Source organism: Melanerpes formicivorus, unplaced genomic scaffold (genome assembly GCF_026170545.1).
Source record: "Melanerpes formicivorus ecotype bairdi unplaced genomic scaffold, bMelFor1.0.p_v2 SCAF_43, whole genome shotgun sequence".
Taxonomy (NCBI): Eukaryota; Metazoa; Chordata; class Aves; order Piciformes; family Picidae; genus Melanerpes; species Melanerpes formicivorus.
The window spans coordinates 4,763,420-5,225,086 of NW_027142395.1; the positions used below are offsets into that span (position 1 = coordinate 4,763,420).

The window sequence follows — 461,667 nt, forward strand, 5'->3', positions numbered from 1 at the left end:
CCGCCAGGTGGCGCCGGAGTGGCGGCTGCGGTACGGGCACCAGCACTGCCCTGCAGCGGGCCCTGTGTCAAGGGAGGGGAGCGGAGCGGAGGAGGGGGCGGGGGCTGGCGGCGGGAAGCCTGGTCGTGTGCTGGTGCCTGCGGTGGGCCGGGTGGAAACCCGGTGAGGCCTCATCTGGATTACTGCGTTCAGTTCTGGGCTCCCTAGTTCAAGAAGAAAAGGAGGACTACTGGTAACAGTCCAGCGGAGACCCAGTTTGATGCTTAAGGCAGGGGAACACCTGCCTTTCACAGAAAGGCTTAGCAAGCTGGGTTTGTTTAGCCTGCGGAAGAGGAGAGGGGGAAATCTCATTAATGTTTATCGAAAAGGCAAGAATAGAGCCAGACTCTTCTCAGTCGTGTGCAGTGAGTGACAGGACAAGGGGAAGTGGACACAAACGAGGCTCCCTTTGAGGATGGCAGAGCACTGGGGCAGGCTGCCCAGAGAGGCTCTGGAGACATTCCAGCCTGGGCTCCCGTGCTAGCGTGTCTCTGCCTGTGCCTCAGCGCAGCTGCACAAGGGGGTCCCTCCAAGCTGAGGTCTCCTCCTGCGTGACTCTCGGGTTGGTGTGGCTTGCAGGATTCTTCAGGGCACGCCGTTTGCAGCAGCATGCCGGGTCGCGGCGTGGCCTCGAGGTGCCTGAGGTGCCACAGGCTGATGTGCTTGGTGTGGTGGTTATGACTCCGCTCTGCTCCTCGTGTTGGTGGCCACAGGCTCTCCCCTTGTTTTGCTTGGGGTGAAGGTGTGAAGGCCGTGGGGCCAGTGACCCCCCATTTGCCGCAGTGCAAAGAGATCAGACGCCTTACACTTGAGGATGAAGAGTGGAGATGTAAACTATCTGGGTTCAGTTTTTGGTGCATGGCAGTTTGAAAGCTGTCAGAAATGTTTCTACTGTTTTGCTATCCAAAATAATCTCTCTGTGAAGTGGGGTTGGTTATTTTTCACAAAGTTGGTTATTAGGAAGCAGATAATCATTGTGTGAAGCTGAGATACTCTATCAAAAATGACTGTAGAAGATGCAGAAACAAATGTATGCCCTTTCTGCCAGCCCACTGAGTAGACAGCAACATGTAGATCCAAATATACAAGGGCTATTTACGTTCCTTTGTCAATGCAGACTAGAATTTACATTATTTTTCCGTATAACCATAGACATTTCCACTCTAGTGTTGGATTAAGTGGCCAAATGTCAGTCTCCCTCTTAAAGTTTCGTATTAAGTTATGCATCCCTGAAATCATCCATTGATTTGCCATCTGTATCTACCAAGTTAATGTTCAAAGAAGGATTCTGTCAAGTCCATCTCATGCACAGAGTGTAACGGGTGCTGGTTTCTGGAGCCATCACAAGAAGAACAGAGAAAGTTAGCTGCTACATTAAAGCTGCCTTCTGAGCTTCCATTACCCTAAAAGGTCTTCTGCTTTGTATCATAAATATTTGTAACTTGTGGTCATAACTACCAGCCAGCTGTTCTCCAGCCTTGGAACAGCAACATCTTAAATGCAATAGGGCGTAATAAATAATTCATAATTTTTCATCTTGACTTTATAATAAACGTGTGTTTAACAGTTTGGAATGACTTTAAACACACTTATGTTCGATGCAGTCTCTCTTTCCATAGATTTTACCCAACCTCTATAGTTTTCAGGGTCCCAGAAAGAGGATTATGCACATACTTGTCTTTGTGCATGGGGTTCTATCTCTGTGCCAAATCTTCAGCTGATATAAACTGTCACAGCTCTGTTGATTTAAATAAGGCTTGTGATTTGTACAAATTGAGGATCTGACTTGGAGACCTCAGTAGGACTGTTCACGTATTTAAAGGTAATCGAGTGTGTGTTTGCAGGCTCAGGGCTGATTCACTTACAATTTTCTCCTAGTAAGAGCTAAGCAAAAGGTTGATTAGTCTAACACTAGGGAAATAACCAGCTAATGTCATAGGTATGAAATCATGTTAGAACCTCAAACAGTTGTTCAGCTGATCCTTCATCATTTTTAATAGGTAAGATTTTTTTTTTATATATTTCAGATGCTTCTTTTAAGCTAATATGAAAACAACCTAGGAACTCAGTGCACTATATAACTAAGGACAAAAGATTCTGACTATAAATAGCATTAAAATGATATTTAAATATGTGGTCTGATTGTATTTCTTAACACAGCAAAACTTTGTGCAGAATATAAAAATACTGCCTCTGTCATCAGACTCCTTTGATACACTGAATGAAAATTCCTATGTCTAAGTACATATCATGAAGTCAACTTTGTTGAATTCATAGTTTGAAATTGGATCATTGTCCTTGTAAGGATGGGCTAAACCTGTACAGCTGATTTTAAAGGAATTACCTAAATAAAAATGTGTTTTGGTTTGGTTAGTTGTTGGTTTATTTTTTTTTCTCATGCTTGCCTGCAGCAACACTGTTCCTTATCTATAATCAGTAATTTTACTGCCTGTTCTGGCATATGTATTCTATGCTGGCAGGGTTTTTTTAGATTTGTTTATAGTGACCCCTGCTGCAAAAGATTAAGACTGAAATTTCTCTAAACCTTTAAAAAGGCATTTACCCATTTATTTCAGAGCTAAGTTCAAAAGAACCAACCAGTTGTAAAACCAAGTGTATAAAATTTAAAACTCTCTAAATTGGATAGTTTTCAATAAAATAACCTAACTGTCCAAGTTTTTTTTTCCCCTCATACATATGTGGGGTTTAATTTCTAATGCAGTGCTTCGTGTAATACTTGTTCTTTGTGTTATTGTTCTTTGACAAGGGCTAGACAACACCAATAAATTGGTGTCTGAACTCCTGTGTCCCAGTGTTCTCAGAGGAAACATTGAGGAAAGCACATGCTTATGTTTATCTCTGTTCAGGATAGCAAACTAGTAAAAAAGCAGATTAAAGCACAGGACTCAGTTTAAACACAGATTGCCCCTCTGGTTTCAGAAGAATAGAATAGAATAAACCAGGTTGGAAGAGACCTTTGAGATCATTGCCTCCAACCTATTATCCAACCCACCTAATCAACTAAACCATGCAACCAAGCACCCTATCTAGTCTCCTCCTGAACACCTCCAATGTGTTATACACCTACTATAAATGTCATCATACAAATATATACACCTGATTGCTGTTTTTTTTATTTAAAGCTGTGTTTAAAGAGTATTATTTAGGCTGCAAAGCCAAGCTGAAAACAACAACACTACATCCTTAGAGCTCCCTGTGTAATCTTTATACCAGACTTCATGCAAATATTGATGAATGGAAGCATTGCAGGGAAAACAGTGAGACTGGCATAGCTCAATAACCACAAGGAGGCAGAACTGAACTCTGATGAGCATTCTTGGCAGCATTCTCATATGACTTAAGTCTAGCAGAAAGGTAAAAACTGAACTGAGTGCAGTTGCCTCATATCATGCACTAGAATGGAATAGAATTAACCAGGTTGGAAAAGACCTTCAAGATTATCAAGTCCAACCTGTCACCTGACACGATCTAATCAACTAAATCATGGCACCAAGTGCCTCATCCAGTCCCCTCTTAAACACCTCCAGTGATGGTGACTCCACCACCTCCCTCGGCAGCACATCCCAATGGCAAATCTCTCTGGGAAGAACTTCTTCCTAACATCCAGTCTAAACCTCCCCTGGCACAGCTTGAGACTGTGTCCTCTTGTTCTGCTGCTGGTTGCCTGGGAGAAGAGACCAACCCCCACCTGGCTACAATATCCCTTCAGGTAGTTGTAGATGGCAATAAGGTCTCCCCTGAGCCTCCTCTTCTCCAGGCTAAGCAACCCCAGCTCCCTCAGCCTCTCCTCACAGGGCTTGTGCTCCAAACCCCTTCCCAGCTTAGTTGCCCTTCTCTGGACCCAGGACTCAAGATGTGGCCTAACCAGTGCTGAGTCCAACGGCACAATGACTTCCCTGCTCCTGCTGGCCACACTATTCCTGATCCAGGCCAGGATGCCATTGGCCTTCTTGGCCACCTGGGCACACTGCTGGCTTATGTTTAGCCTACTATCAATCAGTACCCCCAGGTCCCTTTCTGCCTGGCTGCTCTCCAGCCACTCTGACCCCACCCTGTAGCACTGCCTGGGGTTGTTGTGGCCACTGTGTAGAACCCTGCACTTAGATGTGTTCAATCTCATGCCCTTGGACTCTGCCCATCTGTCTGGCCTGGCAAGGTCCCTCTGCAGATCTCCTATCCTCTAACAGATCAACTCCTGCCCCCATCTTGGTGTCATCTGCAAATTTACTGATGATGGACTCAATCCCCTCATCCAGATCATTGATAAAGATATTGAACAGGATGGGGCCCAGCATGGGTCCCTGGGGGACACAACTAGTGCCTGGCTGCCAGCTTGATGTGGCACCATTCACCACCACTCTCTGGGCTCAGCCTCTAGCCAATTCCTAACGCAGCTCAGAGTGCTGCTGTCCAAGCCAGGGGCTGACAGCTTGGCCAGGAGTTTGCTATGGGGGATGGTGTCAAAGGCCTTGCTGAAGTCCAGGTAGACTACATCCACAGCCTTCCCCACATCCACCAGGCAGTCACCTGGGCATAGAAGGAGATGAAGTTGGTGAGGCAGGACCTGCCCCTCCTAAATCCATGCTGGCTGGGCCTGATCCCTTGGCCATCCTTCAGGTGTGTTGTGATTGCACTCAAGATGACCTGTTCCATAATCTTGTCTGGCACTGAGGTCAGGCTGACAGGCCTGGAGTTTCCAGGTTCCTCCATCTGGCCCTTCTTGTGGATGGGCATCACATTGTCAGCTTCCAGTCCTCTGGGACCTCTCCAGTGAGCCAGTACTGGTGGTAAATGATGGAGAGTGGCTTGGCAGCTCATGTGCCAGCTCTCTCAGCACCCTAGGATGTATCCCATCTGGTCCCATATGGGGACCCAAGTGGCTGAGTAGGTCTCTAACTGCTTCCTCCTGGACTGCAGGGGAACTATACTGCTCCCCAACTCCATCTGCCAGCTCAGGAGGCCAGTTGTCCTGCAGACAAACAATCCTGCTATTAAAAGTTGAGACAAAGGTGTTAAGTACCTCTGCCTTTTCCTCATCTTTAGTTAAAATATTCCCCTCCATGTCTACCAGGGAGCGGAGGTTGTCCTTGCCCTCCTCTTGCCATTAATATATTTGTAAAAGGATTTTTTGTTGTCCTTCACAGCAGTGGCCAGTCTAAACTCTAAGTGGGCTTTTGCCCCTCTAATCCCCACTACCAGTGGGGATTGAATCCTGTATCTTTTCCACAGTACCCACAAAGGAAAACAACAACCAACCAATTAAACCCCCCAAACTCAGCCATAAAAACAAACAAATGAAACAATAACATTTGTCATTTTAGCATAGGGTGATGTGTTATGGGTCCTGAGAGTGGTCAGTGGGAAGAAAGTCAGTATAGCTTCAATTCTTTCTCTTCCTCTAGATGCTGGAAAATTGATGCCATGTGAAATGCCATGAAGGGAGGTGAGCCAGCAGGGCAATCTGCTGAGCCTTCATCTCTCCTCCTTGAGAACTGGAAGAGATCCACTTCTTTGCAGTGTTCCCAAAAATTTGCAATTGGGGGCAGATGCTGGATTACTTATGGTATGAGAGTGCAACCTGGTTCTTGGCTGCATCTCAGGAACATACTGAGTATTGTATGATGTGCACTCAGGCTTTGTAAAGAATGTAATCCATACTCGTGTTTTCCACCTCAGTGCTTTGGCAGCATGTGAGATAGATTGTACTGCAACCTTTACTGATGCTTTGGCGATGGAGTGAGATGAACCACAAGATGTTCTTAAGTTTTGTTATCATCTTGGCAGGCTGACAAAAATTTCCTTAGAAATGAAAATGGGAGAAAAGAATCAGTGATTTTTAACAAATCACTTCTCAATGAAAGGTCACAATGTGTAATGACATGAAAGTGTATGTACACAGAAGTAGCTGGAAGGGCTGGAGAATGCTGTCAGCACCCTTAGTTTGTCAGACACTGGAGGGCCCCAGTCCACAAGTAAGATAACTGCATGAACTTAAGCTGATGATCACTGTTGAGATGAGGGGCATGTTAATTTGGGGATGGTGCCACACTGATATAACTACATCTTCCAGAGAGAAGCTAGCTTATGCCTGGGCAGCTCAGAGCATGAGCAGAGCTTGCTTGGATCTGTCTGCACCTGTCACAGTATCACAGTATCACCAAGGTTGGAAGAGACCTCAAAGATCATTGAGTCCAACCTGTCACCACAGACCTCATGACGAGACCATGGCACCAAATGCCACGTCCAATCCCCTGTGTGGCCTTGTAGAATTAAAAAACAGTAATTTCCCAATGAATTTGCAAAGGCCTGTTGCCGACAATGCAGGTCTCAGAGCATCTGCCAAAAAACCCCACAAACACCCCTCCTCCTGCTTCAAAACCCCCTCAGTTTCTTTGCAAGGTCTAGAAGAATTGAATTTTGCCAACATACTCTCAAAGTGCTTTTGTAATCCCCATCTATTTTCATTTTCTTCTGTTTCCTCCTGCCTTATATTTATATTGAAAGTTCTGTGAGAGGGAGAGACAATCTCACTGCCTGTGTTTATACAAAAATACAGTGTGATGGCATCTTCATCTATGCCTCTGACTCCTAAACACTCTAGCATGCCTGGAGTAATATGGGTGATCATTATTAAATAACCACTTGATTTGGGATTCATTGAAATGTCAATCATCAGAAGCAGAGATCTCTCAGGAAATACTTTGCACTGCATTCACATTTCCTACTTGCCAGCTGGACAAAGCACTTTTTATTTTGTGTGGTAGTGAGCACTGTGACTTTTGCTGCTACTGTAACCTTACCAATATGGTTGGATGGTTAGATCCTACCTTTAGTTTCTGCCTGTCTAGAATATTCCACCATTGCAGACTTTGGATGCCCCTCAGTCTTTACAGTATTTATTTTTATTGTGATGTCTTCTCAAAATAGGGTCATTTATGCTCATATTCTAAGTTCCCCTTTGAAGAAGATACTGCAACCAACTTTCTTAGTCTACTGGCCATTGCTGTGTAATTGTAGAAGTTTACATCAGCTCTTCTTTGTGTGTGCATGATGCAGTGTTCATGGTCCATATGATGTAGAGTTTCTATGCACATAATGGATGAAACAGAGTTTCTTCACAGAATGAGTAATTGGCCATTGGAATGTGCTACCCAGGAAGGTGGTGGAGTCGCTGTCCCTGGGAGTGTTCAAAAGAGGATTGGATGTGGTACTTGGGGACATGGTTTATTTAGTCGTGAAGTGTTGGGTGATAGGTTGGACTTTATGATCTCTGAGGTCTTTTCCAACCTGGTTGATTCCATGATTCTATGAAATACCTAGCGTCAGAGTGTGTTTGAAGTGCTGCTGAATTGCTCCAGAAAGCACTGGCATTTATCTTCAGAGTTTTGCTGTTCCCGTGTTGGAAAGGATGAAAGCACAGACAAATTATGTTCCTTGTGCAAAAAGAACCATGTCCTGCATCTTCAAAATCCATCAGTATTCCATACATGATCTGCTAGCTGTATAGCTGCCAAGACAATTATAGTGTGGCTCTTCTCCCAACTGATCCAGCAGCTGTTTGCAGAATTATTCCTGAAGCTCCATTATGTGCTAATATGTCCTGTTTATAAGGGAATGGGAACAGAACTGGGGCTTGGAAGGAAAGTAAGGGGCACTGAAGGGTTTAGACTGAATGGTAGACTATTGTTCCTGGGATACTCTCTGCATCCATTTCAAAAGAAAAGATCTCTTTGAGAATCAGAAGCAAGCGATGGCTTAGGGATTCCTAGAGGACAATTCTACTTCTGTAGAAGTCAGTTCTGATTCCTGTAAATAAGCAAAGCATGCTCAAGATTATAGGAACCTTTTTACGAGGCTGCAACATTTTTTTTTTTTTTAAAGTCACATTTGAGACAATCAGAACTAAACTTCACTCAAAGTTGGTCCACTGAACCTGGTCCTGTGATTTCTGTACTATTATCCATATAAAGGCATGTATGCTCTTTATTTTACCCCATATATCTGTATATTTGACCATCTATTCTCCAAGTGTGTGACTAGAGTGCCTCAGAAGCAAATTATAGTCTCCCATTTCTTCCCCTGTCTCTGCAGAAGCCCCAAGGTTGGGACCTTCAACAGCCAGAAGGCCACATATCTTGTTAAAGAGGGATTGAATATGTCACTTCTGAAAACAGGAGATGATGTTGCTAGTGAAGAGGCCCAAAGATGCGTCCATTATTCCTGTCTCTTTTGAATAGCAGCTTAAGTGTCTACAAATTGATAGATGCTTTCAGCAAGCCGAAAAGGGCTTTGGTGTAGGGAGGATTAATCTGAATCCTTCTGAACTACAGATGTCCTGCATGACCCTCAATAAAAGACTGTTTCTGTGCCTTGGTTCCTCTACAGTAAAATGGCTACTGATATGTTTTCTTAAAACATGAGGATAAATTATGGCTATGATAATGCTCAACTATGGGCACTTAAGGTGGCTGCATAAGTCAGTGCATGTATAGTTAGTGTTTGATGTTTGCCATGTTTCCTACTTCATAGTCTGCTACTTACTGACGTAAATTTATGCAGGTAGACTTAAACTGTGCTAAGTAATCTGTGGATAATTTTGAAACATAAAGTTTGTATGTGGTCAAAATGTAGCCATAGTACTAGATATCCTGATACAAATTATTGCTCAGAGAACTTTATTTCTCAGTCATAATTTCCTTTCTTTTCCCATCTTTGAAAGCAAGCTTGTGTTTAAAAGTCGAAAGAGGATATTTATATGTGTGGCCAAATCTACACAACTGTGAGGATGAAATAAAGAGACAAGTAAGGCCTTTATCACCTGCCTGAAATGCCATTGTCATCAACAGAGCTGGGGATGGAATTGCCTGATCCTAAGCGAGAGCTGAGAAAGCTGCAGCTCTTGGCTGCCAGGAGTGATGTGATTTCCCTTCTGAAATGATGACTAACACCAACAGCTACCACTGGAAGATCCTGCTATACAATGGCATGGCCTTACACAGGTAAATTTAGAGCTTACTTTCAGGTTGTGGTTGTAACCTGTGTCAGCATTTTTACAATGAGGGCAGCCTGCAGTTTTGTTAAAAATACTTAGAAAATGTCTCTGCTGGCAAACCTAGTGCTCATTCTTTTAAACAGCTTTTGTCAGCCTTGCAGACTCAGTTGCAGTATCTGTTCAGTTCAAAGTGTGCACAGTATTTTGTAACCATAGGAATATTTTGGGAGTAACATGGAATCATATGATAATATGATTCTATGATGCTATTTTGTAACCAGATGAACATTTTGGGAGTAGCATAAACACATGAAATGCCTCATCTTTTGCTAAATTTAAAGCAATGTTGTTAGATTGAAGAAAGGGTGATCCAGTAATGTCGACTTTAATAGTACCAACAAGCATAGAAAATGGCAGTGTGGTTGGTTGTGTTTATTTCGGTTTCCCTGCAGCATTGTAGGTTATTAATTCTCTGAGAAGAAATTCCAAAAATTCCAGGGAATGGAGAATGTTGACACATAGATATTGGTTGTTATTTCTGCAAATTAACTATTACAGTAACTAACTGTACAAAGCCAGAAGTAATTGGTTCTGTAAATAAAATACCAGTCAACCCATTATCTGATTAAAGAGAAACTTTGAGCTTCCATCACAGCTACTTGTCAGCTCCCACCCATATACACACAATGATTTTGCAGTCATAGCCCTGCAATTCCACAAGACTTAATTTAGGATATGTGTGGCATATTACACTTCCTCACATTCCTAAATTAAGTGTTCTTCCATTAGCTGCTTAGCTCTCATTTTAGTTGGCCCCTTCACCCTTCACTGGTGAAAAAAAAGTACAGTCATTTCACTAAATATACTCCAGTGCAATTGTTTGATATTCTTATTTTATCACTAAGATTTATAAATGCATAATAAAGGCTTTAGGTGACTGTGGAAATTTGGATGTATTATTTAGCCAGTGTTATTTTGACAGTCACACTATTTTAAACTGTCTCTTTTAAATGGCAGCAATAGGAAGTAAAAGTGAGATAAATTGCTGGAAGGTCAGATCAGAAGTAATGTATCTTAATAAATGTGTGACCAATCTTTGAGAGGGAATGTGACATCAAATAGCTTAAATACCATGCTGCTATAGGAAGACCTACTGGTTAAGTACTTTTGAAAGTAGATTTACAGTGATCTCTACTATTCAGTGCCCATAAACTGTGTTCTTTGCTTACTAGTGCTGGTGAAACTAAAAAGCCTGATCATTCTTTTAAGGACATAAAGTGTATCATCAGTTAGTTCACAGATGACACCAAATTAGGTGGTAGTGCTGATCTGCATAAGGGTAGGGAGGATCTAGAGAGAGTGCCAATGTTAACAGTATGAGCTTCAACAAGGCCAAGTGACAGGTCCTGAACTTGGGCCACAATAACCTCGTACAATGCTACAGGCTTGTGGAAGTGTGGCTGGAAAGCTGTCTAGCAGTCAGCTGACCTGGGGGTGCTAACCGATGAGCAGCTGAATAGAAGCCAGCAGTGTGCCCAGGTGGCCAAGGAAGCCCATGGCTTGTATCAGAAATGCTGTGTCCAGCAGGAGTAGGGAGGTGATTGTTCCCCTGTATTTGGTACTGGTGAGTATTGTGTCCAGTTTTGGGCACATCAATACAAGAAAGATGTTGAGGTGCTGGAGCCAGTGCAGAGGAGGGCAACAAAGTTGGTGAAGGGCCTGGAGAATCAATCTTATGAAGGGCAACTGAAGGAGCTGGGGCTGTTTAGCTTGAAGAAGAGGAGGCTGAGGGGTCAGACCACTGGGAAAAAATAATCCATGTAACTTGTTTTATCTTGGACTTGTTAGGGATTGACAGCCCTACATTTGGTTCCTTTGGGCCAGTTTCCTATTTGACTTTACAAAAGCAGCATTAAGGCAAGTATACCCCTCGCCAGAGGGACCTTGCCAGGCTGGACAGATGGGTGGAGTCCAACATGATGGCATTCAACAAGTCCAAGTGCCTGGTGCCGCACTTTGGCCACAACAACCCCATGCAGTGCTACAGGCCGGGGTCGGAGTGGCTGGAGAGCAGCCAGGCAGAAAGAGACCTGGGGGTGCTGATTGACAGCAGCTGAACATGAGCCAGCAGTGTGCCCAAGTGGCTGAGAAGGCCAATGACATCCTGGCCTGCATCAGGAATAGTGTGGCCAGCAGGAGCAGGGAAGTCATTCTGCCCTGTACTCAGCGCTGGTTAGGCCACACCTTGAGTCCTGTGTCCAGTTCCGGGCCCCTCAATTTAAGAAGGACATTGAGACTCTTGAACGTGTCCAGAGAAGGGCAACGAGGCTGGGGAGGGGTCTGGAGCACAGCCCTGTGAGGAGAGGATGAGGGAGCTGGGGTTGTTTAGCCTGGAGAAGAGGAGGCTCAGGGGAGACCTTCTTGCTGTCTACAACTACCTGAAGGTAGGTTGTAGTCAGATGGGGGTTGGTCTCTTCTCCCAGGCAACCAGCAGCAGAACAAGAGGACACAGACGCAAGCTGCTCCAGGGGAAGTTTAGGCTGGAGGTGAGGAGAAAGTTCTTCCCAGAAAGAGTAATTGGCCGTTGGAATGTGCTGCCCAGGGAGGTGGTGGAGTCATTGTCCCTGGAGGTGTTCAAGATGAGACTGGATGTGACACTTGGCTTTCTGCCCTTTGTATGCTGTGTGAAAAGACACTAGGATTACACTGCAGGAAGAAATTTTTTGCATCATTTAGAGTTTCTATGACCAGGTACAGAAAAGACTAAGAGAAAAACATGACGATTTTAGCTGGATAGACAGCGAGGTGGGTTTGTTTTGTGAGTGTAAATGAAGAAGGAAAATGGAGTATGACAAACTTAGAATCATACCCACAAACATAAAAAGGAGGGGGAAAAAGTAAAATAAACCATGGTGGAGTAATTGTGACCTGCTGATCCCTAGTGCCTTTTTTTCTTTTGTGAACTCTAGAGTCATGATTCATGGTAGTTTAGTGGCCAACTGTTTTCTATCCTATGTTTGCAAGTAGAAGCCCACTAGGCATCAGCACATAGAAAAAGCCATGTTTGTCAACCAACATCTCAAGCTTTCTGCCAGCGTTAGCTTCTTTCCCATATGACAAGTATGTTAGAGCAAAAGTCATTGCTGGTTTGTCCTAAAAAAATTGAAACTGTCACCCATACTAGGAAATGAAGCTTGGCTTTAGCAAGCTTCAAAGCAAGCTTTAAAGACAAAAATATTATGTACTTGTGCAGTGGGATACTACATTTCAATTTTCCAAAGACATGTGCAGAAATAAGTCTACTGAAGGGTCCTGAATCCTGACATTTCAGATTGCATAGTGTTATGTACATACATACAGGCCTTTTTAGGTTTTGCCTTTCATTGTAACTGGTTAATGAAGCCAAGGTAGAACACACAGCTCAGCATGTCCTACATGTCAATACTGCAAATACTGTAAATCATTATATCACTTCTGTATTCTGTCTTAGTTTCTCAGTTTAAAAAAGTTTAGTTCTCGAATACTGGAGTGGGAAAAGGCAGAAGGCTGTGGGAAACACGAGATACAGGTTTTACTAATGACTGTTAATGACTTCATATGTGATTTTAAGCAGGTGATTAGGGTGAAATTCTCAAAATTGTCCACTTGAGATACCTAAAATACCTCTAGTCAGATATTTTACAATTACAGCACTCAAAATTCAGACACATTTTTACAATGCAGCCCTTTATTCATTCTCTTTCTCCCTCATCTGCTCTGTAAAGTGTTGAAGAGGTTTTGAAAAGTCTGTACTTTTTACATTGAAGTGATACTACTGAACCAATGCATAATTTAAAATAATCTGAAAAATTAGCAGAAGCTGATAATGATAGTTACACCTTGGGCACACTTATTACTCCATTGCAACTTATCAACTGTTAAATGAGCTTGCTTTAGAGTGTCACACATAATAGTGACAGATGCTCCAAACCCTATACAGGGTCCTGGGTAAGACAGTAGGATGAATCCTTCAGTAAAGCACTTACACCCTGCTACTGTTCTCAGGACCCTTATGGCTAGGCACATAAATATAGAGTTGCTCTGACTCAGAGCTTCACTTATTTTCAAAATTTCTTCTGGTGTACTCACACTAAAGCAGTTCAGCAGAACAGGACAGAAAGAATCCTGTTCTGCTGTATCCTGCCATATGTTGTATGGTTTGCACTCCTGTAGTATATGAGGAAGCAGAAAGGCAGTTCCCTTTGGGGAGGCAAACACACTGAAATCCAGAGAATTTCTTACAGGGGAGTCCACCTCAAATGGGGAACAGTTTCCAGTAGCAACAGTATTGTGATATTCTAGGGAGAGAAATAAACAGAGCAAAAGGCAATGGAATTATGGATAAATGACAACTGATCCTAAAATGTATTGGGTGTTCAGGCTCAGGGTGCTCTGACAACCTTAGGACCAGCTTTTCTATGATGAAAGGAATTGCATTTAGCACTTGATTATGTTTACTCCTTCACTGAAATTGCATAGCTGGTACAGAAGAAAGGAATGAAAAGAGCTTCTTTACCCCCCTTCCCCTCCCCCCATACTATGCGTGGTTAGTTTGGGCTTGGTTATTGGTGTTTGGTTTTGTTTTTTTGTTTGTTTGTTTTATATGATACAAAATCATTAATTCAAGCAGCATATATACTGGTTAGTTTTTCCCTGGATGCTGCTCAAGAAGGCAATAACCTGAAAGGCAAGACCCAAATTCTTGTTCCTGTCTTCTTCTGGTCCTGATGCAGAAAGTGAGACACACTTTTAGAAAAACCCTTCTTCCAAGGCTTACCCAACATGCATGGAGAGGCTGGTCTAGCATAGAGGATTCTCTCTTGCAGCCTAATACCTTCCAGAATTCTCTCCTTACCACTCTATCCCAAGACTACTCCCAGCAAGGACTACATAATAATTGAGTCTGAATATCAACAAACTCCTATTATAGTTCTGAATAATGCCATTTAAGTTTCGTTGCCCAAGAAACCTGTTGTAAATTCTCAGGATGAAGGCTGATAAATCAAGAACAGATCAGATCTGGATTTTACATTTAATGAGTTTCTCCAGCAATTCCATATCTAGAATAGCACCAATCCTCCAAATGGCAGACCTACAGTGAATGCTGCCAGCAAAGCAAGCTATATATGTATGTGAAGGCTAAGACGGTATATACATTAGACCAAATGGAAGCCTATTTATATTTGGGGTGCATTCCCAGTATTTTTACTGGGGAGAGACATATTGCTAACCTATAATAAAATCACCTTCTTCAAGTAGGAAAATAATTAAAACACCCCACCATGGTGAGAGTCCCTGGCACAGCTGTTTGGGATCATACTGGTCTACAGCCCTGCCTAACTGAGCCAGAATTTTCTAGCTTAGATGTGAATAAGCATATGTTCTGCAACTGATGATGTGGTTTTGTAGGACATGCAGATATGCTTGAGATGTCTGTAATCTATCTAGCTCAGACAAGAACTGCTAGGAAGGTACGATAACATGGGTTTCAGTCTTGACTAGCAAACCAGGTGCATACCTGAAATCAGGCTTGCTGGTAGCCACCATGTCATTATGTCTGCCAGGATCAGGTACCTTAAAGCTGCAAGTCATGCAACCCCACGAGTTGCAATGCAAATGTACTCTGAGATATCTATTTCCAATGAAAGCTAACAAAATGGAGGTAGTGTTTACAGTGTTCTTTTAAAAGAGGTTGGGAAGGGTACCAAAAGTATAATTAAACTAGAGAGAGTTGGAGAGCTAATTAATCACACATTGACAAGATCTCTTTTGCTGAGACATTTCACAGAGAACATTATGTGTGCCTTAAGTAACTTCCTCAGGTACATGCTTCGCAAGTGAAGAATAAATTACTAAGAAATTGGCTGAACACAAGGGAAACTTTGGAATGGAGCTGGGGGTTGGACCAAGCTCAATGAAACTGGGTTTCTTCTTCATATTCAGAAAAGATGAATTAGCTATTGGTATACCCTCAAGATCATTTGCAGCATAACAGGAGTGAAAATGCTCTTGAGGATGCCTTTTTTTTTCCATTTTTTAAAAAAATTATTTTAAATTTTTTTTCATAACAATGTGTCCAAAATTAGAGAAATAGTAATTTGACTTTCAAAGATAGTCAGCATTTGTCAACAATCTTTGATTTCTTGCAAGGAACTGATCTTGCTAACATTCAGCTACTGCACTTGTATAAGCATATCCATTAAGTTCAAAGGAATTCAGTGGATGTACTTATACTAAGTGAACATCTTCACACGCGTGATGCATGATATGTGATCATTCCCCATGTGCATTCAGAGCCACAGTTCCTCAAATGTCACAATATTTATAATTTGGGTTCTGGTTTTTATTTAATTTTCGCCATAAAGGTGTTTTTGAAAACCTCTCCTGCATGCAAGCCTGATTTTATTCCTTATGCATCTGTTTAGACACGATGATCTTGAAGGTCTCTTCCAACCTGGTTTATTCTATTTTTTTTTATTTTTTTTTTTAATTCTATTCTTTTAAAAGCAAAACAACACAAAGTCTCCTCTTACTCCTGCATATTGCTGTACTTGCAAAATGCTGAAAATCTGCTGACATTTCTCCAAGGTTTAAGCAGTTCTTCAGGAAAGGACAAGAAAATGACATTAACATTAGTTTTGTAAAGACTCAGCCAGATGTGTTTCCCTGCCATCAAGACTGTAAAAAAACAAACACTCCCCACCCCAAAAAAAACTCCAAAACCCCAAAACAACAAGCCAAAACTAAAACAACCAAACCAAAAAATCTCTGGAAAATCCACTATGCTTTCTATCAACCCTGGGAGAACACCTCAAAAGCAGTTGCAATTGCGACTGCACTGAGTAAAGCGTACGGTGAATCTCGGAAGGGCTTTACATACTCGGTCCACCAGATAGTGCTGTTTCTCCACAGAGCTATTGAGGATTCACAGGCCAGGGAAAGGTCAGCCGTTGACTCGGGGTAACAGGCTGCCCGGAGCTTGCTCGTCCCTCCCTGCCACTATTACTCTACGTGAAATGGGAAGCGCAGCCTGAGAGGAACTGGCGGGAGTAACCCATGTTTTGTGCGATCGTTGTCTGCAGATGACCGCGTGCTGGTGTTGCCATCCTTGCTGTTACCAGTTTGATGTAGTGGCTTTCCTGAAGTAAAACTGCAAACAGAATCTGATGCAAATAGGCTGCACTTGTATGATCGCTTGGGGTTCTTTTCCTAACACCTTTGCAGAATACCCTAATCAAGCAGTGGCTGGACTGAGGCAATGCTAATGAAAAACTGAAACACTAATGTGCAGACACTCCTGTGGGTGAGCAGCATGGGCTGGGAGCACTCCTGATAAAAAGTTACGTGCAGTTTGGTTTCACAGTGCTGAGCAGAGCAACTTCTACCAGCAAAAGTCACTTCAGTGGAGTAGACAGACCTATTTGACCAATCCCGAGTCTGTGTACCCTGTATGTAGGCCCTCTGTGTCCTTTTGAAAAAAAAAACAAAACAAACACAGAGTTGGGAAGATTATAAAAATCCCCAACCCAAACCAACCCCCCCCCCCCCAAACATAATTAAACTACGGGGCATGGTTTACTATTCTGTTATATACAGCCTTTGTAACAGAGCACAGAAATGTGTGTAGAGCTCTTCTTATTGGCTTTCTGCAGGAGAAATATTGCATGTGCAGTATCTTCCTCCCCTGACCCTCCTGTAAGAAAGAGAATAGCATTTGCTCTTCAACTCCTAAAGAAACAAATTCTTCCAAATGCATAGAGAGAGGACAGAAAAAGAAATTCAAGCAAACAGATATTAAAAAACTTTTTAAGTGGAAAAGAGTACTTACAGTTGGAATGTTCTTTGCTGTCCATTACTTAGAGTTTCACTGAGCCACTGAGCCAATTTTTCAGATAAAATGTGCAGGAAGCATTGTAATGTTGCTCAAAGCACCTGAATTACTGGATTTTAAATAACATTGTCTTTTAGTAAATTAGTAACTGCTAAGTATGAGAAATTCATGCTTGACATAAACATGCTTTCTCAAAGTATAATTAAAAAAATATTTTAAAAAATTAATTAAAACAGTGCAAGGTATGTGTATTTTCCTAAGCAGTGTAAGGCTGGGGCCCTGTCAACCTAAGTGACCTTATAAACCCTTATTCATGCAGGCAGTCTTCCCAGAAACAAAGATTTGTGAAACCAAACCTTAGCTTGCTTCAGCGCATGGAAAAGTGAAGATGACTTAAATAAGATATCAAGAATTAGCTGTGTGTACCATAATTATACATGTAATTGGTCAAAGATAAGATTTATCTATATTCTTTTGTATGCTGGTTAATTTATCCAGATTTTTTAAATACGTATGTATGATCTCACAGAGCTGCTAGGTCATTAAACTCACCATGGAAACTATTTACTTAAATCTTACCTTGAGTAGTTGGGATACACGTAGTTGCAGGTCTCTTAAATAGAAAGATTAAACAGTGTATATCAGATTGACTTTTATGTCTCCCAATATCTAAGGAAATGGAGCATACTGTTTATATTGCCTTTATGAGACAAAACCAAACATCCAGAGGAAAGATTTAATTATAGTGTTATTTCTGACACAGTAAATGTAAGACCATGTAGCTTAATATATAGTACTATAGATGGTAGGTTGTGAAGGAGGTGGGAGGAAAGGAGTAGGTGATTCGTCAGTTTCTGGTAGAGCCTGCGAGGAGGGTTCTTTAGCAAAATAACGCAGGAGATGTATCACGGCTGCTATGAGCTCAGAAGCTGAATTGCAAAGGAAGACATCTCTCATAATTGGCTCCGTATCACAGCTTTGTATCAAATGATTGTGCTTGGGGATTGTCAAGATGATAATGAACATGGAGATTTTACAGTATTTCCACTTTGATTAGTAGATTAAGTGGCAACTGGTGCTAAAACTAAAAAGTAAGTCTTCCATTAATGTGAATGCTCTCATGACCCTTAGGCTTCATTAGTACTGTATCTTGTATCTGGAAGCTACTCTGGAAGCACAGATACTGGAGCTATTTCATCATCTCCAAATATAATACCTGCCTCCTGAGCCATTACCTGTAAAAATCCACAATTATCTGTTCTTTCCTTTCCAGTTAGGAATATCAGGTGTGCATTTTTTATGTCCTTCTCAAATGGATCCAAGCAACTGAGTTTCTCCCTTTTATGTTGCCTATGTTTTTGAAGCATACCAGCTACCCTCCTGGGTGCAGTGCTGCCTCTTGGTTTCTCTCGTGAAGTCACAGGGAGTTCAGATCCCACCAAAGGGCAAAGCCCATCCCTTTTCCAGGGACTTTCTCACAGAAGTTTGGCAAAAGCAGTAGTTAAAAATAGATAAGGGAGCAATAATTTTAACCAAAGAAAACCCTTTAGATCTTGAGTACATTTGTTCTGCAGAGAAGCCAGGCTGCACATACTTTCCCAATTATTTAAAGTACAGTATTTGGTACCACGGTGAAGAAATTACTTTACTATTACCTGCCGTGTAGATAACGTTCACTAACACAGTCAGTACATCCCATTACCATTTCAGATCCACTCCCCCCCCGCCCCGTTTCAGTACCACGTAGGGCAGTGCTGACTGACTCCCCGTGGTGTCCCCCCGTCAATGCCAACTCAATGCCAGAGACACAGAAGCGGTGCTGGGCAGCGAGGGGCTGCAGTGGGGCAAGCACAGGCCGTCTCTACTGGGCCAGCTGACCCGCAGCAAACAAAGAGACTGGCAGCAACCAACGCCACGGAGAGATGGGCGTCCAAGAGCCATTTTCTGCCCCGCCGCCCCGGCACCACCGGGCCCGGCCCGCCTGTCACCCCACGCAGTGCCCGCCCGTCGGGGAAAGGGAGGAGGCGCGCCAGGCCGGGCCCGGGAGGCCGCTTCCCCTGTCGGCGGACGGTACTTCCCGGCGCTCTCACACACCAGGGAAACTCTTCCTCTGGCCCGGCCTCCGCTGACGTAGCGTTGTCTCTGCCGCGGCGGCGGCCGGGCGGGGGCGCCGGGGGGGACGTGGGTGGTTGGCCGCGGCGGTCGGCGGCGGGGTCCGGAGCTCGGCGCTGTTAGGCGGCAGTGCCGGGGCGGCGAGGACAGCTGCGGACTCGTCGCCTGTCAGTTGCGGACCGGGACGCGCAGAAAGATCCCGGGGGCGGTGCTGTCACAGGGAGCGAGGCGCAGGAAGCCCTATGAGAAAGAGCCTCTGGCAGCCCCGCAGCGCCAGCATCGCCTGGCATGGTGGAAGTAGCCGTGCCGGTCGGTAATGGCAGCACCTTCGTGATCAACAACGTTAATAAAACCGGGCTATTTACGGCAGGGGAGGAAAGTGGCCGTGGGTGGTTTTTCCACGCTTGGTTCACCACTTTATCCTGTGAGGAAGAGGCAGGAGGAGGCCGAGCAGGGAGGAAACAAAGGCCCCCGCGGAAAGCCGCCCGTAGGCGAGTGTGTAGGAGTCGCGAGCAGGGCCCGCGGGAGTCACGACCCGAGAGGCGGCTGCCCGGCTGGCTGCGGCCGCAGTGCTCCCCCAACAGGCAAAAACTTTCTACTCGTAGGACTCACACTCACACACGCACGCACGGACGGGGCTGTCTCCGCACCCTCGCAGCGCACACACTCACACACGCACGCACACACACACACTGACGTCTTTTGCGCATTTCCTGCACTGGAGCGAGTGGCGGAGCGGCACCGGCAGGCGGGCTGGGGCTGTGCTCGGCGGGGAGGGAGGCGGGCGGGGGGCGGCCGGCGGGAGGCGGGAGGCGACGGCGGCTCTGCCCATAGCCAGGGCGGCGGCTGCCCAGCCGGAGCCCGCCGAGACCCGCGCGGCCCGCTCCGCTGCCGTCGCCCCCCATGCGCGGGGGTCGTTCCGCTGGGTCCTTGGCCTTGGCGGCGGCGGACAAGAAGGCGGCACAGGACGGGCGGCTCCGGGCTCCAGCGCGGATGGAAGGTCCCCGGGTGCATGTTTGCTGAGCGGAGGCTGTGCAGTAGGCAGGGCCGGTGTGTCGGCCGGTGTTTCTGATTTGTGTGTGTGTGTATTGTTGTGCGGCGCACGGGCAGGGCTGGCGTGTGCGGGAGCCTGGGATCGCGGCTCTGCCTCCTCTGCAAAGATTGATTCAGGATTATGATCTAGGGGAAGGGGGAAGGCTCTTGCTCACCCCACGGATTGGTTATGCTCGGGTTTTGATTGCATTCGGGGGGTTCTGCAGCCGCGGACACCACCCTCTCCCCGTCAGCCCCCCTCGCTTGTTTTCCGTTAGAAACACGGACAAGAAAATAAATGTATTCACTGGGTGTCGCAAGAGCAAAGGCTAGATAATCAAAGGTAACAGCCGCAAGGCGAAGAGACCCATACTGTATCCTGCTCTCCCACTCCCAGACCTGCCCTCCTATTTATTGGCGAGACCGACCTCCCTCCCTTTCGGTGCGAGTGTGTGCGAGTGTTTGATCCCGGGAAAAGTGCAGCCATCCAGCCATGGTGGTTTTCAATGGCTTGCTGAAAATCAAGATCTGCGAGGCGGTGAATCTGAAACCCACAGCGTGGTCTCTGAGACATGCAGTGGGTCCCAGACCACAGACCTTTTTGCTGGACCCTTACATAGCCCTCAATGTGGATGACTCCAGGATCGGTCAGACCTCAACCAAGCAAAAGACCAACAGTCCTGCTTGGAACGATGAATTTGTCACTGACGTTTGTAATGGCAGGAAGATAGAGATGGCTGTTTTCCATGATGCCCCCATCGGGTATGACGATTTTGTAGCTAACTGCACTATACAGTTTGAGGACTTGCTGCAGAACGGGAGCCGCCACTTCGAGGACTGGGTAAGTGTTCGTGCTGTAAGTGCATACACATATGTATAGTTTTCAGTGGCTTGGCTCTGGATGCAGCATCTGTCTTGCAGAGCTAGGTTGCCAAGGGCATGTAATGACTCTGAAGGCTTTTCGTTATTTCCATGCTTTGTTATACTGAGATAGTCTTGGTTACTGTATATCTAATGTATGTGCTCTACAGGCAAGGGAGGAAAGAAAAATATGCTGAATCTAAGTAAGAGATACATAATTGCCGCTTCAGTTTCTGAAATTATGTTATGTAAATACAAGTCTAGTTATCTTACTGTGTTTGCAAACCCTCAAACAAATGCATTGGTAGAGACCATTACCACAAACCCAGGTCCAGCACTTAGACCAAGTTCATCATTGCAATGTAAATGCTCTGGTCACCCTGGCAATGATGATCCAGGCCTGACCTCTGATATAAGACACTTCAGGGTCTTCGCGTCACTTGAAAGCTCACTGCATCAACACTGGTGCTCCTCCTTCCTTCCCCCGATGATCTATACCTTTATCCATAGACTTAATGCAATGCTTCTTCAAATGCCTGAAACTCACAAAAGGGTACTGGTGGATTTTGGCCCCAGTGAGGCAACTATGTGTACATAATGTGTCTAACAGCTCCTGAAGCACCTTGAAGACCCAGAGGCTTAACAATCCTCAGTGGGAGTGCAAAAAAGATGGAAAATCCTTAGTCCAGCATCCTCAGCTACTGTGATACAACACAGAAAAATCAACCACCACCACCACCAACAAAAAAAATGCAGGAAATGTGAATATGTACATTTCACATTTCTGCAGTTAAATAGTTAAATGGTATATCTTGTAAAAAGATATATAATAAAACAATAGTAGCTGATTTCTCATTTTAAATGTGCTCTGCTTGGCCAGCCATCTGAAACGTGTGTGCTCATAGTTTTGTGCATGGTCAAGGATACTAGTCAGTATTTCTTCGAGCAAACAAAGAACCCAGGACCAAAATAAAAATAGCGAGAGTTAATGGCTCTGAGTTTCACGTATTCTTTGGGTTTTCTTTACTTAATGCAGTGGTATAAAGAGATGTCAGAATGATGGAAAGGTGTGAAAGAATTAGACCAAATTTATACTGATTAGTTGCTGAATAACTTTACTGTTACAACTTTTATGTTTACAACTTCAAAATATTTTTCACTTCTGCTTCATATGTTACATGGTGGTAACTAGGATCTAGATTATTCTGATGCTCCATACAGCTACATGTTAGTAAGCTCAGATAGTAAAACTGGGTGATGGGCACAGGAAAAACAGCCAGATCAGGGAAAGACAAATGCAGAAGTATTGCAGATGTCTTTTACCTGGATTGAATGACAATGAAGTTGTGGCTGTCCTGAAATCAAGGAAGGATTTAGTCTTTGAGAATGATTGGATGAGGATGTCATCACAGATTTTAGTGAAAGAATAGTAACTTCCCAAGTTCTTTTTGTGTATGATATATGTTGTGGATTTGTTGCCAAATCTGGAAGGACCTTGCCGGTTGCTGATGCCAAGTTTGAATTTTGGTGGGGCTGATGTGCTGAGGTACGCTCTGGCTCTGATTTTAAAGGTGAACTTAAATGTCTGAATATGTTCCTTTGATAAACAGTGGAATTTAATATATTGTAAACATGGTCTGGGAGGAACTACGGAGCTGAATCAGATAAATGCTGTGTTTTATTGCATTAGGATTCATTGCTGTCCAGCATTCACTGGGTGCGAGGAAATGAAGGAGTGACTATGCTTGTTGTCTGTTATGTGGCAGAATTAAGGACATGGCAATGGACCATAACTGATCACCTCTATATAATGCATCTTCTGAATCATCACTTACCTAATTTTGGGCTGTAAATCTTCATACTTTGGATTGTGTTTTTTCGGTGCATATGATATACAGTGTATACCACCCTCACTGTCACAGTTAGAGTTGGTGAGAAGGCAAGTATTTGTTGGATTGTACTTTACCCTTTCCAAACTCTTCTAGTTTACTCAATGTGTCACTGTAATTGTAATACTGAGTGTGTTTATTAGATTGTTAGTAGATAGGGACCTTCAGAGAACTGGCTGGTATTTTGTCTTATTTCACTGAATTAAAACAAGGCCTGTGGTCATGACATCTCTATGGATGCAAAGCAAATACATTTATTGATATCTTCAACCAGTGTCTGGAGTCTATGTTAAAATCTGAAAAAGAGAAGTCATCTATAAAATGAATGGACTTCACAGTATAAGGAAAATGCACGTGGCCTAAACCAAGACTAAGATCTGCTGGTAGGATACAGTCAGTTTCTTCTTTTTATTAAGAGGACTAATTCCTTTATTCCACTCTTGGCATTTAAGGCAGATATTTTCCCACCGTTTTTCCCAGCTTTAAAACAAACAAATTACAAGCACCAATCACATGATCCCATTCATCCTTACTGCCTGAAATACCAAATAAATGCAAACCGAGAAACACTCTTAGGGACCGTAAAGCTCTTTTATGCCATTCCCTTTAAACAGTCCTGAAGGTTTGAACTGGGTGCCACATAAATATTGAGTGTATTTGGCATAATAGCACTGCTGCCTCTCTTTACCTTCAGAATGATCTAACAGCTCTTGCAGGACTGGACTGTCACTATTTAAATAGGTTTGAAAAAATCCTCATGTTCTGCAAACAACTCTTGTCAATATATTCATAGTTTGATCCCATATAAAGCTGCATGTATTTTTAAAGAAAATTTCAATATTTATTTTATAAGGTCTGCACTAGACTCAAGATTATGTTACTTTCTTGTTGTGTTCTTGTCAGAAGTCCAAAATGCAAAAGACTTGCAGAGAAACAATGTTGTGGGGTTTTCCCCTAAAAAGAAACTGCTTCTCTCTTTAGCCACCTACCTACTTTGATTTTTTCTTGCTATTGTGCTAATCCTTTCATTTTTGTAAGAGATGGGTTTTTTAGGAGAATGCTGGGTATTTTTCTCACTGTTTAAGCCTGTGCAGTATACTGATGCCATGGTTACAGTGGAAACACTGACGATAAACAAGTGCAGAGCTTGGAATCATGATAGCATCTATTGTATTAGGACAAGACAGATAAATATGTAGAATCCTGGTTACTTTTGTCTATAGATTAAACTTTTGATATGTATACTCCCTGAATATAGTTGTGGCCCAGAAAAGTGGTTCAGGTTTTACCAGATGAAAGCTTTTAAAAAGAAGAGATACTTTTTTTTTTATTTTTTTTTTTTTTTAATAGGATCAATATAAAATACTTACTTGACTTTCTACAAAAGGTGCAGTGACCATTAGAGATACCTGGTTTTCCAGTGGTGCATCAGTACAGACATAGGACAGTAAAAGTGTCAATTCTGCAATTTATTTTAGTCCTGGCTATGCTGCAGCTATAAAGACTTTTGAATGTGTAGCACTACAGGCTTTTCTGTAAGCGTGCAGTGTGCTATACAAAATGGCATGGAGTATTCCAGAGGATGGTGGTGAACTTACGCTTGGAAAAATACAAAATAGAGAACAGTAAAAAACCTGAAAGTTCTCATTGAATAACAAAATAATAACATGAAAGCTGTGGCCATATTTTTTCCTTTGAGTTAGGTAATTCAGGTAATAATAAGCTATGCCTTATCTATCTTACGGATGTGTCACATATGTAAATGTTGCCCTTGAGTTGGTAATGCAGTTGCATTTTCATCAGTAGAACTGGGATCAAGAAGGAAAATTCCATTCATATTTATTTAGCCATTAGCCTGGCTGTAAATGAGAAAACCTAGTAAGTCGTCCCAGGAAATCCTTTGGCAGTCTGAGCAGCAGCACTCACTAAATAAGACAGGACATCACAGTCTTTAGCAAGAAAAGACTCTGTCCCCACTGAAAATATTTTACAGCTGTATTGAGATTAATGAAACAAGTTTAGTTTTCTGCTATCTTAAAAAATATCCCTAACATTGACAGAAAAAAAAAATCCCACTACACAAATTTCAGTGAGCTTTTCTTTGCTACTCCCTTACATTCTGTTTTCACAGTATCACAGTGTCACTAAAGTTGGAAGAGACCTCAAAGATCATCGAGTCCAACCTGTGACCACAGACCTCATGACTAGACCCTGGCACCAAGTGCCACGTCCAATCTCCTCTTGAACACCTTTTTCTCTTCAGTCCTTCTTCTTAAGATCTAAATTTAAAGCATTATACTTTTCAAAAAGCGTCCTTCTGTGTTGTTTTCAATGTGAATTTTCTCAGTGTGAAGTTAGTCGTGCAACTATGCCACCATTGCATACAGCAAGCTTATGGAAAATAGCATGGGGAAGAAGTGCACTCTTTTAGATACTTCTTGAACTGTTATGTATTTTTGTGTTGTGCTTATGGTGTACTATTGAAGAAATTTTCCTGTTGAAGGTCTAGGTCCATATGAGCAGACAGCCAGCTTAAAAGGACTCGGAATGTCACCCAAGTAATAGCAGGTGATAGCAGGGGAGGGATTTAAACTTTTCTGAATCCTTATTCCTGTGAGCTGTCCATAGATTTGAGAAGTAAAACTGTCTCCTTCCAGTGCTTTTAATCTGAATTAACTGAAGTAATTCAGGTGCTTATCAGAGTTCTTCTGGGTTTTGTTGGTTTTCTTTTGTTTGATTGGTGTTTTTTTTCTTGTTTTAATGCCAGTTGTGTTGCTGAAATCCTTTCAGTCAGCAAGCTGTTGTAGCTGGCATAGAGAGGGTAGAATTGTCATCCCTTTAGGGCAGGGCATCCTTTTTGTTAAACTCTGTGCCACACACTGCTGAAAGTTGGCATTGGGCTAGTAGAGTGTGTCTGTAGCCTATTTTAATTTTTATTTTAATTTTTATTTTAATCTGCTGGCTGAACTTACCTGTACTAACGGTGTTGAAAGGCCTAGGGTTTTGCTTGTGAAAGCTTTACATCTCACTTAAGCTGCTGTTCTTGGAGTACTGAAAAGTATTGATATCAGAAGAGTATTTGTTGAAATGAAAGTGCTGTCCTGTTTGATAGGTTTCTACATGACAAAGCTGTCACTGAGCAAGGTCTGCAAAGCTTGGGGGGGAGGTGAGGGTGAGAGAGCTACAGGGCATCAGCAGGATTTCATAGGGACTCAGTGTAATTGTGAAGGTGGGCGGTTGATGGAAGATTTTGGAGTGCATTTTGTACAAGTAGGGGTCTTCCTACCTTCTCCCCCAGCCTGTCACCCCCCTCTGTCTTCTCTTTTCCCTCTCTGTTGGGGATGTGGTACAGTCACCACGCAGCTCACCCACTATCTTATATCAATCCCTTTCTACAGCTGCATAAATCTCCTCCTACTCCCTGTTAGAAATGTTCACTCCTAGCAGCTCATGCTTACCTGCAGTGCTTCCCAGCCTCCTGAGATGCAAGAGAGGGGTAAAAAAAGCTGCCTGTGCAGTTGCTACTGCAAGCAGAGAAAAAGAGCAAAGTTTGGAAAAGAAAAGATGAGGCACGGAGAGAAACCTGGAGGAAGGTAACAAGTAGTTGCTGCTGCCCCACATACTCCAGCTTGCCCTTTTGGCAACAGCAGAAGGCTATGCATGTAGGAGACAGGGATGAGCTGGCATAGACAAATTGACTAGTTGAAGGCTGTATGTTGCTTACTGACCTGTTTTTTGTTTTGTTTTGTTTTCATTTATTTTGTTAAATTTTATTTTTTATTTTGTGGTGGTTTCTTGGGTTTTGTGGGTTTTTTGGCCTGCTTTGCTCACTATGTGGCTTTTGAAGTCTCACTTCAGACGTGAAGAAAGCTGCTAAAAATGTGTAGTAGAGCATACATTTCACTGAATTATCCTACAGGATCAGGATTTGATCTGATGACTGCTCAGAATCTCATCCTACTCTGGCTAATACCGGTACTGATAGTGATCCAATGTTCCACATAGTAAAAATAATTCTTCTGAACCATGCAGAAAGAATTTGTTAGAACAAAGTTGCCATTAACATAGTCCAATTCAAAGGTATTAATCCAAAGCTGGGCTTTAAGGTTCCATGGACACTATGCAGAACTTCATTGTTGTGAGTAAATGACTCAGTGGGTTCACAGGTTCCATGGCACGTGTTTTAAATTCTTTCTTCAGTTGGGGCCTGTGTTCCAAGGGGAAACTCAAAATAAAGACCATGTCACATCATCCTTTACCTTTATTTTGCTCTTACTGATTTATTATTCTTCTGCAGATTTTGCATGTGAAAACCTGATTTCTGCATTCTTCAGCCCTCGAAACTGAATCTCTGCCCTCCCCATCTAAGATTCTTTAAATACTGCTGAAGTGAGGACTTGATTTAAGCTGTAATTGTAGGACTTGTCATCTAAATGTGATTAATTTTCACTCCTTAACTAAACTTTTATTTAAATGAACTTTTAATTTATCTTCTAATTCTGAGGGGAGGCTGTGAATACAGCTTGTGAAAAGTTAGAGGCAAGACGTTTTCTGCTTGGAATTGTCTGGTTGAATTCAGTTTTGCTTTACCTGGTGCTGTCTTAATCTCCTTTCCCTTACCCAAGTTATTAGACTGTAAGAGAAGGACAGCTATAGCTCATGGTAAAAGAGCTTTTGGAAACAACAGGGTATGCAAGTAATGGGAAATCCACGGTCAGAGAGGACTGAGAGAGACTTTCCCTCCAAGCACATGGAAAGGTAGAGCTGGAACTATCTGGATATGGAATAAGATCAGAAGTCCAAAGACAGCTTGGAAAACTGCTGGTCTGGGAAGAGATGACACCAGGCAAACCCTTTTGTCAAGCTAGAAGGAGAAGGGTCTAAAGAATGGGGATGTTTTGCGTGCTGTTTTGAGTCATGCAAATTGTAGCAGTTAAAGGGGTTTTTACTTTTTGGGGGCAAAGCAGTCATTATAAAGTTTTAACTTTGCATTTGTAAACAACTGTGTTCCTGTTTGGCAGACGGTCACCAGAAGATTTATAAAACGTATTCAGCAATATTAATATGAAACTGGAACTGTAAAACTAAGAAATAATTCTAGAGATTGGGTAACTTTCATGGCAGTTACGTACTTTCCACTATATTTTAATAATGCAAAATGCACATGAATGTCACGTAAGGATATCTGCTGAATTATTACCTAATCTGATCTTTGCTTACAGTCAGTATCTTGAATAGCTAGTAAACTTGATTTTTGAGTGTCCTCCTACATTCCTCTAAGAGTTAACAAACCTTAAGTTATCATCACTGTGATTTAACAAAAGTTACAGAAGCCAAGATTTCACATTTCTGAATAGTGCAGCTAAACCCCCCTAGTGATCCTGGCACATTACCATTAAATATAACAGGAGTTTTAACATTTATTTTACTGGGAGTAGCATTAGGAAGTCTTACACAGTTCTGGTTTTCCTTTACTCAGCTCTGTAGGGCTTGAGTTGTTGAAGAATAGAGGAAACACCATTTCTTTTAGAGTTAAAGAAGGAAAAGTTTGATTCCATCAGAGCTTGCAGGTAGCCATTTCTGCCTTATATCTTCTAACTTGAGCTGATTTAATTATTCCAGACAGTGGAATAATTTTGCTTGTTTCTGGTGTCCTGCTGGGAAATTTCATCAGAGGCAGGAATGCAGAAATGTGAATAATGACTAGATGTTACCATGTCTGCATTGTTTGAACAGAGAGCTCCCATTGTAGCTATGTACCTTAAATGAAGACTAGGCAAACTTAATACTTAGTATTTCCAACTGTCAGTAATTCACAGTATAAATACAGAAGTCTCTTATTGTGGGGGACCAGGGTTTCTTCACATTTTAAAACTCTTCATTGTTCAGAACACTGAAGAACTAGAATGTCATCATCAGTGGCACAGAGTCAACATGGAGGTCTGTGGCCAGTGGTATTTCCCAGGGATTGGTATTTGGTCCAGTTTTGTCCAGTATCTTTATCAGCGACCTCGATGAGAGGATTGAGAGTACCCTCAGCAAGTTTCCTGATGATACAAAACTGAGGGGGTTGGCTGACACCCTGTTAGGCTGTGCAGCCATCCAATGTGACCTGGACAGGCTGGAGGTCTGGGTGCAGGCACACCTCATGAAGTTCAATAACGACAAGTTCAGGGTCCTATATCTGGAAAGGAATAATAGGCACCAGCACAGGTTACCAGCTGCCCTGCTGGAAAGCAGCTCCACTGAGAAAGACCTTGGAGTCCTGGTGGACAACAAGTTCTCCATGGAACAACAATGTGCCCTTGTGGCCAAGAGAGCCGGTGGTATCCTGGGATAGGTGTGTCCAGCAGGTCTTGGAAAATGATGTCTGAAAATGTGTTGGAAAAGGAGTGGCTAGGGGTCACTCATGCTGTGTCTGCTTTGTTCTCTTCATTACATAGTTCTAGTTAGTATCATAGTATCATAGTATCAGTCAGGGTTGGAAGGGACCACAAGGATCATCTAGTTCCAACCCCCCTGCCATGGGCAGGGACACCTCACACTAGATCAGGCTGGCCAGAGCTTCATCCAGCCTGGGCTTAAACACCTCCAGGGATGGCACCCCAACCACCTCCCTGGACAACCTGTTCCAGGGCTTCACCACTCTCACGGTGAAGAACTTCCTCCTCACCTCCAGCCTGAATCTCCCCACCTCCAGCTTCATTCCATTCCCCCTAGTCCTATCACTACCTGAGATCCTGAGAAGTCCCTCCCCAGCCTTCTTGTAGCCCCCTTCAGATACTGGAAGGCCACAATTAGGTCACCTCAGAGCCTTCTCTTCTCCAGACTGAACAGCCCCAACATTTAGATTTTCCTTTCTTGTATCCTCTGAATTTCCTGGCCTTTTCCTTTCTCATAAGCCCATAGTACCAGGGTACCTCTTGAACATTTAACTTCATGGCTCACATCTTTTCTCCTTAATTCACTGCTGTCACCTTGTCCTAATGTGTTGGCTGTCAAGCTTTTTCTTCCTTTTCCTTCTTATTACTTCCCATATATCCATATTGCTTTTATTCCTGCCACTCCAGCTCCTCTCCTCTTCTCACTATGGTGAACCAGAGAGCTCCTAATGTCAGTAGGACTCAGAAGCATCTTCAGTGTCTGAAGATCTCTGGGAGCACAGCTGCTCTCATCCAGAGCATGTTCCCGCTTGATCAACAAGCAGCAGGGAACTAACTTGTCAGACTGGTGGCTGTTGGAGCAATTGTTTTCAACCAGAAGTCATGTACTGAGTTACCAGTTACATTACAGAAGTGGTTTAAGGAAGGAACTTCGAATGCTCTGGTTTTCAGTCAGTGGGATATTGAAGGAACATGGTCTGCCCCTGAAAACTAGATTCTCCTAAGCAGTGTAAACACTACTATACAATTTTAGTGGGTACTGACCGTTGTATTTTCAGGGACTCCTACTCACAGAAGGCTTGGTGTTTTTATGTTGCATGAAGTGAAATTATGGTTTCTGCCAAAAATACCTACAATTCAAGCACAGGGCAAAAAATGGTGATAAGGGAAGCCAAAAGAAAGAAAACTGCTTGCCAGTGCAGGCTGGTAGCTATGTAGCTTAGCATCAACCTGTCAGTTCAGCTTTGCTTGGTGTCCCTAAACCAAAGTCTCAAGGGGAGAGGCAATAGTGGAAATTTTGCTGGGGATATATGGAGATCCTAATGCTTTGCATGTTCTGGTGTTTGTCTTCAAGGATTTGACAGGTTTAGAGGGGCACCTCTTATGATCTAGTCTATGTTTCCCAAATTTCTGGATTATCCCATGTAGCTTTAAGAATGTTTGGGATCACCCATTTTTAGGGAACTACAGGATTTGTCTTTGTAATTCTGTGAAAGCTGGTATGAGCTGTGTTGTTACGTATGAGCTTTTTTCTTTATCAATACCTGGGTTAGAACACTACCACTACAATAGTTGAATATAGGTATGATACATAGAGTTAATCTTATGTGCTAATGTCACTGAGCTGTGATAAGCTTTGTTAAGTTTTATTCCACACCTTTACTCTTTGTGCTAATAACTTATCAGGTCTGAAAGGATTAAAAGACGAAAGATGAAAGAAGAGTTGTATTATACTCCCTTAGTTGTTTGATAGACATATTACCTACTGCATTGGAAGGAAGTGACTGTGCTTTTCACCTGCAGAGCAAAACCTTGTAGCTCTTCTGATGACCTTTGTGCAATTCTTTTTTTATAGTAGTAAAGTAGTAAAGTCCATTACTTAAAAAACCCAGAATATTGGTTTAGTGGTCATATTTAGGAGGTAGCTTTACACATGCATTTTTTAAAAGGCCACATAAGAGGTTTTAAAATACTAATTCAGCTTAACAGTTCCATGGTGCAGTAACAGCTCAGGCACCAGGACCTAGACAAGTTCCTGTGATCTCTTTAGGTGCTCTTTCCTTGCCAGTTCAGGCTCATTCTTTGTGTCCACCTTGCCTGTTTGCTGCAAGAAGCCTCGGGTGGGGGATATTGTATTACTGGTAGTAATAGAATTTAGTAAGACCATGGAGTCCTGATCCTTTTTTGAAAAGTGTTCACTGTACAATTGTAGTATAGAATAAAAAAACAGATCAGGTAGAGTAGACCTCTGTCATAGTCTAGTGCAGCACAAAAAGCAGAAACTTTTCTGTATTGGTTTTGTTAGCAAGTAGATGTGTGAGTAAGCAAAAAAAAATATACCTTAAACACAAAAGAAGTTTAACTCTGTATTAAGTGCTGCACACTAGTGACTGAAGGGCAGACAGGGCATAAGTTGTCTTGCATAGCATTCCAAAGCTGGTGTTTCTATGTTGGTTTGAATGGGAATTTCTTTGAGTGGTGTTCCCTGTTACTGAAACTGTTGAGAGTATGTGTGTCATCTAGGTGCACAGTGATTCCTCCGTGCTACTGGGCAAGTTAAGGGGATGAGCAGTTACATTGCCATCAGTTGAATTCCTTGTATGTTTAATATTACACTTTATGTGTTTCTTAGAATTGAGACTGATTGTAAGTTTTTCAGATGTGTGGAAGAGCCATGAAGAATTTAGGCTCCTGATTCAGCAGTCTTTTCAAAGTGTTTCCCAGCTGTGTTTTATCAGTGGTTATTTCTGTAGTTGTGTTTCAGTGGTTGTATCTATAGTAAGCTCAGCTCTTGAACAGTTTATGAATGAATTTGTAAGTGCATTGTGAACTGCTTGTGAACACATTGATTAGAACTGATGGTTCTAACCAAGGAGTATTCAAACCCCAAAGCCAAAATTGTAACTTTTTTTTTCCTTATTGATACTTCATTCATAAATCATTGAATGTTTGAACAAGTAAAATGGAATTGATTTTGACACTTGATTGCATATACTCTGGACATCAAACTGACAGGCTTTAACATGTTCCAGCTGTTATATTTGGGTTAAAAGTGTGTGCAGTCTCCAGCCAAGCACTGTTTTGTTGTATCGGTGTTATTAATACCATAAATCTTTCAGAATATGTAGTGTAATATAAAGTTTACAGTTCTTTAAATCAGTCATGAAGTGCGAGGATGAGATTTTGTGTTTAAACTATTCCTGAAAGAATGAGAGAAAAAAAGAAGCATCTGACTGAAATGGATGGGAGACAGAGTGAGATATAGGGGCAGCTCTGGTGAATTCTCTTCTCCCTGCAGCAATCTCCCACTGGACTGTAAGGGTTTCTTCTATTTGGGACCTGGGTGTAATTGTGGCAGTGATCAGCAAGACAAATGGCAGGCAAAATGTTTTGTAGAACTGCCAAAAAGTTTGCAGCTTTTCCAGCAACTGTGAATCAGCCCTGCACCCTATTTGCAGACTAGCAAGTCAAGTCTGCTTCTCTGCAGCAGTGTGCCAGACTGCAGAACCCCTGTGTACAAGCTTTATGCATGGTTAATTGTCTTTACAATGCAAATAGTGAAGTCTCTTAGATATTTTACGCACTTATGAAAATGTATTTGATGCTAGTGATATGGCCAGAAAGATGGGTGAAACGGAAAGCTCAGGAGCATGGATGCACACATTCTGGCAGAGTGACAGTTTTGAATGTAGGAGTTAATACCTTCTCTTTGATAGCATTCACAATGTGGTAAGTTGTGCAGAAATAGAAAATTCATAGTTTCTTCCTGGAGGAGCTTATGCTGTAAAATGAGAAATTATTTTCTTTCTTTTGGACCATAAGGTCATAATCTACAACATAAGATCTTTAGAGGTCTTGGACAGAAGGTACATGCAAAAGCCATAGAAAATGCATAACAAAATACAGATACTTTTCAGAACAGAACTATGCAAAAGAAATAAATGGTGTGTTGTTGCAACTATCAAAAGTGTTTTTGATGGCCCTTGGGGAAGCAGTAGTTGTCTGAGTAGTTGTCTGAGTTAAGAGAGAGTGTTTTTATTCATGTGAGTCAGCAGTGAAAGAGGCTGAAGCTTAAGTTGCTTGCCAAACCAAGGAACATGTAAATAAGACAGTCAGTCAACAAAATGAAGGCGCTTTGTTACAGACCATGTTACACAAATAAGGAAAATGGTCTTTGCATCAGGCCTTATTTAAAAGTTTCAAAATATGTGCAGTATCTTTATTTATGATCTGGGCTAGGGAATGGAGTCCATCATCAGTAAATTTGCAGATGACACCAAGCTGGGGGCAGGAGTTAATCTGTTAGAGGATTGGAGAGCTCAGCAGGGGGACCTTGCCAGGCTGGACAGATGGGCAGAGTGCAAGGGCATGAGACTGAACACATCCAAGTGCCAGGTTCTACTTCTACACACTCGCCGCAGCAACCCTACAGGCTGGGGTCAGAGTGGCTGGAGAGCAGCCAGGCAGAAAGGGACCTGGGGGTACTGGTTGTCAGTAGGCTGACCATGAGCCTGCAGTGTGCTCAGGTGGCCAAGAAGGCCAATGGCATCCTGGCCTGGATCAGGAACAGTGTGGCCAGCAGGAGCAGGGAGGTCATTCTGCCCCTGTACACTGCACTGGTTAGGCCGCACCTCAAGTCCTGTGTCCAGTTCTGGGCCCCTCAGTTTAGGAAGGAGGTTGACTTGCTGGAATGAGTCCAGAGAAGGGCAACAAAGTTGGTGAGGGGTCTGGAGCACAGCCCTGTGAGGAGAGGCTGAGGGAGCTGGGAGAAGAGGAGGCTCAGGGGAGACCTTCTTGCTGTCTACAACTACCTGAAGGCAGGTTGTAGTCAGGTGGGGGTTGGTCTCTTCTCCTAGGCAGCCAGCACTAGAACAAGAGGACACAGTCTCAAGCTGTGCCAAGGGAGGTTTAGGTTGGATGTTAGGAAGAAGAGATTGGCCATTGGAATGTGCTGCCCAGGGAGGTGGTGGAGTTACCATCACTGGAAGTGTTTAGGAAGAGACTGGATGAGAGGCACTTGGTGCCATGGTTTAGTTGATTAGAGGGTGTTGGGTGATAGGTTGGACTTGATGATCTCTTGGTTAATTCTATTCTATTCTAAAATGTCAGAACAGGTCAGAATGTGAAAATGATTGCCATTTGTGTTGCATGATGTTTGTGTTAACCGGTGAGATTGGAATTAACTTTCACAGCACAGAAAGTGCTCTTGATCTTGACTACTTTATGGTTTGAAGTTTTACTGACACATGAGATAATGTGTAATAACTTCATCATAGTCTTACATGTTGTGAACTGGTCAGACAAGTTTGTACATGGTTGTCCTGCATCTGCTTATGATATAACACATTATCTCCTCTCACCTCTGTAGTTTTTGCCTTTATTCACATTATTCCTTGAACAGATGAGGATGTCAGAAATGAGAAAAGATGGGATGGGCAATCACTTATAATTCAGGTATAAAGTCTTCTTATGAGATGAATATTCCAGCTTTTTATATCAATAGCTCTGTAAGAGACCTTTGTCTGCTTTGGATTTACATGTAGTGATACATAGATGCTAATGAAATCCATTAGCAAAATGTCTGAGTACGGAGAATGTTGAGCATAGTCATCTTGACAGCATTCCTGAGAGGAAGTGTAATGGATAGAGAAACTGTATTCCTTCATATCACCCTGAAGTATGGCAAAGCATTATGGTTATAATCAAAAGCATTTTGCAGTGGAGATTCAGTATCCTCATCTTTACATAGGGGAGACTGAGACTGAGATCTAGACTACTGAAGTAAGCTTTCTGCCTGGTATCTTTTAGATATCTTTCTTCCTGTCTTGCAGCTTCTTCCTCATCTGTCATTTACTCCTTTTACTCTCCCTTTTCTAAACGATGGATTCTTACCTCATATTCTGCTTCCTTCTTGGAGAATAGCTTTTTCAGACTGTTCGGTTTATGATTTGATTGGATTTTTTTTTTCTGTTTCAATTCTTCAACCACTTTATTGTGGTGTTGTTTTCCTTCAGTTGTAGTCAACAAATGGAAATGGAGGGCCTCCATCTTGCTGCATTTTTAACATTGGAGATGTCAAAAGTAGTCAGTAGTTTGAAGTTGTGCTGCCCCCCTGGATGACTGGTTGGGGGCAGCACCAGCTTTGTGGTTACACTGAAAAAATTACCATTTAGAGGTATCCTACATGCATGTGCTTGCAGTACATCCAGCACTGAGTCTACCTGTGCATGAACGTACGTAAGGATGTCAAAGGTGCTGAAGAGTTGTATGTACAAATTACTTTGAAATGTAAAATGAATTGTTTTGAGCACCTTTGAAAGTTGTCATCCTAACTCATAATTTTGTATATTATCTATAATCCCATAATTGTAGTTAATATGGTAGAGGACAACAGCAGATAAAATAGAATTGAAATGTTTGTTGTTTGATTGTTTATGCACTAAATTCAGCATAAAGGGAATTTCCATTTGGATCATTAGAAGAAACAGAGCGCCCTGCTGCACCTTTTTTTTTAGGGTGCTGAGAGAGCTGGCAGATGAGCTGGCCAAACCACTCTCCATCATTTTTCAGCAGTCCTGGCTCACTGGAGATGTCTCAGAGGACTGGAAGCTGGCCAACATGGTGCCCATCCACAAGAAGGGCCGGTTGGATGAGCCATGGAATTATAGGCCTGTCAGCCTGATCTCAGTGCCAGGCAAGATCATGGAACAGGTCATCCTGAGTGCAATCACACAGCACTTCCAGGATGGCCAAGGGATCAGGCCCAGCCAGCATGGATTTAGGAAGGTTAGGTCCTGCCTGACCAACCTGATCTTCTATGATCAGGTGACCTGCCTGGTGGATGTGGGGAGGCCTGTGGATGTAGTCTTCCTGGACCTCAGCAAGGCCTTTGACACCAACCCCATAGCAAACTCCTGGCCAAGCTGTCAGCCCCTGGCTTGGATGGGAGCACACTGCGATGGGTTAGGAACTGGCTGGAGGGCCGAGCCCAGAGAGTGGTGGTCAATGGTGCCACATCCAGCTGGCAGCCAGTCACTAGTGGTGTGCCCCAGGGATCAGTGCTGGGCCCTGTGCTCTTTAACATCTTTAATGATGATCTGGATGAGGGCATTGAGTCCATCATCAGTAAATTTGCTGACGACACCAAGCTGGGGGCAGGAGTTGATCTGCTGGAGGGTAGAGAGGCTCTGCAGAGGGACCTCGACAGGCTGGACAGATGGGCAGAATCCAACAGCATGAGATTGAACACATCCAAGTGCCAGGTTCTGCACATTGGCCACAGCAACCCCATGCAGTGCTACAGGCTGGGGTCAGAGTGGCTGGAGAGCAGCCAGGCAGAGAGGGACCTGGGGGGTACTGGTCGATGGTAGGCTGAACATGAGCCTGCAGTGTGCCCAGGCTGCCAAGAGGGCCAATGGCATCCTGGCCTGGATCAGAACAGTATGGCCAGCAGGAGCAGGGAGGTCATTTTGCCCCTGTACACTGCACTGGTTAGGCCACACCTCGAGTCTTGTGTCCAGTTCTGGGCCCCTCAGTTTAGGAAGGATGTTGACTTGCTGGAATGTGTCCAGAGAAGGGCAACGAAGTTGGTGAGGAGTTTGGAACACAAGCCCTGTGAGGAGAGACTGAGGGAGCTGGGGTTGCCTAGCCTGGAGGAGACTCAGGGGAGACCTTCTTGTTGTCTACAACTACCTGAAGGCAGATTGTAGTCAGGTGGGGGTTGGTCTCTTCTCCCAGGCAGCCAGCACCAGAACAAGAGGACACAGTCTCAGGCTTGCGCCAGGGGAGGTTTAGGCTGGAAGATAGGAAGAAGTTCTATCCAGAGAGAGTGATTGCCCATTGGAATGGGCTGCCCCGGGAGGTGGTGGAGTCGCTGTCATTGGAGGTGTTCAGGAGGAGACTTGATGGGGTGCTTGGTGCCAGGGGTTAGTTGTTTAGGTGGGTTGGATTGGTTGATGGGTTGGACACGATGATCTTGAAGGTCTCTTCCAACCTGGTCTATTCTATTCTATTCTATTCTATTCTATTCTGTTCTGTTCTGTTCTGTTCTGTTTCATTTTCCGCTTATAGGGCTTCATCTTTGTTACCAGCAGTAGAGTGGCTTAGGAGTCTACACCTGGAGTTGTGTGAAGAGTAAGTGCAGCTGGTGTGTGCTGTGGAACAGCTGTGCAGTGCAGCACAGCCTGATAGCTCAACACCTGAGCGTGTTTATAAAGCAGATGCAGTAAGATTATATTTGTGTTGCCTGCCTGACAGACTATTAGCCTGTGGTTTACACAAGGCTGTCCCTGATTTTGAAAAAGCCACAGTTACTACACAGGATATGCTAATGTGATTTGGGATTAACACATTACCTTTCTGGGCTGATCCTGGGTGGGATAAATTTGATGCAGATTATAGCAACTGAGGCTTTGTGAATTTGAGGAAGAGAAATTCTGCGAAAGTTAAAGAGGTGTCACTTTAGCTACTCAGAGCTGCTTTGCAAAATTATTCATTATTTATTGTGTTTGGAGCTCAAATGAAGTGAGAAAAGGACACAATATGCCCGTTGCTCTCCTTTCACAGTGAGGAGGTAGCATTCTGTTGGTTGTTTTGATCTTGTGTGTATTCAACTTCCTGATCAGTATAAATGTAACAGCTGGATTTTCAAGTGTAATAGCTTAAAGTTCTTCCATCTGAAAAGTATTGTGTAGACACTATGGACAGGTCATGTCCTGGTAAGAGCTGTAAATTAAATCCCTGGGTGGGTAACTCCTTTGTGCCTGGAAATGCCATCTGCCCTGAAGCTCAGCTCCCAAATCCCAAATCCATAGGCTCGATGCTACTTTCCTTCAACCCTGCTATACCAAGGGATACTAATTTTCTAGTACCACTTCCCTCTTTCACCTGTTCTCTCAGTGATACTGTTTCATTTGTTGTTGTTTGCATCTCCTCAGTTGAGAAGTACCTCACTTCTGTTCCTGGCAAAATTTAAAAATCATGGTGACAGGCTGCATTTATCAAAACTCCTGTGAGGGATTTTGGTTCAGAAACAGCCCATAGCCACAGAAGAGCATGCATGTGCTGGCCTGAGTAAAAAGGGAAAAAAAAGAAAATAAAATTACAAAATTGGTTTTCACTCAGAGTAACTGGGTTACATGAGGGTGAGAAGGTATGAATACTTTGTCTTCATTTATTTGGGCATGTATATCCAATTCATTCTGGATTTTCTGTCATGTTAAGAATCCAGGAAAGAAGATGCTGTTCCCCGCCTCCTGTGTTCTCTTTTTCCGTAGAGAGACTGATAGCAGCTTTAGGTGCAGTTAACATATTTAATCATTGGAAAGTTTAATTTGAAGACCTACTTTGTTACACTGTTTCCCAGTGGCTCTGTCCAAATGTGAGAGAGGTCACCTAACGGATAGAACACATTAAAGCTGTGAATATGTTCCATAGAATAGTTTTAAGTTGACTGGAAGGGGAGATGTCAGTCAGCCTCACTTTTGGAGCTGCCTGAACGGTAACTGTGTGAAAGCAGATACAGAAGGAAAGTATGTTACTGAGAGGGAACAAAACCAAGTTCAGTCAGGTATTTCAAGGCCAGGGCAACTCAAGTGAGTTATTACTGGCTCTTAATAGCATGCCTGAAAAAAGTAATGCTCTTTGCCTCAGCTGGGTGGCCCTCAGAAAGGGGAGAGATTCTTTCCTGCCTTTTGAAATCATCAAAGAATACGAGAGTAATCATTTCCAAAGTTATCTCTATGTCGGAAAGCCTCTCTGTTCAGGATAAGCCAGAGTAAACAAAGGACAAATAGGAAGTTACTTTTAAAAAGTATGAATTTGAACCTGTGAGGTGCTGAGTGTCTCCAGTGAAATGCTGAGCTTGCTTGATTTCCAGTAAGTTTATGGCTCTCAGTTCCTGACAGGATCAGGTCCTAAGATTAGATCTACTCTCTGAAGTAAAACCAGGTTACTGCTGTCAACTTTTTTAAACTGCCAGTTTTGCTTGCAGTTAGAGAAGGGTGTATTGATGTAGTGCTTCACTTTCAAGTGAATTTCAGAGCCCTTCATATGTGGCTTTGACTTCAGCTGCCCCATTCATGGTCTGTAGGCATCTCAATACACCATGGCCTGCATAGAGATTCAGAACTTGCAAAGGATGTTTGAATTACATGTACTCTCTTTCACAAATAAATACTTTACTGTCCCTGAGATGTGAATTTGCTACTGATATTCTGACTGCAGTCTTTGTTTGCATTATTTGAACTGAGGATGGCTATAATGAGGCTTCACTGCTAGTCATGCTGAAGGGAAAAACTATCTGTTTCTTCACAGTAGTTTCTACAAGTTACACAAGCAAATCTGTATGCTCTAACTGTGACCTGAGAAATGTACATACAATTGTCAAACTAATTCAGTCGTCTTGTAATTACTTACTATTGCAATGAGCAGGTGGCTAAGATTTTTGCATCTGGTTATTGTAGTGTGTAGAAAACTCTTATATGATACTGAAGTTTTTAATGGCATGATGGATGTGAGGCATGATTTTTTTTTTTTTTTTTTTCCTCTAATATTAAATCTATACTAATGTTGCATGGAAGGCTTGAACCATCTTGAGTCAAAGGCATTTTGAATAATCTCCCTCTACATACCTTTGCCGTGGATTGTCTTCTGCTCTGTTTTCTGTGGCTTAAATAGAATTTGTGTGTTCACCGACTAGATTATAAATTAATTGGATGCAAAGAGGAGGAAAAATTAGACAGACTTTTGAAAGAAACAGTGCTTAATTCTACCTCCTGCTTTAGGCTTCAGTGCTCAAGAGTTTCATCAAACAGGTTCTTCTACCTCTGTTTCCTCATTCCTTCTGAGGAGGGGCAAGCTGACCATGCTCAGTTAATCACAAAGCTTCAGAGCCTTCCTTGTGTTCCAGAGAAAAGCATCTCCATGTCAATGGACTAGCAGCACCCATGAAATATCTCAAATACAGACCCTGAACTATAGTAATTTGTGGCAGGGTATTGTTTTCTAGGGCAGATTTTTTTCCTCTTGGTGCATGGTGACAGCTTCTGGAAGGCCACAAAGAAGCTAAACCAAATTTGGTGAGCAAGAAATGAAGTTACTTCTTTTCTGGGGTAGGTAGTCACCTCTCAAGCCTGGGGAGCATTGTTCCCCATCATGAAGCAATGGAAATCATACAAACAATAATTCAAGGGACAAGTCTAGGAAATACAGCATGTTCCTTGACATCACCATTTGTTATAAGTCAGCATTTTGAAATCAGTGTTTCTGAAAGGAGGCTGTAGTGAGGTGGGCGTCAGTAACAAGTTACAGAATGAGGGGAAACGACCTCAAGTTGCACCAGGGGAGGTTTAGATTGACTATTAGAAGATGATTCTTCACTGAAAAGGTGAAATAGAACATTGGAATCAGCTCTGCAGGGAGGTGGTTGAATTGCCATCCCTGCAGGTATTGAAACTGCACAGATGTGGCACTAAGGGACATGGCTTAGCATTAGACTTTGTAGGGTTAGATGATGACAATCATTTTAAAGGTCTTTTTCAAACAAAATGATTCTATGATTCTAAAGAATGTTCTTTGCACTGGAAAGCAAGGAAGTCGAAAAAGCAGCTATGCTGGGACTTGCATTTTAAACCTCCCTTAGGGTATAGACTTCGCATTAAGTTTTCTTCATTGCAAGTATTTAGTGTACAGGATTTTCCTGAGAAATCCTGATAACTTCTTCCGAATTGTTTGCAGACTGTCCTTTGAATCTGTGGGTTCTCAGTGTGAAAGTAAACTTGCTTCAGACAGTGCCTACTCTGGGAAAAGACCAGACAAAATCTTACTCTCTGCTGTACAGATAGGGTCAAAAGTAGTTGAATAATAGTGCTTAGTTTTGAAACAGAAGGTGCGAGACTACTTTTCCTGCAGCCACGCCTGCAATGCTCCAGAGCTGGGGAAGAATTGCTCCCAGTTTGTTTATTAATACAGGCAATAAGTAACTGTGTGATATTTTTCACTTGCAGACTGTCAGTTTCAGAAAGTGAGTCCAGAAGCCTATGGAGCTCTACAAATACCTTGTTCTGGTTTTGACTGTTTGGGCTAAATGTTCCTGTTGGTACGCTGAGCATCAAGGAACAAGGAGAGTCCTATTTATTCCCTCCTTTTCCATAGTATCAGTGGAATAAGGAATGGGCAAAGAGTTACACACTTCAACTCTTACTCCTTTTTTAGCTCATGAAGATGACCAGTAAATAGCGATGGCTTGGTTGGTTTTGATCATGTCACTATGTGGGCTGTGAAGCCCCTCTCCATGAGACAGGCCAGCCAGAGGCCCTGTGGGAAGGTCTTGCACAGAAGATAATCTCCTGCAAGGTAATACAGAACACATAGTGAATTGTTGTTTGGGGAAGTTTTTGAATCTGTGTGCTTGCCTGGAGATCTGACTGGGAACTGAGCGTTTCTGTTAAATGAAGAGGAGAAAGCTCCATCCTCCCTCTTATTTCACTGCCTTGTTTTCTACTGGAGAGTGTGAATCAAAGCTGGTAGTGTCCTGCAATGTAGTATTGCCTGAGATGGAAGAAGAGGAAAGAGAAATTAGCATTGTAATTGCAACATTTAAAAAATAAGTAGTGTCTGTAATAACTCAGTATTACCACACATAAATGCATTCTTTCACATTTCTATGTGTGGAACTCTCTGCTCCTGTATATCTTTGTCACCAAGGCTTTAGAATAGTAACTACTTTGCTCTTCTGATACCTGCAACCCCAACTGATACCTCATCCTCACCTTATCATGTGTCTGATTATTAACCAAATATAGACTGAGAGGGAAGAAGGCAACTGGTCTGGCCTTGCTGGTCTGGTTATTCAGTAATTGCCCACTAGGAGGTTTCTTGCACCTTTACTCAGTGTGTTTTGTGGGGGTTATTGGAAGATTCCTTCACTCTGCAGAAGCATGGCAGTTCCTGTTTTCTGAGGCTACCAGAGGTAGTGGCTCTACGAACAGTACTGACAGAAGACTTTTTTCTAGGTGGTGTGTGCGTTCATTGACTACTTTGATTAACCACTTCTTGGGTTTAAAGTGAGACATTGTTTTTTTCTGTGTTTTGTAGTGTTTTTGGTAGGGGGTGGAGAAAGTTTAATCTTGCTTTTCTCACTGAGTTTTTTTTCCCCCTGCTCTTTGTGCCCAAGCAAAATTTGAATGGTTTGCAAATAAACTAAATGTTAAAAATACAAAATACTTCATATTCCCTCATCACAAAGCTTGCGTGAAGATAAATTGGAACAGATCATATTGGGAAAATATTCTTTTTCCCCCACTCCTGGAAATAAAACAGTCCCTTTGCTGTTGAAATTTTCTGCAAGGAAACCACAAGCAGAAAGCCTGAGTGCAGCCTGCTACAGCGTGATAGCCTTATTTTTATTGTTGTTGGGCTTTGGGGGTTTTAAGTGCAGATTTTGCCATTACCAATTGAACTGCTAAAAACACATCAGCGTTACTTTGAAAATTCACAGCATATTCAGCTCAGACCAGGAAATGAGGTGGTGTCCTTTTGAAGACTGATATACAGAAAAGGGTATTTCTGACGCATGACCTTCAGAGAACAGGAATTCCTCTAGTCCAAATCTCGTCCTTACCATGAACTTCACTGCCACAATTCATCCTCACACAGCTGTGTGAAAAGTGAGATACTGTGCAAGAAACCCAAAACACAACTTTGAGGGTTTTTGATCATATTTTCTTAAAGAAATATCAAAGGCTTGCAAAATAAAGAGCATGAGTTTTTGCTGAAATGTTTTGTGTGTGAATAAACGTAATTTTAAGTTACAAGAGGTTTTGTAAGTAGTGTTCATTAGCTGTTAGCTAATGAACTGATCAGACTGTTAAATTCTGTTTAACTTTGTAGTCCTAAGTATCACAACAGAAACTACTGGGGCTTTTTGTTTTCTTTGTTTTTAATCTGTTTTGAATTTTGAGTGGTGAGTATTTGAAACTCCATGCTGAAAAAATTCTGGCTCTGTGTGCACTTTGTTGTATATGTTTGCTGTAGCTTTTTCTTGTCTATTTGCTTTTGCACACTCTCTATGTGTCTTCAGTTTAAAGGCAGTGAAAGAACACCTAGTAACTGCCAGCTTAGAAAACTAGGCAAGAATGTTTTTATGCCCATAGCAGGTAACATATAATGCTGGTGGAGTGAGTTAGCAGTACTAATTTTGTGCAGATACTGAGTACGACTGCAGTTAAATGCCAGCAAAAATACAACTTTCTTTTTTTTTTACCAGCCATGTAGGCTCTGCAAGGCATTGAATTGAAGCCTCTTTGGAGTGAGAGAGAGAAGTATCTGGCAAGCGTCTTTTTTTTTAGGACTCTGCTCTTCTAGAATTTGCCAGTTCCTGCTGTTTAACACCCGAGATTTGCTAACCTCCGGGACATACGGCAAGGCCTACTTTTTTCTTCTGGTTCTGTATGGAAGTGGGTATTGGCTAGAGCTTGATAACGATGAAGAGAGGAGAGGATATATTGCTGAGATTGCTCCAGCTTTGCTTTTGCTTTTGTTTTGTTTGACGGGCTATTTTATTCAACCTGAGGCACTTTATTTCCATCCTTTAATTGTAAAAGCTTGCCAGTGACAGAGCAGTCACTGGGTGACATTTGATTGTTTGAGCAAGAAAACGAACAAATTTGTAACTGAAATTCCCTATGAAAGTATTGCAGCTGCTAATGATATATTTTTTCCTTAAGGAAACTGCATTCTCAAAAGCAAGTGATACAGTGGATCCAAGTAAATCTAAGTGCTAAGCCCTAATGAAGCAAACATGCTCTTGTGGAATGCCCAGGTACATTAAGAGAAGGCAGTATGGCATAGGCATCGTAGCAGATGCTGACACTTCCATGCAGTAGAAGTGCAGATCAGTCAATAAGGATCTTTGATCATAGGCCAGTTTTTCCATTAATTCATAGGCTGGGGATGAAATAGAAAGCCAAAGGCTTGTACAATCATATATCTGGAGAGACAAAACTTATGCCCTCTGTGACAGAGATGTAAGCATTGCATCAGTACTCAGTTGTTAAAAGGAGTTGCTCATATTTGAGTTCAATATTATGTCATTGAAGTTAATGAACTTCTGACAGCTGGTTTTACCAAAACTGGTTTTAAAAGTAATTAAAAATTAATCAGCTGAGGAACAGAGCTCAATAGTACCTAGAAATATTGGAAAAATAAAGATTATGATGTCTCAATACCAAAATCTATGAGCAGATGGAAGCTTCACTTTAAAAAGTGTACATAATATGACTTTGCAGAAAATGTTCTAGCTTAATTATAGTAATGTGCCTTGAATTTTCCAGTGGGGTCATTTATTTTGAGTATATGTCTTGTCTCTTATTACTGTAACTACGAATAAGCCTGTTGTTGGGTATGTGTTGTCTAAACATTGCACGTAACTTTCCTGGAATTTGTAAAGCTATTCTGTTTGACATTAGTTGGCATACCTTGTTTGCAACCCTTGTAATCCAAAAATAAAATATTTATGTGTCTCTAGTAGCAAAGTACAAAGTACCATATTAAGAACACCCATATACGGGCTTAGCTCTGTAAGAAGTTGACTGGTGTCGATTCTTCCTAGCTCAGCAATTGGTTTTACACGTCCCTTATAAAGCCTGCTGAAACTATTCTAAAGTTGCAACTTTGAAACCAGAATCATTATCTGGATTGGGTATGTGAGGCAGACAGAGACTAAAGCATGGCCAACAGGTTAAGAGAGGCGATTCTGCTGCTCTACTCCACTCTGGTGAGACCTCACCTGGAGTACTGCGTCCAGCTCTGGAGCCCTCAACACAGGAGAGACATGGATCTGAGGGTCCAGAGGAGAGCCATCAAAATGATCAGAGGGCTGGAGCACCTTTCCTGTGAAGACAGGTTGAAGGAATTGAGGCTGTTCAGCAAGGATAAGAGAAGGCTCCGGGGATACCTTATAGCTACATTTCAGTGTCTGAAGGGGACCTATAAGAAGGCTGATGAAGGACTGTTTAGAAGAGCTTGTAGCAATAGGACAAAGGGCAATGGTTTTAAACTGGGTTGGACATAAGGAAGAAGTTCTTTACGGTGGAAGTGGTAAAATACTGAAACGGGCTGCCCAGGGATGTGGTTGAGGCCCCAACCTAGATATGTTCAAGATCAGAAGCCTGATATAATTGGAGGTGTCCCTGAACAAGATGGCCTTTGAGTGTCCCTTCCAACCCAATGCAATCTGAGCATCTGTATAAACTCTCAATTAAGGGTTCCATCACAGTTAAAAGTGCTACTGTTCCAAGAGATGTTGACAGACATGTTGAGTTTGGCTGTTGGAAAGAGTATCTGCCACTTTATCACCTAAGTGAGAGGAGCTCTTGGAAGAAAGCAGAACCTTTTAGGGAAATGTAAACAGGGGAAAGTTGTTCCTTTTCTGAGAAAGAGGACTACTTCCGGCCATTTCCAGGGTTTTGGGGTAATGGCCTGGAAGGCAGAAGGAGGTGGTACTGGTCTGGCAGCTAGACATTTACTCAGAGCAGGAATATGTGATCCTCCAGGTTTTCAGCTGTAGGAGATCTGTGGCGATTGGTAGATACCCAAGCTACAAGCAGTGAACTACTTCTGTACTTCATTTGTTTTTTTGGATGTTCAGTTAAATAATTTATTTTCTTTTTATCCCTAGCTGAGGATGGTATTTTTCCTATAGGCTTTTTTGGGCTTTGTGTGTGTGTGTGAGAAGGAAGGGAAGGAGGTGTGGGAAAGGCTGCTGGCCTTTCAGCCTATCAAAGGTTTCAGAGGTATATTGAGGATTTTCTTCAAGAATAACATGCCAGCCATCTGGTCTGCCAAATAGTATTTACTCTTTACTGCAGTGAGACTTGTTTACACATATCTCTCCCCATACTATCTCCCTTTTTCTCTAATTTAAATAATTTCATTATGGGATAACAGTAATAACAAATCCCCTAAAACCTATGCCAATTTCATGCCTCTGGCTTAGCAAATTGAGTGTGCAGAGGTATCAGGGGAATCTAAAAACCCTCTCAATGGTGCTTATCCATAGCCAGAGGTTTAGGAGGAATAAAGCACAGCTGAGTTAGTTGTGCCTTTTGGCTTTCATCTTGCATCTTTTTAGCATGGAAGGGCTGAATGCAGATGCAAAATGAATAAGATGAGTGCTGCTTGCGTTAGTTTTGTGTCATGGTGAATTCACTGCCTGATACTCTATCTTGGCATAAAAATATATAAATTTCTTACTGAGCCTTTAGCTGTGCTGTGACATCATGCATTACTTAGAAAACAGGTGACCATTTATCTTATGCGTATCTTTATGTAGAAATTAGTTATCACTAAGTGAAAATGGTGGAAAATAAGAAGTCATATTAATCCTTTATGAAAATGGGGTTAGTAGTTAGAGTAGCTCAAAAGGTAGCTTAGTCTTTGAAGGTGCAACCAGAGCGCTGACAAACTCTTCCTGTGACTGCACCAGGATTTCTGCCTTTACATGGGCTTACAGGAACTCTGAGCGAATCTTACTGTGGTAGGGGCTGCTGAATCTGTCCCATAGGAAACCAGTGAGAAGAAACACAGGGGTGTCTGCAGTCAGGAATACACTTGCTGCCATCACAAGTGGGAACAAATGCAGAAAGGAAGCAGCCAGCATCTCATAAGGTCACTGGGAAGATGCAATGAAATTTTCCATCAGTGGGGCATGATTGCAAACCTGAAACATGAAGAGCTTTGATCCCTTTGTGGCTTGTGGGGCACAGAATGGTGGGGGAAGGTAGGCAAGAGAAAGGCCAGTTCTGGATGTACAAGCTGCAGAGGTGTCTGAAACATTTTATGGTAATAAACATTCTAGCACTGTACACCAGTTTCTTGCGAGTTGTTGAATGTGGCCTATGCAGCCTGTCCTCCCTCCACCCTGACTGATTGTCCATGGGGGACCACCTGTTTGTGATTAACCTCTTCCCATTTGTATTACTGCATTTGTTTTTGGTGAAGATACATGAGTTTTAAGTATCACTTTTGTTCATAGCACTCCTGGAACTTCACAATGGTCACTTGGATTATTTTAGACCTCACTTTTGGAGAAAGTTAAGGCATTTGAAAAATAAACCTTGTGAATTAGCATCTGGCGGTTCCCTGGCGAACGAGAACATCATTGTCACTAGAAACTACAGATAGAATTTGAGCAACACCTTAGCAAATATAGCTGATAAAGACTACTGCATCGGTGTTAGCTTCAGATTTTCAAACATTCTTAGGTACCTGAGAGAGTGGTGCTGAGTAGTACACTTTCTGAAAATGAAAACGTTTTCCCTGTAAATGTGGGAAATTGTGAACCTCCTGTATGGCAAATTTCAAAGCCAACTAGCACACTTGGTGGAAGTGTATATGTTGTGTGACTCTGCCTTGATTCAAATGGATGCTAATGCTCTGCTTCTTTCCACTGCTTCCTTTATGCCAAGAACTGCTTTAGTATTTCAAACCTCCCAGCAACATAAAACTGGAAGGGGGAGAGTCTTTGATTTGCAAGACCCAAATAGCAAGAGATTGATGCATTTTTTTTTGCTTTTCTTAATACGTGTATGTATATATTTATTCATGTTTGTTTGTGCTGAGAATTATTAGTGTAACACTAACTGTTCTGAAAGGATAACCATTCTAGTTGTTTCCTCTCTTTGTTCCTTTTAATGTAGCCATCCTAAAATTGTGCCTAGAAAGCCTTTACCACGTTGCAGCATAGTATTATCAATGTAACTACTGTTCAGTGAGCCTGACCCGTGTGATGTAAGGGTGTTTGTAGCTACCAAATGAATCTATTCTGTATGGGTCCACTTGTCTATAAATTACAAAATTATGTACACTGTATGATATTTAAATTCAAATATACAGACAGTATCTAACCATTTGCATGATTCTATAATTCTCTTACATTTCTTTGGAAGGAGAGTAGAGACACCAATCTTTTCTGGCCTCAGTGCTTCAGTGGTTGTGGTTAGACACTAATGTGTAGAATAGTTCTGTTGTCAGTAGTCTACAGAGACCCAGGAATCCTTATAATTTCTTACCAACACAGTTTGCATCACCTTTAAAATGCCATATACATGTCATCATGTGTAGCTGGTCAAACGCTTGTGAATAAATCATTAATGTAGCTTCCATTATCAATGGAGCAAAGCTATAAACTCCTTGGCAGTCAGGGTTACCTGGAGACTCATATAAAGGTTGCTATTATAAAGGTAGCTTGCTGTTATTTCAGATGTGTGAGTATGCCAGAAAAAGACAACTTGGGTCTCCATGTTCAGGAGAAAGCTAGATCAGCAACCTGAAGACCTCTAGCCTATCCTATTTATTCCAGGTGATCAGGACGTTTTTGTTAATCCAATTTTTATTTTGGAAATACTGATCTGTTGCAGGTGGGTTTGTTTTGTTCTTGTTGATTTTAGTAGAGTGTGGCTATTTTCATGTAATTTACACAGGAGAAGTATGAGATCCTGGGTGGAATTACTACTCCTAGCCAGCAGCTTGTGATAGGAGTGGTTCAATGGCATGCAGGAGAGCACTTTCAAGGCCCAGTTTCTTTGCTGACTATGGGTTTCTAGGTTGCATTCAAGTAGCCTAACCATGTAATTGTTTGAGGGATGTATCTGTTCTCTTTTCCCCATTTCATTTCAAGACATCTGTTACAGGTTAATTGCCTTCATTTTAATACACAGCAGAATAATTTTGAAAGTTTGAATGTGATGGAAGAGGGAAGCCATTTTCTGGCTGCAGTAGTTACTATCCTTGGTATGTCCTAATGCTCAGTGCGAATTCTTTGTCAATGGTGATCTTTACACCAGGAAAGTGTGAAAATTAGCAATTCCCTCATCTGTGGTATCCTTGACAACTTTATCTAACCACAGAAGAAATCTTGTGCTGTGGCATATTGTCAGCCAATGTTCATTCACTGCTTGCTTTCCTTACATTGTGAATTATTTTTGCACCTCCCCTGAAACTGAGAGTGCAGTGGTCCCATTAGTTAAGATGGTAGTAAGGACTAAGCTTCTTTATATGACCAGGAAGCTAAAACAATAGCAGCCTCTGCCCCACTACAGATTTTGGAGATTGATGAGTGGATGGTTGAAAGGTAATCTAAACTGTTAGGAAGTAGCCAGGTTGATTTGCAGCAGTGATGGGTTTCATTAGGACTAGTTTTCAAGTGCTTGGAAAAGCATGTTAGTTCAAAAAAATACTTGGTTTGGTAAGTTTGATGGCAAATAAAAACAAAAACAATATACAAGACCACATGGCTGCATAAATTTGCGAAGGGAGGCTGGATTGCTTTCATTTATTTCTAGACAACAATAGGGTGTTTTCTAAACAAAACATAAGCAAACAAGCGATGGTGTGACCTGCAGTATAACAGAAGCTGAGACATCCTTCTCCTTTGCAGTCTGCTGTTTAATGTATTTTATTCTTAATACTAGCATTCTTAATAAGAAGTGGCATACCAGATTTGATACACTTTTTCTCAGTCCATAAATCACATTTCAGAATACTAATTAAATGAGTAAGGTATAAAATTGTTGCTAGTTAGTTTAGTTAGCACTAGTCACACAGCTCTGCAAGAGCTCTTTGAGGCGATAGCATTGTTCTGAATAGAGATGTAAATCTCATATTATTTCTGTTTTCTATTGTAGTTCCTGAGGCTCTAATTTTGGATAGACCAAAAAAACCCAACATAAAACCCCCAGTCTTGTTTTAACAGGCATTTCACAAAAAGAAAATTGCTACCTCAAAGAGTGAATGATGTGTTATCCATAAATTAATCTCTCTTTCTATTCCCTTTTAAGTTAAATTGTAATAGTTGAGTAGTACCTAGACCTCTCATGTCCTTCATCACCCTTATCTGTTCTGAATATGTATTAGCAAAGATAAGCACCTGAGCTATTGCATCACATCAAATGACATTCAGACATTCTCAGCTTTCCCTGTGATTTGAGGTAGTCCAGCTTATCTGGCACTGGGATATGCAGAAGATGAAGTGGAGAACGAAAGCATGAAGTGGTGGTGGAGTGACTACAAAGAAGAAGGAAGATTTGTTGTTTCCCTTCAGAACAAAGTGTCATCAAAGTATTGAAGATTCTGTTCAGGTTGCAGAAGTCACAGATGCAGTGCTCTTAGTCTTGTAAACTGTAATATCTAACTGGCTCCTGTCTATGGTTTACTTGTCCCTAGAGATTTAAGGCAAGGAGACACTACTTGAATTCTAAGGTATCTAGTGCAATTTTTACTGTGATTTATGTTGTTTTACTCTCTGGGGACCAAAGATCCATTATCTTTGTGTAATACAAACAGTAACAAATCACATTTCTTGTCTAAATAAATCTCATGGGATGGACACAGCAGATGACTAGGAGAGCAGGTTCAGATAACTGTTGAGACAGAGTTAGTTTTTTGCACAGAAGTCATTTGTCTACATAGGAAGTAGAGATCAGAGCCATAGAGCAGACACCCAGCTATTACTGTCATAGAATCAATAAGATTGGAAAAGACCTCAGAGATCACCAAGTCCAACCTGTCACCCAACACCTCATGAATAACTAAACCATGGCTTCACGTGCCACATCCTAGCCCTTTTTGAACACCTCTGGGGATGGTGACTCCATCACCTCCCTGGGCAGCACATTCCAATGGCCAATGCCTCTGGGAAGAACTTTCTCCTCACCTCCAGCCTAAACTTCCCTTGGTGCAGCTTGAGACTGTCATTGTCATTGGCAAATTTCTTGTGAGGTGCTGAAGGCAAATCTGTCTTGTCCTGGATTATGTATTGATATGAGCACTCGTGCTGTTCAGTACTGTTGTTCATTACTGTACCTAATAAGATGGTAGAGAGACCATTGATAATGTTTTGTGGCCACTAAGTCTTCAAAACTTACACAGTCCTACACAATGCAAGTTTTGACTGATGTTTATACAGGTTCTTTAGTTTAGTCTATTTGAATATAGTCATTGCAAATACGTGGCCATGAGGACTGAGCATAATCTTACATATTATCTCCTGTGTAGTCTTGGATTTTAGGCACTTGAAACTCTAGGCATGCCCTTGGGAGGGCCCGTTGCTAAGTCCTGCACGGCTTTGACTGGTTGTAAAACATCCAAGAGGATTCTTCAGTGAATATAGTTACTTATGTGGCAGTTTGATGCTTCTGTGGTTAGCTAAACTATAACTAAACTGGGGAAGGGCACAAAACATATCCAACAGCACAGTCAAATCTTTGAGCCTTTCTTACTTATATCATAACATACACATTTGTAACCTAATAAAGGCTGTTTCTTAGAGGTTCTAGTGGAGGCTTCAGGGTTTGAGTATTCATAACAAAAGAAGTTTTAACAGAAAATTAACAGTGGTCATAAGGGTAGTGCCTGCATAAAAGGGATGTTTTATAAGGAATTATTTGTGTTTATGTTAAGATAATTGGTTTTTCCTTTAAAACAGTATAGAGATCAGAGTTGAGTCCCTATAATGAAATGCATGGAAAAGCTGTTTGTCCCAAAGGACAAATTTAAGCTTCTGTATGTGACTCCTTAACTAGTCCTGAATTTGACATAAAATTAATTATTTCTACATTAAAGAGTCTCTTTATTTTGTTGGAGTCCTCTACTTGCATGTTGAAAGTAGATACTTTTGGAAGATAGTAACCTCTGTTAGTAGTGTGTTGAATGCATAAATAAATTTTTGAATAATTCTGAGGCTGTCAATGTAGTGCCTTTTATAATTGTGATTCATCTTCTTGATACATTCTTGTTTCTTTTATGGAATCCAGTTGCCATCTTTTAAGATACTGTTGCTGTAGACCTTGGGTTAATTTCTTATTCAGTTTTCATCTTCTAGTAATTAAGGGATTCTCCAGTGCCCTTGCTGACAGGAAACGGATAACACCCCTCTTTACCTTGAGAACCTGAATTCTACTGCTTGATGTCTGGCCTGGGAATGTGACTTTTTTCTTGGTTTTGTGTGAAATTCACATGTCCACAGATACTATAGATTTTGTCATTAAGCAGCAGTAAGTAATGACAAGCGTTAATGCACGATCATAACCCTCAGAAGATCTACCGATTCAGTAATTGTACTGATATTAATGAGTAATATGCCTAAACTTCCTTGCAGATTGTGAGTTCTACTGAGTCATGCTATTATCTTGTCCGTGGAAGGCCACTGCTAAGAACACAGCAACCAAATACCATAGTATTCCTTTAAAGGGAAGTTGGTTATTTGTTAGGGACACTGTATAAGTCATATGTTACTTCATGTGCTCCTGGTCTACTGTTCACATTTGTCTCCTCTCCTGGTTCATTCTTTGCTCAGACCAAGTGTACTACTTTTTAGCTGATTCTGTTTCTTTTGGTTTGTATTCACCTCTTCCTGCTGGTTTCACCATGTCCTAGCAAAACCTCTGTTGCTGCATTCACAAACTACTCTAAAATACTTTTTCTTTCTTCAAGGTCTTCTGTGAAGCTAAGCCTGCGAGGAACAGAGCTTGTGAAAGTGTGCATGCTGTGAGAAGTAGTCTGTAGAACATGCAAGATGTATACAGAATTATGTTAAAATGTTAGGATGGTAAAGCTGTAAATGGAAGTTTTAAATTCCTGGTGAGGTAGGAATTGAAAAATACTATTGTTTTGTCATGAACTGTTTTGGCAGAAACTTCTTATAAACAGCTTCACAGGCATCCCATTTATTTGAGTTTTACTTTTCTTAAAAGAACAATATTGAGTGGAATTCTGTTTTCAGTGAAATGAGTCACAAAATTTCAAGGAGTTGTTTTGATTAGTGGAATCAGAATTTCACTCTTCACTTTTGCTGCTTTTCATATTGAAAGATTCCACAATGATATGTGAGGTATTGGTGAAATACAGCATTTTGATTGATTTTTTTTTTATTTTTTTCTGTGCTGGAAAGTAAAACCTAATAGCTCACATCAGTGTGTGGAATGATTTGAAAAATACTCTTCATTTCCTGTCTTGAAACTTATGTGAGATTATTTAAGCAGAATTCTTCAGCTATTTCCCATTTGTATCAAAGAATAGCATCCAAGTCCTGCCAACAGAAACGAGAACTTTACTTATGATGAATATCTCACTTCTTAGTCTTCTGAAAAGTAACATCTGCAGTAGGCAGTGAATTTGGTAATTCCCACTTAGTTGTTAGGAATTGCAGGATTTCATAGACGAACCCACAAAAGATATAAACATGAAATAATCCTGATCCTGAATCTGGAAATGAAAAATGCTCTGTGCAGGGTTAGAAGTTGTTTCTGTTGTCTATGTACTTTTACTATGCAGAACAGAAACAATAAGATTTTGAGGGTTATGCTCTCGATGAGGTGTCCCTGGTTTCCTGTTATCAGTCTGAACTTGAGGTTCTTTGGGAAGCAAATGCAGCAGCTACGCAGCAGCTAGTATAGCTAGTATAGCTGCTAGCATAGGAGCCCTTTGTGTTGCTCTTTCAGGGATGATTCTGTCAACTATTTCTGCTCTCTGCCCAAGTTCAAATTTGGCTGGGGTGCCTTGTCACGCTCACTGTAATTTCACACACCAGTTTTTCTTAATAAAAATGTAGCTAAGTCTAGATATTTGTGACTTGCTTCAAAGCTGTGAGGTTTGCTGTCACACCTGAAAATGGTCTAATTTGCAGATAGGTGAAGGGAACTGGCATCACTGAGCAAATAGATTCGTAGGCTTTTACTTTTGAGCAGGTCGCTTATTTTTTCTATTCCAGATATCCTTCTCAAAGAAGAGTGGCTACACTAATAATTAATTAGATAAATCCTTGTGAATAAATTAAATTGATTTAGTATTTTCCACGTTGAATTACTTTTATACGGTGGCTTCAGTGAAGATACAGGATTCAATCACTTTTCAAGAAATTAACCATGACAGTTAAAATTATTAACAAGTTTTGCTTAACTTCACTTGAAAAGAAAAAGCTGTAGTGCATCTCATAAGAGAAAGGTGTCATCTGCAGTGAGGAGGAATCAGAACATGAGTCCACAACTTGTTGCCAAAGAATAGAAGAGCGTTTACACTGACTTGCTTGCAGTGGAGACCTTGAGTTTATACCAACACAGCAAATTGCAGTCAGTTCCAGTTGTAACTTCACTAAAATAGTCTTCTAAATTAAAAGCTTTAATGAATTTGTTTCCCCAATGTATACTCTGCACATAGAGCTTTGCTTTGTGGGAGTTCAAAACCACTGTCTCATGGCATGGTTAACACAAAGGGAGTCTGAAGATGTTTGGGTTTTCTGCTGATAGTGAGAAGACAGCAAGGCAACTACAATTTGTTCACTTGTAATCTTGTAGGAACTGCGTAGTTGTTTCAGAAGGTATACTATTTTGTGTCTTCTTTACTATTACCAGCTTGAGTATTGTAACTCCCTTGTCTAAGATTATACTTACCCAAATAACAACTGCACATTTTTAAAACTGTTTTGAACTAATACCTCAAGCAAGATAATGTGTAGAAATTCCTGCTGAACTTTGGTTTTGAATTTGTGAGATAGGCAGCAAAAGTGATATCTGAGTATACTAATTTTTTGTTTTCTGGCACTTTGGAATACTTCCAAAGTATGATGTTCTCTGGAAAACTTTGGGTGGTTGAAAATGTGTGTTAACATTTCTTCTTTCTTCATCAAAATGCCTTGTTAGAATAATATGAAACAGGAAACAGTTATTCCCATAAGCAAAATGTTAATATATATTGATCAACTGTATGAAATTGTTGGGTCCTTTTGGGGTCCAGATACAGTTCATGCAATTTAATATTATGTAGCAATTATATAACAGTCAATCTTCAGAAAGAAACTCTTGTGTGGTCCCTATTTATCCTACAGTACAGATCCTGGAGGCATTTTTCTGGGTTTATCTGAGTGTAGTAGGTGCAATCTGTAACTTAATGAAATAATTAATTTTCTTTAGAGATTTTTGGGCACTTCTATCCAGAATACATTCATCCATCATGGTATGTCAAGTGCACATTTGTTACCACTGGCTTGTAGTAAAAAAAGAAAACACTGTTTAACACTTTCATTTCCTGAGAAGTGCCAGTACAGGTCATCATACTAGTGCATTGGAGTCTGTCTGTATTTATGTTGTGTGTTGACTTTCAATGACTTGTTGAATTAAGGTATGACAATAAGCTATGTAATACTGTGAATGTCTATGGGATTCAAGTGCTGATTTATTGCAATAGTGTCTTACTGTAGTAACACATTAACACAATGAGGGAAAAAGAACTTATAGGAGAAATTACATGTTTGTTGGTGTGTTATATTGTCATAATTGTACCTTGTTTTTCAAATATTATATTGAACATATTTGTGTGCCAAATCAAATGGCTGTAAGTTCAGTATCCACATTCTCATTGGCTTCAGTTGTTCAAAACTGGGGCAACAAAGCTGGTGAGAGACCTCGAGCACAAGCCCTGTGAGGAGAGGCTGAGGGAGCTGGGGGTGTTTAGCCTGGAGAAGAGGAGGCTCAGGGGAGACCTTCTTGCTCTCTACAACTACCTGAAGGGAGGTTGTAGCCAGGTGCGGGTTGGTCTCTTCTCCCAGGCAAGTAGCACCAGAACAAGAGGACACAGTCTCAAGCTGTGCTAGGGGAGGTTTAGGCTGGAGGTGAGGAGAAAGTTCTTCCCAGAAAGAGTAATTGTCCATTGGAATGTGCTGCCCAGGGAGGTGGTGGAGTCACTGTCCCTGGAGGTGTTCAAAAAAGGATTGGATGTGGCACTTGGAGCCATGGTTTAGTTGTCAGGAGGTGTTGGGTTGGACTTGATGATCTCTGAGGTGTTTTTCAAGCTTATTGATTTTATCATTCTATGAAAATTCAAAAGCTAATATGAACTGGAATGTAAGAAGTGGTAATCTTAACGAACTAATGGTAATAGAGTAACTCTCTCATGGCAAATCTTGCTAATGTGGAATTATTTCAGCAAAAGCTTAGATTTTAATAGAAGACGTAAAAAGAAGATGGCTTTTAGAAGGTTATATATGTAGGATGCTTCTTTGCCATAGAAAAGTAGTTGCTGTTGCAGCTTACAATGTTTTCAGTAACAGATCAGTGAATACTACTCATACCATCCTTTAAAAGGTTTTCCTGACCCTTCTGAGAGACAACTGTACTACTCAAAAAGCATATGTCTGAGGGAACTTCAATATGAGAGAGCAGGCTGAATACTACATTTTAAACAACTTGATGATAGACATCTTCTTCTAGAATGGTGTTTCTGCATGCTTCAAAGAATCTGAATTGGGCACAGTATATCTTAAAACATTAGAAAAAAGGGTTTCAACCTCTTGGCATATTTGGTACCAGTGAGAGAGACAATTAATTCTTTCCTGGATATTTTCCATCTTGCAGATATCTCTATGCGTAGAGCTCCACTAGCTGGAGGGAAAGTACTCATGGCTCTTGGGCTGAACAACACAAGGGCTTTGTTGGTTAAAGAAAGCACAGATTAAAGATAACTTCAAGCTAGATTAATTAGTATTGTGTCTTAATCAGAACATAATAACAAAACTTTTTTTTGCATATTTACCTCTTTTCATATACATAACTTGGAAAATTAAAAAAAAAAAAAAGTGTTCTTAATTGAAATAAAAAAATCAACATTCTTGAATTTGGAACAGAATCTGAAACAAGTCAAGAACTGTCTGCAGGGCTGGGCCCAGAGAGTGGTGGTGAATGGTGCCACTTCCAGCTGGCAGCCAGGCACTAGTGGTGTCCTCCAAGGATCAGTGCTGGGCCCCATCCTGTTCAATATCTTTATTGATGATCTGGATGAGAGGATTGAGTCCATCATCAGTAAGTTTGCAGGTTAGGAACAGGTGTCAACCTGTTGGAGGGCAGGACAGTTCTGCAGAGGGACCTTGACAGGCTGGATGGGTGGGTAGAGGCAAATGGGATGAGATTTAACAACTAAGTGCTGGGTTCTACACTTTGGCCACAAAAACCCCATGCAGTGCTACAGACTGGGGTCAGAGTGGCTGGAGAGGAGCCAGGCAGAAAGGGACCTGAGAGTGTTGATAGATCGTAGGCTGAACACAAGCCAGCAGTGTGCCCAGGTGGCAAGGGGAGCCAGTGGCATCCTGGCCTGTGTCAGGAATAGTGTGGCCAGCAGGACAAGGGAGGTTATTCTTCCCCTGTCCTCAGCACTGGTTAGGCCACACCTTGAGACCTATGTCCCGTTCTGGGTTCCTCAATTCAAGAGTGATGTTGAGGTGCTGGAATGTGTCCAGAGAAGGGTGATGAAACTGGTAAGGGTCCTGGGACACAGCCCTATGGGGAGAGGTTGACGGAGCTGGGGTTGCTAAGCCTGGAGAAGAGGAGGCTCAGGAGAGACGTTATTGCTGTCTACAACTATCTGAAGGGAGGTTGTAGCCAGGTGGGGGTTGGTCTCTTCTCTCAGGCAACCAGCAACAGAATGAGGGGACAGAGTCTCAAGTTGTGCCAGGAGAGGTTTAGGCTGGATATTAGGAAGAAATTCTTCACAGAGAGAGTGATTTGCCATTGGAATGTGCTGCCCAGGGAGGTGGTGGAGCCACTGTTCTGGAGATCTTTAAGAAAAGACTGGATGAGGCACTTAGTGCCATGGTCTAGTTGATTGGATAGGGCTGGGTGATAAGTTGGACTGGATGATCTCAATGGTCTCTTCCAACCTGGCCGATTCTTTGATTCTGTGATCTTATTTTAGCACAAGTTATCTTAAATACTTAATGTAGAGAAATTAAATTATTACACATTTTGGAAAATACATTTTCACCCAAATCTATATGAATGTGATCCATATTAATAAATAAATTCTGATACTATGAGCCTGTAACTTTGATGATTAAGCTGCCTGTAACTTTTTATGGGATTCTTCCACTGGAAGACTTAGCAGTCCTGTAGGAGCTGCCTTTTGCTTCCACTTGTTATGGCATTTGCTAATCAAGCTTCTTCAAATTAAATAATCTGAATGACTGTCCTGAACTGTAGCTTTTGAATGTCAAGCATGTGTAAAATGAAGTTCTTCCTCAAGTTTTTATTAATTAGCTGAAATAGCTTTAAGCATTAGAATACAGTAAGAAGCTCTTTGTCTATATTTAATCATATAAAATATTAAACATCATTGGAAGAAACTAAAGACATCAAACAGAACTTCCCCTCAAGCCATGCTGGAACTAACATGAAAATATTTACAAATTTTAGATCCTCATCATTATCATCTGAAAAGTTGCACCCTTCACTAGAAGGCATCCCAAAGGCTGTTCTTTTTCATTTTTTGTATCATTTTTTGAGAATCATGATGTGGTTTTCAAAATTGTCCCACCCCTGCAGCTCCCACAGATGGATGTTAGTCAAGTTATGTATATTGTGGTGTAGCCCATTAGCAGAAGGACCCACTCCTTCTCCCAGGAATCACTAACTAGCCAGACAGCAACCTGTGTTGTGAAATGATGGTCCCAGATATGATGGGGTCTGGAAGGGCTACTCTTGAGGACATGTTTGAGTAGGCAGTGCTGAAGTAAGAGATGCAGATGTAAGCTCTGGTGGTGGAGAGATAATGGTGAGGTACAGTCTGGTCTAGTAGGAATGTGGTACGCAATAGGGGAAGAAAAAAGTGTCTGCTTACCACTACGTCTCTAGGTCAAGAGCGTGGAGAGGACAGACTATGGAGAGGGAGAACCAGACTTGCATTGGTCAGCAGAAGGACTCTTCTGCCAGAACTGCCTGTGTTGGGTGACAAGGCGTTTCCCATCAACACATAAAAATATGCAATAGTCCAAACCTGGCAGAACTATGGTATGTAATATGCACTAGCAGTAATTTAAATGCTCAAAGAATGAATTGATGTAATAGTGGATGATAGGTATGATTTTGAATTATGGATTCACAGACACACTCATGACCCCTGTTAAAAAACTTAAAAAGTCTTTACTTTGTCATGAGTGTTTAGTTACAGGTAAGTTTTTTTTCTGGTTTTTTTTTTTTTTTTTTTTTTTTTTTTTTTTTTTTCTGGGGGTTTTGTTTTGCTTTTCTAATGTGACACGCAGGGTATGAAATTCAGTTGGTGCTTTAGTCAGTCCTTTGTGTGTGTGGAGGTATGAGTGGATATGAACTTTGACTCGGGACTACATGAGACTGTAGCCAAAAAAGTGTTTTATCTGCAGACTGCCATTTAAAAGGAGGAGTTTCACAGGATACCACACAGATGTTGTAGTTGTATGTCTCTAACTAGAGTTATGATTTTCATGCAAAACAGAAATGTTTCTCTTCCTTTCACAGTTAAACTTCCTTTGAGAAGCATGTTCTTAGTATGTATTTAACAGATTTTACTTTTTCTTTCTTTTCTTTTCCCCAGTGTGTTACAAAATTCAGACTTTGCTATGCCATGATCATTATGTCCAATCAAAACTTTCCTTTTCCCAGTCTGTACTGTGAACTACCACATGCATTTGCATTTCCTATTCCTCATGTCTGGGATTTCAGATTGCTGCTACTTTTAACTTGGCTTTGCTAATACAATGTGGAAGCTGTGGTCTTTTTTCTAACCCCATGAGGTTAGTCTTTCCAACACCTTTCATTCATTTTGGAATTTTTTTCTGTCTTCCATGGAAGTGCAGTTGAGCTTCTTTAATGGCAGTACTTCCATGTAAATCATAGAATCATAGAATCAATAAGGTTGGAAAAAAACTTAGAGATCACCAAGTCCAACCTGTCACCCAACACCTCATGACTAAGTAAATCAGGGCTTCAAGTGCCACGTCCAGTTCCCTCTTGAACACCTCAAGGGACGGGGACTCCACCATCTCCCTGGGCAGCCTCACTTGGAGCCTAAACTTCCCCTGGCACAGCTTGAGACTGTGTCCTCTTGAGGAGGAGAACAAGCCTTTCTGCTGTGTGGATGATCCCCACAGCACTGACATGAAAACTATGTTTAACTTCTTGGCATCTGTGCCCTGGAGACCAGATTCAGCTGACTTCAAAGTAGGCACCATGCCATCTGAACAGTTGGATACTAATGAAAGCATTGGACATAGATGTCATCGATGTGATTCCCAGTTCCAAATGTTGCAAAATGTTGTCTGTCTTGGACTTCTCAGTGTAAAGGATTTGTTGTAAATGCAGCTGAGTGAAGAGTTAGCTTTAGAGTATTAGAAATCTAAGTCTTAGATCTACTGTGTCATTTGCAGTGTTGGATAAGGGTGTGAAGTTGCTCAAAGGAACTAATTTTTGAAGGAGTTCCCCTGAGCAATAGATGAATAAAGCATCTGTGGTGTTTGTACTTTCATTTGAATAAGTTACATTGTAAAGCCACTGTGGAAGAAAAGTGATTTTGCTTTTTTTTGCTTTTGCTCTCACAAGCAGGGATGATAATTCACAGGGAATCTAATGAATTCATCTCACCAGACTTCTGTTCCCTTGGGCAACGTGATGGTTATTTAAGGTGAAATGTTCTTTTCTCTGCTTGCCCTTTTTGTCCTGTATTTTTCTTGTATTCCTGTATGCTACAAATGACAGATACTCTCCTAGACCTTGTGGATAGCAAGGTGGGTTTTTGCTTGTCAAGTTCTAAGGCAGTCTCTTGAGTCTTCAAAGGCTTCTTCTAAGCCTTCTAGAATCAAGAAGGTTGGAAAAGACCTCAGAGATCATCAAGTCCAACCTGTCACCCAACACCTCCTGACGACTAAACCATGGCTCCAAGTGCCACATCCAGTCCTTTTTTGAACACCTCCAGGGACAGTGACTCCACCACCTCCCTGGGCAGCACATTCCAATGGACAATCTCTCTTTCTGTGAAGAACTTTCTCCTCACCTCCAGCCTAAACTTCCGCTGGTGCAGCTTGAGACTGTGTCCTCTTGTTCTGGTGCTGGTTGCCTGGGAGAAGAGACCAACCCCCACCTGGCTACAACCTCCCTTCAGGTAGTTGTAGAGAGCAAGGAGGTCTCCCCTGAGCCTCCTCTTCTCCAGGCTAAACACCCCCAGCTCTCTCAGCCTCTCCTCACAGGGCTGTGCTCTAGACCCCTCCCCAGCTTCGTTGCCCTTTTCTGGACATGTTCAAATGTCTCAATGTCCTTCTTAACTTGAGGGGCCCAGAACTGGATACAGGACTCAAGAGTTCTTGTAAGCCCCAGTGTGTTCTGAAGGTGATTTTTTTTTTAAATGTGTCCTAACATAAGGTGTAAAAGAGGTGTCCTGAGCGAACTGGTTAGAGTTACCCAGTGGTTAGCATTGATTTGAGTTGTGAAATGACAAAGTCTCTGTGGGAGAACAAATGGTGGCGTCGTCAATCTAGGACTGTGTCTCAGGGTAAAGCATGGAGATACTGAAGTAACTGTGGCCCACTTACAACCATGTGAAGGGAGGCTGTGCTGAGAGTCAGATATGGGGCCTGTCTCTTAATGTTCTCTGCAGTGTGAAGAATATGACCCAAATCCTAATTGTTTTCTTTTTGTATAAAACAAAGAGATTAGAATATGTATTTATACTGGAAGTCAGCTCCTTTTCCACATGATCAAATTATTTTTTTTTACATCCTGCCAAAAGTGGATGGAATGCCATTTGTTTATTTATTTATTTAGCATTTCTAAACTATCTCTTAAAAATAATTTCCTTTGGGAAGAAACATCCCCCAAATTGTTAGTTTTCTTACAGCATGTCTAGTTCAGATAATTTATACACAAAGTTGATGTTAGTAGGATCATTCACAGAGGTCTTGGCTCTCATTCAGTCTGTACAGATGTTCTTTGGGCTCTTATCCTGTCTAGATAATAGGGAGAATGCCTAGTAAGCAACTGTGGGGCATGTTAGCATAATTAACATAATTCACAGTACCTCAGCATTCATCCTACAGCTGCAGAGTCTAAAAATAGAACAACAGATTCTGCACAGCTTGATTTTACCTGCTTGTTAGTCATTATCTTCTTAAGAAGAAACTTGCAGCTACTTTTTATTTGTGGAGAATCTTTTATTCAAAGTTTTACTTTCCATATGGGTATGAGGATGTGGCTTTGGCCATCTTCTTTAGTAAAGTGTTGTGGAAATGTGCACTGATACTAGTGTTTCTCTTGAAGCTTATGTAAACTCAGAACAAAGAAGAACAGATGGTGCTTGATAAGAGAGGCATCAGTTAAGTATGTGTGATGCTGTGATTCTTAAAAATTACTGTTATTTTAAATTTTCAATTCTATTTTTCCTTAGGCAATTATATTCATAAGGTTTAAGTTATCTTCTCTCTCTGAGGATATGCAGTTGCAGAGAGTTTATCCTCCTGGCAGACATCCTTTCACCCATACCTCTCTGCTTTTCATAAGCAGCATTATTATGCTGAGGGCTTTTCCCAAGACAAGAGAGATTTACACATGTTGAAGTGAAAATAGTACCTGGAAACAGCAATTAAAAATATGTATGGCAGTGGGTTGGGAAACCAGAAACCTGAGTTTAGTTTGTGCAACTTCCAGAGGTAATTTCTGTAGTTACCCTGGTTTGTGCCTCTCTGCGAAGCAGTAGTACAAGCAGCCTGCAAATCAAAGGAAAAGATATGGGGGGTGTGGAATTACGTAGCATTTATGGAAACAGTAACAAGCTGAGAGATCAGCAAAAACTTATTAGAATAATTATGATTAAGATCTGCAAGGAGTTTGTCATCTAAGGATACGTATGTCCTGTACGTTGTAGTTGTCTTTGTTGGTTTATTGTTGCTTGGTTTTTGTTGTTTGTTTTTGTGTGTGTGTGTGTTTATTTGTTTGTTTGTTTTTGTTTTGTTTGCTTTTTAATGGGTCTTAAAATACTTAAGTCACCTAAGCATTCTTGAAAATTCAATTGGTTTATAAATCTGGATCAATATACTGGTAGTATAGCAGCTGCAGATAAGAAATGCAACAGAAGAAAGTGAAATCAGTACAGTACTTTTACATTCCAAGACAAGTTTATTATGAGTGCTAATGCTATATCTAAAACTAAAAGCTTTGTATGTTTATAAATTGTATCTGCTAAAATATAATTGGTTCTCAAGAACCTTAATTTGACTTTTTTCCCTTGTTTATACATCTGGGTGTCAATGATGTATGGCTTGGAAGAAGAATGAAGATGACCAATTGATGACACGCTTAGGTGATTTCTGATGTCTATGGGACTTATTTCTAGATTTAGGAATTTTATGGTTTAATATGAGAGATTAAAAAAGAGCTGCACTGAAAAGTAATGATTACTGGTGTTTGTTCTAGACCATGATTCCCAATGTAGCTGAAGTTAATTCATCTGCCTTTAAAAATTCTCACAGGAATCTTGCTAGGCAATTTGAGTCCTCTGAGACACTGATGAGGGGAAAAAGAAGAAAACCATCTTGTCTGGATTTGAACAATCTTCTGGACATTTATAGAGAAGACACTTAATTTATGAGGTTAAGAGTGGCTCCAATGCTGAGCTGCAGGAATTTTTGACTGGTAGACCAAATTTTGACTGTCTAATTGGGATGTCTTTCAGGACATTTTAAGTATTTGTTTTCTGAAAATTGAACCCATTTCAGTTCCTCCTTTTAGGCTCCCAATATATGAGCCATCCGAAACCATTAGATGCTTTTGAACAGCTTTCCCTGCTTGCTGGGTTTTGCATGGCACACAAAGGTCCAGACTTGCTGTTAATTGCTTCTAATAAGCTGAGTTTTAACTTAGAATTTGACCATTGGGTCTTTATTCTATTTTTTTTTTTTTTCTCAGTTCATACCAGAGCACTACAATTTTGACCTAACTCCACTTGAAGGTTGGGAAATGTCTGTTTATTTATACCTGGCAAGTACAAATTCTGTCTTTTCCTGTAGCAGTAGCTACACACAAACACTTTAATGTAATTTTGTTGGTTTTGAATATGTCTATCTGATCTTGGCATTAGCAATATTGGAGATGTCAGGTCTAGTCTAAAGCCATTTGGCAGCAAAGGCTTGATATATTAAGGCAAAACTTCTGTGAGATTGATGAGTTGCATTAACTTTCATAGAATTTAGGTTAAAATATGTAGAAGGAGGTGTGATTCAGTGGTAACCACTCAGATGTCAAAAGGACTTCATACACAGACATGTTATGTTTAATATGTATTTTATGATGTAATTAGTTCCTAAATATGTGAAAATGATCACCTGACAAACTTTATACACTGGCATCTTCTTGTACTTGGCACGTTTGTGGGTTTTTTAAAGACTGGCTTATGTTCCTATAGAAATTAGAGCTTCTTTATTCCATTATTGTGCTTCATATTGTGTTTTTTTTTTAAATGAGATGTTGTCACCAAGTCCAGTGAATTACAGTCTCCTACATTTTTCATTAGTCACAAAGTAACATTTTAGGATTGAAATTGCACAGCACCAGTGGTGCACTGACCAGCGTGAAAGAGTAGCGTCTGGGGCCATTGCAGGTACTCCCCCGGTACAGTGGAGTGGCTTGACTGTCCTGAGAAACACAAGCCTGATGACAGCAGGGTTTTTCTGTCAGAAAGCAACTGTTGTGACGAGTTTGTGACAAAGGGGCTGTGAGAGTTCTGTATTCTGGGACCTCTTCTTGTGGACTTGAGGTGAGTCTTCACTGCTTTCCTGCACGCAGCATGGCATCTCAATTAGGTCAGTTAAGGCTGATGTGATGCTGCTCAGAAGCTGCTCAGATACTCAGTAGCTTTGATGGCATGGATGGAGTTACTGAAAAGATAGTAGGCTAGTGTAGTTTGATAGTAATTTTGCTGTATTCTAGGCTCTGGTGGATTTGATTGGTTCATCTCTGGGAGTGTGCTTCATAGCAGCCAGTTTCTGTGCTTCGCTTGAGCCATGGCAGGCATGGATATGCTGTGCTATGCAAAATAAAATATTTGTGTTTTCTGGATGGTCTGAATGGTTTTGATATCTGAACCTGTAGCATTAATAATAATTATGGAGTAACTTGAAGGGTAATTTTTTTTTCTCCCTTTGTTGCTTTGGGACACAGCACAGTTGTCTTGTAAATGCATTAATTTGGGATCTCTGAAAATTTGTGGCAGAGTTAGTTTTGTTGTGCTCTTCTGGAAGGCTAGTGGATAAGGCAGGTGGGCCACTTTGTTGTGAGGCTGAGGAAGGCCTGTTTCTGCATTGGTAGGACCCGACATTTTAGAAGTATGCTGACCTCTGAGAACCTAGGAAAACAAATTGCTAATAGCAGTTAGCAATGTGCTCTAGGAAATGAAAACTGTTGAAGGAATCCTGTTGTCTTCACTCAGTGTGCATCCCCAGTGGAGTCATTAGTGAGTCTGAACTGAAGAAGAGCCTCTGGGATTTGACCGATCAGATACTTAGTCATTGTAGTGTTTTTGAAGTATCTATCATGCCACATAACTAATTCGAAAAAATCCAAAATGTTGTTTTTTAAAATATCCTGGAACAAAATCTTTGTTGTCTGCCTTTCTGGAACATTCTGCTCCTTCATAAAAATGATGCTGTTATTATTAAGGGAGACTGTACTCGTTGGTTCTGTTGTCCAACACTGGAGCCTTGAACAGTCACCTGCACTGGACAGCAGCCTTCCAAAGAGATAATGAGTGACCTGGTCACTTGGTGACAGGACTCCAGTGACATGATAACTCCCAAAGGCTGTACTGAGTGGTTCTGTCTGATGGCTGCCTGATCTAGGCATAAATTGGACAAGTGGATTGATGTTTAAAAGAGAAATTCTTTCAACAGGTTATAACTGGTAATCTTTGAATTGTCTTGATCTGTACAAGTAGTAAAAATGGAGATGTGAACTACTTTCCTACTTTCCCTTCCCTGTAAGTGACCCTGGTTGGCCATAGCAGCAGTGTATTGGTGAGGGAACACAGGCATGTCAGCTGTTCTTTGTGTGAATGGAAAACATGAACCTGATTCACATAATCACAAAACTCACATCTGTAGAGTTGTAAAGCAGCAGCTGAAGTGGAGCTGCCATTCCTGACAGCCAGCCCAGCCTTGCACCCTATTCTGGCTGGATGCACAACTCCTCCTTTATCTGCTGGCAACAAAATCTTTGTTGCTAGCTGAGCTTTTCTCTCTGTGCTTATATTTTTGATCTGCTCTTATTCCTATAATTGTTCCACTAGAAAGTTGATATGTAAGTAATCAAGAAAAATGTATTTTTTTTTACATAGCTGTAGATTCTGCTGCCAAAAGCCAGCAAATTCCTTTTTCTTTTTTTTTTTTTTTTTAAATCTTAGTGCACAAATTATTTCTAATATGCAGCACATCTTTAATTTAGCCCTCAGAGCCGCATTATTACTATTTAAATACCCTAGCATATCTTCAGCACTGTTTGATGTATACTGGATAAGAGGGGAGTTCTGCTCAAGCACTATCAGATGTAACTCCATATGGCATTGTTGTGTGAGGCTAAGATGCTTGCCAGTTCCAATTTGGAACATGACATTCAATGCAAATATATCATCATACAACTGCTTTGCATGGATTTGAGCTGATTGCTATACTGTGCTGGTTATAGGAATATATGGTTACAGTGGTGAGGTTATGGTATGCACTCTTGCAGTCAATGCTTAATGAGGTAAAGGTGCTCTATATACTGAACTGTAGCTTTTCTGTTTTTCTGTCTCATGAGCATGCAGTACACTTAACCATTGCATGAGTAGGCCAAGGGGGACATTGTTTGTAGAGTACAATCAAAAGAGAAAGTTTTGGTATGTGTTCTAATGATATAATATTGTACATACCTCCTCTGGGGCAAAGAAAATAAAAGTTTCTGACTTACCCAAGTCCCTGATACCAGATCTGAAGAGGTCCTAATATCTGAACAAAGGCAGAGGTAGTTCTTGAAAGGATGGATGAGGGTAGGGATATGATCTGTCTGTATGTTTGAGGGTTTTAAATTAAGGCTCTCCCTTACAAATATTGGCACTAAATGCTTCAGAGAGGACAGGTGGTTGGTGGGTTGTTATCTTCCTCTTCCTCCCCTTCAATTCCAGCTGGTGGGCCACAGTGACGCAGGGGAGATCATGCTGTACTTTTGAAAGGCTAGCCATGCCCACAGTGATGTGCACTGCAGTACCTTTTTCTGCCTCGATGCAGACTCTGTATGTTTGCAGTATAGTTGCCTCCAATGAACCCTTGTAAATACTGTGTAGTATTTGTCATTTTTGCATGTATTGACATGCCATCGTCTATGTTCTCTTGTGTTTTTCTGTGTTCCTCCTACTTCCTGCATGTCAGCATCTTCATGGCTTCTTGGAAACATTGCTTTTTGCTTTCTGTCTTCAGCATGCACAGTTCATCTTGGAAATAAAATCAGTGTCAAAGATTATCTTAAGCTTTATGGAAATGAGAATAAATCCCATACATTTCAAGCACATTTCAGAGTAGATTTCTATGCTTATTTAGTTTTGACCCTGTGTAGAGCTGAGCTACAAAGGTGAGTATGTCCAGAATTGATTGTAATAGGATGGGTAACTACATGTAGTAGCATGCTACAGGTACAGCAGAGCTTCTCCTAATAAAGAAGAGAGGAAAATAAAGGATCAGAAACAGTTTTAGGATGTTGCTTCTGAAAAAAAAAAAAAAAGCTACATTTTTGCATATTAGAACTTCTTAACATCAGTTTGCATGTGAAAAAAAATCATAATAAAAAGAAATAAATGTCATGGCAGCACGTGGGCACAGCAAGAACAGATGCTGATTAGGTCATCTTGATGGTGACTTAGAAATGTCATTGCAGATGGGTACAGAACTGACAGCCTATGCTGGGGAATGTATCACTGGTAAGTTACACAAGCTGCTAGGGAACAAGAAGTGTGGAGATGGAGAGATAAATCTGAGATCCTGGAAACTCTTACAGCAGGCTGAAAAACCATTCTGTTGTCAATAACAACCCAGAATGCCCAAAATGAAATCCATTTTTCATAGCTTTTTGGCAAGAGATTTTCAAAGAAGTATCTGACGTTTTCAGGATGCGTGCAAATCAAAAGGCCTATTACTCTGAAATCCACATGATAAAATGCTTGATTCATGTGAAAAAAATAGTTTAAATCCTTCTTAAAGGGACTAACCTTGTTAGCAGATGCTGCTTGACACAGTTACAATTGCAGAAACAGGTACAAACTGAGTGGCTTGTGTGCTGACAGCTGCATAGCTAAGTTGGGAGTAAATCTCTGTTGGACATGATCTGCAGTATTTTTAAATTCCTAATCATTTGCTACCTACAAAATTTGAGGTGGGGCTTAGTTATTTTGTCATGAGGCTATTTACAGAGGTCCTGAGCTGGTGTGCAAAACATCATGTGAGAGACTTTTTGTTAGAGCGTGGCAAGGATGCTGGACTTGAATGGTTGGAAAAAGAAAGTTTTTGATAGGAGAGTAATGGTACTGGAGGCTTTCAGTAATCTACAGTGGCAATTCAAATACTTTGTGGCCTGTTCATCTGATTTTGCTTACTGTGGCAGCCTTTTTGTCCAGGTGATATGTAAAGAATATTTGGCTTACATTACTTCAATTGTTCATTCTCAAAACCTACCTTTGGGAAGACTTGCATCTATGCAATTTTTGTCTGACTAAAATTTCCTGTGTGAAACAAGGAATTTGCATTTCAGTTAAAGAGAACAGAATCTTGTCTGTTTCTATGTTTTCTGCTTTTCCCATCACTATGGTATCTTGGTAATTTTGCAAGCTAAAAAAAAGTAAGCCAAGTATATTAAGAAAATAGAGACAGATCAAGCATTTATTTGATGATACAGTACAATTTAAGAATCCCCACATGGTAGACCTCTTGGTAAAATGTGTATATATGAATTAACCCTGAAGATCAAGATAATGTAGGTGTAAGAGAGACTCACCTATAACATTCTTCTCTGAATGATGTTCTCCTGGCAAACATGTTGTGTGGCATCTTGCACACCCAGCACGCAGTAGGCAATCAGTGTAGCTGGGGTTCTGCTGTTGCACGGTATCATCCTGAAAATAGCTTCACGTAAAAGCCAACTGCCAATCATTCCCTGTTGAAACTCCACACCTACATTTTTATCATAGAATGGTTTGGGTTGGAAGGGACCTTCAAGACCATCTAGTTGCAAACACTCCCCACCCCCTGCCATGGGCAGAGATATCTTCCACTAGACCAGGTTGCTCAAGGCCCTGTCTAACTTGTCCTTGAACACCTCCAGGGAGGGGACATCCACAGCCTCCCTGGGCAACCTTTTTCAGTGTCTCACCACCCTCACTGTAAAGAATTTCTTCCTAATATCCAGTGTGTTATCATCAAAGAATAGCCCTGTGTTTGACAAGAAATAGGTATCCATCAAAATTGCTGTTGCATGAGTTGAACCACTTGCATCATTTTCCTGACACCGATACACATCTCTCCTATTCCCTTTTTTCCAGGAAGAGACAGTGGCTATCAAGAGCAGAGATATTATGAAAATATGGCAAAGTCTTTCTGATTTATCACTCTTTTCAGACATACGCATGCTGAATGCAAGAGGAATGGAGTTGTGTTTCTTGGTTAAAAAGAAACTGGATGGGTTGAAAAGGACACGCTTTAAATCCAAACACATTCATGACTATTGGGTCCACTCTTTTTCTTTTGCCCTTGTCTAAGTAAGTGTGATTAGTCCTCTTGCTGCATGGTTTCCATGGGTTGTTCATAGAGACTGTTGTGTTTTCAAGTGTTACAAATGAAATCATGTAAATACCAAAATCCACAAAACGTAACAAAAATTGTCTATTCTCAATTTATCTAAGACTAGTTTTCTTTTTCCATTGCTTTGTCACTCTTTTATCTCCTGCTTTGAATTCAAAAAGTTGTAGCATTATGAAGAGCAGATTAAACAGTGTAATAAATTTATTTTAATAAATCCTGGAAAAGTGAGAGATGATAGGAATGACAGAAAACAAAATAGAGATTAAAGAAGGTGAGTCAAAAAAAGATGCATCTCCACTAGTCAACTTGATTGTAAAAAAGGGTCAGGTAGAGGGAACAGAAACTGATGGTTATAAAATGAGGAAACCCATCAGCTAACCTGGACATTTAAATTAAACTTCAACATCTAGGTTAGTTATATGGTACAAAGCTTGGAAACCATACAGGAGTAAAAAAATACATTGAATAGGTGAAACTAATTCTCATTGCTGTGTTAACTAGCACATCAGCTTTAGGGCTTATTGGCAGACTACTTTCATTAACTTATGCCTGCTATTTCAGATTAATAAAAATCCTTGGTTTGGGACTTTTTTCAGTATTTGTTACCATCATCCTTTCACAGATTCCCCAGTCTTTTAAGTAACCGAGGTTGTTGTGTAAACAGGAACTTTGTTCTGCAGGGACTGTTAGATCTATTTCACTGTTGATATGCTGGGGTTGTGTTTTTCCACCATAGGAAATATGTAGTTTTGACTGTGTTCATCACAGTGGGTAAATTTAGATGACACTTTCAACAACAACGTCAGAAAAATTTTCTTTACAAGAAATTCTAGAATGTGGGTCACCTGCAATTTTCTGTGACATCTGTAAAACCCTTTAGGAAGGTCTCTTCTCTAGAGCAAAGAGCAAGTTATGACTTGTTATGAGATTTGTAATATCAGCGGTCTTATGCAAACCAGATTGGAGGGCTTGCAGAGGAAGCTTCCTTTCTGTGTGATGATTTCCTACTGTGATGAGTCTTTGACTATTCTGAGAAAAACTGGTGGAAGAATGGTGGCTTTGCCTTTGGTATGGTTTCGGCTTTGGCACTACAGTAGAAGGCAGAGGAAGTTGGGTAACTGACGCTCTAGAGGGTGAAAACAGAAAAGTAGGTGAGACATTGCCTATCTAAGGTGTGCAATGCCTTGAAGTCCTCCATTTGTGTAGGAGTCCCACTTAATGAGAGATCCCCAGACTAGAGTGTGGGATGTTTGTGGCATCCTGCTACAGACTGTGATGAGAAAATGAGAACTTCATGAACCTACAACATAGAACGTGAGGTTTTATGACACTAAGCAGGTCTTCTTAGGGGTTGCTGTCATACAGGCAATAAAATAATAAAACATAGCTGAACAAAACAGCTCACAGAAATAAACAACATGGTTTTAATTCAGTGGCTTTCCCTGCCAACTCAAGCATGGGTTAGCTACACCACAGAAAGCTGCGCTGTTTATGTCTCTGATTTAATACATTGTTCAGGTACCATGCTGATGAACACACTTAAAAGCATATATAGATTAAAAAGGGGCATTAAACTTTGTGAGAGGGAAACAGAAGAGGATTGTCTAAGCATTCTTTGAAAAATGTACAGGCTTTGTTCAGCATGACCTTCTTTTATTGCTAGGCTTAAACAAAAGAACAGAGATTATACTTTATCCTTTAGGTTGATAGATCTGGAGTGCAGATATTATTTTATTATCCTGTCAAAGGAACTTGGGCCTTGTCTAAATGAAAAGATAAGGCCTTCCATGTAGCCTTATCTGTTAGTTTCTGTGTCTTCTTCATCAGTTGCAGTAGCTTCTGAATAAAATGAATGGAAAACATTTTACTGACTCTAGACAAGTACTGCATCTCATGACTCCTAAAAAAGAAGAGGCAATATACTAGTTAAATGTGAATGACAGAAGAGGTTTTGTCAAGTGCCTTCAGTGTCAATAGCCCAAGTCTCTCTTTGTTGTCAAGGAGAAAGATTCAAAGTAAAATTTTAGGACTGCAGGAGGAGGTATGCTCAGCAAGGTACTGTAGTTCTGAGTATTGCTTTCTTCCAGTTTTTATATTTTTTTAAAGGTTCAGTCACTTGTAAACTGCACTGACTTCAAGAGGACCAGCTTCAGTATTAGAATTAATGAAGGAATGCATATATTCTGTGGCCTTGTTAAGCTGCTGACAAAAAGGGGTAATTGGGATGAAGAAGCTTCTTTTTAATTCATGACTACTTTTTGCTTCTCTTCATCTTGATAGTGGCTAAAGGCAAACTGGGGAAGGATGTGAGAAAGATCATCCCCTCAATGCCAGGGTTGGTCCTGTAGGGATAGATGTCAGAATATCCTGGGGATTGGTGGCAGATAGACATGTTCCAGAACTCAGAGAAGTCACTCTAGGGATCCTGTTCCGTCTTGAAAGGCAGTTCATAGTTATGCATATGAGACTTCTTATGCCAGGTTTCTGACAAAGAAATTAGTCAAATGAAACTGCGTTATTAGCAAAGAGAAAAGGGTAACCAGTATTAGAAGTGTCTACAGCAGCAGCAGCAGCATGTTCACAGTTGTGGTTGTCATAGAACTGATTTCAGTAGGGGCACTCAATATATTGTTGGATGGGCTATCACAGCGAGGAGGGATGAACTGATGTGCACACTATAATGTCTAAAATGTTGAATGGATGTTCCTAAAACTTTAAAGACTTGCATTTCTGCTGTTAATGCCTGGCTAATGCGTTACAGGCTGCAAAGTAAATACAATAGTTCTTTCAAATCAGAGTGCCATACAAGGCAAAAGTCACTGGGAGGGGATTTTTAGGCTTTCTTCATTATGGAGATTAATTTAGGAGCTAAACTGGGATATGTTTCATGTGGAGCTGGTAAGTTAAAGGGTGTGTTTGCAGAACAACTCCTATCACAGGCCTGCATCTCTGAATACTGTCCTAAAGCGTATGTTGCCATAGTCACAAGGAAGACGGTCTGCATTCCATGAAGTATTTCTGCCTCACAATGATTTCATTGAATAACTGTTGTAGTGTTTGGTGTGCTGTATAAACAAGATTATCAGTCTAGTTGGGGCATTATATTTAATTGTATGATTGGATTTTTGTGTAAGAGAGACAATGAACCAATACATGTACTAAAGCCTCTCTGTGCTCCTAACAACCCCCAATTTAATTTCACCTTGATACCCAAAACAGGGACACAAGGAGTATTCACGAAAAGCATGTTTTTGGATGTACCTTTTCCGTGGAACATCCTTTATGCCATCTGTGTTACCCTTTGTTCTAACTGCAGCAATGTTGTGTTGCTTTTCCTGCACTGCACCAGATGTTTGATATTCAACCTCTCTCTGTGCATTTTGTATGTAATGGGAAAGAGAAAACTTACTCCCTACCACATTCCTTTGTACAGAACAAATTTGAAATAGGAATGCTAATTGTTGCAAAGAGCTTAGCATTAAGAGGAAATTAACTGTCTTCCAGTGGAGTTGTATTGTGATTGTTCCTAACCAAAGGGAAAACAAAACAAAACAAAACCAACCAACCAAACGAAACCCCACAAAAACCCCACAAAAAACCAACCAAACAAAAAAGGGCAGTTGTTACTAGCAACAGAATGGAGATGTTACAAAATAGACCACTGGTCTGCTTAATGCCTGATGTTAAGCAACCACTATGTGAATTTTACAGCCACATCTCTTGTATTACATGGAAGCCATTTTTAATTGGAAATCTTAGGGTCTGTTCTTTATCAATACCACTGCAGTGACTTTGATAGAATTAGCTTAGCAACTTCATTTACACAGAGAGAAGTCAGTGTATCATTGAACCTGCTGTCTGATCAGATGGGAATAACACCCCTTCTCTCAAAACTTATTGTCATTGGTGTTCTCAGTGTTGCCTGAGCACAGAGAAACTTTTCCAATGACTTTTTTAAAGCTGTAAGTCTTACCACGTAAAACTATTGTGAGTGGTGTTTGTAGAATTACTTCGCTGACCAGCCAGCTTGCAGACTGCAGTTACATTGTCCTTTCTATACTTGGCTTAGTAAGAGATGTGATTTATGTTTTGTCTTCATTAGACGATTCTGAATCTCAGAATTAAACTTCAAGCCCTATTGGCAAGTCACTTCACAGCTCTATATATTGCATAACCCCCTAGAGTACAAGCTCCAGAGTTTATGCAGAAATCCTTAGGAAATAGAACATAGATGCCGAGTGTGGCCTCAGCAAGTTTGCTGATGGTATGAAACTGAGGGGGTGGCTGACACACCTGAAGGCTGTGCTGCCATCCAACAAGTCTGGATAGGCTGGAGAGCTGGGTGAAGGTGAACCTCATGAAGTTCAATAAGGACAAGTGCAGAGTTCTGCATCTGTGGAGGAATAACACCAGGTATCAGCACAGCTGCAGAGCAGCTCCATGAAGAAGGACCTTGAAGCCTTAGTGGAAAATAAGTTACCCATGGGACAGCAACGTGCCCTTGTGGCCAAGAGCCAGTGGCATCCTGAGGTGCATTAAGAAAAGTGTGTCCAGTGGGTCTAGGGAGGTTCTCTTTCCCTTCTACTCTGCTCTGGTGAGACCACACCTGGAGTATTGTGTCCAGTTTTGGGCTCCCCAATTCAAGAGAGACAGGGATCTGCTGGACAGTGTCCAATGGAGAGCTATGAGGATGATTAAAGGACTTGAAGATTTCTGCTGTGAAAAAAGACTGAGAGAACTGGGGCTGTTTAGTTTTGAGAAGAGAAGGCTGAGAGGGGATCTTACCAACATCTATAAATATCTGAGGGGTGGGTGTCAAGATGAAGGTGCCAGTCTCTTTTCAGTGGTGCCCAGTGATAGGACATGGAACAGCAGATACAAGATAGAACACCTCAACATGAGGAGAAACTTCTTTATTGTGAGTGTAACAGAGCACTAGAACAGGGTGCCCAAAGAGGTTGTGGAGTCATCTCCTCTGGAGACCTTCAAAACCTGCCTGGATACTTTCCTGTGTGGCCTGCCCTAGATGATCCTGCTTTGGCAGGGCAGTTGCATTTGATGATCTCTGGAGGTCTCTCCCAACCCCTGAAATTCTGTGATTTCTTGATTCAGTGTTACTGACTGACAGTTGTATTACAGTAACAACACAACTCACATCTTTGTAGCAGATCTGACTAATCTGAACAGGAAACTGAAAAACCTGCTGACAAATCAATTATCAGTAAGATGGTTTAGATAGAGATTATATCAAAGGTTCTTTTTAATATACTAAGTAGTCCCTTGTGGCCTTGTTCAAATATACATTGCACTAGGTTGTGGGCAGATAATGGCTTTTCACTCTGCAAAAAAGCTGTGTGCATTTCTTCTTGGCGCATACAAATAGTGAGCAAGTAAGTGAGAAGAGGTGACAGAGAAGCAGGTAGCTGAGAATGCAGCTACAAACTATGTATCTCTCTGACTTTTATGAATTAGGGATTAAAAGAGTGCTTAGGAAGTTATTTTTCTGGTGCTGCTCCATACTGTTTAGTATGGACAAGAAAAACTTAGTATGGTTCTTTCTCCTCATACCAAGTGGTATACCAAGGATGTATTACAGCTGGGCAGAAGGCACAACACTCTGCATGTAATTTTGTGTGTGAACCTCACAGTGCTACATTGTGTATAGAGCAGTCAGTTGCACAAGATAAACAAAGAAATGTTGCATTTCTGAAGTTTCACAAGCTTTAGAAAAAAATAAGTAAGATGTGAGTCTTACAGATTGACTGCTGCTGCAATTTACTGGCAGATTTCTTAGAAAGAAGCCTAATGGTCGTGTGGCTGCTACCAAGCACCAGTAATTTCACCTGCCTCCCTCACATGATAGCTCTTGTAGTTGATTTTTTGTTTGTTTTTGACCACTACAAGCGTGTGCCACCCTTGTGTTTGCTGTGGCTACATGTGTAGCAACTGCAGAAAGGTGTTTCAACCCCCTGATCAAAGTCCTGTCTCTGCTGGCCATATCTTTAACATTATTTTATGTTTGTGCTCTTGCATTTACTTTGGCTTTCAAAATACAGTAGGATAAAAGTTATATTTTTTAAAAAAGACATTTTTTTTTCAATTTTTGAACACTAATAGGAATGGCTGACCAATTGTCACCTTAACTCTGAGTTTGGATAGTGGGGCTCAAGCAGCAGGTATCATTAATAATTGCAAATTTTGGTACTGTTTAGGACTCCAGTTACTACAGTAGCCTGAAAATGGGAATAATTTGGCTCATGGTTCATAGTGAGAAATTTGCAATGGAAAGTATTAACACAGTATAGTCACTAAAGAAAATTTCATTTGGAGGCCAAGGATTACCCTCTGTTAAAGTAGGTATGTCTCACTGTGTATGACCCTTGAAATCTTTAGTTTACTTTAGCAGTAGGACTTTCTGGTGTACAATCATTGGGAATTATTAAGACTTTACCTCACCTGTATCCTCTCTGCTACCATCTTCAGTCACTCTCCTTTTTTCCTAGCACTTATTTTTAAGAACCTGTCATTCTCTTGAAACCCCACTAGTATAGGCGGGGTAGTATAAGGCGGGGTAGAGCAATAAATGTGAAGATATGTATGTATGTTATGAGGCTGGGATTTGTGCCTTGCTTGGCATGATGAAGAAACACTTTTGTAGTCTATCTGCCTATTGCTCTCAGGACTGTGACTACCATTAGAGGCTACACTTGTAAGTCTGCCCTCTCATACACTCCCTGGTGTATGGGTTGTCTTCAAGGGGGGATCTGAATCAGTGATGGAAAAAGTAGCATCCAGTGCTGAGAGATAATGCTGAATTGCAAGTCAACAAGTTTTTGGGCTATTTTCCTAACCTTCTGAGGTCTGGAAGAAATATCTCTTAAATTGCTGCTGTCTTCTTTTCACAGTAGCCTTGCTTTCAGTTGAACTGTTTTTTATAGTCTGCCGGCTAGGATTCATGCAAGGTTTCATTGCCATAGCAGGAACTGTAGACAGGATACTTCAGGTATAACCTCCTTGGGTTTAACAGAGATTTTCATTCACTCTTAGAATAAGGTAACAGTAGAAAAATACTCATGATTGTCTGGATCTTTAATGTGGAGTTTACCTGTCTTCAGTGACTAAATAGTGGGATGCTTGCTTCTCTTCCTCTTGAAGAACAGCCCTGCTAGGTCATTGCTGGCTTCCTCAGGGATGTCTCAACTGTGCTCCCTCTGCCTAATGTGTGAAGCAGATGCAAAGCGATGGCCTGTGTGTTTGGGATAATCCTGAAGCCAATTTTTTACTTGCTTTGGTGTGAGCTCTGGGACTCCATCCTAGCTCTAGAATCAAAGTGTTTGCAAGCATCAAGCTTGTCTAGAAGACTCAGGAACACAGATGCAATTTGGCCATTGAATGGCAAGTTAAGAGCATATGAAATGCATGTTCTCGTAAAGATCATAGGTTTTTTGAGAACTCAGTGGGCCTCCAGATTGGGAGAGGGCTAGAGAATTGGCAGGGGTTTATTTTCCTATAGGTGGGCACTTAGTTAGGACTATAAATTGCTTTTAGGAATACAAATTACTCGACTGTGGAAGTGTATGGTAAGAGGCAAAGGAGCAGAGGTAGTGACAGCTCATATTTGCTTTAGGAAGAGGCATGCAAGGTGGAGGTGTTCACAGAAATATTCACTCAAATTTATTGTTACAAAATTGATACAATTGTTTTCCTTTCCTTTTTAGTTTGTAGCAGTAAAGAAGTGGTGACCCAATGGAGACTGTTTGACATAGACCCAAAATGAGGCAAACTAGGCCCAAATGCTCGGCCAGCAAGCAGAGGATAGGTGGTAGGCACAACCCAGTTTTGCTCCACAGCTGAACAGCACATGCCTTGGCTCCTTTTCTCCTAAAGGTGCTTTCTGATTTTTATCCCCCCCTTTTTTTTGTTTTCTTTTAATTTCTGTGTTCTTTCTTTTCTAAATCTACATATTGGAGAAAAATAGCCTCTATTTATTTTAATGGTCTGTAGTTCTGTCTGTGAATGTTGCATCTGTTTTTGTACAAACTGTTCCAGTTCAAAGGGGAGTGGTTCTGAAAGTTCTAGGGCTCTGCTTTTGGGTGATGATGTTCTGTCTGCTGAAAATTTGACTTTTCTGGTCACTGGTAAAATGCATTTGGAAGATAGGGAGCATCTGTTCTTAACTTGTCAAACAGATGGAGCCAACCAAGTGAAAAAGTGTTTTTGTGCCCATAGCCCCTTGCCTTCCAGCTGCTTCTTTCTTTAGAAAGGGTATCTTGCAGAAGAGATACTGAGTATCTGGAATTGCTAATGGTAAGTCCAAATGCCTGCACTCAGATGTTGAATTAATTATAATATTTAGTCTCTATGGAGTCATCTGAATAATTTTCTGTAAAGTGCCTAAGCAGACATAACTGTAAGGCAAGTCACCATGTTTTGTGCAGAGTAAGACCTAACTCCCAGTTTAATGCAAATCTCTGGATATGCCCCTAAAGTAGTGAATGAACAGGAAGGTATCACTTAAAAAATTTTCAACAGAGTTCCTCAGAAAAGGCATTCATGACATAGGATAAATACCTATGGGGCAAAAGGCTGTGATACATAATTGTTTGGAAAATGGCCAGAAGATGCATGTAGGAATTTCTGTAGTGAATTTTCATCGTGGTTCAAGTGTTGCAGCATATCTGTCCCTGAAGATTTACTTGAATTTTTTGCCTGTGTTCCTGAAATTCAGATTAACCATAAAGGTAAAAGACATGGCACTTATTGTCAGTGAATATCATAGAATCATAGAATCAGTCAGTGTTGGAAAGGACCACAAGGATCATCTAGTTCCAACCCTCCTGCCATGGGCAGGGACACCTCACACTAGATCAGGCTGGCCAGTCCTTTATGTAAAGAAATGGTAAATTGGTTATTTAGAATATACAAATATTTCTTTTCCTGAAGCTGGAGATAGCTAACTGGACTGAAAGCAATAAGTTTTGAAAAGTAAATAACAAGTATTTCTCTACATAAACTGTAACTATCTGCAGTTAGCCGGGCTTCTAAAAGAAGATGAAGTTTCAGTGTAAAGGTGTACTTGCCTGCTCTTACTTTGCTAAAGGGGCTCCTTTAACTTTGTTAAGCTGTTGTCAGTGGTGATCCTGCAGCCTTCAGAGCAGATCTGCCTGCTGACTCTCTGAGTGCAGTTCAACAGATGTAGTGGAAGTCAATGTGGTCTGTCAACTACTTTACCTTTGGTGATGGGTTCTCCTCTCTGCAGATACCTTTTCTGGTATTCCTCTTCTGCAGCTGGGAAGCATATCTTACAGCACTCCTAGTCTGGAGGAGGACCACTGATACAGAGTTTTAAGCAGAGGGTTTGGGTGGGCTGTTTTTTGAGTATGTTGTTGAAGGGAGAGGGGTCTTCAGATAGTCTTTTTGACTGGATCAGCTCTAAACTAATGGTCTCTTGCCTTGTTTTGAGAGAGAAGACACCCGAGAGCAGTCTGTTTAAAAGCAGAGGTGTTGCCCATATGAAGCTGGCCAAAACTCTTCTGAGATTTCATATTCTTGTAGTAAACTGAACCTGCGTACTGACAATAGCAAGTTCACCACTGCTGCAACACAGCCTTGCAAAGTTTGTGGTTGCACACTTCCTCTCTCTGCCCCCAATGGCAGCAACCTCAAGGCTTACACCCAATCTGCAGAATCTGCATGTACAAAGGAGAATTTTGGTATTTATCTTCTAAAATGTAACTCTATTTTCTATTCACCTACCTGAGGAAATAAAAGTAATGTGTATAAAATGATTGAGAAAGGGCAACCAGCTATTCTGAACCAGGAAAAAAAGGGGATTACAATCCTCTTATGTAAAATTTGGGCTATGTCTCAAAAATCTATTTCTCTACCATTCTTCTTTTCCTTCCTGAATTCTCATCTCTGCCATCTACTCTCACTAGGGACTGAGATTTGGCTATGTGTGAAGCTGGATTAGACAGCTGAAAAATTGTTCTAGGAAAAAACGCTGCTGAAGGTGCTCTGCATTGGAATGGTAACTGCTGAAAAGGAAGCACTTCCCTGTTTCCATTAGTGACTCTATCATGATTGCTGCTGCTATTTTCCTGTGCTTTAAGTTTACTTTCAGGTAGATTGTGTTAGTATTAGAGAAATATTTTACTTCTAACATTCACAATTATAAATCAATTATTTTTTCTTTTCACAAGTTCAGAAACTCCTTTAATAGACACTGCTGAGTAAACTGGGCTCAACCTTCTAAATATTGTCTATCCTGCCTTTTTAGTATGGATTTGAAGGGCAGTGTACATGGACTTTTTCTTCCCCATGAGCACAGCATGAGCCAAACCATTCTGTGGCCCCATTCCTCTCTCTCCTTTTTGGCAGCCGTGGAGAATGGCTTGCAGTGCATGGAGTTTGATTCAATTCCATTGGAATGTGCTAGAGATTTATACCTGGTGCGAATCCTTCTTTCTCAAGTACTACTGATGCAACAGAAACATGGAGCTAAAAATTCCTTAACAAAGAAAGTGATCATTCATTTTGCAGTAAGTTAATAGGTCATTGTTATCACTGAATCATTGTTATCACTAGCTTCACTTTTCATTATCAGCTGGTAGAACAGAATGCCTTAAACATTGCTATGACTACTTTAGAATTGCCAGAGTATCTGTCTCAAATTTATAGACTGCAAATCTAAGCCGTGATGTGACTGGAATAGATGTTAGTTTTTCTGTGGTGAGAACTTCCTTATGTTACTTCAAGTACCAATTTTTAGCAGTGGCTTTGGAATTGGAAACACTCTCTTGTTAATGGAACATACATGGGAAGAGCTTCAGTAGCGACACCTGCATTGTTTTTTGTAGACATGGAATCCAGGTCTTTACACTGGTTTCAAAGTATGAATCTTCCCATGTAGAGATTTTGCATCTCTTCATCCTGAAGATACTCAGGCAGTCCTTAGTGTTGGTCTGGAAGGACAGTCATGCCTAAGAAGGAAGTTGGTCACCAAATGACAAACTTTTCACTTCAGTTGTATGTGATGTGATTCACTTCCTGCTTCAAACCTTAGTTCTGTGTTCTTAGGCAGCTGAAGCTTCCCATCCAAAGTCTGTTATTCCTTGTCAGTCAACTGCAACAGAGACTGTACCACAAGTGGGTAGGTACATGTTTGCAGTTGCCTACAGAATGAATGTCACTACATCATTTTAGGATTCAGTTTCCCTTTACAATACTCTGTGCCAAATAAACAGCCTGTACTTTTTCATACATCATGGGGAGATATAGCAAAAGTGAGGGACTTTAAAGGTAGTGGAGGAATTTGTTGGAGAGAGACATCTGTAAAAGAGCAAATAGTGTTTATGGCAACAGCTTCAAGTCTTGTCTGTTGTATGAGTATGAGCTGTGTAGTTCAAAAACCAAGGATCTGCTTTATTACTGTGCCACTCTTAATATCAACAGCTAAATAAGTCGGATCTAGTTGTGTGTGGCTTCTAGGAGAATCCTGGGAGTGTGTTGGGAGTTAAATTTGCTGCTGCAGCCAGTGTAGTTCATTGTAAGTTCAGTATGTTACTGAATATTTATGAATGACTATTTTTTGTATTTTACAATGACATGTAGCAGTGTGTTACAACCCTAGCCAAATAAAATAAAACCTTCTTACAGAAAGAGCAGACTTCAGGGAAAATACCTCATCAGATTCTTGCTTTTCCTCGACAGATAGTTTGGGGGCCTGTTCTGGACTTTTATAAATTACTTGTTCGTGAATCTGGCATAAAATCCTGGCCTTGGTAAAGTTACTGAGTGTTTTACCACTGAGTCCTGCAGTGGTAACACTGAAATTCTTCTGTCCACTTCTCTGATCCTGAAGTATGGTGAGGTGTAGAGATGCAAACAGGGAGAAGACTGGTCTCTTTTCAGCTCAAGAAGTGACTACATGGAAGAATTTTTGGAGCTGGGCTATCTGTAGGGAATAAACTTACTTCTCTACCCTGTACTTTCCCCTCTGCTTCCTTAACTCTCCCTTCCACCTCCCACACACTCTGTCTCTAGGATTTTCTGTAGAGAGCAAGGAACCTGTGAGTGAAGATTGCTAGCTATTAGCTGAAGCAGATTCTGCCTTAAATGTTTACTTTTTCTGAAGGAAGGAAGGAAGACTGTTTGGATTCACCCCATCTTTTTAGAGTCTGGACAATATTTGCATTTACCCCTCTGTATCAAGACAATGAAGCCTAACACAGAGATGTTTTAAACTTGACCCTTATGTGCAGTGTTCCATCCCACCACCCCAGTCCGTCAGAGGTCTGTTTGATAAGATCGTTTTCTTTGCAACCCATTTGATCCTTGTGACTTACTCACCTGCATTCCTTCTGATGTGCTTGGGAGCTCTTTTCCTGGTTTAGGTTTGGAATACTTTTGATAATTTTTTTCCCCCTGATTAATTCTCTGAAGTCAGACTTACTATCTCTCTTTGACCTCACAGGTTCTGTCCTGCCCTTCTCTGTTGGTGCAATACATTATTTTAATTTGCTGCAAAATGTTTTTACTGAAATTTTTTCCCAGGCTAAGGTACAAATGAATAGCACATGACTATTGTGAGAATGAAATATTCCTTTTGGCAAATTCAGTGAATTTGCAGTGGATGTTCTTTGCCTTTAAAACAAAATTATCACATATTTGGCACAAATGTCAAGTGCCTAGGTTTTGATTCTAAGCCTTAATCACCAAATAAAGAGAGCAATTATTTATTAAGTATTATTTATTATTTATTTAATTATTTAATTATTTATTAAGTATTATTAACATATTATGACGACACCAGAGTTATGACTCGGGTGTGAGTGCAGGGTAGGTGTTCTACATGCCTGCCACATGGTAGGAAAGAGGACAGTTTGCAAAAGTTGGGCAGTATGCAACAATTAATATACTTAAAATAGAGTGGTCTGAGTGATGTGTTTGCATCAAGCATGCATGAACAATGAATTTGGATTCAAAATGTAAAAATTCTGCGGATGTCTCTCTCTCTCACTAATGTTTGATATCATTCAGAATATTCAAGTCTATTGTTACCATCAAGTCTCGTGGAAGAAGAAAAAGCAACATAAGAGTATTGATTTGTTAATTGGATACCCACTGATTACAAATATCTGCATAGCACAGCATCTGATGGGCCATGCTGTGTGATAGCAGCATAAGTGGTATCACTTATGACTTTATTGTGCAGAGTGCTGACAGCTCCTGCAGAATCCTATCCTTGGGAAACAAGGAAAGTCAGCGTTACATAGGAAGGCATTAAGATTTTTGTATCTGCATGGATACATTCAAATAACCTTTACTAGTTTCCGAATACCTTACTCCTTTTCTGACTAGTCCAGAATGATGTTCACATTTCAGATGATTCTCTTTTTCACAAGCATTTACAAAGAATGACTTCATAAACTAGGTTAGTTTCTGTGCTTCACTGGAGCATGATCTTTTGTAGCGCCACCAGCTGATGGAAAATGCAAGGCTGGAAACAAGGCCATTTTCCTTTTGTTATTGCATATAATATACTCTTTACGTTGCATCTCTTTTAAGATAATATATGTCCTTATGAAGGGACTGATATCAATTCTGCTGAAGGAGATCCCAAAACTGGGACAGATTTATACTACACTGACACTATTAGGGAGCTGACTGGTGCTGTCACTTATGGATGCATGGCTGTCTTTGTCACTAGCATTTGAAAACTCTGGAGCCAGCCGTGCAGGATTTGAGGATCGTTTGAGCATGATGAGGAATTTGGGAGAGAGCACTAGCTGGAAACTTTCTAAGATATGAGCATTTTTCATTCGTATAAAATGTAGTTTCAGAAAACTTCTAATACTTTCTAAGAATTCTTGGAAACATGCTGATGGATGTACAATAATTTTATTATTTTTAAACACAGCAAAATGTGTGTGTGTGTGTGTGTGCACATTTGAGTTTGTGTGAACAGATATTGGGTTGGAGGCACACTGCCCAAAGGGAGAGCAAGTTTCAGTTACCCTGCATGTAATTTCTGCTCCCTGTTTGGAATTTGTGGAACAGTATTACCGGTTCCGGTATCTCATATGCTAAGCAGATATAAGTCAGAGGAGAGGAAAACTGATGGGATGGGGAAAAGTCCATTTATTATACAACATTTTGATGACTGATTACTTCTTTTGGAAGTCAATGTATCATCACCACAATATGTGTTTAGGCTGAAATTTCAAGATATTTTGACAATATGCCAAATGCTTTGCAGAATGTTTAAGTAAGCAGTTATGAGAGTGAATAAACATTTCTCATTGTTTGCTGCCATTGTTTAAAGGATCCATAATGTGTTCAGTTTTTTTCCTAGGCCTTGATGAAGACTTGAAATATCAGGGAGTATATGTGTAATATTTTATATTGGAGAAATGAAGTTGTATTGTTCTTCCTTCAGTTTTGTCAAAGTTGTTTAACAAGATTACTGGCAAAGTGGATTAATAAGTTATGAACAAAATTCAAATAGCTGTCTGTCTCGTGCTCTGAAATAGCTTTGAGTTCAGGAGTCAGGACTGTTCTGGGATTGCATGCTAGTGCTTTTGTTTGTAACAAGAGTGTAAGCTTTCTGCAAGTGATTAAAGTGCAGGCTGTGTCAGCATCCTAGCATACCAGAAATAGGTCTTTCAAATAAAATGTTGCATAATTTGGATTAGTATTCTGTATGTTGCCTGTTGTCAAGTCTGATTACTTCAGTGAGCATTTGTCTTCCAAACTTACTCTCCATTTTCCCTTAGCTTCCAGTTTGTAAGTAAAGGCCATTGATTATTAGCACAGGAATTCAAGTCAGTGTAACCTTGAACTTGATTCTTCCAAGTGCTGGGTTTGTAATGCCTAGGTGTTACCCTTCATCCGGTGTACTGTGTGTGTCTGGACTGCTGGGCCTTCCCTTCATCTTTGCACATTGCTTGTCTGTCTTCTGAATGCATCTATACCCTGCTCTTTCAGCAAATTTTAGAGGCCATATTTAAACATAGGAATTACTATGATGATTGGCATCTGGCTATTTATTTTTAACTGTTCACAATGGAAAATTAATTTTCTTTTTTAAGCTGAAGCATTTTAAGAGCATGAGGGGTTTTTTGCTTGTTTGAATGAGGATTTCAATGGCTTTCCATGTTGGCTCTGTTTGTACCCGAATATTCTTAAGTCTACCATAAAAAGCATCCTAAAATGTTGTTTGTGGAATTATTTGAAGAGTTTAGAAATATATCTTCATGCATTTTGGTTCATATTTATGTATAATAGACATTATGTCTCTTTCAAAAACTGGAAGGTGTACTTCCCCCCGGCCCTAATTTTTTTTTTTAAGTAATCAGATGCTCTTTCTAAGCCTGCTGTCATTTTGATCCTTCCTTTGACCATGAGACCTAGAATTGGAGCCCTGTTTAATTTGGAGCTTCTTTAGTACTGTTCTAAGCTCCTGCTGATCTCACAGGAGGTTGTTTGGGAGTAAATTGAGATGCTCTCTCCTGCAGGATTTGAATGTGCTTTTCCCATTGCCACATCCTGCTTGATACAGTGGTAAAAGACTAAATTGAAGATCTGATCTGATGTGAACCTAATTGTAAGACTAGCAGCTTTAAAAGCCTATATTGCATTTATTATTCAATTAATGCATTTTTGAGGTGCTGTTGTCTTTACTTACGGTTTAAAGCCTATGTTGGCTAACCTGTATGTGTTATAAACTCTTTCTTGTCCCACTCCTGTGAACAGTAAAGCCTAGTTTGGATTTTTGTTTTCACTTTTAAGCAGAAAATGCAACTTCGGAAAACATGAAAACCACTGCAGTTTCCATGCAATGAGAACATATTCTGCGCTTGCAAAAAACCCCAATATTGCCATCTAGTGGGAGTGAAGATTTTGACCTGTCATGCTCCTCCCTCTAGATTAATCTAGCTGTTCTCTGGGCGTCATAGCAAGTGTTTCTATTGAATGTACAGCAGTTTTTCTCTTTCCCCAAACTATGAGGAAAGTCTCATCCATTTTGTCACTGGTTAGTCATGCATCTATTGCTGGACAATGAGAAATATTTTGCAGATGGCTGTGCACATTCTGCTTTGTAAAGTACACCATCATAAACCAGGGTAGTGTTTCTGTGCTATTTTCCTTGGGTAATGTTAGTGTGTCAGTGTCTCTGCAACATGCAGATGAATCTGCCTTTGAACATGCAGATTTTCTGACACCTATAAAGAATATTAGGAAAATACATCTTTTCAAGCCTTTTTGCAAAAATATATTGAAAAATGTTCCATTAAACAAAGCAGGAGGTAGGATTTGGCCAAAGATTTGGATAAAGAGACTCCCAGAAAGTTTTTTTCCCTTCCTTTTTTCCCACACTCTGTTTCAGATCAGGGTCCACTGGGGGTTCACTGAGATGGAGACAGCATGACACCTGATTCATTTAACTTTTTTCTTGCCTTGTAACAGTTAATTCAACTTCTGTTGCCTTGTTAATCTTCTTCTCCTAAAACTGCAGCTGTCTGGAATCAGCGAAGTGGCAAGTTTGGTTTTTTTAATTTAATCGAAGCATTTAACAGATCTCCCTACTTTAGTCAACAGTCTGCAGCTTAGTAATGCAAGGTCCTAAGAACCTAAGCATTACTTTTAAGTATATTAGTAATAGTTTTAGTTACTTCTCATACCGAATCATTGCATTTTTTAAATCACAGTGCTAAAAGAGAGGTCATTAATGCACGCTGCATCTCACTCAGCTTTTAAAGCACAGCAGAGTGATAGTTGTGGCAGTGTCACTGTTATAGCTCTGTCTTTCATTAGTTTTTTTCTCCAGCAGTGAACCAAATTCAGTCTAAAGAAAAGTGCTTTATGTACCTCTTAGCAAAGATATTGCTACCTGTCTTTCTGAAGACTGGTATGATCCATAAAAGAGCCAAATATATCTGTTCTCATTCTATTCAATACCCTTGACTCTTAATCATCTTTCTTTGCTTGAGGTTGTTTATCTGCTTTTCTTCAATTGCAGTTGTTTCTGATATAAGCTCTTGTTTTTTTGCTCACAGTGGTGCATCTTACTGTTGTTTTTTTGTTTGTTTTGGTTTTGGTTTGTTTAGTTTGGTTGTTTGGTTGTTGTTTGAGGGCTTTTGTGGGTTAGGCCCACATGGCGTCCTTTGGGAATGCCAGGGTTGTGGCTGGAGAAAGTTCTTAATTTCAAAGTATTGAGTTGGCTTGTGATGATTATCAGGATCCAACCACCTCTGCTTCCTTTATTTAGATGAGAACTTCAAAACAAGAAGAAGACATCCATTATAGGTCTGTATTTGCTACAGTTATAATACTGCTCACATTTTCGTCATATCATGCAAAAGATAAAGGTAAGGGAAGAATTTGGACTTGGATCTGGTATCCATAATAGTTGCAAGAGAGAGGGAATAAGGGAAATTTGAGCACACAAGTGCTGAAGCATACAGATGATGTCAGCGATTGCATCATTGCAAATCTTTCAGCTTAGCCTGTTGAGGTGGCATTTGGGATTCACGTGCCGTCCATTTTCTTTTTGTTTTTCTAGCCCTGCAGAATTAAAATTTAAATTTGCTGTCCTGCAGTGGGGAGTGAAACTCCTGGTTCATCTAAGCTCTCCCCTACTCCGCAGAGTCACTATTGCACCCTCAGCATCTATGGCAAAATTCTATAACCTCAAGGCTTCTCATAGACTGTGTTCCTTTTGTAATAACATTAGAACCTTCATATTATTTCTTTAGGTAACTTTTCCAGTGTTTCCTGCCTTTTAATTTATTGCAGACTGTAACTTCTACTTGACAAAGACTGTGAAGTCTGTATCTTGTTTACTGTCAGTTGTCATCCAGGCTTGATTTATGATGCTTATGATTAGCCTGGAGAAGAGGAGGCTCAGGGGAGAACTTATTGATCTCTACAACTACCTGAAGGGAGGTTGTAGGCAGGTGGGGGTTGCTCTCTTCTCCTAGGTAACCAGCACCAGAACAGGAGGACACAGTCTCAAGCTGCACCAGGGGAAGTTTAGGCTGGAGGTGAGGAGAAAGTTCTTCCCAGAAAGAGGAATTGGCCATTGGGGTGGGCTGCCCAGGGAGGTGGTGGAGTCCCTGTCCCTGAAGGTGTTCAAGAGTGGCTTCGATGTGGCACTTGGAGCCATGGTTTAGTTAGTCATGAGGTGTTGGGTGACAGGTTGGACTTGATGATCTCGGAGGTCTTTTTCAGCATTACTGATTCTATGATTCTATGTTGTGCTCTAGTTTGGGTGATTACAGCATTTATATTTCAGAAGTAATACCACTGCTCCTGTTTTAACTAATGGGGACTTTCAAAGACTGTTGCACAATATGTTCAGTACTTATCAGTGGTAGCTAACATTACTTTCCTGAGTTTCAATTGCCAGGGTGTATTTTAGTTTTTGGAACAGAAATATGTATCCCATCTGTGGCCATTCACCTAAGAATGTGGCAATTCACCTAAGAATGTGATTGATCAAAACTGTACTGGGAGCACTAGAACTTGTGCCGATATTCAAGTTAGAAAATCTGTTCATGCATGTGATCTGGATTTGATCCACTGTTTTTTTGTGGAATTTCAGCTATTAGTCTCTTATATGTGAAAAGGAGTTTTCTATGCAAGACATGGACATTAAGATTCCTATCCTACACAGGATTTGTGAAAACAGATTTTTCTCCTCAAAACGATGTTCTGAAATGCTGCTGTGGTTTCTAAAGCATCTTCTCTCCATCTTTTTGTATCTCTCTAGTACAAGCTAAAATAATGTATTTAATAGTAATTTTCTGACAGTATATGCAACCAAGAGGAAGAGGACAAAGGTGATATGGAGTGTGAAAATAAACAAGCAAGCAGCCAATGGTCATCGATAAACGATTTTTTAAAAGAAGATAAAAAGGTAATTAGAACTTATCAGCAAGTTCTGTTACATTATTATGCTGTACGAAAGAGAAGAGCTGTCTTAATAAAAGTAAGAGGGGTTCTTCAGTCTTTGTTGAAGTCCCCGTGGATTTCTAAGAAGATATTCTCCAAATATGTGGCAAGCATTTATGGATAAGTTGCTACAACAGTAATTCCTGTCAGCCTTTTCTGTTCTTCTTTCTCAAAGAGGACATGGGTATCCTGCAGTTACTGTCTCGATTATTCTATAGCCTGGAAAAAAACATTTAGAGGAAAAGTTTAGCTCATGCTAGCTGCCCAACTTTTTTCTTCCAATTTTTCCCATCTGTCCAGCACCCTGTGATTTTAGTGGGGACTGGAGGAAGGCAAATATCACTCCAATCTTCAAAAAGGGTAAGAAGGAGGACTCAGGTAACTGTAGACCGGTCAGCCTCACCCCCATCCCTGGAAAGGTAATGGAACAACTTATCCTGGGCACTGTGCTCAGGCATATCAAGGACAAGAGGATCAATAGGAGCAGTCAACATGGTTTTACCAAGGGGAAGTCATGTCTGACCAACATGATAGCCTTTGATGAGGACATAACCAGGTGGATAGATGATGGTAGAGCAGTGTATGTGCTTTATCTTTATTTCAGTAAAGCATTTGTCACTGTCTCCCACAGCATCCTTGCAGCTAAACTGAGGCAGTGAGGTCGGCATGATCAGGTAGTGAGGTGGATTGAGAACTGGTTGAAGCGAAAGGAATCAGAGAGTTGTGAATGGAGTCTAATTGGAGTCCTGTATCTAGTGGAGTATCTCAGAGTTCAGTACTGGGACCAGTGCTGTTCAATATATTCATCAATGACCTGGATGAGGGCACAGAGTGCACTGTCAGCAAGTTTGCTGATGACACAAAACTGGGTGCAGTGGCTGTCACACCAGAGGGTTGTGCTGTCACTCAGTGAGACTTATGCTGGAGAACCAGGCAGGGAGAAACTGAATGAAATTCAACAAGGGTAAGTGTAGAGTCTTGCACCTGGGAAAGAACAAGCAGGAGAGCAGTGAAGGGGAAAAGGACCTGGGGGTCCTAGTGGATGGAAGGGTGACCATGAGCCAGCAATGTGCTCTGGTGGCCAAGAAGGCCAATGCCATTCTGGGGTGGGGTGTATTAGAAGGGCTGTGGTTAGTACATCAAGAGAGGTTCTTCTCCCCCTCTACTCTGCCCTGATGAGGCTGCATCTGGAATATTGTGTTTGGTTCTGGGCCACTCAGTTCAAGGACCTCAAGGAACTGCTTGAGAGAGTCCAGCACAGAGCCACAAAAATGATTAAGGGAGTGGAACATCTTTCTTATGAGGAGAGACTGAGGGAGCTGGGGCTCTTTAGCTTGGAGAGGAGGAGACTGAGGGGTGACCTCATTCCTGTTTATAAATATGTAAAGGTGAGTGCCAAGAGGATGGAGTGAGGCTCTTCTGAGTGATGCCCAATGACAGGACAAGGGGCAATGGGTGGAAGCTGAGGCATAGGAAGTGCCATGGGAACATGAGGACAACATTTTTCCCTGTGAGGGTGACAGAACACTGGAACAGGCTGCCCAGGGGGGTTTGTGGAGTTTCCCTCTCTGGTATTCAAAACCCACCTGTATGCATTCCTGCATGACCTGGTATAGGTGATCCTGCTCTGGCAGTGGGGTTGGACTAGATGATGGTTCGAGGTCCCTTCCAACCCCTGACATTCCGTGACTCTGTGACTCTGTGGAGCTACGTTGCTAACCTTACTTGAGTGTGTTTTTAAAATTTATTTTTAGAGAGAGTTTGTATATGCAAAGAAATATGGTTGAATAAGCCTGAGAATAGCAATGTAGTAGGGTATGTTTCCTATTCATAACCTCCTTCCCAGGGTGCATGTTGTGTCATCAAAATATGGTTAATATCTGCAACTCAAAATGCCTCATCTCCTCTTACGTGCTACTAAAAATTGTGAAGACATTTTTTGTGTTTGTTGGTTGCAGGTTTTTTTGGGTTTTTTTACCCCAAAGTACCATTTTTTGATTCTAGGTGAAAAAAAAAGATAGCATATGTAATGTTAATTACCTAATTTGATGCGTGGAGAAACCAAGGCCTGGATTTCTTAAGCATGAATTTTTCAGATATACTAGGTGTTCAAAGATCCTCCCTCTTTTTGAATTAGTCTTCCCTGATCATTACTATTCATACAGAGTTACCCTCTTGGTGCTTATTGTATGTCTGCAAGGACAGACATTAAATAGTTAAGACAACAACTGTGTGATCAAGAGAATAATAATGTGTAATACAAGGTCTAGAAATAAACCATATAAACAGGAGAAATTACGGCAGCCTTGGAAGAGCTATTGATACTGAACTAAGTTGTATCTGTTTTCAAGCCTTCATGCTAGGGGAGTTAACAGGCTGTCCTTTTCATCCTAATAATTGCTGTTATTTGTTCTTAAAGAAATAAGCTGCAGTGTGGTACTAATCTGGATTTTCTAAAACCTGCTGATTTTGTTCTTTGGAAGAGGCATTTAAATCTTGCTTATGAATATTTGATAAAAAGAGGGAAAGCTTCTGAAATCTGTGTATTTGGTATTTTTAACTATGTGTAATTGGTATAGAGATAAAGCTAAACTTTATCTACAAAAGCAAAACTTTATCTACAAAAGATTATTTTTCAGGTACTTTCAAATTTACTTTCAAGTGCAGAGGATATTTATGCATTAATAATCGTGTGCAGGTTTTATTGAAGCTTGTTCTTGTGCTCAATGTGCTGGTTGATAGAATGATGCATACTGTGGCATTTCATCTCAGATGGGTTGCAGAATCAGATCCACAGAATCCCCACAGATATCCACTAGGCTTTTTTTTGTGCTGCTGCTTATTTTGGAGAAAATCCTGCAAATGCTCCCTATCTGATTTGGTTCTTCTCTTCCTCATTGAAAAAGCTGAAAATGCCTGCCAGCTGTTTTCCTCTTCCACTGACTCTGACAGGTTGTGAAGGTTTGTTTCTGGAGCTATTCCAGGGAGTTTGTATGTATGCCTTTCTATGAGATGGGATCCGTAACTCCTATAGCAATAGGTGAATCCTTTTACCATCTCAGATGATTCTGGGAAATGTCTACATTATCAAAAAGCCTGATTATACAGTATTTGTCAATATAATTTTCCTTGGAATTATTGGTATGTTTATCATGTTGTCTCAAATACAGCATATCCCCAGAGTCTTATTTGCAGATAACATACATAATGTTTTCAGTTACAGGAAGCATAATGTAGTTTGTAAACATATTTAGACAAAATGAAAAATAGATAGAAACTCATGTAAGTCTCCTGTGAGTAATCTATTTCAGTGTGATTTCAGAAGTTAAATATTCAGAGCAAGAGGTTAATTTAGCAAACAGAATGTGTTAAGATCCCATAGGTTACAAGCTTGCAAAGTACTTTTTCAAAAGGCTTTGCCCTGAAAATTCATCTGTGCAGTACTGTAGATTTTGGCCACTGAACAAACAAATTTGAGACACTGGCTGTGTACTCTTTTCTCTGCTGCTATCTGCCCCACTCACCACCACTCAACCCCACTCCTGCTTTCTGCTTGTAGTGGTGACCAGCACCAGGACCCATCTGCAAACCTTCCCAGACAGTGTGGCAGCTGCAGCTCCACCATAGCAAATGTGATTACCTCAGTGTAGAATGCCTTTTAGGGAGCAGTCTTATTGATTTTGGAATAATGGCCCTTTTATCTTTCACTTATTTTTCAGCTTTCCGCAATTGGCTTTCTCTTATTATTGCTCCCATGGATCTGTTTCAAAACCAGCACAATATTTGTTGTTCAGCAGAAATAAATGGCAAGCAAGCATCCTTTGTCTCTTCTATGAATAATGAAGCAGAAAAAGAAGGATTTGGTCTTTAAAATTAGCAAATGTATTGATGGGAAGGACAGGAAGAAATTACACACTTGGAACTCTATGTAAACCTTCTTAATTCTAACAAAGACAAAGGTTTTTTCAAGTATCTGAATGCAGATTTTTGAGTACCCTTTGGACAAAAGTGTAGAGATAGTAAATTAAACATTGCTTCAATTTGAAGGAGTTAGCTATCCAAGAAAAAAGCTTAAATACACCAAACTTGTCTTTTAATGGCCTTTCTACACCTTCCAGAACTACCCTGGGAGAGCTGTTTCTGCTGCTGGTCCCCACAGCTCTTGAGCTCAGAAGTTCCATGCTTTCACGTGTATGATCCCTTCCCACTGACAACTGGCTTAAATATTTTGCTCTAAGTAAAAGGACTTCTCCCTGCCCACCAGCAAGCAGCCTTTTCCTGCATCTCACCAGGCCTAATTTGTATTTATGCTCAACTGGTTGTAGACCAAATGCCCTTTAACTGTTCTATTATGAAACAACCTTCTGACCTGAAGACCTTTTAATCTCTTTTTATCCCTGGAAGTCTTCTTCTCTCTGGTATTGTTTATACTTGTGCTGTTAGGTTTAGTGAAGCTATTCTGCATGAACCCTGATAACCTTAAGGTTAGCCTTCACAACCTCTAGTATCTTATCTTTCCTGTAATATTTCTAGTAAAAGTGACAGGTAATATGTTGTAAAGATTACTTATGTAATACATGCATTTGCTAAGTAGGATCTGAACTGGGACTAACAGTATTCCCCATGTGTACTTGCCACCAGGAAAGGGAGAACCATGTTTTCATAATAGTGGGTGTATTTATTAGTTTTGAGTGGAATTCTGCCCTGTCAAACATCTGTCAGGTATTAAATTCAAGTTAGACATGATGCCAAGCAGGGTAAGGAACTCAATATAAGATGCCACTCCTCTGTATAAAAGTACTACTCTGAAGAGTATTTCGGGTCCAGCTAAGGAAAAGTACAGCACTGGCAATTAGAGAGATAGTGCTGTGGGTGGAGGATGGAAAGGAATATCTGTTCTGAGCTAGTGCTAAAAGCAGACACAAGAACCTCATGAAAGCTGGTTATCAAGATGAGGTTAACCCTGCTCATTAGCTTGTCCAGTGGTGTACAAAATTCAGGTTTGGTTTCTGATAAACCTGGAGAATAGTCTGTGAACCGAGCTGGGGCAGGCGTTGCTGCAAAAATTCTTGTAAGCTTTTGCTTACATGCAACAGCAGCTGAAATCACATGAATACCACTGATAGTTTCTGGGGTTAAAGTTAGGTCAGAATGTAACCTTATAAACTAAATGCAATTAATGCTTTCTCCACATTAGATCATCACAATATATGTATTTGATGGAGGTACAAGATGGACTTGAATGGTCTGTATGTCATTAGTAGTGATTTCTCTTCTGATTCCATTAAGCAGCTGTGTTGCACCGAGAAAGCCAAACTGGGAAACCTTATCCTTTGGGTGAATTGCAATTAATAGTATCTTATTATGGGATTTCTAAGAGTGCAAATATTGCTTGGGAAAAGTGATAACATTGAACTTTTAAAAATTTTACTTTCCTGTGCTACATGGCTGAATCACAATGAAGTGCTCTGGAGATGGTACAGCTCTATGGCAAAAATCTTCTATTAAGGACTTAGAGATGCATAAAACACAAAGGTAGGAAATGTTCAGGGATTTTATCACCATAGAATATTTTGATTTTTTACAACAAATTTCCAAAGAATAACATGTTTCTGTGGAATTCTCTGTGCCATAGCAATGCATCCTGGTTTTATCACAAGGTTCTGAGTGATAATAATAGAATTTTTGTGTCCTCTAAGAAGGATATTGATGACATGAACTAGAAAAGCTTTTTAAAGCCTTTTGGAGGTTAAGAAACCTCTGATTCTCACATAATGGGTGTGGCAGTTTAAAAAAAAAAGGATAAATAATTTCTAAATAAAAGAAATAGATGACTGCAATGTCAATTCCTGAGACAAATGCAGAGCAGTGCATGATAATTCTGAGCTGGTTACTTCCCACTGCAGCAGGTTTTATTTATATTTTCATATTGGTACTTCTGCATTTGATTTGACTAATCTGAAAGCTACCCATTTACTGTTACTCCAACACTGAAAATTCAGTTTGATATCACAAGCACAAAAGCATCCTTTCATCTTTCTTGTCTTTTGAGAAGTTCCCCAAGTGAGTTAGTGATAATACAAAAATAAAAGTACTAAGTTAAGAACAGTTTGAGCAATAACTTAGCTCCTTATAGAAAAGAAAACAGAGTACTTTGATTCCTGAGATGAATTAGCACTACAATACATAAAGATGAGGTAATTCACTGGTGCACACAGTGCCACTAACAGACATGGGGGTATGGTGTCCAGTCCTTTTGTACTTTGGATTGGGTTGGGTGCTGCATTTTGGAGGAGGAATACATGGCCTCACGTGAGTTGTAGCTGAGCACAAATCAGTGGGCCTTGTTGAAATAGCCAGGTTTGTAGCATTTGCAGATTTAAAAGCCATTTGTCCTTCTCTAGGCAGATCTTAAGTGAAATAAAAATTGGGTTGAAAAATGTTATTGTTATATAATAAGCCAGAGAATGTTTTATTGGAACAGCAAAACTTAGAAATATTGCAGTGGCTGTGAAGCATCAAATATATATATATACACACAAAAATACATCAGTTGCTTCATATAAAAGAAAGTACAGGTATCTATGTTTGGCATGATTGATTTACCACGTGAAATTTTGAGAGAATGCAGAAAAGAGTACAGAGCATCAGATAAAACTGTAGAAGTGTTAGTTTTAATTAGCATTCTTTATCTGTTCAACCTTGCTTGCATGGCTGCTCAGGCTTTCAAGAAGTTTTTCCAGGCTTTTTGTGGGGTTTCTAATTTTGGTTTTTTTTTGGTTCAAGTTTCCAATGTTATCATTTCTTACTGATGGTACCATGAGTCAGCCTCATACCGCTCCTAGGAGGCAAGAAGTTAAGTCCTGTTCTTGACTCCATAAACCCCACAGCTGCTGCCACAATACCATTGAATAGAGCAGTAGGAGCTTCTTGGTGGGGGGTGTTAGTAAGGCTAATTGGCAACATGCGCTTTGGTGGCTGGAGAACATAGGCCAGGAGCAGGCAGAGGTTTGGTGTGGAGTTGGTTGTGGAGAGTAGAGGCAGAGAAAGAGATAAATAGAGAAACTGGGTTGAAACAGGTCCACAGAACTGTTTTGGTTGTAAAAGACCTCCAGGATCATGGATTCCAGGTGTTGACTGAACACCACCATAACCATTAAACTATGTCCAGAAGTTCCACATCTGTGTGTGTTTTGAACGTCTTCAGGGACAGTGGTGCCAGCACCTCTCTGGGCAGCCTTTTGCAGTGCCTGACTACTCTTTCATAACTACTCTTCAAGTGAAGAATTTTTTCCTAATATCTAATCTGAACCTCCCCTGGTGCAATTTGAGGCCATTTCCTCTCATTCTATCTTTTGATACTAGAGAGAAGAGACCAACACCAACCTCACTATTTACAGCACTATCTCTATGCATTATGGCAATGACATTTGTTGGCCAAAGAAAGGTTTTTCAAGGAAGAAGCATTACCTGTGTAGTTCAGATCTCTCCCTGCTAACTGCCTGAAGGGCAGGCTGTCCCAAAGCTAGCGTTTGTGGGAGATGACTTTGGCTTTGAGGCACTTGATGTGATCCATCAATGAAATTCTATGCTTTGGTCTTTCATGGTGTAAGAGCAGCTCCTTGGTGTCCCATACAGAGTAGACTTAGGCTGTGCAGCTCTGCCTTTTCTCCTAGTAGCTGCAGTTCCCTGGACAGCAGTGGGCTTTCAGCCTCATGGGGGGAGGGATACAGAGGTGCCTGCACTTCCCCACCACACATGGCTCACACAGTAGTGGTGAGTGCCAAATGTCGCAGGGCTCCCATGCCTCAGCTGGGTTTCTGTGGTTAGTCACCCACTGCTGCTGCAAAAGGCGAAGGCAGTTGCCAAAGGTACTTGCCCTGTGGAATTGTGAAGTCTCACACACAAATGCTGTAGGAAGTTGAGACCTCAAGACCTGAGCCACAACAGGAGTCCCAAAGAGCAGCTTCTCCTAAAGCAGAAGGTGAGACAGGAAAACTGTTCAGTACTATCATGCAGAGGAAAAGGGTTCAGCAATTACTTTACTCTCTTTTCCTATACCTTTTAAGTCTGAAGTTTTATGTCTTTGATCAGATAAAAGATGCAGCACTATTGCAGCAATTAGGTATGCTGGGCATTCAAAGGTCTAATTTGCTACTATAAAACCAAAATGTTTGCTGTTTTACAGTGGCATGTGGAAGTAGTTATGTATTGACACTAAAGCATTTGGAGCTTTCTGTTTTGTCTGCTTTCTACTTAAATCTGATTGTTCCTGTAGATGTTAATAATGGGAAGGATTAAACAAAATCATCCAAAAAAATTAAGGATTTTAGACTAAAACCAATTTTATTGAGGAAGTTAAGCATTTAGTAATCCATTTATAAATTTTATACTTTTTTTCCCCTTGTAGATTAGAGCTGTTCATAGAAGCTTGCAATTTTTTGTTCTAACTTTTTCTTTATATGTTTTGTGTGCGATGAAGTGTATGACATTACAACTAAGAATGTTTTCAGTCATTCTGTTTCTGAGAAGGATAAGTCTTCCTGGATATGTCAGTCTCATGTTGACCTTTGACAGGGCCAACAGGTTTTTGGATGGGAGCTGTAATTTAATTTGCTATGTTTAAGCTAATAGCACAAATGTTCAGCAAATTGTTTCCAAGCTGCTGTGGTAATGCACTTGACTTTATTTTCAAATATACATCTACTTTAAGTTCTGACTTTGAAATCAGATATTGAATAATGCTGAACCATTGAAAAATTATTAGTTACTCAGCTTTTAGAAAATGGCAGGTGTGAAACTTTAAAATTAATTAATTAATTATGACATTTCTGTTTTTCATAGCAAGTGGTAATGGACAGCAATTTGAACTCTCATAGTTACCAAGGTGATTTAGCAACACAAGCTTCTGATGAGCAAGCCCTTATGAGCTGCTTACATATTTTTAAGTCAGCTGCAGCTTTCTGGTCCTCTTCGTCTTACTATAACTTCATTTCTTTGTCAGTGAAGAAAGGAAATTAAATTCTGACTCTTTTTCATTGAAAGCCATTATAGTTGCAGAAAATCTGACTTCTGCTTGGAGTAAACAGCCTCAAATGTATGGCACACCCATTCATTACAAATGAGATTGCTTTTGACAACACAAATATTGTTTAAAGTGGATGAATTGCTGCCTTTTGCTTAACTTCCTATTTTTTTGGTCTGCTTTTTTATTTGACATTTGGAGGGATAATTTTCTTTGTAATACTTAGAACTGGTTTGTTAACTGTATCAACAAGATGTACAGAGATGTATAAATAATAAATACTTTTCCTTCTCCTTCAAAATAATGGATTTAATGGAATAGAAATTGGTTGTATAAAAGGCAAGTCAATTATCCATGTCTGTCCACAACCCACCCAGAAAATGCAATAGCCTACAAAAAGGGCAGTTAGAATAGAGGTAACACTCAGGGCAACAGTCCAAGCAGCTTTGATTTTCATTTGATGCTTGTATTCCTTTACCCAAAGATTCTGTATTTTATTGTCTGCCTTTTTGTGTTTTTTTTTTCCGGGGTAGATTTTGGGGTTTGCTGCTTTTGGTGTTTGTTTTTTATTTGTTTATTTGTTTCTCTTTTAAAAATCTAACTGAATAATTGTGATTCTGCCTGTGTTCCAAACCTTAACAATACAGAAGGCCTTTGAACTAAGTTTAATGGCAAGTAAGGTCTTTCCAACCTGGACCTCAAAATCCTTTCCTTTTCTCTTAATTGCCTTACAAAATGGCCTACTCCTGCAAAGCCACTTCTCACTGTGTAGGATGATTGGCCAGGGGAGAAGTACAAATAGTCACATTTGGAAAAATATTTGGGTGGAAACTTCAGAAACGTCAAGCTGTCTTTACTCTTCTCTGAAAAGCAAAGGGTTGGAAGTGCTTAAATTGGTTTGGAAGGGTGTTTGATCATACTAGCCTTGCATGTTGTGCTTGCCTTTGGAGGGGGTCATGCTTCCACATCCACTGGGTGTTTCTGAACATCTCATTGTATAAATTAAGAAAATAGATAGGGAAAGCAGGTGGAAATCTCCCTGGGGGATTTTGTTTTTAACTTACTATAATGTTTTAATAGTTATCCGTTAGAGCTAAGCAGGTGTTTTAAGAGCTCTTATTTAACAATTATCACTCATTTCCGGGCTTCCTGTTTGTTCAGGCTGCTGGAGAACATCACAAAATCAGCCAACTGCTCTCAAATCCTCTTTTAACCCTTTGTCATCTGGTGACACAGGGGAAACCATCAAAGATCCATATGGCTGATAAGATGAATGACATAGCACAAAGCTATTATGGTACAAAGATTATCTGGCAATTGAAAACAAAGCTCTTGAAAATTACACTGGGCATTGCATCATAGGGAAAAGATGGGTTCATCATTTCATTGTGAATCAATTGTAGTGAAGGAACTCAGGGAAGGTAATGAAGCTCATGCAAGTAGGGAGGGGTTTATGGTTTTGTTTCCTTCTCCCTCAACACTTTCCATTAATTATTGGTCTGGGACGTGACAGGTATGAGCTCCAATTCAATGGGTCCATCAAGTGGCTCAGTTGGTAGTGCATCAGACCCTTAATGGGAAGGTTGTGAGTTCAAAGCCTGCAGTGGGCAGTAGTGTCCTCCTTACTCTAGTCATGAGGTCTGGGGTGACAGGTTGGACTTGATGATCTCTGAGGTCCCTTCCAACCTTAGGAATACTGAATGTCATTTAGCTATCCTTTGAAAGTTCACGTATGCTCCAAATATTCTTCATCCTGAATCATCATGATCAATTAAGATTTAGAAAAAAAAGTTTAAAAATTGTGAAAAAATTTCTTTTGTCTTCACCAATTACTGTTCTGTTGATAATATGCAAATGAGATTTTCACCACTGATAACTGCTGTTCTATAGAGCAGTATTAAACTATGGTGAAATGGTAATTTTAATCAAGATTTTTCAATTAAACTTCTGACAGCACTGTGGAGTTTGATATTTGCACACAAAACAAACGGTAGGACTGCGAGGGCTTTTTTTGTTGTTAGTACTGTAACAAGGTTTATTGTGACATGGATCAGGTTAATATTTAATTAAATAAATGTAGGTGGTTATTTTCATGTATAGTTTGCATAGTACATATGTCTGGGTTTTTTTTCAAGCAGGGAGTCTTTAAGAAGCTGTCTTAGGTTCAGAAGTACAGCTGCACTTACTCGAGTGTTGAAAATGTACAAAGTGCTTTTTAATTCTGCTATAAGTTTGAGTGCCTCTAGAGGTTGTAGAGGTGGTTAAGAAAAGACATCCTGCTTACTAGCACTGGCCCTTTTGAGCAACGAGTCCTGGCAAAAGTAAGTCAGGGGGTATGTGTCTGTTCCTGCATTCATGTGCTAATAGTATTCATGCCAATTTCAGCTCAGTTCATACTGCTCTAAATGTACTTTTTGTAGTTTGCCTGAAGTTACACTTCAGTTTTCCCAGTGTGACAAAAGCTGAAATCAAGCCAGGTGTAGCTCTGCTCTGGCAGAGAGTCTCTTGGTGAAGAAGTTGTGTCTAGCATCAGAAAAGCCATTGTTCTGAATGGGAGAGTGGGGGGGGGAGAGTGGGGAGGAGAGCCCCTGAGCATGCTCACTGCACGCATGCAGCAGATGGTGTGCAGGGCCTGTGAAGTTAGGAGGAAGTACAGAATCACAGAATCACCAAGGTTGGAAGAGACCTCCAAGATCATCAAGTCCAACCTGTCACCACAGACCTCGTGACTAAACCATGGCACCAAGTGCCACGTCCAATCCCCTCTTGAACACCTCCAGGGATGGGGACTCCACCACCTCCCTGGGCAGCACATTCCAATAGCTAACGACCTTCTCAGTGAAGATCTTTCTCCTCACCTCGAGCCTAAACTTCCCCTGGCACAGCTTGAGACTGAAGTACTTTCTTTACGTACCCTCTCATGCACATAGGTCCATTCCCAATGTTTCTGCTGTCATCCGTGCTGGTACGAGGTAGTGTTCACTTCAGTAACTTCCGTTAGCAAGTTTAAAAGTGTTACTGAACAGTTGAGTTTTACAGTTTCAGTGTGCTCACACTGGTTTGTATGATAATGAAGTGGTTGAAATGAAGAAAACCAATTTATGTTAAGCATGTAAGCAGCGAAATTGATTTGTAGTTTAATATGCCACAGTACAGTCGTCACAAGAGAGCAGGTGAATAACTATGTGTTTTGTGGGCTGATTTCCTGGTTGAAAGTGTTTCATGATTTCGCCTTTTAAGATAAAGTACATATTCTGCAGATTTTCTTTCTCAGAGATTTCCTGTTTGCTTTCTTATACTGTGTTTAAAATCGAATTCCACTCATTCATTATTTGGAATTAATAAATCCTTATACTGGAAACCTGAGAAGACAAGAAAACAACAGAAATCTAAGGAAGGGAACGAAGGTGTTTACTTCAAATGCCAAATCTGATTGGTATTACTTGAAACTCCCCAGAATATGATGTAGATATTTTATCCTGGAGCTGCTGCATAGGCTAAAAGTTCTCACAGGCACTCTTCAACATTACTGCTGCAGAATTAATAATTCATTACTCTTCCTGAGAGCCTATACTGTCTTGTAATGTTTTGCCAGAGCTACTCTACTGAGCTGAAATTACTGTTGGCAGCAGAATTGGACTTGATTCTGCAAACATCTAATTCAATTTATGACATGGTCAGTATTCTACAAAAATAATAAAAATCACAGTTCAGTCCCTTGTTTACTTTTAAAATAATATTGAGAGGATTTAGTCGGTGTGGCTGTGATAAAGGAGCATGTCAAGTGTTTCATAAACTCGGTTGCCTAGATAACTGGAGTTGATTTATTTATAAAAGAAACCCTTTTCCTCATAAAGTCTACTTCTTATGCTCTTTTTTTGGTTACTTGGTTGTTTTTTTTAATTAATTCTCAACCTGAGACTGTAGCATTGCTACAGCACAGAATTGCTTGGTTGGTGTGGAAGCAGATTTATGCTTAGAGTTCAAATTAATTGCTATGTGGTGTAAAGACCCCATGAGATCACTGTATGCCCAAATTAGTGCAGCTTCTCTTTTTCATATGTATTGCTTTCAGATTATTTTTATTACCCATGGTAGTTTCTGAAGTAATCTTGTTCATTTTCACTGTTGGAGACAGGTTATAACAATGCTTAAGACAAAGTACAACTATGAAATTGAGAAGATTCCTTATTCTTTTTTCTTCCTAACACAGGCTCTGAACAGAACAAGTTGCAAAGCTTGTCTTGTACATAGCAACTAGAAATGGATGTGTGTGTGATTCTGGGAGATGGAATAGTAACAGATGTTCTCTAAAGCAATAGGTAATTCCTTGGCAATTAATCAAGAAGGAACATACAACCTAGAAGAAACCAGGCTTCTTGTAAAGGGACATTCTCAGCTCCAGGTGTATAATAAAAGACTTTGTGTATACCGGGCTCTATTTTCTTGGGCCAGAAAATGTAACCAGTTTTGTGTAGAAAGAATCAAATCATGTGGTCCCTATACAAGCTTGCAGAGTGTTCTTTTCATGTAATAGAAGACTACTCAACAGCTTTCTCCTGTGGGGAGGCAAGAATTTCTCCATATTGTTTAGTTTATTTCTTTTTCAGGTGCCTTAGTCTTACATCTCTTCAAATATAACATCAGAAACATTCCTGAGATCTTTGAATCTTCTGTTGTGTAACACAGCAGAGCAAATTTCTTTGCTTATCTGAAGTTTTAGAAACAAAAGAATGCAGTGGGCACAGAGGCTGCAGTGCCAACTTATTAGAAATATTTTTACCAAATGGATCAAGCAGATTTTCATCTTAATTTTTTACTAATGTATTTTTAGTAGGTACCTCAAGACCGATTTCTTAAAAGAGAGGCTTAATGGATGTAATGTTTTCATTTGCTTGGAGTCCAAAATTAAGAATGACTTTTACAACAGTGCTTAGATCGCAACAGCTTATAAATACCAGGTAGACTGCATAGAAATTATATGATTGCAAAACATCAAACACGTGGCACAGCCAGACTCACAAAGAAGAAAATCAAATCTCTGTAGGATATTTTTTGTGTTCAGGACTTTTGTGTGTTGGGAACAGGAGTTTGGCTTGTGCGCAGTGTTCCATATTCCTCTGTTCTTTGAAGTTGTAAGGATTAGTATTGTTTTCCATCTGTATTCCTTATCTCCTTTGTCCTCTATGAATTAGCTCTTGTGTTATGAGAATAATACAACTTCATGAGAAGTCCTTTCTGTCCTGTGTGTAGGCTGCAAAGACATCAGATAACACTGAATGCCCATTTATTCAGTAGGAGATACGGTGTCAAATGGTTGCAGTGCTCTCTGTTTCTTGTGTGTATAAAAGTTAAGGATTAATTGGTTTACCCTGTGCATGGGCACTCTCAAGAAGGGAGCAAAACTAAACAGGAAAAGTGAATAATACTGCTATACATGATTTGAATGGTGGCTTCACCCTTTCTCACTCTTCAACCTCCTACAGAGTAGTATCATTTTTCCGCATTGAAAATGATTTAAGAAGATGATTCTGTGTGGGAATTTTACCTATATTGGTCTAAATTTGAAGAGTTAATAAACCCCATGTTTATCTACACTGTTTTTAAAACACAAAATACCAGCTAAATCTGGATTAACCTCAGTAAGATAAAACTGGATTAGTTTTTCAAATGGATATTTGTGGACTGGAGGGGGACTGTTTATACTGTTTGTAGGAACCATAGCTTAAATCTCTGCTCAGTGTCTAGCACATAGGAATCTGCACTTATCATTTACTTTGCAAAATATTTTTTTTAGTTTCAAGATGTTTATTATTCATTTATTATTAATGTGATGCCTAGAGCTGTAGAATGAGTAGGAGAATTAATGGCACCTTAGGTTTGGAACACCACAGTGAAATGCAGATTTACTGTGACCTTTGTTTTTTGGAAAGTTTGATAAAATTACTACTTTATAAGAAAAAGGCTTCCCCCTTCCCCCCCCCCCCCCCTCCCCCCACCCGATTTAATCCTAGCAGCACTGGAATGATATTAAGGAGTCTGTGGTAGAGTGGTAGAGTTTGCATTAGAAGTAATAATAATAATAATAATAATAATAATAATAATAATAATAATAATAATAATAATAATAATAATAAATTAAAAAAAAACAGGTTGGAAGAGACCTTCAAGATCATCGTGTCCAACCCATCAACCAATCCAACCCACCTAAACAACTAACCCATGGCACCAAGCACCCCATCAAGTCTCCTCCTGAACACCTTCAATGATGATGACTCCAACTTCATTCAGCATTCTTGTTGAAGTTCCACTCTTTTGAAACCTACTTTGTATTCTTCTGATTATGCTTTCTAGAGATGGCTACACATGGTTTGTAATACACTTGAGGGATGAAAGTATCCCTGTTACTGCATGGGTATCTCCATTTTTGTGTCGTCCATATGGTGACAAAATCTGTACACCACAAATGACGAAGTAAGAGAACTAAAACACAGCCATGTTTATAACTATTTTTGCAGCACCAGGTATTTTTAAGGAGGGTAACTTTGAGATGGGTAACTAGAAGTTTTTCTGTTATGTGTGTCTGATTTCTCAAAGACACCAAATGTCCATTGCTGTTATGTATCAGTCTTTTATTTTGTTTTCACTAGCTGCATCTTTTTTGTGGAGCTGTTTTTTACCAGTAAAGATGATAATTTAGGGAAGGGAAAGGAAGTATTGTGCCAGTAAAGGTGTAATTTCTTTCTGTGCCTCCCCAAATATCATAGAATCAGTAATGTTGGAAAAGACCTCAGAGATCATCAAGACCAACCTGTCACCCAACACCTCATGACTACTAAACCATGGCTTCAAGTGCCACATCCAGTCCCCTCTTGGAACACCTCCAGGGACAGTGACTTCACCACCTCCCTGGGCAGCACATTCCAATGGCTAACAACTCTTTCTGGGAAGAACTTTCTCCATACCTCGAGCCTAAACTTCCCCTGGCACAGCTTGAGACTGTGTCTGCTTGTTCTGGTGCTGGTTGCCTGAGAGAAGAGGCCAACCCCCACCTGGCTACATCCTCCCTTCAGGTAGTTGTAGACAGCAAGAAGGTCTCCTCTGAGCCTCTTCTTCTCTAGGCTAAGCAACCCCCAGCTCCCTCAGCCTCTCCTCACAGGGCTGTGCTCCAGACCCCTCCTCAGCCTCACTGCCCTTCTCTGGATGTGTTCCAGCAACTCAACATCTTTCCTAAACTGAGGAGCCCAGAACTGGACACAGGACTCAAGGTGTGGCCTAACCAGTGCTGAGCACAGGGCAAAAGAACTTCCTGCTCCTGCTGACCACACTATTGCTGATGCAGGCCAGGATGCCTTTGGCCCCCTGGGCACACTGCTGGCTCATGTTCAGCCTACTGTCAACCAGTACCCCCAGGTCCCTTTCTGCCTGGCTGCTCTCCAGCCACTCCAACCCCTGCCTGTTTCTAGTTAGCATGGAACCATGTGGTCTGGCAGATTTATTGATTTATTTGTTTTAAAACCTTTGAATGATCAAGCCCAGATATTCTTGGGTTGCTCTTTGAATGCTGTTTTGCTAGTGCCATCTGTGCAGAAGACCCAGAAGCAGTCTAATACAAAACTACTGTCAGGAGGCTTGGCAGGTTTTGTGCAGCTTATTATCTTTGAGATATCATTGGAGTTCAGGTGTTTTATTTCTAAATATTGATTCACTTATTATTTCCAGACTGCAGCTGACCACCGTTGATGTTGTGTTCTCCAAAAATCTCTTCCGATTTCACTTTCAAATAGTGTCTTTGAGATCTCTGGAAGGACCTCCTACTTGCAGAGTAAACCTCTTAGTAGTTTTCTGTTTCTCACAATCATCTACAGGCTTAGGGAATGGTGGCTGAAAAGTTGTCTAGCAGAAAAGGACCTGAGACTGTTGACTGACAGCAGGCTGAACATGAGCCAGCAGTGTGCTCAGGTGGCCAACATGCCAACAGCATCCTGGTCTGTATCCGAAATAGTTTGGCCAGCATGAGTAAGGGAGTGATTGTGCCCCTGTACTTGGCACTGGTGAGGACACGCATCAAATGCTGTGTTCATTTTTGGGCTCATCACTTCAAGAAAGACCTTGAGGTGCTGGAGTGTGTCCAGTAAAGGGCAGTGAAGCTGATGAAGCATCTGGAGGAGCCGCTGAAGGAACTGAGATTATTTAGTCTGGGGAAGAGGATGAGAGAAGAACATATTGCTCTCTACAACTACCTGAAAGGAGGTCATAGTGAGGTGGGTGTTTGTCTCTTCTCTCTAGCATTGAGTGATTGAATGAGAGCACCAGGGGAGGTTTAGATTGAATATTAGGAAATTTCCTTTACTGAAAGAGTGGTCAGGCATTGGAACAGGCTGCTTAGGGAGGTGGTGGAGTCACTGTCCCTATAGGTGTTCAAGAAATATGTAGACACGGCACTTAGGGAGACAGCTTGATGGCCATGTTGGTGTCAGGTTAATGGTTGGACTCAATCATCTTGGAGGTCTTTTTCCACCAAAACAGCTTTATGATTCTATGAAATTTGGTGTGGAGGGCAAAGCCGCCATAAGAAGCAGTGTTTCAATGTGTGATCCTTCACAACAGCCTTTATACTGCTGTTCTTTATAGAAGTTCTCGAAGTATGAACTCAGTTATTATCCTGATATATGTACAAAGTAAGAGCAGGCAAAAGAACAATAAGTAGTTGAGAGTAAAACAGACAGTTTGGTTTGACATGGGTTCTGCTTGCTTAGCCATATGAGAGGGGAGCTATGTTTTTCTGTATATTGTATTATTATTTTTGGTGACTTTTTGTAAAGAAAACACTACTGAATATGGACATTGTGCAGGAATAAGTGATTTACAGCTCTCAGAAAGTTTGATATTCAGTAGTTTTATAGAAAATTAGAAATACATAGTAATAATTAAATGCAAGTAATAGATATTATCCTTAGGTACTGAAATCTTCTGGTATAAAAGTATCTTTTGAAGTAACTGCTTAAATTCCTAGAAAAGGCTATAATAAAATAGGAATTGAAGAGTCAGAGTAGGAAGTATTTGAAGTAGCTGTTGGTCTTATATAAATTAATTGGACTATGATTACCAGATTACGCTGTTGTCCCTTGAACACTCAGAATTAACCACTATTTCCAGCATGTAACAGAGATCCCTTCATGTTTTAAAAATATACCTTAATTCCTAGTTATAAAGTGAAAGCCACATTAGAAAAGTAATTTTAAATGAAATACTGATTCATCAGTTGATAGTTAATTTTGTACCTGAAAAAAAAAAAAAATCCTTGAGAAGCACTGGTTGTGCAGATAAAATGTCAGATCTCGAAATTATGCTAACTCAGCTTCTGTGTACATTGGGTTTTAGTCCAGTATTGCTTTTTCTTGCCAAAATGTCTGTTGGGACTTGAGAGATCTGTGTAGCTCGGCTGTCCAGTAGGACAGCTAGTCTCTCTCCATTGTTACATGTTAGCATGTTTGCTACTGCTTGTATTTTTCACCTTGCATTTTTTAATCACAAAAGTTGAAGGGAGGATGGGAATCTCATCTTCAAGGACACTAGTCAGGCCTTAATTTGTACTTCAGAGATGTTTCCTTTGATATTATTCAATGAGTCAGAGCAAAGCAAAGCAAAAGTTTCCCTTACTTTGTGGTAAATTAATGGTAGCAGTCAGAAAACCTGATAGTGTTTACCTTAATTTCCAGAGGAGTGAAGGGCACAGGGGATGAGGAGTATCAGGAAAGCCCAAGGTGGCTGCCAGATTGTGCCTTCTTACTAGTTTGTAACAGTTTCAGTGTTCATGTTGTCCCAGGAGTAACAGCTCTCATCCCTCCTGGGTTAAGTGAAGAGTTTCCAGCTTTGTCATGAAGTGGGGGAAAAAAAAAAATCATTACAGTACTTCTATAATATCTGGTAATGCTTCATGTTTATTGTTGAAACTGTTAACAGTGTTAAGAACAGTTGATTTTGTTTTCAAACAATCCAAGATGAAAATGAGAAAAAATTGCAGGTCAGGGTTGAGATTTAACCTGATTTTTATTAGATATGAAAAAAAAACCACAACAAAAAATAAATTAGGTTAACTAATTGTCTTGAAAAAATTGTAACAGTAAACGAGCAATTGGGTGGCTTTTTTCCAGTGTTTGTTCAGGTATATGGAGAAGGCTGCTCAATTGCATCACTTCAGTTGTAAGCACACAATTATTTTTTTCTTTGTTTTCCTGAGAAAACCATAAGAAAAATTATCAAATTACCCCAAATTAGTCACGTCTCCACAGCTGAATAACAATTACCATTGAGACAGGTCCTGAGAGTGCTAACATTTTTATCCTATTATCCTTACTAGTTTCTACTGCATCTTTATTGAAGAATACGTTTTTAATTTCTTAAAGAATAGTTAGCAGCTTTATTGGCATGCATGGTGTGTATTTTGGAAGTGTTAGAGAGGGAATCTTTTTCTTTAATGAGGGGGATGATTTTGTAATGGGTAAAATGAAAGCACTTTTAAAGCTATCTGCTTTGCAGAAAATGACCAAAAGAGAAACTGTGGAGACTTCTGGGAATAGTTAAAATGCAGCACATTTGACTGAATTATAAGCAACAGATTGGATAGAGTCAGAGAATCAGATATGCAAACAGTCCAGAACTGTTGCTCTGTGATATTACACAGACATCTACAGGATTCCCCAGAGAGCCTTACTTCAAGGAGGATTGCCCACATGGTTAACAAGGTCATGACTGTGCATGAATCATTTTCATCTGTATTAGTAGTAAGGAAAAAGCACTTCATTTAAAGAAAAAAAAAAAAGGGGGGGGGGGGGTGCAGGGAGCAGGGGGTTGTGGAGCAAAACAAGGACAAAAACAACAAAACAACCCCAAACAAACCTCAGGCTCACATACTCAAAACCTTTATTCTGCAATGTAAAGGTAACTTGCCTTCCTCGAATTCTCTGAAATAAATGGCTATTGCTGTTGTCAGGGAAATCTTCAGGAACTATTTATACACTTTTAGTTAAAAAAATGAACATGTAACTCTCTTTCAGATCATGATTTAAAATAAATTTTTTTCAGGCAAGGCTGGAGATCAGAGTAGAGAATTTTGAAATGAACTGATAGGACTGGTTTGATTTCTGCAAGCTCTGAGGGATGGTGCTTGTGGAAATTGCAGGCCAGCCAGAGATGGAGGAATGAAAGGGTATCCAAATCGTAGATACTTTCCTGGAGAAGCACATCCAGCCTGCCTCCACTTGCCTTACAGATGACAGATTTTTCATTACGCTTCCCTCAGGTGTGAAGTTATTCCTCCTCCTTCTGTAGGCTGCACATAGGGATGGTCAATATTTTAAAAACTGGTTGGAAATTGAGACAAAACGTCTCCTGAGGGCCAGATTGACTTGCTATAAGACCTATCTCTGCAGTTTCTGTGTAGAATTAGAATTGCGGAGCCTGACACTGTAAACACCAAATGGATATTTTTCTGTAAATCAAGTGGTAAGGATCCTTGCTTTTTGGGAAGTGATAGGTACGCCATAGCAGAAGTATGTGCAAGTTTATGAGTAGGCTACAATAATGGCTGATTACTCCTAGTCACTTTAAAAATTCAAATTGCTATTAACATGAAAGCATGCTTAGAACTGGCAAACTCCAATACAGGTAATCATAAAGAGGTCATGGTCTAATTGCATAACTGTGTTAAGGGCAGCCTGGACTATTTTTCAATTTGAACTCTTTATTTAGACTCTAAATAGGAGGTGGAATAGCCACATGGAGGGTGAATGAAGTTTATTGCACAGGGTAACCCCACAGGTCAAGAGCAGATCTCAGAACAGGATTTCTGAAAGCATTCAGATTTTGGAGGAAGTTCTGTATATCGAGAAACTCTGAGCTCGCTGGTTTGTTTTAAATAAAAGGAACAATGGTACGTTACTTAATTTGGGGATGTCAAGTACCATTTTAAAAACAGTGCTATGTGAAAAGTGTTTTTTTTTTTTTTAATCTGGGAAGGGTGAAATAAGAACTGAGGGCTAGCCAGAGAGAATAAAACGAACAGTGAACAAATACTGCTTTTCGCATTAAAAGCGATAAACTAATGAAACCACGTAGCATGGGGTGTAGCAGATCTTTCATCCTTAAACATCTTACAGGAAAGACTGAAAGTGTTTAATGGAAGATAGGCATTAGCATTACTCAACCTGCTTGGCTCGATAGGGTGGTAAGCAGCAGGCAGTATGCTGTGCCATCTATTACCAGAACTGGATGGCTCTTGTATATTCAGAGTTAAATTTTAAGATCTAATGCAACTAAAATTATTCACTTAACTTGAGTCCAGTTCCAGGAGTATAAAATCTAACTGAAGCGTCTATAAAGATATTACCCAAACTTGAATATTCTTGTATATAAAAAGAAAAACAAGTTTGACATGTAATTGAGTTTTTTCCCCAAAGAACCAAATGTGAATGCAGATCTAAATGACTCTGCATTTCCCGTTTCATCATGAACTAAAAGAGGATCAGCAAAACAAGGCAGGCTAACTGAGAAGGGGGGAAATGTTTCTTGGGTTTATGTTGGCTTTATGTTGTGGTTTGTTAATTTTTAAATTCAGGAAATACTGGAAAGTTTGCATGGATGTTTGAAGGAGTGAGATTTTAAAAAGGTTTACCCAGCATCCTTCATGTTTTTGGTGGTTTTAGGCTATGTCTTTAAAATTTAGTTACAGATTTCGAGCAGAAAAGTAGAAAAATATAAATAAATCACTATTGGGAGTAAAAAGGAAAACAGAAGATAATTCATTGGGTAAATATGTAGAATAAGGGGAGCTGTACCATAACAATTCTTCCCTCCCTCTCTTTTCTCTTCTGATCTTGGCTGTTTTGCTTTGCCTGCTTTGGCTGGCCTTGGCTATGTCTAACCTAGTGCTTCTCTCTCCACTCCTTTCTCCCTTGGGAGAGGGGTGTGGGGGGCAGTGGAACAGCTTCCCTGGTCCTTGGCCAGGGGCTTTTTCGTGTTGTTTGCTAATTGTAAATACCTTTATAGTATTGTAACTCCTGCATATTTTGTACATCTACATTGCATTCCATCATAGAGTGTAGATTTTGCTTGTAAATGCAGCTTCGTGTGCTTCTGAGTTGGTCTGGCTTAAAAGTTAATGCTGGGGGGGAACTTCACTCCACCATATTACAGTGTCAATCTCATATCTAACATATGAAAACTCAACACATGATTATTTTTAAAAGCAGTAAATGAAAATAAGTGCTCAAGAAAAATGTCAGTTAATGCAACACACACAGTTGTTTTTAAGGAATTTGCAAGATGTATGTGTTCCTGGTGTGCCACTTCTGGCTGGTGGACTCTACTCTGGCGACTAACTTTTCAGGAACAGTAATAATAGTAATGGCTATTTTTGCCATTTCCTTTTCTGTAATCTCTGTATTCAAGATGTTATTTTCTGGTCTCTGTGTTTCATGGAACATAGGCTGCCTGGCAGCATGTGTCAAGCTCCTAAATTTTATTTTACTTGGGTTTCCGTTTCACATTGATACATGGGCAGCATGGGCTATAGATGTTTTTTTGTTTGGTTTTTCTTTTAACAAAGTATTTTGTAGCTGACATCCAAGGAGTCTCGGAGTTGCTCTGGATTTGTTATGGCTAAAACTGCAGAGGAAATCGAAGTGAATCACAGCTAATTGTAGTCCTCAGGATAGCCATTTTGTCAACAGAATTAGCTTCATTAATCTTTTTTATCTGATCATTAAACAGAGGATAAAACATCATCAGACCAAGACAAAAACTATGTTAGGAAAAACCCCCAGCACTATTAAATCTTACCCAAAGATCTTATTGTAGTACTTTCTAAAGGAAAAATAGAATTAAAGAGAGAATGTTCCAATGATGTTTTCTTTGGTGAATAAAAATGCTGGTTCCTCTGGCAATTTTTTAGAAGGACACATAAAATAGCACTAGGAGTTACATTCTCTGATAATTTTCTTAGCTATTTTTTGCCAATTCTGGTTATTTAAGAAACTTTTTTCAAAAAAGGTTTTGAAAAGGTTTTGATGCTATCCTTGAATTTACCTCCCCCTCCCCCCCCCCCCCCCCCCCAAATCGAATGTTTGACCCTATCTAGTATGAATAATATTAGAAACTGTCTCAGTTAGTGACAAAATGTTTATCTAGTACAAGATTCTAGAAATGAGCTTTTCCTTGTAGGAAACAAGAGTGATTTTGCTATTTACATAGCAGACAGAGATTTCAGAGGTGCATAGAGCTCCCAGGCTGCTATAGATATATTTTCTTAAAACCTTGGTGTCGAAGGGGTGATGGACAGGGAAGTTGAGTTGCTGAGGGGAGTTGATGCAGATATGGTGTCTTCCTGTGTGTGCTCAGTATGGAAAAGGACCAACAGATCTGCATAGCAGCCAGTTTCTGTAAGTACTGCTTGCAGTTGTGTGTGTCATGTTGTATAATAGCAGAATGAAATTTTTCATTCTCAACTGAACAACTATTTTAAAAGAGTTGTTTTGTTTAAAAAATGGCAAAGGTTTTGGTTTTCTTTTTGTGAGTGACTTGTATTTTATTTATTTCATTCTTTCAAGTGTCTTTAAAACTCAACTTTCAGCATAACTTGAACAAAGTCTTGGAATCGATGCAATTCTTGGCAGGCTGTTAGTAGATGAGCATTTCCAGGAAGGATACTTTTGTTTAAATACTTGATTCCAATTCTATTTTACTATTGTGGTTTGTATATCTTGCAGTGGTTGTTTATTGTAATGTCAGTGTTTGTTGTAAAGCAGCTTAGGTCACAGATATATATATGTGAAAGAACATAGAGAATATTTGTGTTGAACATACTTTTTCCTTCCATCTTCACAATCCAGCAAAAGAAAGTTTATTTGTGATTCTTGAAGCTTGTGCATCCATGCTTTCATCTTGGTGCTCACTGATATAATTTTATGTATTTTTTTAACTGCTAAATAAATATTTTGTGGTATTTTTGCAACCTCCTTCCCTTTCAATAACCAATTTCAGATAATTCTGTAAAGTGACTATTCATTTTTTGCTTGTATTTCTAGTTTGTTCCCTCACAAATAGAGGGGCATCTGTGCTGAGCCTGAATGGAAAGGTAGAAGATGCACTTTTAAAAATGGCACTAAAGTTACTGAACATGGGTATGTAAACACAGACATCTTACTGCAATCCCCTGGATGAATAATAAAACTTCTTCAGTTACCACCTTTTGTGCCTTGATTAAAAAACTATTTTAAACAGTTATTATTTTTTTAAAGCTTAGACCTTGAGCTAGAAAAAAAAAAAAAAACAACCACCTGATCTTTTGACCTAGCAGGACAGCTGAAATAGTAATGAGAAGCATTCTAGGGTTTAAGAATGAGGTTTTAAAAAAATGAGGGTATGACACTGTTTCCAAAATAAAATTCAGCAATTTTAGAGTCATTTTATCATAGCCTTGTTCTTGAAATATTATTTTAATGCTTTTTATTTGCTTATCAAAACTTCATGTCACTATTGAGCTGCATATATAACTTTTGTCTCTGTACATTCCCATGATAGTCACTCATTCCTAGGTTCTTTGTTCTCATTCATTTGTGGTCTTTAACTGAAGAAATTTCAGGCCATATATTATGTTACTTCATCAGCGTTCTTCAAGTTTTCTGTACCTGAAGTGGTGTTCCTTGTCTCCTCTCTGGTGGTAATCTGCAGAACTGCTCCACTTTGCAGCTGTCTGAGTAGTTAAGAGCTCAGCCCTGTCACGTTTGTCTTTGTCCTTGGATGCCAAGGTGAAACTTCAGACAGAAACGTTGATCATTGTATGTGGTGACTCAGTGTTCAGCAGTGCTGACAGGTTGATTGTCAGCCTAAATTTGACAAAGCATACAGTAAGGTAAACTGCAAAGTTAAATGGAGATTTTGTCATGTTAAAAGGCAAGTTTTGCATAGAAAGGAGAATCCTGAATTCCTGAGAATTTTCAGGCAAATCTTGGTAGCATCTGGGGATATTTCTTAAACCAAGATGTTGTTGATTTTTTGGAAATTTTGGGGGAAAGAGCTTAGTAATTAGTAGCCAGTTCCTGGGATCAGAGATGTTTCTGGGCACAACTCCAGGGCATATTCTGTAATTTTAGCCACCTTACTCAGGAGGTATGGGGAAAGGGAGTCTCATTCATATCTAAATCAAATTGACAAAATGAGAGAATTTACCAACCAGAATTTTGCTGCTGCTGCTGCTGAATTCTGGCTTGCAGCTGATGCTGATGTCAAGCATCAGCATGCTACTTAAAAGTTCCAGCAAGTGTCATCAATATACAGTTTGTCCATTTGTAGAATATTGAATCAAGCTGTTTCCTTCCTAATGGAGGATTAATTTCTATCCTGAATACAAATGGAGAAAAGCCTTTCTTATTTGAAAGGCTGCCCAGAGCAAGAGGATACAGTCTCAAGCTGCTCCAGGGGAAGTTTACGCTGGAGGTGAGGAGAAAGTTCTTCGCAGAAAGAGTAATTGCCCATTGGAATGTGCTGCCCAGGGAGGTGGTGGAGTCACCATCCCTGGAGATGTTCAGGAGGGGATTGGACATGGCACTTGGTGTCGTGGTTTAGTCATGAGGACTGTGGTGACAGGTTGGGCTTGATGATCTTTAAGGTCTCTTCCAGCCTGGGTGATTCTGTGATTCTGTGACATCTCACAGTAAGACTTATTTAAGGGAATTAAGGAAATATGGAAGTTACTTAAGTAAATACAGAAAAGTGTATGAAGTGCACCAAAACTGGTGTGTATGGCCAGGAAAAGTACCAGCCAGTCCTTGTGTCTTCTGCTTATCCATGTTGCTACTGTTATCCAGATACCCATTTCATGGTGATTGTCAAAAGTGTTGCAAAGGAAGTACTCTTGGAATTTAAGAGAAACTCCAAATAACTCTGGTTAAATCATCACTTTGGGTGATTTCTGAGACTGAACAAATGTGTCAACTAGGAGTTTTGCTTGGGCAAATGAGCAAGTAGTTATTTGAAGTTGTGATCTAACAAGGTGCTTTGGCATCTATTAGTTTTTAACATGTAGTTATCGGCTAACCATTATTTGCAGTCCTGATTCTCTGTTCAGGTAACTCTAGATTCAGTTCTGTAGCATGACCTTAAAAAATGTACATAAGCTAAGATGATAAATGTGTTTTAAGTATTTTGTGACAACTAATGATTTCCCTGTGAAGAGTGCCACTGCACTAATGCTTTAAAGAATAGATTTTGAGAAGCCTTGCAGTGCTTACAGGTCACATCTTACCACATGATGCAGTTCCTTTATTCTTAAATCAAATAACCATCTGGTTGGGGAAGAATTGTGCTCTGAAAAGTTTCTTTTCCTTCTTGAAATGTATTTAGCAGATATGTCAAGAGGGTGGCTTTATGTGGACTGTTGTTTTGTAGATAGATTTACTGTCCTTTCACTCAACAAGTCTAGTTGAGTGTTGTTCAACCAAACCAAGGTCTTATACATAGTACTTCATGTTATAATAATCATCATCATCATCATCATCATCATCAGGTTGGAAGAGACCTTCAAGATCATCGTGTCCAACCCATCAACCAATCCAACCCACCTAAACAACTAACCCATGACACCAAGCACCCCATCAAGTCTCCTCCTGAACACCTCCAATGATGGTGACTCCACCACCTCCCTGGGCAGCCCATTCCATAGCGCAATCACTCTCTCTGTATAGAACTTCTTCCTAACATCCAACCTGAACCTCCCCTGGCGCAGCCTGAGACTGTGTCCTCTTGTTTTGGTGCTGGGTGCCTGGGAGAAGAGACCAACCTCTGCCTGTCTACAACCTCCCTTCAGGTAGTTGTAGAGAGCAATAAGGTCATCCCTGAATCTCCTCCTCTCCAGGCTAAGCAACCCCAGCTCCCTCAGTCTCTCCTCATAGGTCTTGTGTTCCAAACTCCTCACCAACTTCATTGCCCTTCTCTGGACACACTCCAGCAAGTCAACATCCTTCCTAAACTGAGGGGCCCAGAACTGGACACAGGACTCGAGGTGTGGCCTAACCAGTGCAGTGTACAGGGGCAGAATGACCTCCCTGCTCCTGCTGGCCACACTGTTCTTGATGCAGGCCAGGATGCCATTGGCCCTCTTGGCTGCCTGGGCACACTGCAGGCTCATGCTCAGCCTACCATCGACTAGTACCCCCAGGTCCCTCTCCACCTGGCTGCTCTCCAGCCACTCTGACCCCAGCCTGTAGCACTGCATGGGGTTGTTGTGGCCAATGTGCAGAACCCGGCACTTGGATATGTTCAATCTCATGCCGTTGGATTCTGCCCATCTGTCCAGCCTGTCGAGGTCCCTCTGCAGAGCCTCTCTACCCTCCAGCAGATCAACTCCTGCCCCCAGCTTGGTGTTGTCAGCAAATTTACTGATGATGGACTCAATGCCCTCATCCAGATCGTCAATGAAGATGTTAAAGAGGATGGGGCCCAGCACTGATCCCTGGGGCACACCACTACTGACTGGCCACCAGCTGGATGTGGCACCATTCACCACCACTCTCTGGGCTCGGCCCTCCAGCCAGTTCCTAACCCAATGCAGTGTGCTCCCATCCAAGCCAGGGGCTGACAGCTTGGCCAGGAGTTTGCTATGGGGGATGGTGTCAAAGGCCTTGCTGATGTCCAGGTAGACTACATCAACAGGCCTCCCCACATCCACCAGGCAGGTCACCTGATCATAGAAGGAGATCAGGTTGGTCAGGCAGGACCTGCCCTTCCTAAATCCATGCTGGCTGGGCCTGATCCCTTGGCCATCCTGGAAGTGCTGTGTGATTGCACTCAAGATGACCTGTTCCATGATCTTGCCTGGCACTGAGGTCAGGCTGACAGGCCTATAATTCCCTGGCTCATCCAACCAGCCCTTCTTATGGATGGGCACCATGTTGGCCAGCTTCCAGTCTTCTGGGACCTCTCCAGTGAGCCAGGACTGCTGAAAAATGATGGAGAGTGGCTTAGCCAGCTCATCTGTCATGAGTAATTTATTTATATTCTACCACTTTCTGTTCCAGATCTATGGAAAACTTTCTAGGCATAGCCTGAAATTACCACACCTTTTTCAGATCAAGAAGTCAGAAGCTTGGGTTTGTGCAGTGATGTGCTGTGGTCATGTAGCTTCATGCATTTGCAGCCATTTGTACTACTCTGCTGTCTTGTGGCATGTAAATATAGTCATCTGTCCAAATTCACTTTCTGGACTCTGACAGAAAATTAAACATGAGCACCCTAGTCACAGTACAGTGGTCCATAAAATTTGTTCCTCCCTGTAATACTTGAGTACTTAACCTCTGAGTATAGAGATGTGGATGCTTGTGCACAAAGTTACTTGTGTGTTGCTGTGCATTAAAATTGGGAGGCCTTAGGTACATTAGATCATGGAAGATCAAAGACATATCATATGTGAGTCAGAACACTGAGGCTGAATATTAGCATATGCTATATTAAGCAATGGAAGGATTCTTGGTTTAGAATTGATTGTGGAATACTGTGGTTATTTCAGCTGAATCTTGTTTATCCCTGGCTGCTTCTGTTCTGTATTATGTCTGTGCATGTGTCTGGCACTGGAAAGTGTTTGATCTTTTCTGTAGGTCATGCAAAATGTTTGATGTTTTTTTGGCATGTATGAGTGTGAATACATAAATGATAGAATCCCCTGCAGCCAAAATGTCCTAACTTTTATATGTATCGTTGTGGTCAATTGCAATGCAGCAAGCTGTGTTATGTTTGTCTGTAATTACAATAATCAAATATGTAACATTCATAATGAAAGGCAGATTTGTGAACTTTGTAGCAGTGCACTGGCTCTGACAGGGACCTGCTTGCTTTGTCCAGAAGAGCAAGAGGTTGTGGTACAAAAAAAATCACAGCAGTAAACAGACATCAGAGGGAAGTTTTCTCAACATGATTTCTGGGCAGCTTTTTTAAAAGTCACGTTTACCTCATGTAATTAATGATGTGACATGTGGAATCTATTCATTTCCAGATAATATTTTTAAATAAAAATTTCTCAGGTCCATTCCAACATGAACTATTCTATGATTCTTTGAGTTTGCTGACCTCACAGAGCCTATTGCAAAGCTATCTGTTTTAGATGAGATTTCTAGGGACTCGGGCACGAATGCTGTGAGAAGTTTTCAACATTAGTCTTACCTCTAGCTTTTGTGATCAAGAGTTTGCTTCTGTTCTAGTAATGATGGTCGTTTTGGATTTTTTTTCATTATTTCATCTGCAGTCATTTTGACTGTATTGAAAAGTGTCACTATTAATGTTTTATTTTCTATTAAATAAGTTAAAATAAGATAGTCTATTATCTTGTAGTTAAAGAACAATAAAACAGCAGAAACTGTCTTTAGTAATTTTCTGTTAGATTGCACCTGTTCTGAGTTTCTTCAGCATTTTAATGGAAATATTTTTTCAGTGGTGGAGAAGTAAATGTTCCTCAAAACAGATGATGTAACAACCCCAGCATCTGCAGATATCACCTCTTCAAACACAATCCCTTCCCTCCTCCTTTCAGAGAATTTGTGTGTTCAAAGACAAACTTTCTGTTATGTGTGCCCAGGTGGCCAATGGCATCCTGGCCTGGATCAGGAATAGTGTGGCCAGCAGGAGCAGGGAAGTCATTCTGCCCTGTACTCAGCAGTGGTTACGCCATACCTTGAGTCCTATGTCCAGTTCTGGGCCCCTCAGTTTAAGAAGGACATTGAGACTCTTGAAGGTGTCCAGAGAACGGCAACGAGGCTGGGGAGGGGTTTGGAGCACAGCCCTGTGAAGAGAGGCTGAGGGAGCTGGGGTTGTTTAGCCTGGAGAAGAGGAGGCTCAGGGGAGACCTTCTTGCTGTCTACAACTGCCTGAAGGCAGGTTGTAGCCAGGAGGGGGTTGGTCTCTTCTCCCAGGCAACCAGCACCAGAACAAGAGGACACAGTCTCAAGCTGTACCAGAGAAGGTTTAGGCTGGATATTAGAAAGAAATTCTTCACAGAGATTTGCCATTGGGATGTGCTGCCCAGGGAGGTGGTGGAGGGATGTGGAGGTGCTGGAACGTGTCCAGAGAAGGGCCACGAGGATGATCAGAGGGCTGGAGCACCTCTCCTATGAGGACAGACTGAAGGAGTTGGGGCTGTACAGTCTGCAGAAGAGAAGGCTCCGAGGTGACCTAATTGTCGCCTTCCAGTATCTGAAGGGGGCCTCCAGGAAGGCTGGGGAAGGACTTCTCAGGATATCAGGTAGTGATAGGACTAGGGGGAATGGAATGAAGCTGGAGGTGGGGAGATTCAGGCTGGATGTGAGGAGGAGGTTCTTCACCATGAGAGTGGTGAAACCCTGGAATGGGTTGTCCAGGGAGGTGGTCGAGGCCCCGTCCCTGGGGGTGTTTAAGAGCAGGCTGGATGAGGCTCTGTCCAGCCTGATGTATTGTGGGGTGTCCCTGCCCATGGCAGGGGGGTTGGAACTAGATGATCCTTGTGGTCCCTTCCAACCCTGAATGAAACTATGAAACTATGAAACTATGGAGTCACCATCACTGGAGGTGTTCAAGAGGGGATTGGATGTGGCACTTGGAGCCATGATTTAGTAGTCATGAGGTGTTGGGTGATAGGTTGGACTTGATGATCTCTGAGGTCTTTTCTAACCTTATTGATTCTATGATTCTATGTTGTGCTCGGTAAGGATTAATATATACTGACTTCTTAAGTCCTTCATGACTCAACCATCTGCAGTGATAGATCATGTGCTTAGAGGTTTATACTTTAAGCTATCCAAATATCAGTTAATCCTAGAATATCACAACAAGAGGTGCAAAGCAGGTTTTATGATTTATTTCTTTCTGTTTATGTTGCTTACATAGTCTGTTTAGCTTTATACTTTTGCCAAAATGATAAACAGCTTTCATGCTGAAGGGTTTTTGCTGTATTTCATATACTGTCTTGCTAAGAGACATCAAGATTAGAAATTACTCAACTTCTGTGCTATTAGGAAGTTCTGTTATGGAAAATGCATGTGTCTAGTCATTATTATTTATTTAATATCTGAGATTTAGGTCAATGACTAATGGTCTCTCAAGAAACATGGTGGTATTTACATGAGCACAGTGCACCTAATCTTTGATAATGTTCTTGTCTTGAAACATAGGTGGCTGATGAGTTCTGTTATAGTCAAATAAAAACGCACAGTAATGGGGAGCTGAGCCACTAAAGATAGCAGTTTATAACTTGTTTACAGCAGGTCTCCATTTGTTCTATAAAGCATGCGACATCTCTCTGCTGAAAAACCTCTCCAACGTGTTGATGTGATGATTCAGGCTGTACAGTGGTCAAGAATGTAAAATCTTCATATTCAAATATGAAGCAAAACATATTCTAATCTTCCTCATCCCTATAAGATTAGAGAGAATGTGTGGTTTCCATAGAAAAATCTCAGTCTAAGAAAATTCTGTCTGAATTTTTGTGGTGGGGTGGATTAGACCCCCCCAACAATTTGGAAGTTTACCCCAAAGAGCAAATTTACCACACTCAGAATTTTGGAAGTAAAATGAAATTGCATTTACAAAAGCAGTCTAAATATAAAAGTATAAAAGACAATTAGCATATACATATATACACACACACACATGAATTTACAATTTAGCAGTACAGTGAACCCCTTGTACAAAATTGATCTCTCTTACCCCCCTCTGGATACGAAAGGGCCCAGACGGCTGTGTATTACAGCTAGCCCCAGTTACGTCTCTACCCGCAATACCTTATAGTCCAAACAGAAGATTAGTCAAGAAGCATACAAGGATGGAGAAGCCAGAAGCCCAGAAGAGAAGAGAAACAAGCTTGTGCTCAAAATATAAGATATTCAGCAGGCCTATGGAATGAGATAAACTTACCTTGTATTAATCTCTGTCCAGCCTCTAAAAGCTGTCCATCTCTGGTACTCGCACTCTCTGGAAAACTTTATTTGTGGTTAAGATGGAGTGGGAATTAAGTCTTGGACCTGAGAGGAGGAAAATGGGAAGCTTCTAGATGATCTCTGGAGTCAGTTTTTCAGAACATTTTAGGAGTTCAAAGGTTGCAAAAAAGAAAACCTTACTGAAAAGCTGAACTATTTTCACAAACCTCTGCATAGCTCAATGAAATTTTTTGTTGCTCCACAGCTGTCAAAAAATTGTGATGCTTTGGAAATGCTGCAGAGAAATACTTAAGCAATTTGTTGCTTGATACTGTTTTTCCTGATGAGTATTATCTGAATGGGAAATAAAGGAAATTATGTGTTGTTGGAGATAGCTGATATTGCAGAAAAACAGGATGGGTATTGCTTGGTAAAGTATAGCTTAATTGAGGACTAGGAGAAATGGTCCAAGTGGTCGTTCTGGGTTTTCAGAGACTGAGGTTTGGTTCATGATTAACCATAAATTTCTTGTATGATTTTCTGGCAAGTCGTTTAGTGTAGCTTGTGCCTTTGGGAATATCGCATTCTGCAGATGGGGAACTGTCTCACAAGAGTGTTGAAAATAAAATCCATTAATGACTGTGAAACTATTTAATGCCTTCAATATGCTGAAACTTTGCCATGCTTTCAACAGAGGTTTTTCTCTCTGAAAGTATGTCTGATTTTATGGATAGTTGCCTTTTGTTCCCCAAAAAGGGCTCCTAATATACTCGATTCATGCCTGGAGTTTTTCAAGATTTGTGCTGCATTCCAACAACTCTTGTACTCATCTCAATATGCTGCCACATAAGGATTATTTTAGCAATACAGAAGTTGTTTGAAGTACCTTTACAATTAATCTTACTTGCACTTATTTAAACTCTGGATTTTAACCAAAGTCACCAAAATGGCATGGGCTAGTAACAGGATACAATACTTTGGTGATCAAACATTGTGCTCAGTTACAGTTGTTACATCTTTTGTGGCATGTAGAAAATGTCCTGTGTCTGCTCAAGGCATGTGTTTTGCAATGTGTCTTGTTAAAAGCTTCCCTTATCTCAACTCCTTTCTCTAGTTTGCATCTCATGTTGTTCCCTCTTGTCCTCTTGAACAGTTGTGTCTTTTCAGGTAACTCCTCATGATGTCTCTCTGCATGTGAATGCATTCAGAGGGAGGTTATTTCTAGACAAAGCGAAGGGTCAGAATCAGAATTGCTGTGGTCAGGCTGTTTCCATTGTATTCAAGGATGTCTGTTATATTCTGCTGGATTTGGCCAGTCATTCTGTTTCTGGTTACACATGTCTAAGGGCATTTCACATGTAGTAACTTTCAGGGCTTTTAGTGAAAAAATAATGAAAACTTTAGATTGTGCTATATGTATCATTTATTATGTATTTATAAAATGACATAGCATAGGCTCCACCTTCTTCTAAATGGAGTTTAATGTACAGAGTGAAAGAAGAGACATGCAGTCTAGATTCTAGTAATCAGCCTGTTTTGGAGGTATTTATATAATTGTTTTTCTAGGCATTACATTAGAAATGGTTTATGGATAAATAGAATTTAATCTGTCTTTTTTTGTTCCATACTTGCTTTGATACATGAAAGACCAGAGAGCAAAGGAAGGATTCGTCTCAGTTCAGGGAATTCTGCTTTTTTGGAGGTGTTCATTTTATATGTAAGGTCAGCTGAGGAAGCTGAACTTCTGGAAAAAAGTACCAATTCCTGTGACTCGTAAGACTGGCAGCACAGGTACTCAATGAAATGAGACATGGGTATTTTATAAACCTACAAATACCTCCATTTAATTCTCACTGGTATTAGAATATTTTAGGGCTGAAACATACTTTCTTGCAAAAGTGACTCCCTTTCATAAGTAGTTCATTCTCCTTAGAGCATTGGCCAAAAAATTCTGATTTGAGATTAGTAAACAACATTTCTAATAAATGTGTAGTGCAAACGGTCCACTTGATGGGTAATGGAAACTTGGTGTTAGTCTTTTCCCAAGTTGTCTCCAATGGTGTTTGTACTTAAATGGGCAGAACAGAGATTTTGTGATGATGGTCACTATCTCTTCTACACATCTGATTCTTCTGCAGAGATAGTATTGGGTTTTTCATGTGTATGTGCACGCTGGGATTTGAACTGCATAAAGTATTTTACTGAAAGCTTAACCAAACAGTATATAGTGCTGATATAAACAGAGCATTAGACATGCCTGTCTTTAATACAGCCATCTGGTGAGTGCTACAGCAGTTTTCAAAAGCCTCCCTCAGCGCAGACATCAAAGTCTACTCATGCACCTGTGCCTCTGATCTACAAATATTTTTTGTATTTAAAAGCTGCAGAGGGAGAGGAGCAGTATTTCAAGATCAGTAGCTTTATTTAGGGGGAAAAAATAAACAACAAACAACACCCAATGAAACAAAACCCCACAAAACTCACCCACAAAACTCAGGCTGCCAGTTCAGAAATTTTCAAAAGTGTCTTCACTTAATACTCAATGCTTTATTTATGAAAAAGCACTCAAACACACATGCATTTTCCTCTCTTCTGAGTAACTCCTGGCATTGCTAGCACCTATTTCCTGCCTTGTCTATTTATAATACAGCTGCTGAGATCATTTTCTTGATCTGTTGAGATGATGACATCAGCCAGACCTGTGAACTCCTCTACTGGCTTGCTCTTAAATGGCACAGAAAGGTTATTTTCGTGAGAAACTGGTTCATAGAGGGAGGACTTTGCATCACCCTGATGCATTTGGCAGCTGTGGCCCAAAAGAGGGAAGTGGCAGAGATGCTTCTCTTTTAAAGGCCTTCTCAGGTGATGAGAGAAACTTGGAATCAAAAAAAGTGGCATCATGAAGCTGCTTGCTGAACATAGGTAGGCAAAGCATGACATAGGCTGGATGTTTTGATATCTCCTTCATTTCCTCATTTACTTGCTAATTTGCAAAGACCACCAGATGGGTCTTCCAAGTTATTAGTACAGATTAGTGATCTCTTCATTATCATCTTACTCTGTCCTGGTGCCATACCCTTATGTTGTTGGTGGCTTACGAGGCACCGCGGTGTCATTTGACTTTGGCAAAGCAATTTCTTTGCTTCAGTCAGGATACAATGGGAGTATTATAAACATGTGTTGACCTGCAGTACAAGCTGTATATGTCTTCACTTCCCCCATTCTGTGACCAGAGCTGATCATTTTCACAGTATCACAGTATCACAGTATCACTTAGGTTGGAAAGGACCTCGAGGATCATCGAGTCCAACCTATCAACACAGACCCCATGACTAGACCATGGCACCAAGTGCCACGTCCAATCTCCCCTTGAACGCCTCCAGGGTCGATGACTCAACCACCTCCCTGGGCAACCCGTTCCAATGACGAATGACTCGCTCGGTGAAGAACTTACTCCTCACCTCGAGTCTAAACCTCCCCTGGCGCAGATTGAGACTGTGTCCCCTTGTTCTGGTGCTGGTTGCCTGGGAGAAGAGGCCAACCCCTTCCTGGCTACAACCACCCTTCAGGTAGTTGTAGAGGGCAATGAGGTCTCCCCTGAGCCTCCTCTTCTCCAGGCTAAACAATCCCAGCTCCCTTAGCCTCTTCTCATAGGGCTTGTGTTCAAGGCCTCTCACCAGCCTTGTTGCCCTTCTCTGGACACATTCAAGTGTCTCAATGTCCTTCTTAAACTGAGGGGCCCAGAACTGGACACAGTACTCAAGGTGCAGCCTAACCAAAGCAGAGTACAGGGGCACTATGACCTCCCTGCTCCTGCTGGCCACACTATTCCTAATGCAGGCCAGGATGCCATTGGCCCTCTTGGCCACCTGGGCACACTGCTGGCTCATATTCAGGTGGCTGTCGATCAGCACCCCCAGGTCCCTCTCTGTTTGGGAGCTCTCCAGCCACTCTGACCCCAGCCTGTAGCTCTGCATGGGATTGCCATAGCCAAAGTGCAGCACTCGGCACTTGGACTTGTTGAATGCCATCCCATTGGACTCTGCCCATCTGTCCAGTCGGTCGAGGTCCCTCTGCAGAGCCTTTCTACCCTCTAACTGACTAACATCTGCCCCTAACTTTGTGTCATCTGCAAACTTGCTGATGACTGACTCTACCCCTTCATCCAGATCATCAATGAAGATGTTGAAGAGGACAGGGCCCAGCACTGATCCCTGGGGGACACCACTAGTGACTGGCCGCCAGCTGGATGTGGCACCGTTCACTACCACTCTCTGGGCCTGGCCCTCCAGGCAGTTCCTAACCCAGCTCAGAGTGTAATGGTCCAATCCACGGGCTGACAACTTAGCCAGCAGTTTTCACTGGGATATGACTGTATGAGTGTAATTTTTCACATTTGCATAGCTGGGCTCTGTATAAATTACATTTTAAAAGTTATTCAATGCTACCAGTTTTTTACTTTCTTTCTTGTTGCCTTGGAAATAGTGTTCCACACGTATGGCAGAACAGTTCTTCAAGTACTTGAATTGTAGTTTTCCCTGAATTCAAGGTTTCCAAGTTTGTTAAAGACACACACATTTTTACTTTGAGGAATGTACAGGGTCTTCAACACCTCTTTGCAAAAGGAGACTATTGGCAGTGAACTGCAGACTTCCTACGTGCCCTGTGTGTACCTGGCTTTATGAATGTTAGAAACTTGTTTCATGCATGTGAAGTCATTTGCTTTGGGAGCCATTGTAAGTTTTCTTCTAATTCTCTTGGTTACAGATTGACCTGGAGCCAGAAGGGAGAGTGTATGTCATCATAGACCTTTCAGGATCATCAGGTGAAGGTAGGGACTGTCAATATTTTATCTTACTCTTTCACGAATGGAATCTTCCAAGGGCCTCTGTGATAAAAGCATTAAAATGTGAAAATTTCCTCTTTAATCTGTGTCAGCTTGAGTTAAGTGAACACATTTTGCTGTATGCCTGTGAGTCAGTGAGCAGTTGCAGTTCGTCTTATTCACTGATGGTAACAATGCCAGCTAAAAATATAGTAATGAAATGAGAATAGTTGTAATAATTTCCATCAGAAACTTCCAGATTCTTTTTTTTGGAACAATGCTAACCATTATGTAGGTAGACATAACAAGATGTCAAAGGTGAGGGGCAACAGTTTATTTGTTTTTATTCCACTAATCTGTATTTTTCCACTGATTTTTTTATTTTTCAAGTAATGTAATGACCAAAATGTTGTAATGATAAGACACATTTTCATTTTTATGACACAGCAGTCACATCTTGGGGGAAAAACAAATACCAAAAAACCAAGGAAAGACGGAAAAGAAATATTAAATTAAGATTTTTAATTTATTTATTTTTATGCTGTTAATTGGGAACAGACTCAGCTGATGTATGGTGGGAAGGAGATGAAGAAGCAAACTTGGGTATCGTAGTCATACTCTGGATGACAGCCTGACCTGCTGAAATGGTATAGATGGCCGCTTTGGGTTTGATTATTTTAACTTATCTGCACCGAGAGCTTTGCCCAGTAGCTCACAGAGCTCAGCTAATCAAGGGCATCATTGGTTCACAATACATAAAGAAGGCTCACAGAAGCCCTAACTGGAGCTGAAAACAGAAAAAAAATATGAAATTAAATTACTTTGCCTAGAATAGTGGAGAAACAACATAAAAATGGGTTTATGTTTCTGATTTTCATAAGGAATTGCTGTGCTCTGACCATGTCCTAAGAGCAGCTTGCAAAAACACATACTGCTATAAATGCTGAATTTAAAAACAAAGCAAACTGTTATGTAAACTTCATCTTGTAGCCACGTTTTGTACCCACATAATATGTGCTCTGCCCTTTTGTCTTCCTGCATATTGAAGAAAATAAGTTAAATAGTGGTTTCCACATACCTTACTGGGTGACACACCAGAAATGGAACAAAAATGTGGTTAAAGGCAATGGTGTTGTCCTGTCATAGGCCAGGTTCTTCCAACCTCCTTTTAATTGATACCCAGCTGAACGTAGTGTTACTATTCCATCACAATGTGATTCAGTTGTGTTGGAATGTCAAAGGGCTGGAAGAATGGTGTGATGTTGTTCTTCAAGAGTTGTTTAAAACACTATACCTTTTGATACAGGAGAAATAAACCCAGCTATGTTAATGTCTCCTATATTATGTGGTGCATTACTCTGTGACACTTGAAAGGTCATTGGAAAGAAATTTGCAGAACTAGAATTTGTGTCTCTATATTAGTGATGAAAGGAATCACTCGAATGGAAACAGGCTACTGACAGAAAACAGCATATGAAATACTGTCTTACAAGAATCCTTTGGGAAGGCTAAGAGGGTTTAGTTAGGCTGAACCTTGTAGAATCTGTAACAAGTTGGCGTGCTTGCAAAACACAGTGGAACTCATACAGTTTTAGAGCTTTTTCATACACCAAAATAATCATAGAAAAGTGTTGTCTAGTAGTATTGCAAAATTGTCTAGGAAGGCTATGATTCTCCTCACAAGGGAAATTGGATCAGCTTTGTACAACTGTTCATAAACTGGTTTTATGGTGTTTTATTAGTGAGGTTGTGGAATCCTATTTTTAGATGGTTTTATTAGGGCTGAGGTGTAGCTAATTTTGGATGAGTGTCCTCTCATTTCTGCTGCCTTAGTAAAGCACCTAGTTTAATATAACAGCTGTATGCATCTGTCTGTAGTGAACAGAAACAGTCCGCATGGAAAGTAACTTACTCTATTTGTTTCAATTAAGCCTATTTCATTTTATCTCTCTATATACACGTCTATAAATGTGTACAACTACAATACATCTGAGATCTATTTACTCATTTCAGTTCACTGTAGTATCATTCAGTTCACTGTAATTGATCTATATTTGTTGACTATGAAAGGAAAATAAGATGAAGGTTAAACTAAATGCATGACTTTTTAATTGCTTGGGTCAGTTGAGGTGATTGCTACTCTTGACCTAATTTCTTAACCAGGATCTTGTTTTTGAACTCCAGTCTTTATTATGTGTAGTGACAGAGTGCATAGCATTCTTTTATTCTTTTAATGCCGTGCAAATGGGTATCACTGTTTCAGTTCAAATGCTGGAGGGGAAAAATTTGACAATTTATGAAAATAAATATTGTTATGCTAACAATATTACCTGGAGGAAGCGGTAATCTTGTATATTTCTCAGTTAGCAGTATTTTTAAATATATAGACAATAAAAAAAAATCTCAGCCATTTGGATGTATGTTTGCCAAGCAGTATTATCCTGTAATTCTGTGTACTTGAAAATAGGACTTGTTTCTTCTATGTGGCATATGCGGGTTTCTAATTAGGGCCAATCAATAATATACCAAGTTATCTGACACTTCTGAAAGATTTTTTTTTTTTCTTTAAGATATCCAAATCGGTATAGTTGACTTAGGAATAGTTAATTCCATTAATACAGACAGAGAACTTTGTCCTGTATTAATTTGCCTCCATGAAGCAAAAGTCCATATTTTGTAAGTGAGACATTATGAGTCTAAATTGCTATATGAACTGAAAATTTTTACATATAAAATGCTAAATGATGGATGAAGAAGAAACATTTTTACTAGTAGCATATTCTCAGTAGATTTAGTGAGCTTTTACACTCTACAGACATAAGATGTTGTTATTATATACCTTTTAAAATTCCATTGTCCCTTAGTCCCAGCTGTCAGATTGCTTATCCCTCTGCACTATTTGCACTTGCATGGCAAAACAATGAACACGGTTCATTGTTATACACTGACTTCCTCAGCAAGAGTACACAATTTATCTTCTTCCTTCCCTCTCTAAATCGAATAATTCATGGATTTTCAGCACTTGTGTAGCTCAGGTGTACAGAACAGATGGGAATATGACAGATTACAAAGGATGGTAAAGAGTACTTGTGCCTTTCCCTGCTACATTGAGACAGGCTTGTTGAGAGTAGATAGTAATATCAGCATCTGGCAGGTATTTTTATGTGGAACTGTAGAAAAGAGGTTTGAGCTGGATTTATTTTTCCCCCCCATTCTAAATATAAGCTACAAATCCATGGGAGGTTATAGAGCTGTGCCAGCTTCTCTGCCACTTTCTATGTTGTGAAATTTCAGAAGCTGCCTGAAGGAGAAGCTTTACTTGTCCAACAGTAGGTAGAGGGCAGCCTGGGAAGACCAAGGCTTTAGGCTACTCTCCACTGAATATCTTGTGGCACTGCCAGTTCTCCCAGTAGATTGTTCAAATCTCAGGGAATTTGGGTTTGTTCTTGCTCCCATTCTTGTCTTTGAAGCAGAAAATGTTTGGAAAACACAAATGCTAAAGTGTGAGATGTGGAAAGCAAATTACATAATGAGCCTTTACAAGAGCAACAACAAACCCAACAGGAACATTTTTATCATCACCTTTTTTCCACTAATCCAGCTTTTGGTGCCTGCTCCTAGCTTCTTCATGTTTGTTCTGCACTGAGAGGGAGAATGAGTAACTTTTAGCATTTTTTTTGTGAATTCTCTAGTAGCAACTATCTGGCCCATGTTCTGAAAATACTAAATGAATTATCATGCAGAAGGTGATGTTCTTGTAAGTTAGGACTTTTTTTTTCTGCTAAAATGCGAGCGTTCCCATTGTGTTTTAAAAAACAGCTCTGCCAAAATACTTCAGCATGCTTTTCTGATGTAGACATAGGAAGAGGGAGAGAAAACAGCTCTTCAAATACACTTTTAGAATTATCCATTTTAAACTATTTAGCTATTCTTTCCATAACACCTGTGATTCAGGTCTTTACACTCTCTATGCCGAAACTGATCTGCAGGGTTATTTACCTTCTGCAGGTACTTCATTTTAAATGGCTCTGTGCATTCAGAGTAAAAAGGTATTTGTGTTTCCTGTGAATGGAAACAGCTGTGTCAGTGGCAGCTTCCCAAATGTAGATGTGCACTAAGGTATCTATTCACAGGCTGAAATAACTGCAGCAGTTAATCAGTCAAGTTCTATATAAAATATAATCATTTATAATGTTAATATTTTCACTGGATTTCTAAAGTGTTTGCAGATAGTACTTGCCCACTCAGAAACTTAAGGAATATTTTAAAAACAAATCCCTGTGGTCAAGCCAAGAAATACCAATTTTGTGGGCCTGACAAAGCACCTGGTAGTATTAGTTGGAATTTCTGCTTAATTTCACTGAGCCATGTACTGTGCCATATGTAAGTGTGGTGGGTTGAAGTTCCCTCCCAGCATTAACTTTGCCAGACCAACTCAGTTAGAAGCAAATGAAGCTGTATTTACAAGCAAAATCTACACTCTACAATGGAATGCAATGAAGATGTACAAATATACAGGAGTTACAATATTATACAGGTATTTACAATTAGCAAACAACAGAAAAAGCCCCCTGGTCAGAGACCAGGGAATCTGCTCCACTGCCCTCTCCCTACTCCCTTGTCCCAATAGAGAAAGGAATGGAGAAGAGCAGTGGGTTAGACTTAAGACAAAACCAGCCAAGGCAGGCAGATTGTCTCTCCCAAGCGAAGCAAAACAGCCGAGATCAGAAGAGAAGAGAGAAAATTCTTACGGAACAGCTCGTCTTATTCTAGATATTTACCTAATTAATTTGTTTAGAATAGTCTTTAGTTTTCCTCTTTACACCGAATAGTGATTTATTTATATTTTTCTAATTTTCTGCTTGAAATCACTAACTAAATTTTAAAGGCATAGCCTAAAACCACCACAGTAAGCACATAGGAACTTTTAGAATACATGTTTCTGAAAACTTGCTTTTGAGAGACCAGATCAAAATATGGGTGATTGTTGTTGTTGTTAAGCTGCCAGAATATTTTGCCAGAATTGCAAAGCATGTAATTATTTAATTCTGCTATTAACCAAACATCAGGTGACTCTACTTCATATATGCAGTTTTAAGAAAAACAAAGTTTATAGTAGACTAGTGTTTGTAAGAATTAGCTTGGGAAATATCTGTCAAGTTTATTCACTGTTACTTTGCAATCTGGATCTAATGATTGAATGGGTTTTGAGTCTTGATTTTTCACTTCCTGCCAGGGCTAGAGAGAAGGGTGTGTCTGTTTATCAGTCTTTTGATGAACAGGACACCGTAAGATGTGCTGGTTTATTAATTTCTTCAGTGCTGATTGCTGTCTCAGGTGATATTGATTTTTCTGCATTCATTCTAGGCTGAAGTGCACTCATTGAGTGTTTTACTGACATGCTTTGGCAGTGCTTTTTCATCCATTTCAGTGCTTGTAGAGTTTTGTGAGTGACATTTTTTGCATTATTTCAGAAATGCTTGAGACCTCTGGTGTAGGTCATCAAGATCCAAAGGCAGGCTGAAAGTTTAGAACATAACTTGTGTGATGACATAATGATTTAGTTTCTAAACTGCAATAACGGAGGGCCATCAAGTGGGTAAGGGAGGTAAATTGCCTGTGGAACAATTAAAGACATTTTAATCAAAGTCTGTTTTATACAAACTGAGAGACAGATGCTTTTATATTTAAAATCTTGTGATCTCCCTGCTGCATTTGTCACAGTAGATGTCTTCTTTCTTTGTAATCATTGGTTTACGTGTGACACAAATACATACAGTTATTTATGCTGCCTTTCTACCAACTTAGAAATTAAATTACCATTTGCAGTATGTCAGTATTGAATCAACTGTAGAAGGACTTCAGAATGACCTTGAAATGCTAGGTATTTTCTTAACTGTATTTATTATAGGTAAGGTAATAAAAATTCAAGAACTATTCAAAACTCTCTATATAGTATGTCTAATTAATTGCAGTGATTATCATTGTTAAATGTCCTATTTGCATTATGCAGTTGCCTTTCTGTACAGTTAGAGATTCCCCATTTCAGAGCATGCAGTTGCATTGCAATAAACACAGCTTGTGCTGGAGGTGGTAGGTACCGGAGAAGGCTGTCTGATGGAAGTTCTTGGTTATGCCTACATGCAGTTACAAAGAATTGCATCTACTGATACCTTCACCTTCAGATGCATCTGCTCATAAGATACTTCACTTTCACAGGATAAAGTGTTTAAGGTGATATTTAACAATAAAGCCTGTTAGCTAGAATCATGGCAGTATTTTGTGAATTCAGAATGTTGTATTTAGATTGATTATTTGGCATTTTGCATTGAAATATGCAACAAAGAAGCCCTTAGAATCTTACCTGAATAGCTAAGGTTAAGTATTTAATATTTAAAACAAAACAGGAATTTGGAAGAGGTTTCCCAGTTCTTCTTAGCTCATTTACTTGAAGGCTCTCAGTTTTGCAAATACATATATTGCTGACTGTCAAGTTATGGCAGAAGTTCTGTAGGAAAAAAATAAAATAGTATCAGAAGGTGCAGCATATATATCTTAATGCTATTTTTGTGTCTCTATAAATCTATAGCATAGACACAGTTTGTTAATCAGAACATACACAGGTTTTGCTGCAGGTGTTCAATCAATAGAACAAGGAAAATTGTATTTCTATTCCATGTTTTAGCACCCTTTGGCAGAGATCAGTTAGTAGCCTAATGTATCCATTTCTTCCTTAGTCTATTTTGTAGTCATCATTATCATTAATAAGTATTAATTATGCTTCTTATAAGGGCCCAGAAAATGAGATCTGGTTGTGCCAGGCACTGTCTGAACAGAGAACAGCAGAACAGCTTACCAAGAAATCTCAAAAGTTTAAATGACACACTTCCAGAAGCTAGTTTTTCTGCTTAGCTGTGTCTTATATTTTAATGTTAATGGAGAGTGGTGTTTGCTTTTACTAATGTCTTCTTTTGCAAATAGCAGCTTTGACAGGTTGGTGGTTTTGGTTTGTGGTTTTTTTTGTTTCTGTTTTTGTTTTGTTGTTGGTTGGGTGGTTGGGGGTTTTGTGTGTGTTTTTTTTGGGTTGGGCTTTTTTTGATTGGCTAGTGTTTTAAATAATAATAACAACAACAATAATAATAATAATAATAAACAACAACCAGGTTGGAAGAGACCTTCAAGATCATTGTGTCCAACCCATCAACCAGTCCAGCCCACCTAAACAACTAACCCATGGCACCAAGCACCCCATCAAGTCTCCTCCTGAACACCTCCAATTATCTCTGATTATTGTAATTTATAGACCTTCCTGGTGCTGTTTAAAGAAGGTAGACCATGAAATTGTTTCTGGTAGTCATCAGCTGCTGATCTTGGAGTGTTGAACAGCCTGTGGAGAAATGCTTGTATTTGTTCAGAATTTCCTGTATATAACTAGGTAGATACACCTTTGCTGAATACTTCTCCAATAAGTAGAGAACTGCTCACCTCTTTCTAGAAACATTTCTATATTTTAGAAGGCATAAATTGTTCTTTATTCCCACTGATAAGTCTCTTCCATGAGAATATACCTCTAGCCTTCCTTTACTTTTCCTTCTGGCAGTAGCATCTTTTTCCAAAGGAAAGGTTCAAGTTAACCACAAGCTTTTCATTGCACTTTAGGATTTTACACAGGAACCAACCTTCTTTATTGTGTTAGTTTTTCTGTGCTGGTTTAACCACCTTGTTTACAAAGGTTACCACTTTTCTAGATTGGGTTTGTTTGTTTGTTTGTTCATGTTTGGTTGGTTAGGTTTTTTTAATGGGAATGTATGGACAACCTATTGTATAATAACCCATGTGCTTATTGTAAACAGATGGATAAGAAAATCACATAGTCCTTTGATAACTTCACCAGAGACCTTCTTATATCTTACTTGCAACCCCAAATTAGACCATTCAATGTACACGCATCATTAGCTTTCTCTGTGTTTTAATGTCTGAGAGGAAGCTGATGTGTTGGAAGTGGCATAGGAAGAGTCATGTAGAGTCTAGGGAGATGCATTTCCTGCCCTCTACGGGGGGGGGGGGGGGGGCAGGGCAAGCCTCTTCAGCTGCTACAGAGGTGGAGTTACATAAATGGATCTGTTGTGGGATTGGGGCAGGCAGTCTTCCAGGAATAAAATGTGAAGTATCTGTGAAGAAGGATGCTGCTTGATGCCTGGGAAGCTGTTTACCAAAATTCAGCAAGGCAAATGAACATTCCGTTTCTAGACTCAAGGCTGAGGCTTTTAATGAGAGTTTAAGTCTCAAACTATCTGACCAGAAAAGTGTTGAATTTGCAATGCTAAGTGAATGGTGTCTTGCTTCAGTCCTATGACTCAGGTAGTTTTATGAGACAGAGCATTTTCATAAATGCAGCATGCTTTGAAAGTTTTCAGGAATGTTCTGTGCTTGAGGAGGTAGTCTGAAGTGTCCATATCATGAAGATTTTCTCCCCAGAGCAAAGCAAAACATATAGTCAGAGAAACCTGGTGCACACATTTGTTGTTTTTCTCTGTTCAGTCTCAGTAAGGAGGACTCCGTTTCTTCTAAACACCTAATCTCACATTTTTGTTCATATTTTGGGTAAAGGTAGCTGTGCTAGCTTTTTGGTTTTCCTTCTGTAGACTTCCTTGCATTAGCAGAACATTGGCAAATGTATGAGCCAACTTCAAATTTAACCAGCATCTTTGTTTTCAAAACTCATTATGCAATGTATCAAGTGAGGACCTGTTTCCTTTGAAGCTCTGACTTTTTGCGTAGGTGAGGTTTGGTATATTACTTTTCCCCATTCACACAGAACTGCAGAATCACAGAACAATAGGGGTTGGAAGAGACCTCTGAAGATCAGCCGGTCAAACCACAAGCAAGGGAAAGGGTAAAATCAAAGAAATACAAGATGCTTAAAATTTTTTATCCTTCTACTATGCCTTCATTTTCTCCTCTGAAATTCACCTCTTGATAGCGCAGCATCTGAAAGCAGATATTTGTGCATTGTTACCTGAATGACAGGAACTGGAAAGCCTGAGAGGAGGAGGTGTGAAATAATAGTGTGAGTCCATACTAAGTTCTTTGAAGTTCACTGTTAACTTTCAAGAGAAGTAATGGCACAGGCATTTGTTGGGAAGATGAACTTTGCAAACTAACTGCTAAAACCCAACATTCATTTTAAAGGTATCAGCGCAAATGCAAATCAGCACTTGGTGACAATTCAGTGCAGGATCTTTTTTAACTGCTCAGCTCAATGAAGAGGGTCTCCAGAGAGTGCTTATGTAATTTTGACTTTGTGTGGCAGATGCCTTCATAACGAACATCTCTCTGTGGATTTATAGCCATTCTTTGGATTGCATCCAGTTAGCTGATTGAACATGTGGTAAGCATTGTGTGTTTGTAATAAGCTCTTACTGTATAAAGCTGGCTCAAGCTTTTCAGGCAAAGATGGATGACCTTTTCTTGTCAGGCTTCTAGCTGTTTGCCAAAACAAGTGCTTTGCAGGGAGCAAGACACTGGTAGAAGATTTGGCTTAAAGGCGCCTTTGTATTGTACTGTAAGAGTTTGTACTTGTTTAAGGAAAATTGCATTAGACTGAAATAGAAAAGCAATGAAACTCATATGAATACTATGTTCCAAACTTCTGAACCTCTTTCCATTTATATAGTTAAAGCTTTGATTTCCGTATGTTACTTTTTTCCTAACAAAATTGTGCAAGCCCTTTGGTTAGACATGCTTTATTTTACCACTGCATAAGCCTAAGGCAGATTTTTGGAAAATAACTGGAGAAAAGTTTCGAATTAAGGATGATAGTGGTATCTTCATACATGAGTGAAAGACAAACCGGTATAAGATTTGAAACAGAAGTACATTTTTGGAGGTCAGTATATGACCAGCTATTTCACAATAGAAGACATAACAGATTAATTCAATGCTTGTTGTATAGCATGATGTGATGTGAGAAATACGTATTATAGGTTGGGTTTTTTGCTGTAATTCATAAAATATGTAACCTGTACTCTCTACGATTTGTTAATGTTTTATTCTATACTTCTATTGCAGTTGTGCTCAGAACTGATCTGTTACCGCTTTAGACTTATGCTCCCCAACAACAGCCAGGCTGCTTATTGTTTGTATCACTGAGGAAAAAAGTCTTGGTATAGTCTATTTTGATTAATCAATTAGGGGATGAGTAGATGAGGTAATACATAGATTAAAGATGGGTGTAGCCACATTCCTGGCCATTCCATGTACCTGTGAGGCTGTGAAAGCTTTGGAAGCATTAATGTCTGTAGTGAATGTCATTAACCAAACGTTTACTGCCTCCTGCATAGTCTAAAAATCTACTTCTGTTTTTATGGTAGTTTAAACAGCTGCAGTCTCCAAAACTAGGTGTATTCTTTAGTGTAGTCTTGAAAGGTTAAAACATTTGAGTACAACTGCAAACAGAAGTCAGTTCAGGAAACTTCTTTCTTAGTATAGGCTCAAAATTTGCATAGACTTGCATATTTATTCCACTCAAATGGAAATGTAATGAATATCTATTGAAAATAAGCATTGAAAAATGTTGTAATTTATTACAGAGAGAAATAATTTCTCATATTGTAAAGGCTATTTAAGAGAATTGGTCACTTAACTGAAAAGTATGATTGTTATTTCTCAGGTAAAAGCCTGACTCTTTAGACTTTTAAAAGATAATAAGGAGATATTTTAAAAAGACAGTCCCATTCCTGTGCTTGCTTGCCACTGCTTGATTGTAGTTCTTTCAGTCAGAAGTCTGGCAGGTTTTGCAGGTTATACTTGCACAGTCAGAAGCTTGTTTCCTTACTGTTATAACAGCAGCTATGCTCATAATACAGCAGACCTTCATTCTGCGACAGACCTTTAAGGCATATTATTAAGTAAATCTGTGGATTGTGCAACACAAATTGAATGAATGAATTGGAATTTCATTATCCCAAACTGTAATGATGTTTTGTCTTCTTTAAAGATTTTGCTAACCATAACATGTTCTTGAAAATGCCTCTGCAAAGGCATTTGCAGTCTTAATGTATTAGTTCTTGTGGTGGTCTCAGAACACAGTATGATTTATAAGACGTGGGAATGTTGCTTCTCCTTTCACCATCCTTTACCCTGCTGCCTCACATTCATGCAGATAATGATTTGGCTGTAACAACAGAAATACTCTGGTAAATTGTTGTTGTAGGAGTTACCTTTAAAATAGCAGTTAATTTTCCATAAGGTACCTTCATCTGTCCTTCAGAGTTTCTCTTTCCTTTTCTCCACTATAATCTTTTCATAGACACTTTGTACCTGTAGGGGGAAAATTGGTTTGCTACAATAAAAGACAGTCTCTGGACATGAAAATGTCTGAGTAGAGGATCTGTGTATTACTTGCAAGTTAGTGTTTTTAAAAATAAAGCTTTAAAGAAAGTAAGATGCAAGTCCAAAAAGGAAGAGCAAGGCCTTTTCATCATGTCTCTGGATTTTCAGGAGGACTGTACCAAGGAGAGTATTGCAAGCTGAGTTGAATGCTCCCAATTTAAACATTGCCTAGTCCTTTCTCCTTTTTTTTAATGCTATGACTTGTAGTTTGCTTTCATTATTTCTGCCACATTTCTTTAACATACTCTTCCCAAAAAGTGAATTATGTGTGCTTATCAGGAGTAATTTAAAACAGATTTTAATCTGCTTTGGCAACTTTAACAAACTCCCTGATCTGTTCAACTTTCAGCTATTGCATGTGGCATAGATCCTTTATTTCTGCGGAATATTTCTTTATATTTATGGTATATTATAAACTTAATTGTCAATAAATAATGAAATAATGGGAGAATCTAGGACAAAATATTCAACCTGGATACATCTGAGGAGCTTTAGTAAGTCTAGCTTTCACCAGTAGGACTCTTTCTTCCAAGGCAGAACAGATAGAAAGTCTCATTTATATTACAGTGTTGCAAAGGAACACTGAGAAATGTGCCTTTCCTGCTTCTCTGTTTATGATTCCCAGATCAGTACCAGAAACCTGGATCTTTCCAGTTGTCACCGGTTGGGGCTGTCCCCTTAAGAAAGGGAATATGGTGGACGGAAGTTGGTAAATGAAAAGAACAATCTAAACTAATTTCATTGGTAAAGTGGGAGGAAGCACCTTCTGAACTGGGATTGCAGGAGGGTATCCTGGGCACTCCGGCACTTTTATCTTTAGTCTTGCTTCCGCTTCTCCTTCGGGCAGCAGCTTGCAGCTCCTGGGCTTTCTGCCAAGGCTTCGGCCTTGAAACCGATAAGCTATAAGGCCTGTATTAACTGCTTTCCAATTAACACAAACTGCTTCTAACTTTTTCTTCTCTTTCTCTCTCTTTTCTAACCCACTCTGGGGAATAGGGGGAGAGAGGGGGAGAGCGGAGGTGGGGAACCCCCTCAGCAGGGGGGGAACTCTCATTTCTGTGTTACTTTATTGTATATCTTTGTATATATTGTAAATATTGTAAATTTGTATATATTTCCCTGCATATCCTACATTGTTTTGTAAATATACAGCTCCACTGCTTTGCTAATTCAGCTGTGAGTTTTTTTTCCTTTCCCTTCAATTTTCTTTCCCTTTACTTTACAAGCATGTGCTTTTCTTCTTCATTTGACTTTGTGGTTTTGTTTTTTGTTTTTTTTAATAAAAATAGCATTTTAAAACTTCATCTTGTGATCTTGGGAGTCCGCTTCACTGTGAATGATGCTGTGTAAAAGAGGTGTCTTCCATTGCAATTGGTGAATTTTCCATAGTAGGTAGATGTGACCTAGGGTATCATTTCACCCCTGTCTAAAGTACTGAAGCAGCTGTACTGTTCCCTTTTCCGAACAAAGTAATTGTTTACATTTGTGCAGCAGTATCGTAAGGCAAGAAAAGAACTAGAAAGGCATAAGGATCTTCTTTTCCCATTTATACTTCAGCAAAATGAAACTATGTGAATATATATGGCTCTCACAGCCTTTGGTCAGGGTGCTTGAAAATCTCATCTGGCTTTATTAACATGATAGTGCAGTATGTAATTGTGAGAACAGAGAACTGAGGCCGTCCTGTTTTCTTTTTTGAAAGACTGCCCACGTAGCAGTACAGTTCCCCCTGCTAATCCCGTGTAAGGACTTTATTTGGGGCTTGTAAAACTTGGATGCCTACTGTGGGATTGTCTGCTGTGTCTGAAGAAAGTTTCTAATGCAGAGGCCAGAATATTAAAATGAGGTTTGGGGCTCTGCCTCAGTGACTGAGTTTTTAGTTTTATGAAAATAGTCCTGTGCATTTCATTTAAGTGTACAAGCAATGTACCCTGTAATGTCCAATAAACATTATATTCAGAGGAAGAGTTCACAGGTATTCTGGTGTTTTGTAAATGTCAGTGTAAGAATCACACTGAATATTTGCTGAACAGAGGAGAGGAAAAAAAAAAAAAAGAAAAAGGTCTGATTATCTGCAAACACAGTAAGTAACATTTAAATAGTGGGGTGGGATTTTTTAAACTATAGGAGTTTGGGTATCAGTGTCCGATTTACTTGGGTGTCAGAACAGTCTGTAGACTAAATTTTTATTTAGAGTGTTTCTGAAGAAAATTAAAATTTATAAAAAATCCTAAGAGGGTTTCATGGTTAATTTCTATGCATTCTGTAAATACAGCAGATTTTACTAACATCCTTGATGGCAGGTTTAGCATGTGCAGTTTTCATGTGTCCATAGTTTTTGGAATGAAGAGAAACACATAATTAGAGTGAATCTGTCGAGACTGGTGCAAATGGAGTTCTTCAGGCAAGACAGTATTACAGCTCTTGATACATGTAATGGAATCACTGATTAACCCTTTTGGTGATAATGTTTTTGAGGGAAAGATTATTTGGTTAAAATCCAAATTGTTCACAAGCAATTTGTACATAAGCCATCTTGACTTTGGGCAGGAGGAGGAGATCTGCTCATTGTGCTACAAGACCAATATTAATAAGTGGAAACTTTACTTGAAAGGAAGAGCTTGATAAAGACTGGAAAACGACTTGAGATTTAGATTTGTATCTCTCTTTCAGTTAACAACATACTTTTCATTGAAAAAGTAGAATGTACATGCAGTGTGTTGTAATGAACTTTATTAAAGTACAATTCACCCCTGTTTCAGAATCTCAAAAGAACTTTTTGGGTGTAGGGTGGGGTTTTTGCCATTTTTAAAAGGATTACTGTTAGGCTATATTTGCTGGCTTTAGTTACTAAATTGTACTTAGGGTCCTTTTTCAAAATGCTTTCTTGGGACATTTTGCTAAATATAGTACCTTTGTGTACAAATGCAGGAGTTACCCATTCTTAAGTAAACTTTTAAATTTAGGAGTGGAAAATTATCCAGAATTAATTTTTCTCCCCATGTCCAATAGTAGTAGTAGTAGTAGTACATTTCAGAATTGATCTTAAACCAGCAAAGCCAAAACAAAATGAAAGCTAAAGACTCTACTAAATGCTTTCAGGACTTGAAGATGAAAAATCTTGTAAGTGTAGTTTGTTTGGTTTTAAAAAGGCTGTCATTGTTTTCTTTATCATTAGAAAGCATAAATTATGCATGCTTAGGGAAGGTCTTCCTTTACTCTGTGTGAGATATAATCAGCATCAGAAATTACATTTCTTGATTTCTAAAGATACGTCTTTGGAGGGTTTGTGTCACATTCATTTCAGAAGAATATATAAATTTCTGAACATTAATTTAGCTTCTTGTAGATAGATTAAGCATTTCCCTTATAAATGCTTGAGGTTTTGACTAAAGTAATCATATCTTGTTCTTCAAGTACTTTTCCTAACTAATTTTTTGAGTAGGAGAAGGGGATATGGAGACTTGACATAGTCAGTAGGATCCAGTTTGATGTCTTCTCTCAAGGATTATGTCCTCAAAGACTTTCCATTTAGGATGGCCAAGCCATTTGACATATAAAAATATGATCCGCTTGTTCATCTTTCTGTTTCTTTGTAGCACCACAGTCCTCATTATTAACAGATTTCTAACTCCATGTTGCTTCAGAAAGTCTGACTTGGAATATGAACTGTGAAATAGCATGGGCCTATGTTTCTGTATTCTTTTCAGACTTAACACCCATTTCCTGAGCCAACCAACTCAGCAGGTCACTCACTGGACTTGTCAGGCACACTGATATCTTACAAACTGAGAATGGTGACTCATTGAAAGATTCAAAGTAGGAAATACAAACATCATTCTTCTGTGACAGTTTAGCTACACATAACAAACTATGGAAAGTATTTAATTTAATTGCTGCTGCCTTTGGAGCAGAAAACCTTGCAACAACTTTGAAGTAATTTGAAAATAACCTTGTGAAAAGCTGATGCAAATAACACCATCCAATACATTCTATACCTGTTTCTCTGCAGTATTAATATGTTTTTTTCTAGGGAACAAAACTCCTGATTTATAATTTAATGTACAGTAAGAACAGTGAAGTCAGTTTCCATTTACTGGATATATGGCAGAGGTAGAGACTATAAAAGTTGTATTTGAGAACCTGTAACCTTTCATTTCTTTGCCCAAAATATTTTAAGTATATAAAATATCAAAATGAGACTATGTTATTACCAAGTTATTTTTTTGAGTTACAAATACCATATGCTGCTGCAGTCACAGTTATCATGTCTCTGTATTCTTTCTATCAGCATTGCTACTGCTAACGTTACCAGCATTGAGGGACTGTGTAGATTGGGATTTGATTTGCTATATCAAAGGTGAAACTGAAATGTTTGAAGCATTTCTGATCTGAGGAACTTTGGATAACATGAGGCATGCTGTACTTTTTCTATGATTGCAATGAGTCCAACCCAGTTCCACTGGAAACATTTTACATCAGTAAGAGATTTGGAAGACAACATGGCAAGAATCCAACCTTCCAGTCTCAAACCTGCACTGGAAATACAAAGAAAAGAATTTGCCTTTTAACATCTGTAACCTGTTTCTTCAGATTGCTGGTACTGATGTTGAGTTCTCATTTTATTCATTATTCTCCTCTCTGTTCCTGAGAGACATACAGTTGGTGTTTAAATTAGTCAGAAAAATGGAAATTTCTTTTAAGGATTACTCAGAATACAGTTAAATAATAGGATTTGAAAATTCAATCTGATCTAAATTTTATTACTAGTTTCCTATTTTTATCACACTCAACCTTTTCCTGTTTTTCCCATCTAGTCCTCTTTCCTCAAAAAACACCTGAGTGCTGACTTTACAGGTTGGTGTATATTGATCACAGAGCAGCTGAATGCGAAGTATGCTGTTAAAGATCAGGTGATTAGAATTTGAAATTATTTTCTTAGCTTTATTAATACTGATATATTTATTAGAAATATACTGCCACTTTTGTGTAGCTGTGTAATCAATAGTGTGAAAGATAGGCACAAAAATGCAGTTAATTGTGAAGAAAGATATTCTTAATTTCCATTTTCTTTTTAAAGACATCATTATTTCTTTCACTTTCCCCATGGTTAGCGCTTGCTCTTCGTAGCTCCTCCTAAAGACTCCCAAGGAATAATTGCAACAGTTAGGGAAACATGTCTCTGGAGGCAGATACCTCTCCACAGAAAGCAATGTGGAGTCAAGGCTTTTTCTCCTTTTGTTCCTTCGTTTCCCTGAAATGTAGCCACCTATCTATTTTAGGTTCTTGTGAAAAGCCACCTGGTATCTGTCTCTGTGGGCACTAAAGCCTTTATCTGTCCCATGTTCCTTTGTATTAGGTTTGATTATGCACAGCTTTCAGCACCAGCGCATGAGTAGTGTCTTCTCTTTTTCTGAATGCTAACCCAAACAAAGCTTGTTTTGTGCCTTGTTACAATAGGAGGAAGAGAGCAAATGACAATTCATTGCATTGTTTGAATGTGGAGGTAAATATCAAAGTCAAACCTCTTTTTCTCCTGGTTACTGTAAAGTTAGATTGAATTCACTATCCTGCTGACTGGCCTGTAAGTGCCTTTCCTTGCTTCCTGCTGAGCTTATCCTGGCCTGAAGTGCATTGCTTCCCCTTCTGCTTCCTGCCAGCTTCATCTCCAGGAGTGCAGGCAGACTAGAGTGTGAAGTCCCTGCCCCAGCAAAACTGATTCTTACTTGGATATCTGTATTAGAATCTGTAATTTCCTGTAAATTTTTCCGTGCTGAGATCTTTAAAGCTTCCTGTAGTTAGGATAAGTAAAAGCAGTTACATAGATGACAGAATCAGTTGAACATCAAACAGGGTGATCCCCCTCCTGTTGCTTTTCCAAGATAAATCAAATAAGTAATCAGTGTGAGGTAAAATTACTGTTTAGGTGCGGTGAAGAAGCTGTGGCTCTCTATTATTTACAGTTCATTCTAAGGAAATCCGCGCAAATTAGTGTTTTATTACGAGTTTAGGGATAAATTAGCCTGCCTTTATATATCATTAAAGAGGCATGGAGCTGCCAATACAAAACACCACTTAATATATGTTTTGTGTTTGAGAAGAGAAACAGAATCCATAGGGAAAACTAAGTAAGTAGGAACTACTGTTGTTGCCATTGAAAAGATGAAAAAAAAACAAAATTCAGATGAAACTGTTTCCATCAGTCAAAAGAGCACATCTATGTGTCTGTACATGCATGCCTTTTGGGTTTTTTTCTCCCTCTCTCTCTTTTTCTTTTTTTGCTTTTTTTTTTTTTTTTTTTAGTTGAAAGAAATAATTTATAACTGAAAAACTTCTTGTTGAGTGCCTGGACAATGTTAGTGTTTGGTATGTTGCATCAGAAAAGCAAGAACTTCCATTACAGTTTCATCAAAAACATCAATAATCAATAATGGTTATAATAGCATTGGTGTATTTATTTTTCCAGCTTGAGCACATTACAGTTTTATTTCTGGATTATCATTGTGCCTGTCTGGAAATTTCCTAGAGATAAGAAATGGTATCACTTAATTGGAACATGGTGGAATACACAAAACAGCTTGTTACTAGTTTAGATGGATTTAGCTTGTCAGTGCTCCCTGTTTTTTTTCTATGGCATTGTGGTCTCACCTAAATATTGGTACTCACCTCAGATCTTCATTTTGTGCCTAGTATGAGGCAAGTTGCTTTCTGGGAGCTGGACACTGGAGCTTGAGTTCCGTTCCCTAAAGGGGGGCTATCAGCTTACATGCTCCCTACTGCATTCTCAAATACAACCTTCTGAATATTTTGAAAAGAAGAATGCAATGACTTTAAAATATTAATTTCTTAATTGCATATATAGATGAAGGAAATATTACCAAATTATTCTGTCAGTTTAGAGAAAAAGTGTTTGGTACAAATTCTGGTTTGCTGCTGCTGAAGGCTGAGCCAAAGATTTGCTGTACTGATTTTCTCCTGTAGGATTTGTGCTAGGCAGACTTAAGTATTTCAATTAATAATTTTTCACTTCAGAGATGCATTAGGCTTCACTTGTGAAGAAAATCAAGTTTGAGATATAAAGTCATGCAATAATATTGACATGAAAGTGATTAATTGTAAAGTTTTTGAATTGCCACCTAATCTCTTTCCAGGAACCAGAACTGTGACTCTTATTCACGCAGGACAAGTAGGGATTGCAGGGGAACCAGGGATTGCTGATGTACAGGCTGCATAACAGGTTCTTTATCCTGTGTCTCACCTGTGTGACACAAATGGGGGGGGGGGGGAAGCACCTTAGTGAAAAGCTGCTAATTTGTTGGTGTTTTCAATAAAATATTCCAGATTACAGATGTAGTGTGGAGTATCAGAGTAGCTCCATTTTGCAGAGTCTTTTATCCTTGTGCTAGTCACTATAACATAAGGTAGAAATGGTGGAATTACCACACTGCATTGCTTCAAAACTCTTGGAAGAAGAGGGCAGTTAGTAGTGAAAATAACTGAAACATCCTTTCAGGCTGCAGAAGGTCATGTTTGAAACTAGCAGCATGGATGCTTTGAAGGAGCTGTAAGGGTAATTCTTTCAGTCCTTCTGGGACTATTGCTTAGCTGCTTTTGTGAAAGTATTCAAAATTATTAATATTCACCCATGGCACATTGTTAGAACATGATAGAAGTTTATAAAAGAAAAAAACAAGATGTTGCTTTAGATGATGGAAGAATTATTTTTAAAGTGGAAAATCCTTGGAGGTGTTTAATTTGCTTTTGTTATTTAGATTGTTATTATTTTTGTTATGCTTTGTTACTCAAATGTTAATGTTATTTCAAAGCATTTCAACACAATGCTTTTACATGAACAAAGCTATGTTTGTTAATAGTACAGAGAATGGGTTTTGATTTGTAATTGATTAACTGTCTTAATGTGTTTACATCACTAGCACATGAAAAAAGTGCAACCTTGCTCCAAGTAATTTTCCAGCCCTTTGTGTTTCAGTGGCTAGATGGCATTTAAGGTAACTATGCAATGTAACAGATGCTGATTTCATCCTATATTGCTGTCATGGTAATGACCAATAGCGCTGATAAAAGGCAGTTGAGCATTTGCCTAGGGCATGGAAAACTGACTCTCTAGGGTGAACTGTACCATGATGTCAACGTTGTTTGCAGTGCATGGATTCCATCATGGCTCTGCATTTGTCCCATCTTTAAATAGTCCATGCTTTCTGTAGCCGCTTAAGCCTTTCCTGAAGCTCAAAAGCCCAATGGAACAGATTTAAGTTGCCTCCGCTCTCCCCATTCCCAGTATTAAAAAAAAAAAAATAGGCAGGGGAAGAAGAGAGAGGTAGAACAATGAAAGGACAGTCTTGCATTGATTTGGAAGGTAAAAAAAAAGTAATTTCAACAAAAAATAGAAGGTATTTAAGTAAAAGGAAGGTTACAGTGGTATAAGAAAAGGGATGAAAAATATAAATAAAACCAGAAGCAGCTGGCAAAGGATTGTCCATATGGAAGATGGATTCTCTTTGAATGCAGTCCCTTAGGTGTCTGGGACCACATGGAGCAGGCCAGGCCACATGGTTAGCAGTTCACAGCAACAGCAAAAGGCTGTCAGAGAGCCAAGAGAAGGAGAAAGAGCATGAGGCAGGAAGTTGTCCCACCTTAAATAGGGTTGAGGACAGGAAGTGGGAGTGGAATAAACTTTGACTTGGGGGAACCCCTCCATCTGGGATGAGGGCTAGGTCTCCCTGTCCACCTGGGGTCAGGTTTCTTTGCCCACCTGGGGTCAGGTGTTTTTTTCAAGCCCACCCCCACTGGGCTGGGCTTAAGCCAGCACATTTTATTATAAAGAAACCTCTGTTCTGATTTACAGGGAAAATATTTTATCTCTAATGGTATTTTACCAGGGTAAATTGGAGTTGGTATTGTAGACAAAAGCAGAATCTTGAAGTTTTAAAAAGGAATCTCTTTCTGCTTTTGATATTGGAGAAATACTTGGGTGGCTTTTGTGAATCAGTTGGTGGTCTAGCTCTAATTCCTCATGGATACGTCAAAACCAAGGAAACAAAACCCCAAACCCCCTTCATTATAAACAACACCCTTGCTGATACATTCAGCATGGAACATGAAGTTAGCTGCGGAGGAATTGAATCTTCTGTGACTTTTAGATGCAGTTTCTCCTGAACGGTGTCCACATTTGTAGAGAAAATTGCATCCTACTCACTATGTTACTTTGTGGCTGAATTTCAGAATCAGTGAAGGGATATATTTCAAGGGAATTCCATCCATTGTTTGCTCATTTCTGAGCAAAGTCCTATAGCCATAAAAAGTTGTATTTGGATACTTAATTGATTCTCTGAAAAGGCATGCAATACACTTAAATCTTACAAGATTTCTTGCCTTTGCCCTTACTAATTGAAATAACAGCTGGTAGATCTAACGTGATTTGTGATCCTGCATATGAAGCTGTATTTCTGCAATTCAGTGTACTTTTCACTGTCAGTCAGAAGAAGGAAAAGAAGGAAATGTGGCATGGAACTATGCTCACTGTCACCTTCTGGATGTGGCTGAGGAAATTCACATACTGGTTGATGGGAGCCAAATAAATAAATTAACTTCTTGGTGAGGTACTTGAAAACTCTCATAAACAGCACCATTACTTATTAGGCAAATACAAATAAACATAAATGTAGAAGGTATATTATTTATGATTGTCTATTACTGATACCCAGAGATAATACTGCCAGTTTCTTCCAATATGAAATATGTTCTTTAAGGAACAGCAGTGTTGTCATGTGCAACTATGATTATTGCTGGTTTGTTTATATCTTGTCTATAATGCCTTTAAAAAAATAATGTAAGAAAAGCACATCCTACATTAAAAAATAAATTTTTATTATTACTGTTAACGCTTAAAATAACTTGGATGTGAATAATAATAGAACAGCATGGAATTTATAAACCTTGAGCTCCTTAGATGCTATGTGAAACATACTGATTTGACAAGTTCTCAGAAAAGGGGTATATTAGGGTTGCATTAATGTTGTTGTAACCACCTATTTTATTACTTGTTAAATAAATTTTATATTCATAGGAAAGTACTAAAATCTACAAATGGCTATCTTATACAATGTTTTCTAGAAGTATTTCTTGGGTACAATGATCTTTAAAAGTTATAACTAAATTTTCTAAGTCCACATGGTAATGCTAATTTTAACTTCCTGTGTAGTTTTACAATAGTTTCTGCTATTTGGTTAGCACATGAATCTCTGCCTAGGTGAGTTCATTTTAAACTTCTTTTCAGTATGACCATGTTTAGGGAGAAATTGCACTGCCTAAGTAAACACTATCCTGAATAATTAAACTTAGATGTTAGTGTACTTAAACCCAAGCAACAGAAACAACAAAAACCGCAGAAATGATAGACAGTAAAATTGGTAAATTGTATAAAATAGACTGAAGACAGAAAGGCAGCAAAGCAAATGTGAATTCTCTAATGTGAAATAGTCTGGTATGAAGTTTCAGAAACTGCAGAATAATGTGAGTAATACTGTTTTGCATCTCTATCCAGAGGCTCTGTTTATCTGTAGTCCCATCTAAAGCTCTTGAGATGACTAGGAATGCTGTCTGATAATGGTGGTCTGATTTCTGTGTCTACAACATTTCAAATTATTGGTGCTTTTAGAGGTGCCTCTCTGGACAACTGTGCAGAAACAGCTGTGCAGCATTAGGGTAGAACATGAAGTATTCACCTTGTATCTGTCACTGTTCTAAGAATGTTTCACAATTTATGTTTGTGGAAGATGAGGATTCTCTGTATTGCAGTAGTTTTCTGGAGCTGTAAGCCCCTCTCATGTCTGACTGATAGCACTTCTGTCTCAGCCTTGCACATGCAATAGCTGTAGTGCTCACCTACTTCCTGAGCCTGATAACCCAATGGAGTTTCTTGTTGGAGGATGTTTTACTTTAAACAAATGATTCATGTTTCTGCTTCTGTTGTTTCCCAGTATTCTGTAAACCAGGAATCAGGAACAGGAGTTGCCCTTATCCAGCACTCATGCAGTCAAAAGGCTGCATGCTTTCACTGCACTCTCTCCAAAACCACTTTTGTAAAGCCCAGTGAAAATAATTCTAGTGTGGTTTGATTGACACCTTCATCATGCATCAAGGATCACTGTGATGAAATGTAATAAAATTCATTATCAGGACGCTGCAAAGTTGTTATGCAAAGACAGTTTTAGTGTTGACTGAACTAATTCTCAGTGAGAGGGATATTTAGCAGTAGCAAAAGTGGAAACATAGCTGTCTATTTCTATTGCATGCTTAACAGGACATGCAGATTGTTTCTATGTTTAGTCTATGTTGGCTTTCTCATTTGTATCCCTGCTTCATTTCACTTACAGAAATGTGTAATTTTGTTAACCTTGCCTTTAACTTCATACACAAGCTGTGGATAGAACAGTACTTTCTTGCACTTACTTCCATGCAGAATGTGCTTCCTTGTGGAATAACATATGGAAGGAAATAAAAATGCAAAGACAATCAGATGAAGTTGATGGACCTAAGTGTATTTATTTCAAATTATAATCTTGCAAAGAGAAGATCCAGGAGCGACTGTACTCTTTTTTATATGAGGCAAAAGGAGCCCTGCAGGTGCATCTGGAGGAAACACTTGGATCCTGTGTGTTGCACTCTGTTTTTACCAGGCTGTTATTATTGGTCACTGAAAGGCACAATGGACAGGAAATTTTTTTGGTGGGTTGTTTTTTTTGTTTGTTTTTTTTGTGTTTTTTTTTTTTTTTTTGTATGAGAGTTTTTTGACAAAAATATATCTCACATAGAAGCATCTGAAGATAATGGAGTTTTGTCAAAGAATATATTTTCCATCCCTTTCCAGTCATTTTTCTTAAATGACTTTTGTCAATAAAAATAATATAAATAAATCAAGGACCTTAACTAAACCTTAACACGGGGCTTTTGAAACTGAATTTCTTTAAATAATGCTTCCACTCAGCTTTGCATTTTGACAAAATAAATCAGAAACTTCCTGATTCTTTCAGGAGGCGCTGTTCTAAATATAGGAACTCATAAAGAAGATCTGAAACGCTTAATGCTCAGGTACATACTACTAGAAAACATTATGATAACAATCTGTTAGAGCCTGAAGGATGGATTGAAAAAGAAATACTCTGTGAAGGGTCCATGTTGTTCAGACCTGTTGCCTCTCATAATTTTGAATGTATTTCTTCTCTGTTCCCCAGCATACACCTGGAAACAGCTTCAAGCTATTCCATCTTTCTGTGTCTGTGTTGCCTCCTTCCTAATGAAGAAGATACTGTTCTTTCTGGGAACTTGCTGGCTTGTTACAAATGTGATGAAGCAAGAGAAATGTCAAAGATAATTATGCTCCTACAAGCTCAGTGAAAAGTAAATGGCTTGATAAAGAAGGGAGGACCTTTATGGAGTGTTCAGAAGTGTTTAAAGTTCATCTCAAACTGGTAGGAAAGCAGACTTTGGTAATCCCATGGTTAATGCAAGCACTTTTCTCTTTCATGGACATTTTCTGGGGTTTTTTTTGGTGGTTTTTTTTGGTTGGTGTTTTGTTTTGCTGGTCCTTAAAGGATCTGTTGAGAAATTGCTCATTATTTTGACCTTAGGTCTGTCAAAATACATGGTCTAAACAAACAGGCTATTTGTAACCGTCCCTGTCTACAGACCGTGTAGCCACTGATTCATCCCTTTGCTACTGGGGATGGATCTGGTGGTTGGAGTTTGCCCTTTTGCTTGTGGCCTGAAACTAAGCTTGTGCCTTTGAGCACTCTTCTGATCTGAGTGGGTTAGTAGTAGTCTGAGAGCTTGGCATACTTCACTGAACTAAAACCATAGATTTTAGTGTAGTCCAATTTTTGACACTGAATGACCTGCCACTCCCATCTTGAAGATAGCATGCAAACTCCATAAATTATCCTGTCTCATTAAGATAGAAATACCTGATCTGTAGTTGTGATTCCTAGCAGAAGATGATTGAGAGCTTTAGGAAGCAGGGCTTTGAGCTGTCCATGTCATGGAAAAGACATCTGCAGGGACCAAAATCAGTCTTTTCTATGAAGCATCCCTCTAACACCACTGCCAAATACGTTCTTTGGGATCATTCCCTATTGAAGTTGAGCCAGTTTCTGATTTTTTGTAAGACTCTTTGTTACTTTGGTACATGCTTTTGTTTGTTTGTTTGTTTTTTGTTTGGTTTTGTTGTTCTTATTTGTGGTATTGTGCTTTTTTTTAATTAAAAAAAAGGGAGGAAAAAAGATACTTTTTAATGAAGTTTCTATGGTACCATTACAGATTAGGACTAATAGGATTATCACAGTAAGCATTTAATTAATTGGTTGAATGTGTACTGAAAAGCATCCATGCAAAATTTGTCAGATTCATTGTGTTGATGTCACAATTACGCTGTTTGCACAATCCAAGCTCATTTGAATTTGTGTGACTCATATGGATATTTTGATTACATTCTCCTATGAACAACTCATTGAAAGGACCAAATGATCCTGATGTGCCTAGATGATATTATACTAAAGGCAATAGGATAAATTAATACTATGTCACACAGTTATAAATTCCATTTTTTTATTACTTTTTTATTCAGACCATAGATGGCACTTCACAGTAACAGTATCTTGTTCTAGGTGGATGAAAGGCAATTTTTCAAAGCCGTTACTGCCATCAAAAAAGATTCCCTAGATCGATTCTGATTTTATAATACCCCTCAGGGCATAGTTTTGACCTCAGCAGTGCATTGCTGTGGTGCTTCAGTAGGCAAGGTCATAGAAGTGAACTTGTGTAACTTGATCTTACAGGTGTTCAGCGCTAAACAGAACTAATGTTGCAAACTGTTCAGGTTTTGTGAAACAGGACTTCCAATTATCACCAGTCACCTCTGTTATTTATGTCTGATACATGGCTTTCCAGAGGGAAGAAGTGAACAGTAATGGTTACAGCTTAATCAACAACTGCCTATTTGTTAACTGGAGCTGCCACAACAGCGCTTATCATGAACAGGGGCAAAATAACTAAGTTTTTACTGTAACTTGAAGTATACTGCAATTACTCTGGATTCCTCATAGAGTGTATATAAAAAACTGGGGTGGGGGTGGAGCATGGCTGACAAACTCGAAGGCTGTGCTGCCATCCAACAAGATCTGGACAAGCTGGAGAGCTGGGCGAAGGAGAACCTCATGAAGTTCAATATGGACAAGTGCAGAGTCCTGCATCTGGGAAGGAATAGCACCAGGCACCAGTACAGAGTAGGGGTCATCCTGCTGGAAAAAAGCTCCATGGAGAAAGACCTTGGAGTCCTAGTGGACAGTAAGTTGTCCATGGGACAGCAATGTGCCCTTGTGGCCAAGAAGGACACCGGTGTCCTTGGGTGCATTAAGAAAAGTCTGTTCAGCAGGTCTAGGCAGGTTGTTTTCCCCCTCTACTCTGCTCTGGTGAGACCACACCTGGAATACTGTGTCCAGTTTTGGGCTCTCCAGTTCAGGAGAGACAGGGATGTGCTGAACAGTGTCCAATGGATAGCCATGAGGATGATTAAGGGACATCAACATCTCTCCTGTGAAGCATGACTGAGGGAACTGGGACTGTTAGTCTCGACAAGAGAATGATGAGTGGGGATCTTATTAATATCTATAAATGCCTGGGGAGTAGGTGTCAAAATTAAGGTGGTGGTCTCTTTTCACTGGTGCACAGTAATAGGACAAGAAACAATGGGTATAAGCTGGAATACAGGAAGTTCCACCTCAACATGAGTTGAAACTTCATTACTGTGAAGGTGATGGAACATTGTAACAGAGAGGCTGTGGAGTCTCCTCTGGTGACTTTCAAAACCATCCTGAATTCATTCCTCTGTGGCCTGTCCTAGGTGATCCTACTTTGTCAGGGGCGTTTACCTCGATCCCTTCCAACCTCTAACATTCTGTGATTTTATGATTCTATGTTATGTCTTCATTTTTTCCTGCTGGAATTCATGGAGCATTGGAAAGAGATTTCAGAGAGGCTGATAGCTTTCTACTATGTTCAAAATTAAGTGGGGTAACTTCATTCCTGTAGCCAGTGTTTTCTGCAGCATTTAACATTGCAGCTTCTCGAACATTTGGAGTCTTTCAGTCCAAGGGTGTGGTAGCATCAGAAAGAGACACATGGAGTAGGTTTATATTTAGAATCAAATGTGGCTGTTTGGATTTTTAGCACGTTTATGACTTAAATTAAATTATCTTGAATTCAAATGTTGGAAAGTATGGTTGGAAGGGTAATCAATAAATAAGCCTGCCTAACGACTAATAATTAGGACTTACAAAAAAATAAAGTAAGGAACTTAATTTGAACACTATAACAAACTGTCTTTCTGTCTAGTGAAGTTTGATTTTTGGGGCTAAGATGAGTTCTTTAAAGAGCGAGTAGCAGTAGTACCATATGCTCAGCTGACTACACTCTTCCAAGGCTGCACGATTTAGGAAGCAGTGCATAGTTATGGTATGTAGTCATGGCCTGCTGTTTCCTCCCTTGGACTGACTTCAAGAGCAAGGTCCCACCCTCTATAGCTAGTCTATAGGTGCTAATTTGTTCAGTCCTCCATGATCCCTGCACAAGCATGTGCTGAGATTTTGCATACAAACCCTCCACATGCTCGCAGTGTACACTTTGTAGCTGCTTGTGATATCAGGGACTGAGCCATGATAAGGATCACAGAATCACAGTGTATTAGGGGTTGGAAGGAATTCAATCATGTATATATGGTAGTGTTCTGATATGTAAGTATGAACAGTGACTGTAATGCAAAAAGTAGCAACACATCTATATTAGTTACATTTGGGAAATGAAGTTTTGCAGTTCTGTAAATCAAAGGTGCCAGTTGGTACATGTAAATGCCCTCGCTCCAAACATGCACCTTGTGCTGGTTTGAACTTTGCTAGGAGTCTAGAAGCCCAAATGGTAGCAGATAGAGATTCCTTCCCTGCCCCCCCCCCTTTTTTTTTTTTTTTTTTCTGGCAAGGTAAAACAAAGCAGGTAAGGGAAGGGAAATAAATTCACGAAAGAAAGTCTGGAATTGGTTTGGAAGTAGAACAGGTAAGTTTTTTAACTATATATATATATATATATATAGCAATAGCAGGGAGAGTTCACAAAGGTAAGGGATAAGGTTAAATAGGAAAATATACAAAAGCGGGGCTGGATGGCCTTGTATTCCCTGGATGTAGGTGGATTCAGTTCTTTAGAAAGCTTGGATGCAGCATGGAAAGCAGGCCCCCACCACGTGGTCAGTGCAGGGAGCAGCAGCAGCACCAGCAGATGATCTCTCTCGAGCAGGTGAAACAGGGAAAGAGAGAGCTTGGGAAAGATAGGCTTGGTGGACAGGAAGGGGGAGTGGATTAGACCACCTCTCACCCAGGGGACCACTCCTCCTGGCAGGGGGAAAACCAAGTCTCTCTCTGCCCACCTGGGGCTGGGTTCTTTAAGCCCCCAGCAAGGATGGGCGTAACCCAGCACACACCTTAATACAAACTGAAGAGTTAGTGTTTTCAAGTCATATGCTTGGGTTCATAATGCTTGCTTCCTAATTAGTTCTAACATTAAAATTGCTGCAATTTTAAGGAATTTGGTGATTGGTACTACTTGGAGGATACTTCAGCTGTGAAACAGAGTAAGAATATGTGCTTTGAATTTTTTATTCTGCTTCCCTCTCTGGAGCAAAATATTGTCCTTTTAGATCATATTGCTCCAAAAATATGAACTTATGAATGAACATAACATTTTGGGCCTTTACAGCATGCCTAAGTGTGAATTACTTTAATTGGGCATTCATGTTTTTGGAGCTATGTTTTAAGATTATTCTGCAGCATAATGTTGATTTACTTTTGATGTGAAGAATGAAAATATTACATACTTTATGGCAAACAATATTTTGAGGTTTATCCTTTTTAAGTGCATTTCAGATAATTCTGAAAGAAATAGCTATAGCATTGCATAAAATAGGCCAAATATGGCTCTAATCTTGCTCCATTGTTACTTAGAGTCTCAGATGTAGGAGAAGTCTGCTTTAATTTCCTTCTAAAGATGGGAATGCTACATGAGAATAGAATAGAATAAACCAGGTTGGAAGAGACCTTCAAGATCATCGCATCCAACCTATCACATTTAAACCAAGATTAGCTATAGATGCACTTGCTAAATTGCTTGGGTTGCTTCTGCTTTCTGACAATTTTTTTTTCTGTTTTATCATTTGAATTGGTTTCAGATTGATAAAAATGTTTCACCTTTTCAAGATCTGCACATTTTCAATTACACCTCTGCAGGGGAAATCTATCTCTAACTTATTTGAAGTATATGAACTTTATATGTGGGTTGGATTAACTCTCAGTAGAGAAGATTAAAGCAATGTAATCATAAAGGTGTTCTGCTTTGACATACTTGTAGGGGAACTGCATCCAAAACCAGGATGCAGTTACATTCCAAAAGCCTTTAACTGTATGTTCACATCAAAGGAGAAAATAATGTGCTAATCCTGTGTGTAAGTATGTATATATAAATAAAAATTGTAATATATTCAGAGTATCTTGTGAACCTTCAAATTATATTTCAATATTAAGTCCAAATTTGAATGAAAACTTTACTTTTTGACAGAGAAACATCATTCCAGAGTGCAGAAGGGAAACCAGCCTGATAAATCATTGTAACTTCGGCACATATGGTAATTTATCCACAGAAAATGTTTTGAAGGGAAGAGGGAGATTTGAACATGACCATGATAAAATGTGTTCTAATCATAGTCAGTACAAAACATTCCAATATTAATTTCATAGTTAGTATTAATTTCATAGTTAAGTATAATGGAACAGTTACAGTTGTACCAATAATATTTTACTAAATTATTCTTGAAGTCACATGATAGTTTTTGAGTTGCTGATATCTTTTTAAAATCCAAATGATGACATACTTGACTCCCTTCTACATAATTATTTAGTTTACCACATTATGACTAATTTCTACTCCAGAATTTCTCTAATTTTTGCTTTTACTCTTTCAGTTTCTTAACATATGAGGAGAGTTGTTTCAGGTTTTAGTTTGTTGTTTGGTTTTGTGCCCTTTATTAATTTTTTTAAGGTGTGTTCTTATTGAATATCATTCTTTCAGAAAAAAAGTTAGATTTTTGAAAAATAGAAAATTAGTTCACACTGTAGTTGTACTGTTTTGTTATTAGCTTTCCAAAGAAGAGTATCTCTATTAATATTGGAGAGCCAAAGCAGTAAAAGATTTGCCATTGGAAAATGTTTACAAAACACGCTCATTTTGTGCCTTGGTGCCGATAAACAGGATAGATTTTGTTTGCAGAATCACCATGACATTGAAAGATGTTATATAACCACCATAATTTTGGTTAGCAGGAACTCAATATTATGTAAATATCCAAATAACCCAGCTGACTGCAGAAGGCGACTATGGCGCAATCAGATTCATTTTCCATATTGAATGTTAATAATGATCAGTTAATATTAACTACTTCTTTCTGCTCTGTGATAACAAGGGCTCCTGTTAAGTTGGGGATAAGGTGACAGAGCTCTTAGTATTGTGTGACATCCCATACAGGTGTGGAAACAGTGCATCCTATCAGAGTACAGTTAAAGATTGCTCTGCTTGCTCCTGCATCAGCAGCAATATCACAAAACATATTAATAAGCATCTAGATAAGTCACAAAAGTAGAACTGCTTCAGAGGTCGTGATGACTTTGCATGAGTCCATCAGATGCAGTAATCAATATCAGGCTCTTGGATCTTATGAATATTGATGAAGCAATTGTAGCAAGGAGGTAAATGGGGAATTGATCTGTGTTTTGATATCATCAGAGAAACAGTAAATGGCCTAAGTAGCGTATGTGTCCAGTAACCACCTGGTTTTGGACATCCTAAGTCAGCATTAATAATGGAAGAGCAATTACAGCATTTGCAGGAGGAAAAAGTATACAGGGCTTGTGTTGCTGTGCTGGTTTGAGCCTTAACTGGAGTTTAAAAGCTCTAGTGATAGCAGATTGAGATTCCTGCACCACCACCACCACCCCCTTTCCCTAGTAAGGAAAGAAAAAAAAGGGAAAAGGTAAAAAAGGGGTAGGGAAAAGGGAAGAAGATGAATGTATGAAAGAAATAGTCTGGAATCAGTTTGGAAGTAGGAGAAGTAATTTTTTTTAACAAAATACATATATATATAGCAATAGCAGGGAGGGTTCACAAGGGTAAGGGATAAGGATAAATAGGAAAATATACAAAATCAAGCCTGAATAGCCTTGTATTCCCTGGATGTAGGTGGATTCAAGTCCCTCAGAGAACGTGGCTGCAGCTTGGAGAAACCAGGCCCAACCACATGGTCAGTGCAGGAAACCAGGCTTGAACAGCCAAGGCAAAAAAAACAAACCAAAAGAGCAGTAAAAAGATGTCCACCCTTTTGACAGGCTTGCTGGGCAGGATGGGGGAGTGGAATAGACCACATTTGACCCAGGGGACCTCTCCTCCTGGGAAGGGGAAAGCCAAGTCTGTCTCTGCCCACCTGTGGGCTGGGTTTTTCAGCCCCCACCCAGGATGAGTGTAACCCAGCACAGTTGCATTCTGCCTGCACAGTGCCTCTGAAAATGCTGCTGTTACTGCATCGTATGAAATATTGTAAAACCAGAGGATCAGAAGGTGAGGAATTGACTCACCTTTTCAATACAAAGTGGTATTAAATGTTGAACAGGAAAATGAGTGCACTGCATCACACCAAGTGTCTCTTAGCTCTTACATGCATGTATGTTTTCAGCTTATTACTAATAATGGAGCAGAAATTCCTTCTATATCGTACAAGTAGTTTACTAAAGCACATATTTTATTTTGCTTTATTTCTGTGAATTCTTACTTACATTTTAGAAAATGGCTCCTCAATTTTATAAACTGCTTCTGTTCTGCCTTTGTGTTAAGAAAGTACTTTTGATAAAGTACTTTTTCACAGAATTGTTTTTGTTGGCAGAGACCAATAAGATCATTGAGTCCAATCATTAACCCAGCACTGCCCTGTCCATCACCAAACCTACATCACCATATCTATATGTCTTTTAAATCCTTCCAGAGGTGTTGATTCCACAATGTCTGTGGTGTAAAAGCAAGCCTGTTCCAGGGCTTGACTTCTTTCAGGGAAGAATTTTTTCCTAATGTCCAACCTAAACCTTCCCCAGCACAACATGAGGCTGTTTCCTCTTGTCCTGTTGCTCCTAACTTGGGAGAAAAGACCAACCACCATTTCCTCTCAGGCAGCTGTAGAGAGCAAGATGGTCTCCCAAGCCTCCTTTTCTCTGGGCTAAACAACCTCCAGTTCCCTCAGCTGCTTCCGTACAGAACTGCAAATGCAAACTGAGTTGAAAATGCCTTTATAAGCCAGTCATTCTTCTTCATCAGAATCTTACTATGGTTTATTAACAATTGTTTTAAATTGTGCAGGACCCATTTTAGTGTTAAATCACAGCCTTCATTGGTCCCACATGGTGAACTGTAAATGTGCAGCCCTAAAGGTATTATTCCTCAGCTATTTTTTCTGCTCATATTACTAACCTGTTCCAATATGTTACAGCTTTCTGTGCGTTCCAACTGTTGGGCAAATAATTTCCATGCTGCAGCTCTGATGGCTGTGCTTGAGTGCTAAGTAGAAGTGAGAAATAGGAAAGTAGTAAAGTTGCTACTGTAGGCTCGAGCCTGTTAATGCGAGCTGTTTTAATTGTTTCAGCTGAAAGAGCTCTAGAGTTTCCCTGCAACACCTTACCTGGATTTCAGGGAGTGCAGTTTTGTCACACAGTCTTTGAAAACTGCCATCTTTCCTGTTATGTGTTCTGAATGAATTGATTTGTATCTGTTCACACCGTTCAGACCTTTCACATAGATTTCCATGTTTACAGTTACCAATGAATTCCCTTCGGTTTGTGAAATGGAATACAATCAATTGTGTATATAAATTAATATTATTATAAATATAAGAATAATTAAAACTACTCCTGAGTCTTCATGTGTTATTTCACTGCTTTGCTCAGAGTTGTACTAGTTTGGGCTTTTACTTCGTGGGTTTTTTTAACTCATTACATGGAAAGGCAAAGTTCCTTCTGCAGATGGAAGTATTGGTCCTCAGAAAATAAATTTTAGACCTTTGTTAGCCTCTCATTGAGGCTTTCCTTTGCACTCTTGGGGTGTCTTAGTTGTGTCATGGTGAGGTTTTATTGCTTGCTTTTTATTGGAGCCACCTTTTTAAAGTTATTTTTGGTTATTTTGGAGAGGCAGTTCACCAGGTGACATAATAATTAGACTTTTCATTTCACTGAAGTGTCTACAGGTTGCACACGCTTCGTTACTGACCAACTACAGCAGTCTTCAAAATCTGGGAGTTTTTACATTATTTTAAATAAACTCTGCATCTATGAGGTGTCTTATTCAGATCTTTATAATGGTATGTTATTTTTCATCTTTTAATTCTATTTTTTAAACTTAATTTTAGTTAAACTCTGGGTTTCTTTTAGCCTGAAAGGAAGAAACACTGGAGCCCTCTGGTGGCTGCTCCAAAATCTGCAGATGTCCCTGTATGTGACAGCATAAAAGGTGAAATCATAGAATGATAGGGATTGGAAGGGACCACTGGAGATCATCTAGTCCAACGCCCCTGCCAGAAGAGGTTCACTTAGAGCAGATTGCACAGGATGACATCCAGGTGGGCTGTGAATGACTCCAGAGATGGAGACTTCACCACCTCTTTGGGCAGCCTGTTCCACTGTTCTGTTACCCTCATCATAAAGAAGTTCACAGTATCACAGTATCACAGTATCACTTAGGTTGGAAAGGACCTCGAGGATCATCAAGCTGCCACCAAAGCAAGAATAACCCAAAGTGCATGCTGATTCTTAGATGCAGTCAGGTTAAATTGTATTGATCACAATTCTGGAAGTAATTTGCATTTTTGCATTACTTTTTTTTTTTTTTACCCTAAAATAAATTGCAGTTTAAATAAAAATTCTGGAACTCTTTCACTCCTATGCATGGCTTGTTTACAACACTAGTTGTTGCTTCCTATGTGCATACCGCAAGGTCTTGAAGAAGAGGTACCCATTCATTTGAATTATGAACCCCATCCACCTGAGGTGGATCTGAGGGCTCTTCTGTTTTTCTTGATTTTTCTGAACTCTTCAAAGAAAGAACACCTGTAACATAAAAATGAAGGGATAAAAACATAAAAATAAAGAGATTCAGCTTGAGTACTGTTTCAGATGCTTGGTAGGCCACACTTTGAATACTCTGGCCAGTTCTGGGCCACTCAATTTAAGAAGGACATTGAGACACTTGAACTGTCCAGAGAAGGGCAACAAGGCTGGGAAGGGGTCTGGAGCACAGCCCTGTGAGGAGATGCTGAGGGAGCTGGGGTTGCTTAGCCTAGAGAAGAGGAGGCTCAGGGGAGACCTTCTTGCTGTCTACAACTGCCTGAAGGGAAGTTGTAGCCAGGTGGGGAGTTGGTCTCTTCTCCCAGGCAGCCAGCACCAGAAGAAGAGGACACAGTCTCAAGCTGTGCCAGGGGAGTAGGCTGGAGGTGAGGAGAATGTTCTTCCCAGAAAGAGAGATTTGCCATTGGAATGTGCTGCCCAGGGAGGTGGTGGAGTCACCATCACTGGAGGTGTTCAAGAAGGGATTGGATGTGGCACTTGGAGCCATGGTTTACTCGTCATGAGGTGTTGGGTGATAGATTGTACTTGATGATCTCTGAGGTCTTTTCCAGCCTTACTGATTCTATGAAATACAGCCGTTTTGAGAAGAAACTTATTTAAGATATAGACAGGACTCATACAGTCTCTTTTTCCCTTGGGTACTCTTGAATTCATGATGCTCATACATCATTTCACTGGCTGGGCAAAAAGAAATCAAAAGCCTCTGGAACTGATTATGTAAAAGCAAAAGAGCTCTTCTTGCATTTAAATGTAAGGGGTGGTTTAGGCAAAAAAATGAACTTTTTTTTGACACATCTTTAAAAGACTTTACATTTCCTGCTCATCCTCCTTTTTTTCTTTTTTCCTTTCCAGTCTATTTCATTGGCAAGTAGAAGGGAGATTGAAAATACAGAGTCAAAATGACATTGAAGTCAATGAAGTGAAATGTTGATGTATTTTATTTTTATTAGATTGCAGAACAAAATCTAATCTGATTCAGTACCTCTTTTGGAAAAAAGCAAAACAAGACAACAAAATGAGGGAGAAAAGAGGGGTTGTTTGGGGATTTTGGTTGGTTGGGTTTTTTTACCTATTTTGATCTTGTTTAATATGAGCACTTTAATTATTTTTCCACAGAGTTTTATTTTTATTGTCTTTAAATGGTGGAATTTTGTTCATGTTCGAAATAGAATTTTTTTGGCCTTCCTATGCAATGTCTTGAAACCTTAAGATTTCCTCCCATCAGATCAATTCCCTCTGTAGATGGTGGCCTGCAGCCATGTTGTATGGCCTGTCTGAATTTTGCTGGTAAGGTCTCCTGGATCAGAAGGTTGAATCTTCTTCTGTTCAAGTCCTGGTGCCCTCATTTGTCTGTAAAACTGTGCATCCTAATCATTCCTTATAAATCACTCCAGAGTCATCTACTGGCAGAAAGGAAAGGGTGGAGAGATTAAAACCCTGTGAAATACTCTAGTGTACACATTGAAAAACAGTGACTCTTTCACTTTGACTCTTTATTAGGGTTGTATTACTCAATGTAGCCAAAGCCTCAGGGTGCCTTGGCTTCTACTCTTTCTTAATTTGTGAAAAAAGCACTTTTTCTGAAATAAGAACATCTGCTATGGGAACTGATGTGGAACAGCCCTTCCAACTTGCTTCTCTGTGTAGATAAGCACTTACATTGTACTTGCCATCTTTTTTGGACCACTACAATGCTCTCTTTCTTATAAAGTTGGCAACTAAACATTTGTAAAAATTTAGACTCATTTTGTCAGTTTGAAATAATTCTGATGACTGTACTGTCCCTAACAGTAGCAAAAGGGGGATAATATATTTTTATAGTGCTGTAGTTAAGGTAGAGTGCTTCACACAATCAAGAAATTTGCCTACCAACATAACAGAAATAGTCTAATCCATTCTTCCTTAGAATGTTTGATGCTGCTCTCCCAGTTTCAGCTAAATATACAAATAGAGTGTTTAGCCAAAAAAAGGTATTTGCAGTTGAATAATATGGCTGTAACTCAAACTGACAGTGCAGTGTGCAGAAGAATCCAATCATACCACTTATGCATGGTGGCTGGCAGTGTCTAATAGAGCCGACTGCTGAAAAATGTAATGAATCTCTGGGAATGTAGACTGTGGACTTCCTATGCATGATTTAAATTGACATAATAATGATACATAATTCCACACACAATATCAAAATGTTTCTTCATATCCTTTACATTGTACTTGATTATACTGCTGGAAATTAGTTTCTTCTCCATTCTCCAAAAAGCAAGGAGCCTCATGGTAAAACCTGTAGCATGAAGTGAAATCCATGTCTGTGATTAGCAATAATAGAGCAAAATTTCAGAAACTGGAAGTGTGTGTGTGTGGGGGAACGTAGGTGGTTGAAAATTAGTATAGTTGGGAGAGGTTTTATCTCTTGATTTACACAGAAGTAACATAGAAGACATTTTTCCTTATAATGATCAGGGATTTTAGGTTCTGGAGTGAAAAATAGCATTATGCAACGTGTTTGCAGAAAGATTCAATTTGTATAATGGAGTTTTTTAGGTCAAATGTGCAGAATACTGCATGAGTAGGTAGAACACAATTCATATTGACATTTCTAGCACAGGTTTTTTAGGCCTTTCAAATAGTTGCAACGAAAACATTACAAACATCAAATGAGCTTCAGAAGTGTTGAAATTATTTCCTGAGTTTACAAGAGAACCTGAACAATTTCTTCCTTCATTTCAGTTAAATGTAATTTGAATTAACTTATTTGTATGGTCCTATTTTGCTAAATCATTGGCCAGGTAACAAGGGTTTTGGAAAGATGATTAATGGACCATATCTGCTTAGCCACATTTGCAAATCCCCAGAACTTTCATTTCCACCTCTAAATTTCTGCCCAACCTTGAATTCTTGAAACTTAAGACAGTTTGATTGTTAAACCAGAGTTTGGTTTATGGGGGATGCAAGCCTATTTTCTAGCTTTCAGAAGTCCTTATGTATTTTAAGCATGATGAATAGTTTTACTAATCTTTCTACAGAAGATGAAGTGTTTGGAGTTCCTCCACCTTTTCTTTAGTCCTTTGCTATCAGTCTGGGCAGGGGAATGTGGTGGTTTGAGCCTTAACTGGGAGTTAAGAGTTCAGATGGGGGCAAGGCTGAGAATCTCTCAGAGAATCTCTCCCCCACTCTCCCCTCCCAACAGAGAGGGAAAAAAAAAGGAAGGAGCAAATCCACCAAACAATAATTTGGAGTCGGCTTGGAAGTAGAGAGGTAAAGAGTTTTCTTTGAACAATATGTATATAACCCTAACAGGTAAGGTTTACAAGGGCAAGGAACAAGGATGGATAGGAGGGGGACAACAGAAAGAATAATATAAAACCATTCTCTCTCTGAAGAGGCGCGGAGGCAGCAGGGAAAAGGGTCAGGCCCGACCACATGGCAGAGGAGCAGGAAAGCAGCCGCAGTAGCTCTCATCCAGGGGATGCAGGACCCAAAAGGAGCTAATAGCTGCAGTGCCCTGCTTTTTATACCCTAGCTGGGTAGGGAGGGGGGAGTGGAACAGACTCAGCTTCCCCTGAGAGGGGGGGAAAACGCCCTGCAGGGAGTGCAAAGTACCCTCAAGCCCTCCACCCTGCTTTGTTTTTTTTGTTTGCAGAATGGGCGTTAACCCACCACAGGGAAGTAACAAAATAGGCTGCTTGTATTTCATAGCTTGAATGGGGCTGTTGGCATGGGTGAGCACACAAGGCTTTCACCCATGCAAGATGATTATCAGGTACTACAAAACCAAGTCCATTGCAGTGCACAATGAGCAAATACGATGTTAAGAAAGGGGTATAGCAACAATGCTGGAAGTGTTAAAAATATTGATAACCAAGTATGTTCATAGTATGTTGGGGGGGAGTTGCTGTTGCAATTTTTAATACTCTAATTGGTTGTTGCATGTGCAGGATTTTCCTGGGGCAAAAAAGTCTTTTATCTCCTTTCAGGACTGTTCTGCATTGGGAGATTATCACTAGTTATCACACTACAATAATGATTGAAAACATAGGAGGGCCATATGTAATGGCCATTAGGACATGTATTTCTGTAAACACTTCCTGAGAAAAAATTGAGAGAGCTTCAGTAAAACCAAGAAGCAATCACTTTTAATGCTAGTCACAGGAAATCATAGCCAGCATGGCTGATACTTAGCACAGTATTTGGTCACAGGGAAAATACTGCAACATTCATAAATTGCACACAAATCTGCAGATTTTAATGTATGAAGTGTCCTGGAAATTATTTCCAAGTTAATTATACTGTGTCTGTAACCTGCCACAGTAGTTTTCCCATAGACTACTTTGCAGATTGGATGAGCATGTCTGTTACAGGAGCAGTTTCACCAGCAATTCCTTGTATTTCCTGCAAAACATTATCCAAAGTAAAAGCAAATAATAAGGCAGCTCCCATTGCTTCCAAAAGGCATCAAATTAATTAGGCTCTTGACATACAGCTTGGTTTTCAGAAGATGATTTTCAGACGTGCTGAAGCACCAAGCGTTTTAGCTTTCAGGAGCACTTAATAACGTCAGCCATTTTGGAAAGTCCAAGCCTGAGGGCTTGCAAGAGGAATAATATAAAATGCATATGGGGCTCATACTCTTACTGTGTTAACTAGTACATAATGCACTAGGAGAAGAAAAAGCGGATGCAAAAAGGATCAAGAGGATGTTTTTCCTTCCGTACTCCTAAGAATTAGTTGATTAGAGGCTCTCTAGGCATTGGGTTTCCTCTCTTAAAGGTGACATTAAAGCTGTGATGGTTCTGAAGAGCTCGTGCTTTCTGTCATTCCATTGCAAAAAAAAAAATTGAGGAGACAATCCTCAGGAAATAGTGAATTATTTATGTTGGTAAAGAATGCTACTTGCATTAAATTACATACTCAGCATTTATATTCAGAGCTAAATTATTTTCAAATCTCTTTTGCTACGGATATCTTTTGGAGAAAACTTCTTCTGTGCTCCATTATTAGATTATTTCTCATTTTTAAATGAGTGCTGAGAGGAATGAGAACTGATACAAGATTCACTTGAACCTGTGGTCAAAATTTTTAATGAAAATCAGTCAGGTTCTTCCTTGTTTATTGCAGTTTCCAAAAACTAAGTTGTTATGGTTGCTTTGCATTAAGAATTATGTGACCAGTTGAGGCTGTGCCTTTAAGAAAGGGGCAGTGCTGGGACACTCTGGCTGAATATTTTGTAAACAAAGACAGATCTAAACAAATTTCATTGGTAGATTGGTAGAACACAGCTTTTAAGTTTTAGTGAAGTTGGAATTTTTTTCTCAGTTCATTCCTTTCCTTCTCCCTTTTCCAGCTTGCCTGCTTCTGGGCACCTAGCCAGAGCGACCTTGGATAAGATAAGCACTAATTCTGCATTAATTCGCATGAGGCCTACTAAAACCATTCTTCCTTAATAACTGCCTTTTTCTCTCTCTAACCCTTTTTGGGAAAAAGGGGAGGTAGGGGGAGAGAGTGGGTGTATGGGGGGGAACCCGCCTCCGTCCAGAGGAGGGAATTTCGTTCCTGTATTCTTTTTTTTCCTCGCTGTATATTTCTGTACATATATTGTAAATACTGTATATATTGTGTATATATACAGCCTGCATTTTCACATTGCTTGTAAATATAGCATCCCTTTTACTTCTTCGACTGAGCTAGCTGTGTTGTTTTTTTTTTCCTCTTTGTGGGGGAGGGAAAGCTAGGCCTTCTCTCTCAACCCACTACAAATTAATTATTTTTTTTTAAATTTTATTTATTTATGGGGGATTAATTCCAGATTCATTACAATTATAGGAAGATCTGTCTATGCATACCAACTGGCATGAATATATTTTAGGTTAAATTCTCCAAACCATGGTTTTTGCTTTTATTCTAAGCTCACCAAACCAGCATCTCTGTGCACTGTTGTTAGGGAACCCACAAGGGAGAAGAGTTGACTTCAGAATGACTGAAGGGCATGAATTTATTTCTTTCTGTGCTCTCAATATAGATTAAATCTGATGATACTAAACTAGAGGGGGCGGGGTGGGGGGTATGTGCGGCTGACACCCCATCAGGCTGTGCAGCCATCCAACAAGATCTGGAGAGGCTGGAGTGCTGGGTGAAGGTAAACCTCAAGAAGTTCAGTAAGAGTTCTGCATCGGTTCAGGGTCGTGCATCTGGGATGGAATAACTGCAGACACCAGTATAGGTTAGGGGCTGCCCTAATGGAAAACAGCTCCATGGAGAAACACCTTGGAGTCCTAGTGGACAGCAAGTTCTTCATGGGACAACAATGTGCCCTTTTGGCCAAGAGAGCCAGTGGTATCCTGGGGTAAATTAAGAAAAGTGTGTCCAGCAAGTCTAGGGAAGTTCTTCCCCTCTACTTTGCCCTAGTGAGACCACACCTGGAATACTGTGTCCAATTTCAGGCTCCCCAGTTCAAGAGCAATAGAGACCTGCTGGAGAGAATCCAACGGAGAGCCATGAGGATGATGAGGGCACTTGAGCATCTTCCCTATGAAGAGAGATTGAGAGCCCTGGGGCTGTTTAGTATGGAGAAGACTGAGAGGGGAGCTGATCAATGTGTATAAATATCTGAGGGGTGGGTGTCAAGTGGAGGGGGCCAACCTCTTCTTAGTGGTGTGCAATTATAAGATGAGAAACAATGGGTACAAGTTTGAACATGGAAAATTTCACCTCAACATGAGCTGAGGGTGACAGAACACTGCAGCAGGCTGCCCAGTGAGGTTGTGGAGTCTCCTTCTCTGGAGACACTCAAAACCCACCTGGATGCATTCCTGTGCGAACTACCCTAGGTGATCCTGCTTTGGCAGGGGGGGTTGACTTGATGATGTCTGGAGGTCCCTTCCAACCTCTAATGTTTTGTGATTCTTTTGAGAATCAAACTCTGTACTGGACCAGAGAAACTGTTTGTTTAAACAAAGGTCCTTTACTCTTCATGTATTGCAGTTTGGAGGAGGTAGATTTTTTTTAAAAACCTGAACTGAGCTTTTTCAGACAGTGAAGTTATATTAACTGTATTCTTGCTCTTCCCTCTAGTTTTGGAGTTGCAACTTACTTCATCAACATTCTCACTGGATTAAAAAAAATTTAATCTATTGGTATTTGGATTACTGTTACATCTTATAAGTTATTCATTGCCTGATAATGCTGTTTTGCATTTAATTTCTTGCATTTGTATTTGCTTTAATTTCTTGACATAAAATTTATTATCTAGCAGTACCTTTCCTATAGATATTTAATATTTTATAGCTTGCTGATGTGGTGCTTTCAAGATGAATGCAGTATTAATAGTACCCCTTCTACAGCTTCCTTGATAGACTTAATCATCTTTAGTGTAGCAGCACAGGAATCTGTTAGAAAGATGATTCTTAGAAAATTACATTACTAGTGATGGCACATAAGTAAGTACAGAAATGTGCAAAGGCAGTAAGCAGCACTGGCACTTGCAAAAAGGCAGGTTAAATTTAAGTAGTAATACTGCTTATATTCAATGAAACTTTTAAAATAAAGCATCCATCTTTCAGCAATTTCTGGGTTTTACCAAAGAAAAGAGGTAGAGGAAGTCAGTGCCACTCGTAGTACATGGTTGTGGTGGGTTGAGGTTTCCCCCCAGCATTAGCTTTTGCCAGACCAACTCAGTTAGAAGCAAATGAAGCTGTATTTACAAGCAAAATCTACACTGTACGATGGAATGCAATGAAGGTGTACAAAATATCCAGGAGTTACAATACTATACAGATGTATAGAATTAGCAAACAACACAAAAACTCTGTTTTCCACTGCCGTTCCACTGCCCGCACCCCCCGCACGCCTATCCCCCTGTGCCAAGGGAGAAAGGAGTGGAGAGAGAAGCAGTAGGTTAGACTTAGCCAAGGCCAGCCAAAACAGGCAGAGTATCTCTTCTGAGCGAAGCCAAACAGCCAAGATCAGAAGAGAAGAGAGAAGGGAAGAATTGTTATGGTACAACTCCTCTTCTTCCAGATATTTACCCAATGGATTTGTTTAGAATAATTGTCTGTTTTCCTTTTTACACCCAATAGTGATTTATTTATATTTTTCTACTTTTCTGCTTGAAATCTGTAACTAAATTTTAAAGACATAGCCTAAAACCACCACAATGGTTTAATAATAAAGTTTATTTTTCTTTTCAGTGTAATTATGCTTGCTTCATGCAAGTGGAAATTGTAGAATTGTTTCTGAGATGAGTGCATGCCAAGTTACTAACCTCTCGAGGTTTAATTTTAGTTGCCCAGTATAGGAGTACCAACGATAACTTTGTGAGTGTGGAAAAAAACCCAAGCACAACAAACAAACAAAACAAAGCAAAATGAAGCCCAAACCAACCAACCAAAAAAACCCCAAAAAACCAACTTGAAGAAAAACTTCATGTACCTTAGCTTTTTTATTATTTTATTTTCATTTGGGAAGGGGGGGCTGTGTTGATTTAGTTACTCCTTTCTGTCAAAGGTTCCAAAGGTCTAAACTGAATTTAGTGAAGTAGTGATGACACTGTTTATTTTTTATGTTTGAAAACTCTGTATAAAAATCAAAACTTTAGATTAATTATCTGTGGTTGGTTTAAGATCTTGGATACTTACCAAGCTATTTGCTCAATAAGCAAATAGTGTTTTGAAATTGTGCAGGGGTGCTGATACTTAGAGATCTTGACTTCCCTTGGAATACACCTGTCATTTCTATCTGCTACAATGATTTGTAGATTGTAAGGTATTTGAAATCATTAGGAAGTTGTCACTGCTGGGCTTGAAACTTGAAGCAGTAAGTGAAGTGAGGGTATTGTTATACAACAACCTGTTGTTTTTTCTTTCTTCTGAAGAGACCTTTGGGCCTCCTATCTAATAAGCTGAAGAAGACCATTTAACAAGGAGCAGAAACTATTTTTTTTTCCCCCAGTGGAAGTTTATATTAGTGAAGCAATTACATGCATGTGTGGTTCTGTACAGAGTAACAGCTACCCTTTCTCTTGACTTACTCAGTAGACTGCAGGAATAATTTGTTGTGAAATTAGTATCAAAAGTAGTATCCCTTAAGCGTCTTATATCTGCATATTGTCCTAGCAGACATTTGGTCGTTTTGTGTATTGAAGTTGTTTTCTTCACCATCAACCACTGTGATGGTTTAAATGAGATTAAAAATATTGTTCAGATGTAATGGATTAGGAACTGATTATAATTTTTTTCTACTGTGTTGTTATCTGCTATATCTGATGATTGCTGTATGCATGCTCTTGACCTAAAGCAAATAGGAAGTTCTTAAACTTCTTCCATTTTGGACTATTTATGAACTGTTAATTTAAGTTTGTTGTCAGTGATCGTTGTCCCTTAGATTCAAGCCATTCCTCAACAGTTCATCTTTTACTCCATAGAAATTAATTTGTGTCTACAACCTCTCAGTTGTGACTGTAGCGAGATCATGTTGACCTGGCCTTGCAACTGGATTGGAGTTCCATGGGTTGCTTCAGTCCGTCACAGCTTGGCTGGTGCCAAATTGACAGGGGTGTGCCAGTGGTAATGACCTGCTCTGTTCTGGTGCAGAAAGCTGTTTTGACCACAGGTACTCTGATTTTTCTGATACCCTGATGATGAATATTTTTCCCTCTGTGTCTGTTTTGTCAACCAGAGGAAACCTCACTGTCAAAAGGCTGAGATGTGCCTTTGGCTCATTGATGTTAGAAGCTATCTGTGCTCCATATTTAGTACCCGTGTGGTGACTTTAGGCTATGTCTTTAAAATATAGTTACAGGTTTTGAGCAGAAAAGTAGAAAAATATAAATAAATCACTATTGGGTGTAAAAATGAAAACAGACAATTATTCTAAACAAATTAATTGGATAAATATCTGGAATAAGAGGAGCTATGCCATAACAATTCTTCCCTTTTCTCTTCTGATCTCTGGCTGTTTTGCTTTGCTCAGGAGAGATAACCTGCTTATTGGCTGGCCTTGGCTATGTCTAAGCTTCTCTGCTCCTTTCTCTTGCCCCTCTTGTATAGGGGAGGTAAGGGGGCAGGGAGGGAGAAGCTAGTAGCTTCCCCTAGTCCTTGGCCAGGGGAATCCTTGTGCTGTTTATTAATTGTAAATATCTGTATAGTATTGTAACTCCTGTGTATTTTGTGCATCTTCATTGCATTGCATTGTAGAGTGTAGATTTTGCTTGTAAATACAGCTTCATTTGCTTCTAACTGAGTCGGTCTGGCAAAGTTAATGATGGGGGGGAAACTTCAACCCACCACATTACAAAAAACAAATGGTGCCCAAGACTAATTTATTGGAAAATGCTCATGATCCACACTTGCATTCAGGTATGGTTATCAAGTGATTCAAATTTGAATGAAGTGCTCTGTCCTTCACATCCACTAGAAGTGCACGGCTTATCATGTAGTGAGCTACCTCTGAAGACAGCTTTCAGCCTAAAAGAAAACTACTTTTGTTGTGCTCTGAACTTACATCCCTGCATGAAAGCCTTTCTACCAAAACCTTCCCCCCATGCATAAAGGGCTTTTCAGTGTGAATGAATAATTTATACTTATGTACTTTATAGATATTGTGATTGCAACTCCTATAAGGACTAGGGAAAAAATACACCTTTATGGCCATCACAACAGGCTCAGAGCAGGGACTGGTTTTATGTATCTGTTAGTGCAAATTGTCAAATTCTTCACTGAAGGAACTATATTTCAGTTTATAGGCTCACAATTACTTCTTGAAGACCAGGCCTCTCTTTCTGGGAATACTACTAGGACAGTACCATTGTTTTGAGTTACAGCAAATACTTTATAAATGAGTACTTTTGAAGCTTAGGAGCAACACACAATAAGGTGATGGAAACTTCTCAATGGAATTTAGTTCTTGCAAGAAACCTGTAATATATCAGACATGTAAAGTACATATTTGAAATGTAGTTCCTGTTCCTAAATCGATATATTTTTATGCTTCAAAGAACCTTTTCTTTTTTTTCAATAGGCCATAGATGAAAACTTTATTGCTATGATAATTCAGTCTCCCACAAAGAAAGATGTCTGACATAGATTGTAATAAGATGTTCCTTCTGTGTGGCTCTGCATCATCCTGTTTGAAGTAGGAATATCTTTGTAACAGAGACATGTAAAGTCTACCCATTTTGCCTTCTTGGTCATTCAAATTAGAGAAGAAAGTAGGGGCCAAATGGCAGTAATGATTTGTCTCTCCACAGCAGTGAGGATTCATCTGCTTTGATAGTTAACTCAACCATCAGAAGCCTGGCACAGAAAAGGGTTTGTGCAATACAAACAAAAATATGGCTACTGTGCGTAATTTTAGAGTTTCTAGAATCACCGAATCACCAAGGTTGGAAGAGACCTCAAAGATCATCAAGTCCAACCTGTCACCACAGTCGTCATGATTAAACCATGACACCAAGTGCCACATCCAGTCCCCTCTTGAACACCTCCAGGGATGGTGACTCCACCACCTCCCTGGGCAGCACATTCCAATGGCGAACGACTCTCTCAGTGAAGAACTTTCTCCTCACCTTCTTTAGCCTTCAAAATGTAAGGACATATTTCTGTCAATTTCATTTTATTTTTTAAATCAGCAGCCCAGCCCTATGGAGAAGGAGTTGGGAATCCTGGTGGATAACAAGTTATCCATGGTCAGCAATGTGCACTTGTGGCCAAGAAGGCCAGTGGGATCCTGTGGTGCATTAAGAGGAGTGTGTCCAGCAGATCGAGGGAGGTTCTCCTCCCCCTCTACTCTGCCCTGGTGAGGCCACACCTGGAATATTTGATCCAGTTTTGGGCTCCCCAGTTCAAGAGGGACAGGGATCTACTCAAGAGTGTCCAATAAGAGTGACCAGGATGATTGAGGGACTGGAGCATGTGCCCTAGGAAGAGAGACTGAGAGACCTGGGGCTGTTTAGTCTGCAGAAGAGAAGACTGAGAGGGGATTTAATAAATGTCTGTAAGTATCTGAGGGCTGGTTGTCAAGTGGGAGAGGACAGGCTCTTCTCCGTTGGCACCCTATGACAGAACAAGAGGTATTGGGTATAAACTACAACATGGGAGATTCCACCTCAGCATGAGAAGGGCCACAAGGATGATCAGAGGGCTGGAACACCTCTCCTATGAGGACAGGCTGAGAGAGTTGGGGTAGTTCAGTTTAGAGAAGAGAAGGCTCCAAGGAGACCTTATTATGGCCTTCCAATATCTGAAGGGGGCTACAAGAAAGCTGGGGAGGGACTTTTTAGGGTGTCAGGGAGTGATAGGACTAGGAGGAATGGATCCAAGCTAGAGGAGAGTAGATTTAGATCAGATGTTAGGAGGAAGTTGTTCACCGTAAGGGTGGTGAGACACTGGAACAGGTTACCCAGGAAGGTGGTGCCTCATCCCTAGAAGTTTTTCAGGCTAGCTGGATGTGGCTCTGGGCAACCTGATCTAGTGGATAGTGTCCCTGCCCATGGCAGGGGGATTGGAACTGGATGATCCTTGAGTTTCCCTTCCAACCCTGACAATTCTATGATTCTGTAAATCATCAGTTCTGAAGAATGATGTTTCTTACTGAGATTTAGGTACTTTGATCTTTCTTTTCTCCATTCTTTTGAGTCAGAACCATGCTATATTGTTGCTTGCCATTGGATGTTGAAAGATGGAGAGAAGAGAAAGACAGAAGGAGTGTGATCTAGGATCATTACTCTTACGAGTTTGTAGCAGTATTTTAATTATTAGGTATGCTTTTGTCTGTCATTGTTGACAGACCAGGCTTTAGTGAGATAACTTGTGTGTCACTAACTTCTGGTTTGAAATAGACTTTCCACCTGTCTATATTGTGTGTGAAGATGGTGTCACTGATCACTGGTTAGAATTATTTGACACAGAGTGACAACAGAGCTTAGCACTGGAATTCAGTAGGTGTTGTGCTAAGGCCAAGTTCTTTTGAGAGAAGGTCAGTCATTGGCTCAGTTCACTTCTTTTGTTTTCAAAAATCAAAGCAATATCCAAAAGAAATTGATTACACATACTCTTCACCTATAAACAATTATAAAAGTTTTAAAACTCGTGTTGTGTGTATTTTCTGGAACAGAAAGGGAGGACTGTAGGAATCCTTAAGAGTTAGGAAGAAATTTTCCAATTGACAAGCTATTGTCCAACAGTCTACCCCACAGAGTGGTTATTCTTCTTTTTATTAAACGTCTGCTATTTGGACAACTCATGGATAAGACACGGCGTTAAATGTGTTCATCCATACAGCCTCTGTATGAGAGATTTTTCTTACCTCATGGGTATTAGCTGAGGCAGTTTTTCCTTGATTCCCTTCATGAGACACTAACCACTTGTACCACTATTATTAGGTACCCACATTGCCAGCTTTGTAGATTTGATTTCTCATTCACTGAGTCTCTAAGAGACACATTAGCAGGCTGTAACTTAATTTTCTCACCATCTTATTGGGATCTAATTTCATGTACTGCTGTTTGTTGTTATGGAAACAGCATAATGAGTTCAGTTGTGTAAGGGTGGAAATATCACACAGAATTTCTGTTCGGGGTAAAAATGACAAAATGGCATTTCTATAAATGGTGTTCCAGAACAAACTCATGAAGTTTTCCTACCAGCTAATTTTTCATCGTTCTACAGTTTTTAAAGTAAGTGACATAACAAGCATTTTAAAAATAAAAATCATGGAAGATATCTTATAAAAATAGCAGAAAGCTTACACTTGTAATTTAAAGTGTAAGAAATAATCAGAAAAGCCAAGATATTGTGGCAAAAAGTGTCCTCTTTAATATCTTACATTTATTAAAGAGTATGAATATAATGGATCTTTCTTATCAAGGTGATTTTAACTGCCTACTATTTTCACTAAAAGAACAATTCTTGTACTGTGTCACATAATTGTTTGTCTTATAAAAACAAAATTATGTCCCAGTAAATTTGATAAATGGATGCCGTCATGCATCTTGGTTCTTCCAGGAGTCAGGTCATAGATGCATTTTACTTGTATTTATTATTACTATTATTACTATTATTACTATTTCTATTATTACTATTACTGTTATGTCTGTAAAATATATATAAAATTCTTTCTGGAAATTTGACAGATAAACTCACTTGAAAACCATGTCCGTGTCACCTTATACTCAAGCAGATGTATCATTGACTCTTACACCTTTATCAGTGCAGAGAGAATTTTTTTAATGTTCTGCAGTCACCTCACATTCGGTGTAGCACTAAATTTACACCAGTTATTACGCAGGCTTATTCACAGAATCACAGGATGTTAGGCTGGAAGGGACATCGAAAGATCATCTTGTCTAATCCCCCTGCCGTAGCAGGATTGCCTATACCAGATCATACTGGAACACATCTAGTCTTGAATATCTCCAGAGAGGAATATCCACAGCTCCCCTGGGCAGCCTGTTCCAGTGTTCCATTACCCTCACACTGAAAACATTTCCTCTCATGTTTACATTATTCCATAAATTGAAGAGCCTTTCTAAGAAGTATGGTGCTCATTGCATCAAAGTGATGAAAAGAGAAAATTGGAAAGCTGGGAAGACAATATTTGCTCTAAAGAAGTTATAAATCAGATCAATGCCGTTAGTTCTTGAGCAGGAAAAAGATCTGTTTCTGCTTTAACATTTTTAAATAATGCTTGGAAAGATATTGGATCAGAGAATTACTTTGCTGCCTAATTGAAGATGCAGAACAGAGTTTTACATCCCTAGGGTTGGGGTTAAACGGCAGGTCTGCAGCTGTGGTGGGAGCTTACCTTTCATAGAAGAGCTGGTAAAGTTTTTCTGCATTCCTTAGGATATTTGCTTTGTTACCATCTGCCATTTCCAATCTGTTCATATGCCAAAGCTCCTTATCTTTTCACTCATTTGAAACATATGATGTTTTATTAACATCAGTTTAAAAATCAAGTAAATATTTCTAGCAGTACTATTAGGTAAAACAAGACAAAGTTATTTATCTTCATAATTTTCTGTCAACCATTACTTAAATCTTGTTATTTCAAGAGAGATGTTAGTAAGTGTGCTGAACTGTGAAATAAAGTGAAACTCCTGGCTAGCAAGACAATGGCACCATGCATCAGCCATGTCACCATAGTGTTTTCCAGATAATGTCTGCAGCTGGCTTTGACTGTATGGCATCAAGGAGTACACAGGTTGATCTGTGTGGTGGGGCCATTACTGGCAATGAGGTTCATATAAAGCCAAGGTGCTGGTTATATTGGGGTGTGTGACCACTGGTTGTTTTCTTGTAGTTTGGATTATAGATTGTGCAGGTTTTATGATTTGCAATACAGCAAGTAAAAAACCAGGCTAAAATATATTCATTTCATATACTTGATTCTTTCAAGGAGTATTCTGGAAACCTATACCTTGGTTTAGGATGAATGTAAGTAGGCTGGGTAAGTCATTATGGGGGAGCAAAGGGAGGAAAAATCCTTTTTTTTTAAATTTAAATCAGTTTAATAAACACTACTGTATGCACAATGCTGCCTTTAACCTCCTCTAGCTGTGATCTGCTTATTAATATACAAATAACAAAATCTATCACATAGTCATAATTAGGTTTGGCAAAAGACTGTTCAAGCTTGATGAAATCAGACCCTGTCAGTCTGGCCCAATCCCAGAGTCTAAGAGAACAATACCATAATTTAAAAGTCTGCAAGTTTGGCTCAGTTTTCTTATCTACCTGAAAATGTTAAAAGAGTACCGTCATACAGTTCTTTTGTAGCATCTGAAATCATGGTGCTGATAAAAATTGCACTGTTACCTCAAAAGAGAAATTGTAAAATCACAGAATGGTAGGGGTCAGAAGTGACCTCTGGAGATCAGCAAGTCCAAACCCCCTGCCAAAGCCAGATCACCTAGAGGAGGCCACACAGAAATGTGTCCAGGTGGATTTTGAAAGTCTCCAGAGGAGACTCCACAGCCACTCTGGGCTTCCTTGGCCAGTGCTCCATCACCCTCAGAGCACAGAAACATAGACTCATAGAATTGTTAGGGTTGGAAGGGACTTCAAGGACCATCTAGTTCCAAGCCCCCTGCCATGGGCAAGGACACCTCACACTAGATCAGGTTGCTCAGAGTCACCTCCAGCCTGGCCTTAAAAACCTCCAGGCATGAGATTTCCACCACCTCCCTGGGCAACCTGTTCCTGTGTCTCACCAGCTTCTCAAAAGCTTTTCCTCATATTGAGGTGGAACTTCATATGTTCTAGTTTGTGCTGATTGCCCCTTGTTCTATCACAGAGTGCCACTGAGGAGAGACTGGCACTTTCTTCCTGATGCCTACCTTTCAGATATTTGTAAATATTAATAAGATCTCCTCTCAGTCTTCAGACTAAACAGTCTCAGCTCTCTCAGCCTTTCCTCATGAGATGGATGTTCTTGTAGCCCTGTGCTGGACTCTCTCTAGTATTTCCCTTTCCTTCTTGAACTGGGAGCCCAGAACTGGGTACAGTACTCCAGATGTTGTCTCACTAGGGCAGAGTAGGGGAAGGAGAATAATTTCCCTCAACCTGTTGGTCACACTCTTCTTAATATACCCCAGGATACCTACCACTGGCCTTGGCCACAAGGGCACATTGCTGTCCCATAGATAAGTTATTGTCCACCAGGACTCCCAAGTCCTTCTCCATTTAGCTGCTTTCCTAACCTGCACCAGCGGATGGTGTTGTTCCTCCCCAGATGCAGGAACCTAGGCTTATGCTGTTGAACGTCATTAGGTTCCCTTTGCCCAGCTCTCCAGTCTATCCAGGTCTTTCTGAATGGCTACCTAGCCTTCTGATGTATCAGCCAATCCTCCCAGTTTAGTATCATCAGCAAACTTGCTGAGGGTATCCATTTGTCCAGGCTGGTGATGAAGATGTTGACCAAGAATGGACTTTTTTCCTGGATTTGATCAAATAGACCAGATGGTCCAAACATAAATAGCTGCAATTAAGCCCAAGTATGTGTAGAGATACCCATCTTCAAAAGTTGCCTGCTCTTAAAAAAAGGTTTAAGTTCTGCTTGTTTAATTTACCTTCCCTCTTCCTATAAAGAGAGATGCATTTTGTTACATCACGAACTGTCTGTGGTCATTCAACTGCTCAGGCCATGGTTGTTTAAATACTTCTTTTAAAATCACTCTCAGGCCCTGTTTGGAATATACTATCTGCCAAACACTTCCAGATTGTCTAGAGCTACCCTTATCCTGTCTAGTTTGCATGTCCAATTCTTCTCATACCAACAACAGTCTGATTCTTCCTTTCTGTTAATATGAATTGTTCCTTGCTAATGATGTGCTGAAACAGAAGAAAATGATGGAATTAAGAAACTGTCAAATAGTATAACTCTTTCTTTATGCATGATCTTATTTTGTTTATTTTTCTTATGATCGTGGTTCTTTAAATAACCTTCACTGACAGCAAAGATATAAAACATAGAGGAATTAATGTGGTAGGTGTGAGGTCCCTGCAGACAGTGGAGAAAACTTTCTACCCTGGAAAATAATCAGTATCAAGAACATCTTGTTATTTTGTGAGAATGAGATAATTTTTGCATTGTATATGCTAAATGTAATTATTATGCCATGAGTATGCAGTTAATTGGTTTAGGGTTGGGTAGTTTTGTTTGGGTTCTTGCATTTCAGAGCCTTGCTAATACTTCATATTGCTTTAGCAGACTGAGGGTAGGAGAAACAAAGGTAGAGCAAAAAAAAATAAGGTGCCTTTTTGGCCTGCTCGTGCCATGCATTTGGTAACCGTCTATAAATATCTATATATTTATATACACACCCACACTACTCTTACTGCCCATAACACATCCAAATGTTAACTTTAGATCTATATCCATTTTTTATGCATTTCTGCACTGAATAGATTGGTTAAGTAAATGTTTAATCCTAGAAATTCTCTGGAAGAGATGAAATTCGGTATTTTCTAGAAGGTGTAGTTTTACCAGAGATCTTTTTGTAATATAATATTAAATGTTCATGTTTCTGCTTTTGCAGAAAATTAATGTCTTCTGGTTTGTTTTGTAAGATGTATTTTGTGGTGCCTTTTGTAGCATCTTAGGTGTACTTCCTTTAATACTTTGAAAAGCTGGTGAAAATAAAATTCCTTTTTCTGTCAAACGAAGTATCCAAGATAATGTTTACCTGAAGGTTTCTTAATTAAGTATCAACATATGTATTTTTTACATAGGGGACCCAACATCTCTTTTGAAACCTTTGGCCGCAAAAGCGTAATATCTAGTAGATGGTAGTAGAGACTGTAAAACCTCAAGAGGAGATGTTAATGTACCAATGTATAGGGCTTATCAGAAATAATAATTAATCTCACGTCATGGTAGATGGCATCTTTGACCGAAATGTAGGTATTGCTGATGCTCTCCGGTGTAACTGACAGAGTTGTCTGGTCCTCTGAGTTTGAAAGAAGGGCAAGGATGGATGCCTGTGCTATACAGAACAGCATGTTAGGCCAGAGCAGAGCTTTGCCTTGTCTGACCTGCCTGACAGAGGCATTCCCTGCAGGCACTACATTTCACTTCTATGCATCTAGGGAGCAGTAGTGTCTGCAGCTCACCCCATCAGTATCCTTTGACACTGAGCACTGCAGCAAAGGGGGAAGAGGAACCAGATTGTTCAGTTTCCTGTCTGTTAGCTCCTATCTGACAGACAAATCACAAGCAAAGGACTTGGCAATTTCCTTTCCCACCCAAGGGAGAGGAAGAAAGCAGGTCTCCCTCGCCCCTCCTCTGCATTGATAGTGAGCTGTGGAACTCCACTTTCTCATTGGCAAGGTTGTGTACCACTGAGTGGTAAGAAGCTCATTAGATGAGTTGTCAGAGAGTGGGATGTGGGAAAATTTTTAAAAGGTGACTCCTTAGAGGAAATTCCCATTACATTTTTGTGTTGGTGCCTCATATCTGTTTAAAAAACAGCCCTCTGAAAGATTGCAGCTGATCAAATGAACAGCTAGTAACAAATTAATAATGAAAGCTAGACTGAGGATGATTGCACAGTATTTTTTAATTAATCACCTACCAAAGAGCATTTCACTTCTTATTTTTGCCTGAACCTTTGGCAGTCTTGGTAGTAGAAATGAGTTTAGTAAACCAGGTTTATGTGAACTAGTTTTTGGTGCTTTTAGTAGAATTCTCAATGATGCTGTAAGGATATAGATGCTACTGATTAAACCCAAGATATTGGTAGATGTCAAAGTGGAATATTGAGTGATCATAACAAAAAGTATATTTCTAGCAGTTAAGCAAATAACACCATTTTGAAAAGAATGGTTTTACTCACAGTCATACAGACTCATTTGTTTAAAGAAGCACACCTATTTCTCCTGAGATGAGTGTCTGGTTTTAGGAGAAATATGCAATGGTTTAGGTGGGGGAGGCTGTTCAAAGTCAGTCAGCAGCCCACACATGAAGAGCCTGTGTTTTCATATGCATAATAGAATTTGAAGGGTTTTCTTCTTGTTGTTGGGGTTTCTTAAGTCACAGTTTTTCTTCTGCATAAAATTTCAAACTGGTAGAAGCATCACATCAACATGTGTCTTAATGCAGAGCTTTTCAGTAGCGGTCCTTGAACAGCAGTCTGCAATAGCAAGTGTGGCAAGTAAACGGTAACGTTAGCTGAAATGTTGTGTGAGATTTCTCAGAATATTGTAATAAACTTTTCCATTATTGGTTTCCCCAAACAATTTGCAGTCTAACAGCACTAGGGGACCGCAGTAAACAGAGCAGTTCAGTTCCTCATCGTAAATGTTTCCCAGAATAAATAAGAAATAACATTTTGTGAACAAGGGAAGGGGAAAACTCAAGTTAGCCTCATTTCATTCATGTCTCTTTGTCTAGTGTTGTCTGGCTTTTTGTTTTTAGAGGTAAAAAGCTCTGTGAGCCAAGTAGCCTAGGGATTTAAATAGCATTTGGATCCTCAGAATCTGGGCCACATTTGGGATGCTGTTCAGTGCATTGGAAGTGATGTGAAAAAACAATATGAAGTTGGGAGTGAGTGAAGGAAGAAGAATAGCTGTGACTGCTCAGTGGCTCAAAAGGGAATGAATGTTTGGAGAGGTAGAAGCCCCACTTGTAGAAGAAGCTAGCAGAACACAGCAGTTTTATCTAAGCTTTCAGAGTGTTGGCACTCTGTCCTCTGTTTTTGGCTGGTGTATTGGGTTGGACGTGTGGAATGCAGCAGTGGGGTGGGAACTTGAAAAGGGGATGGAAGATGGAAACCAGAAGGAGCTGGCCTAAATGAGCAGGCTCTGCTACTTTCCTAGTACACGGTGCAGAAGTTGTTTCTAAAGCTTCAATAAGGAGGCTTAAACTCCTGAATAACAACTTCCACTGCAGTCTATAGGCAGAAATTGTTCATAAAACTGCAGACTTTTTCCTCCTCTCAATTCCTTTTAGCAAGCATAGATCATTCACAATGAATGGCAGATTCGGCTTTCCTTTTGTCTTAAGTTTGTTGAAGCCACTGAAATAATACAAGATTTCTGGGAACTGCTGCTTTACATTATTTTTTTTCCAAATTGATGACAAGATTGAAACAATCCCTAAGAGACAGAATGCCATAAGGTTGTAAGTTGGAGCAAAATTATTTTCTATGGCTGTTAGTTCTCTTTGTTAAAACTGTTTGTAAGTTAACTGGATAGATTGTCTCTTAATTTAATCAGTGAGTTTCAGAAATTATCTATGTCAGGAAGGCAATTGTTGTGGCTTTCAGGACTGCTAAAATAACATTTTTAGAAGCATCACCAAAAGCAGATTGAAGCAGTTCCCCCATACTGCTATTAAACAGCAGTTTAACAGCCTGGGCACTGATACCAGGAAGGGCCTATTTCATAAGTCTGGCTATTATATGAAGTGTCTAGTTTAAGACTGCTTTCCATTAATTTGTATAAGTAAATTTGAAGTCTGTACTCTGATGCTAGTCCAGCCAGGTCTCGATGAGTATAACTCAAGTGGTCACATATAGCAAGGGTCCTGGTTTTGTTAAGTATTTAGGTTGCAGTGCTTCAGCTATCACTGGATACCTCAGGGACAACATCAGGTTTTCCTGGCTTCAGAGCTTGAGTGCTGGCAGATACAGTGTCATAAAACTTAGCTCTGAGTACAGCTCAAATCTTCACAGAAGCATAGGCAAAAATACCCTTTTTTGCCATCCGGCAGATGACAAGCTGGGATTTTCCAGCTTTATGAAGAGTGAATGAAAGCAAAAAATACACAGAGTTGATCTGAAAAAACAACATTCCTGCTCTATGCAGATTGGGAAAAGCAAAGCTGGGAAATACTTTTTATCAAGGGCCATTAGCTTAAGCATTGCAACCTTTTAATCTTCAATAGGAATCTTGCTTTTCCAGGGCTCTGGAGGAAAAGGGACCAGTGGGGCATCAGAGTTGCAGATGTTAAATCAGCTGGTGATAGTCCCATATGAAAGAGGCTGTGCAGATGCAAGAGCATTTCACTGTGTAAACCTGATGTACCTGTAATTATACCTCTAATTAATAGACTGTCCTTGATTTTGAATCTCATAAGCCAGTCATCAGTATGCCTTTTGTAAGGGCATATTGGCAGAATCTTTTGGAGAATCCTGAGAATGCACAGTGTTATGTTTCCTGTTTGAAGGCATGAATTTTAAAAAAAAGCATGCAATCTAATGTCAAATTGTTCTGGGAAATTAAAATGAGATTGGGTTTAAATATGCACTGTGATCTGGCCCTCCTCAGCCCTTCTTGCTGTGCTGATTTTCAACATGTGTGTGCCCTCACTGAACCTGTCATGCAGCAGCATAAAAACTAGAGGTCGTGCTCTAGGAGAATTGACAAGACAGAGGATCATTTCTTCCACTGACAGCAAGGATTTATGACAGTCTAAAATGACTTTGTAACAAGAACCTCAGTGATTTTTTCCCCCCTTATAACTTGAATAGGAAATCGCTTGCTGTGACCAGTATTAGCACTGCTTGATCACTGTTCAGCAGCCAGCTTTCTAGCTATGTGATTTCATGGAATTTGGATCTAAGATGACTTCTGTTTTTTCCCTAACTTTTTCAGTTAGCAAGTACACCTGAGTATCTAAATGCTTCTTCAAATACCTTATATTTTTAATTATTTTTTGTTGTTCTTTGCTCATATATAATTTATGCTGTTACATTAATTTCAAAGGGATGTATAAGCATTAGTAAAATATTCACAAGTTACAAATTATGTACCATTGTTATTCTAGTCCTGTGGCTATAGAAATCTGAGACCTTGCGAATTATTCAGCTGTATGTCTTAAGGCTACAAGTGAGAAACAGAGAGAGCCTACACAAATGAGTGCCATGAGCTCTGAATGACATTGAGGTTAGTCATGCTTTGAATGGGCTCCCAGCCAGATGACCTTGTAAGGTCTTTGCTGGGCTAAATTATGAATGTACATGCATAGCTGGGGTTCAATGCCACTGCAGTCCTGGATGCAATGTAGATGTATAAGCAATTAACAGTATGTAAGTTAATAAAGCTAAAGAGAAGCTGACATGTTATGTTTCCATGTATAATCTAGTAGGGGAATAAATTTTCCTTAAGTGTGCTTCTAATTCAAACTTGATTGCAAATGCAACAACGTATTTTTTTCCCCTGTAAATTCAGACTTTTGTGCTTGTGACATCAGTCAAACTAATAATGTACAGTGCGAAGCTGGTAGTAAGTATGTTCTACTATGGCTGTGTATGCTGAGCAGAGCTGAAAGAAATATTTAATACAAAATTTTTACTTTAGTTATGTTTAATTATGTAGCCTTTTTAAAATTATCATTACCCTGGAAAGAAAGTCAGAGGAATTAAAACATTAACATTCTGTTTAACTGCATCTTGGAACCTAGCTTAAGTGTCCTTTACCAATACGAACATTTTGTTGTTCAGACATGGAAGATTCACAGACCCTCTCCAAAAGCGCTCACTGCGGTGCAGTGTCCTGCTTCTGAGTCTTGTGTAGTAATTATGATTTGAGGAAATAAAATTATATTGCCCGAGTTACTTTCAGTGATTCTCCCGTGGTTTTATGTTTACTTTTGTTATCTTGCTGAAACAGTAACCTGATGCAGATACTCCCATAACTAGAATTGGTATTATTTTAAAAAGCACTTGATAATATTCTGGGTTTTATAAACTTGTACTTTAACGTTACTATAAATAATGATAGATGTCCTGAAATATACAGAGGAAAGAAAGCATTAAAATAATTTGAGACAGCAACAACACTGCTTGTATTTCTGGTTCCTGAAAGGTGTGCCAAAGCCTGGTGAGTCTGCATTAGCACTGTCAATCCCCATCGGGTTGGGCTTTAAAAGACTCCTGAGGATCTAGTGTCCATGCTGTTGAAGGTTTTACTTTAGGCTAGATGTTGTCTGGCTTAGTTTTGCTGAAAAAGCATTCAGTTTGTGCCGTCTGAGAGCATTTGGTGATGTGAAGTGAAGCATGCGAGATATGGATGATCAGGTGACTTGTTTCTAAAAGGCACCTAATCTGAGATAAAATGCCAGTGAAAGTGCACTTTTCATTCACTGTTAGAGGGAAGCCTTGTGTCTTTTTTCCACCTTACACAAATGCTAAAAATCATTGGAAAAACTCAGTGAGTAATATTTTTCCTAAGACTTGAGTAATATCTATGAATATGACATGAAACCATCAATGTCATTTTCTGTGGGATGTACCTCTTTCATCATTCAGTCTTTTATTTAGCTGCAATCTAGCTGAGGGCATTTTCAGTTTTGTCAGTAAACACTGAGGAGCAGAAAAGAAGTATCTGTTGAGAGGTAAAAGCATCATATGTAATTGTTCAAAGTTATAAATAGTAGCAGCTACATTTAGTGAGTTGTATAAAAAGACTGCAAAATCCATTCATTTGGCTTCTTGATTTTGGTCATGAAACAGATTAATTTGTTTCAGTTAATGACACATATACATGTGTATGTGTGTGTGTGTATACACACATATATATTAGAAATTTTCCATCAGATATTCTCTAGAATTTTGCTTCAGTATGTTTTCTGCCTGGTTTCATTTCAGCTTGGTGAGCTGGTAAAGCTTTCAGGCTCATTCAGGAGTCGTCTTTCTGGGTTAGCAGGTTAATTGTTTTTCAGTTTGTGGCAGGATTGTGCTGAAGTTAAGGAGAGGTAATAGTTTCTTCTGCCCTGCAGGTGCACTTGTCAGTTTGCTGGCATAGCACTGACTTCAGCTTGAGCAGCCATGCTGGGACTGCTTCTGCGGTCTGGGACTGCTTCTGCGGTCTGGGACTGTGCATAGGCTGGCTGTGTCTAATTCAGCCCCTGATTTGCTCTGGCTGGTGACTGTGAGAAGTTCAAATTCTTCCTGGCTTGTGCATAGCAAAATATGTTTGGGTCTGAGAGGGTCTTGCAAAAATATGAGAAAAAGGCAAAAGAGACTGGTAGTAGGAGCCCAAATTAATATAATCTAACAAATGTTCTAGCTATTTGTTTTGAAAGTTATAAAAAAATAATAGAAATTATGGTTGGATATATAACACTTTCAGTAGGTGCTGTAATTTGTACTGCATTTTCAAATGGGAGTTCTTCCAAATTTTTAAGCTGAATATGATATTACAGGTGATAGTTTTGTCTGGCTTTTTCCTGAAACTTCACTGACAGCCTACTGGTTGACAGTAGGATGAACATGAGCCTTCAGTGTGCCCAGGGGGCCAAGAAGACCAATGGCATCCTGGCCTGCATCAGGAGTAGTGTGGCCAGCAGGAGCAGGCAAGTCATTCTGCCCTGGACTCAGCAGTGGTTAGGCCACACCTTGAGTCCTGTGTCCAGTTCTGGGCCCCTAAGTTTAAGAAGGTTATTGAGACTCTTGAACGTGTCCAGAGAAGGGCAACAAGGCTGGTGAAAGGCCTCGAGCACAGCCCTGTGAGGAGAGGCTGAGGGAGCTGGGGTTGTTTAGCCTGGAGAAGAGGAGACTCAGGTGAGACCTTCTTCTGTTTACAACAACGTGAAGGGAAATTGGAGCGAGGAGGGGGTTGGTCTCTTCACCCAGGCAACCAGCACCAGAGCAAGTGGACACAGTCTTAAGTTTCAACAGGGGAGGTTTAATAATAATAGTAATAATAATAATAATAATAATAATAGTCATAATAATAAAAACAGGTTGGAAGAGACCTTCAAGATCATCGTGTCCAACCCATCAGTCAGTCCAACCCACCTAAACAACTAACCCATGGCACCAAGAACCCCATCAAGTCTCCTCCTGAACACCTCCAATGACGGTGACTCCACCACCTCCCCGGGCAGCCCATTCCAATGGGCAATCACTTTATCTGTATAGAACTTTTTCCTAACATACACCCTAAACCTCCCCTGGCACAGCCTGAGACTGTGTCCTCTTGTTCTGGTACTGGCTGCCTGGGAGAAGAGACCAACATCTGCCTGTCTACAACCTCCCTTCAGGTAGTTGTAGAGAGCAATAAGGTCACCCCTGAGTCTCCTCCTCTCCAGGCTAAGCAACCCCAGCTCCCTCAGCTTCTCCTCATAGGGCTTGTGTTCCAAACTCCTCACCAACTTTGTTGCCCTTCTCTGGACTCGTTCCAGCAAGTCAACGTCCTTCCTAAACTGAGGGGCCCAGAACTGCACACAGGACTCGAGGTGTGGCCTAACCAGTGCAGTGTACAGGGCAGAATGACTTGCCTGCTCCTGCTGGCCATACTGTTCTTGATGCAGGTCAGGATGCCATTGGCCCTCTTGGCAGCCTGGGCACACTGCAGGCTCATGTTCAGCCTACCATTGACCAGCACCCCTAAGTCCCTCTCCACCTGGCTGCTCTCCAGCCACTCTGACCCCAGCCTGTAGCGCAGCATGGGGTTGTTGTGGCCAATGTGCAGAAGCCGGCACTTGGATGTGTTAAATCTCATGCCGTTGGATTCTGCCCATCTGTCCAGCCTGTCGAGGTCCCTCTGCAGAGTCTCTCTACCCTCCAGCAGATCAACTCCTGCCCCCAGCTTGGTGTCATCAGCAAATTTACTGATGATGGACTCAATGCCCTCATCCAGATCATCAATAAAGATGTTAAAGAACACAGGGCCCAGCACTGATCCTTGGAGCACACCACTACTGACTGGCCACCAGCTGGATGTGGCACCATTCACCACCACTCTCTGGGCTCGGCCCTCCAGCCAGTTCCTAACCCAGCTCAGAGTGCTGCTGTCCATGCCAGGGGCTGACAGCTTGGCCAGGAGTTTGCTGTGGGGGATGGTGTCAAAGGCCTTGCTGAGGTCCAGGTAGACTACATCCACAGGCCTCCCCACATCCACCAGGCAGGTCACCTGATCATAGAAGGAGATCAGGTTGGTCAGGCAGGACCTGCCCTTCCTAAATCCATGCTGGCTGGGCCTGATCCCTTGGCCATCCTGGAAGTACTGTGTGATTGCACTCAAGATGACCTGTTCCATGATCTTGCCTGGCTTGATGTTGGGAAAAAGTTGTTTCCAGAAAGAGAGAGTGGCCATTGGAATGTGCTGCCCAGGGTGTGCAGTCACCATCACTGGAGGTGTTTAGGAAGAGACTGGCTGAGGCACTTGGTGCTGTGGTTTAGTTGATTAGATAGTAATAGATTGGACTTGGTGATCTCTAAGGTCTTTTCCAACCTGGTTAATTTTGTATTCTGTACATAAAATATTCTTATTTTAATTTGAAGTTTCCATGTGTACAGATTTTCAGACTATAAAGTAAGAATTCAGCTTGCAATAGCGAGAATGTTCTGCGAAAATAAGTACCCTTATCAGCCCTAAGATTTGAATTACACTGAGCCTATGTGTCTTTTGTCGTAGCTGTCAGCAGCAAATCATTTGCTGTGCGGTATAAACCCATCAGGTTGTCTGTTTCTGAGCAAGACATTGATTATTCTGCCACCATGTGGCTGTCTTGTTTAGAATCAACAACCAGTTTAAGAAATATGCGCTAATATGTTTTGTATCTTAAAACTGCTTATAAATTATCACAGCTCGTTTATTTTTGGTGGTCAGAGTTTGTTCATTTGTCTTGTGCTGTTAGTAAAGATTGAACTTCCAAATATGTATTTAGAATAAAATATTTCAGTAAAGTGATGTCTTTTATCTGTCAGGATTTACTGTAAATTACATCTCTTTGCTTTAACCTTTTTTCCTGTTGAAAAGAAGTAATGAAGCTCCTTCTTTGATATTTTAGAACAGGATTGGTCCCCATTTTGAAATTAAAAACTGAAATTGAAGTTTCCAGCACCACAGTTGAGCTGTACTATTTTTTTTTCTTCTCCCCCCCTTCACTGTTTGCTACAATCTATTTAAAAAGTTAGGCTTTTGTTCAAAACTAAGAAAATGCCCACTCACTTTCTAGCAATTTCCATTTCAGTGGGATAAGGACTTGCTAAAACATTCTTGCAGATGGATTCCTTAAGACCTTTTGCTGCAAATTCCTTTTTTATCTATTCATAGAATTCACAGTTGGGCCTTCAGTATGAAAACCAAGTAACAAAGGACAGACTTGGCATTCTTTGTAAAGGAGTATCTACATGTCAAACCTATTGCTTTTCTTTCCTTCTTTTCATGCTATTTTCGTACAGCTCCTTCAGGTTTCTTGTCAAAATAACCAGCTGCCATAAACCCTATGATTATTACGTAAGCAGTGCTGCTACTGAAATGCTCATTAACATGGGAAGGTACATGTCTTTTCACACCATGCATTGTCTGAAATGAAAATTTTTGTTCTGAATAAGCTTTTTGGTTTTGCTCCTCTGTAACAAAAAATATTTTTAGTAGAAGGGTTTAAACTAAGTTTAATATTGAAGTATGGGGTATGTGTGTGCAGGCGGATGTGAAAGGTGTAATTAAATCGCTTAGCTCTTTTTTTATAAAATCCACTGAGTGTTAACTCTGAGGCTCAGTCATTTCCTTTATACTGTTAATGTAGTTAGTCTGTGTTCAATAATAAAACCTGATTCTTTTAATTGATTTTGCAGAGTTTGAAACCTTCAGTAAGTCAGCCTCTAGACAAACAGCCTTAGCAGTTGATTCTTGGTGCTCATTCCTTTGTGCTCAAAGCACTAGGTCATATATTCATGTGTTAACCAACAGGTCATGGTTTTTATAGACCCGCACCACTCTGGAGGTTTTCTTGGATCCATTTGGGTACCTTTCTACTGTGCTGATGGACGTTGTATGGATGTATTGAAAATGCTTCAAAATTGTTTTGTAAAATACAATGAATGATGTTTCACTAAAGAATTGATGGGTTTTGCAAAGTGCACTTCCAGCATGCACTGGAATCAAATTCCATACTGCTGAGTATTGCTTAGGCAGATAAGGAAAGGCACCACAGCCAAGACAATTCAGCAAAGTTTGTAAAGGCCAAACCCCCTTGATATAAAGAGCCAAAAATACAATCTTTTTACATTTTCATTAAACTAGGTCACAGAGTTGTTCAGGAGCAAAACTCTTTAAGTGAGTTCTGCTAAACAAAAAAGTTAGTGCAATCACCTGAAACAACATGCTCATTAATGCTTTGTGGATGTGAACTTTTTCATTAGGGTAATGTAGTTTTTTTTCTGGTGTTCCTATTTGAGAAGCAAACTCCACATTCAATTCACTCTGCAAAGGAAACCCATTAAAGCAAGTGACAGCACAAAACTATGACCAGTTGTAGTCATCATAGTTATATTGTCACATGTCTATGTCACAATGTTTTAAATATAAACCAAGCTTCTTCAATTAAATTTATTTAATATTTTTACATATGCTCATTCTCTGATTAAGTTTTGTCAGGTAGTCTCTCCATGTGAAATGATAGCATTCTTTGAAGACAGTTTAGCAACTTAGCCCTTTAGGGATCTGTTATAATTTATGCAGTGTATATGGGCTTTACACTTAAAACAGAAAGATTTGTTCAGCTTTGAACCTGGAAGGATGGGATGTTTGAACTGTCTTGTTCAAAGGTTGGTTTGCTTTGATTATGAATTCTCTCATTGTCAAATGTCCAGAGTTTGTATAGCTCCTATAGTGTTTCCACTTCAATAATAGACTTGTTTCTTTATCCCTTATGATTTTAAACATTAACGTATTCTTGCATTTTTTAGAGAATCTGTCTCCTAGGAATTTCACTTTCTCAGAAGTTCCTTACTTAAAGTTTCTAAATGTTACTTTAAATTCTTAGTAATTCAGCAACAATTAGAAGCAGAGTACTATTTTGTGGACTGAAGACTAAACCAAAGTAGTCTTCAAGCACTAAGAGGAATAGATTTCCTGTAGCAGGAAAATGAAATGCTTACATGGGTTGCTGCCTTGGGATATTTGGTCATGGTTACAGAATACAGAATACAGAATTAACCAGGTTGGAAAAGACCTTTGAGATTGCTGAGTCCAACCTATCATCCAACACCAGGCTCAGAGGAGACCTTATCGCTGTCTACAACTCCCTTAAGGGAGGTTGTAGCCAGGTGGGGGTTGGTCTCTTCTCCCAGGCAACCAGCACCAGAACAAGAGGACACAGTCTCAAGCTGTGCCAGGGGAGGTTTAGGCTGGAAGAAATTCTTCCCGGAAAGACAGATTGGCAACTGGAATGTGCTGCCCAGGGAGGTGGTGGAGTGACCATCACTGGAAGTGTTTAAAAAGAGCCTAGATGAGGCAGTTGGTGCCATGGTTTAGTTGATTAGATGGTGTTGGGTGATAGGTTGGATTTGATGGTCTCAAAGATCTTTTCCAACCTGCTTAATTCCATTCCATTCCATTCCATTCCATTCCATTCCATTCCATTCCATTCCATTCCATTCCATTCCATTCCATTCCAAACCATGGCACTAAGTGCCTCATCCTGTCTCTTTTTAAGCACTTTGAGTGATGGTGACTCCACCACCTCTCTGGGGAGCACAAGAGGCCCCTAAGGCCAGTGTTTGACAGAGCAGGTAAAAGGTGGTGATGAAAGGGGTACTGCACTTGCAAAATAGAGTTTACATTAGTAAAGTTTATAAGACAGCCTTTGTGCTGGTAAATTTGCTTTCTTCTGCAATCCTTCAAATTCCAGCGAGAGACGAAGACACAGCAGAAACGTGTGCATCTCCTCAGACATCACATTTGACTGTATTCTTATCTATATGTGCCCATAAAAACATGCCACACCATATGTCTGTTAAATAAAAATGTTTGGCCTTTCTAAAATTGTAAGCAGTGCATTAAACATCCACATCACTGTGTTGAGGATTCCTCATAGGAACAGAAATTCAGTCTGGTCTGGGGAAGTCCCCATGCTGCATGCTGCTTTGCAGCTTGCCTTCTGAGGAACGTGTGTCCAGCTTGAGCTGTAGGGCTCTCCTCAGGTCCTTATAGGTACATGGGCAGAAGCGCTGAGCCTTCCTGCGCTGTAGGTCTAATCTTAACGTAGAAAATGAGTGTTAAATTGTGCACGCACTGTGTTTAAAAATATTCACGTACACTGATCTCCCTTGAAGACTGGTGAGTGAATCATAATCTGCTAGAAAGATGTAATGACCAAAAATAAAACAGAAAATCTGTAACTCCTGTCTCTCATGAAAAATATCTCCTTTCACAGTAAACCATGCACAGTAAATTTTAAAAGTTGGTTGATCTCTCTGCCTGCCTACCTATCAAATTGTAAATAATACATAAAAATCTTGCCATCTTCTATATGCACTATATTTTTAGACCAAAATAAGAAAGAAATTGGAAGGGGCATTCATAACCAAGTCAGTGCCAATAATAACTTTTATAAAGAGGTTTTTAAAAATAAGTTTCTACTCCTTTATTTAGACTACACCATACTGCACTCCATAAAAGACATTTTATTATCCTTTATTGAATATGGCTCAATTTTTTGCATTCTGACACGATAAGAAGATAGCAAAAAATTCTAGATACCTTTAAGCAGTAATAAGTTCACTTCTGCTTTCTACATTAACTCATTTTCTATGTTAAGCACTTACATTATAATATAATGTACCCTGCTTCTTTTATTGGTCTTACTCTAGCTTCTGCTTATCTTTTTGTGTGATATATGAATAACACTAATATGCATGGCTTATTCTACCTTAATAATATTTACTTTGATGTTGTCAGCCTTACTTGTATCTTGTTCTGAAATTAAGAATAATATTATTCTAGTATAAACCATTTTATTTTATTTATGTATCTTCTCCATCATTTTATCTGTCACAGATTCTTTTCATTAACAGACTATACTCCCAAAGTTTGAACTGGCATAGCTACTGTGGTCATTGCATAGATGAATACAAAAATCCTTGAAATAATGCCATGGAGTAGAAAAAAACAGCTCTGTCAATTCCAGCTGTTGTCCTTATGAGCCCCAGAGGTGGAAGGAGAGGAAGAATTGGTGTCTGAATGTTAGAAGGAAAAATTAGCTGTGGGAGAAATGCTTTTTTCATGAGTTAGACTTAAAATGACAGGAATAACACCATTAATTGTAAATAAACAGACCAATTAAAAATGGTAAGGGAAAAAAAAAGACGTTATAATTTGGCTAGAAAGGAATTTTCTGTTTTAATTTCCAAAATAAGTCTCACACTTTCAGGGAGGTTTTTGCTTTAATTTTGCAATGACTAATCTGTAAAGCACCTTAAAAACCTATTCCAAAGAACTGTTCTTTAGAGGATCATTACTTTCTTTCTTTGACATGTGCAGAAACAAACTCTTTTTGTGTGAGTTTACAGCAATATAATTCAAAACTCCTGGCAGTTTATCAAAGTTGGTCCCTGACCAAGACCACTATATTTTAGCAATTTCTGAGTGAGGAACAGTTGTTTCAGAGGTAGAACTGCTTAAAGAGATGAGTGTTAGGCTGAGAGAGCTCCTATCTTAGGACCAGTGGTATAACATCATGTTAAAGTGGGTAACTTACCAGTGTATTTCAGTAGCTGTTATGAGGAATTCACCCTCAGAATTCACCCTCAGAACATCACCAGTCAGATGATGTTCTGAAATGTCAGTATTAATTTACAGGGTTGTGGAATGAAAGGAAAGGGGAAATGTAATACTGGAGATTTTCATTGGTTTGCCCAGTGATTTTCACTGATTGCCCAGGCCATGTTTTGGAAGAGGTAATTCGAAAAGTGCTTCTGGTGGTATGGTGGAGCCGCACAACTCTTTCATTGCTGATGGCAAGCAGCAATGATTTGCTGATTTCTCTGTATTCAGTGGAAAAATGCCAAACTGAGATCTTACTAATTTTAATTTGTGATGCAGCTTTCTACATCTTTATCAAACCCACACCTCTGGCACAATAATAACAATGTTTAATAATATTTAAAATGGCCTCTGTTAAACTAAGATTTATTTTCACCCTTAGTTTCCAGGAATACCTGTTTTCCTTGCTTCTGGTAATGATAAATGCAATGCAGAGGGAGGATCATATTAATGATTTGGTGTCTGTCTTTCTTTCTAAGGTACAAGCATAATTTGTATTGCTTGCTGAAACAGAATAATTATTTTAAGTAAGTTTAGATGCTGTTAATAATAGTGCTAATGCTTGCTCAGAGGAATGCTTTCTTCCTCCTAATGTTGTGTGTGGGCTCAGTGAAAATTGCTTAGCTACATCAAATTTTCTTGGCCCATTTCTATGACTATTTTCCCATCATTAAATGGAGGGTACTGTGTGACTAAAATGATATTCTTGCATGTGGGAGAAGAAGGGAACTGATTCTGCAATGCAGACACAGTGGTCCGAGTTCCTAAATATAGACAGCTATTCTATACCCAAAACATGGAGTCATTTAGGATTTGAGACATGTTTAGTGGAGCTCAATTTAGACAGTTTCACTGTACCTTATAAAATCTGTACTTTCTACTGTAAGTTTATTATGTGGGTCCCAAAACTACAGGATCACAAAATCACTGCAGTTGACTGGTTTGGATGCACCTGTGTGAATTTCGAATTGTCGATTTTCGCTTGTGTAGATTTTCAGATTCAAGAGGCGTCCCAAGTACACAGAGAGGAAAGGTTTGGTTTCATGTATTTGATGGGGGGTGTTAGTGGGAGCTTCGTAACAACTCAAGGACTAGTAGTGAAGAGTTACTCTTCTTAAAAAAAGATAGTTTTGGAGGACTCAAATCTTGAAATACTGCATTTCCATTTCCTTGCTTTTCTTTCCTTCTTGTTAAAAACCAACAACTGTCAAGACTTATTTTTCTTTGTTATTAGAATAATTTGGTTTCTGCTTTCAAGGTGTGGAATAAAGAAACAAACAGGTTATAAACACAGCTTTACTTAGTCTAACTTTTAAAAGGTTTTTTCCTATTTTTATTTGTTTCTCAAAATGTATTACATAGTTTTATTTAACTAATGGTATGCTAATCTGGGCCCCTCAATTTAAGAAGGACATTGAGTTACTTGAACATGTCCAGAGAAGGGCAATGAGTCTGGGGAGAGGTCTGGAGCACAAACCCTATGAGGAGAAGCTGAGGGAGCTGGGGTTGTTTAGCCTGGAGAAGAGAAGTCTCAGGGGAGACCTTCTTGCTGTCTACAACTACCTGAAGGCAGGTTGTAGCCAGGTAGGAGTTGGTCTCTTCTCCCAGGCAACCAGCACCAGAACAAGAGGACACAGTCTCAAGCTGCACCAGGGGACGTTTAGGCTCAAGGTGAGGAGAAAGTTCTTTCTAGAAAGAGTAATTGGCCATTGGAATGTGCTGCCCAGGGATGTGGTGGAGTCACCGTCCCTGGAGGTGTTCAAGAGGGGATTGGATCACAGTATCACAGTATCACTAAGATTGGAAGAGACCTCAAAGATCATCGAGTCCAACCTGTCACCACAGACCTCATGACTAGACCATGGCACCAAGTGCCACGTCCAATCCCCTTTTGACAGTGACTCCACCACCTCCCTGGGCAGCACATTCCAATGATGAATGACGCTCTCCGTGAAGAACTTCCTCCTCACCTTGAGTCTAAACTTCCCCTGGCGCAGCTTGAGACTGTGTCCCCTTGTAATGGTGTTGGTTGCCTGGGAGAAGAGACCAACCCCTTCCCCGCCACAACCACCCCTCAGGTAGTTGTAGAGGGCAATGAGGTCACCCCTGAGCCTCCTCTTCTCCAGGCTAAACAATCCCAGCTCCCTCAGCCTCTCCTCATAGGCCTTGTGTTCAAGGCCTCTCACCAGCCTTGTTGCCCTTCTCTGGACACAGTCAAGTGTTTCGATGTCCTTCTTAAACTGAGGGGCCCAGAACTGGACACAGTACTCAAGGTGCGGCCTAACCAAAGCAGAGTACAGGGGCAAAATGACTTCCCTGCTCCTGCTGGCCACACTATTCCTAATGCAGGCCAGGATGCTGTTGGCCTTCTTGGCCACCTGGGCACACTGCTGGCTCATGTTTAGGCAGCTGTCGATCAGCATCCCCAGGTCCCTCTCCATTTGGCAGCTCTTCAGCCACTCTGACCCTAGCCTATAGCTGTGCATGGGGTTGCCATGGCCAAAGTGCAGCACCCGGCACTTGGACTTGTTGAATGACATCCTGTTGGACTCTGCCCATCTGTCCAATCGGTTGAGGTCCCTCTGCAGAGCCTTTCTACCACTGGTGACTGGCCGCCAGCTGGATGTGGCACCATTCACCACCACCCTCTGGGCTTGGCCTTCCAGCCAGTTCCTAATGTGGCAATGGCAGCGACAAGCAGTGTGAGCAATCTGGCAGTGCAGGTCTAGAGCCTGACATGGTGGTAGGCCATGCTCAGCATAGGTGCAGAGCCAGCTAGCAGTGTAGCAAAACAGTGCTGTGCCTGCAGCATGTAACTAAAACAAGACACTGGTAGCTATAAACACAGAAAGTTATCTTGGAACAACAGGACATACACCTGCATCAACAAACCTCGCGTGTCATTAGTAGTTGGACCAATAATCTGTAATAGTGCGATGTGTGGTCACTCATAGGGAACCAATGAAGCTATGCCAACAATGCTCTCCGAATTTATATAAGTTGTAGAAGTTCCCTTGATATGCACTTCTGCCTTTCCTTTCCCTTCTTCTTTACTTTACTTTCCTGTGTTATACTCGCACTATACTGGGACAATAAAGGAACAATACTCGATCGTATTGGTCAAAAGCTTTTGACTGCAATCTCCATCCCGTTATCATAACCCAGCACAGAGTGTTGCAGTCCACTGCAAGCTGACAGCTTGGCCAGGAGTTTGCTATGGCGGACGGTGTCAAAGGCCTTGCTGAGGTCCAGGTAGACCACATCCACAGGCCTCCCCACATCCACCAGGCGGGTCACCTGATCATAGAAGGAGATCAGGTCGGAGAGGCAGGACCTGCCCCTCCTAAATCCATGTTGGCTGCACCTGAGCCCTTGGCCATCCTTCAGGTGTGCAGTTATTGCCGCCAGGATAATCTGCTCCATCATTTTCCCTGGCACTGAGGTCAGGCTGAGAGGTCTGTAGTTTCCAGGTTCCTCCATCCAACCCTTCTTATGGATGGGGACCACATTGGCCAGTTTTCAGTCATTTGGGACCTCACCGGTGAGCCAGGACTGGAGGAAAATGATGGAGAGCGGCTTGGCCAGCTCATCTGCCAGCTCTCTCAGCACCTTAGGATGGATCCCATTCGGTCCCATGGACTTGTGAGTGTCCAAGTGGCTCAGCAGGTCCTGAACTAATTCCTCATGGATTTCCAGGGCACTACACTGCTCCCTGACCCCGTCACCCAGCTCAGGAGGCCACTCGTCCTGAACTCCTCCTGCCTTGCTGTTAAACATTGAGGCAAAGAAGGTGTTCAGGACCTCAGGCTTTTCCTCATCTTCAGTCACAGTGTTCCCCTCCAGGTCCCATAAGGAGTGCAGGTTCTTCTTGCCCTTCTTTTTAGTGTTAATGTATTTGTAAAAATGCTTTTTATTATCTTTCACAGAGGTGGCCAGCTTCAGTTCCAACTGGGCCTTTGCCTCTCTAACAGCTTCCTTAAACATACCTCGAGAAGCCTTCCCCTCCTTCCAAAGGTGATACAGCCTCTTTTTTTCCCTTAATTCCTCCAGGAGCTGCTTGCTCACCCAGGCCGGTCGCCTTCCCCGCCGGCTCATCTTTTGGCACATGGGAACTGCCAGTTCCTGTGCCTTCAAGAGCTCCTGTTTGAAGTAGGTCCAACCATCCTGGACCTCTCGGTTCTTGAGGGTTGATACCCAGGGAAATTTACAAATAAGTTTCTTAAACAGGCTGAAGTTTGCCCTTCGGAAGTCCAAGGTGAAGGTTCTGTTGGTGCTCCTCCCTATCTCCCTGCATATTGAAAACTTCACTATCTCGTGGTCACTGCACCCTAGGCAGCCTCCCACGATCACATCTCCCACCAGCCCTTCTCTATTGGAGAGCAGCAGGTCAAGCAGAGCCTGGCCTCTGGTAGGCTCACTTAACAGCTGTGTCAGGAAGCAGTCCTCCATGCACTCCAGGAATCGTCTGGACTGCCTCCTCTCTGCTGAATTAAGTTCCCAGCAGATATCTGGGAGGTTGAAGTCATTGACAAGAACAAGATCTGATGACCTTGAGACAGCCTCCAATTGTTTATAGAATAATTCATCAGCCTCCTCATCCTGGTTGGGTGGTCTGTAACAGACTCCAACCAGGATGTCAGATTTGTTAGGCTGCCCTCTGATTTTAACCCACAGGCTGTCAATCTCTTAATTTTCCACCTCAACTTCTGTGGCAGAGAGTTTCTCCCTAATATACAGAGCCACCCCTCCTCCCCTTCTCCCTTGCCTCTCTCTCCTAAAGAGCCTGTAACCCCCCAGTGCAGCACTCCAATCGTGGGTGTTATCCCACCATGTTTCTGAGATGGCGACTATATCATAGTCACCCTGGTGGACCAGGACTTCCAGCTCCTCTTGCTTATTGCCCATGCTGCATGCATCCGTGTACATGCATCGCAGCTGGGCTCCTGACTTCTCAATTGCCCTTAATTTGTGTCCTACTGTTTCCTCTGCAGAGGGATTGATTTCCTCACCCACCCCCTTCAGACCTAGTTTAAAGCCCTCTTAATGATGTGGCACTTGAAGCCATGGTTTAGTTAGTCATGAGCTGTTGGGTGACAAGTTGTACTTGATGATCTCTGAGGTTTTTACCAACCTTATTGATTCTATGATTCTAACATGGGTTTGATGGGTGGACCATTAGATGGATAAAGAACTGGCTTGATGGCCGCACCCAAAGAGTGGCTGTCAATGGGTCCATGTCCCAGTGGAGGCCAGTGAATAGAATAGAATAGAATAGAATAGAATAGAATAGAATAGAATAGAATAGAATAGAATAGACCAGGTTGGAAGAGACCTTCAAGATCATTGCGTCCAACCTATCATCCAACACCACCTAATCAACTAACCCATGCAACCAAGCACCCTGTCAAGTCTCCTCCTGAATACCTCCAGTGCTGGTGACTCCACCACCTGCCCAGGCAGCCCATTCCAGTGGGCAATCACTCTCTCTGTGTAAAACTTCCTCCTGACCTCCAGCCTGAACCTCCCCTGGCGCAGCCTGAGACTGTGTCCTCTTGTTCTGGTGCTGGCTGATGGGAGAAGAGACCAACCTCTGCCTGTCTACAACCCCCCTTCAGGTAGTTGTAGAGAGCAATAAGGTCACCCCTGAGTCTCCTCCTCTCCAGGCTAAGCAGCCCCAGCTCCCTCAGCCTCTCCTCATAGGGCTTGTGTTCCAAGCCCCTCACCAACTTTGTTGCCCTTCTCTGGACTCGTTCCAGCAAGTCAACATCCTTCCTAAACTGAGGGGCCCAGAACTGCACACAGGACTCGAGGTGTGGCCTAACCAGTGCAGTGTCCAGGGGCAGAATGACCTCCCTGCTCCTGCTGGCCATACTGTTCCTGATGCAGGTCAGGATGCCATTGGCCCTCCTGGCAGCCTGGGCACACTGCAGGCTCATGTTCAGCCTACCATCGACCAGTACCCCCAGGTCCCTCTTTGCCTGGCCGCTCTCCAGCCACTCTGAGCCCAGCCTGTAGCTCTGCATGGGGTTGTTGTGGCCAATGTGCAGAAGCCGGCACTTGGATGTGTTAAATCTCATGCCGTTGGATTCTGCCCATCTGTCCAGCCTGTCGAGGTCCCTCTGCAGAGTCTCTCTACCCTCCAGCAGATCAACTCCTGCCCCCAGCTTGGTGTCATCAGCAAATTTACTGATGATGGACTCAATGCCCTCATCCAGATCATCAATAAAGATGTTAAAGAGCACAGGGCCCAGCACTGATCCCTGGGGCACACCACTACTGACTGGCCACCAGCTGGATGTGGCACCATTCACCACCACTCTCTGGGCTCAGCCCTCCAGCCAGTTCCTAACCCAGCTCAGAGTGCTGCTGTCCATGCCAGGGGCTGACAGCTTGGCCAGGAGTTTGCTGTGGGGGATGGTGTCAAAGGCCTTGCTGAGGTCCAGGTAGACTACATCAACAGGCCTCCCCACATCCACCAGGCAGGTCACCTGATCATAGAAGGAGATCAGGTTGGACAGGCAGGACCTGCCCTTCCTAAATCCATGCTGGCTGGGCCTGATCCCTTGGCCATCCTGGAAGTACTGTGTGATTGCACTCAAGATGACCTGTTCCATGATCTTGTCTGGCACTGAGGTCAGGCTGACAGGCCTATAATTCCCTGGCTCATCCAACTGGCCCTTCTTGTGACAAGCGGAGTCCCTCAGGGATCAGTCCTGGGACCAGTCTTGTTCAACATCTTTGTGGGTGCCATGGACAGTGGCATTGAGTGCACTCTCAGCAAGTTTGCTGATGACACCAAGCTGTGTGGTGCAGCAGACACGCTGGAGGGAAGGGAGGCCATCCAGAGGGACCTTGACAGGCTGGAGAGGTGGGCACAAGCCAACCTCATGAAGTTCAACAAGACCAAGTGCAGGGTCCTGCATCTGGGTCGAGGCAACCCCAGGCACAAATACAGACTGGGCAGTGACTGGCTGGAAAGCAGCCCTGAGGAGAGAGACTTGGGGGTGTTGATGGATGAGAAGCTCAACATGATCTCTCAATGTGCACTTGCAGCCCAGAAAGCCAATCAGATTCTGGGCTGCATCAAGAGAAGTGTGGCCAGCAGGTCAAGGGAGGTGATCCTCCCCCTCTACTCAGCTCTGGTGAGACCCCACCTGGAGTACTGTGTCCAGTTCTGGAGCCCCTATTACAAGAGGGATATGGAGGTGCTGGAAGGTGTCCAGAGAAGGGCTATGAGGATGATCAGAGGGCTGGAGCACCTCTCCTACAAGGACAGACTGAAGGAGTTGGTGCTGTTCAGTCTGCAGAAGAGAAGGCTCCGAGGTGACCTGATTGTGGCCTTCCAGTATCTGAAGGGGGCCTACAAGAAGGCTGGGGAGGGACTTCTCAGGATGTCAGGTAGTGACAGGACTAGGGGGAATGGAATGAAGCTGGAGGTGGGGAGATTCAGGCTAGATGTGAGGAGGAAGTTCTTCACCATGAGAGTGGTGAAGCCCTGGAATGGGTTGTCCAGGGAGGTGGTTGGGGCCCTGTCTCTGTAGGTGTTTAAGCCCAGGTGTGACCGTTTGAGCTCACCACACCAGGCTGGATGAGGCTCTGGCCAGCCTGCTCTACTGTGGGGTGTCGCTGCCCATGGCAGGGAAGTTGGAACTAGATGATCCCTGTGGACCCTTCCAACCCTGACTGATACTATGATAATGGCAAAGGTAACGCTTTATTAAAGAAATGGTGTTTAGAGAACGTTTTTTCAACATGAAGAAATCTGGTTTTGATATATATTTACTAAAGGAAAAGGTTTTGTAGGGGACTAGCAATTTCCAATGGTAAAACCTCTTTCTAATCTGGGAGGTGATCTTTCCCTATAGTCTTTTTGTCTCATTACTAATGAGGAAACATTATTTTTGGGGGAATTGAACTGATTGTAAAAAAATTGAATTCATGAGTGTTGTGATGTGTCATATGGGTAAAGCCAAGAGCTCCAGCTACAGAGCTGTCAAAGTTATGGGTTTTTTTGTTTTGCTTTAAAAGTGGAGCTTCTCTCTATAAGTTCTTTTTCTAAACACAACCAGTGTTAAAAGCAATTTTCTTTTTAGAGGAATTTCTGACACCTCCTTAGGTAATTCACACTTAAGAGAAAGTAAGTGGGAAATCAAAGTCTCTTTGAAACTAGCTTGGAAATGCTGCCATATGTCTTATTCTTGAGGTTATACAGTTTCTTATTATTTTTTTTTTTTCTTTTTCAATTAAGAAAAAAAAAAGGAGAGCAAGGGGAAGGAAAAAAAAAAATCCATCCTCCAGCTGTCAACTGCCACATCCTTCAGCCAGACAATTCTTTGATCTATTAAATCAAATCTCCATACAACAGGCTTCCCAGCTTGTGAATTGATAGGTGATACAGCTTCCTGTGCTGGTATTTAAATTTACCATGCGAAAAGCTAAATCAGTGGCAGCAGGAGTAAGGAGGCACCGAATGAATTTTCTCAGTTTACAGCCAGCTGACTTTCACGTTCATATTCAGCAACCTGATAAGCCTAAGTTAAAATAAATTATGTGGTGTTTGAATATGAGCAGAGGTGCTTAGGAAACCAAAGAGGACAGAAAGGGTTTGAGGTCATGAGCTCTGACTTGAATTTTTTAAGGAAAGCTTTTTTTTAAAGTATTTGCTGTCTCTTGAACCACTACTAAATAAACCAAGTGGAATGAAGTTGTAGAGGTTAGTATTTCACAATTCCTAGATAATTTTGTATCCTTACAGCATGGACATAGCCTATCAAGGTTTTTATTTATTTATTTATATTATTTTTTATACATTTCTATTGTATTTAAATTGAGAAAAATTCTGATTTATTTTATGTATGTGTCTGTTCTCTGGCCTAACTGTAGGAATGCATCTTGTAACTGTGTGTATAGAGCATTAAGACACACAAATAATCACCCTTTGTGCTGCAGGCATTCTACTTGTCATTCCCTTGGTTCTCCACAGATTTTGTCAGGACACCATCTTCCTCATGGTGCATACAGGTTTCCAGATAGTTTTGTGCTGTTAGTGGCAGGAGACTTTAACTTGATGCCTTAGAATATCCAAAGGTAGTACCACTGGTGTGAAAACAGGGTCAGTGCTGAACCAGAATAATAAGAGGAAATTGAATCTGCAATCATACCAAGAACTGCTCTGTTCTGTCTCAATTAAATAGTGAGAAAGTTGTTTGGATATTGAAGTAGTACTTGATTTAATCTTTGTGCTGAAGAAGATAAGGAAGAAGTTCAGTAATTTTTTTTCTTCAGAGTTGCATTTTCTCTTTCAGCTACAGTATACAGATCCACAGTCCAGAATTTAACAAGTGTTTTTCTTGGAAGACTTCCACTTTTAAGAAATGCTAGAAGCAGGGTTTCTCCCACACATGTTATTAATTTTTGTATAGTCTTCACATGTATTTTGAAAATCAGCCTTCAGTGAGTGCTGTGGGGATTTGATAGTACTGAAATACTTTAAAGTCTTAGAAAGTAATAAAAAGTGATGTGTTGAAGGAGAAACGAAAACCAGTTTAAAATAATGTATAATAGAATGCAATATGTAGCTCTCATAACTTGCTAAGCTATCTTTCTATGCTGTTCTTCTGCATAAACATATTTTTAATTAGCTTTCAGTGTCATGTATCTGTAGAAAACAATAGTGGGTCTAAAGCAGCATCTATGTTTTTTTATGTTAATTCTTTCAGTGAACTTGGTTGGCTCAGTAACTTTAGGAAAACCGTAGCAAGTCTAACATCTTTTCTTAAGGCATGAGAATATCCATTCTTTCAGGACACTGAAAAACAGATCTCTAGATCCCTGTGCGAAAAAACCCACAAATCTTCAGTCCTTTTCTGTAGCTAACTCTTTGTACATATATATCTGCTAGTTCTTATGCATGAATTTTCTGTGATAGTGAGAGTTAACCTTTTTGAGAGTTAACTTTTTTTTACAGCAAATGGATGGAAAGGAAAGGAATTTTACAATTGACAATAATCCTAAACTCAAATTGGCCTTGAGGCTTGACTGATGTGAGCTACATTGCTCATAGTGTGTTCTACAAGGAGGAAAAGGAGTGTTTCCAGATGTGTTCTCTTTCATAAGCCTAGGTTGACTTTAATTTCTCCCTCTTTCTTCATTTACATCCTATTTTCCCCTGAGTTTCTTTCTTCAAAGTGAGAGGATTAAAACTGTCCCTGATTCCATTTTGGTCTTTTGTGTTTGTTTGTTTTTTTTTTTCCTCTATTCCCAGTTAAGTCACCTCATCATCCAAGATCCCATCTTTCCAACTTCCCAGCTGCTTCCATCAGTAAGTTCTTAAGCATTCGTGATTGAATATTACATCAATTTTAGACAATGATGAAAAACAAAATAGATCTCAATCAACACATCTGTTGCCTCTTGAAAGGCTGTTTGCCAAATCTTTTCCTCTGTGAGTACCCTTTATATTAGAGACTTAATCTGGCATAGGTCAGGAAAAATGGCTCAGGTCCCAGTAGATTACTTCATGCAGCTGAGGTTTAAAATCTTGTCTGAAATTCTGACTCAGCTGGAAATTGTGTCCATCCTCTTATATGCCAGAAGCACTTTTCATTGTATATGAATGCTTGAGCCACATACTCACAGTATCACTGGAAATGTGAAAAACACTGATACATGTGTCTTACCAAGGGTTGGGGAATTTGGACTAAATAAATACATAAAGGTATCAAGAATCCAAGAAGGTATCAAAAGTTAGGAACAAGCAAGTTTTTGTAGCTTACTGTTCAAGCATAGATAATGTCATTCTCTGCCTGTGTGTGTCTTATGCAGTAAGACAAAGTCTGACCAGCTGTAGTGGGTTGACCTTGGCTGGATGCCAGGTGCCCACTAATGCTGCCCTGTCACTGCCACTCCTTGATGGGACAGGGGAAGGAAAAATATGACAAAAGGCTCATGGGTCAGGATAAGATCATGAAGATTCATCAATGACTGTCACAGGCAAAACAGACTCCGGGAAATTAGTTTAATTTGTTACCAATCAAATCAGAGTAGGGTAATGAGAAATAAAACTCAATATTAAAAACACCTTCTCCCTTATTCCTTCCTCCCTCCTATGCTGAACTTAGCTCCCAAATTCTCTGCCTCCTTCTTCATAGACTGTGCAGGGGACTGGGGAGGGGAAGTTGCAGTCAGTTTGTTATATGTGTCTCTGCTGCTTCTTTCTCACACTCATCCCCTGCTCCAGCGTGGAGTCCCATAGTAGACAGTCCTCCACAAACTTCAACAACATGATTCCTTCCCACAGGGTGCAGTTCTTCATGAACTGCTGCAGCATTATTCCCTTCCATAGGGTTCCCTTCAAGAGCAGACTACTCCAATGTGGATCATCCGTGGGAAAATCTGCGCAGCAACTTTTTCCCCTTCTTGAATCTAATCACAGAGGTGTGACCACTGTGGCTTATGGGATCAGACTTGGCCAGTAGCAGGTCCATCTTGGAACTGGCTGTCTTTGACTCTATCAGACACAGAAGAAGCTTCTAACAGCTTCTCAAAGAAGCCACCCCTGTATTCCCCCGATACTAAAACCTTGCTGACCAAACTGTATCTGATTTGAAGTCATACCTCCAGTGTATAGAGACAAGATTTTTTTCCATACCAAAGTTGGAGAAGTGTCCTCTTCTTTGACTGTTTTGTCTTTGCCTTTAAATGCTTTTATGTCACATTCTTTCAAATCTTCTTCTCAACCTTAGAGCTAGATAGGAGTTGCTTCCTTTAGCAAGAGCCAGGGTTTTCATGTCCTTCTCTATTTCAGCTTGCACACTATGCAAAACCTCAAATGATGCAGACCTTTGCTGGGACTCATAAGAAGCAGGAGAGAGATCTTTTTACTGTACTTTTGTATGAAGACCTGAAAAAGAGAAAAGCAGCAGTACATTTTTAAGTAGCAGTCTAATACAACGTCAGAGAACACAGCAGAATTTGTAGCAAATGCACAGTACACCCAAATTCCTTCTACAAAAGTAGGCTGGATTGACACTGTGGTCTCACCCCATTACTCTGTTTTTTATTGTTATATAGAGTTTGAACAGTAAAATAACCTATATGTTGAAATCCAAAAGCAGGTAAGAAGTGTAAAAATTCTATTACTTAATATAACTGAGAAATACTGCTTCTGCCAATGAGAGATAATGAGGGTGGTCATTCTCCCATCTTCTGTCAGTCACCCCCAATAAATACCTGTATAACATATTCACTCTACTGATGATACGCAAATTCACCATTTGCAATTTCCTCTTGATGCTGTGCCCATAAGCCTGGCAGGGAGAAAGAACATACTGTTTAGCACGTTTCCATTTTTACCATGCAGTAGATGTTTAGAATTAACATCTAGCAGGGCAGGTAAAGAGTGCTTTTAAATATTGGAAGATTTCCATTGAAGTCTGTGGCACAGGGAATGTGCTCTTTCATACAGCCATATCCAGAAATATTTTGCTACATTGGGATTTTGAAGTGGTATGCTGATAATAAATCATATGAGTACTTCAGGATTTACATAATATATGTATTACTGTTGTCTGAATGGAAATTAGTAGTAATCTATTTAATGTTGAAAGACACAGACGGCAGAGTTGCTTTAATAAGTCTGCTTGTGAGTCAGAGACATTCTTAATTAAGCTTTTGTTATGTGCATGGCAGGGAGAGGGGTATCAGAATATGAAAAATTCCTCCCACAATTGCAAGAAAGGCAATGGAAAGAGGGAATGAGTTCTTTTGCTGTCGATTATTGTCTCTCACAAGTGATTGCAAGAACTGCCCACCTAGGAAATGGGCAAAATAAGAATGTTGGTAGAAGGTGACAGGATTGTCATAATACAGCCCTTAGTAAAAGACACAAACCAAAAAGAGCAGCGGCATGCTGGAACACTGGTGAAAGTGTGTTATGGGTTATATGTTGTTGGTGGCAGCTGCCTTAGAGAATAGTCCTTTCTAAGGAGATGCATAGCATGAGTATCACTTGTTTTATTCAGTTCAGCAGTAGAATTGTGAGGAATGAAAAGTCCAAAGGCTGATTACCTATAGACTCCTACACTCTCTGTCCAAGAAGAAAAATGTGTTGTCCAGTTCCAGTGAGTACTCACACTTCTACCAGCTCAGTGTCCTGCAGGCTCCACAGCAGAGCAAAGGTATATTGTATGTTTGTACTGTGGAGAACCAATTTAATAAAAGATAGAAGTGGTGAAACAAAATGAGAAACATGATTCAAATTGCTTGTGATTATATTAGAAAGCTTGCTCTTTCTGTCAGGCTGCTTGACTGCCATCCTTAAGGTGGCTGTCAAGGTTTCCTTGGTGAAAACACAAGGCTTCAGGTTGCTGTGGTGGGTCTGTCTCACAGCATGTTTCAGTTGTTCTTGCAGATGGGTCCAAAGCTTCACCAGATTTGGCTTTCTGGCTAGATGAAGAGCTGGCACAGAGTTCAGATACAAGAGTCAGACAGACTCTTATTTGTAACTGTGGTGAAGGCACATTATGCCCCAATACTGAATCTTGTCCCAGCATGTGGGCAAGTTCCCCCTCCTCCAGGAGCAAGACAAAAGCCAAGGCATTAGCCAGGCTTGCACGCACCCAGCGCATGCAGCACTCGTGCTGACACCAAGTATGGGCATAATTCTAGCTTCACGCTTTCTATAGGTTGAAGCCAGTTGTTTATGAGAGTGCCCATTGGTCAAGCCCAGCCTCGAGGAATCTATAAGTATCACCCCAGTTGGTAAACACATTGCCCCACTCATTCACTTTGTCTCTGTGCTTGCTCGAGAGAGTAACTCTCGAGCTGCAGCCTTTGCCATTGAGCTTATTGTTACTAGCTTCTGTTATACATGCTCTCATACTGAAAGCCCGTGCATGGTTAGAAGCCCAGAGGGAGTACCTTCGCTGTTTCTGAGGAATCCAGCGTCGCCACAGCCAGTCATACCGACCGGGAGAGCCCACCGTGCCACCGGAGGACTGGACCAACCCCTGAGGGTAAGATCTGCCCAGTTACCGGGGAGAAGGGACTTGATCGATACCGAGTCCACGTATGCCTAGCCCCGCTGTAGCGGGAGAGAAGCCACCAAGTGCCACTCTGAGGAGCCGCCGTATGCCACTCTGAGCCATGTGAATTTCAGGGAAGACTAAAGCATTGTTTGTGCCTATACTGCACTGAACCCGGGACCATTCTGAGAGTCCCGCTGCTCCTTTAAGCTCAGTAAACGAGAATCCGCCGCCTAACGCAGCCGCATTCTCTCCCCGAGGCTGTTTGCCTCAGCCCCGAGAATTGCCATGATCGGGCTGACCCCCGTAGCTTTGCCTGCTGCCGCGTTGTCCCGCCCTGCCGTGTGAGCCGACCCCGACCAGGACCGATCCCTGTCATCTGAAGGGATTTGAATATCTTCCACGTGCTTTCCACCCACTAGCACTCAGTTCAAAGTATCCGCGTCTAGCAGAGTAAGCGCTGATGCATAGAAAGATTGTAATGTTGCAAGAAGGGGCCGCTACAACGACCAATGTGATCAGCGGAATCCAATTTTATTGAGCATCAGACACATCTTATATACAGTTTACTATAACTATGCCTACTTGGTAACATACTATTGGTTACAGATTACATGTCAACCCCACCTCTTGCAGTTTTAACATCCTACTTCAGCAGGCCACACACATCTTGTTTGGGTAAGCCTCCTACTTGTTTTACGACCCTCACGATTACATGACTACAGTGCCCTTATGACACTTCGTGATAATTCAGCTACATCCATCATGTTCTGTGGCATTCCTTATCTTGGCAGGGCACCAGGCAGTCCTGCAGGTATCCCTTATCTTATCAAAAGGCCAGATGATCCTGCAGGCCTCTTTCCTTTGCCCATTGTACCACAATTCCCCTGTTTTCTTTAACAACTAGAAAAGATTCAGTAAAATGATCAAACTGTTTCATTACACATCTAAATATTATTCGTGCAGCTATAATAATAATAATAAACAAAAAGCGCAATGCTTCCTTGGCCAACCCTTTCGTATTTTGATGAAAGGTCATATGTGCTTCTCAGGCCTTTACTGAGGCTGAGACTGGTACAGATAAGGATACCAATTTATCTGCTCGAACGTTTCCTTCTCCCAGGCCAACATCAAACTTATGACTTCTATATGCAAAATACAATATGATGCTGACCCACATCTTATGGCTTGTTGTAACCTCAACATCAACTCATATAATCTTATTTGTTACATCTTTAATCAGGGCATCCTCTATCCGTTGTACAACCCCTGTAACATACATGGAATCTGACACTATTATTAAGAGGTTGGCTCATCCAATGCTGTAATTCCCACAACACTGCCAACAATTCCAAAGTTTGAAGTGAGTCCTGTGTTTCTGCCTCTAACATCACATGTCTCCTCTGGTTAATATTCTTGTCTTGCCAAGTCACTGCAGCTTTTCGGGAACGCTTCCCTGCATCTGTAAATACTGTCAGAGCACCCACAATTGGTTACTCCTTATATTTTGGTATACCAATCCACGATTGCTGCGACATCCAGCCTAAAATCTTATCTTGCAAAGGTGCAGTCTTAATGAGAGCACCTTCAAAAATTGTTTGAAAAATGGTATGTTGTGGTTGTAAGGATGGAAAGACCCATTCCAATACTCAGGTCTGTACACTCTCCTGACCTCTTTTCCCCCGTTTTCTTTAAAGCTTGAGTCAAGGACCCCGTAAGGTGTTTTGCTTCTGCTAAGGAAAGGTACTGGGTCCTATTAATGCTCACCGTTGGCCTAATGCTGTTTCTTTTTATCTCAAGTTTCTCCTAGCTAAAACGTCCATAATTCTTACATCCTCTCTAAATTTTGTTAAATCACATATAAAATGAAAATTTGAGAACATAGTATGCTTTAACTATTCTTTCTTATAACATAATACCTGAATTCCCCTCTTTTGTTTTCATAACCTAACATTAAAATGTATTTTGTGCTATAATTGATTTTGACTTTTCCTATAACTATTTAAAATTACAACAAACTGATGAGTTAACATTTAAATCCATATAAACATTTTCTCTAATCATACAATCATTGAACAATTATGATATACAGCCCTAAGTATTAAACAATTCTTTAAACTAATCATTATTATCAATCTGCAAATGTGTTACTCTCTATTCCAGTTCTTGAACATGCTTATGCACTGAGACTAAGTGATCTAACAGATTCATACAACACAATTAAAACGATAATATAGGACATAAACCCTTTTGCTAGTTATGGCCTTGATTTCAACATGCGTCACAGCATGCTCCAACCGGTTGTCCATTAATCTTAATGGGACCTTTTACATCAGTTAAAATCTTTTGTGGTCTATTGTCCAACAAGGTACAAGGCTTAAGTTGAACTAATAACAATGTTTTAACAAAGCTGGCATAATACCTGGTCAAAGATAACAGACATTGTAAAAAGGAATTTAGATCTTAATAGTTTCGATCTTTGCATTTCACTCCTCTTATTAACAAAAAATACTTGATTATGCCTGAACACATTGCAAAGATTAAAACGTAAATGCAATCCTTAACACTGTTTTACAATCTGCTTTAGGGGTATGTTGCATTTTTATTTTCTCTAGGATAGTCAAAAATCATAAATTGTTTAATAGTAGCAAGATTTCTTTAATCTGTAAAGGTAGATCTGGCCAGGCTCTAGCTTCACAGACAGAAAACTTGCAGGCAAACAGCAAGAGCAAAAGAGCTTCATTGCTTTGCCTAATAGCCTTTTTGCTCATCCTAATAATGCTAATCTCTTATTGATACCATTATATATATATAATCCTTAAAAAAAAACTATTACAAATACAAAATAAGACCAAAAATCTCATTCCATAATATACCTATAACAAACCCTTAACTTATGCTAATACCAAAAATCCTTAAAACCTTAAAAAACTATGTTAAAATTAATCCATCAAATCAGTGTCTAAAAGGAAATGAAATTGTTACATTAACTAAAAAACACTTTCCAAAAATTAAAACCTGTTTACACAGTCCTTAACTATATTACATGGAGCTCCTTTGAAAAGCCTATAGGCACACAATTAAAAAAAAAGGTTCGAACCAAAAGAAAATCATACAATATAAACTCATTACAAAGTACTTACACCTTACTGCAATTACTATGTACCAAGTACCTGTAAATACCAAATGCTTACTTATTCATTATGCTTATTAGAAAAACCTAACAAAACTCGTAAATAACAAATCTCTGAAAGACATTACAATCAGAAATGACAAAATGAGTACTGTTGCTTTAAATCAGAGCAGAGTAGTGCGGCTAAAGCCGCTGCGGGGGAAAGGGGCGGGGGCTGCTGCCGTGGCCGCGGCTGGGTCGCTGCTCCTGTCGGTGCTGTCGGTGTCGGTGGTGCGTCAGCCGGTACCGCCTTGGTCGGAGCCGTCGGTATCCGCGGGGGCCAGCAGGGCTCGCGGGAGGAGTGCGGTGGCAGGAACGCTGTAACCGCGAGCCTCCAAGCGCTCCATTTTTTCTAAGAGGGGCCGTAAAGCAAAGTCGGCGCTGTTTGGATTCCTCGCTGCCGGTGTTGTCTTCCGAATCCGAGCCCTCGCTGGCGATGTCAGAGGAAGGTGTTGATAAAAGGGGTCGAACACACTGAGCTGCCTTTTTTCGGCTTTTTCCCCGCTGTGTGCAAACGGCAGTGGTGACGGCTGGTAAACGGTGTGGTCGCCGCAAGATGTATCGGGGGCGGCCCCGGTCGATCGGTCGATAGTTCTCAAACACATCTTTCAGCTGCAACTCAGATACACCTGGCGCTGCATCTCGTCCTGACAAAGTTGCTCTAACTGCAGCAGCCATTCGCTGTTCCAGTTCATAGGTTTTAACACAGTTCATGCATTCTCGCCACGGCTTTTGCAGCTTGATGGTAACCCAGTCCCACAGTTTGTCAAAAAGCTTATCTCCTAACTTACACCATTCTCCTTCTTCATCTCCCTCCTCGTGTAAATGCTCTGCAACCCTTCTCCAATAATCTCTGTTTCTTTGTCCTAAATCATCGTTAACCTCTTCCCTTTTTACTTCCTTTGTCTCCACAACTTCTTCACCCTTCGGCAATTCAGAAGAGTGAGGCGACGGAGGAAATTCCTCCTCTGCATATTCTAACATGGGTACTAACTGCCTTTTTTTTAAAATTTAACTTACACTGTCGCTTTTCTAAAAAGCATTTAAATAAATCATACGCTGCCTGCCTATCCATATCCGTATTTAAACGTTAATACCTGTGCGCACAGTCCTCGTTTAAGCAGTTCCCGGCTCTACAGCGTCTTCGGCTTCAAGGCTGTCTTCCCTTTTCTTGCAGCCTCCGGTACTGCTATCCCGGGCCGGCCTTCTTCTTGCCTCCGGCTTACTCCGAATCTCCCAAGTCCCAAAGAACTTCTTAGATCCTAGCCTTTGTCTTCATTAGCTTGCCCGCATTTCTCCACCATTTGTTGCAAGAAGGGGCCGCTACAACGACCAATGTGATCAGCGGAATCCAATTTTATTGAGCATCAGACACATCTTATATACAGTTTACTATAACTATGCCTACTTGGTAACATACTATTGGTTACAGATTACATGTCAACCCCACCTCTTGCAGTTTTAACATCCTACTTCAGCAGGCCACACACATCTTGTTTGGGTAAGCCCCCTACTTGTTTTACGACCCTCACGATTACATGACTACAGTGCCCTTATGACACTTCGTGATAATTCAGCTACATCCATCATGTTCTGTGGCATTCCTTATCTTGGCAGGGCACCAGGCAGTCCTGCAGGTATCCCTTATCTTATCAAAAGGCCAGATGATCCTGCAGGCCTCTTTCCTTTGCCCATTGTACCACATTGTAATATTGCTGTGTATTACCAGAAGCTGCCCGTGTCCCGCCAAGTGGCCAAGCGGCAGAACTGCACCCTTCGTCATATAAATATTGAAAGGGTTTATAGATAGTTCAATTAAGTTATAATCATAACACTAAGCCACTTGTGGAATGTATTTCACGAACATGCACTAGAACATGTATATAAGTTGGTGATTCATTGGTTATGAATAGTTTGATAATAAAAATAATATTTTCATATTTCATATTTCATATTCATAAATTTAATAACCTCTTCACCACAGTAACATGTACGGAGATCACAAAATCACAGAATTATTGAGGCTGAAAAGACCTCTGAGATCATCAAGTCCAGCCTATGACCTAACACCATGACATCAACTAAACCCTGCCACCAATTGCCACATCCAATCTTTTCTTAAAGACCTCAAACGATAGTGACTCCACCACCTCCCTGGGCAGTCCATTCCATTCCTCACCCTTTCTGTGAGGATGTGCTTCCTAATATCTAACCTAAACCTCCCCTGACGCAGCTCTATACCATGCCCTCTTGTCCTGTCACTGGTTGCCTGGAAGCAGAGCCTGACTCCCACCTGACTACAACTTCCTTTTGGGTAATTGTAGTGGGTGATAAGGTCACCTCCAAGTCTCCTCTTCTCCAGGCTGAACACCCCCAGCTCCCTTAGCCTTTCCTCATACAACTTTCCCTCCAGCCCCCTCACCAGTCTCATTGCTCCCCTCTGGACCCACTCCAGCACCTCAATATCCTTCCTGAAGTGAGGGCCCAGAGTTGCACACAGTACTCGAGGTGAGGCCTCACCAGTGCCCAGCACAGGGCAGAATTACATCCCTTGCCCTGCTGGCCACACTATTGCTGATACAGGCCGAGATGCCATTGGCCTTCCATGCCACCTGGGCACACTGCTGGCTCTTGTTCAGCTGCTGTCAATCAGCACTCCCAGGTCCCTCTCAGCTGGGCTGCTCTCCAGCCACTCTGACCCCAGTCTCTAGTAGCTGCATGGGGTTGTTGTGGCCAAAGCGCAGGACCCTGCACTTGGCCTTGTTGAATCTCATGCTCTTGGCCTCAGCCCATTGACCCAGCCTGTCCAGGTCCCTCTGCAGCGTCCTCCTACCCTCCAGGAGGTCCACACTCCCTGCCAACTTGGTGTCCCTGCAAATTTAACTAACGGTTGACTCGATCCCTTCATCCAGGTCATCAATAAAGATGCTGAATAGAACTGGGCCCAGCACTGATCCCTGGGGGATACCACTGGTCACTGTACACCAACTGGATGCAGCACCATTCACAACCACTCTCTGTGCCCAGTCATCCAGCCAGCTTTTAAGCCAGTGATGGGTCAGCCCATTGACCCAGCCTGTCCAGGCTCATGCTCAAAGTGGCACATGCTCAAAGTCAAAAAATTACAAAGAATATGTTGTGAGAAAAAGAAATAGTGCAGCAGAGGCTAGATACTGTTTCTATGGACAATCTTAAGTATGAACTTATTTGAGAAAACAGAGCATTTTAAAGTTATTTTGAAATAATGATAGTTTACTTTCTTGCTTCACTATCGAAAGATTTATTTCCCAACACTTAATAATTTGAGGTCTTAGTATTGTTGTTTGCCTAAGCAGACAAAGCAGTTGTCTGTAAAGATAATTACAGTGAGAAAACAGGTATAAGGCATCTTGAAACTAGTTGGCGAAAAATGGCCATGAAAATGATTGTCTCACTTTTTATTTCTAATAAACATGTTCTACTATTTGGGGTTAAATCCTCTTCTGTTTATCAGGACCATCACAGTCTCAAGAGTGGCTTTATCTACATTAAGGTACAGAAACTTTGTGGTTTACTACTCTAATAGTGTGTAGGGGGATATAATTTCCAACTTTGCACAACCTCTGTTTTAATTTTTTGAAAAATATCATTGCCACTAGCTGAATGTATCAGAAAAAAAGTCTCCAAATAGAATGCTAATATAACACTGTCATAATACCTGCCCTTGAAACTCCCTCTGACCTTCCCAAGCATTTTTTTGAGCACAGAATTGAGGATTTGGTACTTTTTAATTTATACTAAAATCAGTCAGACTAATGGGAAAGATTCATCTTGCTTGGGATAAAGGAGCTGTTACACTGCTCTGGCTTTCTCAGTTATTACATAAGCACTGTGTGAAGCTCTTTTGAGTCACAACAGGTTCTGCAGTGGACTCTCTCTGCCCTATGGAGGACACAAGTAAGTGTTTAGTACTCCTGATGTTATGGAAGTCAAAGCCAGGGACGGGGAGGAAGAACTGCCCATTGTAAGTGCAGATCAGGTTCGTGATCACCTGAAGAACCTGAAAGTGTTCAAGTCCATGGGACCCGACGGGATACACCCACGGGTGCTGAGAGAACTGGCAGATGAGGTTGCTAATCCCCTCTCTATTATATTTCAAAAGTCATGGCAATCTGGGGAAGTCCCCACAGACTGGAAAAGGGGAAACATTGCCCCCATCTTCAAAAAGGGTAAGAAGGAGGAACCAGGGAACTACAGGCCAGTCAGTCTCACCTCTGTGCCTGGAAAGATCATGGAGCAGATCCTCCTGGAGTCACTACTTGCTCAAAAGAATAGTGAATAGGTGATTTGGAACAGTCAGCATGGCTTTGCCAAGGGCAAATCCTGCCTGACCAACCTGGTGGCCTTCTACGAGCAGGTGACAAAATTAATAGATGAGGGGCGAGCCACTGATGTCATTTACCTGGACCTGAGCAAAGCCTTCGACACTGTCCCGCACCACATCCTGGTCTCCAAACTGGTGACACATGGGTTTGATGGGTGGACCACTAGATGGATAAGGAACTGGCTTGATGGCCGCACCCAAAGAGTGGCTGTCAATGGCTCCATGTCCCAGTGGAGGCCAGTGACAAGCGGAGTCCCTCAGGGATCAGTCCTGGGACCTGTCTTATTCAACATCTTTGTGGGTGACATGGACAGTGGCATTGAGTGCACCCTCAGCAAGTTTGCTGATGGCACCAAGCTGTGTGGTGCAGCAGACACGCTGGAGGGAAGGGAGGCCATCCAGAGGGACCTTGACAGGCTGGAGAGGTGGGCACAAGCCAACCTCATGAAGTTCAATAAGAGCAAGTGCAGGGTCCTGCATCTGGGTCGAGGCAATCCCAGGCACAAATCCAGGCTGGGCAGTGACTGGCTGGAAAGTAGCCCTGAGGAGAGAGACTTGGAGGTGCTGGTGGACAAAAAGCTCAACATGAGCTCTCAATGTGCACTTGCAGCCCAGAAAGCCAATCAGATCCTGGGCTGCATCAGGAGAAGTGTGGCTAGCAGGTCGAGGGAGGTGATCCTCCCCCTCTACTCAGCTCTGGTGAGACCCCACCTGGAGTACTGTGTCCAGTTCTGGAGCCCCTATTACAAGAGGGATATGGACGTGCTGGAGCGTGTCCAGAGAAGGGCCACAAGGATGATCAGAGGGCTGGAGCACCTCTCCTATGAGGACAGACTGAAGGAGTTGGGGCTGTTCAGTCTGGAGAAGAGAAGGCTCCGAGGTGACCTGATTGTGGCCTTCCAGTATCTGAAGGGGGCCTACAGGAAGGCTGGGAAGGACTTCTCAGGATGTCAGGTAGTGACAGGACTAGGGGGAATGGAATGAAGCTGGAGGTGGGGTGATTCAGGCTAGATGTGAGGAGGAGGTTCTTCACCATGAGAGTGGTGAAACCCTGGAATTTGTTGTCCAGGGAGGTGGTCGAGGCCCCATCCCTGGAGGTGTTTAAGAGCAGGCTGGATGAGGCTCTGGCCAGCTTGATGTAGTGTGGGGTGTCCTGCCCATGGCAGGGGGGTTGGAACTAGATGATCCTTGTGGTCCCTTCCAACCCTGAATGAAACTATGAAATAAATGAAGAAAAAAATTCAAAAGCCAGAAGGATCACTTCTTTAAAGTAAACTTCCTGATGCTTGTGTTCTCATGTCTGCAATGGTGGCATCTTTGGCATCTTTCCCACTTGTAGGTAAGAGGATTTCACTGCCACCATGAAGCACTCTGAAACTCAAATATGTACAATGTATACCACAGACTTGAGCTTTGGGAGGGGTATAACCCTTACAAAACTATGTTTGGCCTGTGGAGGTTAGACACCAGAGCTTCTCAATGTGGTTGCATGGAATTATAAGATTGAATATGGAGATTTTAGCACAAGTGAGCTGCTCTCTTTTTTCTTTTTTTTTTTTTTTTTAATGCATTTCTAGGCTTGGATGGAAGCAAGTTGTTTCTATCAGGAGGGGGATCTGGACGTGGAATTAACAAGACAACTGAGATTGGTAGTTTAAAGATGGCAGGAAGTGGTTTTCATTCCCCTTTTTACCTTCAGATATCACAGCTTTGCTGCTGCTAGCATATGACTGGGATATCCACAGGGATTTGTTTCATTCAAAGCAGCTTCTGTCTTGATGTGACCTGGAAAGTATGCAAAATTTTTACCATCATCTTTTCTGTGACATCCGGCTATATCTCTGGCCACACCCAGCCCCTGCTCTTTCGCGTGGTACCCAACAGGATAATGATTGCCTTGCTAGAGATACTTCAGTAGTTTCTGTGCTAGCAACTTGTTTTTTCAAGTTGACATTCACTCATCCATCATAATTTACTGCCAAAGGATTTATGCTGGCTATTGGCAAAACAGTCTGCATGCCAGAGCAGTGAAACAAGATAACTCAGTGTGCACTTGCAGCCCGCAGAGCCAATCAGATCCTGGGCTGCATCAGGAGAAGTGTGGCCAGCAGGTCGAGGGAGGTGATCCTCCCCCTCTACTCAGCCCTGGTGAGACCCCACCTGGAGTACTGTGTCCAGTTCTGGAGCCCCTATTACAAGAGGGATGTGGAGGTGCTGGAAGGTGTCCAGAGAAGGGCCACGAAGATGATCAGAGGGCTGGAGCACCTCTCCTATGAGGACAGACTGAAGGAGTTGGGGCTGTTCAGTCTGCAGAAGAGAAGGCTCCGAGGTGACCTAATTGTGGCCTTTCAGTATCTGAAGGGGGCCTACAGGAAGGCTGGGGAAGGACTTCTCAGGATGTCATGTAGTGATAGGACTAGGGGGAATGGAATGAAGCTGGAGGTGGGGAGATTCAGGCTAGATGTGAGGAGGAAGTTCTTCACCATGAGAGTGGTGAAACCCTGGAATGGGTTGTCCAGGGAGGTGGTCGAGGCCCCGTCCTTGGAGGTGTTTAAGACCAGGCTGGATGAGGCTCTGTCCAGCCTGATCTAGTGTGAGGTGTCCCTGCCCATGGCAGGGAAGTTGGAACTAGATGATCCTTGTGGTCCCTTCCAACCCTGAATGATACTATGATACTAGTGTGTGGTAGAATCTCCCTTGCTGGAGATTTTCAAGAACCATCAGAAAAGTGGAACCTGAGGGTACCTGAATTACATGAGACCCTTTACACTGCAGGAGGCTGGGCTTGTGCATCTCCTAGGTGCCTGCTAATTAAGCTTTTGTTATTCTGTGGCAAAGGAACAAAGCTGAAGTTGGAGAAATATTTAAGAAATAACTCTTCTGAAAGACCAGAAGCCTCAAATCATGCAAGGTTCTGCTTCATCATGCTCCATATAGCTTTTGCAACTATTTGAAAATACTGTTGAACTCTATCACAAACACATGCTTAAAACACTGTAATTTGGGATCTGTCTGGTTTAATAGTTACTGCTGGGAAAAGGGCTTTGTCCTGAAATTCTCACAGTGCTTGTTTTCCTTCTTAGCATCACAACACCGTTTCCTTTCCAGGAAATTACAAACACCAGCAACTCAGGTGTTGACCCTACAGAGAGGTCAGCTGACCCTGCAAATATCCCCGTAGCCCGGAGCTTTGTTAAAATAAGCATACATGTGTACACCACTTGAAAACTGTCTTTTACAGCAGCCCTGACTGTTGGTTTTTATGTTTTCCTCCTTTACTTTAAGGCAACCAAAGAACATTCAATATGAGTGTGTGTCACCAGAGTATTGATCACCACCACTACCACCACTACCACCACAAGTGGCTGGGCATGCTCTGAGCAGCACACTGCAATTACTTTGCAGGACACGTTTGCAGGGTAAGAAAATAGGTACTGTGCAGATGAAGAACAGAAGCTTTTGAGGGCTCATTTTGAAGACTTTAAGGAAAGTCTCAAAGTCATTTGAATGGCAATTTTACTTAAGCAAGTACAGAACTAATCTTCCTGGTTCCTTAGGTACCAATCTCCATGCCCCTGGTTTTGAACACAGTCCAAATTACTGCCAGCCAGCAAGGATAGCAGATTTCTGAAAACTCAGTCAGACTTTTCCAATTACTGAAATTGCAATCAGGTCTTCAGCATTTATGAGACTCTTCAATATCTCATGGGCTTCATGTTCTCCTTTACTAAGTGAATTACAGTTGTTTCTTCAGATTTAAGTGAGGTAGTAAATGTATTCATGATAATGATTATGTAGAAATTGTTTGAACCATGTGTAAATCATCATTTGGATAGCTTCACAAGTGTTGGGTTGGGTTGGGTTGAGTTGTTTTTTTAAAAAAACAAGCCCTGAAACAAAACTCTGTGCTTGTCACAACCCCAATCACTTTCATCTATTTGTATATCAAGGGAAGTCTTTAAGTACATATAAGCAGAATCTGTCATTTAGACCAGAATTTAAGCATTTAAAGATAAGCATGTGTTTGAAGGTGTATAAATTTGAACCTGAACTCATTGTAGAAAGCCACCCATGATATTTGGCCTGTGTGTGTAATCTCTCTCTCTTTTTTCTTTTTTATTTCTTTTTTTTGTTTGTTTGTTTGGTTATTTTTTTGTTTGTTATCAGAATTCTGCAAATATTTGCAAGATAGAGGATAAGAAATGGAAATGGCACGTTTTGCTATGCAGGACAATTCTGCCTGTTGCCATTGGTGCACCACACAACCTCTCATTCATTCTACAACCAGTTTAGTATGAAACAAGACCTGAACTGGTCAAGTCTTTGTTATATGCTGTATAGTCTCTTTCCTGCAATCTTGCCACCTTTGAGGGTGGCTGAGCATTATGTCACTTTCTTGTCTTTCAAGTTTTAGCTTAAAATTCATACTTAACTGATACGACACAATTAACAATGTTAAATGTAGTTCCAGGCAGCTCATTTAAACAACCACTTTGCAAGTATTCATGAATTTTGTGCAATTTTGCATGCCAACTATGTCTTTTGTAACACTTCTGTAAGAGCTTGGATTTAAGCCTGCAAGTCTTTTCAGTCTTTGAAATTGTAGGCAGTATGTCTCAGTGTATGAGTCTATAAGAACAATGATACGCTGTTGTTTTCCGAATAACTCAGTGTTACTCTTGGCTGCAACAAAAAGAAGTAGTGACGTGTATAGTTTGAGGACAAAATTAGTTCTGAATTTGCCAGTTCTCAAGTACTAATGTATAAAACTTAATGTGCTGCATTGACAGTTTCTCCATGAACATTTGGAAATTAGCATGAGCCTTTCTTATTCCTTCTGTTAAAAATGGAAGTTAAATAAATGCCCTTATTTAAAAATAAATAAATAAATAAATAAATAAATAAACTGAATAATATAAATGGCTCAAGGGCTCAAAGTCAAAACAAGGAACAGAATGTATGTTACATAAAGAAACCACTTTTATGGAGGAAATGGTTACCCTTTAGTAGAACTACTGAGAGGGTATTGGAGCTTGTTTATAGATTGGTGTCACGATCCAATGGTGGGAAATGGGCAGAAGTTAAACCCCCTTGCGTTCCAGCTGATGCTGGGTGCAGCTGAGCTTAATTTCTGACTGACACCCAATTGGACCTTCAATGTAACTAACTTCTGTATTCTCGGGAACAGAATTGCTACTCAAAACGGAGTCAAGTGCCTAAAAGGGTTTATTAACAGACTGCAAAATGAATACCGCGGTGGTCGAGCGGTGTTGAGGCAAGGGGAGAGGGAGCGGGGCCAGGCGCACGCCAGGGCACGCAGGCAGGTGCAGGCGCAGGTACAGCAGGCATCGGCTCTTCGCCGACAGGCAGGCAGGCACGGCAGGCAGGCAGGCACGGCAGGCGCGCAGGCACGGCAGGCGCGCGGGAAAGGCAGGCGCGCGGGAAAGGCAGGCGCGCGGGAAAGGCAGGCGCGCGGGAAAGGCAGGCGGCGGCTCCTCGCGGCGGCTCTCCGCGGCAGACGCGCAGCTCCTTCTCCCAGCCGGCAGTAAGCCTAAAGCTATCTCCAGGCTCTCAACCCTGCCCCCAGGTGTTTCTGCCACCTGCGGTCTGCCGCCTGGCGTCTATGCTGACGCCAGGGGGTCCCAGGGTGCTAAATCCCAGCAGGGAGTCTCCCGAGCACAAAGCCCCTTACTTAACCCCAGGGGCCCAAGTGCCAAGCTCCCTTATACCAAACCATTATCCCTAATGATGTTGAGCCATAGGCATATATATATTTCAGTCCCTTCCTACTGGCTATGAGAAATCCACTTTATTTTAATTTTAACTCCTCTGATAAAAGTAGGAGTGCCACACAGAGTATGTGGTATCCTAATAGTTCTTTTAAAATCTATTATGTAATCTATACTATATAAAAACTTCTATATTGCATAAAAATTCTATGATCTAGTCTAAACTTTAAAAAACGTATTTAAAGGTCAGTTTTGTTTGGGGTACTGGTATTTTCTAAAGCATAAATGGAAGACATCTGTTGGATGTGTCATGCAAATGTTGGGGATTTTCCCAAGTACTCCCTGTTTTCTGATAGCAACTACTGATCTTGGCTCTCTTGTGTGTGATCAATGAGAGACATTTGTGCAGAGCAATGTAGTTCCATTTCATAGAGTCGTAGAATCATTTTGATTGGAAATGACTTGTCAGAACAAGAAGTCCAGCCATTATCTACCTCTACCAAGTCTGATGCTAAATGTCTTCAGATAGTTAAATGAACATCTTTAGTGTGGCTGTTGCATATGAGAGAAATGGATTTTAATTTAAACATGAGGCTATTGTTATTGCCACTAGAAATGAGCAGTTCACAACCCTGGGCATGAGCCTGCACAGAGGTGATCATCCACTTCTGAGTCACCTGGAAAACTTGATGCTTGTTTTTGTGCCTGTGGTCTGCAGCAGCAGGGTGAATCATGCAAGATGTGACAGCATTTTGCTTGAGGACTGTGGAAAAGCATTGTTGATGTGTTTTTGTTGGGTAACAGTGAACAAGTAAAATTTAATGTAAACTGAGGATAAAACTCATGGGTGAATTAATTTCTCTTGTGGCTTGTTAAGGTCTTATGAAAGGCCTATGTCCAGTCATCCAGTGCCCAGACATGCAGTCTAATGCCAGGTGCTACTCGAAGCCCCCCCCCCCCCCCCCCCCCCCCAAATAGTGCTGCCAGCTGGCAAACTGGGGACTCTATGTGGCTGTAATGAGAGGTGAGGTGGAGACATAGTCACTGCTGGGGAGTCCCTGCTCTTTAACATGCAGTTCATCTATGCAGCTTGACACTAAAGCAGGATGTGGTGTGCAGATCCGGCCAAGTGCTAGTCTTTAATGATAAACATGGAACAGCAGACTGACAGGAGAGACAGTTTTGGGGGAAGTGACTAACTGACCTCCAGCATTATCCAAGGCAGACCAAGGTAATAGTAGGAGATTCCCTTCTCAGGGGAACTGAGAGCCCAATTTGCAGGCCTGATCCATCCCACAGGGAGGTTTGCTGCCTCCCTGGGGCATGGGTTAAGGACATTTCTAAGAGACTCCCCAATCTGGTGAGGCCATCAGACTATTACCCACTGCTGGTTAAGCAGCTTGGGAGTGATGAGGCAATGCATAGGAATAGAAAAGCAATTAAAAAATACCTCAGGGCTTTGGGGAGATTACTTGAGGGCTCTGGAGCACACGTGGTGTTCTACTCAATCCCTCTAGTGACAGGAAGTGATATTGAAGGAAGGAAAAAAATCCATGTGATTAACACATGGCTTAGAGGTTGGTGCCACCAACAGACCTTTGTGGGGTTTGACCATGGGGATGTTTTCTTGGCACCGGGTCTACTGGCAACAGGTGGAGTTCATCTGTTCCATGAGGGGACAAGAATCCTTGCTCATGAGCTGGCTGGGCTCATTGACAAGGCTTTAAATTAGTTTTAAAGGGGAACAGGGATGTAGCTGGCCTTGACACCAGGAACTCTGGGTGTAGTGGCCCAATGCTTGTGGAACAGTGTGTTGGCATCTTAGATAACCAGAAGGTCTACCTCACCTCAAGGTTGAAAACGATGTACTCCGCTCCCTCCCTGAAATGTTTATACACCAATACATGGGCAATAAACAGGAGCTGGAGGCCATTGTGCTACAGGGAAACTGTCTGGCAGCCATCACAGAAACCTGGTGGGATGAGTCTCACAACTCGAGAGCTGCAATCAATGGGTACCAACTTGTTGTAGTTTGGGCTGGGTGCCCTCTGCTACAGGGGTGTTTCCTGTGTCCAGAAGTCCAGCCCAGTGGGTGGACACAGGGAATTATGTATTTCCTACCATGATCCCTTGCACCACTCTAAGTTTTACGGCGGGGTCTGTGTGAGAGTCTAATAAGTTTGCCTCTCTCTGTGTGAGTCAACAAAGATAAAGTGATAGCAGAGCCACTGGAAAGAAGGTGGAAAGAATCCTGTCCACCAATCCTGGATGCAAATCAGCTTGTGATTGCATCGTGATAACACGGGACTACAACAATGGACCCAAGGACCCAGCCATCACACCTTTAGGGCAAGATAATCTCCACCTGTTTCCTGAGCCTTGTCTGGATGGAGATGGGGTAGACGGAGATTCCCCCCCCTTCAGCCAGGATCTTGCCCAAACACACAGATTTCCTGCCACTGGAATTCCTGAGGGACAATATTTGAATACATACCTAAGGACTAAAAAACTGTATAAAAGACTTGAGCAACTACTGGTTTGTAGAGAGAAACAGAGGAGAAAAAGGGGGAGAAAAACAGAGATGAAGGAAAACACATGAGACGGGCCAGGCCGCTGAGAAGAGAAAGCCGGGACGATGCTGCTCCGGAGAAAAGAAGCTGCCCGGAGGACCACAGCTCCAGCCAAATCCTCAGCACCCCTTCTCTACAGACCCAGGCTGCCCAGAGGAGCCTCAGCACCGTTCCTGTATCAACCCAACATCTCCCCAGAGGACCACAGCTGTTCTCCAGCAAAAGCCTCACCACGGTTTCTCTACAAACCCAACATCTCCTGCAGCACCTTTCCTCCACAGACTTTAACTGTCTTGGGGGGGATGAGGGGTGTGGTAATATAATTCCTTTCCTCTTCTGTCTCTCGTCCCTCTCTCCCTCTCTCTTTTCTCCCTCTCCCTTCTTATGTCCACTTTATAATTCCTTTCCTCTTCTATCTCTCGTCCCTCTCTCTCTCTCTCTCTTTTCTCCCTCTCCCTTCTTATGTCCACTTTATTTATTAAATAGTCTAGCTGTTGATACTTTGGCCTCGTTTGTGCCTTTAATTTCACAACACGGGAATATTTAAAAGAACTGTGTCTCTGGACCGAGACATCTAATGTCTCTGGACCTTGACAGTCTGGCACTTCCTCTTTCCTTCCTCTCCACCACCCAGTAACTGGGGGAGAGATCTCCCGGCCATGGGCCTGGCTAGGCCCAAGGCCACAGGGGGATGGGCAATCTCAGATCTGGCCAGCTGAGACTAGCCTAGCGGGGGGGGGGGGGGGGGGGGGGGGAGAAGCCCTGGGGGTATTGGGTGCACCCTCCTCAGGTGGGGATGGGATCTTTTTGGGTCTGTTTTGGGGTTCATCTTGTCACTGTGTTCCTAGCTTTCTGCACACACTCCCTGTTCTCTATTTAAACTTTCCATCACTTTTGCAATCTGTTTGTTTGAGTCGTCATTTCTGCACGTGGTGGGGAGGGGGTTTGCCCCAACTCATTACACAACTTTTAAGAAGGGATAGGCAAGGCAGAAGAGGTGGTGGAATGGCTTCTATGTTAGGGAAACACACAAAACTGTGCAAATTAATGAAGGTGATGATAGGGTTGAGTCCCTGTGGATAAGAATCAGGAGTAAGGTCAGCAAGAGTGATATCATGGTGGGAATCTGTTACAGAGCACCCAACCAGGGTGAAGAGGCAGATGAAATTTTTTGTATGCAGTTGAGAGAGGTTTCACAATCACCACCACTTATTCTCATGGGAGACTTCAATTTCCTGGATTTCTGCTGGAAATACAATACAGCAGGGAGAGAACAGTCCTGGAGGTTCCTGGAGTGTGTGGAGGATAATTTCCTGACACAACTGGTGAGGGAGCCAACCAGGGAAGGTGCCCTTCTGGACCTGCTTCTTGTGAACAGGGATGAACTTGTGGGGGAAGTAAAGGTTGGAGACTGTCTAGGGCTCAGTGATCATGAGATGATTGAGTTCTTGTTATGAATATGAATTACTATTTATTAATAAGGAAAATATGATTACAAAATAGTTAGTAATGTGAAAAAAATCCTCCAAAATTATTAATGGGTATGGTTTATGGCTGTAGTATATTTACAATGGATATAAGCAATGTTAACAGTTTAAACAGTATTAAGCAAACCAGGGAAAATAACCCTGTGAAAGAGAATCAAACGCAGCATTATGCTGCATGTCCACCAGGGGCAGATTTGACAGGATCCTTGCCAAAATGCCAGCAGTAAGACAGACAGAACCCTTTAGAAAGAGGCTTGTATAGGGAGAAACAATTACTCACAATATTATTTCTCCAGAATTCTCTCTGGGGCTGCAATATAGTCCAAGTTACACAGAGCAATAGGAGTTCCACCCACATGGAGAGACGCTGGTTGCCAGCAGGGGTGTCTCACTGTCCCAATGGCCAGGCTGGCCGTGACATGATGGCAGGCAGCTCTTGATGCTTCCCAGGGTTGGTGGGCTGTCTCCGGGTTTCAGGCTCTTGGCAATAGCCAGTAGCCTGTTTCTCTTGGCACTTTGCTGCAAGGTCTGGGTTTGAGAAGCGGGCACTTAAGCTGGAAGTCACTTATTGCTACAGGAGGATGGTTCTCTGGGTCTTGGCTCACCCAGGATTTGTCCCCCTGCCCAACAAGACACATTTGTGTGCTCCTAGGCTTTTACAATGCAAAGAGCCTGACTATGGTTTCAGTGCACCTTACACAAAGGGGCTTGCAGATGTCTTTCTGGGTAAACTGAAGCACGGCCTCCTGGGTAGGTTTAGACTAGACATTAGGAAAAAAAAAATTCACAGTGGTCAGGCATTGGAACAGGCTGCCCAAGGAGGTGGTTGAGTCACTGATCCTGAATGTGTTTTAAGGGTCATTTGGATGTGGTGCTTGGGGATATGGTTTAAGGGTGAACCTGTAGAGTAGGGTTATAGGTTGGACTTGGTGATCCTGAAGGTCTCTTCCAGCCTGAATGTTTCTGTGATTTTGTGAAAACTGCACTTCTCCAAGCTGTTTGAGTATCCTTCTCACACACAGAGATGCTGCTTGTGTGGAAATTATATCAATAATTGAGGCTTACCCTTTAATCTGGTAATTTCAGATACATAGCTCTTACGTGTTTTCAAGTCAATGTATTTCTTAAAACAATGCTGTTTTGTTTCAACTGTAAGTGTTGTAAGTGAAAAATTGAATTGTGTTAAATATAGAACTGAAATTAATACAGTAAGAATTTATTGATGTTTAAGAAAGTTACAGTAATGCCACGATACTGTGTTTAGCCTAAACAAGAGGATTTTTCTCTGTACAGGTGCTTTATCTGTGAAGAATTACACTTAGATGAAAAAAAGAGAAAAGTCTGGTTATCATGTCAAGTGTGAACTGTGCACTGTCAGATTATCTTGTTCATTTCATATAAGCAGATAACTTTTGTGGAACCCTTTCCAGGAGACTGAGATTTTTAACTTTCTCATATCTAGGCTACATCCTTTAGAAAACTTTGCAATGTTCTAAAAGAACACTTCTGTGTTAATATAGAATTATTTCCTGCTGTAACAACTTTTAAAAGATTGCCAGCAACTTTGCAAAGTCAATAAAGCACTTGATGGAAATAGGAGTGTTTGGTAAAGTTTCCAAATATTTGTTACATGTTCTCTGTGGAAGACAGTCTTTCTCTCAAGAAGCTGTGGTATTTATTAGACATCAATATTTTGTTCAGTGAATACAAATAAGCAAAATTGATATCTATTTGGTACTTCTTATCTCTTGAAGGCAGACCTGGAGCCATTGCTTTTTGATTGTTCTTTGGCATAAATAAAGGGAATGCTTTTATGTATAAGTCAGTGTTTGTTTACTGAGAGCTCACTTAGAATAGAAAAGTAGTGTCATTCTGTCCACCCCATAGATGTGTCTTCTTAGGATGATAACCCACTCTGAATATGAAGGTTTTATAAGATGTTCATATGTAAGGAGTTAAGGCTTTTTAGTGCACAACTTAATTCACTAGTGTCATGGGTTTTAGCCCTTGATGTGCAGTGAAAGAAATAGGTCGTGATTTATGGCTCTGTGTTTTTGCAGGATATCCATGTATTGGCTTAATTTAAGACCGGTTAATGGGAATTCCTAAATCAATATCTTTTAATTTTACAGCCTTCACAAATAGGATTTAATTCAGTGTTTGTACAATAATTTGAGACTGCTAAATTTTATTTGTGTTATTGGTAAATACTCTGCTGTTGCTTGGAGAAATCATTCATGTACAGAAACGCTTTCAACAGATGGAAATCAGACCATTATAGTGATTCAGGGTAGCTGAAATTCAGAGAACAAGTGTTAAATACTTTTCTAAGTAGTGAGTGCGTAGATTCACATGGCAGTTGATGACTGAATGTAGTTCCCTCCAAATCTGATACTCTCTTGCAGTGATTCAAGGGACTCCAGGAATGCTTGTAAAATCTGTCATTCATTGACAACTGTGTCCTATTCTTCATTGCTAATTAATCCTCAGCTTTTGCTTAATGCATACAGAATACTATGGTGGTGGTAGTGATACTTTTCAAAACAAATCCTTGAGAAAAAAGACCCAGTGCACTCTGGAAGATTTTTTCCAAAGGTATCCATCCTCAACCATTAAACCTCACATTTTGCTGGAAGTTTACCAGCATCAAAGAGGGTTGTAAGAGTGTGAAGCTCAGGAATTCTGTGAAGTCAGTTTTGGATGGATTTTTTGTTCTGCTCAATGATATGTTTTTTCACTTACCTTTCTTGCATATGTGTGAGCTCTCTCTGGGTGTATGGAGACATGGAGATGTTGGGATTTTTTGGTCTTTTTGCCCTTTGAACATCAGATGAGACAAAAGTCCAAGCTGTTTGGAGAAAATAATGGTGTCATTACCATTAAAGAGGTTGTCAGTGTGATTGATGTAGATGAAGCACGGACAACTTACTCCTAGCTTAGCAAGAATTTACAGGTGAAGGTTTGCAGAATCACAGAATGGTAGAGCTTGAAAGGGACCTCTGTTTTAAAAGTCTCCAGAGAAAGAGACTCCACAACCTCTGGGCAGCCTGGTCCAATGTTCTGTCACCCTCAAAGTTTTTCCTTAAGTGAGATCTCCTGTGTTCTAGCTTGTACCCTTTGCCCCTCATCCTGGGCACCACTGAAAAGAGCCCAGGTCTACGCTCATTATTTCCACTCTTTAGATACTTATATGCATTTATAAGATCCCCTCTGAGTCGTCTTCTCGCAGGCTAAAGAGCCCACAGGTCAGAAGTTCCTGTACTAGTCAATGAAAACCCTTGCCCTATCTTTCACAGCTAGGTAGAGACGGTGATTTAATTTTGGAGACTGTCTGCTTATGTACTGCATTTGAATTTTCTCATATTTGTGTCTGATACAGCCAATGCTTCTTGTTTTTTCCTCTGTTTCAGCACCCAAAGACAATGAAGAACGTGTGTTCCGGGAGCGTATGCGCCCCAGGAAGCGGCAGGGTGCTGTGCGACGCAGAGTACATCAGGTTAATGGACACAAGTTTATGGCCACTTATCTTAGACAACCAACATATTGTTCGCACTGCAGAGATTTTATATGGTATGAAGCCTCTGCTTTATTTGCAACGTTGAATTGAGGAATTAACATTCCCTCCTATTCTGATGAAGTATAAATGGCATACAGTAATAGTTCTTTTCCTCTTCATTTTAATATTAAGCTCTCACCAGTTTTGCAAATGATAATTAAAGACTGTTACATTTCCATCACAAATGTTAAAATTTGTTTTACTTTTTGTGTTTTTTCTCCTCTGAGACACAAAGTTTAATCTCTTCCTGTCTAGTACACTTGATAAACTCCAGGTAGAGTCAGTCTAGTGTTCTGTAGGTGCCTAAGTGTAAATTTAGACCTAAATTAGACCAATTTTGCCAAGATGACTAAATTTTTTGTTAGGTGCTTAAGTATTGCCATCTTCCTCCTAGGAAACTACAAGCCCCTATACATCCTACTGAACTTAATGGAATATGGGGAAATTAGACTTTGAATGATCAAGGGTTTTGGTGCTCAGTGTACATGGTCTTTATTATTGCATATTATGTCTAGAACTACCTTTTAGAAATTATTTACCATAGTTTTGAGTACTTGCAATTTTCAGATAGGGAAAATGGTAGAGACATTCCATTTCCAGTTATTTTTCAGCAACTCTATTCATCCATATTTAGTGCATCTTAAGAATCTGTAGTGAATCAGTCTTTCTTAATGTGAGGTGATGTGAATTGTACACAAACTACATTTCTCTAAGAAATGCCTGCAGGTTATTCTTTACATTAGCTAAGGGGATTTCAAGCAACAATATTGGCAAATTCAATATTCTGTCTGTTTAAAGGCCTGCTTGATGATTATTTTACCATGGTGGGGCTTCCCTATGTACCCTTCAGCTTTGCCTATTTTATTGTAGCAAATATGCCTTTACTTTGTACTCTGTAGGCTATTGTTCTACTTGTTCCTTCTTAACAGCTGAAATATGATTCCTACTTTGAACTTATCTCAGTTTAGGCATACGGTTGTGAGATTATTGATTCCTTTAAACTAGTGCATGCCCAGGAAAGAGAAGAAAAAATGTTTTTCATTTTTATAAATACATGTTCTTAATTTTCTAAAACACTGTTTTATTTTCAGGGGTGTAATAGGAAAACAGGGATATCAATGTCAAGGTAAGAGCAAATCTACACGAGGACAGTTTGAATGTAGGTATTACAATATGCATGATATGTTCATCGGGCATTGTTTATGTACAAGAATTTAGCACAATGTGGTCAGAATAAGCTTATCTTACAAAGATATAATCTTCACAGCAAGTCACAGTAAGATTTTTTGCAACTCTTGTATTTAGGCATCATATATAAAGCACGAGCACAGTTAACATCACTTAACAGCACATCCTAGGTGTCTCTTGATGCACATTCAACTAAGGGGGAGCATATCTGCAGATGTTGGTTTAATTTAGCACTTCATGTATTTTAAAATTTTGAATTCTTTATTCTGCTTAAGATTCTTTGTTTAAAAATGCCAACTAATTGCTAAGACTGTAATTAAATAGATGAGATAATTATAGAGGTCATCTTTAGAGAAGGTTATAGGAAAGACTATAGAAGTGCTTCATTTTTAAGCCAGTTTCTTATACTCCTAATTTGTTATGCAGTCATCTCTTGAGATGATGTTTTTCTACTTAATTTTCGTCAGACAAGTAGAAATAATCAATTTAACAATGATAATTTTTTTTAGTTACAAAAGACTTGATGAAATCTCATTGTAAATAAACAAATGCAAATAATGGATCTGTACACTATATGAATTACTGAGATTCCTTGAGTTCTAATTTTAATTTATTTTTTGTGTTCCAACAATGACCAATAGTAGAAGAAAATGGAAGTATTTATTTTACTCTGCAGGTTTTTTCTTCACTGAATGACCTTAAATCCTGCAGTATGTTAGACCTTGTAATTTTTAATCTTTCAATCTGTTGTGTATGCAAATGTTACTCATTGAGTATGTAATCAGTCTGAATATTGACAAAGCATTTTTGGCTCCTGAAACCCTTTACTGTTATCAGCTTATGATAATATGTTAGAGAAAGAATGTTCTACTTTTGTTTTTTCTGTTCTTTGACTTTTGCAATGAATTATCTTTATGTCTCTTTTCCACTGGAAGCTCTTCAGACAGGAATTGTATTTGCCGTTGTGTCTTCTATAACGTGTATATCATGGACTTCATCAGATAAATCAAATATGTAAAAAATGGAGAGTATTTGTGGTTAATATATCCAAAGGTAATTTGTAGTTTAATGGCAGATATGCTTTAGTTCTCTTACAATTCTTTGTTCTCCTGAAGTCCATTGTATTCTACCTTTGTTTCCCAGCCTTAGTTCATCAAGGATTCATGAAGTCATTTGCAGCATTTAAAGTCCCAGCACTTCTAGTCTTCTCAGATGAGTCTTTTGTTTCATGAAAACTCATTATTTTATCTGTTTGTTTTTTTTCGTTTATAGTTTGCACTTGTGTAGTCCACAAGAGATGCCATGAACTTATAATAACGAAATGTGCTGGCTTAAAAAAACAGGAAACTCATGATGAGGTAAATATTTATAAAATAAATTCTCTAGATAAAATTCCATCTTTAATCTGTTCAAAGTAGTGTCATCTCCTCTGTTTGGTCAATAAATGTTACCAATCTTTTTGTGCCCTTCTGCTTGTAAAATAATGTAGCATTTACTTTGGAAGGACAGATTACCACAACAGTTTCATTTGCGTGGGAATTATTGTTTAGCAATTTATTCCTAATTAGTACACTTTTTATATTATTTGAATGCTGATAGTCTCAGCAAGGTCTTTCCAGTCCTTTTTTAACATCCTCCATTTCTGAGTTAATACCAGTTTTCTAATTCTGTTTCAAAAAGAAACAAGTGGAGACCCTTTATCCCTTAACTGCATTTTGCATGGCTGGGTCATTAACAGCTGATAGGATAAGCAGTATGCTTGGGTATTGTTGAGGGTTGAGGGGAAGGCCTCAAGCCTTCTTTCCCCTGCTGTAAGTGAAGGGAAAGAAACCACAGCTAAGCACAACTAGATGAGTAAGAGAATGTGCTATATTTGCAAGCAGGGCTGCAGAATATATATATATGTACACAATTTACAGTATTTACAATATATACAGAAATATACAACAAAGTAACAGAGGAATGAGATTCCCCTCCCCTGCCAGGAGGAAGGGTTTTCCCCCCTGTACCCCCTTCTCTACCCCTTTTCCCCAGAGAGAGTTAGAGAGAAAAGGAATAATTGTTAATTAAAAGCAGTTATAATTAGAGCAAATGTGTTAGTAGTTTTACAGGCCTCACACTTTATCAGTTCCAAGGTCAGTCTGGCTGAAAGCCCAGAAGCTGTAAGCTGTGAAAGGAGGGGGAAAAAGTGCAAGACTGAGACAAGTCTCACTGGGAATCAAAACTTAAGGCAGTACTCTGCCTATCCACCAATGAAATGAGTTTAGACCTGTCCTTTGTTTATAAAACATTCAGTCACAGCATCCCACTTTTAAAAGCACAGCCTCAAACGGTCACAGGTATCTTGCATCAACCTAAAAGAAAGCCCAGAATTTGCTTGCAAAGTCTCACCTCAACAAAGACTGTCATTAGAACTGTTAAAATGTAGAACAAAAGCCATGTGTGTATTGAAGAATGCCCATGGATATTGCATAAGACAGTAGTGATGACACAAAGCACTGCATAACAGATTTTCTAGCATAAGTATTCTCTACCTCTAGCAACCATTTACATATTAGTGGAATTAACACAATATGTGCTTTATGTTGTTGTGCATTTAGATAAATTAAGACATCACCTGAAGATGCCTTTGGAAAGGCACTGTCAGGGAAGTAAATACATGTATCTGCCAACACCATGTTCAGCTCTGGATCAGAAAAGGGGACAAAGAAACTGTTTCACATAGTTTAACAGTGTCTTTCAACTAAGAAGGTCATTTTAAGCTTGGTTAGGAAATTACCATTGATTTCTGTGGACAGAAATGCAACAGGAAGTGATGTGACTGCTGTAGTGTTCAAGACTCCTGAACTTTGGGGCATCCTTTATGACTTGGTTGAAAGGGATCAATTGTGGGGGGATAGGGTTAATGGGTTTTTACTCAGTTGTAGCTTTCAACTGTAACCAGTGAATGCTTTACCTTATATGGAATTTTGTTGTCTGTCTTTTAGTAGAAATGCAAATTAATGCTGACTGTCCCTTTCTGTTTTGTACAATAGCAAGGGCTACCTTTCATGATAGAATAGAATAGAATAGAATAGAATAGAATAGAATAGAATAGAATAGAATAGAATAGAATAGAATAGAATAGAATAGAATAGAATAGAATTAAGCAGGTTGGAAAAGACCTCAGAGATCATCAAGTCCAACCTATCACCCAACACCATCTAATCATAGTATCATAGTATCGGTCAGGGTGGGAAGGGACCACAAAGATCATCTAGTTCCAACCCCCCTGCCATGGGCAGGGACACCCCACACTACATCAGGCTGCCCAGAGCCTCATCCAGCCTGGGCTTAAACACCTCCAGGGACAGGGCCTCAACCACCTCCCTGGACAGCCCATTCCAGGGTTTCACCACTCTCATGGTGAAGAACCTCCTCCTCACATCTAGCCTGAATCACCCCACCTCCAGCTTCATTCCATTCCCCCTAGTCCTATCACTACCTGAGATCCTGAGAAGTCCTTCCCCAGCCTTCCTGTAGGCCCCCTTCAGATACTGGAAGGCCACAATGAGGTCACCTCGGAGCCTTCTCTTCTGCAGACTGAACAGCACCGACTCCTTCAGTCTGTCAACTAAACCATGGCACCAAGTGCCTCAGCCAGTCTCTTCTTAAACACCTCCAGCGATGGTGACTCCACCACCTTGCTGGGCAGCACATTCCAATGGCCAATCTCTCTTTCTGGGAACAACTTCTTCCTAACATCCAGCCTAAACCTCCCCTGGTGCAGCTTGAGACTGTGTCCTCTTGTTCTGGTGCTGATTGCCTGGGAGAAGAGATCAACCCCCTCCTGGCTGCAACCTCCCTTCAGGTATTTGTAGAGAGCAAGAAGGTCTCCCCGAGCCTCCTCTTCTCCAGGCTTACCAACCCCAGCTCCCTCAGCCTCTCCTCACAGGGCTGTGCTCCAGATCCCTCGCCAGCCTCTTTGCCCTCCTCTGGACACATTCAGTTGTCTCAATGTCCTTCTTAAATTGCGGGGCTCAGAACTGGACATAGTCTTCAAGGTGTGGGCTAACTACTGCTGAGTACAGGGGCAGAATTACCTCCCTGTTCCTGCAGACCACACTATTCCTGATCCAGGCCAGGATGCCATTGGCCTTCTTGGCCCCCTGGGCACACTGCAGACTCACGTTCAGCCTACCATCGACCAGTACCCCCAGGTCCCTTTCTGCCAGGCTGCTCTCCAGTCACTCTGACCCCAGCCTGTAGCACTGCCTGGGGTTGTTGTGACCAGTGTGTAGAACCCTGCACTTAGATATGTTAAATCTCATGCCCTCAGACTCTGCCCATCTGTCCAGCCTGGCAAGGTCCCTCTGCAGAGCTCTCCTACCCTCTAACAGATCAAGTCCTGCCCCCAGCTTGGTGTCATCTGCAAATTTACTGATGATGGACTCAATCCCCTTGTCTAGATCATCAGTAAAGATATTGAACAGGATGGGGCCCAGCACTGATGCCTGGGGGACACCACTAGTGCCTGGCTTCCAGCTGGATGTGGCACCATTCACCACCACTCTCTGGGCTCAGCCTCCAGCCAGTTCCTAACCCAGCTCAGAGTGCTGCTGTCCAAGCCAGGGGCTGACAGCTTGGCCAGGAGTTTGCTGTGGGGGACAGTGTCAAAGGCCTTGCTGAAGTCCAGGTAGACTACATCCACAGCCTGCTCCACAGCCCAGCCCCATCATAGAAGATCAGGTTGGTGAGGCAGGACCTGCTCTTCCTAAATCCATGCTGGCTGGGCCTGATCCCTTGGCCATCCTGTAAGTGCTGTGTGATTGCACTCAGGATGTCCTGCTCCATAATCTTGCCTGGCACTGAGGTCAGGCTGACAGGTATGGAATTCCCTGTCTCCTTCTTCCAGCCCCTCTTGTGGATGGGCATCATGTTGGCAGCTTCCAGTCATCTGGGACCTCTCCAGTGAGCCAGGAGTGGTGAAAAATGATGGAGAGTGACTTGGCCAGCTCATCTGCCAGCTCTCTCAGCACCCTAGGATGGATCCCATCTGGTCCCATGGACTTGTGGGTATCCAAGTGGCTAAGGAGGTCTCTAACTACTTCCTCCTGGATCAGAGGGGAACTGTGCTGCTCCCTGCCTCCATCTGCCAGCTCAGGAGCCCAGTTGTCCTGCAGACAACCTATCCTGCTATTAAAAATTGAGGCAAAGAAGGTGTTAAGTACCTCTGCCTTTTCCTCATCTTTAGTTACAACATTCCCCTCCATGTGCACTAAGGAGTGGAGGTTGTCCTTGCCCTCCTCTTGCCATTAATATATTTGTAGAAGAATTTTTTGTTGTCCTTCACAGCAGTGCCAGTCTAAGCTCTAAATGTGCTTTTGACTCTTTAGTTTTTTTCCTACATGACTTAGCAACATCCTTAAACATTTCATGGGTCATGTCTCCTTCTTTCCAAAGATGATACACCCTCTTTTTTTCTCTTAATTCACTCAGAAGCTCATTGCCCATCCAGGCTGTCTGCCCCGGCGGCTCATCTTCCGGCACATTGGCACAGCCTGTTCCTGCATCTTCAAGAGTTCTTTCTTGAAGCAGGTGCAGTCCTCCTGGACTCCTTTGTTTTTAAGGGCTGTTTCCCAAGGTACCTTCTGAGTTAGTTCCTTGAGTAACCTGAAGTCTGCCCTTTGGAAGTTCAGAGTGGAGGTTTTGTTGCTGCGCCTCTTAGCTTGACTGCATATTGAACACTCAATTATCTCATGGTCACTGGACTCCAGACAGCCTCCAACCACCACAGCTCCCACCAGCCCTTCTCTGCTTGTGAAAAGAAGGTCAAGCAAAGCCTTACCCCTGCTAGGTTCACTCAACAACTGGCATAAGAAGGTATCCTCCATGCACTCATAAGAACCTTCTAGACTGCCTCCTCTGTGCTGTGTTAAGATCCCAGCAGATACCAGGCAGGTTAAAGTCACCCATAAGAACAAGGTCTGGTGATCTTGAGACAGCCTTAAGCTGCCTATAGAATAATTCATCAACCTCTTCATCCTGGTTGGGTGGTCTATAACAGACTCCAACCAGAATGTCTGCCTTGTTGACCTTCTCTCTAATTCTCACTCGCTGGCACTCAACCTGATCGTCCTTAATCTCTGGTTCCATGGCGTCTAGAGCCTCCCTGACATACAGGGCCACCCCTCCACCCCTTCTCCCTCACCTGTCTCTCCTGAAGAGCCTGTAGCCATTGATTACAGTGCTCCAGTCACTTGAGTCATCCCACCACATTTCTGTGATGGCAACTACATCATAACCATCCTGTTGCAACAAGGCTCCCAGCTCCTCTTGTCTGTTACCCATGCTGCGTGCATTAGTATACATGCACTGCAGCTGGGCTGCTGGTTTCATCCCTGACTCCAGTTTACCATCCTCAGACTCCTGTATGGGGGGACTGGTTTCAGCTTCTTCCCCCTTCAAATCTAGTTTAAAGCCCTGTCAATGAGACCTGCCAACTCCCTTCCTAGAACCCTTTTCCCTCTGTGGGATAGGCTGTTCTCATAAGGTGAGGTAGCCTGTGGGTGATCCCAGTTCCTTGGCCACACAGGAAAAGTACATTCCTTACATTTATTTCTTAAAAATCTTAATTTATATTCTAAAAAAAGACTAGTTTTAAATTACAACCAGAGTTTTATGTAATGATTTTAAGCCACTTCTTTAATTTTGATACAAGATTGACTGAGATCCTTCCTATGCAATTCACAATCATTTTTGATACTGGAAGCATTCTTTAATAGTTCACAACCAATATTTTCCATCCAAAACTTCATCACATGAATAGGATTATGATAAAGGACTGTGTTTGGCTAGTGCTGGTTTTGCATAGTACTCACAGGAATATACAAAATCTTGTGTAGATTTATATTTCCGGGCTCCAGACTGGTGGAGACTTGTATGCTCTACTGATAAAATGGTCTCATTGTTTAGAAGGGTACCAGATCTTTGGAGAGAAGCCAGTGGTAATAGGAAAGGAAAAGAAAAACATTGACATAAATCCTCTGCTATACAGAGGCCACTGTAAAAATGTATCAATGACAGTAAGTAATCATACCTTGGAATCCCTGAGCACAGTTTATCGTTGGTATGAAAAAGTAAAGGAGCTGTGGTGTATTTCTAATTCTTAGATCTGTATTGGTTTGGCGTCTTGCTCCTGAAACAATTGGGAGTGACTTCCTTGTCTTTCACATCAAGAAATCTTTCCTGATAGCTACCCATCTGTTGTTCCCCAAAGGACTAGGAAGTAGACTTTAGTCTTTATCTCTTGGACAACAGCAGCCTTTCCATCCCTTTTCTCCAAACAGTGAGAACTCTGTTATATCTAATGCAGTATATCTAATGCAAAGATCGTTATCTGAGCACAGATCTATTTCATCTTGTTTGAATTCGATATGATTTCAAAACATAGTGGGGCCTTGGCATATACTGATCAGAAATAAATTAATTAGAATTAAATATGTTGTGCTCTCCTCTTTCAGCAAGTGGGATCCCAGCGTTTCAGTGTCAATATGCCTCACAAGTTCAGCATTCACAACTACAAAGTGCCAACGTTCTGTGACCACTGTGGTTCATTGCTCTGGGGTCTTTTGAGACAAGGTTTACAATGCAAAGGTAAGGATTCAGAGCTTTTCTTGTTCTTTGTGAGTGGCTTGAAGACTTGGGAGTAGTTTGAGTAATTCTGTCTTTTCCAGCATATACAGAAATTAATAGAATGTAAATAGCAGACTGCTGTAGGGATTGTCATTATGATTAGAAAAATCCTGTCCAGAACATCAGCCAATAGCAGATTCAAAGGACAGAGGTGCAGAAATACATTTTGCACTTGCTGCTGTGTAGGTTTATTGCCATGTAGGAAATTAAAAATTGACAGAAAATTGAGAGCATGAGACTCTACATGCCTTCATCTTAAATGCCTTTTGTGCTTTCAAGTTTGTGATGATGTTTGTTTAACATCATTATTCAATCAGTTTTTTGCTTTAATACCATCTTCAAAAATTAATATTATGTACTGGCTAGGCTAGGCAAAACCAGTCCTGTGTGCCTATATCCAGAAGATGAGATGTTCTGATATCTAGATAAAACATCCTTTGTGATGGTCTGCCTAGTCCCTCTATTCCAGAAAAGAAAGGATTAACTTTGTTCTGCAGCTTAAGGACTGTGTGCTCTGAAGTTGCTACTGGAAGGTGCATTCATGTTGTGTTAGCTGGCTAACAGAAATGGTTGGTTTCATATCTCCTCATTTCAAACAGGTGTATATATTCTAAATAGGGGAGAAAATAGTACAAACACCTGCAAAGGAATGTAGTATTTTAGAAATAGTAAATAAAATACTTCAATTAGTATGTTGATGAGAGTGATGTCATGTGGATTGCCAGATTGTTATAAAGCAGTAACTAATAGAATTACAGGCATTTTCATTTTGTTACCCCCTTACAAATGGGTAGGTCCAGCTTCATAAATAGAAAAAATCATGTTATGTACACTTCTCAACTGCAGATGTGTGGAGTCACACATGTATGTATAAACATGTAGTATTTAGATGAGTCATAACTGTTGGTGAAGGCCAGACCTAATGTTTCATGCCAGAAATTGTTGAGTAGCAAGGGAAAGAAGAAATTTTTTTCTAGTAAAATGATACACACTGAGGGCATTCTGAAGTTCAAGCCTTTCCTTGTGATTCTAGAAAGTGATCAGTTAAAAAATGTTAGACTAAATACTATTACTTTATTACTATTGAAGACTTTAAGTGCTATCTTAATTATGGTGGAGATATGTTCAGATAAATTTTTTCAGATTAACCTCTTTGGATATTTTCTCTCTGAATTTTAATCAGAGCTGTAGTATTTCTCCACTTAATCTGTGAGTATATTGGTTCACTTTTGTATTCTCTCTCAAGTACTAGAGAGGTTCGTTTGCTCTTTGCTGTAGAAAATAATGTTATTTCTCATATGTATGTGTTTCCTGTGTAGCAGATGCGTAGAAACAATAGTTGAAAGATCCAGTGTTCATAAAATTAGTGCCTATAAAAATGAAGTATTGTCTTCATAAAATCTAGAACCCACCTGAGCTGTAAATTATATTTTCTCTGTGCTTCTTTTTCTCTCTTCACAAGTGCTGAGCAATGTTCCCTTCTTCAGTGATGTACTTGCTTGCCTAGCATGGTTATTAACATCCCCAAAAAGAGTGTATTCCAGAGGTTTCTTCTTCTTCTTCTTCTGTTGTTTCACTGCTTATTCCTGTGCTTCTTTTTACAAAGGACATTCATGAAGTTGGACTGCACCAATTTTTCCTGCCTGCTTTATTTCAAGCAGTCCAGTTTGTCCGTGTCCGCTGTTAAACGCATCCTGGGTCAAACATTTTACTTGCTACTGAACCTTTGTCACCATATATACATGTACTGAAAAAAATGTCACGTGTAACAATTTCTTTTTGCTCTTCTTGTGAGCTAAAAGGTACTTGAAAAGGAAAGACACCTGCTTTCAAAAGCACATGGTTACTGCTGCAGATACAGTGCCTGTGCATGGTCTTAGAGGAAAATGTGGTTTGTTTCTTTTGGGCTTATGCAGTGAAATCATTGTTGATGAACATTGTAATGAAATACAGCTTTATAAATGCATAATTCTAAGGTATTTTTTTCCTCTCAAAAATAATGAAATTAGGAATATTGAATGCTAATCTAGTATTTAATTACACTTGCAGATTTGCTTTCCTTATGCCTTGCTCCACAAGAGGGCAGTGGAGTCTAAGATACTATACGTCATCTGTTGCTAACAAATCCATGCTGTGCTATTTTTAATGGAGCTATATGTTCTTCTTCGTTCCCCATATCCTGGAAGCAATATGACCTTTTTTCCTCTTACTAGTGAGCTAATTTAAGATAATATTTAAGACCTCTTTGCTTATTAAATGGATTGCTATCTAAAGAAAGAGAATGTCTAACAGTGCCAAAGACTTATTAAAACTTAAACCAGTGTGTCTTTATGCCTACTTACATGAGGAGTTAATCTACATGAGTAAAATAGAATAAGAGGTAGTAATAATACCTGAGGAACTACTTTTGTACTTTGATTATGAGAGCAGAAGTGGGCTGCTAAATCTGAGCTACAAAGCACTTTAATTCAAATTTTATCTAAGGTTTACTGAGATTGTTAGATATTTTCATTTGCTCCTGTGTCTGTTCTGAGTACTGCATGTAATCACTATTTGACATAATCACAGCAGAAGAATTTTAAACAGGCTAGTAATTCTGTATTAGGATTCATGTGTCGCCATAAATTCAGCTAAGTCTTTTTCTACTGCAATTTCATTTATTTAGAAAAGTTATTGGTAGGTCCAAAAAGGTCTGATTTAAGTAAGGCAAATGCATGCAAAGGTAGTATTTAATTTACTCTGCAACTTTACATTTCATTGCAGTTTGCAAGATGAATGTACATCGACGCTGTGAAACAAATGTGGCACCAAACTGTGGAGTGGATGCTAGAGGCATAGCTAAAGTTCTTGCAGATCTTGGAGTCACTCCAGATAAAATCACTAACAGTGGGCAGAGGAGGAAAAAGGTAATTCTACTATGTAGTGTCACATACTATGTCTACTATTTAGTGTCACATAAAAAAAACTAATGAGATGAGCATGGCTTACTGCAACTTTACAAGTTGGGCTTCAGTACCACTCATTTGACTTGCAAAGAAAATTTTCAGTCAGTACAGAGCTAAGACTGGCTTTTGATTTGTAAGCACAAATCATCTATTCTGAATTTCAATACACAATTTATTTTGACCTGCTGCAGTTTTGCAAGCCTGGAGTCTTTATAGAATCCAGAAGGAGTTCTGGTTTTTTTTGGGTTGTTGGTTGGTTTTTCAGTGGGGTTGGGTTTGGTTTTTTTTTTTTGTTTGTTTGTTTGTTTGCTTTTTAATGTTGAGGCATATGATTTGCCAGAAAGAAAGTGAGTGGCACAACAGTTTGTAAAAACAAAGATGGCGCTTTGGTTCAGAATTGGTATTGTATTGAGACACAGTGCTACTCTATGACATTATAAATGCAGATCATGACCAACATGAAAAGGAGCTGATTGCCAGATGATGGTTCTAGAGTAATCATCACAAAGAACTAGACTTCTAGAATAAAAAACATAGGTCAATGCAGTTACATCCAAAGCTGATGGAATTATTCTGGATTGTTTATGTAGCCAGTATCATAATTTGGCCACAATTTCTATTTGTGTGATTGTGACAACAGATCCATTGCTCTCACTTAAAGAAATAAATCACAGAATCATAGAATTCATTGGGTTGGAAGGGACCTTTGAAAGTCATCTAGTCCAACTCCTCTGCAGCAAGCAGAGACATCCCCAACTAGATCAAATTGTTCAGAGCCCTATCAATCCTGACCTTGATTGTCTCCAGGATGGAGCCTCCACCACCTCCTTGGGCAACCTGTTCCAGCATTCTACCACGCTCACAGTAAAGAACATCCTAATGCCCAATATATATCTACCTCACTGGTTTAAAACCATCGCCCCTCATCCTAGTACTACATGCCCTTGTAAAGAGTCTCCTCACAGCTTTCTTGTAAGCCCCCATGATTTCTTAAAATTGGAATTGTTCATAGCTAATTGCAGGTGCTGAGACTCAACAGCCAGTTCCTGGAAGCTCTTCATCAGAAGAAGATAGGTCAAAGTCAGCACCAACTTCACCATGTGATCAAGGTCAAAAATGTCTTTTTATTTCCTAACTGATACATATTGTGTATATGCTGTATATTGTATTTTCCTTCTTCGTGTGGAGTAAAAAAGCAATTAAATTTATGAACTGCAAAACTTTTTTTAAAAGACCTACTTCTCATTTTGTTTGTCTGTGAAATTAAGTGGCTTTTATAGGGAAAACTGTAAAACAGTCATCTTAAAATATTAAGTGTACTAGATGAGTCCTTGCCTAAACAAATACCTTAATGTAAGGAGGTTATATATTCTACTGTAAGAGTGAGGACATTTGAAACAGAACCACAGACCTTGAGAGAACCTTTACTTACTGGGAAAACTTCTCTCTGTTAGTGAAATAAATAAAATTGCCTCTGTGCAATTCCAGGTTGAACATTTGTGATAATAAAAACTTCCATTTAGTTAGGCTATGCCAGCATGCCTGTGTTGTCTCTAGAGACCTTGTAAAATCATGTTTCCTTTCAGTGATTTTTTTTTCCATGCATAGATTTGGAGACAGATTTTTTAATCTTCACTGACATGACCTGACTTGACAGAACATGCATCTGATCAGCACTTTCTGGATCTGATCTGACTGTTTTTTAAAATCAGACATCTGTGAAATGTCTTGTGTACCATCACACGTGCAAACTGAGGAACAAAAAATCTTTACACCAAGATGTAGGAAGATGGATGCTTTTGTGTCAGAGTCTCTGAAAATTATTTACAGTTGAGAAACTTCTCAGTCTTATTATCAAGGAAGATACTTTCAAAGGTCTGCCGTAATAAGTACTGTAAGGCTGTAATCCAGAAATCATTTTAATTGTCAGTCTTTTAGTGTCATGGGAAGTATTTTGATTAAATAACTTTTTTTAATACTTGATCTTTTGCTTCAATTAAGAACAAAGCATTTTTCTAAATTCCCTTTTTAAATTTCACTTCTGTAGCTGTTCCTTCCAAGGCTATCAGGCAGAAGTGCTATGCAAGAGCTCAAAGCAGACCTCAAGGTCTGTTAGCCACCAGAACTCACTACATTTAACGCTGAGAAACCTTCATTACATTTAGCATATCTACACAATTGCTGCTTGAAGCAGTGCTAGGAAGTGGTCAAATACCACTGATAACAGCTGGAGCTGAGTAAGATGCTGCATTCCTGTTGACTTTAAGGACTGGGATACTCAACTATCCTTTGAACTTTTGAAGATATAACTGAAAATACTTAAGCAGGAAGATATGATTATTCCAAAAAAGTACTTCTCTGTGGTACAGGAACACCCAAAATCACTAAAACAACTGCTATTCTGACACTAATGTTTTGTATATGTCATTTTCTTAGCTTCAATTTAAAAGACCAGTCTTCCTGTTGGAGAAGGGTTTTGGATGATTGCTGTAAGGTAGAAAAGCAGTTTGCTGAATATATGTTCTTAACCCCAGAATGCTCAATACAGTATTCGTGGATGCTGAATGTCTTTTCTCAAACTGATGTAAACTAACTCAGGCAGATTTTCTGATGGCTTTTAAAAACAAACACCTTTTTATCACATTTCTACAGAAATCAAAGAGCTGGAAAACAATATTAGGAAAGCATTATCATTTGACAATCGAGGAGAGGAACACAGAGCAACTGCTACAACATCGACAGACAACCAGCTTAACAAACCTGGGGAGAATGGTGAAAACGGAGAGGTCAAACAGGCCCAGACCAAGCGAATAGGCCTCGAAGAATTCAACTTCATCAAAGTATTAGGGAAAGGCAGCTTTGGCAAGGTTGGTAGCTTTGGGGTTTGGTGGGGTTTTTTGGGTTTTCTTTCTTGTTTTTTTTACTGATGGGCAGGCTTTCTGTGACTGTATTCATAGTGACATTCAGGAAAGTGCTTCCACTCATTGGGTAAAAGCAACTTTTACTCCACAGATCTGGAATATCACCCTCCAGATCAGCTAACATTTTCTGTACTTCAGCTCATTTTGCTAACTAGAGTCAAGTAATTTGAAACGAAAAGTTGATATTTTGCTGTTTCAAGACTTTGGTAATGAAAACATGCAGAGAGTTACATACATACTGTTCAACAAGATAATTAATTGTGGTTGGGCAGGAAAAAAACAGCCCAGTACTAATGTTGTGGTGTTCCGAGTTCATTCCCTTTCTAATACCCAGTTCAAGTTTACTTATTTGACAGTACAGTTTGTGTGTTTGTTTTTTTGTCAATGGGTGTCCTCAGTACTGGCTGGAGGAGGCAGAATGCCAGCACTTGCCACTCGGATACACAAGAGGCTTAGGCAGCTGCCCAAAATACCACATACCCAGCAAAGATGTAGTTCACCAGATACCTTCACACAGTAGAGAATTGGTGAGAGTGGAAAGGGCATTTCTGTATTGACAGGTCTTAGAGATTTTCTTTTCACAGTGCTGTGCACCATGGAATCAAGGAAGACCAAAACGCCAATCTGTTTCACAAGTACACTCCTCCTTTCCTGATATAAGGGAGCTCTAGATACAGAGGGACAGGACTGAAGTAGTTCTTTCATCTCCCTGTTTTCTAATCCTTTCTCTGAAGATTAGTGTCTCTAGGGCAGGAATCACCTTAAACAGAGTATAGAATTTGAACATTAAATATCACAGTATCACAGTATAACTTAGGTTGGAAAGGACCTCGAGGATCATCGAGTCCAACCTATCAACACAGACCCCATGACTAGACCATGGCACCAAGTGCCACGTCCAATCTCCTCTTGAACGCCTCCAGGGATGGTGACTCAACCACCTCCCCAGGCAGCCCATTCCAATGATGAGTGACTCGCTCGGTGAAGAGCTTCCTCCTTACCTGAGTCTAAACCTCCCCTGGCGCAGCTTGAGACTGTGTCCCCTTGTTCTGGTGCTGGTTGCCTGGGAGAAGAGACCAACCCCGTCCCTGCCACAACCACCCCTCAGGTAGTTGTAGAGGGCAATGAGGTCACCCCTGAGCCTCCTCTTCTCCAGGCTAAACAATCCCAGCTCCCTCAGCCTCTCCTCATAGGCCTTGTGTTCAAGGCCTCTCACCAGCCTTGTTGCCCTTCTCTCGACACATTCAAGTGTTTCGATGTCCTTCCTAAACTGAGGGGCCCAGAACTGGACACAGTACTCAAGGTGCGGCCTAACCAAAGCAGAGTACAGGGGCAAAATGACTTCCCTGCTCCTGCTGGCCACACTATTCCTAATGCAGGCCAGGATGCCATTGGCCCTCTTGGCCACCTGGGCACACTGCTGGCTCATATTCAGGTGGCTGTCGATCAGCACCCCCAGGTCCTTCTCTGTTTGGGAGCTCTCCAGCTACTCCGACCCCAGCCTGTAGCTCTGCATGGGATTGCCGTAGTCAAAGTGCTGCACTCGGCACTTGGACTTGTTGAATGACATCCCATTGGACTCTGCCCATCTGTCCAGTCGGTCGAGGTCCCTCTGCAGAGCCTTTCTACCCTCTAACTGACTAACATCTGCTCCTAACCTGGTGTCATCTGCAAATTTGCTGATGACTGACTCAATCCCCTCATCCAGATCATCAATGAAGATGTTGAAGAGGACGGGGCCCAGCACTGATCCTTGGGGGATGCCACTGGTGAATGGCTGCCAGCTGGATATGGCACCGTTCACCACCACTCTCTGGGCTCGGCCCTCCAGCCAGTTCCTAACCCAGCACAGAGTGTAGCGGTCCAAGCCACGAGCTGACAGCTTAGCCAGCAGTTTGCTGTGGGGGACAGTGTCAAAGGCCTTGCTGAAGTCCAGGTAGACCACATCCACAGGCCTCCCCACATCCACCAGGCGGGTCACCTGATCATAGAAGGAGATCAGGTTGGAGAGAAAAGACCTGCCCCTCCTAAATCCATGTTGGCTGGACCTGAGCCCTTGGCCATGCTTCAGGTGTACAGTTATTGCCACCAGGATAATCTGCTCCATCATTTTCCCTGGCACTGAGTTCAGGCTGACTGGCCTGGAGTTTCCAGGTTCCTCCATCCGACCTTACTTATGGATGGGGACCACATTGGGCAGTTTCCAGTCATCTGGGACCTCACCGGTGAGCCAGGACTGGAGGAAAATGATGGAGAGCGGCCTGGCCAGCACATCTGCCAGCTCTCTCAGCACCCTAGGATGGATCCCGTTCGGTCCCATGGACTTGTGATGTCCAAGTGGCTCAGCAGGTCCCGAACTCATTCCTCATGGATTTCCGGGGCATTACACTGCTCCCCGACCCCATCGCCCAGCTCTGGAGGCCACTCATCCTGAACTCCTGCCTTGCTGTTAAACATTGAGGCAAAGAAGGCGTTCAGGACCTCAGCCTTTTCCTCATCTTTGGTCACCATGTTCCCCTCCAGGTCCAATAAGGAGTGCAGGTTCTTCCTGCCATTCTTCTTATTGTTAATATATTTGTAAAAATGCTTTTTATTGTCTTTCACAGAGGTGGCCAGCTTCAGTTCCAGCTGGGCCTTTGCCTCCCTAATTTTATTCCTACATAATCTAACAGCTTCCTTAAACATACCTCGAGAAGCCTTCCCCTCCTTCCAAAGGTGATACAGCCTCTTTTTTCCCCTTAAATCCTCCAGGAGCTGCTTGCTCATCCAGGCTGGTCGCCTTCCCCGCCGGCTTGCCTTCCGGCACGTGGGAACCGCCAATTCCTGTGCCTTCAAGAGCTCCTGTTTGAAGTAGGTCCAACCATCCTGGACCCCTTGGTTCATGAGGGCTGGTACCCAGGGGACTTTACAAATAAGATTCTTAAACAGGCTGAAGTTTGCCCTCTGGAAGTCCAAGGTGAAGGTTCTGTTGGTGCTCCTCCCTATCTCCCTGCATATTGAAAACATCACTATCTCGTGGTCACTGCACCCTAGGCAGCCTCCCACGATCACGTCTCCCACCAGCCCTTCCCTATTGGAGAACAGCAGGTCAAGCAGAGCCTGTCCCCTGGTAGGCTCACTTAACAGCTGTGTCAGGAAGCAGTCCTCCATTCACTCTAGGAATCTTCTGGATTGCCTCCTCCCTGCTGAATTAAGTTCCCAGCAGATATCTGGGAGGTTGAAGTCGTTGACAAGAACAAGATCTGATGATCTTGAGACGGCCTCCAGCTGCTTGTAGAACAATTCATCAGCCTCCTCATCCTGGTTGGGTGGTCTGTAACAGATTCCAATCAGGATGTCAGATTTGTTAGGCTGCCCTCTGATTTTAACCCACAGGCTCTCAACTCCCTCATCTTCCACCTCAAGTTGTGTGGCAGAGAGTGACTCCCTAATATACAGAGCCACCCCTCCTCCTCTTCTCCCTTGCCTGTCTCTCCTAAAGAGCCTATAGCCCCCCAGTGTAGCACTCCAATCGTGGGTGTTGTCCCACTGTGTTTCTGAGATGGCGACTATATCATAGTCGCCCTGATGGATCAGGACCTCCAGCTCCTCTTGCTTGTTGCCCAGGCTGCGTGCATTGGTGTACATGCATCGCAGCTGGGTTCCTGACTTCTCAACTGACCCTACCTTGTGCCCTACTCTTTCCTCTGCAGAGGGACCGATTGCCTCACCCACCCCCTTCAGACCTAGTTTATAGCCCTCCTAATGAGCCCTGCCAACTCCAGTGCCAGGACCCTCTTACCCCTTCTAGATAGATGCACCCCATCAGGACCCAGCAGGTCAGGTGCGGTGAAAGTTGTCCCATGGTCAAAGAACCCAAAGTTCTGCTGCTGGCACCATCCCCTGAGCCAATTGTTGATGGTGTGGGTTCTCCCATTCCTCTCAGTGTACACCCCTGCCACTGAGGGAACTGAGCAGAACACCACTTGAGCTCCTGCCCCATCGATCAGTTGTCCAAGGGCCCTGAACTCCTTCTTAATCGCCCTGGTGCTCTTCTTGTCTATCTCATCACTCCCAGCCTGTATCACCAGCAGAGGGTGCTGTGCTCCAGACCCCTCCCCAGCTTTGTTGCCCTTCTCTGGACACATTCCAGCATCTCAACATCTTTCCTAAACTGAAGGGCCCAGAACTGGACACAGGACTCAAGGTGTGGCCTAACCAGTGCTGAGTACAGGGCACAATGACTTCCCTGCTCCTGCTGGCCACACTGCTCCTGATCCAGGCCAGGATGCCATTGGCTTTCTTAGCCACCTGGGCACACTGCTGTGTATTTCCAGTGCAAACTCATGTGTAACCCTGAGTAAATGGTATCTTGTTGCTCATATGTAAATGTAATTACTGTTCATTTTAGGTAATGTTAGCTGAGCTGAAAGGAAAAGATGAAGTATACGCAGTGAAAGTTTTGAAGAAAGATGTCATACTTCAGGATGATGATGTAGACTGTACAATGACAGAAAAGAGAATTCTGGCATTAGCACGGAAACACCCATACCTAACACAACTTTACTGCTGCTTCCAGACGAAGGTAAGATATCTGAGCGTTTTACCTTTTTTTTTTTTTTCCCCAAGGAACAATGTTCACTATTTCCAGAACAAATACAGGAACATGACAGTACAGCAAGACCGCAAAAATATTTGGAGAAGTGTTTGCCATTTCAGTAATATTGAATAGGAATACTGACTACTATTAAGTAGCCAAAATGCTACTACCTTCTAAGTACCAAGAGATGGCAGTAAATGAGTGTAATTTAAGAAACAAAACAAAACAACCACACAAAAAGACACCACAGGAAAATACCTGAAAAGCAACCAGCTTCCTTCAAATATCCAGATTGTTTGGTTTCTTTCAGTAAGAAACTACATTTGAGTATTTGAGTCCGTTTAATGGAATAGGTTGCTGCTTTAGATCAGTAATTAAACTGGCATTTTGAACAATTAAGAGTTACTAATGGTGTGGATGAGTGTGTATATGTGCATGTGTAGCTATCTACATATTCATATATTATAAACAAAACTATATATGTTAAGCAGTTGGAATGATTATGTGTCTAGAATTACAGAAATCTGTGTCTGAAGGATCTTCCAGCGAAGTTTTTCTGGAAAGATAAATATTGTTTCACATTAAGAAAATTATAAAATGCTAGCACTGGGCTGAGAATAAACTCTGCAAACAGAACACACCACACTGCCAAATTGTAAATAAATGTATCAGCAGCTTGGTGTGAATCAGATGGCAGAACGTTAAGATCAGCTTTACATTAGGCGAATTACACGGAAGGTTCTCTTGCCACTTGCTTTGGTTTCATGGAGATTTAATTTCTTTTGTATTTCTAATCTGTTCTCCCTTCTTTTGCATCATGCTTTCTCTCCAAAGCCATTCATCAAAGCAAGATATCAGAAATTCTTCTTGTTGTCTCTCTCCCTAGATCTCTTGTGCAGGGAGAAACTATCATTTGTGGCTTTGCTTGAAGTCAGCGGAACTGATAGTAAAGTGATTTATATACTTACAAGTTGTAAGCTAGTTGTCAAACAGCTGAAACTATGCCTGGTGATAGCTAATCAAATTAAAAATCTACAGTTGAAAAATTGAAGGGTTTTCTTGAGCATGGCCTATGAACAGTCTGTGAAGAACTCTTTATAAAGAAAAGAAAATTGTAAAAGGAAAAGCAATGCATCTGCTAAAGCTATAAATTATTCATAAATTACCAAAAAAAAAAGGAAAATGTGCCAAACAAATTAGTCACTGAATGATTTCATAGAATCACATTGGATTAGAAGGGACCTTTAAAGGTCATCTAGTCCAATCCCCCTGCAGTAAGCAGGGACATGCCCAACCCAATTTACTCAGGTTCAGTGGGAAAACAGGTAAAAAAATTTATTCCAACATGGTCTGTAGTTAAAATAGCTTAACTGAATCAAATGCTATTGTACATTAGAGTTAAAAATGTGTTTAACAGTAGTGTTTAGTTACTTACACTTCAATTATATGTTCTGCCATGGCTGCTTTACTTTGAAGAACTGATCCCTGAAGTGATCACACTGGAATTCAATTTTACATTTGAAGTAGATCATATTTGTCATATACACTGACTTAATGGGAAGATTGACGCATCATTGTTAAAGGTCTCAGAGGCTGACTTTATGTAATAAGATTACTTGCTTTGTTCCTCTTCCCCAAAAACGTGAATGTATGAGATAGACTTTATATATTGCAATGCTTTCCTTCAGTAATAAGGTGAAGACACTGCAGAAAAGTTACCCAATGTGCTTTTTAGTAAATGTGCTCAAGTATTACTTGATTTTTTACATGGAGCAGACTTTTCATCAGCATCATTTACTAGATCATATTATAATCATCTCAGCAAGTAAGGGATCATATTATAAATAATTTTGGAATTCAAAAGCTAGTAACACCATACTTTATAGACTAATGTGTTTTTAGCCCTACATATCTGAATCTACTTTTAGCTGTCCCATCTAGCTTCCTTATTTTAAAGGATTATTCCTGGGACCTCATGTTCCTACTTAGTCCAAAAGCTATCTTTGATCAAACCAGTTTGGTTTGAGCCCATCAAAAAAAAATGAATCCCCTAAAAGATACATGTATTGTATATTTAATATTGTGCTTCAGAGACTGTTTTGTGATCTTTTGTGGTAACTTGGAATCTGAGAGCTGGGTTCTCTTCGAAAGCTTGCAGTAAAGTGTGTGCAGCTGATACATGATGATTTGTCTGCCATAGTTGGAGGTATGAACTCAGCAACCCAATACTACATATTAGAAAGAACATAAAATCTATGGGCAGAATCTGGTGCACGTTTTTGCTTAGAAGGAACTCAGATGTTTTGTGTAGCACATTTTACAAAACCATGTTACTGTTGAATAGTGTTTTTCAACACTCCTATCCTGTGGCAGCATTTCCCTTCTTGTTTTGTCACAATATGGTCAATGCCTCACTGTTCAGAGGTTTGAGTTCTGTTTTTCCTGTGGGCTGTCAGCTGAAATATAAATGATGAATAATGAATTCTGTATCTGCCACTGTCATAGCAGAACTTGCCCAAAGCCCAGCATAAAGAGTACAGCATTTTTGTAGTCATTGACCTTTGCTTGTTATCATCTTTGATTTATTCAAGACTTCACTGTGTTCTTTATTGAGAAAACATCACGTTTTTGAGTGCAACTCCTGTTTACATTCTTTTTGCATTATTTTTTCACTCTTCAGTTTTGTTTCTCTTCTTCTGTGCGCTGGTTCCTTGTGTTTTCAGTAAGGAGTACGTTACCTGACACTGCTGCCCAATTTAGTGTCCTCTTCACTCCAACTTCATACTACGCTTCAGTGACCAACTATGCAACAATATCAACACAAGGTTTTATGGATAGTGCTTCAGTCAAGTAGCTGGCAAAGAAGGTTTTAAATACTTCTAGAGCTATTTACTCTGAAGACATTCTTGTATTTGTACTTTATTCACAGCTGGAATTTTCAGAACTGTGAAAATCAGCCTTTTATAATGGAATTTCATAGACATTATACAAAATAAATACATAAATATCTTCACTTTATTCTTCTTACACCCTCATAGTACATAAGATTTTCTAGACCTCTACCCTATGAGATGCATGCACATACATGTGCATACCCTATCATTTGTAATGAATTATGAGACTCGTGATCCCAGCATCAGGAGTGGCTTATTTTAAAAGGGTTTGCCGTGGCTCATGGGGGTTCTGCTTGGGGGGAAGCCTTCTTGGGACAGCACCGGGACTAGCAGCCACCAGGGACCATCCGCTGCTCTCCTTTTCGGGCTACGGGAATTGCCAACACCGCAGAGATTCCTGCTCACTCCGCGAGGCTAGGAGGAGCCGTCTTTTCACGTGGCTGAGACTCGTGATCGCAGCATTGGGAGCAGCTTATTTTAAAAGGGTTTGCTGGGGCTCCCAGGGGTTCTGCTCGGCGGGCAGCCTGTATTCTCTTGTACTCTCTTGTGCTCTCACGCGCCGCCGCGCTTTTTCTAATTTTTTTTTTTTTTATTTTTGTGTGTGTGTGTGCAATAGGTGCTGTGGCCAGGGACAGGCATGGTTGTAACTCACAGCAAAATCTCCCTAAAAAAATCAGTGTTGACCCAGACTGAGGTAGAGCACAAGCAGGTAGCTGTCCATATCTGGCTGTAGAGAGTGCTGGAGCCTGGCCCTTGAGATGCAGGGTAGTGGGGGCAACTCTTGCATACGGTGTGAGCAGATTGACTATCTGCTTAATCTGGTGGCCACACTGAAGGACGAGGTTGCTAGCCTTAGAAATGTAAGGGAATGTAGGAAAGAGATGAACCAGAGGAGGAAAGAGATGAACCAGAGGAGGAAAGAGATGAACCAGAGGAGGAAAGAGATGAATCAGAGTAAGCAGGCTCTGCAGGCTCCCCCAGCAGAGGCTGGTTATTCAAAAAGCAGAGGGGAATGGATGCAGGTTCCTCTTAAAAGACACAAAGTAAAACCTCCTTGCCTCCCCTAACCTTCCCTGCTGCTCTTGGAAAACAGGTATGGGGCACTGGAGATCGAGGGTGAGGTGATCCTGATGCCGGAGGACACACCATCTGGGGTTCTCCCTGAGGCTAAACAGCCTAAGATTAAACAGCCTAAGGCAAAGCAGCCTAAGGTTAAACAGCCTTCCCCTGGCATCAGGACCTGCTCCCTCAAAAAAAAGAGGAGGGTAATTGTTATTGGTGATTCCCTTCTGAGGGGAACGGAGGGCCCCATATGTCGGCCTGACCCATCTCATAGGGAACTCTGTTGTCTGCCAGGAGCCCAAGTTAATGATGTTACCAGAAGGCTGCCTAATCTGGTGCAGCCCTCTGACTACTATCCCTTACTAGTTATGCAGTTAGGGAATGATGATGTTGCAACCAGAACTCCCAGGGCTATCAAAAATTACTTCAGGGCCCTGGGAGACCTGGTTGAGGGGTCAGGTGCACAAATAATTTTTTCATCAATACCCTTAGTTGCAGGAGGGAATACCATAAGAAATAGGTCAGCAGCTATAGTTAACAAGTGGCTTAGAGGCTGGTGCAGTCAAAAGAATTTTGGGTTTTTTGATCTTGGAAAACTTTCTACTGCACCAGGTCAGCTGGCAACAGATGGAGTACATCTGTCCCAGAGAAGGGGAAAGATCACTGTATATGAGAATGGCCTGTCCCCCAAAGGTAAAAAGATCCTGGGAAGGGAATTGGCAGGTCTCATCGACAGGGCTTTAAACTAGGTTTGAAGGGGGAAGGGGCTGAAACTAGTCCCCTCAGGCAAGAGTCTGGGGGCGATAAGCTAGAGTCGGAGGTGAAACCAGCAGCCCAGCTGCAGTGCATGTACACTAATGCATGAAGCATGGGTAACAGACAAGAGGAGCTGGAAGCCTTGTTGCAGCAGGAAAGTTATGATGTAGTTGCCATCACAGAGATGTGGTGAGACGACTCACATGACTGGAGCGCTGCAGTTGACGGCTACAGGCTCTTCAGGAGAGACAAGCAAGGAAGAAGTGATGGAGGGGTGGCCCTGCACATCAGGGAGGCACTAGATGCCATTGAGATGGAGATTAGGGACGATCAGGTTGAGTGCTTGTGGGTAAGAATTAGAGGGAAGACTGGCAGGGCAGACATCCTGGTTGGAGTCCACCCAACCAGGAGGAAGATGTTGATGAAGCATTCCATAGGCAGCTTAAGGCTGTCTCAAGATCTCCTGACGTTGTTCTCATGGGCAACTTCAACCTGCCTGACATCTGCTGGGATCTCAACACAGCAGAGAGGAGACAGTCTAGGAGGTTCTTAGAGTGCACGGAGGACAGCTTCTTATCCCAGGTGCTGCAAGAGCCTACCAGGGGCAAGGCTATGCTTGACCTCCTCTTTACCAACAGGGAAGGGCTGGTGGGTGATGTGGTGGTTGGAGGATGTTTAGGGGCCAGTGACCATGAGGTAATTGAATTTTCGGTATTCGGTCAAGCTAAGAGGGGTAGCAAGAAGACCTCCACTCTGGACTTCCAGAAAGCAGACTTCAGGTTACTCAAGGAATTAATTCAGAGGGTTCCTTGGGATAAAGGCCTTAAAAATAAAGGGGTCCGGGAGAGCTGGACCTGCTTCAAGGAAGAACTGTTGAAGGCGCAGGAACAGGCTGTGCCAATGTGCCGGAAGATGAGCTGCTGGGGCAGACGACCAGCCTCGATGATTAATGAACTTTTAATAGAACTAAGGGAAAAAAAGAGGGTGTATCATCTTTGGAAGAAAGGTGAGGCAACCCACGGAATGTTTAAGGATGTTGCCAAATCATGTAGGAAGAAAATTAGGGAGGCAAAAACACATTTAGAGCTTAAACTGGCCTCTGCTGTGAAGGACAACAAAAAGTCCTTCTATAAATATATTAATAGCAAGAGGAAGGGCAAGGAAAATCTCCGCTCCTTGGTTGACTTGGAGGGGGGAAATGTTGTATCAAAGGATGAGGAAAAGGCAGAGGTACTTAACACCTTCTTTGCCTCAATTTTTACAAGAAGGACAGAACGTCTTCCAAACAGCTGGCCTGCAGAGCTGGCAGAAGGAGCCAGGGAGCAGCATAGTTTCCCTCTGTTCCATGAGCAGGCAGTTGGAGCTCTCCTCAGCAGCTTGGATCCCCACAAGTCCATGGGACCAGATGGGATCTATCCTAGGGTGCTGAGTGAGCTGGCAAATGAGCTGGCCAAGCCACTGTCCATAATTTTTCAGCAGTCCTGGCTCACTGGAGAGGTCCCAGAAGACGGGAAGCTGGCCAACGTGGTGCCCATCCACAAGAAGGGCCAGTTGGATGAGCCAGGGAATTATAGGCCTGTCAGCCTGACCTCAGTGCCAGGCAAGATTATGGAACAGGTAATCTTGAGTGCAATCACACAGCACTTCCAGGATGGCCAAGGGATCAAGCCTAGCCAGCATGGATTTAGGAAGGTTAGGTCCTGCCTGACCAACCTGATCTCCTTCTATGATCAGGTGACCCGCCTGGTGGATGTGGGGCGGCCTGTGGATGTAGTCTACCTGGACATCAGCAAGGCCTTTGACACCATCCCTCCTAGCAGACTCCTGGCCAAGCTGTCAGCCCATGGCTTGGATGGGAGCACACTGCACTGAGTTAGGAACTGGAGAGTGGTGGTGAATGGTGCCGGGTTCTGCACATTGGCCACAATAACCCCATGCTGCGCTACAGGCTGGGGTCAGGGTGGCTGGAGAGCAGCCAGGTGGAGAGGGACCTAGGGGTACTGGTCGATGGTAGGCTGAACATGAGCCTGCAGTGTGCCCAGGCTGCCAAGAGGGCCAATGGCATCCTGGCCTGCATTAAGAACAGTGTGGCCAGCAGGAGCAGGGAGGTCATTCTGCCCCTGTACCCTGCACTGATTAGGTCACACCTCGACTACTGTGTCCAGTTCTGGGCCCCTCAGTTTAGGAAGGACGTTGACTTGCTGGAACGAGTCCAGAGAAGGGCAACGAAGTTGGTGAGGGTTTTGGAACACAAGCCCTATGAGGAGAGACTGAGGGAGCTGGGGTTGCTTAGCCTGGAGAAGAGGAGACTCAGGGATGACCTTATTGCCCTCTTCCACTGCCTGAAGGGAGGTTGCAGACAGGCAGATGTTGGTCTCTTCTCCCAGGCAGCCAGTACCAGGACAAGAGGACACAGTCTCAGGCTGTGCCAGGGGAGGTTTATGTTGGATGTTAGGAAGTAGTTCTATGCAGAGAGAGTGATTGCCCATTGGAATGTGCTGCCTGGGAAGGTGGTGGAGTTGCCGTCATTGGAGTTTTTCAGGAGGTGACTTGATGGGGTGCTTGGTGCCATGGGTTAGTTGTTTAGGTGGGTTGGATTGGTTGATGGGTTGGACGCGATGATCTTGAAGGTCTCTTCCAACCTTGTCTATTCTATTCTATTCTGTTCTGTTCTGTTCTGTTCTATCCTAGCAAAATGTTTTTAAATTATTTTAGACAGTGAAAACTTTATTATAATTCATTACAGATTTAGAAGACTAGAGAGGTACTGCTTTTAACATCTACAGTTTGCTTTTTCTATCTAACTTCCTTAAATCAAATCAGTTTGAAAACAGCCCCCTCCCACTCTTTTCAGAGTACTTTAATAAGACTGCTTTTTACACAGACATAACTGAGAGTATTGTTAGAAGAGAGCAATATTCCCTTTGATTGTTAGAGTGGCCTAACTTGTAATGGACCCTAAGTCATCATTATAGCTATTTCTATTCTACAAAAGAAGTAATTGAAAGATAAAGTCAGTTACTATGTGTAAATAGCATTATCCTACCCATAAAAATATTTTTTCCCGTTACAAGTATCTGCATGTTGAAAGCAGCGTGTCTGTTCGAAGTATAGCTCTTGAGCTGACCTGCAAGGCCACTCGCTTCTTTCCTGTGTTCTGCTGTTGTAAGGAAGAGATTAGCCACCATACAGTGGCAGAACTGAAGGATGCAGGAACAGGCTGTGGGAACTCTTATGATCATGTTGATCCCTTAACTGTTATGTTCTACTTAGTGGCTTACTATTGGTTTGTCCTAGATTGTGACTACTGTTCTTCAGGTATGGCTCCTTTCTCTGTGTGTGCATTGTTTCTAGCATGCTCTGGGTAATGCTGCAGGGCTGGTGTTTATAAAGCTAAGATTTAGGAGATTTCATTTCAGTTGTCATGCTGTTCCTTTGTGATTTTAGCAAATCTCTGAACCTCTTTTTGCATCAGATCCCTCCACAAAAAACAAGAGTAAGTTCAGTCTTTCCTCTACGCACAGCTTGTGTTTAAGTGTTTCTGTGGAGGATTTGGAAGTGCCATAGTACATAACTATTTCAGTGTACAAGGATCAGTATGGAAAAGTGGAACACTGCAAAAGGTGAAAAATTGAGTTCCATTTTACAAGTTACTTGCTTTACTTTTGTAGCAAAGTGTAAAATAGCAAAAGGAAAGGGAATCATATGCTTATAATGTCTTTAAGTTAATGCTTATGATGCCTAAATTAATTTAAGAATCACTGTAGGATATGAGCAAAACTGTCTTTGGTAACATAGAAGCAAGTCTCTTATGTGTATTTCTAAAAAAGAAAAAAAAAGTCTTCTGCAATAATAGCTCAGAGGAGTGTCATTTATGAGAAACAGTGCAATTAACCTAACTGTCTGGCCACCATTATGTTCATCTGGGACTAATCAGAGTTTATAATCCATTTTACCTGGTATTCTTCTACTTTTGTTGCTAAGCAGCTAAAGCCATTATGCAGATATTGCTATATGGGTGTAATCAATTTAACACAAGTTTGCATTGCTTTTTATTACCAATTAGTGTCAAATTAGAACTTTTTAGAGCTCAATTCTGCTCATTATTCTCTCTGCTTCAGTGAATTTGTACATGTGTGAGACAAAAGACTAAATTATCCCTTGTATTTTTGGCTGCTTCAGTGCTAAAATGTTTAAATGCAATTTAATATAAAAATATTGACAAAGATTTCTTAATGGTAAGTGTTAACTATGGTTAAATGGTAGAATATTATGGAAGGTGACCTTTTTTTTATACATTTGTACGTACTTGTGTAAGCTTAATAATTTAACTGTATATACATGTATACAGAATGTGTGCAATAGTTACCAGCTGGCTTCTAGAGGCAGTCCATGTTGTAAGAAATTAGCTGATACTGACTCATTCTTCAGAGTATTTCCTGAAATAGTAGAAGCTGGAGTAGTATCTGATGTTTGATGTATCATACAGTCAAGAAGTCGTGTAAATACATGAAATTTTGGCAGAATGAGTTTTTTAAAGTATTTGGGTGCTGTGTATGTTAAATTTAGATTTCTCGTTGACTGCTGCTCATTGACCGTGATCACTGTATTGTCTAGAAGCAGGCACTGTGGTCAGGAACAGTTGGAACAGTAAAGCTGATGATTAAATACTCTAATCATTGTCTCTCACACACAAGCCCCTGTTTCCAGCATGATGACCCGGTTTTGGGAAACTTGCTATTGTGCTGCTCAGTTATTGCTAGCTGCTCTTAAAGGATCATTAAAGCCTGGTTAGCTCACTAAAGGTTCATTGTTGGCATTAGTCCTTTTAGTGTTAAACTTCAAGTCAGGCTATCAGTGCAGCCAGGCTCATCAAGGGCCTGTAGGAGAAATTACTTCTCTAGCATCAATCAGAAGAGTCTAAATGCTTCTCTTTCAGGCAGGAAGGACTTTTATTTTGTGATGTAGCACACAAACTGAACAGAACTCTTTCACACCCTCTCAAAGCTAGGGCTTGTTCCTAGTTTGCATGTATACGAGTGAGTGCTGCAGCTGCAGCTCTGTGGATTGCTTGCTGTAACCAGCTGAGGCCTCGACAATCCCAGGAGTAGTCCCAAATCCAGAATTCTCTGCGACTGTCATCGTGAAATAGGTGAGGGCAAGCTGGAGTTTGCATTGATTTTACTTATTTGGTTCTTTTGTCTGCATATTAGGGTTTTAGAGTTAACAATACCAGTTGTTCACTGTGTTAGAAACATCTTAGTGCAGCCAAGTGTAAAATTCAATGTCAAGTTTATAGTCCTGATGTGGTCATGTGCATACAGGAGGAATTTTTAGGATAATGGGTGGAACTAAGGGCCTTTTAGGTACTGCTTTCTTATCTCTTGGACAGAGTAGCTGGAGCTACATACTACACACTTTTCCTCTTAGAAAAAAAAATGTTTCTCCTGTTGAGACATGTTTGACGGGAGGAATTTTCAGAGCATTTACTTTGCCAGTAACTTTCCTGTCTTGTGCACCACACTTTAGTAGAGATCAGAGGAGTTAGGAATATTGTCATCCAAACAGGGCAAAGTGGGTAAGAGACTATGAACAGAGCTGAAGTAGACCCATCACTCACTGGGTTCACAAAATCTCTGAATAAGCTTTGCATGGCTGTGTTAATATCATTCTGGTTGGTTCCTCATCTGTCATTCTTGGATCTTACAACAAATGAGTACAGTTCTTCATCCAGCCAGATAAATAGCCAGTGCTACTTTAAATTAAATCCTCCAGGCTAAGGCTGGATTGTGGCTTTTGGTTTAGTTTCATTTTGGGAGAGAGGAGTGGGAACAATAAGAGTGAGCTGTCTCACAGCAGAAGCCCTTGGAGGAAATGTGCCAATTGGTTTGTAGCAGGATCCATTACCCTGCAGCCATGTTCTGTGACTCTCCTTTCTGTCCTTCTGCACTTAGCGATCAAGACCATCCTCACTCATGGTGTAAGATCCCAAATTGGGACAGAAGAGACCTGACTATATAACCTACATGAACCCACTGATCCTTTGTGGTTGAGCCCTTTGTGGTTTTTTTCATGCATTTTATAACTGTAAAGCACTATCTACAAATTTCCTCCAGTGGACTCAATATAAAAATCAATTTGTGAAAATAAAGCCTATCTTGAAAATAAGTTGAAATGTAATGCTCACATGAATAGCTGTTAGGATGCCTCATTTATGCTCGTGAATTGTTTTAAAAATATTTAAAGAAAGCCTTTCTTACCCAAGTGATTGTGGGAAAGCATTTAATACTCTGTTTAAGTGTTGCTTTTAAAAGTAAACAACTAATGCATCCTGAAGGAAGAGTCAGGAAAAAGGAAATTGCATGTAAAATTTGATTCTTCTATAGCTTCTTTTCTAAACGCAGGAAGTGACTCTATTTAGAATTCATTTGGGCACCAGGGGAAAGAAGTGGAATTTAAAGAACATTTGATTTTACATCTTTTTACTTGGTGTTGTTTTGTGGCTTTTTTAAACATATACACAGAGTAATTTTAATTTTGTCATATTCTGTCTTTTACAGTATACGCTATGCATGAGGTGGGCCAAACTTGACTAGGGTGTAACTTAAATTGCCCTTAATCTCTCCTTCTCAAAACCACACCTTTAAACTATTTTTACACTTACTGAGTGTGAGAGAAGATTTTAGGGAATGCAGCTTATGCCATTTTATCTCACTTGTGAGTGAGCAGTTTTAGCAGAAACGCACTTTATCCATAGCAGAAGGGTTTACTCTTGCCTAATTACTGTGGGTTAAAAGTAATGATGCACATCCTATAGGCTTGTGTTTGATGTGGGGAAGCCTCTTTGTAGAGAGCTTCTTCATGCTCCCACATAAGGTAAACCCAGGGCCATTCTGCAAACTAAGAAGTATTCAGTGCATTGTTTTATCTCCTTAAAAAAAGATGACAAGGAAGGTGATAACTATGCACCTGAAGGACGGCCAAGGGCTCGGGTCCAGCCAACATGGATTTAGGAGGGGCAGGTCTTTCCTCTCCAACCTGATCTCCTTCTATGATCAGGTGACCCGTCTGGTAGATGTGGAGAGGCCTGTGGATGTGGTCTACCTGGACTTCAGCAAGGCCTTTGACACCATCCCCCACAGCAAACTGCTGTCTAAGCTGTCAGCTCGTGGCTTGGACCGCAACACTCTGTGCTGGGTTAGGAACTGGCTGGAGGGCCGAGCCAGAGAGTGGTAGTGAACGGTGCCACATCCAGCTGGTAGCCAGTCACCAGTGGCATCCCCCAGGGATCAGTGCTGGGCCCCATCCTCTTTAACATCTTCATTGATGATCTGGATGAGGGGATTGAGTCAGTCATCAGCAAATTTGCAGATGACACCAGGTTAGGAGCAGATGTTAGTCAGTTAGAGGGTAGAAGGGCTCTGCAGAGGGACCTTAACCGATTGGACAGATGGGCAGAGTCCAATGGGATGTCATTCAACAAGTCCAAGTGCCGAGTGCTGCGCTTTGGCCACAGCAACCCCATGCAGGGCTACAGGCTGGGGTCAGAGTGGCTGGAGAGCTGCCAAATGGAGAGGGACCTGGGGATGCTGATCGACAGCCACCTAAACATGTGCCAGCAGTGTGCCCAGGTGGCCAAGAAGGCCAATGGCATCCTGGCCTGCATTAGGAATAGTATGGCCAGCAGGAGCAGGGAGGTCATTGTGCCCCTGTACTCTGCATTGGTTAGGCCGCACCTTGAGTACTGTGTCCAGTTCTGGGCCCCTCAGTTTAAGAAGGACATCGAGACACTTGAACGTGTCGAGAGAAGGGCAACAAGGCTGGTGAGAGGCCTTGAGCATAAGGCCTATGAGGAGAGGCTGAGGGAGCTGGGATTGTTTAGCCTGGAGAAGAGGAGGCTCAGGGGTGACCTCATTGCCCTCTACAACTACCTGAGGGGTGGTTGTGGCGGGGAAGGGGTTGGTCTCTTCTCCCAGGCAACCAGCACCATTACAAGGGGACACAGTCTCAAGCTGCGCCAGGGGAAGTTTAGACTCGAGGTGAGGAGAAAGTTCTTCACCGAGCGAGTCACTCATCATTGGAATGGGCTGCCTGGGGAGGTGGTGGAGTCACCATCATTGGAGGTGTTCATGAGGAGATTGGATGTGGCACTTGGTGCCATGGTCTAGTCATGATGTCTGTGGTTACAGGTTGGACTTGATGATCCTCGAGGTCTCTTCCAACCTTGGCGATACTGTGATACTGTGATACTGTAATTGATAAGTATATTCTTGAAAAGTCTATTGTGGAAATCATTTTATCTTTTCTATCTCTAGAAACCCAATATTAAAATAATTATGCAAAATTCTGTGCCTTAAATCTGCTTCCTGAATTGAGAAAAAACCTACACCCTGAAGATTAAATGCGCTATTTTCTTCTATGCTGCTTTCAGAGGGTTTGGATGGCTTAAATGGTGGCATAATTCTGGGCAGCATTTCCTTTTGTGTGACTAATTTATACTTGTGAATTGCCAGGGTTTTCAGTTGTATGAAGCATATACTTTGTCAAAAATTAATCATGTTCTGGAAACAGGAAACTATGGAAAATAAAGTAGATAGAATTAATGCTTTTAAAGGTCACTGTTGCATTTATAGAACGACAGAAATCCAGATAGTGAAGAGAGAGATAGGAATAATGACTTTAAATAGGTATTGAAAAAGTCCATCTCAAGTGACTCATGTTTATTATATAGAACAAAAAAATCATTGTGTGGTGCTTACACAGACCAATGAATATTTCTAAAGCTTCATTTTCAGGAAGGGTTATGATTTTGCATATATTTACCGATCTTCATTATTTCTGTGCGATCATGTAGTTTTTATCTTGAAATCTGAATTTCAACCTCTTGCTAGACTCTTTTCATCCTCCTTTGGAAAGCTAATTTTTACATAGGGCCAAAGAAAAGGCAAAAACAGGCTCTTGCCTCATGAAGGACTGCATAAGACACATTAATTTAAGGACAGCCAGCTGTTTGTTTGGCCTAGTATCCTGTCTTTAGTAGTGCCAAAGCAGATGCCCAGGAAGATTGTAGGTACAGGGTAAAGCACAACATTACATTTTCCCAGAACATTTATCCTAATATCAGGAGGTTGATGACTTAGGTTTTCCCTGAGCCAAAGTTAATGATTTTACATGTAATGAGATGGCATCTTTGCACATCATTTTGTTAGCTGGAAGTGTTAAAAAGCCTGGAGTGGAGAAATCCTCTTAATATCACATCTGCAAACAGACAATCCTATAGTACAGTACAAATATTTATGCTATTTCTTTTTAGTGATATTTCTGAAAGTAGTGTCCTATGCCATTAAAAATCTCAGAACTGATGTAGTTGCATTACCTTCTACACTGGTGACATTACATAGAATAGAATTACATAGAAATTACATAGAATAAACCAGGTTGGAAGAGACCTTCAAGATCATCACTTCCAACCCATCAACCAATCCAACCCACCTAAACAAGTAAACCATGGCACCAAGCACCCCATCAAGTCTCCTCCTGAACACCTCCAATGACAGCGACTCCACCACCTCCCCAGGCAGCCCATTCCAATGGGCAATCACTCTCACTGTATAGAACTTCTTCCTAACATCCAACCTAAACCTCCCCTGGCACAGCCTGAGACTATGTCCTCTTGTTCTGGTACTGGCTGCCTGGGAGAAGAGACCAACATCCGCATGTCTGCAATTTCCTTTCAGGTAGTTGTAGAGAGTGATAAGGTCACCCCTGAGTCTCCTCTTCTCCAGGCTAAGCAATCCCAGCTCTTCTTGTGGAAGGGCACCATGTTGGCCAGCTTCCAGTCTTCTGGGACCTCTCCACTGAGCCAGGACTGCTGAAAAATTATGGACAGTGGCTTGGCCAGCTTATCTGCCAGCTCTCTCAGCACCCTAGGATAGATCCCATCTGGTCCCATGGACTTGTGGGGATCCAAGCTGCTGAGGAGAGCTCCAACCGCCTGCTCATGGAACAGAGGGAAACTATGCTGCTCCCTGGCTCCTTCTGCCAGCTCTGCAGGCCAGCTGTTTGGAAGATGTTCTGTCCTTCTTGTAAAAATTGAGGCAAAGATGGTGTTAAGTACCTCTGCCTTTTCCTCATCCTTTGATACATTTCCCTCTGTAGTGAAGGATGCTTATGATCAGGATTGTGCCCCAAACATTTGGGTAGGATATATTTCTCTGTGTATTAGCCCTCCTTTGTTCCCCCTCCTTTCTGGAGGCAGCAGGGGGGATCCTGGCACCACTGAGTCCAGGTAAACAGCCTACCTGGGCGTGGTCTCACCCCTGTAGTACAAGAGGCAGGCTATCTGTTTGCTTCCCTGGGTATAGCATATACTTAGGCCTTATTTGGTAGGTGTCAGTTCATTGGTTAATGTTTGCATTAGCAACAGATGCTTATTGGACCAGTATTCACTGGGGCAAATGGTAAATAGGGGTCATTTGGTAAATGAGCCGCCCCCCACCTCGGTGTTGGAGCCTGTGTGTGTGTGCGTGCATGCCAGCCAGTGCTTCAAGAGGCCTCGTGGTCCTTTTGGCACCGTCACCCAGCTGTGTGCGGTGCCGTGGACAGCACTCCGTGGGATCAACCGCTGCGTGATCCATCACTGTATGAGAAAACTTGGTAGACCGTGTGAACCAGCGTTGCTGACCTGCCACTGCCCCCCTCCGAGTGAGGAACCTTTTGTATCCTGGGAGAGAACAGCAGAGCCACGCGGTGCAGCCACGCGGCCGGCACCATTTCCTGTCTCCTTATTACGGCACATCCGTGCCACGTTGTCTGGACTATAAACATTATTAAGGAAAGACTCCACAAAGTTCTCAGCTCATGAGTAAGCCAAGCCCTTCTTTACAGAGCTTCAGTTAGGATAGCGTTCATATTGCTCTGGGTGGAGGGTTGCCAGTCACTGACCAACCCCTCCCCTGCCACTCTGACTCAGTTCGATTATAAATTCTGTGAATCATTTTGATTTAAATGCCCATACATAACATTCTGTAAAGATAGTTCCACTAACCGAATATTGATACCTGTGAAGGGTGACTGTAAATACCCCATTACAGAGTTTGTACATATATATATATAAATAAACTTATTTTTTCATTGATGGATCTGCCGTGCATTTCTGAGGGCATGTCCACTACACCCTCCAAGTCAACCAAGGAGTGGAGGTTTTCCTTGCCCTTCCTCTTGCTATTAATATATTTATAGAAGGACTTTTTGTTGTCCTTCACAGCAGAGGCCATTTAAGCTCCAAATGTCCTTTTGCCTCCCTAATTTTCTTCCTACATGATTTGGCAACATCCTTAAACATTCCGTGTGTTGCCTCACCTTTCTTCCAAAGATGATACACCCTCTTATTTTCCCTCTGATCACCCAAAAATAGCAACTAAGCATACTGAAGTTTCTCAGGTAGAAGAAAACAGGATTCCCTGCAGGTTTTTTTGATAGACATTTCCATAATATATTGTTATGCATACATTAGATTAAAAATACTGTATAGTATAATACAGGTAAATAGCACATAATAAATTTGTTATAACAGTTCTCAATTTAACTTTCCACCACTAAAAGCTAAGGTACTGAAAGGAAGAGAGAAATGTTACAGTGTCTTGCACGTTCTGTGAGGAATGTAAGCAGTGAACCACAGCTGGCAATGTCATGCCAGAGCCAAAAGAAAATCATGCATAATGCATTAGACTTAATTAAGAAGCATGCCAAAGAGTGATGCCATCCTCTTTCAGACTTTTGTCTGCAGTATTATGTTGTTGCATTTCTAAAGTAGAAGTGAAATAAAGGTTATTTTAAACTTAATGCAGAAACTTTCAGATACACTTATCTGATAATTTCTTAAAGAAAAGATGAAAACAGCTCTTTCAGAAATGAGAATAACTATGTTGAATATATTGGTAAGTACAACCCAAGGATTTGTTTATGGACCCATACAATAGGAGAACATGTGCTAAAAAGAAAAGAAGTTAATTAGCTTCATAGGTTACCCAAAAAATCTCACTTGTATCTTTAGACAATCAGACAGTGAAAATGCCATAAGGTTTGGGCAGGAAAAGTGACCATCTTCAGAAGTTTAAAATTCAGTGTAGCCCTCTGACGTGTTCAACTCCTGGAAAGTCCTCTATAGCTGCATTCAGATGTGAGAAACTTTGTGGTCATCTTGTTGAGGTCTCATTCATACAGCCTGCCACATGTTCGCTTTGTGTATTGTATACATAAACATCCCCTTCGTGCTTGCAGTTCAAGAGTGAGTCCTTTAATGTCAACTGCTGCATTGCAGCAGCATAGGAAAGGAATCCCACAGAGCTTTTCTAGCATAACAAGAAATAGGATGAACATATCTAATGGGATTTCTGGATCAGAAATGAAGGAGTTTTAGGTAGGAATCTGAATTTAAAGAGACTTAAAGTCATCAAATCTCTGAACTTTTGGAAATTTGCCATGAATCTGTGGGAAAAGTTAGGAAAGAATTATTGCTGTGTGATACGCCTGAGGAGATTAGCTACTTTCCACAGTGCAGTTCAGTGTGGCTGGTATTATATAAAACACTCAAAGTGGTTCAAATCTCCCTTAGGCTAACATGTAATCTCTGCCACATGTGTAACCCAGTATCTGAGTATTATTTTGCTTTGCTTTTTAACTAGATTTAGATTGATTTCAATTTAAGAAGCCACAGGAAACTATAATGTCACCAAGTTCAGGATTTAATACACAATACAGACATATTAAAATTCATTAACCACAATCTGATTGCGGAGTTAACATCATTCTGTAAATAACGTTGACAGAAAGGAGGTTTATTTATTGGCCTTGTTCAGAGAAAAGTAATATTTTATCCATTATTAGTATCCATTAGTTGGTTTTAAAGTTGTTTACATTCTTTGAGGAAATGTGGAAGTTGGTGTTTGAAGATGTTAGAGGACATACGAGTTTATGGGTTCTTTTTGAAAATATCTTTGAAGCAAATGCTAAATCACATTATTCAGGTAGCAGCAAAGTGAACATTATGTCTTGGTAAACTGAATTTACTGTCTTGTATTCAAGTAAAGAAACCTAAACTATTAAAAAAAAAATTCCCAGATATGATCATAACACAGTGAAGAATGGTATCATTTTTTTGGACCTTCAAGTACTGCCTTTCTCAGTTACTGATGATTTCAGGAAGATGGACTGCAAATAATATCATTCGTGGGTTTAAGTAGAATGCTGACAAGGTGAAAAACATGATAATCTGATAATGAAAAATTCTGAGGTTCTAAATTATTTTTCATTTTGCTTCTTTTCTCCTGTAAGGGTAGATGTCTGCTAATTTAACAAGTAGCAATTTGCAATCTTTCCTTAAAGCTCTCCTTTGAATTATGTAAATTGTTGTCCCATAGAAACCTTAGGTTATAAACTTCAAAGGAGTCTCATGAAGCCTCAAGGTTAAAGTAGGTGAAGATTTCAGAAAGGCCTTCTCTCTCTTATGGAACCGAAGACATGGGCAATTGTGTCAGTATAACTGAAGGTTGCTTTGAAATGCTGGATTAGCAAGACCACAAAGTACTGAATGGGAAGCTTGAAATCACTTGTGGTGTACTTGCTGAATCACAAAGGCTATGTTTGTGCAAATTGGTACTGCTGGTCTTTTGTTCTGAATTCCAGAGAACATTTTTTAATGATTAATATTCTTTTCTTAGAATGAAATATTGCACTAGATCAAGGTTCTGATGTGTTGTATTCCCTGAATATGTTTTATTCCAGGAATAGTTGTAGAAATGCAATGTGAAACCACCAGGGCAAATATAAACTACAAGTTCAACATTTTGTCATCTTGTAATGCCAGGAATATGAGATTTCTTCTGATCCTTTTAGTTATCAAGACAACAGTTGCATCATTCTGCATTCCTGGTTTGCTGTGTTGGTCTGTCAGTTCAGTTTTTGAGGGTAGTTTTTGATCCTGAACTAAGAGAGATGATAAATTTACCCTCTCCTTGCCTTGTTTCACATAACATCACAACTGCTATAAAAGAAGAACTTTTTGAAATTATTGTTTATTTTAAAAATAATTATGTCAACCTTTGAAATAAATTGTTAAATATATAATTCACCAATTCTTGTTTTTATGATACTGATAACTGTGAACAAGAAGTTATTCATATATTATGTTCTTCAATATGCAGAAGAGCCTTGTGGCTTTAGGGAGGAAAGACTCCATAGCTTGGAATTTAAATATGGTCATGTTTCTCTCTGGTGCACAGAGTGTAATCAGTTGATTTATAATGAAATGAAAGATAGCTGCTTCTTATTTTGAGAGAGCACTCAAATCTTGGTACCAGAAAGTACAGTGATAGTATTTGCCAGATAGAGATATAACTACTCTGATGTTTTGGGGGGGATGCTTTTTTGGTGTGTGTTTTTGTTTGTTTATTTTGTGTTGTGTTTTTGTTTTAATCCATCAAACACCCATTATGGATGGTGTCTTAGTTGAATACTGTTTGCATTGTTCAAAGACAATGCAAGCAAAGGCATTTTGCCTTAACTTTGCATATGTAGTACAAAAAAATTCTGAAAGGAATTTTCCATATCTTCTCAAACTCTTGCAAAGCTTCCATCACTCCACTGTTTGCAAACACCATTTATACTTCATAGCTGATGCTAGTAATCTCTCAGGACACTGGCCATTTCTGCTTGTGTTTTTAATATAAGTAGCTATGGAACCTAGTTTAAAACTTGCAGGTTTTACACACTTGAAATGGGATTTTTAGCAGGTAAACAACACAACCGATTGTATAGATGGCCTTAATTTTTAACTTACTGTTTATCAAAACTTGCACTTGCTTTTCCATTGTTTTAATCTTTATATGATCATTGTAGTCAGCTTTGCTATCGAGTTCTGAAAGCTTTGTCTTTAAAGACATCGCTTAATTTTTAAGTTCATGTTTTTACATTGTCACTGTTTGTGTGAAAGAATGAAATGACAGTACAAAAATTCTGAGATTGTGAGTTGATCCAGAACTCATAAAAGTTATTTTGCTTCTGATCAGGGTCTTAATGATGAAAGAAACTGTGTTGATGGCACTGCATAGTTTTTAGAAGTATTTTGTAATATTTTACTGCTGCACTCTGTCACTTGATGAAAATGTTTGTGACAAGAATACAGAAAATCTACTCAGTGCACATCAGACAGCCAGGTATAAGCCACTGAAACCTTTTCTTCAGGATATATCCCAATTTATGTGAGGTAGGAAATTGGATTTTGTTTGTTTAATAGTGACTACATTTAATTCAGTGTAGCTGAAAAAGTGACATGAAATATTGAGGGATAAAAAATGGAAATTAAGTAGTTTGAGTCTGTTGGTACAAAACCGAAACACTGATGGTTTATTCCAGGCCATTTGAACATTGACCAGGTAGTAGTGTGGCTTTATGATATGTGCGCACTGATCTGAGACTGCGCTGCTGGTTCATGAGGATGTCTTCCCCTCTACTCCATTTTGATGGATCTATTCAGTCTTTCTATTGTATTTGTTCCAGTAAGCCCTTGCATGGATGCCTTGAATCAGTTTGCAAGTATAGCTGAAAACTGGAACTGTGAAAAATAATCCATGTGTATCAATGAGCAGCTCTATCCTCCCTGAGGCTTGCTGGTGCCTGTGAGGCAGCAAGTGGGAAAGGAGCTGTAGCTCCTCTGAGCAGCACTTTACTGTTGGGACAGTAAGCCAGCTGTGAAATCCCATGGAGCTTTGCCTACCCAGACAGCAATGAATTTTCTTTTTAAGAGAGTAACAACAAAATGTAAACTGCATGTAAACTGCATCACCTTAGATATGATCCTGAACTATTTATTGTCATGATTGCTATTAAGTTGCTCATGAGTACGGAAGGAGGGGGCGCGATAAAATGTGCCATTTTTCATCTGTTAGAAATTCAGCTTTTGGCACTGCAACTGCGTGAGCAAAATGTGCATTTACCATTTTGTTTCTGGGTCTTGGGGTGGGGGTTTTGTAGTTTTCTTTGTTGTTCTCATGTTTATAGTCAATGAAGCCTCAGTAGTAGCTGTTGTACATAGATTAATTATACTCCTAAAGTGGTGTGCCATAATTTTCCAAGTCCCTTTTTGGAAGTAATTATTTTGCTTCTGCGCAGTGTTAGATTATGTGGAGCAGACTGTGGAATACCTGTGCAGTAGAGGATTCACAACAGCTGATCTCAAATGGAATGGAAACTATCCCAATGTGGATTTTTAAAGGAGAGAAGAAGAAACTGGCCAGTAGGCTTCTATATATGAAATGCATCATTTAATCAGGAAAAAAACTAGAGGTTGCAAAGCATTTGTGTAGTAATGTACACTGATGTTGGCACTCTCCCGACCTATCAATTTTTCAGGAGCTTGCATGTCTTTGTGTATTCTCCTTTCTTGAGACAATTTTGTCTGAACATTCTCAAATGCGACGCTATCTTCTCTCAGGACTGTGAGCTCCAGGCAGGATCAGCACCACTCCCTGGCTGCTGCTCTGCTTAGCATCACTGCCAAGCACACAGTTACTGATTTGAAGTCTGCAATTTTGACAACCTGCGTTTGAACAAAGCCTGGCTCAGTTACATAGACACAAGTCATAACCTGCTGGCTACACTTTGTGCCTTACCCACAGTTAGAGGAGTTTGTGGGATGAAATAGAAAAGCCAAATAGGTGAAATTACATGGAAGGCACACACAAGTGAGTTTGCCTTTGCTATATTGAGTGTTATTTCTCATATTTCTTGAAACCAAATTGACTGAGCATTTGTATACACTTTGAGTACTTTTTGAAACAATTTCTGCTTCCTGTACTGGATCAGAAAAGAGGATGCAGGACAGTATGTTTCAGGAGACAGAAACAGGTCAGTCTGTCACTCTTTTTCTGGCCAAACCATGTGTATTTACAGGAATATATTTGTAAATTTATGCCCCCAAAGCACATATGCTTTTGCTGGAATATATTTCTGTCCTGGTTAATATTCATCCAGCTTCCCTTAAATGCAGCTTAGTTTTTTTCATAATAATTTTCTTAATATGTCCGCTGCAATTTTAAAAGTTTGGGGGCTGTTTAAAGAAGTTTGGCATCTTAATTTTTCCTTACCCTCCAAACAATTCTGGCTCCTGGAGCTGATTTCAGATTTTGTATGGAATTTGTATCAAATTTTGTATTGGTGATTAAAACCACATTCACATTATATTTAAAAGCTAGATTTGCTGCAGTGATTTCAGACATGGATTTTTAGAATCACAGAATTGTTAAGGTTGGAAGGGACCTCAAGGATCATCTAGTTCCCAACCCCCTGCCATGGTCAAAGACACTTCACACTAGATCAGGTTGCTCAGAGTCACGTACAACCTGGCCTTAATAAACCTCCAGGGATGAGGCTTCCACCACCTCCTTGGGCAACCTGTGCCAGTGTCTCACTACCCTCATGGTGAAGAACTTCTTCCTAACATCCAGTCTGAGTCTACCTATTTCTATTTTTGTTTCATTCCCCCTAGTCCTATGACTCTCTGACACCCTAAAAAGTCCCTTCCCAGCTTTCTTGTAGTCCCCTTCAGATATGGAAGGCCACACTAAAGTATCCTCGGAACCTTCTCTTCTCCAGACTGAACAACCCCAACTCTCTCAGTCTGTCTTCATAGGAGAGGTGCTCCATCCCTCTGATGATCTTCATGGCCCCTCTCTGGGAATGTTCCAGCACCACCAGATCCTTCTTGTGCTAAGGGCTCCACAACTGGGCACAGGTGGGGTCTCACCAGAGCAGAGGAGGAGAAGCACCTCCCTCAACCTGCTGGCTATGCTTCTCTTGATGCAGCCCAGGATGGGATTGTCTCTCTGGGTTGCAAGTGCTCACTGCTGGCTCATGTTGAGCTTCTTATCCACCAGCACCCCCAAGGCCTTTTCTCCAGGGCTTCTCTCAAGCCAGTCCCTGCCCAGCTAATATCAGTTCCTGGGATTGCCCCGACCCAGCTGCAGGACCCAGCACTTGGTCTTGTTGAACCTCATGAGGTTGTCATGGGCTCACCTCTCCAACCTGTTAAGGTCCCTCTGGATGGATCCCTTCCCTCCAGCATGTCTGCTGCACCACACAGCTTGGTGTCATCATCAAACCTGCTGAGGGTGCACTCAGTGCCGCTGTCCATATCACCAACAAAGATGTTTAACCAGACTGGTCCCAGTGCTGATCCCTGAGGGACTCCACTTGTCACTGGCCTCCACTTGGACATGGACCCATTGACAGCCACCCTTTGGGTGCAGCCATCAAGCCAGTTCTGTATCCACTGAATGCTCCATCCATCAAACCCATACTTCACCACCTTGGAGACCAGGATATCGGGATATCATAGGGGACAGTGTCAAAGGCTTTGCTCAGGTCCAGGTAAATGATGTCAGTTATACTTAATTGAGTTGGAAGATTTTTGTATTTTTTTATTACATTTCCATACAACAGTACTAGAGAAACCATTGAAATCCCACATTAAAATGCTCTTGGTGGGAAAAATACATTGAAACTCATTGTCACTGAGCTGAGAAGAGTGTTCAGTGCTGAAGTTATGACTGATGTATGGAAATGATACCTGCTGTCATCATCTAGCAAGAAGAGGGTCACAACAGATGTCCACATGGTTACTTTTCTGTGTTACAACAGAGTCACATTTTTAATGTGGAAAGACATTATCTGTGTGAAGAAAAATACATAGGAGTATATTATATTGGTAAGCTGTTCATAGCTATCTTTCAACAGTAAGGGTTTTTTGCTGTAAACCAACTCATAGATGCTGGAGGCTAGGTGGCTATTTTTTTTCCAATTTTCAAACCACAGAGTCTTAACACTTCAGTATACTGAAGTACACACTAAGCTCTGTCTTCAGAGAACTTTCAAGGTCCATGAATCTACTGATTTACCTGGATTCAGAGATGGCTTCAGTCATATGTACATCCCAAGTTATCTCTGTCAGGAGTTCTTAAAATGTTTCTTTCCTAAGCATTCCTGTACATTCCTTCGGTCTACAGTTAGATATGTCCTTTCATGTAATTACTTTCAATCTAGATGCAGCACAGATATCTTTACTCAGGCTTGCTACTAACAATTTTTTGGGTTGGGTTTTTTTTTTATCTTTTTTTGTGTTGTCATGGTTTCTTTTTTTCTTAACATAGGCACTACTACTCTTGATGATCTTTATTAAAGGTATTTGTTAAGTGTAAAATTTCCTAATTGTTGAACTGTGTGTGGTTTAAAGAAAAAAAATATAGGTTTGCACTTTTAATGACCCAAACTTTCATTCATCATAGAAATCTGTACTTAATCTGTTCTAGGATCTCTGCCATAATCTTATCGCTTTAATTATAGTCCCCAAAAATGCAAAAAAATGTTATATAACTATTTCTGAACTTGTTTGGGCTTTTTATAGACATGCTTACGTGGCAGGAAAAACTCTGTGCAGTCCAACAGTGGCATAGGGGAAAAGTCATGCAAACAAAAATTAGGATCTGATTTTCTAAAAGGAAACTTCTAGAGCTGTAGTGTTCACTGTAGATAATTACTGGAACATTAAACATTAAATCTCAAAGAATCATTTCATTCTAGCTTTCAGAAAAATGTAGACTTGCAAAGATGAGTTGAGTAAATTTGAATTTCTCACACTGGAGTTACTGCAAACTTTCTAGTTTTTCTCATGAAGTCATGTTCTAACAGATTTAAAACCTATGCCATAAAATTACTTGCATCATCTTCTACCTGTGGTTTAGAAAACTGTCATTTCTTTGGTTTCATATAGAATTAGAAAACATTTGTGCCTGTAGGGGTTTTTCAGCTGGAATTGGAATTACTTTCTGCCTTTTCACATTCTGAAGGGTGTCTGCATTTCCATTTTTATAGTCTCTGAAAGGACGTTTAAAACAGTGGAAAAATTAAACCATTCCTATGTATTCTTACCTGTGCCGAGGAAACCATTAACAAGTTTGTCATTAATCATACAATCACAGTATGGTAGGGGTTGGAAGGGACCTTTGGTGGTCATCTATTCCTATTGTAATGATAAAGGCAAGGAAAAAAAAAAACAGAAGGAACTGTTTTTAGTTTTCAGTTAACAAATCCTTTTAGACTACATAAGTAAGGTTTTTAACGGCATTTTTGTAAGGGCTACTGACTTGTTAAACTGTTCATTAACTATTTACTTGTTGCCTTGTTTATTATTTTATCTTAAATCTGTCATATTTTAACATTTGGGTTTTTGAAGTCTCAAATATCAGGTCATATAATCATAGCAATATTTAAGCTTAGACAGGACCACTTCATTGATTGTGTGTACATGTAAACACACACATCCCAAATTCAGGGTCAGATTGATTAAGTCTGCCCAGAGCCACAAGGTCTCTCACCGTGATGGTGCAAGCAAATCTTAATATGACAGTAACCCAGGACTCAAACTCATTTGGTGGGAGTATAAGAAAACCAGTTACGCCATCTTAGCCTCGTAGTTAGTCATCCATGTGTTATGAGAAATTCTGTCTTGTATCAGAAACACATTTGCTGTTGAACAATTCCATGGAAATTATATATAGCTGTATATATTTGTGGCTATAGATGAAAGTGTCAAAACAGAAGTGCTGTATAAAGCATTTTTACTGGTGTCATAGAATCGTAGAATCAATAAGGTTGGAAAAGACCTCAGAGACCATCAAGTCCAGCCTATCACCCAACACCTCATGACTAACTAAACCATGGCTTCAAGTGCCATGTCCAATCCCCTCTTGAACGTCTCCAGTGACAATGACTCCACCACCTCCCTGGGCAGCACATTCCAATGGGCAATTACTCTTTCTGGGAAGAACTTTCTCCTCACCTCCAGCCTAAACCTCCCCTGGCACAGCTTGAGACTGTGTCCTCTTGTTCTGGTGCTGCTTGCCTGGGAGAAGAGACCAACCCCCACCTGGCTACAACCTCCCTTCAGGTAGTTGTAGAGAGCAAGAAGGTCTCCCCTGAGCCTCCTCTTCTCCAGGCTAAGTAACCCCATCTCCCACAGCCTCTCCTCACAGGGCTTGTGCTCCAGACCCCTCCCCACCCTCGCTGCCCTTTTCTGGACATGTTCAAGAGTCTCAATATCCTTCTTAAACTGAGGGGCCCAGAACTGGAGACAGTACTCAAGGTGTGGCCTAACCATGGTGAAGCCCTCAGAATTTTTTGAAAGTATTGCATATATGTTGGACCAGAGCAATCACTGTCGGTAAATAATGCATATCTTTTACAAACTGATAAATTGTCTGGATTCAAAGAATCTGAATATCAGTGCTACCTTTAAGCAACCACCATTATCTGACTATGTCAATTTAATTTGTAACTGTTGTAAAATGTATTATGCAAACTCCAGCTCTAGGATGTGCAGGACACATTGTTGATACTTATGAACAGCCTGCTTGAGTTTATTGTTTCTTTTAGTAGATATCCAGACTTCCAGTTCTTGTGTATGGTTTGTCTTTGAAGTTTCTGGATTACAGTCAAGAATTATCTGGGCATTTCAAGGGGTATGTCACATTTTCATTTTGATAAAAGGGACTTGCTTATATAACTTCTTGGCCTTGGTGGTTGCCACGTCAGAGTTTTACTTGAAGATCACAGTAACACAGAATGTCATTGTTTTCTTCCCTCTTTTTTAGAGCTTTAGAAGTCACTTACATGTGAAAGTGGAGATAGTGAACGTCTGCAGTAGGAGTTACATCCCTGTGTCACTAACAGAGTCTGTGAAGACCAAGGGCTTCTACAATTCTCCCTGGAGCAGGGGACTTTCCTGACCAATTGTCCACCTGCACTTCAGTTTGTAAACCTTTTCCCATTAGTGCTTGTTGTGTATCCTAGAACAGGCTCCATTCAAAGTGTAAAACCTTCTTTGTGTGTTTGGCAATCTCCTCAAAAGTGCATTTTTATGAACTTTGCTTGGACAAGGACTGTCAGGGGTTTGGCTGCTGCCTTCGGAGTGCAAAGATCATTTTAACTTATTTTTAGAATGTGTGTACGCTTTATCTTCTCATATCAGGACTATTTCTTACTGGGCAGTCTCATTGTTTTTACTTTGGTGTTGCTTGGAATATGTAAGAGTAACATGTATTACCAGTATTTGGGGAGACTGCTCAGGAGTTTGAACACCTGGAAGGATTAACTTCTGAGCCCTCCAGAGCTGCTGGAGCATTCATTTTGGTCCCTTCCAGCCCTGCTTTTTTCCCTTCTATTTTTGATAGGCCCAAAATAAATATTGCCATGGCATCCAAGAATCCTTGGGGGAAGGAGAAAGGGGGCGGGGGGGCAGTTTCTCTGAGTGTATCTCCTTACATGGCACTTATCACAATAGTGCTTGTACTAAACATTCCTATTCTGTGAGGCAATGATCTTTAGTTGCTTTTTTATTTCTTAGAAACAATTTTTGCGACACTTTGAAATTGCTCAAACCCTTCGTTTTTCTGTGGAAACAAAACTAGAGGAAGGGAAAGCATTCCAGTATTGAATAGCTGCAAAACATTGTACTTGCATATAGAGAATCTTATATATGAAGATATTTTTTCTGCCTCCCTTTGCTGCCCAACCCCTATTCTGTGTTAGTCAAGGTCTTTGTTATAGCAATAGCCCAGCTGGATGCTACTTCCTCTGCTTAAGTGAAGTTCAAGAAACCAGCTGCTGCTTAAAAGAAAACTGCTTATTGTTAAGTTCCCCTTCTTCCCCTTGCCAAGGTTAAACATGTCCCTTCTCTGTCAGCATCTCCAGTGTAATGTTTCCCTAGATATTGTTGGGCACGCCTTCAAGGATATAAACCTAGTCTTTACCAGGTTACCTGCTGACAAAGCAAAAATACAGACAGTATTTTCTAAAATTGATTTAATGTTAACCAGCCACACCAAGATTGGTTTCCCTTCCTTTTAGAGGATTTTTTCTGCCCACAAATACAGTGCAAGGTGAAATGCTGGTTAAGTGGAAGTCACTCAGGACTGCTAGGGAGATGTTTAGTTTAGTTTTCTGACTCTTGCCTTTCCCTTTTCATTGCTTTTGTAAGGAGAGTTATTTTTTTCCTCCTCCTTATAAATCACTTAAGATACTGTATAAAATCTTGTACTTTGCAGTTTCTAGGCAAGAATTTGCCCCATAGCTCCCCAAAACTTCTTAGTCCAGTGATTTGCCCACACTTACATCCAGTAGGAAGTGATTGAGAAAGAATATATTAATATCTCCCTTCTCTATACGAATGGTTACTTTTAAAGAAGTGTAGGATAATTCACTACTGTGTTGAGATTTCCTGTATAATTCAGCCTTCTCAGTATTCATACTCAGTCCTTAATTCCATGATTGTGTACAGTATTATCCCAGACCATTGCTGTAGTAAAAGTAGTGTCTGTTTCTGTGACAATCAGTGCAATGCCTTGTTTAGGTACCTGGTGTAAAATTTATGCTAGTTTATTTCCCAGCCTGTGTATTTATGCTGTCGGAATGCTTCACAGAACAACCACTGGGTACGCCATGGGAGCAGCTCAGACTCCTATGACTGTTTTACAACTGAATACCTTAGGTGCAGAGCAGTCACAGCTGTAATCATCAGTTCTGGGTTTGTGCCTAGATTTGTTCTGCCTAATTAGCACCAAAATCAGAGATAAACTCTGTCTTCTTGTAGAGAGCTCAGCTTGACAGGACTTCAAAGCTAGGCATCTTTATTAGCTATCTTAAAGTTGGATGAAGGAAAATTGTGCCCAGAACATACCAGGTGGCACTGCTAAGCTGAGAGGATGCAGGAGAAGAGAAATAGAATAGAATAGAATAGAATAGAATAGAATAGAATAGAATAGAATAGAATAGAATAGAATAGAATAGAATAGACCAGACCAGGTTGGAAGAGACCTTCATGATCATTGCGTCCAACCTATCATCCGACACCATCTAATCAACTAAACCATGCAACCAAGCACCCCATCTAGTCTACTCCTAAACACCCCCAATGATGGTGACTCCACCACGTCCCCGGGCAACCCATTCCAATGGGCAATCACTCTCTCTGTGTAGAATTTCCTCCTAACATCCAGTCTGAACCTCCCCTGGCACAGCTTGAGACTGTGGCCTCTTGTTCTGTTGGTGGTAGCCTGGGAGAAGAGACCAACCCCCACCTGGCTACAACCTCCCTTCAAGTAGTTGTAGAGAGCAATAAGGTCTCCCCTGAGCCTCCTCTTCTCCAGGCTAAGAAACCCCAACTCCCTCAGCGTCTCCTCATAGGGCTTGTGCTCCAAACACCTCACCAGCTTTGTTGCCCTTCTCTGGACACCTTCCAGCAAGTCAGCATCCTTCCTGAACTGAGGGGCGCAGAACTGGACACACCAAATCTGAACAATTTTAACTAAGAGGCTTCACTAGTAGGCTTGACTAGTTAAAGGCTATGACGCTCTATCTGTTTAGAGTCAGAGTTAGTTTTGAAGCCGTCCTTTCTCTAAAAATCAGCTTCATTTACAATGTTTCTTTAAGCTTCCCTGCAGTAATATAGTGGAGTTTCAAGAGAAAACATAGTCAAGCTGCAGGCTAGAGAGACAAAGGGGGGCTAGATGAAACAAGCATTCTTCATTCTGGCATTTCTTGGATTTTGAGTCTTTTACTGCTTCTGTAATTCTCTTTTACATAATCTTGTGTGTGTGTTCTACATTTATTTGCAGGATGCATGCACTTTTGTATGCATAGCTTTTCCTTAGTGATGCTGTTTTTTAGTGAAGTTTATTCCTTCAGCCCCAAATCCAGGTTTTACTGTGACAAACAATTTCACTTACTTCAGGGATGTACATAATTTGGTCCTAGTTTTAGCTGTGCCTCGTCTTTAAGTAGTTTCAGGTATATTGTCTATTTTCTTCAGGGAGTCCTATTCTTTGTCTTAACTGGGCTGCATCTACTGAATTGGTTTTAAGTATCCAGTCAAGTGAAGTCTACAGCAATGTCTGAAACACATCATCAGTTCCTTTATTGGAGTGATTTCAGTAACACACATGCGGGTTTGTGATTAATGACATGATTTGGTGACAGAAGAGTTTAAGGGTTATTGTCACCCTGTTGTACATCATCATATATATTTAGAGTTAATTGAAAGCTAAAATTAAAAACTTTTCCCAGGTCTTTAAAAAGGTAATTTCCTATGTAGGAATGGATATGTTATATGTAATGTTGATGTGGTGTTTCACCATATCCAGCATTCTGTGTGTTTTCCAGAGTGCATAATTAATAGCATGTAACGTGGAAAGCTTGTATTGAGCAGGGATTGCTTTAAATCTGTAGCATACATCTTTTGCAGTATTATTTGCAGACCTGGCATGTATCTCCTGAGGACATTGTTTCTGAATTCACATCTCTTCTAGAAAACCAAACAGAAACTCCTTTGTCTCTCCAGTGGAATTCTAAGAATGCTATCTAAAGTGTTTACGTTTATCTGTAGCAAACCTAAAAAATAATGGCTGGCTTTTTCTAAACTTCTGTCTGGTCTTCCCATCTCGCCAGTAGGATATAGTGTACTGGGCTACCTTTTAATATGCATCTGTGTTGCACAAAATGAACTTCTCATGCACTTTCATTAAAGTGAAAGGGGATTGTAGCTATGTTTTTGAGTCTTTCTTATAGCCCTCAAAGGCTTAAAAAAAAAAAAAAAAAAAGCTAATTTTTAAAGAACTGTGCTTAATTGTAGCTGCTCTTTTTCTTAGAGCATTTCTGCAACAACATACAAACTGTAGCTGAAGGTTTTTAAAATTTGATTACCTAAGACCAAATTTCTAAAGGACAGCTAAACAGATGGGCAAGATTTCGAAAATTTGTGAGACAAGTGTGAGACAGAAATTTATTTCTTAGTTTAGAATAACTGACAGTTACTTTCTAGAGAAGATGTCAACAGATTAATACTGCATCATAATGTTCATTTCAAGTCAGTTGTCCAAACAAACCAATGCTAGATGTTGCAAATCCATCAATAAAGCTTGCTGCTGTGCTCAGTGATAAAACTAATGGATGGTAAAAATGTGAATGTGTGGTGGGTTGAAGTTTCCTCCCCAGCATTAACTTTGTCAGACCAACTCAGTTAGAAGCAAATGAAGCTGTATTTCCAAGCAAAATCTACACTCTACAATGGAATGCAATGAAGATGTACAAAATATCCAGGAGTTACAATACTATACAGATACTTAACAATTAATAAACAGCACAAGGATCCCCCAGCCAAGGACCAGGGGAATCTACTCGCTTCTCCCTCCCTGGCTCCCCTTATCCCCCTCTACAAAAGGGACAAGAGAAAGGGGCAGAGAAGTTAGACTTAGCCAAGGCCAGCCAAAAGCACAGAGGTTGTCTCTCCTGAGCAAAGCAAAAGCAGCCGAGATCAGAAGAGAAGAGGAAAGGGAAGAATTGTTATGGTACAGCTCCTCTTATTCCAGATATTTACCCAATGAATTTGTTTAGAATAATATTCTATTTTCCTTTTTACACCCAATAGTGATTTATTTATATTTTTCTACTTTTCTGCTCGAAATCTATAACTAAATTTTAAAGGCATAGCCCAAAACCACCACAGGATGTCAGGTTTAACCATTCCCTGGAACATTCCATGAAAAAAAGAATACATATAGGAAGACCAGAACTGTGAAACTCAGTAATAAAGGAATACGTTTGTTGCTTGTTTATTTGGTTTTGTTGGGTTTTTAAAAGCTTGCTGTAAGACGTATTATCTCAGAGATAAATAGTTCAAAAGAATTATCTACTGAACTCTCCAGAAGAGAGCCAGCACAGAAAGTGATGTGTTCACTACAGTGCCCCAAAATTGTAGTGAACACCTTACTAAAAAAGGGTGGCTTTACAAGCAAAATTTAAAGAAAAACGCTTCCCCATTCTCCATTTTACACCTACAGTCACACTTCTAATATGGTCAGTTCAGTTAAGCTTATAAATAGAAGCTACTAACTAAAAAGTTTCCAATTGCCAGAGTGCCATTTATAGTATGAACTAGAAATATTGAAATATAGTTCAGATATTCTTACTAATGTGCTGGCGTGCAGTAGAACTAAGCCATGTCCATCACCTCTGACACAGTCTGCAGGTAGCAATGAATGATCTGGTTTTCTTTATGGAAGAAATGCTGGTCCATCTCTCCATGATGTTGAAGAGCAGCCCAGGAGTTTGTGGCACTTAGGTCTTTAATCCCCAGACAGATGTGAGGAGATGCTGAGGGAGCTGGGGTTGTTTAGCCTGGAGAAGAGGAGGCTCAGGGGAGACCTTATTGCTCTCTACGACTACCTGAAGGGAGGTTGTAGCCAGGTGGGGGTTGGTCTCTTCTCCCAGGCAAGCCGCACCAGAACCAGAGGACACAGTCTCAAGCTGTGCCAGGGGAGGTTTAGGCTGGAGGTGAGGAGAAAGTTCTTGCCAGCAAGAGTAGTTGCCTATTGGAATGTTCTGCCCTGGCAGGTGGTGTAGTCATTGTCACTGGAGGTGTTTAAGAGGGGATTGGACGTGGCACTTGGTGCTATGGTTTAGTTAGTCATGAGGTGTTGGGTGATAGGTTGGACTTGATGATCTCTGAGGTCTTTTCCAACCTTATTGATTCTATGATTCTATATGTGATTCATGGAGCCTACTGGGAGAAAAAAAAATAAAGAAAGAAAGAAACAGGATAACATTACACTTAGATTTATGTGCATTACTTATTTCTGCAGTTTAAGCTGATGGTAGTGGAACATGTGGTCTTACAAGTACATCTAATATCAACTTAACTTTATATACTAGTTTCTCTGTACAACACAGAAGCAATTTGCTTTCTGTTTACAGAGAAATTAATAGTGCAGCGTCTGACTCTATAATTAGTGAAATTTCTTGGATTGTAAAAATATTGTTTAGTAAATTTATTCCTCAGTTATTTTTCTCCTTCACCCCCCATCCCATCCTTCATTCCAGGGGATTCCAGGGGCTCTGCCTCAAAAGGTAACTGCTTAGAGAGTGAACTCTTGACTGCCTGCAGCTCTGCAGCATCACAAGGCCAGTGATAACTGTTATCATTCCTTCAACAACTGAATTCTACTTTTATGCTGGGGAAAAAATTAGCACGGCTATAAGTAAAAGAACCACCTAGTGTTCTTCTAGCTGTGCAAATATGTATTAGGTATAATTTTTAAAAAGGACCTACTTATAATTGATCATATAAATCTTAATAAAGTGTCACAAAATTAGATTAAACTGAATGATGTGGTACTAGAAAAAAATGAAAACCACCATTATGCTGCCTGAATGCTTATTTCCAGGTTATTGTTTCTGATCTTACTAGGTTTTATGTAATTCACATTTTTTTTGTGATTTTATTTAATATGTTTTGAACAAAGACTTCCTTTCTCTTTCAGATTCAGTAAGAATGAAAGACTTTTAGAGCTTTATACAGTTTTAAACAGATTACAAATAAGGAGCAATTGATTTAGGATAGTCAAGAAATTTTCTTCTCCTGCATCCCAAGTAGGAATCATATTAGACTATTTTCTTTGTCTAGTTCAGATAGAAAAAAAATGTTCTTTATTCTGCCTAACATTTTTGCATCCAGTCCTCATGGGACTAATAAGATTGCAACTTGCACTGAAAACATGAAAAACAATTTTCTTGAATTTTATAAGAAGTTTCAATTTCTGTATTGTCTAAAGGCTTGAGTCAGTATTTTGTCTTACTCAATTTAATGCTTGTACATAGACAATAATATCCTCTACCAATGCTACAGCGGTTTACTTGATTAGTGTGCAGTACTGTTAAAAATATTTCATCAGCTCTATGACCGGTTTAAGTAATTACAGATCCATTGATTCAAGTGAATTTTGATTTGCTCATACCAGTGAATAGGTTATTGTTTATAGGAGATCATATTGCCAAAAGCTTGCCAAGAAGCTAATACCATGCTGGAGTTAGATTTATAGAAGCTTGCTACATCTTGTGACTTCAATTTACTTAAACTTACATGTTTTCTACTCTGGCAAGACATAAATAAACCAGTACTGGAACACTAGACAAGCTGCAGAGAGCACAGTGCAACTCAGGACACTTCCATGGCCAACAATTTTCAAAGGATAGGTGCCTTGTCCCTCTGTAGGCTGAAATCACTCTGGCAAAGGTCCATCAAGTTGTGTTATGATGGAAAGAAACACTTGGAGTCAACTAGTTTGCTGCCCAGGCTATGTGTTTTTTCCTCAGTAAAACAATACTGTATTTAAATTAATTGGAACTGCTAAATTTTAAGCCTGACCAGGAAAAAAAAGTGGTAAGACTTGCTGTTCTGGCTAACACAGATTTAGCAAATATGAAGGGCAGAATGTTTAAACCAGGTCCAGCCTGTATTTTAACTGTCATTCTAGTTTCTGCATAATTAAGTGGATTATTTTTTTTTCCTCATGATTTAATAACAGTGTGAATGGCATCTTCCTAGGTTTGGTTTTATTTCCATGGTTATTGTAGAATCTCATGCAACAAACCTCAAGAAGGTCCGAGATCCACATTTTGCTCACTTTGAAGGGGCTGCCTCAAAGCCTTAGGTGAGGTAGGGTAGATTATAACACGCTCCTGCAGTCTTCAGGTGGTGAATCACCCTTAGTGATTGTTGCCAGACTGCCTTTAGGATTCCTGGGGAATCTTTTGATATTAGACTTAGACTCTTTTTCTGGCAGGGTGGATTTAACAAAAGTTTGGAGGCTGGACAAGAAGGGCATCTGCTTTCAGTCAGCTGTGGAGCTTTATATTGTTGACAATCAGTCAAAAGCAATTACTTTGTGATACGGATTTTGCAGAACATGAAATATAAAATGTTTAGTAAAAGCAATTATTTTGTCACTGTCTTGGTAGGAGTAAAACTGCTGTATCACTTATAAGGATAATCTGAGAAGTGCAAAAGAAGCTGATTGCTGTCTCTGATGCCTCAGTAACTTGCACCCAAGTAGAAATTCACCCCAATGCTGCAGTGATTTCAGAACCAAAAAGGACGTGTAAGGTGAAAAGCCTAAAAAGGTTCCACAGTAATAGTAAATTGCTTGTGGTAGTTGTAGTGAAGGCACATTATGCCCCGATACTGAATCTCGTCCCAGCATGTGGACAAGTTCCCCCTCCTCCACGAGGAAGACAAAAGCCAAGGCATTAGCCAGGTTTGCACGCACCCAGCGCATGCAGTGCTCGTGCTGACACCAAGTATGGGCATAATTCTTGCTTCACGCTTTCTATAGGCTGAAGCCAGTTGTTTATGAGAGTGCCCATTGGTCAAGCCTAGCCTTGAGGAATCTATAAGTATCACCCCAACTGGTAAAAAAGTGCCCCCTCATTCACTTTGTCTCTGTGCTTGCTCGAGGGAGTAATTCTCGAGCTGCAGCCTTTGCCATTGAGCTTATTGTTGTTAGCTTCTGTTATACATGCACGCATACTGGAAGCCTCTGCATCGTGGGAAACACAGAGGGAGGACCTTAGCGACGCCTGTGCTCAGCCAGTCGTACCGACTGGGAGAGCCCACCGTGCCACTGGAGGACTGGACCGACCCTGGGGGTAAGATCTGCCCAGTTGCGGGGAGAAGGGACTTGATCGGTACCGAGTCCACGTATGCCTAGCCCCGCCATAGCGGGAGAGGAGCTGCCACATGTACCACTCTGAGCCCTGTGAATCTCAGGGAAGACTAAAGCATTGTTCGTGCCTATACTGCACCGAACCCGGGACCACTCCGAGAGTCCTGCTGCTCCTTTAAGCTCAGTAAATGAGAATCCGCCGCCTAACGCAGCCGCATTCTCTCCCTGAGGCTGTTTGCATCAGCCTCGAGAATCGCCGTGGTTGGGCCGACCCCATAGCTTTGCCTGCTGCCGCGTCGTCCAAGCCCACCTACCAGCCACCGTCATCCCGCCCTGCCGTGCAAGCCGACTTTTGAGGGCCGATCCCACGGGCCAACCCCGACCAGGACCGATCCCTGTTGTCTGGAGGGAACTGAATATCTTCCACGTGCTTTCCATCCACTAGCACTCAGTTCAAAGTATCTGCGTCTAGTAGAGTCAGCACTGACGCATAGAAAGATTGCAATATTGCTGTGTATAGCCAGGAGCCGCCTGCGTCCTGCCGAGTCTCCATCTAGTGGCCAAGCGGTGGAACTGCACCCTTCATTATATAAAGATAGAGATAGTCAGTAACTAGTTCAATTAAGTTATAATCATAACACTAAGCCACTTGTGGAATGTATTTCATGAACGTGCACTAGAACATGTATATAAGTTGGTGATTCATTGGTTATTAATAGTTTGATAATTAATAAAAATAATATTTTCATAATTCATCTTTCATATTCATAAATTTAATAACCTCTTCAGCACAGTAGTAAAATGCTAGCTAGGCAGTACATAAAAATGGTGCTTTAAATAATACTCAAGTAAAAGATTTTCTGCCTTGTAGGTAGACAGACTTTCTTCATTCTTATGGGAGCTTTGCTCAAAACTTATGATTGAACTTGCAAGACTGAAGGCCTTCCCTTCTGCTGTGTTCTTGAAGTACTTTGAAAATTTTCTTCATATACAATGTGTGCAGCACTGCACATACCCTCATAAAATGCACACCACTGAGTGTGAGCATGTGCACAGGATGACTTCACACTTTATGGGAACTGCTTGATCTGAATTATTTGACTAGAAACCAGAAACTTGGAAGCTACCAAAGCAGTATAATCTAAAATAATTACCTATTAAATACTCATAAAGGTCAATTTCTAGCAAAGTTATTAATTTAACAACAGAGCAATAAATGTTCAAAAAGAAAAAGGAGACAGAAAGCTAGTAGGAGTTTTCTGCCTTGCTCTGGCATCATGTTTTTGTTTTACATCCTGAACTACAAGAGCTGGGAGAATTGTATTGTTTTATTCCTCCACGCTTCAAGGAACACAAGCCACCTGATGGTGGCAAGTTTATCCTTTTCCCGATGTAAAATAAGTGAAACTAAAGGTGATCCCATTGCAAAAGCAGACTCTGTATATTTTTTAGAAATACTTCAATAACAAAGGTGGTTATGCATTTTTGTGAACTTACTTTAGAACATTCCTCTGTCAATTTCAGTTTCAAATATTCTCTTCAGAGAATAATCCTGTACAACCATAATGTTCCAATACATCATTTCAATCTGTATAAAACTGCAGTTGACATAAATACCTGAATTTTGAAAGGCTAAGGGATTTTTTTTTGTTTGGTTTGGTTTTGGAACGGTAATTAACTTTATTCACAGCATGATATTGTAAAGAAGATTGTTATTTTTTTAATACCACACTGGATCCTTGGAAGTACAGGTTGGTCAGTGGAATTTTGTTACTGTTTTTACATTTATCTCCATTGTTGTCCATTAGCAAACGTCACAATTCATTGGTAGATGAAAAAGTTGCATAATTCTTTTTTCTGAGTGGGAAGACTTGGTACATACAAGTTATGTGGCCCTTGTTTGTTCTTCTTTTTCCAAGCATTTTTGTTTCAATATTTTAATTGTTCTTTCCAATATTTTTATTGTTCTTTTAAAATAATTGCTATAATAATGCACTTAGCCTTCAGATAGATTGCCACCTTCACTAGGATAATGATCTTCTTAAAATAATCCATTATGGTTGTGTCTTTGTATATGTATATATATATATACCAGGTAAGCTTTTTGTAACCTAAGAAAATGACTGTCCTACAGGGCAGGATCAGTGGCCCATCTAATCTATTTTGTTGCTACTGGCACCATGCAATAAAAGAGGCTATTTAGAAAAGGCATGTAAGTGCCACATTCTGCAGTTTGTTCCCTTTATACTCCACCAGCATCCAGAAATGTATAAGGATATTAGAAGGGACCTCTGTGCCTTATCCCTTTTATTAACTGCTTATGGATCTATGATCCATGAATATTTCTTATCCCTATTTGAAGTAGCTGAATACAGTCTGTCTCCAGTTCTATGGTGGTGTCGGTGTTCGGTACAGCATAATGGGTAGTGGCAGTACAGGATTTAAACTGGACCATTTACACCACTGGCACTGCTGTCCTACATGGTAATGCCCCAGTTTCTATCGTTTGTCTCAAGACCCTTATTCTGGGTAAGCGGGAAGTGCCTCGTGCAGTGGACTTTCCACTCTAGGAATCCTGCACATGTTATTACAAGTTAACATTGCTGTGACCTCGTGTTTACATTAGCCCCTCATTTCTTTAGGAAGAATAAATAAAACGTAGCTCTGATTTTAATTCAAAGACTTAGTGAAATTGTTGACAAGGTATGCCTGCAAACAAGGCATGCCCAGGTGTTAGTTTCTAAGATTAATTCATTCCATCTGTTCGGTAACATCTGCTTGTAATGGCACCAGATGGCTGAAAATTTGGTGGCAGTAAACATACCAAGAATCCAGTGTAAAGTTCCACCTTCTAATTTCTCTCTATCATGCTTTGAAGCATTGTAATGGTTTAGTGCAAGGGGTAACCTGTCTGCTCCCCCAACACAAAAGTGAGGGGAAGAGTGGCACAGAAAAATCAGGGTTGAGCTAAAGATATAAGAGTTTAATATAACATGAGATATCATAATCACAATGCATGATTGCCTTAGCTAATAATCTAATTAATCTAATGACACAATGCCCAATTAGCTTAGCCTATTTGCCAAAGAAGCAGAGTGAAAAACAAGGGGGAGTAGCCCAGTGTAAAACAGAAAGCCAAAACCAGCAGCTATGCCTATGGAAAAGAACCAACACTCAAGAAGCTGGAACCCAGAAGCAGCAACCAGAACAGGAAACCTCCCATGTTGCACTTTGAACTTCAAGCCCCATAATACTTTGCTCCAGTTACCACTTTCATTTTGTGAAGCTGGCGTGACTGCAGCATGGTTGGATATCAGCAGCAGGTTCAGCTCAGTCCATGACAAGCATGTGAATTTTCTATTTAACCTGGGATGAAACATTTCTGGCCTGAATCTATGCTGTCATATCTTTAAGGATTTTTCAGAAACATCCCTCCTAGATTAAAAAAAAAAAAAAAAGGTACCACTTAAGCTATTTCAGTAGCTATCAAAATAGGAACTCTATTCATGCACATGCACATTCCTTTTTCAGTTTATCTTGAAGTGCAATGCATTCTGCAAATTCCTGATGCACACATCTTTCTTTTTTATGGACATTCTTGCAGAGAAATAAACTGCCAGACTATTCTGTAATCATCTTTGATGTTGCAATAAATTCTGTGTTCTTTAAAGTTTTTTAACCTTTAACCAGCTAAAGAACAAACAAAAGAAGCAGATTTCCAGATAATTTTGAAAGACTGCAGACAGGGTAGATAAGTTAAAGTCTGTTTGCTGTGTATCAAAATCATTTTGCTCCATGGGAAGACAGAAATTCATTGAGCACCTAGTAGGCAAACTTAACCCAATTTAGAGACGTCATCAATAAAATAAACATCTATTAAAAATGTGTAATTATTTCCACACACAAGCATGTAATTACAGGATTAATGTTTTAAATTAGGCGTGCTTCAGTACGCACAAAGGGTGCCCAGTGAATGCAACCTGAAGCCTCTGTAAGTATGCTGCTACAAGCAGCAGGTGCAAATTTGACCTCACAAAAGCTTTGCCCAATCAGAGGTTAGTGATTGTTGGTAATGTCCTTGTGCCCTCACAATGTGTGTGCCCATGCTCATCTTCAGAGGAAACTTGCTGATCCAGTTTTAAAACCTACTAGCATTTTACTGAGTCTTAGATCCGAGCCTTATGCAATCCAGAGCAAAGTTCTCATCTGTGAACTGTCACACACTTGCCATCTCCATAGTAAGCCAAGAAATCTCTCCCTCCACTTTCTTGTCCAGAAGCAGCTTGGCTAGTGATTAAATCATGCAAGGGACAACACATGCTTCAGACAGAAAATCTCCCTGTACCTGAAATTCTTGTGAATCACATGGTGCCAAATATTAACTCCCTTCCTTCGGGGTTATAAATTTAATGACCATTGGTTCAAATTTGTTTATACCATTGGAAATTGATATACACTGTTGATAAGGACCAGGCTGAACACCAGGTGCTGAGAGTGACCTAGCATGGGCCAGCCTCAATGGCTGGTGCAGATTCATGAGGTCCAGAGGTGACAAATAGACCTGAGCACTGGTGAGGGTGTCTATTAACAGCCCCTGAGATGGTGAGAGGAAGAGCCAGATCCGAGATTCATTTGGGAGCTAGGGCCAGAGGTGCACACCTACAGCCCTGGCCTGGACTAAAATGAGACTCCCACAGGCCATGTTGAGGGGCTGTCCCTTCCTAGAGCAGGCTGGTCAGGAGCAATGGTGCCTTTAAGTACCCTCAGATCCTTGACTGTGTATCACTGGCAAATTTAGAAGTGCAAAGAAGGTTAAATGCAAAATTTGAGGCTACAGAGTGCTCAGTTCAGCAGAAAGTATTGTACTGAGATAGTCTCTTAGTCCTGTGTCAGTTGATGTGGTCCCTCTATATATATGCCATCCTCTTACCATTTGTTGAAGAGGTGAATCTGTGTCCATATTAGTTATTTTTAAGGAGATGTATTTATCCAAATTTGTATTAATAATGTTAAATGTTAGCATTTTTAGTCTTTATATATAGTTACAATATCATTGTCCCTTTTTGTTGTGGGTTTGTGAGATAGGGATTCTGCATGAGAGCGAATCTAAGCATGAAACACTCCGTCTGTGAGTGGTTTAGTGGTGTGTACAAGAGGCACAGGAGAGAGCACATGAAGATTAAGTTTCACTCTGGCAACTGTTCTCTAGCGAGCAGGTTATCTAGTTTCTGCTTAGCAACAGAAGCTGCATAGGGATTTGCTCAGAACATTCACCCAGGGTGGAAGCTCAGCCCATAAGCCGCTCTTCATACTGACCTCTGTACTGACCTCTAGCCGATGACAAGAGAATTATGATATTGTTGTCTTTCTAAGAAACATTTCAGGAAAAGCATTGAAAATCTGAAGAAACAATCATATATTGACCTTTAGGTTAGCTCTTACTTTAGGGCGGGGCGGCCTGGGAGCAAGAAACGTAGTGTAAGAGGAGATGAAGAAAAGACACAATTTTGTGTTTAGCCTTGCACCAGGCATGACATTTGCAATAGGTCTTTTAGTCTCCCTTATTCAGTGGAAATTTTGGGTTGTCCTCTGTGATTGAAGAATACCCTTTCCAAACTGTAGGTGAGCATCTCTTCTTTCATTGCTGCAGTCAATGTGATGAGGCTTGCTCAATGGGAAATAGGCTGGGTACCTGTAAAAAGTGAGGCATAGCATGCAATCCCTGGCATTTAGCAGAGTGAAATTCTTCCTGATGCTGCAGCAGCAGCTCTAGCACTCAGCAAATGCTGCAACTCACTCAGTTTAGGGAGCAGATGCCCTGTAAGCACTATTCCTGCTCTCATTTTGACTAGTTGTCTTGCTGTTTCTCCTTGTATATCCTAGCCCTACCTCTACTTGACATGTACTGAGTTCCTGTACAGAGGAGCTTTCAGTCTGCATTTAGTAAGTACAGTACCAGTGGAAAGTTGGTCTGTCACTGGGTCTTGTTATGGTATTTTATTACAACTAATAATAGCATATATTGGAGGTTAATACTGAGGTTTCTTATATGTACAATCTGACGGGCTGAACTTGAATTTGAGATTAGCATCAGCATGTTAATGTGACCATCACTGTGACAGTAGTATGAATGTAAGACCTGTAAGAAAAGAGGAGTCATGAAGAAAAAAACTGCAATGAGGTATTTCTGAATGGAAACATCTCTGAATTTACTTTAAAGGAGCAACACATCTGTTTTTGCTGTCATAATTATTTGTTCTGGCTCAGGCAGGTTCCCAAAAAGAAACTCTCTTTGGTAAAGACTGCAAAATAATACCATGCTGTTTTTCTTTCATGTGGGTGGAGACACAGTTACTCATGCTAATGTCTCATTTTAAGGAACTTGATATCCTTAGCAAGGTTTTGTTAGTACAAATGCAACTGTTTTGTACTATTCAGAACATCATGTTCAAGTAAACTGTAAACTTTTAAGGTTTTTTCCTAGCATCCAGGTCATAGTTTGTGAACTGAAATGACAGTATCTCATATAAATTTTCCATCTGGATGATCACAGTGCAGTAGAAATTTCTTGCTGTGTTGTCAAGCTAGAACCAACTGTTGTTACTGGCTGACCTTTGTTTTCAAGTACGTGGGAACATTACTGAAACACTTTATATAATAGAGAAGAGCTGTTTCTCTGGTAGTGAATATTTTTATGTTGCCAAAGACTTCATTCATCTCCTTTTGAATGGAGCACAGGATTCCCTGTTCTCCCCCACTGCAAAGTTTCTAAAAGTATAAATGAGCCAATTTTTTACCAGTTAATTGTGCAATATGTTGTGTAGGAGTCAGTGGCCTGTTCTAATGAACAGAAGTCAGAAAATCGAATCCTAAATCAAGGCCAGAGAATATTTTATTGTGCTCTGACTTGTGTAAAAGTACTGAATATAAAATCCTGTGTAATGCTAGGTGTGTCTGTAAATACTCCTTTTTTTTCCTTACTGCAAAATGATTCAGTTACTTAGTAAGGAAGTATGAAGAACAAGCAAAGGATCACTCTGATGGGAACACTAGTTATTAATGACTTATTGATTAACTTAAGAGAGATGCTATCCAACCAGAGACTGCAAAATTATCACCTTCAAAAAATAAGAAGCTTGTGTTGAGAAATTGGTACAAGCCCTCTATTTGATCTGTGTACTTGGTTTCCTGAGTTTCATTTAGTCATTCCTCTTCAGAAAAAAATATTAGCTGCAGGGGAAGTACCATTCTTCTCATCCTCTCCCGTTTTTTTGTTTAGACAAACCCAACCATTTAAAAGCTGTAAGTTTCTGCAACATACAGACTATCAGAATACCTAGACAGTAGGTAGAGATGCTGGCCACTGCACCACAGTTTTCCAAAGCTTCTTCACACATTACGTGGAAAGAGGTTTCAAAACTTTTGGCAAATTCTAGTTGGCTTCATTCTTAGTAAATGGACTAATGTTCACAGTATCACAGTATCACAGTATCACTTAGGTTGGAAAGGACCTCGAGGATCATCGAGTCCAACCTATCAACACAGACCCCATGACTAGACCATGGCACCAGTGCCACGTCCAATCTCCCCTTGAACGCCTCCAGGGTCGATGACTCAACCACCTCCCTGGGCAACCCGTTCCAATGACGAATGACTCGCTCGGTGAAGAACTTCCTCCTCACCTCGAGTCTGAACCTCCCCTGGCGCAGCTTGAGACCGTGTCCCCTTGTTCTGGTGCTGGTTGCCTGGGAGAAGAGGCCAACCCCCTCCTGGCTACAACCACCCTTCAGGTAGTTGTAGAGGGCAATGAGGTCACCCCTGAGCCTCCTCTTCTCCAGGCTAAACAATCCCAGCTCCCTCAGCCTCTCCTCATAGGGCTTGTGTTCAAGGCCTCTCACCAGCCTTGTTGCTCTTCTCTCGACACGCTCAAGTGTTTCGATGTCCTTCTTAAACTGAGGGGCCCAGAACTGGACACAGGACTCAAGGTGCGGCCTAACCAGAGCAGAGTACAGGGGCACTATGACCTCCCTGCTCCTGCTGGCCACACTATTCCTAATGCAGGCCAGGATGCTATTGGCCCTCCTGGCCACCTGGGCACACTGCTGGCTCATATTCAGGTGGCTGTCAATCAGCACACCCAGGTCCCTCTCTGTTTGGGAGCTCTCCAGCCACTCCGACCGCAGCCTATAGCTCTGCATGGGATTGCTGTAGCCAAAGTGCAGCACTCGGCACTTGGACTTGTTGAAAGCCATCCCATTGGACTCTGCCCATCTGTCCAGTCGGTCGAGGTCCCTCTGCAGAGCCTTTCTACCCTCTAACTGACTAACATCTGCCCCTAACTTTGTGTCATCTGCAAACTTGCTGATGACTGACTCTACCCCTTCATCCAGATCATCAACGAATATGTTGAAGAGGACAGGGCCCAGCACTGATCCCTGGGGGACACCACTGGTGACTGGCCACCAGCTGGATGTGGCACCATTCACGACCACTCTCTGGGCCCGGCCCTCCAGCCAGTTCCTAACCCAGCTCAGAGTGTAATGGTCCAAGCCACGAGCTGACAGCTTAGTCAGCAGTTTGCTGTGGGGGACAGTGTCAAAGGCCTTGCTGAAGTCTAGGTAGACCACATCCACAGGCCTCCCCACATCCACCAGGCGGGTCACCTGATCATAGAAAGAGATCAGGTTGGAGAGGCAGGATCTGCCCTTCCTGAATCCATGTTGGCTGGACCTGAGCCCTTGGCCATCCTTCAGGTGCGCAGTTATTGCCACCAGGATAATCTGCTCCATCACTTTCCCTGGCACTGAGGTCAGGCTGACAGGCCTGTAGTTTCCAGGTTCCTCCATCCGACCCTTCTTGTGGATGGGGACCACGGTGGCCAGTTTCCAGTCATCTGGGACCTCACCGGTGAGCCAGGACTGGAGGAAAATGATGGAGAGTGGCCTAGCTAGCACATCTGCCAGCTCTCTCAGCACCCTAGGATGGATCCCATCAAGCTCCTATTAACCAAGTTAACTTACAGCATATCGAGTGTTTAAATAGCTTCTTGTACCCATCTGCATTGTCACCTTTCCTTCTACAGCGTCTACTGTTCTGTTCATGGGCAAGTACAATTTTGAGCTGGAAGAAGGAGCAGGTTTTTCCAGTGCGTTTTCTGTAATGCACCACACCACTCCTTTCACAGGTTGGTGTAATCACAAAACTTTGTTGTTGCATGGGGAGAGACAAAAGCTCTCTGTATTTCTGCTTTCTTTTGTTACAAAGGTTTTTGCTTTTTGGTGATTCTTCTAAGTGAAATTCAAATTCCAAAAATGTAGACAGTGAAATATAAGTATAAAATATGCTCATGTATTTCTGCTGTAGTGTCCATTTTGGTTCAGTATATCTGGTCCTTAGCCAACCTCATGAGGTTTAATAAGACCATGTTCAGGGTCCTGCATCTGGGTCAAGGCCAGGCACAAATACAGGCTGGGCAGTGACTGCCTGGAAAGCAGCCCTGAGGAGAGAGACTTGAGGGTGCTGGTGGACAAGAAGCTCAACATGAGCTCTCAGTGTGCACTTGCAGCCCGGAAAGCCAATCAGATCCTGGGCTGCATCAAGAGAAGTGTGGCCAGCAGGTCAAGGGAGGTCATTCTCCCCCTCTACTCAGCTCTGGTGAGACCCCACCTGGAGTACTGCCTCCAGTTCTGGAGCCCCTATTACAAGAGGGATATGGAGGTGCTGGAAGTTGTCCAGAGAAGGGCCATGAGGATGATCAGAGGGCTGGAGCACCTCTCCTATGAGGACAGACTGAAGGAGTTGGGGCTGTTCAGTCTGCAGAAGAGAAGGCTCCGAGGTGACCTAATTGTGGCCTTCCAGTATCTGAAGGGGGCCTACAAGAAGGCTGGGGAGGGACTTCTCAGGATAGCAGGTAGGATATCATAGGACTAGGGGGAATGGAATGAAGCTGGAGGTGGAGAGATTCAGACTGGATGTGAGGAGGAAGTTCTTCCCCATGAGAGTGGTGAAACCCTGGAATGGGTTGTCCAGGGAGGTGGTTGAGGCCCCGACCCTGGAGGTGTTTAAGAGCAGGCTGGATGAGGCTCTGGCCAGCCTGATCTAGTGTGAGGTGTCTCTGCAGGAGGGTTGGAACTAGATGATCCTTGTGGTCCCTTCCAACTCTGACTAATTCTATGACATACATGACTGGGAATCGTATCTCAAGCAGAGTTCTTCAGGTAATTTTATATATGTAACTCATTGGTGATGATGTCAAAGTTTCCTTCTGGACCATGACTTGTCATAGATCTGAGAAGACAACTGCTTTTCAGTTACATGGCTTCATCTCTGAAACAAAAAAAAAAAAAACACTGTTTCAGTACAACATGACTGAGTGATAAAGGTTTATCCACTGAGCAAATTCCTTCTGAGGGTTTGTTTTTTTTTCCAAGAATAATGAATAATTTCTCAGAAAATGGTTACTGAATGAGTATTTCATCCCATCATTTTCATTAGCTGGATTCCTTTTCCTTTAGAACCCACTGCTGATGGACCAACTGGCTACCCTACACAGTGTTCTCTATTAGTTGCATACCATCCTTTGCATTTCCCTGTGTGCTTGAAAACATATGCTAAATGCCCAGGCAGCATTAGGTTATAAGCAGGTTATAAGTTGTTCTTAGAAGTTCTGATGTGCCTTTAAAAACTACATAGTTAGTTGTAATTGGAAGACAGTGTTTATATTTTCCTATATGAATCAGAACAAAGGAATATTAATAGCTGCTTGCACACTGTAAATTATTCTGCATAATGACATTTTTCAGGCTTGATATAATTTTCTGCCATGTGCATCAGGCCATTAAATGAGAGGTCTTTAAAATTATCTCACCAGAACAGTTCTTTTTTTCCAAACAACACCAAAAGAAGATTAGATCAAAGAATTTCATAAAAGGCTCTTTTCACATCTTATCTGTCATCAAATGAAGGTATTAGGGAAATGGCCTCAGAAGCTTTCCCTACTTGATACCCCTTTTGAAGTGACTAGGTCTACAAAACACACCATTTCTGCAAAGGATTCCAGTTGGTTTCTCCCTTGTATCAGAGAAAGGGTACACAGAGCATATTATAGCAGCTAGCACACTTCTTGCATCCCTGCTGTCTAGGCTTGCTTGGGGTTTGTGGGAGCAGGCAGGGATCAGGCTTATCACTCCAGGGAGCAGCAGTCCTTTCCTGAACTCACTGTGGAGCTTGAGGCTACCAACACTGCAGCTTGGCACAGACTGAAACATTTTTACCACTCCTGGAAATATCCAGTGAGAAGAGAATACATCCAGTGAGAAGAGAATACATCTCTCTCCAGGATAAATAGTGGTTAAAGATTTCCCCAAAGTTAATTTCTAAGGTTAGATGTTAGCGGGTAGGACTGATGAAATGCCAATGCATGTAATTTGTTCTGCTTCTTCACTGGATGTCCCTGGTTAACAAAGTTCACATATTACAACATCAAAAATTTAATCCTGATCTAGATTCCATCTGAGCTAAAGAGAGTCTTGCCACTAAGCCCTGTAGACAACATGTCAGAACACTAGATATTGTATTACAGGTATCACTGAAACATTCGTATATGCTGAAGGCATAATATAGAATAGAAATGAAATAGAAATAGAAATAGAAATAGAAATAGAAATAGAAATAGAATAGAATAGAATAGAATAGAATAGAATAGAATAGAATAGAATAGAATAGAATAGAATAGAATAGAATTAATTTGGCTTTTACAGTGACAGCAGGCAACATGATGTCTGACCAACACTTCAACCAACAAGTTTAATATTCGGAAGGCTTGAATAGAAAGGGCAATATGCATTTCTTTGCATGACTAGTAGCACTACAGGCAGAATTTCCTCTGAACCTCTGAAAGCTGTAAACAACTGTGAGGGATTTTGGAGAAGAGCCTCAAAAAATAACATGGTTGTAATAGCATAGCATAGCATAGCATAGCATAGCATAGCATAGCATAGCATAGCATAGCATAGCATAGCATAGAATAGAATTAACCAGGTTGGAAAATACCTTAGAGATCATCAAGTCCAACCTATCACCCAACACCATCTAATCAACTAAACCATGGCACCAAGTGCCTCATCCAGTCTCTTCCTAAACACCTCCAGTGATGATGGCTCCACCACCTCCCTGGGCAGCACATTTCAATGGCCAATTTCTCTTTCTGGGAAGAACTTCTTCCTGACATTTAGCCTGAACTTCCCTTGGTGCAGCTTGAGACTGTGTCCTCTTGTTCTGGTGCTCGTTGCCTGGGAGAAGAGACTAACCCCCACCTGTCCACAACCTCCCTTCAGGAAGTTGTAGAGAGCAATAAGGTCTCCCCTCAGTCTTCTCTTCTCTAGGCTGAGCAACCCCACCTCCCTCAGCCTCTCCTCACAGGACTGTGCTCCAGACCCCTCCCCAGCTTTCTTGCCCTTCTCTGGACACCTTCCAGCAACTCAACATCTTTCCTAAACTGAGGAGCCCAGAACTGGACACAGGACTCAAGGGGTGGTACAGATGAAGACCTCTGCATTTCAAAAGTGATGTTAAAGTCTGAGTATTTTGCTGACAAGAGTAATGTGGGATTAGATTCTTAGAATATTTGAAGCAATCACCTAAACTTCACTAGAAGTATTAGTACTAAGAAGATACCAAATAACACATTTTTCGCTCTCTCCAGCTTGGCACAGTCTGGCTTCTCTTACATTTAACAGTTTTAAAGTATTATTGAGTCTGTCTTTGGAAAAGTCATTAAACAAGACTTCCTTCTTGAATGCCAGTCAAGATAAAACCCAATCATCCCTTTGACATTTTTTTAAAGAATAGATGATGTCCACAAGGTCTTGTTCTGCTTTGAATTTTAAATTGTAGTTTCCATAGTTCTGTGGTCTGCTGCTGGTAAATAATAAGTCACCCACCCTCAGCCAGCCAGTTTAACTCAATATACATACAGTAGCCATGTTTTCTTCTTTGAATATTACTATGGGATGTGTTAGGTGCATGAAGAAGTGTTAAAACTGCTATTTGATTCCAGTATCGATATTCCACAGGGAGGCAATGCAAACCTCCCACGACAAAGGCAACATAACCAACTCTGCTTTATGAAGATCAGCTGTCTCACATTATAAATGCGTAGATGCCACAATGCAAGTCTTCACAGTAATACAGTGTAAAGGTTTGGAGAATCTCTGTACTGATTCAGAAAGCACTGTTTGGAAAGTAATTATATTCAATTTGTAGCTTTTCCTAGCCCTTCGTAGCATAGGGTAGAGTAGGGAGGGTTTTCCTGAGAGTTATTCTGGTGTCTCAAGGAGGACCAGCTGCTCTTGAAACCATTTTCAACACTTTAAACCATAATTTATCTCACAGACTCTCTATTGACATGATGTCTGGGGTGTCTGAGAAGTATTTCGTGATCAATTCACAAGAAATCAGTAGCCAGTTCTTTGCATAAGAAATTAAGGTGGAAAGCATAATTTTTTTTTTTTCTGGAAAAAGTATATAACTCGCAGCACAGCTAGGAACTGGTATTTTGGGTAAGGTAAGCTCCAGTAGTAATTCAAATGATCTGCACTGTGAAAAGAGTTCTCAGTGATGTTTTCTATAAGAACAGAAGTAAACTGGTAGTGGAGGTTAAGGAATGCTTATCACTGGTGATTTTTAAGAGGTGTTCAGATTAATTTCAGGAATGGTTGCAATTTTCTGACATGCAAAGCAGAATGTTCAAGAATTGTTAGTACTTACTGGCTTCTGCTGTTGACAAAGGGACAGCAGGAGACCCCATTGCAATGGGGTGCCGGAAAACCCTCTTACCCTCCAGCACACCAGAGACCTCTACTTCTAGCTTATTGTGGGCCAAAGGGAGTTCACTTCTCAGGGCTCTTCAGGTTCACAGTTAGATTGCTGGCTCATAATGCCTTGCAGCACTTAGGTACTGCTGATCCTGCCTGTCAGCTAGATGACCTTGCAAGACTTCTTTATTAGATTTTGTGTGGTTCTATGCCTCTTTCCAGTCCGTTTTCACTTTGAGGTCATTCTTTCTTTTAAGTGCAAAAAAGGGATTCGAAATTGAGTACTGGATAAAGCTGAATAAAACTGAGCAATAAATCTCTAGATATAACAGTATTCATAAGCTTAGAGAAATTTGAAATGTATGGTTGACAAAACAAAATCCAAAACCTTTAATACAAAATTTGTATGTGTGCTTTTTGTGTGTGTGTGTGAAGTGGAAGATGGGAAGATGCAGACATCCCCGGTGTACAGGACAGCTATTCCAAGAAATATGAGATTCATAGAAATTGTTTCCTTCTTATTTGGAACCCCATGAAAGCCCTGGTATAAAACAGGAAAAACAACACAATTAGCCCTGAGTATAAACACTGAAATCAGTGACAGATAACATATTTTAGTGTCCTGTTGAAGATTATTACTGTAAACTCCGAAAATGAATCAAATGAACAGGGTAGAGTTTTTCATTGTTTTCTTTTGTGTTTTCTCTCTTGTTTTCATATTTATCCTTCCTAATGCTGGGATGCTGGAAGATGAATCTGCCATTCTGCTTAGTCTTCTGCTCAGGGTGTTGGACGTTTGCATATAGTTTTTGTGTACATGTGTGCCTTTGAAATTTCCAGCAGAAGCAGGAAATGTTTATTCAAGTTCTGAGGGGTGAGACAGCTTTGGTACTTTTAGGTAATTTTAAACAAACTGTTTGAGCATCCTGTTTAAATAGAGTTAAGTAATCACAGTTTTGTGCTAGTTGGAAAAGAGTTCCATACGTGCCTTATATGAATAAAGTATCACCTTACAGAGCATACCAAGGCAATGTATTTCTGTGGCTTCTTGTGCAATAAAGGTTATATCTTTGACTTCTGTTTTGCAACAAGTTTAGCGGCTGTGGCACTAAACATATCCCTTTATGTAACAGTCTTCTGCTAGAATACAAAGTATTTTTCATTTAAATTTACCTGTATTTAATGCACATATTAGTTTCTTTGATATTTTCATTAGCCCCTGGAGAAATCAAAATCAAATACAACTTACAGAACTCAAAGGAAAAAAGTGTATTCATGGGAAGTACTTAGTTTAGGGAAGGAGTGAGAATCAGCAGGAAGGGTTGAGCTGTGAGACAAAACCAGTAGTAAAAATGTCTGTTCTCAGGTTTGTAGCATGGATGCACATCCCAGATTTTAAACTGGGAGACAGATTGTGTGATTTATTTTCGGTTTTGTAATATTTCAGTGATGAGGTTGTGCTACACTGTATGTTGGGTCCCCCAGCTGGTCGGACTTGTTTGAAAGGAAAAGAAAAAAAGAGTTCACATTGTTCAGATTACAGTGAGAATTGTACTTGACCTTATGTCTATCAATGGATTGTCTGCAATTCAATGTTAATGAGATTTTAATTGGAAAACAAAGGACAGACAAGTTACTGATTGATAACAACTTTAAAAAAATCTTTTAAAGGCTACACAATAAGTAATGTAAACAATACATCAAAGTCCATCTCTAAGATTTTATACAGGGTTTACATAGAAGCTTATTCTTCAGCAATGGTATTCCACATCTAAACAAGAAATAGACTGTATAGTGTCATCTGTTAAACCACAACTGATTGGCCACATTATCTGATCTTACTACTAGGAATGTCTTGGTCATTAATAACACCTGCATGAAGAGGAGCTGGATTGAGCCTACTATGTCCTGAGAGTTTATTACTATTATAGCACAATGATGGCGTAGATCCTCCTGGAAAGTCTGATAAGGCACATGTAAAACAAGGAGGTTACGGATGGCAGCCAACATGGCTTTACCAAGGGCAAACCTTGCCTGACAAATTTGATGGCCTTCTATGATAGGATAACAGCATTGATGGACAAGAGTTGTGGTCCCTTCCAACCCTGAATGAAACTATGAAACTATGAAACTGATGTTGTCTACCTGGAGTTGTGCAAAGCACTTAACACTGTCCCCCAAGATGTCTTGGTCTCTAAATTGGAAAGACAGGAATTTGATAGGTGGACCATTCAGTGAATACAGAATTTGTGTGATGATCACACTCAAAGAACAATGATCAATGGCAAAATGTCTAAGTGGAGATAGTGATGGTCAGTGGCTTGATGTCTTAAGAGGAGTTAAAGAGTGATGGTTAATGGTTCAATGTCTAATTGGAGGCAAGTGTTAAGTGGTGGTCCTTAGGGATTGGTACAGGCACCAGTGCTGCTTAACATCTTTGTCAGCAACATGGACAGTGCAACAGAGCACGCCCTCAGCAAGTTTGCCGACAGCACCAAGCTGTATGGTGTGGTCAATGTGCTGGAGGAAAGGGCCTGGACAGGCTTGAGAGGTGGGCCAATTTCAACCTTACAAAGTTCAACAAAGCCTAGTCCAAGCAAAAATACAAGCTGGGCAGAAAATGGATAGAGAGCACTCCAGGGTAGAAGGACTTGGGGGTGATGGTTGATGAGAAGGTCAATGTGAGCTAGCAATTTGCCCATGCAGCCCAGCCAGCCAACTAAATCCTGAGCTGTATCAAAAGAAGCGTAGCCAGCAGGTCAAGAGAGGTGATTCTCACCATTCTGCTCCACTCTTGTGAGACCCCACCTGGAATACTGTGCCCAGTTCTGGAGTCTCCAAGACAAGGACATAGAACTGTTAGAACAGGTCTAGTGGTGGATCAGAGAGCAGGAGCCCCTCTCCTAGGAAGACAGGCTGAGAGAGTTGGGTTAGAAGGCTCCCGGGAGACCTTATTGCAGCTTTCCAGTCTTTGAAGAAGACCTACAGGACAGCTGGAGAAGAACTTTCGATAAGGACATGTAGCAACAGGACAAGGGATAATGGCTTCAGACTGGAAGAAGTTAGATTTAGATTAGATGTTAGGGGTAAGTTCTGCGCCATGAGGGTGGTGAGGCAATGGAACAGGTTGCTCTCGGACTGCGAGCTGCAAGGCAACAGCTGTCTTGCTTGTTGGAACCTAGCGAGTGGGGCATTAAAGGGGTGGGAGGTGGGCACACAGCTGGGACCAAGTGGCCATTGGTACAGGCAGGCTAACAGGCACAGGGAGAGCGAATAGAGACTGAGTGTACCCCAGGGACTCCTTGTGAATTAGCTCAGTAGCTGGCACAAGCAGGGCATACGGGCAGGACACAAAGTGCTTCAGTTTTACTGAAGGCATGATGGTGGCTATTTGGAGGAAGACTGTGCTCTCTGCACCCACCAAAATGGATATTGGCACTCAGGCCACAGGTTGTGAGGAATGCTATAGCCTTTCACAGGCAACAGGGGGCAACACTGTCTATGGGTGTGTGAGGTGTGAGCAGGTTTTGACCTGCTTAGCCGGTTGGCACAGCTCCAGGATGGAGTGGTGGAGCTCAGGGAAGAGGTGAGTAGTTAAGAAGCATCAGGGAGAGTAAGAGGGAAATTGATAACTTTCATAAGCTGATCTTTACAAATACAGGATGGGAGTAGACTCTTAGTAGGGCAGAGGATTAAATATCCTCTCATCAGCAAGCCCCCAGCACCCCTGCAGTAACTGCAGTAACTCACATGTGCAGGGTCAATGAAACAAACAATACAAACAGAGCAATTGTGCTCTTTTGGGAAGTACACCACCCACAGTGCCCTTGCAGAACAGATGCAAGGCTCTGCAGAAGGAACTGGTTGTGCACAAGGACAAGCACTCACAAAGGCCAAAAGTGCCACAAGGGCCAGAAGTGCCACCAAGGCTGACCTGCCTCAGGCCAGCCGTAAAAACTGACCCTGAAACATTGTTGTAGGCAACTCCCTGCTGAGGGGAGCAGAGGGCTGATATGCAGACCAGACCCACTTCATAGAGAGCTCTGCTGGCTCCCTGGGGCCTGGGTAAAGGCTGTCATAGGTAAGCTTCCCACCCTTGTGAATCCTTCAGACCGTTACCCACTGCTGGTTTTTCAGGTGGGTAGTGATGATGCAGCAGTGAGAGGCTCACAATCAATTAAAAGAGACCTCAGGACCTTGGGGCAACTGCTAAAGGGATCAGGAGCTCAAGTTGTGTTCTTCTCCATCCCTCTGACATCAGTAATAGATGAGGGAATATTCAGGAAGAGCCAAGAGGTCAATTCATGGCTCTGGGACTGGTGTCATTGACAGGGGTTTGGATTTTATGATCACAGCTCAGTTTACAGGGCACCAGAGCTGCAAGCAACCAATGGGATGCACTCATCCCAGAGGGGCAAAAGGATTCTAGGGCAGTAGTTGGCAAGGCTCATTGATAGGGCTTTAAACTAGATTTGAAAAGGGAAGGGATTGTTAATCTCATGCTTGCCTGTGACAGACATCAGGGCAGCTTGCCAGAGGCAGAGAGAGGGATGCTAGCAAGGTCTTTCCACTTGTTGCCCTGAGGCAAGCCAAGGAAACCCCAAGGGAACCAAGGGGGATTCACCTAAGAGGGTGGCACTGCCAGCATAGATGAAGTGCCCCTATGCAAATGCACACAGCCTGGGCAACAAACAGGATGAATTAAGGACACTGTGCTGCTGGAATGCTATGACATAGTGAAACTTGGTGGGATGATTCCCATGACTGGAATGTAGGGATAGATGACCGGTACAAGCTCTTTACAAAGGACATGCAGGGGAGAAGGTGTTGCTCTCTGTATCAGTGACCAGCTGGAATCAGTGGAGCTCCACCTGGGCAAGGATGGTAAGCTGGAAGGTGATGTTACTGTAAGGGTCTGCTACAGGCCACCTGACCATCAGAACAAAACAGATGAGGCACTCCACAGACAAAGAGAAGTGGCTTCACGTTCACAGGCCCTGGTCCTCGGGGATTTCAGCCACCCTGACATCTGCTGGAGGGACAACACAACCAGGTACCAGATGACAATGTCCTCCTCCAAATGGTAGTGGAACCAACAAGAAAAGGCTATGCTGGACCTTGTGCTCACCAATGGAGAAGGTCTGGTGACCAATGTGAGGCTCAGGGATAACCTTGGCTGCAGTGACCACAAAGGAACAGAATGTAAGGTCCTCAGGGCGACTAGGAGGATGTATCCCAAGCTTGCAGCCCTGGAGTTTAGGCATCCAGACTTTGATCACTTCAGGGATCTGCTGGCCAAAGTGTCGTGGGACAAAGCCCTAGAGGGAAGAGGGGACCAGGAAAGCTGGGCAGTGTTCAAGGATCACCTTCTCCATGCCCAGGAGCAAACTATACCCACAAGGAGGAAAATGGGAAAGAATGCCAGGAGACATGTCTGGATGAGCAGGGAGCTCCTGGACACCCTGGCACACAAAAAGAAACTCTACAAGGAGTGGAAGGGAGGACAGCTGGAATGGGGGCAGGTAAGAAAGCTGCCTCATCAGCAAGAGACCTGATTAGAAAAACTAAAGCTCAGTTACAATTAAACCTAGCCAGGGAGATCAAGGGGAATGGTAAAAATTTATATGGATATATTAATGGTGAGAGGAAGCCTAGGGAAGGTGTGGGGCCCCTCAGAAAGGAAACAGGTGAGCTGGTGACATGTGAAATGGGGAAGGCCGAGGTTCTCAATGACTTCTTTACCTCAGTCTTCACAGGCAAGGCCTTCAGCCACACTCCCATAATAATGGAAGATAATGGCAGGGTCTGGAAGAAGGAACTGCCCATGGTGAGTGAAGATCAGGTTATGACCAGCTGAAGGACCTGGAAGTGCTCAAGTCCATGAGACCTGATGGGATACACCCAGGGATGCTGAGGGAGCTGGGGAGGAGGTTGCTAGGCTGCTCTTCATCCTATTCCAAAAGTCCTGGCAGTCTGGAGAGGACCCCACTGACTGGAAAGGGGAAACATAACTCCCATTTTCAAGAAGGGAAAGAAGGATGACCCAGGGAACTATAGGCCAAGCAGTATCACCTCTGTGCCTGGTAAGATCTTGGAGCAGATCTTCCTGGGGGCACTGCTGAGGCAGAAGAATAACAGAGGTGATTTGGTACAATCAACACAGCTTCACCAAAGGCAAATCGTACCTGACAAACCTGGTGGCCTTCTATGACAAGGTCACATTAACAGATGAAGGCCAAGCAACTGAGGTCATTCAGCTGGACATGAGCAAAGCCTTCAAGACTGTCCCACACCACAACCTGGTCTCCAAGCTGGTGCAGGATGGGTTTGATGGGTGGAGCATTCAGTGGATGAAGGACTGGCTTGGTGGCTGCACCCAAAGGGTGGCTGTCAATGAGTCCATGTCCAAGTGGAGGCCAGTGACAAGTGGAGTCCCTCAGGGATCAGTCCTGGGACTACTCTTGTTTAACATCTCTGTTGGTGCCATGGACAGTGGCATTGAGTGCACCCTCAGCAGGTTTGCTGATAACACCAAGCTGTGTGGTGCAGCAGACACGCTGGAGGGAAGGGATCCATCCAGAGGGACCTTAACAGGTTGAAGAGGTGAGCCCGTGACAACCTCATGAGGTTCAACAAGACCAAGTGCTGGGTCCTGCAGCTGGGTCAGGGCAATCCCAGGAACTGATATTAGCTGGGCAGGGACTGGCTTGAGAGCAGCCCTGGAGAAAAGGCCTTGGGGGTGCTGGTGGATGAGAAGCTCAACATGAGCCAGCAGTGAGCACTTGCAACCCAGAGAGACAATCCCATCCTGGGCTGCATCAAGAGAAGCATAGCCAGCAGGTTGAGGGAGGTGATTCTCCCCCTCTACTCTGCTCTGGTGCGACCCCACCTGGAGTACTGCATCCAGATCTGGAGCCTCTATCACAAGAAGCATCTGGTGGTGCTAGAACATGTCCAGAGAAGGGCCATGATGATGATCAGAGGGCTGGAGAGAGTTGGGGCTGTTCAGTCTGGTGAAAAGAAGGCTCCAAGGAGACCTTATTGTGGCCTTTCAGTATCTGAAGGGGGCTACAGGAAAGCTGGGGAGGGACTTTTTAGGGTGTCAGGGAGGACTAGGAAAGATTTTATAATGCAAAGCTCTACAAGCTACTTCCCTTGAGAGGCAATGAGGCCCTGCACATTGGACTAGGGGGAATGGAGCAAAAATAGAAATGGGTAGATTCAGAAGGATTGTTAGGAAGAAGTTCTTCACCATAAGGGTGGTGAGATACTGGCACAGGTGGCCCAGGGAGGTGGTGGAAGCCTCAGCCCTGGAGGTTTTTTAAGGCCAGGCTGGATGTGGCTATGAGCAACCTGCTCTAGTGTGATGTGTCCCTGCCCATGCCAGGGGGGCTGGAACTGGATGATCCTTGAGGTCCCTTCCAACCCTAACAATTCTATGATTCTACGATTCTAAGAAGTTGTGGAGGCTCCAGCCCTGAAAGTGTTCAAAGCTAGATTGGATGGGGCCTTTGGCAACCTGATCTTGTAGGAAGTGACTCTGCCCATGACAGGGTATTTGAAACTATCTGATCTTTAAGGTCCCTTCCAACCCAAACCATTCTATGATTCTGTGTTTCTGGAAATCAGCCCACTTTTGCCAGTTAAAAACATGCACAAAAGAAACAAAAGGTAGAAGCTCTATTTGAAAACAAACCAATATTAACTGACAAGGAGTGCACATAGTATATAAGTTGAGGTTAAAGAAAGGGTATAAATAAAACCAAAAAACAGAGAATGGTTTTGAAGAGCAAATGTGGTAGTAATAACCAGAATAAAGAGTAAAGGATTAGTGAGAAGAATTTACTAAGAGCTAAAGGATGGCTATTTTGAAGGGCAAGGAGGATGAAAAAATGAAGCTGAGGCACAATTAAAGGAGTGGAATGGGAAAGAAGATGAAAAAAGGTTTCTAATTTAAGTGACAAGTCTCCCAATAGTGATAAAGACAGAGACTAGAAGAGAAGTTGCTTTCGGAGTCCACTTGTGATGACATAATGCATAGAGGAGACTATCTCAAGACATTTGAGAGGTGAGACTGGAAGAATATAGATGTTAAGGCAGGCATTTATGCAGTCCAATATAGTGGTTATATTTATGGTCAGAAAATACTGTGTAAAGAGTGAAGTTTAACTTCTTTTGTCTTGACTTCTAGCTTGTTTATTTGATACCCACTTTGCTTTTCAATTTCTTACCCATGCTCTCTGCTCTGTTTTTCTTTCCATTTATTATTTGAAGTGTTCTCATTCAACCATACCTTTTGAGAAATTCAAGGAAAAGCAGGTATGATTAAGGGCTAAAATAAACCCTGTAAAAGAATCTAATTACTTGGGAAAATTTATTAGATTACTTTGCAGTACTTTTTTGTTTTTTGCTTTATAGCTGCCAAGAGAGGATTAACATATAATGTCTTTGTTTGTGATTTTGCCTTTTATTTCAATTTATATAATTAAAGAGTTCCCAGGACTGCTATACATTTATTTTGTTCATCAAAGCATACTTCTCAAATGTTATGAAAATAGAGCCCAAAAATAATGCAGTCCAAACCAAACCCCTTTAATTTTCTCTTGGAACACAATCAATGATAAAGCCATACATTGTATCTCATTTTTAACTGAGTAAACGCTGTGTTGTCCCTTAATATATCATTTTTAGGGTATTCACTTTATATTCTCCTACTTCAATATTTGAATACACCCTAGTGATACCTACAGTGAGATACATATAATCAGACATAATACAATTATTTCACAATTCCTTTTTGAGGATGAATTCTTTTCATTAGTCACAGAATTCTCCTTGGTTCATTCTCTCTGTGTGCTTACATTATGACAGAAGGGAAATAGAGGGTTAGGAGCCTGTATTTGGATCATTAACTTTAGATGAAAGATGGGGAAAATAGTGTAACTAGCAAAACTCAGAATAGTGTGTCCAGTGTTGTTGAACTTATGGGAATCGGGGTGGGGGGTGTAATAGTTTACCAAATTCAGCTCATATTCATAAAATATCTCTCTCCTCTTGCATTTCTTTATTCATGTAAATTTGTGTCCCAGCTGATCATGAAATATTCCTGACCAAAAAAAAAAGTCTTAAAGAAAAAAGAAAGAAAACTCTAGACAGTGGTTTTAAGAAAGTGGTTTTCATAGGGGTGGAATATATTTCATCAAAACAACTGATGCCTTCTAATGTTAAAACTCTGGCCTGCTGCACATTTTTATGTTGTACTGCATACTGATCACCCCATGTTAGTCAGTGGGAAGTAATGCTTTCCAAACCCGTTCCCAGACTCACTGTAAATAGAGAACAGAAGTTTCAAACAGTGTTTTTATTGGAAAGCTGAAATGTGCACCCAGCAAAACAGGAAAAAATCAGGAGAAAAATGCAACAACAGACTAATTTCATTTACTGAGCTGTTTGTTCTGGTCTTAGTAGGTATAGTTCTGAAGAAGTATTCAACTAAACTGCAGAATCTGCCATTCTCCAATTGAGAATGGGATATGCATAATGAGGAAGAAGGTAAGAGAGAGAGTACTGCTGAGCTCTGTGAATGGAGCTAATGCTAAAGCTTTTGTTCAGACTGTCTGACGACAAGATACGCTGCTAGACTTAGCTAAACTGGAAATTTCAAAGGACTGAGCTGATAAAGGAACTTGAAGCTTTAACTAAATACAGTTTCTGGTGTTGAGTATTAGCATTTAGCCATTTGGTGAATGTCACAGACACTGGTTCTATTTGGATCAAACAGAGTATTTAATATAAAAATGATGGTATGCTTATCCTAACATACTAAGAAATGGCAAGCTGAAGATCACTGTTTGGGAGGCACAACTATAAGACGCAGCAGCACAATCACTTTGCATCAGCATTATTTGTTTTATACTTGAGATTCAGGTGCAGCAAAAATGTAGCAATCTGGAGAATGAGCATGTCTGTTCAGAAGCATGTGAATTGCAGCTTCTTTTTCTTGGTTGTGCCCCGTCATATCCAGACTGTTGACTCTGCGAAGGTGTAAGAAGGTTCAATTTCATTTCAGCAAGTGTTAGGAGAAGTTACTTTAGCCAAATGTTAGTTGGATGCTCCCCAGTCTGTAGACCAAATGAGTTTTGTACTTGAAACATTGAAGTATATCCATGTGAGGTAATATAAGGCAAGAAGCTGCAAAGGGGAAAGTTGTACTGAAGCTGTTCTTTGAGTTATTCTGTAGTGAAGTAATTGGGAGCCTCATGAAGGACATCAACTTCTTAGGGACATTGCATCTTCTTATGTTACAGTACTGTACCAAAATAGCTGTGCATTTGACTGACTGTCACAAAACTGACTGCATTTTTCCTGTAGCTCTAGCATCTGAAATCATAATGCCATCTGAGACCTATCAGATTTTTTTAAAAGCAAGCTTTTAATTCACAGTATCACAGTATCACACAGTATCGCCAAGGTTGGAAGAGACCTCGAGGATCATTGAGTCCAACCTGTCACCACAGACCTCATGACTAGACCATGGCACCAAGTGCCACGTCCAATCTCCTCTTGAACACCTCGAGGGATGGTGACTCCACCACCTCCCCGGGCAGCCCATTCCAATGACTAATGACTCTCTCTTGGTGAAGAACTTTCTCCTCACTTCGAGCCTAAACTTGCCCTGCCACAGAGAGGCAGAACAAGAATGCATATTTTTGCTTATAATAAACAAAGGTGATATTTAAAGGTACTAATGTCAAGAGGTCTGCACTGTGATTTTGAATGCTTATTATCAGCAGTAGCAAGCATTGAAAAAAAGAACAAAGTTGAGGCTCTGAAACCATGCTCTTTTGAATGTATGATACAGGCAGAATGTTTGATGATGTTCTTTAGTAGTTTTTTGTTACTGGTGAATAGTGAGAAAAATGTTGGAAAATGTACCAAAGTTTTTAGCAATGTTTTACCAAGAATACCAGTTCACATGAATCCTGAATTTGGGCAGTTTCTGTGTTTCCAAAGCATAGGGAGGGAAAGGCACAAGGATTTTTTTCCCTGCATCCTCTTTCTCTAATCAGCAGAAAGTCAGCCAAACATTTCTAGCCTCCTCCAGGAAACATCCCTGGTAAGTAAAACATTTAGGCACTTAATGAGCAGGATTAGGACACACACTGAAGTTTAAGGATATTTTTATGTCCTATGCCTTGAATCTGAGTCTTGGAGCAAATTATTAAAGACAAATGGCAAGCATTTATTGGTTTCTGGACTCATCTGTATAAACTATGTAGTCTGCAGGCTTGGGTTCATTTGTGGGAGGTTAATTAACTTCCATCTTTTGTTGTTTTGCTTGTCCAAAGCAGTGTCACATCTTGTCTCCTTTGCTTCAACCCAGCACATCAGGCACTACAAGCTTGAGCCTAATTGCAGTGTGACATGAAGGTTGGAGATGGACTCCCTCTGGTGAATTTCCACACTTACACACCTGTGTGTCACTTTGTGTGACTGAAGAATGAAATGTTTGTGTCACTTGATCTCATGCAGAGCGAGGAATACATGGTCAGATATCTTCTCCATGCCATATAAGGGTGACCTCTGTCTCTGTCTAAACTTGTGTTCAGAAAAAGTAGATATTTTACAGTAATAAAATAAAGAATGTGAAGTAAGCTTACAAACCAAGAGTGAATGGGCAGAGGTAATGATTTAGGGCTGTTAGTGCAGATCAGGAAAATTTATAAGAAATATTTACAAAAAATAGGATCTACGTTGTATCATGTAGGTGTGTGTGATCTATTTGCTTGTGCTTTCATCTGTGTTTCCAGTTCAGATCATAAATGGTTATATGTGCCAAGCACACATTTAGTTTCCTGGTGTTCTCAGTTCTGACTGCTTCACTGTATGCTTAAGTTTTGGTTTTTTTTCTGAAACACACCAAAATAGGGTGATTGTCGGAAAATTTCAGTTGCTGTTCATAAACAAAACTCATTTCTAGTTCTCTGTCATGAAAACTGTATTGAAAACTTGAACTTTGAAGTAGAAGGCATCAGAAGAAAATTAAGAAGAACTTGATACATAAAGAATATAATTATATGTCATTGACAGTTTGAGGCAATTCAAAAAGTCATGTGTATATATTTGAGATTGGGAACACTGGTTTCAATGGCTTAACAGTTTGAGTTTATTTTAACATGATTTGGGAAATGTACTGTGCAGACAAAGGAGCTGGTAAGAGAGGAGAATAAGAAGCCTGAAATTTGCTCAGGTTAACAGAATTAACTTTATCTCTTCATTGTTGTAGCTGAATTTTAAAAGAAATTGCATCATGTAAGTATCTCTGTTATTATATAAAATTGATTATAATTCCACATGTATTTGTTGATGTGTGGAGATTTGTGTGTTGCTTATTACTACACACGGAGTTTATTCTCTTTTTCTCATTACTCTCTTTGAGACTCTTGTCTCTGTCTGTACGTTTGGGGTATTTTGGTTGTCAGCTTTTCATTTTTCAGAATCGTAGGATTTCTTTCTTTCATTTCTTGATGTAATTCTCCAGTCATCTAAAGTGTGGCTTCAAGCAGTCCTTTGTGCAACTAACAAAACTAGCTAAGTAACACTGTTTAATTAATTTCAGGACCGCCTCTTTTTCGTCATGGAATATGTAAATGGAGGAGACTTAATGTTTCAAATCCAGCGCTCTCGTAAATTTGATGAGCCTCGATCCCGCTTCTATGCAGCAGAGGTCACGTCAGCACTCATGTTTCTTCACCAACATGGCGTCATCTACAGGTACTTTCTTTGGTCAAAACTTAAGTGTTGAGGCTCTGGGCTGGTTTTGGCTGAAATCCTCTGTCTCTTAGCAACCAGTTTAGATTGGCTGTTTGTTCCAGTTTGCTTACATAGAACTTTTTTTGGCTGTTTATCATTGAGAATGTTAACATTTGAATAGCCTCGGCAACAGTGACCAGCTGTGTGTGCCAGTTTTGTATTATTGTCCAAATAAAGTGGGTTTGGAAAACCTTGGCACAATGCGACCCAGAGGTGACCTTCTGCGGATCAGTGCAATCTCTTCACTTTCCTCTCCATGCCACAGATTTCCTCTCAGTTTCTAACTCCCTGCCACTTCCTGAGTTTGTTTGTCCTAGTTGTCTCCACTCTGATACAACCAGGATGGTCATTTGCAATGCTTTACTTATGCCCCTTCCTCTTCTCTGGGGGAAGGCTTAGTCACCATCTGGAAGTGGCTTTTTGTAGGTGATTTTGATTTGCTTGCAAGTGCTCTGCATCTATTTGAACCTCTGCCCCCTCTCCCAATTTCTAATCTTCAGGACCCATGCGCACACACACACACATGCACAACAAGTGCATGTTGTTGCGGATAGGCTTTTGTTCTCAAAAGGAATCACTGTGAAAAATTTTATACTGGTGTTAATGTGTTATTTATTAAGTCCTTTATCTTGTCATTTCACCCTTCCTCTCTATTTATATTTGTTTTTAGCAGCCTGTCATTGCTTGTGATAAATTTGGACTTACACAAGCAGCATGCTTTACAGGTATTGGGATACAAGTATGTCTTGTCTACTAAAAATTCCACTAAAAACTGGGGTTTTATATTCTCTTTATATTTTCACCCTCACCATCAGTTTTGCTTTGGGGTAGTCATCTCAGGGACAGGCCGTCTCAGATTTCTTGAGAAGAAACATGAAGGTGAGGATGTGGAATTTGTCACATCCCTAGATTGATATTAAGGCTTTGAATTAAGTATTAGAAATTGAAATAAGTGAATTTTTAATGTTTGGTAACCATGATTGAGTGATAAACTATCAGAGGCCACTGTCTTTCCCACCAACTGGGATTCAAAAGGAAAATTCTCAGAGAAGGAACCTTCTTTCCAGATATGTAGCAAACACCAGGACCTTGCATCTTCTGAGGAAAATATATCTCTTGAAGGTGTTCTTTCAGTCAAGAATCCAGTTGCTTTTGCTAGCTACAACTCTTGATCTCCATCTTTATTACCACTGGTATTACGTTTACATACTGCATTGTACTTTTGGCCCTACCACTTTGCATAGGCTTGTTTTCAGGCGCTGAAGATCCAATATATTTCTTACCTTTGCTGCCCATTCACATTTCCTATTCATTGTCTGCATTTATTTCCAAAGCTATGTACTTGTACGTTTAGATAGTTGTAGGTGGCAACTTCAGAATTTATAAGTATCCACCATAAGGGAAACAGACAAGGTTGGTACTTTTAAAGGTGAAGGATTTTGAGGATTTGTTTCCACTTAAAGTCTTGAGCTTCTCCTTCTTTTCCTTTGTCTGTAACTTCTGCTGTGTGTTGGCTCCTAGCTGCATTGAATCACTTTGTGTGCCTGTGTTCTTTATATGACTTTTTTGTTGTCCAAATACTTCAGTCCCCAAAGAAATGTCATTCTGATGACACAATGCTTTGAAATTTAAACTTTGCAAGATACTCTTAACTTCTGATTCAGCAGCTGTGCTGACATGTCTTTGGCATGCCACAGTAAAACAATAAAATTGTAAGTGGCATGTTATAATGGAGGTATTATCAGAAGAGGCAAATTGAGGGAAATAATATGAGTTGTAGGATGAAAGCAGTAACTTTAAAAAGCAACAGGAATAGCAATAGGAACATTTTAAGTTATATTCTACTTTGACACAGGCTTTTGGACTCAATCATAGTTGTGAATAGAATAAACCTTTATTAGAATAAACCTTTATTAGAATAGAATAAACCAAACCAGGTTGGAAGAGACCTTCAAGATCATCGTGTACAACCCATCAACCAATCCAACCCACCCAAACAGCTAACCCATGGCACCAAGCAGCCATCAAGTCTCCTTCTGAACACCTTCAATGACGGCGACTCCACCACCTCCCCGGGCAACCCATTCCAATGGGCAATCACTCTTTCTGTATAGAACTTCTTCCTAACATCCAACCTGAACCTCCCCTGGTGCAGCCTGAGACTGTGTCCTCTTGTTCTGGTACTGGGTGCCTGGGAGAAGAGACCATCATCAGCCTGTCTACAACCTCCCTTCAGGTAGTTGTAGAGGGTGATAAGGTCACCCCTGAGTCTCCTCTTCTCCAGGCTAAGCAGCCCCAGCTCCCTCAGCCTCTCCTCATAGGGCTTGTGTTCCAAGTTCCTCACCAACTTTGTTGCTCTTCTCTGGACTCGTTCCAGCAAGTCAACCTCCTTCCTAAACTGAGGGGCCCAGAACTGGACACAGTACTCGAGGTGTGGCCTAACCAGTGCAGTGTACAGGGGCAGAATGACCTCCCTGCTCCTGCTGGCCACACTGTTCTTGATGCAGGCCAGGATGCCATTGGCCCTCTTGGCTGCCTGGGCACACTGCAGGCTCATGTTCAGCCTACCATTGACCAGCACCCCCAGGTCCCTCTCCACCTGGCTGCTCTCTAGCCACTCTGACCCCAGCCTGTAGCACTGCATGGGGTTGTTGTGGCCAATGTGCAGAACCCGGCATTTGGATGTGTTAAATCTCATGCCATTGGATTCTGCCCATCTGTCCAGCCTGTCGAGGTCTCTCTGCAGAGCCTCTCTACCCTCCAGCAGATCAACTCTTGCCCCCAGCTTGGTGTCGTCAGCAAATTTACTGATGATGGACTCAATGCCCTCATCCAGATCATCAATAAAGATGTTAAAGAGCACAGGGCCCAGCACTGATCCTTGGGGCACACCACTAGTGACTGGCTGCCAGCTGGATGTGGCACCATTCACCACCACTCTCTGGGCTCGGCCCTCCAGCCAGTTCCTAACCCATCGCAGTGTGCTCCCGTCCAAGCCATGGGCTGACAGCTTGGCCAGCAGTTTGCTATGGGGGATGGTGTCAAAGGCCTTGCTGAGGTCCAGGTAGACTACATCCACAGGCCTCCCCACATCCACCAGGCAGGTCACCTGATCATAGAAAGAGATCAGATTGGTCAGGCAGGACCTGCCCTTCCTAAATCCATGCTGGCTAGGCCTGATCCCTTGGCCATCCTGTAAGTGTTGTGTTATTGCACTCAGGATGACCTGTTCCATGATCTTGCCTGGCACTGAGGTCAGGCTGACAGGCCTGTAATTCCCTGGCTCATCCAACCGGCCCTTCTTATGGATGGGCACCACGTTGGCCAGCTTCCAGTCCTCTGGGACCTCTCCAGTGAGCCAGGACTGCTGGAAAATTATGGAGAGTGGCTTGGCCAGCTCATCTGCCAGCTCTCTCAGCACCCTAGGCTGAATCCCATCTGGTCCCATGGACTTGTGGGGATCCAAGCTGCTAAGGAGAGTTCCAACCACCGCCTCATGGAACATAGGGAAACTGTACAGCTCCCTGGCTCCTTCTGCTAGCTCTGCAGGCCAGCTGTCAGGAAGACGTTCTGCCCTTCTAGTAAAAATTGAGGCAAAGAAGGTGTTAAGTATCTCTGCCTTTTCCTTATCCTTGGTTACAATGTTCCCCTCCGTATCCACCAAGGAGTGGAGGTTTTCCTTCCCCTTCCTCTTACTATTAATGTATTTATAGAAGGACTTTTTGTTGTCCTTCACAGTAGAGGCCAGTTTAAGCGCCAAGTGTGCTTTTGCCTCCCTAATTCTCTTCCTACAAGACCTAGCAACATCCTTAAACATTCTGTGGGTTGCCTCCCCTCACTTCCAAAGGTGATACACCCTCTTTTTTTCCCTCAGTTCCATTAAAAGTTCATGAACCATCCAGGCTGGCCGTCTGCCCCGGCGGCTCATCTTCTGGCACGTTGGCACAGCCTGTCCCTGAGCCTTCAACAATTCTTCATTGAAGTAGGTCCAGCTCTCCTGGACCCCTTTGTTTTTAAGGGCTTTATCCCAAGGAACCCTCTGAATTAGTTCCTTGAGTAACCCAAAGTCTGCCCTCCGGAAGTCCAGAGTGGAGGTCTTCTTGCCGCCCCTCTTGGCTTGACCAAAAACCGAGAATTCAATTATCTCGTGGTCACTGGACCCCAAACACCCTCCAACCACCACATCGCCCACCAGTCCTTCCCTGTTGGTGAAGAAGTGTCAATAAAAGTGACTTGTTTTCTCAACAAGGGAATTCTCAACAATTCATGAAATGCATATCCCAGTTATTCTATAAAATGCAAGTAGAAGGAAGAAGTTAGAGATTATCTTTAAGGAATTAATTGTAAGAAAATGTCAGAATCCATTCCTAGTGTGCCAGGCCCAGAGAGAATTCATTTGTTGATGACAAGTATATGTTAGAATAGTTGTCTTGCACAGAACAGTTTCAGCCTGATTTTTCTGTACCTCACTGCATCATTTATTGCCATGGGTCATTCCTTTATCTCTCCAAAGCTCCTATTAGCTGACAAACAAGGAAAGAAAAGGGAAGGAGTTGAAGGGGGAGGAGGAGAAGAGAAGAGAAAGAGAAAAGAAAACCTATGCTCCTGAATAACTACCAGACATAGCTGCTTAACATGCCTTCACATAGTTTAATAAAGAATACTTGTCTTCTGTGTAATTATATCTCTAGAAAAAACACTGTGGTGTGAAATTAATGGTTATTCTCCAAAGTGGGAAATGCTGCTTGTGTGGGCAATGCTTCACAAGGAAAGTAGAGAATCTATAAATAAACTAAGATGTTTGATGGAAATGCAGGTTTCAAAATAGCTGCTATAGCTTCTGATCTTTTTTCAGCTATGTATGTGGAAGTATTTGTTTGGAGCTAAACAAAGTTATATTTTTGGAAGTAAATAACTAGCTTTAGCTCATGCTTTGGCTTGTTGGTTAGATTTTTAGAAAGTGTTATGGTGATGCTAAATGATCATCTTTTATAATAACTAGTGTGTCCTCATTTCCCCTGAAGCTGAAAGATAAAAACTAGCTCCCTGTTTGGCAATAGAAATTATTCTGTAAGTTCACATCTTTGCAGCTGGCCTAGCAGTTGTTCCCACTCTTATCCAATTATCTGTGTGTTCACTGGAATTATATGCCTTCGTTTTGTTTATCAAGTTTGTATTGGTAATAAAGATGAACCTCACAATTTTTGTATAAAAGATACTGCTGTTACTAAATGCATCTTTTATGATAGATAAACTTTAGAATCATTTCCAGTGTGGCATTTTTAAGGGTATAATGTTATTGTTGTTGTGTCAAAAACACTTCAACAACTTCATAAAAATATTTGCATTATCCTTGCCACCTTGTGACCGTTTGAGGCTGTTCCCTTAAGAAAGGGAATATTGTGGTTGGATGTTTGTAAACGAAAGACGGATCTAAACTAATTTCATTGGTAGACTGGGAGGAAGCACCTTTTGAACTGGGAGCACAGCAGAGAATCCTGGACATTCCTGCACTTTTCCTCAGTCTTGCTTTTCTCCCTTTGCGGCTCGCAGCTTCTGGGCTTTCAGCCAGGCTTGACCTTGAAACTGATAAACTGCAAGGCCTGTATTAACCGCTTTCCAATTAACACTTAACTGCTTTTAATATTTTTTTTTTTTTCTCTTTTTCTCTCTTTCTAACCCTCTCTGGGGAAAGGGGGAGAGAAGGGGGAGCAGAGGTGGGGAACCCCCTCAGCAGAGGGGGGAACTCTCATTTCTGTGCTACTTTGTTGTTTATTTCTGTATATATTGTAAATACTGTAAATTCTGTATATATTTCCCTGCATTTCCCTAAACTGCTTTGTAAATATACAGCACCCACTGCTTTGCTAATTCAGCTGTGAGGTTTTTTTTTTCTTTCCCTTCAATTTTCTTCCATCTACTCACACGGGGGAGGAAGAGCCTGGCCTTTCCCCCAACCCTACGACACACCTTCTCTCTCATCTGGCACTCAGTTATTCAGGCACATGTCAAGCTGAGGCCTGATAATACAAGTACAGTCAATCAGACACTGGTTTCTGGCAGTCGTTGTTTGTGCTGTGCAATTGCACCACTTTGAAAAAATGTTTCCAAGATTCAGGAATTAAGGGCTAGACTATGAGTCTCACTTTGCTTGTGAGCTGAGTTTGAACATGTTGATGAAAGGTTGTGGACTATGCTCACTGTCACCTGTCCCTGGAGTCTGGTATATTTAAGCCCAGTCATCATCAGCTTACTATCTATTTTCATGTGGGGAAAATGCAAACTGGGTGTTAAGAAACTGCCGGTTCCATACTCCCATCTTGTGCTGACTTTCAACATTCCTGTGCACTTTCTGCAGATGTATGTAGATGATACATGTTCTTGTTTAACCTGCAGTTTGTGGGCTGAGCACAGGGGGAACTGGGTGGATGTTTCTGGCTTTCATTTTACAAGTTCAAATGAGGTGACACAGATGGCCCACTCTCTCCCAAAATGCATACACAGAACTATTTTTTTCCCCAGACACAGACAACAGCACTAGAATGGTGTACCACTTCATTAATGTAAGTGTTGGTGGTCCCAGTTCGTATTTGATTTAGGGAATAACTGTATGAGCGATGAACCTTGTTGCAGTGGAGACCTGAAAGGCCAGTAGTTGCATGTTGTGTGATCTCTGACATGCTCCAAGGTTATTCAAGTGGCTAAATGGACTACTGTCTCTGAAATACAAAAGATGGAAACTGAATGTACACAATTTCAGTTCACCCGAGAGGTTGAAAAATGGGAAAGTGGGAAATTTGTGTCACCTGCTTTGGGTTAACTTCCTCTTTGTTGCCTTCAAATCACATAACACCTGGTCACGGAGGGCGTCCTCATTAGTAACTGTGAGTTCCTCAGCAATACGAAGCAATAATCCAGCCTGTAGCTTGCTGCACACTCTGTAATTAGTATGTTGGGTGTGATGAAGGATATACTAACAATGAGTTGAGGAGAATGCAAATACAAATATACTGGTGCCAATCCTAGAATACCTCCAGGCTTTTCTCCATACACAATACCCTGAAAACTTGTTTGAACACTAATTGAATTTTTTCCATGAATGGTCAGTTTTACTGGCACTCCCATTTTTCATGGCAACACACAGCAGTGTTTCAGAAAGAAGAGCTACCTAAAATTGAAAGTATTTTCATTAGTGTGTTTTTATGTGAAATAGGAATATTTAGAGAGTCTGACTTTACTGGTGGTTGTATGATTCAGTGCAGACTTGGCACAATAATGATGAGTTATATTTATGCTGATGAAAATGTTTCATGGTCAGTGGTTAACACATTAAAAGTCATCTTTGTCCCACGTTCCTGTGTTATTTCTGAGTGGCAGCAGCCAAATAAAATTCACCTTCCCCCCCCCCGCCATCCTTTTTTTTTAAATACAAAACTAGACACAAAGCATTTTTTGTTGAATTTGGGGTAAGCATGTAAAAGTCATCCTATTGCATCTCTGAACAGTTTAAAATCAAGTTGTTGTTTGAGATCTTGTCCAAGAAGGAGAGAAAGAAAGACCTTATACCCTCATATAACATATCCAGATATAAGCACAGGAGCATTCTGAATTCAAGCCCGTAAACTGCCCATTGCAGGAGTCTGCTACACAGAAGCTACAGTTTGCCTTCTGGTGCAAGCAACAAACTATTTCCATCACTGTTGGTAAATTCAGGAAGCAAGGAATGAATTGTGCTGCAAATGTGTGTCTTGAGTTCCAGTGTCTCTGTGAACTGCTGCACAAGCCACACCACCTGACCAGTGCTCCTAGCTGGCTTTGCATCCCAGGCTACATCCATACTCTACTCTGCCTGGTCTGGTGTCTGAAACTGAACATGAGCTCCAACAGGATTTTAGTTGGTGGCCTCCTGACATCTTTGCACTTTTTTTGCGGGATCTAGGCAGGCCAGCAGTCATGAAATGCATAAATAAGCAGGATGTCTTCCCCGCAGGAAAAGGCAGTGGGCTGGGGCGGAGAGGAGTGAAGCTGAGGGAGATGAGAAGCAGGAAGGAGTGTTGGTTCCCAGGCTTCTGGCATTTGGACAGAGGGAGTCCACCCTGCCATCTGCCCAGTTTATGTATTGTGCTAAAGGCTGCTGTGCTAAAGGAGAACCTTTGACAAGGTTTCCAGCTGTGGAAGGATGAGTAAGGGCTGTGGGAATAGGATATGAACCACGCAGTCTTTGCCAGCAGTAGAATGCTTTTTAAATTTCTCCAGGGTTTGGAACATAAGAAAGTCCTTAGTTGTCTCTTGTGTGGGAGTTGGGTGCACAGAAGAGCCATGCTGGGCAGTTAATATTTAGAGGGATAGACCAGCACCATTGACCTCACCTGGGGAATGACAAGGTACTTCCAAGGGAAGTTCCCGGTAGCAAGGTCAGCATTATTTTTTTGTTTCATGTTTATTCGGTGAAAGCTTTTCTTTTTAATGACAGTTTGTATAGTGGTGTATTGTGTAAATAAAGCTATGACCTTTACCTTCTGATAACAGTATAGGAGTGAGTTAATGTTAAATGAGAGAGGGCAGGGAGTGGGAATCTGCCTGGGTTAATGCCAATTTTACATTCCTGTGAGGGCAGCCGTGTTCTGATACTCTCAGTAGAAAGGGCAACAGCTCTTCTCAACAGATACTAGCAATGGTATGTTACAGAGCATATTTGCACTTAATTCTGGGTGAATGTCAGTGATTTCAGATGAAATGTGTGTTATCTTTCTGCATTTGATAAGTAGATTTTAACTGAGAAACATACACAAAAGAAAGATTCAGTGGAGCTACAGCACATATAAAACTGAAATGCACTGACACAAGATAATCCCTGTTATTTTGCCTAAAATACTGAGGCACATCTTAGTTTCTACAGAAACAGACACACCAGTTCCAAACAATGCTAAAAATACTAAACAACCTTAAAGAAAAATCTGACTGATAAAATTCAGTAAAGATATTTGCATACAATTTTTCCCATCTTTTGTTCGGACCCTTGTTACTTTTGTCTCAAGGTTTGCATTTATTATCTTTGCCTCCTCTTCCCTTCTTCCTTTTATCCACCTCCTTGTTACAGAAGAACTTATCACTTAGTCTCCAGCAAACATTTCTGTATGAAGATCATATTCATAGGCTGTATTCATAGGCTGATTTCGATTCAGTGAGACTATTCATATGCATGATGTGTGCAACTTCCTGGATGATTTGGGACCTTGACTTTTCAGTCTGAAAATATGTTTATTTTAAAATAGAAAATCATAATGTTTGAGAATGCACTGTTAGTAAAAGCCATATGTTACTTTGCTTACCATTGCAAAAAGCTGTGGGCAATGAAAATTTAGCCAATCTGAAAGCTGAAACTTTTAAAAACTTCACAAATGCCTATTTAGGTGACAACTTGTATCTAAATATAAGAACATAAATAATATTGGTCACTAAAATGGCCTAATAAACTAAAACAGATAAAATAGAGCCAGTAGGAACACCAGCATTTTGGGGAGTACATCAAGTCTCTCCTGTTACCAGAGCAACATCACAAAGACTTTGGACAGTGTTGATGCAGTCTAACCAGGGTAATGAGAAAGTGATACAAAATGGATCAGGTGGCCATGACTGTGGTGAAAATGAGCAGAACACTGGGAGGGTAACAAGGCCAGAGCAGAAATGAGTCACTTAGCTTACCTTCTCATGTCAGAAATAATGCCTGCCCATCTCCTTGGCTGCCAGCAATTCACAGAGTCCAAACAAGCAGCTGCCCAGACCAGCCCAGACCACATACACTGCCTTCATCATTTCAGCAGCACTGAGTACATGTGGAAGAGGCAGATAGGGAGCAGGGCTAAGGAGGAGTGCCAGTAAGGCCAAGGCCAGCTTTCACTGATATTTGAGCTTGTGTAGTTTCTTCCACTCTGGACTTCCAGAGGGCGGACTTCAGGCTACTCAAGGAACTAATTTAGAGGGTTCCTTGGGATAAAGCCCCTAAAAACAAAGGGGTCCAGGAGAGCAGGGCCTACTTCAAGGAAGAATTGTTGAAGGTGCAGGGACAGGCTGTGCCAATGTGCCAGAAGATGAGCCACCAGGGCAGACGGCCAGACTGGATGGGCAATGAACTTCTAAAAGAACTAAGGGAAAAAAAGAGGGTGTATCATCTTTGGAAGAAAGGTGAGGCAACCCATGAAAAATTTAAGGATGTTGCTAGGTCTTGTAGGAAGAAAATTAGGGAGGCAAAAGCACATTTGGAGCTTAGACAGGCCTCTGCTGTGAAGGACAACAAAAAGTCCTTCTATAAATACATTAGTATCACAGTATAACTAAGGTTGGAAGACACCTCAAGGATCATCGAGTCCAACCTATCAACACAGACCCTATGACTAGACCATGGCACCAAGTGCCACGTCCAATCCCCTCTTGAACGCCTCCAGGGACGGTGACTCCACCACCTCCCTGGGCAGCACATTCCAATGATGAATGACTCGCTTGGTGAAGAACTTTCTCCTCACCTCGAGTCTAAACCTCCCCTGGCGCAGCTTGAAACTGTGTCCTCTTGTAATGGTGCTGGTTGCCTGGGAGAAGAGACCAACCCCTTCCCCGCCACAACCACCCCTCAGGTAGTTGTAGAGGGCAATGAGGTCACCCCTGAGCCTCCTCTTCTCCAGGTTAAACAATCCCAGCTCCCTCAGCCTCTCCTCATAGGCCTTGTGCTCAAGGCCTCTCACCATCCTTGTTGCCCTTCTCTCGACACTTTCAAGTGTCTCGATGTCCTTCTTAAACTGAGGGGCCCAGAACTGGACACAGTACTCAAGGTGCGACCTAACCAATGCAGAGTACAGGGGCACAATGACTTCCCTGCTCCTGCTGGCCACAATAGCAAGAGGAAGGGCAAGGACAACCTCCACTCCTTGGTGGACACAGGGGGGAACATTGTAACAAAGGATGAGGAAAAGGCAGAGATATTTAACACCTTCTTTGCCTCAATTTTTACTAGCAGGACAGAATGTCTTCCAGAGAGCTGGCCTGCAGAGCTGGCAGAAGGAGCCAGGGAGCAGCATAGTTTTCCTCTGTTCCAGAATGGGGTAGTTGGTTTTCTGCTCAGCCACTTGCATCCCCACAAGTCCGTGGGACTAGATGGGATCCATCCTAGGGTGCTGAGAGAGCTGTCAGATGAGCTGGCCAAACCACTCTCCATCATTTTTCAGCAGTCCTGGCTCACTGGAGAGGTCCCAGAGGACTGGAAGCTGGCCACCGTGGTGCCCATCCACAAGAAGGGCCAGTTGGATGAGCCAGGGAATTATAGGAAATGTCAGCCTGATCTCAGTGCCAGGCAAGATTATGGAACAGGTAATCCTGAGTGCAGTCACACAGCACTTCCAGGATGGCCAAGGGATCAGGCCCAGCCAGCATGGATTTAGGAAAGGCAGGTCCTGCCTGACCAACCTGATCTCCCTCTATGATCAGGTGACCTGCCTGGTGGATGTAGGGCAGGCTTTGGATGTAGTCTACCTGGACCTCAGCAAGGCCTTTGACACCGTCCCCCACAGCAAACTGCTGGCCAAGCTGTCAGCCCGTGGCTTGGATGGGAGCACAATGCAATGGGTTAGGAACTGGCTGGAGGGCCGAGCCCAGAGAGTGGTGGTGAATGGTGCCACATCCAGCTGGCAGCCAGTCACTAGTGGTGTGCCCCAGGGATCAGTGCTGGGTCCTGTGCTCTTTAACATCTTTATTGATGATCTGGATGAGGGCATTGAGTTCATCATCAGTAAATTTGCTGATGACACCAAACTGGGGGCAGGAGTTGATCTGCTGGAGGGTAGAGAGGCTCTGCAGAGGGACCTTGCCAGGCTGGACAGATGGTCAGAATCCAACGGCACGAGATTTAGCACATCGAAGTGCCGGGTTCTGCACATCAGCCACAACAACCCTATGCTGTGCTACAGGCTAGGGTCAGAGTGGCTGGAGAGCAGCCAAGTAGAGAGGGACCTGGGGGTGCTGGTTAAGGGTAGGCTGAACATGAGCCTGCAGTGTGCCCAGGCTGCCAAGAGGGCCAATGGCATCCTGTCCTGCATCAGGAACAGTATGGCCAGCAGGAGCAGGGAGGTCATTCTGCCCCTGTACGCTGCACTGGTTAGGCCACACCTCGAGTCCTGTGTCCAGTTCTGGGCCCCTCAGTTTAGGAAGGATGTTGACTTGCTGGAGCATGTCCAGAGAAGGGCAACAAAGTTGGTGAGGAACTTGGAACACAAGCCCTATGAGGAGAGGCTGAGGGAGCTGGGGCTGCTTAGCCTGGAGAAGAGGAGACTCGGGGGTGACCTTATTGCTGTCTACAACTACCTGAAGGGGGATTGTAGACAAGCAGAGGTTGGTCTCTTCTCCCAGGCAACCAGCACCAGAACAAGAGGACACAGTCTCAGGCTGTGCCAGGGGAGGTTCAGGCTGGAGGTCAGGAGGAAGTTTTACACAGAGAGAGTGATTGCCCATTGGAATGGGCTGCCCGGGGAGGTGGTGGAGTCACCATCGCTGGAGGTGTTCAGAAGGAGACATGACAGGGTGCTTGTTTGCATGGTTTAGTTGGTTGGGTGGTGTTGGATGATAGGTTGGATGCAATGATCTTGAAGGTCTCTTCCAACCTGGTCTATTCTATTCTATTTTATTCTATTCTATTCTATTCTATTCTATTCTATTCTATTCTATTCTATTCTATTCTATTCTATTCTATCCTATCCTATCCTATCCTATCCTATCCTATCCTATCCTATCCTATCCTATCCTATCCTATCCTATTCTAATTCACTGTGGTTCACCCAGGGATGGATTACACCAGGGAGAGACACTTTTCTGTCATGACTAAATTGAATGCTGACCCCCTTAAGACCGCTTATGTTGGGAGGTATAATGTTTTCCGTTCAAAAAAATTCCTGTGGCACCATCCAGTTTCGGAGAAGCCCCACCACTTCTTACAATGTACACATTTCATATGGGTCTTCACTTCTTGATGCCTGCATCTAGAATTTGTTTTCAGTAGTCAGTCTTGCAAAACAGGAGAGAAATTAAAAATAAAGGACATAGGCCAGAATAGTGCTAGTCCTTACGTAGATATGTTTTTTCCTCCAGACTTTCATTTCTTTCTGCTGATGTATGAAAGTCATAGAAAATACCATACTTCAAAGAAGCATGTCAAATGCAAATAGTACATACGGTTGTGTACCTTTTCCTTTTTTTTTTTTTTTCCCCCATGTAGATAAGACAGTGGCAGTTGTAAAAGTTGTTTCACAAGGAGTTCTAGTTTTAGGGTATGTGACTGTCCTTTCAAGAGAAGGGAAGGATGGGATGGCTTCAACAGTAGACAGCCAATACAGCAGCTGTTATGGGTGCACTTGGGTGTGAAACTGAATAATACAGAGGCAGGGCCCTAAAGAAAATAACCAAAGACAGCTTGGTCACTAATGACATGAACTGAGGAACTTAATGTGGTCAAACCATGAAATATTAAGGGTAAAATTAAGTAGTAACAAATAGACATTATAGTACTTCACCAGGTATTTACTTGATTTATTTTAGAGTTTCCAAGGGAGATCCTATGGTCCGTCAACACCCATTTTAAAAAATGCTTAAATGTATTCTATCAAACAAATAATGAGTCAGATGGAATTTCTATGCTCAACTAAGTTGATAATGGATAGGTGAAAGCTTCCTAATATCAATAAATCTGAAACAGCAAAGGAAAAAATAATATGCACTTAAGAAACTTCCTGAGTACATATTTGCCTAAACTAGAGATAGTTTGGTGACAAATATGGTGTAAGTAGTTACCTCGACAGCCTTTTCTTCCCTGCTCAACTATTGGTGCTCTTAGTTTGGCCAAGATCATTGTCTGTATAAACCAAATCCTAGACAAATTTAGGTTAAGATCCCTAATTCCTGCCACAGAAAATAGAAGAAAAATTTCACACCTTGTTTAATATGATCTCTTGAATAAGCAGTCAAGCACATTTATGTTTGTCTATTTACAGTGTTGGGTAGAAAGAGGAAGGGATGATGCCTGGGGCAGGATAGACAGTAAAGGGTTGAGCTGTCCCATTGCTAAGGGGTACTTCATCTCATCATTTAAAGTCTCATTCTGGGTTGAGAATCATACTGTATTATTCCTTAATATTTCTTTTGCTGTACTATTAAGTCTTAAGACAACACTACAAATTGCTAGAGACTCTAAACTAATATCCATGCTTGTTTGGAAGCTGGGTAACATTGAGTTTAATGTGTCATATACACATCTTTGGGATATAGCATGACTTCTGTAACTGGTAATCTTTTTTCAGAGATTCGTTTCTCATTGGAATTCAAAATGTGATAATACATAAAAACTGTATGTCATGAGTGTGATTATGATGTGATGCTAGCTAGGCTACTCTCCATCATTTTCCTCCAGTCCTGGCTCACCGGTGAGGTCCCAGATGACTGGAAACTGGCCAAAGTGGTCCCCATCCACAAGAAGGGTCGGATGGAGGAACCTGGAAACTACAGACCGGTCAGCCTGACCTCAGTGCCAGGGAAAGTGATGGAGCAGATTATCCTGGCGGCAATAACTGCGCATCTGAAGGATGGCCAAGGGCTCAGGTCCAGCCAACATGGATTTAGGAAGGGCAGATCCTGCCTCTCCAACCTGATCTCTTTCTATGATCAGGTGACCTGTCTGGTGGATGTGGGGAGGCCTGTGGATGTGGTCTACCTGGACTTCAGCAAGGCCTTTGACACCGTCCCCCACAGCAAACTGCTGACTAAGCTGTCAGCCCGTGGATTGGACCATTACACTCTGTGCTGGGTTAGGAACTGGCTGGAGGGCCGGGCCCAGAGAGTGGTAGTGAACGGTGCCACATCCAGCTGGCGGCCAGTCACCAGTGGTGTCCCCCAGGGATCAGTGCTGGGCCCCATCCTCTTTAACATATTCATCGATGATCTGGATGAAGGGGTAGAGTCAGTCATCAGCAAGTTTGCAGATGACACAAAGTTAGGGGCAGATGTTAGTCAGTTAGAGGGTAGAAAGGCTCTGCAGAGGGACCTCGACCGACTGGACAGATGGGCAGAGTCCAATGGGATGGCATTCAACAATTCCAAGTGCCGAGTGCTGCACTTTGGCTACGGCAATCCCATGCAGAGCTACAGGCTGGGGTCAGAGTGGCTGGAGAGCTCCCAAACAGAGAGGGACCTGGGGGTGCTGATCGACAGCCACCTGAATATGAGCCAGCAGTGTGCCCAGGTGGCCAGGAGGGCCAATAGCATCCTGGCCTGCATTAGGAATAGTGTGGCCAGCAGGAGCAGGGAGGTCATAGTGCCCCTGTACTCTGCTTTGGTTAGGCTGCACCTTGAGTCCTGTGTTCAGTTCTGGGCCCCTCAGTATAAGAAGGACATCGAAACACTTGAGCGTGTCGAGAGAAGGGCAACAAGGCTGGTGAGAGGCCTTGAGCACAAGGCCTATGAGGAGAGGCTGAGGGAGCTGGGATTGTTTAGCCTGGAGAAGAGGAGGCTCAGGGGTGACCTCATTGCCCTCTACAACTACCTGAAGGGTGGTTGTAGCCAGGAAGGGGTTGGCCTCTTCTCCCAGGCAACCAGCACCAGAACAGGAGGACACAGTCTCAAGCTGTGCCAGGGGAGGTTCAGACTCGAGGTGAGGAGGAAGTTCTTCACCGAGCGAGTAATTCATCATTGGAACGGGTTGCCCAGGGAGGTGGTTGAGTCATCGACCCTGGAGGCGTTCAAGGGGAGATTGGACGTGGCACTTGGTGCCATGGTCTAGTCATGGGGTCTGTGTTGATAGGTTGGACTCAATGATCCTCGAGATCCTTTCCAACCTAAGTGATACTGTGATACTGTGATGACGTGGAGGCTACTATCTGATGTGTAAGAGATTCAATCCTTTAAAATTATTATTGTCATTCACACAAGAAGGCAAAGCCATTTTACAGCGTGCTCAGTTTAAGGCTGTCAGAGGGATGCAAAGAGACATTACTGAACATTATAATTTAATGAAACTTCATGTAAAATAGTTCTTCTGTAAGCTATATAATTATATTTCTTCCTAGTCTTTGCTCATACACCTCTCTGGGAGTTTTGTAGCATAATTTTTGATCTTGGCAGAGCCTAGGATCTGGTTAGCAGGTATCTGAAGAGAGACCTAGTTGCTGGGGAAACGGAAGTTGCAAAGATAATTCCCCAGGGTCAATATATATATATATATATATTATTTTTTTTTTCATGTTTTAGCCTCCAAAATCTTGTATTCAGAACTGCCTCTCTCATTTGGCCTGGTCTGTTAGACTCTTCCCAGTAGCCTTTGTCTTCACAGAGAGGCTGAAAGTAAATTGGTACTGATAACCTTGATGTTGGCAAAAGTGGATACACTATAAATTTCCTAAGTCGTGCCACATTTTACTTCATGTGGCTAACTCATGAGACATCTTTCCATTGCATTTATATTTATATTTATTAAAAATAACTAAGTGTCTTGTATAAGTAGATTTTAAGTGATGGTATTATACATTGTCACCACATCTGAAGTAGCATTCCCAAGCACGTGTTTCCTGGAGGAGATGGGAAGGCTGCAGGAGCTACATTTGAAAGTAGCAGTTTCAGCTGGAGCTGAAACTTCCTGCACAAGAAAAGTTTCTGTAGGAATGTTTGTGTAGCTTTCTGGTGGAGCTTGGGTGCAAAAGTAACTTGCTTTTGCTACATAATATTAAAACAGTGTCTTGTAAAATGTAGCTCTTTGTATTAGCTTACATACCCCTAATTAATTACATATTGAAGCAGGATTTAGAATTGGAACCATTAGTGCAAAGCACAAGCTTCCATGGCAGCAGGAGTTTGTTATCTGTGTAGACCAAGAAGGGCAAGAAACTCCACAATTTTTTTTCAGGCATTTTCTGTGTACTCCACAGGCATATAATAAAGAATCTTCTTAGTTGTGACAGAATCCCTCCACTGCAATAATCTTTGATGAAACATAATGGAAAATTGTTAAATCCACAGAATTTTGAAAGAGAGAAATTTATCTGTGTAACCTTTTGCAAGATTAAAAAAGCAAAATAGATTTAACTCATTGTTTTTACAGGAGTTTTTGCAGAAATCTGTTAAACTGCTGTTGACAGCTGCTGGTTTGATCCTTGATAAGTACAGTAGCGTTAGAAAAGGTTTTAAATTAAGAGCCTACATACCCTCCCCAAGGTCAGACCACAGGATTATGTAAAGAGATGTTTAGGCATGTCAACTATCAAAAATCAAAAATTACTAAAAATCTTTCTTCTAGTGATTCCATATAAGTAAACATTTTACTGGGAGCAACATTGTTACTGATTTACATAGTTTCTTTTATGCTACATGATTTATTTAGTCCATTCTGCATAATACTACATGCACCACTCTGTGGAAAGGTTTCCACAAAAAGACCCTAGAGGTTGAACTGACACCAAAGTGAGGTGGAAAAAAATCAGTGTCTGTACAAAAGTTCACTGCAGAGTTCCTTTATGACTAAGAAAGCATTTTTATCCATGCAAACATGATATGGCGCTTTAACAGGAGTCTGCTCACTGCTTGGAGCTGTGTTTGTTCCCTGCTAAGACACCCCTGGGATCACAGGGAAGGGAATTCTGATAAATTTGTTTGTTGTATGTAAAAACCTTTGGCAACCCTTCTCGTTTATGCTTTTTGGGCATAGTGAACTGCAGAGGCAATGGCTAGTACAGAAAAGGCCCTGAAGTGTTAGTGCATTAGTGACTTACTCAGCATATGCTCCCAGTCACCTGTATTTGGCCATTTAGTTGTATGCCCCATGTTGTGGTTGCCAGACTAATTTATTTTTTTCCCCAAACTTATTCTTTACAAGTTTTCAGACTGTGTAGAGTTTGCTTAGAGGAATAAAAGGAAAATAAGACCAATTCAAGTAATAAAGTATGTTCTCTGTATTGCCATATTGTTTCAGTTTTCCCCTGAATCTAATGATGGTTAGGTTTGCTCCTAGTAGAGGCACAAAATAAACATTATTGAGGATATAAGAGATACGTTCTACCTTTTACAAGTAGATTGTAATATTTTAAGAGATCTTAATCTTCACAGTCTTCATCAGTCAGTATGTTGAAGATCTGATCCCTTGGCTGGAAAATGTGAATTGATGTGTGTAACAGTACTTTTATTTTGCTAAACAACCTCAGTTGAATTAAAAGGAAAACCTTTACTAAAGTTTTGAGGTAGAAAGGGGGAGGGGGCAAGGGAGAGCAGCACTTTAGGTGAGCTTGAGAGGTTATTTGCTACAGCTGAATCTCCTCTCCTGTGTTCAGTAAGTAGATAGTAAGGTTGTCTGATGAGTTGGCTTTTGATCTTATTTCAGTGTTCAGGTAGACTGGCCGTCTTCTTTGTGTAAACAGAGCTGTACCAGAGAACATAGTTTTCCTACTAGCTGCTGGGAATCATGGCATGCGTTTCCCTTCTTCATCCAGTCAACAATATGCTTGGAACTGTCAACATTTGTGTTAACAAGTGAAGTAATATCGTTTGACATCCATGGAATAGAAAAGGGCTTTTTCTCTTGAAAAAAGAATAGGGTCAGAGCACAGGACAGACGTGCTATACACCTTAAAATATTCTATATTCAGTGTGACAGCAGAATGACACATACAGCATTGGCTCAGATTAGCCTGTGCTGTTGTAACTTTGCCTTTTGTTTAGTAGTCATTTAAAAACTCACACTTGATCTTAATAGGCAACATGAAATGACAGAATTCCAACTGAGGGCAGCTTTTGACTCAGTGTTGTGATTGTGAGTGAAAACTTGTCTGCGCTACTGGACTTACTTTATACTAAGTTAATGCTGGTATTGTTACACAGCATGAGGTCAACTGACCTTTAGGCTAGGGGAAGTGTAAGGCTAACAAGTTAGTGCCATTGAAAACAACTATCTAAATTGTAAATTCATACTGACCTGGTTTATGCATCTATGATTTAAGGAAGAAATGTGGAGATGTGGGAAATCCAGGGCTAAACATCTGAAAGAGTGAGAATAGAGTAGTCAATTCTGGTTGATTAAAGATAGTCCGATCTTGTTTCTCTCTGTTGTCTTGACCTTACTAAAGTTCACTAAGTATGTAATGGAAAAAACAACTGGTTTGATAGCAAATACAGGAAATGCCTTCAATCATGGCTGATTACAGTAGCAGCTTTTCTTCTGTTGTTTTTATTTTTTTAGAATACCATTTCTATGTGCCTGAAACAATGTGGAATAATAATGCTTTGGAGCCTTTTATTTGGTATGTCCAAGCAGAGAATTAAATGTCTGGCTTTTTGATAGATATGCCTGTTGGGAATTTTTGCAGTCAGGAGAGTGCCATATGACATAAGTGAGAAAAATTAAGAATTATGACAGGGCATCACTTCAAAGCCTAGCAAAATGTGTGTGTGTGTGTGTGTGTGTGTGTGTGTGGTAATTCCACCATGAATAACACAACAATTGAAAGCAGGTCTTTTTAAAAAATCTGCCTTTGTTTGGCTTTCTTCTGCAAAAATGGAAGTGTTACAACTAATACGAATGAAATATCTAGCTGGGAGACAGGAAGGTGGGAAGCAGCTTATACTGAATATACACAGAGGCTCAGATTCATCTCACCTAGCTTTAGGAATGCAACAACGCTTCCAAGTCAGGATCCTACTTGTCCTGGAGTGCATTTACAGATGGTAGAGAAAGCTTCTTCAGGGAGCTGTGCAGCCCACATGTTCCATGAATCGTCCATTTGGAGATATCTGCAAAGATCACCATGGGGAAAGCCTCAGGCAAACTGTGGTACCTCATTTAAACCCTGATGTCTGGTGGGGTAAACATGGGACAGGATCCTAGAAAATACAGGAAAGAAAATTACCATAAAACTAGAGTAAAATATTTCAGTGCTCTAGCTATTTTCATGTTTAAGATACAGTTTTAAAATGGGTTGAATTGTGATTGATGATGTTATATCCTTTTATTCTATCTTTCCTGTTATCTAGATAAGGCACTAATATATCCTAATTGTGGGTTATTAAGAGTTATAGAGATTCATTGCTAAGATAGCTGAATGAGAACTGGTAGAGAAATCCAAGATGCTACTTGGGTAGATGTGTTTGTTGACTGTATGTTTTTCTACTCTGTGTAAGGAAACTTCACTCAAAAATAGGAAAGAGAAGAAAGAATTGCAGTCTCTTTGGTTAGGCACAGAAACTGCATACCCAAAACCCAATTATTCTTTTCTTTGTGTTTGCATAATGTGTATTTCATTGTTGTTGAAATAGTAATGATTTTGTCATCTCACCTACTAAGGTCATTGGGGGAAAGAAAAAAAGCAACACTGCTGTTCATTTCCAAAGAAATACTTATTAACAGATGGAGAGGAGAGGGAGAGGAGAGGGAGAGGAGAGGGAGAGGAGAGGGAGAGGAGAGGATTAACCAGGTTGGAAAAGACCTTAGAGATCATCCAGTCCAACCTATCACCCAACACCATCTAATCAACTAAACCATGGCACCAAGTGCCTCATCCAGTCTCTTCCTAAACACCTCCAGTGATTGGGAGGTTAATTATTGTGTCTACCAATACATTTGGTTTCTAAGGTTCTGATCACATTTTTTCAGAATTAAGTTTTCAAAACATGACCTGACAAGCTTCATGCCATGCTTTTGCTGTCTTTCATCAAGTGGTTTTATCAAATAACGATTTAGTATTGCATATTTAAAGGGATTGTAAACATAGGAGGCACTTCTAGTTTGCACTCCACCTAACCTATTGTCATAATATACAATCTTACTTTTATGTTATTTGAGATATAAAAATAACAGCAGAAAGCACTGTACCTTGAAGAGTGGAATACCACTGCTTGAGTCAGTCTTTGGCTGGGTTTGCGGACCTCTTTTGTGTTCTGTGGGATCACCAAGGTGTCAGTGAGGATGAGGTTTATCTCATTACTTATTTAGCAATGACTTAACACATGGCCTTTGTAGCAGAGGCTGAAACAGCAAATATCATCAGTGGTAGTACAGATTTCACCCTGTCATTTTCAGGCTGAATATGTAGAGCTAGTTAGGATTTTTTCAACAAAAGTCTTTTAAGAAGTTAGAAAATGGTGCTTTTAAAAAAAAAGTGGAGACTGAGCACGAAAGAAGAAAATCTCTGAGAGAACTGCTAGTAGCCTTAAACTAGGGGCAATTCTGGGGGTAATGGGGAACCAGGGCAACCAGGAGGCTCAGCCTCTGTTCAGAGCCAGCCTCTCTCCTCAGCACCAGGCCATTGGCTAGTACTTTCAGAATAGCCTTTGAGCAGTCTGTGTTTTCACCCAGCATGAAACACAAGTGGCATGCAAAATCTCAAGAAACAGTACAAAATGAGAAAGTAATTTGCTGTCTAGTTTAGCTGCAAGTTTCTGAGACTTTTTTTTTTGTCATATGCAATAAGCCTAACAAGAAGCCAGCTTCATTTGTGACAACTCATACTTGGGACAAAAATTGCAGGCCTATGGGCCACAAGAGGGTAGAGTTGCCACTAGGATCCAACATAAAACTTGTTTAAATCAGGCTTTGGCAGTAGGCAAACCCAAGAGCACAGCTGTAGCTCTATATCCCATTCCTGCTTTAGGCTCGTGGAAAAATTGTTGCATTCCCAGGTATGGGTCATGGAAATATAAGGTTTACAAATCAGAATATTGTGACTGTAAAAGGCAACCCTTTCTTGACAAAGTAATAGAGATTGCACCCCTCTGTGCTTAGCCAATTTTTGAGAAAGTTTAACGTAATGCATATTTTAAATTGTACATATTTTGCTTATGTTCACAAATTAAAATTGGAAATAGTAAGAAAGGAAAAGTCACACAAAGGAAAGCTGTTAAGTATGACACATTTCTTTGTCTGCACATTATTTTAAGGAAACTCAGCATAGTAAGATAAGCAGATCAGGCACTATAATACCCAAAGCTGCTACTGAGTATTGTAATAAAGTTATGGTCAAAGCCATTAAAAAGCCCTATGTAGAAGTTATTTTATAGAAAATCTAGATTTTATAGAAAATTTTATAGAAAATTTACTAAGATGTCAGTAAATAATGAGGTCTGTGTACATGTTCATCACACAGCCTTCTTTTCTGTCTCAGGACCCTGGACCAGATAATGTTACACATAGTGTGAGCCATACATTTGCCTTGTAACAACTGGGGTTTACAGGGCCACAGATAGCAGTTGTGTATTTGCATCCTGCAGATGTCCTGGGTGGATATTAACAAACAGCCTTTTGCTACATCCCTCTTTCCATCTCTGCCACATACTTAGCCACAAGATACCTGTGCAAATGGCAGGTTGATGGATGTTGCTTTATACAATGAAAGTAAAGGTGTGTACTTTTTAAAAGTAAACACACCTGACAATGAGTGTCACTCTGGTAAATAAAGTCATCATTTCCCATTAATGTCAACCCTGCTATCTGAACTATTACTGGTTTCTTTGGTGAAAAGTAGCTATAGGATCTCTGATGTTAATTGAAATCAAGTACATGCTCTTAATTCGTCTGCTGCTAGCTATTGTGCATGCTGATACACATCAGTATAAGGTGGATTTGCTTTATTCCAAACTTGGCACTGCTGAAAAGTAGCAGTTTGCAAATCTGCACAGCAGGTTTTTCTATATATTGCTACATACTGCTCTGCTATAGTTTTTATGATAGATATGCCTTTATTTGATAATATCAAGTAATATAACAGTGACAAAGAAAATGTGTATCATAAATGCAGTAATTGCTTAATGACTCAACATAAAAGCAAAGCAGAGAAATTCCAAGACTTTCAAACAAACACAGAACTTCCTGAGATTTCCTACCACAACAAAAGCAGCAGAACCATCTTTTCCTCACCATCAGTCTCACTCAGATTTCTCCCAACTCCCTCCCTGCTAAAACTGCTCATAAATTCACTCATAAACATGAACAATCCAGTTCGTGTCTTATTTCCTACTCCATAGGTAAGGGAGGCCCACATCATCTGGCACAACTTGGCATCCAGTGATGCTGCTGTTATTGCATGTTTGCACTCAGTTAGGTCAGAAAATATGGGGTTCTTCTTTCCCACAGAGTTTTTCAGTTGGAAAAAAAAATATATTAGTAGTTTGTATTTTCTTAGAAGTTATGATTTGAGTTCTCCCATTGATCCCTGATTTGTTGGCAGTGTGAGGAAGCCTTACTGATAGCTTGTGACAAAAGAATCCACTTCTGCAGTGCAGTCCTGATACACCTGTCCCATGGTTTACATGTGGAAATTGAGATTATGTTGGTTAGAGCTAGCAGTAAAACTGTTGACACATTTTTTTTGTTCCAATCAGTTCTCTATGTACTCCATTTTGCATAGATTGTAACCTAGTATATTAGTTATCAATATTTTGAGACCACCAATCACAGAATGCTAGGTTGGAAGAGACCCCAAGGATCTGGTTCAGTCTTTCTCATTCACTCATTCAGCCTGTCAGTTCTTCCTGGTGGGTGGCTCTTCCTTCTCGAGTGTCAACCTCCCCACTGATCTTGGTGTCATCTGCAAACTTCATGAGGGTGCTCTTGATCCCAGCATCACTTATAAAGATATAAAACAGTCTTGGGCCCAATATCAATCCCTGGGAGACCCCTCTTGTGACTGTCCGCCAGCTTGAGCCAGTGTTCTTGAGTAACTGAGACAAAGATTTTGGTTGTATTCATCAGTTTTGCAGAATACACCATTTGAGATGATGAAATGATCCAAACTCTGTGATATTTACTGCTTAGGACTGAAAATTATGTTGATAATGCAACATTACCAAAACTTACAGCAAAGGGCAGATTTGTGCTGGATGCAGGAGAGATGTGTTGTTGTAAAGGAGTGTCTTTTTTTCAAAAACAATTTGTATACCACTGTGTAAGTTAAAGTAGTTCTAGGAATGTAGAAATGTTACCTCAATTAAATAGAAAGGAAAAAAACACATATTTCACCTTATTAATTGAAATTGCTAATTGATATAGTGACCATACTGCCTTCAGTTACGACTTTCAGTACCTGGAGTATCTAGAGAATGAATCTGATGCTTTTCTATATTGTTGGGGGAAGTTTCCCATTTACCTTCTGTAATTTCTTCCATGAAGGGCTTACCTATTTAAAGCCTGCAGAGAGGATGTGATTTTTCCCGTGCAGGGGAACAGAGGCAATGATTAAAAGAGTTTATTGCAGTTGCAAGTCACCAAAAATAATGGTTATTCAGTAGCTATGTACTTTAGACTTGTGTTGCTTTCAGATCTTTCCACTTTGATGTTCTATAAACATTTAGTAAGGTAGAGTCCTTCACTGAACTTTCACCCTATAAAAGAAATGTTCTTGCTTCCAATTGCTGTTGTGTGTAGATAATAATTATTATGCTTCATTCTGACCTATGCTGTGAAATATATATGCTTTACAGGTTTGTTGCTCATTCAATAGAGTGGAAGCAGATGCTGCAGCGACAATTCATTTCAAAGTGATTGTTTAAACCAGCTTGTGATCATGTTTCTCAGCTACTTGTTCTTCAAATACAGATTTATTTAGTCACTAATGTTTAGTGTGTTCAAAGGCTACTGTTAGTAATGCTTGGCAGACTTTCTGATTTTGCTGGTAAAAGTCATCTTGTCTGCTTAATTGTCTTACTTTCAGCAAGAAAATTATCTGTTATCTAAATGACACATGTGACACATAGGGCCACACACACAAAGCTGTTACCTTTCTGGCTGCTCTTGGGAGTCAGACTTCCAAGAGCCCAGTCCGGTGAAGCCTTGTCCAGTCAACATTTGTAGAAAGCTGGGGCAATCAGTGTCTCATGACACTGGTGTGTGAAGGAAGAAGTGAGTGTCATGAAAGTTTTCTTGCAGGTTACCAGCCGTCCACCCACTCTTCTGTTCTGACTTGCACAAACCTTACAGTTGTAATCTTGATTCTTTCTTGAGATCCTGCCAGTCATTCCAGCTTGTGAGGTGACTGTAATGCTGGCAGGTTTCCAGAAATAGAAACCAAGTCTTAAATTTCTGCTTAAAGCTTTCAGAGAAAAAAAAAAAAAATCAAACAACCAAACAAAACATTTTATGCAACTCTCTGCTCAATTCAACTGAACTGACTGTACAAAGTATCTTGGCAGACAAACAAAAGAGAGAAATCGCTTAATGTAGCATTACTGCATTCAAGCAATCTGGACATTTTCCTGGCTTAACTGGTTAGGTTGTTTGCAGTTGCATGTAATTACTCAGGTTGTAGGAACTCATTTAGTCAGACACAGATGACTTTCTTAATTCCTACAAAGAGAATGCAAAATGAGAAAAAGAAGAGTTTAATAGACCTTTGTCATTGAGCTATCTGACACTACCTCTGATTTAGAGGTAGACAACTGGTACTAATACCAGGAACCAAAAAAAGACAGAATGGATCAGAACAGCTTGTTCTGTTAATTTACATTCCAGAGTTCGATAGCTGTTTACTTTTTGACATGTAGGAGGAGAGCTGGCTGTTCCTTAAAAGAGTTCTGAGGAGATAGAGGTCTTAAAGTAAAACTTTAAGGTTTCTTTCAGTGAGACTGCTGCTCTGAAACAGCAAACTTCCTTGACAACTCTTCTGTTACTTTTCATTTATTTCCTTATCTCTGTTGCAGTTTAGGTGTTTAACTGTGAGGTGTTTATTTAACTAAGATTTTTTTTTTAAAGTTGCATAACTAGGGAGTTTTGGTGGGGTTTCTTGTTTTAGTTTTGTTTGATTGTTATTGTATTTTTAAATCTGGCAACTGTAAATTGGCAGAATGATTTTGAATAGTTTTTAGTGCAGGAATTTTTATGGACTATGATAATCTTGCAGGCTAGCTATGAATTTGAAACATTTGCAGATTCCCAGCTTACCTTTTAACCTCCCATCTGTACTTTAAAAGGAGTCATGCTGCAATTGTTTTAACCTCTTAAAAATTTCTTTGAAACTATGGTGTGATAATAAAAGTCTGTTGCTACTGAATACCATTATCACATGAGTAACTAAACTGATGTCCTCAGCACATCTAATGGAGTTTTGAAGAGGCTTATAAGCTTTATTGTTTTATTTTGGCTTGATGAAAAGGTCCCAGATGTGGTTTTGGTTTTTTGTCAGGTAGGATCATAGTTTGGCAAGAGTAAATTTGGTAAGAAAGTTAAATTGATGTGTGCTTTTACAGATAGGTTTAACATTTCACTGTCGGTCTTTACAGGTAGTCAGAATTTAATATTTTGACTCTTCCTGTTTTTCTCATTGCTCAGTTTGTTCATTCTTTTTCTCCAAGCTAATTTTTTATTGCTAATTTCTATGTCTTACAAAAATTTTTAAGGAAATAAAAACAATGGTGAGTATCCTGTTTTTCTCAATTACGTGGTGGCTTGCTGGTAGTGTTTTATTAATATTGAGATTTCTTTTAGCTTAGGAGTTTCTTGGGTTACTGACTTTATCTCCATTCAGTTTGGTAGGGTAGCATATGGGTCCTAACAGCTCCAGTGTGTCACCTGCCAGCACTGGAAAGTCCTGTTTCTGGGATCTGAGTTATTATAGAATCATAGAAACACAGAATCATTAGAGTCGGGAAAGGCCTTTAAGATCCTGAGCCCAAGTGTACACCTAACATTAGAAGGAACTTTTTTTTCCCCTTTTTTTTTTTTCCCGTGAAGGTGATGAGGCACTGGAAGAGATTGCTTAGAGAAGTTGTAAAGGCTTCAGTCCTGAAAGTGTTCACAGCCAGGTTGGATGGGGCCTTGAGCAACCTGAGCTAGTAGAACATGTCTCTACCTATAGAAGGAAGATTGGAACTATATGATCTTCAAGTTCCTTTCCAACACAGTTTTATGAAGTTCACCACTAAACCATATCCCTAATTATTACATCTGTACATCTTTTAAATACCTTCAGGACTGGTGACTTTCTGAGCACTTCCCTGGGCAGTCTGTTCCAATGCTTGACAACCCTTTCAGTGAAGAAATGTTTCCTAATATCTGATGAAAACCTTCCCTGGCACAATTGAGGCCATTACGTCTTGTCCTGTCACTTGTTACATAGAAGAAGAAACTGACACCCACCTTGTTACAACCTCCTTTCAAGTAGTTATAGAGAGCCTCCTTTTCTGCAGACTGAACAGCCCCAATTCCCTCAGCCACTCCTTGTAAGACTTGTGATAGATATCATATAAGTCTTCTGCTGGTCACTCACCAGTCTGAACTTAGGTGGATCCAGTTTTCATAGCAGCCTCTTAAATTTTATCAGTTCCTGTCATAAATATTTGTATTATGACCTCCTTCCTAACAGACCATTGTGATGGTGGCTTGGAAGCAATTTCCAGATTGCATCAAACCTAATTATACTTTGATTTCTCTGACTGCTTTTACCTTTTGAAATACAGCCTCCATTGTTCCTTAGCTTAGAAACATCCAAGATAACACTGCTTTTGGAAGGTTAAAAGCTAAAGATACAAGCTTATTTACTTCTCCCATCTGCAAGAGCTTTATCCTATTCTTGTACTTACCACATTCTACTCGGTGATGTTATGGTCTTGTCCTAATGCAGGTCTTTTGATAGTAACACTTGTAATTCACTGGAAGAGCATTTTGGGGAAGATAGATGATTTTTTGAATGGGGAGCTTTACTTTGTTTATTTGACTTCTTTAGGGGGCATAGAGCTGTTGATATGTTTGCACTTGCATGGTACTGGACAATTCTGGCAAATCACTTTCCAGTCATAGGAAGTGATGTTATTTAGAATAGAATAGAATAGAATAGAATAGAATAGAATAGAATAGAATAGAATAGAATAGAATAGAATAGAATAGAATAGAATAGAATAGAATAGAATAGAATAGAATAGAATAGAATAGAATAGAATAAACCAGGTTGGAAGAGACCTTCAAGATCATCACGTCCAACCTATCACCCAACACCACCCAATCAGCTAACCCATGTAACCAAGCACCCTGTCAAGTCTCCTCCTGAACACCTCCAGTGACGGCGACTCCACCACCTCCCCAGGCAGCCCATTCCAATGGGCAATCACTCTCTCTGTGTAAAACTTCCTCCTGACCTCCAGCCTGAACCTCCCCTGGCGCAGCCTGAGACTGTGTCCTTTTGTTCTGGTGCTGACTGCCTGGGAGAAGAGACCAACCTCTGCCTGTTTACACCCCCCCTTCAGGTAGTTGTAGAGAGCAATAAGGTCACCCCTGAGTCTCCTCCTCTCCAGGCTAAGCAGCCCCAGCTCCCTCAGTCTCTCCTCATAGGGCTTGTGTTCCAAGCCCCTCACTAACTTCGTTGCCCTTCTCTGGACTCATTCCAGCAAGTCAACATCCTTGAAAGGGTTAAATAGCTTGATGTAGGGGATTATATTGTAGCCAGATAGATCTTGGGTCATTTAGAAACTCATGAAAAGGATGATCTTAAGGAATGGTAAAATATGTAGTCTGCTGCAAGGGGCCTTAAGTGGATGACCAGCCAAGGACCTACAAGAGCAGCATAACTGATCTGGAGATAGCAAAGTCTAGTGAAGGGTATATTGGCTGCAACAAACATTTCTACAACCACTATATGCTTCAGCTACATAAACCATATCTGAGAAAGTTAGTTTATGTGGGAGACAGTGTATTTAGCGTTAATGAGGTAAATCTGGCTTTGTTTTCCCATGTCATACTTCTTGTGAAAACCACTTTGTAACATGTATACAATGCAATGTATCTCTACAGTTAGTCATCCATTGCTTCCAATAAATCTCTAATATGCTGCACAGATGTGCAGTGATTATGTAGACCTTGGGTAGTGTACCTGAAATCTGAGTTTTATGCTATTTTGTGTAAATGCTTGAGAAATATATGTTAGCTAAATGTGGGCCAGCACATCTCAAAATTTTGAGCAATTGTCAAAAAAAAAAAAAAATCAACCTACTGAAATCAGACTAACAGGGCAAAAAGAACATTTCTGGGAAAATCCAATCATATGTTAGCCTTGGACATGTCCACAAGAGCTCTTAACATAACACAGCCTTGTAAGGGTTATTTAATTATTTAATGTGTGTGAATGCTTCCACCATGTTATGGTGCCTGTGGTTCTAAAGTCTAGGATCTGACAGGGAGATATTTCTTGAATGAAATCCTCAGAGTGATGTGAAGACTTCTTACCCCTTACTCAGGTGGAATTTGTTGGCATAATGGATTTTTGGGAAAAAACCCACATCTTTTCACAGGCTTTTGGAGTAACTTTATAACAGAGGTTGACATGGGATTCTGTCCCTCTATCTGATATACCACTTGCTGACACATTTATTGTTTTAACCGATTCTACCTATGAAAATTTTGCTAATTATTCTAGGGGGAAAAAAGCTCTGATCATAAAGTGTCCACAAAGTCACTTAAGGACATTTGTTCTGGTTTTGATTCTCACCTGTCTTTGCATTCATACATACAATGTCTTTTTTCACTTCTGTGTGGGGCAGAGGCACCTAAACCCTAGGCAGAAGTGTAAGAATAAACTTGGTTTTGTAATATGAATGGAGCTTCTTTTCTTTGTTTTATGCTTGTTTTATTATTTGTACGTGATAAAGTGTTATTGATTGTGGAGGTTGTTTTCATGCAAGTGAGAGGGATTTTTGTGCACTGACTTTCCAGATCCTTTGGTAGTTTAGTCTAAGGCAAGTGGCAGGTAAGTTAAACGGTGCCCAGCATCCCTTGTGTTGGAACATGCAATAACCATCAATGACATTGTTAGAAATGTGCGGAGGGCAAGACAAGAAAGGTGGATATTCCTGTCTCATCCTGCTTGTGACTTCACTCAATTTAATAACTAAAGAATTGTGTGGGTTTTGACACAAAGATATTCGTGAAACAAGTGGTCAGAGGTGGCTGCTAAGATGACAATGCAAAGAATGCAACATACTCCTGTGAGGTTATTTTTGGCCAGGTTTAAACTGCAGAAAGTAGTGCCCCAAAAGATGGATAACTCGTCACTCCTTACTTTGTGCTAATGCAGAAACAGAGAATGGCTTCATTAGATGGTGTTATCTATTCACATATTCATTGTTGACCGTTGTTCACACAGACAGAACATTAGATTTTTAGCAAACATGGCTGAGATCCTTCCCAAATGTGTCTGATGCCATCTTGAATCCAGCCATGCTTTCATGCAGCTAAAGAGAGAGCAAAGGCCTGATCTTACAAAACTCTTGTCATTGCCTGCTTCCTTATTGCCTGTAACTAAATCTATTTATTGACTGCTACCAGTTTTTTGTGCACACATGTGAAGGATGATTTCTCAGTGGTGTTTGTGAAACAATCTATTTGTCATATTCTGGTTTATGATGAAATTCAAGAGCACGTGATCACAGTTTGAGTGCTGATTTAATTTCGGGCCTTTTTATTTCAGGGACCTGAAACTGGACAATATTCTTCTGGATGCAGAAGGCCACTGTAAACTGGCTGACTTTGGAATGTGCAAAGAAGGAATTCTAAATGGAGTGACCACCACAACCTTTTGTGGCACACCTGACTATATAGCTCCGGAGGTATATTTTTGCACTGCACTAAGAATATAGATAATATAATTCACCAGGCTCTTACATGGGTAATTTTAGACACTTTCTACATGTAGATGAAAACAGATGAGATGCAGTCTAAACTCTGCTGCAGTTTTGCCTGGGTAATCCTGCAGAAATTGGTTATTCATCTCCTCATAAGCAGTATTCCTTGCTTATAGGTGTGACAAAGCATGGTTTCTCTGTGCCCTGAACACTACAGCATTCTCCATACATTCATTTCTGACTACATCGTTGTGAAGGCACTTACTAGCCTTTAAGGTGCTAGATGCTACTTAGTACTGCCAGCAGTAGTCTTTTGTAATTATAAAAATGCTTTCAATTTTTCATGAGATGTAGCAGGACATGTTCATAGAGAAGAGACTGTATGTTTGGTGTGGTTTTGCTTAGAATCTTTGTGGGAATATTTTTTTTCATTTCTTTAAGGAAAGAGTATCAGGAATAGTGTGCCCAGCACGGGCAGGGAAATCATTCTGTCCCTGTACTCAGTGCTGGTTAGGCCACACCTTGAGTCCTATGTCCAGTTCTGGGCCCCTCAGTTTAGAAAAGATGTTGAGTTGCTGGAACGTGTCCAGAGAAGGGCAAGAAAGCTGGGGAGGGGTCTGGAGCACAACCCTGTAGGGGGAGGCTGAGGGAACTGGGTTTGCTTAGCCTGGAGAAGAGGAAGCTCAGAGGAGATCTTATTGCTCTCTACAACTACCTGAAAGGAGGTTGTAGCCAGGTGGGGGTTGTTCTCTTCTCCCAGGCAACCAGCACCAGAACAAGAGGACACAGTCTCAAGCTGCACCAGGGGAGGTTTAGGCTGGATGTTAGGAAGAAATTCTTCACAGCGAGAGAGATTGGCCATTGGAATGTGCTGCCCAGGGAGGTATTGGAGTTACTATCACTGGAAGTGTTTAAGAAGAGACTGCATGGCACTTGGTGCCATGGTTTAGTTGACTAGATGGTGTTGGGTGATAGGTTGGACTTGATGATCTCCAAGGTCTTTTCCAACCTGACTTATTCTATTCTATTCTATTCTATTCTATTCTATTCTATTCTATTCTATTCTATTCTATTCTATTCTATTCCATTCCATTCCATTCCATTCCATTCCATTCCATTCCATTCCATTCCATTCCATTCCATTCCATTCCATTCCATATTGTGTTTGTGGCATTTTGTCATTGTACAGATAAACAGAAAGTAGAGACTTTCATAGAAAAGTAGAAACTTTACATATGGATGCTGCATATCAGTTGGGAATATCCAAAGGCGTTTCAAGGCATTGACTGGGTAAAAGAAATGGCTGAGAATTGTGTGGGTTTTATATATTATGAGATGCATTCCCAAGTGCCTAAAATGAACCAATATTGTACATTTAGCCTGCTAGGCAGACTTTGTTGGCTTAATTTTGTTGGTAACATTTGCATATTTCCATTGAAGATACAGTGTGCTGATTTAAGATACAAGTGTCATTGTTTGTCTTTCACCAACCATGAATTTGCAGCAAGGAAAAATGTTATTTTATAATTGATAAGAGACAACAAATTAGAAATCCATATTGTTAGTGTTCATAGTCATAAAGCTTTGTTAGCACAACTGATAAGGTGTGAATCATCTTGAAACTATCATAATCATAATATGTGTCAAATGGAGTTTGAAAAACTATTCTGCCATTAAAAGAAAATGAATACCAACATGACAGTTTTGGTTTTGTAGGAATTCTTTTCAGATTCAGTATACTAATTGAATACTTTGGCAAATTTTTAGAAAATTAGTACTGAGAAGAAAGAATAGTAAGGTCCCAGGAACTTTTACACAAAATCCTGGTTTACTGAACTCAGTAACTCAGGCTTCCCTTTTGTCATCTTAATAGCAGAAGTTTATCTCTTGCTTCTGTTTCTCTTACATCATGGTGTTATGTTTCAATTTCCTTTTCTTTAGCAATATCTGAGTTCCAAAGAATGCCAAGAACACTTCCAAAAAAGTACACTTTTTAAAAGTATCCTTTTCTGCAATTAATGTCTATAAAATGTAATATCCATTCAGCTAATAATCCACTTGGGATCCAGAGTTTTCTTCTAATGTTAAACTCATTTCTGCTTTTATGTTAAGACTGAATTTGGTTTAATATGAGTTGCAATTCCCAAATAAGCTAAGCTCACATGGTTCACCACAAGGCTTCTGACTGTGTTGTTTAAGGAGGTGGTGGTGTGTTTGCCATTCCAATTTTAAGGCACTCATTTCACCTTAAACAGTCACCCACTCTTTTTTCCCCACTCCCCTGTCATGCTGAATCACTGCAGCCAAACTACAAGATTCTTTTCAGTGAACAGGAGCCAAGAGTTAAATCTGTTCCTTCTGCAACACTAGTTCTGTAACACCAAGTAGTACAGTAAAACATGGTGCTAACCTGATTCTTCCCACTAAAGGTATTTGCTACAAGGTTGAACTTGTGACACATGAAAAGTTGTAGCCAGTGTTTTTTCTGAAAGGAGGGGCAGTTAAAATTACTCCTACAGCCATGTGTTGTACAGTGTTTTAATAGTGTAAAAGAACTTGCACAAAACTGCACTTGGCTTCTTCCTGCCCTACCTAAAGGGCTAGAATAAATCTCTCAGATGATCTCTGTGCAGCATTACAAGCTGGTTCAGTTTGTTTTGTTCAAGATAGAGACAAGGAAATGTTTCACATTTTCCACCAATCTGTTTTGTATATCTGATCTTTTTTCCCCCTATAGCGTGACCTACTTTAAACAGTTTGGAAGGATATACATTTCTTTTGCTCATGGGCATGCTCTTTTGCTCAGGGGACTGATAAACTCAGTGAGTACTTCTGAGAACAACTACACATTCAAACTTAGCTGTGTTAGCACAAATTGCATAGGTGGGAAACCATGCCTGCTGATACCAAAATCAACATGGAATTCAGTCCCACCTAGGCAGTGGGAGAAAGAAAGTGTGTATCCTGCTAAAACAGTAAATGTGTGGGAAAAAGTGTTGTCCAACTTGTCTGTTCAATCCAATCTTTTTTCTATACTAGATCCTACAGGAGTTAGAATATGGCCCATCTGTAGACTGGTGGGCTCTGGGTGTTCTCATGTATGAAATGATGGCTGGGCAACCCCCCTTTGAAGCTGACAATGAAGATGACCTCTTCGAATCCATCCTTCATGATGATGTCTTATATCCAGTCTGGCTTAGTAAAGAAGCTGTCAGCATTTTAAAAGCAGTGAGTCTTCCATTACTTGCTTTCCTCCTCCTATTCATGGGTTTTTTGGGGGGGATTGTGTTTTTTATGTGGGATTGGGGGTTTTTGTTGTTTTTTTTCTTTTTTCTCGATTAAAATTGAATTTGCTGAAAGTTGTTGAGAGCAGTCACCACTGGGAGTTCAGGCACAGTTCAGAGTGCCACTGTTAGGATAATGGGGCCTGGGATAAATTACACTGCTTGTGGGAAAGAAACAGAATGTTTGTATTCCACGCAGTTGTATGCTGTGTAAATCTGTGTACCACAGATTCATGTTTCAGGGAAAACCCAACCAACTAGAACTATGCTACCACTTCAGCACTTTATATGCCACATGTTCACTAGGGTGGGGGAAGCACTACATAATTAAAGATACAGTTTTTATTTAACTCACAAAATTTCCTATCCTTCTGCCTTTCTTCCTCTATCATCAGGAGGGGTTGAAAATCCTTTATTTACAGCTGCATATTCTACTTTATAGTTTAAATAACATTTTGATAAGCAGTTTTACTCTAGTGTAACTATTTGTGTTCTGTTTGGTGTTTTTCGGTGTAAGTAGTGACTTGACAGAAACATGTCACCAAATGCCACAAATATTTTAATCAGTCATAATCTATTATGGGGCAACTTCAGTTTCTAGACTGTCCTTCTAAAGTCAGATTTACTTCACTAACATGGTACTGTTATGAATTCTTTCTCATGTGCAAATATCATCCTAAAATGAAAAGCAAACCAAACCAGAAACATTATGCCAGTCCCCATATTCTGAAAATCTGAGAAGGATTTCTGGCTTTAAAAAATAAATAACTAAATAAACCGACTTGTTTTTCATTCCAATTTTCTAGATTTTTTGAAAGTGGAAAATTTCTACCTTTCCACTTGTAGTATTCTTTAAGCATCTGGAATAAGAAGAGACTTTCAGTTAAGAGGGCAGCTGGTAGTGTAAAGTCATATAGTCAGGGTTCAGGCAGGGTTGCATTTGGAAACTATATAAAATGTTGAACTAATCCTGGTTTTAGCACCATTGGAAAGATAACATTCTGTGTAAACACTCATCTCCATCTATTAGTAAAAACATATTCAGACTTACTCTAGCCTAGAGATAGAGATGCTTTAGCAGGTCATTCAGACTGGAAGTCCAAGTTTACCTCTCAGATGTTTACTGGAGTATCTCTTTTGCTCCATTCACTGTAGTGAGAACATGGAAAATTTACTAAAGCAAACCTGTTCTCCCCCCCCGCAGATACCTCTCTGATGACTTTCTATTAGCTGACATGATACTTCGACTATAATTTTTAATTTCCAATAATGGAAGATTCAAGCTGCAAGATTCAAGCTAGTATCCAGACTTCAGGGGTTATTTTGGAGAACTGTAGAGAAAGATTTGTTTTCAGTGTTTGTGTCTGAATTCCACTCGCATCTGTGAGACTTTCTGTAGTATTTTGGTTTCACAGCCTGTCAGATATGTTTCTTTGCCACGCACAGGCTCAATGGTAACTGAGCTTTCTATTATTCTGAATCACAGAAACATTTGTTGGCAAGGAAAAGTTAACTGATAACCCTTGAGTACAAAAGTAGTACAAAAGTAATTACTATTAGGAGTAATAGTAATTGAATAATTACTAATAGTAATAGTAATTAACTAATAGTAAAAGTAATTATTTTGAGAAGATCTTTGGTTTAGAGACAAAAGTGAGAAACAGATTTGGCAGTCAGAGCCTCTCTGTGTTGTCTAGTTTGTGGTGGTGCAAGCAGTGAGATCCCTAACTGTTGAGGTTATACATGTTATACTTTAACTACACACAAATGCAGGCACAAAATTGGGTAGCAAGTGTAAACTATATATTTTTGGGAATCTAAGTGCAAGAGTATCTAATTTAATTTCTTTTACAGATGCATTTGCTGTAAATTTTTACAAGGTCAGTTTTTCTGGGTCTACATTTTTATACTAAGTATAGCAGTTTGTATTTGGTTGTAATCCATGTTTCTGTCTAAACTTAAACCTTAATGCCATTATAAACCTTAAAAAGAGAGGTGCATTCAGGAAACTGATTTGCAGTATAATAAAAGATTACTCCTCATTGGGCATAAATTGATAGAATTTAATGGAGCTGTGCTATTCAAAGAAAACATTTCTTTATATTTAGCAAGCTACTGTCTATGCGTCTGTAGTGTGAAACATGTTTGAAACATGTGCTTTCTATTTGATCCTCATCCACATTCAGTTAAATGAAGAACAGGAAAAACAGAGGAAAGAAAGAGACATCTAAGTATTTTACTGCAGAATGCTAGCAAGGGATTAACTTCGGAACACTTCGTTTCCTCACATTGTGCTTTGAGACATGGGATTTATTCTTTAGAAAACGTGCATTTTTGCACTTCTCCAAACAACATGTAAAGAAAGTTTAGTAAGAATACATTCTTTTCTATTTGTTAGCAATGATGTTCATTTTCTGAATAAAGAGTTTTCCTGTTATTTCCACTAAAACTCTAACAAGGTTAATTTTACAGCTCAGTATTGCAAGGCAGCATGTTGCTTATCCCATTAAATCCTGCTGATCTAACTAGTCCTGTTTCTGTGAATTGACAGGAATTGCTATTTAAGATTCTTTCCTGTCTGGTAAGGAAAACAATTCTTCATTGAAATTAGCCCTGTGCTTGTTTGCAAGTGATGGAGAGGGATTGTCTCTACAGTGTGTATCCCCTTTGCACTTGCATGACACTGCTGGATGCAGAGGCAAAACTCTAGTTTTGAACTGTGCTAGTTATTTTAAGAAGCAAAATTTTTGTAGCCAGGTGATACTTGCTTCTGGCCCCAAGTCACATGGCTATCTCATCAACAGGCTTCTGTCATTTAAGTCATTAGGAACTCTGATCTTGAAAGGCTCTCTTTTCATAAAAGTAAATTTCTGCTTTAATATGGGAAAATAGTAAGGCAACACTTAGAGCTATGTCTGTTGGCTCAAATGACACCCATCTTATCAACATAGCAGAGTTAATATCTGTCTCTGCCCTGACATTTGCATCAATAGGGAATAAATGTCAACTTGTGCTTCAGAAATAGCATTAGAAGTTGAACAAGTCAATATTCATTGCAAGGGATGAAACTTATGGAATGAAATACCCACCTCAGAAATCTGAGATTATTGCATCATGTTTCCATGTGATAATTTTGTTTGAGTATCCATTCTTGAAGTTCTCCCTCATTATCCATTTCCAAGTTTCACAAAGTTTGTGAAGTACAGTATTAAACTGTACTATCTAGCCATATTTTCATGTCCTGGGTTCCTTAAAAATGACATGTTTTTGTGGTTTCTCTGCCTCTCTGACTTAAAACAAAGATAGTGCATGGCATATACTAGGATTGGATTTTGCTTCTTTGACACCTGCATTATACATAATAAAAAGCATATCCTGTAGTTTCTGTGTTCTGTTTCTGCAAGATGTGTGGCTGCTGGTTCCTGGCCTGCCCACTCCAGTCCTGGAGGTGAAAGCAAGCCAAGGAATGCAGGAATGTGTTTTCTGGTTTTCTAAGAGAGCTCACCAAAGCACAATAATCCTTTCAAAACCTTTGTTTCTCCTGCCTATAGAAAATATGGCCTGTAGTTTAGGTATGACTTGTCCACTTGCAAATGACCTTGTGAAACAGCTGAACACAAGACCAAAGAGAAGGATCTTGTTTGGAGTGTTACAAGTGTGTCAGAAACCACAGAGAGAATTGCCTTGATGGTCTATGTTATATCTTTAACACAATAGCAATGGTATTCTCCTGTGGATGTTTGATCTAGCTGACTAAAACTCCTAAACCAACTTACCTAATAACTGGAATACTAAAGCAAGGTTATGCATTATAGTGATTTATTTATTGTAAGTTTTTCTTTTACTACAGATGTATGTAATGTGTGACCTAGGTTAAATAGGCACTAGACAGTGATCACATTTTGTTCCACTTTGTACACTTTTTTGTTTAAATCTAAAAAATGTTATAAAAATGGCTGAGTGTGAAGTTATAGCAAAACTTGAGATAATTGTGTAATAGGAGTATGAATGTGTGTATAAGAATAGCATTCATTGCTACTTGAATTGCAAGGATTCTGTGTGAACACACATTAGGAAATAGGTAGAGAAATAAAATAAGAAATAACATAGTAAAATCAGGAAAAATTTTATCATCTGACATCATTTGGTTTCAATGTTTTGTACCAATTGTACAGCTCTTTGCTGAAAAGAATAGTAAATGTTTAAAAATGAGATGTTCAGAAATTGCCACACTACAGGAGACCATTTAGTTTCAGTTATTACCACTAGTAGTGCACAGGAGTTGAAAGAAAAGGTGCAAGTTACATTGTGGAGTTTCTCAAAGGAAGCTTTCTGCTGGTACTGATCAGCCCATGTATTTCTTGAGAGATATGAACAGGAAGCTTTCAATTCCAATAACTGCCAGTGCTGTTCTTACTTGTATTAGAATAAAATCCTAGAAAAGAGTAAGGAGGTTAGGGCTTTCCATAGGTCTGTTTCAGTGGAGTATATAAGTATGTGACCTACGTACCTAAAGAAAATAAGCAACAGTAAGTATAAAATGTAGCCCCTATTCCTGAAATTAATAGGTAAGATAGAGCAAATAAGATAGAGCAGGAACTATCCTAAATATCTATTTGGAAGTGTTTCTAGAGTCAATAATATTTTCCTTCTTTGCTTTAGTATTTTTGGCCAAAGCTGAAACTAGAAAGAGAATCTATTCCTGTAGTACTCCCAGCCAGATGAAATTAGAAGATCTCAGCAGACAGCTGAAAGAGCTTCTTGCAGGAAACCTCTACTTCAGAGCCTCTGAATCTTCTAGTTTGGCTGTAAGCTCTGAAATTCAGAGGGCCATCCTTATTGCTGGTACATAAGAAAAAGAAACAGTCTCTCAAAACTAGGCTATAGGAATTGTAAGGAGTAATTGAACTGCAAATTGTTTACAGTCATTGACATTCATGTTTAAACTATTTTTCCTCTCCCTCCTCTACCCTGTAGTTCATGACAAAAAACCCAAACAAACGACTTGGCTGTGTAGCATCACAGAATGGTGAAGATGCAATTAAGCAGCATCCATTTTTCAAAGAAATTGACTGGGTTCTTCTAGAACAAAGGAAAATCAAGCCACCCTTCAAACCTCGGATTGTAAGTAGCAGTTTGCCTAACATTCAGAGAAAACTTGATTTTGCAGTTCTGCTTGCTGGCTTTTCTGAGATACGAGTTTACTTCTTTTGGGGGTTGAAATAGTAATGTAAAAACTGCACTGAAAAGATTGGCTTGTCATTGTTTCTGTGAAGGTAAGTGTCAGGAATAGATTTGATGCACAGTAAGATGTTCATAGTCAGCATAAACCAGGGTCCAAGGCCCTGCTTTAACTATGTTCCTGTGCTCCTAAAGATACTTTGATCAGAAGAGATTGTTTCAATTGGGTATATACTGTCTGTACTTTCTGTGTGAACTTTGCTCTAGTCCTGTGCAGCTGATGGCCACTGGATTTTGTAGTGAAAGACAGGAGAAAGCATTTCTGGTTAATAATATTTTAAGTAAAGATATTTGGAAAAAGAAACAACCAGCTTCCTGGGAGACAGAAATATGTATCATGATTAGATAAATTGATGTAAAATTTTGCTAGGCAATAATTGAGTCATTCTATTTTGAAGTAACAAAAATATGTAAATAGCCAGCCCTACATGCAGAAGGTATACAAGCCAAGCAAAAATGCTTTACTTAACTTGGCTTCCTCCAGACAGTTCACCAAATGTCAACTTTTCAGCTGAGAATGTGTAGTACAAGAGAATAATCTTTTGCATCCTTTGACTTTGTACATTCCTAATTATCCTGTAAATAGGATAAAGGTACTTGTTTGTTTCTTCTTTAGATAGTTTACAAAAGTATTAAATAAAATGAACAAAACTTTGGGCTCAACACTAAACCTAACTTAAACCTAGAAGTGGAAAAAGTCCCTTCTATCATTGCAGAATTGCTGTCTGTTGCATTTACCTTTGCAACAGTGTAATGCTTTTCCCCAAATGCCTTGTGTAGACTGAAAGAGGGCCTGCCCATTGAGAGCTCTGGGTCTGTTCTTGGAGAAGTCTCTTTGTTGCTCTGTAGCTATGTAGAAAGAGCCCAAAGGGGTTGTCAGCTGTATGTGAAAGCCCTTGTGAACATCTCTCTAGGAGTAATAGTTGCTAAGAGACAGTTCTAATATTAGGGGACGTTTCTCTTTATACATTTATTGGAGAATGGAAACCTAGTCATGTGGATGCCTGATCCAGCTTTTCTCCTGGGAAAGATGCAGCTAGTTGTGGACAGGCTAGCTCGCTTACCCTGTTACCCAGCTCTGCTCTAGTGGCGTGGCCAAGTTGCACCTACTACCTGAGCTGACCTAACAAGTATTGGCACTGCCACAGCATGTGTAAAACCCAAACCAACCCTCTTACTATCTATCTGAAGCCTATTTTATACTGTAGCTACTTGCTCTCCAGTCAGTTTCCACAGCCCCTGGGTAGCAGACAGCCCTGATTAGTATTTATCTGAGTAGTGTCTTTTCCTGATCTTACAAGTATTTGGCCTTTCACTTCGCAGTAATTTTTGTTGCTTTACTCGGTTATCAAATCAGGATGTACAGTTACAAAATACTGCATCTAGTGAGTTCCAGGTTCCTCAATTCTAGCCTGTTTACTGTGTTTTCCTTTCACAACTGAGATGCATTGTCCCTTTGACAGTAGATATTTTTACCTTTATAACTTTTGTAAATATTCCTGCTGTGGCAGTCCTTCTTAGGAATCATTTATTATGTCATATATTTTTATTCATTGCTGATGTAAATTATTTCAATGGTCTTAAATTGTAAAGCCATTCCTGTTTTATCAATTCCTGTTGTTTTGTTCCTTTTCTGCTTCTTTCAATAGTATTTTGTTGGATATTTCAGTTTTACCAGAGAGTTCAGATTATTTTAGGGCAGTCCTTTGTAAAATGTTCAAAACAGCTGCTTGCTCAATTGTTAGAGTGATTTTATACATCCTTATTTACACCTTTTCTCATTTTTGTTCAGGCTCCTTCTATAATGTTGTGTACTATTTCTTTTCAATATTGTATATACCAACTTTCTTCATTCTACAAAATTTGATTGCAGCAGCCTATTAGTTCTGTATGCTTGTTTTCCTCCTTAACTGTTTTTTTTCTTATGGTGCTGAATTTAGATAATCTGTAGTCTGTTACAGGCATCCATATTATTTTCACGTCTTCAGTCTGCACTATCTAACTTCCCTAGTGACCTGGTCTTGTCAACATTCACATACAACATTTTTTCACTTAGAAAGGACATACCTTATATATTTACATTGTGTTTATGATCCATCAGCTGGTTTGTACCAGCTGTATAAATTTTGCAATTGTTCAGATTGTATTGTGTGGAAATCATTGAGCATACTGGAATTTTTACTTGTTCTTTTGAAACTGAACAATTCATTACTTGAAAAGTAAAGTTTTATGTTAATCTAAGCTGTAGAGAAAGATCACACAAATAAATATTAATGAATGGTAAAGGAATCTAAGGCAATAAATTCCAAATGCTGAAAAGGTGATTTTGGATACTTATCAAGCTAAAAGTCAGTGCTTTTACTTTGATAAATATGGAAAACAGGGAATAAGGTGAACACTAATCAGATGAAGTCTACTTTAAATCTAGATACAGAATTCCTCTCTAAATTCAATTGTCAGTGTAGCATTGAGATTCATTGACTCAGATTAACAAGTGTAACTGCTCCGTAGCTATGGAATAATTATGGAAAAAACATAACAAATGCCTGTGTTTGGAGTGTTTTCTGGGTTTTAACATCTTTCAGTTTTGATATAGGTCTGTTGATTAATTTTTAATTGCTTGTAATATTAAAAGAAGATAAAATTTTATGTTCAGGAGAGCCTAGATCTGTGAAAATAGCTAGAAGAAGAGAGGCCAGATTATTAGTCAGAAAATAGATATTCTTGCATGTGACGTGTTTGTATATATGTGTAGGGAAAGAAGCATATAATGTATATATAGTCATCTGTGCCTTCAATCTGAGTTTTGCACGCATTTACAAAACTTTACTCATGCAAGAATGCATCTATTTGCATAAGTATTCATCTATTTTCTGACCAACCATTAAGATGACTAAGGGGGGAAATTTTATAAATACTAGATCCTACACACTTTCAAAACAAACAAAACCACCAACAACAACAAACATTAAAAACTAACAAATAGAGAGACGAGCAGACAAAACAAAAAGGGTCTGGTCAAAAGAGCTCTGCGCAATATAAAATGCTGACAATCAATACATGAAGTTATGAGGGAAAACAGTCAAACACTGAGGTCCCATCCAAAAAAATGGAATCATCTGCCAAGGGAGGTCATGGAGGTGCTGGTGTAGAAACAAACCTTGCTTCTCTTCTGCCTCACTACTCCATTGATCCCTAAACGAGTGAGTTCCTTGGTTAACACAGCCAACTTCCTTTTTGTTACCTTTCATCCTTTCTCTGCTGTAACAGATTTTGTGAAGAGCTATATTACCTGGTACTGTAAGGCCTGTGCATCTCCATAGTTCATGTATGTCTCCTCAGCTCTGCCAGCCTTAAATTTTAATTTCTCAGCTGGACTTGGAAGAAACACTACATGGATATTTATTAAGCAGATCTCTGAGGTGGTTTGAGTTTTTTTAAATCCCACTGAGGCTGTGGATAGATGCAGATATATTCCTTATTATACTAGAAATATAACGTTAGTGACCTTCTAGTTTGTATATTATTTGATTATTCTTATGATGTTTTTGAAGCTGAAATTTCTTTCCTAACAGTTTTCAGCCTGGAACAGAAATTACAGAAGTCCAACCTGTGTTTTCCAAAGGCTTCCAAGAGTGTCCTGAATGGAGCACTCAAACAAGTGGCCGAGATTTAGGCTGCTAAGCAGTGACAGGTCTCCTTCACCAGGCTGTGCTAGGTAAAGACAATAGAAGCAGATGTGGAGGCCCTGAAACTTGCTGTGAAAGACCTTTGGCTGCTCCTCCAGCTTAATGACTTGGAATAGAAAACATGACTGGGGCCTAGTCCTATAATGCATAGTGTCTACCACCCCTTCCTTTCATAAATCCAGAATTATGAGGCTTTTCAGTGGCAAAATCAATTTTATGTGTATATACACACTAAAGTTTACTATACTGTCGATTTATGCCATGTAAAGCTAATACAGAAAAGTAATAGTTCTGGGGCATGTACATTTGAAATCAAGTGAAATTCTGAATAGCTGTGAAGAGGGTATTTGTTACATGTTAGCTCCAGTGACCTTGACAGTGTCTCTTTAAGGTAATTTCTGCTGTTCTTAAAACCTCCTTCTCACAGTTTCACAGATTGTCCTGGAATTTTCTTAATAATATTATACTTCCCTGCTGCTTTTAATGCAGACATTAATATACAATTGCACATGGAAGAAATAAGTACAGTTCTAGTGCAGACAGATGTCTTTTCTCCATAGCAATTGTTGCCAGTTAGAAATCCCTTTGAGGCATATTATTCCTATGTTTGTTATTTCCATTTTCAAGGTGTTTTTGCCACATCACAAATGAAAACAAGAGCATAACAGTTTAATTTCTTCCCAAAGTCATTGGTATGATGAGAAGTATTGTAGATCTCAATTAGTGAAATGATGGGATGGTTCTTTCTGTCCCATACCAGATAATACAATGTGCATTAAAACCAGGGATTGAAATATGATGGTATTTCATCTTTAATGTATATTGATGAAATTTTTTTTGTACCAAGTTTTTATTGACTGACAAAACTTATATTTGAGAAAGTGAAGCAGAGGTATATTTTGTCATATTGCACTTTTTCCTCAATCTTCTCCATATCTTACTATATTTCCTGCAACAAATTCTTTCTGCCATTTCTGGAAGCACACCTGCCCAGCACCAGGCTTTCCAGACTGAACTTGTGTCCTGCTGGTATGTCACTAGAATCAGCCAATGAAGCTCAGAGAGGTGTGCCCAAGTGGAGTAAGATGAATGATACCCCAGTTCCACTTGCAAGGGACAGAGGAACATCACTGCCCAAAATTTGTTACTCATTTGGCTGAAGTCAGTGGTAGCTTCAATTAGCATCAACTTCATAGATTCACAGAACAGTTTGTGTTGGAAGAAACCTTCAAAGGTCTAGTTCAACAGCCCCGCAATAAGCATTACCTGTTATCCTGTTGAAACAGACCCTGCTAAAAAGTTTGTCCCAGTCTTTCATGCAAGACTTTAAGTAAAGGCCACAAAAAAGGACTGAACTACTCCCCACTTTCAGCCTTTCCTCATAGGAGGACATTTCTCTAAGACATTTCTTCTTGTTTCTGAAAATTAGACCAGCAGAATAAAATCATTCTTGTATTTCTTGTGCTGCTGGTCACAGTACCTTACTGTGCTGTGAGGAGCTGTGAGATGGAGGAAGCTGCTAGGTATTGTGCAGTGAGGATAGTCTCACCACAGGCACAGTCCTGTCCTTTTAGGATGAGTTTTCTCTGATAACCCTTCAAACATGCACATAAACAGACAGACTTGTTGGTTTTATCTACTCTGTTGTATATGTTGGTGTTGGGAAAATTTGAGGCCTTGTCTAAGACATCCTCAACATGAAAAAGCTGAAGAACTCTGAGCCAGAGGGTAATACAAAGCCTGGTAAAACAGATGTTTGCCATATGTCTTCCTTTTTAGCAATTAAGCCAAAGTTTCATTGCTAATGGCTTTATCAGTGCCTGTGGCAATCCATTCGTAGTGTGGCTTTATGAAGATGAAGTTAATAAAATAATCATGTTACAATGATTTACTTGTTCAGCTATCACAGAACAAGACATTATTTTAATATTCTTTCTGTATTCATGATTTCTTGATTCACGATTTCTTCAAGAGCATTAGAAACAAAACAAGATAACCTGTTGCAGCATTGTATCTTGCCATGTGGAGAAACAGCAGCTGCCACTGGCCCATTTAGTTCATCTGATGTGACTGTCCCCTTTGTGTTGCAGCCTTGTGCATTCCTACTGTTACATCACTGAGAATGTTTTCTGAATATTTGTATGTTCTTTCTTCAATTCTGACTTCTTAGGAGTAAAGAGTTGGTCTAGTAGCTAAAACCAGAGACCCAAGAAATTAAGATACACAAGTTCCCCTATCAGCTTTTCTTGAAACTCATTACGTGGTCCAGAGATCGTCACCTAACCTTCTCATGCTTCAGTTTCCATTCTGTGGTAATCTCAGGATACTTGATGCAAAGTTCACTGACAGCAAAGAAATATGACTGAGAAGTGTTAAAAACTAAATGTTTAAGATCATCCTGGCTTTTAAATTAACTGATCATGTAGCACTTCCCTTGGAAGAATGTTCTATGTTATACCAGACCTCAGTGTTAACAGATTTCGTCTTGATCCTCAATCTCAAATTTCCTACAGTAATTTGCACCTCTCAGTAACTCTAATCAGAAACCATTCCTGAAGTCCCTCCCCCCTTAGTTATCATTATCTGAGCCATATTGTCTGTATGCAGTTTCGTGGGGAAATTGAAATCCCTTGTTAAGTCTTGACTTAAGGATGCCAGCAATGTGTCATATTTCAGTTTTGCGCTGCAGCAAAGGTTTGAAATAAAATAATTCCCAAATGCAAAATTCTAGCCCTAGCCAGTAGTTATGAGTTACAACTGAACAATTTTCTTTCCCCCCTCCCTTAAATGAGTGAAAAACTGACTAAATTTTGGCAACCCTTTGTTGATGACTTATGGCAAGCCAGATGCCCACAGTGTTTGGAAACTGGATAATAAATAGCAAATACTAATCAGCGCCTCCAGAGTGTGCAGCTGGCCTGTTTGCACAGGCAAATAGGCAGAGGCCACACCTGCCCCATGCATTGAACAGCTTCTGAAAATGTGTTCAATTAGAGAGGTGTGTGTTTAAATTGCTGCAGCAACTGTCTGCTTACTGTGAGATATGGCTGGAATCCTTAAAGAGGGACCACATTTCTGGAGAAAACTTTAAAATATATTAGCCTGAAACATAAGTTCTGTAATCTCAGATTTGTTTTCATACATGACTGCTAACAGGCAAAGATTTTTTTTTACTTTTTAAGGAGGGATTTTTTAGCCTGATGTTGGGAAGTCATGATACTGTTTTGGTGGGGGTTTTTGGCACGCCTCTATTTTTTGTGACAGTGGATTGTGTCATCATACATGCAGAATTATGACTTTACCTTTACACTGTGGGGAAGAAGCCCTGTCAAATGCGGTATCATTCAGTAGCACCAAAAGGAACATAGAAAATTACAGGCCAAGTAAATTTCTTTTTGTATGAATTTTCTCTCTTTTCAAGTTTGCTTCAGTGTGAATGTCCCTCTTTAAGGTAAGGCCTTCAATATGGGGAAAATGCCAAGGTAGGTCCATTTTTAGGCCTAATAACCTTGAGGTGTCCCTTCAGTTTCATAATATATCTCCATTCAGTCATCAGTGCATGGCAACGAGCATTTAGCAGATGGGCACGCAAGGGGCTATACTGCATGCTTTTGCATGAAGTGTTACTGCTTAGACAAAACACTGAGGAGTGATCTGGAGACCTAAGATGGTCACGAACCATTGTTAAACATTGCACATTATATATTCCCCACGTGGCACAGGTGTTTCAGTCATAGGAGAACAGTGGGCTTTCTTCTCAGAGTGAGACAGTGGTGATGAATACTGGTATAGCAAAAAGCCTAATTTAGAAACAGGGAAGAATCTATACTTGTCAGAATGGCAACAGCTGTAATGGTTGAAGTCCAACACTCCATTTTTTGCACACTGCCCCTGCCACAGTGATTTGTGAATTAGAATATTTTATGTCAGCTGGTTCCTAAAAGTTACTTATTTTTGCTACTGGTTCAATTGTTAGGGAGGTCACTGCTAGTGGAGAGGCATCAGATTTTGGATGACAATTGAGTTCTCAGTTGAGCTTGCAGCGGACAGTTGCAAACAACAGTATCATAATTGCCTGCTATGAAGCTCATACCAATTAGTCTAGCATGTGACTGGGCAGGGCAGAGAAGTCTTAACACTTCTGCCTGTTCCCTTAACAGCAAAAAGGACATTGGTTTCCAAAGCTTCAACTAGCTTGGCCCTTTGTACAACCACTAAATTTGATCAGAGTGTAAATATATGGTTTTCAATGAGCTTGTGCACAGCTTAGATCACAAAATTCAGAGAAATCAAGAGTTAGTGAGATAGTATTTTAAAAGGGATTTCAATGTTGTTTGTTTGGATGAACAAGGTTCTCTTTTCTCAGGATTTACCCATTCAATTATTCTTGTTTTTTGAGTTTTATTCTCTTCAGCACAAGTGCTTGCAGCAGCTGGTTTTAGCTGTGATTATCACAACAATAGAATTACAGAAGTTTGAAAGCTACTTCCCAGCACTGCAGGTTCCCAATTATTTACAAGTTAAACAACTTGTGTTATGCTTCCCTTGATTCTATACTGGAGATCCAGCAGTATTTGTTTGGTTTTCTAGAGTCTTGGTCTTACAGAGTACTGAATAATTAGGTTCACTTAACCATCCATTAAACGTACATTGTTAAGTGGTGCCCATTGGGATGGAATGATAAGTATCCAGAGTGATACTCCTTTTCTTTTGGGCTTCCTCAGAATAAGACAAGTTCCATCACACTTTATGTGAGCTCTAAGCTCCAGTGTTATTTTTTAAAAGTAATCTAAACCACCAAGTGAAATCATCTTATCATGGTTACTTACAGTACATTCTTAAGCACTCAAAGAGAAATATTACATTTTCATATTAATGTAGATAATAATATTCCTGTGTTGAGCCTATTTCCGATGCCATTAAAAGCCAGTGGAAACACACCAGGTGATTTAAGAAGCAGCAGGATTTGGCTCTTTATCAGACAGTGTTGATGAATTTATCAGAAAAAAAGTGGAAACTCATCAAGGGCTACCCATCTATGACTAGTCCCATTCACAGTTGGAGTCCAGTGAACACAGAGTGCAAGTGCTTCTTTGACTTTATTGTGCAGCACCTTTTGTATTAACAGTATACTACACAAGTGTAAAGTTAAGAGCAGTGTCTTACTAGGGTGTTAATCCAAAATGAACAGCAAAAAATTGTCAATATGAGAGTTTACAGTTCAGCATAGTAGTGCCATACATTTGATTATGCACTAATAAGCAGATGGTAGACTGAAGCAGCTGATGTGTAGACACTTCAGCAGCAGGACAGGGAAGGCATCTTTAAATGGTTAGGAAATAGGAGTCAAAGAGTTGACTGCCCATGACTCTCTGAAGGATTGTGTTTATATTTCACAAGAAAAAGAAGAGAGGGAAACTTGATATGTGTGCTTAGGTCTGCAATAGCAGCGGAAGTTCCCAGTAAGGAAAAAAACCATGTAAGCAAGAGACAATGAAGAGATCATAGATTATTATGGATAGAGAGATCACAATCCATGCTTAGGAGAACAAAAATTGGAAGAAATTAGATGCACAGTAAGGAGAAAATTACTCAAGTTCAAAGAAAATCAGTAGCAGAACCAAGAAAGAAACCAGTGTCATTCCAAACTGCTTTGTCTTATTGTGCTCTGTTAATAAAGCTGTTCTAAAAAGAAAAGCAGTTCCACTGTCTAGAGGAAAGGTAGAAAGGAGTATATTGAGATGCAGAAGCAGTAGGTGTTCATAGATAATTGTGAAATGCCTTTTTTGTTTATTTGTTTTGTTCTTGTTCTGTTTTATAATTTAGTCTGCAATTTCTATGAGTAGAATACAGAATACAGAATTAGCCAGGTTGGAAAAGACCTTTGAGATCATCAAGTCCAACCTGTCACCCAACACCATCTAATCAACTAAACCATGGCACCAAGTGCCTCATCCAATCTCTTCTTAAGCACTTTCAGTGATGGGGACTTCATCACCTCCCCAGGCAGCACATTCCAATGGACAGTCTTTCTTTATTTCTTTCTGGGAAGAATTTCTTCCTAACATCCAGCCTGAACCACCCCTGGCACAGCTTGAGACTGTGTCCTCTTGTTCTGGTGCTGGTTGCCTGGGAGAAGAGACCAACCCCCACCTGGCTACAACCTCCCTTCAGGGAGTTGTAGACAATAAGCCACCTGAGCCTCCTCTTCTCAAGGAGGTCCCTTAATTAAAATGTCCATTAATTAAAAAAAACCCACAACAACAACAACAATAAACAACCAGCTCCACCTGCTCTCTAAACCCTCACATAGCTCTTTATTTTAATCTGTCTTTGCAAAGGCTTAAAAATAAACATTTGACTTCAAAATGTGGTCTCTAACAATTCAGTAGTCTTAGAATTAAACCCTGGATGTGTTCCAGGATGTAAGGAGGGAGGTGACATTGGTGATTGTGACATTAGAGCAGTCGAGAATGTCAGTGGAGGCTTGCCAATTGTTACTAATAAAGGGTGACAAGGTGAGAAATTAATAAAAACATATTTTTTTTTATTACTTTGGCTCCACCTCCCATGTAACTATATACAAAAGTTATTAAAGATTATAAAGGTTTGGTATTTGGTTGAGAATATCTTCACAATATAGGAATAGTCACAAATGGTTTGAGAAACAGTATTTGGAAAAAGATAAACCTAAAGCAGTAGATTACCACTACTAACAAAAGGTAGAAAGTTCCTGGAGGCTTTAGGAGTGTATCAATTACACTGCTGAGTGCCCATTGTGGGAATTTCTCTTTCATCTCTTTTTATCAAAAATCCTTCTGAACTGCTTTGCTGCTTATAAGCCTTGTGTGGTGGGCAAACACCCAAGAGAGAAGAGCCTCATGTTCTGCAGCTCACCTGTTTTATCCAGCCAGCTAATTTTTGTCAGAATTGTCACCAGACAAAGGCTGGAACCGATAACCATCAGCTCTCTGCTTAAACATGCCCAAACATGCCCATAACATGCCCAGACTTGACCCTGCATGGGGTCTGTGGCTGGCAGGACACATGGCTTGGGGGGAAGAGCCCATGTGAAATACAGTGACCTGCAGGCCTGAGAGTGGGAGATCTCTCTCCTCTGTCTCCATTCATCTCAGCCTCTCTGTTTACCCCCGCAAGTCCTGTCTTCACACGGGGTGGGGGGAGAGGGGTTTGGGTGCACTGCCGTACCAATATAATGTGAATTTAGAGAGGCATATTGTGGTGGTGAGAGAAGGCCCAGCTCTCTCTCCCCCACAAAATAAAAAACCACGGCTGACTCAGTCGGAGAAGCAAAGGGTAGAGCTGTATTCACAAGCAATATGGAATGCAGGTTGTATATACACAATATATAACAGTATTTACAATATATATAGAAATACACAGCAAAGAAAATAATCAGAACAAAACTCCCTCCTGTGGACAGAGGAGGGTTACCCTCTCTCTCCCCCTACCTCCCTTTTTTCCCAAAAAGGGCTGGAGAGAGAAAAAAGGTAATTAATAAGGATGAAATTTTGTTAGGCCTCAAAGCACATGCAGGGATTAGTCCTCTTATCTGTTATCCAAGGTCAGCTCCGGCTAGTTGCTCAGAAGCAGACAGGCTGGAAAGGCAGAACAGACTGGACTGAGAAAGATTCCAACTGAACTAAAACTTAAAGTTGCATTGTACCAATCTACCAATGAAATTAATTTAGAATATCTGAATGTTTTCAAAATATTCAGCCAGAGTGTTCCAGCAAATGTCCCTTTCTTAAAGGCACAGCCTGAAACGGTCACAATCCACCCCTTCTAAACAATTTCATTGGCTGTTTGTACTGTCCATCCAATCTAAAACAATGTTTACAGTTTGTAAATAAAGTTCATAGTCCATTCCAGCTATACTCAGATGTAGATGATTCAGAAGTCCAAGAAAATCAGGAAACAAGAAAATGGAAAACAGTTTGTCTCTTCGTAGACGAAGCAAAGAAAAGGGAAACAGGGACGCAGGGACGCTTCGTTGACTCAGGGCTCTCGGGGTTCTCAGGGTTCATGCACCGTAGGTTCCTCATGGATTCTTCCTTTGGATGCGATATAGCTGTACAACAGTCTGAAATTAAACTCTTTCAGCTAAAGTTAAATTTCTTAGTGGAATACACTCAATTTCACCATTCTCTTGCATTACCCAATAAGTGTGACCAGGACCTTCAGCTGAAACCACCCCTTGGACAGGTTTAGCCTCTCCTGAGGGAGAAAATACCCAAACAGTTTTACCTAACAGATCCTTTTCTCTAACAACAGGAACTCTATCGCCTTCTACTTTCTGTAGCAGATCTGAATGTGTAGGTCCAGCTTGGTTCACTGAACTTCTACTATTTACCAGCCAGGTTGCTTGTGCTAAATGTTTTTCCCAGTTTTTCAAAGATCCACCCCCCATGGCTTTAAGAGTGTTCTTCAACAAACCGTTGTAGTGTTCAATCTTCCCTGTAGCTGGTGCGTAGTAAAGAATATGGAATATCCACTCAATACCATGCTCTTTGGCCCAATTCTTTACAAAGTTGTTTTTCAAATGGGTTCTGTTTTCTGACTGAATCCTCTCTGGAGTTCCGTGTCTCCACAGGATTTGTCTCTCCAGACCAAGAATGGTGTTGCGTGCAGTTGCATGTGGAACTGGATAAGTTTCCAGCCATCCAGTGTTTGCCTCTACCATGAGATAATATGAATGTTCATGCTTCATTGAGATAATATGAATATCTGAATGTTTTCAAAATATTCAGCTAGTGTGTTCCAGCAAATGTCCCTTTCTTAAAGGCACAGTCTAAAACGGTCACACACATATATAAAATCTATGCTGCAGAGTGGATCATCAAATTTGCAACATGAATTACATTGTGTGGATGAAGGCTGCTTTCCTGTGATTGTTCCATTACTTTCTATTCTCATACTTCAGCCCCAAGAAGGAATACAAAAAGCTGTAGTGTTGACCTCTCCTGCTGTTCCTGTGAAATCTATCTCCATTGACATTTTACACAGAGATAACTGTTGTGCTCTAGCAGTCAGGCTGTGAACAGAGCAGATCTGGTATAGACAGCTGTAGTGCTGCGTACTCATTTGTGCTAAAACCATACCCACGTGTGGCCATAGGGGAGAACAGTTTTTCAGCAGCTTCTGAGAGAGAATCATTGCCCAAACTGCAAACAGGGTGGTTGCCAGTGGCCCTGCAGTGCTGTGGTTTTGTTATTGCTGTTTGGGGATACATATAGGGCAGGAGAAAGGCTGTCCAAAAATTGGATACTAAAGCTGGTCATACTGGGCATACTGGCCATGTAGTTAATAAATGTTTGTACCCCCTAAATGTTTAGACTATTCCTCCTTCCTGCTTGATCCGTTTCACATTCCTAGGAAAGATACATACTGTTTCAGTGTAAAATCTTGTGAATTAGCTTCATGTTTATTAAATATCTATGTACTTCCATAACAGATTAAACTATGGACTGCATAGGTCAGCATGCTTTTCAAATACTGCGTCACTCTCTATTAACATATGGGGGTGTTGAGGGGAAAGTTTCCTTTGTCTTCCTCTTAATTTGATGTTCTTTGCATCTAATGAAGCATAGCCTAGGAGGAAAACATCTGCCCCTCTGTTTGAAAGTTACAAATGATGGTATACTTGTAAAAAATACTGGGATTCAAGACACTTTTTATCATCAAAACCTTCCACTTGATATGCTGTAGCTCATGGCTGGTCTGTTATAACTCTTGCACATGTGAATAGAACAAATAATATGCTTTTCAAACTAATAACATGTAGATATCTTTTGATAACATATATTTCATATCTTCTGGAATAAGGCATTCTAGAAAATACTTCCAATACTGATGCAGATTCTCAAGGCGTGTAAGTACTTCAAGAGACATCACATAAACAGAAAAACTGGCCTGAAGTGTCCTGTTTCTCAGCCTGTTTCTTTCACAATGTTCATACTGAACTTCTGTGTATAGAGAAGAAATCTTGTGTCAAAATGAGTGCTCATTATAGTTGTCTCAGCTTTTAGAAACTACTACACCTTTATGAAAATAGATTCAATAGAATAGAATAAACCAGGTTGGAAGAGACCTTCAAGATGATCGCATCCAACCTATCATCCAACACCACCCAACCAACTAAACCATGCAACCAAGCACCCTGTCAAGTCTCCTCCTGAACACCTCCAGTGGTGGTGACTCCACCACCTCCTCGGGCAGCCCATTCCACTGGGCAATCACTCTCTCTGTGCAAAACTTCCTCGTAACCTCTAGCCTAAACCTCCCCTGACACAGCCTGAGACTGTGTCCTCTTGTTCTGGTACTGGTTGTCTGGGAGAAGAAAATCACTGGCGCAAAGTATTTGCCTGTGCTGTGTTTCTTATTATAATAAGGAGAGGTGAACGAGAGGGCAGGAGAGCAGTGATATGAGAGTTAGCCACATAACCTTGTACTTCTAGCCAGTTTGATGCCTTAACTTTCCATTTGTCTTGAACAAAATAATCTGAAAATCTGATGAGTGACAAGGTAAATACAACATATTTAAACTCTAATCATCCTGACCTAAGAATTTCTCCATAATAAAACTGTGTCAAACGTGGGAATCATTTCTTTCTTACTGAAACAAAATTCTGGATAAAATGATACCATATGAGAGGGTGCAACTGATGTTACATGTCCTGTTCCTAACACACTGCTGTCCCCTACCCCTGTAGCCACACACCAAAAGCTGCACAGCTTCCTGCCCAGATTTAATGTGCCTGTCATGTGTTTGATGTGCTACTGAAAGGGCACTGCACTGAAAGGGTCCACTGGTAAAGCTCCCCATACAAATTACAAGCTCCAGGATTTCATTGTTGACCTGCAAATACTTGAAGAGGTATCAACCACTACTATTGACAGAAAACTGCAGTGGAGCAGAGTTAAAGTTATATTTCATTCAGTAATACAGAAAGGCTCCCCTGCATTTCTGTGTAGACACTATCTCACACTGTGAAAACCATGAATGCTCATTTACTGAAACATATCAGAACTTTTTTTCTTTCTTCTTCCAACATATTCTTTCATTGTTAAAATGGTAACTTCTGGCCTCACTCACTTGTACTGGCTGCCTGTTCTGGATTAGCTCCTCACTTGACTAAACTGAGCAGAACTCTATTAACTGATTTAAAGAGGATTCCTATAGTCACATTTAAAGAGCATATTGTGAATTGGGAAATCAGCCTAAAGTACAAAACCTAGGCTTTTGTGGCAGTGTTGTTTTCTAGCCATCACTTCATCTTTCTTTCACCCTTTCTGAGAAGCCTTTGGATCCACTGGACAATTAGAACAAAATTTAGTGGAGCCATTGAGCTTGCAAAGGACATGAAACAGTTTCAGTGATTTCATAGTTTCATAGTTTCATTTAGGGTTGGAAGGGACCACAAGGATCATCTAGTTCCAAACCCCCTGCCATGGGCAGGGACACCCCACACTAGATCAGGCTGGACAGAGCCTCATCCAGCCTGCTCTTAAACACCCCCAGGGACGGGGCCTCGACCACCTCCCTGGACAACACATTCCAGGGTTTCACCACTCTCATGGTGAAGAACCTCCTCCTCACATCCAGCCTGAATCTCCCCACCTCCAGCTCCATTCCATTCCCCCTAGTCCTATCACTACCTGAGATCCTGAGAAGTCCTTCCCCAGCCTTCATAGTTAATTTCCAGCATAGTTCATTTCCAGCAAATTAAATGAAAATAAATAATGGAGTATTTAATGGCTCTGAGTTGGAGAGTTAACTAATACTTATTAGACAGAAGAGAGTCCACTGAGTCTCTTGGCATCGTGACACAGCTGATAAGGTGCCCAAATCTGGAACACCCAGTGTCAGGCGCATTTTTGCAAGGATGTCTGTGGTTTTTCAATACTAAAGGTTCCTGTCCTTCATATTTGGTTCATGTGATTAATGGAAGGAATGACAAGTTCTGACTTTGTTAATGTATTTTCAGTGATAAGAACATCCAGTTAGATTTGTTTTTTTCACCATTGGAATTCATATACTATCATTTAGCAATCACTAACAGACAGGGTCCTTGACAAACTGACTACGCATGTTTAGGAGGGTTTTTAAGCTTGAGTCTATAACAGAAAAATTATTTATTTTCTTAAATGGTAATGAAAATAAAACAGTTCAAAAACCTACTGTTTACTGTGTGCTTATTAATAGCATATTTTAATATTTTTGGAATTATATGAAGAAATTTAAGGAAAAAAAGCACCTTGACTCATAAAGCAATACCTCTTTATCCAAAGTTATACAGGGCAATTAGGAGCGATGATTACATCTTCTAAAATTTCTAATACCTCTAGCTCTTCAAACAGAAGTGGTAATCTTTGAACAGACTTTGACTTGTGAATTGTCATCCTTCATTGGTAGTAGGCCATGTTAATATTTACTGATTCAAGGGATTCTGTTTCTGTAGCATAAGTGGTACATCTAATCAGATTGTAACATCCACATGAAGCAGGTTCACCATATTTCCTAGGATAAACAGGTCACACTGGGTCAGTGCTCAGATGGGAGACCTATGAAACATTTACACTGCTAGCATGAAAAAACAAGATCAACTACCCAGTGCATTTCCTGTAGGGGAGGTAATGAGTCATTATCCCAACTCACTACCAGAGGTACTGTGCAGGTGGAGAAGCCATCCTTCAGATGAAATTTAAAAGTGAAGTTTTGACATCTTTAGGCAATACAAGTGTCATGGCAATGCTGCTGCTCTTAGCCCACATGCTGCCTGCAGTAGAGCGGTTTCAATGCAGGGTGGAATTTGGCAGTTATTGTTGGAAGCTCCTGGTTATCTTCAGTCCCCCTACCCTTGAGTAGCATTGACACATGGTGAACACAAGGTGTTTGGGTGGTCTACAGAGAAAAAAAAATGTAGCCTAAGTTAAAAAAAAAAAAAAAGTAACAATTGAAATGCTGTGTGTTTGGGTGTACTTCTGTGGTTTTGAGGATTCATTTCTCCCTAATTACCCTAGTATCTTCAGTCAGCTGAAACTGAAGTCTTACCTGCAAAAAAGTTTGAAAAGGCAAAAATAATGTGTCCCAAAGTCTCAGGAGCTGCAGACTAAATAAACAGAGTCTCATCCATTTAATTATTGTATTTTTAATGATGCATTTGCCAGTCAGTCTCAATATTTTTCCTTTATGATTTTTTTTTTATGTTCAAAGTTGGATAATAGCCACATTCTGCTTATTTCACGTACTCTTCCTACCTTGCAGATCTTCCTTCTTTTCTCAACTTCTCTGCTAGGAGACAGCCACAGCCCTTCATACGTTCATCCTGAGCCTTCACGCTGCAACTAAACATTAGTTCATGCTGTTGGCTTATAGGCTATTAACAATGCAAGTATATTAAAATAGCAATAGTAGATTAAATGTGACCAGACCTGTTTTATCTTAGCAGATGAGGCCTTGCATAATAGTCATAGCTTCAGGAAGAAAGTGTCTAAGTTGCTAAGGAGGGTTTCTCAAATCTTTCTGTTGAAAAGAAGCACTCGTTATGAACTCTACTTTTTGTTTTGTATGGCTTAATCTACTCACTTTCGTTCTCTGAGATCTATTTAATCTCATTTCATCAGCTGGTTAGTTAGAGACTTGCTAGCATATGCTTGCAATCTTGTATTTCTCCATGCTTCTTCTGTTAATAAATAGGGTGATTTCCATCTGTGTTGTCAAAAATACATTGAATTGTTTGTATAACTGAGAAAGTAAAAGCTAGTATTTCCTTCTTTTGTCTTGAAGGCACAATATAAGACATGATAAACTTTTAAATCTAAGTAAATGCTGTTGTTTATTGTTTCAGAAGTGTTTGGAAATGTAGTTCTACTGGAAGTACGATTCCTTTTAATCAGTAGCATTTAGGTACGCTGATGTTGGGACATTTTTTTCAAATGTACTCATCTGCACTCTATTCCACCTAACACCACCCTCATAACCTAAGGTTTTATGGGAAGAGTAGCTATTGGGAAATAATTGCCCTTCACAGACTTTGAGGGATTTGTCATCTTATTCTTTTAGTTTCAGCAGGGAAATAACTCTTTTCACAAATACATTCAGTATGAAAACTTGAACATAATATACATTGCATTTGTTCTCATCTAGTCCAGAGTTTGACCTGGATAGCTAGTGGTTAAAGTATGTGTAGACATAGCATCATAGAATCAATAAGGTTGGAAAGGACCTCAGAGATCCTCAAGTCCAACCTATCACCACGCACCTCATGACTGACTAAACCATGGCTCTCAAGTGCCACATCCAATCCCCTCTTGAACACCTCCAGGGACAGTGACTCCACCACCTCTCTGGGCAGCACACTGCAGTGGCTAACAACTGTCTCAGTGAAGAACTTTCTCCTCACCTCCATCTTAAACGTCCCTTGGTGCAGCTTGGGACTGTGTCCTCTTGTTCTGGTGCTGAGTGCCTGTGAGAAAAGACCAACCCTCACCTGGCTACAACCTCCCTTCAGGGAATTGTAGAGAGCAGTAAAGTCTCCCCTGAGCCTCCTCTTCTCCAGGCTAAGCAACCACAGCTCCCTCAGCCTCTCCTCACAGGGCTGCGCTCCAGACCCCTCCCCAGCCTCATTGCCCTTCTCTAGACACATTCAAGAGTCTCAATGTCCTTCTTAAATTGAGTGGCCCAGAACTGGACACAGGACTCAAAGTGTGGCCTAACCAGTGCTAAGTACAGGGGCACAATGACTTCCCTGTTCCTGCTGGCCACATTATTCCTGATGCAGGCCAGGATGCCACACTTCTCTTGCGCAGAACCACAGTTCAGAATTTTAATTCTGTCTTCTACAAACATTCACCTGCCTTCTTCTGGTTTAATGACTATTCCTGTAGCAAACTCATTGTATGAATGTGTTAAAATGCTTCAACTGTGAGAAGCAAGAAGGGTGTAGGTGTAGTTGGGATGTAATGAATTTACAAATTCATATGGAATTTCATTCTTGTTATGCAGCATTTGCCCAAATCATGTCCCTCATGGCTTTATGTAGTTTCAAATGTACAGATCACATAGACTTTATGTCCACTCCTTATGTATACAGCAAATATTACAAATGTAGACTATATAAGAAACACATATATATATATGTTTATTAATAAAGGCCACATTCCTTTCCTTTTAGTGGATTGTTTTTAGATAGAGAATGTGGATTTTTGAACCTATGCAGGCCTCTTTTTTGTTCTCCATCTGTAAAGTTCTTACAAGGAATGTAGGTGAAGGTTGCTACAACCATGTTACAATTGTGAGAAAGATAATTATTTTAATGCCTCAGTAGAGCTGATGAAGAAAATACATACATATATATTAAAAAATAGGAAAATTAGCCTACATTGAAAGAATCATTAATGTACTTTATGATGTTTCACTTTATATTTTTTATCATTCTACTTTGCAAGTCAAATAACTATTTTATTTCTGGCATCATCTTAATTTCAGGTGTGCAGGATGAACACAAAGCTAGTCTTTCAACGTTTTTACTCAGTTGACTATTGCATTTCATGAAACAAAGAGGAAAGACACAGCATAGGGGAAAATCTTTGTTCCAACATGCTTGAAATATGCTGCTAACATGGAAAACATGAACAATGCAAGTCTCATGGGGAATGTTTTCTCTGTAGCCTTGGGGATTTTTACACATAAATGGTCAACAGTGGTTACTGTTGTGAGAACACTGAATTGGCCACCCCAATTCCGTCTTTGTTTAATGTGTTATCCCAGCCTAGGATTTCCCAGTCCAATTTGACTGAAGCAACAAAGGTGCTTTAGACTTCTGTGGTGCTCTGAATGGCATTTGGCTGTGTTAGGAAACCTGAGTGGCCAGTGTGGAGTTCAAGGATTTTGGACTCAGAGCTTGTGGCAAGGTCTACATCTGGGTTTAAATCTGAGTATAGCCAGATACGAAGAAGCAGTTAGCTTAGATTTGAAACATCAGTCTATATTATGGGGAAAACAATCAAATCAGTTCACTCTGTGCCTCTGAAATTTGGTATTATTATGTTCACATCTAATAGGAAACAGTCATACTACCTACTATGCCAAAATGCCAAAGGCTTTTTAAAAGTAGTCCTAATCTCAGCTTCCTGCTTTACCATCATACTGCTGTTCCTTTGCCTGTCAAAGACCCGTGAGTCTCTGAGAACTCATTTATAGTACTGCTTCTGTGGCCTCTCCTGAACTCATTTATAGTATTTGCTCCTGTAGCTTCCCTCATACGTCTTTTATTCTTTGTGTGAAGTAGCTCCTCTTGTATTTCAATCATTGAAGAAAATTCTGCCTTTTGGGGGCTTTGGGTGAGGGGAGGTGGGGAAGAGGGATGGAGAAGAGGGAGAGTACCTTTTATTTTACCATGCTGTTTTACTATTCACCTTATTTGTATTTTTTTTCTCAGAAAACCAAAAGGGATGTAAATAACTTTGATCAAGACTTTACACGAGAAGAACCAGTATTAACGCTAGTGGATGAGGCAATTATAAAACAAATCAATCAAGAAGAATTTAAAGGGTTCTCTTATTTTGGAGAGGAGCTACTGCCCTAGACATTGGGCTGACAAGATGAATGATGCTGCAAGAAGTGATTCTGAAGAGATCATCACATTACTGAGACTCAGTAGATCAAGAACTACTTCTCTTACCCTGAGCCCATATCCCAAAATAGAGTATATATTTATTAGTTACTTTCCTTTTATCTTCTAACCTGAAAGCGCTCTTAATTTCTGTCTCAAAAAGTGATGCAAAATGATTTTGAAACTGTAGATGTAACACACTGCCATATGTGTGCAACTCTTCTTTGATTCCTAAGGTCTCCTCAGAGGACAAAATTGCATCTTTTCCATGGAAAATGAAACTGTGTTACTAAAAGTGATTTAGCACATCACAGTCTGTAATCGTCATATTTAAGCTAAGAAAGTGCAAGCTGTTTCTTCTGCACTGATGGTCATGGTAAGATCTGTGCTCATCCATACCATTGCTCTTTGGTAAGCAAAGAAGTCTGCCTTGGTGGGGGTGTAATCCTCAGTTCTGAATTTATTTGGCGAGGTACAAACTTAAAGCTGTATGGAAAAAGAAGCACATCAGTTACGACTTTTCTTGTAAAATTTACAGAAAATTCTTAGGAATAAGAAGAGTCACAAAGATTACTGAAATTTTATTTCAAGCAAGACATAGTACATGGATAGTTACTAAAGGGCTAATGAATAAAAAGCCTATAGTACTTTACCAGAGCTATATATAGGCATTTTACCATTTTTCAGGAAATTGGATGTACTATCCATGTTACCAAATTTAATATCCATTTCAATAAACCATTAATGTGATGGCAAGCTTTTACAGTTAATTTTAGATTAAGAAATTAATTATAAACATTATAAATTTGCCTTTGTCATTGTAGCTAAGTTGATACGATTTCTTATTTATATTTATTTTCTGAGCAGTGTGTTACTTTTACACACTTCTACAAAACCTTAATACTACTGTGTTTGTTTAAAATCTAAAGAAAAATCTGCTTTTAGAAGACACAAAATAAGGCTACACATGCATTATATTGAAGTGTACAAAAAAACGAAGATCAAACATTCACAAACTGACATTACTGAAAGTTGTAAATTGATTTTTTTTTTTTTTTTTTTTTTTTTTTTTTTTTGGTGTATGAATTGAACTGGTAACTCATGTGAACAATATAACTAATGTGAAGTTACCCCTTGTAGATATGCTAACAGTGTTATGTACTTATATTTTCAGGAGTACCCTGTGGTTTGTTTTTGGGGTTTTTTGTGTACATGTATTGCTGAGGTCATTTTATTATATATTTTACTGGACTGAGTGAGCAGTCATTGGAATCCATTTTAATTGTTGCACATGGGTTTCCAGCTGCACAAAAATATATATACTTGTGATTGGCAAAATGGCACTAAAGAAGCTTTTTTGCCTTTTGTACAGGTGAGATCTTGTATATAGTGTTTGCTGCAAGGCCTGTGGAATTCATTGAATATAGAGGTATCAACTGCTGCATGTTCAGGCATACTATTAAAATGTTAGTCTATGAAAGAATAATTATAATAACGTCCATGTGCAATACCCTTGTATGTGTATTGGTTCAAGTTACTGTCAGAGAGATGAGGTTTTTGTTATAAAAGTTGTAGACATACGTTAAGCTATACTAAATCTCTTGTATAGTTCTCTTCAACTCTATTGTGACATGATAGAGGTCAGAAAGAGAAAGGAATGTTACAAATTGTAGTGGACAAAGTGTGACTCCTTGGCTTTAAGAGATAATCTCAGTCTCAAGCAGATGAGTTAGTTTGTGTCAGTTTTGCGTCTGGCTGCTCATAACCTGTTACTGATGACAACATTCAGTTCCATTTTGTTTTGTTTTTAAAACTCAGGTGTAATTATTATATATATTCTTATGATAATTTCAAAATATTAAATATTATGATATATCAATTAATGTGTTGTCCGGCCTATAGGTGTAATAATGGATCGAGCCTTTAGTTTAATTTAATTTATCTACAGTAATCTTTTGTACTGGGAAAAGACTAGCTGCTGGAGCTGAGTAGCAGCACAGAAACATGCAATGATTGCATCATCTCAAGGTTTAAATTTCTTTCTCTTTTAGAAATATATTGTAGAACTGCCCATCAATTTGTGTCTCGCCACTGGCTCTGTTTATTCCTCATCATGATTAGCTTTTGACATCCAGGCAAGAACTGAACACAACTCTAAGGTGTTCTCTTCTGTGCGTGAGCAGGCTGGATAGGAAGACTTATTGGATAGTGCACTACTGTTTGTACAAGAGGCCTTTACACAAAACTCTTGAGCATTTATTTTGAAGGAATAAAAGCACCCCATAAAGCCTTTGTAAGCAAGCTACATGGTCTCTATTCCCTTTTCCAACATGAAGATATTTAGCAAATGTTTGTATTCTAGGAGGCCTCAGCACCTGCACTGTTTGATAGAATGCTAAAAGAAAAGTGAAGGAGATTAAAAACCTTTTGCGTGGGCAGATATTTCTTCAATATAAATAGTTAGATTCTCTGCATTGGGTTTACATCAGAAGGTTTATCTGTTACTTTGAACATTTTTTAAAGATAATTCTTGAAAATGGACATTCTGTTACATTTCTGCCTCTTCTGTAAATTTTTTTCCTGTTCCTTCTTTGTAAAACAAGTGCAAAATGCCAAAAATATTATTATTAATTATTATTAAGAATCCATTGTCTCTTGGTTTTCCTCCCAAATAGACTTTGCTAACAAATGGAAACACATTTTTCTCCATAGGGTGAAAAAATAATTATTTCCAAAACACGCTTACAAATTACCTCTTTTTAAATTATGTGCAGAATAGTTCTGGCTAAACAGAAAATGTATTCAGTTGAGGGGGTAGGGTTGTGGGGTTTTTTATTGTGAGGATTTATTTGTACAGATTTTTTTTTTTTGTTATGGATGTAATTTGAATCTCTTGCCATTCATTAGTGTTATTTCATCATAAACATTATTACTGTGCCAAATGTACTGTATTCAAAAGGATGTGAATGTGTATTGTTTCAGAACCTAATAAATACAATGATCATAAGTCTTTTTTTTTCCCCCAAAGTTTTCCTGCATATTTTCTAAAGAGGAAGAAAGAAAGATGAAGGATTAATATTTTTTCCTATTCTATGTTATACAAAATACCATGAGTTTGTCTTTTAGGAGTGGACCTTTTACAAAGGAAGAATATGATAAAAAGAGCCTCTGTGAAGCACTAAACGCAGCCAAGAGAAACACAGGTAACAGTACCCAAAGAGTATTGATTTTGGGCAATATAAGATTTACATGAGAAGCACCAAGCTGTGAGTTACAGACTTTTTCTGCTCACCAACTGCATGGTGTTCACTGACATCTAAGTGATCCCTGCATTTTGCTTAGCTGCGTTGTTAAAACTCACATCAGTAGGGCACTGTGTACAAACACATGACACTGCTTTAGTCTTTAATTGTATTGATTAGAAGGATTAATAGTATGCTTAAGTTTAATTAATTAGGGCCATAGAGCTTATTAAATTGCTTAATCTGCCAGTGTGGCATTGTGTGAAATATTTCAGTATTTCATAGTGTTTCTGTTTGCACCTTATATACTTCCCATTTTCATGGTCTAAAATTCTTAACTTCTATTTCAATAGATCATCTATCAACATACTCTGGCAGCAGTTCCAATTAACAATCTCCAGTTAGTATACCAATAGGTAAGCTGTCTAGCTTTACAAACAAATTAATTTGAAGTGTTTTCTATTCAGATGGCAGGTTTTGCATAAACAGCCATTGCTTCCTTTGGGCTGAGTCTTCTCAAAGTCCCTGAGTGTGTTTGGTGCCTGTGAGCATATTCTAAATCTCGTGTGTTGACAGCACTAGCATAAGCATTGTCACACAGATTTTACCAGTTCAACAACCATGCAACATCTTGATTTTTTTCTGGGTATGTTTTGCAACCTTAAGAGCATCAGAAGAACTTAACCTTACAACCAGTAAGCAGCACTTGCCTCCAAATACATCACTCCATATCCTGTTTTCTTGTAGCACTGTAACAATGATGGCAGCTAAGAAGGGTTGTCAACCTTGCTGAGGGACTGCAGAATTTTGAAAGATGGCAGTCTTAGAGAGGAAGGAGTCACAGTCTCATTGACTGTCTGTGCTGTAAATATAATAGCATATCAAGACACTTTCCCTCAATTTCTACTATCTGCTTCTCTGGCCTTCCATATAGGTGATGTTAGATCACTTTACACAAATGTGTGTGCATATTTACAAATGCATATAACTTCCTAGTAGTCTGGGCAGGTACACGAGTAAATCAATATGATAAAGCACCTAAACAAACATCAAAATCATATTAATTATCCAACAGTAAATTGGAGAGTTGAATAGCTGATGAAGTTACAGACATTCCATTTGGGTCTTTGTCTACATACACTGTTTGAGCAGAACAGGTTTTTGAGCAAAAACAGGTGGAATGAACTGGCTCATCCCAGGCATGCGGAGAAGATGAGAATGACTTAGATCAGAATGGACTGTTTTTAGGCACAATAAATTTTTCATCTGGGTGAGATGAATAAGCTACCCATATAACCAAAAGCAGATGTGAGCAGCCATACTGTGTCAAACCAAACATTGCTCAAATGAGGTATCCTGTCTTAGCAATGGTCAGTAGCTCAGGCAGGATAAAAGTATAACCGACAGAAAATACATGTGGAAAAATCTGAGAACAAGAATGCATCAGATGCAGCAGTTTGGATAATATCTCTGAATTATCTTTCCTTTGATCAGGTTTTTAGCAATGTCAATTTCTGGCATGCAAAGTTTTCTGTGGAGATAAACTACACATTTCAGCTGATCACTATGTTTAAAATTCCCTCTTTGTGTTCATTCTGTCTGTGACATGATTCTATTCTGTGCTGCTCATGTTTCTCTTTGAAAGAGGATAAATAATTAATTGCTATTTACCTTTTTTCATACCATTCAGAATTTTATAGGTCACTGATACAACCTTCCTCAGCTGGTGCTTATTCAGATTGAAAACCCTTTGCTTGACTGTAATCAGGCTTCATAAAGACACATCCCATATTTTTGGTTATCTGTGTCAACTTTATCTGAATCTTTTGTAGTTCTGCTGTATTCCTTTTGAACACTGAGACTAAAATTACATGCAATTGAGTATGTGGATGCAACATGGATTGACTAGTGAATGACTAGTGTCGTCTGTTGTGTTTTCTGCTGCATTCTTACATATTTTTTTCTTATCCAAGTTTGTGCTCAATGATTTCCCAGGCCTTCCCAGATTAGTATAATTTGTAAATCTAATATGCATGCCATTAGGTTTACCAGTCATAATGAAAATAGGCTGTATCCAGAACATAATAGAAATAGGTTAAAAAGGAGTTTAACCAGGTCAAACTGCTGTCTCAGTGCAGACTTCCATTTCAGCATTAAACCTTCAATGATTACCTTCTTGGTATGGTTTTGCTAGTGCTTTTGTACTCCCTATATATAGCTATGGTTAGGCTGCCTCTCTTCAGCATACGTATTAGAACATTCTGTGCAACAAATAATTTTCCAAAATCAATATACATGACATACTTTACTCCCTTCCTGTCAATAGAGGCTTTTAGTGTACTGAATGTGTCTTCTTCTGACATATTAGCTACAATGAAGGGGAGAAAGACAAACGTTTTCTTAGCACATATGTGCCAAAATAGTTTTCACTCCATCTTTCCTTTTACCTCATCATTGCTGGGGAAGCAGGAGATAAGAGTAGCAGCCTGAGCTGGAACACAAGCTGCCACTATAAATATTGTGAAATGGTTATGCAAGACTGTCCAAAATTTGGAAAAGCATTAAAGAACTTTCACATTTGTACACAAATGTTTAACCCTTAGAAAAAATTCAGTTCAGAAGAAAGTCAGTGACCTGGAGTCTATTGCTGATTTGGGCACTGGATTTGGAACTGAATTGAGCATTGCACACACCTGTCATCACCACTCAGTACTACTGGTTTGATCTAGTGTCTTATGTACCACAGGATGTAGCAGTAAGAGAAGACTAAAGCTGCTAGTGACAGCAAGAGTTGGTGTCTGGCTGATACTCATTTATGCCAAAAGGTATTCTCATTTTGCCAAATATATTAAGACAAAATGTTACCAAAGGGGCCATGCATTCATAAACAGTACCACAAAGGGGAAAGTAAAGAACATGCTTTTAGTATACATGAGCTGTTAGGTTAATTTGGTCACCTTATGTAGCTGTACTCTTGACAACCTCTTAGGAATAGAGAAGATACTCCTTGAGTGATGGTAAATACATCCCTGCTCAAATATGTCTGTTACAGAGAGAGACTAGAATATCAGAACAAAGAATTGCGTTCAGATCTCAGGAATGCACTTGTTACTTGTGCTTTCATGCAGAAAAAAATAAGACCAGTTGCCTAAGCAGCCTCCTGTTTTCATTGACACAAGCAGTATGAAGCTTGAGACTTCAAAGCCATGAGAATGGACAGGTACTATTACGGTTATTTTATTAACCAGAAAACTGAAACTAGGTGCTGCAATGACGTTTTGCTTCTTACTGTGTTAATATAAAGACAGCAGAACTGCCAGAGGAAGAGCATGGATGCTTTCACTGCACTGCTGTTTCTGAGCACAAGAGGTTTTCAAACTGTGCTTCACCTAATACCTACTGATGGTCTCCCACGAAGGGGCTTCATGGCTACTTGAAGTCCCTCTCGTTCTTCTTTTCAGTTACTAAACCAGAAGACAGTCAAAAGTTGTGTGCAATCAGATGCAGTACTTCATGCCTGGAGGAGGTGGGGTTTGTGGTTTTACAATGGGAACATGGTCACACCTAGCAAAGTTTGAAAACCTCTGTGTTCTAGGAAAGCTCTTTACTCAGGAGTTGTTGGTACATGAAAAAATAACATTTTCTGTTGATTTTTGGTTAACGAGAAGTAGGTGAAGATAGCAGGCACAGGAAGGTTGATGTTGATTAAGGTGAGCAGGTCAAAGAGATTATGCAAATCTCAGTTAGGTAAATGTTTATGTTATGGTGGAGATCACTGATCATTGCCCTTCTCTGGACACTGGTCAACATCTTTCCTAAACTGAGGAGCCCAGAACTGGACACAGGACTCAAGGTGTGGCCTAACCAGTGCTGAGTACAGGGCAGAATGACTTCCCTGCCCCTGCTGGCCACACTAGTTCTGTTGATATGCTGACTGCTTACATCCTAGTGCACTACAACTCTACTCATTAACCTACTGTAATTGACAGCAGCTGAACTTCTTAGATCATGAGTTCTGCTACTGTGAGGCCTGTTCAAGATTTATGATCCTGCTCTACTGTAGTACAGAGTTTTGTAAAATCCCTCAAACACCACCTACTAGCTGCTAAACTGAGGCCCTGGGTATCCCCAAGTCATCGCAACAGTGCAGCAGTCTTGCTGGAAAACTGGTCTTATAGAGCAGATTTTTTTCATAGTTTCATAGTTTCATAGTTTCATTCAGGGTTGGAAGGGACCACAAGGATCATCTAGTTCCAACCCCCCTGCCATGGGCAGGGACACCCCACACTAGATCAGGCTGGACAGAGCCTCATCCAGCCTGCTCTTAAACACCCCCAGGGACGGGGCCTCGACCACCTCCCTGGACAACACATTCCAGGGTTTCACCACTCTCATGGTGAAGAACCTCCTCCTCACATCTAGCCTGAATCTCCCCACCTCCAGCTTCATTCCATTCCCCTTAGTCCTATCACTACCTGAGATCCTGAGAAGTCCTTCCCCAGCCTTCCTGTAGGCCCCCTTCAGATACTGGAAGGCCACAATTAGGTCACCTGGGAGCCTTCTCTTCTGCAGACTGAACAGCCTCAACTCCTTCAGTCTGCCCTCATAGGAGAGGTGCTCCAGCCCTCTGATCATCCTTGTGGCCCTTCTCTGGACACGTTCCAGCACCTCCACATCCCTCTTGTAATAGGGGCTCCAGAACTGGACACAGTACTCCAGGTGGGGTCTCACCAGGGCTGAGTAGAGGGGGAGGATCACCTCCCTCGACCTGCTAGCCACACTTCTCCTGATGCAGCCCAGGATCTGATTGGCTCTGCGGGCTGCAAGTGCACATTGAGAGCTCATGTTGAGCTTTTTGTCCACCAGCACCCCCAAGTCTCTCTCCTCAGGGCTACTTTCCAGCCAGTCACTGCCCAGCCTGGATTTGTGCCTGGGATTGCCTTGACCCAGATGCAGGACCCTGCACTTGCTCTTGTTGAACCTCATGAGGTTGGCTTGTGCCCACCTCTCCAGCCTGTCAAGGTCCCTCTGGATGGCCTCCCTTCCCTCCAGCGTGTCTGCTGCACCACACAGCTTGGTGTCATCAGCAAACTTGCTGAGGGTGCACTCAATGCCACTGTCCATGTCCCCCACAAAGATGTTGAATAAGACAGGTCCCAGGACTGATCCCTGAGGGACTCCGCTTGTCACTGGCCTCCACTGGGACATGGAGCCATTGACAGCCACTCTTTGGGTGCGGCCAACAAGCCAGTTCCTTATCCATCTAGTGGTCCACCCATCAAACCCATGTGTCACCAGTTTGGAGACCAGGATGTGGTGCGGCACAGTGTCGAAGGCTTTGCTCAGGTCCAGGTAAATAACATCAGTTGCTCGCCCCTCATCTATTAATTTTGTCACCTGCTCATAGAAGGCCACCAGGTTGGTCAGGCAGGATTTGCCCTTGGCAAAGCCATGCTGACTGTTCCCAATCACCTCTTCAGTATTCTTTTGAGCGAGTAGTGACTCCAGGAGGATCTGCTCCATGATCTTTCCAGGCACAGAGGTGAGACTGACTGGCCTGGAGTTCCCTGGTTCCTCCTTCTTGCCCTTTTTGAAGATGGGGGCAATGTTTCCCCTTTTCCAGTCTGTGGGGACTTCACCAGATTGCCATGACTTTTGAAATATAATAGAGAGGGGTTTAGCAACCTCATCTGCCAGTTCTCTCAGTACCCGTGGGTGTATCCCGTCGGGTCCCATGGACTTGAACACTTTCAGGTTCTTCAGATGATCACGAACCTGATCTGCACTTACAATGGGCAGTTCTTCCTCCCCGTCCCTGGCTTTGACTTCCATAACATCAGGAGTGTGGCTAGAGGCCCTTGCAGTGAAGACTGAGGTAAAGAAGTTATTAAGTACCTCAGCCTTTTCCTCATCACTTGTGACCATGTCACCATTTTCCTTTCTGAGGGGGCTCACACCTTCCCTAGTCTTCTTCTTCCCATTAATATACCTGTAAAAGTTCTTAGTATTCCCTTTAATCTCCCTGGCTAGATTCAACTCAAACTCTGCTTTGGCTTTCCTAACCAGGACTCTTGCTGCTCGGGCAGCTTCCTTATATTCCCCCTGTTCTACCTGTCCTTCCCTCCACTTTCTGTAGAGTTTCCTTTTAAGTAATAGTGTGTCCAGTAGCTCCTTGCCCATCCAGGCAGGCCTCCTAGCATTCTTACCTGCTTTTCTCTTTGTTGGTACACAGAGCTCCTGGACACAGAGGAGGTGGTCCTTGAATACTGACCAGCTGTCCTGGGTCCCTCTTCCCTCCAGGGCTTTGTCCCACGACACTTTGGCTAGCAGATCCCTGAAGCGATCAAAATCTGCACGCCTAAAGTCTAGGGTCGTAAGCTTGGAATACTTCCTCCTGATTGCCCTGAGGATGTTAAATTCAACTGCTTCATGGTCACTGCAGCCAAGGCCGTCTATGAGCCTCACATTGCTTACCAGCCCTTCCCTGTTGGTGAGAACAAGGTCCAGCATAGCACCATTTCTTGTTGGTTCCTCCACCATTTGGAGGAGGAAGTTGTCTTCTATGCATTCCAGGAACATCCTGGATTGCTGGTGCCTTGCTGTGTTGTCCCTCCAGCAGATATCCGGGTGGTTGAAATCACCCATGAGGACCAGGGCTTGTGACCTGGAAGCTGCTCCTATTTGCCTATGGAGGGCCTCATCTGCTTGGATCTGCTGGTCAGGTGGCCTGTAGGAGACCCCCACAGTAATATCTCCTTCCCCTGTCCTGCCTTTAATTTTGACCCATACACTCTCAACTAGCTTATCCTCCCTCCCCAGTTGGAGCTCCACTGATTCCAACTGGCTATTGACATAGAGGGCAACACCTCCTCCTCTCCTTCCCTGCCTATCCTTCCTAAAGAGTTTATACCCATCTATCCCTACATCCCAGTCATGGGATTCATCCCACCAAGTTTCAGTAACAGCCACTATGTCGTGGCATCCCAGCAGCACAGTGGCCCTTAACTCATCCTGTTTGTTGCCCAAGCTGCGTACATTCGCATAGAAGCACTTCAGCTGGGCTGGCCCTGTCCTCCTCTTGTGCCAAATCCCCTCGGTTTCCACAGAATGTCCTGGTGGATCATTCGTGGCTTGCCTCAGGGTAGCAAGTTGAGAGCCCTTACCAGCTCTCCTTCTCTCTACTGCTGGTGAGCTGCCCCTCTGTTTGTCACCAGCCAGCAGGAGACTATTAACCCCTTCCCCCTTCAAATCTAGTTTAAAGCCCCCATACTTCTCCAATCCCAAATATAAGGCCAACCTTTTAAGCATCTGTCACCACAAAACTCTATGTTTGGGCACTCCAAAATAGTCTATGATGTGTTCCTATTTAAAACCTCTCTGGTTGCAGAGGCAGCAGGCTAAAATCATTGGTGTCTACCACAGTGGGCCGTAAAGTGCTGATCCAAAGTTCGCGTTACAGCAAGTGCCTCATAGTGTTAGTTGCATCGTTTTCTTACACTATAGATACAAGGTTGCTGTGACCCAACCTCCCACTGCACATAACCAGTTCTGACTTGGTCATGCAGTAGCTGGATACAAATTTACTTCAGTGGATGAGGAACTGGAAAAGTGTGTGCAGAATACCATTATTCTGATGAATCGAAGGGCTACAAAGGCAACATTAAACCATCAGTCTTTAATACAACCCAAGAAATCTCTTTCCTCCAGTTAGATTCAATTTACATACAACACCATCTCAGTATATCCCTGATGAAGGCTTTCTGAGAGGTCCATACCAAGTAATGATGTGTTGAGATGCTCATTTTGGTCACATTATACTTTTTCTCATTTACTTGCTCAGAGATAAAAGTAACACACCACGGGAGTATTTTGCAGTGGGTGATAACACTGCCACCATGTATTTGGTCCACAAACTGAGAGATGATCTTCAGATGCAAGATTTCAAATATGAGAGCTTTATTGTTTTTTTTTTTTCTTGCTGGGATAAGAGTCTGGGTGATGAAGAGTGGAGAGTATTAATTTTTATCTACTGAGCTATCTAGCAATAATTTGAACCACCCATAAGTTGATTCCAGAGCCAGGGAGGTTAGCAACACCAATAAGAAACTCCTGGTATATAACATATGCAAATTGAAAGTATTTCTGTAACCTCTGACCCAGCTTGTAAACAGCAGATTCCAGGAATTCTGAAAACCGTACAATACTAAAGTAAAATTGTACTTAGCAATAAACATGCTTTCCTCAGTGAAAAAAATCTGGAAACAGAAGAATGCAAGACCTTGAGATGCACTGCTGATTGTGGGGAAAATGCTGAGGCCACCTCCTGCCTAACAGCTGAGGAAACACCCACCCTTGTGGAGCTCCTGATAGAAATATGTAAACCAGCCATGGCTGTTGTGCATGAGCACCTCATTACTATCAGGCATTCACAGGCCACAGCTGTGCAATGCCGGGAGTGAGAGCTGGCATGGAACAGGAAGTCATTGGAGGAATTCAAAGAGCTGACTGGAAAGACAGGATGGTTATTCTAATGGCAGCAGAAGAACTGAGGAGCAAGTAGGTGAGGATAGGAAAGACACAAAACACAGTAGCTATCCAGAATGCAAAATACCCTTGGAATGGGAGAGGATTTCAGTGATCAAAGAGAACAAGGAGAAGATTGCTGAAAGGTGATTGAGGGAGAGAATGTGAATCTTGGATAAAAGCTAAGCCTAGGAGGGAACAAGAGGAATTCAAAGTGGATGTCTGTGCTTCAAAGACATTATGCCCACACTACTTTTAAAATAGCTAGATTGAGTACCATTACTTCAGCAGTACAACCCTATGTTCAAACGCTCGGTGCCTGAGAGAGGGGAGTATACAGTTAGTTGCAACTTGACATGGCTCCTGATTACATTCCGAGGAGTAAAGGGTCATCTGGTTTAAAACTAATCCAGAGTGTTTGTACACAATTTGGCCTATAATGGAGGCACATCCAAATAAAAACCCACAGATTGCCATGTCTATGTAAAATGCACCAAATGCTCCTCCCATCAGGGTTACCACTCAGCCACTGTCTCCTTCCTAAAGCTATGTTTGTAAGGCTCTCACATTCAGCTCTTCCAAGGGGAGGATGCACTTTTTAAGTCCAGTCTTACAATGTTTTTGAAGCACTGAAGGAAATCCAGGTGTTACAGTCTATGTGTCAAAAATGTCAGGCAGATAAGTGTGCTGGGGTGTTTCCCCAAGAAAGCAGAGGTGGATTGTTCTAATATGAAATAGAAGGAACCTCTGTTATTGGTGTTGTATACTGGTGTTGTATACTGGTGTTGTATATGTCCTCACACAAAGAAAATACGCATGTTTCTTCATGATGGAAACATCACAAAAAGGTAGAGACATCATCATGTGCATATATACCAGTGTATATCCCACCCCTACTGTGTTGCTGCACTAAAGGGACACTGTGGTTTTCAGTGTCGTTCATCCTGTTGATTTAGCAATGCAAGAAAAACTTTTCATAAATCAAAGGCAATAAAGCAACGCATGCACCAAAACAAATATGAGGTCCACTGAATGACTTGTTGCTTTCCATGAAGAAAAAGAGACAATTATGCTAAAGCAAGTATTTTCTGTATCTAGTGTATGCTTTAATTCATCAACTTCTGACTTCTACTCTGCTCAATTTTTCAAAATAGAGAACTAGCATAATGCTTCTGGTTGACCAAGCTGACCAAAGGGGCACTTGGCAAAAGTTTTTACTTTTTTTTTTTTTTTTTTGGGTTTTGGGTTTTTGTTGTTGTGGTGGTTGGGTTTTTTGTTTTGTTTTGTTTTGGGGTTTTGTTTGTTTTGTCTCTCTCTTTTTTTTTCTTTAAGCATAGAAGATCTTTGTATTTGTAGTGTGTTGTAACGGTTAAGCCAGCCTGTCATCCATGGTGGCTGGAAGAGGGGATGATGCCATCCATCTCAGCCATGTGATTCCAGCCTCGTGGGCACTGTGAGCTGGGATTCAAGTACAGTAGGTACTTTACTCCATTCCTCCTCTCCACTTACCAGTTCCTTGAAATGCTCTTGTGGGAAATGGTTTAGGTCAGCAGCCACTCTCACTTACAATGTGTAGAGCCTGTTTAGCACACTCCACTGCACAAAGAGGGCAGTCTCCCTTCTTGCCTCCTGGGGCTTCCTGTTCACACTACTGGCTTTCTGATGGCTCTGGCTATTGCCTGACCTCTTTTGAGATGATCCAGATTGCTAATCTGATAGTAAACAATTCAGTTAATTTCATGAGTCAGTTCTCATTTTAGAAGGCTGAAATAGTTCATAAAAGGGCCATGTGCATGCCAGACAACTGAAAGTGGTGTGGTTGTGCAACTGGGAAAGACTATTCTTTGCAGTGGGAGGGAGTGGGCAGTTCATTTCAGGTCACCTTACCACTTCTTAACTAAACAAGCTCACCACCATTGCAAAGGTGAGAAGTAACTGAAGGACATTTCTGTGCTCCAGGAAACCGTGCTGGTGAATCAGTGGAGTGCTGCCATGTCTTGAAATCAGTTGTGGTCCAGTGCTGGCATGATGAATTAGAGAATGCAGTTGCTGAAAAAATAGCGGTTCAAATGAAGCCATCCAAATTAGATAAAAATTTAAGTTCTTGGAAGGGGGATTTTAAAACACTGACAAGAAATCCCACAATTTTCAAGGGACATTGGCTAGCAGATTGAGATAAAATGCTGAAGTTAAATTGACCCGCCTAAATAAAGTGAGGGAGGAATTGCCAGTGATTCCAGTCAAGAATGTATTGTCCTCAGCCAAGCAGCCTATGTTCCTTCCGGGGCTGAAGAGCAGCCACCTATTTCCACTCAGACTTGAACAACATTGCTTAACTGGATATGACCTACTAGCATACTCCCTGTAGCCTTCACACTTGGATCAGAATCCTGAATTATGCTAGGGACTATGTGATCACAGGCCACAGTCCTGCTGCACTTAGCCTCCCAAGAAGACCCTATGGGCTTACAGGGGTGGTACAGATCAGCACCCACCCTCCTACTTGTTGGATGTGGAAGTAATAAGTTATGGGGCTGACAGTGACTTAAAGAATGACACACAAGAGACTCAGTAAGTTTCGTGTATTATGCTTCTATTCTGGCGCGCCTGACACAGGTAGAATCATTTCAAAAGACCTGTGTGCGTTCAGAGAGTTTTGGGCAAACTTTTATACAAAAAGTTATCTGTCTATAATGACAGAGGTCCAGATGCTTCCTATCTATACAAAGCTTATCTATCTAAAAATAGCAGAAGTATACATATCATGCAGGTGTCCTTTATCTTATACAAAAGATCATCTTGTTCAAGACTAACAGAAGTGAATCACTGAAAAATACTGCTATTCCTTATCTATGCAAAGGCTGTCTGCCAACCCCTTTCCCCCTCCCTGCATTCCAGCATTTCAGCTAACAAGCAGAAAATTCTTATCAACTCTGTTATTCTGTTAATGAGACTTTTCTGTTCATCAATTCCCCCCTTTCTTACAGCCAAGAGTATATTCCTATACTATATTTTCTTAAAATAATGTCCTGTTTCCAGCTCATGCCTGAGTTTATAATTTTTATACTTATGGTAGTATTCTACACTATTCTTTCCAGTACACATAATTATCTTAATCAAAACTAACAGTAGTATTATCCAACAGCTAGGGAGATTAGTTTACAAAGCCAATTCTTGACTAACATTTCAGTACCTATTTCCTTCCCATCCCTCAATAGTATCAACCAACAAACAAATCACAATTACAGCTTGAGCTTCAGGGGTCCCTGGGATTCAAGTTTCCATTCTTTTGCTGAAGTCTTCTTGACTCTGGTGTGGTGAATCCAAGCAGCTTGTTCCTTGATTTTGATGGCTGTGAAGGATGTCAATAACACCTGATATGGTCCGGTCCTCTTGGGCTCCAGAGGGTTCTCTGAAAGAGATCTGACATAGACATAATCTCCAGGTTCCACATCATGGACTGGTCTGTCTAACCCTCTCACATAGGTTCCAATCACCTGTTTGTTAACAATGCTCAGGTTCTTATAAATTTGCTGAACATACTTGTTCAACATTTCCTCTCTAAATTGCCCTGGTTCAGAAGGGTCCATAGTTCCTACTACATAAGGACTTCCAAACAGGATTTCAAATGGGCTCAACCCCTCCTTTATTCTTCCCAGTCTAACTCCTCTTCTTACTTTGGGGTTAGCCTTAAGACACACCTCACATTGCCGGGCTGCCTGTTCGACCGTGGTGTATAACTTCCATGCTATACACTCCTGAACCAATTTTCGATACAGGGCTTCTGTTCCCCAGTGAGTCTTTGCGTGTTCCATCTGAACAAAAGCCCAGAGAAGGTTCGTGGGAATGATTAATTTCCCATCCGGTGTCCTGGCCCAGCCCTTTCCTGTCCTATTCCCCAAAAGGTCTTTAAGTAATTTCTGATCCTCTGTGCTATACACAGGTTCTGGCTCTTTTTGCTCAATGGACAGTTTACCATCTGGGATCAAAACAAACTCTGACACCTTCCTCCCCTCCCTGGCCACCCTTTTAGCTGTTTCATCTGCCAGTCTGTTGCCTCTTTCTCGACCAGTATTCCCTTTTTGGTGTGCTTTGCAGTGCATTATGGCTACTTTGCTTGGCTTCTGCACTGCTTCTAGCAGCCTCAGTATTTCTTCTGCATGTTTAATACCTTTTCCTTGAGATGTCAACAGTCCTCTTTCTTTCCAAATGGCTCCATGGGCATGTACCACCCCAAAGGCATACTTGGAGTCAGTCCATATGTTTGCACTTTTCCCTCAGGAAAGCTCAAGGGCTCTGGTCAGTGCTATTATCTCTGTCTTTTGAGCGGAGGTGTTACTTGGTAGGGCTTCTGCCTCGATTACCTCTTCTCCTGTAGTTACAGCATACCCAGCTTTTCTTTCTCCCTGGATCACAAAACTGCTTCCATCAGTGTACCAGTTATGGTCTATCTTTTCTAGGGGTTCTTCCTTCAGGTCAGGTCTGCTGGAATAAGTGGCCTCAATTGTTTCCAAACAATCGTGAATAACTGGTTCTCCATCACCACCCTGGAGGAAAGAGGCTGGATTGACAAAGTTAGCAACTTTAATTTCTACATCATCCTGCTCCACTAGGATGGCTTGGTATTTAAGAAATCGTTGTGGAGACAGCCAGTGTCCTCCCTTGGCTTCTAGAACAGCAGAGATGATGTGTGATACTAGGACTGTGATCTCCTGCCCCATTGTGAATTTGCGAGACTCTTGAATGTTAATTGCAACTGCTGCCACAGCCCTCAGGCATCCTGGCCATCCTTTGCTTACCTCATCCAGTTGTTTAGAGAGGTATGCCACCACCCTTCGGTAGGGTCCTAAGGTTTGTGCTAGGACTCTGAGTGCTATCCCTTGGCTTTCATGGGAATACAATAAAAAAGGTTTAGTGACATCAGGTAGACCTAGTGCTGGTGCCCTCATCAATTCCTTCTTTAAGGTACAGAAAGCTTGTTCAGCTTCTCCATTCCATTACAAGTCCTTATCAGTTTCTTTCAATAATTCACAGAGGGGTTTCACAAGCAGGCCATCATTATAGATCCACAACCGGCACCACCCTGTCATTCCCAAAAAGGTTCGGAGTGCCTTTACTGTGTTTGGAAGTGGAATAGAACAGATGGCCTCCTTTCTTTCAGGGCCCAGCACTCGTTGTCCTGCTGTTAATTCATATCCCAAGTAGGTTACTTGCTGCTGTACTATTTGGGCCTTCTGCGGGGAAACTCGGTGCCCATTAAGTCCCAGGAAATTCAGCATACTCACAGTCCAGCTTTCACATTCCGCTCTGGTCTGGGTGGCCAGCAGGATGTCATCTACATACTGTAGCAGAGCCCTGTTGCCTTCTGGCCTGTTCCACTTCTCTAATTCTTTTGTGAGCTGATTTCCAAATAGAGTAGGGCTGTTCTTAAATCCTTGGGGCAAGACTGTCCAAGTTAATTGACACTTTCGGTTAGTTTCTGGATTCTCCCATTCAAAGGCAAACAGTGGCTGGCTCTCAGGGGCCAGGGGTAAACAGAAAAAGGCATCTTTTAGATCCAAGACGGTAAACCATTCTAATTCTGTTCTCAATTGAGTCAAGAGGGTATATGGGTTTGCCACCACAGGATGGATATCCTTTGTTATTGTATTTATAGCCCTTAGGTCCTGCACTAACCGATACCCTCCAGCTGGTTTCCTTACAGGTAAAATTGGAGTACTGTAAGCTGATTCACACTCTGTTAGCAGCCCATACTTTAAGAATTTTTCTACAATAGGCAAAACTCCTTCCCTATCTTCTTTCCTTAAAGGATATTGTTTTAATCTAACAGATTGAGCTCCAGGCTTAACATCTATTATCACAGGTAGGGCATTTTGGCCCTTCCAGGCTGCTCAGTGTCCCAAACCCCAGGATATACTTGATCTTTTATGCTTTCTTTTATTCTGTTTTTCTCTTGTTGAGGGCTCATTAATGCAAGACTTAAAACCTCAATCAACTGTTCCTCCCTTACTCTGAATTCTACCTTCCCCTTATTACATTTAATTTCAGCTCCCAATGCTTCCAACAAACCCCTCCCCAGCAATGACTTTGGGGCATTTGGCATATATAAAAATTCATGTAAGCCCCAAGTTTTACCATATTTATATTTAAGAGGTTTAAAAAAATATGCCTTCTCAGTTTGACCTGTAGCACCTACCACAGAAACATAGCTCTCATCCAGAGGCAGCAGTGCTTGATTTAAGACTGAAAAGGTTGCTCCTGTGTCAACTAGGAATTCCAGTTTATTTTCTTGTTCCCCTAGCTTCATTATAACCAGAGGATCTGCTAGGGTATTTATAGTCTCCTCCGGTCCTCCCTAATCATCCTCTTCTAGTTGTGCCTGTATTCTACTTTTCTTTTTCCTCTCTGGACATTCTCTTTTCCAGTGTCCCTTCTTTCTGCAAATCGCACACTGATCCTTTTCCAACCGCACTCTATTAGTCCCTTTAGTCTCCTTACTTTCCTGCAACGCTGCTACCAACATTCTCTTCTCTTTTCTCCTACTTTCTTCTTCCCTGTTAGAAAATACTCTCCATGCTACATCCAAAAGTGCCTCTAAATCCCTTCCCTGCGGGGGTGACAATTTTTGCAGCTTCTTTCTGATATCACTAGCAGATTGGCCAATAAATAGGGATACCAGTTGTTGTATACCTACTTCTGATCCAGGGTCAAGAGAGGTGTTTTTCCTCATGACTTCCCTCAGCTAATCTAAGAATTCTGAGGGTGATTCACCAGGTCCTTGTCTGACTGAGTATGACACAGACCAGTTAATTGCTTTCGGAATGGCTTTTTCTATTCCCCTGGCTACAAACTCCCGGTATTCCTCCAATCTAGTCCTTTGCAGGGCATTGTTCGTATTCCATTCCGGATTTTGGAGTGGAAATACATCTCCAATGTTTGCCCCCCCTCCCCGGGTTTGAATTCTTTCTGTTGCAAGCTCCAATCCATGTTTTTCAATCAATTGTTTCTCTGTTTCAGTCATTTGTTCTAATAATAACTGGATATCGTCCCAGTCTGGATTGTGCTGCCTAACCATGAATCGAAAATGTGTAGCTGTCCCTGTGGGATCGTTACGATAATTTTTAGCCTTTTCTCTCCAACTATCCAAATCATGACTTGTAAAAGGCGCCTTAACCCAGACTGGGTCCCCCTCAGGCCCTACTGCTTGTCGCAGCGGGGCTTGAATGAGTACCTGGGAAGCCGGGGCATTTGCTTGCTGTCCTCGGGTCCTTCTTGCCACTGGGCTTCCCTGAGCATAGCTCTGGGAACTGACTCCAGTATCACTATCTGAATTGCTGCCACTCCCAGAACTTCCTACATTATTTTCCAAACTCTCTGTCACTACCTCTTGCAATTTTCCTGGAGATTGATAAAATTCAGGCAGGTCTTTTATTTCCTCAAGTTTAAGCCACCTCTACCCTATGCTACGCGCAGAGCAACACCTTTTCAACTGTGTCTGCCTCTTATTCTTGGCCTTGTTTTCTTTTTCAAGGGCCAAAACCATTGGATCAGAGGGAGCTCTAACACCACAGTCCCTTTGAAACTCCGGATGCTCTCGGAGATAGAAAAACATATCAGCATATATTGTCTCATCCCATTTCTTTTCTCTTCTTAAAACCAACATCAATTGCAATAAAGTATCATACTCCAGACTCCCATTTACAGGCCATTTCTCTCCACCATCTTATTTATATAATGGCCACCACCGGGTACAAAATTTAATTAGAGTCTTTTGATTTGTTGACCCTCCTGGGGGGCCTCCAATTTCCCCCCAGTGGGCAAGTATACAACCAAGTGGGCTATGTCTTGGGAATCTCACTACTTTGTCTCCCTCCCATTTTACACAATACGACACAGTACTTTCTTTTTACAGCACACAGAACACAAAACAAATACAAACACAACTACAACAATAATGACCGGTCCTTAGCACACAGTTATTGGCCACACACACTCAGCCACACATTCAAAACCTCTAGTACTTTATGTTCTTTAGGGACCCTCTTGGCCCTTCACACACTTAAACGATACTTATAATTCCCTTTGGGACCCCCCTGGTCCCACACTACAAACAATGTTCATGATACATAAACAATGCTTATGGTTACCTTTGGGACCCCCCTGGTCCCACACTACAAACAATGTTCACAATATATAAACTATGCTTATAGTTACCTTTGGGACCCCCCTGGTCCCACACTACAAACAATGTTCACAATATATAAACAATGCTTATAGTTACCTTTGGGACCCCCCTGGTCCCAACCCAAGAGCTCTTTTACCTAGGGGTGCAATAAATGCCTCTCTCCCGCGCAGGGCGTCCCCTCGCGACTTACGGAGCTACCCCTTTCATAGAAGCATACCTTCTCTGTGCTGGCAGTCTTGTCTGTTCCTGCAGCGATCTGATGAGCAGCGGAGCTCTCCTCGAGAATTTCTCGGCAGGCCCTGAGAGGTCTGGCTCCTCAGCAGGTCCTGCAGCCAGAGTCGTCCTGCCGCGGTCGCCAAATTGACTTAGAGAATGACACACAAGAGACTCAGTAAGTTTCTTGTATTATGCTTCTATTCTGGCGCGCCTGACACAGGTAGAATCATTTCAAAAGACCTGTGTGCATTCAGAGAGTTTTGGGCAAACTTTTATACAAAAAGTTATCTGTCTATAATGACAGAGGTCCAGATGCTTCCTATCTATACAAAGCTTATCTATCTAAAAATAGCAGAAGTATACATATCATGCAGGTGTCCTTTATCTTATACAAAAGATCATCTTGTTCAAGACTAACAGAAGTGAATCACTGAAAAATACTGCTATTCCTTATCTATGCAAAGGCTGTCTGCCAACCCCTTTCCCCCTCCCTGCATTCCAGCATTTCAGCTAACAAGCAGAAAATTCTTATCAACTCTGTTATTCTGTTAATGAGACTTTTCTGTTCATCAACAGAACTGTAGCATTTTAGTGAAGAGGTTTTGCATTGGGCTTGTGGTTTGTTTTTTTTCACAGTCTTTTTTGGATATATTTCTGATATGTAGACCCCAGAGACCCCAGGCAGATGTCTTAGTCATCAGTGTGTACCTGTGCAACAATATTCAAAGAACTGAGCATGTACTGAAAGAGCCAATGAAGTAGCAGTAGCTTTGCTGAAAGCCTTTGTTTCTGTGATTTCCATAGCCTGAGATGGGGATTTACCAGTCCTTTCCAAAGTATCACCTCACAGCTCCAGCTACAGCCTTGGCTAGTAAAATGTTGGGCAGTTCACTACAGTTGCTTAAACGACAGATTGAAAACCTGGTCTGTAAACTGCACAGCATCCTCAGCATGCAAAATGTGATATTCAGTACTTCAGAGAGTCCTGCAAAAATGCTAGGCTATTTGCAGCCCATTCTCCTCAACAATGTGGTAATTCAAAAGTTACCTATATTAGATGCACTCTCTCTCACTGGTTTTTGTGCCCCTTAGTTTGGTTTTAGTCCATTTCTGGTGATGTTCCCACTGCCTTCAACCTAATTTTGTCTCTTCCCTCATCTTTCTGTGTTTTCCTCCAGTTCATGTCCACAGCTGGGGATTGAGCTGTTCGGTGAGATTTCTGCCCACAGTAGACAGTTTTACCCACTGACCCCGTGTCTGCTGTGACTTTGGCTAAGATAATGCAATTCATTCGGTGTCATTCACAGCAGGAGCAGAGTAGAAAATGTTTCATTACAGGAGCTCAGAACAATGATGATACTACCAACTGCGAGAAACGAACTCACTGCTGAAAATTTATAACCAGTTTATTATAAAATAAAGGCAACACAGCGCTGGGCGCCTAGCGAGTTTGCTAGAGGCGCGCCCTAACAACACGAGTTGAACTGATATAGACGGCAAACATACAAATTAATATAATAAAGCGTACATATTCATATATTCCCCAGCACGCTCCCACCCCTCTCCATCAGGACAGACAAAACCTGCACCCTTGACCTGGCCAGTCTTTAGACCTGTTGGCACCTCCCCTTTCTCTCCCAATACCCCAGACAATACAGACCCATCAGCCCAACGATCCAGGCACAACGATGGGGCCCGCCCGGTCCCCAGCAATTCCCCTTGCAAAAGCCAAATATTATAACCAGTTTCTCACACAACTATGTATAAACACAGAGTACTAGTTACCAACATTTAATGGGAGGGCAGGGAAGGCTGAGTGATTTTCTTTGGCTGCCACCATCTGTCGAAACGCATCCTGGAAGAAGGGACACCCGATGTTGTGCTCTGGAAGTTCCAAAACTTATGATCCAGCTCTTGAGTTTGTATCCCCCAAGACAGTACATCACAGCTCTTCTAGCCTGCAAAATGATACCAGCGGACTGCGGGCGGCAGGAGTGAAAAGAATTATATCAGATTCCTGAAACAGTGTGGTAATTCATCTCTGATTTGGCAAAATGTTTTAATAGGTACAAACATTAACTGAAAGGAAATACTGGCATTCTGCTTTGTTTTGCTACCGCACACCCCTTTTCTTCCCCACAACCACTTTTTCTTCCTTGCTGCAAAAAGTATGTATGTTAAAGGAAACAGATTTACCAAAATTACAAACCTGCATGCAAGCCAGACAGTTTTCGTGGCATTGCAGTTGATAGCATGTGGTCATGGAATGCACCACTTTGGATATCATAAAGAGATTTGATCAGAAGGCTAATGAGTGTTCTGAGCAGAAACATTTATCCCTCAGTTTGCTTGGAAAGCTTGTTTCCATGTACAATGAAAGTAGCCATACACTTTGTGCAACTGCTACCCAATACCCACAATGAGAGACTATAAATGAAAGGAGCTACTGATTGACTGTCATCTTCTGTCTCAGATGCCCAATGACCAAACACTAATAGACTCTTTAAAATCTTTTCAAAGTAGATCTGTGCTAAGGGGGAGGGAGGGGGAGGAATTACTCCAAGTACTGGTAGTTTTATTGGCAGCTGATGTGACTACTGATCAGTCCTGCACTGTTCTTTCAATGTGAGAAATGTGCTTTGAGATTCACAGTGGAAAGAGATTCATTAAGTCTTGCAAACTTACCCCCCCAAACAAGAAATCCGTATTGACACTGCAACTACAAAGGAAGACTCACATTGTGAGGACTTTGTTCTCTGACAGTACCTTATGTCATATAAATAACGAACAAAAAGATTACTTTGATGCCACTAAGTCACAAAATACAGTTGCCCCAGGTCATAAAACAATTGTGTTGTAAATACTCCAGAACCCTCAGAGAAGAAACTGAGCTTGTTAGAGGAGGGGTTGTTTCATCCCCTTTCCCCCACAGCTTCTGGATTAAGGTCAGTACTCTGCTGCCTCTCATCTTCTCTTGAGACTATGAGATAAGGAAAATCCTAGTCTCTTGCTTTATTTTGGGAGCGGATGAGAAGAGCCCCGGCACTTGGTCTTTTATTGTTTTTAGAGGACTGGTGGCTGTTCTCCTGATGGGCTGTGCATGCTGTTCCCTCTGCCAGTTTGCACTGCTGGTGAGAGCCCAGCAGATGCTTCCTCTGATGCTTTTGGACTGTCCTGTCTTGCCCCCCTGAAGTGTATGAGCCATTCTCTCCTGCCACAGGGTGGAGGGAGCTTGGCCAGGGTGAGAAGGAATATGTGTTTATGTTACAGGTGCAGGTCACTTGCAGAGTTGAGCAGTGCCAATATTCAGAGTATTTGTGTTATTCCTGCACTGGAAAGAGTAAAGGAGTGGTGTGCTTGATAGCGACCTGCGAGCTTGGTTGTTCGAATACATGAAGCCCTTAAAAATCTTATCTGCACTGCAGTTCTTGGAGGTATCTAGCCAGGATTTAATGATGTGTCTTCTCCAGTGTGCTACTGGTCATGTCCGTCCTTATTTATTTTTTTCCTCCCTTTCCTGTGCTTTTCTCTGGCCAATTGAAATTTAAAAGCTATTAAAAGAAGGAATTTTTTTACAAGTATTTAGAAGTGCATGGGTTTTCCTCTTATTGTAAGTTTTAATATTGCTGATATCCATCAGATTTACTTGTTGCTTGACATGTCAGCATGAATATATACAACTCTCTTTTGTGAGGATAGCTGAAGTGACAGATGATTTCATTGTTGGGTGTACAATAGGCTTGAGTACAATGGAAAAGAAGGGCTGACATCTGCTATGGTGGTATGTTTTCAAAAGCATATATTGTCATCTCTTTTGTGTGTTATGCAATGATAATTAGGAGTGGCAAAGTGAGCATCAGTTGGCTGCTTAGCAGTAACTCAGAATTTCTACTTAGCAAACTGTATTGGCACCTTCCAGTACCTGACAGTACAGTAAGTATGGACATATACCCCTTGTTTTTCAGTCTGCAGTAGTGTGCTAACTGTGGAAAGACAACAAAGAAACCAAAATCTAGCAGTCCTTACTTGGGGCATGTCCAGATGCCTCCATTCTGTCCATGAAATGTCCACAGAATCATCCACCCTGGAAGTACATCTGACTCATTTTCTACACCCAGTGTTTTCTCTCTCCTGGTTTTCTCTCTACCCTGAGCATGAAGCTTCCACGATGTTTCTCACCCATACCATACCATACCATACCATACCATACCATACCATACCATACCATACCATACCATACCATACCATCACAGTCAAAACTATAATACTGTAATGACCATTCAATGGTTGTCCTGTAACTGAAGAATAATCTTTACATCTCTGCTGGATTAAACTCATATTCCCCATTTGGAAAACTACTGCAGGTTCAGATACAATTGGTAAGAAATAATGTAACACAGCCCACTTGAAATAGTAACTGTACTCTCTGCTGACAGCCATATTTCCAAGCATCTCAGGATCCCTCCATGTGGGGGATCTACATTTTAGGCAACGTGGTAGATCTTGCCCTGAAGTGCATTTCTAATCTAAAAAGAAGAGTGGACAGGTGGAAGAGCAGAGCAAAGAAGGACATAGAGGGGCAATAATTGCTGTGGCCATAGCTGTCAGCACAGCTATGTGCTCAGTGTTCAGTGGGCATTACACAGCTGAGAGAGATATCAAAGATGCTGCTTACAAAACAAGAGGTGATCCTTTGTCTAAAAGGTAGTCTGCGAAAAAGCTAAAGCATTGGCAAGATGTCCTGGTATCAGCTAGCATGGAGTTACTTTTCTTCCAAGTAGCTGGTTCAGTGCTGTGCTTTGGATGTAGTATGAGAACAATGTCGATGATACATTGATGGTTTAGTTGTTCCTATGCAGCACTTATCCAGAGTTAAGGGCTTTTCAATTTCCCATGCTCTGTGAGCAAGCAGGAGCACAAGAAGCATGTCCAGGACAGCTGACCCAAACTAGCCAGTGACCACAGGATGTCATGCTCAGTATGCACTCGACATCTCCTCTTTGTCTTTCTGCCTGGCTTTTGACAATGTCATTTAGGGCTGGGTGGCAGAAAGACAGACAGAGGGCAAGGTGCAAGCTGTGGCAGGAGACTGGGCAATACCTTTCCTAGAGATAGCTTACTTATCCTCCCATTTCTCTTCCCCATTTACTGGTCCAGAGCTGAGTTGTGCTGGTTGGACCAAAATATGGACACCTCCATATTTTAAACATGTTTCAAAGGCTGGTTTTAACCTAACTCAGTTCTCACTTTACCCAATGCACAATAACATGGGCAAAAGTACCAGCATGATGTGAACGAGGCCCCCGCAAAAAGCAAATTAAAAAGAGTAAAGAAAAGGGACTGCTAAAGTTGGTATTGCTGCAGAGAGATCTGTCTGTCAAATCACAAGACAGAAGCAAGGCTCATTAGATTGCACAGCCAGGAACATAAGAGTTTTGTAATCTTTATCTGATTAGATGAAGTCGAAAGTGCTCTTCTGAGTCAAAAAACTTCATTGCCCTCTTAGAAATGTAGGCCTGCTGGCCAAGAGATTGATTTCTTCTGATAACTACTAGATTTTTGGTAAGTCCAGGTAAGAGGAAGATGAAGAAAATTTAAATTGTTCATATACTGTGCACTCAGTACGGTTTTGATACTTTGCCACTGCTTGCTCTAAAGTCCATCTTCAGTAATTTTCATGTGCAATCCAAGTATCTGTGCCAAGTATTTTGGAGGCCAAAATTGAGAAGAGGAGTTCAGCTCAGAATGGCCAAGTACTTGCTAAACATAATCTCCCTAGAGAATCACTTGCTGAGAAATGCTAAGTGTTGGAGTGTATCTATAATGCTATCTGTAACAGGGTATGGTAAATTAAAGCTAGAGCTGCAAAGAAATTTGGTCCTCTACTAGGGATCTGTAAGATGAGATGCCTTTTATGATATGGTCTATGATGGAAGAAGAAGCAGAAGCAATTTGGATCCATTTTGCATCAGTCTGGAGGTAGGAATGCTTTTGCATTAAGTGATAAGAACCAGTTTCTTCAAATCCCTGTTTTGCAGAGGCCAAACAAGCATCTCTCACCACTGAGGAGGAAGCCCTGGGTGCCTCCAATCCCCTCTTGAACACCTCCAGTGATGGTGACTCCACCACCTCCCTGGATGGCACATTCCAGTGGCAAATCTCTCTTTCTGTGAAGAACTTTCTCCTCACCTCCAGCTTAAACCTCCCCTGGCACAGCTTGAGACTGTGTCCTCTTGTTCTGGTGCTGCTTGCCTGGGAGAAGAGACCAACCCCCACCTGGCTACAACCTCCCTTCAGGTCTCCCCTGAGCCTCCTCTTCTCCAGGCTAAACAATCCCAGCTCCCTCAGCCTTTCCTCACAGGCCAGTGCTCTAGACCCCTCCCCAGCCTCGTTGCCCTTCTCTGGACACATTCAAGAGTCTCAATGTCCTTCTTAAATTGAGGAGCCCAGAACTGGACACAGGACTCAAGGTGTGGCCTAACCAGTGCTGAGCACAGGTGCACAATGACTTCCCTGCTCCGGCTGGCCACACAGTTCCTGATGCAGGCCAGGATGCCATTTGCCTTCTTGGCCCCCTGGGCACACTGCTGGCTCATGTTCAGCCTACTATCAACCAATACCCCCAGGTCCCTTTCTGCCTGGCTGCTCTCCAGCCACTCTGACCCCAGCCTGTAGCACTGCATGGGGTTGTTGTGAGCAAAGTGCAGCACCCAGCACTTGGACATGCTAATTGCCCCATGACTGTGCTTTCTTGGGAAGAAGTTTAACTGCCAGACTGCTGTACAGAAGCTGGCTAGTGCTATTTAGTACGCTAACTTTCATCCTGAAGAATGAGCAGATGCATTTTTATTTTTATTTTACCCTTTCGATGTCACGGGAGGCCTAGCTACCATTTGCTAGTTTCTGGGTTACACTGTGATTTCAACCAGGACTAGTCAGAATTAGACTGGACTAAGCATCTGGGTGGACGCAAAAACAGAACCAGGGGAGTTTGGGGCAGATGAGAAGATGAGTAGCCTCTTCTGGCCTGAGGTTGCTGCAGAACAGTATTTCTTGGATGCTTAAGGAGGCAGGTGGGGAGAAACCATCAAAGTCTTTCTTTCTTTACACTTTATCACTAACAGACCTAGAATATCAGTTCCAGATAAAATACAGGGGTTTGAAGTAACCACATTTACTTTCCTATGGAGCCCTGATTTCTCCTCAGTCTGGTGGTGGAGCTGAAGGACGAAGTGGCCGAGCTGAAGGATGAGGCATCTAGGCTCAGATCAATACGGGAAAGCAAAAGGGAATTAGATTTGTGGGAGAAGGCTCTGCAGAACTCCCCTGCTGAGGGAAGTGTCCCTGGAAACAGGGAGGCATGGATACAGGTCCCTGTCTGGGGTAGCAAGGGAAATTGATCCCGGCCCTCTCCTCCTCTTCCATTGACCTTGCATAATAAGTATGAGGCCCTGCAGGCTGAGGGCAATGGGGATGAGAGGGCTGAGGAGCAACCATCTGGGGAGGAGCCTAAGGCCAAGTGGTCCCCACCAACTATAACGACCAGCTCCTCGAAGTAAAAGAGAAGGGATCCATATGTCATCCCAACCCATCCCACAGGGAGGTCTGCTCCCTACCCAGGGCACAGGTAAGGGACATCACAAGGAGACTCCCAAAGCTAATCCAGCCCACTGACTATTACCCTTCGCTGGTAATACAGGCTGGGAGTGATGAGATTGACAGGAAGGGCACCAGGGCGATTAAAAAGGAATTCAAGGCCCTTGGACATTTGATTGAGGGGGCAGGAGCTCAAGTGGTGTTCTGCTCGGTTTCCTCAGTGACAGGGGTGTACACTGAGAGGAGTGGGAGAACCCATACCATCAACAATTGGCTCAGGGGATGGTGCCAGCAGCAGAATTTTTGTTTCTGTGATCATGGTACAACTTTTACTGCACCCAACCTGCTGGGTCCTGATGAGGTGCATTTATCTAGAAAGGGTAAGAGAGTCCTAGCACTTATTTGGCAGGGCTCATTAGGAGGGCTTTAAACTAGGTCTGAAGGTGGTGGGTGAGGAAATCAGTCCCTCTGCAGAGGAAAGAGTGGAACACAAATTAGGGTTGAGAAGTTGAGAGCCCAGCTGAAGTGCATGTACACCAATGCACGCAGCATGGGCAATAAGCAAGAGGAGCTGGAAGTCCTGGTGCACAAGGGTGACTATGATGTAGTCGCCATCTCAGAAACATGGTGGGATAACACCCACGATTGGAGTGCTGCACTGGGGGGTTACAGGCTCTTTAGGAGAGACAGGTGAGGGAGAAGAGGAGGAGGGGTGGCTCTGTATATTAGGGAGTCACTCTTTGCCACAGAGCTTGAGGTGGAGGATGATGGGATTGAGAGCCTGTGGGTTAACATCAGAGGGAGGCCTAACAAATCTGACATTCTGGTTAGAGTCTGTTATAGACCACCTAACCAGGATAAGGAGGAAGATGAAATATTCTGTAAGCAATTGGAGGCAGTCTCAAGATCATCAGATCTTGTCCTCGTGGGTGACTTTAACCTGCCAGAACCTGCTGGGAACTTAATTCAGCAGAGAGGAGGCAGTCCAGAAGATTCCTGGAGTGCATGGAGGACAGCTTTGTGATGCAGCTGTTAAGTGAGCCTACCAGGGGTCAGGCTCTGCTTGACCTGCTGTTCTCCAATAGAGAAGGGCTGGTGGGAGGACGTGATCAATGCTGCAGTGACCATGAGATAGTGATGTTTTCAATATGAAGGGAGATTGGGAGGAGCACCAACAGAACCTTCACCTTGGACTTCTGGAGGGCAAACTTCATCTTGTTTAAGAAACTTATTTGCAAAGTTCCCTGGGTATCATCCCTCAAGAACCGAGGGGTCCCGGATGGTTGGATCTACTTCAAACAGCAGTTCCCATGTGCCAAAAGATGAGCCGGCGGGGAAGGCGACCGGCCTGGATGACCAAGCAGCTCCTGGAGGATTTAAGGGAAAAAAGAGGATGTATCACCTTTGGAAGGAGGGGAAGGCTTCTCCATGGGATCAGATGAGATCCATCCTAGGGTGCTGAGAGAGCTGGCAGATGAGCTGGCCAAGTCGCTCTCCATCATTTTCCTCCTGTCCTGGCTCACCGGTGAGGTCCCAGATGACTGGAAACTGGCCAATGTGGTCCCCATCCATAAGAAGGGTCAGATGGAGGAACCCAGAAACTCCAGGCCAGTCAGCCTGACCTCAGTGCAAGGGAAAGTGATGGAGCAGATTATCCTGGTGGCAATAACTGTGCACCTGAATGACAGCCAAGGGCTCGGGTCCAGCCAAGATGCATTTAGGAGGGGCAGGTCCTGCCTCTCCAACCTGATCTCCTTCTATGATCAGGTGATCCGTCTGGTGGACGTGGGGAGGCCTGTGGATGTGGTGTACCTGGACTTCAGCAAGGCCTTTGACACCGTCCCCCACAGCAAACTCCTGTCTAAGCTGTCAGCTCATGGCTTGGACAGCAACACTCTGAGCTGGGTTAGGAACTGGCTGGAGGGCTGAGCCCAGAGAGTGGTGGTGAATGGTGCCACATCCAGCTGGCAGCCATTCACCAGTGGCATCCCCCAGGGATGAGTGCTGGGCCCCATCCTCTTTAACATCTTCATTGATGATCTGGATGAGGGGATTGAGACAGTCATCAGCAAATTTGCAGATGACCCCAAGTTGGGATCAGATGTTGGTCAGTTAGACGGTTGAAGGGCTCTGCAGAGGGACCTTGACAGACTGGACAGATGGGCAGAGTCCAACGGGATGGCATTTAACAAGTCCAAGTGCTGGGTGCTGCGCTTTGGCCATAGCAACTCCATGCAGAGCTACAGGCTGGGGTTGGAGTGACTGAAGAGTTCCCAAACAGAGAGGGACCTGGGGGTGCTGATCGACAGCCGCCTGAATATGAGCCAGCCGTGTGCCCAGGTGGCCAACAAGGCCAATGGCATCCTGGCCTGCATTAGGAATAGTGTGGCCAGCAGGAGTAGGAAAGTCATTGTGCCCCTGTACTCTGCATTGGTTAGGTTGCACCTTGAGTCCTGTGTCCAGTTCTGGGCCCCTCAGTTTAGGAAGGACATCGAGACACTTGAATGTATCCAGAGAAGGGCAACAGGGCTGGTAAGAGGCCTTGAGCACAAGGCCTATGAGGAGAGGCTGAGGGAGCTGGGATTGTTTAGCCTAGAGAGAAGGAGACTCATGGGAGACATCATTGCTCTCTACAACTACCTGAGGGGAGGTTGTAGCCAGGAAGGGGTTGGTCGCTTCTCTCTAGCAACCAGCACCAGAACAAGAGGATGCAGTCTCAAGCTGCACCTGGGGAAGTTTAGGCTCAAGGTGAGGAGAAAGTTCTTCATGGAGAGAGTAATTCATCATTGGAATGTGTTGCCCAGGAAGGTGATGGAGGTGTTCAAGAGGAGATTGGACATGGCACTTGGTGGCATGGTCTAGTCATGAGGTCTGTTGTGACAGGTTGGACTCGATGATCTTTGAAGTCTCTTCCAACCTTGGTGATACTGTGATACGGTGATACTGTTATACAGTGATACTGTGATCTCACATGTGTTGTACAGGGAATGTAAACAATATGGAACCTGGTTTGTGGTTTCCTAAGCTTGCAGCATGCACAACCGTGTTGTCCAAAATGAGGAAAGACCATTTCCTTTGAGGGTAGAAATACAAATACCCAGTGCTTGTGAGGTTAACAAGTGGGGAATAATTTGTCTTCTAATGAAGAGTAGGTGCCCTGCTTCCACTGAAGCCAGTTTGAAGTGCCTCCTAGAAACTGTTCTACTGATTTCTGTGAAATATTTGGCACAAGAAGTATGGGATTATAAGTGTCATCTGAAGTATTTCTCCGAACTTTTTAATGGGACTCATCATGCTCCATGGACATCACATCTCTCACCAGGATTCCATCCAACCTCTTAGTTGAACAGTATTGTAATAGCAATGAAGTGTACTTACTCAAAGCTGTGACCGTTTGAGGCTGTGCCTTTAAGAAAGAGACAGTGCTGGGACACTCTGGCTGAATGTTTTGGAATAATAATGAAAACAATCAGATATTCTAAACGAATTTCATTGGTAGATTGGTAGAACGCAGCTTTAAGTTTTTAGTGCAGCTGGAATTTTTCTCAGTTCGTTTGTTCGTTCGTTCATTCCTTTCCCTCTCCCTTCCAGCTTGCCTGCTTCTGGGCTCCTAGCCAGAGTGACCTTGGACAAGATAAGCACTAATCCTGCAATTAATTTGCATGAGGCCTACTAAACTCCTTTTTCCTTAATAATTGCTTTTCTCTCTCTCTAACCCTTTTTGGGAAAAAAAGGGAGGTAGGGGGGAGAGTGGGGTATGGCGGGGGGGAACCCTCCTCTGTCTGGAGGAGGGAATTTCATTCCTGTATTCTTTTTTTTCCTTGCTGTATATTTCTGTACATATATTGTAAATACTGTATATATTGTGTATATCTAACCTGCCTTTTTCCACATTGCTTGTAAAATATAGCATCCCTTCCGCTTCTCTGACTGAGTTAGCTGTGGGGTTTTTTTCCCTCTTTGTGGGGGAGAGAAAACTAGGCCTTCTCTCTCAACCCACTACATTTTTTAATTGGCACCCACCATGGGGCAAAATTAGCTTGCTTTATTGCTTGCTCGAGTTGGACTGGCAAATATGAAGGTGCTTTGGATTTTTCAGAAATTGCTCTTTTCAATATGTTCAGTTCTGATTTACAAATATTGTCTGGGCCTCCTTATCAATCACCTAGGTAAATATTTAATGCATGTGATGAATATACTGGTGATTTGTGTTAAAATTATAAGACTTAGAGTGCACTGGGATTATGGGTCAGGATCTTGTGAGGCCTGTTTAGAGGGTAAAGGGAAAGAAACGTATCTTGCAGACTTGCAAGGATACTGTCTGGTTAATTGGAGACATCATGGCTAAGAAGGAGCTGTCTTAAAGATAAACATTCAGAACTAGGAATTTGTTTTCTTCAGATAAGAAGCCTGGACAATTGAGCATGCGTGAAAGTGGATAGTTTGACCCTTACCACACCGAATGTAGGGAGAAGGGATTTGACCACCTATTCTAAGGCTCATTATCATATGCCTGCCTTCTATTTAGCATAAGTTTGCTTATGTAGATGATGTAACTATATAAGATGAAGAAAACTATTGTAAGGTGGCTGTAGAGGTGGAGTTTTGTCCCCTCCCAAGCCCAGCGCGCTGCTTTGCTTGCTTTTATTGCCTTTTTATGATCTTTTAGTGCCAATAAATCTGTTACCAAAAACTTTTACCTGGAGTCATCTATAACAATGCAGAAATTATATTTATGGTTCAGGTATAAGATTCAGGTTCTGTATGACCGCTGTCTGGGTTTTTTTCAGCTTAGTATGTACGGGAATATAACTTCGAGCACTTTGCCAATTGAGATAAGAGAGTTTAAGATTCCAGTTGGTGAAAGAGTAATTTTAAGTGATGGCTGGGATCCAAAGCTGATTTTTTCAATGTGTGTAATCCTGCTATTGGTGATAGTTAATGTGTATTTGTTATAGTCTTTGTGCCGGGAGAGAAAAGTATCTAAGGCCTGCTTCATTATTAAGCATAGATCAAAGAAAACGAGGCACACTTCTGGCTCAGCCCCAGAGACTTCTAGTGATGAAGAGAGTGGAGAATCTGCATCAGTTAAAGATAAAGCTAAAACGTCCATTGGAAAGGCTGCTTTGGACGGTTCTGTTCCTGATTCTGGCCAGCAGCCAGGGGCGGTGGCAGCTTCCAACATGGTGGCTCCCCCGTCTTTGGCTGCCATTAACGAGGCAAAGTAATTTCCGCCCTCCTTCTTGGCAGGACCGGAAGCCCCCTCCAAAGCAGCTGATCTGTCTCAAAACCTGTCAGCTTCTGTTAAGGCGGCTGTAAATTCAAACACAGCTCCAATTCAGCAAGTAGCAGTTTTAAAGACTAGAAGTGAAAAGGCCAAAGCTGATCCAGGAGCTAATGGGGAAGAAGAGCAGGAGACTGATCCTGGTGAGGGAACTTCTGCAAAAAAAGGGCCTGCTGAGGAAGAAGAGAAGGTTTATTTTAAAGATATAGCTGAGTTATTGAGATCATCACAGGATGGAGATGCAGCTAGGACAGCAGCTAGCAGTGGTGCTTTTCAGCTTAAAGAGATCCTTAGGAGAGTGACAGCAGGATTATGGGGACAACATATTCAGGAAGATGTGACAGATGGAGAAGAAGATGGCCTTCAGGGATGTCCTTCGCCTCGTGAAGAAGTTCGCAACATGCGTAAGGATTACATCAGAGCAGATAAGGAGCCAGTTCTAACTTGGCTTAGTAGGTGTTATGATACAGGTGCTCCAGCTCTAATAGTTGGAGACAAGTCAGCAGCTCAGCTAGGAACTCTCTCAAAGGATAATGGAATAGACATCTAGCCAAGACTCTCGGTTAGGTTAATCTGTGGATACGCCTTTTATTTGCAGTTTTCCTGAGATACCCTTCCCGAGATGATCTCCCATGAAATCCTAAGCCCTGGACTACCATAGATGAGGGAATTAAGTGCCTGAGAGAATTTGCTGTTAGACAGATACTGTATTGTGAACATGAAACTGAATCCTGATGACATTCCTGTAGGAACTGGTCTTGCTAAAAATCTCATCAAGCTTGCTCCTCCTAATTATGCAAATATTCTGGCAAGCAGGATTGTGGCAAGAATATGGTGGAGCTCCTCCTATGGTTGGCCAATTCACTGATCAAATGAGGCAATTGGAGGATAGCATGACACGTGTTTCTTTGGTTTCAGCCATTGAAACTCTGGAAAAATTGAGAGTTGCATGAAAGAGCTGAAGGATGAATTTAAAAACACCATATCCCAATTGGCACAAAGAGATAATTCCAATTCTTCCTCCAGGTGGATACAAGTTTCCTCTGTGAGGAACAGACGTCCTCCAAGAAGGCCATTCCAAAACAGATCAAACCAAAACAGACCACCAAGGCAGTCACGTAGGAATATTTGGATAACTCTGCGTGATCAGTTTGGTGAGAACAGGTGGGATGGCCAACCAACTTCTAATCTTTTCAGGAGACTGAGTGAACTGCAAAGTGGCAGAACCCGAGGTAGCAATACCAGAAGGGTGGCTGTTACTTCTACAGTTCCCCAGAACAACTCTAGCAGCTCCAAAAGTGGCTCCAGTTATAACACTTCACACTGTGCTCAATGCACATGTGGGCATATTCCCCATAACTAGGGGTGCCCTGCCTTCTGCCAGGGGGAGGAGAGGGATAACAGAGATAACAGAATCTATTGGGATGTGTAAATCCAGTAGCCTGGCACTTCACAATTTTGGAAGTACAGGGCCTTGGTTCACACAGTACCTCAGTGCACCATAATGCCATCAAATTATCAGGGATCAGAGTCTATAACTATTTTGGGAGTCACTGGTGGATCTCAAGAATTAAGTAAAGTAGAGGTTAATGTAAGTTTAAATGGTAAACAGTGGAGGAAGCATACAGTTGTGACCGGTCCTGACGCACCTTGTATTTTGGGAATTGATTTTCTGAGAGAAGGGCCTTTCAAAGACCCTAGAGGTTACAAATGGACTTTTGGAGTAGCTTCTGTAGAAATTGAGGGACAAAAACTGAAGCTGTCTGTCAGACCTGAGCTTTCTGATGAATCTGCAGTTGTGGGACAACATAAGATACAGGACATTAAATTGCCGGTTGCTTCTCAGACTGTGCACCACAGACAATACAGAACCAACCGTGACTCTTTGTTGCCCATTCAGAATCTGATTTGTCAGTTGGAGAGTCAGAAAGTCATCAGCAAAACTCATTCACCTTTCAACAGTCCAGTGTGGCCTGTGAGAAAGCAGAATGAAGACTGGTGTCTGACAGTGGACTACCGAGCCCTGAATGAAGTAACTCTACCTATGAGTGCAGCAGTACCAGACATGATGGAACTCCAATATGAGCTGCAATCCAAAGAGGCCAAACGGTATGCTACCATAGACATTGCTAATGTATTTTTCTCTATTCCCATACAAGGGGAATGCAGGTCTCAGTTTGCTTTCACCTGGAGATTTCAACAGATTGCCAGTGGGCTGAATCCACTGCTCAAGCATCTGTCATGCAGTGATGCATGATGCTCTGGAGAAAGGTGGTGCTCCAGAACACATCCAGTTCATCGATGATACCATTGTCTGGGGTAAAACTGCTGAAGAAGTCTTTGAGAAAGGTAACAAAATCATTGACATTCTTCTGAATGCAGGTTTTGCCATCAAGCGAGACAAGGTGAAAGGACCTACCACCGAGATTCAGTTTCTGGGAGTGCAGTGGCAGGATGGACGCCGACACATTCCAGTGGATGTGGTAAATAGAGTCTCTACCATGGCAAATCCCATGAACAAGCAAGAAACCTTACGTTTCTTGAGGATAGTGGGATTTTGGAGACTGCACATTCCTGGATACAGTCAGATTGTGAAACCTCTGTATGATGTGACTCGAAAGAGAAACCATTTCCACTGGGGACCTGAACAACAAGCAGCCTTTGACCAGATAAAGCAAGAGGTGATTCAAGCAGTGGGTCTGGGACCTGTCCGAGATGGTCCAGACATTAAGAACATTTTGTACACGGCTGCAAGTGACAATGGTCCAACCTGGTGCTTGTGGCAAAAAGCTCCAGGTGAGACACGTGGACGACCTCTTGGTTTCTGGAGTCGAGGTTACAGAGGTTCAGAGTCTAATTATACTCCAACAGAAGAAGAGATTCTAGCTGCCTATGACGGAGTAAAAGCAGCTTCTGAAGTAATTGGAACTGAATCACAACTTCTCTTAGCTCCCAGATTACCAGTTTTGAATTGGATGTTCAAAGGCAAAGGCTCCACACCACATCATGCCACAGATTCCACCTGGTCTAAGTGGATGGCTCTGATAACACAGAGAGCTTGGATGGGAAATCTTGAAAGGTCTGGTCTAGTGGAGGTGATCTCAAGTTGGCCTGAAGGTACCAACTGTGCTAAACCTCCAGAGGAGAAAGTAACTCATGCTGAGGAGGCTCCTCCTTACAATGAACTTTCTGATGATGAAAAGAAATATGCTTTGTTCACAGATGGTTCCTGTCATCTTGTTGGAAACAAGCGAAGGTGGAAGTCTGCAGTGTGGAGTCCAACATTCCGAGTTGCAGAGGCAAAGGTTGGAGAAGGAGAATCCAGTCAATTTGTGGAGGTAAAAGCTGTCCAGCTAGCTCTCGACATAGCTGAATGTGGGAGACGGCCAAAGCTTTATCTCTACACCGACTCATGGATGGTAGCCAATGCTCTATGGGGTTGTCTAAAGAACTGGAAAAAGAATGGTTGGCAGAGGAAAGGAAAACCCATTTGGGCAGCTGAACTGTGGCAGGACATTGCTGATCAAGTCGAGAGAATTCCAGTGAAGGTGAGACACATCGATGCTCACATTCCTAAGAGCAAAGCTACTGAGGAACAACAACACAACCATCAGGCAGATCTAGCTGCAAGAGTTTCTCAAGTAGACATGGACTCTGATATTGATCTCGACTGGAAATACCGAGGTGAAATATTCTTAGCTCGGTGGGCTCATGATTCGTCAGGACATCAAGGCAGAGATGCAGCATACCAGTGGGCTCGTGGCAGATCTATAGACATTTCCATGGATGCTATCACACAAGTCATCCATGACTGTGACATTTGTGCTGCTATTAAGCAGGCAAAACGACTTAAGCCCTTGTGGTATGGTGACAGATGATCCAAGTAAAAGTATGGTGAAGCTTGGCAGATTGACTACACCACTCTACCACGTTCTTGTTCTGGTAAGAAATACGTGCTTACTATGGTAGAGGCAAACACTGGATGGCTGGAAGCTTATCCAGTTCCACATGCAACTGCACGCAACATCATTCTCGGTCTGGAGAGACAAATCCTGTGGAGACACGGAACTCCAGAGAGGATTCAGTCAGAAAACAGAACCCATTTGAAAAACAACTTTGTAAAGAATTGGGCCAAAGAGCATGGTATTGAGTGGATATTCCATATTCCTTACTATGCACCAGCTTCAGGGAAGATTGAACACTACAACGGTTTGTTGAAGAACACTCTTAAAGCCTTGGGGGGTGGGTATTTGAAAAACTGGGAAAAACATTTAGCACAAGCAACCTGGCTGGTAAATAGTAGAGGTTCAGTGAACCGAGCTGGACCTGCACATTCAGATTTGCTACAGAAAGTAGAAGGTGATAGAGTTCCTGTTGTTAGAGAAAAGGATCTGTTAGGTAAAACTGTTTGGGTATTTTCTCCCTCAGGAGAGGCTAAACCTGTCCAAGGGGTGGTTTCAGCTGAAGGTCCTGGTCACACTTATTGGGTAATGCAAAAGAATGGTGAAATTGAGTGTATTCCACTAAGAAATTTAACTTTAGCTGAAAGAGTTTAATTTCAGACTGTTGTACAGCTACATCGCGTCCAAAGGAAGAATCCATGAAGAATCTATGGTGCACGAACCCTGAGAACCCTGAGAGCCCTGAGTCAACTAAGAGACCCTGCGAATCCCTGTTTCCTTTTCTTTGCTTCGTCTATGAAGAGACAAACTGTTTTCCATTTTCATGTTTCCTGATTTTCTTGGACTTTTGAATCATCTACATCTGAGTATAGCTGGAATGGACTATGAACTTTACTTATGAACTGTAAATATTGTTTTAGATTGGATGGACAGTACGAACAGCCAATGAAATTGTTTAGAAGGGGTGGATTGTGACCGTTTGAGGCTGTACCTTTGAGAAAGAGACAGTGCTGGGACACTCTGGCTGAATGTTTTGGAATAATAATGAAAACAATCACATATTCTAAACGAATTTCATTGGTAGATTGGTAGAACGCAGCTTTAAGCTTTTAGTGCAGCTGGAATTTTTCTCAGTTCATTCGTTTGTTCATTCATTCTTCCCTCTCCCTTCCAGCTTGCCTGCTTCTGGGCTCCTAGCCAGAGTGACCTTGGACAAGATAAGCACTAATCCTGCAATTAATTTGCATGAGGCCTACTAAACTCCTTTTTCCTTAATAATTGCTTTTCTCTCTCCCTAACCCTTTTTGGGAAAAAAAGGGAGGTAGGGGGGAGAGTGGGGTATGGGGCGGGGGGAACCCTCCTCTGTCCGGAAGAGGAAATTTCATTCTTGTATGCTTTTTTTTCCTTGCTGTATATTTCTGTACATGTATTGTAAATACTGTATATATTGTGTATATCTAACCTGCCTTTCCACATTGCTTGTAAAATATAGTATCCCTTCCGCTTCTCTGACTGAGTTAGCTGTGGTTTTTTTTTCCCTCTTTGTGGGGGAGAGAAAGCTACACCTTCTCTCTCAACCCACTACAAAAGCTGTGCTTATTTATGGTGGCTTAGCAACATAAAGTTATGTGACTTTACACACTTGCAATTGTGTAGAAAACAAGCAAATGAACAAACAAACCAAGAAAACTCTAATCAGATCCCCTGACAGCTGGGTATGAATCTGTGTTGGTAAAGGATAGAGAGTAAACAAGAAATCATATAATGCTGTTTGTGGTTTCATCTCTGGTCACTTCAGCCAACTACCTTTGAATCGGGAGATAAGACTTCGTGTGAATATCTATGAACTACAGTCAGTACTGTGACATTTTGGAGAGTGGTACTGCAGGCAGTGCATGATTTCCACAGCCTTCACCAGTATTTGAACCAGGCTACTTTTAGGATACAGTAGCCTGTTTGACCTCCAGGATGTAGAAGGCTAAGTTCATATTTAATTTTCAAATCACGCAGAAGATGGGGGGTTAAACCCAAGCCCTCTGTATCCAAACAGAGCATTCTTTAACCCTAGTTAGTTTGGAGCCTGAATGTCTCCATTTTTCCCAGAAAGACAATCTGATTAGACTTCTAACTCTGAAGGGGAGAGATTTCAGGGAACTGGGCAGTAGTTTCTGGGATTTTTTTTTTCCCTTAATTTGTATGAAGAAAGGGGCATGCATCTAGAAGATGGCTCTTAACTGCAGATCTGGGGTGTGTGAAGGAGTAACTGGCTGAATAAGAAGATCTAAAATCTTTCCTGCTTACAGCTGTAGTTTTAACTTCCTTTAGCTCTTCCAGATTTACCTGCATTACTGAGTGATGATGCCTGTAGATGCTGGCGTCTTAATTATGATGGGAATGGATAAGAGCAGGGCTTTGATTTCCTAGGCTTGATAAAATTTGTTTGAAAGAACTGTGGATCCACATAGACTGGTCTGTGTCCATTACCATTTACCTGATGCAGTCATTTCCAGGTGGATTAATGGTTCAAAAGGCTATGCTGTTCAAATTTTGTGAGGGTTGATTGACACCTTTACCCAAAATGAGAGGACAAGTGGAAACCAAATGGGCTTTTGTGCATTCCCACACAAAGGTTTCAGATCAGGAAAGAAGACAGGATGCTTACAGGTGAGGAAAACCCCAGAGTATTCCCAGTAGTGAGACAGATGGTGTGAAACCTTTGAGGGAAGGACTGCCATCCAGAAGGATCTTGACAGTCTTGAGAAGTGGGCCAGTGACAACTGTATGAGGTTCAACAAGCCAAAGTTCAAGGTCCTGCATCTGGGTCAGGGTAATTCCAGACACAAATACAGGCTGGGTGCAGAGTGGGTTGAGAAAAGCTCTGAAGAAAGAGACTTGGGTGTATTGATTGATGAGAAGCTCAGCACGAGCCACCAGTGTGCTCATGCAGCCCAGAAGGCAAATTTTATCCTGGGCTGTATCAAGGGGAGTGTGGCCAGGAGGTCGAGAGAGGTGATTCTTCCCCTCTGCTCTGATCATATGAGACCCCACCTCAAATACTGCAGTGAGTTCTGGTGTCCCTGTCACAAGAAGGACACAGAGCTATTGGAGTGTGTCCAGAGAAAGGCCACAAAGTTGATCCAAGTGCTGGAACAACTCTGCTCTGAGGATAGGCTGAGAGGGCTGGGCCTTCCACTGCCCAAAGGGATCCTACAGGGAGGCTGGAGAGGGACTTTTCATAAGGGTGTCTAGTGATGGGAGAAGAGGGGAATGGTTTTAAGCTGAGGGAGAATAGGTTTAGGCTGGATTTTAGGAAGAAGTTCTTCAGTACAAGGGTGGTGGGACTCTGGAATAGGCAGCCCAGGGAGGTTGTGGATACACCCTCCCTGCGGGTATTCAAGGCAGGCTAAATAAGATTTTGAGCAGCCAAATGAAGTCGAGAAGCATGCCTGCCCATGGCAGGGAGGTTGGAGTAGATTATCTCTGAGGTCCCTTCCAAATTAAGATGGTCCATGATTCTATAATTTCATAGAATGATACAATTGTTAGGGTTGGAAGGGACCTCAAGGATCAGCCAGTTCCAAACCCCCTGCCATGGGCAGGGACACCTCATGCTACATCAGGTTGCTCACAGCCACATCCAGCCTGGCTGCAAAAACCTCCAGGGATGAGGCTTGCACCACCTCCCTGGGCAACCTGTGCCAGTCTCTCACCACCCTCATGGGGAATAACTTCTTCCTAACATCCAATCTCAATCTACTCACTTCAAGTTTTGCTCCTTCCCTCTGTGGTGAAGAGGTTATTAAATTTATGAATATGAAATAGGAATTATGAAAATAAAATTTTTATTAATTATCAAACTATTAATAACCGATGAATCACCAACTTATATACATGTTCCAGTGCACGTTCGTGAAATAGATTCCACAACTGGCTTAGTGTTATGATTATAACGTAATTGAACTACCTATAAACCCTTTCTATATTTATATAACGAAGGGTGCAGTCTCGCTGCTTGGCCACTAGATGGAGACTCGGTGGGACGCGGGCGGCTTCTGGCTATACACAGCAATATTATAATCTTTCTATGAGTCAGCGCTTACTCTGCTAGACGCGGATACTTTGAACTGAGTGCTAGTGGGTGCAAAGCACGTGGACGATATTCAATCCCCTTCAGACAACAGGGATCGGTCCTGGTCGGGGTCGGTCCGTGGGGTCGGTCCGTGGGATCGGCCCTCAGAAGTCGGCTCGCACGGCAAGGCGGGACGACGGTGGCCGGTAGGTGGGCTCGAACGACGGAAGCAGGCGAAGCTACGGGGGTCGGCCCAACCACGGTGGTTCTCGGGGCTGATGCAAACAGCCTCAGGGAGAGAATGCGGCTGCGTTAGGCGGCGGATTCTCTTTACCGAACTTAAAGGAGCAACAGGACTCTCGTAGTAGTCCTGGGTTCGGTGCAGTATACACACGAACAATGCCCTGAGATTCACAGGGCTCAGAGCGGCAGTCGGCAGCTCCTCTCCCGCTACGGCGGGGCTAGGCATACGTGGACTCGGTTTGGATCAAGTCCCTTCTCCCCGGTAACTGGGCAGATCTTACCCTCAGGGGTCAGTCCAGTCCTCCGGTGGCACGATGGGCTCTCCCGGTCGGCACGGCTGGCTGCAGCAACGCTGAGCTCCTCAAGCTCAGTGAAGGTCCTCCCTCTAGGCTTCTTAACGATGCAGACGCTTCCAGTATGGGTGCATGTATAACAGAAGCTAATAATAAGCTCAATGGCAAAGGCTGCAGCTCGAGAGTTACTCTCTCGAGCAAGCACAGAGACAAAGTGAATGAGGGGGCAACATGTTTACCAACTGGGGTGATACTTATAGATTCCTCGAGGCTGGGCTTGACCAATGGGCACTCTCATAAGCAACTGGCTTCAGCCTATAGAAAGCGTGAAGCTAGAATTATGCCCATACTTGGTGTCAGCACGAGCGCTGCATGTGCTGGGTGCGTGCAAGCCTGGCTAATGCCTTGGCTTTTGTCTTCCTCCAGAAGGAGGGGGAACTTGCCCACATGCTGGGACAAGATTCAGTATTGGGGCATAATGTGCCTTCACCACACCCTCCCAGTCCTATCACACCCTGACACCCTAAAAAGTCCCTCCCCAGCTTTCTTGTAGCCCCCTTCAGATACTGGAAGGCCACAAGAAGGTCTCCTCAGAGCCTTCTGTTCTCCAGACTGAACAACCCCAACTCTCTCAGTCTGTCCTCATAGGAGAGGAGCTCCAGCCCTCTGCTCATCCTCCTGGCCTTTCTCTGGACACCTTCCAGCACATCCAGATCCTTCCTGTAATAGAGGCCCCAGAACTGGTCACAGTACTCCAGGTGGGGTCTCACCAGAGCAGAGTAGAGGGGGAGAATCATCTCCCTGGACCTGCTGGCTATGCTTCTCTTGATGCAGCCCAGGATGGGATTTGCTCTCTGGGCTTCAAGTGCTCACTGCTGGCTCATGTTGAGCTTCTCATCCACCAGCACCCCTAAGGCCTTTTCTTCAGGACTGCACTCAAGCCAGTCGTTGCCCAGTCTATATGGATGCCTGGGATTGCCCCAACCCAGGTGCAGGACCCAGCACTTGGTCTTGTTGAAACTCATGAGGTTGTCATGGGCTCACCATTCCAACCTGTCAAGGTCCCTCTGGATGGATCCCTTCCCTCCAGTATGTCTGCTGCACCACACAGCTTGGTATCCTCAGCAAACCTGCTGAGGGTGCACTCAATGCTACTGTCCATGTTGCCAACAAAGATGTTTAACCAGACTGGTCCCAGTGCTGATCCCTGAGGGACTCCACTTGTCACTGGCCTCCACTTGGACATGGACCCATTGACAGCCACTCTTTGGGTACAGCCATCAAGCCAGTTCTGTATCCACTGAATGCTCCATCCATGGAACCCATCCTGCACCACCTTGGAGACGAGGGTGTGGTGTGGGACAGTGACAAAGGCTTTGCTCAGGTCCAGCTGAATGACCTCAGTTGCTTGGCCTTCATCTGTTAATGTTGTGACCTTGTCATAGAAGGCCACCAGGTTTGTCAGGCAGGAGGCTTTTAACTTTCTTTTACTTGTCTCTCCCTTCCTCCCCCATCCTGATGGAGCACTGTGGGGCTGTCCTCACCACCTGTTTCTGGCAAAAATTGCACTCCTGATTCCCCCCCACAATCCCATGTTTAAACCATACTTAGCGGATGTTAAAACTACCAAATTCAGTGGTTTTTAGAGAAACTTTATTAAGTATTATAGCCAATGTTAGTTTTTCCTAAGTTATTACTAGCCCTCACATAAAGATACCCTCTTAGATCTTTGGTTCAATTATTGCTGTTTAAAAAAATCTTTTTCTAGATGGGGGCTGAAGAATGCATCAAGATAGTCAAAACTGACCCCTCTGCAAAGTATTAATGTGTGATCTCAGCCAGTGATGCCTGCAAGCAACCCAGTGATCTCTCAGAAATACAGGCTCTTTGGCCTCAATCTGAGGCCTTGGGTAATTTGAATTTCTTCTTTTGTCCTTGTCTGAGAGATGAAGCCCGTTAATTATGGTTACTCTATGTAAGTATCTGTGGATTGAGATCAGGTTAACTTTTGACCTCTTTGATAAGTTAAATCCTCAAACCATGCTCACTATGAGGCCTATGAGGCCTTGTGTCAATTTCGTGTCATTGTAGACTTTTTTTTTTTTTTTTTTTTTTTTTTTTTTTTTTGAGGGAGGTAGGAATGGCAAAGGGTCAAATTCTTGGTAAAAGGTGTTCCCCTGTACTAACTTGTGTTTCTAGCATGGAAGTACCATGGCCTTTCCAGTATTCATGTGTATATGCTGATTTGTTGAGGGAGTTAAACATTAATATTCCCATTTCACAAACTGAGAAACTGGAGCTGAGCAATCAAATAACTTATTCAGGGTCATACTGTGATCCAGTGATATCTGCTCCCATTCTGTGTATGTTGGATGTCCACTGCAGTGCTACTGCTCGCATCTGAACTTGAAGGCTCCCTCCACAATGACTTCAAGATGCTAGCTGTTACTACGATGTGTGCATATATGCATTCTTCTGTTGTTTGTGTTTGTTTGTTTGTGGCTTTGTTTGGCTGGTTTGGGTTTTTTTAAGGGGCATCAAAAATTGTTAGAACATTGCTAAAGTTGTGAAGTCTAACACTTCAAGTTAAAAAAATGCTATTAAGACTGATCACTTACTATACAGAACAACAGCAAAGGTGTCAGTAGCCAAAAGTAGACAAAAATGTTAAATACAGCTTGTAATTGAAAAGTGAGTGGTTTTTTTTTGTTTAATGTCATTCTGGAGGTGCCTTTGCTTTTGAAGTATTCCCTGTCATTAATATCTGGGTTGGACTGAGGAAAAACAGATGATCTGACAAAAGCAAAGCAAAGCATATATTTGCGTGTACCAGACATATCTAAATAACTCACATCAGTGACAGGTACTATAGATGCACCAGCACACATATGATTGAGACACCAAAACTTGAAGCAATGTTTAACTTAGAACAGCCTTTAGAGAAGTTTGCAAATCTAGTTTGCAGCATGTAGAAGGAAGATGAATATTCTTACCAGGTTGTGACCTTGCAAATTCCTTTATAGGGCATGTTCTTTGTTAATATCTCTGAGGCTGGGGCTGTTGCATTTCAGTGCATTTAAATTCCTTTGTTTTCTCCTGGAATGTGTGTTCTAAGTCACTTAGCTATTGAAGACTTGGGTGCCTTTTTGTCTGTAACCTGTCCTAGAACATTTCTGTCTCCATGGCAGAAGAGGATAGGTATGGCTGATAATAGTATCTATTTAACACTTTCGTCAAATAAGGTCTCCTGAATAGTAGTAATACCCAGGCTAGAGCCTGTTCTCAGGTAGCTCTGTAAACCTCCATAACAGTATTTCAGACCCTTGTTACAATCACTGAGGGGAAGGAGGGAAAACTAATATTTTCCTAGTTCAAAGGACTCCAAAATGGATAATCCATTTTATCAGAAATTCAGCTTAGTCCCTGACCAAGCAGGTTGGTTTTTGGCAGAAGTAAACATAGTTTATAAAGGCCAGTCTGTCTAATCAAGAAGCACAAGGATAGCCAGGACAAATTTTAAAAGTACCCTGTTTATCCAACCAGTGGAAGTAGTAGTAATAACAACATTGTTGTTGTTGTTATTCCATTTATTTTAGAGGGAGGTTAAAAAAAAAAAAACAACAAACAAAACAGCTAAGAATCCTGCTTGGTATATGTTTACATCTTTGGGGTCCTAGCAAAACATAATTCATAAACATGTGTTTCAACACTTGCAATCAGTCTGTTAAATCAGATGTTTGATTCAAACTTCCTGAACAATCCTCTGCAGTGAGAGGGAAGGGGGAGGACCCCAAACATATCCTTTCCTTATTAGCAATGTATAAAGTGCAGGATGGATAATCTCATCAAAGTAAATAGCTCAAAGTGTTCTTATAGTTACCTCCTGTCTTGTCACTTATAGGAGTGACTAGGATTTGAGTACAGTTGGGCTTATTATTAACCTAAAGTTATGTAAGATGTTATTGCATCTAATTCTATTTTTGCAGTTACATGGACTCTCTCTATCTTTCTGGTACAAGATACTGCCTGTGTAAGAGGGCTCACACAAAGCAGTTGTAATTAGCACTGTCTGGGCAACAATTTGGGCCTCACAAGCAGGGTGATGTGCTTCTTTCAAACTGAAATGTGATGGCTTTTTTTTTCTGAGAGATTTCTGAGGTAGGGCTGGAGGGGTCCCATGGAGCATAGGGGAGGCAGCTGCCATATATACAGTATGGCAGATTTGAGCTGTAAGATGGTGTCAGCCCCATCAGCAGGATGCTACTGCTACAGCTGTCATTGAGACCCTTTGAGGTGGGTACCAAGTGCTGCAGCACCTGAGCTCAGGAGAGCTGGAGGGTGTGCAGGACCCTTATCCTATTCATGTAGAGTCCCAGGGCAGGGCTCTTCACCAACGAGCAGCAAAGAGACTAAAATATTTACACATGCAGTGAAAATGTTGTAGGGTATGCAGGGCTTCCATGCAGCTTTCTGGCGTGTTGTAGGAGGCTAGCTGTATGGCTGCATTCCCCAGCTCTGAGCCTTTCCAAAGGGTTGCAGGAATTCTCCAGAATAGTACCCACCTGCAGAGCCCAGCAGTGCTGCCCTCCGTTGCACACAGACATACAGCCTTGTGCAATGTGTGGTCAGTGTGGGATCAATGAATTACTGCTCTGTGCAATGAGATGTCAGTGTGACCTTCTGGATTTTCTCAGTACCACCACTACTCTGCTGATTTTGTTTGTTTGTTTGTGTTGCTGTGGGTTTTGTTGTTGGTTTTTTTTTGTGTGTGGTTTTTTGTTTGTTTTGTGTGGGTTTTTTTTTTTTTGTTTTTTGTTTTTTGTTTTTGTGTGTGTGTGTGTGTGTGTATTCATTTGATGGTTTTATTTTCTCCTGGGAGGCATAAATGAAAACGGGAGAAGACAGGCAGGACGAAGGGAGATGAAATCTCTGGGCAGACACCAATAGAATTTTTTGCAGAAACAGGTATAGCCCTGCCATGAATGATAGGATGTGGACAGTAACTCATGCCTTTTTTCCTTGCCCACCCCCAAACTTCATGATTAAACCATCCTGTCCTCCTGTACCCCTCCATCCTTCACTGCTTCCTGAAATGTGCCAGTGCAGTGGGTAGGTTTATCAGTTCTGGCACATGAGGCTGAGGAACTGGGACAAATGTGACTTTGGCAGGGGTGGGGACAGGGCAGTACCCCATGCATACATGTCCACTGCAGTAAAGAACCCAGATATGGAGATTTAAGAAAATAGCTAAAGTGCCCTGGCTCCTGTGAGTCGCATATGTGGCATGCTTCAGTGTCCATGCTTATGTGCAGCCTGTCAGAGGAGGGAAGGACCTTTTTTAAGGTTTTGGATTTGACTGTGTCATACACATAAATATGTGGGACTTCCTTAAATCTTTCAGCATCTGCTGGATTTTACCCCACAATGGGGGAGGGAGGGGGAACCAGAGAGATACAAACTCGGGACCTGTGGCTCCTGTGTGGAAACGGAGGTCAGTTCATGGCTCCCACTATCTCTGATCCACTTACCTGCAGGCAACTGACATGCCTCATAGATGCCGACCTTGTAAGTGCATCCCTGGCAAGGCATCCTTCTCCATCAGGCTACGGTTGGAGCTCCTCACCTGTCACCCTGGGGGCAGCTCCTGCTGAGTTTCTCCAACTGCCCACATAAGCTGTCTCAGCATGAGATAGTGTCCTTAGAAACTTAAATGTTTTGTTGGCTGAGGGTCCAATCTTGCTTTCAAATCTGCTTTGTACTTCTCTTCAGGGTTGAAAACCTTTGGGGGCATGAGAACACCTTGAAGTTTCTGTTGTCTGAAGTAGAAGTGGCTGTTTTCAAGAGCAAAATTGCCAGAGCATGTAATAGCTGTCTGTGGCATGAAACTGCAGGGAGAAAAAAATAAAATAAAAAGTAGCTTACCTGTGTCAGTGATAAAAATATACATGGCAGCTCCCCCATGTTTTATCTGAGCCATTTTCGGGCTTTTTGTGCCTCCACAAGAGTCTGAGTTGCGTATTGGATTGTGCCAGAGAGTCCTGAGCTTGGAACTGCATCTGTGAGCACCAGTCTGCTATAGGAGGGTCTGAGCACCTCTGGAAAAGGTTGGTGTCTAGTGGAGGGGAAAATGACGCTGTTGCATCAGAATTGATGTCTTTGATTATCAGAGGCAGAGACAGAAACAGCTGGAGGAAACAGGGTGGTTGATGTATGTGCTGTTGCTCAGTAGTGCTTAAAATGCAAAATCTGCTTTTCCCAGGAAAGTGTGGAGGAATCTGCTTTTCATCTTTTCTCCTTATCATGCTGTAATTAGTAAAAAAAAAAAAAAAATCCAAAACAAACCCAACCAAACTCAAAATAATTATATTTTTTAAAATAAATTCAAAATTAAAAATTACCTAATTCTCTTTTAATTCTCTTTTGCTAAGCTGGCTAGAAATCAGTCAAGTCCAAAACCTGTTTGAGGTATTGGTGTGGACTTGAAAGTTTAATTGCATTTTAGGTTTATAGAATGGCAGTTCATGTTGGAATGGGCATTGGTGGATCATCTACTCCAACCTACTAATGGAAACAGTTGGCTATTTTAGCTTATGAATCTAGACTATAAAAAGCAAAACCAAAACAACCTGCAAAAAAACTCTAGTTGACTTCAAGTCCTACAGTAATGACTGGTGACTGGTGACAGAGGATACACAGAAGGTGGAGTTACTGAATGCCTTCTTTGTCTCCATCTATACTGCTGGAGACTGTCCTCAGGAGCACCAGACCCCAGAGGAAGATGTAACAAAGAAAGAGTTTTCCTTGGTTGATGAGGACTGGGTTAGGGAACAGTTAAGTGATCTGGACATAACATAAGTCCATGGGTCCCGATGTGATCCACTTGAAGGTGCCGAGGGAGCTGGTAGAGGTCATTGCCAGACCAGTCTCCACCATCTTTGGTAAGTCATGGCAGACAGGAGAGCTGCCTGGGGACTGGAGGAAGGCAAATATCACTCCAGTCTTCAAAAAGGGTAAGAAGGAGGACCCAGGTAACTATAGACCAGTCGGCCTCACCTCCGTCCCTGGAAGTGATGGAGCAACTCATTCTCAGCACTGTCCTTAGGCATATCAAGGACAAGAGGGTCAATAGGAGCAGGCAATATGGTTTTACCGAGGGGAAGTCATGTCTGACCAACATGATAGCCTTTGATGAGGACATAACCAGGTGGATAGATGATGGTAGAGCAGTGGATGTGCTTTATCTTTATTTCAGTAAAGAATTTGTCACTGTCTCCCACAGCATCCTTGCAGCTAAACTGAGGCAGTGAGGTCTGGATGATCAGGTAGTGAGGTGGATTGAGAACTGGTTGAAGGGAAAGAAATCAGAGTTGTGGTCAATGGGATGGAGACTAGTTGGAGGCCTGTATCTAGTGGAGTCCCTCAGAGTTCAGTACTGGGACCAGTGCTACTCAATTTATCAATCAATGACCTGGATGAGGGCACAGAGTGCACTGTCAGCAAGTTTGCTGATGACACAAAACTGGGTGCAGTGGCTGTCACACCAGAGGGTTGTGCTGTCACTCAGTGAGACTTATGCTGGAGAGCTGGACAGGGAGAAACTGAATGAAATTCAACAAGGGTAAGTGTAGAGTCTTGCACCTGGGAAAGAACAAGCAGGAGAGCAGTGAAGGGGAAAAGACCTGGGGGTCCTAGTGGACGGAAGGATGACCATGAGCCAGCAATGTGCTCTGGTGGCCAAGAAGGCCAATGCCATTCTGGGGTGGGGTGTATTAGAAGGGCTGTGGTTAGTACATCAAGAGAGGTTCTTCTCCCCCTCTACTCTGCCCTGATGAGGCTGCATCTGGAATATTGTGTTTGATTCTGAGCCACTCAGTTCAAGGTCCTCAGGGAACTGCTTGAGAGAGTCCAGCACAGAGCCACTAAAATGACTAAGGGAGTCAACATGTTCCTTATGAGGAGAGACTGAGGGAGCTGGGGCTCTATCTTGGAGAAGAGGAGACTGAGGGGTGACCTCATTCCTGTTTATAACTATGTAAAGGTGAGTGCCAAGAGGATGGAGTGAGGCTCTTCTGAGTGATGCCCAATGACAGGACAAGGGGCAATGGGTGGAAGCTGACGCATAGGAAGTGCCGTGGGAACATGAGGACAATATTTTTCCCTGTGAGGGTGACAGAACACTGGAACAGGCTGCCCAGGGGGGTTGTGGAGTCCAGAGAGGGCTCTGGAAATATTCAAAACCCACCTGGATGCCTTCCAGTGTGATCTACTTTAGGCGATCCTGCTCTGGCAGGGGGGTTGGACTGGATGATCTTTCACGGTCCCTTTCAGCCCCTAATGTCCTATGATTCTGTGTGACTGAAGACCAGACTGTATATATAGTTTCATAGTTTCATAGTTTCATTCAGGGTTGGAAGGGACCACACGGATCATCTAGTTCCAACCCCCCTGCCATGGGCAGGGACACCCCACACTACATCAGGCTGGACAGAGCCTCATTCAGCCTGCTCTTAAACACCTCCAGGGACGGGGCCTAGACCACCTCCCTGGACAACACATTCCAGGGTTTCACCACTCTCATGGTGAAGAACCTCCTCCTCACATCTAGCCTGAATCTCCCCACCTCCAGCTTCATTCCATTCCCCCTAGTCCTGTCACTACCTGATATCCTGAGAAGTCCTTCCCCAGCCTTCCTATAGGCCCCCTTCAGATACTGGAAGGCCACAATTAGGTCACCTGGGAGCCTTCTCTTCTGCAGACTGAACAGCCCCAACTCCTTCAGTCTGTCCTCATAGGAGAGGTGCTCCAGCCCTCTGATCATCCTTGTGGCCCTTCTCTGGACATGCTCCAGCACCTCCACATCCCTCTTGTAATAGGGGCTCCAGAACTGGACACAGTACTCCAGGTGGGGTCTCACCAGGGCTGAGTAGAGGGGGAGGATCACCTCCCTCGATCTGCTAGCCACACTTCTCCTGATGCAGCCCAGGATCTGATTGGCTTTGCGGGCTGCAAGTGCACATTGAGAGCTCATGTTGAGCTTTTTGTCCACCAGCACCCCCAAGTCTCTCTCCTCAGGGCTGCTTTCCAGCCAGTCACTGCCCAGCCTGGATTTGTGCCTGGGATTGCCTCGACCTAGATGCAGGACCCTGCACTTGCTCTTATTGAACTTCATGAGGTTGGCTTGTGCCCACCTCTCCAGCCTGTCAAGGTCCCTCTGGATGGCCTCCCTTCCCTCCAGCGTGTCTGCTGCACCACACAGCTTGGTGTCATCAGCAAACTTGCTGAGGGTGCACTCAATGCCACTGTCCATGTCACCCACAAAGATGTTGAATAAGACAGGTCCCAGGACTGATCCCTGAGGGACTCCGCTTGTCACTGGCCTCCACTGGGACATGGAGCCATTGACAGCCACTCTTTGGGTGTGGCCATCAAGCCAGTTCCTTATCCATCTAGTGGTCCACCCATCAAACCCATGTGTCACCAGTTTGGAGACCAGGATGTGGTGCGGCACAGTGTCGAAGGCTTTGCTCAGGTCCAGGTAAATGACATCAGTTGCTCGCCCCTCATCTATTAATTTTGTCACCTGCTCATAGAAGGCCACCAGGTTGGTCAGGCAGGATTTGCCCATGTGTGATTTTCATTAGAGCAACAGGCCTGTTCCTTGTTTACCAGCTCTACTCATAGCTCCTGACCTCTTTGAAGCACAGAGATAGGCTGGCTTAGCCCTCATTCTTAGCTAGCTGGTGAAGCCATGGTGGGAGCATGTGGGCTGGCATTTCAAGGGGTGACAGAAGACACTTTCCTGAAACAGCAATTGTAACAGGCAAAATCCTCAGGAGCCTCTCCTGGCAGAGCAGCACCATCCATAGGGAAAGTGAGTTGCTGTAAAAAACTGAGTTCTGATCCTTTGGTACCACTCAAAACCCTAATAAAAATGAAAGAGATTTTCTGGAATAAAGAGGAAAATAAAGGAAAAAGATTGCAAAAATAGTTGTGGGGGTTTTTTTGGTCTTTTGTTGTTTGTTTGTTTTTTAATGTGTGGGAACCAAGGTGGCTTTCTATTAAAATCTGTCTTGATTTTTCTTTGAAAGAGAGCAACCCTTCTAACATTTTCCTATGGTGCAGTGAATCCAAACACAACAGAGACAAACTTGTTCATGGGAACCAGAAACTGAGTTAGGCTAGAAAACAACATCCTCAGGGCTAGGCTGGGGGGAAGAATACAGCTTTCAGAGCTCTTTCTTTTTTATTGCTGTGGTGGGTTAACGCCTCTTTCTGAAAACAAAAGAAGAAAGTACTTTACACTCCCTGAAGGGCATTTCCCCCCTGGGAAAGCTGAGTCTATTCCACTTCCCCCTCCCTGCCCAGCTAGGGTATAAAAAAGCAGGACATCATAGCAGTTGGACCTCCTTTTTGGCTCCTGCCTCTGCTGGATGAGAGCTACTGCAGCTGCCCTCCTGCTCCTCAGCCACGTGGCCGGACCTGATCCTTTTCCCTGCTGCCTCTGCACCTCCTCAGAGAAAGACTGGTTTTGTATTATTTTTTTTTTTCCTGTCCCACTCCCATCCATTCTTGTTCCTTGCCCTTGTGAACCTTGTTTTTCCCTGTTATTGTTATATATATATAATTTGAAGAAAAAAAATTATTTGCCTCTCTACTTCCAAGCTGACTCCAGATTGTTGCTTAGTGGATTTGCTCCTTACCCCTTTTTTTTTTTTTTTTCCCCTCCTCTCCCTGTTTGGAGGGAGGAGGTGGGGGGGGAGTGGGGAAGAGATTCTCAGCCTTTTCCCATTTGAGCTTTTAACTCTCAGCTAAGGCTCAAACCACTACAATTGCTGTTGGAAACAAGTGACCTACTGCAGTCAAGAAGGCCTGGAGCTAAAATAAAAGCACTGTCAGAAGGCAACTAAAATACACAGACCAAATGATGTACTCAACATAAGTGTAATCACTACTGTGGGGGTCTGTTTCCTTTACAAGTGTCTATAATTTTAATTTCTGAGGGAAAAACAAACATAACTGGAAAGTTTCTATGCCTCAGTTATTATTCCCAAAGGAGCGGAATATTGAGCTAAAGGGGAAGATAGACAAGAACATGAAGTTTGTGTGCAGATAAGGATGGTGGGAGGAACTAGAGGAAGATTTCATGTGAAATGGTCCTCACGAACATGAATAGAAGGATATATTATGTAGAAAGCAAATATTACTGTATTTCTGTATCTGTGTACTATAAAGTTGACAGATGCCAGGCTTTAGACTAGACCACAATCAGAGTTTATGTTAAACCGGAATATGATGCAGGAAAGATTGCCAATTTTCAGTAAGATACAGGCCTTAGAATTTCAAAATACTAGCTCACAGCACTCTGTTGTTCCTGTTGATATGTGACTCCCTGTGAGATACCAGTCCAGGAATGTGCCCATGTATGCTAATGTAATCAGATGCAAAACCAATTAAAAGTGGATGTTTGCATCAGTCAATATGAGCTGAACTACAGACTCTCCTCTCCTTGCATTTGTCTGCTCTTTGTGAACTCAAAAAGCCAGATTCTGATGATGCAATTGATATGCTTTGATGACAACTGTATTCTAATGTCTCCCCTTGTATTTAAAACAACCTGTGTGAAATAAGTTTGCAACAGAGCTTGGGTTTCCCTTATCAGTCGTAACAACTTCTTTCTTTTCTATGAGGAAGAACTTTCAGTATAAAACAGTGAATCAAAATTTTAGTGAAGCATTTGGATGTTTGAAATAATCATGGTGCTGCTAATTAAAAAAAAAAAAAAAAAATTAGGAAGGGAGGTACTTTAGGGTTTGAATTTAGAGAATACCACACATTCTTTCTTCAAGTCCAAAGATTCTCATTTTCTGTTATATTGGGTTGTTAAATGTGTTACTCCTTGGGGGCCTGCATAATTCTAGTAAATAAACTCACTCAAATTTGTTGGTATCTGTTAATGAGGATTGGTTTGCAGCTGCTTTCCTTGATTACTGATTGGAGAGCAGAATGACTTTTCTGTGGGGTACACTTTACCCTCCCAACTTACTTTCTAGTGTCTAATTTTATCCCAGGGAACTCATTTGCTTTGCATTTCACTAAGTACATTCAGGTTTGGACTTCAGTGGATGACTATTCAAAAACGCTCAGGTGTATCTCCTGTTGCTGATGCTGGAGACTGCTGAAGTGGACTAGATATGTTTAGCTCTTGCAAAGAAGTCTTAGTCAGCTGTGGATGTAGTCTACCTGGACATCAGCAAGGCCTTTGACACTGTCCTCCACAGCAAACCCCTGGCCAAGCTGTCAGCCCCTGGCTTGGACGGCAGCACTCTGAGCTGGATTAGGAACTGGCTGGAGGCTGAGCCCAGAGAGTGGTGGTGAACGGTGCCACATCCAGCTGGCAGCCAGGCACTAGTGATGTCCCCCAGGGATGAGTGCTGGGCCCCATCCTGTTCAATATCTTTATTGATGATCTGGATGAGGGGATTGAGTCTATCATCAGTAAATTTGCAGATGACACCAAGCTGGGGCCACAACAACCTCATGTAGTGCTACAGGCTGGGGTCAGAGTGGCTGGAGAGCAGCCTGTCAGAGAGGGACCTGGGGGTACTGGTTGACAGCAGCTGAATGTGAGCCAGCAGTGTGCCAAGGTGGCCAAGAAGGCCAACAGCATCCTGGCCTGGATCATCAATAATGTGGCCAGCAGGAGCAGGGATGTCATTCTGCCCTGTGCTCAGCACTGGTTAGGACACACCTTGAGTCCTGTGTCCCAGTACTGGGCCCCTCAGTTTAGGAAAGATGTTGAGTTGCTGGAAGGTGTCCAGAGAAGGGCAACAAAGCTGATGAGGGGTTTGGAGCACAGCCCTATGAGGAGAGGCTGAGGGAGCTGGGGTTGCTTAGCCTGGAGAAGAGGAGGCTGAGGGGAGACCTTATTGCTCTCTACAACTACCTTAAGGGAGGTTGTAGACAGGCAGAGGTTGGTCTCTTCTCCCAGGCAGCCAGCACCAGAACAAGAGGACATAGTCTCAAGCTGCACCAGTGGAATTTTAGGCTGAATGTCAGGAAAAAGTTTTTCCCAGAAAGAGAGATTGGCCATTGGGATGTGCTGCCCAGGGAGGTGGTGGAGCCATCATCACTGGAGGTGTTTAGGAAGAGACTGGATGAGGCACTTGGTGCCATGGTTGAGTTGATTAGATGGTGTTGGGTGATAGGTTGGACTTGATGATCTCTAAGGTCTTTTCCAACCTGGTTAATTCTATGCTATGCTATGCTATTACAACCACATAATTTTTTGAGGCTCTTCTCCAAAATCCTTCACAGTTGTTTACAGCTTTCAGAGGTTCAGAGGAAATTCTGCCTGTAGTGCTACTAGTCTTGCAAAGAAACGCATTTTGCCCTTTCCATTCAAGCCTTCCAAATATTAAACTCCTTGATTGAAGTGTTGGTCAGACATCATGTTGCCTGCTGTCACTGTAAAAGCCAAATTAATTCTTGCTGAAATTTCAGTGATGCAACTTTGTAGCAGAGATGAAATAGGCCCAGCTCTTCACTTGTATGTTACTGTGTTTAAACTACAATTTGATAAAATATTTTCCTTCTGACTTTGTGTATGGCTGCTGTTTTCCCAGGTCTTACTCCATTTAATTTTTTCCTTATTCCTAACCAATCTTTTTGCTCTCGTTGTTACATAATCTGTGGATGATGATGAAAATGCCATTCAAGCCTGATTTCAATATAACTTAAAAAGTACTGAGGGAAGCATGGCCTTTTTTAACTTCATCCTTTCTTTGGAAGTGCATCACAATGTTGCTATAGAACCACAAGAGAGCCTTTGATAAAAAAAAATATATTAAAAAAGCAAATTAAAAAAGAAATCAGAAAAGTTGAAGTGAACAGGGTCCTGAAGTAGTACTTCTTGTCCAAATATTCTATAGCTTAACTAAGCCCATTGATTTTGTAAAAGGCACTATTGCTCAGCCTAAATATCTATTGAAGATCCAGATCTTCATCAATCTACCCTGGCTCAAGACTTGTAATGCCTATACATACTCTTATAGGAGATTTGCAGTTTTCTTTCTTTCTTCTGCTCAAACTGAACTTGACGAAGTCTTACTGTTCCTGTTAAACTGGAAAAATTATACAACTACTGACAAACTGCTCTGTGATCTGAAATTTCAGCAATCTAATCCCTAATCTCAGGTATGTGATACCAGTGTTTAAAGTGAAGTATGTAATCACCACAGTGATAAAGAGGGGGGTTACAGTGAATTTAGCTGTTAAATAGCATACAGTAAATGGCTGGAAGGCAATTTATTTACTGTGGTTTCTGTAGACTTTTACACTTGACTTGCTGTGGTAGAATACCTCAAGTTTTTCACCTGCTCTGCTCTCAGTGTGACACTTTTCTGTGTAGAAGGACATACAGATATATTTTAAAGAGAGCATCCAAGGTGGAAAATGGTTTAGGACCAGGAGAGAAAGCAGTACAAAGCAATGAATAGAATAGAATAGAATAGAATAGAATAGAATAGAATAGAATAGAATAGAATAGAATAGAATAGAATAGAATAGACCAGGTTGGAAGAGACCTTCAAGATCATCGTGTCCAACCTACCATCCAACCTAATCAACTAAAACATGTGACCAAGCACCCTATCAAGTCTCCTCCTGAAGACCTCTGGTGATGGTGACTCCACCACTTCCCCGGGCAGCCCATTCCAATGGGCAATCACTCTCTGTGCAAAACTTCCTCCTGACCTCCAGCCTGAACCTCCTCTGGCGCAGCCTGAGACTGTGTCCTCTTGTTCTGGTGCTGGTTGCCTGGGAGAAGAGACCAACCTCTGCCTGTCTACAACCCCCCTTCAGGTAGTTGTAGACAGCAATAAGGTCACCCCTGAGTCTCCTCTTCTCCAGGCTAAGCAACCCCAGCTCACTCAGTTTCTCCTCATATGGCTTATGTTCTAAGCCCCTCACCAACTTTGTTGCCCTTCTCTGGACACCTTCCAGCAAGTCAACATCCTTCCTAAACTGAGGGGCCCAGAACTGGACACAGGACTCGAGGTGTGTCCTAACCAGTGCTGAGCACAGGGGCAGAATGACCTCCCTGCTCCTGCTGGCCACACTGTTCCTGATGCAGGCCAGGATGCCATTGGCACTCCTGGCTGCCTGGGCACACTGCAGGCTCATGTTCAGCCTACCATCAACCAGCACCCCCAAGTCCCTCTCTGCCTGGCTTGCTCTCCAGCCACTCTGACCCCAGCCTGTAGAACTGCATGGGGTTGTTGTGGCCAATGTGCAGAAGCCGGCACTTGGATGTGTTAAATCTCATGTCGTTGGATTCTGCCCATCTGTCCAGCCTGTCGAGGTCCCTCTGCAAAGCCGCTCTAACTTCCAGCAGATCAACTCCTGCCCCCAGCTTGGTTTCGTCAGCAAATTTACTGATGATAGACTCAATGCCCTCATCCAGATCATCAATAAAGATGTTAGAGAGCATGGAGCCCAGCACTGATCCCTGGGACACACCACTACTGACTGGCCGCCATGTGGATGTGGCACCATTCACCACCACTCTCTGGGCTCGGCACTCCAGCCAGTTCCTAACCCAATGCAGCATGCTCTGATCCAGGCCATGGGCTGATAGCTTGGCCAGGAGTTTGTTGTGGGGGACAGTGTCAAAGGCCTTGCTGAGGTCCAGGAAGACTACATCCACAGGCCTCCCCACATCCACCAGGCAGGTCACCTGATCATAGAAGGAGATCAGGTTGGTCAGGCAGGACCTAACCTTCCTAAATCCATGCTGGCTGGGCCTGATCCCTTGGCCATCATGGAAGTGCTGTGTGATTGCACTCAGGATGTCCTGCTCCATAATGTTGCCTGGCACTGAGGTCAGGCTGACAGGCCTATAATTCCCTGGCTCATCCAACTGGCCCTTCTTGTGGATGGGCACCACGTTGGCCAGCTTCCAGTCCTCTGGGACCTCCCCAGTGAGCCAGGACTGCTGAAAAATGATGGAGAGTGTCTTGGCCAGCTCATCTGCCAGCTCTCTCAGCACCCTAGGATGGATCCCATCTGGTCCCAAGGTCTTGTGGGGATCCAAGCTGCTGAGGACATCTCTAACTACCCCATCCTGGAACAGAGGAAAACTATGCTGCTCCCTGGCTCCTTCTGCCAGCTCTGCAGGCCAGCTGTCTGGAAGACATGCTGCCCTGCTAGTAAAAATTGAGGCAAAGGTGTTAATTACCTCTGCCTTTTCTTCATCCTTTGTTACAACGTTTCCCTCTGTGTCCACCAAGGAGTGGAGGTTGTCCTTGCCCTTCCTATTGCTATTAATATATTTATAGAAGGACTTTTTGTTGTCCTTCACAGCAGAGGCCAGTCTAAGCTCCAAATGTGCTTTTGCCTCCCTAATTTCCTTCCTACAAGACCTAGCAACATCCTTAAACATTCCATGGGTTGCCTGTGGCCGGTTGACATTGTCCCCTTAAGAAAGGGAATATGGTGGACGGAAGTTGGTAAACGGAAAGAATAATCTAAACTAATTTCATTGGAAGAGTGGGAGGAAGCACCTTCTGAACTGGGAGTGAACTGGGCATTTCCAGCACTTCTCTGTCAGTCTTGCTTCCGCCTCTCCACGGTGCAGCAGCTCTCTCTCTGCTCGGCTTTCTGCCAAGGCCTCGGCCTTGAAGACCAGATAAAGGCCGGTATTAACTCCCTTCCAATTAACACGAACTGCTTCTAACATTTTTTTTTCTCTCTTTTCTCTCTCTTTCTATCCCACTCTGGGGAAAGGGGGAGAGAGGGGAGAGCGGAGGTGGGGAACCCCCTCTGCTGAGGGGGGTTACTCTCATTTCTGTGTTACTCTGTTGTATATCTTTGCATATATTGTAAATATTGTAAATTTGTAAATATTCCCCTGCAAATCCTACACTGCTTTGTAAATATAGCTCCACTGCCTTGCTAATTCAGCTTGTGAGTTTTTTTTCCTTTCCCTTCAATTTGTTTTCTTTCCCTTTACCTTACAAGGGGGAAGGGAGGAGGCTTCTTGGCCTTACCCTTCCAACCCACTACATTTTTTTTTGTTGGCGTACCCAACGTGCGGCAGAGAATTAGTTTAATTTATTATTTGATTGATTTAGTGTTTTCTAGCTGAATTAGCAAACATGAAGGTATTGTGGTTTGTGGAGCGATTATTCTTTTCAATTTTTGGGGCTCTGGTTTACAGGTATTGTTTGGGTTTGATTTTGGATTACCTGGGTAAATATTTGGTGCGGACAATTTATATGTGGGTTATGTATAGAGTTAAATTATGGTATGGAAAATGTATTAATTTATTACGGCCAGTGAGATACAGGAATGTTACCTCCACCACTCTCCCAATTGAGATAAAGGGTTTTAAGATTCCGCCTGAGGAGAGAGTAACTTTAAGTGATGCCTGGGATCCAAAGGTGATTTATGTGATGTGTATAAATCTGTTGCTGGTGATGGTAATTGCATATTTACTGTTCTCTCTGCGGCGAGAGAGAAAGGTGTCCAGAGCTTGTTTTGTTATTAAAACTAGATCAAAAAGAAAACGCCGTGGCTCTAGGTCAGTCCCAGAGACATCTAGTGACGAAGAGTGTGCAGAATCTGTGTCAGTTAAAAAGAAGGCTAAAAAGTTAATTGGTAAAGCAGCTCTAAATGACTTTGCTGATTCTAGCAAGCAGCCAAGGGTATCGGCTGGTATCAACATGGCGCCTACTCCTTCTCCCACTCCTTCTCCTTCTTCTTCTCCGTCGGCCAGTAATGGAGCAACGTCACTTCCGCCCACTCCCTCGGTGGGACCGGAAGTCACTGCCTCAGCAGCTGATTTATCTCAGGACCTGTCAGCTTCCATTAAGGTGGCTGTAAATTCAAACACAGCTCCAGTTAAGGTGGCTCCTTTAAAGACTAGAGGTGGAAAGGGCAAAGATGGAGAAGAAGAGGTGGAGACTGATCCTGGTGAGGGGCCCTCTGCTCTAAAAGATCCTGCTGAGGAGGAAGAGAAGGTTTGTTTTAAAGATCTAGCTAACCTAGTGAGATCAAAGCAGGATAGAGATGAAGTTAGGAAAGCAGCTGGCAAAGGTGGTTCTCAGCCTAAAGAGATCCTTAGGAGAATGACAGCAGGATTATATGGACAAAGAATTCAGGGAGACGAAGACCAAGATGATATTTCAGAATGTTCGTCACCACGGGAGGAATTGCGAAATGTCCGTAAAGATTTCACCAGGGCAGATAAGGAGCCAGTTCTAGCTTGGCTTAGTAGGTGTTATGATACAGGTGCTTCAGCTCTAACAGTTGGAGACAAGTCAGCAGCTCAGTTAGGAACTCTTTCAAGGGACAATGGAATAGATAGACATCTAGGCAGAGCTCTCGGTAAGGTTAATCTGTGGATACGCCTTTTAATGGCGGTTGCCCTGAGATACCCTTCCCGAGATGATCTCACATGGAATCCTAAACCCTGGACTACCAAAGATGAGGGAATTAAGCGCTTGAGAGAATTTGCTGTTAGAGAGCTACTCTATGGTGAACATGAAACTCTGAATCCTGATGACATTCCTGTGGGTATTGGTCTTGCTAAAAAGATCATCAAACTTGCTCCTTCTAATTATGCAAACATTCTGGCAAGCAGAATTGTGTCAAGAAGTTATGGTGGAGCTTCTCCTACGGTTGGCCAATTCAGTGATCAAATGAGACAATTGGAGGATAGCATGACACGTGGTTCTTTGGTGTCGGCCATTAAAACTATGTCCGGTGATATACAGAATTGCATAAGAGAGTTAAAAGATTCCATATACCAATTGGCACAGAGGGATAATTTCAATTCTTCCTCCAGGTGGGTACAAGTTTCATCTGTGAGGAATACACGTCCTCCAAGGAGGTCATTCCAAAACAGGACATTCCAAAACAGGTCATTCCAAAACAGACCACCAAGGCAATCATGTAGAACTATTTGGATAACTCTGCGTGATCAGTTTGGTGAGAACATGAACCGCTGGGATGGCCGACCAACTTCTAATCTTTTCAGGAGACTGAGGGAATTGCAAAGTGGCAGAACCCGAGGTAGCAATACCAGAAGGGTAGCTGTTACTTCCACAGTTCCCCAGAACGACTCTTATGGCTCCAACAGTGGCTCCAGTTATAACATGCAAAGTTATAACCCTGCAAACTATGTGCAATGCACATGTACGCATGTTCCCCATAACTAGGGGTGCCCTGCCTTCTGCCAGGGGGAGGAGAGGGATAACAGAGATAATAGAATCTATTGGGATGTGTACATCCAGTGGCCTGGCACTTCACAATTTCGGAAGTACAGGGCCTTGGTTGACACAGGAGCTCAGTGCACCATAATACCATCAAATTATCAGGGATCAGAGTCTATAACTATTCTGGGAGTCACTGGTGGATCTCAAGAGTTAAGTAAGGTAGAGGTTAATATAAGTCTAACTGGTAAACAATGGAGGAAACATACAGTTGTGACTGGACCTGATGCACCTTGTATTTTGGGAATTGATCTTCTGAGAGAAGGGCCTTTCAAAGACCCTAGAGGTTACAAATGGGCTTTTGGAGTAGCTTCTATAGAAATTGATGGACAAAAATTGAAGCTGTCTGCCAGACCTGAACTTTCTGATGAATCTGCAGTTGTGGGACAACATAAGATACAGGACATTAAATTGCCGGTTGCTTCTCAGACTGTGCACCACAGACAATACAGAACCAACCGTGACTCTTTGTTGCCCATTCAGAATCTGATTCGTCAGTTGGAAAGTCAGAAAGTCATCAGCAAAACTCATTCACCTTTCAACAGTCCAGTGTGGCCTGTGAGGAAGCAGAATGGAGACTGGCGTCTGACAGTAGACTACCGAGCCCTGAATGAAGTAACACCACCTATGAGTGCAGCAGTACCAGACATGATGGAGCTACAGTATGAGCTGGAATCCAAAGAGGCCAAATGGTATGCTACCATAGACATTGCTAATGCATTTTTCTCTATTCCCATAGCAGAGGAATGCAGGCCTCAGTTTGCTTTCACCTGGAGAGGAATCCAGTACACTTTCAACAGATTGCCAATGGGCTGGATCCACAGCTCAAGCATCTGTCATGCAGTGATCCACGATGCTCTGGAGAAAGGCAGTGCTCCAGAACACATCCAGTTTATCGATGATATCATCGTCTGGGGTAAAACTGCTGAGGAAGTCTTCGAGAAAGGTAACAAAATCATTGACATTCTTCTGAATGCAGGTTTTGCCATCAAGCGAGACAAAGTGAAAGGACCTACCACAGAAATTCAGTTTCTGGGAGTGCGGTGGCAGGATGGACGCCGACACATTCCAGTGGATGTGGTAAATAGAGTCTCTACCATGGCAAGTCCCATGAACAAGCAAGAGACCCTACGTTTCTTGGGGATAGTGGGATTTTGGAGACTACACATTCCTGGATACAGTCAGATTGTGAAACCTCTGTATGATGTGACTCGAAAGAGAAACCATTTCCACTGGGGACCTGAACAACAAGCAGCCTTTGACCAGATAAAGCAAGAGGTGATTCAAGCAGTGGGTCTGGGACCTGTCCGAGATGGTCCAGACATTAAGAACATTTTGTACACGGCTGCAAGTGACAATGGTCCAACCTGGTGCTTGTGGCAAAAAGCTCCAGGTGAGACACGTGGACGACCTCTTGGTTTCTGGAGTCGAGGTTACAGAGGTTCAGAGGCTAATTACACTCCAACAGAGAAAGAAATTCTAGCTGCCTATGAAGGAGTAAAAGCATCTTCTGAAGTGATTGGAACTGAATCACAACTTCTCTTAGCTCCCAGATTACCAGTTTTGAATTGGATGTTCAAAGGCAAAGGCTCCACACCACATCATGCCACAGACCCAACCTGGTCTAAGTGGATGGCTCTGATAACACAGAGAGCTCAAATGGGAAATCTTGAAAGAGCTGGTCTAGTGGAGGTGATCTCAAGTTGGCCTGAAGGCATCAACTGTGCTAAACCTCCAGAGGAGAAAGTAACTCGTGCTGAGGAAGCTCCTCCTTACAATGATCTTTCTGATGATGAAAAGAAATATGCTCTGTTCACAGACGGTTCCTGTCGTCTTGTTGGAAACAAGCGAAGGTGGAAGTCTGCAGTGTGGAGTCCAACACGCCGAGTTGCAGAGGCGAAAGATGGAGAAGGAGAATCCAGTCAGTTCGCAGAGGTAAAAGCTGTCCAGCTAGCTCTCGACGTAGCTGAACGTGAGAGATGGCCAAAGCTTTATCTCTACACCGACTCATGGATGGTAGCCAATGCTCTATGGGGTTGGCTAAAGAACTGGAAGAAGAGCGGTTGGCAGAGGAAAGGAAAACCCATTTGGGCAGCCGACCTGTGGCAGGACATTGCTGATCGAATCGAGAGAATTCCAGTGAAGGTGAGACACATCGATGCTCACATTCCTAAGAGCAAAGCTACTGAGGAACAACAACACAACCATCAGGCAGATCTAGCTGCAAGAGTTTCTCAAGTAGACATGGACTCTAATCTTGATCTCGACTGGAAACACCGAGGTGAGATATTCTTAGCTCGGTGGGCTCATGATTCGTCAGGACATCAAGGCAGAGATGCAACATACCAATGGGCTCGTGACAGATCCATAGACATTTCCATGGATGCTATCACACAAGTCATCCATGACTGTGACATTTGTGCTGCTATTAAGCAGGCAAAACAACTTAAGCCCTTGTGGTATGGTGACAGATGGTCCAAGTACAAGTATGGTGAAGCTTGGCAGATTGACTACATCACTGTACCACGTTCTCGTTCTGGTAAGCAATACGTGCTTACTATGGTAGAGGCAAACACTGGATGGTTGGAAACTTATCCAGTTCCGCATGCAACTGCACGCAACACCATTCTCGGTCTGGAGAGACAGATCCTGTGGAGACATGGAACTCCAGAGAGGATTGAGTCAGACAACGGAACTCATTTCAAGAACAACCTTGTAAAGAGCTGGGCAAAAGAGCACGGTATTGAGTGGATATTCCACATTCCCTACTATGCACCAGCTTCAGGGAAGATTGAACGCTACAACGGTTTGTTGAAGACCACTCTCTAAGCCATGGGAGGTGGATCTTTGAAAAACTGGGAAAAGCATTTAGCACAAGCAACCTGGCTGGTAAATAGTAGAGGTTCAGTGAACCGAGCTGGACCTGCACATTCAGATTTGCTACGGAAAGTAGAAGGTGATAGAGTTCCTGTTGTTAGAGAAAAGAATCTGTTAGGTAAAACTGTTTGGGTATTTTCACCCTCAGGAGAGGCTAAACCTGTCCGAGGGGTGGTTTCAGCTGAAGGTCTGGGTCACACTTATTGGGTAATGCAGGAGAATGGTGAAATTCAGTGTATTCCACAAAAAAATTTAACTTTAGATGAAAGAGGTTGATTTCAAACTGTTGTATAGCTACATCGTGTCCAAAGGAAGAATCAACGAGGAATCTACGGTGCACGAACCCTGAGATCCCTGAGAGCCCTGAGTCAACTAAGAGACCCTGAGATTTTCCTGTTTCCCCTTTCTTCGCTTCGTCGGTGAAGAAATGAACTGTTTTCCATTTTTCTCATTTTCTGATTTTCTTGGACTTTTGAATCATCTACATCTGAGCATAGCCGGAATGGACTATGAACTTTACTCATGAACTGTAAATATTGTTTTGGATTGGATGGACAGTGTGAACAGCCAATGAAATTGTTTAGAAGGGGTGGACTGTGGCCGGTTGACGTTGTCCCCTTAAGAAAGGGAATATGGTGGACGGGAGTTGGTAAACGGAAAGAATAATCTAAACTAATTTCATTGGAAGAGTGGGAGGAAGCACCTTCTGAACTGGGAGTGAACTGGGCATTTCCAGCACTTCTCTGTCAGTCTTGCTTCCGCCTCTCCACGGTGCAGCAGCTCTCTCTCTGCTCGGCTTTCTGCCAAGGCCTCGGCCTTGAAGACCAGATAAAGGCCGGTATTAACTCCCTTCCAATTAACACGAACTGCTTCTAACATTTTTTTTTTTTCTCTCTTTTCTCTCTCTTTTTATCCCACTCTGGGGAAAGGGGGGGAGAGGGGAGAGCGGAGGTGGGGAACCCCCTCTGCTGAGGGGGGTTACTCTCATTTCTGTGTTACTCTGTTGTATATCTTTGCATATATTGTAAATATTGTAAATTTGTAAATATTCCCCTGCAAATCCTACACTGCTTTGTAAATATAGCTCCACTGCCTTGCTAATTCAGCTTGTGAGTTTTTTTTCCTTTCCCTTCAATTTGTTTTCTTTCCCTTTACCTTACAAGGGGGAAGGGAGGAGGCTTCTTGGCCTTACCCTTCCAACCCACTACAGTTGCCCCACCTTTATTCCAAAGATGATACACCCTCTTTTTCTCCCTTAGTTCTTTTAGAAGTTCATTGCCCATCCAGGCTGTCTGTCTGCCCTGGCTGCTCATCTTCCAGCCCATTGGCACAGCCTGTTCCTGCGCCTTCAAGAGTTCTTCCTTGATGTAGGCTCAGCTCTCCTAGACCCCTTTGTTTTTAAGGGCTGTTTCCCAAGAAACCTTCTGAGTTAGTTCCTTGAGTAACCTGAAGTCCGCACTGTGGAAGCCCAGAGTGGAGGTCTTCTTGCTGCCCCTCTTAGCTTGACTGAATACTGAAAATTCAATTATCTCATGAAGACACACTATGAACTCACAGGTGATTTTGGAAGATGCTGTACTGCATTATTGGTTGCCAGCTGACATTGTGCACTGAGCTAACAATAGCTATGCATCAAGATTTCACAAGTCTTTCTATATTCTGAGAGGCAGCCTGTCTATACCAGCCATCAGCAGATGGTTACATTAGGAAACTCTCAAAATGTTTATAAAGGTGCACATTTCCTCTAATAAGATCACTTTTTCCTTTTAACCTACTGTGAATTTCAAAAGCTTATTGCTGATATTCTACTTTTTCAGTTACGGGCTCTATGTACAAGAAAATATCTTTTATATAACTGTATATCAGATAGCAGAGTGCTGTGCTTTGACAAGGCTGCTTCTCTGGGACTGTTCCTGTGACTTAAGGCATGCCCAAATAGACATTGCATTTCTGAGACTGCATACCAAAGGAAAAAGCATTGCTTGCTCCTCTGTACTTTTTGGAGTGTGGAGCTGGTGGCCCCATGTATCAGCAGTTCCAGGTAACTGGCAAAAATGCAGCTAGCTAGTATGGGACTGGCTCATAGCTGATGTAAGGTAATTTAGATTGAGATCAGGGATGGTATACTTTTCCCCTCGTAGAATTCAATGCACTGCCTGTGGCTACTCTCATGCCCTAATACTATTCATATTGCTAGAGTCTCTTCAGTTTATTTCTACAGTGGTTTTATGAGCTAACCACACCTGCTGCTGGTTTCTGCAGTACCAATTTACAAGATTGGCTGGTTTGGATGAGGAAACCCACATTTCCTGAGGTATCCCAGAGAGCTCAAAAGCCAAGATCTTAAGAAAACTAACAGAAGTGGTGATTATTTTTTTTTCACCACTCCACTATGAAGAAGACTGTTTGTGTTTCTTCTCCTGTGGAAAGGCAGCTGCAGATGCATATTTTCAAACACCAGGAACTTCAGGAACTGCTCTTGTTGCACAACTGGAATCATTAGCCAGTTGTTTGATTTTAGTCTTGATCTCAAAATAACTTTTTTCCCTAGGAGTAAGCAACCTGGAGTCCTTGAGTGCCCTTACTGAAGTAGACAAAAGAATGGGTGAATAAGCAGATATATCAGTTTTTCACCACAAAGGGAAGAGATCTGTCTTTCTCCTTTGCACCAAATGCGTGCTGCTCAGACTTTGATATGATTCAGTCTTAATACCAGCACAAAATTATGTACCTAGTTTCTTTTTTCTGCTTTAGACTCCTTCTGGCTTCTCCTCTCCTCCTTAGACTATTAGAATAGTCTAATGAGCATCAGGCCTGGTACAATGTAAGAGATACATGGTGGAATATAGGAAGCTTGATGGTGGAAATACTTTTGATCTGTGATGAACAGTTAGATCAGCTCATTTGATCTCCTGGAGCTGCAGTACTTTTCTGGCAGCAAAACCTTAATGCTTTGGACAACTCGTGTGGGGCGAGAGGCCAGGAGGAAGGGCTTCTGATCCACACCAGCTTGAGCCGCTCTGGGTCCACAGTTACCTGCCAGAACTTTCCTGTGCTGGCCTTGTAATGCTCCTAAAGTGCTAGAAAGTGAGGAGATGTAAGGAGGTGGAGGCTTTTTTTCTTTTTTTGCTGTTGTTCAACTCAAAGTTTTTAGACTCGAAGTTTTTGGACCACTAGATGGATAAGGAACTGGCTTGATGGCCACACCCAAAGAGTGGCTGTCAATGGCTCCATGTCCCAGTGGAGGCCAGTGACAAGCGGAGTCCCTCAGGGATCAGTCCTGGGACCTGTCTTGTTCAACATCTTTGTGGGTGACATGGACAGTGGCATTGAGTGCACCCTCAGCAAGTTTGCTGATGACACCAAGCTGTGTGGTGCAGCAGACATGCTGGAGGGAAGGGAGGCCATCCAGAGGGACCTTGACAGGCTGGAGAGGTGGGCACAAGCCAACCTCATGAAGTTCAATAAGAGCAAGTGCAGGGTCCTGCATCTGGGTCGAGGCAATCCCAGGCACAAATACAGGCTGGGCAGTAACTGGCTGGAAAGCAGCCCTGAGGAGAGAGACTTGGGGGTGCTGGTGGACAAAAAGCTCAACAGGAGCTCTCAGTGTGCACTTGCAGCCCGCAATCAGATCCTGGGCTGCATCAGGAGAAGTGTGGCTAGCAGATTGAGGGTGGTGATCCTCCCCCTCTACTCAGCCCTGGTGAGACCCCACCTGGAGTACTGTGTCCAGTTCTGGAGCCCCTATGACAAGAGGGATGTGGAGGTGCTGGAGCGTGTCCAGAGAAGGGCCACAAGGATGATCAGAGGGCTGGAGCACCTCTCCTATGAGGACAGACTGAAGGAGTTGGGGCTGTTCAGTCTGCAGAAGAGAAGGCTCCGAGGTGACCTAATTGTGGCTTTCCAGTATCTGAAGGGGGCCTATAGGAAGGCTGGGGAAGGACTTGTCAGGATCTCAGGTAGTGATAGGACTAGGGGGAATGGAATGAAGCTGGAGGTGGGGAGATTCAGGCTGGATGTGAGAAGGAGGTTCTTCACCATGAGAGTGGTGAAACCCTGGAATGTGTTGTCCAGGGAGGTGGTCTAGGCCCCGTCCCTGGAGGTGTTTAATACCAGGCTGGATGAGGCTCTGGCCAGCCTCACCTAGTGTGGGGTGTCCCTGCCCATGGCAGGGGGGTTGGAACTAGATGATCCTTGTGGCCCCTTCCAACCCTGAATGATACTATGATACTATGATACTATGACATTCATCTGCTTTTTCCAAAATGACCAATAACTGTCCTGAGACAATCAGTTTTATAAAGGTGCAGGATTTAGATTTGGTGTTGGTTTATTTGTTTTGGTTGGTTGTTTTTGTTCTTTGGTTTTTAAAGGCAGCTTGTTAGGAATTGCTGGCATAATTCTTAATAAAAAAGATAATATTAGAGGATAACTGTAAAAACAAACAGACAAACCCCCAAACAGAAACTTGCTTGGTGCCATGGTTTAGTTGATTAGATGGTGTTGGGTGATGGGTTGGACTCGATGATCTCAAAAGTCTTTTCCAACCTGGTCAATTCTATTCTAATTCTATTCTATTCTAAAACCTAACCAATAAAAAAACAACCAACCAACCAACTAAGCACAACCAAAAAAACCCAACAAACCATGAACACAAACAAGCAAACTCCCCCCAAAATGAGAAAAAAAGCTCAAAAAGACAAACAACAAAATAAGAACAAAAGAACACTCAACTATGTACTATAATAATTATTGTTAAATGTTGTTTACTCAAAGAATTAAAAATACAACTTACAGTAATGTTCTTGCAAATGAGTTATACATGTGATCCAGTCTAGGGCAGTGCTAGATTAAAGCTTGACACCTGGAAATTTCAAAGTTAACCCTTTCAAAATATACAGCTGGAAAACAATATTAATACAGCATCATATAGATGTATTTATACAGCACATATTTGGCAAATGGTGAAGCATGTGAGTCTGCTGTGCAATGACTGCATGCCACTTAGCTGAGCTACCTGGGAGTTACTTGTGCATCTTGCAGGGAAAAAAAATCACAACCCAACCCAAACCGAAACCAGCCAACCAGACAAAACCACAGACAAACAAAAAAAACCCACTGAAAACCATGGAAAGTTAGGCTCCATCCTTGAAGAGGACAGCCTGACAATGGCGATATGCTAATAAAAGGTAGATAAGGAAAGATATAGGAAAGGATCAGAGTCATCATTAAATGATGGTGTGATTACAGTGTGGACACATTCACAGTTTGATGTTCAGATCTTAGTCCTGCAACTTGCAGCAATCTACCCACTCACTGCAAATCCAAAGACCCAGAGGATTTGGGGGGATTCTACAGGAGGTTGTCAGTAAGATCTGCTTTTCAGGAAAATGGTTTTTTGAAAATAACAGCAGTGATGATCATTACTGTTGGAAACTCAACTCTCTTACTCCTTATTTCTTGGTGCAGTGAATTTTTTTTTTTAATTTTTTTTTGTTTCTTTTAAAAATATTAGTTTCCCCAATCCTTCCCAGTGGTTATTCCTACCAACTAGCTTCCATGTCCATCTTAAAAGTGCTCAGGGTATACACTTCAAATCTGCAATGTTCTTATTACATTTAGATATCTTGATGTCCCATCTCCTAGCAATGCAAGGAAAGCTTTGAATTAAGACTGTCATTCTAGAGGAAGTAAAGACTCTCACTCCAGATGAGTCTTCAGTGTATTTTTCTGACAGAAAGAGAACCTCTTGGCTTGTGAAAGGATTTTTCATGTGATCATGAAATGTCCAGAATACTGATAGTTTAATATGCATGTGTTACCTGACAAGAAATTCAAAATCTAAAAACTCTAGTGCTTTTGCTTATATGGTTAAATACTCTCACAGCTCTAAGTTTGATCATGTCTAAAAGAACTGATTATACCATTTCTCTTGCTCTCTCTTTAAATACTGTTTTCTCTTTGACTGAAAGTGTTTCCTTTTAAAAAGCCCTATGAGGAGAGGATGAGAGAACTGGGGTTGCTTAGCCTGGAGAAGAGGATGCTCAGAGGAGACCTTCTTGCTGTTTACAACTACCTGAAGGGAGGTTGTAGCCAGGTGGGGGCTGGTCTCTTCTCCCAGGCAACCAGCACCAGAACAAGAGAACACAATCTCAAGCTGCACCAGGGGAGGTTTAGGCTGAATGTTAGGAAGAAATTCTTCCCAGAAAGAGAGATTGGACATTGGAATGTGCTGACCAGGGAGGTGGTGGAGTTACCATCACTGGATGTGTTTAGGAAGAGACTGGATGAGGCACTTAGTGCATGGTTTAGTTGATTAGATGATGTTGGGTGATAGGTTGGACTCGATGATCTCGAAGGTCTTTTCCAACCTGGTTAATTCTATTCTATTCTATTCTATTCTATTCTATTCTATTCTATTCTATTCTATTCTATTCTATTCTATTCTATTCTATTCTATTCTATTCTATTCTAAATGAATGTCATGTATCAGTGTGAGGCTTGTTTTAAAACAAGAGGTGGAAAATGAATAGGAAATTACACTTGCCCCTTCATTATTGGGAAGAGTAGGTAGGTGATTTCTTACAACTTCCCTTTGCTTAAAAAATATGCAAAACTTTTGTACAAATGAGTTGGAAATCAAGGATTCAGCCAAGTGTAAGCACTGAAGTGTACACTTGTGTTCAAACAGGAGTCATCATGAGTCCTGTACTTCTGTACTTAGTCCTGTACTTCATCAGGCACATGCAGTTTACTTTGCAGAGCTAAGAGAGCTGGCCTTTATAAAGTCAAGATTTATTATTTTTTTTAATTGCTGTTATAACAAGAAATAATTGCCCATGAACCTGACTTAACCAGCACAGATATACATGCTGATGCAGACACATACATGAGCTCCTGGTTGCAAATGACTCTGAATCTTCCTGTGAAAATGAGGAACAGGTCTACCCAAAACATAATCTTTACCCTAAATGCCCCTGATATTGCTCCTCACTTGCTCTGCTCATAAAGGGATAAAGAAGGAATTATCTCTTCATGTTGTTGGCTGATGATCTGGCCAAAAGTAAATACAGACCACTTGGTGAGGGACAACCCTCCTCTGCGGCTACCCTGCCAGAGCCTCACAGGCCCAGCTTATGGAAATTGAGCTCTACTGATGAAGCACATATGTATGCCTTGGAGACCAGGAAAACCACCATGATGGATTGAGATATGGGGCCTCTTTTAAAGGATGTAACCCAATAGCAGTCATTTTAAAAGTGCTGTGAAGAACATGTGCTGGTTTGCCTCACTACCAGTGTAAAGAGCCCTACAAAAGTACCCATTTTGAGAAATGTGGGTGGTATTTAGATGAGCAGAGTTCTGGCTGCCTTCAATCCTTGTGTTCTTATACATCCACATTCCTAGTTCTCTTGTTTCTACTGTGTGCAATGTTTAGCTCCACAGAGGCTTCTTACCTGTGAGAGACATCCCCACACGAAAGAACTCCATTTGGTTGCATACAGCAAATGATAAACAGCAGCCATATACTCTTATCTAGCCATAAGCAGATCGGATTTCCACATCAGACCTATCAAACTTATTCTTTCAAAAGCCTTGCACGAGTCTTATCGCTTTGCTGCCTGATAGTCCATCTCTTTAACTGTTGATGAATAACTGAATGCCATGAATGCATTAGCTAACATTCAAAAAGTATTTTAAAACCTTTAGATTTCTTGTGCCTTTTGATTTGCTGTGGGTAACTGCCCTTGAAGAACACTCCTTTGACCATTATATTTGTAGTAAAAATTATTTTAAAATTGTAACTGATGGTCTTTTCCATCCACTGAGGTGTGACATTAAAATAAATAAAATCTTGGGTTGTCACTGAAGAAATGATTTGTGATGCAGAAGACAACAAGACAGTGCTGGGCCCTATCCTCTTCAACATCTTCATTGATGATCTGGATGAGGGGATTGAGTCAGTCATCAGCAACTTTGCAGATGACACCAAGTTAGGGGCAGATGTTAGTCAGTTAGAGGGTTGAAGGGCTCTGCAGAGGGACCTCGACCCACTAGACAGATGGGCGGAGTCCAATGGGATGTCATTCAACAAGTCCAAGTGCCGGGTGCTGCACTTCGGCCACGGCAACCGCATGCAGAGCTACAGGCTGGGATCAGAGTGGCTGGAGAGCTGCCAAACAGAGAGGGACCTGGGGGTGCTGATCGACAGCTGCCTAAACACAAGCCAGCAGTGTGCCCAGGTGGCCAACATGGCCAATAGCATCCTGGCCTGCATTAGGAATAGTGTGGCCAGCAGGAGCAGGGAGGTCATTGTGCCCCTGTACTCTGCATTGGTTAGGCCGCATCTTGAGTCCTGTGTCCAGTTCTGGGCCCCTCAGTTTAAGAAGGACATCGAGACACTTGAATGTATCCAGAGAAGGGCAACAGGGCTGGTAAGAGGCCTTGAACACAAGGCCTATGAGGAGAGGCTGAGGGAGCTGGGATTGTTTATCCTGGAGAAGAGGAGGCTCAGGGGTGACCTCATTGCCCTCTACAACTACCTGAAGGGTGGTTGTAGCCAGGAAGGGGTTGGTCTCTTCTCCCAGGCAACCAGCACCATTACAAGGGGACACAGTCTCAAGCTGCGCCAGGGGAAGTTTAAGCTCAAGGTGAGGAGAAAGCTCTTCACTGAGAGAATCATTAGTCACTGGAATGGGCTACCCAGGGAGGTGGTAGAGTTGCCCTCCCTCGAGGTGTTCAAGAGGGGATTGGACATGGCACTTGGTGCCATGGTCTAGTCACAGGTCTGTTGTGACATGTTGGACTCAATGATCCTCGAAGTCTCTTCCAACCTTGGTGATACTGTGATACTGCGTGATACTGTGATACTGCGTGATACTGTGACTATGCACTGTGGTTTTTGTTCGGTGATGTGCACTTCCTAATTTCAGGAGTGCAGTCTTAAACCACCACAAAAACAATCAACCAAAAAGCCAGCAAAATGCCCACACCTTTTTACAGTATCAGTTCAGTTGTAGGAACATTCTCATAAAGAGGAGGCTCTGGGGAGACCTAATAGCAGCCCTCCAGTACCTGAATGGAGCCTACAAGAAGGCTGGAAAGGGACTGTGTACAAATGCCTGTAGCGATAGGACAAGGGGCGATGGTTTTTAGTTAGAGAAGAGTGGAATTGGATGTTAGGAGGAAGTTCTTTACCATTAGGGTAGTGAAACACTGGAACAGGTTGCCCAGAGAGGTAGTTGAGGCCCCATCTCTGGAGATATTCAAGGTCAGGCTCAACAGGGCTCTGAGCAACCTGATCTAATGGAGGATATCTCTGCTTACTGCAAGGGGGTTGGAGTAGATGACCTTTGGAGGTCTTTTCCAAATCAAACCATTCTATGATTTCATGTTTTTGGTGCACTTTGAGTTAGATAATATTAATGACAATTGGTAGTAATCAGGCTTTAAATATTTCTCAAAAGAGATGGCTCTGTTTCTGAGGATCTGCATGCACAGATGGGGTATGCTTAGTGCAACAGTGTGAGCACTCCTATGCATGTATAGGCTTCCATCCAGAGAAGTGCTCAATTCAAGCATCTCTTTTCCATGGCCTTTAGTTGGAACTCCCAGCTTTGGTGTAACTAATGCATTACCAATTATGATACTTCTCTGCATGAACTATCCTTGTAGAACTCTGTGCTAAAAGTGCTTTAGACTTCTGCATTCTGAAAAGATCAAAGATTAGGACTTCTGTGGGGGTTTTTAGGCATTTTTTTCCATTCTCTTTTTTTACTTCTCATTACTTTGAATGACTCAGGGTTGACATGTTTAATGAACACAGATAAAGCCTGAAATAAAACACAGGCCAAAAATAGGATAATTGGTTTGGAGCGTACTTTGTGGGATTTCCATTGGTTTCGTGGATTACATGTCATAGTACTATAAACAAGTGAAGAACATGGTATTTGTTCAGAAAGTTGAGGTAGAAGAGTTTGTACTACAGTCTTGCTTACCAAACTATTTATATGGAATATTTTCCAGGGCAGGAAACCCTGATATAGTGTAAATTGATTGAGTTCATTTATCATTACACTGCTGACTTTAAAGGAGGTACCTGATCTACAGTAACTGATTATCTGCATGCATTCAGTCTTTCCTCTGCCAGGAACTGGCAAATTAAACCCATGCAAATGAAAATGAAAATACTTTCTCACTATAACCATACACACTGGACACCTAATCCAATTTCGACCTTTGTGTTAATGCTGTATGTGCACAAAGGTTTAGTCTGTATTGCTTTAAAAAACCATGGCTTTTAGATAGAGTTTCTGCATTTATAGCATTGATAAGGTTGGGAATTAATAGTTACAACAGAATTAATCAAAATATCTGTCAAAATTTCTCATGGTAATAAAAATCTTTTACTTGTATAAAAGCAGATGAAAAGCTTATCTGCTTTTGAAGAATACAGACTGTCAGTGCTCTTGCCTGTGGAATTCATGTTCCTGCAGAGAAGTACTTAGGTTTTATCTAATTCCTACTGCAATCAATGAGAATCTTCTGACCTATTCTTTTCATTTGAGAAGTGGTTAACGCCCATAATCCCTTGTTGTTCTCATGCTAACTGGGTGATTGTGTAAGGAAACAAACTTGAAGATAATACTACATTAAGCAAGTCAAAATAACAAAGGATTATTGTGATAGGGTAGCAGTTTTAATGATTTTTTTCTGGTTTTTTTTTGAGGGGCAAGGTTAACTTCTAAATGAAGATTCAAAACAAAAATGATAGGGTGATGAAGAGAACCTGTTTTAGGTGAGGACACGTTTCATAGACCAAGGGCCTGTTCTTCAGAGTAACTGGTGCAATTCTCTGAGGGTTTGACCTCTTGTGTTTTAATGCCAGCTACACTGACCATATGTAAGCATGAATAACTCTAAGTATTTTTTCCCCCATATGTGGTATGGGAGGATGTGTATGATAAAACAAATTAACATAATATAAAATATGACAGGAAATAGTTAATAATTTGTCACTTCTGCAAACTGGTAATGTATTTAGATGCCTGTTTGTTTCTGTTTCTGTGCTTAAAATACAGCATCAAAATGTACTGTAAAGAAGTGATAGCCTTCTGTTACACAGCTGTATTTAAATGCCTTCTTAGAATAAAAATATTATAAAAAATAATATCTTAAGAGACAATCTGTCCTTCTAGGAAAATGCCAATTTATAATGGATAGAGAAATCATCCTTTTTTTTAAATAACCACGTGCCTTCTCCCCCACTCCCCCCCCCCTTTTCTTTTTTGTTTGTTTTTTTTTATTTTTTTAAATCTGATTAAAAGATTACTTCCTGGTGCAGTGCAGTTGGAGAACTTGGCCGGCAGTCTGCATTTCAATGGAGCACAACTGCAGCCTTTTCTTCCTTTGGACTTTCTCAGTCCAGCTGTAGTGGCTTCCTCCATCTGCTGGCTCTGCTCCTTTTGCATCCAAGATCAGGTGGAGTCTGAGTCTGCAGTTAATTGCATCAAAGATTTAATGCTGGGGTTTCTGCAAAATGACATGGAATTTTTGCTTCCTGGATTTCAAATCTTGTATATTTGAGAGCAGAAATGTTTATTGTAGAAACAGTAATAATATAAAGCCTCCAAAAAAATTAAGAGGAAAGAAATAATAGAAATTACATTGCAGTAATACAGAGAGATGTGTATCATCTTGGCTTGTACCCACTGTGGTGGCTGGTAATGGGATTAGTCATAGTTAGAACTTTATAATCAGGAGGTTTGTGGTGAAGGCACTCTGAAACCAGTTGTGAATTCTCAGAGACTGGTATTCTCTCACCAGGAGGCAAGGTTCCTTCAGTAGCATTAATTTTATGCCCAAATATAGCAGTCTATTGACATGTGCAGCTTTCCTTGGAAACCTGGAAGGTAGAGTAAGTTATAAAATAGGCATGCATCTGACTGACACCCCTGGCAAAGATAAACAGATGATTTCAACTTGGTTATTCATGGGGTTTTGCAACTGCACAAGATAACTTAACCTTAAAGTAATTTTTAGCATCACCCACCTCTGATAAAAAGTTGTTCTGCACAGTAATGGTGGTAAGTGCTTATGGATGGTTTTGTGACTGCTGTGTTGTACAACCTGAGAAAAAAATAAAAAAATCAAAATGTCCATATGCTTCTGTTAGTCTTCTTGTGAGTTACTGAATTACTTCAGAAAGTTCAAGTGTGCTTGTGTATATCACATTGAAGTTTTCCTGCTTGCCTTCTCCAGCACACACATAACCAGATTTCTTGGCATGGCCACACAGAACACCAACAACCTCTCCTCCACCAGACAACTCACTCAAACAGAAGCTAGAAGTTGTCAAGTAATCTGTTTCAACATGCTTTGTAAAGAGTGAAAGCAGCTATACTAGCTGCTCTTCTGCTGTTCCAATGCCAGCTGATTGTCTCAGAACCCTCTTAATTTAATTTTACTAAATTAAATACTCAATTATAGGGAGACAGTTTACTAAGTCATGTTTATGTTACTTGCAGATAACACACATGTGGCCCAAAAAATTCTCCCTCTAAATTGCTGCTTGAAGAGTAATAAGAGGGAGAAAAGGGCCTTCCTTTGGTGTATTTACAGACCTTCAGAAAAAAACCCAAAGTGGTCTCTCATTGCTAGTTGTGCTAGAAAAGTATGTGTTCAGATCCATGATAACCAATTCAATTGCCTCGTAGTGTGTTAAGGCTCTCTTCCTGTTACTTAAGTTGGGGGCAGGAGTTAATCTGTTAGAGGGTAGGAGAGCTCTGCAGAGGGACCTCTTCTCCCAGCCAACCAGTAACAGAACAGAAGGACACAGCTGTGCCAGGGGAGGTTTAGGCTCAAGGTGAGGAGAAAGTTTTTCCCAGAAAGAGTTGCTGGCCATTGGAATGTGCTGCCCAGGAAGGTGGTGGAGTCACCATCACTGGAGGTGTTCAAAAAAGGATTGGATGTGGCACTTGGAGCCATGGTTTAGTTAGTCATGAGGTGTTGGGTGATGGACTTGATGATCTCTGAGGTCTTTTCCAACCTTATTGATTCTATGATTCTATGATTATTTTTCTGTTGCTTGGGGTTGTTTAGTTTTGTTTAATTTTGTTTTGTTTCTCTTTTCTTGCCACCGTTTATTTTCTGATTCCTGAGATTTTGCTTGTGCCATTTTTTTTTTTTTACATTTTCCACTGCAATGGTGATGGTTAGGTAACTTTTTGAATGAAGACCTTTAAGACCGAGTCTAATGTAATACTAGCAAGTCCACCACCATCCTTGTCTGTAAACACTACATCTGTACATCTTTTAAATACCTCCAGGACTGGTGACTCAATCACTCCTCTGGGCAGCCTGTTCCAATGCTAGACAACCCTTTTGGGGAAGACCTTTTTTTTCTAATACCCAACACAAACCTTCCCTAGTGCAACTTCAGTCCATTTCCTCTTGTCCTATCATATATTACTTGGGAGAAGAGACCAACACCCACCTCAGCACCCACCTCACTACAACCTACTTTCAGGTGGTTGTAGAGAAAGTAAGGTCTCCCCCTCAGCCTGTTTTTCTTCAGGCCGACCAACTCTAGTTCCCTCAGATGCTCCTCTTAGACCTGTTCTCTAGAAATCTCAGTTCTGTCCTTCTTGATGACTACCAGATGTTTACCTTTCTTGCACAAGCTTTTTTATATTTGAAGTTTGCTATTGGTCAGCATTTCTTTACTAGTAACTCATGCTGATGTCTTCTTGTCTTTCTCTATCCATATCATGCTTTGAGCACTGGATTTCATGAAAGAGTTCAGCCCTTACAGCTAAGTGAAGTGGCAGAAGTTTTCCATGTATCTTATGAATGTCTGAGTGCAAGGTCTATCATAATGTTACAGATAAGGAAATATGCTCACTTGTCATCCACCATGTGGTGTCCAAATTATTTCTTGAAGAATTTTTGCCTTGCCTCTTGTTTTCCATGCTGTATCTGTGCAGTGAGCTGTCTTAGTAACTTGCATTTTTCTTACTAAATTCCTTTTTTTAACCCACTTAGCAGATGGTTTTATCCTTTGTTTCCAACGCTATCCTCCAACATAACCCACCTACAAACTCTTCTATCTTCAGTGTATTACTGCCAAAAATAAAATGTATTCTGTGGCTTTCCAGACAGTTCCAGTGAACTTGAGAGATATGACAGTCATTGATTCCTATCTAGAAGGCCTGCAACTGCGTTCCAGACCAAAAAAAAAAAAAAAAAGACTCGCTTGATAGATCCAAAGTAACCACTGTAATCTACTAGTTTTCCCAGTAATTTAAGTCTGGGCATCCTGACACTTTTCTTTTCTTTTCTTTTCTTTTCTTTTCTTTTCTTTTCTTTTCTTTTCTTTTCTTTTCTTTTCTTTTCTTTTCTTTTCCTTTTCTTTTCTTTTCTTTTCTTTTCTTTTCTTTTCTTTTCTTTTCTTTTCTTTTCTTTTCTTTTCTTTTCTTTTCTTTTCTTTTCTTTTCTTTTCTTTTCTTTTCTTTTCTTTTCTTTTCTTTTCTTTTCTTTTCCTTTTCTTTTCCTTTTCTTTTCCTTTTCTTCTCTTTTCTTTTCTTCTCTTTTCTTTTCTTCTCTTCTCTTCTCTTCTCTTCTCTTCTCTTCTCTTCTCTTCTCTTCTCTTCTCTTCTCTTCTCTTCTCTTCTCTTCTCTTCTCTTCTTCTCTTCTCTTCTCTTCTCTTCTCTTCTCTTCTCTTCTCTTCTCTTCTCTTCTCTTCTCTTCTCTTCTCTTCTCTTCTCTTCTCTTCTCTTCTCTTCTCTTCTTTTCTTTTTTCTTTGCCTTGCCTTGCCTTTTATTTTCTTGCCTTGCCTTGCCTTTCCCTGCCTTGCCTTGCCTTTCCCTGCCTTGCCTTGCCTTGCCTTGCCACTAAGCTTGCCTTTTCAAGTTCTCTGCACAGCAACCATTCCCTGTTAGCTCTGAGTTTACATTAGGCCAGTATTTAAGTATTCTTTAACAGGTGTGTGTCTGTAATCTACAGAATGCAAAATCCTTGCCACTGGTGTCGCTGTACTAGCAGCCTACCCACATCCAGCTTTTGGCAAATGTTGATTCAAAGATGATGTTAAAGACTTTGGTCTCCTTGGCAGATCCAGCTATCAATGACAGAGAGTTTGCAAGAAAAAGAAATGGAAATTGGTAGAGCTATTGGTAGAGCTATGAGTGACAGAGCCTATTCTGAAAGGGATTTAAAAACATGAATGAAGAAAATATTATTAGTTCACTTAAATGTGAAAATGGAAGAATAAGCAGGCATGCTTAAAGGCTGAGCATTTCTATTTGTTCTCCATATTTGAGAGAAGTACAGTGACACAGAAACCCAGGATGAAATCAGAAGTGTTTTAGTACTATTCATAACACAGGAGGACACAAAAGCACAGCTTCTAGATCTATGTGTTGACAGGCTGAAATGACTTGCATCTGAGAGTTTTAAAAGAGCTGGCTGAATAGGTCTCTCGAATCCTGATTTCTCCCATAAATGCCTATTTGAAACTGGGAAAGATGAAGAGATTTGACTCAAAACTTATCATTGTAGCAGCATTTTTAGAAAGGTAAATTATATATGTATTCTGGGGAAGATAACAAAACAACTAATATAAAATCTGTTAAAGGATGAACAGCTGAATGGTTGCATAAAATACACCCCACTAACCACAATCTTTCTGTAAGCTTTGATTCTAGAAATCAGGAATGTTTAAGCAATACATTTTGCTTTCTGTAAAGCATTTTGATTGATGGCACATGCTGTTCAAATGAGAAAGTAGAATGACTCAATTTAGCTGAAGATATTGAGTGTATTAAAACTACTTGACTGACACATCTCAAAATGCAACTGTGATAAGGACAGTGTTTCTAGAAAGGTTTAGTAAAACTTAGTTCTTTCCCCAACTCAGATTACTTTTAACTGCTACCTTGCAGTAAACAAACACTAGCTAACAAACACTGGCATCCTGTGCAAAGGCTAAGGAAGTACCTGGCAATGAAGACTTGCAGCACCTCAAGGAAAGTGGTAGAGATGCTTAGTAAGCTGGATACTGGCAGTCAAAGGCTTGTTGTGCAGTTACACAGCAAAGTAAAAATGGAGGCCCTGCAAGGTGTAAACCTGGAGTGTCATGACTCTGACAACAGTTTAATGATCTCAAACATCAATACCTAGTATGTAACTCTAAAGACTAATGTGATCCTCAGATTTCTGAACCAAAAATTCCAGGCAGTATTGTGGTGGGTTTGGAAGGGTAAGGCCAAGAAGCCTTCTACCTTCCCCCTTGTAAGGTAAAAGGGAAAAAAAATTGAAGGGAAAGGGAAAAAAACCTCACAAGCTGAATTAGCAAAGCAGTGGAGCTATATTTACAAAGCAATGTAGGGTATGCAGGGGAATATTTACAAATTTACAATATCTACAATATATACAAAGATATACAATAAAGTAACACAGAAATGAGAGTAGCCCCCCCCTTGCAGAGGGGGTTCCCCACCTCCGCTCTCCCCTCTTTCCCCCCCTTTCCCCAGAGTAGGTCAGAAAAAGGGAGAAAGAAGAAAGAAAGAAGTTAAAAGCAGTTTTGTGTTAATTGGAAAGGAGTCAATACAGGCCTTCTATCTTATCTTCAAGGCCGAGGCCTTGGCAGAAAGCCCAGCACAGAAAAAGCTGCAGCACGAAGAAGAGGCGGAAGCAAGACTGACAGAAAAGTCCCGAAAATGCTCAGTTCACTCCCAGTTCAGAAGGTGCTTCCTCCCACTCTTCCAATGAAATTAGTTTAGATTATTCCTTCCGTTTACCAACTTCCGTCCACCATATTCCCTTTCTTAAGGGGGCAACGTCAACCGGCCACACAGTATCAACAGAATATACACTTGCTCTCTGCTTTACCCAGGAGATACATTAATGGTGCTTTCCAGCTAGTTCAATAAATTGCAGGATATCCATCTAGGAATATTCAAAAGAGCACAAAATCACTTCTGGGACATGGGGAGAAAAAGCTTTGTGGCTGAAGGGGTATTCCACAAAAGTCATGTTTCACAGATGCTTTCTGTTTGAAGCTAGTAGGAACTAACCATCAGTGTTGTTTACAGACCAAAAATCCCAGCTAGAAAGCGAAATTTCTCCCACACAAGTACAGGGGGAGAACATGCTCTAACTTCTGTGCTCAGTTCTTACTAATCCTGCTTCCGTTCTGACACTTGGCAGCAATACTACGTGCTTCATGACAGGAGATGAGCAGTATAGCTTCCAACCTCAGTACTTCTATCTCAAATAATCTGTCTCTGTTATTTATTGAAGAAATATAATACTTTTTACATAAAATACTTGTTTATTCATCTCTTGGGAGACCAATTCTCTCATTTGTATGCCAGGTTTTACTGGAAAAGAACAGAAAGTTGCCTGAGAGAATAGATGGTTTAGGCCTGGCTTTCTGTTTTCTTTATTTTAGGTTGTGTATAGGGATATTGGGTATTTTCTGGTGAAAATAACTGTAAAAAATATTTAGTACTTTTAATATAAGCTAGTTTTTAATTTGAATATAAACTTCTGTAGAAGCTGCATGCACTCAGCCTGCAAAAACTAAAAAATTACAATTTCCATCAAAAAGCATCTGTTCACAAGCATCTTCTCTTCCAGAACATTTTTAGGAGACAAAACTACAGAATGTAAATGGAGAAATGAAAACTAAATAAAGTATGTAAAAAAAATATTTAGGTACAAAGTAAAAGATGTGTTAATGTGAAAACTGAGCTAATTCAGTTTGTTGGAGAACTCTGCAGAAGTCATTTATGTGCCTGTGACTATGGAAATATGCCAACACCCTATGGAAAGATCCTGGCACATGAGTTGGCAGGACTCATTGAAAGGGCTTTAAACTAGGCTCAAAGGGGGAGGGAGGTTAAAACCAGGCATGTTAGAGATGAGCTTAAGGACAGCCTTCAGACTGCCATTTCACTTGAGGTGGGAGATGGTGACAATATCAAAATTGTCTGTGACAAATGGCAGGAAGACACACCAGGGTTGGAAGGATGGTAGTGATAGTAGCTAGGTGATAGTAAAGGCCTTCAACCTGTTGTCCTGAAGCACGTTGTGAACACTGCAGCAAAGCCAAGGTTTTACAGAGGTGAGCCAGGGGCCTCTGAGGTAATGGGAGGCAGAAGGGCAGCTCCTGTGAAATACCCTGGGGGAACCATGGGGTGCCCCTCTGAGAAGGTGACATGGCTGGCAGTCCAGCTGAAGTGCCTCTACACTAGTGCATGCAGCATGGGTAACAAACAGGAGGAGCTGGAAGCTATCCTGCTACAGGAAAACTATAACATGGTGGCATGGAAACTTGGTGGGATGAATCCTATGACTGGAGTGCGGCTACAAGCTGTTCAGAAGGGACAGGAGAGGAAGAAGGGGTAGAGGTGTTGCCCTCTATGTAAAGAAGTGGACAGTTGTTGCTGACAAATAGCCAGGGTGAAAGCTTATGGGTAGGTATTAGGGATTAGGATAACAAAGGGAGATTTGTGGCAGGAGTCTGCTACAGAGCGCCCAACCAAGTGGAGCCTATTGATGAAGCCCTCTGACTCCAGCTCAAGGAGACATCATGATCACAGGCTCTCAGCCTTCTAGGAGATTTTAAACACCCCAACATCTGTTGGAAAAGCAGCATGACTAGCTGTAGGCAATCTAGGAGGCTCCTAGAGTGCCTCACTGACAACCTTTTAACAGCCCTACACAAGGGGATGTGTTGTAGGACCTGTTGGTCACAAATGCAAGTGAGGTCGTCAGGGATGTCAAAGCTGAAGGCAGCCTGTGCTGCAGTGATCATGCACTAGTGCAGTTCACTGTCCTAAGGGGTATGAAGCCCATGAGAAGCATAGTTAGGACCCTGCATTTTGGGAAAGCAAAATTCCAGCTCTTCAAGGAGTCAGTAAATAGGACCCCATAGGAAATGGCCCTCAGAGACAAGGGAGTGGAACAGAGCTGGCAGATCTTTAAGGATGCTTTCTATAGAGCACAAGAGATCTCAATCCCCACATGTAAGAAACAGGGCAAGGAGGGCAGGAGACCACTATGGCTGAGCTGGGACCTGCTGGTCTAACTAAAGACTGAGTTGGGACTACACAGGAAATGGAAGAAGGGGCAGGCATCCTGGGAAGAGTATAGGGATGTTGCCCAGTTGTGTAGGGATGAGGTCAGGAAGGCCAAGAAACAGCTGGAGCTGAACTTGGCAAGGATGTGAACAAAACCAAGAAAGGCTCCTGCAGGTACATGGACCAGAAAAGAAAGGGTAAAGAAATCATTTCCCCCAACAATGAGCAACACTGGGGAGCTAGTATCAACAGACAAGGAGAAGGCTGAGATTCTCAACTTTTTTGCCTTAGTCTTCACTGGCAACCCCTTTCCTCATGGCTCTCATGTTGCTGGCCCACAAGTTGGAGACCAGGGTGACAAAGTCCCTCTCCCTGTAGGTGAAGATGAGCTGTGCGACCATCTGAGGAACCTGAAGATACACAAGTCCATGGGACCTGACAAAATGCATCCTGGAACCCTGAGGGAATTAGCTGATGTAGTTGCCTAGGCACTCTCCATGATATTTGAAAAGTCCTGGCAGTCAGGTGAAGTCCCTGGGGGCTGGAAGAAAGGAAACATTACAACCACTTTTAAAAAGGGCAGAAAGAAGGACCCTGGGAACTACCACCTGTAGCCTCATCTCTGTGCCTGGGAAAATCACGGAACAGATCCTCCTAGATGCCATGCTAAGGCACATGGAGGACAGGGAGGTGATTCAAGACAGCCACCATGGCATTACTATGGGCAAATCCTACCTGACTAACCTTGTGGCTTTCTATGATGAAGTGACTCTGACAGTAGGTAAGGGACAACCTATGGATGTCATCTATCTGGACTTCTGCAAGGCCTTTGACACAGTCCCCCATAACACTCTACTCACCAAGCTGGAGAGATTCAGATTTGATGGGTGAACTGCTCAGTGGATAAAGAATTGGCTGGATGGTCACATCCAGAGGGTGGTGCTCAGTGGCTTGAAGTCCAATAGAGAGTGGTGCCCCTCAGGGGTCTGTACTGAGACCTGTGCTGTTTAATATCTTTACCAATGATACAGACAGTGGGATCAAGTGCACCATCAGCAGCTTTGCAGATGACACCAAGCTGAGTGGTGTTGTCAACACACCAGAGGATGTCATCCAGAGGGACCTGGACAAGGTGGAGAGGTGAGCCCACGTGAACCTCATGAGGTTCAACTAGAGCAGGTGCAGTGTCCCTGCACCTAGGCCAGAACAACCCTCACTATCAATATAGACTGGTGGATGGGGTGATAGAAAACAGCACTGCAGAAAAGGACTCAGTGGTGCTGACGGACAAGAAGCTGGACATGAGCAGACAGTGTGTGCTTGCAGCCCGGAAAGCAAATTGCATCCTGGGCTGCATCAAAAGTGTGGCCAGCAGATCCAGAGAGATGATTCTGCCACTTTACTCTTCTCTGGTGAGACCTCACCTGCAGTACTGCGTCCAGGTCTGGAGCCACCAATACAGGGAGGATATGGACCTGGTGGAGCAGGTCCAGAGGAGGGCCACAAAAATGATCAGGGGCTTGTAGCACCTCTGCTACAATGACAGGCTGAGGGAGCAGGGATCGTTCAGCCTGGAGAAAAGGAGGCTCCAGGGAGACCTAATAGTGACTTCCAGTACCTGAAGGGGGTCTACAAGAAGGATGGAGACTGTTTACAAAGGCCTGTAGTGATAGTACCAGGGGGGCAATGGCTTCAAACTAGAGAAGAGCACATTTAGATTGGATGTTAGGAACAAGTTCTTTACCACGAAGGTGACAGAACACTGGAACAGGTTGCCCAGAGAGGTGATTGGGGCCCTACCCCTGGAGATATTCAGTGAGGCTTGCCAGGGCTCTGGGCAACCTTATCTAGTTGAGGATGCCCCTGCTTACTGCAGAGGGTGTTAGACTGGATGACCTTCAGAGTCCCTTCCAACCCAGACCATTCTGTGATTCTATGATTTTATGATTAAGCCAAATCATGAGTATCCTGTCAATGAAGGACTTGAAGTTCTTTACTGTGTTCAGGACAAATCATGGTTTATGTCGCTAAGAGCCTGATTCTCAATTGTTACCTTACTCTTGGACATCGTTACAAATTTTAAATGTCCTTTTATTTTTCTCACAACATATCCTGTGAAGATTTTCCAATGCTTTTCGGAGACCCAGATGCACTACATGACACAGCTGGAAAGGCTTAATAAAGCATCTAGCTCAATAACCAGATGAAGTTCTATGCAATCAGTGTTTGGAAATGTGTAGGTTTTAGAAAAGTTTTGATATCCAAGCTTTTATTTCAGCTAAATTGTGATTAAAATGGGTGCTGTAATTTCAAATTCTTGCTGTTTTTATCAAAAGCTGGCATTAGTAAAGACTTAAAATTCCACCAGTGATTGTTTAGTGTAATGAAAAAAGCATGTGTTGTTGATGGGAAATATCTCAGACTCAGTGATGTAGAGGCCTTTAATGTTAACTTGGTGGGGGTGGAGGGGAGGTCCTGTTTTCAGTTTCATAATTTGCATGGATGTTCTGTAGGACTTGTACAGTAAAACTTCCACCTGCGTCATTGAAAACTTGAGCATGGTGTTCACATGTTGCTCATTGTTCACTTCTGATGCAAGGCATGTCTGGGACTCTGCTATGCTTGTCTCTGTGTTGGTGACACAATTCATGAAGGAAACCTGCTGAGCCTGTCAGGCTGGCTGAGACTTTGGGCCATACTGGCCTAACGTGCTCCGCTATTTGAAAAATGTAATTGGAGGTTTTAGCTGCGGTCCTGAAGCCTTGCAGTCTGAAGAGAAACCAGTTCTAAACATTGTTCTTTCCTTTTGGCTGTTCCATTTATCCTGTCTATAGGACATACATAAAATCAGTAAGTCAACAATTCCCATAGCTTGAACAAACACTTCTGTTGCACCTGCTCTGAAGCAGAGGGTAGATACAGAGCTCTAATAAACTTGCCAGAGATTCAGAGGTTTTAGCACTTTTTGAAACTAGAGACTTTTTAAAAGACTGTGAATTTTTGGAGCAGTTCCTTTTTCACTGGCAAGGAAAGAAGAAAAAACAAGTACAAGAGTGTCTCAGCTTCTGTGCTACTGAATGAGTTTTTCAGATATTTGAAAGCTTGACTGTAGCTGCCTGCAGCAATGTAAATGAAAAGTAAGTTGGAATCAGTGACTACTTCAGCATATTTAGTCTCCAGCTTTAGCTGTGTGGAAATTTAAGTAATTACCCTTGTTAGTGGTGGTGCTGCTTAATATTGAGTATGCAAAAATGGGATGATAAACTCTTCTTTGTATGTATATGTTTTGAACAAATTCACTACTAGCTTGAATTGAGTCCATTGTTAATCCTATTTTGCAGAAAGGTGTCAAGTTCTTTCTTGTTTTAATTCTTATGACTGCTGAAACCCATGGCTTAAGGATTTGGACAGTGTTAAATAATTTACTTACCAAAGCAACTTGCAATGGAGTTAAATCTGTAGAAATAAATGTAGAAATCCCTGTAGAAATAAATGCAACTAATAATAGGTGCCTCATACAAAGCATGCAGCACATAGAAATGGAATTAAAACACAAAGCACAGAGATGGCTTTGGGGAAAAGGGAGGCTGACTATCCAATTCCTTGTCTGTATGTGAATCACTTCTACTATAAATAATATCTCATGTTATCTCTACTTAAGAGTCTATAAATATTTCCAGGAAGGATCTACTTGAGAAACAAATGTTAGGCCCAGTGCCAAATGGATCCTGGAGTGGTTCCCCAAAATAGAACAGGTTTCAGGGTGAAGGAGGAAAAGGTGAACTTTACCAGCATTTTAAATAGACAGGTTGCTGTAATATTGTGGCTGTTGAGAAGGCATCTTGTGAGCAGCTCAGATGTCTGGGCAGTGTGGGTGTGCTAGGTAGGTGGAGGCTGGCCCAGATATCTCCAAAATCTGAGTTCAGTATCATAGTATCACAGTATCGCTAAGGTTGGAAGAGACCTCAAGGATCATCGAGTCCAACCTGTCACCACAGACCCATGACTAGACCATGGCACCAAGTGCCATGTCCAATCTCCTCTTGAACACCTCAAGGGATGGTGACTCCACCACCTCCCCGGGCAGCCCATTCCAATGACTAATGACTCTCTCAGTGAAGAGCTTTCTCCTCACCTCAAGCTTAAACTTCCCCTGGCGCAGCTTGAGACTGTGTCCCCTTGTAATGGTGCTGGTTGCCTGGGAGAAGAGACCAACCCCTTCCTGGCTACAACCACCCTTCAGGTAGTTGTAGAGGGCAATGAGGTCACCCCTGAGCCTCCTCTTCTCCAGGATAAACAATCCCAGCTCCTTCAGCCTCTCCTCATAGGCCTTGTGCTCAAGGTCTCTCACCAGCCTTGTTGCCCTTCTCTCAACACGTTCAAGTGTCTCGATGTCCTTCTTAAACTGAGGGGCCCAGAACTGGACACAGGACTCAAGGTGTGGCCTAACCAATGCAGAGTACAGGGGCACAATGACCTCCCTGCTCCTGCTGGCCACACTATTCCTAATGCAGGCCAGGATGCCATTGGCCTTGTTGGCCACCTGGGCACACTGCTGGCTTATGTTTAGGCAGCTGTCGATCAGCACCCCCAGGTCCCTCTCTGTTTGGCAGCTCTCCAGCCACTCCGACCCGAGCCTGTAGCTCTGCATGGGATTGCCGTGGCCAAAGTGCAGCACCTGGCACTTGGACTTGTTGAATGACATCCCATTGGACTCTGCCCATCTGTCTAGTGGGTCGAGGTCCCTCTGCAGAGCCCTTCAACCCTCTAACTGACCAACATCTGCTCCTAACTTGGGGTCATCTGCAAAGTTGCTGATGACTGACTCAATCCCCTCATCCAGATCATCAATGAAGATGTTGAAGAGGACAGGGCCCAGCACTGATCCCTGGGGGACACCACTGGTGACTGGCCGCCAGCTGGATGTGGCACCATTCACCACCACTCTCTGGGCTCAGCCCTCCAGCCAGTTCCTAACCCAGCACAGAGTATTGCAGTCCAAGCCATGAGCTGACAGCTTAGACAGCAGTTTGCTGTGGGGGACGGTGTCAAAGGCCTTGATGAAGTCCACGTAGACCACATCCACAGGCCTCCCCATGTCCACCAGACGGGTCACCTGATCATAGAAGGAGATCAGGTTGGAGAGGCAGGACCTGCCTCTCCTAAATCCATGCTGGCTGGACCTGAGCCCTTGGCCATCCTTCAGGTGCGCAGTGATTGCCACCAGGATAATCTGCTCCATCACTTTCCCTTGCACTGAGGTCAGGCTGACTGGCCTGTAGTTTCCAGGTTCCTCCATCTGACCCTTCTTATGGATGGGAACCACATTGGCCAGTTTCCAGTCATCTGGGACCTCACCGGTGAGCCAGGACTGGAGGAAAATGATGGAGAGCGGCTTGGCCAGCTCATCTGCCAGCTCTCTCAGCACCCTAGGATGGATCCCATCAGGTCCCATGGACTTGTGAGTGTCCAAGTGGCTCAGCAGGTCCCGAACTAATCCGTCATGGATTTCCGGGGCGTTACACTGCTCCCTGACCCCGTCACCCAGCTCAGGAGGCCACTCGTCCTGAACTCCTCCTGCCTTGCTGTTAAACATTGAGGCAAAGAAGGTGTTCAGGACCTCAGGCTTTTCCTCATCTTCAGTCACAGTGTTCCCCTCCAGGTCCAATAAGGAGTGCAGGTTCTTCTTGCCCTTCTTTTTAGCGCTAATGTATTTGTAAAAATGCTTTTTATTATCTTTCACGGAGGTGGCCAGCTTCAGTTCCAACTGGGCCTTTGTCTCTCTAACTTTTTTCCTACATAATCTAACAGCTTCCTTAAACATACCTTGAGAAGCCTTCCCCTCCTTCCAAAGGTGATACAGCCTCTTTTTTCCCCTTAAATCCTCCAGGAGCTGCTTGGTCATCCAGGCCGGTCGCCTTCCCCGCTGGCTCGTCTTTCGGCACATGGCTCTTGCTCCAGGTCGCACTCTCATGGAAGTTATGTTTCCATCATTGACTTAGAGGAGCTAAGGGGCACTTGGTTATGGTTATCCACTAAAAATGTCTCAGGTTGGTTAAGCTTTTAGAGTACCCAGGACACATTTAGGAGTTGCACAGTGGGACCTTTGGAATTTCAAGTACCAAAAATCTTATCCATTAAAAGCTAGCCTTTAGAATAAAAGAAAAAGATCTAGAAGTCAGACAGCTCCAGCAACACTTTGTGATTCATTCAGAGGATGCAGTGATAAGGAATTTATCTTTTTTACAGCTGTTTTCTGCTCCCACAATAGGGTCTCTTTTTTTTTTGGCAGGGATTTGGCAATTAGTATTGCAGTGCCTGAAGAATTTAGGATTTTTTTTTTTTCAGTTTTTCAATAACTTGTCACCTTCATTAGATGACAATTGTCCACGGGGTTAATGGGTTCAGTGGATTTGTTAACTGCCAGTAACTTTAAAATTACTGTTTTAAACCAAACATTTTTCAAATTTCAATAAATTATTCTTCGATGAATAAGAACAAAACCCAAATCTGTTTGCCAGCATTTAGTAATGGGATTAGGAAGAGAGCTCATTGCTTCAGATTACTTCTAACCTGAATTTTCATTGGGATTATGTCAGAGGGAAATTCACTACTATACAGAAAGTCTGTATACATTTGAGCATCGCCCACATGCTGTACAAACCCTCTAGAAGTAAACACCAGAGATCAAAAGATTTAAGAGCTGCATTGCCTTTGGTTTTAATCTCCTAAAATAAAAATGAGAATTAATTAAAAAATCTCTTGGCTCTTTTTAAAACTTACAGTTCTGCAATGGGCATGTTACACTGTCCCTAAATAAATATTTGTTGAGTAACTGAATGTTAATTACTAGGCATTAATATCAGCTTCAATATTGCAAAAGTCTTCAGCTGTAGTTTCCTATCTCTCTGGACATTCATCCAGAACAGAGTGCTCTTTTGCTCTTGTTTATATTGCTCCTCTTCCTCCTCTGTGGTGATAACTCTTTCTTGAGAACAGAAGGCAATGAATATTAAAAACATGACTACAAAATCTGGTTTTTGAAATCCACTCAGAGGAAAGATTTCCCTTCCAGTTTCCTAAATGTTAGAGAATGCTTAGAGTAAAACAAGATTCTGGTGATCTTGTGTCTGTTTCCTTGTTGGAGCTAATGTCAGGGAGAAGGAAGAGGCTGCAGATTTCTGCTGCCTGATGCTAGCATTAATAGCTAATGATGATAATATGGAGAGTGAAGTAAATACATTCAAATAGAATAGGAGATACAATGAATATAGTATCTATATGGTGCCTACCTTCCAGAAACATTGCCAAAGAATTTCTGAAAATTAAATGAAGGCTGTATCTGCCTCACACTTAATTTTTGTTAAATTGGAATATTAGTACAGTATATACAAAAAAAGCTTACAGTAACAAGCTATATTCCTAGATTAAGCACATTATAAAATATGATTGAGTCTCACATCTGCCCAAAATCTTTAAGCTTGAATGGTTGCCCTGGCTGCCCAGTAGTTTGATTTCTAGATGAAAAATCAGAGTCCTGCTTAGCAAATATGTTCAGCCTTTATCTGCCACAACTCAACTAAAATAAAAATAAATACATCAAAAAAAAAAAAAAACAACAAAAAACCAAACACAAACCAGCTAACCAAACCAAAAAAACACCCTCCACCCCTAAAAAGTAATTGTGAAACATAGTATTTCTAAATAAGCTATTGAACATGAAAGGGAAAAATAATTTTTAAAAGCATTCTTTATTTAACAAACTGGATTGCATGTTTTCTCCCTGGTTTCTTGGTTGAGCTTTCCCAAAATTTCAAAATGATAGCTGCCAGCATTGTGACAGACTGTTTCTATGTACTTACTCATTGCTGGCTTGCTTTCTAAAGTGGTTATATTGCAATACTTTGCTATGTTAACAAGACTTTTTGGTTTACCTTTCCTTTGGATAGGCCTAAGACATCCTTAGCATGTCATTTTGAAGAAGGCTCAAAGATAAGCTGAGAAACTGTAATCCTTTTAATATTTACAGGTACATTCCCAACAGTTTGGCCATAATTTTTTTTTTTTCTTTTCTTTTCTTTTCTTTTCTTTTCTTTTCTTTTCTTTTCTTTTCTTTTCTTTTCTTTTCTTTTCTTTTCTTTTCTTTTCTTTTCTTTTCTTTTCTTTTCTTTTCTTTTCTTTTCTTTTCTTTTCTTTTCTTTTCTTTTCTTTTCTTTTCTTTTCTTTTCTTTTCTTTTCTTTTCTTTTCTTTTCTTTTCTTTTCTTTTCTTTTCTTTTCTTTTCTTTTCTTTTCTTTTCTTTTCTTTTCTTTTCTGTGACAGTATGATGGCTGAAATGCCTGGAATGTGCCTGTAAGTAATCAATGCCTCAAAACGCTGGAGCTTATCTGTGAGCCTTGCTTGAAGGTGTGCACTTAGTATTTGGAAGCTCCTAAAGACATCTTTACGTATTCCCTCAAAATTACCTTTTAAACTGACTTGTCCAGTGTTGCCCATAGAGTGTGTATTGCTTTCTGCCTAGAGCAATGGGGGTGTGCTATTATAGGTTCTTAATATTCTGATTCTTGTGCAAGAGCAATATATGTGTCTTAACACACATTTTTGTATAATGATTCTCTCTCTACCATAAAACTGTAGCAAGAGGCAAAGGAATTCTAGACTTCACAGGTGTGATAGCCAAGGTGCTGTTTCCTATTCTGGCAAGCAGTTGGTGCCACTGTGAAGAAAGAGAACAGCTACTGAATTTGCATTTAGACAGGCATATACCTGTAATTATGAAAGAGGCTGCATATATAAGTGACTGGTTGCACAGGGAATGGTGCCTTTTTTTTTTCCACCATGACTGAGACATTCTTTTTATAACATCTCCATCACTCACTTCCTCCTCACTTCCTCCTGTCTTTTGTATTTTATCGGTACTACTTTTTCACTACTACAAATTAACCCAAACTTTGATATTTTCTGGCTCATTTGCTATTGCATGTAATAAATATTCAGTAGGTGTAACTTATTCTGGCATGAGTAAGTGAAGGATCCTGTCCCTTTCCTTCAAAGGATCAGCTTTGTTGCAATAATAGGGCTCTCCTTTCTCCTTTTACCATAATGTCATTATTTGTTATTACAAGTATCAACTTTTTGCTGTCATACTTTCTTAATGGTATTGAGGAACCACAAAAAGAAAGAAACCAAACAGGGATTATTAATGAAATGGAAACACTTTGTCCTCTCAACAATCTGCTTTTAATAGCTTCTATAACCAATAATGCCTCCCACGCAAGGGATGAAGTTGTTTCCTTCTGACTACTTTGGAGCATTAATTCTGAATAACATTCAACTTATGTATGTTTTACCAACACTCTTCAATCAATACAGATGCCAGTAGCACTGCACACACAGAACTAAGTACTAGAAGCGCTTTCACTTCACTCATGGTAGCTATGCGCATTCAAACTGGTGCAAGAGCTGATTTGGGTGCTTGATTACATACATACACATATCCTGAGAACAATGTAGCATAACTGGTCCTAAATCAGTGGTGTGTTCCAGAATAAATGGAATACAATCAGGAGCTTTCCTGCATCTTCTTTGGGTGATGGGGTTCCTCCCTGGGAACACCAGTTAAGCACCTAGGGCCCAGTCACCACCACATGCAGATTTCCTAATTTCTCAATGTAGTTTAAACTTGAGGACAGGTTGTGACAATTGCTTCCAAGCTACCATTATATTTTTGTAAGTCTTCTGCTTGTTTTTTCCTTACAGCCTAGTCCAAATGCAGTTAACATAAACTGGTCCCTTGTAAACATAAACTGGTCCCCTGCAGACTTGAAGAACCCTTTCAGAAGCCATACGCTATCCTGGCAGATGTTAAAAACTCTCCTTAAATACCTCACTTGAAGTTTGATTTTAGGAAATCAAAAACTTCCTTGTAGCATCTCTAGAATAATTCATAAAGGAGCAATCTGGGTCATCTCCTGCAATTTCCAGAACAGAGTGGATGACATCACCACCTTTATTTTCTCTGACCACCAAGAGTAATGAATCCCCATCTACTATATTGTAGGGGGAGTAGGAGGGAGAGGGACAGAGGCTAACCCCTGCTAAAGTTAGCTCACTGTTAGTTTCCCGAGTACTTTTTTCCCTTTCCATAACCTTTCATGCAAGTTTATACCTACTCAGCTAAGTGTAAAACATAGCAAATGCAATATAAAATATAACGAGTTATATGGGAATACAAAACAGAAAGAGCCCTTACTATTGAGAGGAAAAACTGTGCTTGCAATCAGTTTGAAGTTTTTCTTGGCTTTCCTGGCACTTGTCATCTCTTGCAGATTAAATAATGTATGTTGGTAGAGTAAATGCATTTTCGGTGTGGCTCCTATCAAATCTTCTAAGTAGTCTAAGATTAGAGAAAGTTCACATTAGGGTGGATACTGCTGTTAATAAATATTGACTGACCATAAAGGAGATCAAAGCAGTAACAGGGTGAATTTGAGAATGAAATAATGTGATTCTCCTCTGTTCTCTAGCAAAGAGGTAACTTTCTGCACCCCTGTAGGTGCTGTGTGGTCTCTTTTTGCAGAATGCATCAAGTACTATGAAAGTATACAGTACTATACATTTGATCTTTCCCTCCCTGAATAGTCATGGGAAAGAGAAGGAATGAACAACTCAGTGAAGTCCAGAAGAGAGACCATTTGTTTTTCTCATGGTCAAGATGGGGAGCTCAGTTGCCAGAAATACTAGCCTTGGGAACTGAAGTTGCAAGGGAGCTGTAAAAATCACTGTCTTGCTTGCTGCACCTTCCTGATGCAGCAGCCAGGTTCTTGTTTTGCTGGGCATTGACCTAGGTCCTCCAACAGAGGACAGGTGGTCATTCTTAAGTGATTCTTAGATGTGAATTCTCCTGTTGTTAAAGCATATTCAGGCTTCATTGTCAAAAGAGCAAGAGATTCAGACTGTTAATCAACTACACTATATCCACTTAGGCAGAGCCAACAGGAGTTGGGCCAATAGGCTAGACGTGAAATATTTGAAATTTACTGAGTGGTTTAGATTTGGTCAGTTTGAATGCTTTTCTTGTCTTATTTTTGATGGCAAGTTGTTTATTCTAGTGAAGTGCTTTAAGATACAGCAAGGAGCATTGACATCAGCAGAGATCAACAAGGGACGATGAGTTCTATTGAATCTAGGAAATGAGTGACTTGGCTCTTTGATCCTATTGCATTCTCTTATTCCCAGAAGGTTAAATTTAGTCCTGCATACACTAATTCTGTTTGACTAAGTTTACTTAGGTTTTAAATATTTGTGGGTTTCTTTTGTTTAGATTCTCTTGTACAAGAAAAACTCAGCTGTTACCACATAATTAGGCTGTTGCTGTGCAAGCATGTGTAGCTGTTTTCAGACTTGAGAACAGAATATGCAAATTCAAATCCAAATGCATTTCTTTAAACGTTCATGTTGTGTAAAAGGGAAACAAACAAACCCCCAAAACCAAATCCCAACCACCAAACAACCCTCTGACCCATTGTACACAGCCTGTGAAATGGCATAGGGAAATTGTTCAAATTTGAATAGCCAAAAAATACATCTACGGTTGGGCTAATTTTGCCTGCAGTACTTCCATTTTCCAGAAGTATGGCTAAACGTGGTTCATTTCAACACAAAGGTGTGTGCTTTGCTTTGAGATATAAAAGGATAAGGCAAATCCTTAGAAAACATGAGGATAAGAATGCAGTTTCTACAGTGAAGAGAGACAATGTCAGAAAAAAAATCTCATAATCTCTTGTCTACCAAGGTTAGCTGTGTAGTGTAAAATAAATAAAAAAGTGAGGGCTCTTTTTATTGTTATTTATATTGTTAACTGCAGTGAGCCAAAGCAGGTGCCACTTCTTGCTACAGACGTACTTCACTGTGTGTCTATAACTAGGAGTTTTAAAAGTGCACGAGTTGAAATATGCAGTATGACACAGAAAATAAAACACAAAACACGGAGAGGAAGGAAGCCCCAACAGCGAGGTGGGAATG

General features: G+C 41.4%; 1 protein-coding gene across 1 annotated transcript; it reads left to right on the forward strand.

Annotated features, from left to right (window-relative positions):
- The first annotated feature begins 19,109 nt into the window (after positions 1-19,109).
- PRKCE (protein kinase C epsilon) lies at positions 19,110-369,863 on the forward strand. Its single transcript, XM_068158885.1, has 15 exons — positions 19,110-20,907; positions 125,540-125,603; positions 226,003-226,162; positions 227,240-227,274; positions 228,609-228,694; positions 234,839-234,971; positions 237,774-237,916; positions 238,968-239,064; positions 240,608-240,822; positions 245,267-245,440; positions 307,206-307,360; positions 337,852-337,990; positions 341,045-341,233; positions 346,267-346,413; positions 366,683-369,863. Exons 1-15 carry the CDS (start codon positions 20,560-20,562, stop codon positions 366,827-366,829), a joined length of 2,232 nt encoding a protein of 743 aa, XP_068014986.1. The 5' UTR covers positions 19,110-20,559; the 3' UTR covers positions 366,830-369,863.
- The last annotated feature ends 91,804 nt before the right edge of the window (positions 369,864-461,667 follow it).

What these genes read in the sequence shown, in the direction of transcription:
- PRKCE (XM_068158885.1), top strand. Translation starts at nt 20,560, where the DNA reads ATGGTGGTTTTCAATGGCTTGCTGAAAATCAAGATCTGCGAGGCGGTG. An exon ending in GTGGGCAGAGGAGGAAAAAG is followed by an intron (nt 237,917 to 238,967) that starts GTAATTCTACTA and finishes AATTGTTCATAG; the next exon opens with CTAATTGCAGGTGCTGAGAC. An exon ending in CACCCTTCAAACCTCGGATT is followed by an intron (nt 346,414 to 366,682) that starts GTAAGTAGCAGT and finishes TTTTTTTCTCAG; the next exon opens with AAAACCAAAAGGGATGTAAA.